This window comes from Prinia subflava, chromosome 4, assembly GCF_021018805.1.
Source record: "Prinia subflava isolate CZ2003 ecotype Zambia chromosome 4, Cam_Psub_1.2, whole genome shotgun sequence".
NCBI lineage: Eukaryota > Metazoa > Chordata > Aves > Passeriformes > Cisticolidae > Prinia > Prinia subflava.
Genome location: NC_086250.1, coordinates 14128343 through 14552500, shown reverse-complemented (window position 1 = coordinate 14552500; position 424158 = coordinate 14128343). Strand labels below are relative to the sequence as shown.

Here is a 424158-nt window from a genome sequence, read left to right as displayed (position 1 = left end):
CACATGCAGTTCTGTAACCAGATCCAACAGCTGACCACAAGCACAAAGCAGACTAATCAGAATTACACAGAAGTAGGCCTGGGAACTGAGATGATGAATCCGCTCAGGTTTCATTGCTCAGACATATTTCTTGAATAAAAATGAAGCTTTTGATCACACCAAACCCTCCCCAGCCCTGCCCTTCCTCTTTCCTCTCCTTCTACCTCTGCACTTTCACCTTCAGGAAAGACCTAGTGGCAGCCCCTTGCCTTGTGCTCAGGGCCACAGGCTTCTGAAATCCTGGAGATCCCAGTGGTGATTCTCTCACTGCAAGAGGCTGCATTTGAACATGAGCTCCTTTCCTTGTAGGCAGGAATTTTCCTTGAAACTAAGCTTCAGGGGTTATTGGAACCCCTGTTCATTTTTAGGATGGTCTGAAATGAGATTCCAACACAAAGTGGTTTCTGAATCTTTTTTCTCTTCTGAAGTCACAACATGCAAATTTTTCGAAGTAACAAGATGAGGTGATTATTGCAGTCATCTAGCTGAGAGGTTTTTAGATGTCACTATTTCTTTTAGAAATAAAGTGATTCAGACAGACATTTCACACAATCAAAAGCACATACTGAACCTTCTTTGAAATTTAATCCATTTGCAAGCTTCTCATTTTACACTAAATGAAGGAGTGTTCAAAGAACTCTATTTTTAACAGTCTGTTGGATTCACCATACAGTAAGAAAGCACGAGGGATGCCACTCCAGAATGCCATCTCTGTGTTTATTGGTACACAACTCCTACATATCCCTGGGGGCTTTCCTCATCTATGGCGTGCTCAGTAGGAAACAAAGAAGAGGATATTTTGAAAACAAAAAACCAAATTATCAAATATTTATTATTAAAATCTTCTCATCACCTTTGTCTTTCAACTCCTTGGAAACATTCATGGGTACAGGCAAATAAAATAAAATTAGAGAATTCTCACAGAAAAAGAATGAAACTGGGCAGGATAATCTATTCCTGTCCCGAAATCATCACTAACACTGGTGAAATTCAGCATTTGTGTTCTCTTTTAGCCAGCTATAACCCTATTTAGCAATGAGGTGGTCTGATACTAATTAGCCTTCATTAGCTACTTATCTGCCTTTATCATGGCAATTTGCTACTCTTTATTAAGCATAACTACTGAACATCCATATAAACAAGAATCTACAAGGTTTTTTTCTGTCATCTCTCTAGAACTGAGACTGCTACTTAACAAATCCTCAAGGGAAAAAAGTGACATGTCAGCCCAGGGCTTGCATGGTCTTCAGTATGGTGAAATGTACCGGAGTGTGAGCTCAGATTCTTTTCTCAAAATCCTAACATTTCGGCTCAGGTGATAAGGCATAGATTCTTTTAGTGGTGGGATAAATAAAGAACATATTTGAGTCAGGCAGAGCTACTCGTCAACTATTTCTCAAAAATTATACACGGGAAAAAAAGAAAGTCAAAAAATTTAAATGAATAATTGAAATATTTTCAGGAAAATGTAAAAAAGAAAGGAATATCTTTGAAAAAATGCCTACATTATCGTTTAGTAAATGGAAAAATTAAGGAAAGTAATAGAAAAACAAGTCTTGTTTTCTTTAAGTAGATTTTAACAGAATGTTTATTGAGAAAACATTTTATTTGATCTAGTATTTTTTTATTATCATTAAATTCAGATGAACTTATGAGGCAGAAAATAATTGCAAAACTTTAACTTCAATAGTCATCTACTCTGACCTTCTGCAAAGAGATACCATGAGTTACTGTCAAGAGATTCCTACCTCAAGTTCAGAAATTCCACTTGAATTAAAACTTGTTTTATAGAAAAACTTTCTGCTGAATCTTGAGATATTTTAAAAATAATCCTGGTTAATGACAGCATTTGCTGGCTGGTACAATCCATTTCTCTTAAAGATGTTTCAGTGATTGATTAGTCTTATCTTAAACATTTGCTATTGATTTCTGTTCTGAATTTGAGCAGCTTCAGCTCCCAGCCATGAGAGCCATTTGCAGATTTTTATACTTTTGGAAGTTTAAAATGTTGCCTTCTAGTAAATCTGCTCCTCTCATAGGCACTTATCTACTGTGAACAGGCACCATTTCCCTTTAAAGATAAACGAAAAAGATATTTAACAGTAAAAAAGATTTTCCAGAACTGCAGCATTCCTTGTAGCTCTTTTCTAGACTTCTCAGTTTGCCAATATGTAATTGTGAATACTGTTTTATTTGAAACACCTTTCTCAATGTAAAACAAAGCTTTCCATGGAAATATGTGGATTTACAGAAGATTGCTGAACTGCCTCAGAATTAGACTAACAATGCATGCAGATATTTTCTAGGGATGTGGCTGATGCATGTACAAGTCACACAAGTTCAAAGCAGGGATCTCAAATCTTTAATTCTGGTAATCCAAGGGATTGACCTAATCACTCAGCTAGCAGTGCTCTACATTGATTGCCTCCAGTTGGAGTTATTGCACTTTTTGTAACTCACTGAAGCTCAGTGGATCTAAACTGAGAACACTGTAGCTCATCATGCATTGCACAAGAGCTCTCCTGGCCCTGCTCCTGGCATGAAAGTCTCAGGCTCAAATTCCTGATCCAAACCCAGGAAAGCAGACACCCTCAAACCTTGACCCGTGGCCTGGTGGGATGACCATCATCTTGGGTGTCCTGAGGGGCTGTCCAAAGGGACAAACCTGTCCAGGCCCTGCTGCAGCACTCCCACAGGATGGGACCTCTGCTGTGGCAGGGAAAAGAGGTGGCTGTGCCTGGGGACCATTACGCAGGCTCAGATGCACCACGAGCCAAGATGCACCCAGGGAGTTGGGTGCTCCAAGGCACCTTGGTTTGCAGGGCTACAAACAATGACAATGCCTTGAAACACCCTGCAAAACACAATTCCTGCTTTTCAGATCTGGTTTTCTTATAAAAGCTGTATACTAAAAGTCTTGCTAGTATGGTGGTAACAGTGGCTCTGCTTATGGTTGATCCTTATTTACACAATCAAGGACTGCTTAGGCTCTTGTCTTGGTAATACACCATTTTTAGAGCTCATCTTGCAAAGATTATTCACCCTTCAGTCCTTTATGTCAATTGTGATTTCTAAATACAGCCTTCATCTTATATAAGCAAGGCCTAAAATCTTCATTCCTAGATAAACAATCTTGCATTTAGCTGTATTAAAAAATAAAAAAGGTGCTAGTTGTTCAGGTGAGTCCCCTATGCACTCACCAGTGTGCAGCCTTGGAAAGTTCCCACACACCTCCTTCTTCCAGCTGGAGACAAGGTTTCCACAGCTGATGTGGCTGAAGGAACTGTGCAAAAGGAAAGGGATCAGGACAAAGACCATGTCAACAGGAAACCCAGGGAGATTTGCCCTTACTTGCATATTGAGAGGCAACTCCAAAAATTGCCATGAGAAGATTTTCAGTTCTCAATCACCTACCAGCAATATTTTCCATTCAGGAAAACCAGGCCTCTGAGAAATGTGGACCATCCCACATCTTCTAAAGTCCTCTCTTGCTCTGGAACTTGGCATTTAACATCATCTATCCCTCCTACAGCTTCAGCTCCTCACACAGGCTGTTAGTTTTGAATGCAGTCACAGCCTTCTCCCTCTCTCTGTGACGAGAAATAAAAGGCAGTCCAGACAGGAGATTTTATATGACTGGATGAAGGGTCTGCCTGTGTTTTCCTAAAATACAGGTATAATTACTGGGCCTCAGGCAAAGAGAAAGAGGGACAGAGAAAGAATGTGTGCCTATAGGCACACAGCACAGCTTAACTAGGTTCTGTACAATTCTCCTAGGTAAAGGCATTTTTCAGCTGTTGCATGCCCCAAATCACACAAGAGCCAGGTTCTTATTTGTCTCAAGCACCAGGTAGCATTTAAGGTTTGGTGTGGATTTTTTTAATGACTATCCAACTTGTGCTGTTTATTTCAGTACTTGTTCCAGCCTCCTAAGATAGAGCAACTTTCCCAGCGAAATATTAGGAAGCAGTGAAGTGACTCTATCCCAGGTAACACAGGTGTACAAAGGAATCTCTTCTGTTTGATGTGTACTTTATGAAATTCTATTCACAATTTCCTCTCTATACAGTGCAGCTTTTCAAGAATGTGCACAAGTAGTCTTGTGGGATTACACCTTATGCACGCAAGTTTGTCTGTGGAGTCTTCCTTTTCAATACAGAATCATACTGGCTCAGTTGGTCAAAGCATGGTGCTAACAACACCAAGGTTGTGGGTTTGAACCCTGGATGGGCAATTCCCTGCAGAGCTGGACTTGAACCTTGTGGGTCCCTTCCAACACAGAATATTCTGTGATTCTGGGATCAGTAGAACACCTGTAATTTGTCAGCTTGGAGGACTCCTCTGATCAGTGTCTCCTTTTCTTATTTATCCTTGGATGCACTGAAGAATTATTCACACCACATTTTCCCAAAAAGAAAACTCCATCACTCAAGAGAGCAATCTCTGAACCATTTACTGTGCTGTTGACTCCTGAAATATCCCTCTATTTCAGAAGGAAATAACTTTCAGTGGGTATTTTTGTGGGTGTTTTGTTGTTGTTTTGTTAGTTTGTTTGTTTGTTTTTTCTTGTAGACACGCAATTTTTTTTTCTTGGAAATGCAGCCTTCTGCAAAAATTCATTTCTGCCAGCTAGCAACAAGCTGTGTATTCTCCTCTGCCTTTTGTTCATCTCCCCTAAGCCAATAGATTTTCAGGGCCAACAGAGCCCAGCCAGAAGGAGCAAGATTTATCCCTGCATGGAAAAGCATACTGTGAGTAAGCAAGACAGTGTTTTCAATATATACAAGGGTTGTGATTACAGGTTAATCCAGGCAATACCAATCTCTACTGGTAAAACTGTTAAACTTTTCACTGAACTATGCTCCTGGTTAGAGATTAAATGTTAAAGCTATGATGGTTGGAAGTTGTTTTTTGTTTTTTTTTTTTAATCCCATAATGAAAATATTTCTATTCAAGCCTCCTCAACACTCTTACCCTTTAACTGTAGTGAAAGTTCAGTCTCTTAGTTTTACAAGTTTCTTAATATATGCAAATAAAATTCCCAGGAAAAAACAGACAGCTTTTATGAAAGCAATATTTAAGGGAGAGAGCTAACATACCCACAAAATTATATTTCACCAGGAAGAGTTCATTCCTAGGTATTACATTCACTAAATGTAATAGTTTCTTTTAAAAGGGGCAATATGTTCTTGGTTTCACAACCCACTGCCCATGCAAAAAGAAAACACAGAGACTTGCACCTTCCCTGAGACGGTGGTCAAAGGGGAGGACTTTGATAAAATGTCTGTAAAATACACCTAGATGTCTTGTATCAAACACAAGTGACTCTCTACCAGCCATTTCACCATCCCAGCCCTGTACCCCCAGGCCCAGCAGCGAGGAGCCATGGGCTGAGGCTGCTGCTACACAGGCACAACATCATTTCACACTAGGAAAACAATCCATCACAGCAGATTAGCATAAACCCCTTTTCTTTCCCAGAGTGCGGAATTTCTTGATTACCATAAGCTGTAACCTCATTAAAATATCACAAGGAAAATAATATTTCTGACATTCACACTGCTTTTGGTTTTTTAATTCACTCATCCTCACCAGGAGCAGTATGGAGAGCGTGGGAGGACAACTCCTCTTAACCAGAAGCAGCCTTCAAGGGCAAACAGCTCTGATCCAGGCTCCTGAGGAAGGGGGAAGAGACAATCCCCAAAGGAAGTAAATCTTCAAAGGCAAGCATCAAAACTATTCAGGAAAAAACAAAATGTGTGTACCACTCAAGTTTAACATATCTTTTCCCCTCGATATTCAGCTCCTAAAACAGATAAAAATGCAAAATGAGATTTTTTTCCTTTTTCTTTACTGAGGTACTCCTTTTGGACTCCTTTACAAACAAACCCCAAAACTTGTATTGGTGATGCTGCAGAAAATGAACAGTGTATGAGTCAGGTTAAATACAAAATGTGGTTAAAATACTGACAGCGCTGTGAAAGGTGAGGTGGCAGCAGAGCAGTGGAAACCCTCACGTGCTGCTCCCAGCTTGGCTGTTTGCAGTGGTCGTGACGTCTGTGGAGAGCAGCATTTCAGCTGAGTTGAACCAATGAACCCCTGTTTACTTCAGACTGCTTGTTCCAGGCTTTCACAGAACATAAGTGGTGGCTCAGGGAGAAATGTGATGGATTTTAAGTAGGAATACAAGTACAGGTCTCCCTCCATTTAAAGTAATGCCTGGCTGCTCTTTCTAAGCACTACATAAATTATTGTGCAGACTGAGCTAAGGAGGGGGTGGAATCCAGCTTTGAGGTAGTTCATTTCCTCCAGCAATGCTCTCCTGATCAGCAGAATATGTGGGACTAGATTAATATCAAACGAATTACATTTTTAGAAAATACCTTGTTTTCATTCTGCATTGGATTAAAGGCCAGAACTCTGTGAGATACTCGGTAAAATCAGACAGATTGTGCTCAAAGATGTTCAGGTCCCTGCTGCTCTGGAATTTGCTTCATCCCAGGCACAAGCACCCCACAGCAAGCTATAATGTCAGTCTCCATGGGGTTATCCATTTGGCAGTGCTGCACATTCCTTGCACACGCAGTAATTAAGTTTTGAGCAAAAAAGGACATGAACCAGACAGGTTGTGTTTCTCCCACATGTTGACATTAGCTGAGAACCAAGAGAGTTCAAGTAACCCACCCCAAGCCACTCTAAGAGATAAAAAGAATTTTGGTTTGAAACTGCAATGCAATGACTAAATAAGTAAATAATATCTCATACATATCCTGTCTCACAGAGATATAAAGGGTATGCAGCCAACAATTACACTGAAAAGTGCATGTGATATGAAGGATTATACAAAGTAAATGTAAAGATTATTTCTAAAGAATGTAACATACTAAGGCAGAAACCTTACCCAAGCAACCTAAATTCTTGAGCTAGAGTCACAGAGGTATTTTTAAGGTATTAAAAGACAAGAATCTGTTCCTCTGCTGGATGAGCACAGGTTAAATAAATGGACAGTATCTTCTCCATGGTGGCCTTCTTTTACTTTTATAATTTGCATAAACTTATATCAATAAAAACCTTATTTAAGGTGGTAAAAGATCAGAGTATTCTTTTATCTTAATTGAAGCAAGTTACAAAATTTTGATCAGCTGCTTTTTGAGCAGACTAAACTCTTCTGACCTGTGTCTATAAAGTGTCTCAGTTATATAACTTCCCAATATAATAAGTTATTCTGGCATAAGTGGCCACTATTGTTTCCCATTGACACAAAATTATTATCACCATTTTTATCTTTCATCCATAATGATTTCCACATATTATTTCCTACAGGGTCCTATAGAAGGTCTTACACTTGGACCTGCCAAAAGACTTAGTATTAATTGATGGCTTTATTAATGAACACATTCTCTTTGACCCGAAGTCCATTCAGTCTGATGTGCCATCTTGGCAAATCTTCAGTATCCTGCAAGAAAAAAAGACAACCCATAAATGAAAATTACTCTGTTCTGGGAGATATATCTCAAATAACACTTATTCCTATGTATTAAGAAATTATTAAAAGAATGTTCTCTATTCTGCTTGAATTTTTAAGTAAAAGCAAAACACCAAAAGAAATAGAACAAGCTTTTTAGAACGACTTGCTAACTTAGTGAATGCTTCTAATCAGCAGCTATGACACTTCACTTGGAATTAGCTAGCACAAAGTATCCAAGCCATGTCCCCTCTAGGATCCCTTGGGACTTTTATTATCCTAAGTTTACACAATCAAAGAAAACTGTGTGCCCCCAAGTAATCTAAAAACAATTTCAAGAACAACATGTGATTTTGCTCTTCATGCAGAGTGCATCGCTGCACTAATTGTGAATGAAAAATTAGTCATATTCAAATTCCAAATAGCCCACAGGCCTTGGCTAGCTTTTCCTTTGTCCCTTCCACTAAGTAGTCATGAAACTTTTAGAAGCTCAGTTTTGCATGTCAGCTCTTTATCAAACTGATAGTGAATCACCAAGGTAGATATGTTACCTCCCTGAAAAGGAGGTGCATTTACATTGTCCTGGCTGAGGTCCCCAATTAATTCAGCATAAGGACAAAGAATGCCTCAACTCTCAGTTTCCTCCAGCACACTGAACAAGTACTCATATACTGGAAAAACAGGAGTTGTTTACCTCTCTTTTAGACTGAACTTGCACCTAAGTCTGTATTTGGTAGATGTAATTACTGATACATATTAAGAGGGATTTTTTGTGTGCTTTTAGAACACAAAATTTGTAAATTTGTAAACAAATTCTGCTTCAAGACAGAAATATTAAGCCCAAAAAGATACATTTTACTGGCAGGGGTACGTGGATAGTGGGTCATGCCCTACACTGGGGCTCCCCAAATGACTCCTGCCTGCTAGCCCTTGTGGATAGCTCAGCTATTACAGATGCTGCCTCACACACCAAGCGGGAAAGGGAAAAAAATTAGAGCAGTAAAAATGAAAAAGCTTGTTGTGTGAGATAAAGACAGTTCACTTGATAAAGCAAAAGTTGCACACCTAAGCAAAGCAAATTAAGGACTTCATCCACTACTTCCCATGTGCAGGCAGGTGTTTAGGCATGTCCAGGAGAGCAGGGCTCCTTCAGACCTAAGCAGTTAGGAAGGACAAACCCCCTGAATATCCCATCCCCATTTCTTCTCCTGGCTTTAATTTCTGAACACAACATCATATGGCATGGAATATTCTCCCATTGTCAGCTGTCCCCACTGTGATCCTTCCCACTGGTGGGCAGTGTGAGAAGCAGAAAAGGTCTTTGATTCTGTCCATATGTTCTCAACTCTGTTCTGATCACAAAATCCAAACAGCAATGTAGAAGCTACTGTAAGCTTACTAGCTGAAATGGAATGAAGGAGCATTCAAACTTGGATTCAATGGTTTAATTTTATGTTGTGGATCCTAGGCATGCAGCCTGATTCTGCCTTGCCTTGCACTGTCTCTCCACACATGTGAGAGGATAACTGATTAATTGAGATTATAAACATGAACTATATTCCATTGGAAACAAAAGCATGTCATAGGAAAGAAAGCACAGTGAGCAGATGGCTTTCTGAAGCCAAACACCACGTAGGTGTGAGCTGCTCAGGCTGTCCTGCACAATTGCTCCATCTCAGGCTTCTCAATTTTCTGCCCCAGTACAAGACAGAGACTGCCAGAAGTGCTTGAATGGGCTGCTTATGCTACAGCTCATCTACTGTGTCAACTGAGGCTGATGTAGACACTAATTCCTTTCCAGGTTTTAATGAGAAAGATTGAAACCACCACCACCTTCTTCCCTGCCTTTCTTTTTTCCTTTACTGGTGATATGAGGGAGAAATCAAATACTGTTCTTTGCATGCAGTCAGTCACTGATTAAATGCAGTCACCTCCCTCTATGTATGTCCACAGTCTTTTAATACATTTACAAAATGTCACACAAAACAAATATTACCCCTAGGCAACAGAGGAAAGGAAAATAAAGTTTAGCTAAATAAATGCACTTATACTCATGGGTCTAAAAGAATTCTCCTAGCTTATTACAAGATCCAACAAAATCTAATGAAACTTCAAGAGGATTTTAGAAAACAATCATCATGCTGTTACTCTGTGGATAGTCTCAAAAGTATGAAGCTAACAGAGAAGGCACTTGAAAAGAAAATAAAACATCTCTTTTAAATTGAGTGTGCTAAATGTCACAAAGCCAATAGGAGTATCTTATTTTCACTAAATTCAGGAAGGATAGGAAACACATTTTTCCTGATAAACAACCCTGGTGCTAAAGCAAGTGAGACAATTACAGGTACACTTGTCTTGGGGATGGCACATACCACGGGGGAAATGAAAGACATTCAAACGTCCCAGCTCATTCACACCTTCCTTCTATACTCCTGGAAATCATAAAATACAGGAACCTATTGGGAAAGGGCTCTGCAAGCTCTTCCTTACTTCCCCTCTCTCTTTAGAATATTGCCAAGTCTATACAAAGCTATAATCCGCCTTTAAATCTTCTCTAAATGTTAAGAAGTCACCCCTAATAACACTGACATGATAAAGTCTAGCACTTGTCTAATTGCTCGTCCCGTGTGGATATGAAATTCTGAAGGTGAGAAAGAAATAAGATTTTATACATTTATGGTTACAGTGAAACAGGAAAACCTTTGCTTGTTCTTACATAGTGTGGGAGCATTTATACATGTGCCTATATACTGTGTATGTGTGCCTATGTGTGGACACAGGAAGACCCCTGGGTGAGGGTTTGAGTGTGGCTCTTTTTGTGGCTTACAATTCCAGAAGGTTGTCTGGTGGCATCTGATAATTTATGAATTTTTATTTATTGTGCACTAAAACTTTCCTTCAAAGACTCTCATGGCCCTGTCTGGGTTGCTGCCCATAAGAATGCTGCAAGGGAAAAGCAGAGCTTGTTTCCAGTGTCAATTTATCTGCAATAAAACTGCTTTCACTGTCCCATCAGAGAAATAAATCTGGAACTTGTGGCTACTATACAGGTTATTACAAAATAGGTCAGTGACAATTTGACAAATGAACCATGTTCACTCTTGCCTTGCACTGGAGCTGTGGGGAACTTCAACTTCCTTGAGATACCCAGGAAATAACAAAGTGGAATTATTTCAATATTATCAGGTAAAAACATACAGTGTAGCTGAAATCAATTTTTACCTTTAGGGTCTCCTTTCATGACATCTAAATTAACTCAATTCCCCATCAGTTTGGACAAGAATTTTTCTCAATGCAGAATCTAAGGATCAGTGGGTACCACTCCATCAGGATACAAGGATGACATTTCATCTTTGAATTGCTACAGTCTCCTCACCAGTGATGTGCAGTTGTTTCAGGAGGGGATTTCCAAAGACAGAGGGACAGACATGGTTTAGGGTGTTGTGACACATCCCTCTAACTCTGTCACGAGCACTCTCAGTGTAATGACATGCCCTGAAACTTGTAAGAGATCACAATCGGGGAGTTCAGTAATTGTGACAAGTATAATTAGGGGAATTTATGAAATCAGAAATTTGAAGTCATTACAGAGATTAATTCAAATTAGAAGAGTTCTAATAAAAGCTAAACTGATCCAGATGATGGATAGCTAGGGTTTTTTTCTCTCTCCTAGAATTTCTTGTTTTATTTCTTCACTCCTGTAGTTAAAGTCTTGTTCATATAATTGAAAAATATGTTTGTTCAACAGACTCTTAAAAATATTATTTTGATTTTCTTGGTAATTCAAACTATTCAGCTTTTTGGAGGAGAAAGAGTTGTATGGGGGTGAGGGAAAAATAACATGTATATGTGTAGCCACTAATTCACCAATGCAGCACTTCAAAGACAAACACTGACTGTGAATATTTGCTTTTATCCATAACATTGAAAATTTGAAAAAAAAACCCAAAACCCACCAAAATTCTACAATCACTTATTGAAAAAGCAAATTTTCCATTTCCCTAAGAAAGGCTATCTGGGGGAGCAAAAATAACGTAATGTGAATATGTCATGCTTTCTTCTTACTAAAGTAGATGTTATATAAACCAGCATAACCATGAGTTTAGTCATAGCATTTTTCACTTTGAGATTTCAGAACATTGCCAGTATTTACTTTTCCACTTGGTTCATCCTCAAGCTCTTGCTGAATATGCATAAATAAATTCCTGCCATATATATTCACCTTAAACAGCAACAGCTTAATTGCTCTGGTCACAAGAGACTATAAATCAACATTAACAAAGAAGTTATGCCTTCACTGCCAATATTCCTCTAACAAAAATACTACAAGCATTCAAGTGTAGTAGCCTAGGCAAAATTTTGGGGTTTAGGAAAGAACAAAGAAATTTCATGGACCAATTTCATCTCCAACATGAAAAGCCAAATTTTAGACCATCCTGGGTACACTTTGCAGAAACTTAAAAGCCAGAACCTTCTCTACAGTCTACTTAAAGATTCATATATCAGCAAAAGTGTGGAGTTGGGGTTGCCCAGTGCAGAGCCAAGAGCTGGACTCAATGGTCTTTGTGGGTCCCTTCCAACTCAGAGTGATTCTGTGAAAAGGGCTGTGTGCCTCTTTGTTCACAGACAGGGCAGAGAAAAGGTGGTTACAGGATAATGACTGCTCTCAAACAGTAGCATGTGAGGGAGCAGGATCAACAACAAGGATTTTGTTTTTCAAATTATTTCAATTTGCTGCCGGTGTCAGGAACAGAATTTCAAGCTGCTAAACACTGCACTTCCTTTCCTAGTCCTTGTTCTGCTTCCTTCAGCAGTTGCTTTATCTGGAGAACAGAGAAACAAACACTTACCCTGAAGAGCTGGAACAGCAGCAAAAAAGTATTCTCTCATGCTTTAAACAAGATGTCTGTGCTGCTGCTGTTTGTGGCTGTGACTGCCAGATGGAGCTGCCAAGGTTTGCAGCACGGTGAGCACCATGAGGCATTCCTCACACAATATCACACCTAACACACTGGGATAGCCCTTGCCTACAGATTTCTGCCTCTCTCATCCACTTCTCTAACTTGCATCTAAACATCTGCTTGAAGAAATGAAGACCAACTTTCTACGTTTTTCCCCCACAAATTGGTAATTATAATTTGGTTTACTGCACCCTGAAAAAAACAAAAAGTTAAAGCCAGTCATCAATAAAAATTCTTTAACAAAAATGAGCAGCTGATTCTTCTGTAAGCAGTGCCTCACAGATACCTCCATAAATAATCCCAGAGTGCCACAGTGACAGTCTAGTCTGGCTAACACTACAACACAGATCCCATGATTTTCAGGACTCAATTATCTCTGTTTGGACAAGCATGTCCTCTGTGGAAGAACAATAATTTTTAATGCCACAGTTTTCAAGAATGGAGAATCCATCACAATTCAATGGAAATTCTTCCATGACTAACTACATTCACAGTTTAAAATGTGCTTCACATTTTAGGGATTGTCTTTCAGAAATGCCATTTGAAATGTTCAGGTTACTCAATAGCTTCAAGTCCAGAAAGAAAAGTCAAATATCCTTTTTGCAGAACAGAACATACTGCTTTCCTAGAATACTTTTTATTTATTATTTTGGGTTTTTCAGTATTTCAATAGTACAACTGTCAAACTGGCTGATCTGTCTGACTCTCAGTGTGTTTGAGGTGCATTATAGAGGCCCATAGGGCCTTTGCCTTTCTTTTAGTCTTTGCAGCACTTGGAACTGCTAACAACACTCCCCTGAAGGAACCTGGAGTGATGGGAATATTTACCTTGCCAGACAGGCTTCCTGTAAAAGCTACTTCTTCCTCTTGCTATAAGGCACTTACTCTTGTTTGAGCCTGCATTTGATGTCAAAATAACATCTTGGTAAGGATGACACAAGCTCAGTGTAATTTTTCTTCTCTAGAAGCTTAGATGCAGTCAAAGGAGGAGATGGCTTCAGAGAAAGGTCCAATTAAATTGTAAATATCAATAAGATTAGTGTGAGATAAATTTATTTATGACCAATGATTAAAAAGGAGCTGAGGTTTCAGTTTCTAGTGTGGCCCTTGATCCTGCCATCAGGCACAGACACAGATTTGTGGGCTCCTTATGTATAAGTCAATGAAACAACACAGCAGCCCTATCCATCCATTTCATAAGTATATTTGTATATCTTATGCCACATACTCTGCACAAATATACTAAACGCAGTCTATATCAATAATTTTGACTGAAAAATGGCATTCAACAACTACTGCATACACTTATTTTTTTTCAGATTTTGAAAAAGACAATTTTTTGTCATGTTTTATTTTCTCTACTAAAGAAAAAAACCCCACATTTTTCCATTGCAAGTTATTTTTCTTCCAGTTTAATGCTTATGTCTTTCAAAGCCCCTTTAAAGGAAATTTTTGGTATGTCAAAAAAGTGAAAAATGAAGTTTTTGCAAAAATTTAAAATAAATAAAATACAGCTCCTCTGTGGCAACACTAAATACCTTTTGCAAATCAATTGCACTAAACAGGCTTATCTCTCCCAATGCCCTTTAATATTAAAAATCTGACCCATAACAGTGATCTAACCCAAGGGTATTGACAACACATTATTTCAAACAGATAAGAGAACTAACTGATGGTTGGTGAGCTTTGGTTCAGCAAAGGATCTTGTGAGAAAGTGTCTCCAGCTCAGGAGAAACTGAGTGCTGAGATTTTTGCCTGGAGAACCCAGGAGGATAATGTCATGTAGGATCCGTAGCAATTCAATTAATTTAAGCAAAATGACAACTGAGGCCTCTCTAAAACTTTGCTTTTGTCAGCACAAGGGCTTCAGACATACAATTACTGTGCTCTTCTTCACAGAAGAAAAAATATTATCTCTAATACAAAGAACTAATAATTGTTTGGAAACTTTTCAGATAGGAGTTAGGAACATTTGCAAGTAGAATTCAGTGTAAATCAGACTGATGGTTTTCCTCTGCCACCTCCCACTGTCACTGGCAGGTGTTGTCAGTGACAATGAAATCATCCAGCAGATGCTGTACTGCTTTAAACCCTCAGAGCTACAATGCTACACCATGTACTTAGAACATTTTAACATCACTGACATAATTTTCATAGTTCTTCATGGCACAGTGCACATCCACACAACCACAAGTCAGACAGAAATCTCACAGTTTTATTTGCCCACTGTTGTCCTTTATGTAAAGTGAGGGAAAATGTCAGCAAATGGAAGAGTGGTGTCTCCAGGTGACTACAGATAGCCCCAGCTATGTCCAAAACCCATGCACTAGAAGACTTCACCAAGGATCACATCAAAGGCATGGTTCTAACAGAAAATACTATATATTCTTGACAATATTTCCAAGTGGACCTAATTAACACCTCAAGATGCTATCTGTGTTGAAACCCAACACTGCTCAAATCATGTCTTGTTTTCTGAACCATCCTCTTAAACTTAGTCCTTAGTCCTTAGTCCTTATAATGCCATACAGCTCCTTGTACAGGTGGATATTACCAGAAGATCACGCTTAGAAAAAGAAGTCCTCCAAAGGATAAATTAGTTGAGGTAGGACTCAAGACTCAAGTTTTATTTCACCTCCTAAGAGAGTGACTCTTTTATTGTTTTCTTTTTTATTTTTCTTCCCTAAATGAATTCTTTTTTTTTTCATCTCTTGCTATTATGAAACTTCCTTCCTTCCTTCCTTCCTTCCTTCCTTCCTTCCTTCCTTCCTTCCTTCCTTCCTTCCTTCCTTCCTTCCTTCCTTCCTTCCTTCCTTCCTTCCTTCCTTCCTTCCTTCCTTCCTTCCTTCCTTCCTTCCTTCCTTCCTTCCTTCCTTCCTTCCTTCCTTCCTTCCTTCCTTCCTTCCTTCCTTCCTTCCTTCCTTCCTTCCTTCCTTCCTTCCTTCCTTCCTTCCTTCCTTCCTTCCTTCCTTCCTTCCTTCCTTCCTTCCTTCCTTCCTTCCTTCCTTCCTTCCTTCCTTCCTTCCTTCCTTCCTTCCTTCCTTCCTTCCTTCCTTCCTTCCTTCCTTCCTTCCTTCCTTCCTTCCTTCCTTCCTTCCTTCCTTCCTTCCTTCCTTCCTTCCTTCCTTCCTTCCTTCCTTCCTTCCTTCCTTCCTTCCTTCCTTCCTTCCTTCCTTCCTTCCTTCCTTCCTTCCTTCCTTCCTTCCTTCCTTCCTTCCTTCCTTCCTTCCTTCCTTCCTTCCTTCCTTCCTTCCTTCCTTCCTTCCTTCCTTCCTTCCTTCCTTCCTTCCTTCCTTCCTTCCTTCCTTCCTTCCTTCCTTCCTTCCTTCCTTCCTTCCTTCCTTCCTTCCTTCCTTCCTTCCTTCCTTCCTTCCTTCCTTCCTTCCTTCCTCCCTCCCTCCCTCCCTCCCTCCCTCCCTCCCTATCATAGCCACATTTGGTATTGATTCATTCTGGAGGATTTTATGGTGATGTTGAACAAGGATATGACTTTGAAGGCATAAAAAGTTTATGCTCTGTGGGCCACAAGGTGCTAAAAGGCACAAATGCCTGAGGCTGGGGCAGTTTACATGGCACAAAACACAATTCATAATAAATGATAGCTGTTTTCTCATTTAGCTTGGCTAGCTGTGAGTTTAAAAATAATTATAAATAAAAAATAAACTGACATACTGTACAGCCAAAACAGAAATTGAGTAGGGAACAAAAGAGCACCATATTGCCTGCATTTCCAACACTTTCTGAATTGCCTTGAGATTACTTTTTTCAAACAAACATAATTTTTTTTTTTCCTTTTGGAAGTGAAATCAGTTCTCTTTGGCTGAAGTTTCTTGTCTTCCCTCATTACTTTTTGCTAATATTGCAACAGCATGGAAATGCATTGCCACCAGATAGCCATCACAAAACTGGGCTGAAGAGCCTGTGCCAAGAGGCAGAGGAGGTGTTTCCCTGTCTTGGGAGTGCTGTGCTGGAGCAGGTGTGCAGACAGGAGGAACCAGAACTGATCAGGTGAATGGGTAAAGCTGGGACACACAGGCAGAACTGCTGACAGCAAGGGAACGTGGCTAGAAAATCTCTGGCAAACTAGGTAGACCAGCCTGTACAAGCTCTTGGTCCAGTGCTTTTATTTCCTGTATCATCTTTTTCATTGCAAAGGATTATCTTCCTTTCTAAACACACTAAATCAAAACCTGAAAGAGAGGTTATGATCTTAAAGTGACCTCTCCTCTATTCCCTGAAAGCAAGATTTAGTTAAACCAAAAATAGTTATGGAAGCAAATCAAGCCACTACTGAAAATCTGTATGGCTGCATGAATAAATATTATTTATTTTCATTAGGCCAAAGGCTATATTAGTGCTTCTAAATTGTCAAAAGCCACTTCATCAGTTCTCTGTTGAACTTCACTCTTGCCCTCAGAAGAAGGGTTACTTCATTAATACCAAGTTCACAGTATTTTGCTAGATTCATTCCTCCTTTTCTTTCTGGGGATATCCTGTAAAGGCTAACATCAACAAGTAAAACTGGGAAAGGATGCACATCTATAAATTTAATTTAGGAGTTGTTTGTCTCCCAGGCATGATCATATCCATATACAGAGTTCTTATATTTTACCTGAAGTTCAATTAACCAGACTTTCTTGTTCTGGTGTACACAGAAAATAGATTCTGACATATTTACTGTACAAGTAACTTCCTCACTGAGGCTGGCTCCTCTTAGACCACACCTGTTAGTGTTAGTAGGAGTACCACAGCTGTAATTTATTGCTGGTGCAAATGAGTGAGCCCACAGATTTACCCTCTGGAGGAGTATTTGTTTCCCTACTGTTGCCTTTGGAGATGGCAAGGGTTGGTACGGGATGTTTCCTTAAACCTTCCAATCTGACCCTGCAGAGTCATATTTGGAATGGGGATTACTTTTCTATTCCGGTTGGATAAGACACCACAGTTTTTAGACCAGTAACTCTGACATTTCTGGTCACCATGAAGAAGAATGTTCAAAAAACCTCATTAAAGCCGTAGTGCCTCCTTCTGGAATGCTGATACCTCAGAGATCAAAGACCTTACCAGCATATGTTCTTGTGGTTTCAAAGCAGTAGGATTTCCAGTTTGGAAAGACCCTGTTTTTCCACAATCAATTGCCACGTGCATTCATTTTGTCCCTGCAGTGACGCAAGCCCCTCTGTATTTGCCAGACTCTAATGTCAACTCTGGCATCCATTAGCTATGGAAAGGTTGCTATCACTGATCCTACTAATAACAGCAACTTGCCAGGCCTCACTTGCTTAATGGACTTGCAAAATGCACACAGCTACTGATTTCCTTCATTTGCTGTCAAAGCTAAGGTCAAAAACAGTCTCAGGAGACCCCAAACTTGACCTTTTCAAAATTTTATGCTTGTCAAATTTTACTGCAGAAGATGAATTATCAATGCAAACAGTGGGAGAGCAATAGCTCGACATGTTCAAGGCCTCACACCAATTCACATAAAGGGATGTTTGCATGCCAGCACAAATCAGAATCAGAAAAGAGGGTGATCCGTCAGTGGTGCTCACAACAGACCTGCCAGCTTCCGTCCAAAATGCACCTATTACCATTAACATTTCCCTGAATTCATTCTTCACTTTCCATGTGCAAGAGCAAAAAGTAATGCCATCCATATTGACTCCCACTCCTCCACTATAAGATTTGCTTTCAAAAGACTCTTACAGGCTCTATTCACTGTGGGAAAGAATTGAGAATTGTGCAGGAAACCTATTTCCCCTCAGGGAAGGAGTGAGACATAATTTCATTCCTTAACATTATAAATTACGGGGTGGGTTTTTTTTCCCTGGTTTTTTTTGGGTTGGTTTCTTGGGTTTTTTTGTTTGTTTGTTGTTTGGGGGTTTTTTGTGTGTGTGTGTGTTTGTTTGAAATGTTAGAAAATTCTGTGGAAATTAATAACATCACTGTTATTGATTATAACCCACCAAAATACATATTTCTTCAATAAGTATTCTCAGTGGGAGATTATTTTGCTGGAGAAGAGAAATTACTTAGGAAATAGCCTTGCCTGGGTCAACAGACAGAAAGTCAATTAGAGCTTTTCCCCAGCATGTAAGAAACAGGCAATAGTATAATAGACTCATTGTATTTTCTGAAATAAACCAGTAAGATAATGCACAGAAAACATAATTGCAATTACTTGTGTCAGCGTCAGACCCTGGAAAACAAAATGATAGTGAAGAAATGCAGCAGCTCTGAGGTAGGTGCAAAGACCCTGACATCAGTAGCAGATTAGACAGCTAGACTGACAGATCACCTATAAATAATGATGTAAATGTACTTACCATAGCATGTGAAAATATTTCATCTTTTGATCCCACTCTCAGGTGTTATATATTCTTTTTACTCTGGGCATGTATATGCACGAGGGAAGTGGCACAGATATTTTATAAACAGCCTACACACGTGGTCCATGTGATAAAAGCACAACTGCAGTAGAAATAAGATATAATTTCCAAAAAGAGTTACATTCTGGACCTAAAAACAAGCTTATAGATATCCATAAGGAGAGGCTGTAGGGTGCTGGGAATCTTTTATAGTTCACAGGCAGTCTGGAATCCATAATGCATCTTTTCATTGTATATTCATAGAGCTAGCAAAATAGTGAATGTAAATTGAGGCATTATTCCACCAGTTTTTGTTAGCAGGCCAGTGGCATGTGCCCTGTAAAGGTGATAAGGTGAGTACATGATTTAATTTGGAAAAAGTGTCAGTCAAACCAGAATTCCTCTCCTTACCACAACCACTTTATGCTCACACTCAGCCAGAAAGAAAAAATGAGGTAAAAAAAAATAAAGGAAGTAAACACAATATGACTCAGTTTGCAGTCACTGCAGTTTCACCTCAGTGTATCCTTCATGGGTTTCGGCATTTAATTATGTTTCTAGGGCTTTGATGGTCATTTTTAAAATAATAGTACAATTAAATTAAAGTGTATAGCTCTACTGACTGATCTATACTTCTTCTGTACTTTATATTTCCTGCAAAGTTTTCAAGCCACAATAAAAATGCATTTTTTGTCACTAGTGGAACTAAGTGATGGTAAATATTTTCTGGAACAGGAGACCAGTGATTTTCAATTAACCTTAAGTAGGAAACTGTTTAATATCAATTGTTATTAAATGGGCAAATTAGCATTAAATTAAAGCTAATAGCATAGCTAATAGCATAGGCAAAGTTTTCCATTAAGCAAGCCAATATTAAGTGTATTCAATCTTTTACAGTATCCACTATTCCATTTTCTCAGCTGAAAGATGTTACTTGATAAATAGGCATTTATCCAGTTTATGCCCCTTCAGCTACCAACTTCATCTGATCTCTATCATAAAAATTCAGTGGATAAGGCATTCTTGCAAATTTTGCTGTGCATTAATTCTATGGTTCCTGCCAACTAATTGTCCCATATTTGAACTTCTTCTTTGAGCTTCATCTCACACATACCATTAACTATTTTTTGTTGTACCACAGGATGAAATCATCATGTTTGATGCTTTTCCAGTTTAGATGAGGACTGATGTCTGATATTAATGAAACAGTACAGCATAGGGAAGAAACAAATGCAGAGAAATGCTTGATATTTTAAAAAAATTCTCAGAATATACTCTTCATTATAGGGCCTGGTAGCTTCTAGGATTCAGGAATCATTTTTTAAAATGAGCAGTGAGTGAATCAAAAAATGGCTATGTCCAGGTATTTATTTACTTTCTACTGGCTGAATAATAAATAGATGTTGAGTTGCAATGGTGGGAAGGTATATGCCATGAGCTTTACTCAAACAGAAAACCTAGGAGAAATATATGTGTTGGACCATATCTGAAACCTTCACGTTTGGAAAGAGAGTACCAGACAAGTATGTACCTCTGAGATTCTGAAGCTCCTCTGAAAACTTGTTTGTTGGGTGTGTTAGGATACAGCTTGAAATCTGAATTATTCATAGCCAAAGAAGCCATAGATTTTTTTTTTTAGTCACTAGATGGGCCTTAAATCATAGACTGAGCAAGACCTCTTGGAACTCTGACTCCCATCTCCTGTTGTCACAGAGTTCGCACTCTTAAACTTCTTTAACAACTTTATCAAACTCACTTGAAAGTTAGCATGGCAGTCTCACAAAAGAAGCAGCTGTGTCTGGCTTCTTGAGTCATGAATTCAAATATCTTCCCAAAAGAGGACCAGAGATATAGGTAGTATATTAATGAAATCAAAGTATAAATATACTTCCATTTAAAAAGAAACTTCCTTTTTCTCACCTAAAGAAGGGGTGTTCCATAACCTAAAATATATTTTTCAGTGAGTTTCTGAAAGCCTCAGCCTGAATGTTCTCACATAGATGAGTTGGTTTACCTGCAATAAGAAGCAATTCTTGCCATCTAAATGTATAAATATTTAGTCTTGCTGAATTGTCTCCAGAGAGAAAACAGAACAGCATTATAGAGGAATTTTGTGCAAAACAACTTGTCCTGTGCTTGTGAAGTGGCAGCATGTTAGAAAACCGGTGCGACAGTTTGATGGGTTTCCATAGAAACTGCTAGACTTGAATGCATGGGTGCACACGCAAGCTTGCCAGGTGCCCCTTATTGGTTCAGAGGAAGGAAAAATTACATTTCCATGACAGCCGTAGATTAGCTGAGCAAGTCTCTTTCCAAAGTGATGTACTTGCAAAAATAGATAAGCGCCAACCAGACTAAAATTTGTTTGTGCTTTATGCAGCAAACTGTGTAATTTGATCTCCCCTTGAAAATGGCCAGATTGCAGTTTCTGCCCATTGAGTGTTTCACCCAAGAATCTATGGTCTTCTGCTGCAAGATAATTTTATGGAAAAAAATTAATAACCCAGCAGGTAGGATGAAGAAACCAAAATTGAAATGGAAGAATTATTCCCTCAAAGAGAACTGCACAAGCATTTTTGACACCAGTGAGATATGTAATAGAATAAACCAAAAATAGGGCTTATTTGATAATCCTTTACATTCACCGCACTTGTCTGCTAGGCTATTTCTAAAAATCTGAACATAAAACTAGGCCGTCAACTACTGCAAATCCCCATTGCTTTGATGAAATGAGTGTAATACCGAAAGCTTCTTTAAACTGGAGATATAACAGAGTATTCTTCAATGGGCAGATATAGATTAGGACCAGGGAAAAGGCTGAATTGTACCTGGTGCCTCCATGCTTTCTCATTGTGAGTCCTGCTGGCTTTTTCATTTGCTCTCTGTGCACAACTTTTGACTAAGCAATGCAAATACCAGAATGTCACTGTCACACCAAGAGAGAAAGATGATGAACAGTTCAGGAGATAATAGCAAGGGGGCTTAGACCTCTGAAAAACTATGCAGGAATATACTTTGGAATCCAACAGGTAAGAAGCCTTTCAGATGCCTCTTTAAAAAGATTAATGGTATCTGAACAAAATCTCACTGAAATCAATTCATCACTTTCAGCAGACAAGGAATTTAGTTTAGGAGTTTAGTTTATCCTCCTTGTGTAGGGCAATACACAGGGAGGAGAAAAATGGGCTGTATAGAAGACGTGTTAGAGGAATTATACAGATCTTAAAGCATCTGGCCTAAGTCCAAAGAACACAGTGCAAGGGTAAAAAACTCAGATGTTCTCTGTTTTGCCTAGATCCATAGTTTCTTGTACAGCTGGAAGTGAAAACCTTGCCTAGTACAAAAGATTCTTCTAGTATTCAGAGTTTCTGAGAAAACCAACTCTTCAACAGACTGCATTCAGGTATTGTGCTCTGGGAAACAGCTCTTGTGTGTCCACGCACATGGAGGATGTAATTACATCCCTGGAGCTTGATTCTCTAAAGGGAGTCTACACCCAGGGCATTTACAAAAGGCAACAAAGACAACTCTGTAACTTACTGAGTCAAATGAAACCTTACAACTACTTAGGCTTATTCCTACACAAGCCAGAACAGCCTAGCAAGTCACCAAGGTGTCCACCAAGGCATCACTGAACAACAGCTAAGGACTTTTATGAATGGACCCTCTGAGCTCTGTCATTGCCCAGAAGGGCTACTCTTACACAGCTGTTAGATAATGAGATCCGATTTTTGCATGATTCTATCAGTTAAAGCCTCACCTAAAACAAGTCCAACAATTTGGAACAATTTTTAATGGATCGTTAGGCATATAAATAAAATGGCTTTGTACCCTCCTCAGCTACAGTGAAGGTTATTCTTCAGTCACTTAGATTATTCATTACACTCAAATTCAGATGTCTGAAGTACTATCTGTATAGATTTAGCTGTGGTTCAGATGTCTGAAGTCCCAACATAGTCACTGGAGGTCTAGGGCTTTTCCATTTGTCCATACACTGCTGTGTATGGACAGTGCATACCTATGGTATCTTTCCCAGCTTTCATTTATGTGCTGAAGAGATCCGGGTTCCTTTGTGTCTTGTGTCATACCTGCCAGTGCAGACAGAACACTTCGGGTATCTTAATTTCTGCTGGTTAGACATTTATAAAAAAGCTAAATAAAACACCAATTCTTCTCTGATTGGTACTCTCTGGTACTCATGCACCCAATTCACACAAGGATCTCTATTTCATATTCCTGGTGCAGGTCTCTAAAATCTGGAGCTGAATATCATCCTCACTTCCAGCATCTCTTTCTAAACCATGCATAATCCTTATGGGTCAATCCTTGGCCACACACCAAATAGTATCTCCACGATCAAGTATTCATGTCAATAATAAGTAACTGTTCAAAGAAAAAATGTATTCCACACCGTAGTCTCCTAATTTTATATGTATATTGCTTTATACTAATTCAATGATTCTTGTGTAAAAAGATTAGGAGCAGTGAGATTAACAGCAATACTCAATGGAAGCCTCTGCCCAAACATTTTTTAAAAATCCTTATTTGCTGTTAAAAGCACAATTTCTTTTCAGAAATTGTGGGTCTCTCATAAAGAAGTGGGTTACCATAAAGAAGTGGGTAACTGCATCCCCTTTAAATGTTGATCTCAGCCTTTCTAAAGGGTCCAGCTAGGAGTCCTTCAGAGGGGTAGCTGCTGAAACACCAAACTCCTGTTGCCAAAGGGCCACTTGTGTTTTGGGAGTAGAGGAGGCATGAATAAGTGCTATCACCACACGGAAGACAGCTGGCAGAGGTACAGAGCAGCCTGTGAGCCCCATGTACTGTCCAGTGGGATGAAAACAGGACAATGTAACAGCTTCAGAAAAGGCACGACCAAGTGCTCGGTACACAAGTCTACTATAGCATGTTGTACTTTTCCATTCTTTCATTTGACTAAATCACAGCTTCAGGATAAAATGATGTGACAAAAAGAACCTTGTACAAATGTATTTAGTATAATGGCTGAATGAGCTGACTCTAGGAGAATCTTGCATGTTCAAGCAATTTTTTTCTGGTGTTTCTTGACACTAATTCTGTCTATGGTTTCCTGTAATACATAAATGATATGGAAATTAAAGCATGAGTGAAGATCAAACAAAAAGTCACAGTACTTGAACACTGTTATTCTTACTTTCCTGGATGAAGTAATTTGTAATAAGTAATGCCAACTCAGTTACCCTAAATAAATGTCAATGTCGAAAACTAAAGACACAATATTGGACAACAAGATGCTGGCTAAAGAATTTGCAGGATATTTTTCAGTTAATAAGATATATAAATTTTCCTTATTTAGAAGACAAAGTTCCAATCAGGAAGCCTCAAAGTAAGATACTTTTGAAAGGAAGCAAATATACAAGCTGTCAGCGGCACCCCATGACTTCCCTTTTGATTACATGCATATAATGTTTATGTTGTTCTTATCTCTGAACTGCTAAGAAGCCTTTGCCAAGTAGAAGATTCATTAACTTACCTGCTCTTAGCTGTAAATGACATCCTGCAACCCTTTAAAACTTATCAGAAAGTAGTGGCCACATAATGAAGTTTGAATATAGCAAGGGCTTGTTCTACACTGGGTATAATCATTCTCTCTTTGGAATAAGAGTACCATGAAAGTATATGAAAATGAAAATTATGGAAACAAGTGGAGAAACACGAAACAGTTCTGGGAAAGTACATTGAACTGGGCAGTGGGCATCTGAGTGTTTAAACTCATATAGCACACATTCTTACAAATGCAAGTATATTATTATAGTATTATACTGCAGTCAAATGAGAATGTCTCAATATATAATGCCATTCCCTCAAGTTTTGCACAGGGTTGCTCAAAAAAGATCCTTACAAAAGGTTTCCACAGATCTGGAACACGCTTTGAATTTAGGTTCTACACTTTTCACTCATATTGAAACAAGATACTGTGAAAAAATAACTCTGGCCGTGTGACAGCAAATTAATGAGTCCTATGAATAATGCATCAGCCAGAGTGATAACATTCTTGGCTTTAGTGGAACAAGACAGGAATCTCGTGGAAAGCTACAGCACGTCATTGGACTACTTGCAAGTTCTCTTTACTTTTTATAATGCTCCTCAGCTGTTTTGGGTGTATTTCACAAGGAACAGCAAACACTCCCAGCTGAAATAGTTATCACTTCTGCAGATGTTGGGGGATTTTCCTTCTGGGAGGAACTGGACTCATAAGGTAGAAGCAGCTTGTATTTTCATGGAAGTTTCACTTGGAATGCAGATATGGTATTTCGTGAACAAGTAACCTGAATAAGGGACACAGATGTGCTCAATGTAAAATGTACATTCAGTTTGTCTGATCTAATTCTTTGGAGCCAGCCACAGCTGAGGTACTTCAGGAACAGTACCACCACACCAGGAGCCAGCTAAGGACTTGCAAATCCTCTGATTCTTTATAGAATAATGTACATAGTTTTAAAGTTTAACCAAGCAACAAATAGATGCAATGGCTTAAAACAAAGTTTATACTTACATGTTGTCATGTCCTACAGGTCTTCCAGAACTGGGGCAAAAGCCAGTAAGAAAATTTGCCCCCATCAGGGACTCATTTGCTCTGGTGCAGCTTTATAACACGTGTAGCACGAGTTGGGAAAATAGATTTCCCATTGTACATGAAGGCACGGCTCACTTCTCAGTAACAGTTCATAACTGTAGGCTGTTCAATTAAAGCTTGACTGCAACAGGATTCTTTTAGATTGGCTCACTGCATCCCTCAAATTCATACAAGCACTGAAGTGCTGGCTGGAAAAGATCTCTGGGTGCCTCTGGTCCTGTCCCACATAGGAGGCAGGGCTGTTGCCAGCACTAGATCGGATCAGCTGTTGCTTTGCCTGGCTGAGTCCCAGGAACTCCCAAGGACAGAGAGTCCCTGACCGCTCTGGTTAACCTGTCCCAGTGCCACACCAGCCTCACAGTGAAGAAGTTTTTCCTGATGTTCAACCTGAACCTGCCAAGCTGCAACACGTGGCTTTTGTCCCTATTTATACCACGTGCCACTGTTGAGAAGAGTTTGTCTCAGGCACGTTTCTTTGGATTGGAACTTTGCTGTTCAGCATGTTAAGCATTCCCCTAGTTCAGCATCATCTGTGAATTTGCTAAGGGTATGTTCTGTCCCCAAAGATGAGAAATTAATGTTAATATGAGCTACAGGAATTGGTACTGATTAGATGTTATTCTGTGGTGCTCCCATAGCTCATGTGAGAAAAATGAAACATCCCAGTCAGGATTTCTAGTTCTCAAGAAACATCCAAGTATGGAGTGGCAGAGTCCCCAAAGCAGAAACATCTGCTGAAGAGTTCTTGTTTGTTGCAGCACATGTACTCAGGATAAGTACAAAATGAAGTCAGAAAAAGACATCCTCAAATTAGTGACAGCAGAACACTAATAAAATATGGATGAGAACCAGCGAAGTGGACAGCATTTGCCATTTTCATTTGTCTGTATCAATTTTATTTATCCTCCCCAATACACAACATACCTTTTGGTACCTCAGAAGTAGAAACTGAAAACAAAAGTTTGCCACATCTAATAATTTCAGCCATAGGTTTCTACATTCATGTAAGGAATCAGTTTTTCACTACCAGGAGAATGCAGGTGAGTGACAGCTGATATCCTACTGGAGCAAGTGTAGATTTCTAGGAACCAGGCCCAACCTGCACTCTGATAAAAACCTGATTCTTTCTTCTTTTCTCCTCTAGAAAAGGTATCAGGCAAGCTATTTTCACTTAGCACAGGGGATTTAATTTCATTAGATTAGAAGATGTCTTCATTTTGCTTGACAACATTTCACATAATATTCTTGATGACAAGAAAGCTTCAGTGTGCAGTATCACATCATATCTTTGTTGCGGTTTGGTCATGGCAAGGGACAGGAATATTTGAGATACACAAGAGGGCAGTTTCTTTTGATAGAACTGCAACTTTACATGTCTCCAGAAACAAACTCAAACTTTTTTTTTTTTCTCCTGAGGGTGTTCAAACTTTAAAAACAGGTTCCTCAAGCTTGAATGAGAACTTGGTGAGTGACCAGGATTTTTTTTCAGGGAACATGTTGATCCTAACAGAGTAAGCTGCTTCTGTGCCAAAGTCCATCAGAAGACACACTTACATGGCTTTACCAAGAGCCTACCATGCATCCTGTAACAACCCCTGTGACTTGAAAATGAGTTTTCCTCACACTACCTATTAGCCTGTGACTCTGCAGAACCACTGAGGAAGGACTGCCTGCTCCTCTGGTGACACAACACCTTTGGATGTCTCTCTGGATCCATCAACATCCACTCTGCACTTGCATGCTCAGAGCAGTGGCATAATCAGCTCTCCTCACACAAATAAACAGTTAATCCACAGAAGCTGAATAGCTACAGCCCTTGAGATTGTTTATCTATTAAAAGAATCTGATGCATGCAGAAAAAGAGAAAAACAGTTCACTCTGCTGTTAATCAAGCTTATTTAGGCTCACACATACTAGTGTTATAAATCACCTGACAACAATTTACAGGGAAAAGTTGTTGGGGTTTCTTGTTGTTGCTGTTGTTTTTACTTAGAACTGGTTTAGTTGCTTACTGGAGACAAACCTGAAATACCTTTTATGTAACATCTCCACTCAAGCTATGTTAAAAGGCTCAGTGTGCACCTGGAGAGAGAAGAAGCGTTAAGTGAGCACAGTAATTTAAGCCTCTTATGTTAAGTTTGGCCTTCAGTATAAAGCCTTGACTATCCTTGAACCCTACACGTCCTCCATCAGAAATAGAACTACAAAAGCATTTTACCACAAAGAGCAAACCCAGCAAGAAGTATATCTCCTCAGGATGATGCTTTCCCTTGAAATTCTGAGTCAAGGAGAACCTGAGAAATTCTCCTTTGGCACCAGGAATGCACTGATATTTACTTTCCCCACATATGGTATCTTCACTCCTTTTTCCTCCTCTCATCCCACAGTGTGGTGCTAAGCTGTGCAATCCTTCCTTGCAGTGAAGAGCATTTAATCAGGTGGGAATTATGCAAGCAAGAACTCACTACCAAAAGTTGCTGTGGCAAAGGGTTAGTTTAAATTTGTTTCCACTCTAGACTCAGCTGGAAGAGCAGGGCACCTTATGAACCCCAACTGAAGTGCACAGGGAAGTCACCTCCTCCAGCTGCTGTCAGAGCAGGCTTTGTGTGTTTGATTTGGCCTTTGCCACCAACTTGTACAAATTATTCCTGAGCTAAGTCTCTCTAATACATTAACTCACAGGTCCATTTCCTTGCAAGTGTGTGCTCAGCAGAGACTGGTCTATAAAAGCTGCCATCAGCTATTGCCAAATCAGAAACAAGAAATGTTATTAGTGAGAGTTGTGGTTCTTTTTTCAACCAGGTATGAATCAATGCTCCATTGCTTGTTTATTGAGTTAGAGAATGATACCATTATGCCAAGAAATGCTTTTTGTTTGTTTGTTTGTTTTTTGGGTTGTTTTTTTGTTGTTGTTGTTTGTTTGGTTTGGTTTGGTTTGGTTTTGGAATGTATGCACTATTTTTTAACCTCACTTTCTCTGGATTAAGAAAACCTGCACTGTGAGATGTCTCACAGTTTAAGAACTAAAGTGATGAGAGTGTCTGAATACAATGGCCAGGCAGAAGGGAGAAATGCCCCTTGCTCTGAGAAGCTGCTGCAAGAACTGTTTCTTCCACAATTTCTGTCCTGGCAAAAGAAAACCAGAGCAAAAGAAAACCAGGTCTCAGGAGCTGGGGATAAGCTTAGAGAATCTAGAAGAAAGGAAAGGTAGTGCTCATCTGGACACTAACTGGGGGAGAAGAAACTGTAGTTGATGAAGAGCCATAATAAATTCCCCTGGTGGCTGCTCATCTAGTGACATGGAGGCTGGGTAAATGTTTGCCAGAAAACTGCAAAAACCTCTGGACAAGATGGCTCCTGAGGGATTTCCTGCTCCTGAGTAAATATGCTATAACTTAGGAGAAAGAAGAGTTCCTACACTAGCTTCTGTTTAAGAAATAGAGCTTGACAACTACTGAAAATAAGCTTGGCTCCTATCTGCCATCTAGAAAGGCACCAACTGAGAGAAAAGATAAAAGGAGAGACATCCTTCCAGCTGTAAATTCAACTGCTGATCCAGATAATGGCAGAAGAAAGTCCCAGTATAAACACAGTACATTTGTAACCCTGGGTATTCTGATGATTAAATGCTACTTATTACTTGTTTCCTTTGGCAAAATAAACGGTGTTACAACTAAAGAGGCAAATAGGCTGAAATTTTGCTGTTACAATTGATTGCTTTTGCAGATCTCTCTTTTCATCATGTCTCTGCTCCCTACGTTGGTCGCATAACCCATAAAACACTATCTTTCATCCTAAATATGCCAACAGTTGTAATTGCACCTGGCAGGGAGCTGGAGACCTGCACAAGAAAGTAACAAATGTGGAATGCCTCTACAAATCTCTTCAGTTAAGAATTGTCTAAGTTAATGAGAAGGTACAAGTAAGAAGGCACTGTCCTGATGTAGTGAGTGTCTGAATGACATCATCGATGTAAAGAGATCCAGTTCTGCTGCTGAGCACTGACCAACAAAACTTTCCAGCCACCAGGAGTTTGCAACTTGCATGGTAATAGAGAGAAGCTCCCTCTCCTTCACTCACCCTGCAATGAGTTTTTAGAGTCTGTAAAGTATTTTTATCTTAGGAATAGAGCAGTCTCTTGTAGCGCCTGTTTACCAGGCAGATCCAGGCAGACGATGCAGAGGAGCAGGCCAACTGGAGCCATGGTATTAATAGTGGTGAAGAAAAGAACATTATCATGTCTAATACAGTTATGGACAGATGGCCTGCTTGTAGCACAGTAATCCTTCAATCCAGTTTCAGTCAGTAAAATAAGTCCTCTCCCTCAAAATAAAACACTCCAAATAATGACTCAAGGACCTCCTGCTTCCTTTTGAGGGGCAAGTCTCATTACAAAAATAAGTTTTCAGATTTTTGGCTATTTAAATCAGCAGCCTTTCTTACATTTAATATGAAACTTACCATCATATTTTTCTATGCCTACACTGCTTTCCTGTTAAATGTGACTCCCTCTGCTCCATTTTAGCTGCCTACCCTGCCTCAGTTGCAAGGTGTCTGTGAGAGCCCCTGCAGAATGCAGCAGCTTGCAGCAAAACTCTTACAGGAACAATTCCCCTGCTCCCTCCCACCATCATTCCCCCAGTGTCTGTGAAATCTCAGCAGTTAGGACTTGTCAGGCTGCACTAGAGCTTTGCATAGCTCAGTTTGAAAGAAGCCAGACAAGCTTAAAAAAGGGAAAATTTTACCAGGTGCTCTCTTTTTTGACAAGCTGATGGTTTTATATGGGAAAGATAAGAACACAATGATTAAAAAAAAAAAAAAAAGGAAGCAATAATTAGAGAGAATGTATGGGGGGAGGTAATCACATGGCAGCTGAGAGGCAATGAATCACTGCTGGCATATGTCATGACAGCATCTTTGGACTGTGCTGAAATGCCTTGCATTAAAAAGCTCCACATACCCCTGAGTTGCTTGGTGATGGGCTGGGCACACTGGTCATTCTGAGACAGGATTGAAGGCAGCTTGAATGTTATTGGACTGCTTTTAAATCTCATTGGCTTCCTAGCTAGTGTGTTCACACTGTACAGTTTTAAATATGACCTTGGAAGGGCAAAATGTAAGGCACACTGTGGCAGGGTGCCCTCCCAAACTGTCACTGCTCCAAGTTCCTCTATGCATTCAAATCCAACAAATGAGACCCTGAATTCCCTGTCTACCCTGCTCCATCTCCACAATGATTAATAATAGCAGAAGTTTCTGTGCTGTCTGCCCTTTTATCACTCACACAGACTTGTATTTAGATTGTTGCTAATAGCTGTGGCTGCTGTTTCCCCAGCATCTTAGAACTCCTTGCAGCATCCAAAACTCACATTGTCCTTTCTATGCCTACTGCCAAATCCTTTTATTACTGCTTTTTTTGGCTGCTACTGCATTGTAATTCAGTGACCTACTGTTTACTGCATGCTCACACCTGCATGGACTATAACACCTCTCAGGTAACCTCTAGGCCATGCAGTTCAGGTATCAGCAGCTTTGTTATTATAAAGAGAATAAATTAATCAGAGTAATAGTGTAGCTGAAGAACTGCATGGTTCTTTGCCCAGTCTATAAGATATTATGATTAAAATTGTCTCAGCTATCTATATGATATTTTCAAAGTACAAAACAAATATAATCCTAGTTTACTGAGGAGCACTACACACTTGTATTCCCTCCTTCCCATGTACCTTGTTTAGAAATACAACAAAAATTCAGTATGATATTAGAGCTGAAAAGCTAAAACCCACTAAATGAGAAACAGACAAAACTCATCTCTCGGCAGGCTGTGTCTATCTATATGGAAAAATAAAGATTTCATGTAATGAAAACTATATGAGACTGAACGCTGCACTAGAGTGGTTCATTTTCCTGCTTGCACCATTTCCTGGTGCATTTGGGCTTCATGGCTGGCGTGAGGACCTAATTCCCATCTCTTCATTTTATGACTACCACTTCTTTAAATCCTCATCTGTGGGGCTGCACACAACTTCACCTCGACAAGTTCCTCTGCCTAAAAGCACGGCCCTTGCCTGCTGCCACTCACAGCAGCAGTGACTGCAGGGGCATGAAAAGCAATGGCCACACAACAGGGGTCAGCCCGGGCCTGTCAAGCTGCCATGCTCAGCCAGGTTGCTGCTAGCAGAGCTCTGAAAGACCTGGCTGGAGCTGGGACTAGAAGGCTGTTCTGTCACCTGATAAAGCAAGTGGATGTGCTGCATATCCTTGTAATCTGTGGTGCTGGATTCCCCATCTTTCATGATTCAACCATTTTTGTGGCAGAGAATAGGGAGTGGAGAACAGGAGGGAAGAGCCTGGATAAAAAGCTCTTTCATTCTTCCCTACTTTGGACAGTCTAGTTTGGTTTATTTTATCTTGATTGTAGGAAAGGATAAAATAGTCTGCTTTGAAACTTGTGTAAACGTTAGCAGAAAAGGTTTTGTTTGCTCTTCCCTTCATGTTTGAATGCTACAAGCTATTAAAATCAGCTGTCAATTTTAGAAATGCTCTTGGCTGTGCATTTTAGATACAGCTGTACCTAACAGTTGTCACTGTTCAAAAAGCCAGGCACTAACAATAGCCTGGCCAAAGAAGGGTACAAGACTAACACAAAGCAGCAAATAAAATACTGCTGATGTAACAGCACCCACACCACCCCTCTTCTTCCCTCTTCTGTTCTTTGTTCCACCTTGACCTGGGCTCATTCCTGTTTCCTCCCTGGCAGTATTGAGCATCCCTTCCTCCCTCAGAGATTCCCAGTTCCTCTCCCTGTTGAAGACTCTGAGCCTCACTTTCAGTTGACACTGTGTGCTCTTTCCCAGCAAGTGGGGCACAGACCTGCTTCATGCACAGCATGTTTGCTTCACTATGGATGCTGCAACCTCTGTTTCTGCCCCCATGTAAAAATGACAAGAAAAAAAGCATTGGATAAAGAATTAGAATTATTCCAGAATAATTCCACTGATAGACTATTTCTGGAGCATGACTTTGATCCCAGAACGTTTGATATTTAACTAAAGTGTGTTTTTCTGGAGTCAGTTTGTGCAGAGGTAAACATTTCCTCTATCCTTGAGCAGTTATTGCACAAATGCTTTTTCTCAGTAACTGTTCTTTCAGTCACCCCACACTACCATGAAACAGAAAATAAAATAAAATAAAAGTCACCACATGAGGGAACTATGGTCAGACCATTCCTTGGGGAAGCTGGATTAATGAAAAGGCCCTGCTCCAGCTTCTTTTTTCTTTGCTGCCCTTTGGAGGAAACTTCCAAATCAGAAAGTGTTTTCTGGATGGCTTTCACTGCCTTGCTGCCAGGCTAGTAACTGATTCTACCACCTCATTACCTAATCCATTCCCAAATTAAATATGGACTGGATTCAACAGGCACATATACAGGAAGGGGTAAAGTAGACAAGTGTAATGGAAGTATAATTGGTTTTAATGTGATGTAATGTCACTAAATTCTCTGCATTAATTAGTGTCCCAGGGCAATCTGTCTGGTCTCCAACCCAACTGCTCACAGATGATGGAGCTTAGGGAGAAATGCATAGAGAGAAAGCTTTTTCATTATTCCCCTGGTATAAATGACAAATCAAATGACATTGGGATGGAAAAAGGACACTGAATAAAGCAAAATGCCTAGGATGATAGTGTGGGGCTTTTTTACATAGTCCATAAGGTAGCTATGCCCTCACTTGCCTAAGGTTTTACCAGCTCAGTACAATGACTTGCAGCCCTGTTGTTCCCCCAACACACTCTCTCAGTCTTCACTTGATTTTCTAGTAAAGATGGCAAGGATTTTACTGTGACAGATGCAAAGATGGGATGTAACTCACCACATTACCTGATAGCAAGTACAGCAGGAAATTCCTGAGTGCGGCAGAAGAGCTCGGCCACAAGTGCTGCCAGATTAGGGAGGACCAGAAATGATAAAAGCAACAATGAAGTTGTCCCAGCTAAAAGCTGCCCTGAGCAGTGACCCTGCAAAGCACTGCATCATGTGGCAGGGACCCTCTGGAAAATCAATATGAAGGTCTGGTGTCTGCACAATAGGCACAGTTTGTCTGGCACCAAAATACCTTCTCATGTCCACCTGGTAAATGATCTTTTCTAGCCTTTTTCTTCTGGAGGAGAAGATGGCTATGCTGGGAGAGCTGGTCAGCCCTTGGGCTTCCTGCTGGATGTCTAGGAAATCACATCTTTGTGTCACTGTGTTTGCAAAAGGAGGCCTTCTCAAACAGCTAAAACCTGGAAATGTGTTTTCGCAGCTACAGCAGTAAGAGAGGATAAATTCACGGAGTTCACACTGACTTGAAAATTGCATGACAATGTAAAGAATGGCAGTAATGAAAAAAAATCAGTAATGATGTATTCAAGACAGAAATAAGTGAAGACCAAATAATTTCATATAAGCTAATGATGGGTCTTTTGATTGGGTTCACTTGTGTCATAGGCCAACTGCATATCTTTTAGCCACAACTGAAGAGAAAAGCTCCAAGTTACTGATAGTCCCCTGAATTGCCTGGATGTTTTTCATTTTCTTGGAAAGCTTATGTTCTCTTCAGCAATGTATGAACACAGTAGTACAATTTTATTGTCTGCTTATGAGGTCACAGGATACACCAACCCATCAGCAATGGCTGGTTTGCATTCAGAGTACACACCAGCACCTTATAACAGGTTCAAATTGCAACCACCCTACAGGAAAATCAGAATAGATAACCACATTCCCTTGGCAGAAAGACAACCTTCCATTTATGTTTCAGAGTATGAAAAATAATTATCTGTGCAGGGGTGTTCACCTGTTACTGAAATTTCCCAGGTTCAAATGAAGAATTTTGTAACTGTTGAAAATGAGGGCATGATGGTTGAATTCCTCTGATTGTCAGGCTTCCATGTAGCTCAGCGGAAATTAAGCCAAAAGCAAAAAGACATGGAGTCTCAGATAAAACCAAAAACTCTCATTAAATCAAATGTAAAACATCTTCCACTAATAGTAATTCAGATCATAAGTGGGTTCCCTCTGAATGCACAGATGCCCTTTTTCTGTTAGCTCTCTGGAAAGAACCCAGCAGTGCAGTTTGCTGACAAAAAAAAAAATGTCAGAATAAATAGCTCATCTATGTCAATTTTTGAATCAGAAAATGTTAATTTCTGCCAGCAAGGCAATTCTAATAGTTTCACTGACTCACTTAGGGACAGAGGCTTAGTTCATGCCATACTGCAAGTGCATAGCTGAAAAGCCACCAAGTCACACAACAAATCCCTGCAGGAAAATGCTTGCAATTAATTTCCAGTAATGAAAGCACTCATGTAGAACTGCATGTAGGACCCTTTCAGGAACAACAGACTTATAGAAGAGTGGGACCAAAAGAAAAAAAATGCATGAGAATTATTTGCTCATTTAAAAAATATTAGTGAATATAGGATAAAAATGACAGCTTAAGAGCACAAATATAGGACTGATACATGACATTTCAAGTCTTCCTCAATTCTGTGACAGGGTTCCAGAGTAGAGGAGGGCAGAAGACATGAAAGGATGGCAGCAACCCCCACCTTCATGCAGCAGTAGCACACACTGCCAGGCTCCCTGGGAATGCCTCTGAGTGCTGGTCCCTTGGGGCTCTCTGCTCTCTTTGCTCTCCTTGAGCTCTGTTTCACTGTGCTCACTGACACTAGATTGCTGTGGCAGGGAAACAGAAGGAAGTGTTGTTTAATAAATGTTGCAGTATGAGACTCGATGTCTTCCAGTTAAACATTGAAAATATTACAAAAAACAAGAGGACAAACAACTAGGTAAGGTGGTGAAGTCCAGCCAGTGTACTCTCTCTGCATGGCCAGAAAGTTTTGTAGTCTCATCCTTTTCTCTTTTTTTGATTATTTTCCCACAACACTTTTTTTTTATCTGCTATTTTTTGCCTTGTTTTGCCTGTTGAGGCTGTGACTGTGAGGCAGTTTTAGAGGTCAAACATCATCCCAGCCTTAGGAGTTGTCAATACAGACAGTGACCTGTGGCATCAGGTGAAAGAACAAATTCAGGGCAAGGAAGGCAACCTCTTAACTCTTAATTAATGTGTACTGCCAACTTAAGTTACCTCTTGGAGATTTCTTAAATTACAGACAGCAGCTTTGTATATATCAGTCCAGAAAGTTTTGGAGTATTTTTCCTATATTTTTTCCAAGCGCTATTTGAACCTGTTTAGATTTTTAACTATGATAGCATCCTGAATAGAAACAGTTCCACAACTAAAGCATACCGAGTTTTTAATAGAGAACCCACAAAATGTACATATAAGCCATGTAAAAATATAGTTAGATATAGGCTATACATTGAAATCCATGTATGTATATTTTAAAAGTATGACTGGCATAAACATTGTGTAAAACAGTCATCAATACATCCTCTACCTGGGACAGATAGAAAATGAACTCTGCAGGCCATCATTAACACAAACAGTGGATAAAGAAATAAAGCAGGCTGAAAATATCAATTGTGTTTCTCTTCACCATCCCACCTCATTTCTTTACAGCCCACTTCTGGGGAGAAATGGAGATAAAAGCTGTTCCAAATGCCACTTGTAAACAGGATGCCTCTTGGAGAGTGGTCTGTCCTGGGATGCTGCAGTTGGGTAAAGAATATTCAGGATTAGGTCAAACTCAGGCATTTCCCAGAGGGCCAAGAGGGAAGATACCTACCTGAAGCAGGGCTACGGGCTCTTTCAGACCAGCTTTTTTGAAAAGCAGCTAGTGATAGCTCTTAATTCACTGTTTTCTTTCAGTTGCAGAGAAAAATCTTGAGAAAAATTCAAGATTTCCTTCTAAATATTTCCAACATTCAAGCAATTAAAAAGGAGTATGGAAGGTTCTAATTAAAAGAATTCACACATAGAAAACAAACGAGTGGAAAAAAGCCTTTAGCTCCATCCCATGACTGTTAATATGTTTTTGGAGCCAGCTCCTCTGATGAGCTGAAGCTTAGAAAGCAAGTAGCTAGAAGAGGCATAAAGTGCTTTGACAGAGAGCAGAGAACCTGAGCAGAGGTCTCTCACCAGAGATGTGAGCTGAAGTCACAAAGCTCTTGGCAAGATATGAGCATGGCATGTTCACATCTTGCTGGGTGTTTACAGCCATGAATGAAGCTAAGCAAGAGAGTTTATTTCAGCTTCTCATTCCAAGCCAAAAGGTACCTGCAATTCATTCTCCTGCCCTTTGAAATCTCTGGATGCTGAGCTGTTGTCTGTTTTGAGCAGTATCTGCCTGATTTCACAGGTGCTATTTTGCAAGCCTACCTGCCAGACTGTCAAGACAAACTTCTCTTTCCCTGGCAAGAGGCCAGCATGTGCACTGCAAGCACTAGATACATGTAGGAAGGAAACTTATTCTGTCATCTCTCCAACTTGCCAGGCAAAACCTCCTCCAAACTATAAACAAAGCTTAAAAGGTCAGTTTACTCCTGGCTCATATTCTCTGTGCATTTCACAGTGAACCTGTTACTCTTCTTATCCTGTGTTTATTCATGATTTCTCATTTTGTCCTTTCCTCACATAGTCCAAAGCTGACTTTCTGGTGTAGATAGTGGCTATCCCTTTTTGTCACTGGGGTGGAATGACTGAAAATGACCAGTCACATCCATTAATAGTCCAGCTCTGTTCCTACAGCATGGCTGAGGTTCAATGGCAAAGATTTTTTTTGTGAATAGAAAGTTGTGACATGTAGCGATGTCAGTTTAGTAGTTCCTAAATTACTTGCTGGTTGGCAATAAAAAAATTCAGATTCTTATACACGCAATTGATTCTTTTTCCATGGATATGTACAGACTGCCTCCATATGTCTAAAGGCAGCTTCTTTTAGTTTAAAATCATTTGCATTTGACCTATCACTATCTGCCTGTGTAAAACATCAGCCCCTCTCTTTTTTATGAACCTACTCTAAGCACAAGGCAAATTCAGCACCCTAACCCTTCTGCTCTAACTCACGGAGTGGCATTTCCAGATTAAATGGTTGGCTCTGATGATATAAAAGGTCTTTTCTAACCTCAATGATTCTCTGGCTCTCTGTGTTTAATTCTGTTTTTCTGAATCTCTCTGGCACTGGCTGACCCTCTGGATCACCAGCACGGCCAGGCAGCTGCAGCCGCAGGCCTGCTCTCTTTGGTGCTCACACCTCCCAGCTGGCACTGGCACAGAGAGCTGAATGTGTGATTTTGTCCTGGCTGAGGCTCCCACACGCCTTTGGGATTTTGTCTTTGGCTGAGAGCTCCTATCAGTGCAGCTGCTGATGAGGGAGCAGGGGAAGAGCACGGGGCTGGGACAGCTCACGCGCCTCAAACAGAGCAAGCGAGAGCTGCGCTGTGCAGAAGAGGGGTCTGTGGATAACTGCGTTCAAGCTGACCTAGCCCCTTTCAGCTCAAGAGTTTAAAAGGTGTCCAGAGGAGTTTTTCACAGAGAAAAGCAGTTAGGGTACCAGTTTGAGGTCTCTCAGGAGATGCTGACTGCCTTGTGGGATGAAGCCCTAAATCTGCCAGCAGGAAAAGCGAGATAAGGAGTGGTCCTGCAGAGCTATTCCCAAGCCATCCCCATTCTCACTCCACGGCCCCTTCCTGTGCTCGCTTGTTTCCAGGAATTACCGGCCCGCTGCTGAGAAATGCGGCCTCGCCCTGGTTCCCAGCACGGCCGTGAAAGGAGCGGGGCTCGGGCGTCCACCCGGGGCGGGAGCTCCCCTCACACCTGCTGAGAGCCACAAAGGGCCCGCGCTCGGCAGGGGCACGGCCCGGCCTCCCTCCCTCCCTCAGCGGGGGCACGGCCCGGCCTCCCTCCCTCCCTCAGCAGGGGCAGAGCGAACAAAAGCAGGGACTTTGTGTCCCCTGGCCTCAATACCAGCGCGGGGCCAAGGAGCAGGCAGTGAGCTCTCCACCGTCACCTCTCTCCCGCTCTGGTCCCTCTCAGCTGCGCCATGTGGGCAGTCCTTCCATCTGGCAGGGCACTTTCTCACTGGGACTTAGGATAAATTCACTCACTGCCTCCATACATGGTTATAGTCCACTTGCCTTTTACACATTTGGGTCCCTGCATTCAGAGCTGTTAAAACAGTTTAGTTTTTAAACTCCTAAAAGCTTTTGAAATGCTGGCCTCCAGTTTAGCAGCTTGCAACCTTATTGGAAGGGCAAACTACCAAGCAAAACTCCAGTCAGCCTCATACACTTCATTTCCCTAAGCTTCCTCAGCAAGGAAAGAGGCCCTTTCTGACATCTTTCAGATTTGCTAAATTAGCCCTCTAGTCTGAACCCCCTTCTGAATGGACTTGTCATGCTCCATTGGCTGCGGAGGGAGCTTAAGGACAGCCTCTGAGATTAACCTCCGACCCCACACACAGGGGTGGATGCTTAGCACAGACAAACTGCATGAAAGCCTCTGAATCAAAGGTGTTAACCAAGAGCGTATCACCGAACTGCAGCATAAATCACAATAATGGCTGTTACATCGTTGTTGTAATTGCTGCTAATAACAACAGCAAGTAAAGCGTATTTCTGGATTTAAGATTACACTGTTATTCATTTCCCTTGATGAAGTCTCTAGAGACCTGTAGCATAAATGTTACAAAGGAGGAAGGTGGCTGCCTTTTCCATTGCCTTTTTCTTACTCTGTTGTACCAGTTTATTATGATCCTTATGTGAAAGGTTGCAGGGCACCCTGCACTGAAAGAAAATTGACTGGTCTTTTTTGTTTGCATGTGAGCAGAGAGCAGTAGCTTATTTAGGGAGCTTTCCTGATAAGACAGCAAGTAGCAGTTGTGATAACCCAGTCCCAGTTCAAATTCAGCTACTTACAAAACAGTCTTTATCTGAGGGAGTGTATGTTTTGTCTCTGAGACACTCAGTTATACAGGGGGTGTGATGGACTCCTGTCAGCAAAGGAGAACAGCAGCAAAGAGGTTTGCAAAGCAAACCTGGCATTTCATTCCCAGCTAAGGATAAATGGAAACCTGGTCTTGACACCCCTATTGGCACTGGGAAGTGTCCTGTTGAGTCAGTAGGACTACGTGCACAGCACTCATGTAAATTGTTACAGGACTGAGATATGACATATTTTAAGAACTTTGCACATTGTATCATGAGTCCCAACACATTTTTCCATGCTGAAAATGGGCCAGTTCACATTTGGAATATATCCAAAATCAGGTCCCGAATTCAACATAAATCTTTTTTAGTGTATCTGCTCAGATGTACTAAATATATGTGTGTGTGAATATATATATGTATGACCTACATATTTTTATATGTCAGATATACTTGGCTTACCTTGCAGCCAGTTCCAGCAACCACCCAATCAAACCTATATTTGGGACAGAATTCTTCAGTGCTGCAGTCTATGTCCTTTCTTGTGTCTTTTTCTAATACACATACACAGGTTTTGTTGCACTGATTTTTAAATCAAGGAATTCTCTTCCCACTTTTCAAAATCACTTCTCCCCAGAATTTCTTCACTTATCTTCTAGCCCCGCAGAAGTTTTAAGACTATTTACAACAGCGACTCCATATAATTGCAGATGTCATGGACATGTTTCTTCTCAGGTAATCATTTAAACCCTGAATTCCAGGCCAGCAGTGTGAGTCCTAAGGCCAAGGAGAAAGTGGAAGAAAGGAGGAGAGCAAGCAAGCAAAGAAGAAATTAAAAGAAAGAAAAATGACAATAGGGATAATATTGCCCTTTGTTACATTTCTTTGGCTACTACCTCTGTCATAAATGCTTTGAGGAGAAATTGGAAGCTGGTTCACCCTTTCATCTGGACATTCCTATTGCACTGAGCACATCCCTAGGTAGCCACTTTATCCTACTGAGCCCCACCGTGCACCCTGGAGCAGCACCCACTGCACTTGACCAAGGCTGAACATCTAGATCCCATGAGCATCTCTAGTGAATTGTAATGAGCAATGAAAATTTAAAAAATCAATAATAAAAAAAGCTTTCAGCCAGAAAGCCCACACGTAATTATATAGGTGCAGAATGCTTTTATTAGGAACAGTAAGGTTTTTAAAATTGTATACCGGGGGGGAATAAAACTCCATATCTCAAAATGCAAGAGTAGGCAAGTTTATTATTATTATAGAAAGATTTTTGCTTTTTCCCCACTGCCAACATAAAACACTTTTCTCTTACTCTGCCCACACAATTCCCAGTAATAAATATCAGGTATAAAAACTCCTAAATAGCTAATTAATTGAAAACAATCTTTTTAAGACAGATTTTTATGGTGTGCTTTGGTCTTGCAAGGCTTTACATACTGAACAGAACAAAAAAAAATTGTTATTGACCTTTTCAGTTCCAAGATTTCATCTTTTGCTCCTGTGGTAGAAATGGTGTAAAGCAGCAAAGTGTTAAGTAACAAAGAAGAGACTGAATAAACACAAACAAAAAACCTTCTTTGCCAGTGGAGACAATAATTTCAATGATGACTATGTAGAAACAAGCTTTCTGTAACTCAGGGTACCCAGTAAGGATGGAGATGTTTTTTCTGTAAAATATATGTATGTATATTTATACTTAATGCCAAATTTCATTTGACTGCAAATATAATAATATTTCTTCAGAAATGCTCCCAGTGAAGAATTTTACAAGAGAATTGTGTTTTACTACAAGATTACAGGGTTTTTTTCTTCCATTTGGGTTTTGCTGGAGACAATTAGTACCAGCCTACGAAGAAAAACAGAGAGAATCTCTTGTAGGTGACTTTCCATATCACCATACAAGATAATAATGGACAAAAACCTGGATTACTACTTGGTGAGAAGTTTCATCCTACACATGAAGAGTTAATTTTGCAAATTCTCTGTTCTCAATGAAAATCAGGTGTTGTTGCATCACCTATGAGGCAAGGAATGAAGTGAGTTTGTCTCTGTGTCTGTGCAAGGGTGACTATCATACATTTGAGTATTGATTACAAGTCTATCCTGTGCAAGGCCAGAGGGATGCTGAAGCACAGAAAGGCTTTGAACTTCAGCTGTAGTAGTGCACCGGGTCTCAAAGTTCTCAAAGTGTCTTTGTGCTGCTAGTAGGTGGCTGCCTGCCAGCATCTCACCCCACTCACCTCTGGTGGTCCTCATTCCATCCAGAACCACGTAGAGAAACCACCATTCCCAATATTTGGAGCACAAAGTCATAGCACAACTTGGGTCTCTTCTGCATGAAGTCCTCTCTATTCAATTACTCCATATATAACAAACAAAAAAGAGGCCATGTAATGACAGAGATGGCCACCTAAGACCCTGTTCTAGGAAAGTGACCCAGCCAAAAAGAATGGGTGTAAAAGCTCAATTCCAACTTATAGCTCTCGTCAGCATCTGAGGACAGAGGTGGGAAGGACATGGGAAATGCATAAATTCATCTCCTGCATGTTGGAGCTTAGGGAAGCTAACCATGACTTGACCTGCTCCTCAAGCAGCTCACATTTACTGACACAATCAGATATTTCATATGGCATCACCAGAGCATCTTAAAACTCTCTCACTACTCCATAAGCTAAAAATGTAACTAACTGCTAAGCAGCATTAAAAAGGAATTAACATTTTTCTTTTGTAATTAAACAGTAGTGAGAACTTGGTCTCCTTCCCAAGGATAGGATTGAAGTTTCTGAGTCCATTAGTGGTTTGAAGAATGTACTGTCAGTTTTTATACCTCACAACACTTAATTTTCTTCCAAGCAATTTTAGAAGTCTTTATCAATCTCCTCGTCTTATAAAAAATGTGAAGCATCTCCGTCTTTTGTCAGTGACCGATGGAACAGTTTTCATGGAGTAATTAACTAATTATTCTAAGATTTTAACTAATAGTTAGACACAAAAAAAAACCCAGAGAAATTGGAATGTTACTTCTTTGTTCTACTCTTGAGTCTTAATCAACTCTCACCAAACACACACACGCACACATTAAAGTCACTGTTAAATTAAAACAGCTGAGCATGACAGGGCTGGGAATAAGGCTTTACTACTACTTACCTGATAGTGTAACTTAAAAAAAAAATCAAACTCTTCATCTGTAATCCATCACTGGGTCAGTATCACACAGGTTGAAATAACTGTATACTGAAACAAGCTGCTTAAAAAAAATTTAAAGTGTCAGGAAATTGTGAAAGAGAGGCCTTAGTGTACACAAACCAAAGAAATGTTTTCTGCTAGAATCACTTTCTGGCAGACTTCTTTCTACAGACTAAATTTATTTCTGAATTTACAATTTTTTTGTGTGACAAGCAACACCTACAACCCACGAATACTAGTATAATAAAGAGATACCATTAAGTACTGAGAATTAATTTAAGAAACTCCTGAAACAGTTCCCAGAACCAAATGAGGACACCATGTGTCTGTGTATTAGTTTATTTAATTCTTTATCGCCACTAAGAGCAAGTAAATTATGCTGATACAATTAATAAACATATACATTCGCTAGAGCCCCCCACAATCCCACAGAGCTAAGGGAAACATTAAGGGATGTTACAGGATTAATGCTTTCGTTCTACAATGTGGATATATGGCTTTCATACAAGTTTTAAAAAATTGAAAAGGTAACACACTGCTAGCTTACAAAATCAATATACAAACTGGAAAAAAAAAAGGAAAAGGAACAGGAAAAGAAAGTAACCCATAAGAAGATATCATATAGCACTGGTTTAATAGATATATACAGAATTAGAAATCCACTGAACATGATATTCAGGCTTTGTTATTTTGACTTTCATTTCTCCTTTCAGTTTACCACTCAAACTACAATAATTAATATGGTTTCTCTCTTACTTTTATTTTTCCATCTTATTTTACCCATTTTCCTCACTTTTTATTGGCAGAGAAAAAGATTTTTCTGCCTGCGTTTCTATGTCCGCACCTAACTGAAGCAGTTCATCCACTTTGAAGCTTTGAACAAAGCCCTTGCATGTACTTGGTGTGACAGAAGAGAACATCACTGTGATAGTAAGTCCTTTTGGCCATTTCATTGGCATGTGTTTTGCATTTCCCTTGGACACAGCTATCCTTAAACTGAAGTGCTGGCAAGTGGGAAGAAATCTAGCTCTTCATCCTACTAGTGTATCCTCAAATAATAACACAGGACAAAAAGCTCTTTCATTTCAACCACAGCCTGAAAACGTGGCAGCACCAGTCGTGAGTCACATTTAGAGTTATGCATGCACCTTTCTGGAGTTTTGCTCCCCTATGTATGAATGTATGTGTGTATATATATATATATATATATATATATGCAGTATGCAGGTGTGTATTTGGAGAGCTTCTATGTCTGATGCTGACATCTGCATTACATGGATTCTAGCTCCAAGCTGCAGCCTGTTTCTGCTTCAGGCCACCTCAGCAACCACAACACACTCTGGACTAGCACAGCCATTTCCTTCAGCTGTAAAAGTCTAGATGAACTCCGTAATTGTAATATGGGGAGTGCAATGAATGATCTAATGAGAAAAGTTAAATAATGTCTTGTTGCCAGGTAGATTAGAGTGAGGGAGTTCAATCAGCGAAATTAATTGAATTTTGCTGTGGGTAAGACAGCCCTGCAGAGGCTACCCATATTTGTAGCTTTCCATCACTGAATTCAGGGTTAAAGGCTTTGTACAGTCTTTAACTTTCAATGACCTTTGAAATGGGAATATTTCAATGAGCCTCTGTTTTTATCTCATCAGTAAATCCAGTCATTAGACATGTTTTCAGTTTTGTTGCAAGTTTTCTTTGTTATCATGGGGTTTTTTTAGGAAAGGAGTCAAATCTCTAGGTACAGGTTTTCATACACAACTCACTCAAAGCCACGTGATTTAAAGCCTAAGAGATACTTACAGAGTTCTTTAGGCATCTGGGACTCCAAGACACTCTATATTTAAATGGAAAACTACAGAAAGGACAAAAGGATTGTACAACCCCAGTAAAGAGATAATAACAGTTGATATGGTTGAATTCTCATGTTTTCCCAGATTTTTGCTCAGTTCAGAGTGATGAGGCCACAAGACAGACAGACATTTGTGAAGAGTAGCAGAAGAGGGCCACTAAGAAAATTATTAGATTTCAGCATTGTTTAGTTTTGGTTCAAAAGCAAAGTTTGATGCTGCTATGAATGGGACTACTACAACTTCTTCAAATGCAAACACGCATGGGTGGAAGAGGCTCTCTCCATGCTCTACACCTGCTCAGGCAAGTCTTTCACTATCCCTGAAGCTCCATGTACCACGATAATTTGATGGTGAAAGAGGACAGTGGTAAAGCATACAGCTTCTTGCCACCATTTCTCATTAAGGTGTTTTTCTGTTTTCTGGATTTTTTTTTATTTGAAGGAAGACACTCCTGCATCAATGTCTCTAATTTCTGAGATGATAATTTGATCATTTCTGTCCCCTGGGAAGCTTTGACAAGGTCAAGTTATGAGGAAAGTTCTACCAGGAATCCACCCTCCCAGCAAATCCAGGGACTCCCCTTGCTCGTTATCATACTTTCTTGTTCATTGTCATACAGTGATTAACAAGTTGCTACTGTGTCATTTAATTCCAGAAGGACCCAGCTGGAGGAAATTGATGGTATGGGCTTCCCGGGGCTCTTTTTGCCACAGTCCAGAGAATGGAGAACATAATCTCAAGGATGAGGAAAGATCAGCAACATCCACAGAAGTTTAACTGAGAAGTAGAGTGCCTTAGCAGAATTGACAGAAAATCTACAAATGCTGTCAAAATTATGGATAAGTGTGAGAAGGCAGGCAAGAGGTATAATCTGTCTCTGCAAAGGAGGGAATTCAGTCTCAGAGAAGTGCTGTCCTAGAGAATTAAAATGGACTGAATACCTTGAAGATACCTCACCCCCACTGTCATACTGCTTCCCCTTCTTAGTAGGATTTGGGAGACATGAAAGACTGCCATGCCATATCAAAATGGTGTACACCTCACCATTATATTGCTTTAGAAAAGTGATGAGTTTACATTGTTAATGTTGCTGCAGTTCCTAGACTGAGGGAAAATCAGGTTGTTGTCCCACCCTCAACATTGACATTAGCCTATATACTATTGTCTCCTTTTGACTTTGCCTCCACTTGAAAATTTTCTTTTGAGGCTGGAGTGGGACTTCACTTCTCTATAATACTTTACATTTGATTAGTTTTCATTAAGGCACAAATCAGGGAAAGCATAAAAATAAATGTGCCAACCAGTATTTCTGCCTTCCACACATAAGGAGCATTCAATAGAAATTTGTATAAAATGCTCCTGACTTCCTATCTGTGTCTTCTCGACCAGCTCTCCAAAGCTGCCTGTTTATACATTTTATAATTGTTATTCTTTCATTTCTTCTAACTTTTCTCCTTTGAGAAACACTTCAGCCTAGAATGTCATTATGGAATTAGAAGATGAAAATCAGTAAATTACAATTCAGTATCTACCTGCATGTACAACAAACATTTTCCCTTCCTGGAGCCTTGCCCAGAAGTTTTGCTGCATGTAACAGACTGTTAAATAGACCAGGCTGCCAAGTAATGACTCTCATTCACTATGGGCATTTCTGTCAGAAGACATGTCTAAGTCAGAAAATGTCCCAATCCTCGAATACTTTTGTAAATCAAGATTTAGACAGGCCTAACTGAAAGAAGCATTGCCTCAGCTTACTTAGAGAAAGGGAAGGGAGATATACCCGAATACATTCAGGTTTAAACTCACTGGGATCCAGAGTCTGGATGCAGATTCATCCTCAGCTGATGTTCAGCAACACACTCATCTCTTTCTAAGAGATTTGAGTGCTCAGAAAAAAGGCTGTCGTTTCAGGGATTTTTATCACCTCCCCATACTCCATTACAGCTGTAGCAAATGAAGATGTAAACCACTCCACAAGAGGGACATTCATGAAACAAATTTCTGTCCGTTAAACTAGGTAAGCAACACATCTATGCTATGTCATTTTTCATTGTAATAGGATAGCACCAAGAGGGTAAACACGTTTTTCATCTGAAGTAGCTGCTCCCGCAGCACTGTCAGACAAGTCTGCCCTCCCATAGCAGGGAGGGTAGAAGATAGGAGAAGGAGAAGTTTCAAAATGACTGAAGTAGAAACTGATCAAGATGGGTGGGAAGACGTTTTGTTCAGAATCTTGCCTTTTGCTTTCTTGATAATGTCACTAGTGAAACAAGGGCTCCTTTTAGGAACCAGGAGCCTTCTTTTAGAGCTGACCTGACTGACCTAGTCAATCTTCCTCTGTGTTCTGCCATGAATTACTTTATCACCTCCAGCATAGCTAGACTTTCCACTGAATGTTTTCCTCTGGCTTACTGGAAATTTTCTTCATTTTAAGTTTATAAACTATTAGTCCAATTGCTGTCAACAATAAGATGCCAGTATAGATCCTAACATGTGGCTGAGTCATACGTAAAAAATGTTCTCCTATTTCACACCCTTTTCTGAATTTTCTTCTGTTCCTAACATGATATTTTTTGTTGTTTCTTTATTTTCTGTAAACTCTCTCCATGAAGGCTCTAAGCCACCACAGGAACTCGACTGGCTTCTTTCAAAAACTATTAGGGATGTTCCTTTAACATGTCAGATGGGCAGTTAAATGAAACGGCCATAAGATGTCAGAGGAAACACAGGGGAATTTATTGTCTATATACGCATGGAGATGGAAATAAGAAGTCACATCTAAGGCTTGCTAAAGGACAATCAAAATGTTGGTCTCAACATCATTCCCAAATCCTGCCAGCTCCCTATGAAACATGGACTAGATTAACCAGTGTGAGACAATGGTGCAACAGTGTTTGCACTCAAAGCTGAGCCACTTTAAGTGAACTGATGCAGCATTTAGACAGACAAACCTTTGGTGAGTGAAAAAGTTTCCTTCTCCCTTTGCTTTCAACCAGACCTACCAAACCATTAGTTTAAGTCTGAGGCACAAGCACAGGTAGACCTGATTAGACCATGAACAAACCAAATAGCACCCAGAACCATCTAAATATGAGCCTTTATGATTTTAGATTTGGTCATTGCACATCCACCATGTGTGGGGGACATTTTTAACTATACCACGGACTCAGGTATGTCTAACAGCATAGTCAAAATAACAAGGATATCAACACAGACTGCAAAACACACCCAAGGAGTCTGGGAAATAATTGTGAGGCTAGTCTACCTTAAGCTATGTGCAGCCTTGGCTAGCAGGCTCAGGAGTGTTAGGGAAGAGAAGGACTTGCCTCACTGTGAGTCCAGATCAGCCATACCCTCCACGTGAGAAAAAAGAGGGCAAGCTCGACAAGTGTTACAATTTTTTTGCATAGAAAAAGGGATTGATGTTAGTAGGAAGAAAAGACTCTCTGTTTGTCTACAAGCTAATCCCAAGAGAGAAATGTGATTTACTCAGATGAACACAGCCTGCTGAAGCTTCACTGAAGTCAGTGGGTACCACGCAGGAGTACAAGAGAGACTATTCCTCTTGACCAGAAGGCAAGCCTGTAGCCTACACAAATGGCAAAGCTTATTTCTTGCTGTTGAATTTTAAGATTTAGAATTCTGAAGCAACGATTTTGAACTTAATTTGGGCACTGAAATCCCTTATGTTTCCTCTAAAAATTTGGGTCTGCTTGCTGTCAGCTTGTTAAACAACCCTTTACTGTGAGACAGACCAGTCATTTGTCAGATCTTTTTTCTACTTTGTGACTTCTCTCAGGATTCAGAATCATTTAAATTAGGTAAAACTGAGCATACTGAAAAACAGCTGGTTGTAATTTTTCTTTTTTTCCCTTGCAGACTATATAGAAAAAAAATTACAACTAATTTTATGTTGACTGAGTTTTTCCAAGATCTTTTTGCTTACATAAAAATGGAAGAAAGCAAAAGATAGTGGTTTTATATTTTTCTTCTGTTTTACTAAAAGATAAATCAAAAATAATTTCGTAATTTCATTCCTATTGGTTTCAGGTCCCACAGATTTTCTCTTTTTTGGTCAAAAATATGAGCTACCTCTGGTGGTTTCCAAACAGATTTCTCCTTTTATTTCCCACCAGACATACTATTTTTTAACCAGCTATAATTAAGATCAACAGGAATATTGCAACTGATACAAAGGGGAGCTGGGTCAGGCAGAAACACAACAATGTCAACTAGATCTTTTCTAGGGAAGGATTTTCCCCCTTCTGTCAAAATGAACAAGTAAAATACAGCATTTTTCAGCTTATATAGATGAAATGGAGGACACTACCTTCTACTAACACAGATATTCTGAAAAGTGGAAGGTTTTGTCATCATTCCACTTTGAAAAATCATTGTTAAGAAATCATGAAAAATTAGCACTCTTTTATGTTCAATTGTTGAAAGATTTTAGATTTACTGCCAGCATGCAAATTATGGTTGAGGAAAGGAGTGTTACTGGCTTTTACCTGTAGATGGTGACATTTTGGAATGAACATTAAGCACACATCCAAGAAAATCCCATACTTGTAAATAACAAAATGCCCCCATCCTTTCCTTAAGCAAATATACAGTTATGCAGATGGAATCAGATATTAAGAAACAGGCCTCAATTTTTCAGATATAAGGTCCCAATCTTAAGTATAAACGCATTCAGCCAGAGTGCAATGCTCAAACAGGGTACCACTGGCTTCAGCAGAGCTCCACACAGGCTCAGGCTCTGCTTGCATGGACCAATTACCAGATTGAGACCTATGGCAAGACTTAAGAAAAAAAAAAAAAAGTACTTTAAAAACCTCTACATTGTTCAATATACAATAGACATAATTTTCTAAATGAGTTCGGAGTCCTTTATTACAGGCCTCTAAAAATTGTTGTTAGGGTTATACATTAAAAATACTAAAGTAATAAAAAAAAGGACTTTTTTTTTGTGTTTGCTTTTTTCCTTCTATGGTACCAGTAAGCTATAAATAATTTCAGGATAAAATGCCTAGGTATAAATGAAACTGTTAACTGATCATGTTTGCTGATTTCCCTTTCTCACGTTGCCCAAGTTGACTCCATTAATCCAGCATCTTCTCTTGTTTCTTGCCTTCCTTTTTCTTCTTCTTGGATTCTGTCAAGATAACAAAAACAATAAAAAAATATTAGTGTCTAGCAGGCACTGCAATAAAATTCATTTAACAATGAAGTTCCCTTTTTTTTTTTTTTTCCATCCGCGTAAGAATTTCCATCCACATTTCCTCATTTTGCACAAAGAAAGGGAAAAGAGAAGAAAAAAGAAGAAATATAACAGGAAAGGCTGAGGCAGTAGAGAAGATGGAGAGGGAGTTGCATGTTCAGTTCAGAACCCTCCCTATCTGAGGGGCTGACCCTGTTTGGCATGCAAAGCATTGTCTCAGGAACTTGCTTGGAAAATAAGAAAACAGCAGGCATCTCCTGGAGAAACCGGGTCACAGCTCAGTGGAGAGCTGGAAGAAAGCGTTGCACACACTACTCACACATATACCCTTCCCCTGCTTCCTTTCTGTCTCATTGTTAGCCTTTGGCTTTCTCTGAATGCACGAGCAGCTCCAGAGCATGGGGAGAAAGCTCTCTTGTTTCTCCAGCTCCTCCACTGCCAACCCTTCCCCGTTCCCCCGGGACAGACACCTATGTGCACTCGGGAGGCAACGGGAGCTTGGCTGGGCTCACGGGAGCACAGCCTGTCCTGCCAGCTGAGACTGACGGGATGAGCAAAGGACTAAGGAGCACCTGCTTCTCTAACTAATCTGGAGTAAATAAGGGAATGATGGGAAGGTACCAGTGAAAATCTGTGTATTGTATCACCACCTGCAGTAAGTTTTACTGTACTCTAAGATAGTGTGGTATTCAACAGATAAGGGAAACCCACAGAGGGACCTTCGAAATTAAAACAAATTAAGAGGATTAGGTACTCTTGTGTCACACATCACCTTGTAATAGGGAAAATAACAGATCTCATGAGGAACATGAGTAAATTCTTTTTGATACCAAGACAAAACAGCACAACAGGTACCATAGAGAGATGGAAACAGCTGGTGCGAAGCATCTTTCCTGGAACCAAAACAGCAAGCAAGCAGACTCGGGTTTGCCTTAACCCAGATTTCATTAACCAAACCAAGCAAAACTACCACAGAATCATAGATTATGCTGAGTTAGAAGGGATCCAGAAGGATCACTGAGTCCAACTCTTGGCCCTGCAGAGGACCACCCAAAAAAATCACACCATGTTGCCTGAGAGGGCTGTCCAAGCACTTCTTGAATTCTGCCAATTCAGTTGCCATGAATACCACCTCTGGTTAAATAACAGCTATCACCTTGAATGAGAAGACAAGCACTTAGCTCTTAAGGTGGGCCTGTTGTTTGTGAATATGATTATTTCCCCCTCTCACTCTTTTACATAACATAGTCAGTCACAGAATCACCAGTTGTGGTAAAACCACCTTATTTCTATTAAAGCCAAGGCAACTACACCACCCTCCAGGTATAGATAGGGCCAGGTACCTCCAGAAGAAGGCAAACTTAGGCTATCATATTTCTCTGATGGTTATTTTTCCTCTTTCCTAGTGTTTCAAGCCAACATTTTTTCTTCACCTGCTATAACACAACAAAAATTGTTTTCAATAATCCTTTAGTCAAAGCAAAATAAAATACTTGTTTAGTCATATAATCTTGTCTAAAATCTCCTTCCCTTAAAAATTTTGCTTAATTTTCAAAGGGATAATAATTTAAAAGAAGAAGTTGTTTTTTTTTTTTTTTTTATTTGAAAAATAATTTTTCCCCCTGCCTTCTCATGTGTCTGTGTGTGTGTGCTTGCATGTGTGTCTGAATGTCTGTAGTCTGGAGCTATTCACAAAATCTGACACTATTTCATAACCTGTCATATGAAAAAATAATCTTTCATTAAGTTAGTACCTAACTTGCTTTCAGCTACAGCTTTTCCACCCCCTGAAAATTTCCTGTATCCCCCCTCCACCTCTTTTACCTACATCCTCCACTTCCTCTAATTCTGCCCCTCTATAAGACTGACCCTCCTGGATTCTGTATTGATTGCACATTCCCTCATACTTTTTATTCCCCACACAACACCACTTTCTCTGAAAGAAACAGTGGCATTTTATCAATCAGACCGGCACTGGAATCTGCAGAATTTCTTTAGACCCAGCACAAGCAGCAGTGCACTATGCAGACTTCAACCAGATTTACAAAGAGCAAAGGAGACATATAAATGCAGGCAGACTGCTAACAGGACTCTGCTGAAGAGTTTGTGCTGGTCATGGTAGGAATGAGGTCAGCACCAGGAGAAGATTTTGCTCTGGAGTCATAAGAATGCACCAGGTCCACGTCCTCACTTAATCTGAGGTACCAGACTGTTTATCCATTTGCACTTAATGCCTGTGGGTCCATATCTCTTCCTTTCTCAATTCTTCCCCTTTGTCTACCCCTTTGTGGTAATTTGCACATCATCCAAACTGCCAAACCCATCCACCTACAAGTGACTCTGCTTTGGGTCTCAGCAGAGTAAAGCTGTCATGTGCCAGATGGAATTCCACCCTCATTAAAAGTACGCACACCACCACAGCTTCATCTTTCAGACAGGTAATCTGGATTGATGCACAGCACATTTTCTCTGTGAAATGACATGCATGCACACAATTGTGGGAGTATTAAAAGAAAAAAAAGAAAACTGCCAAAATATTTCCCAGCCCTTAGGCTCTTTTAAAATTCCTACCACAGACATCAATACCCATGTGCTGACCCATGAAAATATTGATGTTCGTATGCTTATGCACAAGTCTTTCCACAGCTACACTCCAACTGTTTTGATTATGCTCAAGCTACAGACTATGGTCCATGGCTAATAATGTATGAAGTTGCTTTAAGATGCACTTTCCTTATGTTTTTTTATTTATCAGCCTATTTTTTGCATCTGTGGCATTCTGGCTTTTATTGGCCTCACCACTGTTCACCCTATGCTACGATTTCCACTTTTATGACATGCTATTGGGTCAGCTCACACAGCCCCACTGGGACCCACATCAACCTGATCATCCTGCCAGTGCTACCCTCCCCAGAGTAACCAGGCATGACTGGAAGGGTCACCATGCACAAAAGGCTGTAGAGTTGAGAGTACAATGCCAGTTATCTGCCAGTTCATCTGTCCCATACTCCAGCATCAGCTGTACCCATTTCCCAATTAAGTGAGGGACAGATCCCCTACATAAACTGTATCCAACAGTCCCCTTCAGTTTCCTGCTCCATACAGAAAAATGGTCAAAATTCAATTCAGGTTAGCACAGATTGGATGTTAACACCTTTAGTTCGGCCATTTCCTATCAGGCATCTTAATGGGGTCACACTAGAAATTATAGAGACCCACTAAGCAGACCACTGAGACAGCCTTTATGTTGGGGAAGCCACTAAGCTGATTCCATGTATCACTGGCTCTGAAGGGCACCATGACCCCAGCAACAGCCACCACTGAAGCAAAGGGAAGCAGGAAAAGCTGCCCAGTGAGCAGGGACTACCCTGAGCAGAACCCTGCTGTCTGCAGGAGCTTTGGGCCTTGAGCAACCTTCTTCACCTCTCCCACCCCACTGAGAGCAGCATTTCCACAGGCAGAGCCACAGAGCTGTGCACCAGCTGTCCTTTGCCTTCAGGGAATGTGTTTGCTGCAGACAAGTGCCACCAAAAATATAGAGAGACATTATGGTGAAACCACTTAATCAGATGAAACTCAGGTTCATACCAGCCCACACAGAATTTGAATCTGAATCTACTCACTGCTCTATTTGCTTTCAAGTTAGGTGGCCCAGTTGTGCCAGACACCAGTGGGAGGTATCTTTGTGAGCTATCTATGGTAGACTTCAGGGTCCAGAGAGGCAAGAGCAAAGCAAAAAGCAGGATGATAGTTCTGGATTTCAGAAGAGCAGACTTTGGTCAGTTCAGGGACCTGCTCAGCCAGGCTAAGTATCCTGGATCAGGGTGCACACAAGGAGCAAATTCCAAATGCCCATAGTCCCTGCAGTGTGCAAGAACCAAGCATCACACAGCCACTCTGCTCCCCCTGGAACCAACACACTTCCAGCAAGATAAAAAGGAAAACAGGAGCAAATTGTATCAATGCACTGGATTATCTAATCCTTCATCACCAGAACGACCCTACGAATTTTCACAAGACTTAGAATTATTCATAGGATTAAAAGCTGGCCATGGATTAGCACTGGACCCACTTTTGGTGGGCCCAAGATGACCAGTAACAAAAATTCCAGTCAGGGTCTTAGTGAGCAAAAAAGTTAATTTGATTAGCAAAACTTTCTCTATGCAATTTGGAACTGTAGCCGTCCTATTTAAACAGTCATCTTTATTCCAGAACTTCATTCTTACTATGCAAGCAGCAAATGAAAGTAATTCAGCTGAACAGGAGCCACACATCATTTGAAGCCACTCTTAATGCATAAGGCACAAAAGAAGGTAATTACATTTTAATGGAAGTCATGCTTTGTACGCCGAGATTTGCAAGCCTTTATTTTCATTTGTTCAAAAGAAGGTAACAATTCACTCATGGCACTGCTGAACTCCTGTGCATAAAACTCAAGCAGTGCCCCCAAAAGCGATATAAATATTTCAAAATAGCAAAAGCTGTGCTGATGGAAGGTTAGAGTAAAACAATCCACATCAGATGTTCAGGATACAATTTTCCCAGAGCCTAGCACTCAGTCTTACTAAGCTCAGAGATATGTTTTAGAAAGGCTGCTCTACCTCTCAATTGGAGCAAATTTTCCAAAGCATTAGGTTGCTATGGTGGTAAAGGGCATTGGTATCATGGGATGCAGGGAGCTTCTGAATTTTGGGGATGAAATGCCAGTCCCTGTGGAATGGAGAAGTCTTAACTTTCATATAATCAAGGATTTTATGCCTTGGCAAAAAAAAACCAAAAAAAACAACACCTCACCTTAAAGAGATTTCACACTCCTGTGCAGGAACAGAAACTGTATTATCTTGTGATTTCCATGACTGTAAAAACAAATATCTGGATTTTTGAAAACCCTTTAAACATGATATTTCCTTTTCTTGTAGAGGAAGAGAACTTTTCATGGCTATCTAAATCCTTTTCTTCCTTTTTTCCTGTCTTATATACAGCATTTATGTATTCCAAATGGTTTAAGAAGGAAAAACTGTATTATGATAGCAACTTTGCTCCCGAATGAATTCTTTTGAAAAGCCTCTTTGAGAAACACAGTTGTCCACTGAATGGGGGAAAAAAAGCAATAATCCACCAGCTGAACAGCAGCAGAAGGCACCTCTCCAATCAATCAATGACCCTGATGTAACTTTTATTTCATTAATAGATTACAATTGATTACAGCCCTTATATTTTAGCCTGTGCTCCTTACCAGCTTTCTCTCGTTATCTGTGTTCCTGAATTTCTTCACAGTTGTGTTCACTCCTCTCCATCAGGTTTTGTTCTGCCTCTCACTTTGTTAGTTTTGTTTTAAGTAGACTTTGATTTGTTCCCAGTTGAACACAAGACCGACTTGATTCAGACCTACAGGCTGCAGCTGCCCCATTTAAGTCAGAAAGTCATGCTGCAAAGTGTGTTAGGGAGAGGGAATAGCCAGATTTACACTTGTAACAAACAAACACTAACATATCTGACAAAGGAACAGAACCAAGTCACCACTCACAGAAAATGTGTCAATAAATTTTCTTTCTCACTGGAATTGCAAGAAGAAATAAATGTAGGGGAAAAGTAATCCAATTTGTTCTAAAATGAGCCACAAAACTCTGAAATTATCTCAGGCAGTCAAAAGCCTTTTCTGGAATCTGACATACTGATGTAAGACCTTTGAACCCTTTCCTTTAACATCCCAATTTAAACTAGGCAGGAATTACAGGGAGCTTTTATTTAAGAGATAATTTGCTGAAACCAAGGATTTTCATCAGAAAGGTTTCCCTTTGATGATTTTCTTCCTTCAAATATTTGGGAGAAAAAGTTTCAAAACTGCCTATGCACAGGCACACAAAAGACCACAAAGACACAGGCAATTTCTGACTTTGCTAGATGGCCTAATAGCCTGAAGGCAAATAACATAAAAGTTTCATCTCATTTACATCTATGTTAGCTTTTAAGATGTTAGATCTTAAGATTAAGTATTTAGAAGATTGCAATGGATTAACTTTTCAAGCCAAGCCTGTTTTGCAACCAGAGTCTGCTAAGGAATCTGGCTAACACTCTCAGCAGTTCACTTTGCTCTTCCAATTGGCTTCTCATCCACCTTGGGTACATCTGCACTGCTGCTTCTGTAGGGCAGGGACTTTCTCACTGTTCTTCACGTTCTTGTGCTCAGCACAAGAGGGACACAGTCCCAGCTGGCTCTTCAGGCCCCTCTCTGTCTATGCTGTACACAAAGTCCCTCTTAATGCCAGCAAGACAGGTGCAGGCACAGACTGATACATTCAGGGTTTACTCCCTGCATTCACATGCCTGCAGGAGACTGCTGGAAACAGAAAGCTTTAATAATCCATTGGGACTTTAGTCCTTTACACCTACACAGCAAAAAGATCACACGTGTCAAACTGATATCTGTATTGTACATAAGTATATATATATAAAATGTTATTTAGCAGAAAGTTATTTGTTGTATAATGTGAATAGAGAACCTCTTTTACGGAGTTAGCTCTTGAAAACCAGGCACATGCCCTTCTCAGCTGTGCTTTCTGCATCTGTTCCAGATGAGCTCTACCCTCAGGGCACAGGACACAGCTTGGCTTTGATCAGTGTTCTCCCCATGCTGCAGAGTCGCCTGCAAAAGTTTTGCAGTAAGCACAGATAGAAGGAAAGATAGAGAGATGGCAATGTGGAAAATGAGATGGAGGGATAAAGAAGGGGGGAGGGGGAAAGCTTAAAAAGAGAGGAAGTGAAGAAATAAGAAAGGAAAAGGACAGAACAGAAGGAACAGGGCTTTCTCTCTGTGTCACTGCTGGGAACAGCAATGAGGGTAAACATTTGATGATGGCATACCTTTCATCACAGTAAATCCCATAGTTTAAGGCATTTTCATGGCTCAAGGGCACTAATGCCAAGGAGTCTGGGCTGCTCTTACAAGCCAGGAAAGTGAGGCAATGAGCACATAACAGAATTGACACACACAAGGCTATTTAAGCTTTCACCCACAAAGGTCAGCATTAAATCCTAAAAGAAACTCCTGCAGGTACAACAGTGTTAAATGACAATTTGTCAAATCCAGTTCTTCATCTTTTGGGGCAGCATAGAAAAAGAAAAAATAATCTGAATTACAAACCAGGGGGTCATAAAAACATGGAGGTTTAGGTTTTCATGAAACATCCCAGTGTTTTTCTTTTCAAAGAAAAGAATAACACCCATTAAAGCTACAGAACAACTAAAAACTGAAAAATATTTACTTGAAAAAAAAATTTCTTCTCCCCTTCTCCTACATGCATTTCCTTCTCCCTGAATTAGGGTTGTGTCAATCGGATTGATATTATGCTACGATCTGACAAGGCATTCAAATTATTCATCCAAACAGTAAAACTTTTCAAAGGTACAAAAGCAGTCTCATGGGAAACCACAGCTCAAAGCCTTCAAGAAACATAAGGAAAAAGAAGCAGAAAAGCACAGCTTTTCTGTTAAAAGACATCCAAACTTTATTAGTTATGGGCTGCACTGGCAGCTTATAAGCAGCTTGAGGCTGATCCACACTGTAAGCACCATTGTGTTTTGTTTTTCATATTTAGCTTATTCTCATTCCCATTGAAATTGAGAAACATCATATTTCCTCCTGTCATGACAGCAAGGAGCCAAATGACAGTCATGTCTCAGAGCCTAAGGTTTCCAGTGAGTTTTACTTCACCTTGAAACACAAGCCTTGTCCTCAGACCAGCATTGGGCACTGGGAAACACAACCAAGCATTTGGCGCCCAGTCTCACCCCTCTGGACCACTGTTTCTTCTCTTGGTTTTCACATTTCCCAGTGCCTTAAGGCATAAATTATTCATGGCAAAACTGCTTCTCACAATGTTTATGCAGTGCTTAGTACAATGGCACCCTTTTTCAGCTGGGGCCTCTGGGCACTCATGCAATACAAATAATCATGATGATAGCAACAATAATAACAGCCAGCTATGCTTTTCCCACTGGGCACAAACTTCCAGTGTCCTGTCCCACAGAGCTCAGACCACTGTATTTCACTACAGGCTCCTGGTCAGTGCCAGGGCCCATTCTTCAATAAATCTGCCTCACCCTTTAGAACAAGAAAAAAACCTCCCAATTTTGCCTTTCAGGTTTTTCTTTAACTATCACAGCTTTTTCCTAATATGAGAAAATCCCTCATTTTTATAACTAATTAGTTTGAGCAGATTCTATTATTCTGCCTCCTGTAACACTAATTATTACACAAGCTGCATGCCTGCACAACTAATGAGTTATATTAAAGCTGGGGAATTCTAAAACCTACAGAGGGAGATACAGACGACTGCGAAGCCAAAACAGGAGACACCAGCATCTTTCAAACAAAGGAAAATCACAGCCCTAACAAGTCATTTCCTCTCACTCTGTGTCCCCTCCAGCTGCTTTGTAATGCTGCACAAAGGCAAAGCTGAGGGAGGGCACCCCAGAAAAAGCAATTTGTCCAACATGCAAAATGAAGTGGTCCAATTTCATCAGTGCAGCACCCAGTTTGTCTGAGGAACAAACAGCTCAGGAGAGCAAGTCACTCACACACCACTGTCAGCTCCTTGCAACACCCAGCAGTCAAGCCATCCTGCCAAAGCTGGTCAGTCTGTTCTGGCAGCACCCTGCAAGTAAGAAGTTCTCCCTACAGGTAGGAATCTGCCACTGGAGTGCTGTCTTTGGTGGCAAGAACAGAAAAAACCCTCAGGTTGTTTTCTGTTCTTGCTACCAAAGTAAAGACAGGGATACATCTCTCATTAACACAAGCCCACCTCTATGATTTGACAAGAAGCTTCCTAAGAAGGCCCAAGTTAAAACGGTGTTTAACACTGATAGGAGTCCACTGAGATTACAGACGTAAAACCAAACACCCTGATTAAAGACTGCAGTTCAGACACTCACCTTGAAGTCAATTGTCATATTCTCATAATTTTATTTGCATGATAAAAGGGCGAAGCAGCTACTAGCTAAATGCCTGGACCTGCCACTGATACTTAGTCAACCTGGGACATCATTTAGCCTTTCTGACTTTCAGTTGCTACTTTCTTTAATTAGACTTCCTGAGCTCCAAGGAGTGATAGCAGGATTAGCTAATTGCTGCCTGTAAAGATATATAGATAAAAGAAACAAGGAAGGGCAGATTATTTATACTTTACTCAGCTCTAAAGCAAAACTCTTCAAATGAAATGAAATGATTACATTTCACAACAATGAAATTTAAAAATGACAGAGTGCAGTCATTTTCTCCATCCAGTAGCATGCACACCGTGCCAAACACAGGGAATTGTACTGACACCTTGCTATGCTCTCAAATGCTAAACGTGATCTGAATTATACAGAAGACATTATGGCCATTAACAACTCAGTTAGGTCTTGCCTTCATGTGGGAAATCTTTCCAAACACTGCATGTTGGAGGGTGTGACCTTTGGTTGGCCCCCCAGTTACTAAAGACAACAGTGGTGTGAGAAGTATTAATGTTTGCCAGCCTTAGCACAGATTTTTCCTTTGTGGCAAGGACTGAGCTGAGCCATGATAAAGTAACTCATAGATGTGATATACTGTGAATTGATAAAGAGTTGGGAAGGGAGAGTTATTAAAAATAACTAAATACAGCCAGGTGAAAAAGTTATCAGGAAGGAGCATAATTCAAAAAAATGAAGGGTACATTGCAGAAGGGGCAGGCAAACTGCTTATTCTATTTAATTTTATCTTAATCAGAAGAATAAATATCTGAAAATACAACAGTTATGGGGAGAGAGAGAGAAAGAATGAGAGTGATGGAAAGAGTGTAAGAAGAATAAAGCCCATCACTGAACCCAACTCAATAAAAATAAATTCCTCCTCTCTTAGCAGTTAAAGCAAAATGTTTCCTGAATCCTGACAATACTCCATTCTTCTGCTTTCTGGCTGGCTGGAACCTGAACAAGCATCAATCAAGTCTGGGTGGGTGTGAAGGGGGCCAGATGGAGGATGTCGGAAGCGTTTCGTGCTCCTCAGCGCAAGTTGGCCATTAGAGAAGGCACTCGACAGAAGTGCCCGAGTCTGTCACATCTGTCAGGACAGTTCAGGGAGACCTTCAACATCACCAGCCTTGCAGACACTGATCAGAATATGCAATTGTATGTGCCAGAGGAGAGGTGCCCGCTTCCACTGGGGTTTTGTGGATAAAAATTATCCTTTCATCCTTTCCAGACTTCACAACATCCTTTCTCATGACCCCATTTGTGTACTAAATACACAACAAACTGTACTGCCTGTGACATCACTGTCACATTCCTGACAATCTGTCTGTCTAAAAGCACAGTATTCAAGAGAGAAGGATGTTTTCCATCCTGTGTTACCTACACTTTAACCCAGCAGCCCAAGCTCTTGTCTGCCAGTGTGAGAACATGTGAGCAAAGCTAGGGAGAAAAGAGCTTGTCAGGACACCAGGTAAAAATTAAAATTCCCAGTTCATCCTCTGCTCTCATCCTTAAATATAGTTGTAATCCATAAGACAGCTGCTCAGAAGCAAAAAGTACTGACACAGACCAGTTCCTAAGAAGAAAAATATTTATTTTTTTTATTTTCCAAAATAGTGGAGAGTGCATAAAAAGGCTTTTAGGCTTTTCTATGAATGCTAACTAACTATAAAAGAAATCCATAAGAACACTTTGGTTACCAGTTTGTGAAGAAGGCATTGATTCTCAAAGTTTATGAGTATCTCCTGCTTTAACTTAGCATAAGTTTTGTCAGAGATCATAGAAGTCCTGGAAAACCAAACTATATTTTATCAACAAATCTGTAAGATTATAAACCCTGTGATTTTTTTTTTGCAGGTATGATTTTCCTTTCTGTTAAGAATAGATCCAACTCCTATGAATAGCAGTCATTTTTGAAATTGTTAAGTGAGGGGAGGGAGACTCATCCTATCAGCACAGCTGCCATATGCTGATGGGCTGGAAAGGCAGATAAGCAACAGCAGAGCAGCATCTACACTTAAGATCAATCAATTGGCATTTTTCTGACAGAACAGAGAAGGTGAGGAGGAACTTCAGACACCATATCCCATGAAGGAAATGTGCCAGGCGAAATTTGATCCATAACTCTTCATTGGTCAGGCCTAGAAAAGATAACCTCTCTTACCTGCACAATTTCTGGGGTTCTTAAATAATCTTTTTTTTTTTAATTAGAGAAAATTTGGAGGCAAGCAATGATCAAAATTAAAATTATATTTAGCTAATTTTGTGGGTCTAATGAACAATAAAGGTAGCATTACAATGATATTTTGTTCTTTCAACACAGATCTGTAGAGGACATGCTTGGAATACTGTTCACAATCCAGTCTCTCCATAAGAAAAACTCTTTTTGCAATAATAGAAGGAATTTAGGTAAGTCCAGTAGTGAGTAATCTTATTGTGGATAAATTCTTAGACAAAGAAATACTTATGTCAGAAGCTTTAAAGGATGGCAAGTGACAAAAAATAAAAGATACATAAAAGTATCATTGATTGGAGAAGCTAAATAGGGGCTTTTACTGATTTCCTTTACAGCACGAAATCAAAAGGAAAACTGATATAAAGGAGAAGTTACAAATACAACCTAACAGAATAAAAATTTCACCTCACTGGAAAGGGGGTTAGTCATGAAAATCATGAAAACAACACTTTTTTTTGAATATACCAGTACTTTTCAGTGCAATGTTCTCAGTCAGTTCACATCTGCTTGTGGTACTCGCAGCTTGTTGCTGTCAGAGACGCGTTCATTGGTGCACCTCTTGAAGCAAAGACGAGTCAGAAAGGCAACCATTCACTGTAAAACACATTCCTGAACTGCCATGCCCCTGAGTGACTGCTCTGCTGCCACAGCACCCAAATGCCAGAAAGCCCCTGCCCTGCCAGGCAATCCCACTAGGAATGGACAGCCCTTGATCAGCATTCACAGACTGAGCTGGATACCAGTACAGACCTTTCACACTTCAGAAAATAACCTGCTGCTTTCAAATAACGCATCATGGGCTTTTTTTGTTACAGTCTTGAGGCACTGATGCAAAGTTAGGGGTGAAAAAGGACACTAACATATAACTGTAGACCATTTGAAGTGCTCAGGCTATAACCCAGGTCTTCTCATTTCCAAAGAAGGAAATCCATTAAGATTCTAGCTACAGACTGAATGCAGTTTCAATCTTTTCCTTTATCTTAGTTGTGGGTTTGGACTTACTTCCAACCTGTAATTTTCTTCACCTCAGGAAGAAAACAAATACTCTCATTCCAGCCAACACACCAGCACTCCGATTTTTAACTCTGAAATAAAGTTCAGTGGGGCAAAACTTTTCACGCAGTACTAATCTGCTTGACCTAATTTCTTCCTCCAGTTCCTCCTCCTGGTGCCAACACACTGTCCAGCGTAGCCCCTGTGTAGTTGTACCCACAGATCTGCAATATGGACTCAGCTCTGAGCCCAGGCAGGCGCTGTCTGTGTGACTCCCATGCCTGCTGCTCCCACTAATGCCAACAGCAGAGGAGTGAGCAGGTGGCATGCAGGAAGATGCCGTGAGATTTCCAGTGCAGATCAGGAAAGCAGAACTGCCCACATTTATTATGATTAAAAACCTACATTTGTACCTATTTCTCTCTTTGCATTCCTTCAAATCAAATAAAGTCAGGTTTCATAATTAAGTCAAACCCCATAACTAGTTGCTGCAGTCAGTCCCAACGCAATTTTCAGTCTCAGCTATAACTCACTCCTAGCCTCTAGAATCATTTGAAGTTGACTCCAATCCAGCAATTTCTCAAGCTCTGCCTTTAAAACTATAACTTGAAAATGAGCCTGTAGCATCCAAGAGCACTGCTCTCACAAAACAATGCTGCATCAATGCTCTGCTTTGTCCTCATCTCCCCCTGTTCTGACACCCATTGACAGAATGTAGATCTATGAGTCAGTGGAAGCAGGGCAAGGCAGAGGCTCGAGGGGCACAGGCCTTCTGGCAGCACAATAGGAAACCTCATTCAGTAAACTCCCAAAGGCTACTTAGACATGGAAACTTACTGGAAAAAAAGAAAACAACAAAAACCCACAGGGAAAAAAAAAAAAAAACCACCAAAAAACTCCCAAACCTTGACAACATAAAAAAGTCCTGCCCCCCAAACTACTAAATAATAAAATCACACATTTCAAAGCCCTTCCCATCCAATCACTTCAATCCCTAAATGATGTTTATTGTCACCAGTTCAACCAACTCAGGTAGTCTCTGAAAATCTAGTTTGTGGGAGTTGGCCAAGCTGAAGCAACTATAAACCTAAGGCCATGGGACATCCCTTTGTAGCTGTGGCGAGTAGTAAAGGTTCATGGGAGTTTGAATGTCAACGAGGTGGTTCCATATAAGGTTATGTTTTTGTGACTGGTCAGTTATGCTGTACAAATATGGTTATGTTCCCAGTTCAAGTTTCTGATTGGACCCTTACCCTCAGACCTAGCCTGTATATTTTCATGTTTTCCTCAGTTCCAGGTCTTCAGCTGGTTACCCCCACGGAGTTCTCCTGGGTACTGTGCATGGTTTTGTGGCACCATCCCTATTTTCTTTTATCCATTATTAAAGTGTTCTTTTTCTAGTGCCAACCATCTCCTAGTTACAGCTAGTTACAGCTAGTTCCTAGCTGGAACTTGGCTGCTCCACAGCCTGTCACTGTCTGCACAGGTTCTAGACTCTGATAACTCCACGGATGATGTGCAAGGAAAACCAGTACATGGATGGATGCATGCATGCATACATGCACACACAAATTGCCTGCAACTTCTCTGGTTGCTCAAGCAGAGCAGGCCACCTGCAGGTACTCCTCTGATCAATGGTGCCCCACACCCCGCAGTTTGAGTATTGCTTGTCCCAGGTGCACCTGTCACACCTAATAACATTTATTTGTATTGTTATCTGAGTATTCAGAGCCTGGAACGTGTCAAACCCTGCTGGTTTTAAGTAAACAAATGTCAGGGTAGTACAGCTTTTATAATCTACTTAAAACACATTATTTTTGTATCTCAAACAGGATCTCACAGTTTTAGCTCCCACTATAAATCATCCTATACACATAACACCTGCTACTCCAACAAAAGAGTACATTAAAAGGTTTAATTGATTAGAAAGAAAATAAGTTTTTCTAAGGGCCACCTGGAAACACAAATGCAGGGTATATGTTTTCTGTGTACCAGGAATTATACTGCCAGTCACACTTAAATAAGACATATACATTCTGTACTATTCTTCCTGATATGTTTGAATAAAGAATAAAAAGAGCCCCAAGAGTGCACAATATTTTCATATTTCAGTGTACAGTGAGAAGAATATCCTTTCAATGCTATTTGTCCAGAAGGAAAGCAGTCCTTTTTTCAACTAGCCATTATTTAATGCCAAACAAAACCAATATAAAAGATGCCTTTATGAAGGGATATTTTTTCATGTTATTATCATTATTATTCTGTTCCCATCAACACGTGACTTATGAAAAGAATCTTTACTCTGGAAGTCTAGTTTTGTAAGCAAACTGGTAACAGTACAGCTGGTCTAAAGTTAAATTGGAGAGCTAATCTTCAGCTTACTTTTCAAGTGTGAGACAGCCTTGACTGTGCAGCTCAGGAATATTCCCTGCCTGAGCACTGACAGACAGGAGCAGTGTAGAGCTGAAGAAAGGCCATGAAAATGCAATATCCTGTACAGCTGAGCTCCCACTGAAGCATGCAGGACATCACAAACCTGGTGATTCAAATGAACTATCACGCAGCTTTCAGCAAATGGAATTTACCTTGAGGTTTGGGTTTGGTAAGCTTCCCACAGGGCTTTGAGATTGTGACAGTCTTCTGGCAGTCAGCGTTATGAAGGGCTCTCTTTAGGTTCCCGGTCCGAGTCTTCAAGGCCGTGTTCAAGTCACATTCTCCCCAGGCCTGGAACTGGTATTTGCACTCCGCTGCAGCAAGGAAAAAAAAAGGCAGAATTTAAAATACAATGACTGAGTGCAAAACCAAAAATGTTGTGAGTCTAATAGGATATCACAGGCAGTTGGTGCTTACAGACAAAAAGATGTGCAACTGAAGAAAAGAATCCCAAGAAAACTTTAAAGATTATTTGCAGTGGTAATTGCAGTTCCCCCCCCCCCGCTCCCAGCTTTAAAATTTAATCCTCTTGCTTTTGCATGGGTATTTCAATTTTTTGCATATAAAGGAAATACATTCAGTTGTGAACATGAACAGAAAAAAAAAAAAAGCAACAACAGTTTGAAATGTCATTTACATTCTATATGGCTGTTTCTCCATTTGTGCAATGCCAGAGGTTTACAAATAAAGCTTAACTTGTTTCTAGAAGACTTGTGCACCCATGAACTTCTCAAGTCTGAAACTGCAGCACTGATTGTGTTGGTCACAACAACTTCAAAATCATGCAGGCTTATTATTAGAAAAAAGGCAAGGCTTGCAAGAGTAATCAAATTTGAGTTTTGGAGAGATACCTTGTCAAGGACAAATCTGACATATCTTCCTGAACTGTTACATACAGACCTTCTGAACTGAATGATAAAAATGAAGTACACTGGTCTTCACTCCCTCCTTCCACTGCCCACACGGGTAGCCAGCCCCCCACCCTCCACATCACACATTGCAAAGCCTGCGACAGCCATCACAGAGGTTCACAGCTGTGAACTTGCACTGCTGCCCTAAACAGGGCTGAACACCACAGAGAGCAGATTTCAGCAAGCAGGAAGGCAGAGTTTGTAATAAGTAGGTTATAGGGACTCTCTGCAGAGGAGCTCTGGGGGAGCTGCCTTCTGACTCCTTGCACATTCTACCTCCAATGAACCTGAAATACAGGACTAACGCCATCACCAAGACATCTGCACCACTAAGCAGAAAATACAGCCTTCCTGCTCCATACTCAAATTAAAAACCAAAGTAAATCCCTTAAGAAAACGATGCTGACCTCCAAATTGCTTCTTCCAGTTGCAGGGAATCTTACACTTCTGCGTCTTGGTGGTTTGTTTGCACTCAGCTCCGGTGCGAGTGCCCTCACGTGTGCCCAGGCCGCAGTCTCCACTGGTGGGCACGCAGACACTCCACTGCCATTCCCCACAGTCAGACTTCTTTGCTTTTTTCTCTGCATGAAGACAAGGAACCAAGCAAGAGAAGAAGTGGTCAGTACCCAGAGCCTACAGAGAAGTTGCCTAAACTTAGCCAAAGCCACAGCAACTGGAAGGGTGAGTAAGGAAGACATTCATAACACAATTGCCTGAAAAGCAAAAGGTCTGACATCCTCTTCACAATTTTGCAGAGACAAGTCAGCACCTTTGAGTCCAAAGCAGGATGATCATTCAAACTCAGTCCCACTGCTGTGTTTACTAGTCCATTCTCAAGTGGATTCTCATCTTCAGAAATCAAAAAATCCCACAGGGATCACTGACCAAAACATGCAGGAGGGCTCTCACTCAGAAAGGACACTCCTCTGTCTCCAGTAGCTGGTGGTTTGCAAATATCCTCAGTTCCCGATGAAGCACTATACACTAAACAATGAGAAATGTATGTGCTGACATCGTGTATCAGAGGATTTGAGCACCTCCAGGAAGCAGCTGTGGGATGCAAACTTTTGATTGCTATACTATGTCACATTTTTAATCAGAATATGAACAAAACCTCAAAGGCAAAGGAGCTACATGGAGAAGTGTATTCAAAGTGTTGTTAATTAAGGTGGGTTTGCTGCTCAGGGAAAAAGAAAGGATCATGATTTTATTTAGATCCTTAAACCCAAGTCTTATGACAAAAGACAGCAATATTATCAAACTCAAGGATTCACAAAAATAACTACTTAGGCCGCTAAACCATCACAAGTAACTGTAAATATATTTTTATAAAAATATTTTTCTTCTAGGTCCTGTATATTTATGCTAGCATTTTCTCATATTTCCACAAAGCCAAAATGGTTTAAAAGTTCCTTTTCTTTTACTGGGAACACTAATTCTGACAGACTCACGGTTCATACTATCTGATATATATAGGTTGCCTGAACATAATAAGACCTTAAGAAAACCAGCAAAAAACACGTTCTTTAAAAAATGTCAAAACTGAGTTTGACCAATATGAATTTTCCACCCCGGGCCAGTTTCTCCTGTAATGAGGTCTGAGTTCATCACTGACAGAAAGCAAGTACTGCTGGATGTCTGGCTGTCTGTGCACCAGTGAGTTAGTACAATTCTTTGTCAGAGGATTTCCACATCACACAGCATCACTGTAGCACTGTCATATATAACCCTGAACAAGGGACATAACTGCTCTTTCATCAGTCCTGTTTGGTTCCCCCTAAGTCAAGCATGAAACTATTCACAGAGCAGATTTTAAACTGCTTTGCAATATCCACTGAGTGATAAACCAAGGACTTCAGTCTCTAGGGCTGTCAAGCTGCCACTTGACATGGAAACCCCTTTCTCTTCCCTTATTTAACACAGAACAACATGTCACAGCAAAAAATCCTCCCCTGATGTCAAAAGGTCAAAATAAGGTCAAAATGACCTGATTTGATAACAAAACCAGAAGCATTTGACATTCTCACACACATGCAATCTATTGGGGATTACCTCTGAGTTAGACCGGACCTTACCTGGTTTCTCTTTCTTGCCAGCCTCAGTGGTACTCACGGCTGCCAGAAGGAAAACGAGCGCCAGGAGGGCAGCCGTGAACATTCGACGTTGCTGTTGTTGCTGTTGCATTCTGCAGATCAGGGACAGAGAGGAAAAAAACTGGTTAGTGAGACTGTGAAAAGTGGGACTCCAACTAAAGCATTTTTGGGAAGCTCTGCTTCAGGACCACAAGACACAAGCAGGTCAAACATAATTAGCTATTGCCAGAATGGGCAATTATCTCCACTCCGGAGAGAATACAGAGATTTTAAACTATTTTCCAGCCTGTGTACCAAATCCCTGATCTAAATCACTGATGTTATTGGAGGATTTTTGTTGTAGGAAGTTCTGTAACTATTGCTTGTCTTCTAGAAACCTGCTTGAGAATCAAGGATACTGACAGGTCTGGAACTACCCTCTTCTTTTCTGACCTCTGGCCGTGTAAAAATAAGCAAAACATACACTTCATATTTCAGTTTACCAATTCATATGAAGCAGGGAATACTCTACTCTCCACCTTGCAAGCGCTGAAGTTCTCATTAGGCTTAATTGACATCTGAAAAGAGCTTCTTTCACAAAAACTTTTACAGGTGAAATGTGATGCATTATCTTAACTGTCATTGGCATGTTGCTACGTACTTCTTCCTTCCCCTCCAATTAGTGTTTCTTCATAATATAAATTAAGCTAATTGTTTGAAATGCAAAGTAGGCACAGAGATAGGACTTGCACACTGCTAGAGGCTACCCACAGCATGCTAATGAACCCAAAATCTGGATTTGGGAAGCAAATATTCAAATACAAACAAGTATTTAATACATTTGCTTGGGATTGAAGCATCAGTCGCTAACCAGTCACCAAAAGTTATTCTGAGCTTTCCCTTTCCTGTTTCTGTAATTTGCATTGTCTCCTCTTGGCACTGTTTATTGGAACACAGTGCCTTCAATGCATAGAAAAATCAGCAACCTCCCCTTTTCTAAAGGCACCTCTCCAGTAGACAGCCAGGTACCAAGACAGTGGACTAGAGATTACTTGGATGAAAGGAAAGTTTCTCCAATTTTTTTGTTTGTTTGTTTTTATTTCTTTTTCTTCAAACCAGGACCTATGACATTCATGTTACACCAGCCTTCAGAAGAGATGTAATAGTGCCACTAGGATGGTCTTTAAAACTCAGCCAGACTGATATTTACAGAGAGTTTAATGGCAGCCTGATCTCATTTGCTGAACACAGCAGCCATGGAGGAGAAATATTTCTCAACAAGAACAAAGAACAAAATGTATTTGAAATTTAATTTGGCACTCCTCAGTATTCTCTGCTGGCAACCTCTTGCTCAAATGCAACATAATTATAACTGACATGGAAAACAGGAGAGGAATCCCAAACATGGAGACTTTTAAGTATCTGGCTTTAATATCATCCTTGAAGTCAGATGAGACAACTTAATAGGTGTGTTGAAATGAAGTTCGTTTGAAGACGGCAAGAGGCCTGGCATTCAAATGTCTGAACGAGCTGTTATTAGCACCAGTTTCATTTACTTCAAAAGAATGTATCATTTCCCATGAAAAAGAAGAAAAGGACCACCATTGTTTCCAGCAAAATCAAACAGAACCCAGAGTAGAGTGCGTGAGCTGCCAGAGAGCTTGGGTTTGTTTTTCCCTTTCTTCTCCTATGTTTTCACTCAGAGCCTCTCATGTTTCACAGAAAATTAATAAAATGTAAAAATAGATAAATAAATACATTAAATAGACAATTAAAAACTAAATATGAAACCTGCCTTTTAGCTCAGCTTACTCAAATTGCTTTTCCATAATCAAAGGAGCACCTTTTTTATGAGGAAAGGCTGAGAGAATTGTGTTTGTGCAGCCTGAAAAGAAAAGGCTTGGGGTGACCCAATTGCAGCCTTCCAGTACCTGAAGGGAGCTCCCAAGAAAGATGAAGAGAGAGTTTTTGCAAGAGCATGTAGTGACAAAACAAAGAGGAAATAATTCAAATTGAAAGTAGGGTTAGATTAGAAATTAGAAAAAAATACTTTACTGTGGACCATGGTGAGGGACTGGTACAGGTTACCCAAGGAAGTTGTGGAAGCCTCATCCCAGGAAGTGTTCAAGGCTAGGTTGGGTAGAGTGCTGAGCAACTGGTCTAGTAAAAAGTGTCCCTGCCCATGGTAGGGATTGGAATTAAATGATCCTTAAAATCCCTTCCAGTACAAACCATTCTATGACTCAAACAGTTGCTATACTGTTTAAAAATCAAACTCCACTCTCAGTCTCTTGTCCCTTTCCTTTGGGGAGCTTCCCCACCAGTAACACTGCACACCCCTTAACACCCCATCTTCACTATAATTCTCTTCCCACTTCATCTCTTCCAATCAGCTTTCCAGAATCCTTTGTTGAAGGAGAGAGTTAACTGATTTCATGGAAGCACATACAGCAAGAGATACAAACACTTTCATACCTCAAGTCCCTGTCTGTGGGGTGCCAGAAGCTGAAGCAAAGGCAGAATTGGTGGTTTTACTCCACAGGGTGCCACCAAACACAAGAGATGGTCACAGTTTTGGGGCTGCCTCCCACATCCTTGCTGCCCACCCCAGGGACCTGGATGTGGTCACCCATACCCCAGAGGCTCCCCAGTCACTGGGAGACATGGATCACTGTTACTAGGGAAGCTGCCTCCTATTAAGTTGAAAGGGACTCAAATTTAAATCTGACTGACATTCTTTTCAGCGAAACAGATGGGGAAGATAGTTAGGTTTTGGAGTCTGAAACATTCCAGAAGCCCTATAAACAAAACCCCACAGAGCCTTAATATAGCACGTTTTCCTAAGACTCAAGACTCCCCTACAGCCAAAACACTTGCCAAATGTCTAATGCAACTCTAAACCTGCAGAGATACAGATATTTTGTCTCTCTGCAGAGACCCAGGCTGCTTCCTGAAGTGCCTTTCCTACACCTACAAGTGAAAGGCGTGTTGTACAAATGGAGATCGTGCCTCACACCACACCAACACCTCGATTATGGTGTAACCCACGGAAAACCATTTAACTGTTTTGCACACCATAAACAGCAAAGGTGGGTGCTCTCACAAAATTACAAACAGCCCATACGTAGTACTCACAAAATAGTAGGTATTTTTTTCAAAAGGCCAGAAAATGCCATCTTCTAGCAAGTACGAGTCCAATCTTCAGTCTTTCTTGCAAAGACAGATTAAGACAAAAAGCCACCAGACCAGAGTTGTTTCTGCAAACAATATATTCTACTGGAAATAGCTGTGTCTTTTTTGGTTTTCTTTTTCAAAATTCAAAGGTGACAGTTCTTCTTTTTTATTAGATTCTTTGATAATGTTTTCTGTTCAACCTTTGATTTAAAGAACTGCCAGAACTAATAGCAATGAAATAAAAAGTGTTATACTGCATACAAAATGGACTCCTCCTAGATATTTTGATTTTTGTAATGAGCCTTCTCGCTACACCAACCGTAATAAGAAAATCATGTGCCATGAGAGGAAAGCATCTTTAAAATCATGCATGACAGCCCCTAAACAGAGCAAAGTGGCAGCATTTAAACAAATGGCAGGCATATTTCCAACCCCAGAAAGACAAAGATACAAGTGAAAGAAAAGGGATCTTTGAGGTGTGGGCTGCTACAGGAAATTTCAGGAGAGAAAAGGTGAAGAGAGAAAGAGAGTTTAGAACAGTTTAAATGGGAAGTTGGAACAACATGAGGAAAAGACAGTGAGTAATCACATAAAGAGCACCAAAACAGGAAAGAGAGAAGTGGTTAATGATAGTTAAACACTAAACCAGAGACCAATTAAAAAAGCATGAGACATATAATGAAGGGAGAATTGAAAACCAGCTCTCATACACCATAGCAAGCAGCTTCTTAAAGTAAAAATAAGGCACAGGAATTACATCATTATTACAGTTGATTTCAGAGTCAATCTCTGCTTGGGAGTAAAAAATTAAAGGAAAATTTTAAACATGGAAGGCAATCAGAGAATTAATGACTTCATCAACCATCCATCCATCGTTTCAATTACATGTTGAGCCTCGGAAAGAGAATCAGGCAGAAATCATGGCTGCAGTTAAAGGGACCTTTTGAGCAGAGCTTGAGCCTCCCCCGCTAAATCCCACACTAAATCCCAACCTGATTTTACAATCCCACTCAAGTGGGCAGCCCAAGGCAGCACAGGCATTTCCATGCTGTTCCTCTTAGACCTCTGGATCTGTGTCAGTGCAAGTAAAACCTGCTACAGTGACTGTCTGCATTCACTCAATTAACTCACACCCAGGTACTCCTGAATCTGAACAAGTCTTTCCCGAACACAAACACTCAGAACAAAGCAGACAATTTTGGATGAAGCTCTATCTGTGAGCAAGTGTTTATTTTTCCTAGCCTGACTGAAGCTGGCATATGCAACACATCCCAGGATCACATATGCCTTTTACAGGTAGCTTTTTTTGCTATTAATAACTTTTATGCACAAGCTCTTCCCTTCATCTGTTCTTTCCAAAGCAACTGGCAAGGTCCCAGATTCTAGAAGCAAGTATTTTATTATTAGCCCATATGAATGCAATCTCCCACTCTGAACAATCAGGTGTTCTCACACTATTGTAACAACCTGCCCATATCCTCCAGCATAATGTGCCAAACACCAGCTGTGTTGATACTGTTAAGCTGCATGTAAAGCAATACTGAAGGTATTGCCATTGCTAATGGTGGGCCATAGGCTTTTCAGTGAGTTTGCCAGAGCTCTGGGCTGAGAATTGTTGAGGTTTGCCCTTTCTGAGCATTCCTTGGCCTATCCACAGCTTTGTCATATTTGCTTTAGCTGCAACAGCATTTTTTCTAATTGACCAACCAGCTGTGGCTGATTTGATTTACTTTTCTTTGTCATTGTATGGAGCCACCCAGGTTTTACGACTCCATTATGATAATATCTTATAAAGTAATGCAGGGCTGGTATGTTGACACAGGCCTTGAGAAGGGGAGACAGAGGATACAGTGCAGAGGAGTACAGACATGGAAGATATCAGACAGGGCACGAGCTTGTCAACAGAGACACAAACACTTTCTATAAACAACTGCCCCAAGTCAGAAAAGAAACTCAGACATGGACCTAGACAAAACTGGATATAGGGGTAAGAAAGAAAAAGCAGAAATAGTTTCCAATATAGTTATATGGTGTCATCTCTAGGAAGTTTGGCTATAACAAGACTGCAAACCAATCAGGAGAGAGGAAGGCATCAAAGCATGCTAGCAAACATAAAAAAAAAAAAAAAAAAAAAAAAAAAAAAAAAAAAAAAAAAAGCAATCCCAGTTTCATCCTAGAGCAAGGAAAAAGAAACCAGCAACATGAACAACCTCCTGGACAAGGAGCCCAGATGATGACAGGTCACCATAACCATCCCCACCACCCACACAATGAAACCACCAACCTTAGCCTCACCAACCCGAGGGCTGACAAGAGCTGGGGAAGGGTCAGCAAAACATCACAAAAAGCACTTTAATCTAAGTTTATGTGTAACAATTTTAACTGTGGTGATGCTGTTGGCATTGTTGTTAACGTTATTGTAACAACTGCATAGATAAAATCTTTTTCTGCAATAATTACATCCACACTAATAACAATGAATTAGACCATTAAGATTTAAATTATACTAACAATAAATCTTTGGCTTAATATAACTATATCAAAAAGGTATGGTTTCTCTTTTGCAGTAAACAATATTTTGAGCTATGACTCCCAGCTTCACACACCATTATTTTCATCCCATGGCCATGAATAAAAAATACAATCCAGGTGCAAACTTAAGAAGTTTCTGCAACCCATTATTTTTCTTCAAACACTGCTCATTTTGAGTCCTCTTTAAACTCCCTGTCCACATTAGAACTAACTTTTGCATTAATCCTTCTTTTTTCTGCTTGAATGAATAATGTCTTATCAAGGCCCACAACAAATACTTTAATAAATTAGAGTTTGATTAGAGCCAGATTAGTCACATCTACAAAATCAGTTTTTAAATGAGCTAGTTTGGGACATCCATCTCCTTTCAGTAAACACATGCTGTGTTTAATGAAACTTAATGTTTAACTCCAGTTCTTAAATTATTCTCTTATTCAAAATCTGCTCTACTTTGCAGTCCATCGAGGGCAGATGAATATGTCTGCCCGGATCTGCTTCGTTCCCTCTTCTTAAATGTAAATATTTTATTTGCTAAACATTAGCTGTACAACAGCAAGAAATAAAACTTGATCCATGGTTTAATGGTCTTAATGAATCTGAAATGTCTCATGCCATTTTTACAGTAGTCAGAGATGGAAATGCAAGTTTTCTCTGTAAAAGGGAAATTAAGAGCAGTTTGGTCTTGGGAGTTTTACCTCAGAACCTCTTGAAGAATCTTTTGCTTCTGCAGGTCTTTATCTCATTCACCACCCAGTGCATGCCCCTATGCCCTACCTGATCTCCCATACAGAAAACTGAGGCAAATGCTAACATGCTTCTGGAGCCAGACCTTTACGAACCATAATCTTCCATCTGTAAAGCATTCCCTCTTCGTTTGCACACATACTAATTTCCTTTTATGTCTTGATTTGCACTACTAGGGAAATAAAATTAAAAAGCTAGATTTGCTCTTCATTTCCCTTGCAAGATTTAAGCCAGCTTAGTTTTTAGTGAGTCTCAGCGATCTTCCACATCTCAACTTTCAAGACACTACTTTATAGGATGATTACTACCTTTTTTTTTAATTTCTGCAAGCTCATAATAGCACTTCAGTGGGTTGATCCCCAGTTAGATATGGAATTCTGCTCTACAGCTTTTTTCCCCATGTTTTTCTTGAGAAAGAAAATTTCCTTTTTTTTCTAGTTTGATAGAAATAAATTTTAATCAGTCCTTTTTAAAAAATCTTGCATCAGTCCAACACACCACCAGTTTACTTAATTTCACAAAAGTCAACTTTAAAATTTAAAACTTCAGTCAGATGTTTGTTCATGCCCCTATGCAACATAAAGCAAATCAGCTTGCTTTGATACAAATGGTTATTTTTAGGGATAAACTTTAAGATGAGATATAAGGTCACACTGAATCAAGTTCTAAAATAGCTCAGTTTTTATAGTTCTGTATTAGGTAATGAAATCACATCAGCAAATATTTAGCCCCTATAACTATTAGCACCTTTTACCTTCTAATTTAAGTTGTGAAAGATAAACTCTTCTGTTATGAAGAAGACTTCTATTTTACTCATGCATAATTACACAATGGTTTCTAACTAAAGTTATCCAGATCCAAGTTGGGGATGACATACAGCTAGCAGATGTTTTTCTATACTCTTCCAAGGTAAGATTCATACGACTCAAAAGTGTCTTATGTATCACAGAATCATAGAATATGCTGAACTGGAAAGGATCAGGATCATCAAGTCCAGCTCCTGGCCCTGCACAGGTCCCCCCAGGAATGACATCACGTGCCTGAGAACACTGCCCAAACACTTCTTGAGCTCTGTCAGGCTTGGTGCTGACACCGCTTCCCTGGGGAGCCTCAGTGCCCAACCATCCTCTGGGGGAAAAACTTCCTGATCATCCAACCTAAATCTCTTCCAACCAACTTCAGGCTCTTTCGTCAAGTCCTGTCCCTGATCACGAGAATGAAGAGCAGCAGTACCTGCTCCCCCTCATTGAAGACTACAATGAGGTCTCCCCTCATCTTCTTCTCCAGGCTGAATAAAACAAGTACACCTAGTTTTTTTTTATTTATTTATTTAGTGCATATCCTTCATTTCCAGCTATATTTCCTTCGCTGTGGTTTCTGTATTTTCTGAACCTTTTCTGGACCTTCAAGTCCTGTTAACAAGTCATGACTACCACTACAGAGTGTGTGAGGGTTAGCCCCATAATTTTCATTTGCAAGTCCTACACCTCTTTCTGCTTTCTTCAATTAATTTCCCAGGCCACTTGCACCTGATATTGCTCTCTGTTCTCACCCAAATGTGGTTTACGTTCCAACTGCTCCATAACTGCTTTCCATCCTGACTACTGTAGTTTACAATCTAATTTAGTTCTTTGTCTTGTTTACCCTGCCACTGTAGCGCCATTCCTTTATCCAATGCAAAAATCTTTATTTTCCTTACATTTCCTTTACTGAGTATAAAAAGTAGGCATAGACATCACATACATTTCTCTGTACACTTTCTTAAGGGTAAAGTTCACCAAATTCTTCTCAGAGCACAAAATCTTGAGTCACCATCATTTTATCACACCTTCATGGACCAAAGAAATGCTGAGTTCATTTAAAACTATTACTATAGCCTTAGTGGTCTAAGCCAAAGACTGAGCCAAGATTTAAAGAAAGAACCTTTAATTATAATAACTGACTGTTCAGCCAAATGGTCTCTCTCTGTCTGAAAAACCATGTCTTAATCTCATTTATAACAATAGTGATCTTTCAGAATGATTTTGTTAAAGAAAACCTACTAGGATAATGATAAAACACCGAATTTTCTTCTTTGGACTAATTAACTAATGAAATTATATTTTATACTTGGATGGTTAAGGGTGAGTGGGTTGGTCAGTGTATCAAAAACTCCCCCATATTAACTCAGAGGCCTGCAGCCACTGCATTTCTGCCCAAAGCAAAACCTGTGTGTGCATTTTCCATACTTCTGTGACTTTTCTGAGAGAGTTTGGTTTCCTCTTGGCCCATAGTAATGAAATTTTGGTATCTCCATCGCTAAAACCAAACACTGGATGCCAGTACTCTGAGCCTGTGCGCTAACAAGACAGTTCAAAGCCATGCAGGAAATTGAAAATAACTCCCTGCATTTCAGCCCAGGAGCAGAGCCAGCATCCCAACAGCCTTCAGGTCCCCATTTGGAAACACACAACCCAGTGCAGCTGACTGGCTGTCCTGTCTGGCAAACTGATAAGAGAACCAGGGAGTTCCAACTAGCAGCCACATTTCAGCTTTTCTTTTTTCTTCCTCTACCTTGCCTCCATTTAGGGGTAGAGAGAGGGACCACCACACATGGAAGCAATGCTCTCCCTCCATGCAGGAGGGGAAAAGCTGGCAAGCAGCAGCTGGCAGGGAAGAGGCAATCGCCTCAAGGTGAGCCAGTGCTGGAAGGAGTTGGGTGAGCAGCAATTTATTCTGCAGTCCAGTGGCAAATTTGAAAAACATAAAATTGAGTGCATCTGTTTGTGGTTACAGATCAGCCAGGGAGGAGTGAGAAAGTTCTAGAAGGCTGATATTACATTTGGCAAACTTTCTGTATTTTTTAAACTAGCATTTATGCTCACCTACAGCACAGGGTACCATAAGAATAAAGAATTAAACAGTTAGCTAAAAAGCAAAAAAAAAAAAATCATAACATGACCCTTCTGAAAAGCCCAAGTCAAATGCTTCATTTCAAAAAATTGTAGTGTGCAGCTCAGGGACAACATTTTTCAATATGTAACCAATTCTATGTTCTCTTTTCAACATGAACACTGTTAAGGGCCAGAAAAATGAGCAATGAGGTCAGTGAACTATGCCAATGCCATAAAAAGAAGTAGAGAACCAAGAGTTACATGCCTGGAGAAAATTATTAACATGCAAACAAAAAAAAAAAAAAAAAGGCAAAAAACAAGGACCTATTAACACATCCAATCTTTTGTTCAAGTAGATAAACTAATTAGTTCGGTTGTGGATAACAGTTCCCCTAACTTTGATATTTGCTTAGCTGATTGCATATTTGTCTCTCGCATCAGGCTAAGGCAAATACACATGAGATATTTCATATTTCTAGTTCCCCAGACACAAATGAATAGTTCAAGCTGATAACAGATATCCTTAGGTACATGCATTCTGCCTTTAAATGCTAAGCATAATTTAGACTGGTGTAAGAGTCAAGAAAATGGACGGTACAAACAAATATAGATAGAACATTTCTTTCATTTTTCCAAAATGTTTCATGGGAGAACATCAGTTTCCACAGGACAGCAAGCCTTTGAAAGCATTCATATGAATTAAAACAAATTTATGTGTGTTTTTATAAGCTCACTACTATACAACTACATTCTCTTCCATTAAAAAATAATTTTACTCAAGCTATACAAAGGATCCTACTGCTTCTCACAAGCAAACTCTACATTTACTTCTGCAACATAATATCCAAAATAGAAATCTGAACCTCTGTTTGGGCTTCTCATTAGCCAGCTTCTCAGGCAGCACCAAGAGCTGTGTAATTCCTTTATTGCAAGTCTTAGGCAAAATTTTGCCAAACTATAATCACTATAATCTTTTACCTGATCAAAGAAGGATGAGTCAGTTATAAAAGGTGTCACTTTCAGGGGTCAAAATTCAGCATTCATGCAGTATGGTTGTGAACAAGACATAACACAACAGGCAGGACTGATGGTTAAAAGGCCAAAGAATTAAAATCTGGAGTGGAAATGGTGAAAATCTTCAGGGGGATTAAAAATGTTATGCTTCTCTCTTTCCAGACCTACAACATGAGTTTTAAAAAGTGATTTTATTTTTCAGAAAGCCTAGGGAACACATCTAATATTTCTAAACAGTAATAATTGTTACTTGAATAATTGAAGGGAAAAAGATCCAACTAACAACCTAGCAGCAACAACAACAACAACAAAACACAAAAAAACCCCCACCAAACCCAAACATTCAGTATCATAAACTGATGTTAAGAAACCAGCCATGTCTATAAGGGATGAAAAAACTTGCTGTGCTTTTAAAGAAAAACATTACATTTCTTTAATGTAAAAGGAGTGGTTTCTATATTTTCTCTTGATCCCCAGTGAGTGTACATAAGAGATCATTCTCTTAGCCCTGGACATCAAAAATTGTCTTAGAAATGAGATTTTTCAAATGAACATTGCTGTTGATATCAGTTTCCTCTCATTCCCCAAGCTCTTAGTTTGTTCTCATCCACAATACATACATTTTTCTTCCCCTCTTTTGCTCTTTGTGGGTCCAAGCAAGTCTGGGCTCTGAACTGAAAACTAATATAGTTCTGCAACTGCCTCTCTATTGACCTTCCACTCCCACTGCTCCAGCTGAGAGGATGGAGAAACCAAACAAAACCCAAACCAAACAAACTCACATTTCAGTTCATCCTACTATATTTCCAGATCTTAACTGAAAAAGACATTTTAAGCCACTTGTTACTGCAATTTTTTCCCCTCCCTGCTCTTCCCAAAACAATCACAGCTGCTGCCTCAGTATTGACAAAATCACAGTGGGTTCCTTAGACTTTCATTTCTCCAGGACTAAAGATTAGACACTCCTGGATCTGATCACCAGGAAGACCACAGGACTCTGACCTCCATTCCCTCCAAAGGTTTTTGTTTCAGTGACACTGAGGCCAAATTTCTGACTGACCTCTCCTGTGCATCCTCTGCATTGCTGTTTCTCTCCTTGTGTTGTAGTCACGAGTACCAGGACTGGTAAATCCTCTCTCTCTATTCCCTTTCATCTCTGCTCCCTCAAAGTGCAAAAGATATAATTCCCTCTGCTTCTTGAGGACAGCAAAGGGAAAACAGGCTCTTAGTAGTTATTCTTTCTGCCTCTTTTCACACCTCAAACTATCAGTGGTTTTGCTTTACCTAAAGATCTTCTGGTTGTCTGAGACCATTAAAAACACAAAGAGTTTCTTCATGGTTTTTCAAAGTCTCTGGTAAGTGATCCCAACTACTCCACTACCATGACACTACAAGACAAGAAAAGGGCAAATAAATACTATTACAGAGATCCTTCTGGTATAAAGAATATTGCTGACACCTCCTTGGCTGCCTAATGCATTTTAATCTACCAGAAACTAATTTGGGCACCTTCTGAAAAATGTTAGAGTAAGGAGTGGCCTATTCCTATCCACTTGCTGAACAGAATGCAGGAAAGAGTCTCTTACTGTATATCCAAGAGAAAGTTTTCTTTACTCATATAAATTCATTTACTGAAACAGAGCAAGGTTATGAAGCCCCATTTTCCTGTCAGTTGCAGTTGTAAAAATGTCCTACAAGTATCACAGTCAGGAAGAAATACAAAGAAAAAAAAAGGAGCAATCAAGGAGCAATTTTTGTAACTGGGTCCAGAGCCAAAGATTATTACTAATACTGTGAGGACACAAACTGTGTGCAGAGATACTTTGATGTCACCACAGTCCCGGTGGTCACACCACCATTGTGAATGAATCATGGTTTGAGAGCTGTTTAAGCTGTGACATGATTTGCATAATGAACAGCTGTACTGTACAAGCCAAACAGATGCCTCCACTGTATTTTCATTTTCATTTTCCCCCTCTGTCCCAATGAAGACATTTTCAGCTCAATGGCAGTAGGCAAATCACAGCATCTGTCACTATCCTCACTTCTGCATCTATGGAACAGAGATAATAGCACTTGCCTCCCTTAAAAGAACACTGAGAAACCCATAATAAAAATGATTATGTGAAGAGGGGATAATTTTATTAGCCAGCATCAGCTGCAGCTTGCTCTACTTTCCTGCATCTCATGCCTCCATGGTTCCAGGTTTTGAGCAGGGCAGCCAGACTCCCTCAAGCAGAGGAGAGCAGCAGGAACACTGTGAAACTCCCAGTGGCTCAGCATGTTGGGTAAAGGAAAGCTGCCAGACTCAGCAGAACCCCCTTATCTTTGATAACTATCCTTCCTCAAAAGTAAACAAATTTTGACAAATATTTGAGTTTTGATTTGCCTGAGATGACTGTAAGGTTGGACAATCTTTACTGTTTTGTTGTTTGGTTTTTTTAACTTTAAATCAGGCTCTGGGAAATAGTCCAAACTCATAAAGAAAATAACCCATTTTATTTCTTCTTTCATTATGACTCTATCTCCGTTGCTGTTTGTCCCTTCAGATGACATTCCAAAATATGCAGTACAGTCAGAAAACTATATAACCTGAAAGCATAGAGCTTCACACCAATGCCCTCTATTCATCTTTCCAAGGGACTCCATTTATACTTTTTTTTTTTTCAGAGAAACTGTCTCTGCTTCAAGCAACAAACATCAGGGCATTGGGACAGCACTGCAAAAATGAATTAGGAAAAAAATTAAATAAACTGAAACAAAGGCTATCTGAAATGAAATCTCTGTTTCAGCCTTGTTGTGACACAGGGCTAGAATGTGTTTTTAAATCCTTCTCTTTCAAAAACAGTGAGCAGAGGGCAGCAGTTTTGTGGTATCTCCAGGGCACACATGCTCTCCAGTGTGACACCAGCCAGTAAATAAAGCTAAAAGCCAAGACCTCATGTTCTGCAAGTGATTCATAGAAACACTGAACATTTTAGGTCAGAAAATACCTTTAAGATCATCAAGTTCAAGTGTCAGTCTAGACTGCCAAGACCACCACTAATCCTTGTCTCTCAGTGTCACATCTTCACGTTACAGGGATGGTGACTCCACCATCTCCCTGGGCAGCCTGTTCCAGTGCTTGACAGCCCCTTCAGTGAAGAAATACTTCATAATACTCAAGCTAAAGCTCCCCTGCTGCAACTCCTGATTTCTGCTCATCCTATCACCTGTTACTTGGGAAAAGGGACTGACCCTGACCTCACCACAACCTCCTGCCAGGTACTTCACAGCCCTTCCCTCTTAGCCAGAACTTCGGGAACTGCCTCTCTTTTTCCAGTGCAATTTTAGCAACTAAGCTGGACCCTCCCTTGAATTTGTGAAAGAACAGTCATCATCATATAATTTAATAGTAGCAAAAATGAGTTGGGATGCGCTGCCATTTCCTTTTCAGTTATTGGAGACAGGCCAATGCTCACCTTGACCTTATCAGTGCTAGAAAGGAACAACCTTTTCACAGCTACAGTGACGCAGCTTTAGGCTGTTCACTGATAGCGTCAGCACCACAAGGTAGGGTCTCCACCCATGGGAGATTTCTTGTGTCCTAGAAGCAAGCAAGCCAGTGGAAGAAAGTACAAATCAACATCACTTGGCAGAGCAGAAACTGACGTTTATAGACATAAATCAACTTGCTTGTAATTATCCAAAGAATGTGTGTGACAGAGAACTTTTTTCAGAGAAAATAGTCTTTCACCTTAACAAGGAAAATATCCTAGACAGAAAATCCCACTTTCAAATATGCCCAGGAAAACAGAGTTGTCCCTGTCCAGTCTCTTACCTTATTGGAGTGTTTCATTTTTCTATCCAAGCTAAAGAAATGTCAAACTATGCTGTAGCTATACCATTTCAGCATGCAACACACCTGAAGTGAGACTTCAGTGCAGCCTTTTTGGCTTTTGGACAGTTGAGCTTTTTTGTTACTTGTTACTTTCCATAAAAACCTTTCCATTTTGGAAGTCAATACAAAAGTGCATACTTGCAGTACACATAACTTGTTCTATACTACAGATATTTCTGATGGCCTCCAAGGCATTTTCCTGGAAACAAAATGAGATTATTATGCCCTAGGGAATATTGAAGTATTTTATACCACATCTTTAGCTGGCACAGGAGATACAGGAAACCACCACTATAAAGTGTCTTATAGGACAATATTTATGGCATTCAGATATGCCAGTTTTGGGCTGAAAAGAAAAATCTTTCCCAGCATAACAGAGAGGTAATGTGAATCAGGACTCCCTCACTAAAAATCATATGCAAAAGACTGGTAGAAAAGGACAAGGCAGTATGATATAGAGCAGCCCCTCTTTTTCCTTGTAAGAACAGCAGTCATTCCATAAACTTTTAAATTTAACCTGCAGTCATGTGTAGCTACACATTTCTCTGTGAATAAAATAATTGCCAAGTGTTATTCAACAGAATTTTCTTGAGAATGCATCCCCAGCAGAGTTGCAAAACAGTCCTGTTTGTCGTGAGTGAAAGACACTGCTTGCAAGCACTTCAACAATCATAGAGGCAGGATTTTTAGAAAAAAAGTTCCAAATTTTTCTGCTCTCTGCATGATGCATGCAGGGATACTCAAAAGATTCAAGTGATAAAACTCCATAGCCAAATCTGTGTTTTTCAGACCATGTTGCTAAAGTTGAAACCCAGGTAGGTCTCTTTAGAGCCTGCTGCTGAGTAGAGCCCTAGTGATCACACTGTTTACACCATTTTTTTGGGATGTACATTTTTTTCCCTTCCTCATGCAAACTGCCACTTCTTCTCTTCCCAGTCTTCTGCACTGCTAATATGTGCAGAAGTCCAGTACTGTATTTCCCCATATGAAGAACTTGGCAAGGAAAGACCGTGTGCTCTTGGCAGAAGTTTGTCCTGGGATCATGCCAATAAACAATCATTTTCTGGTTGCCACAAGCATCCCATTATTTTGGTTTAGCCATTCAGTCCATTCCAGTTCAGCTCTGTTGGTGCTTCCTTAATAAACCCTTATTATCAGGGGCTTAGGCCTCAGTCATTTGAATTCATGCTCAGCTGGGACTTGGTATTCAGAGGCTCAGTCTGAATGTCCTTAAAATATATATGTAATTAAAACCCTTACTTGGCCACAGAGCAGAGACAATGGAATTTCGTTGGCTGCAAGCTATATTTGCACTCTTAAAGACTTGAGAAAAGCTGGATATTGAGGCTTGTTTTATAAACAACACTTGGAGGCTTTAGTTCTCACTGAAGAGAAATGCCATGGCAGTCTTTTTGCCTTCATCCTTCTTTGCATCTATACCCTGCTGTTTACTACAGAAACAAATACCTTTTTCTCATCAGTTTTTGACACCTGGGGCTAGATTTGGTGGGGACAGACAGGACCCAAAACCCAAAAGCATCTTGAAGCTCTCACTGGGGTAGGTACAGACTAGGCACAGCACCTGAGACAGCTCCTCCCCCTGGGACACAATTTGGCTGCTCCACTGGTTTGGTGCCTACAGAGGAGGTAGCTCAAGACACTTATCTGTACAGCATGGGATTTACAGCTCTGGTCCAGGAACCCCAGCTCTCCTAGAAAGCAGCAGGCAGTCTGTATCACTCAGGGCTACACACACACACACCAAATTTGTGAGGGGACTGGCTCCAGACTTTGAATTTTAGGCCATCTTCATTTCTGCACACATCAATCAAGAAAAACAGTTTGCCTGGAGATTTTTTATAACTCCCAGACTATAGGGTTTGTCACCCTACATTGTAACCCTAGATTGTAGAGTTTGTCACTGAAAAACCCACAACTACCTCCCTCAACGTAATCCACTGTCCTACACCCCTTAAAATTCAATTTGTTCTTGGTTTTCTATTCTTTACAATAGTGGTGTATAAACCATCAGTCACAGTGTTTTGCTGGTCCCAGGCTGGATGTCTCTGTGTGGTTCCTGTCCAGGACAGGACTAGCAGCATGAATCCCTCAGACAAAGAAGGGTGGCATCTGTCTGCTCTTCTCCAGCAAGTTCTCTTTATACAAGTTGGATTCTCCAAGACACAATATTTAAATGCAAAAAGATGTCTCACCCATGGTTCGAATTAGTAATGCTCTATGCTGTGTTCCTTCCCTTCTAATATATCCTCCCTCAATATCATACCATCCTTACCGCCCTAGAGGTAAACACCAGTGAAATAAATCCTCCTCCCCTCCACACTCTCTCCTCTCTGCAATTATAATCAAATATGCAAACCACAGAAAATGGATTCTCTGTCCTGCATCCTAATAAGCATGGCTAGTCCTCTAGAATAAACTGGCTTGCAAGATGTGGAATTCACTGATTACTTGTTTTGGAGTTAGGAAGAGGAAAAAAAATACAAAGTGTGATAAAAACATATGCACATTTTGGATATCTAAAGTGAAATCCTTCTCCATACGGTGCTTCGAGCCTCTCTGCAGGTTACTCTAGAGAACTGTCTAACCTGGGAGGATAGGAAAAGTACATAAGGTTTCCAAAGAAATGCTTTCCTCAAGACAGAATCCTTTGTGAACACTTTTTGTTTCTGTTCCCATAAACTTAACTGCAACTCTTTACTGCTACTGCTGACTGAGGAATTTGGAGACTAGCATGGCAAAAGCAGCTTTCCAGGGACTGTACTACTACTGTGAGCTGCCATAGAGGTAATAAAGACGAGTTAGTGTGTGACTGAAAGACCAATTTCATGGGCTCCTCTCTGGGCCCAGAGGCCCTTGCCAGAGCAAAGAGCTCCCAAAGGCTCTGGGTTCTTCAGCTAGAGCAGAATTACACACACAAGAATCCTGAGACGACAGGAGTGCCATCCACTTCAAATTAAATCAGTGTCGTATAAACCTCTGAAATTGAACCTGTCTATAAATGCAGCAGGCCTTGTAAGCTTTCCACTGCTCTTTATACTCTTCATGAGGGATTAGAGAGCTGAATATATTTGTAACTCTAAATGATACTTCCCACTGATCCTTTGTTTCTAATTTCTTCCCAGAGGTTTAATAAGCAGAAAAAGTGTTGTGGTATGCACTGTTTCTACAATTTCTATAAAAGAGGAATTCAGTTTCAGTGAGTCTCCCAAGAACAGTCTATTTTAACTACTGAGTTTTGTCATTTTTCATTTTTTTGAATTTCCAATAAATACTGATGGAGTCAAAAGGCCTTAATAAAAGCGCAATAGCTGAAGTTAACAAGCAGGTACTGAGGAGGGGTGAGGGAAGGAAAGAAGAAAAGGTGAGGGATGTTAACTCCTGATAGTTTTAGTGAAAACTTATGGCAAGTCTTTACTGGTTTATTTCTGCACAGCTCAAACCCACAATGTAATCAGTCCATTCTTATACTGGCAACACACCTGCCTCCAATGGGAGTGATTTTTCCAGAAACGCCTCAGGACTTTATTGCAAAAACCCAACCACAAGGTTGGTATAATCTGTCATGAATTAAATGCATGATTTCTCATTAGGGAAGATAGCTCAAGGGTCCTCGAGGTAGACTCATTTGCAGTATCTGTATAGGTGCAATACAGCATTGCCCTCTGCTGGATTCTAAGCTGTCTACTCATGCAAAGGTTGCCTCTGGCTGAGCTAGAGAGGATGATTTTTAAACAAACACAGTACTGATTACCATGAGGGAATATCCTGCCACCAAATAAGGAATGAAATAGTGAATGAAGGCTTATTCCTAAGCCTTTTTTTTTTTCCCCACATGGTTAGCACTGCTTCAGACAAGGGGCAGATGTTGACTTACTCAGCCCTTCCCCAGCACAGCCACAGTCACAGGATACTCTGCATAGAGCCCAAATACTGCAGAGTGACCTGCACACAGACACACAACATCTAAACAAGCCAAAACTGAATTGTAGGTGAACTCTGGCTGAATTCTGGTGCCTACAAGAGTGGTCAGTCACACATGACTGTCACATCCAACTAGGTGTCATCCAACACACAGCATTCCTGCTATATACAACTTCCACCAACTTTCTGGGCATCTCCTGATGAAAACTCAAGGGCTATTTCCAATCTCCTCATAGCTATGAATACAGAGTCTGTGGACTGATGTAGGATGAGTGCAACAAGAATGAGGAAGGATCTCCTGCTTTTTGAAGAAAAATTTTCTTCCTAGTAGCTGGTACAGTGCTACCTTTTGGGTTTAGTATGCAAATAATGTTGATAACACACTGATGTTTTACTTGTTGCTAAGTAGTGTTTATACTAAGTCAAGGACTTCTCATCTTCTCATTCCCTGCCAGCCAGCAGGCTGGAGGTGCCCAAGAAGAGGTGAGGGGACACAAACAGCACCCCAGCTGACTGAAGAGCTATCCCATATCACAGAATATCATGCTCAGTACATAAAATTGGGAGGAATTGGCCAGGAGGAGCCTATCCCTGCTCAGGGATGGTCTGGGCATCAGTCAGTGGGTGGTGAACTACTGCTTTGTGCATCACTTGGGGTTTTATTTCTTTGTTTTATTTCTCTCTTTTGTGCTGTCTCCCTTTTCATTACAATTATTGTTATAAGAATTATATTTTGTTTCAGTTGTTAAACTGTTTTTATCTCAACCCATGGGTCTTACCCTCTTCCAATTATCCTCCCCTTCCAACTAGAGAAAAAGGTGAGCTACTGGCTGCATGGCATTTAATTGCCAGCTGGGGTTAAACCCTGACAAAGAGCAAACTGGATGCAGCACTGTGATATAAAGCCAATCTTTTTGTCCATTTCTGCTTTCCACCATCTATCATTTGCTGGCTATTCCCTGTCTTATTGACTTTTTGGCATAACCAACCACATGCACACACATTTACAGGTATACAGGCACACCTATATATGTAAATACTTATTTGAACACAGCTGCCTGCAACAGGTTGATTATATATTATGACCTAGATAAAGACAACAAATCCCAATTTAGCTATCATTCTTGCTCATCATGTAAAAGACACAGCAGGGCCTTTTGCATCCTGTAGCTTAATGCTGTACAAAATGGGACCCCATCCAGAGAATCAGGACATCTGCTAATTCAGACTAATATACCGGAAGCTGAGAGTTAGCAAAATACTGTTTCAGATAAAAAGAAAGTGCAAAAATAAAGCTCTTTTCCATTTATACTAATTCCCAGAGTGTACCCTTGCACTTCTTAACTGGTCCTTTATTTGGTTTCTTCTAACTTTGCTTTTCCCACCATTCCTTTCCTTTTTCACTCTACCTTATTCTCTCATTTCAATCTCAGTTTACCATTTTACTTATTTTCCCTCTTCCACCAAAAATACACGTAGTATATTCTCTTTGGAATACCTAGCCTGCAAAAGCAGCTGCTTATATCCCCAGTTTTCTTAGGATTCCAACTCTGTTATGTCACTGGTGGCTGTGGGAGAAACCCACTTTTCTTCATGGGTGGTATTGTTAATAATGATAACAACAACAATAAAACCTTCAGTTTCTAAAGATACTTCCTTGCTTCATTGCTTAATGAGAATATCTGTACTCTAAACAGCCCCCTTTAGCCTGCTTCTCCCTGCAATGTATTCAGAGTTCTCTGTGGGAGGCTTCTTCCTAAAAATAAATGTCATGTTTTGTCTTCTCTTATCTTACAGCTAATTAAATTTTGCCACCATAACATTTCACCTTCCATTGTGTTGCATTTCCAAAGTATCAGACTGCACTTTGCCCTTTTCCTGCTTCTTTTTTTCTCCCTGCACTGGCAAGCCAAGACCAATGGCTGGGGTTTAACTTAAAAATTTTCAACCCCAGCCACATGAAATAAAAACAAAAAACAAAGTCTACATTGTTTGATCTCTAGAAAGAAGTCAGCACCACAGGTCAAGGTTTGATAATCTAGTGATTTTAGCTTAAAAACTGGACAAAGTGGAAAATGCTAATTAAAGGTCTGCATTAATACATATGAAAGCATTCAGACATGAAATTGCTAAGAATGTACTGAAAAAGTGACAGACAGAAGAATTACATATATAGTATGAAAGAAAGGTGATAAGGTTCACATTATCTAGAAATCAATTCTTAAATACAAAGTCTACCTACATGCAGAAACAGACTTTTATGGACCAGGAAGACATTGAAGAACACAATTCACAGCATCAGCCCAATTTTTCACTGCTTGGTGTTTTGCTTTTTAATTGTTTATGCTTGTTCAAATGTGTAGGCAAAATGATCCATTAATGTTTTATACTCACCTTGAATCAATGACTGGCCAACATGCCAAACTATAAAATCATTCTTGTAATGACAGGAGACACCTAAACATGCAAAAATTCCAAAACAATACCACCAACTGTTTTGGGACTATCAGTGGTCACTATGGCCAGTTTAAGACTAAGGGAAGAAATCACAATGCAAATATTTCAGCAAAGTGATCCAAGGTGCAAGGCAATGCATATAAAATTCTCAATGTGTCACACTCGGGTTCATTCCTTTACATTCTAAAGCACAACCATACAAATGAAAACCCAAACAAAGAAACAAACTCCAACATATTGCTGCTTAAAATATAAGTTACAAAGACAAACTTTACTTAAGACTGTTCTTGATCTTTGGGCACACTATACTTCATGACTGATGGTATTTTTGATTAAATTGACCTGTTTTTCCACAACTATAGCTATTAATGTTTTATACTGGAAGATGCTTGGTGATGATGATATATCAGAATGCAAAAAATCTCCATGTGATCACTGCCCTGTCCTGAACAACCATGAGGAGAAAAAAAGATTTTGCAAGGCTTTAGATGGCCACAAATATAATAGCCAGTGGCAGTATATCCCTGATATTTTTCATAGGAATGTCAGAAAGTCAATGCAGGAAAACTATCAAATGGCTGATCTTTTCTCTCCCAGGGGGTGGGTGTCCCAAAAGGTCCTGCCTCATTCCAAAGCAATATGCAGAGTCCCTGGAGGACAGGACTGGAGTGGGAGGACTTTGGCAAGTCTCCATTTGAATTAAGTGTTGCCAACAGGGAAAGGGGGGAAAAATAGTTTGTTCTCTTTATAATTATACCATATAATTGCATTTGGAAATTATTGCCATCAAGAAGATAGAAAAAGTCCAGTGTATTTTTCAAAATATCTTGCCTGAAAGAAACAGTGTATTTAAGCTTTCCTGAGACTGCCTTTTAGCCCTTATCAGAGAAAATACCTATGAAGATTGAGTTCAAGTTACAACTGCAATAAGGCATAAGGTAGCACAGTCCAAGCAGAAACAGAAAGACTTTTCAACTCTGACCTCATGGCACCATGACTCCTGATGAAATTTGGAAAATGAAAGAGTAATGCTGACAGAAGGGCAAGGAACAACCTCCCACTGTCAAAACTTTCTGAAAATTATGCTATTTGTTATTGTTCATCACATGCCAAGATAAAGCAGAGCCAAGAACTGTTTCATTTACAAACAAAGCCTAAAGTACTGGAAAACTGCATGCCTTCATTGTCCCTTCCCACTCAGTTTCTACAAAAATAAAAATAATAATAAACTTTAAAAAAAAAGTCAAGCCAAAACAAAACAAAGCCCAAAATATTCAATGGACTCAGCATTGGATCTTTTCTCACATATAAAACTGTAAGATGATGTGTTCATATCTGTAAGGCTGTATGCTTTACATGAACTTGCTGCCTTTAATGAATGTGTGGATCTCACAAACTCCATTTTTTTTCTGGAAACTTACTGTACTGATAGGGTTAATCAGGCAAGTGCTTGCATATTCAGTCCTAAGGAACTTGGGACTTAACTGGTGTATGAGATATCTAGATTCACAAAACATGTATCTTTTATACCTCTCAGTGCCCAGCAAGTGCTGATAATTTCTCAGATGGCAGTGAAGTTTAAATACAGCTAAATATCACTGCAGCTCAGCTCCTTCCTGAGTAGCTAGAATATTGGAAATCTCTGACTTCATAGGGCTCATTAGCAGCTAACCTACCTCATTATCTTTTTGCATTACTGAAGCCACACAGCCTTCAGCACCCAAGCTACCACTCAGTCAGCTGGCCTTTACGGATCTCGGCCATACACTGCTCATTTTCCCTGTACACCATCAATTTCAACAATTCTCAATCCCACTCCTCAACAATTCACTCAGTAAGGCTGAATGCACCTTCAGTGATGTGTGCCAGCACAGGAGGCAAGTGCTCAAACACCAAAATCCAACCCTGCCATGTTAGCTTTTCCCTTCTGGATCGTTTGTGACACAGAGGGTACACTGAGACCTGCTGGCTCTTTTCTACTTTAACATTTTGCTATGAAAGAACAACCAGTATCTGTTTGCATAATGGATATATGCTTATGAGATTGCTTTGAGAGCATTCCAGTCATTCCTTCTTCTGGCAATAGGAGAAACAAAACAACACAGAACACAGAAAGAAGAAAAGTTGAGGAAAGAGGATTAAGCCTTACCCTGTCTTAAATTCAATAATATTTATATCTTCATCTATGACAGAAAGGAGGAAGAACAGCTTATACTGCCAAGGATCATAACACCAACTTTCTCATGTATGGATTCAGGGAGGCAAGAGGGAGCATTCCTCTGCAGGTAATTAGCCTTGACTGCTAATCACATCAGCCAGAAGTGATGAGAAAATTAGCCTGATGCTCTTCCTAGATTCCCAGAGCAGCACTGCTGGTTACTGTGCTGCTCTGATGCCCAGCAACCTGCCCAACACCCTGACTACCACACGGACCAGGACTGGCCATAGCCGCAGTCTGCCCTTGGAATGGTTGGAATAAAGACAGTGCCCCTTCCATCACTGCCCTGCTCCACCCCTAGGACCATGTCAGGGCAGATAGCCAGCTTCTGATTCACTCCATCAATCTGCCCTCCAACAGCACAAACCAAAGAGCAGAAATTATTTGCTTGATCTTTTCAGAGTCAACATTTGCCCAGTTTGCAGTTTTCCAGAAAAAAAGTTATGATTCAGTCACAACAAACACAGTGAGAAGTGGACAAGCACTTGGACTTACATTTGTCTGTATCCCTTGTCTACTAATTCTTCTAAATAAACATTTAAAAAGCAAATACACTGTATCACTGCATTTTCACATGACCTTCACCTGAGGTCTTATTCATTTCTGAAGGTAGAGAGTAAAGTCCTAGCACACTGATATTGCACACACACTTTATGAGAAACAGTTTCCAAAAGCTGATGGGGATGCCACAAAAGTGTATGTTAGATACATGGACTACAGAAACAATCAGTCCCAACTCTGTCATGCTAGCAAAAGACTCTGAACCCTTTCAGGGTAGAGGACTGTGTCACAGATGGCAAAGGCCTAAAACAGATGGTACAAGAAAGGACTTGGAAGAAAATGACAATCAGGAATAGGATGGGCCAGGAGACACAGGGACAAGCAGGCTGTGAATTGAGGAAGAAGGCTGATACAGAAAGTCTCTGAATATGAAGCTCAGTCCAGCCAGCTGGGATGAGAACACTGGAACTGAGGTAGTAGCTCACCTGGGAGCACGTGAGAGCAGGTAACTAGTCTGTGTGCCCTGGAACTCAGCAAAGAACATGGAGGAAAATAAATCCTTCCAAAGATTGTCTTCTCAAGCCAAAATGATGACAGCTTAATTATACTGGAACTTACTAACTTTTAAAAAAGCCCCCTATAAGATTTCAAAGGATGGAAACATACAATTTAATAACTGTTACTACTAAACATTATAGAATTGAAGTGAAAAACAATTACCCGTAGATGTCAGACTTTCAACCACTGGAAGATTGGAGTAATTTGATTCCCCCTCATACAAACATTTACATAAGCCAGAGGCTGTCAGGGGATTTAACGATGGGAGTTCTACGTCAGAAGAGTGGGATTTCCAGCATCTATTTCCAGATCTGTGATCCAGGCCACCCTATTTCCTCTCACTCCACCTCTCTCCCTGCTTGTAAGCAGCTTTCTGCCAGAAGAAGGTTGGATGATTAAGGTAACTACCTCACAAGGCTCAAGGATTATATCTTCATCTTCAGTGACCCAGAAACAACCTTAGAAATAAAAAAGGGGGCTCTTAATGAAAAAGCCTGGAGACTAGGGGCAGGAAGGAACAAAACCATCCCAGGATTCAAGCCATGTCAGTGGCCAGTTGACAGCAAACCATTCCAAGGCACTCCTACCAGTTTTCCTAGCAGCAATTCATCCTCACAGGTTTTCAGGAAAGCTGCATTTAAACAGTTCATGTGATCAGGACCTCTTCACATCCCCCAGACTGCACAAATCATCAAACCATTCCTCTGCATATACTGGAGGTTTGGACTTTCCTCCAAAGCAAAGACCATTCTGATTTAGATGGCTTCCTACCAAATTTAGCCCCTGGCTACTTTGGCTTCCTGGCTCCATGACCAAAGAAGACACACAGGATCCCTAGAAAGTGTTGCAGTCTAAAGTGTTTGTTACAAACCACAGCAGAGTGGTTTTCCTGCTGCTCCAGGCTGTCTTCCACAGCAATTAGGTCCCTTTGAAGGAGCAAGAACATTGCTCCTTCAGACACAAAACTTTATCAGGATGTCTGCACGTGACTGAGACAGCAGTTGAAGTGGCAATATTGCTACTCTTAGTTCCTACAAACAAAATGCTAGTTTAGTACCACTTGTCCCCTTCTCTTTGAAGATAACACACAGTGCATGCCCTTCTCTTCACCTCATCTATGCTAACAAGTTTTACAGTCAATGTCCAGCCAGCTAGGGAGGCAAAAGTCCTGTGATTTAACGTTTTGCCACGTCTGGTCTTCAGCAAGACACACCTCTAAATGGAAGGCATGATTACTACAGCTTGAAAAATGCTGTATTCCTGCATTTTGATTTTCAAAATGGCTTGACAGGAAAGAAAACTGCTTGTGCTTTGCCCAAACAGTCCTACTACAGCTTCTGCAAGGCAGTGAACTCTCACTCCTCAGATAACACACAATTAAGTCAGCTTTCCCATAGCTCTAGCTTTCCAAGGCAGAGCCAACATTAACAAGTGGGTTTGCTACAGAGAGGGGAAGAATGTATTCCAAGCAGATAGTTAATAAGACTGAGTGAGGCAACACCCTTGGGGGTGAAACTATGAGACTGTCACAAGAAGGAAAGTGTACCTTGAAAAGGAGGATCAAAGATAGCAGAGTAGATAAATCCAGTCTCTGCAGCAAATCAAATTTCTAGGCTTTCTGTTGTCTTAGCTTTTTGTTTGTTTCAGGTGAGTGGAATAGAAGAAAAACAGAACTGAAAATCCTGCTGGAGGAGATTTGTTCCAAACAAGCATCTCACCAACAAAAGCAGATTAAAATAGGAGACAAATCTCTTAAGAGGAAAAAGAGAATAGCCCTGTCTCCCTGGCCAGTAGATTGGTACAAGGGCTGCTCCTGAGGCAGGTCACAGCACCCTTTCTCTGAGATAATGCTGCATCGAACTCCCCATCCTGCAGATACAGGGAGACCTCCCATCAAATGCCACAATTATAAATGTGATAGCAGCTCCCCTCCTATTCATGTGCTGCCAAACAGAGTCTGAGCATGCTAAAGTAGGCCAATATCTTCCTTATTAACAAAGACACCACACTCTCAGTCCCTGCACTGCCTCCTTCTATCTCTCATGTAAAAAGAACTCCTATGCCTTTATTCTTCATTCACTTTGTCTCTGGCCTATTTCTGGGGTTCTCTCGGCCCGAGTTTGCATACCTCAGATCCAGTGGCTGCTGTTGCAGTTTTGATTCTTTCTTTCCTTGCCTGGTTTAGCTGCCTTTATGAGCGACAGCATTTCTCCAAAGTTAAGGCTCTTTCTCTCAGCAGGCTCTCCTTTAGCATGGAATCATGAATATTACAGTTGATTCTCTCCCTCATTAGAGGAATTTTAACATCTTTAGTATTACCTTGGACTGACAGGACTCTCATTCATTCATTCATTCAGTAATGTTAGCCTCCGTTCTGCCTTTGCTTGTCAGTTTAGGGTATTTCTGGCAAACCAAGCTATTCCTTCCCTATCTTCCCTGGCCCCAACACAAAAGAAACAAACAAACAAAAAAATGCAACTGAATGCCACATTTTTCTAATAACTTTACTCATTTTTACCTCCTGTAGTTATTATATACAGCCTCAATTCTTACTTTTACTCCATTGCAAAGATGAAGGGTTTGTGCAAATTAGTCTGAAAAATCCAGTGGTCCATTTGCCAGAAGTCCTTCATTATTGCTTTTTAAACAAGGGAAGAAATGTCTAAGATTAAAAAATAATATGTTACACTACTAGACCAATTACTGGCTACTACTGTCTTGTATACACCACAGGGCAATAAAAAAACTCCACGAAAACACAGACTTGGAAAATAAAAAAGAAACATTAAGATTATTATTACACAAGATTCCAGAATTCGTTTTTATACATGAAGGAATGCATAATAATTAAAAAATTCAGCAGCAAGAGTCTGTCACTGTCAACTTTTAGCGAAGAACCCTAACAGCCTCCAGCAATAAAAGCCACACTTTTCTAGCAAAACAGAAACCTCAGAATCCTCCCCTACCTTTAACAGGTTCATTACAGGACCACAGGGAAGCTCAGGGATGCTAGTGAGTGGCAAAATAAGCAGAGCAACCATAATTACAAGAAAAGCCTTTCTAAGAAGTGTCAAGTACCCTGAATGAGAATGAACTGAGTCTTCCCAGACATCCCAACTTGACCTGGATGCTGAAGGCTTCATACCATGTATGATTCAGAGTACAGAGACTTTTATAAACTTTGGTTGCTGATCACATTGCACAGTTTTTGACAGCAGCATACTCAGGACTAGCAAGAACAATATTGCTCAGTCTGGGATCTAGACAGATTTAGCAAGCTGAGAAACATAATGCTGGGGCAAGGTTTCCAAGCAGGTTCCCCAAGGAGTTTAGCACCAAATATTTGCATATTTATTTACTACAGAAAACTCAAGAAATCAGAAAACTCAACCATGACAAATATTTTCCACTCCACAATTAGCAGGCTTTCCTGCTAGTTCATATTAGGCTCAGGTCATCATACAAGAAGAAATTGAAACTTTGGAGATGGACTGATAACAAGTTCTGAAACTCAACAGTATCAGAAGCAAAACCCCACACTTGGAAACTAACAGAAAATTCTGCTTTGAACCACTGCTTCATCAGGGCACAGAAGTGAAAAAAGGGGAATCTTAGCATAAACTTGATTACCACTATAATGATACCATTCAAAGAGGGGATGTGAACTCAGAATGTAACACACACGGCAAAAAGTGCAGGTGCCTCCTTCCAATTCCTCGCCTGTATAATCAACCTTCAGAGAAAAAACATCTGCAAATGTCAAAATTCAAAATTTTTGGCTTTTTTTAAATATAGGAATTGTCAAGTTTCCTAAATTAATGTGTTTAAAACACCTAAATTTTGGATGTTTGGAAACAGCTTGATACACTTTGCTACTTCACATGCTGTCTTCTGGGACCCAGACTTTCTTCACTCAAGGCCTGTTTGTATGATGCCAAGAAAACATCCCTCATCTTTGTGGGCCAAGTCCTCATGGCACCTCTTTGAATGAAATGAAAAAATAACCGAGTGAAATGCCAAAGTAGCTGGGATTCTTATCTGTACTCAATCTCCCCCTCCCGCTACAATCTCAGAGGAGAAGGGCTGTTTACTTAATCAGAAGATTACATTTGTTGATCAAAGGGTGAGGGGAATCCTCCCTAGCTCACACACCCCATCCACATGCAGATTTTGGAGCATGGCCTCACTAAAGCACAGTGTATGGCAGCACAAATGAACTACCCCTATATTAAGTCACCAGATGTAATCCTGACAGCAGCTCCAAGCTCTTAGTTTCCTCCTCCTCCTCTGATCTCTCTCTTTCTCCTGCCTCCCTCTCTCTTTGCTTTGATGACTTTGACAGCCAAGTTCTTGGAGAGTTACTCCAGGTTACAACGTGTCACCTTTAATGGAATTCAAAGCTTTAATTCAGAAAGTGGCCACTCTTGACCTCTGGCCCCACTGCCACCCACTCTGCCACCCCCCTCCTTTCTCCATTGCCATGGAAATGAATAGCTGAGCGAAAAAATGGGAGCAGGCAAAGTCTAAAGCTTTTCACAGAGCCCCCAAAAGAAAGATGAATGAAACTCATTCATCACTGAGCAAGGGACCCAGAGAGCAAGCCAGAGGCAGAGCAAGCAAGGGAGAGAGACAGCCTGAGATAGAAAAGGTTACCTCATGCAGGAAGTTATGTGATTTGAAAAAGAAAAGCACAGGAGGTGTGAGGGAACATACTTCACTTGCAAAAACTACAGCTTCCACCAAGAAAAATGCTAGTTTGGGGAGCAGGGGTGGTTTCCTCAGCCCCTTCCCAAGATAGAATTTCTTAGGAAAGAATTACCAGGAAAAGGATAGAAATTTGAGGGGAGAAGGGAGAAATGCCTGAAAAGAAATCTCAGAGAAAGTCTGAAGGATGGACCACTCATAGAAAGGAAAATATATAATTAGAAACAAAGCTGTGTTTTTAGATCTGTTCTGAAATTCTGTTCAGCAAATCTTCTGCTTCAGAGAGAAGCATTTTTCTCCCAGTGCATACACCTGCCTTTCCTCCCCATCACCTCCGCATCACATAGCTTGATTTGTCTTCATATGTGATATCAATCAAATACCAAAGCAATTTTTAGCACTAGGCAGTAAAGCACTTTAGAGGCAATAGCTTAATTCGCTCAGACATGGCACCAGTTTTCTGGTGTGCTCCTGCAATTTCCCCATTTCTTGCAACCTCCCTACAACTGCAAAGAGCTCCCTCTCTTCAGAGCAACTGAAACAGATGCACAATAAAACAATAGCAATTAAAAACAGTCAAATGACACCTCGTATCCCAACGTCAGACGAAGGAAAACGTGTACTGCATGCTGCCTTGCAGAGCTGAGGGAGCCTGCTGATGCCAGTGACAGGAAGAAAGGCAGAAGGACAGAAAGGAAAGCCTGAAATGCAGCAGCTCCAAAGAGCTTAATTTGCCTGCACCACTTGAAAAAGAGATAAGCAGGACAGAAGGAAGGCAACAAGCTGTGACAAGTGATTCCCTAAACCCAGAATTTTTTGCAAAGGTATTAGATAAGAGTGTTATAGATTATACTAGGATATTTATATAATTGATGACTTCCCAGAATAACCAGTCAAAATTCATCTCAAGCATACCAAAAATTAGGCAGAAGCCAGCAGTGCCCTTGGGGGTGGTTATGGGAGAAAAGCTGTAAAGAGCAGATCTCAGTAAGAGGCCAATTCTTACCTAAGACTGCCTTCCAGCCTTATCCCACCAGAGAAATAATAATGCAGTTCTCTTTTTCAGTGAAGGCCAGTCCAAAGCCTACCCATTAAGTACAACTGAGAAGAGAGCCTACCTAGAGATTAAGTGATAACTCCAGGAGATAGCTGCCCCTTGCAGAGCCATTACCATTCTGAACCGTGAGATTCTTTTTCCTCCTCCCTCAAGCTAATCAGGCATGATTCTCTTTCATTCCTCCAATCCTTTTGCCACAATTTAATTCCCTTTTTTTTAGCATTCGAGTGAAAAGGTATCACCCAAGAGGCAGGAATCATTAAACTTTATTCAGTGTTAATTCAGTGAATTGCATGCCAAGCCAAGCTTCCTGGGAATGACATTAGCACCTCTGCTGGTCAGTGAGCTCAGACCCTGAGCTAATACTTAAACTTCAGATTTTGGTTAATCTGTATTACCCTCCATGGTGGCTCATACCCTGCCCTAGCCTGAGCTACCCTGAGAATTCCCCAGGGAAGGAAATTCAGGCATACAAGGAGAAACACTCACTTCAGTATATACACAATATACGGCCTGGGAATCACAGTAAGAGGGAGCCAGTATATTCACAAAGCTTTTTGAATAAAGAAAAACAGAATTGGCAATTTGTATACAAATTAACTGGAACGAAAGCTGGCACCCTGCATTGCTTCCAAATCTCTCTTCCACAGCTATCAAAACACATCTATCAAAAATGGAAGTAGGTACAGGTACCACTCCTTTTCACCTGCAGAATGCCTACTATTGAGGTGGTGTTTTTACCTTCATCCCCTGTTATTGGGGAGTCAATCCCTCCAAACACACAAAGGCTTGCTAAGACCACAGGTATTGCCTGTCAAAGCTAGCGAGGCACATCTCACCACAGAGGGATGCCAGCACTGAAGGCACAATGCAGAACTGCTGCTACCCCTCTGTGCCTTGTCCTTCCTGAGAAGCAGCTCTGTTATGTGGAAAACATTACAAGTAATGCTACAGACGCATAAGCTGAGGACAGAAGGGAGAGCACTGCAATACAGCTGAGGGGGAAAGGACCAAGAAACCCAACACTGATGCTCCTCATATCCTCACACCTTGCCTCATGTTCCCCAGGACTCTGACCTGCAGACCTCTTCCTCTCTTCCCACCTCCATGTGGCTCTGCCTACTCAAAGCTGGCTCGCAAACAGAAAGAGATCCCTTAGAAAAGGTTTGGCTGGTTCTTAAAAAATCGCTGTTTATTCAGGGCATGACAAAAGTTAATAGGATGATCCTATTCCACAGAGACAGAGCAAACACACAGCTCTAGCATAACTGGTGTTACTGTTAAGAACAGATATCAGTAATATTTTAGTGAGGAGCTGCCCTCTAAATGTTTCTTCTCTCTGCTGGCCTCAGGCTAAGGCTTTGAATTGTCTTGAATGAAGATGTCTCTGGTTGATCCATGCTTAATTCCTGCTGTAGGGCAGTTCAGGTCAGCTCTGTGCTGCACATCTGTTTATGTTAAACAGACAGGTTTTGGAAGCAGCAAATTGTGCCACAAATGGCTCCACAGAGGTAGGATGCCTCATTTGGTCTTCAAAGAAACTTCCTAAAGTAAATTTTAAAACTTCAGTGCTCCAAACATGAAGGACACCTGCATGTCATTAAGTACTTACTGCTGAGCAGACAGCTTTCTGGGTCACCATCTGTTCATCAGGAGCACCAGCTCCTGGCTGCCTTTCCCCAATTCAGTGAGCTCCAGGCTTTGAACTCTCAGCCTTGGCAGCCCACAATTACTCAAAAGGTAGCACGGATGGTTCCTCTGTGTCAGCAACACAAATCAAAACACAGTGTCCCACGAGAGAACTATTCAACCAGGCACAGTTCAGTAAAGTCTGTTTAAGGATTAGAAGAGCTAATCAGAATAGCTCATAATGTATATGCCTCTGTTTGTGGTATCTACTGCAGCCCTTCTAATCTCATCAAGCTGCCTGCTTATCTGGAGTTATCTTGCTCTGGTAACACTTATTTTGTGTGTTGTTTAAACAAAAGTCCTCTCTTGTGCTAGAAAGTTTGCTACCTAGGCTACTGCTTACAGAAAAAAGTTTAAAAATAAGATCCCTTGGCCTAAACAACACAACTTGCTGAAAACACTTTTTGTAGCCAACAGGAGGAACTACCTGCATACAGCTTGAGAACAAATATCTCATCAGCTCCAGAAATCCAGAATTACTTTCCTGCTGCTACACAGAACCCAGGCTGGCCCAATCTTGACACTTCTATCCCAAGTTTTCAGTGTAAAGTTTCAGCCTTTTGAAGTTGAATCACCAGATGGTTCCACTAGATCAACAGTCATCAAAATAGGCAAAATTAATCACAGAGACAAAACAAAAGGTAATGGGTCCTAATGCTCACTGGGGAGAATGCTCCTTGTGTAAACAAAGCAGGACACTGAGAACAGAGGCTGCTCTAAGGTCTGTGTTACTGATGTAGTCTGTAATCACCTTCCACATCATAGGCTTACAACTTCGGCTTTCTTGGCCCCTGTCCTCCCCACCCAGGTTGTATTACACAATTTAAGGCAGGCACATTTCCACATTCTCAGAGAGAGGAACAAACAAATCTTCCCATTTGGGAAAATCCTGCTTGGTATCTGATGTTTCAGAATCTTCTTAAATGAAGCCAGCAATTTATTATAGCTATAGCCAGTGCTCAAATTGAGCTAGAGTTCAAAGCTGCTAAGCTTCTTCGTTCTTCTCAATGAGAGGAAAATCAGCATTTCCCTTGATTCTGGAAACAGAACTGGCTTATCCACATGACCAGAAAAGCTTGTGGTGCTCCCTTGAGCAAAGAAAGCCTATAAAGCTGACACCTCCTCCACCCCACCTAAACACAATCCACCTATCTCAAAAATGCATGTTTTTTTCCACTCAGATTCACCTTTCCCTAGAAAGGCTCCATAGAGGTGACACTTGAAGAGAGGAAGATAATGCTTGGATGGAGACCTTTTGTGCCTAAGGACCTGGATTTCAGGAATAAGGGTGTGGCCTGCCCGCCTTCTGTCAAGAAAATATCTCTTGATTGGAAAGGAAAGCATGCACTTAGCTAGCATTCCAAAAAGACAAGGTAAGCAGGAGAAAAAACACAAAGAAAACAGAAAAAAACACAATCAACCAAAGTATGTTTAGAAAGGAAAGAGTAAGCAACTCTCTACTTTGCTGGTTCATGACCTCCCCTTAACACAGCCCTTTAAGTTTCTATGATACATGTTTCTCTGTTCCCTCTGCTTTCACATGATGTTTGATTCTTATTTCTCTAGGTTTACAGGAGCCAAGTTGCAAATTGATATGATAAAGGGCAACACAAGAGGTGTGACTTGCAACATGTCACAGCCTTTGTAGGAAGCAAATTGGCACCTAAATCACAGTATTTGCATATTACAGTTAAAAAGGGAACTCAATTACTTGCTAAAGCAGGACACATTTGCTATCTTTTAAAACACAAGTTCTGCTTCCCTGACCTGCCCACATTTCACCTCTGAAAAGCTGAGAAAAACTCTTCTGTCAAGACAAAATGGATGTCCTTATGCAAAAGCCCCAAGCTAGCTCCTTGTACCAATCTTCGGGTATCCACAACTCCACATTTGCCATTTACACTTTGTAGGATGAGGGATCCGCTGCCATCTAAGGAAAGCTTTTGTGAAATTATCATCCTGCCTCCCGCCATCAACACTGTAATATAGTAAATTAGTTTGTAATTTTTCTTATCATAGCTTTCCCCAGCAAGTTAGAGAGGCCTTCAGTACTTGCAATTTTTCTTCCCTAGGAGAGATTTATAATGTGGTTATCTGTTCTTCTTGAGCTTGTCAGGCAGACTAAGCTCCTTAAGCTGAAGAGCAAACTTTATCCAGCACTAGTTTGCTGGAGAGTTCTTCTTTTCCTTTCTTTTTTCTCTTTTGCATCCTTGGAAAATGTTGACACCAACACAGGATGCCTTATCCCTGTATCTCTGTCACACCATCATCACCCTGGTTTGGCCCTCTCAGGCATATGCCTAAAATTTGGTTTTAGACTTTTCCCCACAGCACTACATTCAGAGCTCATCTGCCAATTTCTGCTTCCTGTGACCCCCTAAAATCCTTTTTAATCGCTGCTTTCCAGATATTTCCACTACATAGGTTTCATTCATACATATGGAGATAGAAACATTCTGTGCTAAGCCACTTGCATCACTATTTTCAGCATTGAAATATGACAGGGAAAATTTCACCCAGCCCTAAGACACTGACAAAGACACCAAAAGGAACAGGTGGAAAGAGGCTCCCTGCCTTTTCCTGATGTCTTTCCCTCTTTCCAGAAAGGTAGAAAGAGGTCCTCAGCAGGCTCAGACTGTTAATAATTACTCCAGTGCTCAGTTAGTAATGACTTTTGCAATATTTAACATTTTCCTTATAGACTAAAGTCTAATTCTTCATTAATTTTTAAAAGAAAAAAAGAATTAAAGAATGTTTTCAGTCTTCAGCTTTAAAGAAAATACTTGAAAGTATGACCATCGGGTTACATTAAAATAATAAAAAACTAATGCAGAAGAAGAATCCCATCATTGTTTCGGATTTTCTTCATCTAGCGATTTTTAGGCAAATATCCTGACAGGAAAGGGGGAGGAATGGGGCTGTCAGTACCGTATTCAATGAGTATAATTACTCTGAATTAGTGCTAAGGGGTTTAGAGAGAGGGAAAAATACTATTCCACAGAGTTGATATAAAGTGGGCTTTCATGTACACACAAACCCACAAGGAGCAAGCTACTGCCTGCTGAGACCTATTTGAGAGCCAAGGGATTGATCGGACTCAGCCAGCCCTCGCTCCAGAGAAAAGCTGCAGCGGTGAATTACTGTAAAGCAGCACTCACATGATTGATGGGTTTACCCCCACCACCACATTTGTTTCAAAGATCCATTTTGTCTTCCGTGGCGACGGTGGGAATTAACCACACTCACAATGGCTGGCGGGATTTTGCAAGACCGATCCAAGGTCCTGGAGTTGGACGAAGCTTTCATCTTACGCAGCCGTGTCACTGGAGAACGGGGAAGGGATGCTATTTAACACCCAGGCTTCTGAGGAGCACCATCACATCAGCCTACTCAAAGAGTCTGCAGACTTTCTGCCATCACACCAGCCAGCTCATGCCTGGAGAAGGAAGTCTTTGAAGGAAGGAGCTCAGACTTTGATCTCCCCTGCAGTCTGATACTACACCCACTCGTCCTTACATCCAAGGGACCACAAGGTGTATTTATTTCATCTCTTGTCTTTTTAACCCAATATGTATTTAGCAATAGATTTTTTTTCTCCTTTTTCCCAATGAAGAGCAAGAGAAAGCCTGCACTCTGTATCCAGTAAAAGACCCAGAGACTCCACACAACATGTGATGGGATTTTCCCTCAAGGCTCGGGCACAGCAAATTTAAAGTAGCACAGAAAAGAGAATGGGAGAGAACAATCATACAAGAGCCCAGATCATGAGCAGCTTTTAAAAATGTCCTGAAATCTTATGAATGGAGAGTATGACACAAGAAGCTGGAATTTTATGAAAGCCCAACCACATGCCTGCTTGGGGACTGTCCCACAGCATCCCAGGAACCGATTTTTCATCCAGGAATAAATAAATCTATGTCGACTGCAAACTGCTCTGGACTCCTGACAGGTCCCTGGAAGGTACTATATACATGAATAACATTTTGTTTTCCTTTATATGGTAAATAGATTGCTTAAAAGGGAGGAAAAGAAAACCTTAAAAAAAACCAAATAATAGCATTAAATGCTATTAACTACATCAAGTTTGCTGCACATAAGTGAAATGTAATCTTCCTACACACAACTTTGCCAAAGCATTTCACACTGCATCATTTCATTTCTCTTGCCCTGGTCTGCCATAAAAACATGTCTCATCCTACAGCACTTCCTCTGAACTCACAGTCCTGTTCGAGCCATAAGAATGGAAAAAAAAAAAAAAAAAGCATTTCTGCTGCAGTCCTTGGTGTCCCTGTACTCACACCATTTCTTAATCACTACCTGCACTATCCACTGCTCCTCACGGTGTGGGAGCCACACCATCCCAACAGCTGTCCCAAGCCTGGCCCTGGAAAAAGGGTCTAAGAGCACAACAGTGCAGCTTGTTTTCCAGTCAGTGTTAGGCCTGGGAGCTTTCCAGCATGCCCTGTCTAGGTTTCTCATAGCACAAAGTCCTCTCCTCCTCAGGTTTAGGGCACCCTGCAATCAATCCTCTTCGGTCCTTTCTTGGAAACCATTTTCGTCTGCCTATACAGCTATGGTAGTTGTTCCAGGAATCACAAAGTCAAATGTTTTGAGAGGTCTCTGCCCCTTCAGGAGCCTTCCCAGCCAACCCAGCCTCCAAAGAGGCAGATGCTGCAGTTGCACCAAACGGGGTCGAGCACATTTTAGCCACCACGCCCAATTCTCACTTGCAAATTCTCACACCAAAACGTGTCATAGCTGAAAGCAGACAGTAACTAGGTTAGTACCTGTGCACAAAACAACCCATACAGACCACAGTTAGAGCTCAGCTGTCCTGGAATGACTGGGTTAAAAGATGAACCCTCAGCGTTCTTGGCAGCAAACAGGAACTGCTCTCAGACTGCCTCCCACTACCGTACATTTCCAAATTCTGTATGTGTGCATTTTGTTAACCTCAAAGGACAGGGTGTTCCATTTCACTGTGAAAAGCTCTCAGTTGCAGAGAAATTGATTTGTCCAGACCATCTTCACTTCTCCTAACCTCTGTTCCTGTGGTTTGTCTGTCATACACACATGCTGTGCGCTCCCCACGCACACAGAGAAGAATGGGATCCGTGGTAGGTTTCACTGGGACCTCACAGAGCTGCTGGAAGCCTGCAAACCACACACATGGGAAAGCACACCATAAGACAATGTCATGGATGCTGTGTGAGCTGTGGTGAACACCAGAGCAGCAGAGAACACACTGCTGCTGTGTTAACCCACCAAATCCCACAGGCCAATCCCACCAGACCAAACTGAGGGCTCACTCCAGTCCCAGGAGGCTGACAGTCCTGGTTTCTATCTGTCATATACAAAAACCTTTCCACTGAACTCTGATGAGCACACTTAAATTCCTCCCTTCCCCACAAATCCTCTAACGCTGCAGCTCAGTGCAGTGGCATTAGCACCTGGATGTCAAACACAGGTGTGCTATTAAGAAAGGTCAAGCTATTTTATTTCCAAAGCCTTTGTGCAGTGGAGGACCATTCAAACCAGGTGGAACTTTCCTCAAGTTCCACCTAAACAATGACTGACTTTAAATAAAAGCTGCTTGTTGGCACTCCTTCCTTTGCCACACTCAGAGGCACAAGTAAGCAAATATTCTAAAAGCTCCACCTTTAGAAGCAGGAGGTTATCTGCAACCCCAGTTGGCTTCTGTCGCTCCTGGTGCTGTGTCTGTCACAGCAAAACCTGTAACGCATTTAGTGACTCACATGACGACAAGGAACACTAAGCCCTTGTGCCCATGCACAGCACCCTCCATAAAAGCCACTTGAGCTCATCAAGATTAGGAATGAGCTCTTTCTTAAGTCCAGCCCAATCCAGTTAACAGGCTTATATGGAAATGCTGAGAGACAGGGCTGACAAGTGGCAGTGCACCTAACTTGCACACGCCAGTTCGCTGAAAAGCAAGAACATGCTGGTGCTGCCTAGCTCAGGCTCACAATTGCCTCTTTCCTCTTCATATATTCCTTACAGATGCTTTTCTCTAAAGATATGAATCTAAAATGGCTTGGGTGACCTTTGTGAGTACTAATCACTGTTATAAATCTTGTGCCAGTAGCACAAAGAAAGAAAACCAACTGTTAAAGACAAGCCCATTTCATATTTCCTGATCAAATAGCCTTCCCTTCCTGCTCTTGGCATATGTTGGCATAAGTTGATTTTCTCCTGCTAAAAAGATGCTGGCATGCATCAAAATAGAAAAAAAATGCACCAAGATGTTTCGAGACTGCTTGTTGTGACATCAGCTAGTGATAAGACACTCCTGTCCCATCTCTCTCATTCCATCTGTGCACAGGAACGCACCCTGGGAAAAGGGCTGCACATGACCTTCTGCTGAGGAGCAAGCACAGGGGCAGATGTCCAAGCCCTGCCCTCCCCACCACTGCTGAGCACGTGGGAGAGCTCCAAAACGAAGGCTGAAACAAAAGCTTCCTCTCTTTCAAAAGAGTTGCCTTAGGACTCCACACTTAAAGGTAGTAACAATAAAGTACCTGCAACCTCAACTTACTAACACTTGATTTTCCATAATAGGAATCAGAAAGGGGAAAAAGAGAGGAGAATAAACATCAATTTTGCAAATAACATAAATACTTCTAGGAGTTAAATGAAAGGCATTTTAAAAGTGTAAGTGTTACTAGGAGAAGTTAATATTAAAATAATTTTCTGTGAGATTCATGGAGACTAAGTCAGCATCAGAAAAACTGAACACAGTCAGACTTAAGGGAAAATAGATAGTTTGCACAGGATATTTCACTTCTGACAATATATTTGTTTTCACATAATTATCCATTTACCACAGCTGAAAAGCATCAGGGCAACAAATTTGATGTACATGGGTGCAATTAGCTCACATTTCTAATATCACAAACAGCTTCCTGGAGCACAATTTTCCCAAGTGTTAATTTAAAAAACAAACAAACAAACCCCCTCCCCCTCAACAAGGGAGGGGCACAAAAATTGTTGAATTATACAGCCAATCTAAATCACAGTAAGGCTACATACATATATAGAATTACTTTTACATATATATTTAGTTACTTTGGTGGGCCTTCAGATACTTTGGATCAGGCTTTTAACTAAAATGCTTAGAGGGGATTCTTCTAAAAGGCAAAACGATACAATACTGCACACAAAGCAGCTAAGGAAGAAGTCAGGAGGACAAACAGGACTTTTCAAGCTTTCCTTGCAGGGAGGTACAGCAGGTGAGAGTTTGCAACTAGGAATTTTGAGCTACAGTTTTGAGGATGATAATACACAAGCCTCCAAATCAGACCAGGGCTAATCAATGTGAAATAGTTGGTGACCAAATAATGACATTACCATTTTCTATAAAGGTGAAAGTACAGTAATTTTTATAAATGATTTCTTGTCAGTGTAATCAACTCACATGGTAGCAGTTAGTTTCCTGCAGAAGGAAAACCTACAATGAGTAAGTTCCAAACAATGAAAAAGAATTGATTAAGGAATTAGGGCTGCTTCTAGACTTATTTCTGAAGTGAGGACTGTGACAGTTCAGATACAGTTCCACAGGATGTGAACACAGAATTCTCTCACAGTCATTTGAAATCTTCACACCACAGTTACCACCTGATTATGGTGTATGACTGGGAGGTCGTTATCAGTGCTAAGAGAACCAGGTTTTAAAAAAATCACAGAATCTGGGAGTCACTTCTTTCTGTTCCCTGAGAGCCGTCCTTTCAAAAAGCATCCCAAAAATGAGCACGGATATTCTGAAACGATGCCAAAGTGCAATTTCTGATGATACTTCTGGTCAGTCAGAAATAAAAGAAAACAAAATTACTTCACAAATGTAGTTTAAGAATTTATTCACTCACAGGATATCTTTAAGAGAAAGAAAATGGAAATGCAGCCCAAGTGAAACTAATAGGAGAGAACAACTTTGGCAGGTGAGATGTAAAATGGAGATTAAGAGGTCCAAGAGCAAGGCTGAAGAAGAAGGAAGCAAATGCCTAGTGACAAGTAATAAGGCATTCCTGCAGCACACGGGAGACTGGAGCTCCAGAAGAGCCAGTGGGTCCTGCAGACTCCCCTGACACGAAGTCAGCGAGGGCAGAAAGAGATTGCACAGAAGTTAAATGGCTCCTTGGCTTTCACTTCAGAGCAGGGAAGGGAGATGCATGCCCCAGGGTTGTACAAGTAAAGAACTTGAGGCAGAATTGCCAGACAGAGTTAGGGGAAATGAAATAAAGCCAATGAAAAAAAGAAACTACTTGAGAAATTTGATTGCACTAAACTGCATTTCCAGAGCAAGTCAGAGCAACTTTTTCCTGAGAAAAGTCAGTTAAAGGCAAGTGTAAACCAGCTGAAATAGGAGCCCCACAAACTAGAGAAGTCTAAAAAAGCACATTTCTCACAACGATAAATCATGCCTCACTAACCTACAAAGAGGCTTTAAAAACATATCCTGGCTATTTTTTGCTAGATGTAAATTGTTCACATTTTCAAAGACTTTGAAACTGTTTGGAGAGCTTTGTCATACTGGGACAAGAGGAAAGGTCCTGTCCTTCTTTCAATATTAGCCAAGGAACAGAGACTCCCAGGATAAGAAAAATATTTATTTTTGTGCCAAAGGGAGATGTTTTAGCCCCAAAGTCCTGCCTAGGATCAGTTTGCAGAAGGCATTTGTGAAGCATCTGAAAGAAAGAATGGAAAACAAGGCCACAAAACACTCTGTCCACATAATGTGGTGTTAATCAACAGTGTGGGGGTCCTCGTCCTCACAACTATCCAGGCAACTGGACAACACAAATACCAGATAAAATTCACCACAGACATGTTGAGGTCTAGTGGGGAAAAGCAACAACAAACAAACAAATATATATTTATCTGCTTCCAGACCAGTATACACTATTTAACTAACTTCTAGACATCAAACAAATTCTGGACACAGAAGATGTCACATCCCTGTGCTTAGCATAAGAGTCATTTCAGAGCAGACAAAACTTTGGAACAGCACTTCTAAAATTGTGAACTGCAATATGAAAAAAATGTTTGACTGTGGAAATTAAAATTACAGAATGCCAGGTTAAATTTCAACTAAATGTGATTGCTAGAATAAGGGCATGAATTGTGAGCACACTTAGAAATAAAGAAACTGAAACATTCTGTTGATTTAGAATTAGGCATGGGGGCTGTGAAAGGCTACTGAAACTGAGAAACATGAGAGGATGTGTAATATTTATGAACGGTGACCTACTGCACTATTTAAATAGAAGACAGATTAAAGCAAAGGCAAGTTGAGGTTATGAAAATAAGGACATTATAGACACATGAATTCAAAATTGAGATTCAGGAAACTTCAGCTATTTGGAGTAATGAAAATACATCTTCAAAACCAAAACAGATTGCTTGCTGCTTATCTGCCTAGGGGAAAACCCCTTTCAGATCTGTCCACATTTAAAGCTAAGGAAGACGAACACTATTTGCAAAGTTTTAAGAAATCCACATTAGCCTGGTTTCACAGAACTCAGCCCTTCCATCCACTTTCACATCTTTTACAATGGGGCTGAAGAGAGTGGTCCCTGCCTTGGGAAAAGCTGGGCCTAATTCACAGACAGACCCAGCTGCTGCTACAGAAGCACCTTCTGCCTTCAGTGGTTTAGCTCTGCAAGGCAGAAAAGCTGGGACCATACAGGAGTCCGAGCAAGGAAACCAGAGTTCTCCTGGGATCAGCGGCTGCAGCTTGGAAGTTCTGCTGCTCCAAAAAGTATTTAGGTCTAGACTATACTTTTTAAACCTGAAGGAATAGAAGACAGATATAAATGAGATTAAAAAAAAATATCCCTTTCCTTTCATATCAATCACACTTTGCATCAGGCAGTGAAAACCAAGTTTATTCTCTGCTAAGGGCACTGATCAAAGGCTGAAATGCTTTTTGCAACAGAAGTTATGATTATACAGGGAGAATAAAAAGAAAAAAGAAAAAAATTCAATACACCATGTCTCCTGTGAAGCAATTGAAAAGGACATGCACAAGTTTTGGGGGGAAAATGAACTAAAATTTCTATTTTTGTTCAATTCTACAATAATAGTAGTAATAACTGTGAATAGAAATTACAAATTATTTCAACTATTTGCAATTATTTGTAAATAGACTATTTTGTAATAACTTAAAATTATCACAACTGTTTAAAATGTTTACATGTACAGCACTTATATTTTAATTCTCAAAGGTATGCTTTGAAGAAAATTTTAAATGGATCAGAAAAGTAAAAACTTGAGAAAATGCTCCTTGTTGCCCACTGCTGTATTCTATAGCACTTATTTCTGAGACATCACAATCATAAAAATGCCCTAATGAAAAGCACAAGCTGGACATCACAGGGCATCATGAAGAGTTTACTGTAGCCATTGTGTCTGTCTCATATGTAGGCTAAGGTCTTGTTTCCATTCTCTCAATGCCCATTAAGTGTTGGAAGTGTTCAGATTCCAACTAGAATTCCACTGACCTGGAACAGAAATCATGGATTCAGTAGCTCAAAAATTTCCATTTCAATAAGCCTTAGACAAAGTATTTCAACCTCAATTTTTCTTGACTTAAGACAGACAGATAGTTTACACTTCACAGACTTCTGCTTTCAGTTTTTGGTTTGTTGCAGTTTAAATAAGACAAGAAATTCCCACCCACAATTACTTGAGAAATCTCAGTTGGTAAAATCCCAACTGGAATCAGAGCTTTATTGCACATGCTGAAAGTGTCAATGCATAAAGATGTGAACTTGTCATTTACAGTACATGTTGTACAATTAGTAAGTCTAAAGTTATCTAACACATTTTTGCTATGCATTCCTACTTTTTTTGAAGTTTCTCCAAGCAGAGAGTTGCTTGTGGTGTGTGTGTAAAGTATGATGTCAGGGCAAAGTCTCTGCACCTCTCTCTCTTTTCCTCTATAAAAACACATGCCTACCATACCCACTCATCCTACAGTTGTGGTTAGCACAGGAAAGAGGGGCTCTTATTTAAAGGACTTTCAGACATAGTCATAAATAATTCAAACTAAAATATAGTACACAGAAGTTAAATGGGAAAAGTAGATGCTGTAAGATGCCACCTTTACTTTTTAAGCCATTTTCTTCTGTGGCATTATTCAACCTACCAGCATTCTCAAAAGCTCTCACCCGTTGGGAAAATCAGCACAGAGATGCTGTATTTGGCACAGAGAAGCAGCCAAAGAAAGGCCAGGACACTGTAGGACACTGTACTACCAAGTAAGAAGAGGTGTTCATAAATGTTAACTCAGTTGCAAAATACTGGAAGTGCCTATAAGTATTTTTGAAAGCAGCTTCAAAATAACTTTTCTGGATTAATATTATGAGTAAGAACAGAAGGTTCACACACTTCTCCCATTCCCATCCCTTTTTGAACTTCGGATACTTTTTTTCCCCATCATGAAAACACAGCAGATTTTGCAGGTAGCTACGAGAGAGAGAGAAAGCGTTCCCCTCTCTCCTACATTTCTGATTTCACCCAACTTTACTAAATATTTTACTAAATATGTTAAGCCCAGAAGATTTTTCCCTTCAGAGACAAAACCAAGGGTTGATCCCAGTGGGAAGATGGCAGCCTCCACCTCTCATCAGGAGAGCACCAGTTTGTCATTCAGGGACAGGTTTGGCCAGGAGTTATGCACAGCCCAGACTCTGCCTTGGAAAGGCATGGTTATTAACATAGACTAACAGAAGCAGTTTACACGGGGAAGTGGAGGAGAAACCCAGCTCATCATTAGCTTGGCTTAAAAAAAAAAAATACAAGAGCATTTCATGCTTAAACAGGTGTCCAGAAACATACCAAGTGAAGCTGTCAAAGGTCCCATGGTAAATGTATTGCTATAAAACATTTCATGAGAGCTTTTATACCATCCACTCACAAAGGGCATCGACCTGAACACATACTGTGGCATCAGAGAGTTTTATTTGCACTAATTATGTTAAACTTATAAATAAAGTTTGCATGACCAAGCAAAGATTTTACACACACTTTTACATTTACTTTATCTAAGTAAATCCCCCTGTTCTCAGTGAGGTAACTCAGAGCCAATAAAGAAGTTCCAACAATGCACAAGGCATGCAAACTCTACAGCTCAAATTAGAAGTGATGGAAAGAGGAGAATGACACCTCTTAAAACACATACACCTAGAATCCCAATGACCACTCAATGAGTCCAAAATACAAACTAAAACCCATGTTCCATTTAACGACAGCCTCTTGAGCTAACGAACATACAGGGAGAGGAGCTTGTCTTCTCTTCTTTACTACCCCATATATTTATGTTTCCCATGGTATTTGCAAGCACAGCAAAGACCAGATTCAATGCAGATACCCCTACTTAGGCAGCCCATAATCCCTGCAGCTCTTTAGAAATCCTCTGCTGGTGGACGGTCTATTTGGGATTAGTACTAGAAGGAAAATGAGACCAGCCTTCAGGCTCCTCTGAACTCTGCAGATCTCTGGTCAAAGTGGCCAGAGGATCACTGTACCGTAACCAGCTTCCACATGGGTTTCTGATTCCGTTTGGTGGGGAGGGGGGTTGGTTTGGTTTGTGGGGTTTTTCGTCCTTCTGCTGCATAAATAAGCCTAGAAGAGGAGGAGGCCCAGAGCATGGAACAAGTATGCTAATGCCATATCATACCAACTGCCATGCCAACAGCAATCACACACACACGCCTGCTCGCACGCTCCTGCCAAATAATCACTTCAGCAAACATCAACTACAGAGATTAGCAAAAGCGTCTGACAACACGCAAATCGGACAAGAAACACGGGCTGAAGGGACAGCTTAGCAAAGTGAGGATTTAGGGAGTGAAATGACATGAAGTTCCTGAATCAAAGCTTGCAGCATTTTGGAAGACTGCTGAAAATCCTATCTGTTGGCTAGTAGATTTTTTCCATCCACCCGTCCCTACTGCATATCAGCTGCAGCCAGACAGGCTTCTAATAAAAGCAAGTGACTCTTGCACAAAGGAAAACATCTTTCTGGCCTCTGGGAAGGCAGCAATCCAAGCAAACAACCAGGCACTCAGGAGGCACTAGCTATTGGGAAGTAACCACGGCATCTCAGGGGCTTTTCAGCACCAAAAAGCAAGCTAAATCCCTGAAGTAAAAGACTGGTTTTCCAGGTGGAACCATCCTAGGCAGAAAAAGAACTTCAAATTATTTGTTTAATGGGATAGGAAGGCTACTCTTAAACATATAATTTTTATTGTTCGAACTAAAGGAACAAAGTGGCTTTCTACCAGATTTAAGGCAGAATATCAGAACAATCTATTATCTCTAATTTGCTATAAGATGCTCCACTCCAAAGGCACTTTCAATGAAAGCAATTAGATTTTGCTGCAAGAAGCACAAGAAGAGTCACAACCATTTAGCAGCATTATAGCACATTTGTGTCTTATTTTGAAGAATTTATTGCCAAAACAAAGGAGGAGGTACTCTTTCTAAATCTCAGACTGAATTGTATATTCCTTATTCTGCTGAAGCTCTTGCTGCAGCATCAACTTTGCCTGAATAATATTTGGAGGATGTGTGCCTGGTTAAATATTAATCTCTGCTAGACAGGAAGAATATGATTTCTAGTCAGCTGAAAAGAACTAAATATTGAAATAGAATAAGCTTGGTTGTCTGAAGGCAAGCTGTGACTTTGTAGCACCATTGCACAGACACCACCATATCAGAACTGCCATCTTTCTACCAAGGCCATTTCTAAATCACTCCCCATCTTACTTTCAAAGACAATAGACTTTTCTTACCATCTGAGAAAATGCCTAAATGAGCATTACAGAAATGTTGAAATTGGCATTTTGAGACAATGTCACTCTTCCCACTGTTGTTCGAATGCCGTAAACCTGCTAAAAAAAAAAAAAGGGAAAACAAAACCCCAAAAATAGTTATCTTTAAAAACAAAGTTTTTGATACAACAAATACCCTTACCCAAAGTATTAAGCACATTTTGGATGCTCCTATCACAGAGGAAAAGATGCTACAGACTGTGAGCCTTCTGTTGTTGGCTACAGATGGGTGCATATATTTGCATTGCACTACTAAGGCTCCTTTGCACTTCGAGATACATGATGTGTGAGGAGTAGAGTTAAAAAATAAATACATACATAAATGAATTTGTTGTTCTAGTGATCTAGCAGAAACAAGGAAGCCTTAAATGCAAGAGCCATATCATCTTTAGTTGGTTTTGAAACTAATGCCACTGTTTGCAGGGCTCTAAGGAGGAAAAAACCAAAAAAGAACAAAACAGGTTTTGTGCCTGCTATCCATTGGAACTGAATCTGAGAAGTTAGTTCAGTAATTTCTGTGCAGAGACACTCTGGCTTCCACAGATACACATATATTTACTGTTTGTTTCGATGCACAAGGAATTCCCATGTAGCCATCAAGTCAAATTATCTGGTTTTTGCCTTTTTAATCCTTAGGGACAGAAAAGGCAACAAGTAGACGCAATTAGCAAAGCCAGATGATGAAGACAAGAGCGGAGTCGTCTCTGTGCCTTAATGAGCCCAGAAGATCAAGACCAACTCTGCAAGTCCAGCCTAAGAAAAGGTCCACCTCCACCTCATGGTCCTGTGCCTGTCTCCACTCAGCTGGAGCAGCCTCCCTCAACACCCGAGCATCAGCCCAGGTGCACAGAGGAGGCTTTCACAAGGAAAGCAGAGCCCGTCCCAATCTTGTATTCCCTCCCAATTGTTCTGTCTGGTTTTACTCTTGAGAGGAGTTTTTGTACAGATAGGGAATTACTCCAAAAATACCATTTGAAGATGGCAAAAATTCTGTTTCATTTACGCAGTTAGCTACCTGTAGACCAGTGTCAAAATCAGGATTTAGGCTGGGGTATTAGAGAATTTCTCCTGTTTCTCTTCCCTCCCCACAGCCATTTGATGACGGTTTCATCCACAGCTAAATAGGGGATGTTACAAGGTCCAAACAATGCTGAAACTGTGTAGAAACTAATGAGGAAGGAAGATTTTTATAATGCTCTCGTGAAATATTTAATGAGCTCTAAAATAGTGTGGGCAGGTTTCAAAGCAGAAAGGCCCAGTTCAAAACTTTGAACTTTGCAGTTTACTAAATGGCAGTGTGCAGGAGCCTCAAGCACTGTTTATTTTCAAAGACTTTTTATCAGAAAATACCCAACTCCTGTAACTCTTCTGCTCTTTACCACTCTGCTGCAGCTGCCATACAATGTGATTCTAAGGCCCAAAATAACATATTAACACATTTTTCTTAAAGTAATGGTACTGGATTTTGCCCCAGATATAGTTAGCTCAACTTCTCACCTCCAGAGGCCACCCCCATTGAAACCAGAATGTGCCATTCGGGGAAGGCAAGGAAGGGCTCTTTGGAGTGGAGGGATGGTGAGGGTGAAAATCCCCTGGTTTTATCAGTAATACACCTCACTCTGGATTACATTCCCTTCTCATCTCCCACCAAACTGCCTACAGCTGTGTTCTCTCAATCTTCAGCCTGGAAGACATGAAAAAGCAGTCTGCAAGATGACTACAGTTTTTCAAAAGTCACTCCCACACACATAGACAGGGAAGGAAATAAAGTTAAAAAATAAGAAAGTTATCATAGCACCGCTACGGAAGATAGAGACAGATATTTTAAATGGCACAGTGATTCTGTTCCTTGGAATAAAAGAATGTGAGACATACTGGCCAAGAGGGTGTCTAGTTAGGTGAAGTCCTTTCTACCAAGATAAGGTGAAACACTGCTGAAACAAACAGAACTACTTTTAAGTCCTTTTAAGGACTTAAGACCTTAAGTCTTAAGTCCTTTTAAGACTTCAAGGTCCTTACTTTTCACTAGGGAAAAAAACTGTAGGAGCCTGAAGAGAGTCTGAAAAGTATTGACAAACTTGGCATCACAAGATGAGTTCTTCTGGCAACTCAGAACAAGAAAAATATTAAGAAGCAAATTCCATATTGCGTGCCAGCTCTTATTTCATGGGTTGGATCAAGGTCATATTAAGGGTAGTAGGATTAAAGAGTTCTTCAGCTGATGACCACTTCTATTCAATCCAAAATCAACAGTTTGTAAAGCATTTTTAATTTTTTTAAAAATCAATATGGTCTTTTTATTTAGTGCCTAACACTGCTGACACAAGTAACAAGTAGTCAGTGCCCTGAAATTTAGTGACACCCAGAAGATGTGCTTTTTCTCATCTGGCTTCACTGCTGCTGTGTCAGTCCACAGAGACACTGCCATACCATTTCTTATGCAACCACTCTGCTCTGTGGGTTATTGTAATAAAACAAAAACATCCACATTACAGAAGACATTGCTGGCTCCTCTAATTCCATTTTTCCACAGTGCTTCTGCAGAAGAAATCGATGTCAGACAACTGGCTCGAATTTCCCCGAACTCCCCTCAAATACACATTGAGCACTCGACAATGCCCACTTTTCTATTTTCCTCTCCACGGCTCCATTGGAGAGGACCCTCTGTGCATTCAGAGCAGCACAATGAAGAAAGATTTCCAAAGCATTAACTTGGAGCCATTGAGACTTGGATGTTTTCAAAACTACTCTATTGTGCTCAAAGGATTCTAGACTACCCCAGCTACTCTAGAAGAGAGTCTTTTTCCCCTTTCTCAAAACACCCACCCCGCGAGTGCATTGTTGGGGTCGATTCCTTAGTGCAGCAAGTTCCATCAGTCAAAGCTCAACAGATACAAATAATATCAGGATATGGATATAAATTAGTGCGACAGACCCTAAATAGTTTTGACAGGTTTAGTAAGTATATATAGCGACACAGAATGCTATTCCTGCTGTCAGACATCAATATGTAGACAGAAGATTGGGGGCACCATGGAAACTCAGCGACATAAGAGTGGTATTGATTGGATAGAAAACGAGGCTGCAGTTTAAGCTTAAGGCTGCCAGAGATGCCAAGAATGGAGAATGACCTCCAGCAGTGAATTTTCAGCATAAGCTCCCTGTGAACAAGCCAGTCCAAGAAGGATAAATCAGGGACAAGCTCACCAGGGATATGGCTCAAGCGAGTGTCGGCTACCCTAAGCAGATGAGAATCACTCTCTGCGTGCACGCGTTACAGTGACCTAGTTCGTTCAAAGACAGCATTTTGTGTGGTTTATTATGGAGCCCCGGAACAAAGAGGTTTCCTCAATTAAAGTCCTGAAATGCATCCTCTAAATGAAAATGCTTTTGATACACTGATCAGCAAGAGGTTGTAAATATCGCAGCAAAGCATACATTGTTAAAGACCAATTCCCACAGAAAACGCCACAGTTGGGAATGTAGGTAATGAGGGGGCCTGAACAGAGCAGAAGCAATGAGCCATGCCAGCTCCTTCCCTAATGCCCTAGTCTTACACTAAAACACTTGTTATACCATAACACTAGATAAATTGTATTTTCCTTGACAAAAAAACGCAACACACACAATCATACACACAGAAAAAAAAACCCAGTATAAGTTAAATGAGTGCATTTTCAGAGCTCCTGTAAAGAACTATTTTTAATTGTTATCTAAGGACTCAGGAATGACCATTCCCAGAATGATCAAGAAGAAATAGAGGACATGTCAAGAAAATACCTTGCCAAAGCCACGACTGCTGGATGTTCACTGAGTAATAATATTCACATTTGCGGCAGAAAGATTAATGTACACTAAACATCCATCAGTAGAGCTGTGTCAGGAATAAGATAAGCCTCCAAAGTGTCCCCAGTGTCAGGCATATGGTACTGGGATAGCAGCACTATGTTTTGTAATCCTATAGTAAGACAAACCTTCTGCTGGCAAGGATGCATCAGCCACAGAGTGCATCTCAAATAACTGGGGATAGACATCTGGATAATTGCAAAAAACCTGTTTTTTCTTAGGCCACTTATACACTATAAACGAATATTTACCATTTGTAAAAGAAAGATTTGTTGCTGGCTCTTTTTCCCCACCCAAGAGCTGGCTTGGGGGTGAAGTCGGTGAGTTTCTGTCCTTCAGCTTCACCCAAAGCTTCACACATAAAAAAATCACTGAAGAGTTTCGCTTAGCCTGGAGACAGGAGTATATTAAATCTCCACTTTCCTTCTCTTTATCAAAAGTTGCTAAATTATGCAGCAGAAATTGTTTCTACTGCTTTTTGGAGTCAGTTATAGGGGTTTGGGTTTTTTTTTTTTTAGTCCAATGAAGTACCCTCTCCACGCACTTCCAAATTTTCTTTCCTACAGCAAATTAACAAGTTTTGTCACAAATACACTGGTTCGTTTTTCCCTTAAATTATTTGTCATGATCAAAAGTTCAGACTTCTATTGGTTTTGTTTCATTCTTATTCCTTTGGAGGGAGAAAACTGAAACAAACGAAACAAAACAAACTCACAGAAACATTAAATTTGTTTTGTAATCAGCTCAAGAACACTGCTCAGAACACATAAAAATCGAAGTATTTCTTTGTAACAACTATTTCGTTCCTTCTCTCTTTCTGTCTCCATCCCTTCCCTCCTTCTCCCTAATACAGTCAGTTACACACACAGTCTATTTCTTGTTCAAAAAGCTGAGCTTTGCTAAAAGCTAAAGAAAATCAGCGCCCGAAGGGAAAACAAGGAAAAGACATCAACTCAGGAGCTGAGGAGCCACAGGTAAAATGTTCCTCTACCTTAACACAAGTCATTGCAAACAAACAAGACCTAGTTCAAACACCACTATCCATTGCTGCAGGGTTATCTCACAGAGAAAGATTTGCCTCCTGTCACCAACATTTCCCCAGTGCTCCCAAGACCCAACTCCTCTCAGGTGTACATCCTAGGAGCCAGCTCCCGAGGGTACCACTAAGTTAAAGGGCAGGAAACATTCCCCACCAAGGCAAAGCCACTGCCAGCGTGGAGGAGAGGTGCGACAGCCAAGTGGAAGATGTAAAAGGCTGATAAGCTCCCGCAGAGGGAAGACTACCTCTCCCCTATGAAAAGCTGTACTTTTTTAAAGGAGAGGAGAGGGTAAGGAGCTAGAAGCACCGAGGTTGGAGACCATGAAACACTTGCAGAATAACATAAATTCAACAAAGAGGAAACTGTTTTCACCATTGTTAACTCAGTTTTTCCCCCAGCCTATCCTTCCCGAGAAAGGAGAAGACACAAACTACTAACGACGGCAGTTTCAGACAGATCTATCAGCACTTGCTAGCTTTAGTTGTTTCACCAAAAGTAAACTACGGAGAAGAAGGCAAAGTCTCAAGAAAAATATCAGCTTGGTGTGAAGGTCCAGTTTAAACTCCCGAGTCTCAGCCGGGACATTCCCGGCACAGTAAGTGGGACCCGCAGGGGGTTTGCGCTCCGCTGCCCTTTTGTCCTCTCGGGAGGGACCTGCCCAAGCACTGCTGCCTCCCTTCCCGCTGGGTCACGTCACCCACGGCCACCGCTGTCCCGCTCTCCCTGCGCTGGCATTTAAACGCTCCCAGGGACCGCAGCACCGGGGCTGCGCTCCCCGCCCGGCAAAGCGCGGTCCCGCTCCTGCCCCCGGGCACTCCCGGACCTCACCCCCGCCTGGCCCTCGCCCGGGGGTCTCCGGGGGCTCAGGTGTCCCCCTCAGGTGCGACCCTGCTCCCACCCAGCCCCACAGCCCCTCTGGCCGGCCACCCTCTGCTGAGTCCTGCTGGGGCAAGTGTCCCGGAGCCACGGCAGGGACGAGGGGAAGCGCTTCCCGCTGCGCCCCGGGGGAACGAGCGCTGAGGGCACCATCCCTCGGGCAGACCCGGCAGTCCCCTGCCTCGGACTTACTTCGGGCGGCAAAAAGCTCCTCTCCCGCAGCTGAAAGGGGCGAGCAGCGACCGTCCCCGGTGAGCAGCGGCTGGCTCCGCCGCCGCGCGTCCCTGCGCTTCCCACGGACGGGCTCGCCGGCCGCCGCCTCACGCCCGGCTCTCTCTCCCGCCGGAGCTTTCTCGCCGAGATTTTTATACTGGAGGCAGGGAACCTGATCCGCGCTTTGACTCGGCGGAGCCCGGGCTGCGGCGAGGCGGCGAGAGGAGGGAAGGCAGGCGGGCGCCGGGGCAGAGCGAGCGGCCGCGCTGCCCCCTCGTGTGATGCGGAGGGGCCGCGCCCGCCGGGCGGGTCACCCGCGGGGCAGCCTCGCCCCCGCCGCGGGGCCGGGCCGGGCTGGGCGGGCGCGGGGGCGGGACCGGCACCGCTCCGCTCCGCCGGGAGCCGCGCACCGGGGAGACACAGCCCCGTGAGGGACTGCTGCCGCGGGGCTGGCCCCAGAGTCCCTACCGGGCGTGTTAGCCCAGGAGACTTGCCCTCCTCTTCATCACCCAGGCAGAGGGAGAGGCGCCTCGCCCCGCAGCCCGGCCGGCGCGGGGCTTCGGCTGCCTTTGCGGGCACAAACGGCCAGGGCAGCTTTTGCCCTTGGCTGTCAGAGTTTAGAGAGCTCTGACTTTCGGCCTCGCTGACTTCCAGCTTGCCTTTTTGACCACGGGAGTGATAGGCTGGAAATACTGCTGCAGAGTGGGAAACCAGAAAACAAATAAATAAATAAATTTAAAAGCCACAGCTGACCCCTTCTCCCTCCTAGCCCCCTGTCCCCATCTTTTGATTTCAACTTGTCCTAAAAGTGCTATGAGAACAACTTTTGCCGTGCCATTTCAACACTTTTGGTCATAGCATTGCTGGAGTTGTATCGGTGCGTTCATTTAGGAGCAGACTTTTCCAACTTTTAGGTTCATTACATCTACTGAGTAAGAGTTCCCCAATCCACAGCTTAATTTAAAACTAAGTGGACTTGTTCCAAACTCCAGGCAATTTCTGTGTAATTCCCTCTCCCCAGAGCAAGTCTCTGCCTTCACTTGAAAGACTGGGCCCATTCACCGCTAAAGTCTCAGCAGGGTTTGCAGCTTGCAGCTCTTGCTCCAGGTTTGCACAGAAATCCAGTTCAGATTCCCCTCCTGTTTCCAGAGGAATGAGCTAAAAAAGTAATTTGTCTGGCACTGTACACATTGCATCATCTAACACCTACCATCTGTGACAATGAAAAGCACTGTACAGCCAGTCCCAGAGTGGGCAATTGCACTCACCTGCAGTCCTTCTTAGTAAAGTAAACTAACCCTTTCCATCCACACCTTGGCATCTTCTTTTCATCACACAGTTATGTGTTCAGTCCTGGCATGGCTGTTCAGGATTTACACCACCGGCAGGTTTAATGACAGTGATGTAATTTAAAACAACAATTTTGATTTGCAGTGTAAAGTGATGGCTTGAGGTGGAGAGAATATCCTTTCTAGCAGCTGGATGAGAGGAAAGGAGCACTCAATAGCATTCGTGTTTCAGAGCATGCAAGGCTGAATGAATGCTTGCTAGCCAGCTTGCACCTTCCTGAGGTCTTCTCAGTGAAATCCTGGCGGCACAGTGCTAAGCACGACAAGCATATAGAGAAAGAAACCTTCCACCAAAAACACCTGGTTGTGGTTGACACTTTTCAGACCCAAGAAATTCTCCATACAACCACTAGCACTTTCAGATGATCAATCCTTTCTGAGTAACAAAGTAGGAACGAGAACAATGGCTCTAAGTTCACCTTGGTCAAAACCAAAACAGATTGCATGAGAATGGGCCAAGAGATTTCTTACTTTCCTCATAGAAATCTGAGTCTTAGCCACAGCACTGCAAGCTTAGCATTTTCATAAAACAGTGGAAACTTTGCAGAAAGCAACTGCTTTTCACAAAGATGTGAATGATGTTAGAAGCCTCATTTGGCCTCTGAATTTGGAAGCAATGTCAAGAGTTAATCTTCAACCAAATTTACTCCCAGATTTTCTCCGTACCTAGTTTTTCATAGCTCAGACATTATTTTCCTGAAACTGAGTTTACATGCACAGAAACTAGTTTTCTGTGTTATTTGACTCAGAATCTCCAAAATAAAACTGCTAACAAGGTTAGCAGAGCTTCTCAGGGGGCAGATTGTTGTTGGAAGCACTTATGACTGGAACAGGGAGTATCTCAGTTTTTGACTGTCAAAGAAGTAAATGTGTTTTAATGTTCATATTATTTGTTTCAAAGGCACCTTGAGGCTTAACTGAGGTTTCCCTTGCAATAAGAAATGTACAAATACAGGAAGAAAATTTCTTTGCCCCAAATTCCTCACTGTGCTGGGGACATTTGATATTAATGGAGCATAACGCTTGAATTTCTTGACTAAACTTTTCCTATTGAGATAGAGCCTGTTAAGACAGGGAAGACAACGAGATAGTGAATACAGCCGTTTTGAGAGGACAAATGTAGCTTCTTTTGCCAAGAAAAAGGTCATCAGTTATATGTTAATCACAGCCTCAAAGGTGCCTGTGGCACTGGTTCCCGGTGGGAAACAGCAATACAGCATGAAGAAAACGGGTGGATGGAAGATAAGCTATGACCATTTACTTTCACAGGGATGTTTTTCTTAACAAAAGGCTATTAAGATATCTTCTCTGCTGTTTTGTCTCCCCTGAGTTTTTTTTTCTCAGACAATTGCTACGTGATCTCTGGAACTGCAAACAAGTCAATATTTCTTGTGGCATATAAGAAAATCCCTACTGAAAAAATACTTTTCTACTTTTCTACTCTGAGCACAAAGGTAACTGTGAAAAGGGACTTTGTTCACAGATTGTCAGGGATATTTATCTTTAAAATCCTTAACATTTGTATACAGCTGCTGGTTCCACTCTGATTAAAAACAGTGGTGAGTAATGGACTGGCAGCTGTAGAAGTCCAGTTTCTGTTTTCACATATCCTCTTTACTACCTGAAGCAAAAATGCACAACTTAATGAGTGAGACAAGTCTGAAATATCTCTTAAAAAGGAAAAGTGAAGGTTAGGGCCAAAACAAGCTGTAAAAGGACCTTTGATTGATGCCACATGTAAATGGTCTCATAAACAATACAAAGTATTAGGTCCTCGTTAGAATCCCTATTCAATCAGTAAAAATTTATGACAATTTTGGGGAAAGGAGCTCCCAACTTTAGATATAGTTTTTGCCAAAATACAGAAAGACCCCATAATAAGTTCCCTTTGGTTAGGTGTTTTTTTCCCTTTGAAAAAAAAACATAAACGCCAAATTTTCTCTTTGGAGCTGAGGGGTTTTTTGTTACTTTCAGGTAATAATTTCACTATCCACCTGAAGGAGATAGTTGGAGCTTCTAACAGCAGTTTGCACTTTTTTTCCAAAGATGGCCTTAAAAATTCTGACTCCTAAGTTCAGAGAGCAAGTCAGAGGACAAGGCTTTATGCAATTTTCTCTCAAGGAGAGCTTCCCTGTTTTTGGTCCCACTGCTGAGTAGGTTAGAAGGTCAGCTGGAGCTGAGCTTGCCTTGTTTGTTTCAGCTCCACTGTAAATATCAATTTCTTTCCCTGCCCTCCTCAGCCATCAGCAACAACAGCTCCAGGAAAACGTAACATGATTCCAGGAACGCAGAGAGGAGAACTCCCCAACAGTTTGAAGGTTTTTTCACCTTTTGCTCCATTGTTGTTCCCGAGCTATTGAGCTGCCAAGCCCTGGCAACTGAGTGCCCTGCGCCCCGACTCCCGCACTCAGATCAGATTTCCATTAGTGATACTGAATTATTTAGTGAATGCATTGAAGATTGAAATCAACTACTGAGCTGTGTACCCTCTCACTCTATCTTTCATTTCAAGCCCACATATTATCATCACAGAGACTATCAATCTTATAATTGGAGTAGAAAGATCCATGGAGTTCAGAAATAATAATTCATACCTCACTCTCTAGTATTAAAGTAATCCAGCAAATAAAAAATCAGATTTCCCAGATGCATGTGGAATACGGCGGTGAGAGCATGAACCCAGAAGAGTTATTCTTTCATGCACATATGCTAAAAACTTAAGATATTTGAAAACAAAGTCAGTGGCCCAGAACTTGATCTTAAGCTTCAGTCACCAAACCATGAATACATGTCGTAACTTTACACATTTGACTGACTCTATTTTCTACAAGGGGATTAAAGCTCTTCAACTCAAAATTATTCATGTGCATACATCTGCATGTTGCAGTTTGAAATCCACAGATATAATGCGACACAGCAGGCCTTTCCAGATCCCCAGCATTTAAAAGGCTGCTCTTCATATGTTGGCTTCTCTCACTACTTTCTTCTTTTGTTTGTGCTGGCAATCCTGGGAATGGAAGTCCTACGTATCCAGGATTTGAAGTCTACTGCATTAAAAATAAAATAGCTTAGCTATGATGAAAAAAGTTTGCTTTCAGTCATGATCACCTTTTTTTCCATAAACAAGCACATTCATTTGATTCTAGTTTTGCAGTTAAGGGAGAAGTTTAAACCAACAGAAAATGGCATTTTATTATGAAGGGCTGAACAACAGATACTACTTCTGTTCTGTTTTCCGGGGATTTTTCACTATGCATTGTAAAATCAAAGCAAAATGCAGAAACATGTTTTTCCTTTGAAAAAGAACCAATTAAATTAACATTTTTAATTGATTTCAAACTTATGGCAGAGAATTACTGTACAAATAGAATACAAATTTCCCTTTCAATTTCTCACAGGAAGAATCTGATTTGCTAATACCTATTTTTTTACCAGGCACTATACCCACGTGCCTTTCTATGAAAGGACTGGCTTTAGGAGTAGAGAAGATAGCATTTATAATCCTACCAAATCCCTCCTTGATGCTTCATTAAGGCAATCAGCTAGTATCATATAAAGTACTAAATAGCTTTGCCCTAGGAACTGGACTGAAATGGTCGATTTTACTCTCTGCCAAGCTAGCAACAACAGATTAGAGGCTCTAAGTCTGTAGCAGGCAAGTGATTAGAAAATTAGAAGCACTCTGATCCTTTCCCTATGATCTGAATCATGATGCACAACATTTTCCAGTTAAAAGTAAAACGGTAGTAACTATATTTTGAAAAACATAATAACTAACTTTCCATCCAATTGTGCCTATGATCAAAAAAGAAATTTCTTAATATATTCCCTTTAGGAATTGAATTGGTAGTATTTTGGGGAGCAACCAGTACAACACCCTCTGTATTCACAATATGATCCTACTGGCACAGCTCTGAGCCTGAATGTATGAACAAAGAAATTCCACTTACCAAAATGTTCTCTTGCCTTCTGATTTGTTTGCCAAATTGTAAAGAGTTCGCCTGTGTAACTATAACAATGCTAAACTTCACATTTAAAGACAAATATAAGTGGTTTAAACAAGTTTCTCTTGTGCACAATCAAATGATAAGAGTTCTCTTTCAGAGCACTGAAGAAAAGGTAGCTAAAGCCTTGATTACGAATCTGAGTGAAATCACAGCAATAGAAGGAACACTGAGAAAATAATATTGACAAATAATTATCAAACATATTCAGAAATACCATTACTGAGAGTTCTTTACAGCTATGTTTCCCTGGACTCTGGTGGCTTAGTTCACAGTTGAGCTCATCAGCTTTCAATGGTTACAGTACAAGCTTGTACTGTACACTAACAGAGGGGTTTTTCTTCACTTTAGGAAGGACGTTGAGACACTTGAGCACATCCAAAGGAGACAACAAGGCTGGAGAGGGGCTTGGAGCACTGTGAGGAATGACTGAGGGAGCTGGGGGTGTTTAGCCTGGAGAGAAGGAGACCTCATCACTCTCTACAACTTCCTGAAAGGTGGCTCTAGCCAGGTGGGAGTTGGTCTCTTTCTCCAGGCAGCAACTGACAGAACAAGGGGACAGTCTTAAGCTGTGCCAAGGGAAATATAGGTTGGATATTAGGAAAAAGTTTTTTACAGAAAGGGTAATGAAATATTGGAATGGTCTGCCCGGGGAGGTGGTGCAGTCACCATCCCTGCATGTGTTTAAAAACGACTGGATGTGGCACTCTGTGCCATGGTTTAGTTGAGGTGTTAGGGCTGAGTTTGACTTGATGATCTTAGAGGTCTCTTCCAACCCTGTGATTCTGTGATTCTGTGATTTAGTTAGTAGCAGTCACTCTAGTTAAAGGCAAGCATGCACTGAGACTGACAATTGTGGAAGCGACAGCAACTCATCCATTAAGTAGGACATAATAAAATTCAGGCCCTAAAATGGTAGCTTCCAAGGATGATAGGGTTGCAAAGCACTTTAGGAGCTAGCTAAATAGATATTTTCACAAGAAAATAAAATAAAAAGTGAAATTGCATTAAGGTTATGTAGTACTCTTTCGCTGCTATCAATTTTTTGGAAACAACTGTGACAAACGGGAAATTTGGGTGACATCACATACAGAGATAATGAGGAACCTGCATAAAGGTCTGTTGTTAAAAACATAAGAACTGGACGAAAAACAGTATAACCTGCACATGTGCAATACCTCATTAGTTAATGTAATGGCCAGGATCTTTTTGCCCATAAGAACGAAATTAGGTACATCTGTTCTTAACTTACTGGCAATTTCTGGCTTGAGATTTGAGCCAGTTGCATGGCCCTCATAAAGCACAATACATCTTTGATGGAAACTCCTGTGGGATGCTGTTGCCTTCAACGTCAGCTTGATCTAGGTTTTCATGCTCAGGAGTTTAACAAAACGTGGCATCATCATTCACAGGCCTAGACCTGGACTGGCTGTTATTAAAAAAACAGTGTGCACATTAAAACCTTTTAACATCCACATTAAAAATTTCATTGTGATATCAAATTATGGGGATTACTGTGGGCAATGCTGACACTTCTTGCTAAATGATGTGAGTTTTTTTCCCCAAAGACCTAGTTCCCAGCATTATGTGATTGCATTAGACATGCAGTTTTCAGTAGTAAAAAGTGCAAACATAGGGGAGAAAATCCTGATTCTTTCACTTATGCTTTATGGGAAAATCTCAGAATATAAATGTTAAAACATCATTAAAAAAAACCAGAGTTAATGAAAATTCTCAGAATATGTGTCAAAGTGTATATAATTTTTTTATATATTATAATGTATAATACATATAAATTAACATTTGGAGCCTTTCTCACAAGAGTTGCTGGGAATTTTTTCACATTTTTAATTCTTGGAACCATCAGCATAGTGAGAAAGACTTGAGAAAATAGCCACACATGTTGTTGTTTTGGTTATTTCCTCTGGTACATCCTTCATTTCAGCAGTTTACTTTACATGTTGGGAATTTGAAGGGGGTAGAGCACAGGGGAAGGTATCTATCCATGCAGAATAAAAAAAAATCCTAAAAAAAAAAAAAAAAAAATCCTAATTTTAGCCTCATTTCGACAAAACCACTACAGCTATTGCTTGCAATAATTTTGCCTTTACCATTCATTCCTACAGTGAAATTATGGAGGTTTTAAAAGGGGTTAGGTCTGAGCAAAGATACCTGGTTCTGCTTTGAGGAGAGGGAACAATCAGGGTAACCCTGTACTATCCACAGCTCTTTTGGTCATTAGTCTATTATTTCTACCGAGAAGTGGATAGGAACAGGGTCTCATCCTATTTTTTAAGATCCCTCAGATATTTTAGGCCTTTTGAAGATACCACATTTTTTAGCAGTGTTTATGCAGTGTTTAACATAGAGGAATGCAATCTTAGCTAAGATTACTTTTGCCCTAATTTTAGTATTAAGGTTAATTAATTAACATATGACATTATTGATGAAATTATATTAAGAACCTAGGAGGATATACATACTTGTACTTCAGTAGCAATATTTTTACTGTTACAATTTGCTTTTCAACACTACATGAGATTCTTCAGAATTTTTTTTACCTCCCCAGGCTATTCTTTTTACTAATTTTTCTGCCTAAATGCTAAGACATTGCAAAGCAAACCTTTCCAAACAGTTGAGTTTATCTCTCTCTTCAGCATTTATCCCTCTCTCTTTAAATATCCTGCATCCTTCTCTTTGTCTAAATGATGCTAAATAGAAGACCTGATTAGGACAGCATAAAAAATGCACATCTAGAAATTGCAAGGAGTTGAAAGCAGCAACACCACCAGATGTGTCTTAGGAATCACAGTTAACTGCCTAAAGGCAATATCATATTTAATGAAATGTTCCCAATATTTAACAAAATTCCCATGCTTCTGGTACAATTTGCCCATCTACATTTCCTTCACCATACCTTTTCAGGACATAGAGAACATGAGTCTTTAACTAAGAGCTCATATGAATCTGTGACCCTGTGTCACTGTTGCCTGAACTCTTTCTTTAGTGACATGTTTTAGATTTGATTAATTTTTTTTCCTTTTTTGTGTGTGTGTGTGTGTGACATCTGTTTTGTTTCAGCTGTCTGGGATAGGAAATGAGGAGCACTTTCCTAGCTGCATTGCCTGTCTTTACTCCAGCATCTATGGGTACCATTCATTTTCCAGATGAAATATTGTTTTGGAATGTTGTAAAATGATACTCCCTTTATGTTTCAAATTATTCCTACAGTGTTGGTCAAAAAAAAAGAAAAACACCTAATTTTGAAGCATAGGCATAGGACCAGGTCACAAATGTAATTCAATGCTTTTTATATAGTGTTTTTCCCCTGGTTGTTCTGATGATGAAAGAAGTGCTGGCAATCCATGAACTTGTTAAGCAAGTGTGTCTTTTGTGGGTTTGTTTATTCACGAAATGGAAAGGTGAAGATGGGTGAAATCCATGCAAACTGATACATTACCTGATCTGCACAGGAAAAAGTCATCCTCCATGGAATCCTGGTTTATTCACAGCGATAACCTGTTTATGAAATCCTAGATAAATTCCCCCAGCTGGATTCCCCTGCTGCCCAGGCTGGCTAGGACACAGATTCATCCTGTAAGGAATGCCCAGGTCCCACAGCAGGCACAGTTCATCTCACCATGGAGCTGATTCTCACCTGTGATTTTCCCCCCTAACACAATAAGCCAGCTGTGTGACTAAGTCTGAAATATTACCCAGTACTTTTCTACAAGAATTGTTCTAGGAAGGGGATTCAAGGCAAATTTTGCTGGGCTTACTGTTATTAAAGGAAGGAAAAAGAAAAACCCAAAACAGAGCAGGTAAATTCATCGGAATTTACACCTCCTCAGGCTGCAATAATAATATGTTGATAAAGCTTCATGATTGCAATTCCCAGGACATCAAGGTATCAGCCAAGATGTCTCAAAACATTACTGGTTCAAATTTTCCTCTGATTACAACCATTCAAAATTCAAATCCCACCCACTAAGACTATTGAACGGAATTTCAGAGGGGCAGACAATATTGTTTTAACATCGAGGTGCTTTTTTATGTGGGATGGTTGGAAAGAGGAAGAGTGTTGAATTTGGAACCTCTTCAGGATACAGACTATTTCGAAGCTCAGGCTGTCTAAAAAATGAAGATGAATTAAAGAAAATGGAAGGTGATTTCCTGTTACCCTAGTGCAGAATTACTTGACCAACACTGTTAAAATTCTGGCATTCATAGCTGTAAAAGTCATTAACCAAATGTCATCCAGCTTGAAGAGGTCTTGTTTCATACATCTCATCAATACTTGAGACATGGGGCAAGACTGAACTGCTGGGTTTGACTCTCTTTCTTGTGCCAAATTTTTCAATGTGAACTCTTAAAAGCCTTTATGTAATTAACATATGAAGGAGATGAAATTGGTCACTTTTGGTCAAGGTTTGGGGTTTTTTTTTGGTGTCGTTTTTTGTGTTGCTTTTTTTTTCCTTAATATTTCAGAGCAACAGCTAAGAATGGGCATAATTGTTTCAAAAAGGTAAGTTTGAAAGATTAAAAGAGGCAAATGAAAAGAGAAGGCTTGGAATGGTAGTTCTACCTTAAGGATAAATAGTTTTCTTCATTTGTTATTAAAAACTGTAGCACATTTCATCTGAAACTGAAAGCTTCATCCATATCACTGCGTGCTCTATACTGGTGCTTATCCCAATGGTTAAGATAAGTTAAAGATAGTATTTGCCTTTTTTTTTTAATAGTAGTAAGCAAAATAAATGCTAAGTTCAAGCCTCTGGATGCTGGCTGGCCTCTGCGTGTGTATGTGTGAGACAGGAGCAGGTCCCTCTGCCTCTGGAGCTTCAGCAGAGCAAAAATGCATTTCTTGCATTTTGCCCTCTCCCATCCCAGGATAAACCATCTGGTACTTGTTGCTCTCTGTCTTGTGGCTGCAGCAGATCTCATCAGATTCCCTTTCTTCAGGGTTATTGAAGGAAATGATGACAAGAAGAGGACTGAAAGACAGTGGTCACTGAGGCCTGAGTCAGTGGAACTGCATCTACATCATGACACCTCTGTGGGAACCTCCACCTCACACCCTTGTGGCAGGAAGATGAGGAATTACCTACCTGCTTGTCTGGACATTTTATGTGCCCCTTCCCATCAGACACACTGCTCCTCCAGGGCCATGTTTGGGTAAGCATGAGCACAGCTGTGCCCTGAAGCAGATCATTTTTTAACTGCTACATTCAGCTCACACTGAGATAAAACCATTTTGTTGTTGTTGTTGGCCAGGACAGTGGTATTTGAACCTGTGGAGTAAGCAACTCTCTTTTTCTATTGACTAACAGAGAACACAAATCTTAGACCAGGCCCTGTAGTGCTTTTTACTGCTATGGTCACGTTAAGATGGACAGAAGAAAAACTAAACAAAAGAGAAAACATTTCCATATCTATTGTTTTAGGGGATCAGAATCAGACTTTTTCCTGGTGTCCATGTGTATCAATGGAAAGAATGTGACAGGGCTGCAGGCTGTCCCCTCCTTCTCCCCCCAGTTTCATTTAAAGACCCAACACATTTGAGAAGAACAAATCTGTTTCCTATTTTCTGCACAATAGGGATGCAACTTTTAGCTTCAGGGAACCAAAAAAAGAAAGAAAAAACACACAACAAACTAAAAACTGAAAGAAAAGTGCATAAGTTCATGAAAATACCTTCAGCACAAAAGACTGCAGAAACTAGAAAATTCAATAGAAGACACAGTGCAATAGAATTTGCCAGATGTGAGGTCAACATAGTGGGAGTCAGAGGACTTGCAGGTCTGTTCTTTATACACAGCAGTGATCTCCTGGGTGACTTTGAGTAAAGGAGCCTCTCTTTAGCTCTCTTTGGTGTGTTCAACACCTGATTCTTAAAATCATACTAATTTTTTGTTTCCATTTGTCAATTCATATTCCCTGCTCCTTATAGCAAGTACTTTTTTCTTTCTTTCTGCTTTTGTAAAAATTCAAGGAAGGCCTTGGTAAGACCTAGATAATGGCCCTAAACACAAGGATCCAATCTTGATAATCCTGCCCCAACCTCAAAACTGACCCTGGTTTGAGTGCAAGACCGGGTCAGATGTCCCCACCAACATAAATTGGTCTACATTTGTATCATACAATTTATATGTATATAGGTTATATAATATACACAAATTGCTTCTGTAATCTAATGAGGAAACATAACAAAGAGCTGCAAAAATCTCATGTTGGTTAGGAAAAGGGCAGCAGCAACAAGAAGGTTCAATATGCCTGGGTAGGACCAAAGTTCAGATCTGAGACAACTAAAACTGGGCATCATAGTCTGGAAACAGAAGATCAGTTTCTCACACCAGAAAATTTTGTTTCCTCAAGACAGAGGTAGTAAGAAAGAGTCTAAAGCAGAGAAACTAATTTTGGCCAATGACAATGAAGTTCCTGAATTATCCACCATTTCTGAGTCCTTGGATCTAAGACCTTCATAGAACCACAGAATCATTTAGGCTGGAAAAGGCCTTTAAGATCAAGTCCAACCATTAACCAAAACCTGTCAAGTGTACCACTAAACCACATCACTAAAGGCCACATGTACACAGGTTTTAAATGCCTCCAGTGGTGCCAACTCAGCCACTTCCCAGGACAGCCTGTTCCAGTGCTTATCAATCCTTTTGGTGAAGAGACTTTTCCCAATCTACACCTCACCTGGCACAACTTAAGGCCATTCCCTCTTGCACCATTACTTGCTCTCAGGTAATTGTAGAGAACCATAAGGTCTCCCATGAGCCTCCTTTTCTCCAGGCTGAACAGCCTCAGCTCCCTTTAGACCTTTGCCCCAGACCCTTCACCTTACACGTACATATGGCCATTTTTACAGATGTCTTTTTTATTGGATGACTGAGTTGAGAGACTGAAAAAGGCTGCCCCTTAGAAGGAGTTGTGAATCAATGTTCTGCAAAGATTAATATCAGTGTTTGTTATTAATAATAACAAAAAAGGGAAGATAATCAGATCCTGTATTGCTAGATTTTCAAAATTAGCATACAGGAAATTACAGAAACTTAAAAAAAAAAGAAATCTTAAATGAGAAGCTCAGAAAGTATTGGCATTCAAAATCAAATAGCACCTCATAATCCTAATTAGCCCTTTTTCTCTTTCCCCCACAAAAGCAAAAAGGTTCTTCATTTCTGGCTACAGACTGGACCTCCTTCATTATTAAAGGGTGAAAAAAGCCATAGATGATCTCCAGAGCACTGCAATACTAACCTATCTCTCCCATTAGGAGGTCACTTCTTAGAGAGGAGTACTGCAAGTAAAAATCAGCTAGTCTGTAAATCCAGTGTAAGAATTTCAGGGTGACTTATGGAGTCAGACATACTGCTCACTTCATTTTGTATTAGAGAAAACTTCAAGCTACAAAAAAAAAACAAAACAAAACAAAACAAAAAAAACCAAAAAAAACAAAAACAAAAACAAAAAAACAAAAAAACAAAAAAAAAAAAAAAAAAAAAAAAAAAAAAAAAAAAAAAAAAAACAACTTCAAGTGACTGGAAAGACTAACAAGAACTTTTAATAGCAGTTTTACATGGAGAAACTGCTGGTTATCCAGTGACCCCCTACTGTACAATCATCTCACTGAACCGGACACCACTGTTCATATCTTCCCTTTCATTATACATTTCATAAAAGGCAGAAGGGAGGAGAATGGAAAAAGAGTGAACAGGCAGAATAATAACCCCCTTTATTTATATGGAGCCTTGCATCCCATTAGGATGTACCTCAGGGATGATAGTGAGACCCATTAGCAAAACACAGATACTCCTGGAGCTAAGCATGTGTTCATAAATGGACTGAGAAAGACCAGAGCTTGTTAGAATATCATCAGATCTGTCAGCAAAGAAATTTATGAGGTACATACATGCATTAACAAAAAGAGACAGGTAATCATACCCTCTTTAAAGAAAATACAGTCCTCGGCCTGTTGGCTGATTACATCAGGAACAAACCCCCCAAAATCTAGACACCAAGCACTAGTCTGAATCACCTAACACCGTTTTTGACTCAGGTTGGATGAGCTCTGGGATCCAAGATATTTGGAACTACATTTTAAATCTTTTTCTTTTCTTTTTAAGCCACTTCTTCATTCTCTTATCACCCTTAAAAAAGCCAACCAACAACAACAACAAAATAGATTCCAGCTACTCTGTGCCCTCCATGTTTTCTGGAGAGTAACAGAACTTCCTCCTGAGCAGGTCTACACCCACCCTTTGGTGGGAAGCCTCCTCTTCCCTCTAATTTTAGCAGAAGGCTTCATCCAAAGGCTGAAACTTCTGTGGCTTCCTGTCAAGGCATTACATGCTTTGGAGGCAAATGTAGAGCAACTGAGACTGCAGTCAGAAGTTCTTCTGACAGTCTGTCCTACTGATTTTTGTTAGTTCCCTGATAGTAAACTGTTCATAGGCATTCACCAGGCAGTTCTTCATCATCCTGTCTTCCTATCACCTACAGACAGTCCATCTGAATTGACACCCAGCAGCCAACTCCTGATTCTTATCCATGGGAAACAAACCCTTTATTTTTCTGGGTCTTGGAAATCACAACTCACCTTTAATATGACAGAACTGCTTGCCTTGCTGAATGAGAGCAGCAGAATCCATGCACTTGACCCTCTAATACTTCAACTCCACACTCACATAGCCAAAGTTCCTGACAGACACTCACACATCCCTGGTGCCAATTAAGATTGTGGATAGATGGGGCAGAAGCAGAGAGGATGCACCTCTGAAGGTTTTCTTGTGCTGCAGTGAACTAATACAGCTGCAAATACAATACTCATGTGGCAATATCAAGCCTTGAATGTGAAAATATGAGATCAAACACCTTGAAATTGTGGGACTGCTTCCAATATTTACCTATTTTTAGACTTAACAACCTTGGCAACATGTCTTACAAGCATCACTACCTAGTTTAAAAGGTCCCTTGTTAGGGAGAACCACATTTTAACTGCAGGGAAATGCTGAAATCACTTGGCTGCGGTGAAGCTGCAGGGGTTTGGGGGAAAAAGGTTTCAAAGCAAAAGATTCCTGTCAGGATTGGGTTTTTCCTCTCAAAAATGGGGTTTTATTGTTTTCATTGTAGTTACATTCCTACTAGGAAAGCTTTAGCTTTCTAAAGAAACATTATTATATTTCATATGTAAAGAAATGTTGCATTAAAAAAGGGAACTCCTTGCTCAAGTATATTAGCCTATGAGATAGATATTTTAATATATGTATGTGTGTGTGGTGCATATATAGTTATGAATTTCACCAGCTCTGTTAAAGAATTTTTAGGGAAAGTTGGCAAGAAACAGCTCTGTGTTAGAAACAGTTAACAGAGCTGAAAGGCTGAGTAACAAGGGCAAATTACAATGGATGAGAAAAGAGCAGTTGGCCTCTCTTCAGAGCGACACACACGTGTAAGGCCACACACATTCAAGGATTTGGGGTGCAAACCCAGTAGGATGCAAAGCTGTTTTCCCATTTTTTTTGACTCACCGCTGAGCAGCTCTGCCTGCAGGTGGTGGAACACCTCCAGAGGTTGCTGTGGGGGCAGCCCCAAGCACATCAAAAAGCACCTCTCCTCCACAGACATTTCCAGAGAGCAGCTGGCAGCCATTTGGTGCAGCTGGTGGCTGTGAAGGACCCCAGAGAAATCACAGTGCTTTGTACCACAGGGCTCATATATGTCAAAGCAGTGCTTGGTAGTTGTTCCTTGCTGTGCAGGGCACTAGGCTACATCCTCATCCAGCCCCAGCCAGTCCTGCTCAGGCAAAACTGTCTTTTTAGCACTATTCTTATTATTAATAATAATATTCCTAGGCTGTCTGAGACAGCAGGAAAAGGGAGCTTAAGACATCCTTTAAAAGACACAAGCACACAGCTGGCTGCTGGCAACAGCAATGAGCATCAAAGGGCTTGGAGTGGAGGAGGGAGGCAGAACCATGTGTGAGGGAGGTGTTCTGGGGGCAGCCAATGTCCCAGAGAGACAGGGCAAAGAAAACATCACAAAATGGTTCAGAGATACAATTTCAGGGTGGGACAGCAGAGGCAGGGGTGCTGTTAGGAAATATCAACTGGCACAGAAGAGAGGTTACAAAACTCTTGTGTCAGAAATGGCACTGAAACTCCTGAGTGAGGCAGGGAGGGGAGCTGCTGAAGAGAAGAAAGCAAGCAATAGCCATGGAATTCTCAAAAATTCCTCAATCAGACACACAGCTGGGCAGCAACAAGGAGAGCTTCATTATATGCTCATGGGTTAGTCCTGAGATAATGTGGAGGTGAACCAGAGAATACACTGGAGAAACTCTCCTGAGATGCATGGCTGAGATCCTGAGGTGACCTACATGCCTACATTACAGTCCTGCTAGTCTCTGCTGGACCCCTCCTGCACACACTGAATGCTGTGCTGGCAGTCTGAGTTTACCAAGGGACTGAGAAGATGTTCCTGGAAATATTAAAGGTATAATTAACCTTTTCTTTACCATGAGCTTGATTTATCCAGAAGTTTAGCATTCCCTTCTCTACACTATCATACACACATATGCAGGACTTTGACCCCTGGATCCCCTTCCTCCACTCCCCCAACTCTTCACAGCTTCCAAGTCACACCAGTCTTTTCCACTCTGCCAGAAGCAGCAACCCAGCTCTGCTGGCAAATAACACAAAGAAACTCAGCCCAGCCAAGGCATGCGCCTCTTCACTTTTTATTCTGTACATTTCCACACAAGTCACAATACAGAAAAAGTGTCCAAAAGGAACAGTAACCAGCTCTTTCACTGCATACATATTTCTTCCTTCTCCCAGTGTAAAATCTCCTTAGTTAGCAACACAGTGATCAAGATACTTTGTATAAATAGGGAATGCAAGAAAATCATGGAAGAAAATACTTTCTTACTTTGATACAAAAAGCCCCTCCTCCTTCTCGTATTCCCCCTGGCTGATGATTACCTGTGCCTTGATTCCCTGTTTAATGTATATCCTCCATTCATGGGTACTGCTGCGTGCCTCAGATCCCTTTTGCCAGCTGGCAGCCTCAAGATGTTCCAGAGCATTATGCATGGGGTCAGGTAGCATAAAAGAGCCCTTTGAGATGTTATTACAGCTCCTGGAACAGATGTGGGTTCAGATAATAGGATATGTACAAGTGCTGGAACTCTGGATGCCCATGAAATGTTGGTTAAAAATGCACATTTGCTACTTGGATTTTCTGCTCTGTTCAGGGGGCCAAACACATTGTGGAATGGTCCAGGTTCTGACCTTGGTCACATCTTGGTTCACCAGGAGTGAAGCTAGTGCAGAGGAGATCAGAATCTGTCCACTGTCCTTTCTCCACCATCTCCAGGAAGTACCACTATACATATATACATATATATATATCTCACTCCTTCCTAGGCTCAATGATCACTCCTTCCTAGCCTCAGTGACTCTTGCCTAGCCTTCTTCCTTTTTGCAGGAGAAATCTCTGCTAACCCTTATCCTTGTTCTTTACCAGTTTTCATCTCCCATTTGCCAGGTGGCCAGAGGAGATGCTAATATAAGGACCAGAGAATCTGTTCCCTCAAATGTTTCTTTCCATTCCCCAGAAACCTTTCACATCAACAAACCAAACTGGTGATTTCTGGACTCTTAGGAAATATTCTGTCCTACAGCATAACAGCAGAGAGGTGACAGAAAGAGTTATTACTGAGATGGGCACTCCTGAAGGAAACATTCTGTGCTCAACAAACTCAATACGATGCAATAAAGCTGCTCTAAAATTCAGCAAAATACTCTTCTCTGAAGAGAGATAAACCACCTGAATGCCTTCACTGACTTGAAATATTACCTGAGTTACAACTTTTAATACAAGATAGCTCAAACATGAAAATCAAGCATAAGAAGTGCAAAATAGCTCATTAGAAAATTGTCATTCTCCATCCCTCTTTACTATCTCAACTTAAACCAGTTAAACTAAAAAGCGTGGAACAGGGCTACTCTCACTGTCTCTCAAAAGTGGTTTCAGAAGAAGCAGGATGCTATAGAGGAGTAACATTACAAGGCACACTTAAAAAAAAAAAACCAAACAAAACCCCAAACAAAAAAAAAAATCTAAATCAAATGCCAAACAATTCAAAAATATTAAATATACAGCATATTTTGGACTTGTAACACAAAGCATCTTACCTATGTATAAGGAGATTATATTATCCCCATTTTACAGATAAGAAAACTGAGGCACAGTAAGGCTAAATGATTTGCCCAAAATGACTCAATGGAAGTGGCAGGAATTCAACCTCAAACCCTTGATTTGCTACTCTTGGCCCTATCTCCTTGACCCCAGTACCTGCAGAGAGAATTCTGATAAATTCTGAAAGTAAATACTTTCCCTATATTGTGATACTCAACCATGTGGCCCCCAGTTAGACTTGTTAACTCTCATAAGACAGAAGCATGCCATTACACCAAGTGATTATTTTTTGCATAATCTTCTTTGTTTTGCAGCAAAACAACAAGTCAGGTCTTGCTGGAATAAATCCTCACCGAGCTAGCTGTGACACTCTCATAAGCCAAGCTCAGTCTTTACATACATTGCATTTTCATTAACAAAACTGCAGCTTGAGGAGTGGTTGCCATAGGAAAAGCATGTTTTCCCCCATAGCACTGTGGTTTTTCCCAGTGCAAGGCTGCAAAACCATAGCTGTTCTAAAAGCTGTGCAGAAGCAAAGTAGCAATAGCAGTGGCACAAAGGCAGGCCTGTAGCTTGTAGCAAAATATTCTGCTCACTGACTCAGAGAGGACACTGAAACCTCCACGGACTGCCAGAAGGTTTGTGTGGGAGTGCAGAACACAAGTCCTCAGCTTTATCGTTGGCTAGACTTTTTAAAAATCTTTCAAAAGCCTCCTGCTTCCAAAAAGCTGTCTGCATCCAAAATGACTGGCACGGGGTTTGCAACACAAAATATGGGCAGGAGAAAAATAACCTTTGTTTCCCACTGTGAAAGCACATTTCACCTTGAGGAGATTTCTGCAGAGAAATGTTGGCATATTCTATGTCATATTCCTCTCCCCAGTGCACTGCACCCTGCTGGGTCAGTGGCCAAGGCTGGCAGCTCCTAAGTCCATTTTGAAAGGGACTTTAACTCCTGATTATTTCATTTTCCAATAGAAGTACAGGACACAGAGCACAGGTAGCACATGGTGTGAGGGCAGCTAGATGGCACCCATTACAAAAGGCATTCTCAGGATGACTGCTGTTGGAAGACACTGGCAGGAATCCCTGTCCTGAGGCACCACAAAGAGAATCAAAAAGAGCTTGGAAGAGCCCTTAAGAAGGGAAGTCAGCTCCTACAGGCTTGCTGATGTCCATATGACTTTTACACTCTACCTGGCACTGGTGGGGTGTCAGAATAGGTACCTTCAAAGGGGTGTTACTTTTGCCAGCAAGGTGAGAGATTAATCTTTCTGAATATAAGGCATTCCCTGCTTTCCCTTTCCCAGCTCTGTGAGGTGCAACAGCAAGCTAAGGAGAGACAAAGCTCCCAAGAGCTGCTTAGTGCTTTGAAGGCTCAGCCACTTCTTTTCTCCCAAAGCTGTTGCGTGATCAAAGGAGGCAGATGGAAGAGAATCAGTCTGCAGTGACATGTAAACGGAACAAAAACCCTGATAAGCCCCTGCCATCTCCCTGTGATTTCTGTGAGGTACATGCTGAGCAGAAAGCTGTACAGTAGCAAAGCCAGCCACTTTGCATGAGAGACCAGCACACTCGCTTGCCAGTTGGAAGCAGCTGCCTCTTCTTGCAAGCAAGTCACAGAGCAGCACAATTACATTTGCCCAGGCAAAGATTATTTAACAGGAAAATCACAAGGGGAAGAAACATGAGTAGACAGAAAAATATACACATGAGAATTTTTCTATTGATATTAAAACTAAGTCTAGAAAGACTGAAATCAAGCCCTCAGGTATGAAAAACCCAAGTCCATCAGACTTTGCATGTCTTTAATCCCGAGATTACAACTTGGGCATTACAACTGCTCTCAGAAGAGCCTTTACTACTGCACCTAACTCATCCAACTCATTCTTAGTACAGAGAATTTCAACATTCCCTACCCATATCTGTACATGGTCGGAGGAGATCCAACCATCTGTGAGTGGTCAAGCAGGAGTGTCCCAAGGGTAAGCACATGAGCAGGATTTTGACCCTTCCGGTCCAAAAACTGAAGGTAGAATGAACTAAGGAAAGAAGAGGTGATGAAAGATTAAAGACTTCAGTACAGAAACTCTAAGAGGGAGGGGAAATGAAGGAAAAGCAAAGAGCACTGAAGAATATTTACAATTAAATTTAAATAATATTATGTTCTATTTCCTTCCTGTCATTAGCTGCCAGCAAGATGACTTTTTTCCTTAGCTTTCACATGAATGTACTCCTCCCCAATGCCATGCAGATAAGGTATTACAACAGTAGCAAGACCACAGACAACAACCACGACTGCACCCATCTTCTATTAAAATAGGCACCTAACAGACTTTGCATTCATCAACAGACTTCCCATTCTGATGAAGGGAAAAAAATGGTCCTGAAAGGGCTGAAGCAGGGGACAGGAAAGGAAAGACAGCTATTCACTTTGTGACCTACAGCAAACATTTATTTTGATGTGGCATTGCCTGCATTCATTTGGAAGGAAAGCCTCCACCATGGCTAAGGAGCAGGGAGGGATGTCCTTGCACAGCCTAGGGCTCTGTCTCACTTCACAAAGCCTCAAGCTGTGCAAAGAGAAGAGTGTCCCCCTCCAGACTCTGTGGTGATCTCTATAAGGGCAGGAATACTTCTACATCTGGGTGACATAAATATTGGGCACAGTGAGCACCCACCTCACTATTACAATTAGATATATCCAGTTATGATATGTAATTAATCATTACACTGTTATTCAAGAGTTAGCATTGCAGCTCCCCATCTTGAAAAGAGCAATGCCTGTGGAAGACTTTCTGTAGAATTCCCCATTCCCAGGGGGCAGCTTAACTTTGCTTTTCTAATTTTGTCATCTTTCATTTTTTATGGGAATGTCACACAGTAGAAGCAGCCCTAGAAAAGTGGGACTGCTTATTAAAGCCTAATTAGCCAAGTAGAAATCACTCGTCTGCTGCATCAGACTCAAGAGCTTCTTGAGAGCTTCTTCTCCATACCTACAAACATAATTAATTTGTACAATTCCTAGACAGGATTTGGATTCTGTAGGAACAGAGATTACCTTCTACCTCTTCTTGACCACAGGTTGAGGAAAAGAGTGGAGATTGAAGGTCACTAAGGAAGCTGGAATCAGAAGGCCATTTTTCTCATTAAAATGAAGTGCAGCACTAAGAAATGAATTGCATGTGGTTCATGTGCTGGTAGTTAGGTAATTACAGCACCACTTTGACATTGGATTGCCACAGTGCACACTTCACTGAGTGCTGGGTTGCACATCAAGCAGCCTCCCAGACAGGGACTAATTGAAGAGCCAGGTGTGGCACTTCACCAGCAAGAAGAGGCTGGCAAGAGATGAGGCAATTACACATCTAGTATTATATTGCTCAAAGAAATAGTGCTTTGTTTCTTGCATTTCAAAATGCTACAGCTTCTATATACTCTGCATATGAATCCTGAGGCTGTTAAAATATTGGTGAACTCCAAAATAGCATTCCCAAATCAGGGTTCTGATTCTAGTGGATGAGGGTGGCAAAATAGAAACAAATTTTTGAAGAACACAGGGGTTTTGCTTTTTTGGGGCATTCACCTACCTTTGTGTGCCTGTCAAGAGAATTACTGACTCCTTAGATTCCCCAAGTCTCTGACACATAGGAGATCTAAGAGCATAAGCTGACTGTTTTAATAGTGCTTAGCATCAAATTATTTCCTGAAATATAGATGTGTTGATATTGAAACAAATGTTTTTGTTGCAAGGCATCCCCTTGCTCAGACTTTAGAAGTCATGATGTGCTACATCAGAATGAGGGGATTTTTAAATGATCTGCCTGTCTTCTCCACTCTGTGGGTAACTAGATACATGTGTACTGCATAGGTAGGATTGGGTTTTTTTGTCTTTTGGGGTTTTGGGGGGTTGTTTTTTTTAATCAGTCAGAGAAACAAGAAACTGCAGCTGAGACTGGAATGTGGCACCTTATAAATAAGGCAGGAGACAAGATGCACTCTGATGGCTGAGTACAGTAAGGTTATTCAGCTCTAAGCCTGCCTAATCACTGAAGTCAAATGTAATGAATTTACTGGTGTGATCAAGGCCCGAGGGAGAGAATTTTCCCCTTTTGCACAAATGGCACCGTACGTGGGCCAGGAAATTCCTTGGCCAAGGCAGGGGGTGTTGCTGCAGGGCACATGCACAGGGGGTGAGAGAACAGCTCTCTCTGTGGGCACCACCACGGGCAGCAGAGCTGGAAACAGCCGGGGAGGGGAACACCCCCGAGCTCAGGTACCTGCAGGGCATCTCCAGAGAAGTCCAGTGCCATGGCAGAACCTGAAGTAAAAACAGCCATGGTCACCTGGAGTAACTTACAGCACATTACTGAGCTGCAGCCCACAGGTGTTGGCAGGCAGATCATGGAATTTAAGGCTGTAGCAATCCATTGCTAAGAAAAATAATTATTAAGAAAGCAAAACGAGAAGATGGCTACCACAGTGAGCACTCTAATACTCTGTCTTATGCACCCAGAGAGACACAGGAATACAAGCTGTTTCCAGGACTGCTGAAATGTCTGAAGATACTCACATTTGATGCTTTAGACTAAGTAGGAAGCTAATAACCCAGAGTCACTTTGGCTCAGATTTACTGAGGAAAATAATGAGAGGAAACAATATCTTATGAATGGGAAAGAATAGGCAAAATGGAGGTCAAAACATTACTTTAGCCAGCTTAAGAACAAGTATTTTAAAATACTTTTCTGTAGATGTTACTTTGGTGCAAAAGAAGCAAAAGGTGGAAGAAGGAAAATGACGCACATCAAATGGATCAGCACAAGGAACTGCTTTTTTCTTGTAGTACCTAGAGTGCAGGGACAGAATTTCTTTGGGGTTTTTTCAAGGCATTTGAATTTCCAGCATGCTCAAAGATTTCTTGAGTACCAGTAAACTCCCAGAAAACTGGAGGCTACCGATGTGTCCCCATTTCATACCCCAGAGACAGATCATGTCAACATGTCCTGGAAGGGTCAACACATAAGTGTGTCCCACAGAAGTCATCTGGGATGGGGCTGAAAGGAAAATAGCCACCTTCTAGATGAATTTGTGTTAGAAACTTTCACCACCATTTGTTTCACTGCCACAGCAAAGACAAAGGCAAAAATGAGCCAAAGAAGCCATGAAATATTACTGAAACAAACCTCCCACAGATACACCGCCAGAAAATCTGTGTGCCCCATCTATTCTTACACAACAGTACCAGCCCAATAAATACATCTGGGAAGATCAGTGGCAACAAAACATCAATTTTGTACTATTTTCTTTGTCTATGGTTCTTCTGTATGACAGTCCTCATGTAGCCGGGGACATCTCATGTAGACTGAATCCAGGCTACAGCACCATGAGTTGAGACTGAGCAATTCTACTGCTGCTGGGGAAAAGCAAGAGTGACAGGTCTCAGTAAAAACACCTACAGACATCCTAAAGTGCTAAAACACAGATAAGCAAGCCACCATATGAAATTATGAAAGAGCCCCTGGAGCCTGACACCTGTTTTGTAAGAGGCAAAATTTGCCTTGAGTCCCTGTTTTACATAAGCAAAAACTCAGCCTTACATCTTACAGTATTGAGGAATGTCCAGAGAAGTTGTGAGGATCCATCCCTGGAAGTGTTCAAGGTCAGCTTAGATGGAACAGCCTGGTCTTGTGCAAGGTGTCCCTGTCCATTGCCATTCTATGCTACAGTAAGTGAAAAATGGATCATGCCTTGATCATCATCATGCCTTGAATAATACATAAAAGATACCTCTAGCATTTGAACATGAAATAATAAGAGTAACTGATGCTATTAAATTACAAAATTAAGTTTATTTTATCAACATTATAAATACTTTCTTTCCCTCCATTTAACTCCAAAATGAGATAGTAAAACCAGTACAATGGAACAATTCAGAAGCTCCTCAGTTCTACTGAAAAAGGTTCTCTTTAATAACAAACTAAAATGGAAAATGACATTTTGTCAGTCCAGCAATCTCAGGAGCTGAGCATCCCTAGGGACTTTGTCATTCAAATGGCACAATTTCAAGTGTGTTTGCACATGTATGTGCACCTATATACATGCATACTGATCTTTATAAATATACATATATATAGTAATATACACACATTAACAGGCACAGCCACTGAACAGATGCTTTCAATAAATTGAAGTGCTTTACACATCATCTTAGTGGACTCCCAGCTGCACACTGGAATTTGGGCCCTGCCCAGTGCAGGCACAGTTGTGCTGTACTAATCCAGACCCCCAAGTGCTCCACAGATTCAATACATATGTGTCACCTTTAACTGCTGCAGAGTTTGCCTGCTTCTGGTAATCCCATCACACTTGAAAGGGGTAAGGAATAGTCCTGCAGCAGCCTGGTCCCAAACTGCCCTCAGTGGACCAAATTCTGATATTCCTTGCCACGCATGAGCCTTTGTAGAAAGCAAAGGATGTGCTCTGTTACCTACAGACACAGAACACCACCAGTATCTAGTGCAGTGTGCAGTGCTTTGGGACACCTTGGACGTTAAAGGCACTACATCCAGCCAGATCCTGTCCCACCTCCAGTGCTGGGGGCTATTTTTATCTACAGTAGCTGTCTCCTACTGAGCACACAGCACAGGCAGCTTTCCAGAGACACAACAGGCTCACTCTGATCATATCACTGTACTCCAGCTTTCAGTGAAAAAGGCAAGCCACGCTCTCTCGTGTGCTCTGAGTTCTTCTGAGCAGTCCAAATGGCACAAAATTGCTCGGGAAATCTGCCCATCCTCACAAGCTGCTCCAGAGCCAGCCACAGCTGCAGGCTGGGCACCAGGGGTGAGCTGACAAGGGGAGGACAATTGGGGACAGAGTGATCAGAACCAGCTCCCTTATCATAATCCACATCTGGCCTCTCTCTGGAGGCTACCTGTGACTAAAGCAAGCCTCTACTGCCCCTCCTGCTTCATGGGTACTAAAGGATCAGGGACCTGTCACAGGCTCAGTGACAATACTCAGCCTGACCCCAGCACAAGACAGAGCCAAGCTTCTGTGTCATTGAAACTCCCTCCATTTCTCACATCAGTAAAGCTAACCAAAAGATTAAAGTGATGGTAACATAATCCTTATTTTCATAAATATATAGAAATATCACAGTAGTGTCTTTTCTCACAACTGGAAAATGATGCAAGGCCTACCATGAAACCACAGCGTGAGGATCTTTCCTTGTGGAAATATCACATACACCAAAACTATATTCTGATTTTTTTTATTTTAATGGTTGCCAAATTCTCTTCTAGTATATACACATACTTATTTTCTCCACAAGTCCCTTGATAATTATCAAGGGAAGTAATTTGTCTTCCATATTTTATTTTTTAAATGAGAAAAGTAAAGACAGAAAATAAGACAAAATACATTTCATGTCGCCATTGATCTATAGATTACAAATATATATAGTTTCCTTCCAGAGGAAGAAATACTAAAGAAATATATTGCCCATATCAAATAAACTTCTGAAAAGAGGAAAAAAAATTAAAATATCATGTTCAGCTCCCCCCTCCCTACCACAACAATCACTTGTGGTTAAAAAAAAAAACAACATTCATTTGATTTTCTCCACTTCTACCAAAGAAGAAAAACTTATCTGGATAATGACCTGAGTTATTTTCATGGTTTCCAAATGTATGTAACCCGGATGATCACCATCTATCAGAGAGCTACCCCTAGCAAGGGATGTGAAAATAAACACTGGTGGATCTTTCAAGTCAAACAACAAAGCAAAGTTCAAAAATGTATTGCAAGAGTTAGGCCAAAAGTCAGCTATAAGCATCTTCATGGGCACTGGTCTGACAAAGTAGAAGTGGAAGCTCTGCTATCTTGTCAGCTGAGATACCTGTAGCAATTGGAAACACAAAGGTGAAACATTTTGCCTGTGTATTTGTTTGCTTTCTCTTCTTTTATGGTTATAAGACAGAGAACAGATGAATACAGAAGACACAACTGGCCTTTACAGCAGATAAGCTTTACATTTCAAACTTATTGTGGGTAACAAGGCAAAGATCTGCTGCTTGTCCTTCTTCAGGGACAGCTTTGTTCCCTTGGAAAGTCAGATAGTTCACAGATTGTGCCAAAGAAGGTTTTCCCATTCCCAGTGTGGCCAGGCCAGTGCCCTTTGTCTGCTGGCAGCAGCGAGCCCAGGCTGGCTGCTGATGTTCCACGTCTCCTTTCTCCCTCTGGCTGTGCTGCAATGGGGACTGGGTCTGTCAGTCAGTCCATCAGAGCTCCCTCAGTCTGGCACAAATCTCTCCCCAGTGTAAAACCCTTCTTTTCAGAAGTAAAGAACAGCTATCAACTTCTAGGCAGGCCTGAAACCTGAGAATTGGGTCAGCCATTACATGCACAAAAGTGATGTGAGAAACCTTCCTGGTGACTTTCTGCTCTGCCATTCAGCATGGCACATCCCATATAACTCCTTTCCATACAAATGCCTGTCTCACAAGGATACAATAACTGTGTGCCCAGCCACCATGAGGCTGGGTTTCGTCACTGCTGTAAATCCAACCTTGTAAATCCAACCATGTCCCACACCCTGAGAAACAAGGCAGTAAAAGCAGCATCCTCTCCAAAAGCAAGGAAACTCCGTGGTGGCTGAGTACTGACAACACATCTTCTGAGAGGATGGCAAGGGAGGGAATGTAGCTGATAAAAACCACTGGATATTTCTTAAGGGCATCCAGAGCTCCTCAAATATTTTGCTACTGCCTGACCATTTATGAAGACAACACAGAGATAACAGGTAATATTTAACTGATGAGAAGTGACCGTAACAGGGGAATAAAAGCAATGCAGGAAACTGTAAGGATGGAGGAGAGCCTAGTTGTGTGGCTTAATGTACTAAATGTTAGTTTGGATTTTTTTTCCCCCACACCCTCTTTACTCTTTCCTTTTTTTTTTTTTTTTTAATAAATTGTACAGATGAACATGGGAGAAGTTCATGCTACTTGCTGGAAGCAATAAAGGTAAATTTTTGTGGCCTATGGATTCCACAGACCTTTGAGCGTCCCACCTCATCCATCATGGGCTAACTTATGAACATAACCGTTCCGCAGCAAGACTCAGTAGCCCTTAGAAACTGGTGGCATGTCCTCAGGTATTTTTCCTCGAGAGTGAGAGACACGTGGATTCCATCAGTTTCTTCCTCACACGATGCCTGAGTGCCTCAGGTGCAGTCTTGAGATTTCCAGGGATCCTCTTGGATATTCTCAGACATCAGACTGCTGTCTCTAGGTCCTCGTGGGAAACCATTTGATAGTTCTGTCGACTCTCCAGGTAGGAGGCCAGATCCGGATCGCCAGCCTGCTGAGCCCTGTCCCGGGGGGTCTTACCCTGTGATAAGAAACATGAAGAGAAAGTCTTGTGCTAACACGTTTAGAACAACAGATGATTTCTAGGCAGAAGACAATTAACAAGTCAGAAGCCACTTGTCTGGGTTTCATCTGTTTCAGAAAGCTTTTTGCAACATACAATTCTGTCATCTGAACAAGAGATCATAGAATCACAGATGATCTCTCTTCCCATTATAGGCTGCCTCATAGAGCCCAAGCAGGTAGGAATTGGTTTTGATTGCCTGGCTGCAGGAAAGGTGCTTCTGACTCTGGTACTCCAGAGAACCACTCACCCTCAGCTGCTGACCACAGGGTGCAGGTGCTCAGAAACTCCAGAGAAGCAGCTTCTGGACCATGTTCCTAAGCAATCAGATTGTTGTAATGACAGGATATTCCTTGGATTTAATTTTTCCCAGACTTCTTTCTCAGTCCAGCTTACACTAAGTGAGTGCTGTGGTTACAGTCACATCAGGGAGCATAGGGGCAAGCCAAGGCAAAAGAAAATAGTTAGCCATCCTCACAAAACAAGTCAGCCACAATAATCAAGCCTCACAAATGCTGTGCAATCAGAAATCAAAGCTCCTGCAGGTGGTCCTTGCCCACAGGCCTCTCGTTTGACCACACAGGAGGAAGATACTGCTGTGCCATGGAGATGTCTCATTCACACCCAATGCACTGAATAGTTTGAGGCCAGGCTCTCTCTGTGGTGACAGTGACCCATGTTGGAAACTGAACTGAAGTCTCTTGCACTTGTTTAAATCAATACAGTTTTCTCTATAAAAACAGCTTGCTCAAAAGGAGCTGCCCTTGGCACACACAGGGAAGCCTCAGCCATGCAAGCAGCAGGGAGGGATGCTGATGGGCCTCGCTCGGCTGCAGGGGTTTGGAGGTGGTGGATGGAGCTGCGTTACCTTGGAGTCTGTCTTTCTCAGAGAGGCTCCTGCATCCACCAGGAGCTGGCAGACGGCACGGTGGCGCTGGCAGGCTGCCTTATGTAATGCTGTCTCACCCCTAGACCAAAGTACAGAAACCAGCAGTGAGACACGTCACACCAATGTACATTTACGAAGCATGAGGTGCAGAGGATAGACACAGAAGGAGGCTGCATCTCTGCGAGGTTCCCTCTTGCTGGCAGAGGTAGACTTGTGCACTCTCTCCCTTAGCATCTACATCCTTTGACTCAGTAGGGAAGCCTGCAATGCACAAATAGCAGACGAAGAACTTCTGAGGGATGGGAAAGAAACATGCACAAATTTTATTCAGAGGACTGAATGTCAAATTCCAATCCAACCACCAGTTCTGTTAACTGCTGCAAAGGCAAGCTAGCAACCTTCCTATTTCGCAGCAGGTGAAACAGCAGCACGGTTTGTTTCTTCCTGCAATTTCTTTCCTCAGCCTCATTCTTGGAGTCATCCTAGAAAAACCTAGCCATCAGAGCTATGACTGGTGCCCTTGCTGCCCTGGTTCTGATACCCTGCTCTCTTGGACGTATGACAGCAAGAATTCTCATGTGTTTTCCACCACTGGCCTGCTAAGGTACTGGGGAAGATTAAATACAGGCTTTTCAGAAGAGAAGACTGTGTAGTGGGAGCACATTTGTTGCAAAGCTTCTCACTCAGACTGGAGCTAAGTCTAAAAAGGTTCTGAAACTGACTTACTCTTTACAGAGAATAAAGAAATCTGTCTAGATTTTCCTAGGAAGAAGAGGAAAGTGGGTTGAAAAGGGATCTTTAATACCAGCATCCAAAAAGTAGGGTTGGATAATTACATTACATAACCTGTGAAATAACAAATGATGAGAAATACATGTAGCAGGACAAATCTTGCACCAACCTACACAGAGTGCATAAAGCAGTCTCAGCCCCCATCCATGACAGAGGAAGTTGAACTATTAAGAGGCAACCTTGTAATAAATACGCCCTTCCTGCATGAGAACTAGAATCAGAATAGCATACTATCCTCTTTCCCCCTGAGGACCAAAAGACAAATTCATACTTCCAGTTACAGCCTGAACCTTTCCTTTCCAAGATTTAGAGGCAGAGGAACCTCTGTAAAGGGAAGCCCTCCTAGCTATTCTCACTGCCGCATTATGTGGCTGTGCTGCACTCCTGGATGAAAAGAGCTGGGCAATCCATCCAGCCCCCATCTCCTCTGGCCTTCACTCATGCACCTTGTGCCAAAGGTGTTCTCTGTTAGCAGAGGAGGGCACTGTGGGATGAGGAAAGGTAGGCTTGATCCCTATGAGAAAGACTACTTTTGTTTCACAAGTAATTATGCATATTTTGCAGGATTATTCATACTTCCCTTACATACTTTTGTGAAACTTTGATTGTACAAGGTGTAAAAAAATTTGGAACTGGAAAGGAAAGCAATTTGTTTGGGTTGGGTTTTTTTATATACGAACAGAGCTGATTGATGTTTTAACTACTTGATGGAAACCTTCAGCTGCACAAGTCCTAGCCACTTGAGAGAGCTAAGGCAGAGCATCCTGGATGAATCAAGAAAGGATTGAAAAAATGTGTAGGGCAAGAAAAGTAATTTCCTGACTTTTGGAATTTACTCTTCGGGTTGGTCCCTTAGTAGCTGGAGGCTAGAAACATCAAAACACAAGGCAGGATTTCCATTCCTCTAGAAAGATTAAGGAAGCATGGGAAGCAATAGGGAGAAAATCCTCTGTGAATTCAAGAAATTTGTGTTTTAGGCAAGAAAGCCACATATGAGGTGATTGATGTGTGTTTTTTAGGAGGCCCTCTGTTTGTTTGTTTTTGAAGAGCCATTTTACAAGCTTTTTCCTATTTGACAGTTTGCACTTGAAAACCATGAGGAGTCTGCTAGTTTAACACACATAATGTGAAGAACAGAGTAGGTTGTACTTACGTTTCACTGTCTGTCATGTCCAGTAATTCAGATGGACCTGCAAAAGATAGTCAGGTATGTCATATAGCATTTGTCTGAGTGACTAAAAAATATGTCTACCAGGAGAAGATTCCCAGTAAAAATATATAAAAGAAGCCATGTGAAAGCTCAACCTGCACAAATATATCAAACTTAAATGTAATATTTGCTTGTGTGAGCCTTTGCACTAATAAAATTCTGAATGCACAGTCACTGCTGGAGTGTCAGCAACAGGAAGTAGCAGCCTCTAGATTATCCTGGGAATGAATATTCATGGAGTTTATTTTCTCACTCATCACCTTGCTCAATTAAGTGGTTCACATAAGTACAGTACATTGAAAATGCTGATATACTGGAAACCCTGATATATTGCAAGCTAAAATCTATTGTTGCTATTAGAGGGAAAATGTCATTAGGAAGTTGAAATTAGCCAAATTTCATCCTGAATGACATCGCTGTGCTGCTCCATTTAATAGCGTTATACAAAATGTAGATCAGGAAGGAATATTCCCAGCGGTCTTTATATTGATATGCAAATCCTGTACTCAACTGGTTAGCAATGATCAGGAAAGTAAGATTAAGAAAAACAAAAAATATTTTTGTTAAGTGGGAAAAATATAATACATTTATGTTAATGTCTTTTTGTCCTTGATGTTCACAACAGGCAGATATTTATAGCAGCAAATTCCATTGCTGAATTACAGTGATAGGATCTAGATATCATTTGAAAAAAACTTTTCCTTTGCAGTCTGTCATATTATTCTTCTCTCCACTGCTCTGGACTGTAGTGTTAGATGGTATAGGCCAGTTAGCAAGGGGAACAGGGAAACTTTACAAGACTTTTCCTTCCTGCACAAGAATATTTCTCTCCAGCACCACTGTGACTTTGAAATTCAAGAGTCCTCAAGAGCTTACAGCAAATCTCACCTGAAACTGAGGAATTTCACACTACTTACTTACAAAGGCCTACACACAACCTCTCTACAATGCTTTCACTCTGAGTGTGTGTCAAAACGGATCAGAGCAGCCTGTCTTTACCTCACTGCTTTTACAATGAGCTCATGGAGTATCACTGGGGCTCCTGGAGCAGCAGGCAGCTCCTTCATCTTCTGTCATCAGGAGAAAGGGTGGTGCTTAGTCTTCAGTGCACAGGGCATTGTGTACCACTGCATACATCTCCAAACTCAGTAGCCACTGCCAATTATTTAATGCACCCCGACTCTACACATTGTCATCTCCACACTTGGCTGTCGTGTGTTCACTCCTGCCTATCAAAAAGAAGAATCAGCCACTACCCCTGAGCTCCCGGGATAATGAAGAAGGAAAAAAGGGGATAAGCAGAGCCTCTTGATGAGAGGAAAAAAAGATAATGCCTGAGAAACTAAAAAGACAATTAAAGAAATACATACGAAGAAAAGGAGTCCTTTACATTTCCTAGGAGAAAATTGTATTCTCTCAAAAATAAAGATAATTCCCCATAGCTTCCTACAAGTCAACTTCCCAGTGGCAGGTAAGCAGGAGTGGCTTGCAGTGTGTTGGAGAAAACACTGCCACCTGTTATTTCTGCTCACAGTTGGAGCAAGGAAGGTTTTATTGCCAAGGTGGAACAGGGTGACAGATCTGGCTTCATGGGACATAAAGGTACTTGCCCAGGTAAGCAGAAGAAGCTGTTCAAAGGTAAGTAAAGGTAGTAAAACAGAGAGTCGTTAGAAGAATATGACCTGAGAGGGAGAAGAAAGCTGGGGCAGAGTGGGTTTGGAGGGAAGCCAAGGGTAGAGGAAAACTGGTGTGAAGCAGGAAGAAATAGCGGGGCTAGGACAGATGAGCTCAGAGCTGAGGACTGTGAGAGCAGTCTGTGAGTACAGACCTGAGGAGATGGCAAGTACACCCTGCCTAAGTGCAAAGGGTGCTCTCCTGGATACTGTCCCAATTTAACCATTTCGTGGGAGAGCCCTGACTCCATCCCAGTCATACATAAGGGCCAGACACTGGGGTTAATAATTAGCTGCACAACGTGGTACCAGGATGCTTTAATTTCATTCTCTTGGGCCTATCTCTGAAGCTGGAATGTCCCAACTCACAGCCTGAGCTGTGCCCTTTACTTCTTTATTTTAGTTTCACTTGTGCTTCTCTTAAACCATCTCACGCCCTTCTCCTAATTCCCTTTCCCCTCTTTTTTGGACCTCATTTTTATATCAGTCTCCCTGGCGCTGCCAACCGACCATTCCAAATCCCCCTCTGCCCAGGGACAAAAGCTGCACAGATGTGGGAAGGGCTGGCACTGGGAAAGCTGACGGCACTGTCATCCTGACCCAGCGGGGAGGCGGCTGTTTCACTCCGGGACAAGAGCACAGAAAGAAAAGGGGACCAAGGCACAGAGAGAAAGAGGACAAAATAACCCAATAGAAATCCGGAAGGGAAATGCATGAGTGAGATTTCTATCAAGGAAAACAGCAGGGGGGGAAATAAAAACAAAAGATGGAAATGTGTGGAGAGGTGGAGGGAGGAAAAAAAAAGAGAGAGAAAGGGGAAAAGAGACTGGGGGGTTGAAGAATGGCAGGATGGGGATGGGGGACGGGGTGGGGGGAGAAATTCGAATGAAAAGAGCTGAAAAGCATGACACACTGAGGGGAAGCCCAGCTGAGATCACTCTCTTTCCTCAACATTGCCCATAGACTGTCTGTGTAGAATTATTAACTTTATTCCTTCTCTCCTTTTGGCCTCTTTCACTCCACCAAAGCCCTTCTCCAGTTCCTCAGAAGGCAAAGCAGCCTGAGCTGGTTATGGGAGGAGGGAAGGCAAGCAGATGCTCAAGAGCAGCTGCTCCTTTGCTGAGCTCGCTATAACAAAAAAAAAACCACTTTAAGTGACCATGTTTCAGAGGCATTTCCAAAATACACAGCACCACACATTCTTGAAAGGCCTCTGAGCCCACAGCACAAGCCCTCTCCAATGGATGTGGTTACAGCTACCCAGAGGAGACCCACAGATATTAACCTCTGCCAGTCCCATGTCCTGTCAGTCCTTCATAGAGCTAGGGAAGAAGGGTGCTTACTCTAAGCAGTAATGTCAGACATTATCAACTTCTCTGGTAGTTTATGTGTCAAAGCCCTGTATGTTTAATAACCTGATTGAGGTTATTATCTGGGGGACGAAACTGGATGTGGATCCTTACCTTCAAAGCAGGAGCATTTTTAAAATACCAGTAAACTGGAAGTTCAGAACTATTTCTAGACTTTCTCCAATTCCACACTCTTTTTTTCTTACCTGATGTGAAAATTAACCATGGTTTTTTCTGTTAGTGTCTTTTAGCTCAGAATTTCCACTGCAATACAGTGGAAGTCAGGTTAGCTAGTCAAGTTATGGGAGCATTCCTTCCTACATTTCTGTCAGCCATATTACCCTGGAATTTGGTAAACTTGAAATTAAAATAGACTATGTTATACCTTGTACCTTCTAGAAAAACTAAACCATTTTCTGCTCAGGCCCCTCACAAATAACCACTGCCCTAAAACATTCTGCAAATCCAGACATAGTAACAAGTGTCATACAAACATTCTCATTCAGTGTTGCTTTCTAATGACTATTCAAACTTGGTCCCCAACACACATCTCTGTGTGTCACAGCAAAATTTGCTTTCCCAAAGCTTTCCAAGGGACTTCTGAATCTGGTTAGGATGCAAATCCAGATTCACTGATGGCTCTTAACTCTGGACTTTGCAGTGCTAAGATGAATGAAAGCATCTTTTTTTCTTCTTCTTCTTTTTCTTTTTTTTTTTTTCTTTTTTTATCATGGGATGCTTTCTAGTAAAGCAAGGACATTGAGGTTTGAGGACACAGAAATGTTTATGATGGAATGCCCTACATACTTGTCTGTTGCATCAGAAGATCCCACCACAACCTCCTAAGGCACCTGTAAACACCTTTCCTCTCTTCTGTTTAAAATCAAAATACCACAGATGAACTATAAAATTCTTGCTTGTCTTTTGAATGTCTAGAGAAGATAAGACAAGGACAAGGCAAGTGGAATTATTTATATGATGTTTAAAAATTACAAATTTTTCACAGCTGCCAGATTAAGACTCCAATCCAAGTTTGATACCAATACAGAGGATTTAGGAGGCCCTTTTTTATTTGAGGTTTTTAAGCCTTCCTTGATTCTGCTTGTGTTAAGCAAGTAGATGGTTAACTCTTCTCTAATGTACATGTATTAGGATGTGATGTAGCTGCTGACTACAGCATTAAAAAGCTGTGGTTGTGATACCTACTGAGCTTGGCCCTCAGTTTCTAGCTAAGCATTTCTTACCTCAGCTACCGACAAGTTTTTAAAGCTGACCCTTCTACTAAAAGCGAAAGACTCCTGATTTAGGTGGGCAGTGTTGAACGAGTGACAGATCTGTGTATCTGTGTATGTGCCCTTCCTGCACAGGGGACAGAGACAAACTGTTTTACTGGAGCAGCAGCCAGCACAGCTCTTCCTGCAGCAGCAAGCAGCTGTTGTCCTGACACCTACCACACTGGTGCTTCAGCTGCTGTTCCAGGCTTGTGCTGGGTCACTGTGAATTATCTGGCAGCACTGCACAGCAGTCCCCCTGTGTGACTCATCTCTGCTATTTCTAATTTAAGATAGGTTATTTTCCTCCCCTTAACATCTGAAATCATTCTGATCATGATCACAGAATAACCTTTCATATAAATGTGCCCTGCGTGTTTGCAGAAAACCATCTTCACAAAGGATAGATTTAGCACCACTGTGCTGTTTTCCTTCCTTTGTAATTCTAGTTCTGTGGGTGCCACTCCTGTATTGCATTGGATTCATCCCACTGTTTTTCATACTAGACAGTTAAAGTTCCTGGAACAGTGGGTTTGTCTTCTTTTGTTGCTGTTGTTTTTTAGAGATGTTCTGAAGATTTTTCCCTGTGTGGTTAATAACAGATTTTCTGTGCTGTGTGTTTGAGGGTATTTTGCAGTGGAACTCCTATTATCATTCACTTTCCTCAGCCATGTATGGGAAACAGACAAACTCCAGAGGAAGTGTGACTGGGCAGAGGTAATTGCCAGAACAGAAGTAAGACTCATTTTAATGAAATTTTTATGGGTGGATATCGGCAGAAACAAGAGGCTCCACACAGGGAAACCTTTAGATATTAGTAACATTGAATCAGGTCATATACAGTAATTAATGCTGAGAAGATGCCAAATGCCAGAGATTGCAAAGAAAAACAAGGACATTATGATGATGATGATTCAGCAAGAGAGCTCATTTGTGGCTGAGAAGTGCCCAGAGTAGAAATGAGTTTCATTAATTGCTTGGTGGGAGAAGAGAGGAGGCCTCTATTAGATTGTGCATTGTCCCATGCACTCCCTGATCCCCAGAGAATGTTAAACAAACAATGCATTTGGAGAAGCCCAGAGGACATATGTCTGGAAAGCTGCAAAAGCTTCCTGCCATCCTTGGGGATAAAGAAGGGAGAGGGGAGCTGAGCTGACATTTGCACAACCTTCTGATTTGTCTTTGTCTAACAGTCCGTAATCCCTCACATTTCTCTATTCACTTCAAAAATTCCCATGGATTCCCTGCTTACATTCTTATCAGTTTAAATTATCTCACTTTAAACCTTCACCAAAAGAGCAGTAACTGGGTCAGACTGTAACTAAGTTAAAGTATATGTGTCTAATAAAAATCCTGGAGAAGCATCTATGACAATGAATTGGCACAGGTCATGTGCAGTGTGAAAAGAGACCAGGGGCAGTAAGAAAAGAAAGCAAAATTATGCCTGTCTACTGAATTCAGTGGCACATATGTGCACTGTGACTAATGTGATAATCCAGAGCAGTTAAATAGGAGGTTGAGTTGGCACTGGTAAGGTTTGCTAGAACTGATGGGAAAAGCAGCAATTACTTGGATAAAAGGCCAACTGCACTGACCTACCCATGTGGAGGTATCTGTACTGGAGAAGTAACAGGACAATTCAGTCAGATTTTGTGGCATGGTTCAGTTGCCCACACACAGGTATTTTGAGCCATTTGATATACCTATGGGCAAGCTTTGGGATGCATGTGGAATGTTTGGTTGGGCTTTGGCTGTCAGTGCAGGTTAGGCCTTCTCTGGGCTTTGTATGTTATCTTATAGACCCAAGCAAATGTCCTGGACATCCAAGGGCCAGTGACATTAGATATTTATGTTTATCTAAATTAATAAAGTGCACAGGTTACTGTTGCCTGAATCACTTTCTGGGCTCCAGTGGCTACCTCAATGAAGATGTCCTTTGAGTTAGTCATGCCAGAAGCCTGCTGCTGTGAAGGATGCCCTCCTCACTTCCATCTGCCACCAGAAGAGCCTCTGTCACACCAGAGCAAATGAACTAAGTCACAGATTGCTGCTGACAGTACAGGAACTTGGACCTATAGAATACCTGACACCTATATGTTAATACCTAACTTTGGGGTCGAGCTTGAAGAGATGTATTGTTGCTTATTCCTTTCTTACGAGTTGTGCTTTTTCCTTCTCTCTGCACAATTTGTGCAATACCTTGGAGCATTACCTAACACTTATTCTAATGGCCAGGGGCAGTCTCTGTGCTCAGTGCTAACACTGCTGCTGAAATACTGTAGCTGCTTTTGATATTCAGAAGCCAAAATAGCCACTGATATTTTGCAATGGGGCCAGAGAAGAGTTACAACTAGAAAACTTTTCCTGCAGTGAAGGAGGCTGATAACTGTGACTTCAGCTCCATGTGCAGAGCAGTGACTGTATTACTGTGCCACTCTCCAGCAGTGAGGGAACAAGGTTACAGTGGTTCAACAGACAGAAGCGTGTGACTGCCTCAGACACAAAAAAACTGCTGCATAGTCTGCGATCTCTGCTACTGACAAAGATAAGAAGAGTCAAAAGGAAAAAAGGGCAATGGCATGATCACAGTCCATAAATACAAAAAAGAGATCATAAGTTTTTGCTATTGAGTGGTCTTGAATCTCACAGACATAATCCTCAAAGGTTGGAATGGATGCTAGGTGAATTCATACAGGAAAAAGTAAGCAGACTCTTGACCCGTGTCTTACTAAACACTGAAATAACAGCACTGGTTGTATGGGCTCCTTGTCACTGCAAATGTTTTAATAGAGATTAGATGCTTTCTACAACATATGCTCCAATTGAAAAACAGTTCAGAGAATTCCTGTGCCAGATATTTTAACTAGAGTTCACACTGCTTCTTCACAGCCCCCCCAGCTGATGCAAACGTGAAAACACCATCCCCCTCAAAAGCCATTCTCATTCTTCTCTTCACACTTTATGTGGAGCCATCACTCTCGTTGCTCCCCATTTGCAGCCTCCTGCTCACACATGCTGCAGGTGGACATTTCACTGAGGGACACCACAGATGAGGGAGGCCCCTTGCAGCAGCCTGGTGTGGTTTTGCCTGGCTGACACTTGGCTGAAGCACAGCTCTCTGTGGGTTTGCCCACTGGGACTTACCATGCTCCAGGATGTATTTCACAATCTCGCCGTTCCCACTCATGGCAGCATGGTGCAACAAGGAGCAGTGATCAGGTCCTTGGATTAACAAATTGGCTCCTTTTTTACAACATTCTATGAACTGGAAGGGGGAAAAAATAAAGAGAGAAAAAAAGAAACAGAGAAGGATAAGATGGGAGGAGCACAAAAACAAATATGTCAGTAAATTCTTTACTGGTTCTCATTGTAAGTCAATACCAGAATAAAATCAAATAAAATAAAACATTAATTTAAAGCCAACTTTCAGGCCCTGATATAAAACATCTGAAACCAGAAGTATTGACAATTATGTGGGTTAAGGAGAACAGTCTGTATTTCCTAAACAATGAGACATTGCTACTCTATTGGTGATGATTTATTGCTTGCTAGGAATGCTTGCAAACTACATCTGGCAACACTGTTGGGATATATTAAAATATATGTACTCGGTAGAAAATTCTTGCTTCTTTGGTGAAGATTCAATTCTTTCCTCAGCAAAGGAGTCAAAGATTTTCTGACTGAATCAGAAAACTCCAGCTCAAAATTACATAAGGAGGTGAGGTGACTGTCATAGTCCTCCCTTCTCCCAGTACCCCCTGTTCAGGGCTGGCTGAAGAGGAAGAACTACGTGGGGTAAGAGCAACCAGGTGGGTCTCAAATGCTGCAAACTTTGGGGGAGGGGAGGTGGGATTTGCAGTGCAGATCACTGCAGAAAATGGAGAGAATTGCTACAGTGAGGACTCATTTATGATGCAGTACATCTGAAGAAGGGCAAGGAGTTTCCTCATCAGAGCCAGCTCAGGTAAAAGTTTTCAAAAAGTGTAAAGAAGACAATATTTTTATGACTGCTTGAAAGGCTGCTCCTGAGATGCTGCAGCCACAAAGGCTGAGGCAGTGGTATAGAAGGGGCACCTGCAGGCAAAAAGTTGGCCTCCAGCACTGTCATTTTTACAAATGGCTCCTAGCTGGCTTCTCACAGATAAAATTGCAATCATTAATCACAGCCCTCATCCAAATTCGAGGGTATGTTTTCAGATCCTGATTTGGCTACTGAGACACGCAGCCTGAACAGCTGTCTGACATGGGACTTTAGCCATTGGCACAAAAAATTTTGCTTGAGTAGTTTTGCCTCCCAAACTTACTATACCAAGGCACTATGTGTTTTGAGACACCCATCTGGAGATAAAACAATCAGATGAGGTTTGTTCTTCCTCATCTAGTGGTTGTCTAGGTAGACCTTGAGCAAGCTAACACTTTAGGGCTTGGCCACCAACCTCACTGGTGTAAAATATCCTGTGCAAGGCTGTGTCAGAAGTACCCTGCTGTTCAACATTGCCAATATAGTCATTTCTCTGTTAGTAACTGGCACATTGCTCTGTGCAGTGGGCTCTGAATCCTGGGCAAAAAGGTGCTGTCTAACACCAGATCTTATTCAGGCAAATTTCACACCTCACCTGAATGATGTTTTTCCCCAGCATTCAGGGTTTCCTGGAACAGCTGTAAAATGGCACTTGCCAGAAGTCCCTACAGCAGCCTATTTATGTTTTGAGCAGGGGTGTAATAAAATTTACAGTATATCTGACTGGCAAAAAACTGTGAATAAGTGGACACTCAGTGCTCTGTACCTACCTTCAGCAGATCACCAGATATGACTGCCTGTAAAAGTGCTACAAAAGACAAAAAGAAAACTGATGTCAGGCAGAAAACATTATGCATACAGCTTCATAGCTGAGGACATAGCTCACAGCATGTGCAAGTTAAGACTAACATCCCTCAGTCCATTTGCATTCTCATATAGTACCAAAACCAGTGCAAACCCTGCACTGACACATGTTGGAAAGGCAGAAAAAAACCCATGGTGATGAAAGCCATATGGACATCAAGCCATCATTTCCAAGGCTGTCATGGAACTGCAGGCTTCTGTTTGAATTTTTCACTTGAGACACTTCTGAGGCCTTTCAACAGTGTCCACAATGTGGACAAGGTCAAGTCCCCAGCACCAGAACCATCATTGAAAATACCAATGTTATCTGCACAGAGAACCTGAAACTATCTACAGACCTGTCAGACTTTGTCGTACTGAGGGTGGAGTGGTCAGTCAGTCCCCAATACACTGAGAATCCCAAAGTGCAGATGATTGAGTGACATGAGAGGAATTTCTTAACTATTACTTCTATTACAAAAACATTTTGAGATGCCAGAGGGGAGCAAGTCCCCTGGGTCTGGCAGGCAGGGTCGAAGACAGAGCAAGAGCCAGTCCTCACCTTGTCAGCCTTTGTATTTTAAAGAGACACAGAAGGAAAAAGAGACAAAGTGGACAAAGGCTCACAACAAGGCAGGATAGAGCTGCAAACAGCTGTGAGCTTCTCACTACCCCTTACTGTCTGCCCTGAGCCTGTTAAAAAACAGAAGGAAGGTAAAAGCCTGGGACACTCTATTGTCCAGAGAAGCTGTTACAAACCTATCACTATGTAACTATCTCCTTTTCTCCTCCTTTTCCTTGTCATGATAGATATTGTAAAAAACAACGAGGAATAATCTTTCTGAGAAAGCACTTAGGTGGTTTTCATCTTACTAAGCACTAGATGTCTGCCTCAACTCATAATTTTCCTAGAGTGTCGAAGCCCATTTCTATCTTTGCATCTAGGCAGTGCAAATTAAGCATTTGCTCAAGTGCCATCCTTGATAAAGATGCCAAAAGTTCAAGTGAGCAAGAACAAGGCAGGAAAGAGAACCAGAGTATAGCCTTTCCTCTGAAAATAACACACAGGAAGCAACACAGTGGGAATTCCGTGATGAGCTTGCTACGCCCTCAGAAATGACAAGGCATCCAAGCTAAACACTGCAGAAGAGGAACGATGTTCAAAGGCAACTCAACAAATGTCCCTTTCTTTGAAAACACCTGGGGCTATGTGGCTTTCTGGTCTCAGTAATGCCTCAAGCCCTGGCCATGCAGCAGTGGGAAAAGCAAAACCCTAGTCCAGCTAAGTTCTACCTTGAGGAAGAAGTAGCAGCAATTCTTGCAACTTTAGATTTAGGGCAGTTTTTCAGTGGCCACGAGTTAAACTAAATCCTAAAAATCCCCCTGGCATCTGTGAGAGCAAGGACACATATATCTTAGGAATGGAAGGAGGCAAACACCAGCAGGTAAGAGCTAGAAAATTCTTCAGTTTTTATTTTCAATGGGTTACATCCTTCTTTTTTTCCCACAATAGTTCTAACAGTTGGTCAGCCCAAATTAATAGCAGAGCAGAATTTAACTCATGTAATTTGCTATTTCCCTCTTTTTTTTTTTGTTTTTGTTCAATCTGGTCCCACTGACACCTTTATCCTTTAGGCTACTGCAGTCTGAACTTGTATAAATATTTTGCACTCCTTGCATGTGAAAATCAAATGAACTGGTGACATGAGGTTTTTATTGTTTTCTACATCCATTTTCTTAAGACACAGCTTCCCTGAAGTCACTTTCCTAAGAGGCAGTGATACATTATCTTATGCAAGCCACGCCAAAGATTACAGCTCAAAAAAAAAAAAAACAGGAGAGAGAGCTATGATTCTATGAAAAGCCTGACAAGATGTGAAAAATCTTCTACACCAAATATCCATAATCAGAACTGGTCTGGTGATAAGTCTATTAGGATAAAGTAGCTCTAAAACAAATTCAACATAATTAGACCAATCTTTTCATCTCTTTCCTAAGCCTCAAATCCAGCAAAGCATTTAGGCAAGTGCTTAGCTTTGAGCTAATTACATTCTTTTCACGCCAAGTCTACCTGCACTCTTAAAATTAAGTGCTTTGCTAGAGTAGAACCTGTTGGATAAATGAATACATTACAGATCAACAAAGCCAGCTGGCATAACAAGAGGTTAGACTACAGTAAAATAATTCAGAGCTGTACACCCCAACACAGGAAGCTTTACAAGCTATTGAGCTAGAAATGGAGAAAGGTTCTTTAGAATCAGGAGCAGGTTTACATAAATATGTGAATATTGCTTAGCCCACTAACCCCATAAACTCAAATGAGACTGCTGGGCATACTAAGGAGGAGGAGGGTGAAGATGGCAAAAATCACCTGGTTGTTAAAGAGGTGGTGAAGCAAGCAAGCAGATGGCATTGACAAGACAGAGCAGACTAAGAAGTTGGAGAAAAATGCTGTTAACATGCAATGCCAGGCTAGCTTCAAATTAGAAACATTAAAGTGAGAATTGTTTTATTTCTTCTAAGCAACACTGCACCATTGGTGTAATGTATAAAACTAACTGTGCCACTCTTTTTTCATATATAATACACCTTCAGGTCTTAAAAATGTCTCAAAATTTACTTGATTTAATTAATATTTTAATCAAGTAATTTTTTTTCTCAATTTCTCCTAGGAAAAGCATTTTTCATTACTAATAGGAGTGTTTTATTACCTTTCATATTTATTTAGCAAGTAGCTTTATTGCTGATGAAAGGTGACAGCTTGGCAAAACTGGAGACAGGAGTGCTCTGTTCATGTATTGAGGAAGCACTCAGTGCCCAGGCTGGCTCCTCAGCAAAGCTCTAACTACCCAACTTAGAAAATAATCTTCATATAAAATAAAATAAAATAAAATAAAATAAAATAAAATAAAATAAAATAAAATAAAATAAAATAAAATAGAAAACAAACAAAAAAATCACCCTAGCCAGGCCTGTCAGCAAACAAACAAAATAAGATTAGCAAAAAAACACCAAAAAAACACCCACTCCAAAACAACCTCTCCTCACAAACACACACCTGACTTATAAATTATTATTGAGCAGATACAAGTGGATAATGCACCAACAGAAAAAAGCCATGTTGAAAGGCTGCTAATTGAATTGTGGTAATGCTGCAAGCTAATGCAGCTTGAGACACAGGATAAACAACTACTAGTACACACTCATGCTGAAAATAATACTTTTTCTAGGGCATATATCACTTATCTAATTTCTATGTTAGTGTTCATTGTTTCTATTGGAAACAGCTATTTTTATTTCATATTCTAAAAATCTATGTTAATGTCACTAAGTTATAACAAACATTTTTGTTTCCCAGACAAAATTAATTCTGAAGTAATAGTTGCTCTCTGGCTCTGCATGTGAAGCAAGCAGCATTAAAACAGTGCTGCAAAGTCAGTCGTGAAATGCTGAGCATCAGAGAAAGAAGGAGTGAAGCATTCACACTCCGTAACTTCAGAGGCTGCAAGATGCCTGTGAGGCCTCACAGGGTGCTTGTATGGTCAAAATAAAAGATAACTCTCCATAGAAAATAACCTGGTTTGCCCTGCAACAGTTCATGTTGTGCTCCGCAGACTAAAGAAGCTCTAGAGAAAATGACCTCCAACTTGCAGCACCTAAATTAAGAGTTGAACTAAGACAGAGAGGGGATCCTTCACAATGGCATCATTTCAGGAGACATGTCTGATCACCTCTAGAAATGATAACCAAGCAAGGGCAAAATGGGAGGTCTTCTTTGAAGGTTTTCCAAGGGGTGATACGCCTAACACCAGGCAATGCTCACAGTCTTGGAAATTTTAGTCCTTCAGATACTCTACAGACACAGAATGAGGATGTCTCATAAATGTAAGGGCTAACAAAGACCCACGACTGCAGCACATCAGAAGAATACAGCAGGAGAGGGGCAGAAGTCATCACCATCATCTCACTCATTTCAAAAGCCATGAAAATTCTCAGAAGTATCACAAGAAAGGAAAAAGCCCAAACTACCCCTTCCTGTATGCCCTGCAGAAAAATTTTCTCCTCATCCCAAAGCTGCTGATCAGCCTAACACCAAGGACAGCCACGGGGCTCATCGCCAGGTTACTATCACACCAGAAACTTCGCTGCTAAAACACTTTCAGAAAGAACATGAAGAAAAAAATTCTTATAAAATCTCATAAGTAACATCTTAGGATCACAAGGTTCATTGCTTGAAGTAGGTTAACATGGACGGTATTAAGTCGGTTGAATAATCGTTAGTGAAACAGTAAGAGGAGATGGTCTGCACTGGAAAGAATATCAAAGAACAGGGTAGTTCTACAGCCTGCCACTGTCAGCAGTACAGGGGTAATGTGCCTTTTCACTTGAGTAAAAGTTATTCATAAACCATGAGTATCCTCCAGATTTTATTAGTCAGATTGCACACCTGATCTGACTCTTTCAATGCTATATTTGAACCCACTGCTTCTGTACCAACTAAGCCACAGGGAATGCTGATAAAAATGTACAGCAACTTTGAAGTTTTCAACATTGAGAAGCAATTCTTTAGTGAAGATCTAAAAATTGTGACTGAAGGAACCAGAATTATTTAAAACTATGATATAAAGTGCAAGTACCACACCAAGGAGTTGGCCCATTCATTATTAAAATGAATGCAATTATAGACCCATGAATGAAATGCACTGTGACAGCAGAGTATTATTTGTAATAATGCATCCTACCATGAGTTTAAAAATACCAGGGTATGAATATATCTAATCAGAGTATGACAATATTCAAGCACATGGGAAATTATGGCAGAATTCAGCTACCATAACTCAAGACCTGGTTGGAGGAGGGTGCTTTGACCAAACTGATTTGGTGGGTGGCATCCCTGTCCATGGCAGGCGAGTTGGAACTAGGTGTTCTTGAAGGTTTCCAATCCAAATCATTCTCTGATTCTCTGATCTCAAGCAGAATTAGGGCTCATAAAACCTTTAGCTCTTTCAAAAGACACAATAAAACAGCTGATAATCTGAAGTGATCAGCTCCTTGCAGAAACTTCATTTAACAAACAATGTCTGCATCTGTCCAGCCCTTTCTAAGACAAGTCTAATGCACTGATTCAGCATTTGGAGTTGATAAGCCATCAGTATTTCAGCACTGAATGCTTCTTACTAGTTGGAGGCAGCTAATAAAAATCTAAGAGCTTTGGTGTGAAGCGCCCAGAATTTGAGCATCAGTGTTCACCACCAGCTCCTGCTAGAGTGCTCAGGGGAGCTCTTGAGGAATATCTCATAAAATACTGCCTCTTTCAGACCTTGTAGAGCTGATAATGAAGAAGAAACTATAGGAGAAGGTGACATCATCAGATTTTGAGAGTTATTAAACTTAACTTGGACTATGATTAGCTTTCAGAACATTTCCAACCCTTTATTGCTGTTAGTGTCTTTCTGTATTTCATAGAGTCAGAAATTTAAAGTAATTACTGTTTTACACATTGAGAAGTTAAAAGCTGACCCCGATTAGAAGAGTACTTTTACACAGTTGGAGTCTTCTGAGCTGTTAAAGATCAGCATTATAGAAAAGATAACAAAGGAAGCCCTCAGGGTTTATTTTTCACCAGTTTTACAGAAATCAATAATAACTTCTATTTCACTCACTCCAAAAGCTATGCCCTCAGAAGGCTGGGGTCCATATAGATTATCATTCAGAAATACACTCTTTTCTCTATAAACAACAATTTGCTCATAAAAGCTTTATGACAAACTGATAGTAATATAACTTACCCAGAAATGTACAGAACTGATTTTTTTTCTACTCTAGCCCTGATCTTCAGCCTTGACCTGCAGATGAAAGGGGGGCAGGGGGGGACCACAGGGAATTGCTTTGTGGATTACTTCCCTTCTGAGAGGACTGTGAGAAACAGGCACCTAAGATAAAGAGCAGTGAGTTCACTTGGTATTTCTGAAGGGCCTGCCAGTCCCATAGAACAGTTTTAAGGATCCATGAAGAGAAGTTGCAAATCTCTGCACTTGAGCTTTTACAAAAACTTTACCTCTTTCCAACATTTTATCTGCCTTTAAAGCTACAGAAAGAAACACAAACTACCTATAAAATACACATGCCAGACTGTCTACATAACTGAGAAATTAAATTACAAAACTATTAATGCTTTGTTGGAATAACTGTGAGCTCACAGGTCTTTGATCTACAGACAATCTCAAGTCTCACCAAAGCTGATGATTCTAAAATATTTCCTTTGAAGATAAGCTGACTGAAAGGAGCAATTAAATTTTTCTTCATGTATTTTATGCACTTGCAAGCGGTGGAAGTGACAACTGAGGACCATGAAAAAATTAAACAGAAGTTAAACCTTGCAGGTTAAGGGGTCCTCTAGATGCTGGGAAAAAAAAAAATCCAGAAATAAATGGTAAAATCACTTTTTCCTGTATTCATTGAAAAAGTGCTTTACATCAAATAGGGAATGGAAAAAGGTTTCTGAACTTGCTGGAGTTCTACCCCAGCCCAAAGACCGCATGAGAAGCATGATGGAAATACGACAAAAAAATACATGCAGTTTAGAGGTTTCCTGCCAAATCATAATATCCCTTGTGCTGAGTAAAGCAAAGACTCGTAGATTCTTAATTTTTTTCCAAAATGTATCTGTTTGCTGCCACTGTCCTAAAGAAATTGGTGTTAAACAAGGGCTCTCCACAGGTTTTCAGATTCACAAAAGTCTTGGGCTTCTGATGGAAACTGTAGGCAATGCCACCAGTCCAGACAACTCACAACAGCTCTGCTGTGAGGCACTGTTTCTGTGGAAGACAGCAGAATAAAGAGTCTGAGCTCAAAGTACTCCCAAGAGCCCAAGAGAACTGACAGTGCAGCAACCTGCTGCAGCCCAGAGCTCAGGAGCACATCAGCTGAGCAGCAGGCAGACACACACACCTCCTCAGCAAGAGGAATGTCAGGAAGGCCTTCACCCACTGTCCTGAGCTCCTTCATCTGGACAGGAAAATGTGCATAAGCACACATCCTCTGGTGGTTTGAGAGAGACACTTCTGAAGTATGCTGTCCCTCTGAATAAGTCATGCCTCAATAACATCTATTTCTAGGATTGCACAAAGAGGTAGAAAACCCTCAAAAATATTTGAGGGCTGTCCTTTGGTTACAAAAGCACTGCATCCCGTGCAGATTTAGAGAACTGACAGTTTTGATTGCACCTGTTTGTCTAACTTGCAAATGAGAAAAAAATTTAACAAGTAAAAAAAATCAATCATTACTCAGATGGCTACAAATATGCATTATAAACTTCTACCTTTTAAGAATTTTCAATTCAAACAACTGCACCAAAAAACTGGTAAGAGAGAAGGAATGGGGGGAAAAAAGGCAAAAATAGCCACACATGCTTGCTGAAGGGAAAGAAAGGCTAAATTCTCACTTACACAGAAGTCCCTTCATACAACTCTGGCAGGATAAAGAGGCTTTCAAGCAGATGTAAATTACACTCAAGCTGCCTTTAAAGCCCTATTTTCACCCAGGCTGGTTTAAAGCTACTTTGATGCCAATTAGAGTCCAACCTGAATTGTTTATGTGGCACTATTGCAAAGCTGAGAGTGCAGTTGATAGGTAGGAGTGGAAGTATTCAGACCCTAGTGTTAAACTTCTGCTGCATAGACCATTTAACTCAGATTTCCAAAAGGAAAGGATGGTTTAAAAAAAAAAAAGGACTTCCTTTGTAAATAGATCAGAACTCCAAAGAACAGTCGCAGATAAACTAAGCACCATCTGGCTCACATCATCACTTTTTTGCCTTAATTTTAAATTTCCACCATTTTTATTTTTAAGGCAAGGCAACAATTAATGTCATTCTCAGGAGTGATGCAGTGGAATAAAATTGTCTGTGATGAAGGGAGAACACAAGGCAGGGAAGACTTTGGCTGACTAATGCAGTAAATTTATCAATAGAGTGGCACTACCTTGGCAGAAAGAGAATTCTAGGTAAAATAATTAAGAGTGGTTTATTTTCAATTTAAAAATAAATAGGACAGCAAAAAAAGAAGCATTGTGGGCCACACTATTTCTCTTCTCTGGCTTTGTGGACCATTGTCATCATGGGCACTCTTAGTACACTCTCTTCACGTTTTTGCCACTGCAGCACTGGCTGCAGTGCCTTTGCCTGGCAATATCCAAGTAACCCTTCCTCAAAAAGTTAGGGTTTCACAGCAGGACTAAATCATCCAAAATTCAGCTCAAGAATGTTTTTTCTAGCCAAGTTCTTCAGTGGGTGAAGTGATTGCCACTCTTATCTGACCAGGAGCAACCTCCATTAGAAAAAAAAAAAAAAAAAAACCAAAATCCAAGTAGTTTGCAAGGTTACCCAGAGCTTCTGCTTGAAAACAAGCACTCTGATTCAGACAACATATTCCTTACTCATACTTCCTCCAGAGGGGAAAGGGATAATGGCAGTGGCCATTGTGAAATAAAGATTTCTCTGTTTTCATCTATTACTGATTCAGATGCTCACATCTGCCAGATATCTCCCTCTCAGCTGCCTGCTGACCCCTCAGGCTGCCTGGATATGCTGAGAGGTGGGGTGTAGGCACTTGTTAAAGGTTTTATCCAGAAAAGACCTCCCTCAGCCCTAGATAGGTGCTGTCACAGAATGCTCTCTCTTGCCAGGGGTACCTTGGCTCTGCATCTATACCAGCCTCTGCTGAGCTGAGAAGCAAATGAACAAACCCAGAGCAGATCCCCAAGGCATCATTGGCTCAGCTGGCCACAGACACTTTCCAAACACTATCCAGGAGGGTTTTCTTCCCAAAGTTGCTAATTAATCAAAATAAATGCCTGCAGTCAGGAGCCTCCCTCCAACCCCTCCCATACTCTCTTTAATTTGAACAGAGAAAGCATTCCAAGACACCTCAATTTGTTGCTGGGTAAACAGCTGCAGCATCACCATGAAGAATGCAGCGTCTCCTCTCTCTCTTTTGAAAACAGAGGCGTACAAAATAACTATTAATTTTTCGATCTTTATTTTTTTTAATTCTACCAATACTGATTTGGATTCATCTGCAGCACTGCTCATCCTTTTAATCACTATTACAGACTGCTTCAAAACTCTATAGAGGAGAACTGCTCTTTGCAGACTGTGACTGTCAAGACTACTGGAGTTTGGCTCCAGAGAGAAGAAAGGAGGCTGATAGAGTCAAGTCTCTGTTCCCACAGGTCACCATGGGCAACAGGAAATCCCAACCATTGGAGGTTCCAGGAAGTGTTATTGCTTCTTGCACTATTTTCTGGTACTCCTACAACCATCTTCCTCCTTGCATGTGTTTAGATTTCCTCTCTTTATCGGAGCAGATGGCACTGGAGCAAATTCTGTAGTGTACAGTACATTCTGCCTCCAAGGCAGGAGCAGATACTGCATTGCAAACCATTTTCCTGTGTGGGATGGAGCCACCACTGCCTCCCATGCACCCATGATCAGTCCCTTCCTTATAATTCAGAGAGCAGCTCTCTCTGTTCAGAGGGATATCCAGAGACAGAACTATACCTCCCACCTAAAACTTCCAGTTTAAACCCATGCCAAGCAATCCCTGCAGAAATGTTTTTTTAATAGAGACTAATTTAGAAGTCAACATTATAAATTCACTTCACTTTTAATGTACTCTACACAAATTCCTCCTAGATGTAGGATATCTAGGCTGGATGACTCCAAGTCATGGAGTGACTCCATGGCATGAAGCCAGCATCTGGCAGAATCTGAAAGACCTTGGAGTGTTGCTACTTGTCTTTTCAAGCAGAACTCCCGGCCTTTATCTTAATCCCTAATATAATATTATTACTTTGTAATAACTAACTGTCTTCAAAATTGCTCCATTGAATTTATTTCCTTCTTGTCTTAATTTCTCAGTTGTCCCCTATTCCCTCATGAATTTTGAATCTATTACACACAATGCCCCAAAACCACAAACCTCAAATCCCAGAAATTATGCTGATGCAGCAAAACCCCTTCTGCTGGAAGCAAACGAGACAAAAAGCCCAATTTCGCTGGTTTATAGAGGAATGAGTAGGAGAGCAGTGACATAAATATTTGAAACCTCTTGTCTCCTGATCAGAATGCAAGTCAGATGTGTAAGGATTAAACTCTGGTTGACTGCTACTTGAGGTGCATTAGTATAGCTACTTAAAGCTGAGTAATTCCATCAAAGGCAAGGTTCCTCTGTTTGAAGTTAGACACACAAATATTGAGCAGTGTCAGCTCCATGTTGCCATGACATGAATAACACACTTATGTCCCTACACCATTAATAGCAGCACTCAAGAGTTTGCTGGGTTTTTTTCAGAATACTTGAAATGGAAATAGAACTCATTGTACTCTTTTTATGGCCATTTCCTTCAATCGCTTGCATGATGATGAAGATCGACTCAAACATACCAGGTAAACAAAGAACAGTAGAGAGAACCTAACTTTGGCCAGATGAAACTACAGATATGAATATTTAATGCAGATTTCTGCAGGGTGGCTGTAAATAGGGGTGGGCAGGGCATGATCCAGTGTGCAGCAGTAGCTGCACCAGGGCCTACCTGACTGAACAGGTCATCCTTCAGAGTCATCAATCCCTTGTCAGTATGTTTTAGGATTTACTTGGCTTGTATCATTTTGTCAATCAACTAGAGTGTTCCAGGTTAAGGATTTTGTCTACATCTTTTGTTAATTAAAAAACTAAAAAAGAAGATGATGGATTTCACTCTTTAGTTATCTATTTCCTAGCTACCTGTACCAAAAACAAAGTCACACACCTTAAGAGGCTTTGGGTATTTTTTTCTTTTGAAGTTTGGGATTTTCTAGCAGTGCTCTTTCCCTTTCTGTGCCAATTAAAATGGCTCTGTTTTGTAACTGATAAAGGTGCCTTTAGCACGTGTCCACAACAAGGAGCATTGTGTGCAGTTACAATTGTTCAATAGATGCCCAGTCCCAGACAGATGGTGCTTTATCTTCACCCTCTTGTCAAGATAGCATAATGCATTGTCCTGTTGGGGATTAATGGAAGTGACACTCACATGAGATGCTAATTCTGGTACAAGTCTGTTAGAGAACCACAGATGCTACAGCTGCTGTTTCCCCCTAGTCCTTGAAGCAGTCAGTCCACACTGGAGCAGAAGCAGGACATTCAGAAACCAAGGTGAGGAGCACAATGCAAAAATCTACGCAGAATGCAACCTTGTGGTCAATGGGAAAGAGTCATATATAAAGCAAGAAGAGGATGATAAAAAACCCCCCAGAGAAACAGTAGAAGAAAAAGTGAAAACTGAATATTAAAGCAGACAAAACAAAGATCAGGAACCAAGAGGGAGATTAAGATAAAAGATCCAACCCTACAGAGAATGAACCTTTCCTCAGTAATGATCAACATATCTCATCATCAGAAAATCAGCACTAGAATGGTGTCCATAATGGGGAAGAGCAGCTGTAACACAGGACAGAATGAAGGCACAGTGAAGGTACATTATTCCACTCTTGGATCTTTCCTCACTATGCAGGCCAAAGCATTATTGTCTTATTAAAAAAAAATTGTTCAGCATATGGAATAGGTAAACAGTTGAGTGCCGATTATTAATGAAGATATAAGTCCCCAAACTGATTCCAAGATACATACTCCAAGAACAATATGCCAGGAGACATCTGCATAAACACTGTAAAAGACAGGCAATTGAGAGATAAGTTTTCAGCTCTCTCATGGACCTACTTTTTTGTTTAGATAAGAGATTTGAGATCTAAGGCTAACTTGAGATGCCTCCACACATGAAGTCTCAGTGGACTGAGAACCTTCTAGACTCTAAAGAGCTTATGCTGCAGCACTTTTATCACATTTTCTTTTTTGTACTGTGCCTATTTATCATGGTCTGTAGTTGGCATAGTGGAATAGAAGAAATCCAAGTACTGGACCCTTCTTTCTGAAAAGTCACTGGAGAATGGGAAATCTTCTGTGCTTGAGAGAAGCTCCTACATATTTGTATGGATGACAAACCTAGTTAGATACTCCATGGAACCAAAACTTTTAATAACTGGCACTATCATGTCACTAATTGGTCAAGACCTTTCACTCTGCATTTCAGAAGAGGTTGCTTGTGAGATAAAGGGAAGAAAGGCAAGGAAGAAGAGGCTATTCAGAGATTGTGATCAAATCTGAAAAGCCAAACCCCGGCAGCAGATGGTAGATGGCAAACAGAAAGGTTTTGTGAAAAACTAGAATAGTATAAAAATAGTGGAAAGAAGGAAAGCATTCTGACAGCATGAAATACTAACCTTTACAGATACACAAGGAAATGCATATACACCGTCTGTTGCTCCATTAATAGATAAAGATGAAGCAATAGAGTAAGTGCAAGGGAAATCAAATAGCAAGGGCAGCCTATCACTAATATGTTTATGCACTGAGATGCAGCTTGAATCCAGGTCCTGAAATAGTATATTAGACCATAATGATTTCAAATCTCTTCTGAGAGTTGAAGACATGAGGTATTCTGTTAACTTCTCACAAGTGTCCTGTACTGCATAATAGGAGCTGTGGTCATGGTAAAAAGCAGATGAACTATTAAACAGGAAAACTCCATCTGGTTCACAAAATCAATGAGCTGTAAATCATAAAAATCTAATGCTGCACACCAGGAAATTAAACCTATATACTTCTGCCAGTCTCATGCTTTTATTTGTCACAGGATCTGCTGCTGCCAGGCACTGGAAATGGACTAATGGGTCAGATATATCTTTGCTCTTGCATGTTTGTTCATTTTTATGGCTTTCTTTACAACTTTTGTTACTGAGAAAGGACTCGCCAAGGAGATGGACAAGAGTTTATTAATGACAATATGTTTGACATCCATTATACTGGACTGAAAACCTTGGCTGGAGCCAAGGACAATGTAGGTTGATACCTAACTAGTCACTCCACACTCCAAGTGAACATAGTTCAGTGACACACTTCCAGGCTCAGACCTCCTTACACCTCCGTTTGCAATGGTCCTTACTATTCCCATCTGGACCTTTCTTGAGTAATGCTTATGGTAATGGCCAGAAAATGTTCTGATTGTGTGACTGCATACAAATTGGATGTCAGAAGAAAACAGATATTTCTTTTTTGGACTAAAATAGTATTCCCAGTTCAGAGCCACATGATGAACTTTTGCCTCTCAGTCAATCTCCTTTTTTTGTTCCTCATTCCTTATGCAACTCTGGCAGTGCAATTACCACTCCTTCACAGTATGTCCCTGGATTTTAGGGACATATATTCATGTACTGTAGATGGACTTAAGTTTGCCATGTTATTAAGCAGCTGGTCACCACAAATTCCCTCTTTAGTCTATTGGGAAAGATCATATCCTTCAACTCTCCCTCACAGAAAGAATACAGACATAACCTGCAAATCCTGATACTCAAGTTGTGACATTTTTCCATATGGAAGAGCCTAGCTGCACTAAATTCCATACTGTCCTACTAAACTGACTTTACTGGCAGCCCAAGATAATGACTATTCAAGCCTTTAAAATACAGTGCACTCTCCTATCAGTGACAAAGATGTCTTATGAGAGGCATAAAATATTTCTTGACAAAAAACTTGTTCCGTCCTTTAAGCCACACATCATTTTCCACAGGTGAAGCTCCACACAGTTGGATTAATAAACTGTAAACTCCTGCAATAGTTTCATTTGATTAAGCAAGATCCATTTTACAAATAACTCAACAAACTTCTGCCAGTTCCAATTAAACTAACTAAATGATCAAGCACTTAATGTCTAGGGGTGAACAAAGTTTCATTAACATCAAAGTTTCATTTTTATAAAAAGCATTTTTCTTCACTACAACTGAGTTAAAACAGAGCTTATTCACTAGCCTTCGGTCTCATTTTTAATATGCTGTTTGTATCTATAAGACAGATCTTACCTTGATCTTCTGAAGAAACCGGTGACCTGAAATAAAACAACAAAATCCAGTCAACCTTTGGTAAAAAAAGGTCACAAGTAAACTTCAGTCTCAGACTGGAGAATGGGATATGGAGTAATTTGAAGCTTTTATTCTTTATTCCTTAGAAGAAAGAACTGAAAAGCATCTGACAGAAAAAAAGAAAAAAGAAGTAGAGCAGAACAGACCATATAGCAGCAGATTCTGCAGGCCAGAGTGACCATATGGAGCCATCTCCGTGAGGACTGATGCCAAGGCTGTCTGTAGATACTTGGCAGAAACTCATCTGCTACTGCCACTGCCAGGAAAAAACCTCACAACTAGAGGTGGTCAAGGAAATTACGTCTTGGCAGGAACTCATAGGCATTACCGTGGCCATTTTTTTTGCCATAAATCAATGTAGTGGTTATCATAAAACAACGGTCATAATTAATAACAATTCATACCATCTTCACAAAAGTAACACAACACATTAAAAAAAAAAAAAAAAAAAAAAAAGGTCTGGACAAATTTAAGTACAGAAAAAAGCAACCTGACAGCAGCAACAGAAGAGTTATAGGATATCCTAACCTGTGGATTAGGACTCTGATAATTCCCTAAGAGAGGGAAGAGATATAAAACACAGGTGACCTCTTAGTGTCCCTGCTGATAAAGAGAAGAACCCCAGTGAATTCCTGGGATTTTTGTCACAGTTCCCATCACACTCCTCATGGTTTTGGTCAGAACAAAAGAACACAGAAGTACTGGCCCTCCATTTTTGTCTTTGCTGCAGTAGCATGGCTTAGCAAAACTGAGGCTAACCATGGAGCTGGATCTGGGATGTACCTTCATTATTTAGACCTGGCTGACAGCTCACAGTCCAGTGAACTGGACCACTCCTCAGCACTTGCCCAGCACAGATTTCAGTTTCATACACAGCCTTCCCATCCAAGGGTTTGTTCTTGCAGTAACAATGAATTTGTTCCTGCAGTGAGTGGGGCAACCCATGTTTCCTTTCCAAGATATTTAATTTCACAACAATGTACAAAAATAACAAATTAGAAAAGATTTAAAAATGTTTGTGTTGCCAGCAAACAGATCAAAGCCAACATAAGAAAACAGCCGCAGAAGGGTGAAGGGAAAAGAAGGAACAAAGGGGAAAAGAGCACATGTATATTTAACTGAGTCAGCAGGGGCTGAGGGCTGGAGGGGGGAAAAGAGGTGAAGGAACTCTGGGTTAGAGGAATAAAGGAGCTGAGGAAGGAACCATGATCACATTTCATAACAAGGGTTTGAAAATGAAGGTTGAGGGATTATAGAACATCAGAAGCAGATATGCAAATACATAGATGCAAACAGGAAAAATCAAAAGAAAAGAAGGAAGCTTTCCTGCCAAAGTATGTAAATTTTTTTGCTCTAAAATAGAGAGAGATTTGCAAATAAGGAGAGGAAAGAGTTAGAGCACAGCTGGAGCAATGGTCACTGTGAAAGGAAAAAAAACCTGATTGCCTAATTGGGATTCTGGCTGCACAAGAGACCAATGTGTCTGTATGGATCAGAATTAATTAATCCTCTACTCCCATTAAAGGCTCTGATTGCTGCTGCACATCCTAAGCATGCATCCTGCTCTGCTACCAGCCAGGCCAGCTCTGCCCTCACCCTTCAGCCATGTGTGTGGAAATACAGCAGGTAACCCAAAGGATTTAGCAGGCACCACTAGAACTGTCCTGCTTTGACCAGTTTGTTACAGACTTCTGTCCTTAACTCCTAGCAGAATCCCTTCTGAAGATCAAAACCCACTGCACTTTCTAAAAGGTTAAACAACACAGAATGGGTCATGTCAAGGGGTGAAAAATTTTAGATACTTGAAAATATTTTTACATGCAAGGGTCATGCAAGGTTTCTTGGCTCATGTATCCTGATTCTCCACCCACTGCTAATGCAGTATTCCACTGCATCAGCAGAATTTATTCCTTTGTTTTGTTTCTTAATTGCCCCGTTTCATCACCTTTCAGTTCTTTATTTGAAACAATAAAATAAACAATACAGATTATCCTATAATTTGGCTCTTTTTATGCTTGGTAAAACAGATATCATCAGTTCCTTAGAGCATCAACAACAGAAGAGACACTATTACAATACCAATGCCCTCTCAGTTAAAACATTGATTGAAGGAAAGGATAAAAAATATGTTTATGCATATTTTGTGTGCCTAGAATTATTATCTATTTTTCAAAATATTACTACCTTTTTGCTTTATTGCATGCCTCAAGTACAGTGTTTGTAAGAAATTTAACATTACTACTGATACTACTAACAGTGCTTTTATTTGAAAGGATCCATCAAGTAACTGTGTAGCCTGGTATCCTGAGAAAATAAGGTTTATATAACCCTATTTATATCAGTTCCATCAGGTTCTTATCAGCATTTTGATGTGCACACATGCACCTCTCTGTCTCACCCTGACAAACTCTGAGCTTGTTGGCTCATTTCATCCCGTGTAAGTTGACAGAGAGTCAATTCCTGCTTTCACACAGCAGGAAACAAAAGAGCACAAGCTCAACTTTTCTGACATAGCAGCAAAGCCACAAAGGTTTTGAATATCCCAGCCACAGGAAAAGCCTCCATGAGAGCTTCCACCACTGGAGATACCAAAGGCTCAACCACAAGAAAGGCTGAAGAAGCCCACTTCCTTTGTTCCAGTACTGACATGAACTATTTTGGCAAAGAGCGGAGAGGACTTTCAGCATCCTCCTACAATTCCAGGCCATACATTTTAGCAAGGGGAGGCATTCCTAACTGCTCAAGTCCTGTCCTAACTACACCAAGGGGAGTCTTGTTCATAGTTATGATGGAAGGAAATGAGACTGTGGAAACCTCCACACTAACTAGAATTGGGCATTTCATGCACTGACTCTTCCACCCCATGCTTATGACAGGCTCTGAGGGAGGAAAGAGAGAAAGCCTAATGACCTGCTCTAAACCACATACACTCACTCCACAGCCACAGGGGGCTTTCCTCACAGGGAAAAAAAATCCAGTAGATGCTCATATTTCCGGTCACACATCTTTCTCTCAGGTCTGTAAGAAGTGTGAGAGAGATGCTGTGGCAGCACTGGTCACCAGACAGGTGCTCCAAGAAGGGAGGATTCTCATCTGCTAAGATCCACACAGGAACCATCTGTCTAGTGCCTGTCAGCTACCCTCCCAGTATGATCCTGGCTATGTGTTTTGCTGTCATATAAGAAGCAAGTTATCATCTTCACAGCCTCCATGCCTTAAAAAAATTAGAGGCAAGTCAGAGATACTTCAGGAAGACTAATAGACTGTCAAGATCAGTGGTCTCACCTGGGTCAAAACACTTTGCCAAATGACATCTTGAAGAGATTTTCATTTGGTTAAACAAAACAGAAAAAAATCTTCAGGAAAAGGTTCAGGCACTGCAATATCCTGTTCTTGGCCCTTTCAGAATGGAATAGCTTTTTTCTTTATATATACATATGTACACACATCCACTGGGTTTTTCTTCTGGTTTTATCTTGGTGTAAAATTAACTTGTAGAAAGAAAGGGTCACCATCTTCCCAAGAGAGTAAAGGCAGGCCAGATTGTCTGTAACTGGCTATATTTCCAGAGTCATGAGATTCAATTATCTCTTCTACCAAAAGTGATATTTATTTTTCCATGCTAAATGAACCTGAGGAGCCTGATTTTGCATATTTTTACCAAAGGCTTTAATTTGACTTTCCTCCTGCTCTGGTTTTACAAACAGCTATTGTTGTAGCAGATACTCAAGTAGAGACATTTCTATGATAGGAAAGCAGATCAGAGGGGAGGAAGAGGAAAAGCACATTGTCAAGAAAGGCTTTATCACCTCTCTTTGCTTTCCATGCTGTTCATAGCTCTCCTTTCTTACAGGTCCTGCAGCAGTGTTCTCCTGTTGCAGAGTGGCAAACTCAGCTCAGAGGGATAACAGAGCTTGCAAGCCTCAGCCTGCAAGGGGAAGCTGTGCAAGGTCTGTTCCACCACCCCTCATCCAAGCAAAGCAATACCCTTTGAGCTTAACATAAAATCCACAAGCATCTTCCAGAAATCAAGGTACACATATTTAGAAATGCATTTAAAAACTCATAAGAATTGTGTTAAAAAAATCCTGATCATACATACACTAGATGCATCCAACAAATTGGAATATTTACAGTATTGAAGGCATGAGACCTGCCCACCTAAAACCATGACAGGCCTCCAAGTTCACTGTCTGATCCAAAGCTCACTGGAATTTTTCCACTCACTCTTGCAGCGTTTGGATGGATTGCTGCAGAAGTCTAATCCTCAGTATAGCCAAGGCAGCCCTCAGTATCATACAAGCCTCTCTCAAAGAGCCAAACAGTCAGAGCTGTTTCCAAGTGCACTCTCCAATGTGCAAGCACTAGGTTTGCTCAGCACTAGAGGGGTGGAAGAAGGAATATTCATTTCTAAGGAGGGAAGTGCAGGGAATGTCACAATTTTGAGCCTAGTCAACTGAGACTTAGGAACCTAGAAATATACAGCCAGACTCCAGGAGATGAATTCTAACAAAATTTCAGCAAATGAGTACATTATTCATGAAGACAAAAGCCTCTGGAGAAACAAACTTGGAGCTGTAAAGCAGCTATTTTAATCAATAAATGTGTAGCAGACCATCTGCATCAGACCTATCTAAAACCAGCATTTAATATTTAAAGGCCAAACAGCAATCTCTATGCAGCAATTTTACTGGGGTTTATGACCATCCCACTTTTTTCCTGCTTAAAGGAATGTATTTCTGCAAACTTTCTAATTCAGTCTGACAATAGCTGCCTGTGATGAGGAGAGAGAAAGAGCTGTCAAATTAAACCCATTCCTTCTCATTTTGCAAGTGCACCTCTTCAGAAGACGTGGCATCCCTATTGGGATTTATTCACATATCCCTTAATTGCAAATGAAGAAAAATTTTAGCACATGTAGTATTTTTAAAATATGGGTGAGGAAACCCTCTCATTCAGCAATTTGTATCAAAGCTTCTGTGAGTCCCCTGCAGTCCCAGCTGCAAACAGTATATTGTTTGACTGGTGGAAAGGCAGAACTGCTTGCTTTCCTGGTCCCTGACCAGATAATGCTCAGTTTGGACATCACCATTTTCTGCCATGGCACTTGATGAAAAATGAAACCCTAGGAATTTCTGATGGCTTCCCCACATTTTCGCTTTGACCCTATACATTCCCAGATCAGCATGACCCTCAGAGGCTGGAAAAGTACAGCAAGTTAGCAAGTTTAGCAAAGTGCAGAGTCCTGCACTTCAGGAGGAGTAAACCCATGCAACAATACAGGCTGGGGGTCTAACACCTGAGAACAGCTTTTCAGAAAGGGCACCTGATGTTTGCAGAGCACAAATTTTAACATCTGTCAGCTGAGTTCCCTGTGATAGAAAGGGCCAATGACACACTGAGCTGTATTTGCTAGTGCAGAGCCATAAAGTAGATGGAAGTGATTTTTGACCCTGTACTCAGTGTTTGTGAGACTGGAGAACAAGACAGACATTAAGCTGGACTGAGTTCCAGACAGGGCTGCAGAGATGGTGTGGGCATGGGAGGAGAGGCTATGGAAGCTGGGTTTGCTTAGTAAGAAGAGAAGATTTGGGCAAAATCTAATTGTTGCCTTCAACTACTTAACAGGAAAGTAAAAAGAAGACAAAGTCTGCATGAAGAAAGAAGCAACAGTCACAAGCTGGCACATGGGAATTTCAGATGGGATGTTAGGGGAAAAGATTTTACCATATGGATGATCAAAGAGAAGAACAGGCTGTGTAAAGAGATTGTTGAATCTCCAGTTTTGCAGATATTCAAAACTCATCTGGAAAAGGCTCTGAACTTTATCTAGCTGGACGTTTCTGAATGTTGGTATTAGATGACCTTCAGAGTCCTTCCCAACCCAAGTTTTTTCTGCAGTTCTTTAAGTCTCTCAACAAAACTTTCTGGTTTTACTGCTCCATTTTTCCTGCCATTCTTTCCTCTCAATATTTCTCACTGACAATGGCCATACTGTCTCACACACGTGTGAAAACACTGACCAGCAAACCCCCTGAATCTAAGAAATTCTATTCAAGTTATTTATTAGTATGCAGAAATCTGTTTGGATGTGTCCTGCACCCTGCAATGACAACCTAGAGACAAACACTAGAGAGATTATTCTTTCTTAATCCTGCCAAAGGGAAAGATCAGTATTCCTTCTAGCATCTCAAACTTCCTTCAGCAGTCTCCATCTCTACCTGCATGGCAATCACTGCCTCAGGCTGTTCACGTTCAGTCCAACATACAGGAAGGTATTTGCTGCCTCCTAGGGAAACCAGGGCAGCTCAGATGTGTTCCATGCTGGGTCTCGGGCATATCAGAGTCCCTTACACTGTCACATATCTTTTTTCACTACTGTTTAACTTTTTATCTCTTACCATTCCTCTGTCCACTGTGGAATGTTTTAATGAAGACTTGTAACACCACAATGCAGCTGTACCTGAAGCTGTACTGACACCCAGAGGAGCTGTCTGGGAATTGCTGCTTAAAAAGGGAATAGAAGATTTTATTGCAAAATCAGACATAAACTCAAGTGTGCCTAGCACTAATTTTAAAATAGAGAAGAAGGATACAGAAATTTTCTATGAAATTCATTTTGGATAAGATATTTCTACCTTAAAATATCACCTGAGCAGTCTGGCTTGGTATTTACTTGAAAAAAAAAGTATTTCCAAATAAGCAACAGGATCACTGTAGGATGATCACAGCTTGTTTGGATTTGTTTTTTTAGCTTTTTCTTTTTTTAAATACTTGGTCTTTCTTTCTCTTATCATCACATGGCACCAAAATATCTCAGTGGAATGCAAGAAACTTATTTTGAAGAGGGCCTTATCCCAGCTCCATTGAAATGCTATTCTTCCACTTCCAGACTTTAATTAAATCTTCAAAATCCTCACTGACCTATAGGCACACCTTGTAATGCTTTAGTGAAACAACAACCTGGATGTCAAGGGATTGGATGTTGCTTGACACAGGTCATTATTAAGACCTGGAACAGGAGCTAAAGTGGCTACATTTATGCATTCCTTAACATTCTACACCAAACTAAAAGCATATCTTTTAGCTAACAAAACATCTGCCTTTTCCTCAACAACAAATCAGTGCACTTTTACTTCTTCCAGGAAAGGATTAAAGCAGAGTCCTAACTTTGTTAGGGCTTCAACTTTTATTTAACCCAGGGAAAGAAATCATTTTGCTAAGCACAGTGCCATGACAGCCCCATTTTGAGCACCTCAGGTATAACCTGGTTCGTAAGACACATCTCCACTTGGCCCCCAGGCTAGATGGAACACATCAGCTGCTTGGTGCCTTGAGATACTACCCAAATAATTTTAGGCCACTTTGGGTTTCTAAACAATCCAGAAGCTACCCTAAAGGGTGTGTTTGTTACAACAATGCAAACCAGTCACTTTTGACAAACAGCATTTTGTTCCTGAAGCACATGAATCCCTCAGAAACAGATTTTTGCAATTATGTCAAAAAATAAGTGGCCTGGTTTTCACAAGTGCTAAGCACAAAGAAACCCTCACTTTCCTACCATTTTTTAAAAAAGAATCTAAAAATTTAAAAATCACCTTAGTTAATATGCATAACACACAGATCCTAGGCAGAGCAGAACTGCTGAGCAGTTTACACTCCTGCTATAGACTAATTGATGGAGAACAAAACTTCTATTGGGAGTTTCAAATATGGCTTTTGTGCTGCACTTTTAGAAGTCTGGCACAGAGACAGGAATCTAGGATTCAGGGTTACACTGGCTCCAAGCCACCTCTGGCTGTCTGATTTCAGCTCTTGGCACAATTTAGCCAGGTCCATCTGTCCCTGCTTGCCCATAGGCATCAGCACTGCCAGAACCTCGGCAAGGCTCTCTGTTATGTCCCTGCTCCCCATGTATTTCCCTGCCTTGCACACACCTCTGTGCCAGCACTGCTAAACACTCTCTGTCTCAGCTACAGAGACAAAGCTGTGGGTTTTAGTGGTCCTTTCCTAGTGCAGAGGAACGCCAGGCAAGCAGGGACAAATTGAATGTTTTTAAGCTTTCAGAAGTCTCTCTGCTCACTCAAGTCCTTCGGCATGCATGTTAAAGAGGCACTGTACCTCCTACACTGACATATCAGCCCAGAGCCAGGGGACTCAGACACTCACACTAGACATGGGAGAGAAAGGGCACCTCCCTGCAGAGCAGTCACACCAAGACACACAGCCTGGGAAACAATGAACTTTCCAAGCAGCCCCAGTGAAAAATCTCACTTTTTGTTCCATGAGTCCAGTGAAGGTTCATGTCAGACTATCATTCCCAGCCTCACCTAAACAGTAATCTTTGCAAGTTTAAAAGACTGCACTGCAAAAGTCAAAAGATGACCTATTTTCACACAACTATCCCTTGTCTTTAGCTTTTTGTTGCATGGTATTTTTGACATTTCCCAGTTTTCAGCCACAGAAAAAATACAAAGATGAAGATATTTGAAGAATTACGGAAAGGTTTGGCTTTTTTGAGTCTAACACAGTCAACTCAGGCAAACTAATACCTCTGTGTGATAGTTTAGAGAAGCTATTTTTCCAAACTACATTTCTGTTCCCTTTGAAAGCCTGTTAAACTAGAACTTAGAGATATGAACAGGAATAGAAATACAGTCTGAATGCATACAATGACATGTCCAGGTGGGAAAGCTTGAACACAGTGTGTGGCCCAATGTGTGTGTAACACATGCACAGGACTGTGTTTCTTACCCAGGCTCTGAAGCTTACTAGTTTTGGCTTTGATAAGACAGCTTGGTGCTGAGTGAGAACACATTAAGAACCAGCCTCCTCTCCAAGCAGATGGCAGCTCCTTATGGCAGGGACAGAGCACATGGACACAGGCTTGCTATTCCTGTGCAACGCTCAGAAAACTAGGGCTGGGAGGTTTGGGGGTTGCTTTTTGTTGTTTTGGTTGGTTTTTTCTTACTTCAGCCCTTACAAATGATTAAGAAGTACACATAAATACAGACAAACAAGTCTCAAACTACAAGGTACACAACTTTTCCAACCTTGATTGGCTTCTAAGTGTGCCATGATGGAGAATATTTGACCTATATTTATAACGGTGCTGAAAGTATACCCAGAAGAATATATCTTTCTGTCAATCATCCTTTATCACCCCAGTAAACCCATCCATCCCCCTTTCCAGTGCCATTAATGTCACTGGGGACTGTAGGTCTGTTGTTTCCAGTCCATAAAGCTGGAGAGAGTGGTATTCACTTTCTACAGTGGCATTGTCAGCTCCACTCTTGCTACCCTGCTCCTGCCAGGTACAGTTACCACATGTCCAATTCTTGCAGGGAAAGCAGTCGGCCCTAAAAATTAAATTATCAAATGTCATTTTCTTTTACCCAGACAAAAAGACAACGAGATTATGAGGAGTTATTCTCTTGATATATTCCTGTCTTCTTTGCCATAAAGCTGTTTTACTTTTCAGGAAAGATTCTGCTTTGCAAACCAAGGACTAAAGAAGGCAAGCAAGTATGGGAGCAAAGGGGGAAAAGAACACAGTTGTTAAAAAAAAAAGAGAAAAGAGACCTCTTCATTCTCAGCTATCAGCCAGAGAGTGGAAAGCAGATTAATAGCTGTTATGGTAAACCACTTAAAGGAAACCAAGGTACCCAGCTATCTCTACTTTGACAACATCATTTTTTATACTTTAAATGCACTCCAAAATAAAAACTTACATTCCATGTGGAAAACCTGACTTTGCCCCTTTATCTGCTGGAAATATACAGGAGGAAATATTGAAAATATTCATATTTTCAAGGTGATAGATGACTTTTTAACATTCAGGTAAGATGGTTCCTTTGTCAAGTACGTGTGCATTCTGTTGCTTGAAGTTGCCCCAAGGAGAAGAGGAGAGCTGGACTGCTTGCATTTCCCTTTTGGAAAGTAGGATGCCAATCAAAAAGCAAGATCTCTCTAAAGAAGTAATTTTGTAGTCTCATCGTGTGTGGGAGTGTTTTGCGTGTCACTGTCTGTCAAAACAATTTGTCAGCCGGGTGAATTTCCTCAGCTGTGCATCAGGTGTTGAGATGCCACAAAAGTCATTAAGAGGGGGCAGGTTGGTGAGAAAAGAGGAAGCTGAAATCCCACCCAATCCACTCTGGGGAGCTAAATGCTGAATGATAAAATGTATTGGTAATAAGTACTGATGAGAAAAATAACACTGTACAGGATACAGTTCAGGATGTGCTCTATTTCTGCCATCTATGGAAGGGGCAGATGCACAAAGCCACCTCAACATGTGCCTACTGTTATTAAAACCTCTTTGCCTCAACAGCAAAGGATGGAGACTGCAATCTTGAAGAAAACACACGCTCTTAGCATTGCATTCACATACACAAATAAGGTTATAGACATGCAAATCTAAACCAAATTCTGATCTCTTCCCAATTATGGTTAACAAGAGCAGAAGCAAAAGCTTAAAGCTCAGTATTACAGGGCTGAGGTTGTCAGGATGATATGTAAGTACCAATTACTAATGACTGCTGTAGAAAATTTTAAGAAGTAAAACCCATGAATTTTCTACAGCCCAGTTCCCTGTAGATAAGGCCAGACTTTACAGCAGTGCCATAAAAATTCTACTAATCAAAACAGAGGAAGAGATGATTAAATAAGGTTTTGCCTGTATGCAATCACTTAGAGGTAACACCAGAAGTTGCTGAAAGTTTGTGTTGAAAAGTTTCCAGAACCATCTGATTCCCACTGCTTGCAAAGGTCTCTCAGGTCCAGTGCATGCCATCACCACAGAGCCATGGCTCATCCTCTGACCTAGCAGGGCTTGGATGTGGCAACACTTCCCTTTGTCCTGCTTTTGTGCCTTCAGACATCAGAACTAATTGCCAGGATCTTTCCATGCCCAGACCCATCCCTGAGATGGTACCACACTCCAGCTGAAGCAGCACAAAGCCTCTTGAATCCTGAGTTGAAAGCATTTCTTCTCATGTTTTACCCACTCAGGACAAACCAAGAGCACATCTCATGCAGGCCAGTCTTTGCAAAGGTATTTTGGTGTGAACATTCCTCTTCATTCTCTCTCATTTTAGCATGGTTTTCCTCTCCAACTCTTTCTTCTATAGCTGAGTCAAGATGTGACTACTAATCAGACTTGGCCAGGAGTCCCTGAATAATTCTTGCATTTTTGCCCACTGAAAATCTCCCAAAACAATGAACGTGGCTAAGAACTTGAAGTATATAGAGAAATCATGTTCACAACAGAACCTTAAAATACATGATATTGTTTACCACACCTGTGCTCTAGACCAAACAAGTTAACAGGTGCCATCCTTGTCAAAGAATTCTTCATGAGTGGAGGTAAGGGAAGATTTACAGAGGAACTGAGGAAAGGTTTGCCTAATGGTGGATAAATTGTAGCTTCCATCTGGGATGTGTATAAAATTTTAAGTATTGTGACTGTATCATGCTGCCAGATAGTGAAAGCTTTAAAATACAAGACCAGCCCACACCAAAATGTATCACTTTTTTCACATTCAGTCTCAAATAAGGAACATGCTTTCCCTCCAAACAATTTCTTATTCATTTGCTGTATTCTTATAATTTATTTTCCTTTGCGTTCTCCAAAGTTCTTTTCCTATTTAACCCATGTTTACCTTCTGAATAACTCTAAATGCTCTTTACAACACTTTCCCTCTTCTTGGAGTCTACATCTTCCTTTCCACTGACAACCCCACCTTTTTGACATCACTTTCCTAGCAAGAGGCAGAGTTGCTTTAGGCAAATCTCTCATGCTCCACTTTTAGGTAGTGAGAGAGATGCCTTACAAGCTACTTGTGAAAGTATCCAAGACAACAAAAGAGAAAGAAATGGGAGAGTTGAGCAAAAAATAGATGCTGCACTCTGTTACATTCAAGTTCTATGATGTATAAGGACTACACGGGAGTGTACAGTAAAGGTAATGGTGATTTATAAGATTTGTTTGAAAGCAATCAGTACTTATGGAGCCTCATCTGCAAAATGGAGAGCAATTCTTACAGGTGTATAAATACCTGATTAAGACATATGGAGTTGACTCTTGCAGTGTAATTTTATAAATGTAGCTTGAGCTAAATCTGAACCTGAAAATTAATTTAGATTTTTCTATCAAAAACACTAGGGTAGAGTGCTCTGCCTATTTAGGAGCTGATGCTGAGTTTTCCAAAGCAATATTTTTCAGGCAAACCCTTGGATTACTAAGTCCTTATCAACCTTTGAAATTTTAAAGATTCATTGTCACTAGGCAGTTCCTGCTTAGCATGTTCTGAACCATCTCTTTATGTTTTCTAAACTTCCACTAAATGAGCATTCTTTCTCCTTTCTACATGCAAAATTGTGTCATTGATGCTCTTCTCATCTTGTGATACATGAAGACTTCTCTTTAAAAATACCCTAAACCGCCTCATAACATCTGCACTGTCACACTGATTTCCTGGGCAATGATCAGGTTCTCGTGGCTGAGTTAAACACTTGGCATTTAGCCTTTTTCTTCTTCCTTCTGAGAAACTAGGTTATTATTGCTTCATAAAGCAATGCCTGGGTGGTATTACTGGCTAATTAATGTCTATTTAGTGGAAAGGGCTGCAGCCATCTTCCAGCACCTACAGGCATTTTTTCTTCCTCTCCCTGACAAGACCAGATGGCATCCTGGCCAACCTTCACCCACCCTTCACAAGCCATGCACTTTATTCAGAAAGTGTGCCAGCAGCTTGGGAAACACATTACCATCACAGCTGGACAGATAAGTGCTGGTTACTGCCCCAAATAATGGGAAAATTAATGACGTAAATTAAAAGATACAGATTAAACCTCTACCAAGGTATAGTCACCTTTTCATCTTTGTATGCTGTTGAGATTTTTATTTTGTTGAATTTTCCAGCTCTCATCATATAACAGGATGATAAATAACTAAGAGAAATGTATGGCCAACAACAATCACAGCAGGCTGTGAGGTCTTCTGCATCTCAGTGCACCATTTAATCATAGGATGAAGCCACTCATGTACAAAGGAAGGGTCCAATTACCTGTATCAGTGCAGTCAGACCAGCATATTTATCTTTTTTCAAGATCAAGCACCTCCAGTCCTAGTAAATTGTCTTCCTAATGTGGGTTTTTTAATGCAATGTTCACACTAATTGATGTTCCTAATAAACTACAATCTGCCCCAGCTCTTGGTTACTGCATCAAGACACTGTTTCATGTCCTGTCCAATCCATCACAGATCAAAGAGCCACCAAATAAGGAACAAAACATGAAATACTAGTAATCAACAGCTACCTGAAAATAACATGAAGTTCAGTTAATTGAAAACAAAAGCATAATTTTTCTCTCAGAAAGATCCATGCCTCAAAATCATTATATTCACACTATGCTTTAACTAAACAAGCTTGTAATCAAAAGCAACACCTAACATTATAATTATTTTTAGATCCCATATTGTTCTCTGCTTTCATTTATTAAAATAATGAAAGGGATCATTCAACCTTAAATTTTTAGCTACATTCCTCACTTGTCATAAATAATTACTTCATCTTAAAGAATTTTTAATGTATATATATATGCATATACACACATCTATATCTGTGTATATAGTGATGACAGATACACCCTAAACATCCTGAAGATATGTTATGACCATATAATGTGGTATATATTTGGTGTGTGTATATATATATATGGCATATGCCGTATAAATATATGGCATATGCCATATATATGTTATATATAATATATATATACACCATATATACTATGACCAACATAATATATTATATTATAATACATTATATTATATATATTATTTTATATGTAATATAATATTATATATATTATAATAATACATTATATATTATATCATACCCTGTTTAGGAGAAAAATGACCACTCAAAAAGCACTTCCAGTGAGTGAACTATGACCCTTTCTCTCACACCAAGTCCCCTTTCATTTGCCCTAGGCTATAGGATAATGCATTTTGAGCTGTACAATATTTCTGACTAAGTAAAAAACATTGGATGCTGATGACTCTTAGAAGATCCATCAGAGCTCTGTGTACAGGGGGAAATGACTCCTCTGTTCTCTGCCATATTCTTGTTTAGGAATTTTGCTGAAATCTTTTTCTCAAGTTCTAATTGAAAAATAATTTCTGAAGGGACAAATCTCTGCAAAGAACCTGTGAGCAACTTCAGCTGCCAAAATATAATAATGCTTTCTAAAGTACTTATTTTTTTTCTTTAAAGTGCCATGTTAGAGAGATTTTTTTTAGATTGCTAAGTCAAACATCCAGAAGCTTGGAAATTTGGGATCTCAGATCATACTGCAGCCCTATTGCACTCAAATGTTATGACAACTTTTAGTCACATTGCCACTTTCTATTTTCTTCTACTGTACTCTTGCCTCAGTGTTTAAGTCGAAACCTGCTTGATATCCTCCCATATATGCAGTGCACAGGCTCAAGATTTATTTCTTCCACACTGCCAAACTGTGCAAAGAATGCAAAATGATTAATGCCCTGCTAAGCATCTCTGACAGTCTCCCCACAGTATCCAGGTTTCTCATGACCATGAAATTTACCCTCACTGTGCTGCTTTAAGGTGAGGCTGCAATATTATCCACATTCTGCAGCTGGGAAAGCAGGCATAAACTTGCTATTCATTTTAGTAATACAACCTGAGGCAACAGAAATCCTATTTCTCTGTTTCCAGCCCTCCAGACTCTTTCAAAATCTCCCTGTAGTGGCCTCCCAGTGACCAAACCTACTTCACAGTGGACATGCACAGAATGAGGAGCCCATGGTTAACCAGCCACTTGAGAAAAGTTTGTTGTAAATCTTCTGAAACCATTCAGAAATTTTGTCATGGATGCTGGAAAGAGAAGCCAGTCCCACAGAACATCATTCAGCTGTTTTAAATTTAATAACACCTTGCTGCCTCCACTGTGGTCCCCTGACTCGTTTACCATATCCCTTCCACCTTGGTAGCGAGGCAGTGTCTAAACATATTTCAGAGCTTGCCCACCTATGTAATACCCTGCACAAACCCAGAATTCTGTATTCTGGAGAGAAACAATCACAGACCCTTCCCCCATGCCCCTTACCTGTCTCACTAATCTCTTACCTATCTGTGCCCCATGCCCTCTTCCTTTTCATTATTCCTGTGCTGGCTCTCCAGACACCTGGTCATCCTCTGTGCCCTGAACAGCTCCCATCCTTTAACCCTGTTCCCCAAGTTCCTGCACATGCTCCCTCTTTGCTTCTACTCTTTGGCTCTTGCAACCTCCTCTCCTTGTTCCTTCATACACCTTCTCCTGCCCATCTCCATGTGACCATGACTCCCTTTTCTCCTTGCTGCTGCAGATCAGCTAATGAGCAGCTCAGTCCCACTTCCTTCAGCCCTGCAGGCAGGTCAGAAACCTGAATTAAGCATAAAGGAGCATAACTCCTCCATGAGCATGTACAGACAGAAGCTTTTGAAAGCAAAGCTCTTGAATCTGAGGTGCCTCCAAAGTGCACGAACAACCTCATCAGTGGGGCAAATTCAGGGGTAATTTTCAAGACAATAAAAGGCATCTCCCTGATGTTATGATGACATTTTACTAAATGTCAAGCTTCCAAATTTCATTCCAATGAGGTTCATACCAGCACCAAAACGTCTCAGGAAAGAAACACCGGATTTATTTATTTGAAAGAAAGACGTTTAAAGGAGCACATTTCCCACAGATCTTGTCCTCGGAAAGAGCTGGCTTTTTTGTTAAAGTTTTTACTAAAAGAAAAAGAATCAGTCATAGACTGAGTCATAGCATGAAAAATTTCAGCCAAAACAATTAAAGTTTAGAGAAATTGTAAAGAAAATAATTCCTCATAGTAGGCAGTGACAGGCACACTTTACTCTGAGCAATGCTACTAGCTTACTTTTTACTTAATAAATCTACCAAATGTAATTGTTACAGCTAAGCAAACATTTCCAGTCATGTTGATGTAAACAAAATCATTCTTCTTATCAATAAGGAATTAGTCCACATGCTCTCACCATCTCTCCACACTGCCTAAAAGTGTCTAAGTATCATTTCTCTCATAGCTTTGCCAGCTTCAGATTGTGGGCCCTGCCTTTCCAGTCTACAGAAATATGAACCTGAATTCACCATTCTTCACTTAGCAAAGAATATCAAAAACTGGTCCAGAATCCCTCAGCGAGAAAACCAGATAATTTTCTCCTGTCAGTGCTACCTTGATCACTCTTTCTTGCCATGACATCTCCTCCTGACAGTAGTCTCCAGGTAGTTGGAAAGTTTGGAGTTGGTAGACTCACGGCTAGACAGCCTGCCATCCACACTGCACCTGTCCTGGAGCAGGGGGCTCTGCCTGCCCTCTACCTGGCAGCCCCCTCCCATGCACAGCCTGACAGAAAAAACAATCTGGAAAAAGGACCCCATTGTCACTGTTCCTAATTTCTCTATACTAAGTTTTAAAACCTGCCCTTTGGGTTGCTGATATGGTAGAAGTAGAAATACATTATATATTGATAGGTGGGGGGGGAATATAAGCCCAAAACACAAATAACTTTCAAAGCCAGCAATAGAGTTCTGACAGACATTTTCTACTAATCTATGGCAGTGATCCACTGATGGTTTTGAAAATCTAAAGTGATAATATTAAAAGGTTAAGAACAATTTCTAACAGGTGAGCAGAATAAGATATTTTTAAATCAATCTGAATATAGTAGATAGCATTAAGATGGTAAAGTTTCTTTTACGGCGAAATTCGCAAAAAGAAAACCCCTGTACAGCCACCCTATATGGTTCAAGATCATATGAAAACTATTGCCTACATCGTTGACAGCAAGCAGCAGTTCTAGAGGTTTCTGCATTATCAAATTGCATCAGAACTGCTTTAAAGGTTAATGCTTTGAGCTTTCACCAAACCAGTTGCCAAGATTTTCTTAGCTAGAACTCCAGACATCCAAAATAAAGTATTTTCTTTCAAAAACTTGGATTCAGGTTTATTAAGAGAGGAGGGTGCCACAGAGAATGAAACAAAGGCAAGAACATAAAATAATGGACAAAGAGGAAGAACAGAAGGGAGAAGCAAAAGAGAAGTAGCAAAAAGTATTTGTAATTTCAGCATGTCAGCACAATTCACTAAGCATAAAGGAGACATTAGAAGTTGTCTGTGGTGACAGGGACAGTGCATCATCAAGCAGAGAAATGCAGAGGGCTCTTACTGCAGCATATGTGTCTGGCTGGCGTCCTTTTGTTTGTCAGGTACCTCGTAGTGGGGAGAAATCTTCCCAAGGCCGCTGTCGCTCAGCATCCTCTTCCGAGCCGCAGGGTTCCACCGATCCGATATTCTAAGGAGAGGAGGAGGAAAAGGCATTCACACCCCTTGAAGTGTGCTCCACTTCAAAGCTGCCTTATGCTCATTGGTTCCCAGCGTTTTTCAGACCATAGCAAGTTAAAATAGATCAATTCACTATGAGTACAATACTGTTGCTAAAGACGAATAGAGGCATTTCTGGTCTGTCGAGAGGATGATAAGAAGCAGAGACACTTCATGATCACTCTTAGACACAAAGGGCTTCAGGGCCTTACACTGGAATCAGAACTCTGACCATGCAGAGAATTTTGTAACTCAATCATTTGAGATTTATGACAGGATCTAGGGTCAGGTGGTGTGAGGTGGTTAAAAAGCACTGAAGTCCACTAGTCCTGCTGGGTATTCCAGGAAACCTAATGGAGTGGGTGTTACTCTACTGTCCTCCTGTAATCACCACGGCTGGATTTGTTCCTACCCAATACCCACCCTCCCACATCTCCTAATCCTTCAGAAGAGGGGACCAGAAAGAGATGTCCACTAATATAACTGCTGAAAACCAGACCCCAGCAGCACTCACCCAGTTGCCTGCTCCACTACCAGATCAGGCATTCCTGGTGGCGTCCCCACCTGCTGAGACATTACCATCTCTGGGTCCAGAATAAAAATCTCGTCCTGCGAAATTTCTGTCACAAAGTGCAAATGTTCCTGTTGAAGCGACACAAGCAACAAATAATGAACCTGCAGCATCACTGGTCTCTCAGAGTACCCAGCTGCCTTAGAGCGAGTTGAGTGCATGTCGGGGTCTCTGAAGAACATTCAAGGAACCCTGCATATTTAAGTGTGTGCTCATACACACACACACACTAAAATCAATGCCACAGAAGTCACCACTTAATGTGTCATTGATTTCAAGCCAAACAAGATTCCCCATGAGCAGGCTGCACACTCACAGCAACACTTTAAAGGCTGTTATTCGATGACTATGCCATGCTGATGAAACCTGGATGTCTACCCATAAATCTGAGGTTTGCATTTGGAAATGAGGACCAATGAGGTCTCTTCTTTGATGATGGCTGACAGAACTTTTCATTGTTTGGGGGTACTCTTCCAGATCTCCACTTGTACGTTTTGTTTTCACATCTTCATGACCAAAGCTCTCTTTCTCAATCCTTTTTTCTTCTTTTTTCTTTTTTTTTTTCTTTTTTTTTTGTTATTGTTACTGAAGGTTTATTGTCTTTCAAAAAAAAAAAAACCACACTGAGCATGAGTATGCCTGTCAATGTAGGCAAATGGGCAGGAAATTTGCCACTGTCTGTGTGCAGGGACCAACACACAGTATATTAATTTTTTTCCCCACAGAATCACAGGATGAAGGAGTAGCCATTAAAAATCATCATTTGGACAGTGTCAAGTATTAGAGAAATGCAGAATAAGCCAAACTGTCAAATTGCCCAGTTTAATCTGTAGCAGTATCTTCTTCACCCCTGCCTTCCCAAATGTCAGATTACAACATCAAACCATTTATTTGACTGTATGCAAAGAAGTCCCACAGTGTCTACATGCAGACACTGAACATGGGAACTCTGAACTAAAGTCACAGCTCCTTCTGCTTGAGCTAAAGCACCAGCTGCTTTTGCTAAGAAACAGTAACATGTTCATGTGATTCAGAAACAGCTTACACAGTTCTCAGGGGGGCCAGATACAAACAACCACAGCGTGAAATCAACAATTTGCACTTAATACTGAGACACTAATTGGCCTGTTCTGGCTACAAATCAGAAACACCAAAGGGCCTATAAAATTTGCTGTGTCTTTTAGAAAATATATTCAGATTGTCAGATCTATGCCACAGGTTTGAATCCAGCAGAGATACACATTGCTTTGAGGTTCCTTGTGAATATTTTATCCATCTCTGTTCATAATTCTCAAATTATGAACATAATTTCAACAACTTAACTTCCACAGCTATTTCATGGCGCGTGCACAGACACACAGAGGATCAAGACTTCTGGTGCCTAAAAACATCAGTGAGAAGATAAATACAAATACATTGGTGCCACACAGATGCCCCTAGTAAGACTGGATAGGAAAAATAATTGCAGAAAATTCTGATCTGCATCAGCATCAGATCGATAGTAAACAGAATGGCAGATGGTCAGCAGAAACAAGACTTCAGTGAAATAATGTGAATTAGATCAACTAAAAAACAACCTAAAATTTTTTTCTCTGCTTCTCATGAGACATTGTGAGTAACATTTTGCAATACACATGAAGAATGGCAGATAATTCATTTTAAGCTGCATTTGACATAGCTTTTATAAAAAAGAAATCTACAGAAACAAAAAACAAATAATGATTTACCTGAGATCTGTCAATGCGGTAAAAACGATCAGCAGAAGTTGCTGCAAGACAGAGAAACAACAGCAGAAAAGAGTCTGAGCAGGACTGCAGAGATAAGATGGGCTGCAGTAACATCACTGGCTGATAAAACACTCCGTGTGTCACAGTGGCTCCACAGGAAGGTAAGTTAATTCCCTATGTCCATACGAGTGCTGTGTCTCTGGTCGGTACTGTGACCAGCATCTTTGTCAGCTGCACGGACAGTGGGATTGAGTGTGCCCTCAGCAGGTTCCCTGCTCACACCAGCCTTGGTGGAGCAGTGAATGCTCCAGAGGAAAGTAATTCCTGCCAGGAGACCTTGACATGTGTGAGACGTGGGCCATTGCAAACCTCATGGAGTTCAACAAAGTGCAAGGTCCTACGCCGGAGCCATGGCAATCCCACCCCTACAGGCTGAGTGGAGAAGTGATTGAGAGCAGCCCTACAGAGGAGGACTTGGCAGTGATGGCTGGTGAAAAACTCAGCATGAGCCAGCTGGGTGCACTTTTAGCCCAGAAAGCCAACCATGTCCTGGGTTTCAGTAAAAAGGAAAGTGGCCAGCAGGTCAAGGGAAGGGATTCTCCACCTCTGCTCTGCTCTCGTGAGACCCTGCCTGGGGCATGTGCACAGTTCTGCTGCCTCAACACCAGAAGGGTCTGGAACTGCCAGAGCAAGCCCAGAAGAGGGCCGAGAAGCTGATAAGGAGACTGGAGCACCTCCCTTACAAAGACAGACTGAAAAAGTTGGGGCTGTTCAGTCTGGAGAACAGAAGGCTGCACAGAGACCTCAAAGCAACCTTGCAGCATCAGAAGACGCCTACAGGGAGGCTGAAGACAGACCCTTCATCATGAACTGTGGTGACAGGACAAGGAGTAAGGGGTACAAATGGGAAAAAGGGGAACTTTAGACTGGATATTAGGAAGAAATTGCTGTGAGAGTGGTTGAACAGGTTGCCCAGGGAAGTTATGAATGCCCCAACTCTGGCAGTTCAAGGTCAGGCTGGGTAAGGCCTTGAGCAGCCTGGTCTAGTGAGAAGTGTCCCTGCCCATGGCAGGGAGGGTTGGGCCTAGATAATCTTTAAGGTCCTTTCCAACCCTTAAATTTCTACAATTCTGTGATATTCCTATCCCATCAAATGCTGAATTTAAAGATAAGGCTTAATGAAACTGTAGTCATGAAAATATTAACTTGAAATAAATATTTTTAAAATGTATAAAATGGATCTCAGTCTTATAAGAAGAGCTGATTACATTAAAATATGTAACAGAAAAAGCTGCTTTGTCCCGTTAAGAGTATAGCAAGCTTATACTGAATTTGATGGGTCTAATGGGATTAATTCAAATTCTGAGTCTAAAGAACAATAATGTGCTTGGGAGCTCTTTATAAATCAAATGCATGGCCACAGATATTGACTCTGAATTAGCAATATGTTCAAGGAAAATTTATGCTATTCATGAAAAACACATGAAAATAGGAGGATTCACTAAATAAAGCACGTATTATGAACCTTGTCTTTGCCAAATAATTTATATTACTAACCCCAAAAGTATTTATCATCTACAATGTCCTTCATCAGATGTGATTTTTTTGTATCTGCTTTGCATTTATTTGGGTGAGTGAAATCAGATTCATTCACACTGCAATTCTGACACAAGAGCACAGTGATATAGCATTGTAGATTTTGGCACTTCACAGGAATATCAAATACTAAACACAAAAACTGAACACGTTTACCCATCCAGTTTTCTCCAAAAACGAAACAGATTCTCACTATGGTTTTTATCAATATCCCTCATGAGAGACAAGGAAGGGTGATTAGAAATTACCAAGGAGAATTTGCTTTCGTTTTGAGCATTAAAAATTTAAGTTTCTCTATGCTGAAGCTTTTGTAAGAGCAGATGCCATCCATTTCAGCTGCTAATTCCTGTGCTCTGGAGCCTGATGTAAAGCCCAGACACATCATCTGCTTTGACAAAATCAGAGTCAAATAGAAGTGCAGCTCTCCAGTGCAGAGTTACAAGGAAAGGGATGTATCCTTATGTCACCTAAATGCTGTAGTGCCTAAAGACTACAGTACCTGCAGAGGAACCAGGGTGAAGAACTCAGCCTTCCCAGCAGCAGTGAATTGCCACGAGTGGCTGCACTCCGAGCTTGGGCAGTGCATGCAATAAAGTCTGCTCATCACAGCAGAGACCCTGACAAACCAAGCTTCTAACCTGCCTCAGGGGAACGCCCCTCTGTGGGATGAAAAAGATACAGCAGGTATTTTGATTGTTAGATGAAGGGCCTGTTTCATCTTTCAGAGGAGAAAGGGGGGCACTTAGCTCCTTTTTTACCTGCTCAGTGTAACAAGAAGGAATAGTTACCCCTCTCTAGTAATACTCTCAGAACTATCCTCCAGAAGCACACCAGAAGCAGGCAGCATGCTGAGCACAGAGAAGGGAGATGCACTTACCATCTAGGAAGCACCATCTAGGAGAGAGCCTCTGAACAGAAAGTACTCTGGGGAAAGAGCTTTCCTGGTCCTGGATAGGGCATGAAAATTACATTAATAAAAAAACCCCAACGAACTGGTTCTTCTCTAAAAAGGACTATTTTCTAGACTTTGGCTTTTTCATTTTGCACAATGTGCAGAATCTATATAATCCTGGAATCAAATAAAATTACTGGGGAGGAAATAAGATCTTCTTCCTGACCTGTATTTATTAAAGACTCAAACACACTACCCCAGGTGTTTTTAGCTCTTACTGGAGAAGCAAAAGGGATCAAAAGGGATCTAAGAGAGCAGAAGGTTATCATGGCTCTGCTCCATGCTGCTAGTGAAGGGTCAGCCAGCTTGCTAAATCTGCTGCATATAACATTTCTACACACGTATATTTTCACAGGGCAAAACAGAGTAGCATGGATCTTTGGCACACAACAATTGTATAGACACAGATTCTATCCTTATTCACATCTGTATATATCTGTAAATTCAGGTACATGTTTGCTGAAGATTAAACTTTACTCCTCTTTCAGACAACAGACCACAGAGTAGTATACCAAGTCAAGTGGCAGGAAAAAAAAGTGAAAGCAACAGGGAGGATTTTACTTCATCCCATAAACCTTATTCTCATATACAGCTTATGATATCCAGCCTCTGTGCATCACAGAGATGGAGACAATGACAGCATAACATTCCATAAAGTGAACTATACACGGGGAGCAAATAACACATCTCAGAGATTTCATAGAATCAGATTTAAAATACAACTTTGTCTATTACAGATGAACAGACTTGTGGGATTTTTAGGTTTGATTGTATTGCCACTGGAGTGTCTGTCAGAAAATCAAGGATCTTTGAAATCCACCAGGCTTGCTGACATCGTTGTATCTACATGCACAAAGCTTTATGTATCTTAATATTTAGTCCACTCTGTGTCAAATGGAGGGGACTGCAACACAAAGGGCAAAAGGAAGCAAACATCCAATGGTGTGTACTAAAATGCTGTTTATAACAAGAGGATAAATGAGTAAAATTCAAAGACTACAAAATGCTGAGAAAATGAAGATAGGAATACTGCTGGTAAATGTCAGCTCAAGGCACAAACTGCACATTGTGACATACTCCCTCTAAGACTTTGTTACAGCTCAACTACAGAACAAGCTTGCAAAATCTCAGGCCCCTGAGAATGATATTTTGTTAACGTTAAACTCATTAGATAAACAAAACAGAATGAGAAAACACTCCAGTATATTTTTTCTCATTTGCACCTGGGTTTGCTAATATTTCTGCTGACTGCCTATGTTTTGAACTGCAGAGGAGCCACATGAGAGAACTGCATTTATGAGACTTAAAATACCCATGACACCTTATTAGTGAGGTATGAAGACATTTTCATCAGCTCAAGCACCCTATTCACGCCCTTTATCCCCCTCTTTTTCCCATTTCTATAATATATGGAGGGATACCAACAAATATGGAGCAAACCTCAAATTAACGTAACAAGACAATTTGCAGAAATGACCCACTGAGGAAAAAAAAATTAAAAAAAAAAATCCTAGAAAAACAAGTAGCAAAGACAAAACACAGAGAGGGGTGCATTTAAAATGTAGCATCATAAAAAATGAATGTTCTGTTAGGGATTTCACACTGCTGTGCACTAGGGAAGATGGGTAGGGCAACTAATTTATAGACTGCTGTAACTGCAGAGGTTAGAGACAAGCATGGAGCTAATTTCTGACATTTCATACTCTCTTGTACATCTCCCCACACACACAGATTTAGGTCTTCATTTTACCTCAGGCAGTTTCCTACACATGGAGCAGTCAGCAGCCACTTAGGTTAATTTATAATGAGTGGAACAGAATCATACATGCTGGTTTATTAGTCAATTTGCTAGACACTAACACTGTTCTAAAACTCAGTTCCAGGGCAATGATTGATGGAAATGTCAAGAATATGAAGTTAGCATTGGATAGGGAAACAAAGAAACAAACCATGAACTGACATAAAGAAGACAACTCCAGGAAAACATGCCAAATTGCATTTTCTTATAGTGTCTGCAGTCAGTGCATCTACAGGCACTTTCGTGAAACTGGAATTCTGTATCACCCAAGAAATCATTAGCCCCAAAGAAATTTTCTGCAATTTCACCACATTTGGTTCCTGTAGGTTGGCTCTCTGTATGATCTCAGTGAACTCATTCCTGCTGTTCCAACAAGACTTGCATTGTTATTTCTAGGAAAATGCTATCAGCACCATGCACACTTGTCCTGTGACCCTAAGCATTATGTCAGCTGAGCATGGTTCGTGCCAAGTCTCCATGCTAACATCAGATCATTTGAGGAGTCAGTAGAGGTAGTCTCACTTAGTTTACCTCCAATTTAAGCACTCTACTATGACTTATTTTACTGAGAGAAGTACACATTCTTGAATGATAGTTCCAACTGAAAAGAAGTTCTATGTTGCAGAAATTGTAGAATAAAGTCGTAAAACACAAAGAGATAATTTTAAGAGCTATCCACCTAAACTAAAACCTATTTATCTCATGCAGAAAACATACATGTGCTTAGGATGGACTAAAAAATTACACCGAAGATTATGTAAAGGTAGATGACTGTCCTGTACAGAATTATTGCGAGGTTGGGCCTGCTAAAACACCTTTTTGTTTTCCTCAGTGATAGATTTTATTACAACAGCTATGCAATACAACATGTCACTGTTCAATTTCTCAGACAGAGAAACAATTTTACTTCTGTCATTTATCCCACAGGACACATTTTCTCATTCACTTCAATTTAGAAAATACTGCTATTGCAATATCCCTCACATCTTCAAGCTCTACTAATTTTAAAGGTGATTCCATAAAACTTGTCCAAGATAAAGCAGAACTAGCTTCCACTATTGCAGGATAAACAAGATAATTATAAATTAGAAATTCATCTAAATATGGGTCTTTCACCCAAGAACGTACGGGTTCAAATGCAAATAGTGTTATTGCCATTTTTAAGCCTCTTTCTGTTGTGATACTAAAAGGAAAGCTTATCTTACCTGGTAATGAACTCTCTGTGTAGTAGATGTTACTGACTGTAGGTCCTAGCAGGAGAATGAAAGACACGGCAGTGATGAAAAAGATTAAAGCAACAACAAGGGCTGGTTGTAGTTCTACTGTCTGAACTGGTTGGGCAAACACAAAGGATTTTGCAAATATTTTTCACTGGTTTTAAGCATATGAAAGAAACTCCACAGAAAAGTCAAGGAAAGCTTTCTCAAAGTTTAGATTTGTATGCATTTGGTCCAAAAAACTGTTTCAAAAAAAAAAAAAAGTGATTACACTAGTGTATCTTTATCACATTACAAAAATCTATTTGTTCCGAGAGAACTATCTAAATTTACAATATCAGCAACAAAATTAATGAAAATGTGTCAAAAATCTTTAAGATCCTTTTGCAAATATTTCTGAGTGATTAATGCACTAAAGAAAACCACTGACAGTTCTCTCTATTTTAAGACAACCTCAGTCCAAGAAGGTCATATCAGAATGATCCTGACATTTAACAGGGTTCAGGCATCTAATTTATTTTAATAGAGATTTTGTCAAATAGTTATAGCACATGACACAGTCTACTAAAGAGCCTGGCCTGCAGACCATTGCCCTCCAGCAACATGCAAGTTGGCAGAGCCCAGCAAACTTTGGCATCTCTATTCCCAGCAAATGGTTCTGAGTCAAATCAAGCACACACTCACAAAAGCAGTACAAACTCTGCAAAAGGTGGGAGAAACTGAGCTCCTCCACAACCACTATGGGTAATTCAAACAAAATTTCTAGCTTGGCTTCCTTCAGAGTTGTACCTAAAACTTCCTGAACTCAGTGTGAAATCACATGTCTAGTCTTATGAGATCATCGTTATTATTTCTCTGTAATTTTCTGTACTGGTTACTTCAAATATGCACCACCTTACAATATGGTTTTATGGCTAGTAATAATAGTCACACCCCAAGTCTGAATGTCCAGAAATGCATTTGATGCATTTCCTGGCTGAAATGCAAAGAAGTGAAAGCCTGAAGTGAAAGACTGTTTCATATTCAGACTGCAAGTGCAGTGCACCAAAATCTATAGGAAGTCAATGGCTCCCAAAGAGTTCAATGGAAGGGATGAGGTTCATAGTTCCTAACTTAACTAGACCAATAATTTATAATTTTTTATAAATGTTAGTATATAAAATATTTATAAATGTAATGTCCTCAGACTTGTAAATGTTATTGAAAGCTGTCACTAAGAGATTGGAAAAATCAGTTAATACATCAATGAAAATCCATTAGTTTTATCACTAAAGGCGTTCACACTTAAAATGGTTGGGGTAATGAGGCACTTGGAATCTGCATTTCCCAGGGTGTATTGTAGAATGAACTCTCGTGAGACAAGGTGTTTGAGAATAAGAGCAAAACTATTGCTGGCTGCATGAAGTCTTTGAAAATATCTAGTTGATATTTGCTGTGTTTAGTGGTGTCTCAGATTACTCCGTGACAGTATTAGAGAATGACATTTGCATAATTGGACCCACTCAAATACCACAGTGTTTATCCTTGCATAATAGACTTTCTAATCCATCATTTATGTCATTTCAACAAGGTACATGGAAAGTTCTAATATTCCATTATAAATCAAGGAGAAGTAAATACACTCATCCACTTCAATTCTATTATCATTTGAAAGGAATCAGTATGAATTTTTATTTCCTGTTCAGGGAAATTTTTTCAGTACTTTATTATCATATCTTAATTCTAGAATTTTGGTTTCAATGGTAGGCAAATTGCAATCCTCTTGATACATGGTTGTTGCAATTATGAGACCCTTGGACCCAGAACTGAAAGAAGCATAGAATAGGTTTGTAAATGATACCTGAATTCACATAAGCCTCACCTCTTGTAGACGGTCGATGTACATACGACAAGTCTCCAAGTCACAATCTCCTCGTACAACTATGATTCCTAGGGGAATGGCTGAAAAAATCAAAAACAAAGAAAAACCTCTTTAACTGAAGCCTCTTGAACTGTAACAGACTTTTAATGGTTTCCACTTTGCTTTTTTAATATCCTCATGGAAGTTTTCTACCATCTAAACCTTAACAGTTATGTAAAAGCAAGAGCATATTATTCATCGTTAGTTTTACTCATTTATAATTATCAACCATTTTTCATGGTTTCATGAAAGAAGCTAAAACATATTCAGTTAAACAGTGTACTTCATTTTCAGATCTGAACATCAAATATTGTCTGTGAAACAAAGAAACATACCCCAGAACAAGGGTTATAGGGGCACCCTTATACCTTGAAATAAGAGTGATATTTCATTCTCAGAACTTAAAGTCTACAGATTTAAAGCAATGGAAGTCACAGCCTGATTTCAGGGAAAACAATTCAACGCCTGGTTATTTTGATGTAAGGCTGCTTTCAAATCAGAACAGACATTATTCCATCTACACTCAGAATCAACATATCTCCATATTTATTCAGACAGAAAAAAAAAGATAACTTGTGAAAATACAGCAAAACCTCTCAGGTTAGGGCAAAATTTTTACTAACAGGAGACTGAAGTTTCCACATTCATTCTGTTCTTGCCACCTAAAAGATTCCAAAACGAATTCACAAAAAGAAAAGTAAATCATGAAGAACACAATGAAAAACAGAAAAAGTGAGTCCACAAGAAAGGTACCAAGAGAGCTACCCACTAAAATCTCATTAAATAAAAAGAAAGCAAACGAGAACTCTTGAGTACCTGATTTTGTGAAAGTGAATCACTGAATTAAGTTCTTTTTTTCTCCCTGAAGGGTCTTTAATCAAATAATGGCCAAAAAATTTATGGGAGCAGAGGGAAAGATCTTTAAATCTTCACATGAAATATTCCAGAAGGAGAACAGAATATCAGCTTATAAACAATTCTGATAACTGGATAACAAGCAGCAACATAAAATCACCAAGGTTTCTGAGATAAACAGAAAACACAACTGTGCTGCAACCCTTTCTGCTGTTGAAAAGAATTTGATTAAGAGGGAGAGATATTTAAATATTGATAAGTTCTTCATTCTGATAAGAGAACAAGACAATGCTAAAAGATATTGGGGAAGAGAGCTCCTATTTTTCGGTTCCACTGAGGCTTGAAGCACAAAGAGGAGCTCAGTGGTTTCCAGGGAGAAGAGCTGGGGAGCACCTGCTGCACTCAGGATCACTGTGGGCCCCAGAGGGCAGCACAGGGCTCAGTCATGTCACCAGAATTGTGTTTGGGAAGCAAATTGAACAGCAGAAGAGCTATGGGCCCAGGAAAACAGGAGGCAGGGAAAAAAATTCTGGAGTGAGAACATAAAGAAAGAATAGGTGGGAAGGAAGAGGTCACACATCTCCTGAAACAACACTGACATCCAGTAGTGATGACAATCCCCTTCACATTTTCAGAAGGGCCAGGAGGAAACAGTGCTTGTGGAGACCTCCCAGACTCTTTCACTACAGAACAGAGACTGACACAAGCGTGGAAGGAGGGTCAGAAACAGGGCTTGCTCCATACACTCCAGTGCTCTGGGTTACAGACTGATTCTTTTTGCTCAGTGTTTATTATTGCTTAACCTGCTTTGGCAGGAGCCCCTTAAGCTCTTAAGCAGAGAATTCTTAATGGCTATCTAGTTTCAATTGAGCAGATCCCTTTGCAGCCCTTACTGAAAGGAGTGTTTGTTAAATTCATTTATAGCACTAAAAACTGAATTGCGGCAGACACGGTTACTCCTGAAACAGCTACAGAGAACTGGGGAGTTACAGCACTGGCACCACAGATTTTGTCTCTCTTCTATGCACATAATGAGCACTAAAGCTTCCACCTGACAATACACAGATAACAGAACTGGAATCCGTAACTATGACCAAACTCAGGGACCAAAAGAGAGGAACCTTAAAATATTTGTAATTCTAAAGAAATCCACTAAAATGTCTAAAAAGAAAAAACTAGATTGCAACAGATACCTTAGTGGTGATACTTTGTGAGTCTCATCTAATGATTGAATAAGTAGTGATTCACAGTTTTAATTAAATTATGACATACTGGTTCTTCGTGGTCAAAGAACAGTTCTGAAACTCTGGAGTGTGTGACTTTGTCATTAAAAATAAAAGTGCTGCCTTAACTGTTTGGAAATAGTGAATTGGCATGATCTATGACTTTTGGGGTCAATGGCTAGCTAAGGGGTAATGTATGAGGTGGGTCTCAAGTGGTTCCATTCCATATGGTTCATGGCCTTTGAAAAACCTTCATAGTCATTACTGGATAACACTACATATGCTAAAATGTTGCTTTCCAATTGTTGTTGTTGTTGATTGGTTGTTGTTTGGTTTTGCAAGACCCATTTGGCTTTCAGCAAAGAAAATGTTCACAGCCCTCATTTTTATCATAAACCACAATAAGCAATCAAAATGCACCACACAGTCAAGACTTGCAAAGTGCTTCACAGTAGTTGCTATTCTAAAATGAAAATAAATGCTTAGTGATTGATAATGGGATAGAAACTCTGGGGTTGCTGCTCGTTCTACAAATAGTGCAATACCACGCAATAGAGGCAAAATGAGTTAATTTATGATAAATCAATTAAAGGCCAAGTCAATGTGCAGACAGAAACATTGTGGGCACTTTCATCCAGGACTAAAAGAGGCTCTGCATTTGCTGTGTGGATGAGGATGTGGACAGTACAGAACTGTGCTATGGGGCACAGGGATTACTGGATATGCCAGGAGAGAGGTGGGACTGCAAACATATTAAGAGGATGAGCACTACAAAACAGCTCTCCATGTACCCACACACTGTCCACTTCTGTGAATATATGGATAAACCCACACTTGAATATGCCAAAAATAAGGGATAGTCTCAGATCATGAGCCAAGCCACAGCACTCAAGTGTCAGATATTTTTCTCCTGAGGCGCCCGCTCTTCTGGCCATTTGCACCTATCTCCTTGTTCCCTTGTGCTCCTTGAATCATGAAAAAGGATTTTTTCCAGGCAATTGTGATGAGCAGCAGTGCAAGAACCCCAGGAAATGAGACAGGCAAACAGTTGCTTCATAATCTGAACCAATACTGCAGAAATGTTTTTGTTCCTAACAACACTAACCAAAACCAAGGACCAGCAGGAGGAGGGTTGGGCAGATGCAGCAGTATGGCCAGCCTGGTGTTCTAATTAACTGCAAGATCATGAAATTAGCTATGGAATTTATAAACAACAAACAAATCTTCCACCTATTAACTGCCCATTATGCTGAATACCTAGAGCTAGTGAACTCTTTAATAGTATTGAGGAAACAAATAAAGGAAGCCCAAATATACTTATATATATTATAAAATTCAATCCACTTCCCTGTTTATTGTTATGAAAGGATTCAATTTGTGATCTTAATACCATGATTAACCCACAGAAATCCCAAACAAAACAGCCTTGACACAGAACATTACAGGAGATGTGAATGCCAGGAAAACTCGTTCTGATTCTAACATACCTCAGGGGACTGGGGAGATTAGACATTGGACTGCAAATGTTTAATGTAACAAATAAAGGATCCTCACAACTGCATATGTTATAAGAATGCCGTTTTCCTGAAGGGCTTCCACTGATATCAAGAATATCAAGTATCAATATTAAGTATCCAAGTAAATTCATGATAGAGAATTATAAAATATTCAGACATTTATATGAAGAGGTTTGGCTTTTGCCAGTATGGTTTTAATAAAACTGTGTTTGTACAAAAGGATTTTCTTACCACACAAATCTAAGCCATATGTCTCTTCAGATCCCTTCTGCTTATTATACTGAGAAATCCCAATTCTCCCTAAATTCATTGGTTACTAGTTTCTTTAGCCCACTTTCAAAATCCTCACATATAAGGAGGTAAACCACAGAAGAGGTTATCAGATTAAACCAGACCATGTTTGAAAAGGCCTTCCACTTGCTCAGTAATTTCTCCAATACCCCGCCAAAAGGCAAGAAGCTGCCCAAGTGAAAGGAAGAGAGAACCTGTTCCAAACAAGGAAATTATTACAGAAAAAAAATTTGAAGAGCTGGGAATTGAAACTGGCTGGGAATGCATATTGGGACTAAGAGCTGACAGTAGAGATCTGGCTAAACAATGAATAAAGTATTTAGGGTAAAGAAAAAGAACAGGAACCTGAGCAGTGAGGTCTGCAGGGACAGACTAAGACAGGCAGGAAGGATGTGTGTGGGATGAGTTATCCAAAGGGGACAACCAGGACTGAAAAAGTAAGAGGAAATCAAATCAGAAAAGCATTAAGCAAACACACAAGTAGAAAATGGACAGAAGAACCTCACACAAAAACCTACACGAGAAGGACAAACTACAGTGTGATTTCCTGGAAAGTTTGAAAAGGAACTTAATATTCTTACTTTCCCCCACTTCTCTAAGGTACATATAAATTTGTACCTATTTGAAATACTGCCCATCTCTTCTAGTTTAAAGAAGATGACAAAATTAATGCATGACAATTTCTCAGTAGCTCAAAAGGCAGAGGACTGTATAGAATACATCCTATGAGATGTCAAGACAAGGTAGATTTACATTGGATATTGGGCAGAAATTCTCTACAATGAGAGTAGCAAGACACTAGAATGGGTTGTCCAGAGAAGTGGTAGATGTCCCATCCCTGGGAGAGTTAAGGACAGGGACTTTGAGCAGCCTGTTCTAGTGGAGGAGGTCCCTGCCCATGACAGTGGGTTGGAGCTAGACAATTTTTAAAGATCCTTTTCCACTCGAATAATTCTGTGTCATTCTATGATTCTATAACTCCATGATATGAAATTTTAATGGTTTGGGTTTACTCCTTCCCCCAACCTGAGGCAATAACAATTTCCAGTGTTTAACTCACTACTGACTTCTAATCCTCTTGCTTTCACTTTGCTGGGAGGCTTTAAGCAATCCATCCAACCCCTCTCAGTTTCAGGTCTTGTGAAATCACTGTGATGAAAAAATGACTAAATTAGCTAAGGTGTACACAACACACACTGACAAAACAAAGTTGTTAGAGCAAGGTCCTGACTTCTAAGCAGAGTGAAGGTAATGTTGTCTTTTATGGAGCTTCTACCATGTGTCCAAAGATGTCTCCTGACAAATAAATGTCCATTGGTTCATCCTTTACAGGGTGAAAGAGAAGGTTTGTAGCTGCACAACCCGCATCATCTAAATCCATCCAACTCCAAGTTGCTTCCCAATATAAGCACATTTCCTTTGCAGCTCATCAGGAAATCATTTGCTCCCTTCTGACTTTTATATTACATATACATTACCCTTCCTTACTTAGGTAGTTGTTCAAAATGAACTAGTCCCCAAATTAGCTTCACCTATGATATCCCTGAGCTTTAAAGAGTCAGAATGTCTATGATAGGACAAGTGCATTTCTGGTATGAGGAAGCTACAATATCACTGTACTTGTACACATCAAAATCACTCATAAGCTTGTCACTCTGTACCTGTACTATTTGATAAAAACTCCTAGGATAACCCCAAAATCCTCAGGTAACCCACAGATATTAGAGGCACACATTATAGACATTTAGCTACAGATAATCCAAGAATTCAGGGTTAAGATCCCATCATGTTACAGCACCATGCACACACACAGCACAAGGAGGCTGCACAGAAAAGGATTGTCAGGTTACAGACTGTGCAATTGTTATACACACGTGGGACTAAATTTTCTCTTAAATTTTCTTTTGAGTCTAGTATGCTATTTTATTCCAGAGCACATAAGGAGCAGCTGCCTCTGTGTCAAGAACTGATTCAGAGCTGAGAGTTATTACTGATACTGTCATCACTGCAATCAGGTGTGATTCCTCCTTACTCTTAGTGGTACTGAGGAAGCCAAGATAATTCTTCATGGCTAGGGCACACACAACAAGTTCAGGGCAGTAAGGGCTGACATACCCTATCAAAAATCTCACAACTGTTCAGTTACTGCTTATGGTGAGTTATTTCACTGATATATTTTTATGGTGCAAATCTGAAATGGTGTTGCTAGGAAGAACTAAGAAGCACTGAAGATCACTAGGCCACTAACTTATGATTGGTTTGTTTGTTGCTTTTTTTTTAAGACAATTAGTTTCTGCATATGCCTCCATTGTCAGGAAATTCCTAGTTATATTGGAAAGAAGAAAATAGGGTGTCACACAGAAAGATTTTGCTGTCCTAAAAATAACTCAGTTGTTCACCCATAGTGCTGCTTTGGATCACACTTTCCTGCTACAATAGGAAGCCAGAGAGAGTGCACACAACATAAGCAGGCAACAGAGGTAGAATTAAATTCTGCCCACACTCATATTGGCCAGAGATGGTGCAGGGTGTGACTAAGGTGACAAGTGCTTAGGACATGAATAAGGAGGTGTTAGAAAAGACAACTGCATTTGCAGTGAAGAACATTACAACATAACTAAAATGCCAACATATATCCCTTCCTTAAAATGCTGCATGGGAGCATTCATCCCTCCTCACTGAAGGATCAATAAGCATCCTCTGTACCATCATTAATCATCCCCCACACAATACTGAGATGCTGACAGGAGAAAAGAAGGAGCAAGGGGAAGGAAGAAAGGGACAATTCAGAAACAGCATCTTGGTTAAATGCCAGCTGCATTGACAAGAAAAGTAGAAAACAACAGAAGGAGAATGAGCTAAGGACAGTCATGCCCTTCAAAGGACAAAATGACATTCTTTAATTGTTCTGGAGGCTTTCAAAATGAGGTGTCTACCTCCAGCAGAGTGAAGATTAATCTTCATTGAACAGTTTGTATCATGAGCTCCTCTATGTCAGGAAGTGCATTCTTAAGTGAAATAGTTGATAGATTCAAATCAGTATTTCAAGCAAACAAGGGAGGATTAATGCATTTACTGTGAGTTAAAATGATCCAGATTATTACAGTGAGGTCAGAGATTTCAATACTGTATTATGGAGACATGTAACAGGCAAAAACCATAATAGGTCCTTTGCTATTTTTCCTTCAGGGATAACTCCTTATTATTTTTTTTTTAATTATTTTTTTTTCTTTTTTCCTGTTCAGATTGATTAGAGATTCTGCTTTGTTCTCAAATTATTTAGGGAGGTCAGAGTGCTTTTAATCCTTGTGGATGGAGAATGGATATTAAGTATAGCATTCTGGATTCAGTTGTAGGTATTCTGCCAAAGCCTGAACAAGCACATGGTCTTTGTCTCCTGAAAGCGTCTAGTGAGACATCCATAGGCACAAGAGCTACAGTCCTGCTGAAGGAAACCAGCTCCTCTTCAGTAGCAGCTCCCCAGGAAAAGAGGCATTTAAAGTTATGGAACCAGAGAAGTGGGCTTATGACCACTAGTGTTTAGAGCAAGTTACATGCCCTCTCACAGGACATTCCTACCGAAAAGGTCAAGGTGAGGTATCTTCTCTGGTTTCTTTTAGGATAATAGGGATATTTGCTTTCTCATATTCTTGCAGTAAGTAACAACAGTAATGCACAGGCATTACTAGGACAGTTAAAAGAGGACTGGTAGAAAAAACAACTCAGTGAAAAATATCTGGGGAGAATAGTCCAGTCCATAACTATGTTATATTATCAGGGTGGACAGGCATTAACATCAAAGAGACAAAAGGGGTTTATTATAAATGACCCACCAAGGTCCAAAAGCCAGCATTTTAACTCTTGATGAACAAACATTTGTTTTTTGAATGATAACCTCTTAAGCACACTCCTAGTAAGTGATGAAATCCATACGAAATCCAAAACTGAGATGTTAGATCAGTTGATGGCATTTTCTTATAATGTTATCATTACGAATTTTGGCAGGTGACAAATAACATAAATATACCATTACCACTTCAGTGACAATAGTGTAAGAAGTTGTATATTTTGTGTCAGAACATGTAATGTCTCCTAAGGACAAAATACATGTTAACTAAAGACACAGAAAATTTACATTCATAGTAAGGATGGTTGAGGATAGTTCTCCTCAGATGGGAAACCCTCAGATGAATCAAGTTGTTTCTGACAGTGTTGAGGAGTTCTATGTTCAGTGTGGCCTGAAATCTACTCAATGTAAACTCTCAATTTAAACTTGAAGCAAGTTCTTCTCCAGTGAGGAATAATCCTGATCCTGTTAAAATTCTTCTCAGTCCGGTGAAGAAGACTTTGATTGCTTTAAATATGACCAAAATCCACAAACTTCAGTTAAGGCTGTCAAGACCTATATTAAAATTGAAGCCATTTCAATTCTTTTGTTGTGAGGAGAGATGGTAGATTGAGGAGGTATGGGACTAGAAGAGTGAAATGGAAACAGTTTAACTATCTTCCAACAATAAGATAAGCAAACCAATTAAAAGGCTTGTCATCCTGTAATTACCAGAGCACTCTGTATTGCAGAGGGAACTGAAGCTCTGTTGCACAACAAACAGTCATGCTTGTAATTTAATATGAATAATGAGCCAGATGCATAACAAGACTATTAAATTGTTATCACAAGCAGCCCTGTCCCTCATTGATTAATGACTCTGTGTGTCACCAAGGAAAGGAATTCCATTTTTAAGTGTAGATTGTAATCATCAGTGTTGCCAAAGCAACCGCTGTCTGCTTTTGACTTGCCCCTAAACACAGCAATTAAACCATTACATGAAGAAACAAAACAGCGATTATTCTCTGAAATGGAAAACTGAAGGCTGGTAAAGAATAAGGGTGTGGGGAACCCAGATTTGTTCCCCAAGATAAATGTACCTGCGCAAGAACCATGTTCCAGGTCAGTGCACAGTCTCAATATCAAATATATCACGGTCTCCCACTCAGTTTGAAATCTGATGCTAATCATAAAATCTGGTAGTTTCCTATACTAGAAACCAGCAGAACCAACAGAAAGACATGAATAAGAAATAACCCGTGTGAAAAACACTTATTTTACAGTAAATATAATCAGAGGGCAGAAACATAGTTATATAAGAAAGCAGGTGGAATCTCCATACACGATCTTTTATAGAGGCTGTTTATATACAGAGAACACATTTGCACATATGCACATATAGATAAGCATACTCTCTACATTACTCATCAAAAAAAAGTGTGCTGGACTCAGTGTTTGGGTTTTTTTGTAGTTATTTTTGGGGTAGGGGTTGTTTTGGTCAATGTAAGATTTGTACAGAATATGCTACCAAAAGCAGCTACAATCTGGCTTCTTCCAACTTACAAGCTTCCCGGAGCTTTTCCTTGTCGTAATGTAGCCCCTCGTATTCTTGTAAATTAATCCTGTTCACTCTGATCCGCAGGCGATCGGGGATGGAATGAGGACTGCAAGAAAAGAAGAAAGCTTCTTAGACAAAATGTTCCCTGGAAGAGCAGAGGAAAACACAATATGAAGGGATATCCATCTTCTCTGAAAGAAGAAAAACAACAAACCTCTTCAAAAGTGGGCCAAGTCCCCACAGGCCTATTCCTGCATTTAAAATTATGACTTTCTACTGCACAACAGCATAGAAATTACACCTTAAATAATAAGCAAGACCAAGAATCCAGTTTGCTGTTTGTGTGACCAGATCCTGTACAGGTCTTTCTGAGTTCTTGCACCCCTATGTAGCTAATCCGCCCTTCTCCAGTCTGAATTTGTGTACATTCTTAGAGCCCTACCACAGCCAGTAGACAGATCTGCCAACTTGAATTTCAAGACATGGAGAGATGCTTCTTGGGAAGTATCTCAGGACAACCACTGCCCATGAGAGCATCCACACCACATCACTGAAAGATTCTGATCCAGAATCTCAGGTCTGAGAAACAGTCAACAAAAATGTGGCTCAGAATCAGATTTCTGAAGTCTAATACTCAAAACCCAGGAGGCCTTTTAAAAGCAAGTAGCAGTATGGCAACCTCACTTTTACAGATTTCAGTCTGATTTAGATACCTCAACTATTGATAATTTTGGAAGACTTAATAGGTCAAATCTAGAAATTTAAATGTTCATATATTATACAAAATTTTCCAGAAAAGTTTTCTTTTTCATTTCATACTAGTTTCTACCTTAATGCAACCTATTATTTGATTTTTTTAAGTTTAGGTGGATGCTGTGCAAACTAATTTAGCCACACTTGCATCTTCCACTTTAAAAGAAAAATAGACAATCTGTGTATTACGATGCACATAGCAAATGTCTGTCCCATAGGACCTCAGCCCCAGATCAGTTAAAAGTAAATTACTCATTCTGTGGTTTTACCAAAAGACTGTGTGTATTTATTGTTTTAATCTTGTTAGTAACAGGACTCTGCCTACAGTAATATTGACTAATACACACTGCTTTTTGCTGTATACTAATATAAATGCTGTGTACTATCATAAATATACAGGTTTGCTTCTTTGTCTCAGTTGTGGCATTTACACTGCTAGTGAAGGACAAGGAACATCTCATAAACATTACCTGTGTTACCTCATTTCTAAACACCAGTTCAAATGTGAATTTTTTTCATTAACGTCATCAATTAATCAGTGGTAGACTTCTATCACAATGGGCCTCATTCAAACTCATTATCACAGTGAATAATCTGGATATCTTGTGAAAGCAGGAGAGGAAAGACAGGGAAACAGGATGACCTCACACCAACATCTGGCAAACCTTGGCTAATTCCTCCCTTCCAACCTACCTGTGAGAACAGGATGGTGTTTGGACACCAAGGGGAGAGAAAGACAACACTGACCTCTGTAGATATGCTGACTCACTACCTAATGCCATGTAAGGAAGAAAAACAAATGTTATTTCTTAGCTTGAAGCCGAAGGCCACCTATTGCATGCGCAGTATCACCTTCTGAGTCAAATTAGTTCTTTCACCTGAAAAGAAGTGAACAATATCCTTTTCTTTGCTTGGAGCTGGAGGAAGAAAAATATCTAAAAAGAAGATCCAGTCTAGAATATATTTTTTCTTCCAGGAACCACACGCACTCTCTCCAAAGTTCTGCTTTAATTAGAAAATGTTTAAGAGGACACTTCCCATGCTTTTACAAAAAGTATCATTTTTGATATATAGGTACGTTGTATATCTCTGAGTTTGCTTCTGCAGGAGCAACAAGCACACCATCTAAAGTGTGACATATTTTCTGAGGAGAAATAGGAGCAGGTCCAGTGTAGGAGAGCAATCAAATGGCAAGTACCACAGTTCCATATGCTGTTCTGCATTCCTCTCACACCATTTTTATAAAGACAGGCTCAAACCACTACATAAACAGGTTGTGTGCTAAAACATACAGCTGGAGAGAAACAGAACTTGGCCTCTTGTCCGTTTGACAAGTTGAGTTATCTTACTGAAAAAAAAAAATGTAACCTTGGAAATGGTAGCTTTCTATAGAAAATAAACTACTGTCAGAAATAACAATGCCAGGAGTTCCTTTCTACAGGGCAGAGACCCATACACTTAGCCAGGTCCAGTCACAAGTAACATATTCATAATACAAGTAAACATATATACACATTCCTAAAAATGTGTGTGTATTGACACATACACAAAAGAGACATTTATTCAGTAATTGAAGCTTGATGGTTTTGTTCATCAGTTCTTTGCAAACACCCTTTGTTCTTTTAGAATAGTCACTGGCTGACACATTGTGTCACTAAATTTTTTTACCTATTCAAAATAAATTTGTTTCTAAAACTCACTATTTAAATATTCATTTCTTGTGCTATCAGACTGGCAATTGACACCACAGTATATTGTCCTCATCAGTCAAATGAATTAACTCATTCATTCACAGAACTCTATTTAATGCAGCTGAGCAAAATACTTCCACTATCAACACTACTGCAGTTTTCATAGACACGGCATCATAATCCATATCATTATACAAATAGATCCCTTTGTCTTTGTTCAGACATACTCAGTATATCCAGAAACCAGAAAGATTAAATACATAGGCAGGTCCATGTAAAAGCAATTAACAGGGTGATGAATATCACTGAACACAAACATTAGTACTAGTAGTATTAATAGAAAAAGACATTTCTCAATATTGTGTAAAACAACTTGCTTAACATCAAGGAGAGGAAGAAAAGCTTTCCACATAAAGCAGAAATTTATAAATAAATTTGGGGAGATTGCTGCACCTTAATTCAACCTAAAATACTTAAATAACTTACCTCTTACCAATTACTTTTTAAATGGTCTATGACACAGTCAACAAAAAGTATTTGAAAGTACAGATTAATGAAGTCCATTACCTCCTAAAGAAGTTAATTAAGAACTCATTCCACAAACACATCAATCCACAGAATTAAATCCTAAATATCATTTGCCTCATGAGGATGTAAACAAAGATTGGGGTCAACTAAAACATTGTTTGTTCATGTTTATTTTTTATAGTGATTTAATTTAAATACAAACCTAAGTATGAATCTTCTCCAAGATCTTTCAACTAGAAAACACACTCGGCTTTTGATGAAGTCATGACTTCCTCTTCTAACCCCCATTAATCATCCAGCAAAAAGTGAGAGGATGCCAGACAGCTCACTTGGAGCACAGCTGGTTTTCCTAGGAAACTGCTCCTGCCTCCAGTCACCCAGGGAAAAGCACAGGCAGAGCAAGCTGGGGTCCTGCCCAAGCCTGGCGCTCCTGCACACAACCGGTTACGCTTCTGCCACGCCACCAGCTTGACTCAGCTGGGAAGACAGACTTGTAAATTATAAATACCCCATTCCCTATATCAATTATTTATGAACCCAGTGAGCCATTTTTTATGCTCCATGTCTCCACAGAGAAAGGAATAATAAGAATAAACAGTCCAACAAGTCTACAGAATCCAGTGGCAACTTTCTGATAGATCCTCAAGAATACAGCCTACACAATCGTACACACAGATTTTAACATAAGCAAACAGGAAAAGAAATCTACTTCCCCCCACACAAAAAAATACTTGAGTAAGAAAAAAATCAGTCCTTTAGGGAATGTTTGCAGTGACAATGAATGATTAATGAATTACCTGGCTCCTAGAGAAGAAATAAACATGAAAAATTAATTAACTCTTCCAGTGTTTACAACAATTGGAAAGAGGAAAGCTGAAGCCAAAAGAGGAAAATGAATTCACCTTACTTTCAAGATCATTGACAGAGCTTGGAAATGAGACATTAAAAATAAGTTTCTGACAGCATCTATCTACTTAAAACATAACTGTCATAACACAGCAGACTGATTCAGTCTCTTCTATGGACGAATTTCAGTGCTTCACGAAAGTTCACTACTATTTTAAGGTAAAGGTCTTGCTTAAAGCTTTACATTAAAAAAGAAAAAAAAAGGGGAAAAAAAGAAAAAAAAAAGAAAAAAACCCTTGAAATTATAAGCTCTATCACATTTTTTTTTCTTTCATTTGGGAATCTGAACTAGATGATCAGCCATGTCATAGAATGGTGGGCCAATGGACAGCCCCCTTGGTTAGGGGAAACATTGGAAAGAAAAGATAAACCTCATGGATGGGACAAGAATTTCATGATAGAACAAAATAGTTTAATAATAATAATAATAACATGGTAGTAATAATAATAATTGTAATGATAAGTGGAGGATAGAGAGAGTTACGAACATGAGAGAAAAAAGTGATGCACGATACAATTGCTCACCATGCAGCATATCCCCAAACAGCAGTCAGACCCCTCATAGGTAACACCTCCAGTTTACATACTGGGCACGACCTTCTCTGGTGTGAAATATCCCTTTGGCCAGTTTGTGTCAGCTTACCTGGCCTCACTCCCTCCCAGCTTTGAGTGTAGCTCCTCAGCAGCAGAGTGTGAGACACCAAAAAGTCCTTTACTTGAGATAAGCACTACTTAGTAACAGCCAAAACATTTTTGCCATAAATCCAAAAAACCAGTTCTGTACAGCTACTAGGGAAAAATTAGCCATGTTGCAGCCAAAACCAGGACATAAGTGTTATCCCAGATAAGCCAGGTTAACCCAACTGTAGTAAATTCTTTGGCACTTTATAATCTCACAATTGCTTCAGCAAACACACTTGGCTTTGTAGAGGCTAGACCCACATAGACACTTAAGTACAGACACATACTGAAGTTCCCAGTAGAATTCTGGTGCTTGATTTCTTCTCCTGCATGCTGACTGTGCTTCTCTCACACTTCAACCTTCCAAGCACAGTGGGTTCTCCATAAATAATAATCCTTCTAAACAGAATTATAGAATTTGGTGTGGGGGGTGGGGGTTGGAAGCAACCTTAAAGATCACTTAGTTCCAACTGCCCTGCCATGGGCAGGGACACCTTTCACAAAACCAGGTTGTTCAAAGCCCCATCCAACCTGGCCTTGAAGACCTCCAGGGATGAGGCACCCACAACCTCTCTGGGCAACCTGTTCCAGTACCTCCTCATAAAGAATTTTTCCTAATATCTAATCCAAACCTACTCTCTTTCAGAGATGATTCCACTTGTCATGGTCACTCTCCATACTTCTTGCAGTCTCCCTTCAGGTACTGGAAGGCCACAATTAAGTTACCCCAAAGTCTTCTCTTCTCCAGGCTGAACAATCCCAATTCTTTCAGCCTTTCCTCATAGGAGAGGTACTCGATGCTTCTGATTGCCTTAGGACCCTCCTCTGAACTCACTCCAACAGGTCAACATCCTTCCCATGATGGGGACCTGAAGCTGGATGCAGCACTGCAGGTGAGGTCTCACAAGAGCAGAATAGAGGGGCAGAATCACCTCCCTTGACCTGCTGGCCTCACTGCTTTGGACACAGTCCAGGGTATGGTTGGCTTTCTGGGCTGCCAGAGAACACCAGACAGGTTCACCCACATATTAAACAGGAAAAACTGATGAAGAAGCAATGAGACTCAATTCCCTGTAAATCATGTTTCATGAAAAAAAAGAAGATATCTGTAAGCATTTTCATCCTTAACTCTGCATTTGGAGAAAAGTTCACGTTCTGCCTCTTCTCCCTTACACCTTGCCTCCTACTCTGTATTAGACTCTTCTCTTATAGAGAGTAACCATATTCAGCCTGAGAAAGTTGATTCTGTTTGGAATTTGGACCTCTAAAAGCAAAAACATTATTTTCTATTACCTTTTTTTATTCACACAGGTTTCATATGCATACTTTGTTACCATCCTTACCACATAAACTCCATAAAAGAGTCGTATTTACCAATATTGTAATATTTTATGATATTTTGTTTTCATTTATGCAGATTTTGTAATTGGAAAAAATAATTATGGTCTACCCACAGTGTTTATTCCACTTGTAGAAGGACTGTAGGAGTTATGCAAGTAAATATTTTATTTTTGAAAGGTAATTTTTTTAGCATTCTTTTGCATCAACCAGATAAGACAATGTACTCTCATATATGCATCCTCTCATCACTGAACATCCAGCAGGAAAATGCAAGTTTTTACCTTCCCTTTAAAAGACCCTCAAAAATACAATATTTGTATTTACCTACACACCATGTATAAGCATTTGCAATGGATCACACTACAGTTCTACTGTCTCTGCAAAAAAAGACCGTATGAGCCTAATAAATTGGCTGCCTCAAATTCCCATGCATTTCCTGCTGCAGAAATTCTGACATTTATCTAAGACAGGCTATATCCATCACCAGGTCTCAGTAGGATCTGCCCTGCTGTTCAGTACTAACTGAAACTCAGTCTGCTTCTATGTTGTTCAATAAAAAAACAAAGGGATATTTGAATCTCAAAGCCATCATAATCCAAATCAAATTTCCCTGCAACCTCATGGGTTCTTATTTTAATTTGCCAGACACATTAATTAGCAGCCCCAGTCAGCAGCATGTTTAATCTATTTTTACAGATTTTAAGATACAGAACATCTTTGACTTTCAAATTAGTTTGGAGCTTGCAAGACTTTCTCTCCCTGCTTTATTCTGACAGCTGATATCAAATGGGACATTAAAATGAACTGCATCAGAACTTGGAGGTCATTTTCCAAGGGATATCCCTGAACTTGGAAATAGTACTCATTCTCCTAGACACACAGCTCAATGTTCTCTGTAAGAAATACGGGCTACCTCAACATTTTTTCTAGAGGCTAATTTAGATGCTGAATTGATGAGACAAGTTGGTTTCATTACGTTATGCTTCTCAGCAGAATAGAGCAAACAGGACCCATGGAAAGAACACACCAAACTGGAAATCTTTCCTTATTTGCAAAATAACAATAATGTACTTGCAGCATTCTGAAATTTCACAGAATCACAGAACGATTGAAGCTGGAGGAGACCTCTAGGGGTCATCTGGTGCAAACCCCTGCTCAAGCAGGACCACCTAGAGCAGGCTGTCCAGGACAGGTTTGATTATGACTAAAGACAAAGATTCCACAACCTCTCTTGGCAAAGAATGGTTTCTTCTCTCTTTACGAAGAAAGCTTTTCCTCATGTTCAGAGGAAACCTCCTGTGTTAGACTGAAAATATATGATCTCAGTTCTTTCCAGGAATGGTGCCTGGCATTAAACTTCAGATGTGCCTGTTGCTATGGATGTTTGGGGAGCTGGCTCATGGCTGAACCTGGTCACCATCAGTCCTGCTCACCTTACTTGGCTACTGTGGAACTGTGCCCTTCCTGGCAAGACCCTGTGCCCGTCAGTCATGCTGCCATCTGAGCTCCCTTTTCCCATTTTTCCCTGGATTTTCTGCCCCATCTCTCAGCCGAATGACACAGGGTAATAACAAAAGGCTGTGGAACTTTTAGAATAGAAAAAAGCCAGATACTCACACAGTGAAGGAATCAGGGGGAGCCGAGACTCTCCTCAGGTCAGCAGACTGCACTTTATGGATACTATAAGGCAGCAGGAAATGAGTGGCCAGGAGAAAAACGGCACACGGTGAGGACAGACAAGAAAAAAAGGTGAGAGAGAGAGAGAAGGAGTGGAAGAGAAGAAAGAAAGACACACAACATTTAAACAGAAACAAAAGGAATGTGTCACATAAAACTTGAATGAAGGGACATGCAGAGCTCCAAGCTCACACTAGGAAGCCAAGAGCAACTGAAGACATGCAAATGGAGAAAATCACTGCTATGTGGTACACAGGAGCTTTCTAAAGACACAAGTGAGGACCAGTGACAAGCTCAGCACATAAGTATACAAGGAAGACAAGGGACCCCAGAATTTCTTCCACAGGCACTGAAAATTTCAAAGCAACAGACTTGGAAGCAGGTCCAGAAACGCAAAGAAACATCAAAGCTGAGATCCAGATGGATGGAATTGTCTCCAAGGGTTGACCATCACTAGTTACTGTTTAAGAAAAAAAATACCCTTACTGGAGATTTTGTATCCACAATGACAAATTGCTGTTTCCACTCCTCTTTCTCATACCCTAGGGAAATTTGCATTTTATATGTAGTGGCTCCCAATATTAATTCACTTATAGAGTTTATATTCAAATGATCCCTTTTTTTTCTTGAATGTTTCAAGTATGTTTTATATAAAAGCTCTTCCCTCTTCATTCTTTTCCATTATGCAGGATGCTCTTCCTTAATCCAAACTGAAAGTTAGTAAGAGTGAAATACATTTTGCAATTCAGAAAGTGTTCATTAACTGAAACTTTCTGGGTAATATAATGCAGGAGTTTTTAATCAGAAAATTATTCTTGGAAAAACTGAACCACAGTTTCTCTTCTTATTCCCCATAATTTCTGGTATAGCTCACAACAACCACATTCTTGGCTCACTCACAGAAAACTGAGCTATGTGTTGTCTCTTTCACATGCTACTGTGATCAACAGTGGAGAACAGGAATGAGAAGTTAGCCAACAAGTGTTTCAAGGAGAAAAAATATGCCCACAGAAAAGAGAGGTTTGGGACAAAAAAATTCAGAAACAGTGTAAAACTTCTTCAAATTAAGTCTTTTTCTACTCACTCCCACTTCTTATCTGGCAATAATATGAAAGCTGACAATAATAACAACTCTTCATTTCTGTGGCCAAGAAAATTTTCTAGTTGCTTTCCTGGTAAGGAGCTCAAAAAGGGCTGTCTAGTAATTAAGGATAGCTCCAGACCCAATGACTTATATCACACATCTAACATTCAAATGATAGTCATAAAAAAACCCCTTAATCTATCATGTTCAATCCAATACCAGGCTTTCTGGGAGATTCAAACAGAACAAGGAGTAATATCCTAGAGATCAAGATAAGAAAAATAGATAAACATATTTTTATACATATAATTACAAATTTCTTCACTTGTGCAATATTACCAATCAGCATCATATTGGATGAACTTCTTACAATACTAATGTTTCCTAGATTTTAAGCTTTAACAAATCATTTACTTTTTATCACAGTAGAAGATTCAAGCCCTCTCTCCTTCCTTTTCAACACCTCAGAGCAAAGTACATACACAGATATATATAGAAATAAATGTAAATGTATACACACACAGCTTCTGATATGCGAAGCTGAGACTACAGTTCCTGACAGATCATTTGCATCTTCCCAAGATACAGATCTGCAGAAAAATACCTCAGCCAAATCAAAGGACTCTGACAGCAATTTAGTGTACCATGGCACATTTAAATCAAGCTGAACCACAAAGAATGTTCCCTTGACAATTGGCATATACTACAAATCTGTATTTCCCTACCACAGTTTAAATTCAGATCTAAAATTCGAAACTTAACCACGCTGATTATCAGTTTGAAATACCATGAATTCTCTTTTTACATTTGTATTAGTCTCCTTCAGTGCAGAAAAAGATGTCCCAGAATTGCCCTTTGCTTTATTCTAGCTTTTGTTAATGATTGAGGAGTTGTGGTCGGGTGAAATTGGGCACTTCTGCCCACAGTCAAGAGTCTGCTATTCTCTGCTCAAGAAAGGTGAGTATACCTTATGTGTTTGCCAGGCAAATAGAAATTGCTCTTTAGAGAAATGGGCTTCTACTGCAACTTAAAGCATTAGTCTCAGTAAGAGAGCAGAGTGCTAAATTGAACAGGAACATGTTGAAAGTAACCAGGGTGGCTTTGATTACATTAATAGATTGAGAGCCAGGGGACGACAAAAAGCTCTTAAGGGCTGGAGTCGAAGTTTGAAGCAAAGCAGTATCTTTCTATAGATATACAGCAGTAAGGGAAGGAACTTTTAAGATAGCTGGAGAAAAGTGTGCCTAAAACCTTGTCCTTTTTTCCAGTTATATGAGTTAATCTATTGAAAGGTATTACATCTCTTCACAGAACTTGCCTCATCATTACAATTGCAACAGTAAAATTCCCCACCCATTTCCCCAGAAATATTAAAGCCTCAGTGCATGAGTGTTTGAATTAAGGATGGATCCTAAATAACCTTACACCATTAGTTCAGTATCTTTGGATAAGGGACAGACCATTTTGCTTCATGTTTAGAATATTTGATGAAAGCAGCAAAGTCCCTTGCATCACTCATTTTTACAGCAATAAAGACCTATACAGGCATTACAATAATACCCTCTACAAAATAATCTAAATTATTTTATTGGACGGCTAATTTCATATGTCAAAATTTGACTATTTAGGTTTCTTCTGATTAAAATATATCTAGAGTACTTGTAAATAAAGTTTAATATTGAAAAGGAAATTTAGCCTTGTGTATTCATCTTCACAAGCTACTAGTTTCCAATCCTCTTAGCTTCTCTCTCATCATATTTAAAATACTCATGTCTCATTTGGGTTTCTGTACTGGAGAAGGATTTCCTGCAAAGTACAAACAGTTCTTTCAGGACATTCAAATCTTTCTGCATAACCTCTGCTAGGCAGCATATGCTAAATATGTCCTGATTAGTTCTTGATTGTGGCAGTTTCTTACGGGGTCTTCAGTGCAGCTTAAAAAGCAGATCAATAATGCTGAGAAACTAAATCAAAAAAACTTCAAGGGCAAAAGGCATACATATGCAGAACCATCAGAAGCCAAGGGGCACACTGCCAAGCCTGCAGAAACCTCTCTAAATAAATAAATACATAAAAGAAAGGTACAACACCAGTATAAAAGCAAGACGGGGTAACTCAGAAGATAAAGAGTAAAAGAAAGTCAGATAAGTATTTACAATAGAGTGAAAAGGGACTTCAGAAGATGTGTTTTTTTTAAATTTATTTTTCAAATGCGCTGCAAGTCCAGTACATGCAAAATCCATGACGGAATATGCTGCCCCACACGGGCCTCCCGCCATTAGGACATGCACATGTGCAACTCACTCATTCAGCAAAGGCATCGAGGTTCTCCTCTTGCTTTTCTGCACCATGTTGGCTTGGTTCCTCAGGGAGATCCGGATGAGGGAGGGCGCCAGCCGGCAAGGCTCACCGTCCACTTGCATGGGGATAGACTTGTACGTCAGGAGCGTCACCTCCCGGCACTGGTGCAACCTCTCCCCGTGACCACCCACCTGGAGAGCAGCCTGCAAAAAGCAAACAAACAAAAAACCACAAACAAACAACACACCACGCAGGGAAAAGAAAAGACACCTCAGAACAGAGATAGCCGAGGCAGTTAACGAATCCGAAACACTGCTTTGCATCCATTACACAGCACTCCACACCTATGCTATCCTAAAAGAGTGTTTTCACCCCAAAACTGTACATCAATACTTAAAATTTAATAAAAAAAAAGTGGTGGGCAACAAGCAGATATCTAACCACACGCATTATAGGACTCATCATCTATATCAGCACACAAGTGCACACAAAAAATTACTAACTGTGCTCATTCTTAAAGCTTTCAATTTGTTTTGGTTGGTTGGCTTTTACAGTAACAGTAATGATAATAATTATTTGCTCTTTAAAACAACATCCTTAATTAGATTCATCTGCGAGACAGAAAAATTATTTCCCCTTCCTGAACAGAATAGTTCTTAATATGAATCAGATAAATTTAAATATTTTATTATGAAAGCTTACACATCAAGTCAACCTCAACATTAGACAGGCTGAAAAGAGCAAGCAGAAGGCCCTTGTTAAAACAATTAAATATCATGTTTAAGAATTCATTTCAAAGAAATTAAGCAAGGAAGACATTGAGCAGATCCTTCAAGTTCTAGGCAGACATTTTTTGGCAGAAATGCATTTTTTTAACATGATTATTATGTGACAATTAACTCTCATCTCTCAGATGCAGAAAAAAATGTCATATTACGCTGACAGCAGCCTAAACACAAGTCAAGGCCTGTTCACTTAATATTATGGATCAACTGACAATATGATCAATATAATAATGCTTTCTATAAAGTAGTTCTTTCCCTTGGTTTCACACACCCACTTAGGTACAACAGGCACATCTGAGAGACATACAAAGCAAGTTAGGATTATATCAGTACCATCTAAGGTTACAATTGTTCTTCAGCATCACAACCGAAGTACACTTGTAGACCCTCAGTTCTCAACTGGGCTTTCTTTAAAGAGAAAAAGCAGGTCAAAGGGTCCTACTTCTTCAATTCAGCCCCAACTGAAATTGTTGGTAGCTTTTGAGATCTGCCCAGCCACTTCCATTGACTAGAACTGTGTAAGTGGCAAACACAAAAAACTCTTCTGACTGAAAACTATCAGTTTATACATGCTAAAGAGAATTTAGATAGCATTTTCAAAAACATGCCCTAAACTCTTCACATTTATTCCACATGATCTACTAGGCTAATAAACAACATTTTTCTTGTGGGTTATTTCCCTAATCCACTAGGCCCATCTGAAAAACAATCAAACAAAAAAAGGCCAGGAAATTATCCTTAACCCAGACAAACTTTTAAAGGAAAGATTGACCAAGACTGCCTTTAGCTTACTTTGGAGATTAGATTTGCCTGAATTTCTCTTTGAGGAAACAAACACCATTATTGTGGGTATTTACTGAAAGTGAGCTGGACTGAGGGCAGTCCATCTCACACAACCAGGGAGTTTAGCTAAAACAGACTTATCCATCTTTAGTTTTAACTGGTTTACATGAGACAGCAGCAAAAAAAGGCCTATGGGTATGGAACTAAGTGTGAGCTATAAAAACTTGCCCGAAGTCCAATTCTGGGCAATCTTCTGGCCACACTAAGTCCAAGCTGCAGCGCCTTAGGTAAGTTGGATAATTGTCCACTCTGGCTGTATTTAACCACCCCCTGAAGACACTGTCACAGTGTTTGACCACTGCCATAGCAGGGTATTTACAGTGAGACTGCTTTTATGGTAACTCAATTTTAGTTCACCTTCAGGACAGCACTGAAAGAAAGTGCACTGACAAATTAAAATTATTGGCTGAATTTCCTTTTCCTAGCAGAATAAAAAGGAGAGATAAAATTCATGCAAGGAATACTAATAAAGTTTTCCACAGCTGTTACTGAAGTTTCACAAGATTTTTGGTGAGCATATAGAAACTGTATAACTTTATAACTTTATATAATATTTCATATTTATGTACCAGCTATACCTAAAAATAGACTTTAATGCCATTTGTTGAAATATTAAAAAGTTAGAAAGAAAAAGGAGCATTTATTTGATCATAGAATATTCCCACAGTAATGCTTCATACTGCTCTTACTGTAATAATCTTGCCAATTAACTTTGGAGCACTGCACATGCAAATCAGCCATATTTTGCGAGTAGTACTTTTTATTATTGAATAAGACTTCTCTCATTAGAAAGGAACGATTTGACTCTGCCATTTCACAGCAGAGCACACCTTGGCCTTGTGTGACAGCGGGAAGCCCATCTGTTGTTCAGTGATCAGGACTGTCCTGCACTCTGCAGGGCAGAGCTCCCCGGGCGGGCAGCCCCGCGCACTCACCAGCGAGGCCATGGTGAAGCCGATCACCTCGATGTAGCCATCGTCGTGGCGCTGGGGCTCAAAGTCTCTGTGGTCGCCAGGGTTCCCCCAGGGCATTGTGCCAGCACAATACCTACACAGGGGTTTGGAGAGAGAGTTGGAGAAAGCAGTTTGCCCCAATGGGTCCTGACTAGCAGCCTTTTAGCCTGTGTTTTTTTGTTCCCAAGCTGATACAACACCCTTAAATGTATCTGCCATAGACTCTATCAGGTTCCTCTCTGAGAGGAAAACGGGGAAACACCAGGAAATAGGTCATAGAGCAGCAGCACTCTTTTCTCCCTATTTGCTTTGGTTCCTGTTGGTGAGATACTGAGCCATAAAGCTGTTTTGCCCCTCTTTCCTTTCTCTCTGCTAGCTCAGAAGTTCTGACAGCACAAGGAATGCAAAACGTTGCATAGTTTGAGGAGGCAGGGAGCCATAAGAAGCAGAAACAGACACAGCTGTGGCAACTCTCTTTCCTACCATCAAAGAATAGAGGTAAAAGGGATCTAAAAGTGATAGAAGGGGGAAATTTGGAGAGGTGACACCAAGTAGAAGCTTGCAGTGCAGGACTCAAAAGATTAAGTGCTTGGGACTGCCTGTGGGGGCCAAGTAGGATGTTGTCTAAAGCAATGGTCTCCAAAGCGGGGTGCATGTAAGAAAATTCCACAACTGACAAGACAATTACAGTGTATGAAGAAAAATATCACTTTTACTTTCAATAGGAAAGCAAACATTAAAAACAAACATTAAAATAACTGTTTGTTTCATCTTCATGACATTCCTTCTTAATTCATATTTGTGCATGCTTTGTATTGCTTGTAATACCAGTATAGAGATACATGTATATAATTTACAAATATACGTATATTGGGGTCATGCTTAAAAGCTTTTTACTGATAGAAAGGCACAATCAAATTAAGTTTGGAGACTACTGTTCTAGAGAGCAGGAGATTAACAATTTTTGATAATTCTGCTATATTTTTATTAAGGACACCTTGTAACATGTTAAAAACTATGACTTTTTTTAGCAGTTTGGTATTCCTCAACTAGTAAAATAGCTATCCTTCCCCTCTCTCCATTTCTGCCCCCTCTTCCCCCTTCCCTTTTTTTCACACTTTGATTCTAATTAAGCAAAAGACCAAGTATCCCTCTCTTAATTAACTTGTTTGCAGGTTACATGCAAAGCTTTTCAAAGTATCAGGATACTATATCAGGATATTCAACTACTTAAAGAATGGTTTTGCTCCCCCCTGAGCTCTGACACCATTCTGCATTAACAGTATTATAAGCAGCCAGCTCTCAACAAGGTAGCCCAGAGGTAAAATGCTTCCTGCACATTCACCCAGCCTAGGACAATTGGTAGGTGTCTTTTGAAAATCATTGTTATTTTTGTTTTATAACTTCAAGAATCTGTCTTGAGCTTACCTGGGTATGTTTAAAAACACTATACACTGGAACTTCAGCTCCTGGATCTTTGGAGTCAGGTCTGTACCATCACACTACAAAGCCAAAGTGACAGAGCACAGAGAAATTGCTGAATGGAGCCACAGACAAGAGAAGTGTTGCTGCTTTGTAACAACTTTCCCAAGACTTTCCTTGGAATGTGTTGCAAATGTCATGCTCAAAACTGAAAAGTAACAGAGCCATTAAACTCTCACCTCACTCTCTCTCCAAAAGTCCATCTCCACCCCCTTCCCACAACACTGACACAATTTCTTATACTTACCACTACTTTAACATGCTTGGATAAATCTCTTGAGCTTCTTTGCAGAAAGTCTGTAAAGGCTGCCTGCAACAGAAATAAGTGCAGGAACTGTCAGTGCTTCCTCTCTATTTTTGTTTCCTCACTTCTTATGCCTCCACAGAGCTAATTATCAAAATGTCATCCTTTGGTCAAACTTACTCTCTCAGAAGACACGATTTGATTTTATTGTTTTAAATTGTGATACTTCTCCTTTTGAGAGCTTAACTGAAAAAAAGTCCTTGGACACCAAAGTGCAATGGTATCCTGAACCATTAAGCACAAATTCTTGCTCATACTTGTTTCCATGTTTACATGGCTAGGATGGATGTCATCATCCAGAAACAGATTATATGTCATTCATTATCAAACTGGAGTTTGCTCTTAATGGCTTTAGAATAAAGTGTTGTCCATTTTCCTCCTGAATGCACAAGTGGGCAATTATATGTGCATATTCATGCATCATAAACATTCCAAATATCTGATTTGCACCCTGCACTCCCCATGATCCTACATGCAATACTGCTCCTCAAAGCTACAAAGACACAGGCCATAACTTTGTGAATTCCTCTAGGAAAGTCAGCACCAATGCAGTTCCCAAACCCTGAAAGAAGCAGAGCAGTGCCTTGAGAAGCTTACAAGCCAGAAGCAGAGGGACCAAGATGTGGCCAGGGCTGTGCCCAGAGGAGTGGCACTTTTCTCACCTGCTCAGCCCTGTGTAATAACAGTACCACAGGCTCTTTTCTACAGACACCTGTGCGTGGCCCTGCCAGAAACAGCATGTGTGCACTTGAAATTGTAACAGGCAGAATGAATGGCATGACCTCCTGATGTGAGAAAGTGAGGGGGAAGGTAATTAGGAAGACATTTGAGCAACTAATTTAACATCATTCTATAAGACAAATCTGTACTTACCCCTGCATAAAACATTTTATTTCTAAATCGGCTGTTGAATTTCTCTGGATTTGCTTCTGTGAAAGGATGAAAAATAAAAGTATGAACACCCTAATAAAACAAGTAAACTTCCTTATATCTTCACGTTTCCTGCCAGCACGACAGTGCTTTCAGTGTATCACTCATAGAAAATATTAACATAAATATGTTTTCCATGTGTGAGTTCCCCATCTGCGCCTTTCTCTGCTATCAGATTTCAAACATTCATACTGAATCCTTCCCTTCTCTTGTAGAGAGTGTAAATAGAGGGCAACATGAGCAAAGAGGTAATAAGAATTTAATCAGTTAATTTAACACCTCTCAGACTATTCATTTTATGATCCCTCAACAGAATTTGTAAGACTTCTTTTTCTAAAAACAGAGAACAAATCTGTGAGAATTATTAGAAATTTATGAAACAATCATCTATGCTTTAAACCAGGAGTAAAACGTTAGTAAATTTCAAGATGAAACAGCCCCTAAATTCTGATGTGTTAGAGTTAATAAGGAATGGACATTTCTACTCAAAGATTTCTGCAGAAAAAAAAAGGAAAAAAAGAATTAGTTACTCTAAAACCTATTTAGAAAGTCATTTCATTTTGATTAGACTCCAAGCGATGGAGAATTTTAAGTCAAGTAGTAATGTACATCTAATGGATAATTATTCTCACTGTTAATGTAAATGTGGCAGTTTCCAATCTTGAAGTTTTCAGTCTTCAGCTGCCAACTGTTAAATCTTGTTATGCTTCTGTCAGATTAAAGAGCCTTCAACTGTCAGATGTCTTCTCCTTGAGTAAATACTTATAGGCAGTGATTAAATTGCCTCTTAACTGTCTTTCCAATAAGCTAAGTGGAGTTCCCTTAATCTCTCTATGTAAGGCACATTTTCCAGAGTACAGTTTATTCTTGAGCCTCCTTGGAAACTGCTTCCCTTGTTTGTGGCATCTAGTGATTCCAGAAGCAGCCCTTCTGACCCTGTATTCAGTGCCAACTATTCACTCTGGTTCATATCAAACTACCAAAGCAGTCCTTCTGGCTAAGGCATCACATTACTGTGGGCACATCCAAACTACCTCTCAAATGACCACTTAAAACAATACTTCTAGTCCTCTTGAAAGCCACTACATCTCACAAAATACAGCTCCATTTTGTAAGAATGAGCTGCTTGAGGTTTCTGATTTGCTTGCTGGCTCAGTTACGGTATTTGTTGTTGTGTCACAGGTGACTCCAACTCAGCCAGGGCCACTTTTACCTCAAACAATGCATTTATTGCATAAGTCGATCTCATCTCACTTACTGAGCTCACAGCTCTTTGCAGAGTCTCAACACCCCGTGCTAAGCAGCAGGAGGCTTCTGAAGGCTTAGTGCCCGTGCTGCACATTCCCTCACGTGAGTGTCCCCAATGGTTCTGGACAGCAGAACCACAGCACTGGGTCTTACATGGATCTTATGACAAATACTCCCCATAACTAAAGCCCTAGTTTAGAACAGGAAAAGAACCTTTCTGAGGTTAGGGACTCAGCAGTCCCTCAGCTTAGTGGTGCTACTTCTGCCAACACAGATGAGCATGGGTAGGGAGGAAGGACTCTGTGACGTAAAATAGAGCCTTAAGCTGATTAGAGCATAACTTTGATTGTAGAAGTAAATTATTGAGTGCGTATCCGAGGCTCACTCCGTCCTCACCATTCCTAAAGCATCAAGGAACTAGAAAATGGAATGTGTTAGACTCTCTCTGTGTGCAGTGGGAGAGTTTCCTTCAAATGAAAAGTCCTGCACAGCTGAGGGATCAAACAGCATGTCAGCAGGGATAAAGTAAATTGCATCTTTCATGCTCTGCCAAAGCATAAGGATTCCAGCGGAAGAAGTTGGAAAGAGCCACTACCCAGAACACTTCCCAAAGAAGCAGAGCTAAATACGTTAGACTTGGATCCAACCCTTAAGTCTCAATCTGATTAGTCACAAGAAAAGTGTAGAGGTTGCCACGGAAAGGCCACATTAATATATAGGTTCCTCTGAGACACTGCAATCATCACTTATTCTAAATATAACAGCTGACCAGTCTCCACTGCATAAAGTGTCCTGCTAGGCTGAGAGCTCTTATCAGTTTATCTTATTTTGGTTTGCAGGCATGGTATCCATTTGCTTCAATACTGTATGTGATTACAATAGCTCCACATAAGCAAATGCATACAGCCACTTGCCTCAAGAGCACAAATACTGTAGCTGTGAAAGTACTTCACATTTCGCTACCATTGCTAAGAATTTCTCTGGATTGTCATCAGTGGTAAATAAGATCATAATCTGCTTTGCATTGCTTAATTCACTGAGCCATGGGATACTTTGGGCTGGAAGGAGCCCTTAAAGTCCATCTAGTCCAACCTCCTGCAATGGGCAGGGACATCTTCACCTAAATCAGGTTGCTCAGAGCCTCATTCAACCCAGCTTTGAGTGTTTCCAGAGATGGGATATCCACCACCTCTCTGGGAAACCTGTGCCAGTGTTTTACTGCCCTCATTGTTAAAAACTTCTTCCTTATATCTAGTCCAAATTTACACTCTTTTTGCTTAAAACTACTATCCCTTGTTCTATCGAGACAGGACTCATTTTTCTGATAAATCCCCTTCAAGTATTGAAAGGCTATAATAAGTGCTCCCCAGAACCTTTCCTTCTCCAGGTGGAACAACCCCAATTCCACATGAAAAACAATACAACCCACACACCAGCAACACCTCCAAGGCTATCAGCTTTCCTCTTCTAAAATACATAGAATTCACTTCATGTATTTTTGCATTTGAGAAGACAAGGATGACACCAGCAGTGAAGACTTGTGGTACGAGAAGCTCTCCTGGCCGTACGTACTCAGAACACAGCTTGCTCTGCCAAGTGCTTTTTCACCCGTGTAAATTTTTAAAACACTGGCATGTCTGGAATAACATTCATTCTTTATAGGCTCCATAACTTCATTATTAAATAATGCCTCCATTAAATGAGAAAGTAGCCATGCATTTCATCTATACTGTATATTCACAGTCACATTAGCAATGCAGAGTGATATGCACTCACAAAAAAAATGCATACAGCTGTCATAATTTCATTTCTGTGCCCTTTTGTGGCCCCTCATTATTATTCCTAAAGCTTGAAGCAGTCTTAAACATCATAAAATATGCATTAGCTCATTCCATCATGTATCCTGCTCTTTATTTAGCCTGGCATTAAAGTGCTATCTTTTAATCTTGAAATGACACTCTAATAGTATGACAGTGAATGTAAGGAAGGCTATGTTTCAGAAAAAATACCTGCACATGAACCTGGAATGCCCAAAAGCTGAAGGCAAACACCTGGACAAGGTTTGTTTCTACAAGCACACCTGCCTAAACCATATAAATAGAGGTGTTCATATCAGTGCAAAGCTGTTCCTAGCAGTCCTTAAGCCACATGTCAGTCTGTGCAGGGTGGCATAACTGCCACTGGCAAGGGGACAGGCAAGGTGCTACAACTGCCCAAAACCTGACCCCTGTGCAGACATTAAACCCTTGAACTTGCTCAGAGACACTCTGGGTCTGTACCAAGTGCAGGGATGTTAAGGTATGATGTTCCATAGGTAACAGCTGTTCACTTTGGGAGCACAATTATAATCCTTGTCACTTCCAGTCTTGTGGCTCTTCTCTTCCCTCCACTCCCACACTCACACCTGACATATATTATCTCCTTTACAAGATCTAACACACTGAAAGCTTCCCTTTTGGTCCTTTTCCTCCAGCACATTAAAGTCTTCTTTGTACTTTTTTTTTTTTTTTTCATTTCTTAATCATGAAATCCCTTAGAAGTCATGATACAATCACTTTTTCTCCTTGTATGTATCTTAAGATTTTAAGTTGCAGCTTTACTTCTCAATTAGAAGAACAGGATGTTAAATCCAATTCTATTTCTAATTAGTAAAATAGCTGCTCATCCACAAGGCTAAGGAAATAAAAAGTTCCTGTTACCTCTGGATTCATGGAACTCCAGCGTAACATGTGCATCAAATCCAAGACTGAAGTAATTATTGAAGACATTGAGGGGAAGCTGTAATTAGATAATAAAAAGAGACATAAAAACAATATGAATGGAACATTTCTCGACACACCAGGGTTTAACTATTTAAACTTGTCTCATCATGGAAACCCACTAAGAACAAAGTGGAATATCAGGGAAATGTAAGCAGAAGGTTGCCCTGAAGGTTAGTAATGGCTTGTGGAAAATTATCAGATCCAAGAGCCCAAAGAACACAAATAGACCTATAGTGCTTTATGATCATACATGTGTCTTTGTTAACACATCAAAAGATTCCTGATGCTGTCACTTAGATTTCCCATAATCTAAATAAAGTGGCTGAGCCACTTAAGACATCACCAACACAAAGGTTTTCAAAGGTTCTGCTGCCTCTTCAAGCTCAGCATGGCAAATGAAACTCCAGCTGTGTTCTTCTCGCTTCAAATATAACCAGGAGCAATCCAAGTCCCAGAGAAGAATCCCTAATCCTATTGAGGATGCAGGAGGCAGGCAGGCACACATCTGGCCTCTTCATTGTTTCACACACCCTGCAGGGCTGTACAGAGGCAACTGTAGCATCCAATAGACAAACTTGAAATTATAACTGAGACAAGGAAAATGGCTCACAGAATCAGGAGGTTTTTAAAATTCTGTAGTATTTTCATCATCTCCAGTCCAAATGGTACATTATTATGTGATTTCCTTGCAAAAATTTTCCCGTTCTTCAACTACCAAGATACGCTAGTGGAGGTTATATGGAGACCCATACACAAAGAAGTGAAATACAAAAATACACAACACCCTGCTGTAAAGGAGGAAACAGCTGGTATCCATTAGCAAAATCCTAAGCAATAAAATTTTACACCCTGTTTTTAGTTTTTTCTAATTGGGGAATGGATGGTAGTGACAGGTTTCCTTTTCCTGCAACTAGAGAAAAGCAACAACGACCTTTCTGACAGAATGCTAGGGATTTTTTTTCCAGGATTTAATCTTTGACATAAACATTCAATGCCAGGGTGTTTCAAACAACACAAACGCCTTTCACACAACTCTGGAATCACTGACACATGGAAAGAATCAAAGGGAGAGATGCAAATAGAAAATTAAATAGTTGCAGATCTCCCCACCCATGCTGCTTAAAGTGTAACCCAAAGCAGTTCATAAGCATTCTATAGTTTCCATGGGGAAAAGCAGGCTCTAACCTTACGTGCCCCATCCTCCAGCTCATCCTGGGGCAAATCAGGGTTGCGCTCAACCTGAAGATTCCAGCGGTCCAGCTGGACAATGGTCCCATCTTCTACATGGCACAGGATCTTAGACACCGGCTCATCTGTGTAACCCTGGCAGCAGAGTGACCAGAGGATCAGCCACAGAGGGTGAAAACAAATCAAGTTACTCACCAATTACCTGACAGAATTCCCTACTTTCACACATGCCTGAGACCCTCAATAAATTTTCGGTCAAGTGTTTTAGCAAGTTACTACTGAGGTGCACAAGTCTAGAGCAGGCAAAGTAAGGCCTTAAGGAGAGGAATTCAAAGTTTATTTTCCTTTCCTGGAGTAAGTCCAGTGCTATAGTAAAAGATAAACAAAGAGAAATTTTAAATTATGCTTAAATTAGAAGCCCGTTGATTGTTCTTGTTACTTGGCCTGAAATACCAGATACATCTACGTACACTTTTATTGCAACAACATCATTAGCAATTCAAAATCCCAGACTGCAAATTGAAGCAAACTGTTCTGCCAGAGTGAAGCAGACCTTGGACACAGCCCTGCCTGCTATTTTAGCCAGAAGGAAGTTGCACCCCACACAATTAAATCTGAGCAGCAAGTTGAGAACCCCCAGGTAAGGCTACCCCAGCCAGTCCTTACCCCACCCCAGTTGAGGGTGCGGGCAAGGTCATTCCCAGTGCCAAGTGGAAGGACAGCCACAGGAGGTGGGGGGCTGAGCTGCAGCTCATCAAGGATGGACAGGATCCAGCCCACCTATAAAAAGGGAAATCAAGAGAACTATCAGGAATATTAAAGGGGAAAAGACATATTTTGATCATATCATATATCCTTTTTCACAGAGAAGATCAAATAAAAGAAATTTTAAAATGAATGAAGAATAATATGGACAATTCAAGGTAATTGTTTTTTAAATTACCATTATGTCAAAAGAAACTCAACCTTTGACAAATAGTTATGAAAGAAAATGAGAGAAACATTAAAACAGCATGGTGTCTCAGAACTTGTCCTGCCAAGCATGAACTTGCTCACAAGTCTCCTTTCCCAGAGAAGAGAACTTAGTGCTGAATTATGTCATTGAGTACAAGGCATTGTATCTATATATATACAATATACAGATACACATACATACATCTAAAAAAGAATAAAAGACTAGACTGAAAGGCAGACTAAGGCTCAGGGTTGGAGGCTTTGGATTGGAACAATGAATGTGTTTCTTTTGTATCCTAAGCTTAGTTATTTCAGAGAGTTATTTCTTCCATCTTTCTTCCTGACTACATAAAGCTTTCAAATAGAAATGTAGCCAGAAGGAACAAATCACTGTAAATTATTTTATTTTCATAAAATGATAATTTTCAAAGGGGAGAAAGAATTGTTGCTAAAGATGTTGTCAAACTTTTGGTGACTGAAATTCTTGCTGGAAAAACAAAGGACTCTTTCTTAAATTACTTCTCATTAAAAAAAAAAAAAAAAAAAAAAGGCAAGGAACCTGTGCTGCATTTTTAGATGAAGAATTAATGAAAATTAACAGAAGATTACTTTTCCTGTTGCCAGTCTTCAAAGATGCAGTTTCTACTGCAAATGTGAGCTTTGAAACAGGACAGAAAACCAAAATCCTGACTACAGCTGGCCTGATTTTTTCTTGCCCCAATTAATATTACTGTGGTTTCAAATATATTCTCAATCCAAACCAGGATAGCACTGGTGCTTCACAAAAGGCATCCAACATAACATGGCCATCAGGAAAAATAGCTGGGGTTTGAAGGACTGCAGAGGGGGTAGCCTGATAAATACAGAAAACCGCCATGGTATTTACTATTCTAGGGTATGTCTTTCTACAAGTCTCTTCAAAAATAAATTTAATTTTGCACAAATGGCATTTATCATACAGCTATTTATCATAATCAATTGTCCAATTATTAAAGATGTGACCCCTATCGAGTTCACTGTCTGACAACAGCCATCTCAAGTACTTACATCTCTCATGACCTTGGAGGTCACCAAAATTACTGAGGTCATTTAAAGGGATTTTCAGAGGTAAGTAATCCTCTCTCTTTCAAAATATCTATACTTCTGCACTGATAACAGGAGTAAAAACAGAATAAAAAGTCAAAATAATATCAGTAAGGCCAGGACTTCTTAAAGAAGTTGGTCACTGTCATTGCCACTCACTCAATCCACACATCTGTGCTTCAGCCTCCCCCTGCTACAGGTAACACCACAATACCACCACTGTGTAAGTGCTTCTAAGTGATGAACGGAAACTTCAAATTACTAATTAATAAGCACAGCATTGCTATTTAACTTGAGGTCACTCCTAAACCTTGTACATTAGTTGCACAACCCAGGGTGATACAAACTATAATTTCCCTGTAAACAGAAAACTCCTGGCTGCTTTGAAAGCAAAGCTTTCCACTTCTGCCCAGCAGTCACAATGGAAAAGTTACAATAAGTTCTGATTCACCTCAATAATGAGAGGTAACATCTGGTCTCATTGCATATTCATTAAGTCCATTTGAGCCATATTTTTCATTTCTAGATGTAATGGCTTTGGGAATAACTAGATATTAATTTGTTTCAAACTGAGCAGCAGCAGAGGTAATGGTGGAGTGCTGCTCATACTAATGAGAAGGTGCTGCCACCTCTCGCTCATAGATTCAGCAAAGGGAAACAGGATGGTTCAATTCAATGTAATTGTTTTCTTTTCTCTTTTAATATCTCCATGTTTAATTTTTTTTCCACTTCCTCAGACAGGAAAGAAAACAAATGGAAACACTTTCTCTCAGCTGATGCCTCCTGCTAAAGGACTTTCATGTTTCTTAAGGAAAGTCGTCATTCAGTACAACCACATCTTACTTTCCCATGTACCAGCAAAATTCTAGTCTTATCACTGATTTTTTCTTCATTCTTGCAGGGGAAGCATTGATATTAATAACCCTACTGCTGGGGTTTTAAAAGAACCCACAGATGCTGAAAAAATTCCCCCAGAAATTCAAGCAGAGACAAATTAGGAGAGGGTATTCAGCTCTCTACGAAATAAACCAACCACCTTTCCATGCCCTAAATATCTACATAGATATGTTCTGTCTAGTCACTGCATCTTGTGAGTAGTGATGCATTTTCCTTACCATACATACTGTTCAAATTGCCATCAAATGTGTGTTGGGGAACTGAGCCCCTAGAGATTAAAGGTCATTTTTTTGACTGTATTTAGCACTCTGTAGCACAAACTGACATTTAAAATATTTTCAAGTACTGGAAAGAGACTGCAGTTATAATAACTCCATTACCACTCATGACCTTCAGACCACGAGCCGCAGAGTTTTTCTCCAAATGAAGGTGTTCAAATCCTTTAATGGTCTGACCCCATCCATTTACCCAAGAACACAGAGATTCTGTCTTAAAGAAAAGTACTGAACTTAGATCTGCCAGTATCTAGCAGGAAGGAGCAGAAATTAAAGTTTAATGGCTCCCAGACCCTAAGTTAACCTTCTAGACCCTCAGATCTAATGTATATAGTGAGATGAGACCAGACAGAATAGTCTTTATCCCTTTTAAGCTGTATAAAATCTTTATGCATAAAGGAAAGAGGGTTTTGGCTATGAGAACCTGGCCCCATATCTTCACAGGCCAGGCCACACAGAAAATTGAAAACCGAATATTAGATTTCACAAGTGTAAGATATGTTATCTCTCTGTGCCTCTGCAGGCAGTGTGAGGTGGGAAACCCACCACTGTGGGGAGTTTAATCACTTTAATCACACTTGATGGGACTGCCAGGTCCCTGCCACCTACCGTCCCATCCCCACCACATGCCAGGATCCTCAGGTTTGGCACTTTTCTGTACAGCTCCAGCCTGACCAGAGAGGAAAAGGGGGAAAAAAAGGAGAAATATGTAAGAACGGTCATGCAGACATTTTTAATGCATTTTGCTGAGTGACACTGTAACTACCACTTACTGCATTTTCAAATATTCATTACTAAGAATATGAGTGGAGGCAGAAATGCGAAACCACTAGGATGTCAAATGGGACCTTCCTGCATGTTAGGCAGCACCTCCTGACAAGTGTTTGATCAGTTTAGCAACTTCCCAGATTTTCATATGCCCTCTAGGGAGGTCAAAATCTTTCATTTTTCTGTTACCCTAAAGCAAACAAATTTAAACACTGAGGTTTTAAAACAATATTTAATGTTCTTCATCATGACTTGTTGAGCTACCATTTCTCAGTCTTGTATAATGTGACAGCTTCTTCAACTAGTGACTCTATTTTAACACCACAGAAGGCAAGAATATGTAATAGAGTTCTTTCTCTGGATATGTGATTTAATATCAACAGGAGAGACCAAAAAAAGTACCCACTGAAGTCCTGCTCCATCAGTTTCATCCTTCAGAAAGCCATAATGAAATATTTTCTAACAAAGGGAAGGGACATTCACATGTAGAGAGCTGAGTGACCAGAGGACCTGACCCTCCTTTTCCCCATTATACAGCTCTGAAAAATATATATCTAACTTAAAGCTTCTAAACATCATAAGACAGCAGCAGTGTAGGTGTTTCTGCAGGAAAATAAAAGGCTTGGGTGCCTGAAATAGGAAACACTTGGACTGTTCTTCTACAGGTAAATATTTGATTTTATATTATTACGGTAAAATATTTACTGTAATAATATTTACAAAAACATACAAAACATATTTACAGAATGTGGAATTAGTTGTGAACAGATGGTTAAGTAATCCAGTATCCCCACATCCAATAGCACAGCAGGATGGTTTTCAGCCCCTGGCAGCAAGAATCAGCCCTTTAGGGAGAGGTACTCCCTCCCTTGGAAGAGGCTTGCACTTGTTATTGCCTGGATAAGCTGAGTGAGTTACTCAGTGAGCAGGGACAGCTGCACAGTGCTTTCCTGTGGCAGTCTGGAGGCAGCCTCACCCCTCTGGAATGCCCACTCATTGGGAAATGGTCAGGCTTTGGGATCCTCAGCCAGCCTTGGAGCCATCTGGACCTGGCCCTGTCTGGACACAGGGGCAGCTCCTGACCTCTTCTCCCAAAATCCCCACTGCAGCCCTTCCCGTTGCCACCAAAGCCTGGGTATGTAAACCTCACATGGTCACTGACCCAGCCAAGCCAGATCTTTTCCTGTTTTCCTGACCAGAGCAGAAATGGGGCTCACAGCAATGAAGGCTCCAGTACTTACGCATCTCTCGGTCCATCCTGAGAGAGATCAAAGACCTGCCGTGGATTCAAATACCACATAAACATCTGGAGAACCTTGGTGCCCTGGCAAGAAAGGAAAACCAAAGGAAGGGAAGTTATGAGCAATTTGATAATTATTGGAAATAATAGTGTGCATTATTCACTACATTTCACCTGCTTTTCTGTTTTTCTGTGCTTTATAAAGCAAACATAACACAAGAGGACAAACTAGAAAGTGGCATAGCAAATGACTGCTCTGCAGAATAGCAATCCAGGACGAGGTGCACAGGCAGGCATATAGACCAATTTCAACAACACAGATCACTAATGGCCTATAAGAATAGGAATTGGGGTCAGAGCAAAGGTTCATCTGCCACAGCAACCTGTTCTCCTGCTTCTCACCACCTACAACAAGAAGAAACCTCTGTTATCCCACCTCACCCTCAGCTACCCATGATAGCAAGAAGTTGAACAAAATTGTAGCTAAAGTCTCCAGCACATTGAACAGGGTGCTGCCCAATGTCCAAGCAATGACAGTGCTCTGGCCTCCACCATCACCACGATGATCATTCCTAATTGTAACCTCTACCATCTAATGAAGCAGGAGTCAAGGACTTTGTGGGGTACAGCTGCCCCAATGGTCCCTCACTTGGTGCAGTGTGGCCAGCCCATCACCTAAAGGTATGATTCCTGTTTTCTCAAACTCTGGGCTTCTTATTCCCACTCAAATATCTTCTTTCACATTCTTCCCAGACACAAAGTGACAGGATCTCTTACTAGCAGCAGAGAGCTAAGAACTCTATGGGCTGAGCTTGTACTCTAATTCAAGGATGCCTTTCAGACATGGCCTGAGGGTACACGTAAGGAATTTTCCTAGGGATGGCTCTTCTGCCTGACACCTTCCCTGAAGTGAAGAACCAAGAAGAGCAGTCACAGTACCTAGGAAAAGGTATAAAAGAGATGAAATAGATGTGATGTCTGCCATAAGTATTCTTCCAGTCTCAGCTGTGTGCAGTTCATAGAACTCTTGAACCAGAGGGAGGTACAGGACTTTTTCACTTCCAAATATCTTCTCCAGCCTGTGTAAATGTTTAGCATCCACAACAGCCTATTGCAAGGAGTTTTTCAGTGAACTTCAGACTGTGAGGAAGAACCAGCTTTTTCCTTTTGTTTTGAATCAGTCTAAAGGGTTTCATTTGATATCCTCCCTAATTCTAACAGATAAGAAAATGAGTAGTGCCTATACCACTCTCCATGCTCTATTGTAGGCCTCTGTTGTGTCTTACACCAGTCTTTTCTATTACAAGGCCCTGTTTATCAAAAGGCACTCAGATTATTCGATATTCAAAAAGTGGCAGAACCAGGGAAATATTCACTTGGGTAAGTATTCATTCCAAGAATCCAAAGGAAGAAGTCCGCTGCATATTAGTCACTGAAAATTGGTCTCTGTGGCACAGTACAAGACCACTAATGATTTTTTTTGATGCCATAGGAATAGTCATTTCACATTCAGTAATTTCAAAAGCCTTTCCTAGCAAAGCTAAGCCCCTTTTTGGATAAAGTGTAAAGCTTCACTGGAAACCTAAATTTTCTGTGGAAAGATGAAATCTTCTGAAAACCTCCAAACTATTGTTATAGATTCCTTTCAAGGATCTGAAGATAGGAGTGCAAACACTCAAACATCCACTCCAGTCATCCAACTCTACTGAGGCAGAAAGGCCATTCCACACCAAGGACTTCTTCTGGGGAAGGTCTCCAGGCTTCTTCAGGCACAGAGTCCTTTCTATCTGACTGGCCCAGAAATAGTGTCATTTGCAGAAACCCCGCTGGTAAACCTAAACTTTGCAGTCCAAACCCAGCTGATACTCTTACCTGATTCCCTCCACTTTTTGGATTGACAAAGACCAGCAGTGGCTTCATGAGTGGAGAGGAGATAGGCTTTATCACAAAAGGCCGGCCTTTGTTATCCTGAGAAAGAGGAGCAAGGAACAGCTTTAGTACAAGCAATGTATGTTTCTTTGGCACAGCACACACAGAAGACCCAGCCTAGTTCTGCCAGAACTACCTCAGGTACTGGAAATAGTACAGCCATGTCTATGTGGTGCCCAGCTGAGAGTAATTTATCCAGCTGAGACAACAAGATAAGATAAGAGGGGGAAAATATCATTTCAGGGTATCACACAACTATTTCAAAATCCTTTTGAGATTATTTCTCACCCTATTCCCTGCAATTATTCACACAACATGAATAATGTGTCAGATACACTGTTATTTCTAATACAAACAGCTTTTCCAAAGGAAAACAGAATGAGATAATTTACTTATTCCATTAATTCCATCCAACAGAGAAGTTGCATAAGCGCTTATTTGCAGATAATCTGCTCTCAAATTCTTGGCCTTGCTGCCTTCCCACCTTTGAACAAATACCACAGATCCAACATGACATTATCAATGAGAAAACTGTTTGCCTCCCTACTCTAGCCCCTGCAGGACACCAAAGAGCCCAGTAATGAGGGCACTGTCCTTGTCTCTAACAGACACAAATTCCAGTTTCTGGTCTGCAGTTCTCCCACCATGCAAGAAAGGACTTGAACCAGAGAGCCCTGGCTATGCAGGGGTGAGTCTGCCTCCACCTCGCCCATGAGGCTGTTTTTCTGTATGATTAATCCACTAGGAAGGATCTGAAAGCAAAGTCTTCTACAATACACATATTAAATAAACCAATGATCAATAAACTGTGTTCTTTCTCTGTAGTCCAATTTTAATATGAGATCCCCTGAGGAAGACGTTCTAAAATGGATCACATCCAAACCACAGCCTTGCATCAGTGCATGCACCACGGGTTTCGCAACCCCAGTTCTGCTTAGTGGAAAAAAGTGGTGTGAGCTGAGTCTCTTACATCCCAAGGAACACTCTTTTATTAGGGTGTTGGTCCTTCTGGAGTCTGGTACGTTGTTTCTTGAAAAAAATCAACTCAGAAAATAAAACTTTTAATACAAGTCTTATCTCTTCTAACAACAAATTCAATATCATGGAATTTCCTGGGGAAAAATCATTGAACATTTCAGTAAAAAAAAAAAAAAAACCCTAAAAACTTTCAGTCTGTGTTTAGATTTAAACAAACAACAAGAGCAGGATTTCCAAAACACTTGAACACCTACCTCATTTCCTCTTTTGCTGGCTTTTCTTTTAAAGGACGTTCTCTTCTTTCGCCTTGTTGAAGTCTTTAAGGAGTTCTACACCAAAAGGAAAAAGAATACATGAAAAGCAAAACAAAATTTAGAAGACAGGCCCAGACAAAGCCTCTTTACGAAGCTCTTCCATGCATGTCCACTTGGAGAATGATAAGAGTGTCTGGCACATGCTCGAGATTTAAATTACATGCGCTGCATGCTTTACACTTCCACACCACCGTTTATGGAGAAAGCCACACACGGAGACCAGACTGGTGCTTTGGAACTGGAAACTTTCCCACGCTGTGAGGGGGCAAAAAAGATCAGATGCTCCCATAGACTCACATAACACCACATGTTGTACCTGCCAACCCTCCCAATAGGGGTAGGAGACGCCCGTTTCCCCTTCGGGGCTCCAGTCTCCTGCCCAATCAGGCTCGTCTCCTGGTATGGAGACCACCTGCACAAAGATGTAATAAAAAAACATGATAAATAAGATATTTTTCATGTTTTTTTGTTTGCTTTTTTTTTTTTTTAAAGGAAAGAAAACAACAATTTTTAGCTCTGGCAACCATTATGACTCAACATAATGTAGGCCACCATGGCATACAATGCAGGCACTGCAGAGTCAGTTCCAGCCTATCAAGAAACTTGTGGAATCATCTGCTAAGGAACAAAATGAATCGTTAATTTTTAACGATTTAAGCAAAGAAGGTGTTTGTGGGGTGATTTTTTGTTGTGTTTTTAAATAACAACACTGCTTAACTACATAGGGAAAAAAAATGAACAAGTGCTTGTATTTTTGCAGAACCTATTAAAATAGAACTTATGTCAAAGCTATTCTCGAGGCAGATGACAATCTGCTCGGTGATACTGAGCAAAAAGGTGTCCTAGAATGACAAGAGCAGTCCAAAAGAGGGAAATTTTATTTTATTTTTTTAATTTCTTTTAATTCACTAGTTGAAGTTAAACCTGCAGGAAATCTTAATCTTTTCCATAATTGAAATTTTGTCTTATGGGAAATACTCCAAATATTTTTGCAGTATTTCAACTTCTAGGCTAACCATTACCAGGAAATAAATTAGCATAAGGAATTAGAAGCAAGATCTTTTTTTTTTTCCTGGTTATAAGAGAGAGAGCAAGATTCACTCAGCTCATGTGAAAGTTCATTTCTGTCCTGACATTGATCAGAAGTGTCCAACTGATGCAAGTCAACAAGCAGAGATCATCAAACTGGTAAAAAGTGATGTTTATTCTTAATCCTGCTCACTATCCAACATCAATAGGAATAGCTACTAAGTTTTGTTTAATACACATCAGCCACTTTCAGAATTTCAAGGCTTGAATATGACACACCAGATAGACAAGTTAGTGCTTCCTCATCCCTGAGAAGAAAAACAGCTACCTAACTGAAATACCTAAAGGTGTTGTCCTCTATCACAGACCAAGAGAAGCCTGCCATAGAGCGCAAGGTTCCAAGCTCTCAGCACTCCTGCAGAAGGAAATAGTCATGCCTTATTGCTTACTGAAAATACCAAAGACAAGACAGCTCCACAGAGCAATTTCAGGAATTTGCCCTTTTAGACCGTATTTTGAGAAACTCCTAAGGAAGTGCTCACATGTTCATAATCTTCCCTACTCTGATACAAAGTGATACTGAAAGCATCATAAACCATTAAGACTGCACTGACTACCAAGTGCATCAGCAATCCTATCTGCATGGTCTTGCATTGCCCAACCTCAGCAGTCACACTGACTGCAGGCAAAAGTCTTGATGTCAACAGAAAGTTATGGGGGCATTACATTCAAAGCTGCCTCCCATGGGGGCCTTAGCCCAGTTCCTCAGGCATTCTCTGGAGGATTCTCCCTGGGTTGGGGCAAAACACAGGTCAGAGAGAGGAGATCTAATCTATCCACACACTTGTTAGCAGTGTGCTGAAAGCTCACAGGCATACCAAGGGTAAAGACAGTTCAGTAAAACCCTAATTATAAAAGAATAATTTAAAGAATGTTTAGATGTAGTTTTCATTAAATCCCACTATAATGTACCAAACTGTAGGGTGGGAAAAGGCATACAGCTGTATTAAAGAAACAGTTTAAGGCTAAATCTCCATTCCTGATTATAACCATTTTCATTTCCATCCTCACAAAGGCACTAAATGCTGCATCTCAAGAATGTTATTTCACTTTTTTTTAAAACATGACTACACCTATAGTGTTAACAGAACCTAAAGCTTTGCTACAGTAATTGCAACCACGTGTTGGTAGCAGATGGACCGCAAAAAACTGCTTAAACATACACAGGGTTTTTTTGCAAACATGCAGAAGAGTAACAGCCAAAGAGCATCAGCAGTCTTTGCACACTGAAGTGAAGAGATGGATACATAATACTTTGTTCACAGAACAAGGTAATGAGTATTTTGTGAACATATAACGTTATTCAGGTACCTGACAGCAAAGCATACCTTTAAATGGGCACCATAAATAAATCCTAACTTGCCTCCAGAGAGTAAACCTCTCCTTTGTGGATGTCAGTTTGTCCATCTTCAAAAAGAGATTTTTTCATATTATTGAATGGTCAGTATAGCTCTCAGAAAGCTTAGGTAGATGAACAGAAGAATTGGAGCCCTTCTTGGAGGGTGTTGGATGGTGTGAAGGCCATGGACTACCTCAGACAAATCCAATGAAACCTTTCAACCTTTTCCTTTACAACATTTCATCAGCAGTTTTCAAAGGCTTTTAGAACACTGATTTTCAAATCACTTGAACAATGAACAGCATCTGAGAAGGTGAATCTTGACCATCTTCTGGTTGTTCACAAACCACTATCAGACAAGCCAGCTGCACTCAGCAATTGAGGAACTAAAGAAATAAGCCCAGACATTTAAGCATTCACTAGAACTAGTTCACAGTCCTCAAAGAGGAGAAGAAAACACCAAGTTTACTCACCTTGAACAAAAAAACCTTGGAATTTTAGTTACTGCCTTTGTCTTCTCAAACAGAAGACAGACTAAATCAGTAAATCCATCAGTCAAATCCTCCTTATCATCTGCTTTTCTCCCACAACACAAGCATATAGCAAGTCCCCTGCCAGAGCTAACACCACTTTGGCTGCCAAACCTCACCTATAACAAAATACCACCAGTCAGCAAGGGTGACCTTCTTCACAGACTAGGAAATGGAATTGTTTTGAACCCCAGGAGAACAGAGCTGGTATCAAAGCACTGCTGGCAATACAGAAATGCTGGAAATCAGTAGAAAAGTTACAGAAGTGGCTCACACTATGGTTAACATGGAAAAGGTATTGGGAGTTTTCCATTCATGTAACGGGGTCATTACACACAGGGCTACCACTAATTCCAACCACCCTGTTTCAACCATTCTGAATATTCTTTCTCTTGTAATCAGTTTCTTACAAGAAGCAAAAGCTCCACATTTAGACTAAAGGTTGTCAGCATAAATTTGTTCTTAACCAATTTACCACGATGCTTCTCTAGCACAACATTATTGATAACGACACAGAGTGTGGTCTTTGTGCAAGCCTAATATTTGAAAGGTGGTGACCCACGTTATATTAAGCATGGAAAACTATTTTTGAAGCAATCAAAAAATAAAAAAAATATAAAATAGGGCAAGGGTTTGCTACAAAATACCATCTTATTTACTTAAAGGAAACCACAAAAAAAAAGGATGCAGGCACCACTAAAATCAATATTGTATGAGCAGGGAATTCAGTTCAGGAGTTGTCTGTGACCAATGTAAGTAGTTAATTAGAGCTGAGGAAATATTTTATACCCAAAAAGCGTCTAGCCATATTTGTTCTGACTGTGGAATATATGAAAAACAGATTGTTGGTTACACATTCATTTTTTTAACGTGAAACTATAAAAATTTGTAAATATTCTGTTTGTACTCTCTGGATCAAGTGATGAGAATATTTCTTAGTGTTTATCAAACATTTCTATAGGGTGAAGAGAGTCATAATACATAAAAACAGAGTTGGCCAGAAACAGCAGGAGAGGAAAAATATTTCCTAAGAAAACAAGACTTCTGCCAAAAATCTGAAAACATATCCAAAAGATGCATCACTATTTTCTAAAGTAATAAGTATGCATAACTCCAGTGGGTGCTATTAGGAAGCTTCATGGAAATGCACCCATTGTCTGTGTTAAATACAATTTTTATCTATTTAATGCTTCAGCTACTCAAGATAAGGTTTTGCCACTGACCATGAAGTCCAAGGACTAGAGATGTGTGTTAATAATGAAGTACTTTCTCTGCACTCATGACTCGGGCACACAAAACTAACACATACTTTTTTTTAGTCCAACATTTTATGCCTTTATTTAAACAACATTTTTTCCATGAATTATAATTATCAAGATTAGGCTTCTTTTTTAATTTGAAGTTTTAAAAAAATGGACAAGAAAGAAAATTCTCTACCAATATTACAAAGAAGGTACCCTGCTTTGGGCAAAAGCCAAATCAAAAGAAAATTACACGTCAGGAATTGTTTGCGATTTTGGGGGGGGGGGGTGTTGCTTGTTTAATTTTTGGAGTTGCTTGTTTGTTTGTTTGTTTTTGGGTTTTTTGGTGGTTTGTTTGTTTGTTTTTACTAAAATTTAAGTAAAATAAAATTTAAATGATTGAAGAAAAGCTTCTTTTCCTAAGGTCAAACATGGATACATCTGTCAAATAGCACACAGTTGTTCAAAATTAGCCAAGGATATTAAGTCCCTGCCAAGGACTCAAACATTCCTCAACAAAAGAGAAAAAAATCTTTCTGTGGAGGAGACTGAGTAAAACAGAGAAAGAGTGTGGGGAAAATCTACAAATGGCAAAAAGCCTTTTTTTCTCAGCATAGAGGTGGCTAGGAATCTTGCTATGCTCTCTCTTGACCTAAAGGAGAAATAGAGGCCTCTTTGGTTACTTTTTGGTTGTTCCATCTATATATTTCCCCCTCCCTTTGCCCCTCATCTTTAACAACCAGCTTCCTACTCATGCCCAAATCTGCACATCCCTAAACTGGAACTAAGGACAGTGTCACAGGTTAGGCCTCAGGCCTTTTTCGGGATCATGGACTACTTTTGTCTTAGTGCCTTGGTTACAGCCTGAACTTCTTAGCTTCTTCTTGACAGCCAGGAGGCAGAGTCAAAAATTCTAGGTCACTTCCCAAGGATGGACTGAAATAAAAAATATTATTCTGAAATAAAATATTTAACCAGCATTTCTGACTCTGATATGTTCATTGTTTGTTTCTTTCAGCTCAACTTGGAGTAAAAGCAGACTTTCAAAGAAAAAAATATTCTTTCATGATATTAACTCCTTTTTAATTTTTGGCCAACTCTCTTTTGGATATCTTTTTTCCCTGTTGTGTTCAGCAGTGAATTACCCTCTCCAAGTCCTACCACATCCATCCCAAAAGCTTTGAAGTCCACCTCCTGTTATGTGCAGCTCAATGAGCATGTGGGTTTACTGCTGACCATGTAAGCACTGGTGTGAAGTAAGACCTGACTCTTTACGTGTCCATTAAAGGCAAATTCAGAGGGATGCCAGTCCAGACACAGCAACTCTTACTGCAGTTCAAGTGAATGTTTGTGAAGTTTTTCCCTGTATTTGCTCAGCTCTATTTAATGAAACATGCTTGGCTGCCTACCACACTGGGGATGTCTTGCATTTTGCTGAACTCACAGTTACAGGAGCAACTCTGAGCTGAATTAGCTCAGAACAAATCCTGTTTGTTGCTAATCATCCCAAACAGGGAAATTTGCTGAAGGACTTGATGGAAGGGAAGGAGGATACAGGTTCATAACCACCATGGATGTATGCTAGGTTTCAGGGAGACAGGGTTGAACAAGCATGCCTTGGTGAGGGAGGACCAAGCAGAGAAGCCAGGCTGGCCCTGCACAGCCAGACAGGCCCTGCACAGCCAGACAGCTTCAGAAACAGACATCAGCATGCAGTTACCTGAGGTTTCTTCACCTTAATGATCCAGGTGGGAGGCACTATGACAGCAGCATGAGCCCCCAGGGAACATGGCTCCTCAATGTGATGTAGCATGAAACAGGTGACTTTGTTATGAAACTGGAAGAGAGGGAAAGAGCAGAGTCAAGAAAGGGACAAGAAAGACAAAAGGGATGCCTGGAGAAGAAGAGGGTGATGGTACAAAAACTGGAGCAAGGAGATTTTGGAAATAGAACTAAAGATGATCCTCCTAAGCCACACCTTCTTAGGAAAAAAAAAAAAAAAAGACACAAACAAAAAACCAAAAACAAACCAAGACAAACAAAAGCACCAAACCAACAAACAAAAGAAAACCCCACAATCACTCCTAGTTAAACCCAGATCACAGTCCTCTGAAGTATTTTCCACTTACCGCCAGCTTGCACCAGGAGCAACTGATGGCCACAATCTCTTTACTATGGAAGGAGAATTTCTGCTGAAAGCCCTAGAATAACCAGGGAGAAAAAAAGATTAAATTCCTCTGGAGTTTAAGATAATACATACCTCTAGCTCTAGCCAGGTGAGTGTGCTAGGCAAGAAGATTTTTGGGGGATAAAATAACTTCAGGAGGTAACAGAGAAAGTTCTTCCACTGGGCTATACTCACATAATCCTTTTAAAAGGATTTCTGCAAAAATTTGTGCTTTTCCTTAATTTATTTTCTAGTTAAAAACAACAGAAGAAATAGAGATGAAATGTCTATTTTAGTTTTAATGAATTTCTACAGACCTGAAAGTTTCAGATTTTCTGTTGAACAAAGTGTTCTGTCATTGCAGCTTTGTTTGTTCTAAATATAAACAAGAATTTGAATTTTCTTTTTTATTACTACAGAGTAGAATTACCTCTTTTTTTAATGACAGAACAAAATTAACTACAATGTCTCGCTGGGAATGTTCTGACAGGGAAATGAAGCAATTAAGTTTATTGTTTTATTGAACTGACTTAGATTAAAATCTTTCCAGTAAGTTCAAAAAAACCCAGTATGTCTGATTCAGATCACACAATTAAAATAAAATATAATATTTCTTTATATTTTTAAAGATAGAAAAGCCCTCCCAAACTAGAAAATGTAATTTTATTCTCCTAGAGAGGAGCTTTTTTTTATAGAATGCAATATGACTGCTGTAAATGTTAAGGCTGGAAAAGACAACTGGGTCATATATATCCTTCTGCATCTAATACAGGCAACAAATAATAAGATACAGTCTGTAATTCTGAGCTGAGTTAAAGCTTATTTTAGTCAGAGAAAAAAATTGATTTGAATTGATGGCTGGAGAGATGGAAAATCCACATTTCCAGTGAACATTTTGTCACAGTTGCCTTTACTACTTAGATTTCAGATTTGAAGTTGGTTGGATCCTTTATTCATGGCCTTCCATCAATCCTCTCTCTACCTCTGTAAGTAGCCCATAACCACCCAGAATTTTCTAATTCAATTTCTACCAAGTGATGAATTTGGGAGCCAGTTTTGCTTTCAACAAGCTGAGTAACACCTAAATCTCCTACATGCTGAACAATGCCCAAGACCCAGTGCAAAAAAAATAGTTATAAACTGATTTAGTAACATCTAACAGGTCATTGCCTCACTGCTTCTGTTATTAAAGTCCTTCTTATCCTGCAGGACAAATGAGCCTTTTAGTGCTCAGTGAAATGACAAGATCAAGCAGATCAAGACGGAGAAATCAATAAACAACCATGCAGAGATGCCTTTGTCATCTTAAGTGAGGGACTGAGCTGCAATCTGTCTGTAGAGGGTGGCTGAGGACAATTCCATGGATACTCAGAGGGGGAGGAGGCTCTACCTGCCTGCCCAGGGTGCAGAAGTACATCTTGCAGCTTTGTCTACAGGTGTCCCCAGCATGTACTCAAAGCAGTTTGCCACACAGATCTCCTCACTGAGACCAACTCTTGAAAAGGCTTGTGTCACTTCTGGCTAGATTTTGGGGGTTTTGTTTCAATCCTTCTTCTGATGCCTTGGGGTTTACATTCAGAGAAATTCAAAGAGTAATTTCCTCATAATGACGGTGATTTGGCATATTCTGGTTTAGCAATGGAGCGCAGTGAAGTGGCTTAACAAAGACAAGCTGGCCAGACACCTCTGGCTGGGCACATCTTGTCTGCCATTCCGTGTGGGCATAAGAACAGAGTGACAATAACTGTGGTACAAGGGCTGGAACAGGGGTCTGATGCTGGACAAAACACTCTTTCCTCACTTACTTACTCTAGTGCTTCACAGTGTTTCTCACAAATTTCTCTTCCTTTTTCCAATGTGCATTTAAAAAAAAAGAATTATTTCAGTCCCTCATGGGCACAAAGTGTTTTGGTTTTTCTGCTTTGTAACATGCAGGGGGAAAATGCTTCTCCCCCAGAATCTCCACTAATAAAAGTCTAAATTCAGTCCATTAATTCCACAGCATTTTAAACATATGGACTGAGCAGCTTGTCTGGTTCTGGATGGAACATTTTTCATTTATTTAGTAAGTCATTTGGCTTTTAGGGAGTCATTAGAGAAAATGATACAGCAATAAAAACATATTAATGATAAGGAGCAATAAACCACCACTTCCCTCCCTCAAATTGCTTCACAAATGTGAGCTAATTCTTCCTAAGGATACAAGTTTCATGTAAGATAGCACTTATTTGAAAGCTAGCTTTCCAAATACAGAAATTGATAAAATTGATAAAATAAACCATACACTGTTAGTCACAGTGAGATTTGATGGGAACTATTGGACTGAAACACAGGAACCCTCCATACTTCACTAGAAATCATATTTTCTATCTTCTCTGAGCGAGAAGGAGCACTGAATTTCAGATGTCTTCAACCATGCAAGGAGGTCTTCTGCACCAAATTAGAAATTTTGAGATAGAAAATTAATTTCTCCTTTTTGAGAACATCAGCCTAACAAGTATATAGTTAGCACTGATTCTCCAGCAACCAATCCCTCCACAATACATGAAACCCCATGTTGTGAGCTGCTTCTGTGAGCTGCTTAGAAATAAACAGTTTGTGCACACAAGAAAAAATGTACTTGTAGGAGAAGAGCACCTGAACATCCACAAAACCAGCTTGTGTTGGTAATTCAACCTGTCTAAATAATCTGGATTAAAGTACAAATTAACATAGATACCTGTACACCAAAGACAGCATGTAGGGATTACTAGTTCTGATAAGTTTTATTTGTATCATCATAAGTATTTATTATTAAAGACTATTTTCACACCAGTGTTAGGGCTAATAATATTTTTTGCAAGCAATTTCCTCCAAGAGATTTTCTCTTTTTAGTGCTTTTAGGGATACCCTAATGCAACATAAATGTAGGAGAGCCAGGTATTATTACAACTCAAATGCAGACTGCAACAGAAGCAATCGGATGGTGATCTCTGCTAAAATAACAAAGAACTAGAATGGCCTTCAAGCAATTTCAGAAAATGCTAGAAATTTCAGTCTTAACTTTACATGCAGCTCTGCATCAATCCCCAGTCCTTTAAAGGGACCAGTGACAGAGACACTGCAGACACACAGTCTGCATCTGTATGGAAGACACTCCACTCAGGGCACCATGGAAAGTTAAAGAAACAGTATTTGTTTAGCATTATGGTCCAAAATGTGTTCTCAGTCTCAGAAAACCCCTCAGCCACTGCTAACTGGAAATATATGAGAAAAAATCTGTTTCATTCATTCTTAAGCTTCCATTACTGAACACAGTTATGAAAAGGATGCTGGGCCACAAGGTCTGAGCATTTTTGTGCCATATTATAAAAATATTAAAAATTATCCTGATTTCTGTGATGATGCCAGGTAACAAACAGCTAAAAGCTATGAAACTGTCTTTTTCCCCCCACTTCTTCAAGAGAAAAAGGAGAATTCTTAAACATCATGAGTGGTGTAGATGCCATGGCTTGGGAACACTTAATTACCAACTCCTCCAACGGAAGAGCTACGAAGCATTCGGAAAAACAGCAAATGTGTGACAGGTTTGAAACAGCCAAATGTAGTTCTCATGGCATGTCATTAAGCTCAGGAATTTCTGGCTAAAGGATGTTGTAAATGCTACAACTTTACATGAACTCAAGGTTCAACATGGCAAGACCACAGGAAAGAGACTGTCATTGACTGTTAACTATAAAGGCACAATTTCTGGAAATTCTTGAGACAGACAAATAGATTGTTTGGTTACACTGCACATTCCAGGCTCCCTTTCCTGGTACCAATTTCTCCATATGATACTTCAGCAACAAATCAGTGAAATCATCCTTAGGAAGAAGAGTAAAAAACCTGAAGCCTAGATGAATTTATATAAGCTGTATTTGCAGTAGCAAGTGATGTGTAACAGGGTAGCACAAGTTCTGTTAGTACTCAAGGGTTTACATGTCAGCATTTTCAGGTAATTTTACTTTAGATTACCTGTAGTCTGGGCCTGTGGACTGAATTCCCACCAGTAACTGCAGAGTGAACTTTCAATTAAATTTAATCTAAAAGGAATTCAGTTCATTTGTTACAAGACTGTCCCAAATGTGGACCATTGTACATGATGATAACAAGGAAAATCTCTCTCAAACTGCACTTCTGATCTAAGGTGGAACATTGACAGACCCCTGTGTACTCAATTTTTCAGGAAGTGTCAGCCACAGCACACAATGGCACAGAGACTATAAAGGCTATGCCAAGGCTATGGAGTGCATGAATTCCTTTCCACTTGCTTATGATTTAAAGCATGAGATGGGTATATCCTGAAAACTCTTTTTTCTTTTAACTGAAATTAATGGTCATTAAAATACTGAACCATTCCATTCCAGGCACAGGATAAGACTATTGCACAACAGTGAGATCTACCAGAATCCTTAAGTATTCCATGAATAACATTTTATTATTGCTTTAAAATTACTCATTCTGTTTCAATGAGTTTCCCTTTTCTTGCGAGACAAGAGAATAATAGAAGCGGTTCTTGGAGGTTTTTGTAATGTTATAGCAGAGCACATGCATTTTGCTGTAATAGGAGATGGCTTGGCCAATAAATATAACTGATTTTTATTTGTTGTAATTTTCTCTAATTCTTTGTTTCCTGGCAAAGAACAACTGTACTACAACACACTCATGTTGTTCTTAATGAATATTTCTTTTTTAAGGGGAAAACTGAGATTTTCTCTGAACTTGTCTATATTCTCTGTTTGATGGTTGGATTTGAAGACCTATATGAGCCAAGGCTGCCCATGGGAACATACCCAGCACAAGTTTTGGTATGATACCTAGTAAGTCCTCTCATTGCAAAATCAACTCCAATTGCCTGTAGGGGAGATGCAGGCCAAGAAGGCAGAGAAGGATGGCAAAGTCACACCCTATGAATGCTGTGTGCAAACTGCCTTGCTGCACCATTCCCATGGTACTTGCTACAACAGGGCATCACATCTTTATGGCATGTCCTGTTGCAGCTGGTAGCTGACAATCTGTGTGAGTATCCAGATACAAATCTCATTTTCCTCTGACTGAGCTGCTGTGCCATGGAGACGAGACATGGACTTTCTTAATAGTTGGAAAGAGGGAGGCAGAAGTATAATAGAGTACTAGAGTAAGGAAATTAAATCCATGTTAATTTGATTTTTAAATATCTTTCGATATATTTCAGGGGTCCATAATATTTCAGAAGAAAGACCTTCAGTAGTTAAAGTACATCTTACTTCTTTTTAGACCTTTTTAGAAATAAACTTTTACATTCTGTGAAGCAGAAGAAACACGAAGCAGTCTCACAAATCTTAGAGGCTGCTGGGGCAAAAGAAAGCAACAGCCTTTCTTTTCCAGGAGCCTAAAAAATAGGCCACCACAATTTTGGCACAGAGGACAGCACTGCAAGAACATCCTATTAGTACAGGGGGTTAGCTCAGCAATTAAAAAGGCCCAAGGAGTCACAGCTTTCCTCCTACTCATTTTCAGCAACCAGTACACCACAACCTCCCAGGACAAATGATGTGCTCATTCCTGCAGATGCAGCTGCCTTTCCCTTCCCACGTGGGAATCAGGACTGTAACACTCAACCTCTCAGGCTTGTCATTAGCTAGAAAAGGCCAAGTGTTTGGGACAGAAAAAAATGCAGTGACTAGAAGCCAGTGGCTACTGGCTACCCTGAATTCCTCCATGCTCTGTGTGGTGCTTGTGCTGGGAATCTTACCTTTCCACACTGCTTACATTTGCCCTCCTGCCTCCGCCGGTGCACCCAGTGATGCCGCACAAAGTTCTGCAAACAGGGACAGAAAGATGAGTTACAGGGAGCACTGGCACCTTGCACTCAGGGTACCATCTAGGTGAAATTTGTTAACAGACACCAAAGAAAAAGTCCCTTCAGCCAACACAGTGATTCCTGCAGCAAAATGTACAGCAGGCACTGCAGGAAACCTCAAAAACCATCAAAACTGTAGGAAGAATAGGGACAAGGTGGTTTTTGCTTTATCCACCTTGAAATGAGGCCAGAACTACTTCCTCACTATTCAGGGGTTTAAATGTTTGATTTTATGTTTCAGACACTTCTAGATGGAAAAAAAAAAAAAAAAGATTAAGAGGACAAGTGAAAGGAGAGGGAAATAGGTTTTAAAAAATTAAAAATACTAGCTCTAAGGCCAGGAAGAAAAAAAAATGCTACCCAAAAGAAAACCAAAAAACCCGCCCACAGAATAACTGAATGAATGGGCAAAAGACAACAGAAAGGTGAAATGGTTTCTGTCAGTGTAAGTAATAGAGTGCTTCAGCTATAACTCATTTTACATTTATTCTGGAGAGAGGAACATGTTCCACTGGGAACTAATTCTCTCTCTAAGACTTGTCTCAATCGAAAAGCACTTCTGCAGCTGCACACCAGGGGCATCAGCACACATGTCAAATGAAAAGTGATAGTCATTTGTCCATGACTTACTTCTCTTGGAGATCTGGAGCCTCCTTCTCGGAAAGTCGGTTTGCAGCGAAAATTAATCTGGCATTGAAATAAAACTGTTAGAACTTAAAGTGAGCTGAAAGAAAATTTATTCCAACATTTTGATCTAGGTTTGAATTTCAAAGTATTTATTATCTATTAAAATATTAGCTTCACTAGGTGAAAAAAGTAACTTAACTATGTGTCAGAAAAATCTCTTTTCATATGCCATATTAATTCTCCTTGCTAGACCTCTACACAGCCCCCATCATCACTAATGCTATTGCTGCCTACTCAGTTCCAACATTTAAACTGCCTCCTCCTTCTAGGAGAAAAACGCTTTATCTGATTTGTTTTTTCTGAAGATCATTTGTAAATAAGTGCACACTTCAGCTTAGGTCTCAAAAGTTTGTAGGTGATGGAAATTTCACTCTGTAAGACCTTTTTGCACATCCTATCTTTATGCCTTCAGAAATGAAATCTGTGGAGAAACTGACATTTGCATAAATAACCATGTAAATTCTCATGGATTTCCACCTTTTCCTTAGGTAAGGATGTTTTCATCCACCCCTACAACCCCAAATCATTTGGGGAACATTCTATTGCCTCATGCAGTGGTGTTGCCACTCCAAAGAGGACAACAGGAGCTCTCATGAATGGAAAATGATTTGAGGAAGGTGAAGAGGAAAAAAGTATTTAATAAACAAGAGGGCAGTCCTATGAGGAAAAAAAATAAAAGTTTTGAGAAAGGAAAAACTATAGAAATAAGAATAGAGGGATGTAGACATTAAAAAAGACACTGAAGGAGAGACCTGCAAAAAGTCTAAAGGATATGTGAAGTAAGGATGCACTAAATGAAATAAATTCAAGTTTGAGTTGACTATCCTTCAAAGAATTAAACATTTGAAGATAATGCACAGCTATGCTTTTGTTACAAAGGTAGCAAGATCAAATTTCTCCAAATTTAAATACAACCCTCCCCAAATAAATAAGTTCTTCCCTCATTTAATATTTGCCTTCAAAACAATAGCTCTAGGGAGAAAAATAAAAATAATAATTAAAAAGAAAGGCACACACAAAAAAATAAGTAAACAAAATACCTAATAAGAATAAAGAAACAAAAGGCATTGTAATATTCATTTTCTTCCATTGCTCTTCAGTTGGAATTGCAATTTGTTGTTTCACTGCTCAATCATGGCAGGCTGGAAAGACTCAGCTTATATTTATTTTGCTTAAAATGTGCACCTTTGCAGAAATGGCCAAAGCAGAAGACTTATGTTCTAGTTTTAAACTTTATAGACTTTATAACAGCCCTCTGCCAAGAGGTGGATTTCATGGTTTCCAAACTAGCACAGAGAAGCTGGGTTTTATCTAAGTGCTCATTTTCTCTGGCTGGAAATGCCACCAACCCGCTGGGCTATGGAAAGTCAGTGCTGCTGGTGATGAAGGAAGTCATGAAAAATTCACTGGTAACATTTGGTGCTGAAAGCATGTGCTAATGGTAATTTCACTGTGGATAAAAGCACCGGGGGTGGAAATGGTACCTCTCCAACTTGGTATTATGGCAATCACTGTGGGATTTGTCAACATGAGTCCAAACACTTGGAAAGGAAAAAGCCCTTTCCTTATAGGGTTGCTGCTATAAATTTGTTATGCATCAGCTTCTTTTAGGAAGAACAACATTGCTAAACACACAGGAGTGAAAATGAAGCTCTAATGAAAGCAATGGGGAAATTCCCACACACATTTCTTTGCACATATCCCACCAGGAATGAAAAGGGTGGAGGAGATTTCTGTAGCACATTTCCAGTTAGGCATAATGAAGACAAATCTCTGAGGGGAAGACTGAAGTCAGTGGTAGCTCTTCTGTAGGTGCTTGGGTGTGATCAAGGATCCTTGAAGGAAATGAGAAGCAGGACAGGTGCTCCCAGAAATAATGGCAGTGTAAAGGAAAGGTTTGATGTTTTGCATTTTACAGACAAAAACTTGAATTCTGAAGTTTTGAATAGAAAACAGTATGGTCTGGTAAATACAGGGGGGAAACTTCACACTGGCATCTTACGCTGCAATGTTCATAATAAGTACAGCTGTCATACAATGAATTATGCTGGCTTTAGTTGGGGAATTGTAAAAGGCCTATTTTGTACATGACAGGATACTCCATTTTCTAGCTTCAATTTTTAATCTAGAGGCAGAGGCAATTTATTTCTTAAACATTAAAAGTGTGAAAGCTTTCTGTAGTTTTTGTTCTTTGTTCGGTTTTGGATTTTGTTGGTTATGAGGTTCGAAGAAATATACTTTAAAAAAAAAGGTGGAATTTTAAGCCAAGTTTTGTTCACAAGTACGTTGTTAAAACAACTGTGAAAACGTAATTTGGCACAGAGCATTTCCCAGGCTGAAACCTCACTAAAAGAATTAAGCGCGTGTTGGCTGCGCCAGGCTCCAGAAGATGGCAATGTCTCACCTTCTCTAGCTGCTCCATGCACGCGTTGTGCACCACGATCTTGCAGGCAGCACACTTCCTCCGCAGGGCAGACTTCTGCAACGGGAAAGGGACACGGGTGTGAGTTGGGGTGAGCTATTCCCGGGAGGCAAACACAGTCAGCTGAAAAACGGGACATTTTTCGCTCCCTATGCAACACACTCACTTTTTTCTTTCTTCTTTTTTCTTTTCTTTTTTTTCTCCTCTCCTTTGGTGCTCTCAGTTGTGTGCAAAATAAATAAATAAATGGATGGAAAAGATCTCAAGCTCTTTTGGTTAAAATCCGAACTTTGTGAAAAAAAACAGCCACAGCAGTCTAGGTTGCGAATGTGAATGCCTTGCTTTAGGTAGGGAACCAGGTTAACACTGCAAAGCATCACTCTAAAAGTGAGCATCCTATAAAGATGATGAGTGAGCAAAGAGGAGAAAATTTGCACGTGCAAATCAGAGAACTCAGATCAGTTTGCAAGAGGTCATTTCATGCTTATCATGAAATATTTAATTTGATGGGCCTGACCGTTGCCTTGCAGAAAAATACTGGGGTACTTGGGTCATTTTAGCAGAGAATGATCAAGTTCTCAGAGAATGCTGTTAAATGCTTATGAAATGTTACAGCAGGGACAAAATTTTCAATTATGCTGGTTAGTTTTATTAATTTCAGCAGGTCTTTTGAAATAATTTCCATTGAATCCCCTGGGCCAAAGCATATCAAAGGCAAAAGAATTCATCCAGAAGAGAGAATGTATTTACTTACTTTACTTCCCTAAACTCAACTTAATTAACCAGATTGGAATTAATCTTCATAGAAATTTAACTTACAGACTTGTGCTTGAGGGACAGAAGATTTATAAATACACAATAAGTTGAGATTTCTTAGCTTCAGATTTTTTACATTCAGTTCATTCATATCCATTTAAATTGCTAATAAATTATTCCTTTATGATTTTCCGCATATTTTAAATAAGCTCATTAAAAAAACAGGGAACACAGCTTCAGCTCACATTATGGAATAAATATAATAATTTTATTGATTCTCATCATTATCTAGATACATGTTTACATGTACATGGTGTTCTAATGTTTCACCTGAGAAATCATGGCATTGTATAGCAGACTAAGTTTTCATCTGTTTTGTGACTTGGTAATATAAAGCCTGGTTTTTGTCTCAATGAAAACCATATGCAACATATTACTAAATTTCCATGTTACTTTCAGTGCACTAAATGATAAGGAAGAATTTGATCAGTTTTAGAAAGGCAGACTTCTGCTGAGAACACAAGAACCATCACAGGGTCAGACCAAAAGTCCACTCAGCCAAACAAATCCTGTGTCCAGCTTTTGCCAGAACTCAGTGCCTCAGGACCAGTGCAAGGGCACAGCAAACACAGACTGGCAGTGACACTTTCTTTAAGTATTACCACACAACCAGCAGCTGTTGGGACTTTGCTTCAGAACTCTGAAGGAGCCAAAGGATTCTCAGGCTTGGCCTTGATGCTATATACCATAATGCAACCAATTTGCTTGGGAAGTTTTAGGAGATGGATATTAAATTTGTGCTATGGAAAGCACTAGTATTTTGGATCCCATTGCCCTGAAAACTGGGGGTGATTAGTGAATCAAAATGCTTTGATTTGAATTAAATTCTCTGAAGGTGGCACTGGGCTGGGGGCATTGGGGTGGGTGGCAATAAAAGCAGACAGACATGAAGAGTCACAGATGGTAACCACAAACATCCCAGAGGAGTTCCCTGTAACCTTTTCAGTCCAAAGGCTAGGACGCTCCCTTAGAGCAAAGGGAGCTTTGTTTCAAATCAAGGACATGAACACAGGATGCCCACTCTCCTCCCAAGCTTCCTAAATGTCAAAGTTAGAGGGGCTTGGGTATTTTTTTCTCTTTTTATGAAGAAATTGAACTGAAACACTAGGCAAAACGAGCTCCTGCAACAGACTGGAAGTGTAACAGTCAAAGAACAGATACTGATGGATCTGAGATCAGCCCAATGAAACATTTCAATAAACAGCAGAAAAGCTTCAGTAGGAGAAAGCTAATCTTGAATATTCTGAAACAACAGAAGGTAAACATCCAAATATGAGTGCACTCATTGCTGGTGAGTGCATTCAAGAGTTTGGAAAATTCAGTTCAAACCCTTGCAGTGATTAAAATTGCAGAAATTTGATCACAACCTCCTCCCAGAGGCTGCAACAAGTAATAAATTTGCGTATATTTTCATGTAAAATAGACTAGTGTCTTTTAATATTCCCGAAACACCTCAGTATTCTACCCATTTTATTTTCCCTTACCGTGCTAGTAAAGCTGTTTATGACATACATTCTCAGTGTGTAAATAATCTGGGTCAATCAAAACTGGTTTGGGCTTTTTTCCTGAAGCAATAAAGTCTTTACCAGCAGCCTTTTGCCCTTTATGCTCTCCTTTTGGAACATGAGCAAACAATTCAAGCTCTCAAGCGACTGAGCACTGCATCAGTCTGAAACCAGGTTTGTTACCTCAGAAAGAGGAAAAGAGATCTGAAAATAACTCACTGAGAATTTGACTTGGCAGCTTTCCTCCCCCAGGTAGCAGAGGTCCCCTGAAACATTTGTCTCAAGCCACAGATGCTCTCCATTCACAGCATTTTCCTGGAAAAAGAAATAGTTGTTAATCTGTTATGTGAAATTCAGCCATGTGAGTACATAGGAAAAAAATCTGATTTTCATCATAAATTTAGAAAACTAAAATAAACTAAAAAAAAAAAGCCAAACAAAAAACAACTACCACACCACCAGGTGTTGCTTTGGTTTTCTACAGCACAAAGCCACAGCAGATAACAGTATTACCCTGGCTAACCATCCCAGCTTACAGGATGCTGACAATGAAATGATGTGTCACCAATGAAAACCAAAATATTTTTGAGCACTCTTCAGTTAAAATTTGCTGATGTTCTTCCCACATGCTACATAGCTTAACTGGGAATTCAGATTTCATAAGCATGAGATGTACAATGAGATGTACACAGAATTTTAAAGAAACAGAAAATCCAGAGAGATGAAACAAAACCACAACTAATTAATGAACTTTCAGAGGGAGAAACCAAAAAAATTGAGAAACAGGCACAGGCATGAAAACTAACATGCTGACTATAGCTTTAGGGTGATGGGATAAACTAGACAAGAGAAAATGCTTTCTTTGAAATAGCTGGGTAAACACTCTGCTCGTGAATACTTCAACAAAACATTACACTGCCAGGAGAGACTAGACTTAATACACGAAAGAACAACACACTCATCTGAGAATGGCCTCATAAGAAGAATTTACCTAGCACACTGACAATTAGGAGTGATCAACAAGCTAACATCTAACTTTGTCTTGACAGCCTCATTCGACCAAATTTGTCCCTTGATTCTATGCAAATTCTTGTTCTAGGGAAACTTGATTTATAGTACATAGACTATGGGTTTCACTTGCCTGTAATTCTGGTGTGACTAAAAAGCCTAAAAGCCTACCATACACTATTTGAGCAAAGTGAATAAATAGGAATTCTGTTCAGCCAGAATTAGAGCATGATAGAAAACGCTTTGACAGTCTGACATTTGGTTCCCACACTGCAGAAGTCACAAACGATGACGTTCACCAAGCAGATGGTGTCCAACAGCAGGATGCTCCGAAATAGCCATCTTGGATAAAATAATTTATTTAAAATACCACTGCCGGTTTCAAAGTGATAAATTGAGATCACTTCTCTTGCTATGTTGATTTCTTAGGTGATGCAGAAAAGCAGAAGTAGCAAAATCCTTTGCTTCCTGGAGTGCATCCACTACAGCCAGGACCTATGCAAGGCTGCACATGGTGCCTGCCACAACCATGGTGTTGCCTTCCAGTAAAACAAGAGGACAAGACCAGCACTGGCTGTTTTCTGGTAAGAGGTTGGCCTGTCTGCAGGTCTTTAACTTCATCAGAAATGTTCCAATTCCCAGAGCACAAGAGTTTAGGTGAGTATTTTCAACACTTTTGTAATGCAAAATAATTTCCAAGAACTTGCACTATCTTAAGAAATTCCTCAAGCCTTTCTTAGAAGGTACATTATTCAGATTGTAAACTCTGTCCCTCGTGTGTGTCCTTATATTGCAGTTATTTTCCCTTCAGCAGCAGGACACACGCTGACCAAAGAGAGCCTGACCTGAGCAGGTTCTCTGCTGACAAACAACAATATAACCCAGAGGTAAATCTCGTAGGATATAAAAGATTCTTTGCAAAGACTAACTCAGAAAGCTAAATAAGAAAGCACACAGCTCCTGGGACAGAATTTTTAACAAGAAATAAAAATTATATTAAAAAATACATTAACCACCCTTTCATTTGGACCAGGTCCACATAACTTGCCATCAGGATTTCTAAAGATAAAGTGGCCTATTTCCATAACCTAGTTTAGACTGCTTGTTCTCTGTTGTTCCAGATTGTGTCAGAGATTTGCATGTCTAGCTTTACATCACCGTGTAAATAAAATTAGGTAGTAGTCTACAAGGATGACCTTTGTAGTTCATGTTATTATAGAGTTCTAACACAACTAGGTAATAAAAATGTAAATAACCTGATCTGGTATGAATGGCACATCTCCAGACACCTACAGCCACAGAATTTCACAGCCCTGTGTGTGCAAACTCACAATTTCAATTCCAGCAAACTGACTTTGGGAAAATCTTTCTTCCTAAATCAGAGCAAAGAGCTGAAACTGCCCAAGATGAAATGCCCTCCCTCAAAAATCTTTCCTTGTCAGTTAATTTGTCTCAATAAGATCAAAGGGAATTATTTGAGTTTCACCATTTCAAATTTTACAGGGTTCTGTCATTTATATGATGAGACATTCTCTTGCCACTTATGAAAATCAAGATGATATAGTGAAAGGAAGTGCTGTGACCTTTTGTAAGCCATTTTTTTTCTTCACTTCTGACAGAAAATTTTAACAAAAATTAATACATTTCTATAAAGAATTTTGACTTCAACAAAACACTATTTTCTACTCCAAAATTTACAGGCAATATTCCACAACCTGCTGGACAAAAGGGCACTCATCTCCACCTATCAACACAGAAGCTGACAGTGGTCCCTGGAATAAGCTCCTGTCACCTCTAGGATGATATCCTGTTTACACAAAGCTAAACCACAGTAAAGGTTCTGTCATCACTTGTGTATTTTGACACGGACCGAATTTTTTTCCATAAGAAGTTTGCCAGTTTGGTTTATTTTGTACTTGATGTCTTTACATTGGCTTTAGGATTTAATGGCTTCTAAAGAAGCAGCTCTTCTCTTTCTGTCTCTGAAGACAAGGACTCCAGTCTCGTACTCTTGCCATTTTCCTCATGTTGAATCTGTGGCTGTAAGCTACACATAAAATCAGTTCAGCTAATGGAAAAAACTAGATATCCTATCTACCAAATCAGCTAGACAAAATTACTCACCCTGTGACCATATAACCCTTGGATCTGACACAAAGAGGGGTGGGTCAAAGAAGCCTGCAGTGGGACTGATGCTTTTGGTGCCACTCAGTGTCGGGGCACCTCAGCTGACCCGTCAAATCACGCTTCTGGGCTGACACGTTTTGCTCTGACTTGCTGTGTGGAAAATGGAAACTGTCCATCACCATGGATAAAACAGCAGTGACTGTGGCCTAATAAAGAAAACTGAGAACTCTCTCTCCTCTCCAGCTTCCCAACCCTCACCAGTGTGTGAACTCCGTGTCCTGGGAAGAAAAAGAGCTCCTGCTCAGTGAAGCAGAGGCAGCAGTGCTTTTCTGGCAGCCTGGCTCACAGGGGACACACAGTCTCAGTATGCTCCCCCAGATGGAGACCTCCCATTTGATTGCTCCTGATCCATTACCACCTTAACAGAAAACCAAAATAATTTCAGTATAGCAAACACCCCTTGCGTACAAAACAAATACCACACACAACCCCCTCTGAAGTGGAAGAGAAATAAGAATTCAAGGACCTGGACCATGTAATTACACGCATGAGTTCATGACTTGCTGTGCACATTTCACTAATTCCACTAGATCTCTTCAAGTGCTCCAGCATGGTAAATGACAGAGCAAGAGTTACTATTTTTATAACACCCACCACTATCTCCATATCTCACTGTTCCTCAGACTGCAGTCAGCATGGTTTCAAAAGCAATGGAGATAAACCTGTTTTAGATTGCCATGTTGAGCAGTTGTACTTATTCAGCCAAACAAATAAACCAGTCAGCCCAAACTTCTAGTTCAAAAGAGTTGTAACTCTAATTGCAATGGGAGGAATGGAACCCTCCTCCATTTCCGCTATGACTGGCATTCCCAAAAAACTATTTAAGAAAAATCTCTGAAATAAATCGGTAAGAAAATTTTCCCTTTGTTAACACTCTAGTAATGGAGAAGAATCTTCTTGCAAATATGCATTTGGGTGATACTTATGATCAGTGTAAAATCAGTGGTCATCAATCTAAACTTAATTCAATATTTGTAATATTTGTAAACAAAAATTGTTACTTTTGGCCCTTTTCTTTATGACATGACTGTTGAGCAGAAACAAATTTGTTTGGATGTCTCTTTCCCAAATATCTTTCTGCCATGTTTGGATTATGTTTCACCCTTAGCTCTGAAATTTCAGAGTTTGCAATAGTCATGTTGCAAAGAGGAGCAATGCCTCAAATATTTTTCTGTTGATATATACTCTCAATTTTAACTCCATCTTAGCACATTTTAATTTGGGAATATTTTTGACGTAGAAGTCACCTGATTCTTTAATTATTGAAAATTTTATACATGGACATAGAACAAAATAAACCAGCACAGGAATGTGTTTCTCATTTCCCCCACCATGCTTTCCAACATCTCCGCATCAATAGCCATTTGAGATCCCCATAATCCTCAGAGATCACCTGTATACAGAAGCAGAATATGAACATTTGTTTTCATGAAGCAGCAATGTTCAGATGGTATCAGCTGTGGTGATGATTCCCTATGTTCTCATGAACCACTACTTTGGCTGATAGCAGATGCACTTCAGCAACATGAAAAAAATACATGTTCTCTAGATGGGCACCTCCTGCAAAATCACTGCAGCTTCTACACCACTGGAAAAACACAAGGATATTACCACCATTCTGAAATAGGACAGACCTCTTTTCTCTTTAGATCTCTCTAGAAAGAATATCAGATCTCAAACTTTCATGAAAAAGAAGCAGCAAGGTAGAACTATTGATCCAGAACACAGCACTTCAAGTGTCAACTGCACATAAAATTTCTGCAATTTTTAAATATTCATGGAGCTTACACTCATCACTACTTAATTTGAACTAGAATTCCTACCACCTCTTCATGTTTTTATGTGACTAATGGAATACCTCAGGATTCTCCTCTTGTCATGAGAGTATGTAAAAATATATATCTTTTTTCAAGTGAATACTGTCTTAATTCCCAATTACAAAACTTAGCCTTGAAGACCCTCTAATAGAAGGGAATTCCATCCTTCAGTGTAAAAGTTAGTATAGCTTTTAGGAAGTTATGATACAGATAAATAAATTTATCTAAAATGAGGGAAATGTTTCATCATATGTAAAACATGTGCTACATATGCTAATTATCCAAGCTTTAGTACCTCATTAGGCACTTCCAAACACTTATTGTCCATGGCAGTAAGCAGACAGAACTATAACTAGTGCCAAAAAGGCACAGAATATAATGCAACAGACTCATTTCAAAGTCACATTCAATAATTTTAATTACCTCACTGGTATAGGTCACTTCATGTCTATTTGTCTAGCCCATACCCCAATCAGTTTATCTACAAGGATGTTATGGAAGATGGTGTCAAAAGCCTTGCAAAAGTCAACACAACGATCATCGCTCTCCTCTCATCTACCAAGCCAGTCATTCATCTATTAGGCTGGTCAGGCACAATCTCCCCTCCATAAAAAATGCTGAATACTCCCAGTCACTTCTTATTCTTAATATTTCTGGAAATTACTTGCAGAAGGATTTGCTCCACAACCTTCCCAGAAATCAGGGTAAGACTGATTAGCCTGGAGTTCCCTGCATCCTCCTTACCCTCCTTGAAGGCAGAATTGACATTTGTTTGGTTGCAGTCCTCAGGAGCATTCTCTGACCATCGTGACCATTAGAGACAACAGACTGTCCTAGCAGTGATATCAGCCACCTCCCTCAGCACCTTTATGTGCAACTCATCAGGTCCCATGGACTTCTGTATGTTCAGTCTAAATATTCCCTAGCCTGATCATCCTCCACAAAAGTAAGTTTTCCTTCCTTCAGACCCTGGTATCAGTGACCTGGAGCTGCTGAAGGTGGCTCTTACCACCAAAAATGGATGTAGAAAGAAAAAAAGGGATTGAGCAGTTCAGGTTTTTCATGTGCTTCCATGTTACCATGTTCTCTGCCCTATTCAGTGGCAGCCCAACATTCCTCCTGCTGTTCCTATCACTGGTGATTTACCTACAGAAACCATTCCTGTTACTTTACCTGTTCCTGTTAGATTCTACACTAGATGAGGTCTGGCTCTCCTGACTCCATCTGTGTGGAATCAGGTAGTGCCTTCTACAATCCTCCTGACCTAAGCCTGCTTCTACATATTGCCAAATGCCATTTTTCAACTTCTACTCTGACATATAGCTTTCTGTTCTTGTTAAGAGCCAAAAGATTTCTGGCTTTGTCTTTTATACACATAATTTATGGTATAAGTTATAATATTTCTCCACTAAAACATTCAGCTTGTACCCAGATAACTCCAACTGTGCATTCACAGAGCACAAAGCATGGATTAGTCAAGTTTTTTCATTGACCTCCAAGAATGGAAACTGAATACCTTCAAATGCCTCTTAAGATGTGGGAGAAAGATTCTAGCCTCATTGTCATGGGATAAGGAAAGAAATGGTCATTAACAGAAAAATGGGGAAAGAAAGAGATTTGGGTATGTTCAACACTCCACTATTCTAGTGGTCATCAATAGTTTTGTAGGCACCAGAGAAAGCAAGAGCTAGAAGGCAGTAGTTAAAAGAAAATTACAGGAGGACTTTGTGTACAAGCTTATGGCTATGATATATGGTGGAAAATGGCAATAGAAAAACAGACAAAGACCTGGATCCTCAAAGGTACACAGGCAGTGAGTTGGGTGGCTCAGTCTGTACTCACTTGAGAATCTAGGCTAGAATTACTTACTCCATTATTTAACACTTGGGAGTGATCTCTAAAATGAAAGCACGTGGGAGAAAGGGATATGCATAAACATACCACAGGGCAGCCATTTAGGTCAATTCGTTTTTGGTAAGGCATCCCCAGCACTCCCCTCTGGTTATTATAACACCTACTCCAGACACTGTATTCTGTATGGCCCTGGTGTGAATAGAGAACCTTAAATTATACAGCAGAGCTACAAGTTAACTTGAATTAGGTGTAACAAATGTGATGAAATTGGACATTTTAAAGTATGTTAGGGAAAAGAAACCTCAAGGAAGAGAGACAGTAGCAACAACAATATTAAAGAATACTGGGGGGTTGTGTAAAGGGTCTTAGGGGACATGAGGATCATCACCTCTGTTTTACAGCTAGAGAAGCTGGTGTCCTGAGAGGCAACACAACTTATCTGAGCTCACTCACAAGGTAAGTAACAGAGCAGAGAATGGAATTCCACTCTCTGACTCAGTGTCCTGTTCACAGGACCATCTGATAATGGCAAATCACCTACAAGGAGTTCTCAAAAATGGAGGCAACAGCCAGGGAATTCTTTCCAGTCATTACCGTGAAGACTGTGGTAGAAAATATTTCCTCCCTTTTAAGTCAAGAGACAATTTATGTTCATATCACTTAGACTTTGGAAAGATCTCCCATCATGTGTCCTTGGAGAATCACCCTCAGAAATACTGAAGAGAAGGATGATGTATACGAGGATACAACACACACTGATCAATGCCACCTTCCAGTGATTAAATACAAAAACTTCTTGTCTGGCTTGGCTCCAACACATCACTTGAAATATCTTTTCACTTTATCAAATACACCTGTGGACCTAATTTAAATCTTGGGGATTTTTTTCTTTGTTGAAATTCACTACATATTAAAAACCTTTAGTCCACTTTAACCTCCCCACATCTCCAAACCCTATTTCCATCATACCTCAGATTTGAGAAATACCTTTCTCCCTTGTACAAGTTACTACAGTTGGTCAGTTCAGTCTCCCCCAACCACAGATGAGTTCCACTCAGGATCCTGTCCCTCTCCCCACATGACAGAGTTGCCTCCCTTCTCCAATCAAAGTGTGAAGTAAAGCAGCAACACCAGTCTGGGAGGCTGTAAGCAGCTAAGGAATTGAACTGATCAAAAATCTAAACCGTAAGCATGGAAGTAAGCTACAAAAACACCACACACAATTAAATCCCAAAACATTTGATCAGTATTTACCAACTTATAGCAACTACTGCTGTATTTATGTATAGGGATCCCATGAGGTAAAAGGAGTATAATCATGGGATTGTGGATCATCCTGCTAAAGGAGTAGCAGACAGTCAGATAGGTAAGGGCAAGCTGTAGATGATGGACTTGGGGTTCAGGGGGTTTATTTGCCTGTGTTGTTGCTGTTGTTTTTTCTAAGTACAGTTTTTAAAGGTGTTTAATTTAGCTAATGTGCTTAACACTTCACTTATGTGACTGATCCTTCAGATTTCTACTGAACAGCAGTGAGGACTCAGAATAGGCACTTTTACTACCTTGCTGAATCAGCACCTGTTTTGCTGGAATGAAAGAACAAGGTATTCTTCAAAGCACTTCCATGAGGATTCTATGCAATCTTTCAAACTGCAGACCCTCATAGAGAATTTGATCCAACTTCCTGCAACACAGCCTGCAAAGTTTCATCCCCTTAAACTTTGAGTGTGACACCTGGACCTCAAGAAGAGCAGTCAGTCTAAAAATCAATTCTGTTTTGGTATAAACAAAGATAAACATAAGCCATATTCATCAAAGCATAAGTTATCTTCAACTAAACCTGCTTAGGTGGCTGGGTCCTTGATACTGCAATGTAGCAACATCTTTACCAATAGCCAAGTGTAAAATCTACTGTATGCTTTGCTTTAATTGAGGCACTTGTGTCAACTTCTGGCTTCTGACTCATCCTCTTAGCTCGTACCACTGCATAACCACATGGAAAGGGAGTAGGGATTGTTTCAGGGGAGGTACAGACTTGTCATTAGTAAACACAGAGAGGGTGGCCAGACCCTGGAACAACCATGCAACAGTGGTGGGGGCCCCATGCTTGCCAGCGTTTAAAAGATATTTAGACAATGCTTTTAACAATCTGCTTTACTTTTGGTCAGCCCTAGCGCAGTTCAGCCCAGAAACATAAAAGAGTGGTGGAAACATGCTCTCCATGTCTACACACTAGCTTGGGCCCAGAAGAAATCTAATCATACCTACAAAGAACTGTGACCAAAGATTTCAATTACCTCCTCTACAGATGCAGACAACTTGACATGTATCTTCAGCCTTAAATTTTGGCCTGTCAAACTGAGGCACAAAACCCTGCTGTGCTAAAATTAGATCAACCTTTGATGGCAGACTTTGTCAAGAAGGAGGTGGGAAAATGTAACCAGACAACTTCCAAGCTGCAAAATCTGTCCTTTTTTGCTCAAGTCCCCTCAAGTTTTCATGTCCCTGCCTTGTGCTTCAGTTCATAATGGAAGCATGTTCCTACAGAATAGCATTAATTCTGATAGCAACAAGATGTCTCATGTTGATTTAAGGATGGAGAGAGCACCAGCTAGAGATACTGCTCAATACAAGTGCCAAAAAACCAAACACCTACAGTCCACTCTAAGGCCGCTCTTGGTTCCTTCACAGGTCCATTGGTGACTGGAATGTTGAGGGAATGCACGGGAGCCAAGTGCTGGAGGCCTGACCTGGAGATTGCTTTCCTGCAAATTGAAAAGAAAAACACAGATAAATGGAGAGTATATATGGAGTGCATATATAACAAATATATCTCTCTAACATAATTACCCAACATCCTCCCCAGCCTTCTCCAGAAATCAGAAGAGGCAGCAATGCATTTCATTTCAGCTTCAGTGAAATGGTGCTTGAATGCCATCTCCTGCTAAAGCAGTTTAGGAAAAGAATAAAGCAACCTGATCACTGGAAATTACTGTTTAATGGAGATCAGTTACTCATCTGGCACTAAGCTGAAATATCAAATCCAGTGGACTATCTGTGGTTATGTTTGCCAGAAGAATCCTCATGCATTATACCTATTCCTTACACACCAACTAGATCTGTGGAATCAATTTATGCATAATTCCAAATACCATTTATAGGAGAGAAAAAATATGAGTTTATACAAAGAATCAAACACTTGTTGCTTTTACTTAGCTTATAGGCTGGAAGAAGTTATCCATTCAGCACCCAGCTACATAGAACTAGACGTGGGAATGGCACCAGGAAGGGAAGTCATAAACTGCTACCTTCTTTGATCACAGCAGAATCCCTCAAGGAATTACAGCTTTTTTATATTTATATTTCAGTCCTATCTTTCTGGTCCAAAGTAATTTTTACAGCTCTTGAGGCATAGATGTGACCTTCCTCAGAAGTCCTGGGTGGTGGCCAGAGACACTCCTGAAGCTGCCCCTGCAATGCTGAGGGGATATCCCCCTGCCCATCTCCCTACAGACACACTGACAGCCCTGACAGAGCTGCCTCCACCAGTGAGCCCTCGGGTGGAAGCACTGCCAATACACAGCTCAGCTGCACCTGAGCAGTCTGTGTCCTGCAGCTTCCCAGCATTACTGCATTGCATGTACTAGAACCTGATGGCAGCGGCCAAAATAATCTCACGGCTTCAGCTGCAACGATTCAGAAGAGGACAATAATCATCTCAGAGATATCTCCCTTTGTAAGCCAAGCACACACATCCCCCACAAAGTAAAATGACAGGCTGTTTGTGTAAAGTGCATTTTTGTGATACCGCTCCCACAGTGCTGCTGCTATTTATAGCATCTCCTAATCTTACCACTGTCCCAAGGCAATAAAGGTCAATTGAGCCAGTGGAGACAATCCAGGTCAGCCATATGCTAAATAAATCTTTTCATTGTCCTGAAAATGTACAGTGCAATATATATCCACAGTAAAGGAGCTTGGAAGCCTCGCTGCTCACAGTGCATGTCTGGAAAAATAAGAGTGAACTGAAGCAGAATCTCTTAAATCCCTTCTCCTGTGGGCAGCATGAACAACTCAGAACATTAACATCAACCTCTCATCATCCAATACCTTCTTTGCACTAAATGTGGGAAAGACTTTGACATTAAGGAGTTTTTTCCAAAAATATTTTGCATTTGACAAAAAAAGAAAAGCAAGAAGCCCAAGGAAAATTCTTTTCTTTTACCATCTGGCAATGTATCAGGACGGAGCAATCTAGCCAGAAAGATTTTATGCCAAATATATAAGTACAACATAAGCTACACATCCCAATAACTGGATTAAGACCTTAGAGAAATAAGCTACAAGAAACTAAAAAATGTTTTTAACTATATTTTTCAATAAAACTTCCCAATATTTGGCAGTGTCCTTCCATGCTGTTTTCAGTATCAATGCAGTTATTCGGGCTTCCTAAACACAAGAGCACATTCTTGTGTCTCTTTGTGGTTCACAACGTGTTAGTTTATTTGGGTGGAAACAGGGCAGTATCACTTTTTCCACTCTGCATCACTGACAGGGGGAAAGCAAACCTACTTAGGCCTGTCCTCACAACAGAGGAAGGTAAATATGTGTAATGAGTGGTTGCAGACACCTCAGCACCAAGCCCCGGATACTATTTCAAGTCAGAATTAGAGATGTGCAAGCCTCCCACAGGAGAACCTGAGACTTGGCCCACATTTCTTCAAGAGCAAGCCGAGGCTGATGAGCCTTTTTGGGGGAGACCTGGCACAGTTTTGTGCCAACAGCCTGCCCTTTCTCTGCATGCCAAGTTGGATTTACAGCTTTGTCTGGAAGGCACGCAAAACACAGGCATGACAATAACGCCTTTTTTTTCTTTTTTTGTTTCCTTTTTTTTTTCCCAGTCTGTTTAAACATAAAAAACTTAAAATTATCTCAGGAATTGCAATTTTGCATGAGCAAGCCAGAAGTGACCCTTAGGCCCAGGAACAAGCTAAAAACGTCTGCTTTTGCACAGTTTCTTACCAGAAATTTTCTTTCAGAGCAAAGACAGACAAAGTGTCAAAACACACTCTATGCACTGCAGAAACCTTTCTCATTAAAAAGGAGGCCAAGCTAAAGAGCAAACACATGTCCCTCTAATAAATGTAAGACAGACAAGAGAGGGGAAAATGGGGGGAAAGGGAAGGTAGCACGAATCTGATAACAGAGCAGATGCTGAGTATCCAGGTGATCATATCTCATATTACTTTGACAAACTACACCACCTGGCACTTTTCCAACGGCAAGGTAACACGATTGGCTTTTAGTTATCTTTCCCAGAAATTTCATCTCCACTGAGCTGAGTGCATGAATGAAAACACAGGCTTGACAGTCAGTGTTTCCCATAGAAGTAATCACTGTTCCACCTGATAAGAGAGAGACAGAAAAAGTGAATCTATGGTTGCATCATATATTCTACTCTTCGGACTATGAAGAACACAACTTTGTTAAAATGGGCACATCCAGCCCAGTTGCTGATGTAGCAACCAACAGCTAGGAAATATTTAATCATAAATAAGAAGCTATATTTCAATAATTACTTTTTCACATCCAGTAATCAGTTATTTGTAGTAGATATTATTGACTTAGCTAACACACCAATATTGAGAACAGGCATGGGTACACATAAATGCCTATGCCATTGAATATACAACAAAAATATCTGATACTAATTCCATAGTTGATACCACTATGGTAATTCTTTAACAGAATAGTCATCTTTCTTGAAAACCAAAAGCAAATAGATATTCAAGACATTCAAGTACACTAACTGACTTTTTTTATTTTTTTAAAAGCATTACATTTGCATTTTGCTGAAAAAGTCAGGCAAGACTCAACCTACTTATTAGATCAAAGGATACATATTTGATCAGGGGAGATTTGAGCTTATATCCCAGCCTTTGGTTTTATTGAGCTTTTTCCTCCACTGAAAGTATATAAATATCCTCCAATGAGTACTTTAGACTCAATGGTTTTTCATGAACCTTCAAAGACCACAACAATTAGTCAATAGTATGCAACCTATTTAAGTACTAGGAAAAAATCTCTTTGGAATAGAAAGAGTAAGTTACTGTTGCAGGTGGTTAACAGCTTTGACTGTCAATTTATTTGTCACTGGTGTTGGAGTTGCTGCCTGTCCAAGGCTAGGTTTATCATCCTCCTTTGTTTATGAGCATTACCATTGGGGTAGGCTCTCAGCTGCAAGGTTGAGAGAATATAAAAATGCAGAGAGTCTGGCTTCCACAGATCCTATGGCTAGGACATCTGCCACGAAAAGATGTTTTTGGGAGTATTTTCTCAAAGTTTACCTAGATATTTACAGAGAATGGGACAATCATTTGTATAATGATATTTAAGTTACAGTAGCCCTTAATTTCTTTGAATATACAATGTGGATAAACCCTACACCTGCCAGCCCTCAGCTTTGCCAACTACAGCTTGAAAAGCCCTGTACAAGGCCAGACAGCACCTGTATTCTGTGTGAACAAATTACGTGTGCTGGAGTTTATTTGGAGGTGGTTTTCACTCCTGCAATTTGGTGCTTATGAATGTTATGAAGAAAATGTACTGGCTAATCTCTGACATTATTTAAGTTTTCCCCATGCATCTCTGCTGATTGCATCAGGAACCCGAATCCCACTGTTCCCAGTTTGTCTTCTGGGCATGTATTGTTCTCCTTTTTAGCTGACCACTGGGCAGGTATTATTTCACTGTAACATTGATTCCCAGATCTTTTGCATTTGCTATGAAAGAAGCCAACTTCAGCCAAATCAAATAATCTGTCTGGTGCACCAACCCATTCCTGAGAGCAGCCAGTAGCAGGCATTTAGAGAAGCACTGGCACAAATCGGGTGAGCCTTCCCCTGACATACTCCAGTCACAGTTTCCAGTAATCAGTAGTTTAAAGACTTCCTGAGCTGAAGGCTGCTTCCAGACCTTTGCACTTAATAGCCTATAATGGCTTTTTACTCTAGGAATGTGTTGGTCCTTCCCTGAATCCATTTATAGTCTTAGTCTCCACAGCAGGCTATGTAATAAGGTCCACAATTTAATTATGACAAAGTAAAGTACTTCCTTCTGTCTGTTTTTAAAATTCTGCCTGATAATTCAATTGCTGTATGAAATTGTAAGTAACAGCGAGCAACCCCTTTCCTCTCTACACCTTCTGCAATTTTGTGAATCTATTGATATACCCCTTAAATCACCACAAGCCCAAGTGGAAGCACACTAGACTACTTAGACCTCTGCCTATCCTGAATCTGTTCTATCTTTATCAATGTTCTGTAGCTCAGTTACGGGTGTTTTTTGATGTACAATTGCCAGAACTAGAAAAACTATTCAGCATCTGGCTGCTCCAAAGTGGTGGTGTCATTGCACTTTCTGCACTGTTCTCTTTAATTACCCAAAGGTCTCTTTCTAAAGTGTTAAATGATAATATAAAGTCCAAACTTGATCACTTTTTAATCCTGCACGTGCATTATTTTGCCTTCACTGATCTCACATTTCAACTGCAACCTGCTTCAGTCATTCCGCATCACGAGATCTTTCTGAAAACTTCTGCAGTCAGACCATGCCCACCCTAACTGTGCAAAGGAACAAGAAGCTTTACCCACTTCCATTTTGCTTCCAGTGAGCAGCACTGCTCCCATCACAGATCTCCAGTGGTCCTCACCAGTAAACACACAGGTAAACCCTGAACACCACCCTATTTCTTGCTGCACCCAAACAGTTGTTTAACCATGAGGACACCATGCCTTTCACCCCTGGTTTCTGTACCAGAAGCTGTTTTTCTTCCCCCGTCAAAGCTTTCTGGAAGCCCACATGGGCTCCCTTGGCCAGGCCACCCCAGTTCATAGGTCTCATGCCTCTGTCAGTACCCTCTGCAAGATTCACTGGTCCTGGTATGGAGGAAGATGTGCTGGCTCTCCTCACGTTCAGCTGTGCATTTACTGATCCTGCATCTTAGCAGCAGCTTTACCAGTTTCTCTGGTTAAATCTTGCAGCACTCTGTGAACCCATGTGACCACCCCACTCCTTTAGGAGTGGAGCTCACTTAACAGAGGATTTATAAAGCCCTCTCAGCAGTTTCTTATTTGGATTCCACCAGAATACTTAGCAAAGTCAAACCTTAGCGATTAATTACTGGCCCTTTTGTCAATGTGGTCGTAAAGCTCCTGCATGAACCATCCCATTTTCCTCAGGTTCATCCACACAAGTAGAAGCTCAGCCTAGGACACTCTCAAGGACCTTCAACAGTGAACACTGATGCAAAAAATTCAATTAGCACTAAAAGAAGCAGACCTTTCAAAACTCCTCACGAAATGCTTTCCTAAGCATCTGTTACTCCCTGCTGCCCACGAAACCATTGTATGGAAAAGCCAAGATTTGGGTAATTTCCCAGCCAGTCGACATCCACATCACCAATACCCCAAACAAACCTTTCCTGCCTCTCTCTCCACCCCTCACCACACTGAGCTATCTGAAAAAAGGTGCATGGAAACCAGCACATATCCATGGAACGCTGCAGCTCCATGCAGCTCTGGGCAGCTTCTCTTTCAGCCTTCCTGTACCAGGAGCAGCTCATGTCCACTAGAGACTGACCTGAAGAGAGTGAAACAAACTTCCTCAATCATCCCAGGTACCTCAAACAGCAACCACAGAGCTGTAACACAGTGCATCAACTCCCTCGTAAGTTCTGGTAGAAACATTTGGATCTATCACATCAAACACTTTATTCAGCTTATATTGAGCAAGTGCAAGACCAAACAGAGCCAACAAGCCTTCTGACAAAAGGAATTACGAGGCAAAGCAAAAGGAGCAGATAAGAACTGCGGAAAGTTGGATCAGGTTAACAGAGGAAACGCCTCTACCACACAATGATATCTTTTCTGTGCCAACACTGCAGCTCACAGACACTTCTATGTCATGCACATGAAGGGATATTCTTTAAAAGGAAGCCTTTTGGTATTCTTGCCCCTCAAATTCTGGGTACAATAATGGCAGGTTACTTTTCCTATCCCAAAAGAATAAAATGGATTCATGAAACAGGTTGTGTGTTACAAGACACATTCACAAGTTATGGCATAAATATGTTTGCAGTTTCTTCACTGTAGACATGCAAACCATCACTGCCCTGCGGTTTTACTTGGAGCTTGATTTAGTGTCAAAACGGTGCAAGTCTAAATGCCAAAGATCTCTACTATAGATTTTTTCCTCTTCTCTGCTTCACTTGACCAGTAGGCATACACTGAGCACCAAATTTTACCTTTTGGAAAGCAATTTATGGTTTCAATTTGATCCTGAACAGTGCTAAATTATTCAATCCCTTAAATCTTATCTTCCATCAAGAGTTCATCTTCTCAGAAGCCAGAGAAAGCACACAGTTTTGTGTCAGCTCCTATCAAGGTGACCAATATATCTTGTCCTAGATCTGTAAGTCACTTCAGAATCTCTATTGCACTAAAATCAGGGTGACTTTGCTCCTGCATGCTGCCATTGGCCAGGCCTTGGATCCAGCTCATTCCCCTGGAAGCTCTGTAACAATCCTCATCTGCAATGTGGAAACTGAAAGTGGCTCAGATCCAAGACTTGGATAATTAATAAGATAATTACAAGAAAAAGTCAAAGTCATGTGGAATTCTCTCTGAGCTCCTACCAGAGCTCAGATTTTCATAGATCAATGGTTAGCATCCATTTCTTCCTTCTGCTCACTTTGGGGGTTTTTTGCCTTTACTCAATTTATTGTCTAGATTTCTTAGCAGACAGGATAAAACCTGAAGAAGACCTATGGTACAAGGCAACTGAATTTTAGGACCAATAGGATTTCTCCCAATATTTTGTTTAAAATTTCTGAAAAGATATGTACAAACAGGGTGATTTCTCTTGCCACAAAAAGTGTCAGGCCTTGGAGGACTCCTTGTACTAACAGAAAAGTCAGGGTTAAGTCATGAGGAGAAAAGGGAAAAAAAGTGATACAGTTGGTGATGCAATGATGCAATGGTCATGAAAAGATGAACAGTATTCTCTAGCCCTGCAGTTTACTGAGAAAGGGGCTGAAAAAGGAGCCTAGGAAAGCTGCGGATAGAAAAGACACAAAAGCTGTCTTGAACTGATTTATTTTGCTTTATTTTTACTTCAGTCAAAACCAATTTGTTTCAGAAAAGGGTTTAAATTTTTTCTAGTCTTTAGCTTTTAAAACTAGGAATATCAGATCTGGAAAAGACCTTTTAGGTCATGAAAACCAGTCAACTCTATTTCAAGCAAACTTATATGTTTGAATTCACAAAGTTAAAGACCCATTTAAATCTAGCGAGATTGTACCTTATCTCTTTTTCCTACTGAGAAGCTATGCTAGATCTCCACCCTTTTCATCACTAAAATCCCTTGGTTTTCTGTAATTTCCATCCAATATGCATGCCCCTGCACAATCTTCCATAAATTCACATTATTAGGATTTTCACATTTCATCCAAAGAGTTAAAGTTGAACTGACAACCAATGATTTTATATGATCCTTCTACAGAATAAAAAGCACCTCAAAGTTTTGATCCAGAAATCTTTAAACCTTTGGATCAAAATCCTTTGAGTGAGTTTATGTAGGGCAGAGATGTGCATAGGGAGTTAGAAGCTCACATTTCAAAGATTCTGGAATCAATCATGTGACTAAGATGATAAATTTAATCACTGTCTTTCCAAGCAAACAACAAGAAATGCTCTAGGGAACTCTGAGCATAAATGATTTCCAGCTGCATCACAGACTGGACATCAGCATTAGAGAAGATTGATAGGTTTTTACTATTTCAGAAAGCAAAAGAAGTCTGAATGGGAATTATTTCCATAACACATTTTCATACATTTCATCCAGACAAAAATCAAGGGATATGCAGCACCTGCATTCTGTAGTTCAAGTACAGACAAACAGTGGTGACAGCAAATTGGATGGACATGTCCATGGTATGAGTGTCACTTTTTTTTTTTTAATAATATTCCAAAATAAAAAAGAGTGCAGGTATTCTATGCTATCACTCTGCTAACCAGATAAAAAAATTAAGCTATTTTTTCAGGGTATTTCTTGATGCATCAATCAATATTCATTTGATCCAGAAGATAAGGAGAAGGAAAACAAAACAAAACAGGAATGAAGGGAGGAATTTAGAGCAACATTTCAACATTAGTCTTGGAAATGTTTTCTTGCCACTCAGATTCTAGCACATGCTTTCTAACATAACTTAATTTAAGGTAATTTCTATATCAGATGAGGATCCTTCATTGGCATAAGTTATTTACACAAGCTGAAATGTCAGTATGACTCAAGGACTATATAGCCTCACATAATCTATATAATGAACTACTATGTTTTTCTTCTTTTCTACAAATCCAATGTGTGCCTTGCAGGTTTGCACTGTAAGTTTCAGACAGTTGTTTCAAATATGGGTTATTTGGAACCTTTCCATGCCCCTGAATCATTAAGTGTTCTTTTCTTTTCTTTCTTTGTGTACTATCTTTTCCTTGAAAATTGAGACACCAAAAATTGTGATTGTCCGTTTCCACATTTTCCCCCATTATAAGCTTTCATTTAGCATGGAGGAGGTCTCAGAGGGGTTAAAAATAAAAATCTCCCATTTCTGAGTATCCAAACAAAAATGGAAAAGGTAATGGAGATTCATACTGACTAGACAAAAGAAAAATAATTCCACAGTTTATAGACTGTGGATTTAAGGAAAAAAAGAACATTATAGGGGATGCCAAAACAAGTTTATTACCAAGTATTGATATAAGAATTAAATTTTCTTCCTTCCAGACATATAAATACCAAGGACTCAATGAAAGACCCAGAATAAAAGCAAACGTTTAAACAATCCAAAACAATACATTTTTTTTTCTAACAAAAGATTTTGCAAGCACATAGGACAGAGAAATAACCTCTCTTCTGAAAATCAAGTCAGACTTTCACACTCTAAACAGAGTCTAGAGAGCAGTGCAGGGAAAGGAGTTCAGGGTTTTCCTGCATAATTAATTGGAAAAAAAAATTTTAAAAAGCAGGGGGAAAAGAAAAAGTCTATATTTACTTTTCATTAGAGTGACACTTGAGAAAGACAGATAAAAATATAAAACTACCATGCCAGATAAGACAAGCACACCCATACTCCAAGCACTCGCACCTTCATCTTCTCCATACCATTCCCAACTTTCTTCCTTTCCCCTGGCATGGTTTTTACGCACCCACCTCAAGCAAGCAGTTGTGTGTCCCCCACTTTCAATTCCCTCTGCTTGAGGCAAACTGAAAGAGCTCAGCAGAAGGTAGAGAAAGAGAATTTCCTGCAGTAAGTGAATGGCAGATGAAAACAGAAATCATCAGTTCCCCGGTAATTCTGTGTAGAAACCTATCCCTGCAGGACCCCATCTAAAACTCAGATTCTAATCAAAAGGTTTTGATTACTTTTAACAAGTTTTAGGATGAAAGAACAGAGGGTTAGGGATAAAATTTCATCCAAAAAAAAATTAAACCAGGAATGAAGGATGTGTGTAGAAAATACAATAAATCACCACCTTCCCCTCTCCTCATCAGCAAAACTGTATGGCAATAGAGCAATGAGGAAAAACTGAACCTCCTGACAAGATTCCCCCTCTCCCTTCAGTCCATAGAAAGCAGAATACTTAAGAAACAGCTCAAAACTAAGTTCCAAAACTGGAAGAGAATCTGACTCAAGCCTGGCTCTGAGGTGTTAACCTCAGAAAACCCAGTGTGTTTATGAAAAATGAATTCAACTCACAGAATCACAGAATATGTGAGTTGGAAGGGACCCATCAGGATCAAGTCCAGCTCCTGGCCCTGCACAGGACACCCCAAGAATCATCCCATGTGCCTGAGAGCATTGTCCAAATGCTTCTTAAACTCTGTCAGGCTCGGTGCTGCTACCACTGCCGTGGGGAGCCTGTTCCAGTGTCTGACCACCCCCTGGATGAAGAACCTTTCCCTGATATCCAACCTAAACACGCCCTGATGCAGCTTCAGGCCATTCCCTTGGTCCTGTCCCTGGTCACCACAGAGCAGAGATCAGTGCCTGTCCCTCCTCTTCCCCTCATGAGGAAGCTGTAACTGCAGCGAGGTCTCCCCTCAGTCTCCTCCAGGCTGAGCACACCAAGAGACCTCAGCTGCTGCTCACACAGCTTCTCCTCAATGCCCTTCACCATCCTCATGGGCCTCCTCTGGACACTCTCTAATAGTTTATCACTAATAGTCTAATAGCAATAATCTTTCTCACACTGTGGCACCCAGAACTGCCCCCAGCACTGGAGGTGAGGCTGCCCCAGGTCAGAGCAGAGCAGGACAATCCCCTCCCTTGCCTGGCTGTGATGCTGTGCCTGATGTGTCCCAGGACAGGGATGTCCCTCCTGGCTGCCAGGGCACTGCTGACTCGTGTTCAATTTGCCATCAACCAGGGCCCTTTCCATGGCATTGTTTTCCAGCCTCCTGTTCCCCAGTCTGTCTGTACATTCAGGGTTACCCTGTCCCAGGTGCAGAATCCAGCAGAATCCACCCTTTCCCTTGCTGAAGTTCATGTGATCATGGGTGATTGCCCAGTCCCCTCATCTGTCAAGGTCTCTCTGCAGGGCCTTCCTGCCTTCAAAGGAGTCAGCAGCTCCTCCCAGTTTTGTATGCTCTGCAAAATTGCTCAGTATCTCTTCCAGTCCTGCGTCCAAGTCGTGAATGAAGAGGTTGAAGAGCACAGGGCTGAGGATGGAACCCTGCAGAGCCTCACTGGTGACAGGTCCCCAGTCTGATGTCACCTCAGTCACAGTAACCCCTGGTGCCTGACCCGTGAGCCAGTGCTCACCCATTCCATGGTGTTTATCCAGCTGTTTGGCTCTGAGTACACCATGAATTATCTACCAAAAATACTTATGATTGAAGCTTGTTCTTGGTAATCAGCTTTGGAGTTACACATAACTTCTTGGTTTTTTAAATCAAACTTTTTCAGCAAACTTTAACATTTCTGCCTGGAGGAGAAATCACACCAGGTTTCACATCAGATTAAGACAACAACATCGCCTGTGTCACGCATTGTTACAAATGTCACCAGAATCACAAGGAGGGCCTTCTCCCTTCAACATGCAGCAGACGCTGAACTGTGCTGCAGGGAGAGGCCGAGGCACTCTCAGTCAGGAGAGAGATGATTGCATTCCCTCCCAACCCCAGGGGACAGCTGTCACAGCCTGGAGCCCAGGTCTCAGTCTCGGAATAGGGAAGCTTTCAGGGAGATATTGAGGTAGAAAGGTGCAGGCAGTGCATCAACTAACACAGTGATCTTCCTGGCTGAGATCAAAGTGGAGGTCTTCAGCTTTCGTTAGCAGCTCTGTTGATCTAGTTAAACAAATGGTATAACTGGAGTTTGGGCTGTGTTTCTTTTCTTTTGGCAACAATTTAAGAAATGTTCATTTTTCTCATAACCTGCCCTTTTCTTTTTTCATCTAAATTCTGTTAAATTATACATATGTGGTTCTGCTTCTTCCCTTTTGACTCATCAGTTGTATACAAGCAGGCTAAAATAACCTCCACAATACAAAACACTGTCAAATGCATATAACAAGTAAACAGCAGGGAGGAAAGAGATTTCTTTTTCTTCTAATTTCTTTTTGGCTGCAGTAGCACTGGGTACTGCTTCTCTTGTGCCTATATAGCTTCAGAATAGTGAATTGCTAGTGCTCCTTCAGGGTTGGATAAGCCCTCAGAAAGAATGACCTGAAAGCCTACCTTAGCTTGAAAGAATTATGGGCATTAACCTTATGACAGGACATGCCCTGTTACTTGGACATTAATTTGAAAGAGATTTTGAGTGTAAAACAGGAGTTTGTAATGCCACACTCATAACTCTTGTGTTGGTGTATTGTTTAGCCACTGGGGTCAAAATACTTTGAAGTGTTTTGAAGTTAAATCACTGATAAGACCATAAAAGAAAGAAAATATTACCTGTTCAGGCACTGGTTTTATTATGAAAGAATGAGACCAGAATCTGAGCCTCTTTTCTATCATTGAGCATTAAGATGTGAAGATAAGTGACAGGAGATTAAAATCCTTTACCAGCAAATGACCAGAGCAAAAGGTATCAACTGTGCAACCATCCCACCCACTTTTACCCTGGATAACACTGAGAAGGCAGGTCAGCCACCAGGGTCAATCCAACTCCACCATCCTATTTTCTTGGGGTTTTTCAAGAAGGAAGCCATGGATCCAAGTGTCTTAGCCCTCTCGCACAGGATAAAACTACATGTCCTTTAAGATGTGGCCTCTGTGGGAATGCTGAGTCATTTTACATTGGCACATGACTAAATAGTCATTAAATCATGCTGGTTTCAGGTAGAATTAAATCTGGATTTAAAACCAGCTAGAGGGAACTGCTCATCATGCCTTGAACTGGCACTGTCTGCAGATACAGCACTATTAAAAGAAAGAAAATCCAGCTCTGGTGAATTAAAACTAAGTAGCACTTTCCTTGTTTCATTACATCAGCCCCACCAAGCACAGTAAGGCACAGAAATGCAGTGATTTATTTTTCACCCCATATATTTTACTGCTGCATCACCTGTTCAAAAAGACACACACACAGAAACCATTTCTTTAGACAACAACCATCTGTTGGATGAAATCACACCTTGACCCCAAAATGCCATTGTTCTGTCAAACAGGAGCAAAAATATCCCAGCTGCCTTCTGCCCCTGGCAGATACAGAAGCAGCCAGGCCAGGTTACCCTTTGGAAGCTCACTGAACACATATGAGATGAAACCTGGCCTTTTCTTAGCATGGAAATCCAAACTACCTTAGATCATGTGATCTGATGGGATCACAATGTAGATGTGAAAAACACCCCAGTGCAGGTTACTTACGGTTATTCACCATGCCACTTTCCCAGCACCCAAAAATGGACTGAATCACTGGGTGTTATTCTGATTTTGGTTCTACATCTGCTTTAGAGGGAGGAATAAATTCTCTCTTGAAACTCCATTCTGTATATCCCTTCAATAAAGCCTTCAACAAAATATTAATGGGCAGTGAAGTGAAAGAAGAAATATTTTGGGTAGGATGTTACTGAAATGGTATCATTACCCTCTTTCTAGAGATATTCCTTAGCAGGAAGGACAGCAGAGCTTGGCCAAACCAACCCCAGCTTGCTTGGGGACCTGGCCCACAGCACATGAGTCACTGAGGAGGAGGACATGAAGGAATTACACACTCCCACCCCTGTGTGCTACTGCATCAACCTGCTCCAGCTTCATTCTTCCAGCTGCCTTCACCAGAGCAGAAGGACAGAACGCACATAGTTAAGAAAAGAGAACATGAATAAAAGGCACATAGCAAAAGACAGAGAAATCCTGGGATTTTAAGGGGAGTAGGACCAATTTCTGCTCAACCTAGAATTAAAATGTACTTTTCAGGACTGATTTTTGTTGCTCTAAAAGTGAACATGATCATTCCATGCTGATGGTAGGACAGAGTTGACATCCTGACATTCACATGAGCAACAGGGAAGAGAAGGACAATACTCTGCTCCCAAGTCCTGCAAAAAGTCCCTAACTGGTGGAGTCAGTGTGACCACAAACCCCATCTTTGCTAGCTGCCCTAGCAGAAGATTATTTTGACAACTCCACAGGTGATGCTTCTTCCCTACAGCCACATTCAGGCTTTCAAGCCATGAAGTGATACTGAAAGGTTATGAAAAGTTCCTGCTGAGAAAAATCCACCAGGGAGGCAATTGCAGCTACTCAGTAAGATCCTTCCAGATACAGGCAGGTTACCTCTCTTAAAACAAATACTGCACTAAAGCTTTTGCACAGATAAAGTTCTGGGCAACAAAAAAGAAAGAAAAATAAATCTCTTCTGTGGAAAAGTAAAATGGAAATTAAAAAAATATGTGAAGTACTCTTGATATTCTTTTGTCCCATATTTTCTTCAGTATATTAATTCAATAATGCCTGTTCCTTGAGCTGAGTAGGGGTGGCCACTTCTGAACACGTAGAGACCAATAGCTGCTTTGCTGGGATCAAGAACCCTCATCCCCAACTGGCAAATATGGTGTAATTCCAACTCCAGTGAAGTAATACCACTTTGGATCACTTGAGACATTATCCACAAATTAGTTCTCAACAGACTAGCAGTATTATATTAAATCAATTATTTATAAGTAATACCAAGCAAGATTTGAGCACAGAAAAAATCAGGCATTGTCAGAAAAAATTAAAAATAACAAAAAAAACCCTCCAATTCCCATTGCTGTTGGGAGGCACAGAAGCAGATAAGTTCTTTGTGTGGTGGGGGCTGATAAAACATTACAACCCACACCAAATGTTTCAACTTAAATTTTTAGGCTATTTAATTCTTACTAGTCTAAATAAGAGTGTGAAAATTACTTTCCCTTAATAACATCTTACTGCAACTGAGGCCAAGTCTGTGCTCCTTAGACTACAACAACCTGAAAAAAAACTGCTGGCATGAGACACAGTGCTCTGAAGCTGCTCCTTCACACTGGCATGAAAATCAAACTTCCCAATTAGCAACACTCTAAGAAAAACCAAGTAACAGTAAATTGTGTATAATAATAAAAATTGCAAAATCTACAGCACAGTGAATACCAGCTCAGATTCTTATAGGTCATCCAGAGCGTCCACTTATTTTGGTATTTTTATTGCTTTGTTTTTTAAGACATCTGATTGCAAAAGGCAATACTGAAACCACAGCCCATCCATAATGCAGAAAAGTCTGAATTTGCAGAGAAACTGATGCAGTAATTTTCTGTTATAAAAGGGTCATGATTCAAATGCCAATGACATTGCTTCAACTCTGTTGAAAATGCACTGCTAATTAAAGTGTACAAGGGATGAGGATGGATACCTGCACAGTCAATTTGAGTGACTGCTCATTTTGGGTAGGCTTTTAAAACAACATTGCTGGTAGCAGCAACACTGCAAGCCTAATTTTCTTGACAAGTCAGGATTCAGCTTTCCAAACCTGAGAGATTCTGCATTAACTGATGAAGACTGTAATTCCATCTGGGGGAACACAATAAATTTGAGCTTTGTTCTTGTGGTCTAGCATGTCACCAGAAACCTTTGCTGGAGTTACAGAAGTACTACATGCAGACAAGAGTGCATTACCTCATCAATAAAATGTTTCAGGAGCTTTTACAGAAGCAGCAGCAGAAAAACAAAAAGCAATTTGAACTTGAGAGAAGCTATTTGTTCTGTCTTATGAGTTAATTTGTAAAGCCAAAATATATCATCAACTAAAATAACAGTTTGTTTGTAACTTCATTTTAAGCTTATAAGCAAAAAAAAAAAAAAAAATTTAAAAAAAAAAAAAGTCTTTGCAGCACTATAAATTGTAACACTCCATTTCTGTAGAGTGGTTCATATTGCAGGTTTTGAAATAGGTTATAAAACATGGAGCAAGCCAGCCTTTTGTAGATATAAACCAAGATACATCTTCCTCAGATACATTTTTTCCCACAGAGCTCTGTATCTCAGCTTTGGTCAGAGCAGCTAATATTTTCAACAGATGCTGAGGATTGAATTTTCTTCTTTTAAAACAAATAAAAGGCATTTGCCATCATATCTCATCCGAATGACTGCGCCCTAAATTTAGAGCAGTATTTTAATCTTCTAATCTGTACAAGACCTTGCTCTGAGATCATGTTCACTTTCGTGTGTCCATCATCACTGGCTTGAAATTCAGATGAGGAGGGAAAGCACTAACAATTGTTTAGTGAGAATTATTGCTTTGGAAAAGGGAGGAGACTTATTCAACACGTGCACATCATCTGTCTCACTAACGTTCCAGTCTTCAAAAAGCCCCCTGAAAATTAATTTACAGTTGAATTTATCACACCTAATTGTACAGCTCACCAACCTCATCTTTCCCCTTAATTTCATCTGACAGGGAGACACTCTGAAGAAATTGAGGCCACAGTCTATACAGAAGGAACCACACTAACTAGAAACTTGCAGTCAAAGTAGGTTGCCCAGAAGTAAGGATTCACTTTCAGGTGCCCTCAGCCTTTCCCTGCAATCCCCATTTTTAAGAATTTCTTCTGTTACACTGAAGACCAAGTGACGAGTCTGGTGCTGCTCCCCCAGAGGGAATATTCCCCCCAGACACCTACACACCCTCTATCTTCTCATAATTTTTAAGAGCTGGCTGGTGCTGAAGTAAATGCAAATACACTTGACACCTCTAGTTCAGCTCCATATGTGATGTCCTACATTTAGGGAGCTCAAAGTGAAATTATGTTACCTCCCTTCACCAGTAAGGTTCAAAAAGGCAAAACACAACTCTTCCAAGGTTGCAATAAAAAAGGAGGAATTAGATGGCAACAAAAATTAATGCCATTGCTGAATCCAAAGCCTCTCTGTGTTCTCATTTTACTACTTATGCATAAATATATCATCCAGGTATCTTGTCCCATTTTAAGTTTGATTATCTGCACTGCTCCTTTGGCACTCTGTCAAGACACACATATATGTAGCTGTCATTATTCCAAGCAGGTTTTAACATTTACAATTGCAGAGTTTTCTGAAGGTTATCAGAAAAGAACAAAGTTCAGATGCAGAATAAACTGGAACAGTTTCTATTCAACTGGTGAAAGAAAGAGAACCTTTTTAGAATCTGAACAGGGATTTGATTCATGTGCGGAAAAAAATTGATGATTTGTAAGATGAAGCAACAGGATGTATAATGTTAAAAATCTTTGGCTGAACCAGGTTTCATCTAATACATTATCTCTAACATCAGCATTGACTGGACTGGTATTTTATCCCTCAGCTTCAGCAACTGTGTTAAAGACTGTAATTTCCCATGCCAGTGGTTAAGCCTTTTTAAACATATTCTCTACTTTGCCTTTTGCATATTCCATCTTTCCAGGCACTGTTCATGGCATCAAGTACCTTCTAAAGTATTTTATTAGTCTTTACAATAATATATTGCAAAGAGCTTATAATAGAACAAAGATCAAGGTGGAGAATTCACAGGATTTGAATTCTATTCAAATAGTCATGACAATATCATGCATCTCATACTAAATAGGAAACAATATGTACTCACATTAAAAGACAAAATATCTGCACAGTTACTGGTTTCCTTTGACACTATACAGTGCAAAAAAATTAAGTCATTTAGACATAAATAAACCTCGCATCAGGAAATCCATGGGCATAATAATAAATTTGAAAGAAAATTTTAGATTGCTTTGTTCATCTAGAGCTGAGGAAGAACTGAAATTCCCCATATCTGTTAAGTAGTTTATATTTTCTAGATATAACTTTCAGGTGAGGAAAGCCCCATAGCTTCCCTTAGGAATCTAAACCACAGGCTACCAGACCTCTGGGGCAAAGTCCTGGCTGCAGTAAATTAGTCTAGTTCCACTGGCTTCAGGCTAACTAGGTTGACTTCTTACCAGCTGATGTATTTTTTACAGCAGTACAGAGCAGAATGAAATTAAATGTCATTTTTATAATTACCCCCTCATTTAACTCAATCTCTCTTAAAAGACTCCAGAACTGCAGGCTTCTTTGTTTTAAATGCTTAAACATGAGGTGAAAATGCTACCCAATAAATAAAGGACCTTTAAATCTCCAAAGGCATTTCCCCATGTTTCCATGGAAATGGGACTTCACTCTTTAACCAAGATGACATTAATGATCATATGCCTGAAGTCACACAAAAGAGGGAGAGGGGACAGGAATTGCCAGCTACTGCAGAGTGTGTGGATCTGGAGCACAGCCTCCCCAGGCAGGGGTAGGACTTGACACCCTCCCTGCAATGCAAAGCTTCAGCAGAGGCAGCTCTCACAGCGTTAGAACAGAGAGGGTTGCTGCTTTATTTTTCATTTGGCTCAGTAACCATGTTTGCTAACTATAGAAGTAAAACAAATAAATCAATGTCATCATCATCTGAGGGAGGAAGAGGAGGAGTAGGAGAAAGAAAGGGCAGCTTTAATAAAAGCAACACTCTAACTGTGTTGCCGTGCTCCAGCCCCCTCGCCATGTGCCTGTATCTGGGTTTTATCGAGCCCTGCCACCCGTGGCTGTGTGCTGAGGACTGGAAAGGATCGCTGTGGGATGCTGTGTTGGAGGCTCTCACCATTACAGCATGGGCTGACAGCAAACACCACAGCTCTGCTGAGCTGGAATGTGTGCCATCAACGACAGGCCCTGCTGTGACGAGCTGCTGCTCCAACGGAGGGTGGAAAAAAGGCAGAGGTGAGAAATGACTCGTCCAGGTCCCATCTTTTCCACGGCCAGGACAAGGGCAGCCAGGTTTCCTCAAGGTACTCATTGCAACCCTCACCACTGGAGAGCACTGGCTCTGTGCTGTGCTGAGGACACTTTCAGCCTGGCAGATCTGAACCACACATGACTTGAGCCGTATCTGTTCCTTCATTCATTTGTGCCAAAGTGTCCTGACTCTCCATTTGTCCTAATTGCAATACCATAGGTTTTTTTGCTAGGAACTGGAGCTTTGAAAAGGATTCCATGGAGAATGTGCCAGATCAGCTTGCACAGGGCCCACCCAAAGGCCAAAGACACAGCACACAACACAGGTGCTGAAGTGCCAAGGAAAATCCCCCATACTCTGACCAAAGAAGCTCCAGCCCACCTTGAGATCCATGCATAGAGCAAATAAAGGACAGATCACATACAGACATGTACATTTGGCAAAGAAAATATCAGCTACATTACTATTTTTTGGGACATCAAAAAAGGAGACCAAACCCCACTATTTTCTGACTACTTCTATGTCATTGTTTCTACTTTGGATTCTGCTTTTCTATGCTACTCAGAACTTGAATCTCCTGAGGTGTTGCTGGGACCAGCCCATTGGGAACTGCTGCTGAACTTTGATTTTTAAAACAGAATTAATAATAATAAAGAGAAATTAACTTTGGATCTGCAGGAAGGCTTGCCAAACAGAAGTCACATTGTGGAAATGAAAATCAGGCCTGATTTATTAATATGCTCTTCTAGGCATGCAAAGCCTTAGAGGGACTGCATACAGGGAAAAAAATATTCCCTTCTCTATCCCAAATTTTGATCGACAAAAGAAAGTGGCTCTTTGTTATTCTAGAAAGCAGAGCAGCCTGTGATCCTTTGCACCATGACAACCACGAAGCCAAATGCTGAAGGTCAACAGATCCATGTGGAATATTTTTTCCCCATATGTTCTGTACGAAGGTGTATGCCCCACCTCACACTAGCTCAGAGCACCAGAAGGTCAAAGGAATGACAAAGCTGATCCTCTTGTGCAGATGAAAATAAAAGATTAGCAAACTTTCAAGAGTTTTTAGGTTTGTTTGGGTGTGAATTTCTCACAAGATTGAATCAGAAACAGAAAAAATATATAAAAAAACAAAACAAAACAAAAATTTAAAAAAAATCTTAAAAAAATTAAATTTAAAAAAAAAAACACCAGAATTTCCCTATTTCCCAATGCTGCAGTGATTTTACACATTATTCTGGAAACAACTGTGATTTTTCAAAACCACATATTTACAGTAATTTGTGTAAAAAGATGGAACTCAAAGAACAGGAATTACTTTCAGAGCAATATGCATTATATATGCACACAGTACTACCTGAAACTAGAGGTTCTAGTGAAAAACTGAAATTTGGGTGACTCATTTTACAACTTTTGCATTTCCCTTCTTTTTATTTCAAATATGGTCAAGTCAAAAACTTCCACAGAGGTCTGGTCACCACTCTGATTGTGGATTGACCACCGTGCAAGTGGGTCAGCCTGAAGTCCAGTCATAATGACAGTAAATTAATTATATGGGATTGAATTACGACTCTCAAGAAATTCTGATGAGGTGGAGTGCCTAATGCAGACAGAAAGAACAGTTGGTTGCTTTGTTTTGGTGTAGGTTTTACTAATCAAATACAGCAGCGCTTTGCCAGCTCGGACTCCAAAACTCAGCTTTCCATAAAGACCAGGACTAGAAATAACTCCATGTTTTGGGTAAACTCAGTGAACGTACGAAATGTAAACACTAAACACAATCTGTGATATTGACTACAGCAAATGTATGAATCATTGTGATGCAGCTACATGTCAATATATTTTATACTGGGATTGCCTTTGAAGCTAATATACTGGTAAATCAATTCAAATGTAACCAGCTGAGTATAAAAACAATCAACTTATTTGGCTTTTGCTGCAATGAGTATTCCAGCATCCTCTGACATTCATTGATTTTTCTAATGGTACCACCAAGGTAGAGAAAGAATAGTTTGGCTATTAGAAATTTAAAAAGAAACAAGATTACTCTGGTGCCTTGTTCAGCTTCCTACAAAAACTCAAGAGCACTGAAGGAAATCTGAGCTGATCTTTCAGACTCTTACCTGAAGCTGGGAGCCCCACACATTCTTTTCTATATCTATTACTGTTTATTGGCAACAGAATGCTGTGCTAACCTACCAACTAAAAGAAAGCTGAAGGCTGGTATTTGCATCCTCTCAAAGCACTACTTAAAGGGAAAAAGTGGAGAAATTTCACTGAAACAGACAAGACCAAGAGTAATATGAAAAGAGATGGAGTGTGGGTGTAAAAACAACTTTACCTCCTCTATTGTTTAGTTTTTCTCTCCTCTGTGGTTCTCTAAGCCTTATATTTACAAGAGGCTTGGTGGTTTATTCTGGTACAGGATAGCTCCAGAAAGGATTGTAAAATCACATATAGGTTAAAAAAAAAAAAAAAAAAAAAAAAAAAAAAAAAAAAAAAAAAAAAAAAACACCACCATATCAATTGATTTTTTAAAGCCAGGTAAGAGGAGGAAAAAACTTGGACTGGGATTTGAAATGGGACACTGGGAATGAGGAGAATAATGGGGATGATGAAATCAGAAACACTTGGTAAGGCTGTTGGCCCAAAGCAAATCCTCAATGTTCTTGCATTCCCATGGTTTGTAAATGGGGTCAGGAGCACATCCAGGACCAGACAGGACTACTGCAAAGAGTGTTCATGAAACACTTATGCTGTCATGAAGATGAGCAGAAAACAACACAAAATCATGAAGGCATCCCTAATTCCTCCCTCATTGTGCAGCCTGAATAATGTCATGAGGAGCAACAAGAAGAAAACAAAATATTGAATAGCTTCTCTTTGAAACAAAAGCAGGCACCCCATGCACAGAGGGATGCAGGAATTCTGTGGGAAAAGCAGTGTGCAACTCTGTAATTCAAGACTGAATCACAAGGCATACGTGCAAGAGGGTGGGAAAATCCACATCCTGGCTTTTCCTAACTTTTGCATGTTTGATTTTGCAGTCACAGGAGCACTCTTTTTCCATATATGATGAACACATGTCCAGTACATAAGTCAACACTCCAGGCTGTAATTCAGCATTGTTCTCCCCAAACTGAAGGACTGCCCTGTACTTATCCACTTCCTTGAAGCCACGAGCCACCACCTGGCACCCCCACATCACAGCAAGGATGGGACTCACCCTGCAGTTCTGCAGCTGGGGAGGGTGCCCAAACCCAAACCAGTTATCCTGCACAAATACCCTGAAATGGAGCTCAGGTCCATTTCTACAAGTGAAGGATTGACAAGGCAGGTCATAAACCCATCAGAACTGTGGACTGAGCACAAATAGCCTTTGAAAGAAAAATGCAGCTAACACTAAGATCATCACTCATGAGCAACTTGTGGCAACTCAGAAGGGAATCCAGAGGAAAAGTCCACCACTAAGGGAGTATATTTCAGTAGCAACCTGCCAAGCATTGCTGCAGCATCAGTTCAGGGGTGGAGGAAGAATAAAGGCAAAATCTGAACAGGGCCTCTTTTAAAAGGACGTTTAAAAGCTCTTTTAAAAGGACTTAAACTAGCTGCATCAACTAACTCTTAAGAGAACACAATCCCTCCAGTGAAGTAAAGTTCCCCACCTTCTCCTCGTAACTCCTGCCTGCCAATGAAACACATGACAATGAATAATTGGACTCCAATAATCTGAAGTTTGCCATTTGAAGCATTACATGAGTAGTTCAGAAGCTGCTGATGTGTGTTGTTTCCTCCTCCTGCAGAGATAAGCTTTTGTGTTAAATTATTCCACTGCAAAGCCAACAGCTCGAGGATTCCAGGGGCTGACTCTATTGTATTCACCTCCGGAAGGAAGAAAGGAGGAAGGTCACATTTTACAGTTGGATTATCTATATAAAAAGTTCTAATTCTTCCAGTAGTTTGTTATGAAGCATTATTTAAAACAAGTGAACAATTAACTTAGTATATTGCAAGTTTTATTATTTTCACCTCCTCTGCCTATGAACCAAATGCAGGCAAGTAGGGAGGAATAGAAAGAAAAAATCAAGAAATGGAAAGCCATCCTTAGGCAGAGCTGTATTTCTATTCCCAGTCCCAGCTTCTCATCTCTCTGAGCAGTCTTCCTCAGGTAGCATGTCTGATCCCCATCTCTCTTGTTGCAAAAGCTAATCAAGCCTCCACAGAATAACAGTAAATACAAGCAACAGATTAAGAAATGACAAAATACTTTCAGAAATAATGTCTCCACACTGAAAGACAATTTTGTCTGATATTATCTTAAGGAACATAAAGCTCCTTTTGCCACAGGAGCTATCAATTCACATTGGGACACCAGTTCCAGTGCTGCAGTTTGGCTGGGTCTCCCTAGGAACATGCCTCTGTTGTTGGTCCAAGTAGACTGCTTCAGAGCAAACACAAATGAGCAGCAACAGTGGATCTGATTCTCTGGGACAGCTCTGTTACAGCTGGCAAAATCCCAGTGCAACTAGAAAATTCCCCTCTGAGTTCCATCCACTAGCTAATGTATGTCCTCATTGCTGAGATTTCCATTCCCTCAGCATTTATTCAGCCTGCTGTATTTAAGTGCTTTTGGGCAGAGTCCTCAGTTGTATTTATTTATCCAGCCACTGCCTGGCACTAACAGTTCATGCTCAGAGTTGGACTCAACATACGAGGGACCCTGGCAGTCACTGTCACAAAATCCTTTCCAGCAGTTTTGGTGAGGAAAATGTGGTTCTACCAAAGCAGAACTCTCGTGAACCTTTTAGTACATTTTAAAATAAAAGGCACTATTTGAAAAGAGGTGTACCTTACAACAGTTTTAAAAAATGCCTAATGACTTTAAAATGTATAAGATCTGTTGGAGTCCTAAATGGTTCCCTTGAGTCATTTCAGACAAAAGAAGTTCATTCCATACAGGTTCAGTCAGAGAAGGATTTTCTCACTGAAGAGGCCTGGGATGAAAAGAAAATCTTGATTTTCCACTTGGACACCAATGATTTTTAAAGCATACAAAGCTGTACCGAGTACAGATATCACATAAAAGGTAAAAAGTGTCTTTTCCCCCCCAAAAATAGGTTTCTCATTTTTAGTAGAAACACATATGGAAAATACAGTCTTTCCAGTTCCTTCAAACTAAAATTAAATGCTTTATAGACAGTGGAGTTTTTCTAGCATGTGATGCATTCTTCCATGTCAAGAAGGCATTATAAAGCATGATTTAGTTTAGGGCTCTATACCATTATTCCCTCCAAAACCATGAGCAACTTGAATAATACTCTTCATTTTATTACTTTACTCTCCTTGTTACCCACCACAGTTTAGACTCTGTATCCTCTTAAGTATACTTCCTGCACCAGTTTAAACCATTGTCTTATTCCCTTTCAAATCCCTTCTGGAGGCCTGCTTCTCCTGTATTGCTTATAAAAAAAATAGATAGGTAAGCATTTCCCTTTCTCTAATTTGCAAGAGTCAAAAGAGCGAAAAGAGGGAGCTGAAGCAGCGCTCGAAGAAGCAGAACTGAGCACTAACAAAAATAAATCAGACAATGCAATCTCTGGCAGTCATTGCTAACAAACCACAGTGCTTGTACCACCTATCATTCCCCCCCAGACCTTTCAAATTCGAAATAGTGATTGCACTTTCCACTTTTGCTGGTATAGACTTGGCAATAAATTGCTTTTGTGGGAAAATACTTTTTAAAAATAGCTAACCAAAAAGATTGGAAGCTAGGAGGAATGTTGCTTTTTTAAGTGCAGAGCTCTCTGTCAAAGCATCTATTTTCTCTCAGTTTGACGCATTACCTTATGATACATAATGTGCTTGGAGGCAGCTCTATGCACTGGGTACACCTCAGAAGTGTTCTCAAAATGAGCAGGCAGAAGGGCAGGTCCTTGTGTAAACTTACAGACTTTAAACAAAGAAAACAGGGTGCTCCATGTAATCAATCTGTCATGTGGTTTCCCCAGGTTGTTCATTTCAGGCAAATCAGAATATCCTTGTTACTTGTGCTAATGACTGGCAAATCCCACTCATCTGGCACCCTCACTGTGAAGAAAAGCAGTGAACTCCCTCAAACTTTATTTTTCTGCATCTTAGAAGAGAGTGGTATGTAACAGGACCTACAGCTTGTTCTTTTTCTTGTTCGTTTTCTTTTTCTTTTTGTTTTTCTTGACTAAGGTAGTTGGCAGAAAAACATCTCTCCAGACAGGTAAAGCAACAAGACCTTCATTCTCCAAGCCCTTGCTGCTGGAGCAGAAAGGTGAGATGTGCCAAAGAGATGGACAAGATACAGGAGAGAAGACAAAGGACACTGGATTCTCCTTTGGCTGATATTTACACCCACAAATGTGTCAAACCTGCTCTCCTGAGTGGGTGCCACCCACACCATTCCCCAGCTGCTCACAGATGAGGATGGAGACAGCTCTGACAGCCTCCACTGACCCAATGCTCCTGATTTCACCCAAGCGCTTCTCATACCTCTGGAGGTCTACATCAGACAGGAGTCACCAAGGGAAGGGGGATGTTCCAAGTCCAACAATCCAGCTCTGCACAGATGCTGGGAAACCACTTGTTCCAGTGTAGAAAAGTCAGCCTTGGACCTCACAGAGAGTGGAGACAGCAGTTTGCCCCCCAGCACATCAGTGCCAGAAAATGACATTTTCCATGGCCAAAGATAATTCTCAAAAGATCAGCCTAAGGGTGCAGAAGACCTAATTGAAATCAGTAAAAAATCAGAGACAATACAATCTGAGCCCATGCACCTTAATTTTGGTACTTTATACACAGCTAAGAATTAATTCCATTCTTCCAACACCTTGTTTTCTTCTCTCTCCCATGTTTCTTCTTGTAAGGTCTGTTTTGCCTACATTTTTGGATTTGAGGGTTGTTTTTCAGAAGGGTTTGGAGTTTTTGTTTTGATTGGTTGGTTTTCTCATGAGCAAAACAAAGCAATTTTTTCTTTCTAATTTTCAAGATGGTGAGATCTTCGCAATCAAAGATACACTAAGCTACCTGAAAAAAAAATCATTTCACTCAACATTTTTGTTTTCTTCATGGAAGCTGTATACAACTTGTGCTAGGACTGGGGGCACAAGTTTGGCCTCTACTTTAACCCCAGCACCAGCCAGTCAGAGAAGATGCTCAAACAGAAAAATAATGTTTAAAGGAAGGAAAAAACAAAAGTGCTTTTGAACTGGAAACTGTAGCAAAGAGGTGAGGTTTTAAAATAAGTATTTTTTTTCTTTAACCACATTACTCTTCCTTAATGTAAAAGCCAAACCTCAGAGGACTCATGGAGGGCACTGTGTACGCATATACAAGAACTAGAAAGTATTTTAATTGTTTTTCCTGGAAACTATGTGCCAGCTTCTGGAGAGAATCTCTTTTTGGCATGGATCTCTTGGATGTCACATGCTGAAGGACAAGTGGATATATACTGAGCTTGCTAAAATCAATGACACTGTCTTGCAAAAAATTTCACTACAGTTTGGGGAAAAAAAAAAAAAGCAAGTGCTGAGTGTCTCATAAATCAGCTTTTAGCTAGTATAAAACTGCAATGGCACCAGAGAGCCACATCAGCGTGCAGAGGACAGCACCACTCTGTGCAGCTCTGCAATCGAGACTAGAGCATCAGGAAAATAGAAAAAAAGACAGAAAACCCAGCTTCCATTCTTATTGTTTTTGGCCTTGCATACACATCAGAGATCTGACAAATGCAGCAATTTCCCTGTCTGGCAGCTCTGCAAAATTGCTTATTTCAGACTGAGTTTTATGAAGTTTGAAGGATTTTCTAAGCCTTCAACAGCAAAACAATAAGCATGTGGGTAACATGGATTATTTCAAGCTTAGTGAACTTTCTCAGCAGTTCCTAACTGGTTTTAGACCATTAAAACATACATGAGGACAGATACATTTTCAGCTCTCAGCACAAATAAAAACAATGAAACATAACAGGAACCATCTGTAAAAAAATAGGCTCCAGAACAACAGCTTGAGGCAGAAGCAGATTCATGTATTTTAATGTGGAGCCTTGTAGGTGCATTTTTAGATAACTGGCCCCACAAAGAAATACAGGCTCCCTACAGTATATTTCATTGAGAGGAAAGGAGTTAGGTTCTTGCAAGTAACACAGCAACTAAGTTGGCCAGTAGGGAGGTGCTAGGAGAATGCAGCAAGAGTGGTCTCTGTATCTGCTTAAAATTCACAAGCAGTCCTGACACCTCTGTGACAGCAAGTGCCTCCATGTCTGTACCACCCCCCTGAGTGGATCTCACACGGAGCCTCTCGAAGGCAGCAGGATCCAGCAGTCTTGCAAGCAGGGGGTTTGGATCAGCCTCAGTATCATGTCAACAAGATGAGCTGCTCTTCAGACTCCAGCTCCCAGCCTGGACCGTGCAAAGGGCAGGATAATCTCACCTCTGTCTGCTGTAGACTGACTGTAAAACTAAGAGAACAATCTCACTGAGACAGACCAAATGTTTACCTAAGCCAGCAGCTCTTGCTCACAGCAAATTAGTGATGGGTGTTAATAGAGAAAGCATGAGAATGTGGCAAGTCCAAAGGTAAGTTGCCTTCCACATACCCATCTTGTCTTTGGCAAAGCCGAGTTTTGGTCTCCTTCCCCTTAAAATCACCCAATCCTCCCACCTCCTGCTCACCAGTGGATCCTCAGTGTTCATTTATGTGGAATTTTAACACAGGTATGTTTGTTTCCATGACACTGCATGGCAATGAAAACCACCGCATAACATTGAATTGTAAGCAAACATTATTCCTCTTCTTTTAAACCTGTTTGACAAACGTATTTGGCTCTCACATGACAGGGAAGACTAACTTAGCGTTCCCTACCTGCCTCCTGTTTGCTCTCCAAGCCATTCAAGCTGGTAAAACTTTTTCAAATCAGTCTTTTCCCAGCCATAAACTGTTCCATTTCACTGGTCGAATTACTATTTGAGCAGTAAGCAGAAATATTCAGAGACTTACCTACAGTGACTACTAAATCTCTCTCCAAATGAGTAATAACTAATGCACAGTCCATCCTTGCCTGAGTAACTGCAGAGTAGTGCAGATGGTGAAAAGTAGCCTTATCAACACAGAACTGCAACCCCCATTTTATAGTCCATTCATTCACTACAATTGATCTTCCCTCCACTCCACAGTTAATTCTCATTTTAAACAGCTTAGAGACAAGTCTCAGCACCGCATAGTTTATTTCCTCTTTCCAAACAATTTCCAGGAGTGCATTTAGCACCAACTGTTCTAGCTCTACATAAATCTCTGATAACACCCCTCTAAAGCAAAAACCTCTCCTGCCTACTCTTTTTTAATCCATTTTTAGACCAAGACACTTCACCCCACAGAAGGCAATTTTGTTTCTTCTAGACCCAGAAGAATGCTGCTCATGAAAATAAAAAAGTAGCAAAACCAGTTACATTATGTCAATTAGATCATAAAATGAACAAACAGCTTTGGCAGAGGGACCAGAAGCAGTGTGACTAAATACTGCCACTCCAGCCCATCTCCAGCCTTGAGCAATCCAAACTCAATGCAAGCAAATCCCAGCCAGGCTTAGGGATTTGTCTGCATATCAATAGTAAATCCAAATCCCTCGAGGATTCAGAGTTATCTCAAAACTCACATGTATGGGAAATACAGCACTAGCCACTCATCCCTAAAGCTGTAACACACCACAGCTCTTGCTCAGGGGATAATTATTGAGGGTGCTAAGAAATCAGCTGTAAAAAGGCAGTAGTTTGATTAATCCTGGAGTATTTCTGGAGGTCGAGGAGGGTGGGAATGACATGCCTTCACCATGTAAAAAATAAATACCTTCCTTTTTTACAGATACAACTCAAATACTGTATAAAACATGGAGGTAGTAGGCATTGCCCAACTTTTTTTCTCTGTGTATATTTAGGTTAAATAGATTGAGGTATTTTTAGATTAAATGCAATCAAAGTGTGCCTCAATAGCTGCTTCCACCAGGCTGCTAAAACACTTTGGCTGTCTTTCAGCTGCCAGATAACTCTGCAGCAATAACTACTCCACACCACTTCCCCAGTAAGGCCAACAAGTGCCAGGTGTCTGCAGGAAACTGTGAATGGCATCAGAATGAGAAGTGAAAGTGCTCAGAGCCTCCACAGCATCACACTGGGTTGCTAAGGAGGATAGATACACTGTAGAGATGTAAATTATTTTAGCCCATTAGTGATCTTCCATGAGAAGCATTCACAATGGAGAAAAAAAATCTGGGAATTCTGCTGCATGTATTTTTTTTTATTCCTACAATTCCCTTCAGTTCACTGGGCTGTGCAGACAATCATTTTCTATACAGTCCAATAGCTCCATTTGTTTTCTCAGACTTCTTCCAATTTCAAGCCCTGTAGACTTCAGCTCTGCACTGTTTTAAGAGAAGCATTGTAAATCTCTTCAAATTCACATGCAGCTCTAAATTAAAGTGCACTTCTGAAGCCTTTCTTACCCTTTCCCCTTAAAAACATCAACAGCCCTGACCTAAGAGGAAGAGTACAATTATGGCTGTTTGTCAGTAATTTTGTTCATAGAAAAGACACTGCAGACTAAATTTTTTTTTCATAGAAAAATACTTAAACAGCAATGTCAAATAGGTAGAAAAGAAAGAAAAGAGGTGCCTTTCCTATGGATGAAAGGAAAAAATCTTTCATCAAGATTTTTAAGCAACACAGACGTGAAACCAGTAAAATTCAGAAAGAGGTCCAAATGCATGCCAAATAAATTACAAGAGAGCTAAGCCTCATATTGACCAGGACCAAGAAGTGCTGAGCTGTCACTGAAGCCCAGGCCATTTGAATTTGTTTTGTGTTTAGGAACACCAATGCTGACATTAGCAGAAACAATTTCAGAAAACCATTTCCTTTCCACGTAAGGAATGGCAGAAAACGATGCAACCCATAAAAATGAGAGTATAGATCAGTTCAAGGGTTTATTGACTTTATAATGACAGCAGATTTGTCTTTTCCCATGGGATGTAATCCTCAAGTGCCCGAAGCCATTGTTTGTGTAAGGCTCTTTCTGTGCTGTACAGGTTAGAGGCATGTTTTTACAGGTTCACTAAAATAGGAACCGACCCCTAACACAGATGACCACTTAAACAGGAACTAGAAAAGGATCAATTTGTTTCTAATATTAGACATCTTTCATGGAATTTACATCTCAGCACAAAGTCTGTTGGGTACAGGGTAATATAAATAAAGACCTGAGGAGAAAAATAAAGGAACTCTTGAATAATAACTGCTATGCTAAACATTTTACATGGCAATTTTCTCACCTAAAACATCCTGCAGAGATGTCCTTATTAGCTAAAGCAGCTATGAAGAAAGGTCATTGCTCATTTTGCTTTGAAGAAACAAGATTCACCTGAAAACACACACAGGAGTGTGCAGTCAAGTGAACTGTCAGGCAGCCTTTAAATACTGGACTGAGTCAGTCTCCTTGTCTGTCAAGAGAAAAGAAACCTCAGGGGGCTGCAGTTGCATGCCTGGATCCAAGAGCCTTCCTGAAACAGAGCAGTGAATTGCCAGCATTGCCAGTGAGACACCAAACCCAGGCTTTTGAATAACAGATCTTCCACAGCTTCTCGTATTGCTCACCTCCCTGCCTTAACTCATTCCAGCTCAGCCCATGGGAGTTGATTCCCAGCCTCATTTCAGGGAAAGCAAGAGAGATACTACAGTTCCATAACCATTTTCCCTTTGGGCAGAGATACTCAGAGCTGCTGAGTGCTTTTAGTACTAATTTGTAGTGGCCACACTCATTCCAGCACCACTTGGTGAATACAATGATGTCAGATGCAAAAATCTCACAAAAGAAAGCAAATCTCAGACCTTGATGGAGATTAACAGATCTACCCCTGCATCACAGCCTTTCCAAAGAATCCAGGTGACTGGCTGTTTCCTTCCACATGGAGGGGCATAAATCTCAACCTAAAACTCTTTGAAGGGTTAAATTTACCAATCTCTATATTCTTTCCAAGTCCCCACACCTCTGATGCTTTTTCTAAGGGCTCAATCTTCAGTTTCAAAATAATCTTTTCAAACCTGATCTAAAATAGCAGTTTGCTACTTGAACACAGAACTATGTGAGCTGCTCTCTGTTCCTCACAATTACCTACATATTCACCAGGAAAGAGAGAAGTAACAATGTACAGCAGTTCAAATGCTTTCTTTAGAACAACATAAAAAATAAAGACCTTTGTCAGTAGAGCGCTTTGCTCCTTGTGGAGCTCCTCTCCAGCCAAAGGACTCCAGTGATTCCTTCACAATTCACAATGATTAGACCAACATTCTCTGTCTCAAAGCTGAGAGAAAACCTGGAGTTAAGGGAATTTCAGTAAATACGGAAACACCTGGTGATTTTCATTCAAGATCTGTGCAGGCAAAGAAAGAGTAGGAGTTAGGAAAAGATTTCTCACATCAGTGCTGCTTTTGATTAATTACAGTGAAATTACACTCTTTTATCCACTATTGTAAGCAGAATAAGATTATTACAGGAAAGCTGATCCCTGAGAAAATACAGAAGACATGGAGGAACCCAGTTAACCACTTTAAATTTCTACTTAGTTTCCACTGTGTTCCTCAGAAGATCCCTCTTCTTTTTTCCCCTTTTCTTTTTCAGCTGCAGCAATGTTCTGTTTAGATAGCCTCACTGAAATATCCACAGTGACTTTTATTCCTTAGAGAACTCCACAGTTCCAGAGCACATCACTCTGTGAATTCAGGCCATTTTTGCCAGCACGCATTACTTGACATTTAAAGTGTCGCCATGATACGAAGCTCCTGGCACACCAAAATCTTCTTGGAGATTTTTCTTCCTCCTTTACAGTGTCTACCAAATGTTTTCTCCTTTTTTCCAAACATGAATTTTCTGCAGAAGAAAAGTGCCCTGTTGACAGGCCGGTGAAATGCTTTGCCTCTCCAAAGAGCACAGGTTCACAAACAGACGGAAATTTATACATTCAGCTTTATCTCAGTGTGTCCATACCAACATACAAAGGATCACCCACCCCAAAGGAAGTGGATGTTCAGGGTCTAAAGTCCACAGAGTTCCTAAAATCCCTTGTTCAGGTGCCATTTAACATCAGTGCTGAGAGCAGGAGTTTGCAGTTGAGAACTGTACAAATGCTTCCAAAAACACACACATACACTTACGAGGGTTTGCAGCATTCGGAATGGACACAAATACCTGTCTGGAGTTTAAGAAAACATGTCCTAGCTGTGTTTTTCTTTGAGGATTTGGTTGCATTGGGGGTCTTTTGAGGCTATTCAGCTATCAGGAATATTTGATGAAGCACCCTACTGCATGCAGATTTCCCAGAAATGGAAGGACAAAGATACACTGATGAGCTGCGTTTATCCACCTCCAGGGTGAGATATAAAATGTATGAACTGCTCTAGACCAAAACAAACAGGAATTTAAGAGCCTACTGACTAAAATGATAGGACAGATATGAGAGCTGGCAGAAGTTATATTCACTTCTTAATTATTATTTTCAGTATTTCATGATACATACTCCAAATTCTGACAGATAACTTACTCAATGAAAACATCTTCTGAAAAACCAAGTAACTCGTGTCATCTGTGCTGGACTGCCCTTATTCTGTGTTCACATGTAGTCCCACATCTGTGCCACTTCCTATCTGCAGAGTCTAACAGATGTAAGATTCCACCTTTGAGTGAAATGGCAATTTGACCCCAGACCTGCGTGCTGCCCTTTGCTATCCCAGGATTCTCATTCGGTTCCCCTGCAGTGCCCAGGCACCTTCCCTGTTCCCTCATTTCTGGCACCTTGCTGCTCCAGTCTGGAGGCAGGTCCCACGCTGGTGCTGTGTCAATTGTCACCAGCAGCTGTTGACTTTTCAGGATGTATCACATGTCCTCATCAGTACCAGGGTTATTTCACACTTTATTCCCCGCAGTAACCCAAGACGAGTATCATCCGGTCTAGGTGATCCAACCTCGCATTCTTTTGTTGCTTTATCTAAAATAGACACTTGCAGATCAGAAATCCAGAGTGCTGAGAGTAAGTAGTATGGATTAATGCTTTGTTCCTGATGTAAAAATCTCCAATTTGCCTCAAGATCACCATATACACACAAATGGGAGCTTGCCACCTTGAATCTGACCACAGCCTACTGCTGTCTGAAAACTCTGAAACACAGTTAAACTGTAATTTTCATAGATAAAAAATTCACATCATTCTCCCAGACTCTTCATTGCTATTTCTGATCACTACAAACAGTGGCACTAATCTACATTTCAGGTGACCAAATACTGACTCAGCAGTCTCCAGTGTAGAGCAATTGCTGCTCTCAGGAGCTGTGGCAAATTAAGACAGGTATGGACCAGGTGGGGAAAAATGCCTTTGAATTGCCTATATAGTTGCAGTTAATTTTACCTTTGATCAGAGGAGACTAAACTTGTTAAAACTATTCATTCTGAAAACAGTTTATGAATTCTTGGCCAGATTAAACATATATATGCATATTACAGATGAGGAAACAAGCAAGCAAGCATATGTTATATCTGACATTTCCAAAAAAAAAGGGAGAATGAATATGTGAATTCCTATTCCTGACATTGTCAAGGTTAATTTGAGGTAAATAGTTGAACAAATAAACAAACTTGAAATGGACATTTTCAAAAATGACCGTGCATCCATGCTCAGCAGATTAGATTATTGGTCTCAACATGAGCATCCAACATGATCCCTTTTTTCTCAAGTAAAAAATAAAAGCAATATATCATGGTTTAAATTGGATGTACATTCAGAAATTACATTATTTTTCCAATAATAAAGTTAATAAAAGCAGAAAAACATTTCTTTCCATAAATAATAACACACCCAGCTAGAGTCTTCCAAACATGAGATACAGGTAACCCAGACAAAAATATTCTGAACTGCCAGATCCAGGAGTGTGTTCTGCATGCCCCCTTGTCCCTTTTTTCAACACTTACTCCCAGTGTTATAAGAGGAAACAGGATCTTGGCTCTTTTTTTATTTGTTTGGGCTGTTTTTCCTGAGGGTTTCAATTTATCAATAGTGCTGGATAAGCTTGACTGCAACAAGCTGACTAAAGACTCTTCTGAACACCATTGCTCTTCTTACACACATTAAATTTTTCTGGAAACTGAACTCCAAAACGCCTGGATGTAGTTCAAACATTCATGTTTTCCCAAGGATTTATTTGGAATTTTCCAAGCCTCCGACTGCAAGATCAGTCTGCACCTCCCATGAGGAGCAGCTGGGCTCCTCGCAGCTTGGCTGGAGGCACCAGGGGAGTACCTGTGCCTCAGGGAATTCCACAGCCCTCCCTGCAGGTCTGTCAAAAGCCCAAGGGAAGGCTGGAAAAGGTCTGTGCTCAGGAGACACAGTTGCCATGCTGAGACAGACTGCTAGAGACACAGAAGCAGAGAGACAGAGCTGAAAAACAAATCGCTAAGCTTTCTAGTACTGAAGGAGTGAGAGATTCCTAATTCCTTAGAGAAATTTCAGCATTAAAAGGAGCTTTTGTTTTTATCTTAGATGGCCAATACACATCAGGATTACTTACTAGCCATTAGAAGATATTTTCCAATGAAAAATAAATCAACTAGGAAAAAGAGGACCTTTTGAATAATTCAAAATGAAGCACAATACTCACACACACAGTTCTCATTACAATTTTTCAATTGACTTGGAGAAGCATATTTCACTGAAAATTACAATGCTCTAACAAAAGAGTGTGACTACAGAAACCAGGTTCCTCCATGGGCACACTGCTATTTTCACGACACAGACAAGTGCAAAATGTGAAGGATAACATCCTCTAAATGAAACCAGAGCATCACACACCTCTGCCAGTTCCACTATTACTTTGTTCTGGAGAACCCACTTTCAAAATTAACCTGAAGCTTGCAACTGGCTTGTGAACAGGAAATGATCCCAAACAAAATCTGAAACTTGGGTTAGAAGTTAAGCTTTTTAGTCAATTGTCTGAAATATTCTGTCTTTTTCAGATCAATATGAAATTGCTAGTTGGAGGTAGAGAATTATTCCATTACCTCTTTTAGAAGTGCAGAAAATTGCTTTAATTTGTCAATGGGAAAGGGACAGATGTTTTCAGGCTTCATCAATAGACATCAATCCAGTCTTAGTATAAACCTCTCTTCAAACACCTCCACAAGTAATCTGACAGAACTAAAAAGGTAATTTTTTCTGTTACAAGAAAAAAAAAATGCACTCAGCAAAGATTGCTGATAAATTAGGTTTTGTACAGAAATCAACCTCCAATTAATTGAATAAAAGTTCTTTCGCTTTCTTAATTAGTGAACATTATTCAGTATAAAACTGTTTTTCCTTTTTTATTCTTTATTTTGCTTTCAGTGTGTTTGATGAAATGAAGGACAATCAAACGGCAGGATTCCTCTGTTCCAAGCTCAGTGTGATGCTCACACTGGCAAATAACATCCTGCCATCAGTGTGTGCCTGGACAATGAGGGAGAGGGTCCAGAGAGGCAAATGGAAGGGCAAAAAAAATACAACCACAAAGTAAAGCAGATCTTCACAGGAATCAGTGAGAGCTTGGAGCCTGATCTAAAATCCCCTGCAGATGATGGGAGCCCTGCATCAAACCCTCTGCATTACACAGCAGAGCTCTGCTCATCTGTTCAGGAAAGTTGAATTCCTGCTTGTCAGAGGTAGAGACTCTTTCCCAAGACTTGAAGGAAGCACCATTCCTTCCTCCTCAGCCAGGAAAAAGACCGATTTTTGTACACTGGAGGCTCTTTCAAAGGGGGAAGAAAGGGTTGTGCATGGGCACTCAGGAGGAAGAAGTCCCAACACTCAGGTGCAATAACCACCCAAAAGTTTGCCAGAAGTTAATTCAGACATTCATCACCCTAGCCCAGAAAAATGGCATAACAGATCAGTTCAAGTAAAACAACTGGTTTTTCTAAATGCATACTTTTCCCTCCCTCACCATCATTCCCAAAGCCCCTGTTCTCTTTCCATTCCCAAGCCGTTTTCCACAGCACTGAACACCAGGAGCAAACGTGATCTGGTACAATCAGTGAGCTGTGCTCAGTACAGTTCATCTATAACACCACAGCATCACATGTGATGAGAACTGTCTTTCCTCATGGATTAGAGAAAAGGAGTCCGGAAATCTTGAAACACCTTCAGTGCTTGTGGACAAGATTGGCCATTATGTCACTAAGCATTATGTCATGAAGCTTTTCAAGCTTAAAATTCAACAGTTCCTGCAGAAACCCACTTACCAGCTATCCAAGGAGCCTGACACAGACATTTTACACCTGTTCTGTTTCCTGCTGTTTTTGCAAAAGAAATCCATGTATCTCACACTCATAACTTCCAGGAAAATTAAAAGAAAAAAATCTCCAAGTCCAACACCTCAAATAGCCAGGTTAGGTAGAAAACAGAGAAGTGCCTCCCACCAGGGTGCCAAACTGAAACAGGAGGAGCTTTAGGAGGAAGAAAAGAGGTAATATCATCAAAGGCAAATTCCTGGAAGAGAAATGTTGCTGTTGAGCTGGTCAGTATGAGTCTGCTGAAATGATGTATGGCGAGGTGGGGAGGGCATGTGTGCACACACATGCACACAAACGTCAGCCCCTTCCTTGGAAGGGGATTAGGTGGCAGATGGTGTCAGAACCTGAGCTGCTGTCAAGAGCAGGGTTCAAACTGTCCTGCTCTCCCGAGCTTAGAGATGAAAGCAGCAAAGACAAGCCATTTAAAAAAGGCTGATAAATAGCTGACGGTCAGCTTTGTCACTGGCAGCGCGTGGAACGACATCCCTTCACATCCTCCCTTCTCCCTCCAGAGCCCTTACAGGAAAAATCCTCTCTGGAATGGAGACAAAAGAGGAGACAAACGTGTGTGTGCAATCTCCCAGTGTGAGAAATACCAGAGGCTCAGTTTTTCACAGGGAAACTAGAACCTGCTATTATCCACCCAAATATCAAAGCTTAGGACAGAGTGGGGGGAACCAGAACACTCAGCTTAAGAGCTATTAAAAACCGAGTAAGGGAAAAAGAAAATTCAAAATAAAAAAGAAGAAGAAGAACAACAACAACAGAAATAAAGGAAGAAACATCCACTGCCCTTGATTGCCAACATAACGAAAATAAATGATGGAAATAAGGCTTGGGAGGGGCATACCAGCTGAAAGCAGTCACAATGACTTTGTGCAGGCACCCCTGTTATTACTAATTATTACAGATAATAAGGGTTTTCAGGCTGAGCAAGGGGATTTTTTTTCAATTCCTAAAACCTCATTCTCCCTATCATGTCACCTACCTCCCCCTTTCTCTCTTGCCTCTGAGCACCTGCTTTACATAGCTTTCCTTGTATTATCATTAGCTTTGTGGATAATTGATAGCCGTGCTCGTCCAGCTGATGCTAAGAAAAGAACAACAAGGTGGTTCAGCACACACTTACTATAAATAGACAAACAACATGGCCAGCGTTTGCCAACATCTGATGATGCCTTCCCTCCTGGGTACTGAAGTTAGCTAGTTTCTCAAAGTCAGGGAAGAAAAGGAAAGCAAGGTAAAATGCCTTCAATTAATTTTGCAGAGATTGAAGGGATAAAAATAAGAGTGGGGCTTTATATTTTTATGACATGCTAAAAATATCCACTTTATGAAACCTTTGGCACAATTTGCAAAGCAGAGTTTAAAAGGCGCTTTTTTTTTTTTTTTTTTTTTTTTTTACCAACTATGAAGCTCGAAATGTTTATCTGGTGATGAGATCTTGGTCAATAGGGCTGCAAAGCCCAAGTGCTCCCAGCTCTGAGGGTGAGGGCTGTCAGTCCCGAGTGCAGGGCAATCACAGCTGCCCCTGCTTGGCTGGCAGGAGGCTCAGGCTGCCTCAGGCACTGACTCAGCAGCAAAGCCTCCAGCCTCATCTCTGCTTGGTTCTGGACACTTCTGGGACAACCTGCTGACCTACCCCTCACCAGACATGCCAGAGGTAGGCTTCCAGCTGGAAAAACCTCCCTCTGTCTTGGCCCATCACCAAAGGAGCTGTGATATTCCATGCAGTTCTCCTTTGGTGAACACCTGCCTGCTGTTGACCCTCCCCAGAGCCCTTTCCAGTGCTGCAGTACAGAAATTACCTTTGCATGATTCACCCAGACTCTTTGCAGGTTCAACCCCTGCCCAGCTTACCCAACTTCCCAACCCTGCCTCTCAGTGCTTTTTTCCTTCCTTTGTCAAAAAGCTACCCCAGCATGGTGTAGGCTCCAAAATCACCTGCTCCCTGCAAATTGGAGCAGATGTTTATCTTTTTTTGTCTTATTCATTGTATCCTGGTGGACTTCGCAGATAAAGTAATTTTTTTTTTCCCTAACATAAAATATTTTGGGGGGAAATTCTTAGGGCCTTCCACCTACAAATACTAATACAGGCTCAGTTCTCCCTCACTAAGCTTCATCAGTACAAACAAGGCAAGGAGCAGTTTAAAATTTCTCCTGCTGAGGAAAGCATCTGCAGGGAAGTATTTGCCCCAGCACATGCCAAGGTATCAGCACTGCTTTGCAGTAGCCACCTCCCATTCCAGAGTTTATGAACTCATAGATGCCCTCAGAACTTTTTCATTTTCTTTCTGAAAGCTATTTTAGACTGCAGAAGTACAGCAGCAAGAAAATAAACAACTGTTTGTCCTAATCCTCAATCAAATACCAAAGTAGAGACGATTTGGCACCGTGTGTTCTCACACACAGACAGTGTCCAGTCACACAACAGCAGAATCTCAGACCTCAGGGAAGGGAAAAAAGAGGAGAACCTGAGCCAAGCCTCCCTGCAGCTCAGTGACAGGCAGCCTGCACACAGCAAGAGCAGTGGTACAAAGCCACACAACTTTGAGGAGTGGGAGGAGGACTTTTTCTTAAAAAAGCTCCAGAAATCTGCATAAGGTGGAGGCTTCATCTTAAACTTGCAGCTTGAAGCTACCAAGAAAAGCTGCATTAAGAGCAAAAGAAAAAAACCCTCCCTTTTATAAAATTGCTTACCTAGTCAGTGCAGGAGGGTGAACACTCTAAGGATGAAACAAAGAATAAAAGCATTCAAACAGTTTTTCCCCTCACCAGCGAAAAAAGTACCCACTAAAATGGAAGCTTTAAATACTTAATGTCCAAAACAAATAAGAGATTTTACCCCAGACAAGACTGCTGGTTCAACACAAAGCAGCAGCACACACAATAAAGTTGATAAAGGTTTTACATTAGCTGCACTAATTCCAGATGGGGACAGATAAAACCCCCTCACAGAAGAAAAGGTGCAGATTCCCTTTACAGTAGCAGAAATGCAGAGATCAGGTGGAGAACAACTGACCTTTCCCATCTTTGTTACACTTGCACAAAGCAGTTAACATCACCAAAAGTGTGGGAGACAACTTAGCAGGGATCAGTGCTTGGGGTCCCAACAGATTATGCTGTTATTTTGAGACAGTGTAAGAGAACAAATTAACCTTCTTTATAAATCTTGGCTTACTTTAATAGGTGTAGTGGATGTTGGACTAGAAATAACCTTGCATTCCTTTTAATTCTGTACTGATTGACCTCCTTACAACAAATATCCACAATTTGAGCACTGGCACTATTAACCACATGGTCAAACCCTCAGCCACTGGACTGGTGTCTTGCTCACACACTTGTGACTGCAGCAATCCCCACCCTGAGATCAGCAATGCCTTTACCACAAGCTCAGGTTTGCAGAAACCTTGAAGATTTTCCCACCTTTCCGTGCAGCAGATGGCCCTGTGTATTTCCCCCAGATCACCTGGGTATTTTCACTACCCAATTCCCACTCCAGCAGGGACCCAGGAAGCTGGCAGTGTCTGACATCTCACTTGAGGGGTCCTTGCAGCACAGGAGAGTTTTTCAAACACTGTGCTAGAGGGCTTGATTTTATTACAGGGATATGAGAGTTCCTTAAAAATTAAGATACAAGAAAATTTAGATTTTTTTCCACTATAAATCCAGAGTTTTCAGTTATGGTTACCTGCATTTACAAAAACAGTACCCAATGGTCAGCATAGTCCCATCCCATTCTTTATTGCTCCCCACTTATTTTTGGTTTTACTTGTCTAATGTTTTTATCCCCCTGTGCTTTCAAAAATTACAAAGAGTTGGGTTTTTTTTGGCAGGCACACAAGCCTGCACCCCTCACAAAGGCAGAAAAGCATCTTTCACCACATTAGCCAAAGATGTGATTGATTTCCACCTATGTTCTGCCTACCACTGAAATTCTGCATTTCAAATGCTACTTTAATATAGCAATCTATACCTCAAAGTGGGCTGAACACCCACCCAGAAGTTGCTACTAATGGAGCAGTCTAACATAGAGTATGCAGAGGAAACAGGAGTGGAAAGTTTCCAGAGGCAAGGAAAAAATCTTTTCCCAATGAAAATACAAGTCAAAGGACTGATACTCATGATGGTGACAACCGTGGAAGGAAATCTAATTGCAGATCCAGAGAGGCAAGGTGAGCTAGCAGGTAGGCTGAAACTAAGCCTGGGAAAGAGAAGCCTTGCTTTAAAACATCATCATGCCATTATTAAACTCCCCACAGAGAGCTCAGCCTGACAAATTCTGTCTTACCGAGGGTCCCTGAGGCCTCACCCCATCCACCACTTACTCTGTTGACTCAATCTTTGACTGTAAATGAAAGATTTACAAGAGGCCTGGTAGGGAGAGTGGCTGAATGGCTGCAACCCCCTCTAGAACGATTCCCTCACGGTGTTTACAAATCAGAGCACGTGTTTGGCACTTCCCTCTCTCTGACACAGCTCAGCCACAAGCGAGTGCCTGGGGTAGGCATCCAGCTCCTCTTAAAATGATGTTTTGCAGGCAGACCAGAACAAGGGAGAAACACTGTGCTGCAGGCTATGCTCATGAATTCATTCAGAGCACAAGATGCTTGGAAGCCTGGCTTGGAAGTGGTAGCATTTCTAGGCACATCTCTTGCTGCAAGAGCAAATCTTGTGGATTTGCAAGAGAATCCCATGCATCCCCCTGGTTTTTCCCATTCCTGGCTGGGCAGCTCGAGCTAACAGGAATTTCTCTATAACTCTGCCAGTCACAGCTTGTCATGGCTGTTCCAGGGCAGAGCAGACATGCAAGAGAATGACAGCAGGCTCCCTTCAAAGATAGCTCAGGCATTGATCACAGGACAATTTTGAGCATTATTTGCAATGTACAGTTTCATCTGTCAGCCACTCAAGATACTCAGATCACATCTGCTTCTTGAGGACAGCGTTTGCTCCTACCACTAAAATAAAATCTTTATTACACAAGTTACTCAAAAGGATGCACACCACCCGGTGCTACGTGCACTAAGGGTATTCTCAGAACAGCAGGAAGGGATGAGAAACTGGAATTAAGCTGTGTGCTCACCCTGAATTTATGTAGCAAATATAGAGGCAGAGGCAGTGTGGAGGGCATTTTTGTTAGGTCATCTTGACAGTCATACCCTTAGCTGTGGAGATTTCATTTCCTTTGGCAAAGGCTGCCCACTTCCATCAGGGAGATCAGGGGAAACACAAAGATAAGCTCAAATGGGAGCTCACAGGAACATGTGTATCTGCAGAGTTTCTGAAGTTGCTGTGTCTGCAAAGACCACACTGTCACCTTTGGGGGTTCTTCTTTTCTTGCCCTTCTCCTTTTATTTTCCCACCTTTGTTGTTATCATTGTTTGTTTAATAGCTCTATTTTTTCTGAGGATTTTTGTGCCCACCGCTCTCTCCATCCCCTGCACTCCTCCCCTTCAAAATTAATGCTCTCTCTCTCAAACCCTTTGCTTTCCCTAGGTAACACAACATTTTTTCCTCCTTCCCTTGCTCTCACCTTTCAGATCCATCCCCCACACCTCTCTAATTCAGTATCCTTGTTACACTTATGTTCTTTGCTTGCCTTCCTTCTTCCACCTTCTCCATTTAATCTCCTCCCTCCCATTGCCTTACAAATCTCTACCTTCCTTGCCCCGTTCATTTTCTCCACTAACAATTCCTCCCTTCCCCTTTTATCCTGCTCAGCTCCTACTCCCCCACTTCATTCCTACCCACACAGCCTCCATTGTGCCTTTCTCCTCTCGCCCCAGTTTCAAACCTCCTCATCATATTTCATTTTCCTGAATTCTATTCAGGTTCTTATATCAGCTTGTCTCCCTTCAACAAGTTACTGCGTATCTCCCATCTCCTAAATTTTTCCTTCCCCATCCATCCTCTCCATTTATAACAGTAGTGGGATTGTTCCTCTTATTAACAACTATGACCTACAAAAAATTTTGGACATATCTTTTTCTGTTTAAAAGTAAAACCCCTTCATCCTCCCGTGCTATTTATCTGCCTATAAGCCCCACACAGGTCTCATTCCTGCTCCATGCACTCTTCTGTCACAAGCAGTGTAAATGCCCTCCTAATATGGAATGATTTAATCCTAGGAGAGCCCATGCTCATGGAGCTGTATCACACATCCCAAGCAGCAGCTCTCTCTGGTGGGACAAGTTCACAGCTTGCTATTTACTCATGAACACTGAAATTAGCCTGATTCCAGATTTCACCTGCCAATTGGTTGACAAACTCTCTCTCTCTCTCTCTCTCTCTGACCCTTGCCAGCACAAGCTGGTGCATGTCTGTGTGTGCACAGCCCAGGATGAGCAGGGAACACTTCCCTGAGCCCACTGCTCAGCACTGACACGAGCTCTAATGAAAGCTATGCCAGCCACCAGATGCCAAAGGACAAATACAATTCTCTCAGTGTGAGGAGTGGGGGATTTTTTAGTAGTCACAGGGGCATGATTATAAAAAGTTATTAATATGAAGAAAAAAAAACAAGCAAGTGAGATCAACAGACAAAACCCAATTAAGGAAATCACTCAATCACCCTCCCAGGGTTGATCAGGGAACCACTCAGTGGAACCTTCAGTACAAACAACTGAGGTCATATAAAGATGCTTCTTTCTGTACTGTGCTGATGTAAACAGAAGCTATACTTAATCTCCTTCATCCTCCCCTTACTCCCAGATTCAAATGACGACATGATGTGGCATTTGAAATCCAAACAAAAAAACCACAATACCTGGGGAGAGATGTTGCTCTCAGCAAGAGGTCTGGCATCAAGCAGAGAACAAATACAAGCATCCGGGCTCTTGGAGCCACTACAGGACTGGGAAAATAATAATTTTTTTAAAAGCCAAACAAAACTGACATTTTAAAGATTCTGCTGCTTGTAGATACATTTATCCTCTCTGATTTTGTTGAAATGGCATCTCTGAAGACCAGAGAAGAAAGTTGCTCTACCTTTCTCACATCTAGGAGAAGGGATATGGCTCCTATGGCCTTGCAGGAGAGGGACAGAGCTAGATGTCATATCCACAAGCCTTAACTTGTGCCCCTTCTGCATTTGTCACACAGCTTCTAATGTCCCTCCATCTTCCCCTCATCATCTGCCATCTCTCACTGCTCTCCTTCAGACTCCTCAGAGAGGGAACATTACAGGACTGTCAATAAAACAATCCCTGTTGACTCTGAGGCCTTACTCAACTAACAGAGAGAACATGTCCTCTGCTTCTGGTGCTGAGGACAGTTTCACAAATAAATGTTGTTCTTCAGCAAAGAAGCTGAGAATGCTGCTACAGCTGGGTAAAGGTCTTTTTAATTCAAAATGTTAGAACCTAGTGCTTAACCATTCCATCATTCCCCCCACTCCTCCCCAAATCCTTGAGGTGCTTCTGCTGGTAGCTAGTTGCCATAGGAACCCTAATCTTTAAGTGTTTTTCTTGTTAAATAAACTAGCATCAGAAGTCTCCTTTATGGCTGCTCTGTCCTTCTCCTCCCTTTACCCCTCCCTCCCTGAGAAAGAGATCAAAAAGATAGTATGTTTGATAATCATCCTTTCCTCCTCTCTTCCTTTCTCCACAGCTCCTATGAGCTTTCCAAGGCCAATATCCATAATTTGGCAGAAATAGCCACTGTGATGCAGAGGGATGCCTTAGGCCTGACAGTTCTCTGGATTTGTCCAGACAGGAATCTGAGGCAAGGCAGAGAGCACCAGGTAGGATAATGCAGCTTGAGAACCCTGCTATGAGAACAGAGACACCTAATCCCAGCTATTTCAGATGAAACTTTCCAGCACTTCCCATGACAATTCCCTTCTCCTACACTCCCCATTATCAGCCTTGTCCTACCTCACTATACATCAGCAATGTAATTTTAATGGCATTAGAGAGGGGACAGCCCTGAAAAGGCACTTCAGAGATGAAAGCTGAAAACAGAAAGCAAAGGAGGTTAAATATATGAGAAACACCAAAAAGACAAGATGTTTGCAGTGGCCTAGAGCTTTTTACCATGGAGTAAGATTTTTCCACTCTATGGGCCAGAGATCTAGGCCAGAATTATGTAGGTCACAAGCAAACCTTGTTTCATCTGGTCTCAAGCCAGCACTTAGAAGGTGATAACTCCCACTCAGAGACACCGTTTCTTTCCTTCATGTATTTTCTTGTAACAGAGACAAAACTGAAGTGGCAAGAGATGCTGGGTGAAGGAATAAAGCCACATGGCTTTGTGTGCATGTCTAACTATGGTTTCCATCTCAGGAGGAATACACACACACACATATATATCTATATATACCCTAAATGCAGAGATTCCAAAGTTGTTCTTCCCCTCATAATTTTTAGTACAACAAATATCATTCAGAGAAAGAGCAATGCTATCTCACTCATTTGCATGGGGGCAAATACCTAGAAAATGAGTAGTTTCAAGATAGAAAAGAACAGGCAGAAGGGGGTTTTCAAGAGGCTGAATTCCAATGGCATGCAGTACCAAAGCAGGTTAGCAAACAAGGACCCTATTTACCTGAAATTAATAACTAGTTAATCCTTTCTCCACACCACAACAAAATAACCTCACACCACAGCAGAAGCCTCAGTTTCAGGATCATCTGGGCATACCCAGGGATCTGCAGCAGCTGCTCACTGGCAGATGAATCATGGTCCCCATGGAAGACTTTGCATTGCTCAGCCTGTCTCCAGTGGATAAAAGCACAATTCTGAAAGCAGTTGGACTGCTGATTTCTAGCTAATTCAAGGCTTGGGCTGGACTGAGTTTAGCTGAAAGACCCAGCAGCTATGGCAAATCATTGCCAGAGAAACAATCGCTGTTACAGCGTGGTTTACAATTAGTTGTGCTATTGCTGTGCTTTGCACAGGGCCCCTGCTTCCCCAGCACACTTGGATGCTCTTATACCTCTATTTATCAGGAATGCAGCTAGGCTTCCCCCCAGACTCTTTCAGAAATATACCTTCTTAAATTAGCAGCCCTTAGTTTTAACTGCAGAGTTCAGGCATAATTCAGATGAAGCACCTTGGCTAACTTTACCCCCACTAGTTTGTACTCTGCCAAACTTCCATCTCTTACGATCTGGATCCTTCTGACATGCTCACTACTCCTTACTCCTATCAAGAGAGCTGGAAACAGCACACAAGCAGCCATCTCTGGGAATATTTATGCATGTGTGGTCAGAACCACAAGTAGAAAGAAGAGACAAGTTAATAAAATAACACTAAGTTGAGCTAAGGTTCATTCCTATTCTGGATGAAGGTGTGGCAAATTCCTACTTTAAATGAACCTGCATCCTGTCAGAAATGTTTTTTCTGTAATAAACATACTCCCTATTCTTCAGAAAAGCCATTTTAAATTCAACCTAAGTTTCCCCTCTCCCTCTACTTTGCTTTTTTCATTTCTCTGTGCAGTTGTTTTTTTTTTGAAGAGGTGTACATGAGAATCCCAAGTGGCTTTGCTACCCCCTTATGTAAAGTATATTCTGGGCTGTCAGAGTGCACAGATCAGCAGTAAAGCATTGTGGGGGCTATTTCTTCTTCTTCTTCAATCCCCATGAGTCTCCTACCTCCAGTTTTGCTCAGAGATTCATAGCTGAACAAACTTAGAAAAAAATTCAGCTGAAGCTATTTCAACTGAAGCCTCCTCTGAGTTTGTACCTGAATTAGGAAGAGGTGCTCTAGGGGCCAAGGGGAAAATTGCCCAAGATTTATTTATTAAGTCAACTATTTGCCATTTACTTGAGATTAGACTTCCAGTCCCTCAGAAGTTCTGCATGCTTTGTTTTCACAAACCTCACAAGGAAAACACTGTAAAGAAATAAGTGGGCACTGCAAAGAGCTCACAGGCTTCTTCACAAGAGCTTGGCAGTTTTCATTCCTTTCCCCTCCACAGTCCAGCCCATGCAAAATTTCCAGTGTCCTCCTCAGTTTAAGGATCCCTGCCTCACTAAGAATTCTCTTCGACCACCCCCACTCACTCAGTGACTCAGACTTATTAAGACAACTTCTCTTTTTCTAGTTCCTCACCTCCAACACGCTCAGTGCATTAAGGCACACACTCCTGCACATATTTGAAATCCTCACCCAACCACCCTCTCTCATCCAACTTTCCTCCTACAGTTCTTGCACTCCCCCATCCTGGGATGACAGAGCCAGTCAAAACCCACCCAAGTGAGCTCAACTTTTACTTACACTTCTGGCTTCTCTCAAGATTATTTTGAGCTGCTGCTTGAAGACACCAGGACAAGAAGGTCTAAGGTAGCTCTCCTCCTCCTCCAGCACAGCCTTTGGCAAAGGTGAGGTTTGTCAGGCACAAAAGATCAGCCAGACACGTGGTGGGGAGAGGCCTGAGTGCTGTGCTGCAGCTCAGTGCATGTGCTGCAGCTCAGTGCATGTGCTGCAGCTCAGTGCATGTGCTGCACAGGGATCTGGCTCTGACCCACCTGCTGTGTGCAGACCACAGCCATGGTGTGCCATGGGCTGCTTTAGGAAGTTACTGGTTCCTCTGAATAGTGAAATTTGGTCCCATGCAAGAAGACAGATCTGTACATCACTATTTACCCCTGCTTTAAGATGTTTAGGGCAACAAATCTTCTCATCAGGCTTTGGGACCAGCAGGTACCCTCATTTCCCACCAGGCTGTGGATGCTCTGTGGTGCCTGGGTTGTCACTGAGCATAAAGCAGGAGGCAGAGGCAAGAAGAGAAATGAGCCCTCCCAGCCCGGGGGCCCCAGTGCCTGTGCCAGCTCAGGAGGGACCACGAGCTGCAAAGCAACACTGGCACTGCAGGGGAAAGGAGGCTTTGCTAAAGCTGAGGATTTGCTCAGATTGACACCTCTGCTGCTGTACAGAGCTCTGCACATTCGCTCATGCTGGCTTTTGTTCCTTTTCCATAACCAGCAACAGGTGGGGAGAAGTGGGATGCACATGCAGAAGGAGGATGCGGTGGGAGCAGAGAACATGTTCCCGACGTTCAGGGATATGTGTAGGGAAAGCTGTCTGCCTGGAGCAGAGGGACTGGGAAAGGCAGGGGCCTGCTGAGCCGTGGGTCGCTTAGGTAGGAACGGGGACAGACTTCTAATTCTGGCAGCATCAGGTGGGAGTTGGGAAAATGGCTGGGGAGAAGGCTGAAGCAGAAGGAGTGCACAGATCAGATTAAATGAGGGAATCTGCATCCTTTTCACCAAATGCAGATGCTCTTAAAATAGTCTTCTGTCACACTTGTGTACTGATTAAGAAACAGTGCCCGTTTCTGAAGCATAATTCTGTGTGTCTTCATTTCATATCCACTGGCAAAATGCTGGAAACACCTGGACTTGGGCAAATGGCTTTGCTTTCTGTGCAACAGCCTTTTGCTCTTTCCCTGATCCATACAACATGTAGTTCTACTCCAACATTACAGGCTTCCCTGACCAAAGGCTTCCAAGTCTAACCTGTTTGGGATGTGCATAACAAAGTGACCCTGTTGGAGACCTACAAGAAAAACTGAACTGTGACTCTTCTACAGTTGCACTGCAACCCTTCCAGCCATCTTCTCCCATAGAACAGGTTTCTGATTCGCCCTGCACTAGTCTGTTTTCTGGATAACAGGAGCTGGATTCATTTTTTTTCCTCACTCAGAGGCCAGGCACACAGCATTATCTTCTCAGTGTCCAAATTTGCAGCATTAGCCTCACATATGAAACACTGGAGGGAAACAGATTTAGGGAGAAGAGATGTAAGAGAAAGGTTGCCCTCTTTACTTTTCCAGGGTTTTTGTTTTTATTGGCTTGAATTTTAAACACTCTGGAAAATTGCTGGACTACTTTACCCAAAAAGATGTTTAATTACTCTAATTCTGAGCCTGGATAACTGGACAAAAGAACCTCACATTGGATATTCAGAGAATAACTGAGACATCAGCAGTAACAGAGAGGCAGCACAGGATCCAAGACTCCTCATCCTTGAGCATGAAGATGCCAATCCTGTGAGAGAAGGAGATACAATATCTGGACACATACTAACCTAGGCCTCTGTGATGAGCTGCCAATAAGTGCTTCAGCTCCTGTTAATTATGGTGGTGTTTCTACAATGATGAGATGACTTCTCTGTGGAGAAGAGCTCTCATCAGGAAATTGGTTCTATTGCAATTATCATCTTTGAATATCCAAATTTATCCTCCTTGAGCCTTCTCCCTTATTTCAGGAAGTTTGTGATCAATCAAGTCCTGAAATAGAGCTGGAGATCTGGGATTTGGAGAAGGGGGAGGAGTTCTATGTTTGGGGGCAGGAGGGTTAAGTACACCACAGTTTCAAAATCATCTGGTTGATGTTTCCAGCAGCATTTCAACCTTTCATCCATACATGCAAAATTTCCAAGAAAGCTGTTATCATCATCACCACTATTTTGAGTCAGAATAGGTGACACATGCATTTCCTTGCCTCAGCTCTGTCCTCAAGCTCAGCTGTAGAGCAGAGTCTGAGACACAGAAAGCCTAAAGACACAAACATCCTCTCCTGAAACGCTTAATACAGTGTGTCATCGAACACACCTTTCCTCTTCTCCTCCTTCAAAACAGAAATCATCGATTTTCATTTCCTGGGACTCTGTCATTCCCTCAGTCCCCACCTCCCGCAGCTCCTCACAGAGCTGAGGAAATGTGAATAGATGCCAAAGGAGTAAACAAAACAAAAACATCTTGCTGATCTTGCTCTGGACCACATTGCATCTGCAACACCCAGTACTTCCAGCAGCAGCCCTGCCATAACCCAGCTCACAGGAAGAGGGCAAATTAGTATTTCTGATGAACAACCTTTCAGGGCTGACAGAAAACAAGTTTCTATTCCCAGCACACTTAAAGAAAAGCATATAGGCCTAGCCACCAAAATTTTCCTCATCTTGTACCACAAGTAACATGAACAGTAGATGCACTGACTTTATGGCACTGTCAACAACTGAGGGATAAGCAGCCAGTCACACGAAGGATTTACCAAAAATTTCACTGCTATCTGGGTATTAAATTTTAAAAATATATTGACAGCAAATACCATCAGAAGGCTAAAGTTTAGGGCTCAAAATTCATAACCATGAAATAAGATTTTTTTTTAATATTATACAAAAAAAACCTTTTGCTGTATTATATTCAGTTATATAAAATCTGATTTCCTGTTAGATAGCATTAGACCCTCCCCAAATTGAAAAATGTAAACACTGAGTGCTTATGCACTTATCTAGGTAAATCACTATGACTAAGGAAAATTGTATTACATTCAACAAAATTGAAATAAAATGTAGCACCACTTTATGTTCTACAATGTCATCTCTTATCAAAAATGACAAATAAAGAAAAACAAATCAATGAAACTTGAGAAATAAGTACAATAGACACAAAACAAGGATGCGGGGTCTTGGACCACAGCTACAGCAGCTCAGAGTCATTTATACCTGTTCAATTATCAAGAAAATATGCCTCAAAATCACATTTGGACAGTGAAGCCAGAGAAGAAATTGTAGGGAGTCACTCTGTCTGTTCCAACAGATACCAAATTAGACATGAGATGAGCAGAAAATGAAACAAATTAATCCTACAGCCTTTCATACTGACTCCACCTTTCTTTTCAATGAGGGATGCTGCTGAGACAGAGACAGGAAAATACTTGGATAAAGGCCTGTTGAATGAAGTCTGAGAGTTAGAATAAGAGAAGTGGAAACTAGAGAGCTGATGGGCTAGAAAGCCTCTGCACAGCTGAGAAAACAGTGCAGAGGGGTTTGCAATATTCAGTGCCTTCTGCAGGGTTACCTCTTTCAAAGGAGCATGTGAAGTTATAAACCAAGTAAGATTTATGAAAGTCTGCACACAATATTATGATTCATTAGTGAAGGCTAGGAACTAATAATTGGGGTTCCCTTGTCCCAAATTATTCTGTATTGAATACAGTCTGTACAGAGGCTGCAAATACATCATCCTGTCTTCCAAACCACTGTGATTTGTGTGCATTCACACTGAGAAACATCTTGACCATGAAGAGTTACAAATACAACTGAGGGGTTCTGAAACTACTGATTTTACAGCTCTCAAAGTCAGGGCAATTTCAACAAAAGAAGGAGGATAATAGGAAAGCCAACTCTTGGGGATCCCATAAGAATTCCACTCACTGGAAACCAAGGGGAGGGATAACCAGTAGGGATGAGTGCTCAGTCTGTCCACTCAGGCAACCAAAAGGGGCAGGCATACAGGAAAGGTTTCCTGAGTGCCCTGGGATCCTGAAGGTGGCCCAGCTTTCTGTGCCTGCTGCCAGCAGGTTGGCAGCAGAATGGATCTGCCACATCAGAACATCACACCCTGACTGCAGGAAGAATGAAAACTGCACAGATCAGGAGCACGAAGCAAACTTTGTTCTGAGGGCAGGTCAAATTTCAGGCCTCTTACTCTTCACAAAACCCCTCCAAAATTCTTGCACTTCAAAACATGAATTCACAAGAAGTTATTAAAAGCATAACATCATTTAGAGTCTGCAAAGTCCTCTGTCACACCCCAGTACCAGTTCCACACCAGACATCTAAAGTCACTGGATTCTTGGTGACATTTAAGAAAATTCCTCTAGCTCTCCACTCAATGAATAAGACATGACAGAAGCCAAGAGGGTGAGCCCTTTAAGGAGCATCTTTGTTTCTTTACATGAGCTCGCCGTTGTACACACACAAACACACTGACACATTCACTGCAGCTGACTTGGATCACCTAGATGGCCCACAGAGATATAAATACACACACGACAACCTGGACCACACAGATAAATATGCACCAGCACACATGAAAGCTTCCAACCTTCGTGTATTCCACGGATGCTTGTCTTTCCACCGGTCCCACATTCCTGGCAAGCTCTGCTGGCTCCTGCCCCCAGCAGCCAGTGTCTGACTTTCCTGTCAACTTCAGCAGCTGCCCAGCACAAAGACAAGAAAGCAGCAGCCCCAGGGAGGCTTGAGGAGCACCCTGTAACTGCCCCAGGGCAGCCAAGTGAACAAAAGATGAGGGGCAGAAGGAGGGAAGAGGTGGTTCCTGAGAGGTCACTGGAACATCTGTCATATGAGTAGGCTTCAGTTCCCTTCCCATTTTTATAATTAGGTAAAAACATGAGCAGCTACTCAAAAAAATGGGAAAAAAACCCACCAACGACAAAAAACAACCTTCTTGGCTTCTATTTTTCCATGGAGGACTTGACAATGTTTGAACATCAGGACAGCAAGTAAAAGCAGAGTAAGCAAAACCCATGCAATTTCTGAAATTTTACTTCAGATCCAGGGATGAGTATTGTGAGTTAGAGCAGTAAACAAAAAATTCCTTGCTTTTGCTTCAAGCAGAAAACCACTGTGGCTTTCTAAAAGCTCTGAGTGCTGTAGCCTTTCATAACAAGTAACAAAGCCAGGCAGAGCACATAATAACCCTCACCCTGTGATGAAGTATAATAATAATACATTACCACAGTTGGCTGGTACATCTTTATACATGAGTAAGAAGAAGCTACTGTGTTCTCCATATAAACATTTTGTCTGGCTATAAGCAAAGCTCTTAAAGTCAGAGTGGATTCAGGAATAAATTTACTTCATTTACAGTGCACAGCAATAGTCCATCCCATGCTAATGACAACTCTTATGCTTTTTGTCAATATGTTCTTTTTATTGGGAATTTGAATGGCTTTTTAGCTGGTTCATTTGCTATTTTGTGTCACAAATCACCTGCTCTTCTCTGCTGGTGTCTTCCAGCTTTACAGCTGAAAATTATCCCTTTGGGCAGATCATCCTTTTTTCAACGAGGTAATGCTGTGAAACACAGGAAGCAGCTATAACAAATGCAGAGAGCAAAAACCTTTCATAGATGTCTGCCAACTCTTCAGTCTTTCCATTTTCTAAATGCTCCCTTTCCCCTTAACACCTGCTCCCCTCTCACCAAAACGGCTGAGTGTCAGTGCCCACACAGAGTCTCCTCCCCAAAAAGTGGTCACAGCATCCTACCCTCTGCAGCTCCCTGGCTTCACCAGCCACGGGCAGCCACAGCCTCCCCTGCACCAAGTCCACCTCCAAAGGCTTTCAGCCAACTCAGACAGAGCAGCTCAGTCTCTCCTTCCTGGGATCCCAGCACTCACATCTTCCTGCCTGGTAAACCAAGGGACTCACTGCCCTGCGTTGGCACCCCTGGCCTTCACCTGGAATTGCTGTTTCTTCTAACATAAATGGCCAGCTGGGGACACTGGGCACCATACTCCCAAAGACCCCTCAGTTTAGCATGATATCATAATTTCTACTACTTTTAACACTTTGTGACCATTTCTGCGTGGAGATAAGTAAATCTCCCATCTTCTCTCTCAGGGACAGAGAGGCTCTTCAGAAATATTTCCATTCAGCATTTTTTCCAATCATCTTTTAAATGTTTTTCTTAAAACCAAAGCTGACTCATCTGCTAAAACAAGATAGTCTGACTCATATTTAACACTTTTGTCTCCATGGCTCATTTTGGTCAGCAACTGGCTTAGACTTTTCTTTGTACTACATGTAAGGGGAAAGAAAAGAGAAAAAATGTACTTTAAACATCCTTTGAGTTCCAAACCATTGACAAATGCTCAGGATAAGTCTTCAGAGAAAGGAAAATTGTTTCAGCACCTAGAGACCTATTACAAATTAGAACAGAAATGAAATTTTTCAGCAAGAGACAGATTTGTACTTTCATGTTCCCAGATTCAGATGAAAAGGGGGCTCTGTTCAAATTATATTTGGATAGAGCGTTTCCTTTTTTTTCATTCACCATCATCAAAAACCTCATAAGACTGAACAACAGTGCTTCAGTTATGAAATAACAAGCCAGAAATAATTTCCAATTTACACATATCTTGCAGTGAAATTTATTACTCAATATTTCTAAAACATCTAAAAAGGGGAGCCCTAAAAAGTGAGACAAATTTAGATGAGATATAAACTGTTACTGCCTCACCCCTGGGAAGTTCCCATTTCAAACAAAGAGAGCATCAGCTTCCTGATTAGAGCCACAAAACCCTGATCCACAGAGGGCTCCTGTGAGGTGGATCCAATTAAAACACCTGCAGCAATTTTCCAGAGGAATCCAAAAAGCTGGAGAGCAGATCTTATGGAAATTAATGGGATCTGGGATGTTGGTTGCCTCTAGCTTTCTTTCAAAGACCTCCAGGTTAGCCTCAGAGCCTGGTCCTCTCTTTGATATGGAGATCACTAATAAAACCAAGCCAGTGCCTTTACCCATTTGAGAGCAAACTAACATCACCTATGCAAAGGCTTTTCAGCAACTTAGAAGTGGTAGAGGACTTCAGTCCCAGCTAAAGTGAAATAAACTCACAGTCTAGAATTTAAAATTTTTTTATGAGGTTTGGCTAGGGGCTTTTAATTATCTTCTGATTAATTAGGACAGATAAAACACTGGGGAGAAGAGGGGAGATATTTTGACATAGCAAATGGGAATAGGTTTTAAATGTCAGAAAGTGAAAGAGGCTTTGTTTGTGGCTATGTTTTGGAAAGCAGCAGGGAACTCGAGACATCTATATAAACACATAATTGAAGCATTCTGGCTCACAATTCTTACCTAGGTATCAACAGACAGAGAAATTCCCCTTGCTTCACGTGCTTCCTCTGTGCTCTGGCAGGTGTTAGCATCCAGACCCACTGCTCCCACAGGCTTTTCAGTTTAATCGGAGTTTAATGCCTCCTGAGATCACAAGACCTGCACTTTCAGGGACCACTTCTGCAGCCCAGGCAGGCAGGACTAGTCTCTAGTAAAGCCACAGCCTGGGGGCAGAAAGTGCTGCTGGTGTCCACCCCTGCAGTGTCTGAATTCTGCACGGGCAAGGTGACTTTGAGAACAGTCTGGAGATGTACCTCACACCCTGTCTGAAAGAGGGACAGCCCTGTCCTGTTCCTCACCCACAGAGAGGCAGATCATAAGCTCTCCTGTCACAAGGGGTGCCTCCATCACCAGCCCCAGCATCTCAGCAGGCGCTCAGTGGCTGTTTGCTCTCCCGTACGAGGTAGCCAAAGGTCCAGTTTCTCATCCCCCATTTGTCAGCTGCATGTGATCACTCATGAGCAATGTTCTCCTGCCCAGCTCAGAGGCACACAGTTGTGTCCTCTCACTGGCCACCTGTCATACACAGACAGTCCAAGACACAACTGAGATATGCTTATTTCAGTGCTTTATAGCACAGGAGTTACAACAGAATGCTTTTCCTGCCAGCTGTACACCTTGCCTGTGCTGTAACCAAGAAGGAATCCGGTGCAGCCTGTTGAAAACAAACAGAATGCCTCTGGTTTTACAACACCTGGGATTCAAAGGGGAAAGCCACATCCGAGGAAGTCAGGGCAGTGCTTTCTCCCAGATTCACCCCTCTGAGCTACCAGCAGGTCCCCATCACTACGCTGGTGGCCCCAGGTCCCTGGACAAATCTTGAGGAAGCCTGGCCCTGAGCTGAGGTGTTCCCAGGGCAGTCAGAGCCCCTCAGCTCCATATGGGAAGGAGGGGCTTGCAGACCTCTAGATAACCATGGATGGAAAAAATAACAAAGTAGTTCCTTGGGCATTACATTCTCAAATTGCCTGAAGCTCCACACTTGGTGGTGGGCACACCTTCTCAGTCTCAGGAGGAGATGATAAAATTGTTTGTGCCCTCTTAACCATTCCTCATGGAATTACTGTTGTGATCTAGTAAGAGACTCAACTAGATAATTTTTTTTCAGAAGAGAACCACCAAGGTCCACACAGCAGAGGGCTTTAGCTCCTCCTGAAAGCCCAAATTAAAGAGGTCTGTGTTGGCAGAAGCCATCTGCCCTGCTTTGAGCTCATCATGCTGCTCTGCCCTGCACTTACTGCTCCAGGACTTGGGAGCACAGAGCTCCCCACCCTGCCTGCACAGCTCAGAGCAGCAACACTCCTGCTCTGTAATATTCCTACTGACAGACAACACAGAGAATAAAAATTTTTAGTTCCCTTGAAGTTGCAAAATAGAGCTTAAAGGCTAACTAGCAAATTAGATAAAGGAATGTAGAAGTATGCACACAAGGTGGTAAACATAGTTAGAACCAGTGGATAAAGAGATAATGGAGAACATTGTGGCTTTTGTGGCAAAGTTATGCAACAAGAAATAATAGTGCATGCCCTAAGAGAAGTTCAAGGCAAGGTCATCACAATATTGGGGGCTCTCAGTGAATACAGTTACCAGAGACCCCTTTAGATGGTCCTTCAGGACCATAAGAGGACTTCCAGTAAGAGGCAGAGGCCTGTAAATTAATTCTAGGAAGTGATGTTCATGTATTAGCTAGGAAATATGTTATAATGAATATATTTAATATATTTAATCATGGTGGAATAAACTCTGTTGTAAATTATCACAAGACACGTTCAATTAGAGGAAAACTCCCCTAGATGTGTCCAGCACTGTAATAAAAAATGCCTGCCTTCTAATACTTCCAATTGTGTTAAAAATTTTGTTCTCAACCTGATTTCAGTATCACTACCTCAGAGGGCAGGACTGGGCAGAAAACAGCTCATGGCAGCTACAAACTGCTTCTCCCAAAGTACAGCAAAACAGCAGGGTTGGATCCTTGGCCAACAAATCCTTTGCCGAGGGGCACAAGGGCAGATTGGAGATGAAATGCTGTACACTGGGCTGCCACATCTAGGAAGAATGAAGGTCAAAAACTCTGGGAGAGAAGAGATAAATGAAAAATTATATTAAGAAGGCAGCAGTCAGAGAAAGAGCATCCAAACCTACTGGCACTATACCCACAGAAATCTCTTATAACTGTGGTAAAACCTCCAGCCTGGCTAAAAATCAGAGAAGCCTCTGGATGCCCCAAGCTCATTTGTGCCTGAGCAGGTACACTGAAAGGACTGTTTCACCTATACAAATGCCTGAAAAATTCATAGTTTAACCTTTACTCTTGAATTTCATCTCCTGTGGTAAGAGAACAGCTTGTCCTCTGCCACCCCAGTGATGTTGCAGAGATTTATGTATGCCTGCACAGGATTTTGAAAACCACTTTACGAGTCTCCAGAGTTTGTCATTACTCCTCAAAAATGCTTCAGAGAGAGGCTTGAGCTCAGCGTGCAGGGGCCAAGAGCAGGGCCAGGGCCACAGATACCCAACTTCATCTGACACCAGCACCCCAAGGCAGAAGGCAATCCCAGCAGGAATACTCAGAGGAACACTACAAGTCACTGACTGCAGGCCAGTGCATTCAGGTGAGGATTCCCATGCACTTCAACAATGGGAGCAAGAGCAGCTCTGCTCAGCTCAGCAACAACAACCAAAGAGTGCTGCTCTTACTCCAGAAGTCACTGTCTTGGGTTGAGAAATGTAACCAAAAATGTGTATTTTATTTTCATCTGTTGAAGTCGGTTGGGAGATGTTGTTCCTTATCTCTTTTAACTCTAGGGGGGAAGAGGGCGGATGCCTTCTGTTAATGGGACACCTGATAACACCAGATAAGGCAGGGCCTCCTTATCTCTTCCTCCACCCATCCTCCTCCGAGGGACATCACCTGTGAATGGGCCATTTAAGGCCTCTCACATGACTGATAACATCACCTCATCCCATTGGGAGATGCTCCACCCAGTGGGAGGAGCCAAAGCCTTTCCACCGGAATAAAACCAGCAATCCCAAACACCAAGGGAGCCTGTTTCCACTGGATTCCCAGAGGAAGACTGGACCCTTTCTTGAGGATCATCTCTACTCCAACAGAGCCACACCCATCACTCAAGAAGGATTTACTTCAAGCTGCTTCCAACACCCTGACCAACAGGGTGTCAGGCTTGCATTCTGACTGTCAGTGGTCCTTTGTACTATTGCATTTATCTTATTTTATTTTATTTTTACCTTTCTTGTTGTTTGTTCTCTCTCTATTATATTGTATTTCTGACTTGGAATCTCACTGGTTTTGCTTTCAAACCAGTACAGTCACAACCAAGACCAACATCCTGGCAATAAGCAAGAGAGCTGTATCCCCAGAAAACCTTAGGTGCCCTGTGTTTCCCCTCCCACACTGGCAGAAACTGTCTCCAGCTCACAAAAGAGGCACCAAGAGCCAGGAGGAGAGAGACAGAAAGAGTTAAGCAAATGTAACAAGAGCAGGAGAGACAACAAAGCACTGCCACTCCCACACAAGCCTTCAGGTAGTTTCTTGCCTCTGAGCCCGTCCCCAGTGCTCTCCACACTACCGTCCCATCCCCTGTCACGTGTTAATAATTCTTGTTGATGGCCCTTCAGGTCAGAGCAGAGAGCTGTGGGGCCACAGGAGCCTGCCTGGCTCCGAGGGAACCCGAGAGAGCACTCCAGAGGACAGAGCAGCCAGCACAGACGTTCATGCCACAGAAACTATCCAGATTCTTTCAAAATTCTGCTTTAGAAATCGCATGCAATCAGCAGCATGGAGAATGTGTATGAACCGACCATTCCATGCAGCAGCTCAGATCCTGACAGCTTGGGCACAGGAATCCTGTCTGCTTGATTTGCTCTGTGTTGAGCAGCCCTCCCAGCTTTTACAGCACAGGCAAAAGCTAAACCATCAGATGATCTATATTGAACTATGCTAGCTCCAGGAATCCTGATTTTCTTGACAAAAGCAATTCCAAAGAGACAAGCCACTAAAATTTAAAGCACCCTCACAAGTGAGTACATTAAGTTTTATCACAATTAATTTATCTTTTACATATTACTTCCCTCACACTTATTTCCTAAACTAAATACAGTGGAACATGAACCCCAAGTACACACAGTTTTTCATGTTTAAACACACAAAAAAAGAGATGCACAGAAATAAAAAACTGTGGAGCTTCACACCTGGAAAATCCACAAGAGACAGGAGATCCTTTGCTCATTCTGGCATTTCTCTATGTGGATGAGATTTCCTTTACAGTGCAGCATCCTCTTAAACCCTAGAAGCTTAGTGCAATATCCTTTTGGATGCATAACAGTTCCTTCAGTGCATATTTACTTTCATGCATCCCATCATTCTTTATTTGGAGCTATATTTTTATGCACAAAACAGTAGCTTTCAGAGGAGGCAGGAGTTATTAAAAAGTTCATCTGTTCCAGCTGCTTAATCCTCACTTAAACTCATCATTAATCCTTTTTTTTATGACACAATAATTGTCCCTATGGCAACCAATTATGATGTCACAAACAAGATTAGAATTTTAGATAGGGGAACAGAATTAGCTTCTTTGCCATTTGTTGAGGTCCTTAGCGGCTGTCACGCCTGATCAAATCACTGCCCAGTGAGTTCAAGAACTCTTCTCAGTGCCCCACCAATACCTACATTGGTGTTTTAGTGCAAGGCAGACAGGCATGTACCCAGTGAAGCATGGAAAGTTGCAGTGCACAGACACTCTCCTTTCCAGCCCCTCCAGGTCACATTCTCAGCTCCTGAAGCAAGAAATCATTGGCAGTGACATTGTGGGTATACGTAGTCAGACTTGTTATGAATGCAATTCACTTTCCTACAAAAGCCTAATCCTTCTTTGGATTCCACTGAATATTCCTCTTCAGTGATTTGCTGCAGCAGTGAAGCCCCTATTAAATACACACACAAAACAGTCATGTATGGCAAGCAAAGAAAAAGCCCCTGAGCTCACTTATTTCATCGTATTTTCTTCTACTTATAAACCAAATAACCACAGTCTGTCATCTCTCTTCCTGCAGAATAATCACAAACACTTGACTGCCTGAAGTGATTTACCCTTCTTTAGTCCTTTTGCATTTCATCTACGGCTTTTCGGGTCCCTAACAAAACCAAAGGAAGAAGAAAGTAAAACTAATAAAGAGGTCAAATATCAGCCACCCAGGTACCATTCAGCACATCATCAACAGCTGGAGGTGTCACATACTCACAGTAAAGAGGATTTGTCCCCATTCCTAATCCCCTGCTGGTTTTGTTTATGCCATTCTGGCTAGGTAAATGAATTAGAGTAACAGCAGTTGTTAGGCTAAGAGCAAAGCTCACCAAAAGGGGACTGTCCCAGGGACTAACATCAGGACTTGCACAGAGGCACCCGCCCAGCCCGCCCCTGACCATGCTCCTGTCAGCAGCCAGGGCTGGCTTTGAACCTCTAAAGAACAGTCCTGAGAGAGCAGCAGTCATGAGCAATCCATGCATTTTACATCCCAGGCAATCTGTTATAGCTCACGGAAAACACGACAAATGTGCCCCCCTGGATATACCTGCCCAAGAGAGGCAAGAGATTTGCTTTCATGTCCTGCACTAGGACTGAATCACAGAACAAGTGGCTCCCAGCTGCCCTTGCAGCTGGCAAAGCAGTTCATCTTCAAGATGCAGTTCACAGCAGGCAAAATGGCAACATCTCTATTTGGCTGCAGAGATATTGCAGCACTTTATAAAATTGACATACTTGCCAGCATCCACTAGAAGAAGTCACCACTTCCACTTCAAAGCAGATTTATACCTTGCCAAAAAACCCCAAAACAACAACAAAATAATAAAAAAAAAAAAAAACTCTTTGCAATATCTTTTTTTTCAATTTTGAAGGATTTGTCAAGCACTAACAAGCATATGCATCTAGTCATCCTGTTTGTAGGAAGGGTCCACATAAAAACTCATTTTAAGGCTGCTTTTCATGGACTGCCTGTAGTCAATAGAGATGGGCTCTTCCAGAGGACAGTTTGGAGCCAGAATTATGTTGGCAAAATGGTCCTCTGGGAAAGACTCTCTCACATGCTAACAACCACTGAGCAGGGGCAGTCTCCCCAGCCTGAAATTATCCTTCAGGAATAATTCCTCCTCTCCTCACACTGACTTCTTCACACATAGCAGTACTCACAATTTTTCCAGAGCCAGCAGGGCGTGACACCAACCACCAAGGCGTGCACATGGGGACTGATTCATCACAGCAGAACCATTAGAAGGAAATGCATTAGTCCTAATGGCAAGAACTGCACATTCACATGGTCTCTTCCCAAGAAAGTTCTTAAATCCTGTGGGAGACATATGTCTGGAACAGCAGAACCAGTACAAGCAGACACTGTTCTGTGACTGACAATTCAGCAATCCCTTGTCCAGACGTAATTCCCTATAACAAACACTGTCTGGCTGTTTTGCCTGTCTCTTGTATTTGTTTCCAGGCTGCAATTACCCTTCAGCCTTACCCTCCCTCCTTTTCTCCAGACCAGCTGAATGGGAGCTCCTCAGTCCAGAGAGCCAAATCTCACAGGAATTTGACTAGTACAAAATTCTCCCCGTGTGAGCCAAGCCCACTGTGGTGCTCAGTAGCCAGGGCATGGTGGGAGAGATCATCATCCTGCCAAGATCCAGCACCCTGGTGCCCCTCCCTGAGAGAGGGTAACTGCTGATCCAGCTGCTCTGGGCTCAGAGAGGAGCAGCAGAAATGGCTAAAGAGCAGCTCAACCCCTCTTCAAGGCAGAAGCCTTTTCAGCTCAAACATCACACATCACTTCCATCCTATGTGTAAGACAAGAGTTGTTGCCAGTGAGTGACTGCTCGGCTTTCTACTACCCAGTTACTTCCACCAGTGACTGCAGAAGAAAACAGAACATTCTCTGAAAGAGAAGAGGGGGGAAAAAAGCATTAACCATATACCTGATGTACATTCAGCTCTCAGACATCCCTGGAGAACGACCTCTCTCTTTAGATGGAAAAACTTGGATGGCTACCCAATATTACTCTGATAACACATTTTAATCATGACATCAAGAAGCTCCTGCTAACAGTCAGAGTACAATTCATCTTCAGTGTTCCTTTAGTCCCTGGTAGCTCAGAAGAGGCTAAGTGTCACAGGGCTGACGAGCACTAGATGTGGTTATCACAACACATTTCTGTCATAAATACTGAATCATGGCCAAGATAGTTTCACAAATGCTACCAAATAACAACTTTGGCTTGCATTCTTTGTTGGAAAATTCTCATGTTTCAAATCAAAACAAAATCACTTTTCTCTTCTGAATTAGACTGAAAATAAGATCTCAGGATAAAGAAAAGGAATTACAATATCAACGCTTCTATATTTTACTGATAAGATGAATATATAAGTATATTGGTCATGTTGGGAGGTTTTTTTAAACAAATCAGCATCTTCCCCAGAAGATTTAAGTTGGAAAATATTATATCAAAAATGTTTTTAAAATGGGAATATTCCACTGGGAACTTTTAAGCTACCCTTCTCTACTACAGAAGACTGGAATTACAAGCAAATGCATATACTGTGGTACCTTCACAGGTATTACCTGATGCCCAACTTCATTAGAATGAGTGAAAGGTCACCATTTTAAAAAACTATCGTGTTTTCCTCTCTGTTTGAGCAGACTCTTCACAGAATGGCTTTGAAATTGTGTTTCAGCACACACCCCCAGCTCAGCCACACCAGGCGGGAGCCCTCCAGGCTCACCTGGCTGATCCCAACACTTCCATCACTGCAGCCAGCTGCTGACACACGCTGTTGTGCCTGCAGCCACCCATCACCAAGATATTTCCACTGGTTTTCCTTTCATCCTCCTATTATTTGTGGTTCCACACACAATAGAAGCTGCTTTGTCTGCCTGTGTAGTAAATTTGTCTCATTGTCTTACCACCTCGCTGTGAGAAGCTGTTAGGATTGATTCACAATAGGGCCAACATTTCCATCAAGCAAATATCATGCTCAGCACCTGACAAATTGTGACACTGTTTGCAAAGTGAATGAATCAGGATAAAAAAGCTCCCACTGTGTGTTTGGGTAGGGGTGGCTGGGAAAGGGCTCCATGCAGGAAACAGGGGCTGCTGTCCAGGCACAGCTCGGACACAGCAAGACCCAGGAGAACCCTGTGTGTTCTGGACATGATCTTCATGATGCAGGCAGGAGTGGGCAGGAGAGCTAACCTGCCAGGGAGCTGCCTCTTGGGACAGCAAGCTGTGCCTCCTGCAGGAGAGGAATCTTTCCCTTTTTTAGCCATTGGATCAAATTGGGTGGAGCTGAGTGGTGATTTTGCTGTCCCAGCTTATTTCCTCCCTCTTGTCTTTCTCTCTGTCTTTCACATCCTTATTGGCTTCTTTCAAGCTTGGGAAAAAAATTGTTATAAAGTATTACCTAGTGCACTCTAAGCACAACTTTGCACCTTTCCTTCCTCTCCTTCTGTCACTTCATTATTGCTGGTGACCCACTGGAAAAGCCTGTCTTTGGTCAGCTGGAGGATCCAAAACTCTGACTGGGTTGAAATGATCAAATCCTTTTTTTATCACCTGCAGTTCCCAGCACAAGCAGAAGGGAGAAGCAGACACATGGAGCAGGCCCACATCCATATCCTTCAGGAGGCAGTCAGGCTCAGCTTTATAACTGATAAGATGCACAGCTGCAAAGGACAGTAAAATAACATCACTGGTGGCAGAAAGGACAGGCACTTCACTTTGGAATCTTGGCACTTCACATGTAAAATGGGATCATCTCCAATTTTTGTGAAGCAAAAGACTTGAGTAATATTAGGACAAAGGCCAAAGACTGAAAAGAAAGTGAATCACCTTCTTTTTCTGCTAAGTCAGAAGAGGGGTGTAATCAGTCTGTGATGGAAGCTCTCCCTGCCTCTGGCTGCACTGCACCTCTCCCTGAACAGAAAACAACTAGGAAACGAGGAGGAATGAACCCAGCACTTTCAAAGCCATAGGTCAGCTCCCTTCTTCCTTCCATGTCTCTCCCCAAATTAGTCATCTTCTCTTCCCACAGAAAAAGGACATGAGCTGTGAAAGGAGAGGAGCCCCCATGCTCAGGCTCAGCAGCTGTGGCTCACTGGACCAGGTACAAACACAAACACCAAATCCAAAGCCTTTCCTCAGAAGGAAGTGAAATTGGAACTGTGAGCAGCCATTGCATGGGCAGGAAAATGACAGCTTCAACCTCTCATCTGCTGATGGCACAATTACATTTCAATGCTTTCCACACCAAGGAGGTGGGGTAAGGGGAGAAGAGTGTACTGAGCAATCCAGGGATTAGGGAAAAAATACCGTATTGCCCAACCAAGGGATTAGATTAGGTTTTCCTTTTAAATTCCCTGCTATCTGATATCTCACATTTTCACCAGACATGAGGCAAAAATTGGAAAGAATGCATTCCTTCTTCTTGAATAGGTGACTCTAGAAGATTACATATGAGGAAATAAAATTACTTGTGTGTCATTAAACATCTTGTCCAGCTGCAGCCAGAGATAGCTCAGCTTTGGACCCTTCATTTTTAAAAAATTAGGAAAAATTAGCAGATTTTACTCCAATCAATCTCCTTTTTTTTTTTTTTTTTTTTTTTTTTTTTTTTTTTTTTTTTAATCACTTGTGAGGTTTTTCCAAACACATTCTTTAAGAGGGAAGCTCACACAACACTTTCTCTGGTTTGTCCTGTCCTGGACAGCATTTCTTAGAGTGCTTCTGGCTTGAGACTGCCCAGAGCCTTGGATAAACATGCACAATGCTTGGCCTGTGTTGCAAATGTCCATCACATCCCCAGGAGACTGGGGTCTGGACAGCAGCTTGCAGTGCACTGGGAAAGCCCAGCCTGTTCCCAGAGGGAAAGACATGGAGCATCTCCTCTGGAAAGCAGAAAAGCTGTGCTTCTGCCAGCCCTCCCTTTGGAGGGTACCAGAGCCTGCCAGGCCAGACTACCTCCAGCCATTCCTGCTGAGGGTTTTGGGTTTTGTCCCTCTCAAATGGATTAAGGTTTGATTGGTGAGGAGATTTTGGGGGAAAGAGCTGCCACTCCTAGGCCACTAGACTGAAGGCCATCAGTTTCTAAACACCATATGTAAAATCTGTGAGGGGGTATCTTAACTGCTTCACTGGTCTCAATCCAGCTCGTAGCTGCCCCAGCATCACAGCCAACATTACTCATCCTTCTCCCTGCTGAAAAATGAGAAACAAAATGCTGCCAAGACAGAGGCCAAATAACCTGACACTCAGTAATTTTGCTGTTCACTCTGGAACACAGCACATTTATCAAACGATGATATGGTCCATATCACACTCAAGGAAATGAAAAACACTGTTTTGCTGTTTGCTGTCCAGGCTGAATCAAGATTCACAAAGCCAAAAGAGAGTCCAGGCAAGCATCACAGCCCTGCCCTGTACCCAGCCCACTGGGAGCCTACTCCAGCACTGCTTGTTATGCATCAGTGGGGCTTGTCAGACACCTCTCAGCATTCCTTCAACACCTGAAAAAGCTGGAAAAAAATAAAAGCTGAAAAGCTGGAGAGGGTAACCAGTGCCTCTTCCTTTTTGCCATAGGTTTGCATTGTACTGACAGGAAGAAGTCAAAAGCCAGTCTCTGTTCCAATTACACTTTAAAAGAGCATGTAACCCCTTTGCAACACAGGCTACCACTGCAGGGCTTGGAAACTCCCCATATTGCAGCTCTAAAGGGAAAAGGAAGCAGCTTATGAGCATCTTGATGGTAAGGAATCCGCGATAAAGCACCGTACTATAAAGCTCACACTAACCTTGGAGGCAGGAAAGAACTGTTTGAGCAACCTCAATAACTTAACTCTAACCTTGTAGAATGTGAAACCCAGTGTTCATGTATTCTGTGTTCTTCTTTCATTGTACCACGCACTGCACAGCCCCAGGTTTATAAATAACACAGAGCACCGGGGTCTTGGGGAAGGCAGGGCAACAAAGGAAAATTATAGAATGAAAAGGACACAGAGCAACTAAAAAATACAGAAAGACATACATTCTCTCATGGTAGACACTGGCCAGGGACAAAACCACCTGCTGCAAAGCTGAATGCAGTGCCCTACAAGAGCAGTGACAGTTGCAGCTGTTGGCTTCCTACAGAGACAAAAATGAAAAACAGGGAATAGCTTCTTTTCACTGATGGAATGCCACCCACAACCAAACATGTCAGCTGCAAAACAGTACTGTTGCTAATTCCTGCTTCCATGTCATTTTAATCAAGCTAAAACCTAGAGGTGACTATGGTGCCAGAAGCAAAGGTTCCTACAGGCACAAGCAGCTGGCAAGGCACCGGTACTGGATACCGCTTGAGGCAGGAGCATCAAAGGCACTTATCTTTGGTTTCCTATCTACATGAGGGTTTCTTTAAAATGCAAGTCCTCTCAGTGTCTCAGCTTACAGGTAACCTCAGAACTCATAATGAAACTTTATTCACATCTTTGGCATTTCACTTACTTTCACAGGGGAGTCCATTGCCCTCTAGGGCTCCATCTCAAATCCATAGATTCAGGCTAATATCCTCAATTAGTAATGAAGGACCTGCCCCAGCAATGCACCTTCACATGGCATTTCCTTGCCTTCAGAGCACCTGCAGGATGCAATGCTCCAGCAGGAATGAATCTCGATGTGTTTTCACAACAAAAGGATACACTCCTGGGATCACTCACTAACTGGATAAAAGCATCAGAGCTACCCCATTACCATCCCCAGAGGAAACTCATTAGCAACCTAATGAAATAAAGTGATGACAGGAAGGTATTTTCTCATCATCTTTTAATGCTAACGGGCTTTAAAGCTATTTTCCTTCCTCATCCTCTCCTATGGTGCCCAGAAACCCCATGGCACCTCTCAGAGCATCACAGGCAGTCCCCTCTCCTGCATGTTACACAACATCAGGGAGCAGCCTCAGAGCACAGAGGGATTCTGGGGTGTTCGATTCATCATCTTTGATGAATCTGTGCAATTGAAGTTAATCCCTGCCCCACTTGGAAAACACTCCCCAGTGGGTCAAGCCTCCTGATGAGTCACACAATTTAGAAGAAATACAATCTGACTACTAAGGACTTTGTTGTTTGGTTTTATGACAGGCAAAACTCATGAACATTTGAAAGAAATTAGAAATATTGGAACAAATTTTACAATTTTGGAATACTTTGAAGTTGGTGAAATTACAAATATTGACTCGAGTTCTACATAAGCGCAGTGCTTCTAATAATTATGTCTCTATTAAGCATGATAATTTTTTCTCCTTCTCTAAAAAGCATCAGCTCATACCCCCAAACACTTCTGTATCATATAGCCTTAATATGTACATATTTTAATGTACATATTAAACACAAACTCCTTAGTAACAGCGGGGGAGGAATGATAATTCTGAATAAATCTGAAAAGGATATTAAAATGCAAGACAAAGTATTTGCCCACCACATTCCCACTACCCACACCTCTGACCAGTAAATACCTTCCTTCAAGTACCTGGGCATTGAGAAAGAGCCCACATCTCTCCTCCAAGAGGTCTTGCAGGGAGTCACACCACTAAAAGCACTGATATCATTTATCCCTGCAATGCATCCCAAGCCTGGCTGAGGCTCTAGGGCTGCCAGCAGCACCACTGCCAAAAAGTGACCTGGTTGCTGTGGTACACACCTTATTGGCAGCCCGAGGGAAGGGCATCCTGCATCTTCTCATCTCTCACGTTTAGCCACAGGAGGAGCAGTGAAGTGTTCAATTATACCTCAACCCCAAGTGCAGTTAGACACCTCCCTTCTCTCTGACTGCATGGCCATTTGTCTACAACAGTGAGGACTGGCGTTAGGTGGTTGTAGGGCCAGTGAGCTGGAAAACTTTGTAGGTAGAATTTAATGTTATAACCCTACAAATAATAAAATTAAAAAAAAAAAATTGGATAAACCAAATTATGAAATAGGACTTTCTCATTAGGAACTGTAAGCGTTGAATCTAGCTTTCAAACAGCTGCTAAATGGAAAGGGATTTTGGCAGTGCCATTACAGCTGCATTGGAGTCCAAATCCAGAACTGAAAGGTTCAAGACCTCATTACCAAGGTTTTTCTAGCACAACTGTTTCAAATCACCAAACTTCCTCAAAAATGCAGTGTAGACAGGTATTGGGAAATATCAGGCTCAATCCCAGAGCACAGATAAGGTCAGCCCTGCACCAGCTTTCTTTGTCATGAGCACAGTTTGTGACCATTCATTCCTCAGAACCACGTAACAAATCTTTACCTTTCCCCTCAGCCTCTTCCCCACCTTTATGCTGAGCCACTTCACTAAATTAACTGAAGGTGTTGAGACATTCAGAAGAACCACTTAGATGCCCTGTGGCAGCCTCAGGCTGCAGATTTTTAAAAATGAACCCTCCCATTTGATCAATGAAAGAAGTCAGAAGCAAAACTTCATAGAAACAAGGAATGCTTTGGTTTGAAAAGGACCTTACAGATCATCTTGATCTATAAGCTGAGACAATTTCCACTACCCCAGGTTGCTCAGAGCCCTTTCCAAACTGGCCTTGGACACTTTCAGGGATGGGGCATGCTCAGCTTCTCTGGGCAACCTGTGCCAGGGCCTCTCCACCCTCATAGAAAAGAATTTCTTCCTAATACCGAATCTAAACCCATCCTTTTTTAGTTTAAAGCCATTCCCCCCTTGTCCTGTCACTACATGCCTTTGTTAGAAGTTCCTCTCCAGCTTTCCTGTAGGCCCTCTTAAGGTATATTTGGGGATATTGTACTCTAAGAAAGATCAAATTATAATATTCATGCACAGCTGTCCTCTGCCTCTCCCCCAGCTTTAAGGCTTTCTCTGAAAATTGCAGTTTCAATCCTTTTCTCTTCCAGCTTCTTTTTGGCCTGGGTGAGAGGTCTTGCTCTAAGTGCTAGAGTTGAAGATCTTTTCCCACTTTGTCCCACAGATTCCATCTGCTCTCCAAAATAAATCTCTTTATGTTCCTTTCCCTCTGTTTCTCAAATTGTATCTAAAAAATTTCAGGCCCTACACTGCCTGTGCTATGCATTGTCACAGATTACAGCCCTACAGGTGGAAAAAACTGAGACAAAGTCCAATGGGCAAGAATTACATGTTTTAGTTTGAGGTAAGGCTCTGAGCACCACACTAGATTTTTTTGGAGTCAAAAAACAAACAACCTCTTCCTTGACATCACACAGTCTCCTGCTTCATTTGGGATCTCTTTTGCAGACTAAGATGGGGGGCTGTGGTCTTGTGTAAGAGAAAAAAAATCTGGTGAAATTTAAGGTAGAAAAATCTCTTCTTTTTTTTCCTAACCAGAGTCATCCCAAGCCCAGTGTTTTCCTCAGAGACCAATTCAAGCACTGACTAGACAGTCTGTGCTTGTGGCACACAGAGCCAACACATTAGACAAGGTGGTGCTGGAGTGAGGACTGCACACATCCTAATCTTCACGGACAAAATCCTGAATTCCTTTATAGGCAAAACACAACACACAGGTTTCCAGGTAGAAAAAAAAAAAGCCTTTACCAGCTGGCTGAGAGGCAATCACCTTCCCTGCTAGCAGCATGAGGTGGGCAGCACATGCATCAGCAGCAGCCTCACCAGGAGCTCCAGGTCCTGAGAGAAGGGAAAATCCAGGGGCTGGCACAACGCAGCCCCAGGGAAGCAGCTGCACCCAGCACATCCACACCAACAGATACAGGAAACAGAGAGGAAAAGCACACCATAGACAGAAATGAGAAGTGAAACCAGAGAGATTAGGGGCTTTTAAAGAGAGAGAAATGTGCCTGAAAACCCGGGACAGTTCTTGGCACTGCCCTTTCCCTCAGACCTGTGGCCTCCGCCATGAGCAAGCACATCAACATTTTGCATGCATAAATATGTATTACCTCAGAGGAAAGGACAGAAAAGGGCAGAAAACTCACACACCATACATTGGAATTAGCAACATAATGACATCCCTTCATCTTTGTCCCTGAATATTTATACAGAGCATGCACCGAGGCCCACAGGCACACAGCACATCGTGGAATACATTTCTCAGCCCACAGAGGGCCCAGCAATTTTTTGGTGAAAGCACAGATGGTTTTCCCACGTGATTGCAACTTTTAGAACACACAGCAAAGTCCTTCATGCCCATGACCCACCATAAACCTTACTCCCCCTGAAGGGACAACATTTTAGCCACACACAGCCACCAAACACCCAGCACTAACCCACATGGAGGCCCCAATAGTCTCCTTACACATATGGGCTTCTCTAGAGGTACTCCTAACAAACACTTTTTATTCAAATATACCCCGTCCCACATGGCTTTTCTTTGCTAAGAGCAGCAAATCATAGAATCATTCAAAACTAAAAGAAGAAGGAGCAAAAAAGTCCTCAAACCAACAGTGGGCCATGTGGGTGAACACATCAAGTACACTTGAGTCCATGCATTACTTCCACTTACCAAGAGCTTTTAAAAAACTAAAACAAAAACTTTGAAAAGCAGGACAAAAAAAGAGCTCCAAATTTCTACATCCATTTTATTCCAAGGCAAAGTTTCTCACTGACACTTCTGTAACTAGGAGTGGACACAAAGATGTGAGGCTGCCATTCCTGACCATTTTATTGTTATTATTCTTTCCCCTGCTCCTCTTTTCCTTATCATCTGTGAAATGCTTTGTCTGACTGCCACGTGTGTATCTCATGCCCAGGCTCTGCTGCATGTACCATAAAGCAGCAGGAAGAGCACAGGAGATTGCTGCCTATACACATCTCCTTCCCAAAACCTACCCCAAGTTGCCAAATTAAAAACAAACAAACCAAACAAATCTGTCAAAAGTCTGGTGACACTTCAAGAAGATAATTTCATCAGCCCCATGACTGAACCAGGAGAGAAGAACTGACTACCTGCTCATTTATTCCAGAGGACTAGAGAAAACAAAATTGGTTTTCCACTCCATCAAAGTTATGTGGCACCTGATTCAGCACTTTTGACAGGATGAAATTTTCCACCTGCAGGGCAATCTGAGTGTACAGGTCCGTGCCTGTGCCACACAACAGCTTCATTATGTGCTCACAGAGGCTCACCCTTTCTGATCCCTGAGGTACTTATCTCCTTCTGACTGTGTACATAATTCCACTGCAGCTCACGTGTCCTTTTAGTCAGAGTTGCCACTCACAACATCTCTTTTGTGAGGTGCTGCTAAGCCCAGATAGAGAAGGGAGGAGGTCAGACACGCTCTAAATTCAAAGACAGTCCCTTTACTTCGTGCTATGTAGAGACATTGACGGCCAGACTGGCAGCCACATCTCAGTGTCACGAAGGAACCTTCAATGTCAGGAGGGAACCTTCAATGTCAGCTAGATTCTCCCACAGTAGAATTCTTCTTTCTGACTATCCTAGCATTTTTCTGCACTTTGCTGCAGCACAGAGTTTCCACCTCAAAGCTTTATAAATCAAATAGCCTCGTGAAGGCCCCATCACATACCAAAAACATCCAGCGATCTGCTTTGGGAGGAAACGACAAAATGGTGATGAAAGTCCTGGGTGACAAAGTAAATCGAGTTGCTGTTACACGAGTGGGTGGCAACAAGACTGCACAGTACCTACCCACAACTCCTAACAGACTGTTGCAGGCAGATCCTCTGAGATTAGGCCAGAGACTGAGAATTATTTCCTTGACATTTGGTGGAAGATAAAAACTCATCCATCATTTTCATGCAGAACAGCCACACTCATTTATAGCATTAGAATGTATTAAGATTCAAGGAAACTCAGGTAAAATAAAACAACACAATCAAAAGATCAAAGGCTTGTGTTAGGTGTTTTCATTTTTACAAATGTCATTCAGCTTTAATTATTTATAATACTTCACAATACACTAGTAAACGCTGTCACATTTCATAAAACAATTAAGTCTTAGTAATATGAGACACCTCTACTATCCTCTCTGTAATTAATATTTACTAAGAAGTGATATGTGTTTTTATGACTGTTATCATGTCTGAAAATAAAAGAACCAAAATAGAGGATGTTTCCTATGCTAACATTTCTATTTCAGTCCCCATCTCCAGTCTCAGGTACTGAAATGCTCATCAGCAGTGACAAGACTGTGTAATAAGGATTTCCCAGAATTTCCTTGCCATAACTTTTTCCCCTTCCAATGCAGTGACAAAACCAACTCTAATTATAACTCCTGTTACTTATTGCCATGGCAGACAAGCAGCTCTTGCTGATGGTGCAGGGGGAGAGGCCAGCTCGATCCTTCGCTTGTGCTGGCAGGGGAAGGGTCGGGCAAGCACACAAGGCACGTCCCAAACAGATCCATTTGGCAGGCGGGGGAGAAGCTCCAGCCAAGGAAAGTCAAAGCAGCCCCGTGGGATGGTGACCGTGCAGTGACTCATCCCACCAGGAGTGGGACTGGGTGGGCAGGGGACACAGGGGCCCGAGGAAAGCAGCTCCTCCAGCCTCTCCCACCACCAAAATGGCAAAGCACGATTCCCTGCTGGAGCAGGACACCTCAGCCAAAGACAAGGCACCGCCAGCGAGCGGCCAAGACGCTGCCAATTAGCAGCACAGGAATCTGAGGTGGCTCATTACTGCTCCGCATTTGGGAACCCCTGACTCAAGCAGGAGCAAAAATCCTAAAGCCTGTCACCCACTGCCTCAGTCAGGGTTTCTCAGCTTGGTCAGTGTGAAATTGCATTGCTCTAGGAAAACTATTCTCTAGTGACAAGCTTTTGCCAAACACCACTTGAGCTCTCACAAGAGGGACATTAAAAATCACAACTTGATTTTTATTTCCAATGCCACTAATCAAGACTCCCTGAATTTCTAAATAATAATTAAGAAATTAAAAACCATTTGCTGAATTGATTTTTTTCAGTTAGCTTGCTCTTTAGGTTGCATTGTTTATTTTGATTTTTAGGGATGACCTTTTGTTTGGTTGGAGTTTTTGTTCATTTATTGATTACTTTTACTATTTCTCTGAGTTTAAACTATTAAATGGCAAGACTGCACTTCAGATTAGACTTTGGAGGCACAAATACTTGCAGGAAACTACTTGACAATGCTTCCTGTCCCAGGATTCCTCTTACAGTAGCTTTTTATTGTGGAAATATTCTTACTGAGCATCCATCTTTGGTATAAACTGAATCTATCTTTATATCAAGAATGACTTCAGGAAAGCAACTTTAATCTCTACCTAATCTAAAAGACACCAAGAGGTTCCTCACAAGCTTTGCAATGACAAAATAATAAAAATTAAAGGGAAAAAATATCACCTCACAGCTTTCTATTCTAGTAACTTGTAAATATTCTGCTGGGTCTAGAAATGCATGGGGTGAATACTACTCTGAGAACCAAACTTTAGAAAGCATTTCTCTCTGGCAGATGTACGTATTCAATTCACTTTTCAGTTTTCATTTGCCAATCTTTTCACAGCAGGGCGGGAAACTGAACTTTTGGTTCTATCAGTTTAAAAAATAATAACAATTTTTAAAAAAAGAAAAATAAGTTTTTCGTTTCGTAAGACAATACTTCAGATTTTCAGCAGAAGTGCCAAAACATCGCTAAGATATTTAACTCCACATTTGCAGGGTAAAAAATAATTAGGGCTAAGGATTGCTGCTTAGCTGTTGGCTAATCCCGATGTCAGCATCCAACCATTGGGTCGGTCAGCCTCGTTTAGGAGCGTGAGGCTGGAAAGGAGGGAGGCTTCTCCCCTGGAAAGGAGGGAGGCTTCTCCCCTGGAAAGGAGGGAGGCTTCTCCCCTGGAAAGGAGGGAGGCTTCTCCCCTGGAAAGGAGGGGGGCTTCTCCCCTGGAAAGGAGGGGGGCTTCTCCCCTGGAAAGGAGGGGGGCTTCTCCCCTGGAAAGGAGGGGGGCTTCTCCCCTGGAAAGGAGGGGGGCTTCTCCCCTGGAAAGGAGGGAGGCTTCTCCCCTGGAAAGGAGGGAGGCTTCTCCGGCTGTCCCTGGGTCCGCACAGCGACGGGGCCTGCAGGAGATCCCTCCTGAGGGGCCCGACGCTCCCGCTCGCAGCCCCGTCCGCTCCGCGCCCCGGCGGGCAGGGCCGGCGCTCGGGGCCGAGGCGGAGCCGCCCAAGGGCCGCGCTGGCAGCGCTGGCCCCGGGGACAGGCGGGCTCCAGAGCCGCCAGCTCCCGCAGCATCCCCAGCGTGCCCGTGTCCCTGTCACAGCCCAGAGCCGGGGAGCACAGCCGGCTCAGAGCCGCTCTGAGCGGGGCTTGGGCGCGGACAGCGAGCTCTGGGCACTGCAAGGTGGGCATGGCTGGGAATGTGGCAAGGTCACGGGAATTTCCGAGCTCTCCACAAGGCATACCTGTGTTATTTAAAGCAAGTTCTTCCTCCTGCTGCTTTGACTGGGGGACAAACACCCCTACATTGGTATTTGCTGCACAAAATCACAACATATTTAATACAGCGGTTTCTGCATTTCAAGCTACAGGCCACATCGGTACGGAACATTGATTTCTGAACATGCTTCTCAGAGTTTGGGTACAATTCTAGAGAAACAGACAAGGTATTTGCATGGAACAACAATGTCAGCTAATTAGAGATGCATTACACAGAGGATACTTGCTGTTTAACAACAAATTAAAAAGAAGGGAGGCAGAAGATAGATACTTTAAGCCCAGTCTCGGGTAAACTACAGTTTAATAACATTGGTTCAGCAGAAGTTTTTCTTCCTTTTTTTTCCCCTGTAACAATATCCTGACCTCCCATTTCACCCCCTTCAATTGCCACCAGTAGATTTATCTTTTTACATGCATTTTCATGCACCTTTATTATTTTAAGCAAGTTCCAGCTGTTGTTTGTTTTGGTTTTTTTTTTTCGTGAATGTAAGAATACAGCTCTACGTATGTGTGTGGCAATGTAATGTACCTGCACAGAGAGCCCTAAATGAGCTGTTTGAGAGGCTGTATGAAGCCTTGAATAATTTCTATTGTGACAGTGGGTAAGAGAGTCCAAGTGCCAATGAAAATAGGGTTTCCTGGTCCTAATACAGCCATTTACATTTGCAAATGTACATCAGCACCATAATTTACTGAGGGAAACGGCAGCAATTTAAAGAGCCTGGGGTTGCAGGGTATAGAGAACTCAATGGAAGTCCTGTTTGGAAGTTTTATACTCTTCTATCTATCCAGATTGTTCTCATTATGGATAAATGATAAAGTGCATATTATCTGTGGGAAACCAACAGTAAATTAAGAAAAGGTGTGGAAATCCAAGGATGCAAAGAAAATGTACTTTCTTGCATGTATCTTAGTCAAGTAGAACGAGTGATATGCATCAAGAGATGCCCAAGAAAAGACTTTTATCTCTGAAGGTTCAGGACTTTTTACATGTTTGCATAGATGAAGGAGAGGGGAAGGAGGGAAAGAAAACCCCTACCTTTCCTCCTAAAAGCATCTATTATGAAACCCTTACAAATAGTGACCGTGCAGAAAACTTCAAGATACCCACAACTTTAACACACTTCTCTACAACCCAGAGAGCAGAACATTAACAGATTGTGGTATCTCCTCTTTCCTACTCCCATGCCCCCCACCCTGTAGAAGACTTACTGCAAACTCCTTGCCTTCTGTCCTAAGAACAGACACATGAGCAAACCTGTTTTGTTAGCAGCCACTTTATTTCACAGCCCACCTCAGACTCTGCCTTTGTCCACAACGGATTTGCCCCTAAATGGGACAAACTAAGAAAACTCAGGGCAGAGACATAAAAGTACCAAGAGCTGGCTGGTGGAATGTTTGTTTCAGAGGTATCCAATAAGTTTTCATTTTCACATTGCTCACTGAGTCTAGGAAGAATCACCCCAAACTTCACACTCACTACTGGGACCATCAGCCCTGATGGGGAAAGTCTCTCTGCACACATGAAGTATTATATAAAACTATATAAAACTTCAGCCATGAAGAGTGTTTAATTGCATCATTTTTAAGCCCTGCCACATGCAGACCTTAGACCAACTCCTAAGTTATCCCAGCTGTAAGCTGACAGCACATTAAGCATCCCCACGGCTGGGGAGAGTCTTCAGCTAATTTACCTGGGGCTAGAGACACCCTTTTCTTGCAGGGGCAAGTAACAGCTCTCGGTTTTCTGTCCTCCCAGCGGAGAGAGCTCATCCCTAAGCACGCTAGAGCGCTAGTTACTGGTGGTGTGCTGCCTCCACGGGGGCTCTGCAACTAGAATTAGGTAAGACTCAAAAACTTTTTGGCAGGGACCTTCTCAGACAGCAATCCGTTTCGGCAGATGCTGGCAATTAGCAGCTCTTTGTTGGTGACAGAAGAGCAGACAGGACGCACCGACAGCGCATTCGCGCAGGTGTATTTACAGGAGGAACAAACCCCTTCATTTGACATCAGGCACGTGAGGTAAACGCACGGCCATAAAAACACGAGACCCTGATTACCAAAGTGACGTCCTGCTCTGGCCACAGCAGGGCATGTGGCACCCGCTGGCTGCCGCTGGTGGCTCTCAGCCACGCATGGGGTGCGGGGCACAGCAGCCCCCCAGTCTGATCAGCCGCTGGGGCTTATGCAACGGGGACCGGCGTGGGTGGGAGCAGGCAGGGACACCGCACCCCGGGAGAATTCCCATGGAGAAACTCCTCCCGGGAGCAGCCGTGCCGCCAGAAAGGTTTACCCGATCCCCCTAATGAGCGTTTGGAGGCGCAGGGATCACGGGCGGCTGTGTTTTACTGCAAGAGCCCCGACTCTGCCTCGGAGTAACTCTGAAGTTCACCCACATTCCCCGCACGCTCCCCATCTCCCCTGGCGCTGCCGCGCCGGAGGAGCGCCCTAAACCTGACCGCGGCAGCGGGGCTGAGAGCGGCTCGCTCGCCGGCTCAGGAGAGCGCAGATCTGCGGGAGCTCTTTTAGACTTCAGGGTGAAGAAACAACCACGAGATTGCTGCCCTGACGCCGCTGCCGTGCCGCACCACCGCCGGACCCGCCTGCCGCCTCCCCACCCACCGAGAGGCGCCCGCCCGCCCGGCACCCACCTGTAGGACACCTGCTTCCTGAAGGTGAGGCTCCGCAGCTTCTCCTCCAGCGACTCGTCCGCCGCCGACAGCTCCTGCTCCTCCGGGATCCCGGCGGCGCCCGCCGCCTCCCCGCCACCCTCGGCCCCCCGGCAGCCGCCGCCGCCGCCCGCCGCCCCCGTCTCCTCCCCGCCGGCCGCGGCGGGGGGGTTCATTGCGGCGGGGCAGCGGGGCCGACAAGGAGGAGGAGGCGGGGGCAGGGGAGGGCCGGCCGGCGGCTGCAGGCGCTGGGGGGCGGCGGCGGCCGGGGGACCGCAGCTCCCGGGGCCGCGGGGCGCGCTGCGAGCCGCGGCGGCTGCAAATGGCAGCGCGACCGCGCAGCATCCATCGGCGGCCGCACTGCAGCGGGGCATTGTGGGAAACTCCTGCGCGGCCACGCCCGCGGCCACGCCCCGCCCGCCGCCCGCCAATGGCAGCGCCCGCCCCCGCCGCGCCCCCGCGCCCGCAGCCAGCCCGGTACCCCGGGGCTCCCAGTCCGCTGCCCGGGGCAGCCAGCCCGGTACCCCCGGGGCAGCCAGCCCGGTACCCCCGGGGCAGCCAGCCCGGTACCCCCGGGGCTCCCAGCCCGCTGCCCGGGGCTCCCAGCCCGCTGCCCGGGGCAGCCAGCCCGGTACCCCCGGGGCAGCCAGCCCGGTACCCCCGGGGCAGCCAGTCCGGTGCCCCGGGGCAGCCAGCCCGGTACCCCCGGGGCAGCCAGTCCGGTGCCCCGGGGCTCCCAGCCCGGTACCCCCGGGGCAGCCAGCCCGGTGCCCCGGGGCTCCCAGCCCGGTACCCCCGGGGCAGCCAGCCCAGCCCTGTGCTCCCACAGCCCGCTCGCTAGGTCACCGGCTGCTGCCCATTCGTCCCCGCGGTGAGCTCAATTTGGTGCACTCAGAGCACCCAGCGGCAGAGACACCTGCTCACAAGCATCGCGGTGCCCCTTAGTAAAGTTAATTGTGCTCCCACCTTGTCCCCTGCTTCTCCCTTTTCTTCGTTAGGGGACACCAACGAAAACTTCAGAGGAAAGTGGCAGCGTGTTTCAGCACAAGAGCTGACAGTGACAATAAAACTAAAAAGTACAGAAAAGGTTGAGGTCTGTGGCTATACAGAAATTATTACTGGAATTAAGCACAGTCAGTGCTGTGTTTTGTGTACCCAAAACTTCTCTGAGGTAATGCAATCCAAAATAGAAAGACATAAGGAAAAAAAAAAAAAAAGAGAGAGAGAGAGACAAGCATGAACAATATGAACAATTGCACTCCACAGAGAAGGCAAACCCTACAGGAAGAGACTTCACAAACTCCTGTGCTTCATAGATGATTTCCCCAAGCAGCCTCTTCTGTGTGAACCATGTGCCAGTCAGGTTTATGACAGTCAGCAGATTCCTTACACCTGATCCTTGCTCCTTCCCAATCCCATTTACAGATCCAGCTTCTCCACATGAAGCACATGTTGTGTACACATCTTTTACCTCACCTTCAGCACTGACAGGCTCTCCAAGCCAGCCAATTCTTCCTGTCCCTTGCTGGCAGGAGCTACCAGCCCCTTGCTGGGTGATGAAAAGTGGGTCTTTTCACTACAGCATGGGTATTGAAAAGTTGAACTGACTTTCAGAGGAATGCTCTACCCCTGTGCATAACCAATGCATGCATTCCCTGCATGCACAGCTGCTTTGCTCAATGTATGTTTTCTCCCCCTAACCTCAGATTACTTTTAATTACTAGTGAAGCACGTAAAGCATAACTAAGCAATGTAGAACTTTTGCTTATTAGAAGCAAAACTAAGGTTCTTATGCTAGACTCTAAAAGGAAGTCTGGATCCTCCTCTGAGCTGCGTGCAGAGATCTACAAACCAGCACGGAGCTCTACTGGAACCATTGGTGTCTTTTGCATTGAGAGCTGGGACCCCAGCTGGAAATTCTCCAGTTGGACTTCCAGGGAAATCAGCAGCCAATGTTGGTTGTGAAAGCCTTCAGTTTAAGATTATGTGAAAAAATACTTGCAGAACCAAACTAAGCCATCTTAGGGTGGACTTGTTAAAGAGAAGTTCAGAGCCAGCCCAAAAGCCGCTTCAAGGAGGGACCACAAGTCCCTCTCTTATCAGTGCTATTTTCAAGGTTTTGTCATTGGTGAAAACCGTGTGACCTGTTGCTATGAGAAGATGCCAATGACATGTGCTAAAAAACCTGTAACTGCAAAATAATTTTGCACTTGGAGAGCAGAACACTGTGCATCATCTCCCAGCTTTATTCTCTCATCCTTTGGTCCTCGTGAGAACAGCTCTGTGGCCTGTGCCCCAGCTAATGGCTCCACCTCCCCCAGAGCATCTGGAGCAAAGCCTAATAACTAACCAGGGTTTTCTCCAGTGAACATCCACGCCACTGAGCCCCCTCCTCGCTCAGCATGAGCCCTCCTGTAGCTCCTGCTTGTCAATAACCCTTTTATCCACATGACCAAATTTACACTCTGCTCCGGGATTACCTATTTTTCCTCCGACTGCTGCAATTTGCATGAGTCATTTGCAACATGAAGAGCTAAATTGACTTCCTTTGCCTTTTTTTTCTGAATATGAGCAATTATGAGAGTCTGAGGTTCATGAAGGAAAGCCCTGCTTACACAATTACACCTGTGGTGTGGCTGTCAATCCCTGTGGGTACAGCAAGGCAGCGACAGCAGAAACTTTGTAGAGTGTCACGTTTGCTCCAAGCTGTGGCTGCAGACACACCACTGGGCCAGGAAGGAAAGGATGAGCACAAAAATAGATTTTTAGCAGGTTTTGCCAGCATCTGGGATTATCATGCTAACAAAAATGCGAACTCACAGGTCCAGGTTGTCATCCCTTAAGCACTGTCAGGTTAAGTGGAGCCCTCACATCACTCCATGGTGCCTCCCCTGATTGTCTGGGAGAGCTGACAAGGTTCAGCAGGTGGGGAGCTCTTTTTCCTGGGTGGAAACTTCTCACCATACTGCATGCCATGAATAGCAGGGTGGATGGTGGGAATGACGGAGGAAATGCAGTGAAAGGAGGGATTTCAGCCTGTTGGAGTGAAGCCAAGGGAGGGTTTATTCCATTACTCACTCACACGCCTGTTAAATCCCATTTTGAACACTCCAGTGTGCACAGACTGTGTGCACTGCAGAAAGTTTTATTCCGAGCAGGAGGGACTGAAATTTCTTTTTCTAATAGAAGAGAGATGAACATATGAAAAAGGGCATTGGGGAAGAAAAGGGTGAGGCAACCTTTCTTGTCCAGTGTGCCAGGCTAGCCAGTGAGAAGTCAGTCTACTTTAAATGCTCCATATTCATTAAGTTCACACAAAATTCATCCCCAGGTTAGCCCCTAACATTCCACTTTCAGGAAAAACATACAAAACATATAAAAACATATTTATTCACATATATATGACAGGTGTACGCATGTATTTGCATCTCCTCCAACTGTAAATCTTTTTTTTGAAAGTGACATAAGTGGCCAACTTCCCATTCCAGACCCAATGTTGATAGATTGGATCCACCCACAAAAACATTCCTTTTTTGTCAACATTTGAAGGTCTAGTGGAGCACTGCTCATCCATTGGGAAACTGAGAGATGCTGAGGCTCAGTGAGGAGGGACCAACCTCAGCTGAGCAGATCAGGCACAGGTTTTTACCAAAGACGTTTAAAAAACAGGGCTAACCAGAACCCAAGCATTTCTTTAAACACAGAACATGAGACAACCCAACAGTCATGAATTTATTCTTATCTTCCTTCAGCTGTACCACAGCAAAGATAGGTGCCAGAACTTGTCATTTCCTCCTTACTAGAGATACACAAAATAGTAATTTTATAGCAGTGTACAGAACTTGTGCAAATACAGTGTAAGATTAATTCAACAATGAAAAATTAAGGAAGTAATTCCTAGGGACCATTTGAAGCCCACAAAGAGGCAACACCATGAAAATGAGAAATCAAATAAAACACTTTGACTTTTTGAGGCACAAACTGGAGGGAGACAAGACACCCAAGCATTATTATTCATTGGAAAGGAAATATGCTTTTGTTTCCAATTGCTATCTCCTTTGGATCACCTTGGTTTGCTTAATCTCAGTATGATTTACAGAGAGGAAACTACCATTGGCTTTGCAGGCCAGGAATCTGAAGCACGGAATAATAAATAGGGCAAGCCAAATTCACCAGCATGCCACAAGATGAGGCCCATGTTTCTAAAAAAATCCTACAGCAAACAAATCAGGAAAGGGAGCATCAGGAATGAATCCTTCATGAAATACCTTCAAGGAGGGTGAAGTCTGTGCTATTGTAAAATAGGTACAAACAAAAGCTAACAGCACAAGGAGAACTCTTTCTACCCAAACATGGCATGAAAGGCATCACGAGCTGCATTTGGACATCCTTCCTCCTGCCCTGCAGCAGGAATCGGCCTGAAAAAGGAGTATCAAAATCCAGCCTTGAATTCAAACAGTAAGATGCTTTTCCAAGAACAGCATGTCCTGGAGGCTGATAGGTAGGGAGGCTGACAGCTCATCACACAGCATTTCCCCATTGTGTGGGGGTTTCTTTTTTAACCACAGCCTCCCTGCAGCATCACCTGCTGTGTGATGCCTTCAGGGTCACACGGAGATCCGAGGAGGTTCTTAACCCACGGCTAATCACCGGCCTGTGTTTTGTTTGCTTGGAGGAACTGAGCTCGGCTAAAACTGAGCTGAGGGTAACTTTCCCAATCAGTCACAGTCTAACGATTTTCCTCTAAAAATGCTATATATGGCTTGATGCTGCAAACAAGTGCCCTGGATCAATAGTTCTGGCAAGTGAAATTGCCTGCTTGGAAAGCAAGAGGCACACAGGGTAGATCCCTGGAGAAGAGCTGCTTTTTTTTTCTTCCTTCACTGCCAATTTCTCCTTTAACCTCCTCAGCCCAAAATCAAGGCATTTCTGAAAATCCACATCAGCCACAGATTTAGTGCAGACCCCGGTGTTCCAATTTCCATGGTATGCTGCCTTCCCCAAACTCCAAAGCAGCCTCTTTTAAGAGGCCTTGGAAAGGAGGCACCAAAGCTGTCTGTCTCACTTCCATTTCAGTTAAGCTGGAACTCTCACTTCCATGGCTAGTATCTCCTGTGGAGGACAAAGCCTTGGTTGCTGCTGTAGGGATGCATGATATTCAGATATGAGGTCTCCCTCCTAGTAGAAGAGTGGTATAAAACAAATTACTGTACCATTTGTGATGCCAGCTCTGCACAGGGTAATTTTTACAGCTGGACTAGATCATCTATCGTCAAGTTCCCTGGATGACCAGCAAAGCCACAGAGTCCCCAAGCTGAAAGCAAGCAGGCATTTTCTTTTCTATGTCTGCACAAAGCAGCAGAGGTCAGCTCTGTGCCCTGGCTGGATGCTGGGTTTGGGCTCTAGGGTGCAATGTTGGCTGTTCACATAGGCAGAGCAGCTTCCGAATTGCTGGAGAAAGCTCCTGAATTATCTCAGGGGTGAAGCAGGCTAAGGAAAGGAGCCAAGGCCAGCAGGACACCCAATCCCCAAAAACCAAAGCAGAAAGTGTCCTTTTAAACAGATCACTCCAGTTTAAACAAGCCCAGTGCAAAGCCAGAGCAGGGAAGACCCTACCTTCCCCCTGGCAGACTGGGAAGCAAAGCTCCCTGCAACATCAGCCCTCCTGGATCCCACTTGTATGGAGAACTGCTGTCAGTGGGGCTGCAGCACAGCACTGCACTGAGTGTCATTAGCACTAACAAACGCCATCGGCCTTCCGATGATTCCCACCCATCACTGAGATAAAATTCTCTGCTAACCCCAAACAGGGAAGGGGCAGCCAGCTTCAGTAAAACCCCACATCATTGTCTTTTACCTTCCTTTTCTACCACTAAATTACCAGGGTTCTGCTGTGTTGAAGATGGACACAGGGGAAAGTCAAGGGCCCGGACTTTTTCTGACCATCAGGAAATGAAACAAGTGGTACTTGTTCTTTTCTACAGAAAATATTTATTTGCAAGAAATGAAAAGCATAACATATTTCACTACATACATATTTAGGCTACAAAAGCAGGTAGTCTGTTCTCTCACAGAATCAGGCAGATGATTTAAAAAGGAAAAACAGCGATTTCTTTCCACCCAATGGACATGCTTGCAGTGTGAACAATCAGGTGGGACCGTATCCAGATGACAGCACTTGTACAAAAATAGACAGGCCACTGAACACAGACACAGAGTTAAACAGACATGGCAAGAGAATAGATATCTGCAGTCAGAAGAGGTCCCAGTGAAGTTTACCAAGAAGTTTGCGGGGTAGCTTTTGCACTAGTGTCACTGTCCCTGTCATCTTAGAAAGTTTCAAATGTTTGCACAAACCTATACTGCATTCACATGAACAGAGGGAAAGGGAAAAATCAGCTGAAGTGCCCTAGGGGTGTCACAAGGTGCTGTTCTGCATGGCACAAGGCAATGGAATTGGCCATGGATACCTCTCTTCAAGAGAGCGATTTACCCTTGGAAGGCCTAGAGAATCTCAGGGAAACTGGGATGTACTTGCACCACCCCCTGACAGGAAACTGCTTCCCCTGGCTGGCATCTCACTGTGCCCAAGGGCACCAGTGCTCCCGGGGGCCACCTTTTAAGGTTAATTTACACCACTTAAAGAAAAAAAAAAATTAAAAAGGCATTCAAAGCCATAATTCTGCAGACCAAAAATGATACTAGAATATAAAATAATTAATTTTTTGTACCAAGCCAGAACGGTTCTCTACCAGAACAGTTCTCTACCAGAAAGGCCAGACAGTCTATGCACACACACAAAATGACACAGTGCAACAACATCCAGTTGACAATTAATCACAGGACAGCCTTCAGACAGCAATTCACACAACAGTTTTACAGTGCTCGGTGATGTGGAATGTGAACAGGTTTCAGAGAGAAATGCCTGGACTTTCTGCTGCACCAAGCCCAAAGTACCCTGTGTGTTCAGGTAAATGCCTTTATTTAGCAACACTTACTACATTAAGAAAACTCTGTGGTTTTGATACCTTTTGATCATTCACCATGCACATGTGCACAGATGCACACACACTCACACTCGTTCTCACTAACTGTACAAATAAAGAAAGCAAGATGCCATTATATCAGCACCACTGAATTAAAATCTGTTATGGTAAAGTCAGATATGAGCAGAGTTCTGTTAAAAAAAAATTCAGTACCTGCCTCTGCTTCCCCCTCTCTCTCCTCCACTCCCTTCATTATGGACTGCTAAGGTTCAACAAGATTTTTACCTGCTGTTTAGAGGGTAAAGTGGGATATAACATAAAGGTCAGGTATGCATAGACAGGACTGCATAGCATTAAAGAGCAAGGGGAATAGGAGTAAAGCTAAACCCTAGCAGGTAATTAATGAAAGAGGCTATCACTGCCCATTTATGGAATCAAGAACTAGAAGGTTTCCCTGTGATGTGAGGAGTCCCTTCACCTGCCTCTTCTTTCACCCTTTCTGTAAGACAGGTCTGCAAATCCAGGTTTCCCATGTTCTGTCCTCACCTCTTTAGTTGCAGCTCTTGCAGGAAGAATCTGGAGATCAGTTGTAGGGCAGACAAGAGACTACTGCTAATAAAGAATATCCAAACTCCATTTAGCATCAGATCCAACAGCATCACAAACGAGCATCACAGATTCCCTGCATGATGCACTTTGTCCTACACAGGAATTTGATTCATATGTATATACACCTTGGTAAAGCAGAAGGCCTGACATAGAAATGATAAAACCAATTTGAAATTTCCCTCTCAGTCCTGGAGTCTCCAATGAATGCTGGTCACCTAAGCAATGCAGTATTAATTGGGATCAACCTTCAACAAATTCTCTGAATGCCCAATGTCACTTTATTGGCCATGAGAAAGCTACAAGATGGATTGAATCCTTACATTTTCTTTGTAAAGAGCTTGATTAACACACACATCAGTTCTTCCCCCTTTGCAACCCCCAAAGCTGTTAAACTTTAACACTAGATAGTGCAAAGCAGCAACACATCATAGCACTACACTCTTATATAGGCTGGGACAACTTTTGTAGCTACAAAGTACTGACCTATCATTTCACCTTCAAAATAAAAAATGTTCCCTTTTTAATTAGTGACTCGAGAAAGAAATATTTTAGTCACCAAGAGTATAAAAATACTCCGTATTCCTCTGTTCTTAGCTGCGTGGGTTTTGAACAATGGCCTCTTGGCATTAGCTAGAATCTAGAGCCCAAATACTCAGTGGAAATCCCTCCCAACGTAGCAATTAGCATCATTCGCTTACTTGACCTACATTCTAAAATCGTCTAGACAGAATTCACCACCGATACTTTGGGGGGATGGGACTGGAGAGGTGGGTTGGTTTCTTTAGCAGGGAAAAAAAGGTTTTAGATTAATTTTTGGTCTATGTTAGAAGAATCAAAAATACATCGAGATACACTGTTACACAGAGAGATGTGGAGAAAGAGGTCCCCTGTCAGTATAAATCAGACCTGCAGCCCCCAAGAGCAGTGTGTGAGAACCATGCTGGTTGTATCAGCTGGGATCTGGCCTAAGAATCTCAGCTTAATCCATTACTCTGTGCTGCTGAAAAATATTGAGTGGTACAGATGAAATGAAAGAAGTGCAGCAAAGAACTATAAATAGCCTGGGGGAAAAAAAACCCCAACATTATCTACACACTGGTAACAAGGTTAGAAATATGACATGCCCTGTGCTTCAGACTTTTAAAATATACATATATATAAAATAATGCCCTATATTCCTTCATAGCTTATCTCCCTAGAAGCAAAGACCCAACAGATCTAGACATGCTCTAAAGCTACAGCCCAAAAGGTAAGTTTACTAGTGTGTATAAAATTGTGCTGATGAGCAACATAACCTTACAGCTGAGGACTCTTAGGTTTATCACTTAAGTCCTCTGCTGGAAATGGGAATTATGTAGGACACAAGGCCTTTGCTTACCCTGTCCATACACACTCATAGGATTTCATGGCACTGATCACCAGAAAAAGCACACTGGCAGAAGGCCTCAAATGATAGAGCTGAACTAACTAAAAGCACTTACTGGCATCCTCCCTGAACATGCCTTACTACTCCTGCCCGTGCCCTTAACTCAGAGCACAGAAGCTGCCTCTCCACGCGGTCTGCAGTGCATCAACATTCCCACCACAGTCACCCCTGGATGCTGAGGCTGGCAGTGCAATGGCACCTTGTCCTGCCTCCTCTGTCCCCTGCTGGAACATGGGCACAAACTCCCTCTGGAGACTGTGGGGTCCTTGCCACACAACAGCCTCTGAGTAGGAGATGACAGGGGATTCCTTGGCTCCTAGCAGAGAAACCTTTTCTGTTAAGGCCCCTCAAGAAAAATGATCACAAACATACCAAAGTGAAGCAAAGCTTTTCCTTATTATAAAGTAACATGTAATACAATAAATCCCCAAGCAATGTGTGTGCTAGCTCAAGAGATTCCCTAAAAGAGTACCTAAAAATAACTTAAAGGATTACAGAAATTAAGATTATAGCAATAGATTATCAAACACTTAGAAGAAATCAGTATGGCCATATTGGCTTGGATGAATTAGTACTGAGGCCTGACTCAGACCATGGCCAGTTTAAAATGCTCAGGATGAAAACACAATTATCTTCCAATCAGATTTGCACCAATATATCCACATTAAACAAAACAAAAAAAAGGGCAAAGTGTTAATGGTGGCCAGTGCAGTAGGTTTCAGAGAGGAGGAGCCATTTTGGTTGTGCAAAATCATCTATCCTGTAAGAGCTGAGAAATAATTCCACTTTGGTTTTCACACAGTGAAGTCAGCCAGCTGTATCTGAAATGGGAAGTGATCCATTTAGCTGGCAATGGGCAGGAGCTCAGGCTGCACAGAGTAAACTGCAAGTGCTGTTGTACTCCACACCCTGGGGCCTCTTTTGCAAAACATTTAACCACTTGGTTGCCCTCAAAGGCAGCAAACCAAGGGTGCTCTGGAAAAAAAAAAATACCATTTAAGGAATTTTTCTAAACTATGACCTTGCCCCCTTATGCTGACCAGCTGGGGTCAATCCCAGCTTTCTCCTATCACTCTGCTGACCTCAAGTGGCTGAGCAATGCAGCCATCCCTTGTGGCACTCACACGTGATCACCGTTTATGTGAAGCCTTAAATCATTTTTAAAAAACCCCAAACACAAAAGTTGTTAATGGATATTGGAATGATTCAGGGAACCCAGCAGGATCACTGTGAAGGGAAACAGACTATGGTGGATGCTGACCCATGCCAAGATGGTAACACTTGCAAAACAGGCTACAACAGCATTTCTCCTCTCATTGTCACCTCAAGTAAAATAATAAGGCACTTGCATAGAAGAATAGGGCATTACCTAGAAAAGCACATCTGTACACCAGAACTCAGTACTAGCTCATGGAGTCAGGCACTTGCTTCACTCTCACTGACGTGAAACACCTTCTTAAAATGGCACAGAGAGGACTGATCCACAGTCCCCTCCAATTCACCAAATCCCTTCCATTCAATTCACTGAACTTTGAGTCAGGCCTGTGGGTGGCAAATAGGATGCCAAAGGAGGGAAGTCTCTGGAGAATGAAGAACAAGAAAGGAGCTGGTGTGACAGCTGCTGTAATAAAATACAAATTCAATATTTTACAAAATAGAATAGTTGCAGGAAATATCTACTGTACAGAGTAAAAAAATTATTTGTAAGGCTAGGTTAGTTTTTCCCTTATTTATCATTAGGAAAAAAATAGAGCTTCAAATGACTTTTTTTTTTCTTTTTTCTTTTTTTTTTAATTGACTTCTGGTAAACTGCAAAGTAGCTAAGCTAGCCTGATGAATTAGGATTTTCACATTAGATCCATCCTCAATGGAGCACAAGTGCCCTTCTGTAGGAACTAGATAAAACCCTGCTCAAATTCTGGACTGAGTTCAACTATGCCCCTGCAAGGACAAATTGCAAGAAACACAGCTCAGGCAAAGGCATGACCAGGTTCCTGAAAGAGAGAGGACACTTGAAGACAGCAACAACAGCATGAGACAAGAAGGAAACAAAGCATGGAGAAGAGTACTGGACCAGGATCAGAGCTGAACACTGCTCTTGCCTTTCTCGATGAGCTGGGGTCAGTCATTTCACCTCCCCACATGCTCATCTCCTTCCTCCTTTGACAGGTCCCCTGCCTACAAAATCAGCTCCTCAGATCAGAGGCTGCCTTGTCATACAGGTAATACAGCATCCACCACGTCTAGGCATGAGCTGGGCCCATTGGTACCCAAAGCAACTGGTCTCAGAGCACATCTCTGAGTTCTGAGAAAAGCAGGTAAGAGGAAAATAAGACACATGGCTTTATATTAGGACAATTCAAGCTTATGGGGTGGAAATGGGTGTTCAGTGATGTTTGTGTGCCCAATTTCAGGCCTAGATCACTTGCAGGGTTAGGAAAGCTCAGTTCTCTTCATTGCAGCTGCCTGAACAGAATTTTTCAAAGCTAATAAATACTATTTACAACAGTAACAGGAACATGGCAAGGAAAGGAGAACATAAGACAATCTGAGACTGGGTCTACACAAGAATTTTCATCAACAAGCTAGAAGCCAATAAATTAAATCCATATGGTCCTCTCAGGAGGCACTTCTGGTTTAAGCCTTACATTGATTTAGTTTGTTGGGAAGGAACTGATTTAAGCTAAATAGATTAGCCTTAAGCAGACTAAAGGGCATCCATCTAAAATATTGCATAAATGTCACAAAACCCGCTTTCTAAACAGATTTAGTTAAACTAGTGTAATTCTCCCACACAGAGTGTGGTAAGACAGTGACTGATTTTTGCCTAATTTCTCACGGGTGGAAAGCAGGGAAGCCTACCAGGACTGCTTTCAATGCACAGAGAAACCTACCCTGCTAAGTGATGAAGAGACTGGAGGGGAGAAGAGAAAGAGCTAGGGGAGGACAACTCAGCAGCATCATGGACCAGCCCTCTCCTGCCTGTGCTGTGAACGGAGCAGTGTCAGGGCCCCTCCTTGTCCCTTCGGAAGCAGGCTGCACATGTGCTTCTCTATCCCCCCAGAAGGCTCAAGTGCTGTAGACCAGTAGGCACAGAGCTGTGGAGAGACTAAGCACCATCATGCTGCATCTCCTCTCTCTCAATTACCTTCTCCCAAATACCTATCACCCACGTGCTCCTGCTGGTTTTGCACAACTCCCCCTTCTGCAGAATGCCTTTGTGCTCAGATCAGGCTGTGTGCATGTACAGCACACACAGCCAGCAGCCACTGGCACACTGCTGGCATCCCCTGCCATCACAACTCAATCCCGCCCTGGCAGTGCTACGCAGGAAAGGGAGAAAAGCAGAGACAGGGACTGTGTGCCATGTGAGGAAGGGAGTTACAAAGACAAGAGATCCCATCTGTAGGCACAGCCTCACCAGTCAATGAAAAAGTTGAACTCCCTCTCTTCTGTACTTTGGTTCACTGAGGATGACAAGTCAGGGGAACTTTGGTTGAAAATATGTGGGAAAGAGGGAAGTCAAGAAAAAAGGCCTTTTTATTTTTAAGAGGTGGCATTGACTCTTCTATCTATTTCAATTATCTTCAGTGTTTCATTTCCTTCTAGTTCGGAGTTGACTCTGTGGGGAACAAAAAAACAAAGGTTAACACTAATGGGAATTTTTTTAAATACATATCTTGCTTGACTTGGCTACTGCTAAAGAGCCATTCACTATTTACCAGGTAGGTATTTGTCAGTTAGCAGAGTCTCGTAACATACTGAATTTTACTGAAATACTCATCTCTTTGGTTTCAGGCAAGCGACGGTGCAGCAGAAAGAAGCACACATATTTAAACCAGTAACTCTCTTTTCAGAGGCCTGCAAAACTTACACTTATGCTAAAAAAAAAATCCCTAACATTTATGCTAAAAGCAAGGGAACTCAGTACAGGAACTTAGGTAGTCAGATAATTTTACATGTCTGTCTCTTGAGACTGAGTCTTGCAAACTTTCCGCAGTAATACTTTAGGAAGATCACTGCTGTGAGAAACTCCAGCTCTTCATGCCCTAACCTCTTTGAAATTCCAGTGAGTCAAAACTTCACACTTCCATGCAACTGCCAAAAGCTTATTCCTTTGGGAAGCACACAAGTAAGTGCTTTAAAGAAGTGGGTAGGTCCAGCTAACAGGCTTAGGGTTAGGCTTCTGGCAGAAACACCAAGTTTGGTGCTGTATTACTACAACTCTGCTGCAACCACTTCTCCAGAGCAACACTGACTTTGCCTATAGGTCCTGCAGATAAAAACCAAACTCTTCATGCCTCATGGTGCCCAGCACAGCTGAGCTGCTGGTCTAACCTCTGGCCTTCAGGCATGAAGAGTGCCCCAGAACACTTGTGTGACAAGCAGCCCCCCTGCACTCACCTGTGCTGCTGCAGGCCCAGCAGCACTGATTTCTCTAGCCTTGTCTCGTTGGCTATCGTGAACTGCATGATATCATCCTGCTGTGTCCCTGACACAGCTTCCAGGGCCAGTGCTGTGAACTTGGAGGTGTCTGTCTGCCTGTCACTGCGATCTGCAAAGGAGATCGGGCTTGAGGGCTCCTCCAGTTGGTGAGGCTCTTCATAAATTAGTAGACTCCTTGACCTCACTGCATACAAAAACAGAGGGCAAAATGAGATGAGCAACAGACAGCTCAGAGAACAGCCCTGGTCATTTCAGGAAATGGAAACTGTGAGGGCAGAGCCAAAGCTGCAAAGGCCCTTTCTTTTCATAGTGATTAACTGGGATTTTGATAGCTGAAGAAAGAAACCACAGGAATGGTCCAGGTAGGGATCAAAAAGCTCTAAATTATTCACAAAACAATAACAAATTTAAATAATAACTTTGATAATATATTGGTTCATTATGGTTGCATAATACTAACAGTTTTCCATTCAGTCCTTGGACTCTTTGGTGACACTTAGGCAAACAAAACAGCAACTGAAACAATTTGTGCATTTTAACAGTATGAACATTTGCTACTGAGTAGAAACCCTGCCACCTTTCACAGACACTAACTTTAGTTTTGCAAACAGAGGCAAAAAATTCTTTAAACAGAAGTCCCAAGCAGGCTAGTGGGAAAAAGGTTTTGCTCATTTTTATGAAGTCTTCTGCCATCGGCATAGCTTGCCAAGCTATCTCTCTTAGAAAAACACAGGTATATATATAAAAAAATGGCCATTTAAGGAGCAGAAACACAAGAGGTTCTTGAGAAGGGGGTTAGGAATGGGTGTGGAAAACAAGTGCTTAAGTACAAGCAAGCAAAGAGCAAGACTGGAATAGCTGTCACTTACCAATGGAATCTGTGTAGGACTCTGGTGAGGAATGCTGCCTGGGCAACACCATCTTTGTAGCAGAAGGATATGGCCCATAGCTCTGGGAGAAGCTGCCAAAAACTACTGCAAAGCACAGCACCACCATCTGGCAAAGGGAGGGTGCAGGAGAGGTGAGTGCATTGACCCACGTGCACACTAAAAACTGATACTTTATCAAAACAAATTATTTGAGGCCATTCTCATCACTACATACCTAGCAAAGGAATCTATACAATAACAGTGTTCTGAAGGGCACATTTCAATGCTGGGGTTTGTTTTCAATGTGTGCATCATTCTGACCAGCCGCCTTATTTACTCACAAAGTTGAAATGCAGATAAAGCTGCTGTGTGTGTTTTACAGGTACTGCTGAGGATTTCCAAGTTTATTTCTGCTGCTGGGCCCAGTCTTGCTTCCAAGTGACAGTGAGGCTAGACTGTGAGAAGAGCTTAGGCCTTGTAAATGATTTCCATCAATTTACATCACTTTAGGTATGAAGGGAACTTGCTAGCTGAGTGTAATGAGGAAAAAGGAAATGTTTCTACTCATTTTCTTATCTTGACTACTACTACTGAAATAGAACAGAGGTAGATTTACAGCCTCAGTCACATTTTGATTTGGTTGAGCAAGTTTATTTTTCTTAGTATCAAAAGCACTGAGTCTCAAAGGTCACCCTCATTTTCATTTTACAACCCTAGACACCATTTCCACCATATAATACTGCAGGAAATAATAAAGTGGGTGACTTGGAGGAGCATTGCTCCTTCTTTCATCACTGCAGCACCCCATCAAAAGCACAGGCCTGGTCTCCTCCAGAACTCAGTACCTTCCCACAATCATTAAGCCTCATCAGTCACAAGTCTCACCTCCCCCAGAATTGTCAAATCATGAAAAGGAGTTCCCCAAGCTGCAAATTTGCCTGGGAAAGGCTTTCTAGAACAAGAGATGTGCCTTTGAGGAGTGGAAAGAGATTCTAATTCCCTTAGAATTCCCAGCCCTAGGGACACTCACCATGAGACAGGTCCCTGTTTGTGTGCTAGCTGCCTTACACGAGCGGGACACTTTGCCAGCAACCATGGCTTGGAGTCTCTGCAACTGCTGCAGAAGTGTTCTGGAAAGCAAAGACAACAGACAAGCATCACACACACTGACCTGCTGGTTGGTTAAACAGATTTTTGTTTCAAATTCCACACATGGAAATAATACAGCATTTAGGATAAGGCAGAGACAGTTAAATTCTTCTCCTTAAAATTACTAGAAAGGAATGTTTTTAATTTTACAAAGTTTTTACATTAGTATTAGCACTGGAACTTTCAAGATCTTTTGCTTTTCCCTCAGCTGATGTCCCTGAACAATTACTTCTTTAATACTTTCAGTAAGCTCTTATAAATAAATATTGTATTTTCAGTGTTGCTATACAAAATGGAACATTAACAACTGAAAGTGCTCTACATGCAAATGACCAGTTGCATATACAACCTGACTGTGTCATTAATTCAGCAGGAGCTTTGACATTATTTTCAAAGATGCAGAATTGAGTTTATAACTGCTCTAGTTAGTTATCAAAACCTCCAACTGCTCTAGTCGGTTATCAAAACCTCCTTTTTCCCAAAAACCTGCTGTTTAGTGGTTTAGAACACATGCTGGCTGACTTTTGACTTAAAACCAGACATAGGGACAGACTTCACTTCTCACAATCATTTATTAAATGAAACACTATAATGCTATTTGTTAAATCCTGCAAAGTTGACAAAAATTGCAGATGCTTCAAGTGGCTACTCCGACTGGGCCTTCCAGAGGTCCCAACCACAATGACAATTCTCTTGTGGCTGAAGTCAACAGTCCCAGACCAGAAGAGCCTTTGTGACTGTTTTTTTTTCTTTTTCTGCTGTAGCATCAATCACTACAGTCAGAATATAAGTAAATTAAATGGGAAATGATCTCAAAGTATGATTGGTAGAGAGTTTTCACAGCAGTTTTTCAACAATCTATGAGCAACACAAATGTAGTATAATTTGTATCAAGATGCTAAATTTGCTGTTTGTTTCCAAGTTTACTTTCCACTTCTCCTGTAAGTTTCACAATCTGCTGTGGAGGATACCCCACAGAAACTCCAGATGACAGTTTTAGAGGCTGTTACGTCAAAAGCTAAAGCAAGACACAAGGTCAGGATGTCAGAGAAAATAGAAGGAGTATTTTAAGACCAAACTGGCTAAAAGCTAATTGTAGGACAGACCCAGAGGTGCCTTCACAGCTCAATATATACTGGTCTGTCTATTTTCATAGATTTTTTTAATCATCAATGTTCATTGCTAATTAGGGTTTAATGAATTCAAGGACTTCAGGAATACATTCTGAAATGAGCACAAGGCATTCTCACAGCACAGATTTATCTGGGCCAGCAGGTCCTTCTCAGCTTGTTAAGAAAGGATATCTTGCATGCTCTTGAGAGCATGGCTTACTTGCAACTCAGTATTTAAAGAGGAGAGCAATATGCCTAGTGCAATCCTTTATTCAGTAGTACAGAGACCACAGGCAAATTAAGAGATATAAACAGTGTCCACCACATAAATGAGACCATCCTAATTCCCTGCTCCCTTTGGCACCTCTGCCCAGTTCCTCCTGACACCCACTGCACGGCACAAGGCTCACCAGGCTTGTGCACATCATTTCCTGGCACGGGACACATTGCCCAGTATTCCCACCATGTGCCACCAGCTGTGTTAGACAGCAATGCCCTTTCAACCCCCAACTTTCTGTGCTATTTTGGAAGACTAAATCTTTCCCCCAAGTCAGGCCTGACTCACTGGGCTCGGTGCAGAACAGCTCTGCAGAGTGAGGAGGAAGGAGCTCTCCTCCTCCTCAGCTCGGGGGCTGGCAGCAGCAGCAGCCTTGAAACGCTGATCGTTCTTGCCACTTTTTGTGGAGGCGTCAGTGAGAAAACAGCTAATGGCTGGTGAGGAAATCAACAGAGAAGAGGCAATTCTCCTCATTTTGCTCATCTCTGCCTTTTCATGCTCAATTTAAAAAACCTGTCGGGCAGAGTGGGCCCAGAGAGCTGATTATGAAACAGTCTCTTTGGGAAGTATGATTAGGCAGGTATTCTGAGGTCTCCCATACACAGAGGAAGATTCATTCCCCACCTTATTTACCAAATACCTTCACATAAAATGTCTTTCTTCCCCAAGTCGTTTATCTGTTTGAGCAGAGCTACTGTTTTCTTCTCAACAGACAAGGACTCAGTGTTTGGAGCTGACAGGATACAAGTGCATTTGCAAACTGTGAGCAAGAATCAAGGCAAGAACAAGAAACAAGTTTGATCAGAGATGACATCAGTTTATCCTGCCACTGCCAAAATGGGACACTCCTTGGTGCTTTTATTCTCTGTTTGAACCTGCAATGGTGGAAGACTGGATTCTGAGGCCAAAAGATTCCCATGCAAAAGCTTGTGACTGGGCAGCTGCATGGGTGATCTGGACCAGGAGAGGCAAAAGGAGCAGATCTCTGCCCTGCAGAAAAGGGACTTTCCTAAACTATGATGCTGCCTCTAAATAGCAGTAGAAAGGCCACAAATGCTTTTACATTTTAGTGGAATACACTGCCTATGGCTAAGTCCTAACAGGAAAAAATGCAATCCCAAGACAGCATGCTAAGGGGGTTTGCATCCACAGGGATTATTTTCACTGTGTCTGACACATTTCCCAGGGATATTCAATTAGAGGGTCAATTCCGTAGGAGGTGTGAGCCTGCTTTCACACTTTTCCCTGCCAATGGAAGCACCTCATAGGAAAGCTGTAAAGTGACTGAAGACTCCTGCACTTTCCTCCACATACTGCCAGCAAACTTGGTCTGTCTGTGATGCCTTGGTTTTGGTACATATTCTCATATATTCATCCTCAGAAGAAGCCTTTTCACTACCGAAGTATGGACCAAGCCTTCCCTTCTGCTTCTAGTGATACTTTCATTAAGGAGAGAAAACTTGCCACTACAAAACCACCTGGAAGACCTCCTCAAGTCGGTATTTCTGTTTAAAATCCAACACCGATCCAAACAAACAAAAAACCAACCAAACAAGATATCTTCTAGGGGACACCAAACACTAATCTAAAGTTTTTAAGAGGATTGTTACTGTTGTGTGAGGAACAAAACTGAATTCTGGTAAGGAGAGAGAAAAATTATTCTGTCTTTTAACTCTACACAGAGATTCCTTCTCCGCCTGTCCCATTTGCAGGAAAGCGGACAAATCCCAAAGCAAGATTTTAACTAAAATACCATTTAAATCCACAATTTTCCCTCATTTGAATTACAAAGAAAATCTCCAGCAATTTTTCATAAAAGATGTTTCATCATGAAAACCAATGTCCTGCTGGTCTGAAACTAAGGAGTTACTCCAGGGCTGCCAAGGTTTATGAAATATTGTAAGGGTGGCCTGAAACTACGTGTAAGATATCTCATTGCAACTTAAACCTAAATCCTTTACTCCTTGAAAATAATCTGGTAAAATGACTTTACCAGTCTCAAATGAAAGAACAGCCAAGCAAATCAGAGAAGTCTGGCAGCTTTGGTGTTGATAAACCCTTGGTGGATCAGACTGATGTGCAACTTGATCTTTAGATGACTGGGAGTTGGAGAAATGGAAGAATACCCCATTTTTATTTATAAGGCATTGCCTTTAAGGTGTTTGTTAGTGCAGATCTACACAGATGGCTACTGTTACTCCATGGGTGCAACTCTGGCAGCCACTTGCATTCCTTGTCCACGTGTGACACTCTCAAACACACATGCTCTGGATCCTATGTCTGCCATTTCACCAGGAAAGGGAATCATCAAGATACTTACAAATAGACTCAACAAAAGTGAGAAGCAAAAGCACTTCTTCAACACATCATGCCCAGAACCAGACTTTTCAAAAGTGTCTTTAAGCCCAAACAGACCTGGCTCCCAGGTAGACAACGCTGGTGTCAGAGAATGTTTGCAACCCTCTGGATCACTGGCAGTTTCTGCCTTTGGCCTCGGTGCCAAAATGTGAGTGGGTCAAGCCTTCTTGGTGACTGGGACAACTCAGTCCAATGCCCAGCACCAGCTTCTCACACCCTTTGTTTCTAAGAGAGAAGTGTCCCACACGTTTAGATGCTACTCAAACCACTGCCTCACTTGTGGCTATAAGACAAAACAGACAAGCATGTAACAATGTGCTTCCTTAGTTTTGAGAAAACTGCCTAGGAGGGAACTTGGATGGGTTTCTTTAAGGGATTGAGTCACACAAATTAGGAGAGGTAACATATGCTAGTGTTCTAATACTAAAGCTGACAAAAATGCTACGCTCACCCACTCAGAGTAATGAGAATTAAAAACTCCAGCATCTTGATCCCCAGCCTTCTGCCTTGTCTTTTAAGATGTGTGAATGCCATGGAAGATGCTCCTGGATGTGATTTTTTTGACCACACTCGCACCTTTGACATTACATCTTTTCAGACACAGATTTTCACATTAAGGCTGGCTTTCAAGGGAGAATCTCCTGAATTTTTTCATTTCACTAGAGTAATAAAGGAACACTGTCATCAGAAAAAAATTCTAGGGTTTAGAGCCAGATTTCGAAATGCAAGCAGGGTTTCCCTGAAGTCTTAGGTATGTATTTATGCAAATGCTTTCTATATATAGATTAACATACTCTTAAAATCTGATTGTACATACTGAAAGGAAACTGCTGTTCAACAGTTGTATGTTTTGGAAATTGCCCTTCAGTTCCTCTCGATCCAGCTAGACTACACAAACACAATTGGACTGACAGCAATACACCGCCACGAACTTTTAGGTAAGCAACTATAGCCCAATTTTTCAACAAGGTAAAAATCCAGCTTTGTCTACATCTACACTTGAATGCATAATTTTAACATATAATCATAGCTCTTGTTTTCCTGTTATCTTTCTTCCACTCTTACAGTCTTTCACAATTGAAGAACAGCTCTGATGTTTGTAGATCTACCTTTAGATAATACGTTCAGTAACGTCTTCAGTTTTTACTGAAATGAACATTCAAAGCTGAAGTCAACCAGGGCTCTGCTTTGGGCATATTAAATGAGATATATGTGTGCATAATGCTCTAGGTACTTTGAGAAACAAAGTCCTAAACATATAAATTCAGGGGTCTGACACACCAGACTGACTCTAAATAATTTTGACCACCACTACTCTGAACTTAGATTCCTGACTGTACGCAGGAGATCAAAGTTCCAGCTACAGGATGCTGTGAAGACAAGTTCTGAAACATGTGAACAGTTTCTAGACGTCATGCCAAGGCTCTGTGCAAATACCAATGAGGAAATGAGACATTTTGAATTCTGTAGGATGTGGATAAGGTACATTAAACCAGGGCCAGGAACCATTCTCTGAATGAGACAGTTGCACAATTATACAATAAATAGGAATAGTTGGCTTTTTGGAGTTAAGGTGGAAAACTCTATAAATGGTATGTTACAAAACTGAGGTTTGATGAATGCAGGCACTTTAACAAATTTCTCAGTACTTCACATGTAAGCCTTAGCAGATTTTAGACACAGTTGATATCTAAATAGCCAAAACAGCATTGCCATGAATTACAAGAATTTCTGTGCAGAAGGATGAACATCTGCTTCTCTGCATGAAATTACAGATCAATATCAATGCTATTACAGAGGGAAGGAAACAATGCAACTCATCTCACATGGCCAAAGTATGGAGGATTTGGAGATAATATCACTTACCTAAAAATTTTTAGAGCATTTAGCATGAAAGAATTAAGATAATCAAAGAATAGATAAGATGCTAAAGGTCCTTTCTGAAAGGATGGACAATACCAAGAAAGCTGTTCTCATGAGTGCACCCTCCACAGATCAGAGAAGAAAACAGCTAAATTTATCTTAACTGGGGAGAACAATTCCAGGGTTGATAAGGTGTTGTTCCCAAGAGGATAATCTACAGCTGCACCTTTTCTTAAGAGAAGTTGGCTTCAGTACCTTCTGGGACAGATTCTGGGTGAGACATCCCTTCTCCACACCTACAGAATAGTTCCTGGTTCTTTTGTCAAACCCTGGCGGACAACATAAGAGGCACAGCAGTGGCTTGGCTCTCTTCAAGCAAGCAGCAGATGTCTTTATGCATGAACAGTGTGTGGGAGACACTCTCCAGCAAGTCACAGTGCTACAGGGTCTGGCTTCATGAAATTACAGATTGGATCCAGAGATTAGAAACAACACATGCCACTCAATTAGCAATGCACTGGCTGCCAGATCAGCTCTAGGGCCATTTTCCATGATCGTGGGTCTTATCTTCAGAACCCAGCCTCCTCCCACACTTCAGTGTCACCATCATGTTCCTTGGTAATATTCAACCATCACTGCAAATGCCTCTAACTGGGAACTGTTGAGAGTGGGCTCATCTAGTACCTACTCACTGGAATTTGCCACACAGAGCATAAGCCAGGATTGACACTGCACACTCTCAGCTAACATCCAATTAAAAGCTGAGCTATCCAACATTTTCTGCCATGTGTCCCTTGAAAAAGCCACCACTGAGTCACCCATTTCTTCAGAAACAAAGAAGCAAGAAGATGATTTTACCTTCCACATTTAGGAAATTCTGGGGTGTCAGATAGTTAGAAGGTGCACAATAATTGCAAGGGCATCTAGTAGTGCATAAGGAACTAGTAATGACTCTTGAGTTTCAGCACTGTAATTTCTGCAAGTGTCATGTCTCAAGTTAAGGCTTCCTGGCAAAATTTCACTAAATAAAGACACAATTGGGAGAGCTGGACTGTAGGGGGTTTTTTTGTTTTGTTTTTTATTAGTAATTACATTCTCTTGAGCAGTGGAAGAACTCAGAGAAGAGTGTTAAAAGGTTTCTCCAGCACACCACAGGCTGGGGAGGCAGTTTAAGACATGACATCAAAACCCCTATGCTTTACATCCCACTGCAGTCACAATAACTGGCCTTCCTCTGACATGAACCCCATCAGACACAGCTGTTGTTCACATTATCTCTTAACCTCCAGATTTTCCCTTTTCATGGTAATTTCGTGCTACCAAGTTTTGTTTGATGATCTCCATACCTTACCTGTTAGTGTTCTCCAGGACTTCAACCTTCTTACGCAGCTCACTGTTCTCATTTGAGCAGGTCTCAACTCTGGAGACAGCACGATGAAAGAGAAATATAAAAACATCAGTTATTTATTCAAGTGATGGTAAAAACAGCTAAACTTGCTTTCACCGAGAACTCTATGACCTTGCCTACATTTAAAGAAACATTACTCCAATGAACTGCAGTCATAGTATTTAATCATATGTCATAGTGTGAAACACATAGCAAAAGTTGCATTAACTGTCTGGCAAATGCCATGCTTCTGAAATCAGCCTCAAATTTCAAGTTTATGAGGGCTAATAAGCCACAAGATTAAAGACAGTGCTTAAGACTGCCCCAATATACTATCCATTTCCAAACCATCCCTGGAAATCCCCAGACTGAAGGAGATTGTCATGTAACGTGTAACAGGTCCAAGTAAAATATGTGACTCCTAAGAAGAGAAACAGGATCATCCTGAATAACTTCAAGAAGAAAACAGGGAAAAGGAAATAGCCTTGGTATCTGGAATGCATGAGGTGGAATTTCAGAAAAGTAACTCTGAGGAAGTGAGACAGATCTATAAAGAGACAAGAAAAAAATGGAAATTACATCAAAGATATAACCGAAGATGGTACAAGGGTTTTAACAGGACCATCTGGTGAATTGCATAAGAGTAATACTAGAATATTCATCTCCTGGAAGAAAGATTAATTTGGGATATAAATCACGAGCTGGAGGTTTGGCTCTGGCTCGGTAAGGGAAGTTGATGGGTCACATGTTATTTTCCTGAATCCTGCTTATTTTCCCAGGCAGTCCTGACTCACCCGCTTCCTATTTCTGTTTTCATCTGCACTAGAAAACAGAATATACTCACTCTGGATCCATCTTTCCCTGAACACTGTCTGTCCACTAGGCCAACACAGTTGCCTGAGGCGAACGCCAATACAGCTGGGTCTTGCCTAATTTAAGGTGTGAAGTGTTTGTGGGCACGTTAGCGACCTGCTGCAGGCAGGCAGAGTCCTGACCCCGACAAGCAGCTGCCAGGAGCAGGGCCTTTTCTCAGTCACTGCCACGAGATGGCATCTGGCACTCTGTGCATGGAACTGTCCCAGCAGACACAGCTGGATCCCTTCCCAGTGCCACAAATCGTGCTATTGCCTGCTTGAAATAGGAAGGAGGCTGGCTTACTTTTTTTCCAGACTGTCCATGTATTCTTTCTTTTTTCTTCTGCTTTCCTGGGCAGAGATCTAAGAAAAAAGGAGGAAAAACACCAAATATTTGCATAGCAAACAAAAGCATCAGAGACAAATTAATGAACTGCTAAAAAGTCCCAATGTTATTAGAGTCAAGCCTCCGTCTTGTTCTCATTTCTATTTCTGGCAAGCAAAGCACTGACTTAATCTATTTCCACATTCTGAGGCAAGGCTCCTCCTTTCAATCACACAAAAAATGATCATCCCCTGCTAACCTTAAAAAGTAAATCAGATTCATCTGGAGAGAATATCTTAGGACAAATACCAAAAGATGATCCCAGGATGATGCATCTGGGAGAGAAAAAGCCCACGGATGTATTAGAAAGCAGCTCTGCAGACAAGGACATGGTGTCCCAATGAACAAGTCAAACATCTGTCAGCAGCCTGCCCCTGCTGGAAAAGCAGCCAACCAAACGTGGGTCTGCATCAATGACGTTGTAGTTAGCAGGTCCAGAGGAGTGGTTCAGTGGTTCTTCCCCCTCTGTTCAGTGGCTGCAAAACCACAGCTGAGTACAGCAATGCAGTCCATGGCTCAGAAATAAATCCTCTGGATGTATAGAAGCAGGCCCAGAGGCAGATCTCTGCTATAATAAGCATGCCAGAGAACATGACATTTCAGGAAAGACAGAAAAGGCTGGGCTTTTTCAGACTGAAGAAGAGAAGGCCAAGGAGGGAATCCTACTGCTGTCTTCAACTATCTCTTGCAGCAAAGATGATGTCAGAGCTCTCAGAGGCACACAGCAAAATTGCAAGAGGCATCATATATAAGCTGCAGCAAAGGAAATTCCAATCACACATTAGGGACTCTATTTATTTGTTTTTACGAGAGTGGCTTAACACGGAAACATGTGCCCAGAGACACAGGGGACACATCACCCTCTGGGGCAGTAAAACATGACTGGACAAGACCCTGAACATCCTTAAGCTAACCCTGCTTTCTAAGCCAGGGCTTTGACTAAAGGACCTCCAGATTTCCCCTACATATAAAAGATTCTGATTCTATGTAAGCGGTACATGAAATGCACAAGATCATTTCAGAAAATTTTGAAAAAACACATTATAAGAGCAAATTCCAATTTAGTGTGTTCAAATTTACACCTCTATCTGCAAAATCAGTAGCAGAATATAGTAACCATGAAAGATGTGCTAAAATCATCTAAAACAAGTAAGCTAGTCAGGTCTAAAAAAAATTGCATTATTCCCTATCACAATCTTCCCCATGTCAGAAGGAAAAAAAAAAAAAAAAACTTGTAGGATATTTGACATCTTTGGTACCAACTTTACAAGTCACTGAATTCAGTGATCAAAAGCCTAGTGCACTGAAATACACATCATATTTTAAAACAGGAAAGAGAAAAGAACACCTTCCTCCCCATGCAAAGAACACAGAGCTCTTTGCCTCCCATAAAGGTAGGATTGTACTGATTTTTAAATGGAGCCAAGCCACAGCAACTTGATACCCTGCCTGCCAAATACTCTATTGTTAATGGGGTCAGGTAAATACCTACTCTGAGGCACACTCACACTGACAGACAATTTGATGGATGTGTTTAGTAACAAAGAAAACCATTTTGTTAAAAGACAACTTAGAGCATTCAGAAGTACCACAGACCATTACTGCAGAATTCTGCAGTATTTTTTAAAACTAAGGACAAGTAGGAACCACTCAGCAAAGCTGACTAACATTTACCTTGTTTTTTATTTTCCTGCGGATTTTCTTTAGAACTTTCTCCTCTGCTTTTGTCAGGGGCAGTTTGGTAGGGATTGGGTAGCCCTCTGCTATCAGCGTCCTCTTCTCCTCCTCTGTCAGGATGAGCGGGCCTGTCCCCTGTAATTTCTTCAAAGGTCATAGAAATGAAATAAAACAGTAAGTGCACAGAGTCCTAGAAGAAAAGGTTGTCAGGGAGGAGAGGCAGCAGGTCTCCCACTTCAGTGAGGACTAGGCCTGCCAGAACAGCCTCCTGCAACTGGGAATGTGTGGAAGACCTTTCAGGTAACTTCCATTCAGAGTTTGAACAGGATTTGGGACAGGATTCCCTCAAAGCAGCTGTTCTTGGCCCAGCTCTGTACACATTGAGGCCAACAGTAAAACCACCCTTGGCTCAAACAGAGAAAGACACATGTGAGAAACACTACTGAAAATCCCTCCCTAAAGATCAGCACTTGCTAATGACATGACAAGAGGATAGATGAAGATCTACCAGAGACAGGTCAACCCAGCAGGGCTGGGCCCTAAGGCAAAACACAGCCCGTGATGGGATAAACCTAACACCACCAGTGAACCCTGTCCCAATGTAGAGGAGAGGCACACTCTGTTCCCTGTGGGAACAGAACTGACCAGTGAGCAAGAATTACTGGATCTGCAGTTTGTGACCAGAGATGAATTCATCGAAACAACAACAGAAGGTTAGCAAATCTCTGTCAAAACCAGTAACTAGGAAAGTTTAAAAACAAAAAAACAAAAAAAGCAAAAAAGAAACCCAACAACACCCAGAGATAAATGGTGCAGAAAGCGAGCTCAACTTACATGTGGTGCAGTCAGGAGAGGGGAGTTGGAGAGCACTGAGGCTGTGCGCGACGCAACCTTAGGCGTGGCCTGGAGCTGGACTGGGCTGGGAGGAGGGAGCGACCGAGCTGGGCTCTGCCCTCCTTCAGAGTCACTGCCGTGGCTGCTCGGAGGGGTGGGAGGCAAATGCAGGGGATCCACTGCTGAATGGCAAGAGACAGAAAGCAACACAAGGGGTTAAGGTGTCAATTTAAATTGCCACTACAGACGCCACCACCACGAAGTTTCCAAGACTCGGAGTCTCTGCTAAAAAATGGATCAAGCAAAAGTGGCAACTTGGAAGAGGTTCGGAGCATGCAGGTCTCCAAAGAAGGAATGAAATGCAGCAGCTATCTTTAGGTTTGACAGACAAAACAGGGCTCTGTGCATATGTTCCAGTCACTTCTACCTACACTTCAGCTCCTTCTTCAAATGCTTTGAGGTTCATGTATAATGTAAAGTACAAGCTCCCTGCTCCTGAGAAACCACATGAACAGAGGGGCTCTGAGCCAGCATACTTTCTCTCCAAAAACAATAGTATTTTCTAACTTTGCCATGGATTAAACAATTTGCCAGTATTTGCAGGGGAAGGGATCACATCCAAGGAGTTACATGATCAGGAAGAAGAGAAAGGCCTCCTAAGGACATGATTTGGCACAGCTGAGAAGTGCATGACAACCGAGTGACAGCAAAGGCTTCAATGCACTGGTGGAGCAGGAGCAGCAGAGGCAGCCACCACAGGAACCTCTCTCACACTGTCTATCCAGGGCCATGAGATAACCTCAACTGCAGCCAAAAGAACCTGCTCCAGAATTGTCAAAGTGCTGCTTAGGACTAAATGGGCCTGGACCAAGAGAAACGGGGCATGTCTTATCTACTCTTGTTAAATAGACAATTCAGCAGATGCTCAAAACAGCCATAACTAAGTCACTTTTTATCTGACCCAAATTTACAGCAATTGAATTTTGAAGTGTGAAGATAGAGGGCTAATTTGCCACCTTCCACTTCTGTTATGCTTTGCAAATTTGAATTGAAAAGATCGAATGGGTGGTGAGGGAGGATGGAAGAAAAATAGTAATAAAAAAAATCTATAATACTCTTTTTGTCTCACATGTTAGTTCTTGCAGTTGCCAGAAGAAGAAACATTTGAAAAACAGAAAGGCCCTTAATCCCATAAAGTGAGCGAACAAATCTACACCTGGCTTGAGATACAGCCTCCCTTTAACCACCTGCTACAACATTTGCTTCTCTTCCTAGAGCAGTACGACTTACCCACAGAAATTAATTCACTAACAGAATATCAAGTGTTTCTAACTGCAGTTATCAAAATGCAGTTATCTGCTCAGATTTCACACCAAATATTTGGCTCTTTCAAAGTTTTCTTGGCTTTAATTGTGTTTAGCTTTCAGGGTAGGGATCTTTGCTCCTCCTTCCATATTTGAGTGTAGTACAAAGAGATAATGATTGCTCTTAAAACTAACATGCTACAAACAGATTCACCTAACTTTTATTTTCATATAAACTCACATCCTGCTTTTGCATCAGAGGTTAACAATAAAGTTTCTTATATCTTAACTCTCCTCAAATTGATTTCTTTTCTATCCTAAATAATCCTGTACATGAATAATTCAAGCTCACTTCAGTACAATTGTTAATACCCTACAGAGAAAAAAGGATAATTTTCTTTGTGATGAAAAATGGAGGGGAGGGGAAAGAAAAAGAAAAAAAAAAAACTCACATAAATGCTCATAGAGACTCTGGCTCTTCAATAGCCTGAGCTGAATCCCTATAAAATAGCTTCAGCCTAAAAACTAACATGGTGAATGAGAAATCCAAATATTTTATCAGGGTAAAGCACATTTATTGTTCTTTCTGGACATCTACCCCTGTATTTTCATTCGGTATTTAAACAGACCTTCCTTAGAAGAGAGGTTCAGGAACTGATCCACTTCATGGGGCTCCAATTTAATCTCTGGAAGAACTTTCTGGGCCAGTGGTTTCATCTAGAAAAGAGAAATTAACAGCATGAAAACGTGGAGTACACATCTTAAAAATCTTAATAGAAGGACACAAGGATTACTTCTCCATAAATGGAGAAGTTTCCTCTCTTCCTGCTCTGCCACAGACAAAGCTTTAACTGCTTCACACAGTTTGCTAAAGCAGGTTACAGAGAATACTGCCCTGACTAGTCCCACTATGGCTTTTCTTACTACTATATTTAGCTAAAATAAAAGATTACGCCTCAGAGATGACATTTCAGACTGAAAGCTAACGTGTAACCCACTCAAATTACTTCTCTTAGCAACAGAGCTGCTGCTAGGATTTGCTGGACTGCACAGTCTGTTTGAGCAAGGACAGAAGCACCCCTGGGAGTCAGGGAGAGCCTCTTAAGGGCCATTGTCATCTGGGAGCAAGAGCAAGGTGCCAGTCACTGAGCACCTTGGGGTTTTGGGGCCCAAGTTCCTTTCACAGTGCTGAGGAGGAGGAAAAGAGACAGTCACTGCTGACTGGAGTTTGGAAGACACCTGGCTGGCCCCACTGCCAGGGCGGGGCACCAGGCTGCCAAGCTGTTGCCCAGAGCCTGTCTGTGTGCTGCAGTCCCAGGCCTGAGGAAGCCACTCTGGCACACCAGCAGGTTAACTGCAGCCAAAATCTCTCTCAATAACCTGTGGAACTGATCCATGCAATAGCAATGAGCCACCAGCAAGTCCCAACACTCTGCAAATCACGGCACCCCAAGCTACAGCAGGACCATGTCCTGGGAACAGCACATTCAAGCTAGGAGAAAATTATGGGAAACTTGTGCTTTTTTCAGTTTCTCATAAAATAATTTCTGTTGCACATATTTCTCATCCACATCCAAGTGGAAACATTTATTTTCAGCATATATCAATTCTCTCCAGCCTGGACTGACATTGCATCCTGGGGGCAGTCAACAGCCATGCTTCTTCCCCCACTGGCTGGGGACCCTGGTGAGCCACCAGCTGCTGCAGTTCTTTCTCCTTAGCCCAACCACAGCCAAACTAAGCTCTTTGGAATGCCCACTGGCTGCTCCAGCTGTGGTCAGAAAAGCATCACAAAGCTCTTTGTGAGGCTGGTTGGTCTGGAAGCAGCAGCAGCTTGAAATGTCAAAGCTTCACGTATCTGGCAGAAGTAACTTTGCAGGCAAATAGGGAAACTCTCCAATCAGCCCAAACAAGGAGTCTTGTTCTGCTTAGGAGAAGGCACAGCAGCATTAAAGCAAGTTCTTATGAAAGACACTTAGCTTGTCATAGGCTAATGGATTAGTCAGTTCCACTGGTTCATTAGAAACTATTCAAATATTTCTACAAACCCAAGAGCCCCAGGTTTTGGGGCTAGCATAGAAGACAAAGTTGTATGTCCAACCATTAAGAGCTAAAGGTGCAGACAAGCGTTTTGAAAGACAAGCTCTTACAGCAATAGTGGGACACTAGCAAACATTAAAAATGCAGCCTTAGGAGAACCTGCAGCTAGTTGTGCACAGAGAACAGAGAGTCTGCAGTACCAGAGCATCTGTCTGTAGTTCAGGCTGTTCCCCCTCCAGCGACGTGGCTGTGACGGTGAGACTGACTGAGGGAGCCAGGCCTGATGTCTCACACAGCCCTGGCTCAGTCTTTATTGCAGCTGGAGTAAACTCTGTAGCCAGACACCATTCCTCATTTTCCAGGTCACCTGCCAGGGAAGGAAATTGGACACCACATGTTTAGATCAGAAACAGAAAGACTACAAATGAAAATAATGTCATTCCTCCTCCAGAGAAGGGAAACAAACACAGAAGACATTTTAGTCTATCAACAAAACTCTGCCCTTACTATTCAGCCCTCAGTCAATGCAGATAATCATGCCATTTCAGGGCTGTAACCTAATCCTAGCCCCAGGATACACAGAGGAGCAGCGAGGAAAGACACAGCACTAATCACTGTGCATTGCTGAAAGCTGCTAATGTGTAGCAGAACAAGACTAAACAAGCCACTGGGTAAAGCAGCCAGGGAGCCGTGTCCTAAACAGGCTAATGCCTGCTGCCTCAGTTTTATTCCTCCTTCTAGAGATAGCCTTTAGCCAGACTTCTGCTTCTTCTATTGCCTGCAGTCAGCAAATAGCTCAACTGGTGGAATTATACTTTTAAAAACAAAGTATTTGTCACACTCTAACTTCTTATTTTTTTCCCCAAGGATTCATTTAGTACGCACAAAAGGATATGCACAGGATATAGGCTTTGATGATTTCACAGGAGCACAGTGCTATGGTGATCATGTTAATTCCCTCCACAGAGCCTCTGGGAGGTTACAGCACAGAATGTGTATTATACCTGGGAGCAATGAAAGGTGCATCATGTGTCGGCAGAATGATTCCCTAACTCCACTTATTGAAAGCTCACTAGCCAAGAGAAAGCCATGCAACTTTTTTCTAGACAAAGCTGAAGGGTTTGCCCAGCATTGCCAGGAAGTGGAAGAAGGTCAGCATGGTAAGTTTAGCTCCCCGTTTCCATCCCATTTCCACTGACTGTTTGACTTGCTGGAAAAAGACTTATTTGCCTAGGTCTGAAGTATAATTTTGTACCAAACACTTGGAAAGACTCAACCTTTGAAACAATTCCACAAGGCTACTAACAACCTCTTTTAAAAATATAAAATAATCAAATGCCTTTTTGGCAATTGCAATTCTGCCTTAGAAGACCTCCTATTCCATCTGAAAGACTTCAGTCTTTCCTCTTGCAGGAGAATATCCTATACCAGGTGCAATACATCTCTCTGTCATGACTGAGCAGTAGTTGTGAGAGGCATATCCATTAAACAGAGCAGCTGGAATCTGAAAGCAAACATCCATAAAAGAAAAAAGAGTGCTGATCTTTCTTTCAAAGCTTTCTACTGCCTTCAAACAGATTCTTTACTGCATATACGAATTTAAAACAGAGAGAGTAATACGTACACTGTAGGGCTGGTAAAAGCAACAGAGCTTTGAATTAACTGCACACTGCACAAACATCCTGGGAGGCAGCCTTGGGGCTGTGGCCGTGCCACCAGCATTCTGCAGGGCTGCACAATACCCCTCATTCACAGCTGAGTGTGTCAAGCTGGTGAGATGTCAACAGAGCTCAGCTGCAAACAGGTAACAAAAACAAGAGTGAGCTTACAGCCTGCGTGCTGCTGTGTGCCCTTGCTATTAGGACCACACACACACAGAGCACACAGGCACTGGGGCAGAAGCTGGGTGCCTGGAAGAAGGGAGAAGAATGTACATCTCCAGTGCTAGTAATTACTTTGTGGTGGGACCTAACCTCCACCACTGGCAGGGAAGGAGGTAATTTTGAGTAAAGACACACCAAGGAATTAAAAATGAAAAATATGTGTCCTGTAATCAAAAGCTCAAGAACAGTAAGGCCAGCAGCTCTGCCAGATTTAACTGCAGAGCAAGGGCTAAACACCATATTTAAGCTTCTGGAGAGCTTACTCCCAAAGCTTCCTGGGAAATGCAAAAATGAAAAAAATAGAAGTTTTTATGGAAAAAAAATAGGTAGGCTTGTCTAAATATTAACTCAGGAGAGAGGACATTGCTCTTTTTCAACCCTCCCTGAGCCTCTCACAAAAGTGCAGCTCCCTCCCAGCTTGCTGTGTATGCACCATTCCAGTAAAACCTTTAAAGTGGTATCTGCCTGGAAATCCAGAATCCCTTGGCAAATGCAACTTTCAAATGCCTGTTTGGTTAACTTGTGTCAAAACTGGCCCCACATCACCCTGTGCAGAGCCTCCATCCTCCATTTGCTGCCTCTGGCACCTCTGAAACCTCCAGCTACCCCTGGGGCAGCACTATTGTGAAGGCTATGGATAAATGAGAGCTATTAGTGAAGCCAGTAATTAGCCCTTGATTCTCTCAAATTTGTATCATCATGAAACTAGAAGGGAAATCCAGCCATGGGTGACCAGCAAAACAGGGCATCTCCTCTAAGGCTGCACTTTATGATGTTTATCACCTCTAATCCCCAGACACATCACAAACATTCAGCTGCTCTAAGCCAGCAAGATATGCTGGCCTTTGGCTGGTCATTTCACTCCTCTGGAATCCATCATTTTACTCCTCTGGAAGCCGACTTTGCTGATTAACCTGACATCCCTGCCATCACCACTTAGATCTGCATAAACTGCTCAGAGTTATTCTAGGCTTTAAGCCAGTCTAACCAGTCTGTAGGGTTACAGATGGTTTCCAGTGACAGCAACACGCTGTGTTTAGCACCGAGATAATTCTGAAGAACTGCATTTGGCACTTTTTTGACACTGCCTCTTACAATGCATGGTGACAGCTGTCATTCCAGATGAACAATCCTGTGAAAGGAAGGGATGGAGGACTGGTCAAATCTTACCTTGATATTCTCCTCCCCGCCCCCTGCTTTTTCCAAGTCGCTGTTACACATTCCCTACCAGGATCAGGGAGTGTTGTGCTACAAGTTACTTTCTTTTGACACATTCTAGATTCTGAAGTCACCAACAATCCCTCCTCTCCTCCAAGGGAGCTGCAAGGACATTTCCCAGTCTCCTTTCTCCTCTTCCTGAGCACAGCAGGTTGACATTTTCTGAAAATCATTCTTAGTTTACTCTTATAATATCTCCTTAGCATCTTAGTGAACTCTGCCAAGCACTGTACTAAGTGGCAGCAAAGTGGTAGCCCTTTTCCCAAAGCCCTTAAGAATGTAACACAAAATCAGAAAAACTTAGGCAAAGAGGAAAAACACAGAGAGGTATGTCACACCCTCCAAGACAAGAGTATTTCTGATAGAGGGTTACAGAGAACCACAGGAAAGGTTTCACAGAATAATGAGAACAAGCAAGAAGGTGCATGTGACATATTGAAAAGGACAACAAGGGCTGGCACAAGAGACCCACTGGAGGGAAAAGGAGGTAGGTGTCTTCTTCAAATCAAACAAGATGTGCTGTGGTAAGAGTAAATGACTGGTGTCAAGAAGTTAGAGGTGTTCATATTTATATTTGACATGGTCCAGGAGGTATACATGAACTTCTGAGCCAGAGTCCAAAACAAGATGCTGAGAATGTAATCTTCATGGTACGAATTCTAGACAAATATGAATAGGGCAACACTTCATCCCCAAAGGTGAAACAAAATATGCTGTAAGTCATTCAGATATAGAGAGGAGAAAGCCTTAACATGAAATTTAGTTCTCCAAATGGCTAAGAAAATACACATCGTAAGTATTCTCACTTTGGCTTGCTTTAAAAATCTCTTCTTGAGCTTCAAAACAGCTCACTGTTGAACAAGTGATCCTGGGTGTCAGTTCCCTCCCCAGCTGAAATTTTCTACAAACCTCAGAACTCCATCATGCAATGTTTAGATGAGTAGCACTCCCCTTTACCTACACTTTCATAAGCCCACGAATGCTATGCATTTTGGCACATGGAACATGTAATTTAGGCAGTCCACACCGTATTTAGCAAAATCCCAGCCAACACTTCTACGTGCAATGCACTAGTGCTGCTAAATTGCACATGTGAACTGAACATTCAGGTTGCAAAGCACCCAGGTATTAAGAAATACCTATGAAGGTTTAACTCAGTGTCCTTTTGCACACCATATACACCTAAAAATAGGAATGTTTTAATAAGGTGACCAACAATTTCTCTACAGAACCCATGCTTTATCCAAGAAGCAGAATGCATGGTGCTTCATTAATTGAGAAGATATTCCATGTTTTGTTCTTTGCACTGTCTCATGCACAGCCTCACCTCTCCTTTACCAGATACAATTCAAATTTTGTTTCCACAGGGCTATTTAATTCCCTCCTAGGGAAACGCTCCACAACCCAAACTCATTTTCATAGTACAGCTGAAAGTTCAAGTGAGACATGGAGAGACGTAGGCCTAAGAGTAACCAGTAATTTAAAATGGCCAGCTGGAGACAACTGGAATTGAATTTTTCAGAAGGTTTAGGCTTGTTATTGCACTTGATCAAAACCCAGTATGAGCTTTCAGGTTGAGCTGTGAGCATCTACCACAGCTACAAGTTAAACATCAGAGCTTCAACTGTGGTTATAAAAAACATTTTTAATCTATCTGTATTTATACAGAGATATTGAAAAAAATCTACGTAGTGTATTAGTAAGACCAGGTGCAGTTTTCTAGGCTACTCATATCTCTCAGAAAAACTGGAACATTTTGCTTCTTTTCTTGTTCCATGAACGTGTTACGGAAAGGCAGGGTAGGAAAAGTGGAAAACAAGGTTTACCTCAAATGTTCAGTTTTTCTAATATCAGAGTTCCTAGAAAGTTTTGCTTTCCTTTTTTTTTTTCATTTCTATCCAACTAATCTTCAATTAACCAACTAACTTCCTTTCCTATGAAAAAGTAGATTTTTTCCAACAGTGACGAAATTTCACCCTTTCTGATAGAGGTACAGAAAAACAGAACTTACAAAAATAACTAAAATGGTGTCCCTTGCTCCCCACATTCTTTTCAGCACTCTTCATTAGAGTTTACAGAGACACTTATTGCTGGACAATTAAGCTGCATGTGCATTTACTGTGCATTTTTAAATAAATGAGAGATGCACTCTGCATCTCACCCTCTCTCCTTTCAAGTACAGAGAATGCAAGTATCCAGAAAAACAACATGGGTTTCACCTTTTTTTCCCTGCAGTAAAAAGTAAGATAGCACCACTATGTAAACAACCCACATGGAGGATGTACCACTGAACCCAACCTTTAAGGGGAATAAAAGCCCATACCACCATTACAGATCTCCATCACAGAAAACAGATGCAGGCATGGAATGTCATGCCACACCAGTGTGCAAATGAGACCTCCAGAATCACCAAGGGATATATCTTCATCTAAATCACCAGAACAAAGAGGCAGCTTTTGCCTCCTCTTTAAAGTTCACTGTTCAGGCGATGGATAAAGTAACTTAGAGGAAAACAAAACTGAACATTTAAGGAAATGACAAGCTATCAGGCAACGTGCTCTGCACAGGTATCAGAAAAGCCATCTCTGAACAGGGTAATGCAGGAAGTTCCCTAATGAGTCAAAGTGTTCTCTAGCCAAGTGTATTTAAATCACCTCCCTCTTCAGCTGTGTAACAGATTCGAACAATAGGGCTTCAATTAATTCCTTCTGGTGCGTGACAGGCCCTACACTGTCAGCATTCACCACAGGGCTGGATGCACAGCCCACCTGGCTCTGCACTGCCGTTCATGGACGGCCATCTGCAGCCTCAGGCTCAACCCACCACATGTTCCTGACACACTTTGATGCAGATGGTGCTTCCACTGCACCGAGGGTCCCTGTGCAAAGCTGCCCTTCGGACAAGTGTTCAGTCCTCACCTGACTCCTCTCTCTGAGGGGAGCGCCTCTATACACGGAGCAGTAGGGTCTAGGGGAGCAGTAGGGTCTAGGGGAGCAGTAGGGTCTAGGGGAGCAGTAGGGTCTAGGGGAGCAGTAGGGTCTAGGGGAGCAGTAGGGTCTAGGGGTGCTCACAAGCTCTCCACCACAGCAGAACAGCTGCCAACTGGGAGCCAGCGAACTGCAAAGGGAAAGCACCTCTTGGAAAAGGTTCACAAGTTGTTTATGGGCAAAATGACTGCTTGATCTGTCAGAGAAGCACCTCTGCACCATGAGCCCAAAAGGGCTGCTGATGCACACATCTTGGGCATGCTGCTGAACATGCTACTTGCAGGGAAGGAAGTTCATGTCCCACCTTTGCAGTCTGAGCCTTTCCAGCCTCCCAAAGGCAAATAGGACCTTTCTGGAGAAAAAACTGCTTCCTTATGAACTATCCCCTGGTTCGGATGGTTCCCAGTGCCCAGCTCTGGGCTCACATAACACTCCCTGTTAGACACAAGCCCTGTTTATTATGCCTGAAATGCTGAACTCCAACGCCTCTACCTCTCCCCCTCTCTCCTTCGGGAGGTGAGAGCCCACATTCATCAACAAACAGTTCCTCTTACAGATTTTCCAGATGGCATTTCCCCCTCCCGGCACACACACACTCCCACCGCCAGTAGTGAAACCAAAGCCCTCAGAACTGCTGCGACAAAAGAGACACTGTTTGACTACCAAACATTGGGGTCCTTTTTAAAGTGCCAGGAGGGGAAAATTAAATCAAGGGGCAAAGATGAGCAGCAGTGATACACAGTAATTACAATGCATAGCAGAAATAGCTTTTTTCATAACACATGATCATCGTTCATACCGGCCTCCCCTCTCTGAGCAGCATGGAGTCCATGTAAAACCCAAATATCATTTTCACCACTATCAAAGTTACTAAGATAGAAACAAAGACACATCAGTTTTATATACCTGGGAGTCAGGCACAGACTGAGGTGGTAGCTGGATTTACAGCCCTAAAGTTGGATACCATTTAATGTCCTATATAACATTATGATTTTTTTTCTTATAGGTATGAGGAAGTTATCCACAGAAGCACTATGGTCAAATAAAACAGTTCTGTCTCTCTCAGGTCTCAATTTTTCTCCCCACACCTCACACATATGCTGTGAAGGCAGATCTATTATGGCTTCAACACATATGAAATGGACTTGATGCTCACAGTACATAACTAAGTGAGCACAAGCTGTCAGTGCAATGCTAGAGAAAAAATGAGATCACTGGTTTCACAAACAGCAGGACTGGAAGTGGGAGGAGTATTCCCATAATATGCATCATCAGGGAAACTATTCCTGGGAAATCAGTTCCTGTAGTCACTTGACAAAGAGTTTGAAAAAGAAACTGCAAAGGTCCCTGCACTGAACAAGGCACAGCAATAGCTGAATGTCCAGAAGATTCCACTTAGGGGGAAACATCAAGGAAGTGCAGTTCATTTAGACTCTATCCAAGCAGCAATCAAGAGGGAACTTAATCACAGCCTACAAACACTTAAGAAAAGAGGTTTCAGAGAGCAGATGGCTCTTTAAAAGAAACAAAGGCTATAATGAGATCTCATCTATGTGTAACTGGAAGCTAAAGAAGGCCAGACTGCAAATAAGGCTGACAATTATTACAGTACCCATAGGTAAATGCCCACCTCTAAATCAAAACTAACATTTTTCAGACATGCTGCTGCTCAAGTAGGAGTTACAGGGTTGATGTAGAGTGAACTGCTGAGATTGTGGACCTTAGATATACAGAAGTTCAAAAATCTTCTCATGCTGTGGTATGAATTTAGTTGCTCTCATACAGAGCAATGCTTTCAGGCACATGGTGTGATTCCTGTGCAGGGCCAGGAACTGGACTTGATGATCCTCACGTGTCCCCTCCAACTCAGAGTGTTCTATGATTCTATGACTTTAATGCTGTAGATGGTGACAAGGATTGACTGCTACCTTTCCACATAAAAATCATTCAAATACAGGCCACTCCCACTAAATGGCTTTCTCCTCATTTCCTAAATAAACACACAGAAGAAAAAAAACGATGCAGAAAAAGAAGTTGCAGGAATATGCTCTAAAAATTATCAGTATGGCTTTGACAATAACCTTTGAAAGCACAAGTGAATTTCTTTGTTCATTTCTGTTTCCTCCAAAGTCAGGGTAGTGAAGATTCCCATTTTCATTATTCATTGCATTTGGAGAAAAATAGACAGAAGCAGGACGTTGTACTTCTCTCTATGTAAGTTTTATAAAAAAATAAAATTAGGATATGTAATATAGTCTATTATAAATAATAAAACTCTTATGACTCACATATACACATGTATATTGTATGTGTGCATACATCTGGATACAAATAAAACATATGAAGACCAACCTGAGCCTCAAGCCCAGAGACAAAGAGACAGTGCATGACACTGATCACTGTTTGTGAACTCCATACCTAAGCCATGGTTTTCCATAGCCCTGCCTGAGCTGAGGGCTGGATTTATTGTTGAAGGGCTGCTTGCACTGGAGAAGTGGGAGCCATGTTTTTAAGGTTTTGTTTGGTTCGTTTGGATTTCTTATTTGTTTATGTTTTTCAAACCATGTAGGGAAATGGACTTGAAGTTTAAAAGTTGAAAAAGAAAAGCCAGGTTTTAAAAGCACATTACAGAAAAACAACCTCAGCAGTAAAACCCCAGTAACAATACAGATTACAGTCTGGGGCCAGCTCCAGTTTTGGCACAGCTAGGAGTAAAACAGAAACAATCCATTCCAGCAGTCTGTCAAACCTGCAGCCAAGACAAGCCTCTTCAAATCCAAAAGTAACTTCAAAGCATTCCTGATCAGGACAGCACCAACAGGAGAGGCAGGTGGAGATTCAGATGAGTCTCTAAAGCAGAGCCCTCAGGAGACTGGGAAAGGAATGCACCCAGCCACCTGGGCACAATCTGAGGAGACACAGCAGCCACAGGACTGCTCAGCTGTCCACTGCCTCTGCCCTGCCAGGTCACAAAGTGAAAAATGCCAGAAAAATCAAACACACCCACCACGAAATACCCCCAGCACTTGAACTCATCTCAGAGGATGCAGAGCCCCACACAGATGGTGCAGGCTCTGCTTTCACTCTCCTGATACACACCAGCCCCTCAGTATTACCTGTACTCAGCTGTCACCTATGCACCTCACACGTCCAAAACAAGGCACAGCCATGATCCTAAGGTCTGTGCCCACAGCTAACAACATCAAGCACGGGAGGGCAGGGAAGGAGCCTGCACTCACACCCTGACTCTCAAGTCACAAGGAGAATGACCACAGTGCCTGCTGAAACTTGGGTCTTGCCTTGCTCCTGGCTCTCTGACCCACAGCCCTCCCTTTCTAAAAAGCTGCAGAGACTGGAAATCCGAAGACAAACCTGCACCGACCATAACAGAAAATTAAGGTTTCTTTCCCTATTTTTCTTACAGCTGTCAGAAATAAATCTGTGCCTGAAAAGGCTGCAATGAGATCTCCCTTACCCATCAGCCCTGTTCTCAGTCTGCCCTCCCAGCTTCTCCATGTCCTTTCAAGAGCATTTTCCACTCCACTGCTACCCACTGTCCTTCTCCACAGCCACTCTACAGTTGCTTCAAAAACCCCAGGGCTCAAAACTAGGAAGCAGAAACCTGGTGGGAGAGAGGTGGCAATGCAGCTGGTGTGGACAGCTTGTAAACAGGACACAGCCTCCTTTTTCATGCTGCAGCCTGAAGCCCTCCCCAGGCCATATGCCTGACTCACCAGTTCAGGCAAACAAAAGTGATCAGCCAGCTGCAAGCAGGCAGGTCAAGCATATAAATCTCTCTCCCTCTAGTATCTTTAAAGTTTATGCAAAACTGAATCTAAGAATAGATTCTGGTCATAGGGAGAAACCAAATAATGCATTAAATGCCAGATGCCTTGTACACATGTGCTTTAAAACTCACACCTTCAGAGAGCCCACACTAGCGACAGGCTGCAAGTACTCAAAAAAGATATTCTGAACAAAGGTGGGGAAATGGCCTCAATACAGTGAAGTCAGAGCAGTAAGTTGGAAAAGCCAATGTTTGGACCTTGACTTTATGGACACTTAAATGTGTTCTCATATTGAACTTGTCAGGACTTCTCGGAAAAGGTAAACCCAGGCTTATGAGTTTCCTAGGTTTTACAGTTCTAGCTCCTTTTAGAAAAACTTTATATAAAATTTACAGTTACAGGAATAGGCCAATCCAGCAGTTGCAGAAATTACAGTAATGGCCAGGCAGTGGCCAGCAAGAAACAGCTCACAGCAGAAATTACTCATTCCCCTGCAGGAAAATGGAGTCAGAGCAACCAGTCACTCCACCATAATGGCTGAGAGGAAACATTAAATAACATTTTCAATAAGGTGGTGGGAGACTTGGGGCAGGGAAAAATAAAAGATGGAAATAGACACTGAAAGGCTTAAACCTTGTCTTGAAGATTATGTGCTGAACAATGATCCTTTTTCTCAGCCTCCCTGCATGTTGAAGCTCAGAAACCTCAAAAGCCTCGCCATGGAAAAAGCATGAAAACACTACAAGAACTCACCAATCTGCCCACTGGAATGGGTATTTAGAGGATAATTTTTTTTTTTACATTCTATGTATGTCTCAGCTCCTGTCACTCCACAAAAACCCCTCCCAGCTCCCCAGCAGCAGAGGATCATGCTGGAGCATATGGACCTTCTCCATACTCTGTATTTTCTGGTCCCCAAAGGACACTGGTGCTCCCAGTATCTGTGCCCTTACTCCACCAAGGGGACTGGCCTCCACTGCAATTGTCAAAGGCACTGTGTACCTTCACTGTCTAATAACAGAGATGCTTTCAATCTCCAGTGCCATGCCCTGCAGTACGGCCATCCACAAAATCCTCTTTTCCTGTTCTCACAGATTCAAGGAATGAAAAATCATCAGGGTGATGGCTTTGAATATCTATCAGACAGCCAGGTTCATTCTAATACTGCAATTTCCTTAAGGATTTCTCGGAGCTTCACTGTTTTGAAGACAATAGGTGTGGAAAGGTCATGAGCATGATTCTGGGATTAAGATTAAATAAAATTCCAAACACCAACTCCTCCTCCTCCTCCCCCTCTCTTATGAAACACTCTGCAGAGTGAACATAAGATGAAATGTTTTCCATTCATTTCCTATTTTTAAACCCACTTGTTAATGTTTCTGGCTTTTTAAAACATCATTTGACTACAGCTCTATTACAGTGGTCTCAGCAGCATGAATTTCTTCTGGAATTTTCCCCAAAGGAAACTACCCTCACTTTTAGCCTAATTTGAAGCTTCTCTCTATTAACTTCCAGAGAAGCTTGGTTTCTGATGTTCCTTGTGCTTGTTTTCCCTTCCACAATTAATATCTCATGTATGCGTTAATTTAAAAATACTCACATAAAACAGCTAGGAAATATAGAAACAGAAGACTTTCGATAGATGATGTTTCCCAATCATTTCCAAAAATCCTGCCCCACTTGAAAAATACTTCTCACAGGTTTTATTAGTTGTCCCCTTGTAAAATCTCTAAAAGATTTCATCTTGTTCCAACAGAGCACTTTGGACTACAAAACTGTCAGCCTTTGAAGACCTGTCTGGTGGATCTTCACAAACAGCTTAGCTGGTCAGTGCTTAGCCACAAGGATTAATCTCTCTTCCTTTTATTGTAATGCAGCTTAACACTCCACTGCCTTGCACTGTAAAGCTAATGGTGAAGACAAACCATTTATTAGGAGTCAAAGTCTGGCATTGCAATTATTCCTTATAGTTAACAGATATTCATGGTCTTGCTCCTCCCCCAACCACTTCACACCAGAACAAGAAGGTTGGATCTCCTCCTCCCACCATTCATTCTTGCCTTTCCCCCTTTTCCCCTCCAGATGTTTATAACTGCTGAATTACAGATGACTGCTAAAAATGCTATGATGATGGGTTTTTATCATTTTCTATGCATCACCACTTTCCACAGCCACACTTCCACCAGGAGCATTTCACTACTGCATCATCACAACTGAACATGGGCTCAGTGTGTGGTACCTTCATTGAAGTTGTCATCAGTGGAGATGTGGGTCAAGGGAGACTGGGGTCGAGAGTCCCCGCAGAGGGAATAGCTGTGCTCAGCCTGGATGAGGGGCGCTGGGGATGCCGGAGACAGCTCCACTTCCATTGTTTCATTCTTCTCAGACAAGAAGGGATCATTCAGGAGCTGGCCTAGGACATCTGGTGAAAATTCATCCAGGAACTCTGTGAAGTGCTGTGGAGACAAAAAGGCAGGGGAAAGTTCATCTCCTTGCCTGTCTGCCATGCCAACCACAGGAGAGAATAGATCAGAGCAATTCTATACGTGCCCTGGTCATCCGTGCCAGTCAGTAGCAGGATCCACCAGCCCTGTCTGACAACCTCCTCCTCCAATCTTCAAGCTGAAGAGCTACAGCTAGAACAAAAGTCCTCTCAGAGACATACATTACAACAGAAGAGCCTGTCATTCAACTGCAACAAAAATGGAAAATGGAAGCATGGTACTCATGTCCTGAAGCAGTCTCCTCCCACCACACCAAAGGTACTCACTACAGTGAACCATTCCCAGAAATGGGAAAGCACATTTCCCTCAGACAGAGTGAAAGATCCAGCAGGATCTATCACCAGAACATATTGTGTGTGGAACAGAATATAGGGGGTTAATGTTCACTGAAGCATAGAAGAAAAATTAAACACATTCCAGCACAGACTCTGACACCACATATTGACTATTTAGCTGTGCAGAACATTCCATGTGCTCCAGGAAAACAGGTCCATGCACATCCGCAGCCAAGCAATTAACACGTTTGCTATAAAATGGGTTTCCTGATTGATTTATGTATATATTTTAGAAGTAGCGTTCCACCTAGAGCCCATATCCAGCTTCTAGGCCCCAGAGCTAAAGCTTCTGACAGCCAGTACTAATTACCACTTTGTCTATTGCACTGAATTCATTACACCAGCAGCACATGTTAGATCTGTATGTAGCAAAGTAATTTCATGTTTGTTTATTATTCAAAATGAGCATAATCCAAACTTTCCAATCTATTTCCTCCAAACTCCAATGCAGTTCCCATCAATAGCCAAAAACTTTGTCTCTTCATCTTCTTTCTAACGTCAGAAAACTACATCTTTGATGGATGAAAAATCTGCACTGCAATAAATCATTCCTGTTCATCTCATTCACACAAAGAATTCTATTTTTGTATAAAAATACTTGCACAGTGAATTGTAATGAGATTTTCTGAACAATGAGGCATTATCTACCATCTTATATAGGAATCTTTGTCGGCTGAGGCATGATGCTATAAAAGCCTAAGTTTGTTTGATTTGTTTAGTTTTTGCAAGCAGTATTGATTTTGGCTCTTGATCGTGCTCTCTCCTGCAGAAATAAACACTGAAATTCAAGATTCAGCTTCCTGTAGGCTAAATTAAGAATTAAACAGGTCAATATTGTATAAAACCACAAGGGAAGTGGTGTGCTCACACCCTCACGCACTCGCATTTCATAGCTCCAGCAGCACCTGTGGCCTTGAAGCCTCATGCTGAAAACCCTGAGCACAGCCAGCTCTCAGAGATCCCTGGATGTGCAAGCCACCTCCTCCAAAACCTAACAGTGCCTTTTTTCAAAATCAGTAAGTCTTGAGTCAATTCTAACCAACACTGAGGAAAAGAAAATATCGACTGAATACAAGGCAATAAACAGAGGTCCACAGCTGCTATGCTGGAATAACAAGCTAGCTCAAGAAAAGCCTTTACAAATGGCAAAACAGATTTGTAGCCTCATATTTACTTACTGTAAATGATAACACTAATAAACTCTTAGAGGACTCTGCAAGAGGGTCATGACAACCTCATAAAACCTCGTTTATTTTGTTATCCAAGGACTCACTAGCACTTCACAACCAGGTGCTTCCCAACAAGGATAAAACTATAAACTATTACTACCCCACTACGCAAGGAAGAGAGAAAAAGGATGCACTAAAGTAGTTAAGAATCCTGGTACATCAATAAAGATACTGAGTAAAACAGGGCAGGCAGGAAATAAGGCACAGAAAGACTTCCCAGGCATGAAAGAAGTCAAGGTTGAACATATAAAAAAGCAGTGTCTTTCTTAGTGACAATGTTTTTTCCTCCATTGCACACATTTTTTTTCATTTGTTGCAATGGCAAGAGTAAATTATGTTTGTTTACATATTTTCCTAAAGCTGGAGCATTTCATTCTGATTCTTGCATGCATTACTCTGACTGATGAGCAGCAGATGCTGGAATATTTATATCATGGGTTCCACATGCAGCTACTTTACCACCAGCATCATCCAATTTCAGGATGTCATTTTTGAAAATATCATAGCTACGTGTTGACTTAGTCTGACACTGTTTAGATGTTATAACTTAACAGACTCAGCTGAAAGAAACATGGCCACAGGCTACTCAGCTATTTTTGGCAAATTCACAAATAAAAATCTTTATTAGCTTTCTGTCTATCACTGTTTTGATATGGAATAAAACTTACCAAATGTTATTTTACTCTTCCATTTGACTGAAGTTAGGTCCATCAGATTTTATTTACTTTTTCCTTTCTGAATGGGGAATTTTCCTAAAACCACTTCAAGAAAAGCAAAGGAGGAAACAAATATTCAACTTCAGAAAACCAGAGAAAGAGGACCTTGGTGTGGGGAAGGATGTGCAACATGTTTGTCAAGATTTGTGCTTTCTCCTTTTCACGTGCAGGTGCAAAGCAGCAAGCTGTGAGCAAGAAAAGAATATGCATTTATAACAGAATTGTCTGCTAGCAAATAAATGGTTGGTTTCTAAAATGATTTTCTAGTTTCACTATAATTCTCAAGTTTCTTTATAATGGTCTGTGATATAACATTGCACACTGGCCAAGAGAGACTGCCACAGGTCAGACTGTGCAGCTTCTGAAGTCAGCAAACAGGCAATTTTAGGGATCTGGACTTCTCACTCTGATTAAAAATATCTCAGCCTCTTTGATTTACAGGAATCTTTCATATGTTATACACTTCTCTACTACAGTGAATGCTTAAAGCTGGATCACTTTTTGCCCTTAATAAAACAATTGTGTCATTGAAAGTGGCTCCATTTGCTTAGAAAGCTAAAGAAGAAAAGGCATCTGAGCAGCAGCTAAAGCAGAAACCATCTGGAGGCAGCCAGACTTCCAGCTCCCCAAAACTTCCACCTACACCTAAGCTGCTCCTTCTGTCTTCTTGAAGCACATTCTCCCATTGGCAACTCCCCTCCTCCTCCTCCTCTTCTTCCTCCTCCTCCTCTCTGCTGCCATATGCACCTCAGCGGTCATCAGCCTCTTCCATAGCTGGAAAGCCCCAGAATGACCCTCAATTTCAACACAGTAGCAACCACCTCTGTGCTCAGGAACAGGAAAGGGCAATTTAGGAAGAAAACTGAGACTTTGACCCTTAAAACCTGTATATAAATTTGCTTGCATAAGGAAGAAATTCTTTGCCTATGGCTTTCAGCTGGGCATCTTTCACACAGAGAGTTCACCTTTACAAAAATTTAAAAAACAGAGGAAAAAGCACTTGCACTGAGAATCTGCCCTTTTATTCTTCTTTTTCCTTTTTGTTGTTAATACCTCTGTAGACAGCTCAGCTGCCAGTTTCCTGCTATTCTCACACCCCACTGGCAGCCCCAGCACTAATTGCAGACATGTGTTAGTACAAGGAGTCTGTCTGAATTATTAAACTATTCTCACCACATAGCAAAGAGATGTGTTCTGCTGGGATTTTAACCTCTGTAAAAAGTCAGGGATTTAGGACAGATGTAACCTTATCTTCCACCTCCCCTTCCCCCAGAACTCGGAAAAGACAAACAAAACAGCAGCACTTCTGTTTACATACAGAAAGTAAATTGCAGCCCTGAGCAGTTCCAGCACTCATCTGGCTGGACATTGGTTCATGTCTATATCCTGTGTGTTTTTGGGGAACACAAACACCTCCAGACATCACTGCAGTAAGCAAACAGAGGAAAGCTCTCACATCCGGGTGCACAGTGGATTTTTGGACAGCTCTTCGAAAGTAGCACTTGGCTGCAGCCCAGCTGTGCTGCGGGCTGCAGCTCCCCACAGCATCTGCCTGTTCCTGCCACACAAAGCCCTTTTCTCCAGCTGCCTCACAGACCAGGGGGCTTTTTCCATCTTGTCTGATCAAATTAAGATCTGTGAAGCAAAACACTCAGGTTTCACTAGGTGCATGGCAGTGGTGGCTTCTCCACCAGCTGACCTGAAGCCAAATGCCAGCAGCACTAGCCCAGTTGGTCGTTTGAAAGTAAGACATTACCATGCCCAAAAACTGAAGTCATCTTCAGAAAATTTACCTTCTAAAAACTCATTAAAAAAGGAATCCAAAGAAGTAAAGAGCCCCAAATGACACTTCCCAATTATATTTAAATTTTAAACAAGTAGCAGGCTTTGCTGAGCCTGGAAAATGCACTGCATCAGCTGCAAGTCCCACACAGCAATTGTAGCAGCACAATCCCACCTTTTCCAGCAGAACCATGCCAGAGGGGAGCTGCAGTGACAGCACCTTTTGCACACTGCAAAACAAGCCCAGCTCTCCCAGCAGACCAGGGCAAGGCAGCCAGAGTTATATCCCAGGATTATAACCAGCCAAAAATTCAAGATATTACTCTGCTGGGAGTTAGTGGCTCCCTCCTGGCTCACACTGAAATGTCCCCATCCTGGAGGGATCAGTCACCCCTCCACAGGAGGAACTGTCAGGTACACAACAGGCACTCATAAAAAAAGAAATCCCACCCTCCACATCTAGGTACAAACAGCTTGGGGTTTATGTCTTTATTATACTGTAAAATCATTTCATGTCTACTCAGTAACCATACTGAAATTCCCTCATTTGTGGAAGAATAACACAAAACTGGTATTTGAAACTAGCAAAGAGATCCATTGTAAGAGCAGACAATTGTTTTGACTCTCACACCAGCATTTACTCATTTTAAGCACTAAAATAAAAATGTGGACAGATTAAAAAAATCCACTAAGTGAATAACATACAGATTGTGTCATCAGCAAAACAAATGCCAGGAAATTCAGAGCTAATAGATTTACATGGTAATTAAATCTGCACATCTTCTCAACTTGCTCAGGTTACACAGTTGGAAATGCTGAAGTTCATGCTGAGCAAATCTTATAATCCACCCCATTATATACACATGTATGCACACATTTCCACGGCAAACACTCAAATATTTCCACCCGACAACCAGCAAAGAAGACACGCATTTTTTCAACTTCTCAGGGGGATTTTTCAAAAACCATGCTTACTCCTCTGCCTGTCTTCCAAAATATTCTTTCACTTTCTTCTATAACAACCCCCACCAAAAAAGATTTTGTAATTAAAAAGATAACTAAAATCTAAATGAAACTCTTTAATAGACAGGACTAAATACGGGTTAAAAGAAAGAAAAACAAAAATCAAAGAAAAAAAGAAGCCCTTGTGCAGCTGAGGCAAGGGTGAGAAACAACCTTCAAGTTCAGTCTTTAAGTCCACTGTCTGCAAGAAGAGAAAAGGATGCTATTGCTCATTCCCAGCCCAAGCCTCCTGGGACTCATGCAAAATAGGAAAATCCTTCTCACACTCCCCTGCCCTTCTCCCAGTGCTTAGCTCTTGGATCTAGCCTAACTTTTTAATAGGCTGGGTGCATGTTTTGCTATTTCCCACCCTGTCCCCAAAAAGCCAAAGGAGGAGTGAGTCACTGGGGCCAGAGCAGTGAGTCAGGGAGCTGGAAGCCCTTCAAAAAGGCTCTCCTCATGTGAGTCCCTGACTGAATCCTCAAAGTACATTACTGTGTTGCAAGTAAGCATTTGGATTAAGCTCTCAGGTCAGACGAAGCTGTTCTTTTGTCTCAGCTCTTCCCCACTCCACTCTCCCATTGTTTATTTTTTTTTGTCAGCTTGAGCAGCAGAAGTACTGAACTCTCCATTACTTGTCCCCGTGCCCTTCCCCTCACCCAGTGAGCACCAGGGTCACAATTCTTTACCCCCAGTGACTGCAGAGGCTGCAAGCCAGGCCTGACTGACCCACCCACATCTCACAAGCCCCCAAGCCACCAAGAGCAGGGGCAAGCCTGTCCTTGCCACCTCCTGCTAGCATGGCTAACACTACACAGGGAGGGGAGCTCAGCTTCCAAAACTCAGTCACTGGGGTCTCCAATGATTTTTGGCACCCACGCAAGATACCTAAAGAGACCACTTATGTACTAAAAGCTGTGTAGTGAAGAAAAGTATGTTTGGTTTGTTTGTTTGGGTTTTTTTTTAACTCCCAGCTATGCTCCAGCCATGCAGTGCCACTCATAAATATTTGCTGTGAGATAATATCATTTGCTTGGTTACACCCTAGCTACACCTCCAGGCTCTACAGAAGGAACTTGCATTTACTTCAAGTTTTACATCAAACTAGTGTCTTGCATGTAATTCACAGAATTAAGCCAAAAAATAAACAGTGAAGAAAGTTTTCAGATTGTATACAAATTTTACAGTTCAATGGTGAGCGTTTATGGTCTTCTGCACTGCCCAAGAGCTCAGCAGCAGGGATAACACATTTTGTTCTTGCACAGCTGGTTCAACTTACAGCCATTTTAAAAGAACATGGTTTCTCCAATTCCTTCGTGACAGGAGAGATCTTAACCATATAGGAGAATTTTACACTGTTTGGCCACACTGCACTTGGCTTCATTTAACATCTTCCCTCAACATGAAAATGAGAGGGGGTGAAAGCAAACAAAATACATCTCAGGCCCCATGTAACAGCATCCCTTGCTGATGGATACAGATGAGCCCTTTGTAAAGGGCACAGACAGCACAGTTCCGTATTTAAAACAAAATCCATTAGTCTCGCATACATATTAGAGATCACAGAATATCTCAAGCTGGAAACAACCCATAAAGATCATCAAGTCAAACTCCCAGCTGACTTCAGAATTATACCTGGAAGGAGGAAAAGATAACCACTGATACTGTTAGGAGACCTCAGAAAAATCATAATTTCACATCTAGGTTCCCATTAGTGCAGGGGGCCTCCTGCAGAACACAGATGTTTTTCAGTTCAGCTCTTTCATGTTTAAAGTGTTCTCAACAGCCTCCTCCCTGAGGACCAAATTAGTATCTTTCAAAGGAGGATCTTTCACTAGTCTGACTGGTGTAGGTAGGAAACAACTTCTGCTCTATCAGCAGTGCTTGCTAGTCCTGACTGACAGGACATTTGACATTTAAAATAAAAATCCTTATTTTTTCCTTCAAAACTGTTTCTTCCTTAATGGTTGCAAAGTTTAAATGGCAGGGTTCCAGCTTGCAGGAGCCATCGTTCTTTCTTTTTCGTGACACTGGCTGCAAACCTACACACCATCCATCAAAATCCTGCTCTTTAATTAAAGCTGTCTGTTCTTATAAAATAAGTAAGGCTTTATGATCTGTATTGGCAGCTTAAAGAGAGATTGGGCATTTTATTTCACAAAAGAGTTGGTAGGCTTTGTTTCACAGATTATAGCACTGGGTGGGGGGAAGTGTTCTGCTGCATTCTTTGGTTGTTTTTAAGAACAGAACCATAGAAACTCAGGCTTGAAAAGACACAAATTTAAGCTGCTCAGTGTTTATTTAGGCACTCTTCAGTTTTGAAATGTCTAAATGCAGACACCCTGAATTGATTATGGAAAATATGAATTAGCTTTTATAAAAACTAACAAAAATTCATACGCATAATGGTTGAAATTGCAGATATGTGTATAGTTTAAAAAAAAAAAACACACCATGCACATATAACCCCTTCTTGAACTCAAGAAAAAGGTGCTTGAGCACAGTGGAGAGAGAAAAAAAAAATGGAGTGGTTTTGTGAAACAAATGTGAAGAAATCAACAGGTCATATTGCCCTACCCAGGATGACGACCTGCCCGACCCTCGCAGGGCTCAAGGATCAGCAGCCTTTGGCTAGCAATGACCTCAGCTGCCACAGGGTTTAGACCCTGCCCAGCAGGACCTGTGCCTCTATCACACAGATATCTGCTATCAGGGCAGAAGGAGAAACACACTGGCAGGACTTTGTGTTCAGTGCTGCTGCCACTGAGGGTTGCACATTAAGTACACTGCACTAAAAAAGTTGGTTGTGTGTCCAACACTATTGCAGTGTGTGATCTCACCAGTCAAACAACCAACCACACTGAAGAACACCTTTCCAAACAAGTCCTCCACCTTGCTTTCAGTAGAAACATCCTGGGCTTTTATCTGACGTACCTCTCACCCTTCCCATGGGCTTGCCCTAAGCCCAGACACCATGGATGCACACAGAGCTGGGATTTCAGCAGCAGCAGGTATCATCACAGACTTCCCATCCCTGACTGCCAAAATGGCTCCAGTTTGCAACTTTGCAGCAAGCTTCACGTCCAAGCTGCTGCTGCCCCAGCAAGCCAACAAAGAGCAGTGTGACAGAACTGGATGATGACTACACCAAGAACATCCCTCCCCTCTTCATGGTTTTTGAAGCCATGACATTGGAGCTGCTTCAGATGAACCGGCCCTACCAAAAGCATCCCACAGCAAAAAGCCTTGCACTTTAAAGCCACCCCCAGTGGTCCTCTGTACCACGAGATGGATACCTCAGGACACCCACATTGCACTTGCACAGCCTTAACTCTGCAGAAATTCACACAGGAAGCCACAGAAATGGTTTTGACACCTCATTTTGTATGGACCAGTACTTCCATCAGCTCTGGTACCTTGGGACCCTTCCTTCGAGGGAAGACAGATTTCATTTTATGTTGAAACAGGCATGTGGGTGGGTCAATTGGTTTTTACTTATGTCAAAGGCAGACAGAGTTTGTTTTGAAGCCCTGCTGAAATCTGCAGAAAGGAAAAAAGGAGACAGGATATGAAAAAGATCAAATAAATATACACTTACAAGCATGTGTAGCATGCATCTGGACAAATCATTTTAAGATATACCACACCTGAGAGCTGGTATTCCAATTTCCTATGACAAACCTTTTGTCACAGTGCCAGTAAACATGACTTCATTCAGTTTTATAAAAAATAAATAAATAAGCCATGAGTGGTACTGGACTAAGGTTCAGGACCCAAGATAGGAGTAGATGGAAACATCTGTACTGTAAGACCAAGTCTTAAACAAAAACAAACTTGTGTATTTAATTCTCCTCTCTGCTCCCTTCCAGAGATGCAGGGACTTGTGGAACAGGCTACCTAGCAAGAGGTATGGTGGCTCTCTCTCCTCGTGAGGCCTGGGAATACAGGGGAGACTTTCAAACCAATGTTGCCATGATTTGTCTGTGAACCGATATTTCAGCTTCTTTTTTTAGCCCCCTCCCACCCAGAGCATCCCTCTCCTTCATCTCTGCCTCCTCTCTGTACCTTCCATTTCCAGGCCTTTGCTCCCAAGCAGGTGAAAGAGAGGGCAAGCTACTCATCCCCTTGCAGGACACAAAGAAGAGCAGCAGAACTGGGAATGAAGCTACAAACTGCAGCAAAGACTCTGGAGGAACAGAGCCAGAAGTGCAAGGGAGCAGAAGGAAAATAACAGGAAGAGTCAAAGTCACAGCACCTGGAAAGGGATAAAATAAACCAATGACAGATAAGCAGCATATTAAGATTGTGCAAGAACTTCCTCCATCCCCAGCTGTGTATTTTTGCCAAGTGTCATTGACTTTTGAGCACTGCCATTTAAATCTCTGCGTATTCCAGTGTTTACTCTTGTGACCACTTTCTCTCATTTGTTCCTCCCCACCTGAAAGGTAAAACCACTGCCATCTCATCATGGCAGGTGAAGAAAAAACCACACAGGGAAAACAAACCTGCTTACCATGGGAACATAAATATATATTTGAGCTACTGGGAGAAAGGAAAAATTACCCAGAATTAACACAAATCAGAATCTAGAAAACAAGAAAGAGTTAACAGAAAATGCAGTTTGGAGGGAGAAGGATTGCTTCTGAGTTTGTCAGGATCCAGAGGAATGTTAATTATAGATCAGGCCATTGCTTGGCTACAGTTATTGGGGGGAGAAAAAAGAAGATCAAAATGTTTAATTGAATATTCCTGGGAGGGGGCGGTTCTGAATTACTGCTTTTTATATATGACCAGATGATACAGCCATCCCACAGGATGGTAACGAAATGACTTTTATCCCAACAATAATGAAAGAGACTATAAAAACAGCTACACAAAGTTAGCCATTTTAATTAGTAGACCTAGAAAATTTCCATCTGAAAAGTCTAAACAGAGCTTCTAAGGAGTTCTTGAAATTATTTTCAGTAGAAGACAGTACTAATGGATTGTAAGAACTAATATGAAAATATTTAAGTGTAAACAAAGCAACCAAAGTAACAGCAAGTTAACCTACCTACTGTTCATTTCTGATGAAGGGAAGAGATGGAAAGGGGAAGAGAGCAGTAAAGAGCCCAAGAACTTCCAAAAGGAAGAGAAATCTAATTTATGCTTATAATTCCACAATAACTGATAATCAAGCTTCTTAAATTTTATCTCATTCTGAAATAATATCACAAGCATAATACCCCTTGTAGTGTGAGGCAATTGTCTTGGTGCTATACAAACAAAGCTGGAGGGAGACGAAGTCAACAGGCCTCATTCAGTGTGACAAGGCAATCAGAAACCTCCAGATGTGAAACACAAATGAGTTGATTGTGCCACACTTTTTCAGGGGGTTCCCACAGGGATCAGTTCTTGGCCCCAGACTCTTAATATTTTATCAGTGACCTGAGAGGAAAAGCCACCACCACTGAAGGTTGCAGATAATGCAGTATCAGCAGGGGCAGCAAGTAACAAAAAGGTCAGGTCACAAAACCAAAACACAGAGAACTGGTAAGCAGCCATAAACAAGAGACATGTCTCAAGTAAAGCTGAAGGTAAAAAAAAAAATAGAAGTATGCAAACAAACAGCTTCAAGTCACTGTCTGGGAGAGATATGGCTGAAGGAACATCTGTAGGACAGGCACCACAAGCACTGGGTCCTGGGGAGGAATCACTGCAGATGTGTGCTCATGCTCCAAATGCAGGAGACCCTGCTGCACTTCAGGTTCAGCCCCTCAGCCAGCGCTGGGGCTTCACACAGTTCCAAGCACTGGGGACTCTTTATGGCCATCCCATGCTGTGGGGCCAGCACCCAAAGAACAGCAGGGAGGTATTGTAGAAATTTTGCCTTTTATTTATTTGGGACTTCTCTTGTTTGTATTTGTTCCTTAAATGAGAAACTTCTTTCATATTTAAAAGAACTGTGCCTGTAAAGCTCAACTCCCCCATTAGAGCTTCGTACTGCAGCCTCAGGCCAATCACACAATCTGCTGCACAAGTCTGTGTTCCCTGCAAAACCCAGAGCACACGAGTTTGAGGACTCCAGAAGACAGAGGTGTGAGGCACAAACGCCTCCATGCTCATGGTGGATGCAGCTGCTACTGGCCACAGCCAGGCTCCACTCCTATACCACCAAATTTCAAAAAAACGGAAGTTGAACAACCAGAGAAAGTTCAGAGAATCACAAGAATCACTATGGAAAGGGAAATCTTGCCACAAAATAAAAGCAAATAAGAAAAGAAGATACCAATGTATTCAGTTTATCAAAGAGGAAACAAATGCAGAACATGAATGTTTCTAAGTAATGAAACTGGGAATAAGACTTAAGAGGATGGCTCTATCAGCTTGCAGCTAAGTTTTCCAGCTGGAGCCAGATCCATTCATCATGGTTCACCATATTAAAAAAAGGGAGAACAATTGATCATGAAGGAACAGTGCGAATTCTTTGACCCAAGCCATTCTTAACTGAAGACTAGAGGTTACCCTAGAAAGATATGCAGGAATTCACACAATCTGGGGAAGTTTTACAGCCCTTGATTTACATAAGGTTAAAATAATTCATTATAATTGTTTCCTTTGGCCTTCTGGCAGCAAAACAAGGCTGTTTACTAGAATGGCAGCGTGTTCTGGAGAAAGTGATGCAAACCCAGAGCTGGGAAACCTGCTGATGCAGCTTTGCATTCCTGTACTCCTGATAACTTGATATCCTTATCAGGAAGGCAGCTGGGGAACAGTTCAAGAACTCAGGTTTAAGACCAAAGGTTGTCCATGTTAGACACAACGCCCTGCTCACAGGCCTGCTCCAAACACAGCGCTCGGCAAACTTCAAGCGGCCGGCACATCCCACAGCACCGGCCCACTGAAAGCCCTCTCCCTTGTTTATTTTTGAGGCTGGGCTCTCCAGCTCAGCTGCACAGGCGAATCACCTTTCCTCCCCACACCAGAGGGCTGATGAGGGCTGAACACATCTCCCAGCTAGCTGGGAGAGGGGGCCCCCACACTTGCCATCACTGCAAGAGCCTCACCTCAACAGTGAGCTGGAAAAGGGTCTCAGAGGAAAGATTTGGCAAGCTTGCATTGGACTGCAGAGTTTCTCTATCAAAGAGACTAAAAATGCAAACACACACACGCAAACTATCCCTATCCTTCTGAAACTGATTTGTTCCTCAGGATGGGAGGGGCAGCTGCAGCCACAGCACAAGCAGATGGTTGTGATGAACAGCAAGCACTCACAAGCACAGAGCACTGTGATCATTTTCAGAGCCCACATTTGATTTACACATCCAATAGATGGCCAATTTCAGTGCTGACGGGAGATTCCCCAGGAGCCCAAGTGAGAAGAATGCTGAAGTGCATGGGGAAATTGAAAGGGAGCTTCCATGTGAAGGGATTTGCTTCCAAAGAAGTCATTTAGAGGTTGCTCATTTCAAAGTCTCTTTTAAGTCTTCTAGTTAGTAAAGCTGCATGTGTCTGGGCATCTCTTTCAGGACCTATCATCCAAGTTTCCAAGTGCCAAGTTTGCAGCAGCAGAAGGCTGCCCCTAGCAGAGAAATCAAAGGCAAGTCACTTTATTCTTGCTTCAAATCTGACAAAGATCCCTAACACGAGTATGTAATGTGCAACCTTGTTCAAACACAGCAAGAACAAGGTTATTCACACTATTATTTTACATTAGAAATAAGCTTTTTTTTAAAAAAAAGGTTTTAAAGCTCTTTTAGTTTGTTAAAGAAAAGCTTTAAAAGCTACCAGCTGACAGAATCAAAGGAGCATTTAAGGAAAGGCGGAGTTTCATCCAGTTTTAAAGATTAAATACAAGATTAATGCCAGCCAGTGATGTGAGTTTCTGGCACTGAAGCAGAAGGTGCTCCAGCCCACACCTCTGGCCAGCACACACACAGAGCCCTGTGCAGCATCTTCCCTGTCCACATCTCCCAAACACTAATGCACAAACAAAGCCGCTTTCACTTGTGGCACTGAAATTTAATTAATTGGATACATTCAGCAAACGAGTGAGCTGTGCAGCGTGGAGGATGCCTCTCCCAAGACTGCCGAAAGAGCCTGCCAGCGTCCTGGGGACAGAGACGGCACAGGGAAGTATCAGACATCACACAAGCACAGGCACACGTAATCGCTCGTTCCCGCTATCCCGGCCAGCGATAGCTCAAACCCTGCCAGCCACGGCCAAGACCTGCTCCAGCTATTCCGAGACGGCTGGGTGCCTGAAGGGGGGAGCAGGCAGGGAAGCCCAGCCTGGGGCTGTGCCTGGGGAAGGACGTGGGACCTGTCCCAGCACCCAGCCACTGCCTCCAGGGGCCCCTCAGCCCCTGCTTGTGCAACCATTACCCAACAGTTTAGAAGCAGGGGGAGTAGGGTGGAAAATGTGGTTTTTCCAGACTTTGTCAACACATTTTCCTTCTTCTAAGGAAAGAAATATGGCCTGGTGGTTAGAAGGCTGGGCAGGAGCTGCAGTCACACACCAGCTGGGCCAGCCTGGGCCTCTTGTCCTCTGAGGCAAAGGCACCCTTTACCATGCACCCAAGGGCAGTAAGGAAGCGATACTCTCCAGCCACAAGGGAGGGATCTCAAGGGTAGTGGCACGGAAGATTGCATCACATTCAATGCCAAAATTATCAGTATCATAAGAAAACCAGGGCCAGCTGGGAGACAGAGAAAGCCCCTTATTGCAGGGCACAGCACAGGACACTTGCACAAAGGCCAGGAGCAAGAGACACACACACAAGCACTTGCAATTGTTTAGGTTAGAAAATACCTTTGAGATCATCAAGTCCAAACCAGCGGTGCCAAGTCCAACATGGAACCCTGTCTTTAAGGGTCACATCTGCACTTGTTTTAAAAATCCTCAGGGATGGTGACTCAATCCCTTCACTAGACAGCCTGTTCCAGTGCTTGACAACCCTGTTGATAAAGAAAATTTTCCTATCATCCAATCTAAAACCTCTGCTGGGGCAACTTGAGGCCATTTCCTCTTGTCCTACTGCTTGTCACTTGGTAGAAGAGACCCACCCCACATTGCTATGACTTCCTTTCAGATAGCTGAGACCAAGAAGGTCACCCCTGTGCCTCCTGTTCTCTAGACTAAATAACCCTGGCTTCCTCAGCTGCTCCTCATAAGATTTGTGCTCCAGATCCTTCACCTCCTCTGTTGCCTTTCTCTGGACTTGCTCCAGCAGCTCAGTGTCTTTCCTGTCACGAGGGCAAACACTGGATTCAAGATGCCACCTCACCAACACCACGTAGAGTACTTTAGACTCTGAAGGTTACCCAGAGGTAAAGTGCAAGCTCAGAAATCAAGATCTGGATTCGAATTTCTGGCACTGTGATTTCTTCCATGCAGCCTGTAAGCCCCCTGTGGTGCATGGCCACACAAGACCCCGCTGCCAGGTACCAACCCAGTACAGGCCCCCGCATTACAGCTCAAGCAGAGAGCGCCCAAAGGGAGGAAAACTCTCCCGGAGCTAAATGAGTCTGTCTGGCTCTAGGGAAACACAGGTACAGAGCCAGAAGAATAATCAGGGGAACCTTGTACTGCTTATCAGCAATGTGTAACTCCAGAGCCAGGTAGGACTATATATACATAGATTAACATACATGTGTATCTGTGTGAATGCTTGTGTGTCTGCATGTATTAAATATAGATCATTTTTTAACACAGTACCATTGGCTGCGGAACATTTCGGATGAGCATCTGCTACAGACCATCTGGGCTGGGAGGGAGGGAGACCAAAATGCTATGGGACTCTTGAGGAATTTGAAACTTGCAGCGGATTTTACACAGAAAGCTGTTGCGTAAGGGACACGGACAAATGTGTGGTATCAGGAAGGCTCTTTAACTAAAAGAAGGGGAAAAAAGGAAGAGAAGTGATCCTAAAACTGCTGCTTCCTGTGGGGGTTGGAGTTGGCTAGAGATGACAGGACTGACTTCACACCACTTAAATTCAGCATCATGAAATGAAACCAAACCAAGTTGCCAGGACAGGCACCAGTGTGCCAGAAGATCAAGCACTGAACTGATGTTGCCCCAATGAACTCAAAGTGGTACCTGGCACTCAGCAAGTTAGCACAGTGTCTTTTGCTTCCGTCAAAAAAAAGCACATCAAAGCCACACAAGTTTTACTTCAATAAACTAACATACAAGAACAAATGGTTCCTGTGTAAAGCATTCTCACATCCTTCTAACCAAGACAGCTTCACATTCATAATGTTTATATGTAGAAAGAATCCCAACCACTTCCCTGGGCGGACTGTTCCAATACCTGACAGTCCCTTGCACAATTTCTTTTTTGTATTTTCCAATCTAAACCTACCCTGGTACAACTTCAGGCCATTTCCTATTGCTTGTTACCTGGAAGAACAGACTGACCCAGCCTCCTTTCAGGCAGTTGTAGAGAACACTAAGGTCCCCCCTGAGCCTCCTTTTCTCTAGGCTAAACAACCCAGCAACCCCAGCCACTCCTCAGAAGATTTGTACTCCAGACCCTCAGCAGCTTCTGTTTTCCAGAGACTAGGGAAAAGTTTCACAAACGAGAAGATTTTAAAATCAAGGCTCACAATGATCACATCTTATGCAGTAACCATACGAAGACTCAGACACGCCAAAACTAAAACCATCATATTTTCAAAATTGCTGAGCATCCTCCTCTCAATGTCTTCATTTTTAATTTTTTTGTCATTGCAAGAGCTGCAAAGTCTAACAAAGGAAACTAAAGAACTAAAGAAGTAAGTAGAAGTTTGCAGAGTCCACAGATTTCCCCAGAAAAGTGTTGGGTGTGCAAAAACAGCAAGGGATTTAAAATCACTGCTCTGTTCTACCAGCAAGTTGTGGTTTCATATGGCTTTGGAAGATCTGGTCTTCAGCAAGCCAAAATGAGCATGGCTGGCACTAATGCCAAAGAAGAACTCCCTGTTTCTGGGATTTCTGTAAGCTGAGTTGTTCCTTTGTTGTAACAGTTGCAAGCATGCACATACTGGAAATTCAAGCATAGGACAGTAGAAATAGCTCTTCTTTTGGAAAGAGCAGCTGTCCCTCTTCTCCCCACTAAGTTACCTTTATTTTTCCAATAATGCAATAAAAAATATCTAGTACCATTTTAAAAGGTCTGGTAGGTTATCATTTTGTAAAAAGAACAAACTAGACCATTTTACACAAAGACTTAATAGTTTTGTTCCATGAAAGGGTTCCCTTACACAAGTCTCCAGTTGAGCTTTATGGGGACAGCTAGGCACACCCAGAAAAGCCTGCAAAGAGATGGAGATAATAGAAATTTAAATGGACCATCCAGCTTTTAGCATAACTCCTGTATGTGCTATTCTACAAGCTGCCAGGTGAGTGGGATGGCGGGAAGGAGTGGAAGAGATCATCCATCTCCCCATCCTGGCTACAGTGCTTCAATACCCTATTCACAGGATTTGTTAAACCAGTCAGAAAAGATCAGGACAGAACATGGAAATAGATTTAAACCAGATTCCCATGCTAATAGCAATTCAAACTCCATATTCTCTAACGCAAATGAAAATATTAAATAAAAGCAGTTACAATCTGATATCCTTTTAAAGGTTTAGTGCTCTAGCCATTCTTATTTAAGCTGATGATTTGTCTGATCCTGATATAAATCCATTCTTAAAAGTTCAAGCAGTAAACAAGGATACGTGCTGAGAATCAGCCTTTTTTGATGTGTAGGAATTTATATTCCTGGTTTTTCTGATGATAAGATAGAGGCCCTACATGTAGTGCTGTACCTGCAGGAATAAAAGCTGGACAGGACTTTTCACACCACATCACAGCACTGTTAGGCAATGCATTGTATTATCAGAAAACACCATGACTCTGCACCTCCAAGAGGGGCAACTGGGCCAATAAGCAAATGGGCCACAGACCCAGCCAAGGGCTGTGAAATCTCTCACTGCTAAGGGATGTCCATGCACAGTCAGGTCTCCTTGGACACTATGAAGCTGGTGTTTTGTTTAGGGAAAAAATCCAGCACCTAAGGAGAACTAAAGAGAGGGTCACTACCAGGACTTACAAGAACCACAACACAGACCTTCTAAAGGCTTCAGTGATAAAAATAAACAAGACCCAAAGACACAACTGGGAAGCAGAAGAGGAAGGTGCCCAGCTCCTCATCTTGCCTTTCAACAATTAAATTCCCATGGCAATGACTCTTTTCTTCCCGAAAACAAGAGCACACTTGTGAAACTGGTGCAGGAACACCACCAGCAAGCCTCCTCTGCTGATAAACACAAGTTCATCCTTGCCAAGATAACCTCTAGCAGCAAAAAGGTCCTGTGGTCATTCAGCCTCTGCTAGTGGTGGCACAAGAACACACTTGTGAATCTGTGATGGGAAGAGGTCTGGGGATATAGGGGAAAGGGACAATATTTCACCAACAGCCACCCAGAACACCCCAGGTGCTTTTTGTGTAAGATACCTATCTAGCCCCAAGATACCTGAACACTTTCGTCACTGCCCAAAAACTCAGACAAACAAGTTCCAGAAAAATATCCAGAAAAACAGCCCTGGTTTAAGATAACATCGTGCTAGACACCTGCAGGACTATCACTCTCATGATGGCAGGAGCAGGCCTTCACCCCGCCACTCCTGTTCTCAGGAAGGGACAAGGTGCCCACGCCGCCTTCCTGGCAGGGTTAAGCTAAAACACTGGTGCGTAAGGCCCAGGCACCTCTTCCCAAGACAGTCCCCAGCAGAGACATGAGAGGGACAACTGGAGGCAGCAGTATGGAAAAGCACACTGTGCAAAGACCAAATATATGCCCAGAGTGGCCTCAGCCGTGCCTCAGCCCAAAGCACAAACACAGAGTTGTTGTCCTTGGAAAGAGGCAAGAGCATCCCCACAGTTCACCCCAGCAATGTCCCAGCCATGCTCTCACACTTTATATTTAACTGCCAGTAACCGATGTGTTAACCCCTCCCTGGATTTACCTCATCCCTTAGGCAGAATAAAACCACATGGATTCAACGGGGCTTGGTTAAAAGTTATGCACACATGCAAGGCTCAGTGGTCCCAGAGCCTCAAAGGCCTGACTGTTGGTGCTGACACCTGCCCCTTCCCCTCCAGATCCAAGGGAAACACAGAGACATTTGTTGTCAAACTGTTCCCTGCTGGTGCACAGAGCGGGGACTGTGCAGCCAGGGTGGAAAGCAGAGGTGGGCTCCCTGCTGGAGGGGAGCTGTGTTCCATCTGCCTTTCAGATGGATTTCTGAGGCTCTTTCTTCCTTCAGCGCAGCTCATCCAAGGCACACAAACAGAGAAAGTGAGACATTTCTGAGCAGGAGCAGTTTCATCACCCTGCGGAGAAAGGGCAATAACCCTGGCCTCTCCCCATCCACCGTGAACTCCCCAGCAGAGCCCCTGCCGAGGCAGGGGCTGGCAGGGATCCAGCCCACCCGGATACCGCGCCAGGAGCCTGCAGCTGCAGGAATGTCTAGGACCGGGCACATGCAGCTTTTTTTAATTGCATGCCTCTGCTTCCACCGCCTCAGACTGCCCTGGCTGGGTACGTTTTGGGGTCAGCTTCCTTGCTGCCTTTCTTATTTCTTTCCCAAGTTCTACTTTTAAGTGGATGGGGAGGGAAGGGGCAAGGAGAGCAATTATAAGGCAGCCTCTCGTGATGGCACGCTCCTCTGCCTATTCCTAGACTTTGAAGGGACACTCTTGGGCCTAAATGACCACAATCTTATCCTACTCTCATTTTTGGGTAATGCTTGGGATTTTTCAAACTCTGAGAAACCACTCTTTCTGTTGATAATGGTGAAGAAAGCAGGGATCTCAGATGACACAAACCGGTGTGAACAAAGCTGAAAGAACACATTTCAGAAAACATCGACATGCCTGAAAACCCAGCTTGCAGGAAAGAGTGTTATAACAATATCAAGCTATGAAACATACTTTGGCAACCTCTCTTTAACAGCTCAAGAGTCTAAATGCTGCTCATATCCAATGGATGAGAGCACATCTTGAAAACTGAGCAAGTCCTGGCGAAGTCACATGCAAATTACTCGGCTACGCCAGCTCTGTCATTAAAACTCAGACTGAGCACAACAAAGAGGCACATTCCAACTGCAAGACTCAATCTGAAGCCATCACACCAGACCGCAAATGCACAAGGAGTTAATAAATATGCAATTTCTTATAGCCTGACCTTCTATCCTATCTGTTTCACCAAAAGGCTCAGCCTCTTTTCAGCATCCCACAGCATCAGTAGATCACGTAAAAGGCCACCACCAAGAAAATCCTAGTATTGCTGTGCCACTGGAATTCTGAGATAAAAATGTTTAACACCCATAACCTTCAGCGACAGTGCCCTTCTACCAGAAACTTTTGGTTTATTCCTCATATTCAACAGAAGGCACCATCCTTCCCAGAGGTCACACTTCTCTCAGGGTGAGCAGCTTGACTCCACATCCATTGCTCCAACCCAGTTCCATCAAGATGGATTTGTGGATTATTCAAGCTAACAGAGACCACCTTGGTAGAGCAGTACGAGGGAGCTACTCCAAGTTCAGCTACGCCAGCAGCTCTGAAGTGGACAGACAGAACACCTAACCAGTTGTTCACTTCTTGCTCTCCCTCCCACAAGTGATTTCAGCTTTATTTCTACCTGTTTGGTCAATCAAGACTGACCTCATTTAAGAGATCAGTGAGGTTCCACAACTTCGGAACAGCAGCAGCCCAAGCACTCAGCCCTATACAACTCAAGCTCTCTGCGCAAAACTAGGATTTCTTTTTTCTCTCCACCTCTCAGAATGCTTTTACAGCAGCAGCTCACCTCACAGCCTATTTCTTTTTGGAAACATAAGAGAATGTAGAATTACGTAAGTAATTCAGTGTTTCCATGCAGAACCTTACAGTGATGTGATAAAAAATCATGCAGTCTTCCTGCATTATGTGGTGTGTGTAAGTCTTTGTAAAATGAGACATTATGATGTAGGTTGTTTAGGCTGCTTTATCTGAATCACACTGCCTTGCACAGAGCACTGATCCCTTTACAGGTATCATGAATGACAGAATTTGGTGATTTAATTGCAACAATTAGACCAGTCTGGCTGAGGTCAGGTGCACAGAACTTCACTGAAGTGAAAAATGTGCTTCCATAAAAAAAGTAAAAAATAAGACCTGTATTCTTGTAGCAGATCTTTGCCAACAATATGGGCCACTCTTCATTTTCTATAATTATTCCATAAAACACAGGGAGGTATGTTAGCATCTATTTTCCAAATAAGGCAGTGCAAGAAGTGACCTCTTCAAACTAGAGCAGCATTTGGCATTGAAAATGCAACAAAAAATTGAATATTCCTGTAAGGTCTCTGTGAATCTACCTATCCCCATATGTGTAAGTCTGGAAAAGAGATTCTCTGTCTTCAGTCTCGGGAAGAACCAAAACTGGTAGAGAAAACAGACATCTTTAAAGAATTCTTCTTAAATTAATGGAATGTGCAATTTCTTTGTGTGAAGATGCCCTTTAAAGTCCAATTTCACTAAATTGTCATGCCATGATCCTAGGACAGGAAAAAAAAGCAGATTGATCTGGACATGTTGCCCAAGTTTGCACTGTGTAGCTGTACTATCTTCAGGGTGAACAGCTCTTCCCTAGAGAAGAATGTGTGGTTTGTGTGGTTCCCTATCCGTATGATCTCATGGATTAGCCTGAAATGCCTAGGGCTACAGTGCATCCTGACCAGGACATACTGTCTCTTATAATGTTGCAACAACAAATTGAAGTGCCGAGTAGATTTCACAGGCTACTCTCCCCAGCCCTGAGTCACCGAATGGCTGTAGGTGTCAGAGTTTCCATAAATCAGCATAATCCTGCAGCTACACTGACAGGACTGCCACTGCAAGCTCTGGGAGGGCACTAGCAACGCTACTTCCTCCAAAACCTGTGCACGCTTTTGTCAGAGCACACACAGAGGACTATTCCACCCTTCCTACTGAAGGGAACATCTGCTTCTGGCACGTAATGTTCCCAAATCCCACCAAAAAAGATTACTCTAGGTAGCCACGGACTTCATGATGGCAACAGATCAGCCTCAAACTGAGCAATCTCCTCATCTCTGGGCCATCTGCTGTCCACCAGACAAAAAGTACCTGAATTTCTTTCTTACTACAGAAACAATCCAGACATGCTTTAGCAATTGGAAAATAAAATTCAGCTGAAGTTCTTTTGGCCTGACCACTGCAGTGGGTTGTTGTTTTTTGGGTTTTTTTCTGGTCTTCCATATATAGTTGTGACAGCAGCAGTAAAACATTCGCTCAGCCGCCCTCCTGCAGCTGAGTCTGTACCCACCCACAGCACAGATGTACTCAGAGGTACTAACCCCTCCCTCCTATTTGTCACAGCGTGACAAGCCTGGGATGCCACTTGCTGCAGCACTGTTGGTGCTCCAGCCCTCCCACAGGATCCCAAATCTGTGTCTCCTGTGCAAAGTCTAAGGAACACGATGAGCCCTGCACACCCCAGATTCCAGAGCAGCGCACTTCTCGTGTTGCCCAAGATCATTGTGGGATCAGAGCTGCCTGGTAAGTATCAAAAACTCTTAACAGGAATGATTTCATTCTCACAGAGTTATCAAGTCACATTTTAAGCACTGTGTACACAAGAGCAGATTTCAAATTATTCTACACTTCCATGTTTTCCTCTTCACATATGCTTCCATCTAGCAAAACCCCACCGCATTAATGAACAAGATCTTTACCTTCCTTGTGTTTATGCATAATCCTAACTAAGCCAAACATGCACCTTCCACTTAAATTTCTGTAAGTTATTTAAACTACATTAGTTAAACATTATTTTGCTCATGTGCCAGTGCCACATTCTGATATATTCGGCTTTGGATGGTGCACTCCCACTCTCTTCCCAAAATACAGAAACTGTCTCCAAAATACTGCACACCTCCAAGAAAAACAACACACTAGTGGACAGATGACAGTTTCCTGCTAAGGCTTAGTACACTACTTCTCCTATTGAAGAGGGAATCAAATTTGGATCTTCTGAGGTTTACATCACTTCCTGGTAAAGGCACATTTTGTCTTCTTTTTTCCCCTGTCTTTAAATCCCTCCAAGCCCAGCCAGAATCCAAACCAAAGTGGCTGAGCCAGCTTGCACTACACTCTATCAGTCAGCCTTTGACCAAAGTAAGCTATCCAGACTTCCCAGAGGTGCCTCTGACCAGCAGGCCCAGCTTCCAACAGTGGCACCAATACACACAGCTGCATGATGTCTGCCAGGGAAAGATAAAAAAGCACAATCTGCAGACAAACATTCTGCTGCTAAGTCACAGGTTCATCATGCATACGCCAGAAATGAGGAATGAGAGGAACCCAGCCTCCTTTAGTGATAACTTTCACTCTAAGTAAGATTACAGACAGTTTCTGCTTTCTTAAATCTCTTCCTGGTCAGTCCTATTAGTCTTTATTAAAGTTGTAAGCTAAGAGACCTCCTTGCTGTTTTTTCCTCCCAAATTCTGTCAAACTAACTGCTTTCCAAACCATGCCCTGTCCCTTAGTCTGAACCCCCTGAAGAGCTCTCCAAAGCTTAATTTGGAAAAGGAAGAGGTTCTCCCATTAAAACATACTCAGCAGGAGCTGGCAGGTCTGGGTTAGATACACAAAAATTTAACAATGAGAGCTCCACAAGACCACCAACACCTACCAGGAAGGCAAGGAGCAGAAGTGACACCCTACTACACTGTATGGTTTCTAGGGCAAGAGTTGGCTGAAAGAGACACACTTCTCAGCTCTTCTACATCTCTCTGCCCCTTCCTCAACAGATCCTCTGGCTATACCCTTTTCCAATAAAATAATGCAAACCCTTTTTACTCCCCATAGTGGTTACACTTGTGCCCTTTCATATGAGCCTGTCCACCAGTGTGAGGAACTGTGCAGTAGGCTATAGTGGACAAGACCTAAATGAGGCAAGAGCTGTTCCTCATATAAAACTAAAAAAAATTACATTTTATAACCTTTTTTTTTCCTCCCTGTCAGAGAGGGATGGAAAAAACTCTCTCCTTCCTCCCAACTTTATTTTCTTATCTGGTTTTTAAAGGAACACCACCAGGACACGACTATTTGCTAAAAAGGAGACACTGAGAAGTTAAGAGTGATCTCGAGCATTTGAATATACTGCCTGCAGTTACACTGCCCATAAGGTCCTGAGGTTCCTGCTCACTCCCTAGGGGGGGAACATCCCAGTCTGGCTTGGCTCAGATTCCTGAAGCGCTGCCACTAACTGGAAACAGGCGGGTTTACAGGGAGATTCCAGGAAGAAGCCCAAAGGAGCGATGCAACCACGGGCACCACTCCTCAAACCAAATCAGGGGAAAATACAGGATGTTGAAGAAACCAGGTCTTTGCTCGGTCCCTGGCTAAGCTAACAAAAGAGGCTTCAAGTGTCTGTGTTGCAAATAACCGTAGTGAGGGACCTGAATGTGCTGGTTACATTAATTGTGCCCTTGTACTTCAGAAATCCCTGACAATCTCTTTAGAGACAAGAAAAACCCACGACAGCTACCTCCTCCCTGCTGCTATGAGACAGCATCAGGCTACGTGTAACCTCAGGGCTACTTCTACACCAGGCCCCTCTCCCCTCTAAAGACCAGATCAGCTCCTACATGGGTACAGCTCCAGTCCGGGATGTGTCAGATATCTCTGCTTAACGCAAGAGCTCTGAGGCAAAGCATCACACAGACACATTTGAGATTGTCACAGCACTGCCTCAAAGCTCACACACGGTGCAGCATCTGCCAGTGACTGAGCTGCTCAAAGAGCTGTTTCCCAGCACCAGCACAGCCATCTCTCTTTGGTATATAGTGCAGACCACAGAAGTCACAGCCTGGGCACACAACTCATTACATTTCCTCACCCCATCTGCTTTCACACTTCTTCATATCCCTACTCGATCAAGGTTTTCTGAGGCATTTGCTCACTCACTTCATATCATCTCCACAGAATCTGACTCCCATTTTTCCCTGTTGCTTGACTAAACTGATGGAATGCAGCCTGCCTGGCTCTAACACCCGACCTCTCGATGGAGATCTAAGCAAACGTGGGAATTGAGATTTTTGGAACACCTGCTGGAAGGTGCCCCCAGAGGGCTCAATTAAGAGAGGGCATGTAAGTCAAGAGAGACCCCCTCAACAGCCCTCTGGCAGTACTCTGAAAAGTCAGGCATGTCTTGTCCTGTGGCTCCACTGCCACGGGTTACCTCTGCACAGCAGAATGACAAAGGCAGTCACAGGAGGAGAACTCGCTCCACAAATTAACTGGTGCTGAACGACCAGCACCGCTCATTTAGTCCATCCCCAGACAGGCTCCAGAGGTGACTCCCAGCAGCACGTAGCTTCGGCCTCTCCTGGTGGAGCCTGACCAGCCTGACAGGATCATCAGGCTGAGGAGCTTCACTCCTTGCCAGACATTCTCCAGGAAGCACTCCACACCGAGCAGGTCAGGAAGGGGCCACTTCAGGAGTGGAACAGCATTTCCCCACACACACCATCACATCACAGGCACACTGGGACTCCATGCCAAAAGAAGGAACACTGCTTTAGAGAGGATGGGCACTCTCTTGGTCATTGCTGTGTTTCCAATACAGCTTTTGGACACTTTCAAACCACCTCTACTGTCCACACTATACTTGAATAAAATATTTTTGCTTCTAGCATATTCCAGAGAAAAACCAACACAGTATTACCACTACAAAAGGTTATGCCACGCCATGGAAGCAGTTTAAGGCAGCATCTCCTGAATACAGAGATGCCAAGGCAGAATAATTGCCCTTCCCAAATGTCCCAGGCACTCTCCTCCTCCTGTTTCAATATGCATGTCAAAATTAAAGACTGTTCCCCTGTAAACTATGAGAAGACTGACCCTGGCTCACACAGAGATCTCCAGGCTTGTTAAAATGCTGCAGAAGCTCTGGCCAGGCATGAATGACGTAAGACCTGCCCCAGGCAAGGGATTTTAAACTTCCTCCAGCTGATGGTGTAGAAAAGTACAGGGCTGTAGTGTGATGCAGAGGCACAGGGACAAAAACAGTCTTCCACTGTTAAACACTGGGGTAAGAGTTGGTACCATTAGTACAACTGGAACTGTATCAGCCACCACCTTCTACTAATTACACCTTTAAAATCAAAGCTATAAACTTGGCTTTTTTATCTGTATATTTATCCCATCTTCTCACACATTCCCTTTTTCCTCATATCTCACCTTAACTTGCTTTCCTCTTTTCCTCTGCCCTTCACTTGTCAGGGTTGAAGACCCTTGGCACACTGACACCAGTCACTTGTGTTTTACCCAGTCTATCCCTGACAGAGCCTTGGAGAACACAGGGCCACCTTTGGTACTCAGCTTCAAGAGGGAATATACAGAAAGGTGTCCTTGTATTTTGGGACTAATGCCTTTTTTCTAGAAGAAATCTTATCCTTCTACATACACCTTGTACATTATCCCCCTTTCTAGGTGTCAAAAAGTGTCATGATAAACACAAGCAGCTCAAAAACAGCTTGAAGCAATTAAAGTACTTATTTAAACTTCACTGAAATCAACAGTTCAGGAAAATGACCAAACGCTGTGATGCATGTGATGTATGTTACGCCTGGAAGTATCCAGAGTCAACAGGCCCAGCAATAAAGTTTTATAGCATTTCAAGCTAGAAAGGACTATGAAACACTCCTAATCTTCCCCATTCTAATCCACTGTTTCCATGAGGTACCCTTATATAGGATCTGATAACTTGCTGAAATATAACTGCCAGAAGAGAACATGGGTGTGCCTCAAGGATTGAGGAATGAGCATTTTTCTTAACTCAAGTATATTTTAGCAGATTTTTGTTACACTTTCCAAGTCTTGATTTCCAATATGTAGTCACCTGCCCCATAAGTAGACACATTTTTTTTGTTCCTAGCCACATGACTTTGCTTCCAGACCACAGATGAAAACCTTGAGAAGCCTCCTGTCTGGTACCTTTTTGCAGAACCCAATAAATCTATCTTCTGACACCAATTCTCCATTTGCAACGACTTTGAGTCAGTCCTTTAATCCCATACACTTCATGGTACAATCTTTCAACCAATACAATGAAATAAATAGCCAATTGCTTGCAAAATGTCTCCATTTACTACCATTTTTTTTCATCTCAAAGAATGAAAGCAGGTTTGTCTGACTGTATCTGCTTTGCATTGAATTTTACCTTAAATCCTATCTGTATTATTGTGCTCAGTAACTGCGGAATCCTAAAAGATTCCAAGTATTTTTACGTATCTTTGGTACCAGGATCTCCAGTGCATAGTTTTCATTTCCTCCCCCTTTACTCTATTAATTGAATATTTTCATCTATTTCCTCATGATGTCATGACTCAACAAAAATCAATGTCAACAAGCCAAACTTCTCCTCTGGGACCTTCCAGCTTATCTGGATTTCCAGTTATCAAGATTTATTGGTGCCAAGATGTTTTGTAACCTGGTTACTGACAGTGGCTAATTTTCATATGACACCATTTAGAAAAGCCCCCTTTCTATCCTTACACTTGCCAACATTGTGTTTTCCCCTTGGATATTCTTTGCTGATCATCACCAGCTTCCTTTTACTTCACACTGATCCTCTTTTACCCTTCTCTAACCTGTAAGCATTAGATTGGACAAAAAGAGAAAAGGTACTACCAGAGGACATTAGCAGTTTAAAAAAGGCACAGCATAATGATAGCTTAAGATTCATAATCCCCTTTATGATAATTCTAATCTAAGCACAAAGCTCTGAAAGGATCTTGCTGTGAATACAGAAATATTAATTATCTGTGTGTTATGAGAACCACAGCTGAAATCAAAGTTTTCACAGACACTCTATTCTGGTACTATTACTGAAAATGACATTACAGTCATCACATGAAACTGAGAAAAATGCCTCAAGAATAGCAATGAGAGCTTAATATAAACTGTTCTGATTACACCACTTCCTCAGACTCCTCCAAACACCTGTCCACCTTCAAAGCAATACACATTTCATGTTTGTAATCATTTCTCACAAACCTGCTACTTCACCCACTTACTTTTGCTGCTGTTGTTTGAATTCTCCCAAATTAGCCTCTCTTTCAGATATCCAGGTGTCAAGAACTGAGAAGTCCTCAACCAAACTGTGACATACTGACACCTGCAAGACCCAGGTTTTTAAGAATCTCCCCAAACCATACTTTTCAACACTTTCATCATCGCAGTGGCAGCAGCACCATTAATTTGCCATTCCCAGGCACAACCCTGGCTCCTTTACACCCAGACTTTACAGCTTTCTGCACTCAATAACTGCTTCAAAAGCCTCTTCAGCAGTGCAAATTTCTGCAGACTCTCACAATTCCAAGCTCCCTTTTCCCCCTCAAATACCTGTGAATTTGAAACAATTTCCTCCCAGTGGCTCCATCCCAGCCATGTAGTGCCCCTCCTGAGTACTGAACCCACATCTTAAAACTAAGTAGGGTTTTCTTCCATCTCCAACCAATCTTGCCAGCAAGCTGTCCCAAGCAAGGTTCTTTGTCATTAAAGCTAAAAAGAGATGTTCTGGACATGCAATGCCTTTAAACTTTTTAGGAAAGTAATCAAGATTTTTAACTGCACAATTTTGAAAGTCAGTGACACTTTTTGTATTCATTTTGATCTTGTAGTGTTTGTAGTTGAGAAAAAAACAGCAACATAAATTAAGTTCATCTTTTCCCTGTGGTTTTTCTAACACATTTCTAACAACCCAACAAACAAGCAACAGCAATAGGGAAGCATTCCCAAGTCACAGAGCAGACTCCCCGAAGCACTTTTCTGATGGAAATTCAACTGAAATTTTGCTCTGAATTAGTACAGCCAAGTGAGAAGTCACAAGTCACTCTGGGCAAGTACAAAATACTACTTTTTCTTTTTGTCCTGGCAAGCGACAGCATCCACTGAAAGTCATGAGGAGCAAATGAACCGAATTGAAAAAGAACTGCAAAAGCACTAGGGCTAGAGGAGGAGAAAAATTTTGCATCCATAAAGCTCGTGCCTTAAAAATAGTGCCCAAACTCATTCCTGCCATGCCTGTTCCTGCAGGGAGTCACGCTTGAGTGCTGCCTTCCCCTGGCTAGCAGAGGGAGCCGGCTGCAGACCCCAGGGGAGCAGCACCCACGCACATCTGGGGCTCTCCTGCAGCTGCCAGCTCCTGCCTTCTCCCAGTGAGCCTTGGTTCAGCCCCTCTGGAGTGCCGTGGGGGAAGGGGTCAGCCAGACACACAGCATCCGTCTGGGGAGGCAAGGGGGAAATGCTTCCCAGTGAGAGGAAGGGCAGATGGCTCACAGCCAACCATAATGGACATCCCCAGAGAGCCCTCAGTCCCTGCAGCATTTCACCAGGGAGCACACAAGGCATTAGAGCCATACGTAGGAAGAGCCAATTTGCCTTTCTTTTCTTTTTTTAAAAAGAACCCTTCTGCTTGATGCCCTTTTTCTAAAAAATCCATCTTACCAGCCTGCCTGAAACCCCACGCTGCTGCCAGGCCTGAGTCACACACCCAGCTGTGCAGGGGGGAGGCACAGAGGAGGAGGGCAGGGGAGCCACAGCACCGAGGAGCTCAAACAAGACATACCATCAGTGCTGATGACGAGGCCAGTTACACCCATGATGAGAAAGACAGATGTTTTCCAGAAAGTCAGTCGCTGCCTCATATTAGGAGTTATGAAAGTGGAGAGTTCAGACATCATATTTTCCCTCAGTTTTCATCCTCTGCTAGCCAGGACAGATCCCAGAAAGCCGGGTGTCTGGCTGCAAGAAATACTGCAGTCTTAGTTCTAAGTCCTTAGTCTTGGCCCCTCCTGAAGGCATCACCGTGTCTGTAACATCACAGGCTTTCTAAGGCAACCCTGCCATCGCTGCTTCGGCAGTGGCAACAAAATCCAGCAGAGAAGATCAGTTCTCTGCTGCTCCTGAGTTTTGGTTCTACACATACACAAATCTCTCCTGTGGGTACCAGAGGCTCCATAAACGAGAACACACATGTTTTCAAATAACCCTCACAAAATTAAAACATTGCAGGTGGATTACTGAAGCAAACAAAAGAACCTATGGAGGAGTGGGGAAAAAAGCAGCTTTGGGATAAGCACTCTCTTGTGTACAGAATTTGCTGCAGGGATGAAGGAACAGAGATCTGCTTGGTATTCAAGGATTGGAGTTTTGGAGTTTTTTTGTAGGGTGTATTTCAGGTTTTAGGTCTACAAAAGCTCTGCCATGCTATGCACACGAGCTAATGTGGTCTCTTCCCACACCCATAGTTTCAGAGTTATCCACAAAAAGGAAATAACACAGGTATGAGGTAGCGTAGACAAACAACCTTGAAACAAACCAGTCTGCTGCTCAGCAGTGCCCTATCTCAATCTGAGCAGGTCAGTGCCTTGAGTCCTAACTGCTGTGAAAGGAACTACAGCACAGCTCCAGCTGGAAGGGGGCTCAGGTTGTCTCTAGCCCAGTCTTCTCCTCAAATAGTGCCAACACTAAGCTAAGACCAGCTTACTCAGGGCTTTAGCCAGTCAGGTCTTAAAACTTCCAAGGCAGGAGGTGGTGCAGTCTCTCTGGGCAGCTCTCTCTCCAGTGCTCAGTTATCCTCACTGAGGATATCTTTATCCTTACCAGTCTGAACCTCTCTCACTTCTGCTGATGTCCATTTCCTCTCGCCCTCCTGCCATGCTGTGGTGTAAAGAGCCTGACTCTTTTCCCACTCTTTCCTACAGATCTTCACATCACAGCATCCAAACTTTGGAGAAGAGAAATTAAACCGTGTACTCCTAAGCACAGCAATTGAAAGGTGCTTCCCTTGCTTCACAAGCTACCATGAGCTTCAAAGAATTTTGCCATAGCTGAGGACTCTGCTCACATCCAAAATCTAGGGCAGCACCCAACATCTTTGGTGCAGAACAAGGGTAAATGACTCTCCTCCTGTCTACTGGAGATCAGCCCATCTCACCCAAAAAGCACGCTCCTTACCTCTGCAGGCAACTTCAGCTGCAGCAAGAGCTTGGAGGTGAGTGCTGCAGGGTCACCAAACAGCCTGGGCTCACGCCAGCAGAGCTGCAGGAGTGCAGTGAGCCCAGCTCCAGGTGAGCCACTAAAGCCCATCAGGAATATTGCTCTTTGCCCCCACACTACAGGAGAGGAGGCTCCACCAACTTCTGCCCAGCATCGCTGATCAGGACACATCCAGTCTGGCAAGGAAGGAGACCTGAAGCTCCCTAAGAGGTTATTAGAGGAGCCTGGTCTCTATTTCTCACCCCATATGACTGACAGATTGCATGAAAGGACAAAGCCAGCCCCAGCACAGCTGCAGAAGAATGTTTTTCTTTGGCAGAGAGGAGAGAGATGAAGTGGGTGTCACGTTTTTCTATTAAATTTTTGCTTGTCACCACAGCAGAGCCAGATCACATACAGAAGATTGAAAGCCAGTTAGCAGCAGATGGCCAAAAAAATAGGAGTAGTTTCCAAGACACAGAGAAAGCACAGAGAGGTCACTGGCAGTATTCAGCTCCACATTTGGATGGATGGCACCTATGGGGACAGCTCTAGCAATTAAGGTCTATCCCATTTAACCACACTTTATTTCCTCACATTGCCCTCTCTCCTTCCCTACTCACCCTCAGGAGAGGGAACACTCATTATTTGGTAGAGTCTGTGTATCCTTTCCACACACATTTAGCACTCAACTCAATGCAGTGACTTCTTTTCCTGAAGTTGTGATCTGTGTCTGACAGCTCACAGACAGAGAGAATGAGGAAGAAGTCCCTGCTCTGAAAAGGTCAGCGCCTCAGACTGAATGTGCACCTCAGCTATGCCTTGTTAAACCCTACCATGTTTCACCCGTTTTCTCCATTGCCTGTTACTTCAGTGAGGTGAAAGGGCAGCGTATTTGTCAGCAAAATTGTGGCCCTAAGCCAAGCTTATTCTTTGCATGCCATTCCTTTCATTTTTATGAAAGAAAAATAATTTAGCATCCAAGACAGCCTCCACTTTTCACCAGCACTTGACATCATGGAGGGGTGGGGCCATGGACCAGTCCAACATCAGTGATTCCTTGAACATGAAGTCTATCTATGTTTCTGCTACATGCCCATATCCTTCTCAAACAACCCTTTTTCCTACTGACCCTTGAACAAATACCTCTTCCAGGCAAACCCTGTTCTTTCCAGTGACATCCAAATAATTGTCTACTGGTATCAAATAAATATACGCATTCACATCAGGCTTGCATCTAAGCACAACTCATAAATCTACTCTGACTATTCCCACTGCACATTCCTTTAGCTCAAAATGCTGTTCCAACTACCCCTTCCCCAGCCAAATATTCCTACATGCCCCTTCACGTCAGCATCAGTACCTGGGCTGCCACAGGGCAGGCAGTGTCAGGGAACTGAGATCCCTGAAAGCTAATTTCTGACAAAAAGTCATTTTTAAACTGGAAGAGCTCCTGGGCAGCTGCCACAACAGCCTGTGGTTACATCCAGGTGCAGAATTGCACTGTCAGGTCTTGTCAGCCACAAAAAAAAACCACAGCCGGAAGGTAACTCCATCATTCATAGAGATGAATAGAGAGCAACAGCGCAAAAGCATGTGCTCTCCTGAAACAGGGACTAAGAGCTCCACTGTGAGTGCACCCCTCAGGGACCCACCAGGAACCTAATTCTCTTGGAAAAAGGCAGGATGCTGCAGGGAATCAGAGGAATTGTAAGCTCAGGGTTGGTAGCCAAGACAGGCTGTGACAAATGCCACCAAGCCAGGTCAGACACTCTGTGTCTGATAGCAATTTCACCTATCAGTAATTGCTAACATCTCACCCAGAAGATGATCCTTCTCCAAAAGCAAGAGAAGCAGCCTAAGACAGAGGACACAGAAGATGGATGTTTAAACCAAGTATTATGAAGTGACTGGAAAACAGCTTTTGGGAATACAGGGAGGAAGGTGTACAGACAGCAGTAAGGACAGCAAGGCCTGATAAGCAACATCTGGATACAAAAATGCACAAAAAAGCAGCACCTATCTGCAAGTGCAAAGCCAGCAAGAAAACTTGCCCAGTCAGAGACAGGGGGCTACTTTCAAAGGATTGTGTCTTCAAAGCAACCAAGTATCCCAGAGGGACCCTGTGAGCTGAGGGACCAAGGGAAAATGAGCCCACAGTGACACAGAGCTCCCAGATCTTTGGAGGGAGGAGTAGCCAGCAAGGCACAGCACACACTGGCCTCCTCTACAGACACAGATAATCCTAAAAAAGCGAGACTGCTTTAATAAAAAAGTGGTCTCCATCCCAGGATAGGGGAAACTCACTTAGCCCTAGCTAAGAAGGGACTCTTCACACAGCAAACAAAGGCCTGCAAAGAGCACAAGTTCCCACCAGCCCTGTAGATAAGTTGAACAGCTCCAGACACAGGAAAGCCCTGTCTGGTAACACCATAAGTGAAATTCCTTTGCCCCTGCTATCGTGCACAACCTGCTCCATGCACAAGGACTGGCTTTCCAAAGGAAACATTTACAGAGGACAGCGCACATCAGTCACGTCCAGTAGGAAAAAGAATAAATAGTGGGTTTGTACATTAAATGCTGGCTCATTCTTATCTTCCACACTTCAAAGTCAGTCCCAGGACAGACTAATATTTTTTCCAGCTCCTGTCTTCACTTGAGATCAAGCACTTCACTATACAGTTACAGCCAGCAACTCAATACCCCCATTTTTCTAATTTCAACTGTCAGAAAATAGCAGGGTAAAGTTTCAAGGCCTCCTACTTGTGTTTATCTCAACTTTTAGAGGAACTGTAGATCAGTTAGACCATTACAAGTATGTGACATGTCTCTGGGCAAACTGGAATAGTTTTCTTATTTAAATTTGGGGAGAAAATGAGGAGGAGAAGTGGTTTTCAGTGCACAGCACCGTGTACAACTAATTTTGCTGTTCAGCAGTTGTGATGTTGACTTTTTTTATTGATATGGAAAGTCATTGACAAAATTTAACAATAGTGCTTTGTATGAGCTCTGTATGCAACTGTTTAAAAATCTCACTTTCTCATTTCCCCTCTTTACTGCAATTTTTGAAAAATCTTTGCGAGTAGTGACTGTACAAATATTTTACATTAAGTCAGCTGCAGGTGTATAGAGAAAAAAGAACATGGCATTTCAGCTTTATGGTTTTTGGGCAACAGACCAAACCCCATGTGCAAATAAATGAAGTAGCTCTCCCCCTACAAAAATGAAACAAAAATTGGATCCAACTATACTGACACCAGAGAGCTTCATGCAGCCACCACACAATAAGATACAGCCAGCTCCACATCCACACCCACTGCAGTAACCGCAGCTTTCAATTAAATACACACGGGCTGTAAAAATCAAGCTCTGTCATCCATTAAAATAACGACTGCCGTACTCCAAAAGCTCGAGGCACTCCCTGGCAGCTCATCCAGAAGCAGCTTTCCTGCAGAAGTCATTAGATTCACAAAGTAACAGCAACCATCCTTTTTGTGGCAGAGGAAATGAGTCACCAGGCAAGCACTGCTGAGGTTCAGAGATTCGTAAAGGGGAGGAAAGAAGGCCAGCTCAGAGTTTCCCAAGCTCATCTTAGATGACAATCACAACCCTGACCATTAACCTTCACCTTTGGCTTTGCTTTCACAGGGAGACAGAAACTTGGTAGCTGCAGCCTGGGAAGCCTCCTCCTCACCTGCCAACCTACACCCCTGTCCCAGAGCTGAGCCGCCCACAGCATCCCCAGCAACATGGAAACAGGATTACAGGACTCAAACACCACTCAGACAACAGCAGCAATGTGACATTTCACTAACTCCAATTTTTTCATGAGTTCCAAGTTCAATAGTCAGGCTCTTTAATGAAAAAGCCATTTGGGTTACTTGGCATTTGAAGATACCTTCCAGTTAACCACTTATCCAGGAATGACATCTATGACATCTAGGATTTTAGTCCTAAATATCTAAGCCAGCTGCTGCTCCCCCATACCTGTAGAGCAGCTGCAGTTCTACATGTGCCATGCCAACATCACACTCGGCTGCATTTTGCTACCATCTGGAAGCAGCAAAGCATCAAAATAACCATGAAAATGGAGGGAGGGGAATAAAACTGCCTCCTCAGTATTACATAAGAAGGTTTTAAATGTCAAAGGCTCCTAAGAACCGCCTGCCTTGGAGCCCTCATCCAGCAATGGGACAGGTAGTTGGCATTTCACGGCTTGTTTGTCAGACTTGTCCATCTGCATCAGATCTGGCACTTGTCACAGAAGTCATGGTCCCAGCTGGGCCATGTCCAACCACAGATCAACTCCAGAGGAGCCCCATGGCCAGCAGCAGAGCTCTCCCACTGCAAGCCCACCTGTGTGTTATGGAAAGTAACAGAAGCAGCAGGAAGCTGGAGGTTTTGCCACCTGGCCACGCTCCTGCTCCCCTTGGGCAGTGGCAGGTGTTGTGTTTCCCTTCTGTTCGACCACCAGGAAAAAACACAGAATAATAATAATAACACAAATAATAATAACAACACTGCCTTGCACAGTGCCAGCACACAGCACAGATGAAGATTATATAATGCAGACACGTGACACATACCATGAACACACCTCTGGGAAACCTTGCAGCCTTTGCTTCCATGGGAAACTAAACCACTCTGACAAAATAACTGCTCTAAAGCTATCTGGCATCCAGACGAGCACTGGATGAGGCACCAGGATTGCTGCCTGCCAACAGCAGAGCTGAGCTCCTCGAGGCCCCACTTTCTCCAGGTACAGCTGACATATCACTGACAGCACCAGTGGGGTGAGGGAATGGCTCCTCACACAGCTCCAGGCACTGGTGAAATCATCAGCTGTTAAAGAGAAATGTAAATCCCCAGGAGGTTGGGTTTCAGCCCTGGTAATTAAGGCAGGCTGGAACAGTTTAAAATAGAGGTCAAGTTTTTAAGTGTATGCATACTTTCACGCTTGTCTGCTAGCGTCAAATCAACGAGAGCCAGGAACAGCCCTTTTGGTCATAGAAAGGTTAAATTTTAACTCAAAATATACAAAAGGCAGTTGGCACGGAATTCTCACCCTCACCAGTCCGTACACACAGGTCTGACCATAGACTGACACTGATCCTTCTTCCTGCCTGTGAGCTCTCCCCTCAGTCACTATCATCTTCTCCCTCCACCCCCTGCAGTCCAGCTCACACTCCCAGGGCTGCACCACTGTCCCAGAGACCCTTCCCAAGCCCACAGGGATGGGGATGTTTCCTAGGATGCAGAGCTGCACACCCAGCTAAGGAGTGTGTGAGGAGCAGGAGACGCTGTAGGACACGTGTTCCTTGGCTGTGAGGGGGACAGCACAGCCCACAGGGTGGGCACTCTGCAGAGGAGCACGGCAAGGGTCTCCTCATCATTCCAGTATTTCCAGGAAGACCCTGCAGTAAGTTTACAAACAGCAGAGTAACTGGGTCAAACCAGTCCTCCCAGACGGAAAGCACAGCCCAGGAGAAGAACAGATGTTTCATCCAGAGAGTTTGTTTGTTTTGGGTTTTTTAAATGATTCCGTGAAGTTCTGGCCAGAGGTAAATAGAGACCTTGTGTTTCATGGTATCAAGCACAGTATTTTCTTCCGCATGGCAGGGCACATTCACAAAGGAAAAAGTCCAACAGGCAGAAGTGTGGGGGTTTTTTCACTCTAAAGAATCTTCATTTCATAAACATTCTTTTCTTCTTTCAAGATTGCAATACCTCACTACACCTACTTTATAGCATTTACTTGGGCTCTTTTGTTCTGAAATTTCTTTCAGAAGAATTCCAAGAACAACCAAAAAGAGAAACTGATCTCACACTTTTTATTAGGCTTCAAGAGGGTCTGTGAAGAAATCTTAAACTCCTGAAAAGACCCAATCAGCAAGACAGCAAACACAAATGAATCAATGTCAGTGTTACTCCCAACAAAGGTCATTGCAGCCCAAGATTTTGCAGATCCAGCTACACATTGCCCCTTACAAAATGCTCATCACCATAGCATTTGAAGCTGAAAATCCCCAATAAAATTTGAAAACAGAAAAGGGAAAGGCATCTCATTTCCATCCACCAGACAAAGAGAATGTTTTCTTTATCAAGACCCACTTCATTCTCAGGCTCCTTGAAATAGTGCAAAAAAGACAAATATCCATCTCATTGCAGCCACAAGTTCTAGCCCAAGTGTAAGATCTTCTTCAAGGCACTAATTAAAGAAGATCTGCAAGCGTTATGTAAGAAAAAAGTTCAGAGTGGCAACTCCATCCTCATCACAAGGATCCCAACAGAGCAAGAGGAAGTATGCCAGCACAACTGTAAAATCTGAAGGGAAACACTCTCCAAAGAGCCTCTCATTTCATTCACAGCATTCTTCTTGATAAAGGAAAAGAACCACAAGAAAACAGCTGTTTGAAAGAAGAGCTTTCCATTGTTAAGTGCTCCTGCTGGCTCTTTTAAAAACCCAAGCCACCATAACATGATTGCTTTTCCCCGGATCTACCAGAAGACACATATTGCGCAAGGAAGGCCAAGACTTTCAAAGCCAAAGAAGCCAAACACTGTTTCACGATGGTCAGGCGTGCAGCAGGCTCGCTTCCTGCTGGAATGAGGCTTGGAGCTTGTGACGGACACGATCCCGGATCAGTAAGACTACCGCATACCACACACAACAAATAAGGTTTTCCTTGTTTGCCTTACAAGACCAAGGCCAGGATGGGCCCAGAGGCAGTGGCGGTGGGATCACCGCTGCTCCCACGAAGAGCTGGGTGCCTCACTCCGGGGCTGTATTCATTTCCACATCACCCTCTTGGGTGCAAGGAAGAAACGCGGAGCGAGTGGCAGCCCCTGCCCCTCACCATCCCTCGGGCAGTGCCACATCCCGGCTGCCACCACCGTGTTCCTGTGGGGCTCATCCCAGCACGTGCTCCACAACCACCCGAGCGCGGCTGCCCGAGCCTCGCACCGGCAGCACCGGGGGAGCCTCCCGTGCTGCTGTCCCACGGTGCTCCGGCACGCTTCCACCGGGATTTACACACACACGGGTGTACTGCTGTGCTTGTGAGAAGACTCCTGAGTAACAGCGAGCCAACAGAGCACAGATAACAAGACACATTTCCTCAGAACTGTCCTAACTACGCGTTTTGCGCAAGCCAAAATATAGGGATTCCAGCCAAAAAATAAACAACAAAAACATCGAAACTTGTGTCATTTCCTTCCTGAGCTCGGGGAGCGGGACGGAGCCGGGACAGTCTCGTCTCGAAGAAGGAGACACGGGAGAAGCGGCAGCACCGAGGGCGCAGAGGGAGCCCCGGCCGGGCGGGGGAAGCGGCGACGGACGGAGCGGGGGCTGAGGGACCCCGGTGACCGGGAGCGGCCGCGAGGCTCGGAGGAGAGAGTTCAGACCCCCGGCGCACAGGGGACCCCAAGGCCTGCCCGAGGACACCTCGGCCCTCGGGGGAGCAGCCCCGGAGGGGCGGCAGTCACGGCGAGTCACCTGTTGGCCAAACCCGCCCGGTGCCGACACTGGCACCCCGGGACACCCCGGCCCGCGGGGAGCCCGAGGAACCCCGCCGCGGCCCCCGAAACGCGGCCGCCCACGGCGGCGTCTCAGCCATCCCACCCCCGGCCTCTCGGCGCCGCCAGGAGCCGCCGCCCGCCCCCGCCGCTCCTCACCGTGCGGCTCAGCAGTGTGTCGGGGTCTGCGGGCTCGCACAGCTCGCTCAGCTTGCGGTCCCAGTGCAGCAGCGGCGGCTGCTCCCCGCCGCTCTCGCACACCTCCATGGCGGCCGCAGGCACCCCTGCCGGCCCGTCGGTCTGTCTGTCTGTCGGTCGCCGCCCCGCTGCCGGACCCTGCCCCGGGCCGCGGAGCCGCGCGCTCGCCCCCGCCCCGGCGCGTTCCCTCAGCCGGCGGCAGCGCGCGGGCGTCGGCCGGGCGGGTCACCCCCCGCCAGCTGCGCGCCGCGCCCCCGCCCCGCCCCCGCCGCCCCGCCCGCCAATCGGGGGCGAGCAGCGCCGGGCGCGGGCCAATGGGAGCGCGGGCCCCGAGAGGCCGCGGCCGCGGAATGTGGGCGTGGCGCGCGCAGCCAATGGCGCGGCGGAGCGGCGGGAGCGCCAGCCAATGGGACAGCGACAAGACTGCGGCCGGCGCGCGCCGCCCCGCCCCGTCCCTCCCTGAGGGAGGGACCCGCGGCGGCCCCGGCACCGCGCCCGGGATGGCGGGCCCGAGACAGCCCAGCCCGGTACCGGTGCCGTGAAGACAGGCCAGAACGCACCGTGTGAAAACCAGAACAGCCGCCGAGGACGCTGGGGCCTGCCTCAGATCGGTCCCAGAGCGCTCATCACCCGGCAGTAAAAATAATCCCAGGCAACGGGAAATTACGGTATTTTAAGACTTGTGTTCCTGCCAAGCCAGGGCAACACTGACACTCCATTGTTCTTTAAAAGTGAAAAGCTGCCAAATATTCAGGATTCTAAAAGCTGGGCGTTCCTCAGTGCCTGTCCGCGGCTCCCGGCACGGCCGGGTCTGTGGGGGCAGCTCAGCACTGAGTGACATTTCCAGGCTGCCTTGTGCAGGAACCAGAGGTCTCTCTCTCTCCCAGACCTCCATTTAGACATCAGCCCTTGGGGCAGCCCCTTCCTCCCCTCACAGAGCCAGCAGGAGTGCTGCAGTCCTCGCTCAGGAGAGCCCACAGCAGCCCTCTGAGGAAAACACAGGCAGAAGGATTCCCCAGCACTTAGCAGGCACAACAGCACCAAAAATAGGGAAAACAATGGTGAGTTCACCAGGTTTGTTCCTTTAAAATATATTCAACTGCTGGAGTTTGATTAGGAAAATAATTTAAAAGTGTAACAAAAGTTATACTACCAAAGATCTTCTGTAAAGATTAGTTGTTTTAAGTTAGTCATTGTGAAAGAAGTCAGTCTGAATTTGCCTTCAGCAGCACAGAAATCATCTAAAGCCAAACCTAAAGCCAAATTACCCGTGCCTGAATTGCTGCCTTCCACTCCAAGCCCAACCAGAGGTACAAACTTCTTGTGTCCTGGCATTGCCAGGCACTGTTATCAAAGCAATTCCACTGTCCCAATCCAGAGATGCAGATTGTGAAATTTGTAAAGGTCAGTTCCTCATGCAGGAGCCTCCGTGTTTTCATTGGATGTGTTCTTCAAAGCCTTGTGATAATCCCTTTAACAAAAGGCTCTCTATCACCCTGCTGGCTGAGATTAGCACCTTCAAAAATCACTGCTGGCACTAGATAATTTCTTGGGGCTGGGGCACTCAGTTTTGGGTTAGACTCAGAATGTTTTGGTATAGGAGAAGTCTAAAGGGAGACCCATGTTTGCCTTGCAAACCAACAAAATGAAAGCCACCTTAGAAAAAGGTGGTCCTGACGGGGTGAGTGCAGCTTCCTTTGCTGAGCATGATGAGAACAAGGGGCTCCCCAGGACTGGTATTTGAGAGTACTGGGCTGAACTTTCTCTAACCCTAACACACTTCTCAGGCAGAAATATTTATTTAAGGAAGAAGTTGCACGGGCACATACTTCTGTCGTGCCTCCTTGGGTAAAGCGCTCTTACAAAATTAGGCACCCTGGGTAAACAGCACACTGCTTTTCCCAGTGGTTTCCACTCATTTGCACCATATAAAGTTGTGTCCCTCTCCCCTCTGCACTTCCCCCAGGAGCTCTCTCTTTATCAATAGTACTGAGCACTGCTCCTGTGTGACAGAGCTGCTGAGAATTCATAAGTATGCTGCAAGACTTCTTTGGCCACTGAAATATTTGGACACACAAAACTATCCATTTCTGGGGCTATAATATAAATATAAACCAGAATATTAGTAACTAGGCACCCTGCCCAGTTACTGACACATTATTAAAATTAGTGTTCAAGGCTTACATGTAAGTTTTGAGCTTCAACATCTCTGAAACAATTACCCAAGACTTTGTAAGGAAATGTGACCAATTTGCTTTGCACACAGCATAGAGACCACACTGATGATGTGTTGGTGCTGCAGCACCAGTTCTTCTTGGGAGAGGAAATCTGAAATAGCACAGTTATGCTAGAGACTGGCAGCACATACACAACACCAAGAAGGAACAGACAAAGTGGAGGAAACTAATCCTTTCCAGAGAATATTAATTATTCAGCGTGCTGATATAACACATAGGACAGCAGTCTAATCTGTCACTTGTTGCTGCCCACAGACAGACACTTCACTAGAAATCAGGCACTGGGGAAAGCACCTTAAAACCAACAAGAATGTGATACAGCTATTCTAACTTTATCCCATAGTCCTTGGAGGATTCAAATGGTAGATTTCAATAGTTAACAGCCTGCTGAAAAGCCAAGGCTGTTTCTCCATACTTCATTACTTTTCTCTTAGAGCAGCTATAATAGTATTTTTAAGTTCCATGCATTCTGAGAGCATTTTTGGTTTCTTCTTTTGTCACCTTTCCTCATCCACTCTTCTGAAACAGGTTTGAACTCACTCTGCAGCACAGGGGGAGAGTGCAAAAAATGACCAAAATCTACAAGAACATAAAAAGGTGGGGAGTTATTGTCTGCACATACAGGGAAGAGTAGAGCTCAGCTTTTGTTTACTGAGAATTCTGTTGCCTTTCTGCAGGGAGCAGAAAGCCCACACAGAAAACACACACCAAAAACCTACAGAGAAAACCAAACCAGCTAAGAAAGAGGAGGCTGCTAAGGCAAAGCTCCAAACAACACCACTTACTTAAAATATCAAAGAACAAAGCAAGCAACAATACAAATCCTGGCAAAGGAAAGGTGCTCTTTCTCCTTGCAGATCCGGGTCACAGAAGCCACAGCTCCTGCAACCACATCGTTACTCAGTTCTAGATCAGGTCAGCTGCACAAAGGTTCATTAAATATTTACAGGTGACATTTTTCTGACTTGTGACAACCAGGATCAAGATAACCATCCATTTTCTACAGCCGCCCTGTTCAAATCAGTTTGAGAAACCAACCAGCAAGGAAAAAACAAACAGCAACAGAGCCCACAGGATGAAAACTGCCAGGTTTCTGAACAGCTACCAAAAATCTTACCCCTTGAAAGCAACAGAACATAGCCACAGCTAGAGACTTCTTCAACAAATTCAGCACCTCTTAAAGAGTGCAGGATACAAATTTCAGGTCTAAGAATATACAGAATAAACCAGCAGTCAATTTCTAATCACGGTAGTTACTGGAGTTTCTTGTGAAATGGCTAGGTATGGAAATAAGCTGAATTTTTTATGTGGGACTAAGCAACAAGCAGAAGAAAAATCTCACACACACTGACACATTCCCCACAAGAGGATG

The 424158-nt window shown here is 41.6% G+C and overlaps 3 protein-coding genes across 6 annotated transcripts; all 3 read right to left on the bottom strand.

Annotated features, from left to right (window-relative positions):
• Positions 1–42839: 42839 nt before the first annotated feature.
• PTN (pleiotrophin) lies at positions 42840–118630 on the bottom strand. Its single transcript, XM_063395598.1, has 5 exons — positions 118375–118630; positions 67228–67337; positions 65560–65733; positions 64394–64555; positions 42840–49519 (listed from the first exon to the last, which is right to left on the bottom strand). Exons 2-5 carry the CDS (start codon positions 67334–67336, stop codon positions 49467–49469), a joined length of 498 nt encoding a protein of 165 aa, XP_063251668.1. The 5' UTR covers position 67337; positions 118375–118630; the 3' UTR covers positions 42840–49466.
• Positions 118631–141837: 23207 nt separating this feature from the next.
• Positions 141838–341579, bottom strand: DGKI (diacylglycerol kinase iota). 3 transcript variants are annotated; one of them, XM_063395597.1, is made up of 34 exons: positions 340735–341256; positions 264964–265072; positions 255664–255759; positions 253106–253180; positions 250645–250701; positions 249907–249972; positions 244114–244185; positions 243705–243821; positions 238102–238197; positions 237726–237800; positions 236437–236532; positions 234566–234648; positions 233166–233226; positions 230014–230127; positions 229345–229482; positions 228097–228175; positions 224093–224148; positions 223163–223225; positions 222862–222935; positions 221416–221527; positions 218856–219055; positions 207896–207996; positions 198582–198661; positions 196709–196753; positions 193631–193700; positions 191158–191198; positions 189374–189501; positions 188705–188830; positions 171387–171412; positions 157363–157400; positions 155716–155836; positions 148222–148258; positions 146256–146355; positions 141838–145345 (listed from the first exon to the last, which is right to left on the bottom strand). In XM_063395597.1, the coding sequence occupies exons 1-34, from the start codon at positions 341124–341126 to the stop codon at positions 145229–145231; spliced, it is 3261 nt and encodes a 1086-aa protein (XP_063251667.1). In that variant the 5' UTR covers positions 341127–341256; the 3' UTR covers positions 141838–145228. The 3 variants fall into 3 exon arrangements, with proteins under 3 accessions (XP_063251667.1, XP_063251666.1, XP_063251665.1); XM_063395596.1 differs by lacking the exon at positions 238102–238197 and having other exon boundaries at positions 340735–341579; XM_063395595.1 differs by lacking the exon at positions 238102–238197 and having other exon boundaries at positions 243720–243821.
• A 5141-nt stretch (positions 341580–346720) lies between these two features.
• CREB3L2 (cAMP responsive element binding protein 3 like 2) lies at positions 346721–420786 on the bottom strand. 2 transcript variants are annotated; one of them, XM_063395594.1, is made up of 12 exons: positions 420511–420786; positions 382444–382660; positions 370529–370695; positions 368918–369005; positions 366985–367163; positions 366148–366294; positions 364393–364451; positions 363199–363267; positions 356119–356218; positions 355089–355215; positions 354178–354403; positions 346721–353395 (listed from the first exon to the last, which is right to left on the bottom strand). In XM_063395594.1, exons 1-12 carry the CDS (start codon positions 420616–420618, stop codon positions 353320–353322), a joined length of 1563 nt encoding a protein of 520 aa, XP_063251664.1. In that variant the 5' UTR covers positions 420619–420786; the 3' UTR covers positions 346721–353319. The 2 variants fall into 2 exon arrangements, with proteins under 2 accessions (XP_063251664.1, XP_063251663.1); XM_063395593.1 differs by having other exon boundaries at positions 366985–367166; positions 420511–420785.
• Positions 420787–424158: the final 3372 nt, after the last annotated feature.

Bases quoted from the DNA above. Each gene is read 5' to 3' on its own strand.
- PTN (XM_063395598.1), bottom strand. From the start codon at position 67,336: ATGCAACAGCAACAACAGCAACGTCGAATGTTCACGGCTGCCCTCCTG. The intron at 64,556-65,559 runs GTCAGCATCGTT...TCCTTGCTGCAG, and splicing joins CTGGAAGAAGCAATTTGGAG to CGGAGTGCAAATACCAGTTC. The intron at 49,520-64,393 runs GTAAATTCCATT...TTATCTTGACAG, and splicing joins TACCAAACCCAAACCTCAAG to AATCCAAGAAGAAGAAAAAG.
- DGKI (XM_063395597.1), bottom strand. From the start codon at position 341,126: ATGCCCCGCTGCAGTGCGGCCGCCGATGGATGCTGCGCGGTCGCGCTG. The intron at 265,073-340,734 runs GTGGGTGCCGGG...TTCAATTTGCAG, and splicing joins AGGAAGCAGGTGTCCTACAG to GAAAGCAATCTCCAGGTCAG. The intron at 221,528-222,861 runs GTAAGCTCAAGA...ACCCCTGTGTAG, and splicing joins GTGTTTTTAAACATACCCAG to GTATTGTGCTGGCACAATGC.
- CREB3L2 (XM_063395593.1), bottom strand. From the start codon at position 420,618: ATGGAGGTGTGCGAGAGCGGCGGGGAGCAGCCGCCGCTGCTGCACTGG. The intron at 367,167-368,917 runs GTCTGTTTAAAT...CTTGCCATTCAG, and splicing joins GAACCTCTCTTCTAAGGAAG to CAGTGGATCCCCTGCATTTG. The intron at 364,452-366,147 runs GTAAATGTTAGT...CTTTTTTCTTAG, and splicing joins GCAGGAAAATAAAAAACAAG to ATCTCTGCCCAGGAAAGCAG.